General features: G+C 38.6%; 1 protein-coding gene across 3 annotated transcripts; it reads right to left on the reverse strand.

Annotated features, from left to right (window-relative positions):
• Positions 1-41,198: 41,198 nt before the first annotated feature.
• On the reverse strand, positions 41,199-482,519 carry SUPT3H (SPT3 homolog, SAGA and STAGA complex component). Of its 3 annotated transcripts, XM_081094253.1 has the most exons (13): positions 470,078-470,499; positions 466,035-466,135; positions 274,182-274,266; positions 195,289-195,375; positions 192,440-192,530; positions 182,481-182,620; positions 145,474-145,549; positions 137,930-138,042; positions 137,018-137,125; positions 133,117-133,284; positions 117,520-117,630; positions 43,548-43,632; positions 41,199-41,764 (listed from the first exon to the last, which is right to left on the reverse strand). In XM_081094253.1, exons 1-12 carry the CDS (start codon positions 470,117-470,119, stop codon positions 43,591-43,593), a joined length of 1,164 nt encoding a protein of 387 aa, XP_080950379.1. In that variant the 5' UTR covers positions 470,120-470,499; the 3' UTR covers positions 41,199-41,764; positions 43,548-43,590. The 3 variants fall into 3 exon arrangements, with proteins under 3 accessions (XP_080950379.1, XP_080950380.1, XP_080950378.1); XM_081094254.1 differs by lacking the exons at positions 41,199-41,764; positions 470,078-470,499 and adding an exon at positions 482,220-482,519 and having other exon boundaries at positions 42,310-43,632; XM_081094252.1 differs by lacking the exon at positions 41,199-41,764 and having other exon boundaries at positions 42,310-43,632; positions 470,078-470,929.
• Between the last annotated feature and the right edge of the window lie 31,446 nt (positions 482,520-513,965).

Genomic DNA, 513,965 nt, shown 5'->3' on the forward strand with positions numbered 1-513,965 from the left:
TGTGAACTTGCTGGTCATACCCTTTGGCCATTTTTTCCATTGAGTTGTCGATCTTTTTCAGCAACATCTTAGTGCCAATGAGCAGTTAGCCCAGTGATTGTCGACCAGCGTATGCTCATATGTAGAGAGGAAGAGGAGCCCAGAGGAAAGAAGTTTCTGGGGGAATTTGGGGCACAGCAAAACCCAGCCTGGCTGGCCATCAGGCCTCTGAGCGACCCTCACAGCACACTCTTTTTTTTTTTAAATATATTTTATTGATTTCTTACAGAGAGGAAGGGATAGGGACAGAAAGCCAGAAATATCGATGAGAGAGAAACATCAACCAGCCGCCTCCTGCACACCTCCCACCGGTATGTGCCCGCAACCAAGGCACATGCCCCTGACCGGAATCGAACCCGGGACCCCTGAGTCCGCAGGCTGACGCTCTATCCACTGAGCCAAACCGGTCAGGGCCACAGCACACTCTTTAGCACAAAGCAATATCCCTGTGTCTACTCGGACCCTGGGACGCTGGCCCCCTTGGACTGTGGCTTACACAGTTGTTTGTGCACCTGTGGTCTCCTTGATGGGCCCTTGGGCCTGCTGGGTCCTTCTTTGTGTCTGAAATACAGGTGGTCACTGCCAATGCCACTTCCTCAACGGACTCACCCCAGGTGGGAAATGCTGTCACCGAGCAGTTTCTTCAAAACCTGGAAAGTACTGGAGAGTTGCCTCGCCTTCGGGGTATGTGACATTGGACGTGAAACACCCTTCCCCAGGGGAACAGGAACCTGCATAAAATGGGTCGGTCATGAAACGGGTGGGAAGCCCCACAACTACGCGCAGCTGAGAACCAGGGAGGAAGCAGAAAGTCCTGGAACCTCCCAGAGGTCATGTGCTGGGCTCACACGGCTGAGCTCCTCGGGCCTCCTCACAGCCTGCTCACGCCCCACAGGCAGGGGGAGTGAACCGCCCAGGGAAAGAGAGATTTGGCTTTGACTCGTACTAGCTGCTGTTGAGCGAGTGAGTGCTACTGAGGGGCACCTGCTTTGTGAGTTCTATTTATTTCTAATGCCTACAACAGCTGGCCAGGCCGTGTGATTATCCCCATTTTACAGATGAAAAATGGAGGCCCACAGGGATCACGTAAATTGTGACAGGGTGCACATGCAGTAAGCCTGGAGCCAGGTTTATTTACTGAGATGCAGGCTGAGGAGTTGAGTCGTGTCCTAAGGCAGGGGTGGGGTGGAAGGGCTGGAAGGATGCAGCGGAGGGAGAGACTGGAGTCAAGGCAGCCTGAGGAGACTTCTCGAAGACAGTGAGGCTTGAGCTGGGCCTGGAAGGCTGCAGGGGGCGAGCAGTGGGGAGAGAAGGTGAAGGGCAGTGGCATTCCAGGGAGGGGAGCTCACTGGGGCAAAGGAATGTGGTGGCCCAGATACAGTGGGGACCTCTGGCTCTGTCGGCACTTCATTGTCACCTCTGCAGTGACAAGCACGTCGCCTGCCCACAGGTGCTCTGGCGGGAAGAGTTCCTGCACAGCCTGTACTAAGGGACTGGGCTCCAGTAGCTTATAGAACCAGAACAGGAACCCAGGGGACATGGTGTCCTGACCCAGTCCTGATCGAAGCTGCAGCCAGGGGTCCACCCAGGTCCTTCTGGGTCTCTATGTTTTCTATTTGAAATGAAAAGGTGGTGATGCCCAGACCCCTTCCAAGGTCAGCAGGAGAGTCTGGGGCCCCCACTCTGAATCCCCCAAGGAAACTCCTCCTAATCAGCCCCAAGTGAAACCACTGTTCTTTGCTCCCACTATAGAGGATTCCCCCCCTTTCATGCAAGTTGAAGCACATTCACTGTTTCGTTGAGGTTTATTTACAAATTCCACGCGGTACAGAAAGCACCCACTACATATTCTCCTATAAAACAGGAGAAAGGAAAGAAAGAGTAAAAGGAAAAGATTTTCACTCCCCAAAGCTGTAAAGGGCTTTTCAGTCAAGGACACAGTGAACGGGTCCAGGTGGAAGCAGGATCCCTTCCTCCCCAGGGCAGCCACTGGGGATTTCCCGGCGCCTCCTCGGGAACTGGAATGTGGCTAAGGAAGTGAGGGTGGAAATGGAGTCAGAGAGGAAAGGGAAAAGCCAAGCTGTCTGTAAAGGATCCAAGCTATAGAAAATGCTGCACGCCGCCTGCCCTGGCAGTCCAGATGTGGACAGCTGCAGAAATGACTGCGGCAGGGGCCCTGGCCGACTGCTGCAGCTCCTGCCTTGGCATCTTCTCGGGCAAAGCCAGTTTGCACGACAGAGCTGGCCCTGGTCGTGGATTCCTGACGTGGTGCTAACCCCCTCCAGCTGAAAAGCAGGCAGTCCAGTGGCACGCGGGGGACAGGCTGCCCCGGACCTTTGCCTTTGCTCTGGGATGCTCAGTGCATTTTGGAAGCTTCTACATCGGTATGACCCACCTCCAGCACCAGATCCTGGCCGGGGGGCCCAGGATAGCAGGGGCACAGGCAGTGAGCAAGTGGCCCATGCATATGGCTACAGGGGTGAATCCCCTCCAGACCCCTGCCTTACTGCTGACCCAGCCATCTGGGAGCAACAGAGGCGTCTGCCAGCTGCTTTTAGTGAAGAATGTTGACAAGTGGTTCCATCTAGTAATATTCCTGGCTCGGTGGACAAGAGTGTACGGTAGCTAAGAACCAGCCACATCACTCACCACCAGGGAGACCTTTGGCAAGTTACTTACATTCTCAAAATATCACTTCGTTCACTTATAAAGTATGGATGATAAAGCATCCTGAATTAGACAGAGGGTGGCCCTCTCATCTCATGACTTCATTCCTCCACTTTGCTTAGATCAAAACCTTATAGATCTTGACCCTTCTCTCAGACTCCTTATCCAATCGATCAGTCAATCTTATCAGCGTTGCCTGCAAAATATAAACATATATCCAGGATCTGAGCACCGGTTCTTTTCTGGTCCAAGCCATCGTCATCTTTCATCATTTTATTAGCTTCTTTATAAGTTCCCCACCTCTACCTGTGGCACCCTACAGCCTCTTCCCCTCACAGCCAACAGAATGATTCTTGTTAAAAAGTAAAAGTAGACTCTCCCTTGTATCGCTTGCTCGGGGGGAAGCCAGCTGCCATGTCATGATGACACTTAAGCAGCCAATGAGGAGGGCCATGTGGTGAGGAACGGGGCCTCCAGCCAATACCCCTGTGAGTGAGTCATCTTGGAACCTGGTCCTCCAGTCCAGGCGAGCCTTCCAATGGCTTCAACTTCTGCTAATATTCTGACAATCACTACACGAGAGGCCCTAAGCCAGAACCTCTCAGCTAAACTGGTCCTGAATTCTTGAGTCCTAGAAACTGTGTGATAATAAATGTTTGTGGGTAGTTTGTTCCATATCAATCAGTGACTAATTGATACAAGTTTTTGGTACCTGGAAGAGGAGAGCTGTCCTAACAAATACCTATAAATATGGCAGTGGCTTTGGGACCAGGAAGAGAGTAGAAGCTAGAAGGACACTGATGAGAGGGCCAGTAAAAGCCGCAAGTGCCTTGAACAGTCTGGATGCGGAGGAGGCTGCTGGTGTGGGCTTAAAAGCAAGTAAGAAATTTATTATTAGAAACTGGATATGTAATGGCTGAAAGCTTAGCAACAGTACTGCCTGTAGTTATGTGGCAGTAGAAAAGGCACCCGATAAATTAGGTCATCTGGCTAAGACATTCCCAGCCAACATGTTTACAGTCTCCCTGGTTCTTGCTACTTGTGCAACAGGAGGGAGATAAGCTAAAGGAAATGCTGTTAAGCAAAAAGAAACCAAGACTTGCTGATTTAGAAGCTTTCCAGAAACTCCAATGGCCAAATGGTGATAAAATTTGGCCAACTAAAGCTGGGGATATGGCTGTAGAATCCTTTGTTAAGATCCCAGAAAGTTTGGTCCATTAGAGGACCATTAGAGGACCACTTAGCTAGGTAAAAGGTGCTCTAAAGTGTCTGAGAATATCTCAGAGATTCTCTTAATCAAACAATAAGGTTTCTGAGGAGCTTACAGGCAAGCTTAGCCATTGCAGTAGGCACCCAATGTTGGAGAAGGGCTTATCTCAAAGAGATTTATGTGTGGCTGTTGTCTAATGGAGAAAACCCCAGGAACATTCATAGGAAAACCACCAATTTTAAAAGATAATTAAATTCACACACACAAAAATCTCCAGATTGGACTGAAAGAGACAGATACAGTACAAAAAAAATAGAGGTTTGGACCTCCAAGATTTTACTGGCAGGACCCAGACAAAGAGGGGCGGGGGAGGTAAAGGATGACTCAGGGAATGAAAGCAAGAGCCCCAGAGGCTAAAATGAAGAGCCCAGAGAGTAGAGTCAAAAGCCAAAGAGAATTATTTCCTGGCAGAAAGAGAACTAAGTCCTTATCCAGGAACTTACACAATTCCATTGGATTTCAGAACTGCTATGGGCCAGTGACTCCTTTGTACCTCCTGCTTTCTTATTCTTTAACAGGAATGCCTTGAGCAGTCAACCTAGCCATGCTCCAACAGCACAAGTTGGAGGGGATAGTTTGTCTGTCTTGTTTGGAGCTTATCTAAGGAACTGCACTTGAGGAGCCTCGTTTACACCTCGACCTGATTTAAATGAGGAGATTCTGGACTGTGAGCTGATGCTGTAATGGAATGAGACTTTGAGGGACCTTGGGAAGGGGGGGCAGAGGGAAGACTGTGTGGTAGCTAGCCTCAAAGATGTCCCCCTGGACCTGACTGGTTTGGCTCAGTGGATAGAGCATCGGCCTGCAGACTGAAAGGTCCCAGGTTCGATTCCCGTCAAGGGCATGTACCTTGGTTGCGGGCAGATTCCCAGTAGGAGGTGTGCAGGAGGCAGCTGATCGATGTTTCTCTCTCATCGATGTTTCTAAATCTCTATCCCTCTCCCTTCTTCTCTGTAAAAAATCAATAAAATATATTTTTAAAAAAATATGTCCCCCTGTTAGGAGTTACCTTGGGAAATACCTGGGAGTTTACACCTGCCCCTGGGTGTGACCTACAACACCCCCGACTGACACTGGGGTACATGAGGATAGTCTCTTTGCTTGTAAGAGGAATAACTTTTTGTTATCACTCATATTCCAGAACTCCCATGGGATCAGACTGAAGCTAGACGTCAGTCGAAGCCATTTCCTTGCCAAGCGTCTCGCACTGTCCTATCATACCTTCTTTACTCACCCCCTTAATAACACACTTACACATAGAATCCTTGTCTCATGTTCTGCTTCTAGGAAACTCATTCAAAAACACCTAATAATTATGAAGTGGTGTTCATTCAATATATGCTCACTTTATAACGGAAATCTGGGATGTTTTGTGAAATCATCATGGATACCAGGAAAAAGAAGAGTAAAATAGAATTGAATGTCAAATTCAGGGACTCCTAGTTGAGGTAACATTGACAGCTTTTATTTGTTTTGTTTTCCATAGTAGATTTTAGAAGCAGAACAGAGATATCATATGAACTAGTTCATCGTGCACTATCTTCACCAGCCTGAGCAAGATCCTTCTTTCATTTTATTTTATTCCATTTTCTCCTTCTGTCTGACTCACATTCTCATTTATTTCCAACTAGAGGCCTGATGCACAAATTCTTGCACAGGTGGGGTTCAGCTGGCCCACCCTCAGAGGGGTGATCAGGGCTGGGCCAGCTGGGGGAAAGGATCGAGGGAGGTTGGCTGCCAGCCCCACCCTTACGCTCGATCGGGCCGGTTGGCCGGCCGCAGTGCACATCATAGAAACTGGTCGTTCTGGTCGTTCCGGTTGCTTGGCTTTTATATGCATATATATAGATAGATAGTCCTACCTTGGTCAGGATGTACTACATTTTTAAATATATTTTGGGACTTGACTACTAACTAACCTTTTATTCAGGATCCATGTATCTGTGTTCAGGAGTAAGCATGCCTTGTAATTTTCCTTTCTTGTACTATCCTATCTCGCCTTGGTGAAGAATTAAAGAGGAAGAAATAAATTTTTCTCATTTGTTCCTCAGTTTATATTGGAATTATTAATTCTTTAAATGAGTCACAGAACTCACTGTAAAGCCTTCTGGAATGCTTTTTTTTTTTTTTAATGGTTTTAAACTTGTGATTTAATTTCATTAAATAGTTATAGGATTACCCAGATTCTTTATTTCCTCTTAGGTCACTTTTGTCAAGTTGTATTTTTCTAGAAATTTATCTATTCCTCTACATTTTTTAATTTGCTGACATAAAGTTGTTCATAACATCCTCTTACCTGCTCAGTGTCTCCAGCACAGTCTATGTTGGTATGCTCTGGTTTTCATTCCCAAACGAGACCAGCGGAGCCTGCAGGTGGCATTGAATGCCTTCACGCGTTTCTTTCTGCTACGCCAGCTGGTTGGCGTCCCAGAGGGGACTCACCACACACTGACTGCCAACCCTCGGCAAAGGCTGTGATGGGGAAAGGGGGAGCAGAGCCAGTTTTAAAATCTGGAATCTTTGTGGAGGGCCCGATGCCTTGCTCGAGGGTGGAGAGGGCTGTGTCGGGGACGGAGCGGGAGCTCAGCACTGGCCACTTTCCTCTGGTCTGGTACCACCAAGGGTTGGGTGACGGGCCGCATCTCCCCCTCATGGTCTCCTTGATACATCACTGACCCTAAACTATCTCCTACTCATCCCACCTCACCCCACTCAGGCTCCCCCCAACTTCCCACTGTCACTGATGAGCTTGCACAGGCCCTATGGCCACTGCAGGGCCACTGGAGGTCCAGCAGAGGGCCGTGGAGATGACACGGCTGCCCCGGGCAGCTTCCTGGAAGATGTTTTAAAGACAGAGCCCACTCCCAGGCCAGGCTCTTGTGATCCTAATTTGTGGCTTTGTCTGATGGGATTGGCTTCCCTCTGCCTGTTTATTTGGGTAAAGGATAGTCTTCTCCCTTTCATGTCTGGGCAGCTTCCTTCTGCGTTTGTTCTGTTCGCTGTGAGGTCTTGTGTGAGCCTGGCCAGCAGAGAGGGGAAAGGGTGCAACTCCTATGGAGAGAGCCCTGGGCCGGAGGTCGGACTGACCCTCCCTGGGGCTGCCCCCAGGGGCCACCTCTGCCCGGTAGGCATCCCTGCAGATCCTTGCAGCCCTCACAGATTTCCTTGGACTTGGGCTAATAAGATCTTTCTTTTAAAAGGAACTTTCCATTGTTTGTTTTAAAAGTGAAATGAGCATTTTTTCCAACCACTGAGGCGATGCTGAAGGAGCCTGTAATTTCTAGGATCCAAGACGGGAACTTAAAAACAAGAAGAAGAAAAGGAAAATTTTAAAAAGCTTTCCAATTAAAACGGGCTCTCTCTTCCTCCCCTCAGGCTTTCTCTCATCCTCGGTCTCCACTCTGGGCATCAGCAGGGCTCTTACTTTCCCCTCCTTCCCCAACTCTAATGAGCTGCTTCTTCCGTCCTCTTTGCCACAATAAAGAGCTACCTGGGTCGAATCTCAAACGGAGAATGGAATTTCAACGCCTCCCAGTCCGATGCACACCTACTGGGGAAATTCTGTAAAAATCATATTTGAAAAGAGTTCTTCTATTTTTACTTCGCAAAGAGTTGTTTTCCATTGTGAATTTTTAAATTTTACCTAATGCTCTATAAGGAATTCAGTCGCCGCCCGCCCCTTCTTCCCTGAATATTGCCCCACAGTGTGGCCCCTGCTCTCGGGGGATGCACAGGTGAATAGAAAAATCCACTATCTTGCTTTGTTTCCTACAAGAACGGTAGCAAATAACGGTAATACAGAGTGAGGAGAGCCACAGATCGTGACGGGAAGGAGCAGGGGGAGCGCGAAGAAGGCCTGATTATCTGTTGTTTGTCTTTCTTATTTTCTCCCGGGGCAAGCCAGTGGGTGAAGGAGCCAGGCTGAGGAAGATGGAATCCTGCTTTCAGGGGACCACAGCCTTTGGGGACAGCGCGGCCACTCACAAGTCCAGGTCGAGGCCGCCAGCTGGGCAGTAAGTACCTGCCCTGGTGAGGAGCCGGGGCCCAGGCCGAGGGCGGGGAGGGGTGAGTCTAGCCTGCGGAGGAGAAGGGCCCAGAGACTGGATGACCCAGGAACCCCAATACCTTTGGGGGCAGAGATTTCTCTCTGATAAACCCCAGGGGAAGAGGGATGCTGGCCTGGGTGAATAAGGAGGGTGCAGAGCGGCCGAGTGGCAGCAGCGCTGGGGGGAGGGATGCGAGGTCCCTCCCCAGCAGTGAGGGGGGCTGCCAATCAAAAGATCTGGGAGCTGACCTGGCCTGAGTGCTCAAGTTCATTACCAGCCTGGATTCCACCCGCCAACGTTTGCAGAGCTTGGCTGGAAAGTTTATGAGAACTGGCTTATTCTCTGGTGTCTTGGCACTTTCCCTTCATGTCCTGATTGGAACCAGGGAGGCTGTGAGTGCAACCGTTCCTGTACCTCAGAGTACATTAGATCTGCGTTCCCGGAGAAGCCGTGGTGAAAGTGCCTCTTGTTTCCAGTGCCCCCCCCCGCCCCCCCGCCTACCCGCCCCCACCCCCCTCAGGAGACCTGAATTCCAAGCCGGCGCTACTATAAAGCTGATGAATGCGTGCCAGGCCCTAATCCAATATGCAATTGCCCTTCTTTTTCTCCTCTCCTTTCTGCAACGAAAGGAAGCTGGATTTTTTAATAAGGTAATAGCACCTCTTTTATATTTTCCTTTCATAAATTATAAGGAATTGAAAGCAGAATAAGCAGCAGCTTGGCATAATGGAAAGATTACTGAACCGGGTGGGAGTGTAAATTGGTACAACCACCTTTGGAGAGCAAATTGGCACCATCCAGTAACGCTGAGGCGTGTGTGTCCACAGCTCAGCTCCTCCTCTCGGGCGACGGCCGGAGACACCCTGGCCGCGTGTCCAGGAGATCGTACAGCACCGGTGGGGTCAGCACGCTGGGAAGAGTGCTTCCCTGGGGAATGAAAAAACCATGTCCCGCAGTGCTTATGGCAACACGATTGGAAACAGTAAAAAAAAAAGTAAAAAGAGCTTATACATCCTTGGATGAAAAGATAAGTAAATGATGGTATCTGAGTAGCTAAAACGAATGAACCAGCCCTCCATGTATCATCATGGTTATATCTCAAGAACATAATAGCAAGTTGCAGGACTTGTCCAGCATAATGCTGTTTATATCAAGTTCAAAAACATACAAAATGCTTCTATGTACTATTTATAGATATAGAGGGTGGAGCAATGGTAGGTTTACAGTTGTGAGTACGTGAAACACAGAGTTTATTCTTGTGTTATTATTTATTCATTATTGTACTATTTTCCATATGAACAACTGAATACATAGGTTGGGAAAGTATCAAAATGTGTGGGAATGATATGCACCAGATTCAGGTGGTGGTAACCTCTGGGGAGGAGGAGAGAGGAATGGAATCGGGGTAGGGTATGGGGGGAACTTCAACTCTGTCATAATATTTTATTTAAAAACAAAAACTGTTTTGCAAAATAGGAGAATTTGGCAGAGCTGGGACGAGGTCCGTTATTCACGGCGCTCTTCTGTCTGCCGAGGGCCTGGCGGCGCCCCAGCTCTGCGCTAACTCCCCGTGGGACTCTGGGCAAGTCCCATCCCTCAATGAAAGGCTTGGGCCAGGGTGTCTAATGTCCCCTTTGTGGCTCAAAGGTCCGATAGGAAGTTTGGGGTAATTACGCAATGGGATCCTGAGCAGGCGTCGCATGAGGCTGAGGACAGTCGCCATGGAAGGCCTCCAGCGGGAAGGAGGCCTGGGGGCCCCCTCCTAAGCTCGCCTGTGTCCTCAGACTGGGGAGCCACCCAGAGCACGGGACACTCCGCTTCCTCAGAGGCCCAGAGTAGGACAGCGTAGGGGACATGGTCCTGAAGGAGCACTGAACTGATCCTACTAATTGGCTGTGTGACCTCGGGAAATCACGTCACCCCTCCTGATCCTCTGATTGGTGAAAGAAAAGAGAGAGAAAAGTGAGGGATTCCTCTTGTTCTCCCTTAGGATGGAGTCTGTGACAGCCAAATGAGCCAATATCTGGAAAAATGCTATAGAATGAAGGGCACTGTTATTTTTGTCATTTTTCCCAGATCCTCGGATTTGATTTTTCTTCTATAAACACCCAGCCCGGACGAAAGATTCCTTCTGTGCTCTGCTCACTCTTGTTTGCTCCTTGTAAACCATACTTTCTTTCAAAACAGAGAAATTGACTCCGGCTATATATAAGTTTGTGGGTTCATTATTTCAATAAATATTTATTAAGTGCCTGGTACTGTGCTAAGTGTTGGGGACACAAGGTCCCTGCTCTCATAGAATTTATATTCTGGTGAGAGGAGACAAAATAATTAAGTAAATTAACAAGCTAATGTTGAACGATATAAAGAAAGGAAATAGTGTGATTGTGCGATGGGGTAGAGAGTGAGTGTCAGTGAGGAGCAGCTACTAGAAGTCCAGTTAGGACTCTGAGGAGGTGACACTGTGCTGAGATAGAAATGACAGGAGGGAGCGGGCAACACTCTCTCTGTAGGTGCTGGAAGTTAGTGAGAGAATCCAGGAGCTCAGTTCAGAAGTAATGGGGTCTTGGATTAGGGCAGTTGCTGTGGAGATGGAGAGACGTGGATGAAGAGGGGGGCATATTTTGGCTTGTTGTGTTGGCTATGGGGTTTGGAGAAGAGAGGATGATTGAGGATGACCCGTTATTTTGAGTTCAAGTACCTGGAAGATGTTGGGGCCATTTTCTGAAATTGGGAAGAATGTGTTTCTGGCATAAATTTGATAAAGAGTTACCTTTTGACCATGTGGAGTTCGAATTCAATATCCAAATGAAGACGTCATGTAATCAGCGGGTATATGGATTTGGTGCTCCTTGGAGAAGTGAGGGTTAGGGCCATAAATGTGGGAGTCCCTGGCCAAGAGATGGTGTTCAAAGCCAGAGGACTAGATGTAATCTTCTAGGGAGAGCCTGTGGGGAGAAAGACCTAGGGCCACTCTCAGGGCATCTCAACATTAAATGTGTGATCAGAAGAGGAAAAGCCACCAAAGGAGACCAAGAAGGAACAGCAGCTGGTGTCGGGTGGGGTGGGGAACCAGACAACAGGGGGGTCACTGACATCAAGAGACAAGAGTATGAAGAAGGAGGGACTGGTCAGCTGTGCCACAAGCTACTGAGAGGCCAAGAAAAGAGAAAAAGCGACAGTGGATTTGGCAGGGTCACCGATGACCTCAACAACGGGGGCTGGGGGTTGGAGGAGGACAGATTTTGGAGCAGGAAGGAGTCAGAGCACGTCCCCCAAACGCTTTATGGAGGGGGCTGTGTGCCACGTGACTCCAGCCTCCTGGCCGCAGGTGAGAGGCACAGGAGTAGACTCTTCACCCACCTGAGCCAATTGGATTGGCCGAGACGTGGAGATGCAGTGACTGCAGTTGATAGATTGGTGCTCCCGGGTCTGGAGGGACTGTTTTTGTTGTAAGTACAAGAGAGCAAGTTTTACCCGGTCCTTGCTTAAGGAAAGATCCTGGGCCATTCAGTCCCCGCAAAGGAAGGTGCGGGGGGGCGGGGGGCTTCACTTCCACACTAGACCCCCTTCTGGGCATCACTTCACTTCCGTGTGAGGAACCATAGTCGATGCCATGAGAATGGGAGTGAGCAGGGTCTTGGGTGCCAGAACAGTCACCAGGCCTTGTGCCGGCTCCACCAAATGGGAGACACATGTTGACTCAGTGAGACTCCCCACTATGCTTCGAGGTGAGTGGAGAATGGGGCCCAGGAGGCTGTGGGTGCTGCTTGGCCGTCTCTAGGTAAGGAGCCTCCTTCCAGCCTCTCATCCGGACCCTGTCAGTCCCCCTTTGTCATGTCCCCTTTGTCTGACCCACCCATGCCCCGGTTTGTGGCACAGCTGATCTCTGGGATCTGGTGGCCTCTGCTTCTCCTGATCATCCAGGTCACCAATCTATGGTCTGTGGCATACAAGCTCCTCAGGATTTTGCCTCTGTGTGGCCGTAATCTGGTGCTTAGAACTCAACAGACTCTTTTGCTCCCACAATAGCTTGGCTTTTGCCAATCAAAAGCCCTGTCTTTCAAGACGACTGTTTTGGCTGTTCCTGGCAGAAGTCTCTTTTTCAAAAATGGGCATTGGTGGTTTCTGTCTATTTCCCTTCCTTTGGGTTAATAGCCCCAGAGCTCCCTGAGACAATGGATGCCACCGAATAAGTAGGATCAGGTCCAGAGACAGCACGCTGTTCACGATGCTATCCCACCACGTCAGGGAGAGAATGCTGGTGGCCAGAACTGGCCGGGAGAGCGGTTCCTGTGTTTCCTGTTGCTAGCCAGGTACCAGGTGCAGTCCTTGTTAGACCTGCCCTATTTCCTGCCCTGACTCCTCACACCAAACTCCTCTTCCTTTAGGCAGTCGGAGGTGTTTATTTTTTCCCACCTGAGGAAGCGCGCCGGGTCCAGGGAGCTCATTTGGCTGGAATGTGTGCCAAGGAGGCTGCTGGCCACACGAAGACTTTTCATGAGTGCGGGTGTGGCCTGTGGTGAATGGACACGAGTTATTCTCACTCTTAGACACAAGAGAGACTCACAATTACTTCCACCGCCAAAGGAGCGTGTGATTTCAACAAACAGGCCTTGAATTCTCCCATCTCCCTGGTTTTCCTGGTTATTTCTTTTGTAGAAGCCAAGCTCTTGGCGAGCTTAGTGATCAATGCCACAGTAGATGCTCAACAAACATCCGATAAAGAAATGACATATAATTTATTTTTTAGAGAGAGTCCTTTACGTCTGGCTCAGGCCATATGGAGAGCACACAGCATCAAGCTGGCGACTGGGAGCCAGCCCTCCAAGCCACGCCACGTGTCACTCTTGAGCCCTCCACCTCAGGCTGCACCACAAAACCGGCCTCCCGTCCTGTCCTATAACCCTCTCCTTCTCCCCTTGCCCACTCTCTCCTGCCACCTGTAGTTTTCCAAAACCCCTTTCTTAGGGAAATTTTCAAACATAAGGGTAGACAGACTAGTATAATGAATCTCATGGTACCCATCTCCCAGTGTCCACATCTTTCTTCTATCCTCCACCACTGTTTTCCTAAAGCGTTTTAAAACAGATCCCATATGCATTAGTTTTTTTATAACTACTGTAACAAATTACCCAAGCCTTAGTGACTTAAAAGAATATAAATGGACTATTTTATAGGTGTTGGCAGGGCTGGGTTCCTTTCTAAAGGCACTAGGGGAATATCTGTTTCCTTGCCTTTTCCAGCTTTTAGAAGCTGCCCACATTCTTTGGGTCCTGGCCTCCTTCCTGCATCACTTACGTGTGTGATTAGATTGGGCTCACCGGATGGTCCAGGCTACCCCTGAAGATGCTTAACTGAATCGCAGTGGCAAATATATATCACAGTTTCTCTATCCATTCATCCATTGGTGGACACTTAGGTTGTTTCTCCCCTCCCCTCCCCACCACCATTTTTTTTAAAAATATATTTTATTGATTTTTTTTATAGAGAGGAAGGGAGAGGGATAGAGAGTTAGAAACATCGATGAGAGAGAAACATTGATCAGCTGCCCCCTGCACACTCCCTACTGGGGATGTGCCCGCAGCCAAGGTACATGCCCTTGACCGGACTCGAACCTGGGACCCTTGAGTCCACAGGCTGACGCTCTATCCACTGAGCCAAACCGGTTAGGGCCCCCCCCCCACCACCACCACCACCACTATTTTAATGTCATTGATTTGGTGGAGAAATCAGATTATTTGACTTGCAGGATGTCCCACATTTTTAACTTGACTGATTGCTTTCTCGTGGATTTGTTTGGTTTCTTTCTCTACCCCTTGGATTTCCTGTATCTCGATAGTTAGAGCTACAGGATCAGTAGGATCAGATTCAAGTTTGTTGGGCTTTGCATTCAAGCTTTGTAGGAGCACATCACATGACACACACCACGTTTACATGTCCCACCTTTAGCGAGGGTAGGGTTAATTGGGGGGTTCTGGTGGTGCACCCTGACTCTGCCATCACAGAGCTCCCCATCAACCTTTAGCCCAGCGATTTTGGGAACTTTCAACGATTGTTGCTTAGATATATTATTTCATTAGGAGTTGTAACATGGTGACTTTTATACTGCCGTAAGTCTTTCTTGCATTTATTCCCTGGAATTCCTCCACAAAGAAAAATTTGCCCCTAACAACAATTTGGTTAAAAATACACTTCATGCCCTGGCCAGTGTGGCTCAGTTGGCACCACAGGGTTACTGGTTCAATTCCCCATAAGGGCGCTTGCCTGGGTCGATTCCCAGTAGGGACCTGTGGAAGGCAGCCAATCAATGTTTCACTCATATCAATGTTTCTCTCTCCCTTTTTCTTCCTTTCTCTCTAAAATTCAGTTTGAAAAAACTCTTAAAATATATACAGTTTACATAGCAAAGATGGAATAAATGTTTAATTCTTCCCAATTTTAAAAATAAAATTTCAGAATAATAAATTGGTGGCTCAGTAACTTGCGAAAAGGTAACATGTGAATTTTCATTTTAGGATTGTTTTGAGCTCATGGATATGCTTAGATCTTTTTGATGTTCAAATTGCCCTCAGGCCAAGAAGAGCCCCTTCAAGTAGTCTCTATGTCTTATGTTCTACTGCGTGGACTCATTAAAATCCATCTTTAATGTTTACTTCCTTGTACAAGATATCCAAGGCTCATCCTCTGTATCTCTTGTCCTAGGCCTGGAATCAACCATTTCTTCATAAAATTTTGGTTCCTTTTGATAGAAAATCACATTTAAAGTCCATAAAACTAGGAGTTTATTGCTAGTAGTTTGTCAGCTTCTAAGCCTTTTCAATGGATAGAGCTAGCAAATGTTACTTTTTAAAAGAAAAAGGAATTATAAACTTATAGTGGTGTTCCAACGTGAAGTAAAAATTATAATAAGGCCACTGAATAAAATTTAAGGTTTCTTTGTTTTGTTTTGTTTTTTTCTCCAGGGAATATATCTTACTAGCAATGTATAAATAAAAATACTGTAGTTAAAATGACCTGAAGTAATTATTTTTTCTGTGTATCTGTATCACCAACTTTATAGACAATTAAGATTATTTCTCTCAGTTGAAATAATTTTTTATACTCAAGTATATGTTCAATCATCTATCCCCGTAGCAGGCATTACTCTTCGGAACTTCTCTTGTTCATTATAAGAGAAGTTTATTACCTACCTCCCCCTTTAGCCGGTAAGCTCCCCTCATGTCTTATTCCCTGCTTAGCCCTAGCACCCAGACTAATTCCTGGCATGTAATACACAAGATGCCCACACTATGGAAATACAGATGTATGAGAATTCATCATCCCAACAGTGAGCAGTAGGCATTATTACCTCCAATTAACAGATGAGGAGACTGGGGCTCAAACAGGGTCATTCCTCACCCAAGCCTTCACATGTGGGAACAGTGGAGACCTGGGTGAGGGTGGCCGGTGGAGAAGACCCTGGACTTGCAAGGACTGCAGACTGGGACTAACCCCGCTGCTGAGTGTAGAAATAGAGGCCCCACCTCTGCGCCCCTGGAAGAGAAAGCCACAGCAAGAGCCTCCCAGCAAATGCAGGAAGCAAGGCAGGCCGGGCCACCCTGACCCCGCACCCACACCCGGGGCCACGGCGAAAAGCCTTCCCTGCCTTCGATAGTCACCAAGAGAAAAGGTTTCTCCCAGCGCAGACTCCCGGTGTTAGGAGCGCTGAGGTGGAGTCAGAGGCCTGCTGGCTTCACTTATCACTGGGTGCCCCCGGCAAGCCGCGCAATCTCAGGGAGCCTCAGTTTCCCCATTTGTGAGACGGGCTGGCGGTGGGTCTCGGCTCTGGCCACTCGGGTGGCAGTGGACGGGTCTCCGGCGGCAGAGAGGAGGCACTTTGTCTGTGAAGGGCTCTCCAGATAGAAGGTGTGTGGCTGCTCCTCCCTCCACCCTCCTTCCTGGTGGCGTTTTAGCAGAAGCGGCTGCTCTCTGCCCAGGCCCCCAGAGCTGGCCAGAACACACTCACCCGGGAGACAGGCAAATACTTTTCTGGGGGAAATCATCAGATGAAAAACAAAAAACAGGGAGCAGATGGAACATTTGGCTTTTGGTGACTACTCACTGTGGTAGGAAAAAAATCTTCAGCGTAAACAAGAGAGTCAGAGATACGGTGCCGAGGACTGGAGGAGTAACAGTGGGCGCATTCACAGCCCGGCCTCTGTGCCGCCGCCCCGGGCCTGCCAGGTAGAAGTGAGCACCTCCACTGTAGGGATGAGGAGACTGAGCTCCAAGAGGTCAGGTGACTGCCCAGGAGCAGCCGTCTGACCGGGCCCAGAACCAGAACTCTGAGCCGGGGAGGGGCTCGCTGGGTCCTCATGCCTCCTCGCCCAGGGAGGGTCAGCGAACTCGACCGGGCAGCCGGGGAGAGAGTCGCACAGTTAATACTAACTCCATGCCAGGTACAGCTTCACTTCACTCGCCTGCGAGGCCCTGAAGCAGCTGCCCCTCCCTGTGCTGCTGCGTGTGGCACAGAGCTGGGCACCGGGGGCTCAGGGAGGAGAGAAAACAGGCTGTTCAGAGGGTCTTAGCCGGTCTGCAGGGAGACGAGCAATCGCCACCTGTGGAGACGCTGGTAACAGCCACCGGAGCAGGGCTGGGCCAGTGGCCGGCCGTGTCTGGCTTCGTGGCTCCGGGGACAGAGGGGCCCCGGCAGCTCCACGAAAGGCTACATGGGAGGGGCAGTGCCAAAGGCCAGCAAGTACCTTCTCTGCCCCAGGACCGGGTAAAAATGCTGGTGCTCCTGGTTCTATCACGTCGGTTTTACCAGAGCTGGTTCAGCGGGAGTGGGAGGCCTGCTCCCTCCTAAGCCTTCAGGTTTCTCCACGCTAATGGACAGAGGGACGGTCACCTCTGAGCACTCCCTAAGCCCCCAGACACGGTCCAGAGTCTTGCCCGGTTCGGTTACTTTCTTGCCTTTTCGCCACCTGGTGAAAGTGCAGAGGTTCGCTGCTGCGATGTCACTGACCTCCGGCTTTGCCTCCCTAACGGCTCTGAGCCCCCTTTCCTGTCTAGGACCACGTGGGGACTCCCAATTCAGTCCATGGTCCCATCAGGCACCCTCAGCTCCTCGGCACCCAAGATTTTCAGCTGAAAAATGATCACAGTATCCATGCGGTAGGGTTGTGGTAACGATGACCTGAGATCTAGGTAAATACAGATGCATACGTATGTGTATTTCAGGTAGCACTGAGTGCGATATCCTAAGCACTGTTAGACAGCCTCTTCTCTTTTCAGTACAGAAAATTCTGTCCCGTTCTCTGGTTTCCTTCCCCGTCCCATCATCAGAACAAGATGACGGGAGTCCGCGGAAACCTGGAACTTCTAATTCCGAAATCTTAACCTGAAACCACAGCAGGGGGAAGTGTTTTCCTCGGGTTTGAAAGAAAGTGCAAGAAGAGTTACGACTGCAAGTTGCCGGAGTTTAATTCTTACATATAATTATATATTTATTACATATAAATGCTTTTGTTACTTTTATTTTGCCCGAGAGGGAAATAAAAGACTTAATTCTCTTTCCGTTCTTTTCCTGATTGGAGTTTTTGCTCGCGGACTTCCCTGCCTGTTGATCCCTCATAAAACATGTCTCAGGTGATGAAGCCCGGAGCAGGATGAACAGCCTGAGGGAGCTGGGCTTCTGCGGAAGGCAGCTCGCCGTTGCTAGGAGGGCCGCGGAGTGTTTGTTTAACATCCTTATTCCTGCCTTGTCGAGTCCAATGGCGTGTTATTTCCACTGGGTGGGAGCCAGCGCCGAGTTCCTCCCTGTTGTGTCCAACCTTGAACGTTTCTCTGCGATTAGGTTTCATCCGGGGATTAGCAAAATGCAGAGGGGAAAACCTGAGAAGGTGTCTGGCACGGGCGCGGTGCTGCGTTAGCAGATTTCGCACAATCCGCGGGCATTCTCGGCTAATTGGCGAGCAGCATCGCACAGAAGGGCTCAGAGCTCGGCTGCCTCTGAGGTTCCTGCACATGGTTTATTTATGGAGTGTCAAGCTTTTTGTGTGTTTTTGTTTGTTTGTTTTTTATCACCCCCAAGGACATTCCAAATAAACAAGCAGTTCTCACTCCCCGGCGGGGCCTGGCTGTGTCCGCACCGCCACTGAGCTACCAGAGGATCTGGGAGCAGCAAGCGAGAAGCTAAGCATTTTTCGCTTCAGACTTGCCAAGCGTTGTCATTCCCCAGCAAGTCTTGAAGATTCATTTTTGCTTTCATAAGGGGACACCCCTTACTTAGCTGTTAAAAGCAGAAGGCGTGGCCATTCCCAAAGATGCTCCTGAAAGAGAAAGTTCTGCTCCCCCAAAATCTGTTTTGCAAAAAAAAAAAAAAAGTGCACGGGGGGCTTTTTGAGTCAGCCTCAGTCTGCACACGGTCACCCCAGGTCTTCAGGGCAGAGCTGGGCAGGCTGGTGGTGCCTGTGTGAGGGGAAGGGCAGCGGCCAGGGCAGCCCCGAGAGCCCCACCATCCCTCTCTCCACTCCCGGCCTGGCCGCCCTCTGTGCCTGCCATAGAGCAGCCCTGTGTGTGTGTGTGTGTGTGTGTGTGTGTGTGTGTGTGTGTGCCGGGGGCAGGAGAGCGGCAGCCAGTCCTCTCTGGGCCCAGGAGCCCTGTGAACAGCCTCTGTCCAAACGCTCAGGGCCCTAACCTTTTACAATCCTTCTGCGCAGCCGGGGGAAGCAACACTTTAGCAGGTACAGAGCTGCCACCAAGTTGTTACAGAACCAGGAGCTCCAGGTCAAGTTTCTTAATAAAACTCCAGGGCCGGTGGTTGCGTTTAAAGAGTTTGCAGTGCAGTCGAGGAGCATGTGAGGTCACCAGCCGGTCCCATAAAACCTGGATGAGGGCTGTAAGTCCTGGGGAAAAAACAGCAGCCCTGAGATAGGAAGTCATCAGGAGAGGGAGGAACACGGATTCAGGGTGCAAGCGGCAGGTCCGAGGTGGGATAGGCGGCCAGAGGTTGAAGTGAGAGGGTGGAAACAGATACCAGTCCTAAGGTAGGGCCAGCTGGGAGACGGATTTAACAAGAACAAGGACATTAGAGTGAGCCGGGCCATGGAATCACTTATCCTGGAGGGAAGAGTCTGAGGATATGCAGAATACAGCCTCTCGCTGGGATTATTTGCTGAGGGGGTTCCAACACTGTCCCAAGGAGACACAGGGGCCAAAGCACAGGGTCAGGGGTCCATGTGCCCCAACCGTACCTCATCCCGTGGCCACAGATAGATTGCTCTCTTCTTCGGAGGAAACTATGCCATTAGGCCGAAGGGGACCATCTGAGGGGAGTGTCGGAAATGACTGAGCTCGCCGGCGGAGGCCCTGGCTGTAGTCCTGGGCAGCACTCACCCGATCTCAGCTGGCCACCCAGCCTCGCAGAGCCTCTGGTGTCCTCAGCCAGCAGGTTATGTAACGGGATGCAAGCTCAAGAGCTTTAAAATTATAAAGACATGTTGTCGCTTAGATTTAGAGTGAAGAAAACAAAAGCTCTTCATGGAACCTGGGTAGATTGATGCCAAATAGCCACACGTGGTCACTCTTCCCTGTCCAGCCTTCCAAGTGACACTTTGCAGTTCCTCTCAGAAAGAGCCGAGCCCTGGCTGGTGTGCTCAGTGGTTAGAGTGTCGGCCTGCACACTCAAGGGTCTCAATTTGATTCCTGATCAAGGGCACATACTTGGGTTGCAGGTCCGATCACCGGGCTCCAGTTGGGATTCGTAGGGGAGGCAACCAATTGACGTGTCTCTCTCACACTGATCTCTCTCTCGCTCCCTCTCAAAGTCAATAGAAAAAATATCCTCGAGTGAGGATTAACAACAACAAAAAAGGAGAGGTAGAGCCATGTTCTCACCCCTTCAGTCTTGTGATTTGTTTTGGCCAATAGAATGTGGCAGAAATGACACTGTAATCAGGTCTGAGTCCAGGGTTCAAGAGACCTGGTGTGCTCCTCTCGCTCATGGGACCCGGCCACGTCTCTAGGACCAACCTCGGACGGAGGGTGAGAGGACCCCAGTTGTTGCCGCCATGGCCGTTCTAAACCAGATACAGGCACCTGACTACCAAGTGAACAGCCAGAAACAGCGGAGCTGCCTACCAACCCCCAGCTGACCACAGATGCATCGGTAAGCTGGCTGGGACTAGAACACCTCTGAACTCAGTAGTGATAGCAAGTGCTTTTGGTTTAAGCTCCTGAATTTTGTAGTGTTTCTGGGCGAGAGCTAACTGATAACAGAGCTTGGGGAGAACTTTGCCACAAATAAATCAGGCAGAACTAATCGTCAGGTGAGGCCAACATCTCAGATAATGGCAGTGGCATTGGTGATTGGTCACAGAGAGGAGCAGTGTGGAGGCCAGCACCCCGTCCCCTGCCCCCTCCCACCCCCACCCTCCGTCACACTCTTGGGCAGGAGGATGGAATGGCACCTCGAATGATGCATTGTCAGGTCTCAGGGGGTTGGTGACATTGCAAGAATCATGGCATGTTAGTATGAGACACAGTCTCTGAAAGGGAAACCAGTGTTTATTGAGGGTGTATAAAAGCAGGATTGTAACAAGTGAATGCTTTCTGTAGGATCGGTTGCACTAATATGCAGCATTGTAGATATAATAGTTCAAAGTCAGAAGCCCCATTCTTGATTTATAGATTTACCAAATTCACATCCTTTTTGCAAAGACAAAGGAGCTTCCGGGAGTGGGTTCGATCGCCATCATCCTCTGCAGAGCAGCCCTGCTGTGAGCATCTGGGGGCCTCATGGGGGCTGCACGGGAAGAAGGAGCCCACAAGCACGTGCTGGAGTTCACAGAGAGTGCAGGACTGTCCCGTGGAAGATGGGCACAGGCCCTGTCACCCTCTGAGGGGTGTGGGAAACGGGGCTCCGGGCGGGGTGTCTGCGTGCCTCCGGGCTGCTGAGGGAGCAGCGGGGTCTTCGCAGAGGCAGCGGTCAGGAGCTGGCTCCAGGGGCCTCCTCCACCAGCGGGAGCTGGATCTCCTCGGGGAGAAGGGGTGGGACACAAGGGTGAGCTGGGGGAAGTGGGAGGCGGGCTTGAGAGGATGGGTCCCTATATCATCGCAGTGGCCTGGAAAGGCCCCCGGGAAGCCAGGCAGCCACACAGAGGCCTTTGGCGCTGCTGAGAATGGCTGCCACGCAGGCTCGGTTGGGGCGGGCAGGGCCTGAGCATGGCTGTAGGTTGATGACTCCGAGTTCCTTTGGAAGCCTGTGGCGATCACGGATGGCCAGGGAAGAGGGCTGGAGCCATCATGTCACTCTGGGTCATCAATGGCAGCGAGGCCTTTCCCAGAAGACTTGTAGAAGGAAGCGGGCACGAGGGGTCAATGGCCACGAATTGGAATCCTCTCCCCAAAGATCTAGAGCAGCGGTTCTCAACCTGTGGGTCGCGACCCCTTTGGCGGTCGAACGACCCTTTCACAGGGGTCCCCTAAGACCATCCTGCATATCAGATATTTACATTACGATTCATAACAGTAGCAACATTACAGTTAGGAAGTAGCAACGAAAATAATTTTATGGTTGGGTCACAACATGAGGAACTGTATTTAAAGGGCCAGAAGGTTGAGAACCACTGATCTAGAGCATCGGGCTGAGGGAAAAATGCATGTAGAGGGGGAAGCAGGCTCCTGGGCGGAGAAGATACCACCCGTGGGCGGACGAGGGCCCGTGCCTCCGCTCCTGGGCCATCCTGGAAAGTGCAGGCTGGATCTCACTAGGTCCCAGGCTTCCTCGGCTCCACAGGTCAGTGAGCCTGTGCCTTTATGACAGATTCAGAGAGAACCGTCAGGCCACTGCGCACGCTCATTCCCCCAGAACAGAACCAGACTGGCCCCTGGTTTAAACGGAGCACAGCTCTCTCTGTCGACACTGGTCCCGCAGGCTTTGGGCTGAACCCCGTCATTCCTCCCGTAGCGATGGCGGGTCCTGAAACGCTGAGGGCCTCCAGACTCGCTGTCCAGGGCGAAATAACTTATCGGGGAGCACTCTTCCCATAGTGGCGGCGACACCATTTACACTCAGGGCGGACTCAGCCAGCTCTGTCCCGTCGGTGTGCCGCGTCCTGACCCTCCCGGGCCGGGCCCAGGTTCCTGTGAGCCTTCACAGCGACTCTGTAAAACCCCCAAAATGTGTCCTCTCAGGGCAGAAGAATTACAAAACGGTGCCTCCTCTGGGTGGAGAAGTGAGAATCAGTGCTCCCTCTGAGCGACCTTGCTCTAGGCCAGTGATGGCGAACCTTTTGAGCTCGGCGTGCCAGCATTTTGAAAAACCCTAACTTCCCTCTGGTGCCGTGTCACATATAGAAATTTTTTGATCTCTGCAACCATAGTAAAACAAAGACTTATATTTTTGATATTTATTTTATATATTTAAATGCCATTTAACAAAGAAAAATCAACCAAAAAAATGAGTTTGCCTGTCACCTCTGACACGCGTGTCATAGGTTCGCCATCACTGCTCTAGGCTGACACGTGTCCCCGAGCAGGACGCCAGGCTCGGCCAGGCAGCGCCCACTGGTGAAGACCCCACGCGGGCCCCCAGGCCTGCTTGTGTGCAGGGCGCCGCCTGTGCAAGTCACCGGAGCTGAATGGCCTGACGCCTCGTTCCAATGGGGCCGGTGCCACTGAGGACAGGACACGGAGGATTCAGAGTGGGTGGCGAGGTGGCCGCAGGGACGGTGTGCGTGAGGACATGCGGACAGGCCTCCTTCAGGCTTCCCTTCCCCTGTCCTCAGCGTTTGAACTTCTGGTTCCTTGCCGTTCAGTGCTACCAAGGGGACTCAGGGAGCGGGAGGAAAGCCATGTCTCTCTCCAGCAGCTGGAACAGGTGGTCCTTCTCTGGAAGGCAAATGCGGGTGACAAACAGAAAAAGGCCAGCGGCAGGTCAGGCCCCGTAAAAGCACACACGGACAGCGTGCCCTTCGGTGACACAGGCTCGAGAGATGGCAGACCCAGCGCGTGAGACGTGCCCTGGGCGGGGACACACGTGGCCCTCAGAGCCGTAGGGAAGGCGCAGGCCCGCACAGCCTTCTGGGGTCTCTCTGGAGCCGGCTGGCAAATGAGCGATTCTACCGTTTCTTGCTTCTCAGCACCACTGACATCACCACTATAAGTCGGGGAATCACAACCACATTTCAAAGAATCATTCAGTTTGCTCATTAAGATGCTATAGGAATCCCCCCCCCCCCCCCCCCAGCAGCAGCCTTGCCAAAACAATGTTAAAAATAGGCCTGGTAATACTTTTCACATTTGTCGGCAGTCATGAGCGTTTAACAGGGTGTATGTCCAGCAGATGCACACAATTTCGGAATCAGGCACTGGATTTTACACAGTAACTCGGAGGATGTGTATTGGCCAAAAGAATTCTTTAAAAAATGGAGCAAAACACACACCTTGGGCATGGGTTCCCCAGGGGAAGCGAACCGTGTTCGCCACTTCATCTTCTTGCGGGAAAGTGTTCGATGCAGAGGATATCAGGAGTAAAATATGTGTGTGAAATTAAATTCAGAAGTGATTAAATCTGGACATTTTGCTTCAGTCAGCTCCTATGGTAAATTCCCCCAATTCAGGGGCCTGAATTCTAAGCATGGAATTATTTGTGACACGGCGGCGCCCTGTGCTTGTCTGGGCTGCAGCGGGTTGGAAAGGGTCCCGTCTGGGTGCAGCTGGGACGCGGTCAGGGTCAGAAGTCTCCTTGCTGAGCAAATGGACGGAGTCCGACAGCCTGGAAGTTTTCAGCCAGGTAAGATAAGGCCCACGGAGAACGAGACGCTACCTAAAAAGAGGTAATGAAGTAAAACTTAATTATAATGATTAAAAAACCTAAGTACCACACATTAGTAACTTTATTTGGGGAGTGTCCGTAGCGAGTTCCAAATAAACCGCTGGCTGCCAGCGTCCAGGCTGCATGCACTGGCCTAATTGGCCTCTAAAGAATCCTTCCAGGCCGGGCCCTTGACGTCCTGGAAGCAGAGAAAATGGGCCTCGGTGCCTCTGGAGGCTGGAGACATGCATGTTTCCCGAGCCCCCAGCTCCACTCTTTGTTAGTAGTTGGAACTGACCAATGGATGATAAAGAATTGATGGCTCTTAACTGTAACCATAACGTTCTAATTTAGCCTCGGCTGGAACTTTTTAATCACCAGAGGTACATCTACAAACGGAATTTTTCTTGCTTTTTTGGGCAATCACGTAGATGGAGATTAACCCTCTTCTTCCCCCAGGCCCTAAACATTATTTTGACCGAAATGTTTAAGTCAGGGGTTTCGTGTAGACACAGCTTAAATGAGTCATTAAGAATTTTATTGGTTAGAGTAGGCATATTTTTTCCTAGTAGACATAATGACATAACAGTAATAAAAATGTAATATTCAAGTAATTGCTGTAATGTAATTATAGCTTGGTCATAAAGTAAGATTAGAGGTCTGGGATGGGTGTTCTGTGGGTGTGTGTTTTAACGTCTGAATGCAGTCTCCGAGGTGCCTGTCCCGTCTCCCGGGGCTGCTGGTGCAGTCAGTTCAGCACATACCCAGGTGGCCAGGAGCCCAGCTGAGCCAGCACTATCTGGGCGTCCTGTTTACCCGGTCTGCCCTCGCTGGACACTGGCATCCTGCCTGCCTCGGATACCTCATCATCGCAGTAACTGAACACAGTGTTTCTGGTCTACAGACAGCAAAAGCGGGGGCTCGGAGGGGGGGACGACGACAAAGAAGGCCAGGTCCTCGCCGGGGGAGGGCCCAGATGGGGCCCAGGTGCCAGCGGGAGCAGCAGCATCTGCCTACAGGGAGCTGGGAGCTCTGCTCTCAGGACTGTGCCGGGCTGCCCGGCTCTGGCTCTCTGAGGGGAGGACAATTTCCAGATTGAGTCTGAACAAAAATAGCTGGATTAGGCATTTACCCCAAGTCTATTTTATCAAAGGGCTTGTCATCGTTGGAGATATTCTTTGAACTGTTATACATTTCTGTCGTTTTTTTAAAAATCTAAACACAACATTTAAGAAGTGCTTAAACATTTGCAAACCAAAACAATAACAATATGTTGATCAACAATATTTACAATGCATAATTAAAAGAGGAGTAGGTTTGTGTCTGTGGTTTGTGGGATGTGACGTGAGACTGTAAATGTCCACGCCTGTCCGTATTTCCCCCGTTGATGGTCTTGCAGAGCGGTGATTCCGTCTGTTTATTAGCTGTCGTTCTGTGTCAAAGAAGAGCTACCACTTTCTCCTCCATTTATCTACTTACTTACACTGTGGGGACTCAAGGGTATTTATTTTATTCTGTGGGTGATAACCCGTTATTGTCATTTACGCTCAAATTGTTGCAGATTTGGCCAGTTGGGAGTCTCTGCAACCTTCCATTTCTGACACGTACCCATGGCTCTTTGACCAACTTCTCACTTTCTGGCAAGTTAAGATGTTCCAGGCTCATTTTCCCAGGCTCTTTCCCTGCCCTGGTCCTAGTATCAGCCGTTTCTCCAGGGAGCCTGAGTACCGGTGCAGAATGCTTAGAAGCTAAGGTCTGGGTTCTATGTAAGAAGATCACTTTGTAAACATGTAAAATTTACTTCCAGAGTGATTGGTCAGCTTTGGAAGGATGTAGGGGGTCTTATAAAGAGCCAGGCATGCACCAGAGGCAAAGGATCCTGAAAAAGGTGGAAATTGAAGAGGAAACCAGCCCCCTTGCCTCCAATAATACACACCTGTCATGCGGTTTCTGCTAATTGCTAAGATCCTTAGGCTTTTTCTCCCTCTAAGTCGAATCACATACTGTTCTCCAAGCCTCTGATAGCTCTTGACGTCTGCCGACCCGTGACTCAGTCACACATCAACTAGGTAGAATATCCCACAGACTTCACCTCTTGCCAATATCTGTGACCTTAAGGGTCCATGGTCTCTGAGTGCAGGTGTGTAAGCCACACGCCTGCAAATGTCAGTCACAAACAGAAGTGGCCACCTGCGGCCTGTCTGGGCCACCTCAGCAGACTGTTTGTAGAGTCTCTTTCTGCACCTTGAGTCTGTGGCCTTGTTTTCCACGACGGGGACAGCTGGGCTCAGGCCTCAGGGAACCGGGAGAGCCACTGAGTCAGCGGTGGCAACAGTGGCCGGAGCAAGGCTGGTCGGACAGTTTCTTCTTTCCCTCAATGCCTTTGAGCGAGGTCAAGGGAAAGCAAAGCTTGGGATTTGCCGGGTTCAGGAAAGTTGTTGGCTTTCACTTGGCTTCTGCATTCCGACTGCTTGAGGAATGCTATTTCCCCCCTAAACTTCTATCTCATTAATCTTGTGTTAAGAGTGTTCTAACCCTATTAGTGGGGTAGGCTGCTTCTGTTCCAATTAGCGTATGTTTCCGTAAGTGTTGAGTTGGGGAAGGGGGCGGAAAAGGCAGAATTTCTAAACTCTGACCTGGAGGGACTTGTACGAAGGTGTGTCTGACATGAGTGTAATACAACTGAAAAGGCTCCGCTAAATGGCAAGCTGTGGTCGGCTCTGCTGATTTATGCTAAGCAGAATAAACTCTGATGGAAACATAAAATATTTCTAAGCTTACATTTTAGTCACTCAATACACAGAAAACGCATTTTTCTTCCTTAAAAATAGATACTTAGAGCGCTGAGAGTCTCAAGAAGAAATCAGGTTATTTACTATCTTTGTGGTCGCCCATGTTACACACTTCAAGTTTAAGAGTTGACAGTGTTTTGATATTCTCAAATGAAAGGCATTGTGTGATGCCCCGTTTCGGTCCTATTAGATTCAGGGCCTCTCCTTTCCACGGACAATTGAAGGGGGGAAGGTTAGGACAAGGCTTCCATAGCCAAATTGTTTCATTGTTTAAATATCGTCAGGCTGGCTGCTTAACCAGAAAATGCAGACTTAAACCAAGGAAGCTTATTTTGTGAGCAGGCCTGTCACCATGTACAATATGTATTACCAGGAGGTAAACAGGAAGTGCTGAGCTGGCTTGGTTTACTCCTACAGGCACAGAGAGAAATAAAATCAGTGTTTACCAAATGGAAAAGCACAAAGTTGGTACAGGGAGAAATGCTATTTTCATGCTTCTAAAAAGGTATTACAAATAACAAAGTTTCGAACCTGTAATTAAAAACTATTTTAAAAATGCTTTGATTAGGTTCCCTTCAAAAATAGACATTCTTGGTTGAAATAAATTTCTTAAAGGTCTGACTTCCACTTAGGCTTGTTTCCCTAATCCATACCCTATAAACATCCCTCTTAAATAAGACTTCAAGAGTAAAAAGTGTGCCTTTGAGTCATTTAGCAGAAGTTCAATGCTCCCATTAATGGGTGGAGAATCCAAGGCCCCAAAGTTAAAGCAACTTATCAAATGCCACCTGGCCAGTTGGGGCAGGGAGAATTTATGATCCAAGTTACTCAAGAAGCAAAAGTCATAGATGAACTGAGTTTCTTAGTGCCAGGCCCAAGGACACAAACCTTGTGGTGAAGGGGTTAAATGCCTTGTCGGCGTAGTGTTGACCAGAAGCCAAAATCTTGGTCCTATGGGTCCAAAGCTAGTGGACTCTTCCACCTTCAGAAAGGACAAGACCCTTTCCTCTTTTGATGTCAATGGCTTCAACTGAAAAGTGAGGCGATTTGCAGTTCTAATATTGTAAATCTGAGAAAAGAAAGGACTGAAAATGGTGATATGATCTAGGGAAGTAAAGAATAAACGAATAGAAATGAGGATAGATTATTTTGGGCAAGGGTAATTCATAATATTTAAACCTAGTAGGGTTGTCTGAGGTCAATTAAACTTTAATAACCCAGATTTCAGACCAACATCAACACTCAAACTAGGAATAGCCCAAGACAAGAATGGGCAAAGGACAAGATTAGGCGATTCAAAAAAGAACATGTACGCATGGCCAATAAACACATGGAAATTGTTCAACCTCAACGGCATCCAAAAATGCAAATAAATTTTGCTTTAAACTGGAAAAAATAAAAAAGGGTAATGTTATCCAGTGTTGGGGAAGGCACAGAGGAACTGACTTTCAAACACTGCTGATGAGAACGCAAACTAGTAAAACCCAAACACAGGGCCTTTTGGGTGTGGGTCAAATTTTTTAAATGAAGACTAACTTCAATTTAGCAATTCCGATTCAAGGAATTTACAGTAAAGGAAATAAACAGATTTCCACAACCAGTTCAGTGGATTACAAATGGGCACAAATTCTTTGCTGCCTCCCTCAGCTCCTCTTGGCTATGGTAGTTCTTCCGAGTCCCCCTTACCACCTGCACAGCTTGGAGGAGTACTGCTCAGGAATTTGGTAGAATGTCTCTCCATTGTGGCTTGTTTGATGCTTTTCTCATGATTAGACTGAGATAATGGTTTTTGTAAGGAAGACCACAAAGACATTCGTGCATCATGTTAGGTGGGAGCATTTTGCTCTTGTCTTTCTTTGGAGGCGCCCTAAATACAGGTACAAAGGGTAGACTGTGGTTGTTGGTACTGCGTCACCTTGGTGAGACTGAAACTGCTTTTCCACGATCCCCTGACCTCTATGGTTCGGCAAGAGAAAAATCTGTGCAAGATTTGGGGATGGGAGTGAAGCAGTTACTTATTCATTGGGGTTGTGCAGACACAGAAGCGCTGGCAGTTCCAGCTGTCCTCACCTTCCTCTACTCTATATCCTCTTCCTGGCTGAAGACCCTGCTTACCCACAGTGGCTCCCACTCTCAACCAGCCACGTGGTAGACCCTAGGGTGGCAGGTACATGGACGCATGGCTTCCTATGGGCCTTCCTATGCAGCCTCTTTTGCCAGGTGGTTGTGCTTTGCTTCTCAAATTGATGGGTTATTGATGTTTTTCTTCTTAGGCCCTCACTTTCCCAGCTCCTCCAATAACTAGGTAAGATCTATAATAAAATCCTTATCCCACAAAGGACAGTGATTCTGACTCTGTGACTGAACTCTTGACGGGTACAGTGAGCTACAAAAGGCTCATCTTTGACCTGAGAACAACTGTAAAAGCTGGACAACATACAGAACAATTGTGTAATAGTTTTCTATACTGCGGTGACAAATTAACACAAATTTAGCAGCTTACATAAAAGGGGCAGGTAGGTCAGAAGTCTGGTGTGGGTCTCTTGGACTAAAACCAAGTCTTCTTTTCAGGAGGTTTTAGGAGAGAACTGGTTTCCTGCTCATTCAGATCGTCAGGAGTGTTCAGTTCCTTGTGGCTGTAGGACTGAGGTCCCATTTTCTTGCTGGCTCTAAACTAATAGCCATTTCAGAGGCCACCACATTCCTCGGTTCGTGGGCCCCTTACTCCATCTTCAAAGCTGGCGATGTCAAGTCCTCATGCCACATCTCTCTTACCCACTGTTCTGCCTCCCTTTCTGTTTTGAAGAGCTCATGTGAAGGACCCAGCTGAATAATGTAGGGTCATCTCCCTATTTTAAAGTCACTTGATTAGCAACCTAATTCCATCTGCAACTTTAATTCCTGTTTGTCGTGTGATGTAAAACATCCGCAGATGCTCGGGATTTGAGTGTGGATGTCTTTGGCGGGGCACATGGAATATGAGGCATCAGAAAAAAGCCAAGGTAGTCAGGTCTTGGAGAAAAGGAATGCTCTTTTTTTCCTCCTTCAGGGAATTTGCCAATAAAATGTGAGAGGAAGAGAAGCCAAGCAGAAAGAGGGGTCTGGAGCTTGCGGCAGCCTCGCTGGGCTGGGGAGGCAGAGGTGGGAGCTTGGGGGCACCAGGGCAGCTGAGGGACTGAGATCTCGAAGAGGAGCAAACTGCAGGGACGTCAGCTTATAATTCTACATGCAATTTCCCCTTGAGTATATGTCAGCTCCAGGGCTGCACATGTGTGTGAGCAGCATCTGGGAGGTGAAAGAGGTGAGGAGACATCTCATCAATCTTGAGGGGGTAGGGGAGTCAGAGGCTATATTTTAAGGATCACCAAGATTAAAGGGGGTTGGTGAACCCCACAGGCTCTCAGCTCAAACCCTAGGGATACTTTCCAGGAATAAGGGCAAAACAGAAATATATCCACCTTTATCCGACTGTGGCCCCATCTGTCTGCCAGAGAATTAAATCCTCTTTGGAGGATACCATCATCCACTGCTTCTATATTTTTCCATGTACAATGTCTCCCTTCAATAAAAACTCCTACATACAGCAAGATACAGAACCTAGTGGCTGAAAACCAAGAATGTTTTCCCCATAAAACCAGGATGTCTGTTCTCACCACTCCTATTAAACAGTGTGGCAGTGAACTCTCACTTAACCTCATCTGTAAGTTCTGTGACTTTGAGCAAACCAAGGTATACCCAAACCAACTTTACCATTGGCTAACTGATACAAACAAGATTTAAGTTCCTACAGCATCTCATCAATGTTATCTTATATAATAAAGAGGGAATATGCAAATTGACTGTCATTCTGCCACAAAGATGGCAGTGCCCACAGCGGAGGTGGGGTTTTCATAACACAAGATGGCTGCACCCACAGCGGAGGCCGAGTTCCCGTAACGAGACTTAACGAGCAATCAGCAGGGACCTGAGGCTGTGCCCCCCCCAACCCCTGTGGGGCTTTACAGGGGACCTCAGGCCTCACCCCCCACCCTGGCGCCAGGCTGAGGGACCTCAGGCCATGCCCCCCCACCCAGCAGAGCTCGACAGGAGACCTCAGGCCATGCCCCCCACCCAGCAGGGCTTGATGGGGGACCTCAAAGTGTGCCCCCAACCCTGGTGCTGGGCCAGGAGACCTCAGGCTGCTCCCCACGCCACAGCGCCAGGCCAGGGGACCTCAGGCTGTGCACCCCGCCCAGCGGTGCTTTACAGGGGACCTCAGGCCACAACCTCGCCCCGGCATCAGGCCAGGGGACCTGAGGTTGCGCCCCCTGCCTGGCGGGGCTTGACACGGGACCTCAGTCCACGCCCCCCGCCCAGCGGGGCTTGACGGGGGACCTCAAGGTATGCCCCCTCATCCCAGTGCTGGGCCTGGGGACCTCAGGCTGCTCCCCTTTCCCTGGGCCAGGGGACCTCAGGTCGTGACCCCTGCCCAGCGGGGCTTGACGGGAGACCTCAGGCCACGCCCCCACCTGGCGGGGCTTGACAGGGGATCTCAGGCCATCTGAAGCTTTACCCCCTGCCCAGACAGGCTTGAAAAAGGTGGGAAAGGCCGGGTCTGAATCTAGCCCAATGGGGGGTGACTGGCTAGGTCTGGGTCTCGTGCGATTTTGAGGCGCACATGGGTGGGCAGGGACTTGACCCTGGGTCCCGTGGTGCACCCCAGACTCTGACAGGAGGAAGATTTTCATATATATTTTACTAATTTTCTTTAATCTCTGACACTTCTATTATAGAGAAAGGGCAAATAACAATATTAAAATATTTCCTCTAATTAATCCCCTTTTAATGTGCATGAATTTCGTGCACCGAGCCACTAGCAATGAAATAATGCTGAACAAAATTACATTATCCAAGGACATGCTGTACTGAAAATCCTAGTTAATATACTGGGGCAAGAAGAAATAAAAAGCATAGTCCTGGCCAGGAGGCTCAGTTGGTTGGAGTGTTGTCCTGTACAAAAAAAGTTTGCAGGTTTGATTTCTGAGCAGGGCACACACACAGGTTGTATATTTGATCCCTAGTCGGGGCACATACAGGAGGCAACTGATCGAGGTTTCTTTCTCTGTCTCTGAAATCAATAAAAACATATCCCCAGGCCGAAACCGGTTTGGCTCAGTGGATAGAGCGTCGGCCTGCGGACTGAAGGGTCCCGGGTTTGATTCCGGTCAAGGGCATGTACCTGGGTTGCGGGCACATCCCCAATAGAAGATGTGCAGGAGGCAGCGGATCGATGTTTCTCTCTCATCGATGTTTCTAACTCTCTATCTCTCTCCCTTCTTCTCTGTAAAAAATCAATAAAATATATTTAAAAAAAAACCCACAACATATCCCCAGGTGAGGATTAAAAGAATTAAAAGCATATCTACACTAATGAAAGAGAAATATGCAAATTGACCATACCTTCGCAACACCCACCAGCGAATCAGGAGTGAGTATGCAAATTAACCCAACAAGGATGGCAGGTTAATTTGTATACACAGGCGCCCAGTAGCTGGGGGCGGGGTGGGATGCTTGCGTCATTGCCATGGTGATGACACAGGCGTTCTGCACCTCCCCAGCCACTCCGGGCCTCTGGGCAGCGTGGGAAGTGGAAAGGAGGCTCTGGGCCTGAATGAAGGCAAAAAGGTGGCTCTGGGCTGGAGCGAAGGTGGTGCCAGCAGCCAGGGGAAGGAAGGCCCATTCTTGCACAAATCTTCGTACATCGGGCCTCTAGTAGATTAGAAAGAGAGAAAGGACACTGTCTTCATTTGAAAAACATGATCTGTGTAGAAAGTCTCAAAGAATATACAGAACAAAGCAATAACAAAAAAAAGTGTGAGATTGTCAAGATTGCAGGACAAAAGTTTCCTATACAAAAGTTTCCTATTTTTCCCTTTGTATTAGGAATGAACTGAAAATGGAAAATAATTTTAAATCTTTCTTATAGTATCAAACATAAAATATCTATGGATAAATATAACAAAATATGTACTAGATTTATATTCTGAAAATGATAAAACATTGATGAGGGAGATTAGAAAAGACCTGAGTAAAGAACTATGCCATGCTCTTTGATTAGAAGGCTTACTACTGCCAAGTTCTCCCCAAATTGAGCTATTGATTCAAAACAATTCCCAGAAATTGTTTTGCAGAAATATGGAGAAGCAAAGAATCTAGAATAAAAAATAATTTTGCAAAAGAAAAGCTGAAGTATTCATTAGACTGACTTCATGATTTAATAATCAAGACAGAGAGGTACTGGCATAAGAATAAACATATAGGCCAATGGAACAAAATAGAATCCAAAAGAGACCTGCACATATACGGTCAATTATTGGTTTCAGACAAAGGTGTCAATTTAATGAAGAGAGGAGATAATCTTCTCAACAAATGGTGTTGGGACAATCAGAAAACCATATACAGAAAAGGAATCTCAACCCTTACTTTGCACCATATGTAAAAAATAAACTCAGAATAAATCAAAGACTTAAAAGTAAAAGTTAAAATTTAAAATAATAAGAATAAAATATTGGAGAAAGCCCTTGTGGACTTGGGTTAGATCAATATTTTTTAGTTAAGACACAAAAGTATGAGCCATAAAAGAATAAAAATTGATAAATTGGACTTCTTCAAAATTAAAAACTTCAACTCTCCCAAAGACACTTTAAGAAAAGTCAAACCTCAGACTTAGAGAAAATATGTGAAAAACACATTTCTGTCTCTAGAATATATGAAGAACTCTTATGTTGTAATAAGAAGACAAACAACCAATTTTTAAATAAATGGACAAAAAATTTAAACAAACACTTCAACAGGAAACAATACAGATAGAAAATGAACACATGAAAAATGCTTACTATCATTAGTCACCAGAGGAAAGCAAAGTAAAACCACCATGAGATCCACTATCCACCTATGGGGATTGCTAAAATTAAAACTAAACCATCCAACCAACCAACCAAACAAAAAAATAGGTTATACCAAATGCTGGCAAAAATATGGAGCCACTAGAAATCTCACATTTCTGGTGGAATACCAAATGGTACAGCAATTTTGGCAATTAAATATTCACTTACCACATGACTCAGTCTACACAAAGCTCTGTCCATCCATGTTCATAGCAGCTTTCTTTCTTTCTTTTTTTATTGGACCTTTATTCTTAACTAGAGGCCTAATGCACAAAATTCATGTACAGGGTTGGTAGGGGGCCCTTAGCCTGGCCTGCATCCTCTTGCAATCTGGGACCCCTCAAGGGATGTCCCACTGCCGGTTTAGGCCTGATATCTCAGGGATCCCTGCGGGATCAGGCCTAAACTGGCATTTGGACATCCCTCTCGCAATCCAGGACTACTGGATCCTAACCACTTGCCTGCCTGCCTGCCTGATTGCCCCTAACCACTCTGTCTGCCTCATCATCCCTAACCACTAGCCTGCCAACCTGATCACCCCTAACCACTCGCCTGCCAACCTGATCACCCTTAACCACTCTGCCTGCCTGATGCCTCTAATGCTTGCCTGCCTGACTGATCACCCCTAACCACTCACCTGCCTGCCTGATTGCCCCTAACTGCTCGCCTGCCTGCCTGATTATCCCTAACCACCTCTGCCTGGGCACCCACCACGGTGGCTTCGTCCGGAAGGACATCTGGAATGATGTCCAGAAGGTCGTTCCACTGTCCGGTCTAATTAGCATATTATGCTTTTATTATTATAGATATAGATAGCCAGTCATCCAATGGAAAGGTCCATTCAATACTGAATGAGTAAACACACTATGGTACATCCATACAGGGAATACTCAGCAATGGAGGGGAATAAACTACTGATTCACACAACACCTGCCGAATCTCAGAAGTATTCTGCTAAGTGAGAGAAGTCAGACAACAAAAAATCCTTGAAATCCAAATTCATGTAGAATTATTCCTTTTTATATGCTATTTTGGAAAAGGTAAAATTATAGAGACAGAAATCAGATCAGTGGTTGCCAGGAGTTAGTGATGCCATGGTGGGGGTGAGGGGGTTCAATGACAAAGAAACAGGAAACAACTTTTTGGTGTTCATGTACCTTCACTGTGGTGGTGGTTACACAAATGTGTTTATTTGTCTAGAGCTTTGAATCGTACTGTATGTAAACTGATATCTAAAAAAATATATATTCTATGTGTCCTATCTAAGAAACACTATGCCCTGGCCAGGTAGCTCAGTTAGCTGGAGCAACATCTTGATACACCAAAGTTTCGGGTTTGATCCCCAATCAGAGCACATACCAGAATCAACCAATGAATGCATAAATAACTGGAACAAAAGGTAGATGTTTTTCTCTCTCTCTCAAATTAATAATTAAAAATAAAAATACTATTGTAATATATGAAGTCATAAATAAATGCACTAAAAATATTAACCTGGAGTTGTGGTAAAAAGAAAATTTGAATAAGTTGTAAAATAGATATATCAAAAATTCGCCATATCATTAAAGAAAACCTCACTGAATCATAACTCACTCTTGCTTGTGGTGGCCAAATTTCTTACTCTGTTGAAGATGTACTGTGATTTAGAAAGTACTGGATGGAAAGCCGTTTAAACAGAGTGGTGTTGAGGAACACAGTTGAAGTTCAGAGGAATTAGGAAGGTCCAGGGGAAGCTCACAGCTGAGGCTGGAGGAAAACAACAGCAGCCAGGACAGAAGTGAGAAGAAATGAAAGACCAGCAGCATGGGTCCGGTGTTGTGAAAAATTGCAGATTTAAGGACTGATCAATCCACGAGTCACCCAGTAAAATACTGACCGAGTGCTCTATGTGCAAGGGCCAGTTCCAAGTGCTGGGGATGGGGCATTGGGCACAATAGGCCGTAAACTTAATCTTAGACAAGCTACATTCTAGGAGGAGACAATAAACAAAATAAATAAGTATAGGAAATGGTATGTGTTCGAGTGAACAGCAACAGCAAAAAGCAGGGGAGGGAAATAAGTGTGCTAGGGCAGAGGCTGGGTTTCAATATTTAAAAGGGTGGCTAGCGAAGACTTCACTGAGAGAGTGACAGTTGTGAAAAGACGTGAAGAAGATGAGAGAACCATGAGGGTAGGCATTTAAAGGGGGGTGCTTCTGAACACGCAGTAATCATGGGGTGCTCGGCTAAAATCATCCACTTTGTTGAGACCCACTTAGTTCCCATAATAATCATATAAAAAGATACCACTTAATGTGATAACTGGTTATGAGAGCTTATAAACATGATTTATAGAATACATATAATCTTGATTTCAACTGAACAAGAAACATTTGAAATCCAGCTGAAAGAAAACCACACACCTCAATTTATTTTTAACTCCGACTAACGCTCCTCTCTCTAACCTGCCCCTCTTTCAATTTTCATTATGCCTGATTCTGGCAAAGCTGAACGGCACAGTTTCATGTTAATACATTGTTGAGGATTATTAGTTGGGAAAGGGGTTTAGAAAAAACAGAGAGGAAATAACCTATCCATATGAAAACAATAATCACATAATATTTATTGTCTGGGATTGAAATGTTTCAAATACGCAAAGCAATAAAATGCCAGGAAACACAAAACTTCCTAATGTTAAAAAGATCATAAATTTTTCCCAAAATAAGACGACTGAAATAAGTTCAGGTGACATTTTATGCCGAAGGAAAAACACCCTTAATGCTGAGTGAAACGGCCCCAAGCCTTCAGGAGGCACAGCCCCTCGCTGCTGAAGAGCCGAGGCGACTGGCTGTTACTGTCAAGCACAGAAAGCCATGGGGCCTGTGCTCTGAGCCCGACAGTCACTTTCTTTCTTTCTTTTTAAAAATATACTTTATTGATTTTTTACAGAGGAAGGGAGAGGGATAGAGAGTTAGAAACATCAATGAGAAACATCGATCAGCTGCCTCCTGCACACTCCCCACTGGGTATGGGCCTGCAACCAATGTATATGCCCTTGACCGGAATCGAACCTGAGACCCTTGAGTCCGCAGGCTGACGCTCTATCCACTGAGCCAAACTGGTTAAGGCCCGAGAGTCACGTTCAACAGAAATGCACTCACTAACCCATGCATTCAATAACTTGCATTTTTTCTACCTTGTGAATTAAAAAAATATGTAATGTTAAAAAGCTGCCAGGATTCTATGATCACTTTTAAATGAACTTATATTTTACAAATCACAATGGTGCATATGTATTTAATGTATATTATACATCATATATATTATATATACAATATCTAATATATATATATATATATATATATATATATATATATATATATATCTCAAAGGCTGTTAAATCGCGTTGTTTACCCATATCCTCAGGAAAAAAATCACTTCTACTGTTGTGGTAAACAACCTGCTTCCCTCCTTATAATGCTCTGGCCCTCTAGCAACTCAGTGTGAAATTATAGCTAATTTGCCTACAAACGTCAGGTGGTCATAATAATCTGGCCACTCAGTGTATATTTGAAACAGAGTGGCACCTATGTGGGCAAAACATGTGTAGTTAATCTATACATAATTTAATCTAAGTAGCCTCATGAGCCTCTTTGAAGATTTCCGAAATTCCCCACAGGCCCTTGGGAATTTATAGACTCCATAGTGATTGCTTGGATTTCATAGGTACTAAAGTATTTTTTTTTTAAATGAAAACAATGAATGAATGAATGAGTGAATGAATGAAGAGATACAGAAAACAGACATTTTTATTGCAAGCTATTCTTGGGTGATAAACTGTTGCTTCCAGTTCACAAAAATCTCATTATTTTCAGTCTGAACAGATCATCATATTTACTTTAAGGTTGGTGGAAATGTTATTTCCATTACCTTTAAGAAAATTTTATCCTAAAATGGTTCATTGTCTTTACAGGAAACAATGGGAGAGCTAGCAGATTTTTAACGATTGTGCTATATACAAAAGTAGCGAGTGAGTCTATAATTCTTTTTTACGTTTGTGGAGATTATGTTTGTATAGGACAGGATGGTTCCTTAAATCTTTAGCAGGATAAGTGAGATCGAGCCCTCTCCTCCTGAGACCATTAACTTAACAATGAAAAGGATTCTGTGCTTCTGTTTAAATGAATTTTTCTGTTAACCAACTAGCAAATGTTTATTGAATACCTAGTGTGTGCATGTGGTGATTACAAAGATGTGTAAATTCAGGGCTTGCCCTCAGGAAACTCTTAATCTGGGGCAGGCTGCAAAGCCCAGGGAGAGATGATCAGGACACTCAGAAAGGATGGAGACCAACAGGGACTAGAGTTGAGAGCAAGCAGCAGGTCTGTGCACTGAAGTGGGCAGGAGGTTCACTTATGGGAAGTAGGTCACCATGGAAACCTAGGAAAGAGGAAGCGGGTTGAGTTTTCATCCTGTTCACAGAAACTCGCACTACACATTACAGGGAAAAGGCGCCCAGTGATGCTGCACGTCCCCACACAGGCCGCCTGGGTAAGATCCCACGCTCTGTGATCACTCGGGGAAGTGGCAAGCCAGCCAGTCTTGGGAGGAGCTGCCTGAGGTAGTTTCTCACCTGCCTCCTGGTTTGCGGGGATGGAGGGAAGGCATGGCACAGTCCATCGCCATCTCCTTTTGGGTATGGATGCAAACTAAACACTGCTTGGCTGCCATTCAGGACGGGACCTCCCTGACTCACGACTCCGACTCTGTCATCGGCCCCTCCGGCTGGGCTGGCATCTTCCCGAGAACTAGGAACACGGGAGGTCTCGCTGCTGCTGCTGCGCCGTGTGGAAGTGTCACTGCCACTGCCACGCAGGCTCTGCTGACGGATGGACACATACAGGTCAGGGAGGAGGGACGAGGACTGGCCGCTGCACTGCTAGGTGGACTCACTTCTCCCAAGGAAAGTGACTGGAAGAAGTCAGTCAAGGCCACTCAGAAAAGGCAGCTGCAGGCCCGCAGGCCCAGGCGGTGCGCTGCTAGGGGATCTCAACAGGCAGAAATCAGAAAATGACTTGTGCTGAGGCAGCACAGACCTAGGGTTTGGAGGGCAAAGGCTGCCAACCCCGGATGAGAGGAACAGGGATCACTGCTAACTCAAGCTGTGCTCCTCGGCCTCTTCTTGACCTCTGCTCACCGCACCCCTCCAGCACCCGGGCCTCCTGGCCCTGGAGAAACGATGACGTAAGTAATGAGCAAACGCCCGCGAGAGGCTGTGGCTGGAGCTCCAAGGACGGCCATGGGGACTCCGTGTGCCGCGGCAGACACATGCAAACAAGGTGGGGACTTATATAACACGAGCTACATACCTGCATGAAATACAACAGCAGCCTAAGTAAGGAGAACTTTCTGGAGAGATCTCATCTTCGCAAGGGGAGGCTTGATACACGTGGACCTTTGAGGACATTTCGTTCATAATCTGTATAATGATGCTTAGTATGTGCATTCATCATGTTTATTTATGGCTTCAGACATGATAGAGGGCTTGGCATCAGTCTATATAATTATATTCTATTGTACATTATATGACATTCTATCATATACACAACACTTGGCCTTAAAGAAGGATAGTTAAGATGGAATTCTCTTGTAATCAGTTTTTTTGTGCTGAGAAGTGCTTCCAGGTTTGGGAGCAATCCTCTCTGACAAGCCCCTAGAACTCTTTACTCGCGCAAACTCCATGCTGTGTCTGTGGTTATGAGCGTGAGCGTTGGGGTCAGCGTGCTGGGCACGGACGCCAACTCCACCGTGGGTACCTCCACATAAGCAATGAGCCTTCTGTTCCTCAGTTTCCCCACTACTGCCCAAAGGCGACAGGGAGAGAACGTGCGTTTCTTGTGGTGGGGTTGTATTTAGCGAGACAACCCACACAAAGTGTTTGGCGCACAGGGTGGCATAGGGTGTGCCATAATTGTGTCAAACTTATTATTAAAATACTGATACAATATATCATCATTTTTAATAGCAAGTACAGTTGGTATAAGTGAAATTATGTAAGCAATCATCTTGATTATTAAGTTTTCCTGTATTTTTTCTATTTTCCTTTGGAAAATAATGACAATAGTGGATATTGTTGGGTGGTGATGAGCAGAAAAGAGAACATGAATATAACGCTCCATACAGAATCACTGTGGTTTCCAACAATGAAATACTGTATGTGGGCTTCTCGTGACTTTGTAAGAATTAATTGTTTTAAAATCAGCTTCAATTGTCAAAATTCCCATGACTTATGACAGCTTAAATATTTGCTATTTTGTTCCAAAACACAAATGCCAGTTTCTTTTTTTGTTTCTCTTTTTAAGTGCTATGATATCACTGTCCTAGTCACAACACGAGAAACTTGCTTGAAGAGATATGACTTTTTAATATCCGAGCTTTTAAAGGCATCTGGCCCTTATTTAGCTGTCACATTTCCCTCCGGCTCCTGCAGGCACGGTTCTGTTGCTGAAGCTCGGCTGGCTGCCTTCTGCAGAGCCCCTGCTTGATGAACACAGCTCCCCTCAAACCGCGGGACCCCGCCCCTGCCACTGCACAACCAGAGCACACAGTTTCACCGTGGCTTTCAAATAAGAAGATAAAAATAAGAAAATAAATTGCTGGATACTCAGCTTTAGTGGGGCCACTGCCGTGACATGTTCAGTTTGATGCCCGATATTATTTGCAGAAGTGTTTATGTACTATGAAATGTTCAGCCAGAGCATACAGGAAACTGTAAAATATTTTATGAGATGTGTACATGGTTGATGGTAAAATTTTAAACGCAACCTGGGACGGTTCTATCTAAATTCCAGGAGGGCAGATGAGGGAATAGTTTCTCTGTAGTGATTCAGTTTTACACAAGGGTTTACATGAACTGGGAAGAAATATCTGATATGGGAACTATATAAATTCTTTTTCATAAAATTAAACTTTACAATTTCTAGACAAGTAAACATATTTTCTTTCAGAACAAGAATCACCAGTTATGTTTATTTGTCTTCTACATGGTAAAAGCATTAAATGTGAATTGTTTATTATTTTATAGAAACAAAGGACAAACAGTAATAACTGAAGAATTCTCCCCACATACAGAAAGTACGTACATAATTTAAAAAATATTTATGCTTTTGTTTTTTTAAAAATTCTTAGTCCTAAAATTGGAACATTATTGTTTATTGATGTGAGAGAGAAAAAGAGAGTAAGATCAATTTGGTGTTGCACTTATTGATGCACTCATTGGTTGATTCTTGTGCCCTGACCGGGGATGGAACCCAGAACCTTGGCACATAGGAGGATGCTCTAACCAACTGAGCTACCCGACCAGAGCTGGGACATTATTGTTGGATCTCAACTATTGCAATGTGTGAAGACAGGAAGGTTAAAGACATAGCTTTAAAATGACATGTCCAGAAAGTCGAATTTTCAAATTGAGGTGAAGGGAGTAGTATTTCTATTTCCTTTACTCTCAAATCTATGAGGCAGTGTCAATCTCCCACTAGAGAGGCTATTCACTTATTTTCTGGTTTTATTTTCAAATTTGATCTCCAAAACACAAGCCTACAAAAATAGAAACTATTTTGTGTATTCACATTTGATTTAGAGGTGAGCATGATTTTTGTGTTTATTTTTTGTTTTGTTTTATAGCTTGTACCTCATTAGGTCATTGTGAAGACAGAAGAAATGCCAGAGGTCTACTTCCTGACACAAAGTAGGTCTCAAAGTAGGTTAATTCCTCTCTCCCTTGCTTGCAGACTTCTTTAAAAAAAGAAAATTGTATAATTGACAGATTATTTAATGAATACCAGTCCCTTTGAAGAAAATTTTAATATAACACATCTAAGGCACACATGCCATAGAAGCAACGTGTCTTGGTAATGTCGTAGCGAGCCCAGCATGGAGCACGCCGCCAGCCTGGGAACTGGGGACACCACCTGGCTCTGGTGTCCCTGCCTTTGCTGAGCTATCTGGGGACGTCGGTTTCCCTCCCTGCATGTGTTTTTATCTGTGAAACTAGTGGTTATTTCAATGATCTTTAAGACCATCTTCTGCTCTAACATTTTATGAATCTACATAACATTTTAATCTTTAAAGAGAAGTTTACTGAAGTCACATTTTCTGAAATGTTCTTTCTTTTTTTCTATATTCACTGCTTAAGGAAATTTTATTTCACTTCTAATTTAGTGTTGTGGAAAGAGTCAGAGAAAGAACCTATGGGTAGAAAAGAAAAAAAAAGAATTAAAAATATTAATATTGAGCAATTATGGGGACATGTAGGCTGGTTCAGGACAGACATAAATGACCTTGTTTTATTCTAAATTCAGCTCACTGGCTTATGATGGAAAGTGAAAGGTTATTATATGGACTTACTGGGCAAAACCAGATTTTATAAATAATTACCTGTCAGACTGTTCAAGATAGACAAACATACGCCAGACCAACAAAAACACAGACCTGTCATATTTCTGAGAGAAATGTACGTTGAGTCTTCCTTCTCTGGGAGTATAAGGAGATCAGGTAGAATAAAATGAAGGGAAAACCCTAAACCCTATATTTTCTGCCTTGTGCATACTTTAAAATGTATAATGTGGGAAGAGAAGGAATTTTGATGTGAAAAAATAGCCCCTGAAAATTTTATACATCAATAAGCCAGGCAGATCGAAACCAAATACAATAAATGCTGTCGTTTTAAAAGTTAGGATGTTTACTGCAAGCTTATAATTTTCTATGATTAGGGACGCCAAGAAAAATAAGAATGATGATAAAAAGAAAAGTTTAATCATACATTTTAACAACACAGATGGAACATCAAAACCCTTTGGAAATGTCTGATATTATATATCTGCACTTTCTGTCCTTGACATAAAGATTTTTTCCAGAAGGACTAACACAGAGCAGGTAAGTGATAGTTAACACACGGGAACAACGTGGCCCAATCATGTTCACTGGGCTGCACAATGATTTTGGTCACCAGACAAAACTTTCCATGTTTCCCATTTCTGTTCCTATTAATTCTTTACAAAGGCTGTCTCAGTGTGAGTAAAAGCCATGATAAAAGTAAAATTACACAAACTCCTACGAATTTAAAGGAATAACTTCCTGTGCTCTTTTGCAATTCAAGTCTAATCAGGAACCGGACAATTACGTCTGCTCTATTTTGATTTGTTCCCGAGGGTGCCAGTTCCTCGCTTACTGGAGAAAGTATAGATGCCAGAGGGTAGCTCAGCTGCTACCGGCAGTTCCTGTCCACATGCGCAGCCTCAGGGTGGCGGTGCTGGGAGAGCACCTCCTCGCTCCCCTGCTAAGACTCTGACCACCCTGCTCCTGAAGGGGAGGGTGTGTGTGAGAGTGGCGGCCTGGGATGACGGGGACAGGGAAGCAGAGAGCTGACGATGGGGAGAGGGTCTGGATGCGGAAAAACACACACCAGGCAGACATGCAGAGAGCTGGGAGGAAGGCACAAACACGACATACACTGTAAGTGGGAGCAGGGAGGCGAGGACGGGAACAGAGTTCATCAGGTCCCCTCGATCTTCAATTCCTGTGAGTTTATAAAATAGACATTTGTCTCTCAGTCCCCGTGGATGTAGTCAACAAAGTTGGAAAGTGAAGTGCAAGGGGAAAGCTGACTGTCCTTTTAATTTTGTTTCCTTTGTCCCAAACTTGGATTACTAAATGCATCAAGTAAAACATAGACTAAACACTGAAAAAAAAAAGACACTGCTTTTAAGATATGTGAGCTGAGGGCAGTAAATCCATTCCAAATTAAAATTTCAAAATTGTGTGATCCGCATTCTTGTCCACCTACACACTCTCCCAAACATCCTGCCATTAATTAGCCAACGGCCCATCCAGTAAACAAGACTAGGCGCTGAGGGGGCTGGGGAAGGGCAGGAGTCAGCCCCTCAACAGTCACAACAAACCGGCCCACTCCTGAGGGTGCAGAGAAGGTCAGCGTGTCTTTACTTTGTCCACACGGGGGAAGAGACATCACCTTCCCGGAGCATCGCCTTTCCCGCGGTCCAGCCCCAGCCACGTCAGCAGGCCAGAAAAGTCATCCCGTTCCTGCGGTAGGCACTCTGTGGAGAAGAAGAAATCTGCAATGAATTATCACAAGTCGACCAGGAAAGGAGGCACGACGCAAGGGAGCTTCGTCCTGGGCTGTGGCCGGCCGGCCGCACTCTAACAGGGGCTTAATCTGAGCAGTTCTGGTGGCAAAGCTCTGGCAGCTGCTTTGTCTATTAAAAAGTCAATGTGGTTTAACAAGTGGCTAGGGATCCTATTTTGGGGGAGTGGGAGATAGGCAAAATAAGACATCCCATGTTGTAATTGCCTGGACTTGGTTAGGTTAAAGACATGTTGTGTCGAATCTGTTTGTCCTTTGTAAACATGTGTTCCCTATTGGACATGCTCAAGAATCATTTCTAACTAAGTATCTTAATAGTCTATAAATTACTGGCTCATTATAGCCTTCCAAGGCCTAATTTATAGTCTCCATGCAAAGCTCTGGGAACAGGCACTAATAGAGGCCGTTCCTCCCCCTGAAAACGGTCTCTAAGGAGTTCTGTACATTACAGACGTTATAGAAAGCTCGCATCTCACATAACTTCATATACATGCATGCACATGCAGTGTAGCTGTGGATATTCATGATTGGATAAACAGTCCCATGAAATAAAATGGGAAAGTGGATACTAATCACAATATATTTCTTCAAACAAAGTGAAACGCATGACTTTTCATCCCAAGAGCTGTCTGCCTCCGGAGCTGGAAGAGCTGGGCTACCCAGGCCTCTGTGACTGGCCCTGAGCCTCGCAGCGAGACCGGCGTGGAGCAGAACTGAAACCCACGGCGCAGGAGTAAAATGACCGCCCTCACCACCACAGCGCTCAATATTTACACTGTGAAGTCACATTCAGACAACTCCTAACCCTCAATTAGATGCCACTTTCCTATAATGTTTTCAGAAAAGTGGAAACAATTACAAAATCTGTATCAGGGACTTTCCCCTCTAAGCTAATAGCTCTGGGGCTATTCGGAAATCTGGACACTTTCAGTCCAATAAATGTACCTTCTACAGCATCTTGTTGGAAATGCAGAATGAGCTTTTATGATGAAGCTAATGCCATGGACGTACTGTACAGTTTAATTCTAAAAAAATGACTGAAATCCATTTGTAATTACATTGCAAAAAAGGTAAGTGAGCCCCAAGCTTTTAAAGACTTCTACCAACATGAGGTGAAACAAAAATGCTTTTTTCAATAACTTCCTGTTAATCATAAAACCAGTTCACGGCACATGCATCCCTTCCAAACAGCCGGCATGTACGGGATTTCCTGTGGGTGTCCGGCTGGAGCGGGGCTGCAGCTCACCCCAGAGCCGCGCTCAAGGATGCGAAGAAGAAGACGGCACAACCCTCGCCCACTCCTCAGGGCTCCCCGGTGAGTTCGTTCCTGACCTCAGGCTTTTTGTGCCAGAGGACACCTCTGGGCTGGAGCAGACAGGCTAACAGGAACTAGAAAGTTCCACGTCCACCCCCTGAGAGCCTGCGCTGAGAGCAGTGCTAACTGCACTCCTCAGGGAGCCACAAATAACTCGCAGCGATGGATAGAGTGTCTTCCCGCAACCACAGGCGGGAGCCTCAGGCCTCCGCACAGCCCACCACCAAGGCTGCCTGAGAGGCTTCCGCCCGAGTAATACTGTGTTTCTGGACCTTGATATTTTAAATGTTACAACCACAGCGACAACCGTTCACATCACATAATATTGAAGCACAGGGACGGTTTACATGGAGATAAATGGACCTGGGGTGAAGCCGGATATTCTCTCCCCAGTAAGTGGCTGAGTGAGCCCTGCATGAGAACGAAGTTCGGCGCAGAAGAGTCTTGGCTGAATGTACCTACGAATTTACCGAGTTTAATCTTTCCAGGGTGGGCAGTATGAAGTGGTTCTCCCTAGGGCTGAAAAGGTCACTTTTAAGAAAATCAGTTCACCTTTGCAAACAGTGAAAAGATCGCAGGCTTATAGTAACAGATCCCCAGTAGCCAAGCTGACCCAGATTTCTGGACGAAGGTCTTCCTATTCTAATTCTAAAATAGAGGAGGAACAAACATGCCTGTGTAATTAGCGAAGGGCAATTTCAGCAAACCAATCCCCCAGGGTCCCTCACCCTGAGTCACTGCTGTTCCTTTTGATGTACAAAGGATGTGTGCTGTCTGTGTAGGGTGATTATGGGAACGTCGAAAATTTGGCATCTTTTCCAGAGTAAGCAACTTTAAAGGAAGATGGATGAAGACAACTCATCTTTGTGTCAACTGTGAATTTCTCTTTATTTGTGTTGCAAATGTTGAAACTAAATTTAAACATCGCTTGGTGTGAGGGCCTTCCAGAGGCCACATTCTCACGAAACACATTGTATCCCACTTACTCTCTACTGTCAGATCCTATGACTGATTCCCAGTCCTATGTCTTCACAGACACTCTGCAGACCCTGACCGGGAAAGGCCAGGACCACACCTCACTACTGAAAAGAATAAATCAATCAATAACCAAATCAGACTTCCCCAATAAACCAGCTTCTTCCGTATGCCACTTAAGATTTATTATTGATTTAATAAAGGTCTGTACTCGACTACTAGTTGCTTCTATGCGAATTTGTTGAATAGCTCAGACATTTTAGCATGTTACCAGTAAAGTAGCAAAGATAATATTTGGGTTTCTTTTTTTAAAGGACCAATTGAAGTTACTATGCCTTTTTTTAAAAAAAAAATGAGGATCAAGTGAGCTCCCAGCTTTTACATTCATTTATTCACTCAGCACCAAATTATGATCTGTTACCAGAACCTCAATATACCTGGATAAGCAGACACAGATGCTATCTACTGCATGGGCATGGGTGGGGAAATTAACTCATGACTGTGCACTTTTAAAGTATGACATTTTTTGCTTATTTGAATATGGATAAACTAGAGAAAACATTTAAATCTCAAATTGGTTTACTTCTGCTTTGTTGTGGGTCACCATAAATTGCACATTTTAAAGAATACACATTACTATGACAGTAAAAGATTAATATTTATCTTAAGCAAAAGAAGACATTCTATAAAACATATCCTGTTATTTCAACTTGAATATACTTGCGTGTGTTATTTATGCCACAGTCTAAACCTGTCCTCCACCCAGTTGAGATGTACATTTTATTCTCACTACCACCTTTCCTGACTCCTTCCTATTTTCTCAAACTTGAAATAAAACAAGAGTTTCATTGTCGGGACTGACCTCAGCAAGGCAGGCTAGAGAGTCCCAAAGCTCATCTCCCACAAAAACAATAAACAAACAACTACCAACATGCAGAAACAGCTCTGGGAAAGCTCAGAACTACAACAAAGAAGCAGAACCCTGTGGGGCTGAGGAACAAGCCTGGCCACTTAGAAGTGTGGGGAGCATTTTACCTGTGTCACCCCACCCCCAGTTCAAGCAGCTCAGCGCTGAGGGACTCCCTCAGGCGAATTTTACCCCAGGGGAAAGGAGAGCAGGGGCACCTCAGAAAGTCTCATCACTGCCATGGCCATTTGCAGCCTCAGCCACAACACTGGGCCCTGCTGCTGGAGCTGCAAGGATCCCCACTGCTGTCTCCTCATGGTGGCTGGGCTGCTGCTGCTGTGAGACCTGCCCCGGGGCCCACCTGATGCTGTGCCCACTCTCTGGGTTGGGACACCCCAGCACCTCACCATCTATGGACGGGGAGTTGCTGCTGCTCTCTGTGCCCGGTCTCTCAGATTCTAAGTACAGCTTTGATCCAGCACCACTGGGCAGTGCTCCTGCAGCTGCTGCCCTCTGGCCCACTCTGTGAGTCTGACATCATGGCACTCACTTGCCATCACTGGGCAGTACTGTTGCAGCTCTATGTCCCATCCTTGGGTCCTGAGTCATGGCTTTGACCTGGCATCCCTGAGGCTGAGCTGCTGCTGCTCTGCCCCCTGCCCCCGAGGGCCAGAGTCGGGACTTGGACCCACCATTCCAGGGCATCTGCTGCTGCACCCTAGCCACTGCTGGGGCCCCCACCCTCGGGCCCAAATACTGTGGCGCGTCTCAGAGACTCAGACCGGGGTTCCCCAGGAGACCTGCACATGTCTGCATCGAAGACACTAGCATTACCATTGCAGCAAGTGCACCTGTGCCCCAGGACCCAGGCACTGCGGTAGTTCCACATGTACCTGACCTCAGCACCCCAGCTGCTCTGAGTGCCTGAAACCAAGTGGGATAGACTTGTCTAGCACATCCTCCCACAGGCAGGAAAGGAGACCAGGAAGACCCCAGCAGCTCTGCCACTGAGGACCCCAAGAGTCCTAGGCACCACTGCCACTTGCAGGACCTCCACAGTCTTGGCCACCAAAGGCAATGCAGTCTTGACCAAAGTTGACCTTGTTGATGGATGTATGGAAACTATGCCACTGTGCTCTCCCCAGAATCAGAGATGCTGCATCCATCCAGCCAAAGCCCTCATGGCCACCTTCAGAGAAAAGTCTTTCCTAACCAATGTTAGTCTTTAAAAAATGCAGAAGAGCTGACTGCTCCCTCAAAGGCACAGGCATCAATGTAAAGCCACTAGAAACATGAAAAGGTAAGGAAACATGATACCATCAATAATTTTCCAGTACCCAACACCAAAGAAATAGAGATCTATGAGTCAACTGAAAAAGTATTAAAAATAATTATTTTAAGGTAGTGCAGTGAGATTCAAGAGACCACAGAGAACCCAATGAGCTTAGGAACTCAATGCATGAACAAGATGAGAAGTTCAACAAAGAGAGAGAAATCACAATGAACCAAACAGAAATTCTGGAGCTGAAGGATGCAATGAATAAAATGAAAAAAATGCAATAGAGAGCTTCAAAAAAAGGCTTAATCAAGCAGAAGAATTAATCTGCAAACTTGAAGACGATCTTCAATATTACACTCAGAGGAGAAAAATAAATAAGAATGAAAAGGAGTGAAAAAAGCCTATGTGACATCTGGGACAACATTAAGTGAAACAATATTTGCATTATGGGAGTCCTAGAAGAGAGAAAGGGTCTGAAAAGTTAACCAAAGAGAGATTTTGAAAGAATTGAGTTTTAAAAGAGTCATCACATAGAAGGAAACCCAGACAACATTCTCAGCAGGTTTCTCAGAAGAAACCTTGCAGGCCAGGAGGGAGTGGGATGACATATTCAAAGTGTTCAAAGAAAAAAATCTGCCAATCTAGAATACTTTACCCAGGAAAGTAGTTCTTAGGTAAAGATATAGACAAAAACTGAGGGAATTTATCACCACTAGGCCTACCTTAGAAGAAAGGCAAAAAGGAGTTCTTCAAGATGAAACAAAAAGGATGCTAATTAGTAAGATGAAAACATATAAGAAATATAAAATCCATTGATAAAGGTAAATACATAGATAAATTCAAAATAATACTGCAACGGTAGTATGTAAATCACTTTGGACTCTAGCATATAGGTTGAAAGACAAAGGTGCTAAAAATAACTACAGCTAAAATATTTTGTTAGAGCATAGGGGATATGCTCCTTGATATTGGCCTTGGCGGTGGTTTCTTAGATAAGGCACCAAGAGAAAAGGCAAAAAAAGCTAAAATACAATATAAAATACAATATAAAAAGATGAAAATGGTGAGATTAACAACATAAAGTGTGAGTAGGGAGAGCAAATAAATGTGTAGATCTTTTTAAGGCAATTGAAGTTAAGTTGTTATCCGCTTAAAATACACATATAAGATGTATTATAAAAGCCTCATTGTAAACACAAATTAAAAACCTATAAGTACACAAATAATAAGAGAATAGAATCAAAGCATACCATTGTCAAAAAAATATCACCAATTCTCAAAGAAAGACAGCAACAGTGGAAGAAAGGAATGAAAAAAGTATAAAACAAACAGAAAACATTTATAAAATGACAATAGTAAGTCCTTACATATCTAATATAAATGTTTTTAATTTCCAATTAAAAGACATTGAGTGCCTGGATGGATAAAAAAGAAAAAAAGAGACCCAAGTACATGTTGCCTACAGAGACTCACTTAAGCTTTAAAGACATTCACAGGCTGAAAGTGATGGGATGGGAAAATGCTAATGGAAACAAAAGAGAATAGAGGTAGCAATAAAATAATTAGAAAAAATTTAACCAAAGATGTGAAAAACCTACACACTAGAAACTATAAGACATTGGTGAAATAATTTATAGAATACATAAGTAAATAGAAAGATATCCCATAGTCTTGGATTAGAAGAATTAATATTGTTAAGAATATCAATACTACTCAAAGCAATCTACAGATTAAATCCAACCCTATAAAAATTCTAATGGTATTTTTCACAGAAATAGACAATATAATCCTAAAATTTGTTTGGAACCACAAAAGACCCTGATTAGCCAAAGCAATCTTGAGAAAGAACAAAGAAGAATGCAATACACGTTCTGCTTTCAAACTATATTATAAGGTTGTAGTAATTAAAAAGTATGGTATTGGCATAAAAACAGGCATAGATCCATGGAATAGAATAGAGAGCCCAGAAATTAACCCACATATATAGTCAATTTTTGACAAAGGAGCCAAGAATGTATCAGGATAATCTCTTCAATAAATGGTACTGGGAAAACTGGATAGCCACATGCAAAAGAATGAAACGGGACCCCTATTTTACACCATATAAAGAATCAACTCAAAATGGATGAGGGACTTCAATGTAAGACCTGCAGCTGTAAAACTCCTAGAAGTAAACATAGGGGATATGCTCCTTGATACTGGCCTTGGCAGTGGTTTCTTAGATAAGGCACCAAGAGCAAAGGCAAAAAAAGCTAAAATAAATTAGCACACTATATTAAACTAGAGAGCTTTTGCATAGTAAAGTCAATAATAAATTGAAAAGGCAACTACAGAATCAGAGAAAACCTTTGCAAACCATATATCTAATAAGGGGTTAATATCTAAAATACATAAAGAACAAATGACTCAATAGCAAAAATGCAAATAATAAAATTTTAAAATTGACAACAAAGACCGGATAGACATTTTCCTGAAGAAGACATGGCCAATTGGTACATAAAAAAGGTTTTCAACATCACTAATCATCAAGAAAATCCAAATCAAAACCACAATGAGGTATCACCTCACACCAGTTAGAATGGGTATTATAAAAAAGACAAGAGATAACAAATGTGGAGAAAAGGAATTCCTTATGTGCTGTTGGGGGGAATGTAAATTGGCATGGCCATTATGGAAAACAGTATGGTGGTTGCCCCAAAATTAAAAATAGAACTACAGTTGGGCCCAGCAGTCTGACTCCTGGGTATGTATCAGAAGGAAATGAAATACATATCTCAAAGAGATATCTGTACCATGTTCATTGCAACATTATTTACAATCACCAAGATACGGTAACAACTTAAATATCTTTGGGTGAACCTGGAGGGCATTAGGTTAAGTGAAATAAGCCAGACAGAGAAATACAAGTACTGTTTGGTATCACTTGTATGTGGATTATAAACAAAATAAAAACTAAAATCAAAGCAACACACACACACACACACATGCACACACACACACACACACACACACACACACCCAAAACAAAACAGAGTAGAACTGTGGTTGCCAGGGGCTATAGGGACAGAGAAATGGGGAGATGTAGGTCCAAGGGTACAAACTTTTGGTTACAAGTTCTGAGGATCTAATACACAGTCTGGAGAGTTAGAAATATAGTACTGTACTGTATACTTGAAAGTTGCTGAGAGTAGATCTTAAGCGTTCTAACACACACAAAACAAAACAAAACAAAACAAAACAAAAAGAGTTAACGGTAAGGTGATGGATGTGTTCGTTATCTTGATCATGGTAGACATTCTCCAATGTAAATGTGTATCAAATCATCACATTACATACATTAAATACATACAATTATATTTGTCAATTACTCCTCAAAGTTGGAAATAAAAAAATAATTTGATTGTAGCAGGTCCAAAATTCACTTACAAATATTTCCTTTCTCAAGGTCCTAAGACAGAAGATTTTGGTTCCATTGCCTGAAGTGCTATACATTTGTATGATTTGATTTAGAAAATCTGAGTTCTTACTCTATGTAAACCACTCTGCTTGGTGTCCAAGGACAAAAGCTAAGTAACACAGTCCCTGCAGTCAGTGGACTTCCAATTTACAGTAATGTCAACAGCTTACGACAAGTAAAATGCAAGGAGAGGGCATTCGCTAGGGTGGGAGGAGGGAGAAAACAAGGCAGCTCTTTTGTTTGCTTTTTAAAAAAATTATCTTTATTGTTGAAAGTGTTATTACAGATGTCCCCTTCTTCTCCCATTGACCCCCTTCACCTTACCCCTGCCCCCCCAGGCCTTCAATGCACTATTGTCTGTGCCCATGGGTTATGCATATATGCGTATAAATTTTTTGGTTAATCTCTTCCTGCCCCCCCCCCCCTTAATCACAATATTTAATTTCAAATAACATTGAAAAGGGCACAAGATTTGTAGATTTCTTAAGGCAACAAGAGAGGGGCAAAGATTAAAAAACACTACATGGTTTTATGGGTGATAAGTATTTTCATGCCCATATCTAATTTACCCTTACCACAACTAGTAAAAAGGGTCTTATTATTCTCTTTTTTAAAGTGACATACTCCAGTGAATGGTAGATTTAGTGTTAAAAACCCAGGGCCTATACTCTTCTCATTATACCACATTGTCTTACACTAAACAAAAGAAAAAAACCCTCTGAAATGTGGCATAATTCATTCCACCCGGATTACTGAAGACATACACAGTCTCCTAGTCCTGAAAAACTCAATTCTTGCTAACGCAACATCACTTAAAGGCGAAATGAAAATTTTACTTCAAATTTAAACTAAATCAGCCTGGTCCGATACTTCAAAGTGCGGAGGGGGACTTAAATGTAAGCCGTCTTCAGTTTGGAGGCATCTCCACTAGTGCCTGTTTCCCAGGCCAATTTTAAGAACAGTATTTGGTAAAAAGCACGGTGCGACCCAATCGCCGAGGGGGCTTTGAAAAATCACAGATCCTCGGGCCCCGCCGCCTCTGGACTGTTTCCAAAGCTCCAGGTGGCTGGCTGCGGCGCGGCCGAGAATGGCGGCGGAGAGGACGAGGACACCAACAGCGGGACCAGAGATGGTTTGTCAGGAAGGGGAACCACTTCAGAATCTGTCATGATTATACAGGAAACAACATCTCTTAGTGGAAATCCTAATACTGGCATTTGATTTAATACAGCAGAAAGAGAAATTAAGGTTTTCAGACCATGCCTTTCTACCCAGACAGCAAGTGGGCTACCTGTGTCTCTCACATTTCTCACCTGCAGTCCGTCTGTAGAGTCGTCATTGTTCCTTTTCCTTCCTAGATGCTGGGAAGCCACTCTTAGGGACATAGTCCTTCAGACTGTCTCACCATATTTAATTCCATAATGAAAAAGGAATTTGGAAACTGAGCCTATTAACCCAAGCTGAACAAACCCTTTGCATATACCAAGGAACAGAGTTTGAAATTGGAAAGTGTCTTTGTGAACTCCTCAAGCCCAATTCCAAATTTAACAGAGAAAAAGAACGCCCCGAGAGAGAGAGACCCATCCCTGGTCACGTGGGGGGAGAACCCGGGATTCCTGACTCAGTGTGGGGCTCTTTATGGACGGTTCTCATTCTGTCCAGAGCTATGTGTTTAGCGTCCCGGACCTTAATGGGGAAAACAGATGCAGGGGGAAAATTGTTTTCCGGATTAAGAGCCCTTGGGAGCAGAACAAAAGTGACGGGACCGGGGAAGGGAGAGACTTAATGATGTCCAAACAGCGCAGCTGAGCAGTCAGAACAAGGCGGACGGTTGTGAGCTGCTAGCTCTACTTCTGGCTCTTCTGCTGCATGATTAGCTCTTCCTTGGAGAATCACTAATTTCCCCAAGTGCCCCAAATAATAGCTTTGATAAATGGACGAAATATCAAAATAATTAAGATAAACCCGTCTGGAAAGTTCTGTGGCGAAAGCACACATCTTTAGGACCTTCAAGGGGCGACACACCATGTGTTCCCATTCAAGTCTTCCTGAGGCTGTGCTCAGTGTCCGACTGAGGGCTGAACAAATAATGTGGCCTGCTGGATATGTTTGGAGTTGGCTGTTGGGATGAAATCCAGTGAGAAAAGGACAATAAAAAGATTTGGAGCATATATTCTCTCTCCCAAACTACTCTTAACTCCCAATTAACTAAGTGTAGGGCAGACTTTCTGCAGAGGATGGCTTGTGGGCCACAGGACCCGCCCTGGTTACCGAGGGCCTGGTGGTTTCCCAAACGTTCTCCACTCCACAGAGGCTCGGAGGGCACGGAGGGCACAGGGGGCGCACTGGGGCTCTCCCGGGAGAAAAGGCAGGGAGGCAGCAGAGTAGACTGAACGCAACTGCCTTTCACTAGTCCTTGCCGATCTAGTTAACCTAAGTGGCTTCTTGGAAGGTAGATACGTCTCTGAATTTCATGTATAAATGCCGTTTCACAAGCTACATGAGCCCTCCTCTCTGCCCCGCCTCATACCCACGTTTTCCAGGAAAAGCCAGTTGTTCCTGTATCCGGCCTTTTCCTCCCTCCCTTCTGGCAGCCACACTGGAGACCGCATCAAGCTGTCCCACTCGCCCCAATTCAGCCTTGCCCTCTATGGAGCCACTGGATTCAGAGACCAAGCCTCCCCTAGACCTTCATTTGCCTCAGGAGGTATCCATGCCCCAGAGACAGACTGCTTTGCTTTCATACTGTACGTCTCTGAGGCTCTGGCTCTTCATATCAAAGCTGTGCAACAGCTTTCTAAAAGATAAAATATGACACCCCTGCTCCCCCAGGCCTTTGGCTGCCCTTGTGTCTGTGTGTGGGAAGAGATTTAATTATAATGAATAAATCTGAATGGTGGTCTAAGAATCTTAAAATCAAAGAGGGAACCATGGCTGAATTTCATTAGCAAACATAAATACAAATAGGCACATCTTGTTTGCACCAAAGCCATGTGACGTTTCCCCTTTTGATAATGTTATTCTAACTCTGATATTTCAGAGAATCTAAATTGAACCATATGATGAATAGCAATGCAACATGCAAAGCTCTTCATTAAACATCTTCCCTTTGTATACTCCCCAGTGTTAGAAACATCCTGTGAAAACCTGGAGGGCAGTTCGTTGGACGGCAGGGCACTGGTTTAAGAACAGGAACAGGGAGGGGGCCCTGCCCTTTCAGTAAGAGGTCTTCCAGGCGGCAGGGTGGGAAAAAGACACAGCAGTAACTGTCCTTCTAGTCCAAGTAACTGGGAGCCTATATAAATTTTAAGAAGTTGTCATTTTATGCATGTTTTCCTGTATGTCTCTGTTATATTCTTCTTTTTTTTTTTTGATTTTTATTTATTTTTTATTTATTTTTTATTTTTTTAATTTTTTTATTGCTTAAAGTATTACAAAGGGTATTACATATGTGTCCATTTTATCCCCCCACCCTAGACAGTCCCCCAGCCTCCCCTATCCCCCAGTGTCTTATGTCCATTGGTTATGCTTATACGCATGCATACAAGTCCTTTAGTTGATCTCTTACCCCCCTATAACCAAGTTATTTCAGCATTCTGAAAACAAGAATCTCATCTCTAAATTAAAATTTAGTTATTAAAAATTGCCATTTCCAATTGTCCAAGACATCTCAATCAAATTATATGAGAGATGTGTTAATTCTGTTGTTAAACAAAATCATTAAGTAGCTGATAAAAACAACATTGTTTTTTTAGAACAAAAGTTTTTTGTGAAAGTTATTTTTAGCAATTTTATATGAGACTAAAAGTATACCATTTCTATGTATAAATTATTTTTTCCATGATATCGTATGTACTTAAACACAACTATGGTTAATAATAATTTAATGCCAATAATGTTAAACTTTTCTTCAGCTACCTTATATTAAGAACAGTCAAAACACAGATGTCTGAAATTATTCCAAGCTGCAAACACATATAACTCTATATGAAAACAGTGCTAAATTGGCAGAATTATTAACTGAAATCTCCTTCTTGGGGGGTGGGGTGGGGAGGCGGGGCTAACAATAGTTAATTTTAATTTCTCCATAGCCTTCAGAAGGCAGGGACCTTACTATTTTATCTATGTGTGCCCACAGTATCGCCCAATGCAGAGAAAATAAGTAGGTGCTCAATAAATAATCATCTTGGGAATGAATGCATTTGATTAGCAAGTAGGTTAGTTTCCTCTGGGCAACAATGAGAAATGCTAACATGTGTTCTCCACCAGAGCAGGGGCTGGGATAGTCTCAGCTCTTAAAAATTAGGCTTAGACCGCACACTTATCATTTTACAAGATAACCATCAGTAGCAATTATTAAGAAAAATAAATTAGTGACCTTAATAATTCAACCATAAACATTGCTGCAAAAAAAAAGTTACTGTGACATGAGTTCTCAGTTCCCACTGGGAGCATTTCTGAGCTTCTCCTGGCTGTTATCTGCTAGGAATAAAAAAAAAAAAATTGGCTCCCAAATGCCTTGTTTGCCAGAAAAAGAGAGTCCAAGTTATCTAAAACAATACTCTTAATTATATTGTTGAGTCTAAACATTTGAAGTTCAAATATACTGCTATTAAAAATTATAATTAATAACGAGTTTACAGTAGATAGTATAAAATAAAAGAGTAGAAAAATGGCTTTACAATCTTGGTTATATGGAAGTGATACTTAATTGTGTTTTCAATCTTCAACAATGATACAAGATAAAAATAAAAATAAAATATTGCCTCAACAGCCTGTGCTACAACAAAAAACACAACACAAAAAAATAACAATGTGGGTAGCAATACCTGTTTACCAATGGTCAAGACACCAACTTAGGGTAGTAAATAAGTTATGATTAAGACAAAATATACTAAAAACTATGATACAAAACAGTCAGGACATAGTAGTTAATATCAATCAAGTATGGTAGCTACCTGAGAAGGTATATTTCTGTATGAACTGTCATTCATTCAACAATACAGACTACAAGGTTCAGTGGGTACAGCAGTGATCACAGATCCTCATTTTCTTCTCCTTTCTAAAAAAAAATCCTGAGGCTATGTTTTTACTGATTTTTAAAGAGAGAGGAAGGGAAAGACAAACATCAATGAGAGAAACATCTATCAGTTGCCTCTAGTATGCATCCCAACTAGGGATGGAACCCCAAACCTGCAACCAAGGTATATGCCCTGCCCTGGAATTGAACCCTCAATCTTTTAGTGCATGGGACGCCGCTCTAACCAAATGAGACACCGGGCCAGGGTCTGCCTTTCATATTCAACAGTCTAATAAAGAAGACATATTGAATGAGAAATGACAAAAGTGATACAAGTTTAAAAATGAGTATAGCATATAATGGGACCATATAAGAAGGCAGTAGAGGTGCGTATTGGTGATCAGGGTACCTTCTTAAAGAAAAAGACACTCAGCTGAGGCCTGAGTTGGGGATGAGAGAAAAATGGTGAGCAGGATAGAGAGTGTTCTAGGTAAGATCCAAAGGAAGGAGAGCTTTAGCTTGTTTCTAAGTGCCAGACTATAGGCTATGTCTGTCGCCATAGTATTAAATCTAAGACACCAATCCATACTACCTACTACTAAAGGGTTTATCAAAATTCAGGTAAGAGCCCAGCTAGTGTGGCTCAGTGATTGAGCATCGGCCCATGAACCAGGAAGTCATGATTACATTCCCGGCCAGGGCACATTCTTACCATATGATCCAGCATTTGCACTACTTGGTATTTACCTAAAGGAGTTGAAAACTTATGTCCGCACGAATACCTGCATAGGGGTATTTATAGTTTTATTCATACTTGTCAAAACTTGGAAGCAACCAAGATGTCCTTCAGTAAGTGAAAGGATAAATAAACTATGGTAACATTCAGACAGTGGATTATTCAGAAATGAGATATTAAGCCATGAAAAAACACGGGGGAAACTTAAATGCTTATTACTCAGTGAAATAAGGCAACCTGAAAAAGTTACACAATTTATGACTCCATGTTTATGACATTCTGGAAAAGGCAAAACTTGGAAGCCAGTAAACTATGGACTTAGGATGAAAATGATGTGTCCTTGTAAGTTCATAAACTGTAACAAAAGCATGATTCTGATGGATGATAGGGATAATGGGGGAGGCTGTGCATATGTGGGGCAGGGGATATATGGGAAATTTCTGTACCTTCCACCAACTTTTGCTGTGACTCTAAAACTAGTCTAAAAAAATAAAGTATATACAAATTTGAAATACCCTCTCTTGGCATTTATTTCAAAATTAAACTGCTCTGTACTGACAATGACAGGGATGCCTCCTTCATACCTTTGTGTCTCCTCCCTAATAAGGTGTATTTGAGCTCCTGCGAACATATTCTTTTACCTTGTACACATAGAAACACCTGCATTTCTATAACAGAGTTGTGTTAATGGAATTTGCCACAGACATTTACAATCTGCTTTAACCATTTTGAAAATTTACCTCCAAAATAAAATAAACAACCAGAGTATGTTCACCAGTGTGAAAGATTAATTTGAACAGAATTATCATATTAAATGGCTAAACCTCCTGAGGTTATGAAACTATCCTGTCAGATATGATGTATTATTTATATAGCAGTGACATGCTCATTTTATTGGGTATTATCCTGATTAACCCTAAAAGGTTGGCTATTTGGGTCATAGTAACTGGGACGCTGAAGAGGCAGATCACACATCACACTACTGTTCAAGTCTACTGTTTACTGTCACATTGTCTCTAAAGACAATGAGAAGGTTTAGGCTTAACACCTTAAAATGAAATGTTCTTTTCACTTTTACTTTCTTTTCAAAATATTTTGTTTTATTATTCACCAGTCAACTTTTTTTAAAAAAATAGATCTTTCAAAGGCCTATAAAAAAATTAGCACCAATTCTAGACTAAAGAATTATGAAAGAAGGTGGCTGTTGTGTTTCAGTAACTCTTACCATGACTTCTTGAGGAAGGACTGAATGGATTCTATCTTTATGTATTCTATTCATGTAGCACCCAAGGTAAGCAGGCCTTCTAGCCTCAGGATGTATAATCTTCTTGCTGAAAATAATTCCATGAATCATTCAACTAGCCTTCAAGAGAGCCTTCGCTAATGAATCTTTTTCTGCTTGTCCAGTCCATGTGGTGGGGTTAGTGATGGAGTAGGCTGGTCCCATCACTCTCAGGGCCCCTAGGCCCCCTGTACATGCAGCCAGTCCCTGCTTCAGCACAGGCCTGGGAGGTGAGAGGAGGTAAGCTAATGCATGAGTAGCTGCCAGGAGAAAAGATGGGAGGAAAAAAGCTAAAGAAATATACTATTTCAATCAAAGTCAGAAATTTGTAGAAGTGGTTTTGGTCTCCATATAGTAAAAATATTTATCCAAGAAACTCCTACTCGGGTGTGAACATCCTACTTCTAGTGGGATTTTGTTTGGCAAAGGGCTGTGAAAGAGTGGAAGCTAATACAGAACATGTCTATAAACAAATTTATTTAGTTAGTACAGACTGACACATTCACTAGAGGATTTCAGCAATTACATGTGTAAAACTATTTCCTACAGTGGTTTCCTTTTGTGATTTTGCTAATTTATTCAATCTAGGCCATTTTCATGCACTGACTGTTACAAGCCATTTAGCCACCCAGGCTGAAATGAACATATGGGGACTCCACACCTTCTTTCCAATGCTTCACGTAAACATAATTATATGGCGACATTAGAGAGTCAAACTTCTAATGAAAGAAAGTCAAGCAAGGTTATAATACCTAAAAACGTGATGCGATAATCTAACTTTGGAGAAAAGAGCTTTGGCTATGATGTATACGAAAGTTTTTGGTAAAATGCCAAGTGCTATATAAGTATAATGTGTTTATATTTGTATTCAAGATGTATTTGTAATCTAGTTATAACAACATATAATCAAATCATATTCTTGGGAGAATTTTAACTTTTAGCAAATGTACGTTTATTGAAACTCATATTCTCAACTCCGGAAATACTTTGATTATAATTCTCTACTGATGCATACTTCTATTTGTAAATGTTAGTATAATTCATTACATTAATTAATAACTTCTATCTCTTGAACTCCAAGCCATTATTATAGTTTGTATAAATGTCTTCCTTTAAATGCTCAATAAGTATTTGGTACATGAGTAAAGACTATTCAAGTCTGAATAGTTCTCATGTAAAGAAAACCAAGCCTAGCTAGTTTGGCTCAGTGGATAGAGCGTCGGCCTGTGGACTAAAGGGTCCTGGGTTCGATTCTGATCAAGGGCACATACTTGGGTTGCAGGCTCAATACCCAGTAGGGGGTGTGCAGGAGGCAGCCAATCAGTGATTCTCTATCATCATTGACATTTCTATCTCTCCCTCTCCCTTCCTCTCTGAAATCAATAAAAATATATATACATAAAAGAAAATCAATATACATGAACACTTTATTTGCAAAATAATTTATTTTATAAATTGAGAATTTTAATTTCTGAAGCATATATTATCTTCAAATATATTTGCAATTAATAAAACAAAATGCAGAGTAGCTTTACTTAGATAAAGGGTTGCACAACTGCTATCAGTAGGGAGAGGGTAGGCATCCCATAAAAATATTTATGTGAAATGGAGTCTTCATAATCAAAACAGTTGGGAATCATTGGCCTTGCCCCAGAGCTTAGGTGGGTGGACCATCCAGGCAGGTATGGCAGGAAATGGCAGGGTCCTGGCAGTCAAGGGCAGAAGGAACTTGAAACAGCTGGTCCCTTGAGTAGGCTGAGTGACAAGCTTCTAAAACACCCCCCCCCCCCCCCCCCGCAATTGGGATTCTCGAGTCCCTAGGCCACTGGAGAGCTCTCTGTGCTGGTTGCAGAAATGAGAAGATCTCAAAGACCAACCTCTACCCCACGTGAGAAAGTGGAGGGGAGGTATTTCATTACCTGTTGTTCTCGAGTTAACATTGAAATTATATTTTTCAAACGTTTTAAATATCCTTACCAGTAGTGGAGAGATAATAATGGGATATTTGTTGACCCCTCACTTTAATGTGTCCTGTTGAATTTCTTTTGTTTCTCTTTTTTTGGAGACTTGTTTCACCATAAAAATTAGTAAGTCCATTTTTATGGGGTTTATGCTGGGGCTAGTTTTATTTACAATTACTATCTTGATATAATAGTAATTAAATGATGTTATGGGTTGAATCATGTCCTCCATAAAGCTAAGTTGAAGTCCTGATTCCTGGAAGAAGTGACTGTGCCCTGATTTAGAAATGGGGTCTTTGCAGATAGGATCAGGTTAAGACAAGGGCATTGAGGTGCGCAGTGGTCAAACATGAGTGGTGTCCTTGCACAAGGAGATAAGAGACACACAGGCAAAGACCACCCCTAGCTGGTTTTGTTCAGTGGATACAGCACCAGCCTGTGGACTGAAGGGTCATGATTTCCGTCAAGGGCACATGCCTTGGTTGCGGGCTGGACCCCCAGTAGGGGACATGCAGGAGGCAGCTGATCAATGATTCTATCATCAATGTTTCTATCTCTCCCTCTCCTTTCCTCTCTGAAATCAATAAAAATATATATATATTTTAAAAAGAGCAGAGACTGGAGCGATGCATCTATAACCAAGGAGTGCCAGGCATGGCTGGTCATCATCAAAAGCTGGGAGAGACATGAATCAGACGCTCCCTCGGAGCCCTCCCAGGAACCAGCCCTGCACACACCTTGATTTCGAACTTCTAGCCTCTGGAACTGTGAGATAATAAATCTGTGTTGTTTTAGGCCACCCTGTTTGTGGCACTCTGTACAGCAGTCTTAGGAAAGTAGTACAGTGGTAACGCACCGACTTTCACTCTTTTCTTGTACGAATCTTTTTTCACCACATTCTCTGGAAACTAAGGCAGTGCTGAAGTCCTCTAAAACCGAAATCAGTCTATAAAGTAGAAATAGCTGCTTGGCAATGGCGCAATCACGTATTTTCTGGGCTGAGAGTGTCAAATGAGATTAGTTCTGCTTCCACCCGGGCAGGAAATTTCCCCTTTCTGGCTCTTTCAGCAGGTACAAGGGTGCACAGTACCTGAAACAAGGACTGGCCCCAAAGTGTACCATTAAGTAAGGCTTTTCTAAACCTGAAAAAAACCTAGAGGGGAAAAACTTAGGGTGCATTCTCAAGACTGTGGCACTTCCATCTCAAACACTGTGTGAAAGTATAAGAGAAAATCAAGTACATTCGGCCTCCCATGTCCACGTATTAAAAAATAAAAAAGTTATGTTGCTGCTGACGTGTAGTATGTAGTTAGGCCTAAGGTGGCTGTATCTCTACTGAACATGTACAAACTTTTCTTTGGTTATTATTCCCTAAACTGTTTACACAGCATTTTACCTAGTATTGGGTATTTTAAGTAAACTAGAGATGACTTAAACAGGAGGATGTTCATAGGTCATATGCAAATACTACATCATTTTATGTAAGAGAAGAGCATCTCTGAATTTTGATATCCCTGAGGGCTCTCTCCCCTCTCCTGCCCCTCTAGCCCCCATACCTAGGGATGACTGCATTGGCCTTCAAAGGAAGGAGTCTGAGATACTTCAAAAGCTAAGTTCTTGATAATGGCATTCACACCACAGTCTTTTTGCTTTAAGGCAAACCTAAGTTATTAAGTTCAAGTTACTTTATATTTGGCCTAGTAAACCCTAAAAGTAGTAATCCCCATCTTTATAATGTATAAGGGAATGTTAAAAACATACATTATGGTGAAAAAAATCTGAGGATGAGGAAATATAAAAAAATGTAAAAGCACTCACATGGGAGTTATACTTCTGGTAGCCACTGACTGAGGAAATATGTAATGATAAAAAATCCTTCAATGACGTATCTAAATGAATTTTATTAACACAACAGTATCTAGTTGAAAATATATCAAGACATATTAATTATCCTCTCTACAGACAATGCTTAATGCACCTTTCGGCCTGGCAATGACCTATTCTTACTGTAAGGCTCCTGGCTAACTCAGATTCACAGGTTTGAAAACCTTGTATTTGTTTCTTCACCGATTCACATGTAGTTATTGAGTGCCTATGATGTGCCATGCAGTGTTTGAAATGTGGGGGATGCATCGTGAGTACATTAAATTCAACTTTTTAGTGGGGCGACACAGCCAATAAATAAATACACGATCTGACAGCCGTGGAAGTGCTATGAAAACAACTAAGGCAGCGTAAGGGGACAGAGAGAGATGGGGTGGGAGTCCTGCCCTCCCATAAGGTGACATTCAAAGGCCTGTGTGAATGAGGCACACACACCTCCAGAGGAAAAGACAGCCTGAAAACAGCGGTGCTCCTCAGTCTGAGAAAAGACACCAATGAAAAACCCAGTTATTAATCTTAATTGTGAAAATCTGAATACTTTCCCCATAAAATCAGAAGTAAAGCAAGAATTCCACCCTCACCATTCCTAGTCACCGTCAATGATAAAGAAAACAGAAATACAAATTGGAAATGCTAAAATAAAGCTGCCTCTATTCACGGAAAACAACTAGCTACACAGAAACCAACAAAGAATCTAAAAACGTTATTAGAATTGAATTTAGCAAGGTGTCAGCGTATGAGGTCAACATAAAAATGAATTTTATTTACATATTCTAGCAATGAACAAGCAGAAACAGAAATTAAGAAATTACAAAGGCATGCAAAATATAATATACTTAAGGAAAATTTTAACAAAATATATGCAAGATCCGCACAATGAAAATGACCAGATGTTGATGACAAAAATTTTAAAAGATCTTAAAGAGAGATATACTGTGTTTATGGATTAGAAGACAATCTTGTTAAGATATCCTCCACAGACGTATCTATAGAGTCAGTGCAATTACTTTCTCATCCCACCAAGCTTTTCTGTAAAAGGTGGTAGACTGATTCTAAATGAAAATGCAGAGGACCTTGAACAGCCAAAAATTTTTTAAAAGGAATAGAGGACATACACCACCTGATTTCAAAGGTTAGTAGAAAGCTAAAGTCATCAAGTCAGTGTGGTAACAGCACGCAGATAGAGATGCAGATCGATGGAATAGAAGTGAGAGCCCCAAACACACCTACATGTATGTGATGTATTTATTCTGAGCAAAGGTGCCCAGATAGTTCAGTGGAGGAAAGGAGAGTCTTGGTAGTCTTTTCAACAGAAGAAGCTGGAACAACTGAACATCCATATAACAGAAAGGAAAGAAAAAGAATCCTTATCACACACCACATGCCAATATTAGTTAGTAATGAATGATGGACCTGAACATTAGAAACTATAAGACTTCTAGAAGAACAAATAGAAAATCTTTCTGAACTTATGATAAACAAAGATTTCTCAGCTCACACATTTATACAAACTAAAAAGAACTGAAAAATTGAACTTCTTCAGAATCACAAACTGAAGAGAAAAAAATATGCCTATACAAAGACTTACATGTCAATGTTAACATATTTTAAAAAGAACTGAAAAGTTGAACTTCTTCAAAATAACAAACCTAAGAGAAATAAAAACATGCTTATATAAAGATTTACATTTGAATGTTAACATACTTTGATGTAAACTTTATTCATAATTGCATAAAGTGGAAATAATGCAAAATGTATATTAGCATAGATAAAGAATGAGCTATTGATGCCTGCATGGATAAATTTCAAATGTATTATGCTAAATGAAAGAGATCAGACTCAAAGCAGTACATATGTATGATTTCCATTCACATGACATTCTAAAGGCAAAACTGTAAGGTCAGAAAATAGATCAGTGGTTGATAAGGCTGGTAATATAAGATTGATTATAAAAGGCCATGCTACTTTTTTGTTTTAGCAATGGAAATGCTAAATTTCAATTGTGATGGCAGTTATATGACTATATACAGTTATCAAAATACATCAAATTATATACTTTAAAAGAATAAATTTTATTGTATGTAAATTATAATTCAGTATATCAAAACAAAAAACAATTATGCTTTTCTGGGGATGGTCAGGATTTGTATATCACAGGCAGGAAGAATATTTAAATTGAACAATGCTAGGAAATGAAAAATAACACTTAGCAAGTTTCCAAGTTGTTGGTCTTGGAAAGGTCTAGTTGAATACAAAAATTATATGGCTAGAATTATTTTGTTAAAACCAAAGTTAAAAGTGTACATATCTATAAAATCAATTTAATTTGGCACACATTTACTGAATGCCCTCTTAGTACCAGGCACTGGACTAGGCACCATGTGAGAGGAAAACAGATATGTGAGACATCAAACAGTGTTTTCAGGGACTCACAATGTAGTAGATAGGATCTACCCATTCATTCGCTATAACTGGAAGTGATCAACAATCAGTAAAAAGCTTTAAAATGGCATTTCTTGCAAAAAATAAAATACAAACAAAAAATAACATGGCATTTCTCTGTGGAGGGCCTGGAACAGAATTCTGCAGCACTGCCCTTTGATAAGGTGCATGAAGTAGCAGGCTTTGAAAAACTGCTCTGAGACCATCTCTGACCCTTGATGCCTTTCATCACTTTGCTTTTCCACTTGCTCCTTTTCTGCACTATAACTGTAGACCTGACAATCATGATATAAGCAGTTGGCTTCACTGATCTCTTCAAGAACTAAACTTCTACCAATCTCAACAAGCTAACCACAGAGATAGCGACAAGTGGTTCAAGACTAGTCTAGACACCAGGAAGCCGTGGGGAGGAACTTCAGAGCCCTTCGATGAACCCTGTGGAGCAGACAACAAAACGAAGGGAACTTTGAGCAGGGAACAGTGGGAAATGGAGCAGGGCCGAGACGGACATGTATGTTGCTGGGAAATGGACACGGGTCTTTGGAGAGAACATGGGAGGCCTGACCTTTCTGAACATTTTTGTCTTTTCCAAATTGAACATATTTTTGAAGAGTAAAGAATAACTTTCGACACCGGAAATAAAGTTTTTAGGATTACAGTTTCTTCAACTTTCTTGGCTCTTTCTGGGTTTAAAAACAGAACTTGAAAACAAGTAAATGGCACTTTTTCTTGGTTTCTGACACTAGGATCTGATTGAACTTTTGTGCTTAAGCCAGAACAATGCTCTGGACCCTGTGCACGTGATAAAAGGCGAATACTTTGTTTCTTGCATTGGGACTGTGCTAACTACCATATACTTTTCCAATTGCTGATACAGTTATTTTGCTAAGCATAAAATGCCACTGTCTTTCTTACAGAAAGATTTTTTTTTTTTTGGCATTTCTGTAAATGACCTGAGACTACAAGTCTAGTCACAATCAAAGTGTGTGCACATTAAAGGGAACCAGCCATGATTAGTTATAACAACTCAGATTAGCCATTGTATAAATATTTACTACAGGGAACAAGAATTGTGAAAATAACACTTAATGCTCATGTTTACGTATACCTATTGCCACTCCACTCACTCTGTAGCTATCATATTACTGGTTGGAAACTCATTTTCAAATGGAAACTGTAACAGTTATGGAAAGCTTTCTATAACTGTCTTTTTCTCTGCTCTATTTTCTTTTACCTGGTGAGATGTAGCCTAAGCTACCATATATACGAGGCCTGCAGGTCCCACTAATTTTCTCTATCATTCATTAGACACGTATATTCCTCTACTGTTTACAGTTATCTCTTTGTGTCCATAAATTCTATCGTTATGACTAGACTTCTGGAGGTCTTTCTGTGATTTCTAGCACAGTGATTTTTCTTAACACCAGATGACTGTACATTAGAACCACCTGGGAATCTTAAAATACCTTGAGGCCAGACGGCACCCGCAGACCAATTAATTTCTGTGAGTGGGGCCGAGGCATCCATTCTAATGTTCAGTCAGAATGAAGAGCCACTCATATAGAAAAAAATCCAACCTTCATTTGTCTCTCAGGTTCATTCTGAGTTTTAATTCCCTGCAGCCTTTATCCCTTGTGATGAGAAAAATGTTACAGTTATATTCTGTGTACATATGCTGTGTGGATCTTTGCGACTGGCCTTTTCTAATCAGGATTTTTTTGTCGGCTTGCTTATACATTTGCCTTTTCTATTAGACACTGATCAATATTACAGAAGTCCAAACTGCTTGCTCTTGATACATTGTCCTTGATTTGCCTTCATCATTTCCTTTCAGCTGATATCAATAACAACATGTTGTATGTTTGCACGGTGGTTTATGGTTGACAATGTACTTCTGTAAGTATTATCTCATATGAACCTCATTACAATTCTGGAAAGCAGGCAGGATTACTATGCCCATTTTAGATGAAAAACCGGTGCAGGGAGGTTAAATGACTTATCTAAATCTCAGAGTTCAGTGACAGAGGCAGGACTAGGAGCCAGGTCATCTAACTATTTCAGCACACTTTCCACAACTGCATTCCGTCTGACTTTCCTTTATAGAAGAACAGAGAGGTGAGTGAAAGATGACTTCCTTGTTAACTTGTGAATAATTTCAGTTCAAATGTGATATTAGAGACTACCTTATAGCTGAAGCTCTGGGTACCATATCTGGAATCAGTTCAACACAATTTATTGAGGTGCCTGGAATATATAGTATATGATCATCAAATATCTGTTGAATGAATGAGTGTACAAAACTCGATTTATTTGTGGCAACATATGTAGCCCTTCTATAGAGGATGATATAGAGATAAGCATGCCAAATGAATCCCAATTTTCATCTTGATCTGACCTGCCCATAATCATAATGACCTGGAGTCCAGCAAAGTACTTCAGCATTCAGGCTGAACCAGTCTGGGAGGAAGAATGAAGCAGACTGATGGACAATAGGACTCACAAACACAGTCCTCTATTCTTCCTCTCTGGAAGAACAGTCTCAGAAAGTAACTAAATATGTGCAGGAGAAAATATTAACTGACAATAGCTTCTAGGACCTACACATTAAAAGAAAATCGCTGTGCAGGAAGAATAAAGGTTAGCTATTCCATTAGGTCAACCAGATGGATGACCAGAAGTACAGCTATCAAGGCTACATAGCTGTACATTTATAGAAGCTAATTCGCAGGTTTGGTGATGTATTTAGCTGGAGAGAAGACAGTTATTATGTTTTCGTAACAATGCTTCCCAACACCCCTGGCCCGAGGACCACCCCCGGTTGACATGGGAGTAATGTACAGACACCACTTCCTCCTTAGATGCTCAAGTCTGAGAAGTTGCAAGGTGGATGAAGCCAAGAATTGGTCAGAGATGATGACCAAACACTGAAAAACAAAATGCGGGCAACTTCTAAGAAACAGAACCAACACTTCTTAAAAATCACTAAAGTAAGAATGTATTAATAATGTTCAGATTAGATTTTAACAAAACAAAAGGTTTACAGAGGCCTAAGGGATAATCTCATTGCTGAAAAATAAAAAGTTAAATAAAATTAGCAGAAAATCGTTTGACTCATAGTCTCTCCACTTCTCCTTGCTCTTTTTTCCCCTTCTGTTCAGTCTCTTAGAAAGTCCCTAGTGGGGCTTTGAAGGGACACACACTTCTTGACATATATTAGGCAGGTCAAATCCAGCTGTATGTTTTTTGAATTAAGATGGCTTATTTAAAGCAATAAGAAGCTGCCACAGAATAGCCAAAATTATAGATATTAGGAATGGAAAAGACCTATTAGATCATCAAGTCTGTCCCTCAGGGCCAGTGCCGGAGAAGCAATTGAACAAAAATGATCCACTCGCTCCAACTGTTCTCTGTGGTTAGCAAGACAAAACACTCAAACAGAAACAAGTCTTGGAAATTTATGACCGAAATACTGAACTCTTTCTTTCTCTCTAATTATTCTGCTCTTTGTCAGAGTCTTGGGAAGCTGGGTTTATTTTGCTATTGTTTTTATCCATCCATCCATCCATCCATCCATCCATCCATCCACCCACCCACCCACCCACCCACTCACACATCCACCCACCCATCCAAATCTATCTGTATTTGTGTGTATGTTCAAAACACATATTGTGCAGTGAAGCCACCACTATGGCTTTCAGTTACTTCCTGCACAGCCACATTTATCTTCTTAATCAACTACTGATTCAGCTAGAGGTACAGATTCAGATTATGTTCCAGATTTGCTAGTGTAGGAATTGTGCCCACAGACGACAGCTCCTCTTTTTTGGGAGTTCAATCTAATGAGGAGTCTGTGACCACTGACAGGTGGTGAACATGGACAATGAATTTAGTTCAGGAGATGGAATTCTAGATGTAAGCTTCAAGGACTTGAGGATTTTTCCATGTGCAGAGACCATAAGAAGGGAATAGGAGCTTTTAACTTTCCTCATTGGAATGGTTTCAATAATTTTGAATAATACCTTCCATTAGACTGGTTACATATATTTTGAAGTGTTCATATATAAAATTTGCCTAAGTACAGGAGTAGAATGAAGACACATCAGTACATAAAGAATAAAAAGAGTTTTCCAAACTGGGATGGGTAGAATGTGGAGATACTAGTGCCTCTTTCCCAGGGCGACAGCAGTCTTGGAGGGACACAGGTGGGACTCAGTGACGAGCAAGCTTGTGCTTAGTGTCCATCTCAGTTAGGGCTGGCAGCACACCTTATAAGGCAATTATGAGGGAATGAACCCAAACTCAAATTGATCAACCAAAACACTCATTCTCTAAAACTTGTGCTGGCTCTTAGTAAAATTAGCAATGAGGAAAAAGTGTGATTTCTTTCTTTATCAAAGAGTCATCATTGAATGGCCATATGTTTCCTTGAAGAAACTTATTAAAATATTCCCCAAAGAGCCTTTTACATTTCCATACTAATATAGACAGGTTGTCGCCTTCTAGTTTCCTTAAAATAAAAATGTAATAGAAAATTTTTAAAAAAAGATTCCATATGGTTTCCTATGCCCTTACAGTAAAAATACATAAAAGTCTTAACTTGTGAAACACTAGAGTGCCTTCTTTAATTGATTTAGTTGATGAAATCTTGGTGTCTGGAGTTATTTCTATAAAAAGCTGGGCATCAAGCCCTTGGTCAAGAATATAAACTCCTACTGAGAACTGTTTCTATGGGAAAACTGAAAACTGATTCACACCATTTTGACTTGTCAGGCCTTTTCCAGGAATATAACCTGCCAAAGGGATGAAGATTGACTCCTTGTTTAAAAAAGAGGGACCCCTAAGGCATTTCCTATACATTTGGGTGCCAAAAGGAATGGAAAATCCATCATCCTTAGACATTTGAAGACCCGTTCATGGTAATGATACCAATATCTTCTATTTTCCAGCCTTGGGGAAACTCAAAGGACTTTGCTTCTAATTTTTACTGTATTCTAGTGAGGAAGGAAGAGCTTAGAATCAACTGTTTTTAAAGTATTTAAGCCAGAATTAGGCAAATGGGCACCCGAGGGAAAGTAATTATTGGTGACACCAGACAAACTCCCGACTGTAGTTACCTTTTCCATTTGGCTTTCTTTACCTCTCAACTAATCCCACTCTTCTCTTTTCCCCTAATTACGCACTCTGCTTGGCTGTGACATGCTTGGGCCTTGCTCGGCTTCATTAACTACGCCATCGAGCTGTGAACATATAATATGGCACCCACCTCAAAATGGCTTGAGAGGTCAAATTTCAGCAAGGCTTCAAGTTTACATTTTTACTTAACTTCTGATTGCAAGGCTGTTGAAGGACTTACTCCTCTGAAAACCTGAATGGAGCAGGAACGCTCTCATCTCCCATGCCTCTACCTTCTTTCCCTCTCCTCCCCTCAAACCCTCACATGAGAAACGGTGTTCATGAACATTAGAAGAAAATGAAAATATTAAAAATATTTCTGCTATATTTATCCACTTTCCTAATTTGGAGATTATTTTTTTTTTATAGAAAAACAGCTATGTTAAATTCTCTGTATGGTTTACCTTTTAGTGTTTTACAAATAAAATAGACTATCAACTCACACATACTCTTGTTCTCCCCAAAACTATAAGTTAATTTGCATAAAATGATGCTACTTCTTACATATTTGTCTTTGTGCGCTAACCTTGGGCAAGGCATAAGGAAGGTGTGTTCAGGCATAATCTCACAGGCAATAATTTGATTTCACATTTTGCCTTTAGGAGCTTCTTCAATGTAGTTCAAAAACAATTCTACTCTCCCTTCAAACCCCCTGAGAGTTTTAAATTGCTATCTAAGATTTCTAAATAATGTCCTAGTGGCTGTAGAAAGTATTTTACTTAATGCTGCCTTCCTTTTCTGGAGATGAAAGAGAAATGAGCTTTTGTTTCTTTATGACCATCACAGAGGCTCACACACCACGACTACCCTGAGCCAGGCACTGTGCTAAGCACTGTACTTGTAGTGACACATCTACTTCTTGTGACAATTCTGTGAGGCGGGCGCTGTTACAAAGGCTACGTAACTCCCAAGGTCACACTTCTAAGCGGTGGAGGCATGCTGTGAACCTAGCCGGTTGCTCCAGAGCCCACGTTCTCAAGCTCTGCATCAGACTGGCCTTGGACTCACTGATACCCTCAGGAAGTTCAAAGTCATCACAGAAAACACACACTCAACGAACGGGTGCATTAATGAATACGTGCTGCGTGTCTATGCTGTACTCAACCTTGGGCTGTGCACCGAGATGGAAGAATGAACAAGACACAGACATCACTGGCATGGCATGCCGTCATTTAAACAAATGAATGGTTATACTGTGCTCGGGGCTTAGAAATAAAGGCACAGAAAGCAAATTACAGAAGTGAAAACAGAGATGGCCCCCAACAGGGGAACAAAAAGGAATGCAGGAACGGCGACAACAGGCAAAAAAGAACTGGCTGAAATCAACTTTCCCAAAGCAAAATACATTGCACGATCATCCCTCTGTGACCTCTTATAATAACCGCCGTCTACTGGTCTCCCAGCTGCTCCCCCTGCCTATAGGACACTCTCGTCAATGCCGAGTGATCCTTTACCATCTTCTTGGGAAAGAAGCAGTCAATCAATTGGGAAAAACTAATACCGAACAGTAGCTACTGTAAGTCATTCTGTTCCTCTGCTGAGCTCGGTGCTGGAGTGGGATAGCTGAGTGGGGTCAACGTTACTGAACAGCCTCCCTGTCCTGCGGCTCCTCTCCGTCCCCATTTGCTGCTCCCCTATCCAGTCTTTTTACTTCTTCTTCTTCTTCTTCTTTTTTAAATTCTCACCAAGGGTATTTTTTCCATTGATTTTTAGGGAGCGTGGAAGAAAGAGGGAAGACAGAGAGAAACATCGATGTAAGAAAAACCCATCGACAGGTTGCCTCCTGCATGAGCCCCAACCAGGGCCCAGGCTGGGGAGGAACCTGCAACCAAGGTACATGGCCTTGACTGGAATCGAACCTGGGACCGCCAATGCTCTATCCACCGAGCCAAACCGGCTAGGGCCTCTTTTCCTTAAGTCTCTTGTACACTCAGCTCCAATCAACTTCCACTAGCCTCAGTCCCTGCTCATCACCAGAAACACACTACGGTGAAGTGCAAGCATTCTGATATATCTAAAGTGTGATTAAAAACATTATTCATATAAAAAATAAACAGAAACTTATTTACTATTTAGATAATTCTCTTTTCCTTTAAAGATTTTCTAACAGGATCTGGACACAGAATAGCTATATTCAAATACCTGAAGTCTCTCTTATGAAACAGGATTAGCTATACCCCTTAAGTTCCAAGAAAACCCCCAGAGATAAAACACAGTATTTCCTTATCTAAAAGATAAAAAGGAGGAAGCACAGAATGTGTTCTTGATGAGGTACATATTAAAATGAAAACAACCGCTGAGTTCATTTCTTTCCATTCAGTTCTGCAACTTGAACTTCTTGGGTTATCAAAGAACAGTCAGATCTGAATGAAGGACTTACATTTTCTGATTTGAAAGCTTAGGTGTTTCCCATCACCAGGAACTGCGTATAAACATGCTGCACTCTCTAAAGAGGGTCATGTAACTCAGTGTGCTTAACTCTGCCCCTCCGCCCGGGTCTCTCTGCCATGGAGGAGGGAGGTGCTCACGGGCTGGAGCCCTACTTCTGGGGCTGGCCAGTTTTGATTGGCAGATGCTTCTACTGAGGCAGCGGTTTTTCATCTCCCAGCCTTCATGGCCCACACTGTAACAGATAAGGGGTAGCAGACATCCTGTCTCTAGTGCGCTCAGAAGCGAATGCAAACTAATGCAAAACAGAATCAGAGGCGCAGTTTTCCTTACTTTTCTCTCCTAACGAAACTGTCATCTTTGTAGGATGGTTTCTCCATATCTCTCCCCTCCTCCTACTGTGCAACCACAGGTACTGACCTGAAATGTGTTGTATTTGACCCTTGATAATGCCAGTTTTTCAAATATTGCAGGAAATCAAAAGTTAATATACAGCAAAGACTACTCTGACAGAGATGACATGAGCATGTATGTACAATGTAGATAAGTATCAGACACATTCTTACATTAGACACACTCATTATATGTGTGTTCACATTCTTTTTTCTATTTTGGTTCAAGGACAGCCTTTAATTTTTCCCCACTTCCTCTGATCAGGAACATTTTTTGACTGTCTAGAAGGCAGCCAAGCATTTATACTCCCATTACTCTTATTTAATAACAAGAATGAAAAGCTTCGTAACTGCCTGCCACTATGCCTATGTAAGCTGATTGTCTTTTAATAGCTTCAGTGAAAGTTGGGCAGGAAAATAATATTCTCCAATCTCGGGTCTCGCGGGAAGAATATGGCCATTCCCAGAGGTGAGCGAGCCTTTGCTGAATCTGCTTCTTTGAGTGAAACAGGAAGGTCAGTCCTCTTTTATTGTACCCTTTTCATTTCTGAAAAGCTGCCCAAATAGTTCCAAGTAGAGTCGAAGCAAAGTTATTAATGTCAAGAAGCCAAGATCTTTCTCCTTGGTTTGCTGAATGAGGAAGGAAGAAAACTGTTTGTACTCTGCTGTCCTTTGCTTCTTCTACTTGAGCCAAAGAAGCAGGAGGAGAGGGGATGAATAAGTGAAAGAGATGGTGTTTTACCCTTTAACAAAATCACAACGTTCTGCATGCACTCAGCGCTGGCAGTCAAATGTGGTCATTGCACCTTTAAGACAGATAGTCTCTTCTCTGGGAGGCGACACACTAATTACAGTGCTCCTGCCAGAGGGAACTCACACATGCAAAGCATTATGTAAAATATAATTTCTTTTCCTCTAAGAATACTCAAGATCATTAGACATGGTTCCTTCAATGCTGGAAAGTCAGGACCCAAATGAAAACAGTTTCAAGTATTTGCAATGTTGCATTTACGGAAATAAAGTGCCCTAAAACGTAGTTTGACATTTCATGCGACACTGTGCTTCTATTTTTCCAATTCTAACATATGTCCTCTTATCCTGTATCACTTTAGTTTCCCTGTATTTCAAATATTCACACAGCAACAGCCACAGCTATTATCAAATAGCTGGGCTTTGAGGGAGCTAATGAATAACAGGACGAAGTCCAGAAGCTTGTTGTAAATTAAACAAACTCCTTATAAATTAAACATGGTAACATCTGAACACAAATGTAGGGCATGGCAACATGACATAACTTTTAAAAACAGCAATTAAATGTATAGCATTGCTTTCCATAATGATGTGCTATGCTAATTTAAAGCTAAGGTGATGATTCCGTTGATTTAACAGTTTAACATGGAACTCATAAATGAGAATAAAATCTGTAATAAAGAAATCATGGGGATTTTAGCATTTATAAGCATAGAATTATAGGTATGTTATTAGATGGGTGAAAGATATACATTTCAATTCAATCAATTTTCTGAATCATAAACTAACCCAAACTTAGGCTGAAGAGTTAGCAATCCTTTTAGTTTCAAAGAAATACACCCATTTATTAAATAGTCAGATTCTCAAAAGGAATATTGTCTTCATTTTTGTTGTCTAGGCTTTGCTTCTTTCTTTCACACTATTTACAGTTTTAATCTTTTTTTTTGGCAGATAATCTGAGAACAGAAATGTAAGGCATCACTTATAACACTTTTATCAAACATAAAGTAGCGTAATGGACATGTGAGTTCCATGTAAGAAGACAAGGGAGGAGAGGGAAACAGATCTTCTGAACACATATGGGCTTGATGGAGCACGGGACGCTCTGTTTGGGGGGCAGCTTCCCTGGAAGGGCCTGACACGCTCACTTGTGTACTCTGCTTTAGAGAAAAAAAGATCCAGATCAATTAGGCAGATAGTTAATGTCTATGTTTAGCTCAATGTTAACTGGCTTTGCTTTTTAAAAAATGGACTTTTTTTCAGAGAAACAGGTAATTTAGCTTCTACAATCATATTACTGTTGCTATTATGGGGTGCTGTGAACAGATTTGTTTAAAAATACTTTTTGTTCTGGAGGCCAGATTGTTTTAGTCCATTTTCCCCATCTAGGACCTTTGCTATACAGAGATACCTGTATAGAAGAGCCATTTCCATATAGACAAAAAGTATTATGGTTAGTAAGCAACTCTCAAGTATCCAAACTGGCAACTGGCAATAAGTTCATCACATCGGTAGAAATCACACACATTTCTGCTGCAGTGGCAGGCGAACTGCTGATTTATGGCACAACAAATGCAAAGCAGGAGGAAAGTAGTGACTCCACTTTTGGTTCCCTGCTCCTGCCACATTCAACTACTTGCAGATCTCAGAACAAACATATGCTCCCTCCTCCTCAGGCCTCTATACTCATGCTGATGAGACTGATCTTTCTGGTTCATTTGCTTAACTAACTTCCAGTCCTTTAGGTTTCAGTTTAGATGATACTTCCTGCAAGAAGCCTTCCCTGACTGTTACAACAAAGTTAGGCTTTACCTGTGTTTGTCCAGAGCACCTGTTGACCTAACAGTAGCATTTACTACACATTAGCTGCCATACACCTGCGTGTGCGCTCCGTAGGGCAGGGAATACAGCCTGCTCAGCAATTTGGTCCCAGTGCCTGACACTCAGCCTACCATGTAGTCAGATGCCAATAAATATTTGTTGAACAAACAAGTATGGTGCTGACAATGATTACAATGCCAACAATGGCCCAATTTATTGAGTGCTTATTATGTGCCAAGCAGTATGCTAAGACCTTCACATTTAATCTTCACAATAATCCTACAAGGCAGGTGCCATTATCATCCCCTTTTTATAGATGGAGAAACTGAGGCCCAGAGAACCTTCTGTATCTTTCTGAGTTGCTTTGTTTTGGAAAATGGCTTGCTAACTTAGGTGAATTTAATTTATGCAGGGAGCTTAGGTGAACTGAAGGGTCACTGCTAACTGATAACAGATAAAAATAATCACTAAATTGAATTATATGAAATAGTTGACATTCATTTGGTTTTGACTTACAATTATGGCAATTTCATATGGTTCAACCTCATAGAGTGAGTTCAGATATAGCTTAGTCTTCATCCATGTGCCCTACCCCACTCACCCCCAGCTGGAAAAACTCCACACTCCTACATATTGTTATGCCAGGCAGTGAGAGGTACATGCATAGGGACCAGAGAAAGCATTTATGTATTATGAATTCTTTTTAGCTGTGTCAACAGAGCCTTGTTTCTATGGTTACCTGAGCCTGAAGGATCTCTCTGCATGTGTGACCCTCTGTACGCAGTGACGTTGGCTGCAATATATTCTGCTTATTGAGAGCAAGTCAAGGGTTCCAATGAGGCAAAATCAGTGATTACATATTTTTCCATAGTTTTAATTCATATATTATGACATAAAGCCAAAGGTAAAAGAAAAAAAGAATTTGGAATTGAAAATCATTTAAATTTGCCAGTTCCCAGCACTTTTGGAATACTGCTAGGGTTAATTTGGGGGCCTTTCAGAGTCTTCATTGCTCTAACCTGATGTAGCCTAAAAAATAGACTTGATAGAAAGAGGTAAAAAAAGTGCACCTAACTCAACACAAGGTAGTCTGTCCTCAAGTTGCCCTGAGCCAGAATGTTTTGTTTGTTTCACTCCAGAAGAGGGGGATACTGTGTCTCTCCGTGAAAGGTATTTGTGATGAAAATAACTTATAGGCTAATCCAAAGCTATGTAAGGCAAATGCTCACAGGAGGGAATGGGGCCTGTTTTTAAGGTGGAAACATTTTTAGAGTTCGCTGCAGATTTTTATTTCGAAATCTCCAAATTCAACAATTCTTTAGCCTCTGTAAACTTTCAAATGGAAAGCTCCAGTATTTAGAGTAAATAATGTCCAAGCTTCCCCTTCATAGCAAGTTTTCTTTTTCTCCCCTGTCATAAGAGTGTTATATCCTGGCAAATGGAATACAGAACCCCTTTGTAGTACAGCTATCATACTATACTACTCAGAATGTGTTGCTAATGAGGTTATTGCTTAATAGAACCATAGAAGAACGTTGAAAAAAGAAAATACCCTGACAAATGTGTTGACCAAAGGATGCCAACAACTCTCCCAGGGTCCTGTCCGAAATTCAAGGATTTTCAAAAAAATAAAAATGAACTTTAGTGTATGTGAAAAATCATAACATTGAAACATAAGTCCATTTATCTTTTAACTATTTTTCTAGTTCTCTTCCAAAATTTTACTGGTTATTAAAACACTGCTGTGTAAATAAAAATGTTCTGCTTTATAACTTACCCCCTATTTCTTGTCCTTACAATATAATAATGTCGTTGTTTGTTATATCACACTTATTCTTAAAGTAATAGGCTAGATGCGAAGGACTTTCAACAGTACACTGAGGCAGGGCTTCTGCAGAAAAATATGGAATGGGGAGTTCAGAAAAGGACTCTGGACTTCTATGACTCTGAGGGCCCTTAAAGGGTTTATATAGCACGATGTTCACTGAGCTGAGCAGAGGTCTTCAGAAGCATCCTCCTACCTGCTAAGTGGGCTGTGCAAGGCTGGGCTGTACTGACGAGATCATGGGGAATGTATTGCCCGAACTGCATTACCCAAAGCTACTCAAATGCCCAGATTGGAAATATAGTTGCAAATAAAGTCACACACTGCATCAGCATATATCTTTTGCACTGATGAGTAAATGAATAAACAATGACTTCTCTTTGCAGATATTCACAATTTACTGCTTCATGTACCCAACTATCTTGAATCATTAGGACCACCAAAAATGAGAGCTTATGACAGTCCATAAAATGTCAACACTTTCAAAGATAAAACACAACACATACTGTAACTAGAGTCTCAGACTGGAGGAGCTGGAATGGACCTTTGAGGTAATTTAATTCAACCTTCTCACTGCACAGCTGAGCCTGAGTGACTTTTCCAAATGTTATTCAGCCAGTTAATGGCTGGCCTGGGAGTAGAACCAGGTCTCCTGACTCTTATTCTACTGCTTTAGCCATGAGAGCAGGTTTCAGCCAGGATACACTATTCAGACGAGGTCAGGCACTATCAAGACTTAATGGGAAGGTGTCCCATTGACAAGAGATCCTAACAGAAAACTCCCTATATCTAGTTCCTGTACATTTACATTGAGGAATAACTTGGCATTTGCTCAACATAAAAAAGCCAAGGGAACTGTATGAACTAGGACACAATTCTAAAAGAATCTAGTATATTTAAAAAACTGCATAATCTATAATAATAAAAGCATAACATGCTAATTAGACTGGATATCCTTCCTTCTGGACAAAGCCACAGCGTGGGGTGGGGTGGGGGGGGGGGAGACACGGCAGAGGCATTGGCAGCAGAGGCCCCCAGCCATATTGGTGGCAGGCTGGGGTCGGGGCCAAGGCCCTTGCACGAATTTTGTGCACCAGGCCTCCAGTGATTAATAAACATGTACTACAGGCAGAATATTTACTCTAACTTGAACAAATTTTATCTCGTATGTTGCACCTGTGCAACAGGAGCAAGGAATTTCTATTGTATGAAATAGTAAATTTTTCTCCAATGATAGCATTTTAGACTAAAAAAAGGGCACTAAATTAGGAATCAAGAGATCTGGTTCTATTCTGGGCTCTTTCATTAATCCACTGAGACACTCTAACTTTCTGAGTCATAGTTTTCTAGTATAAATGGAAAGGGCTGTTGTTTAAAGTGTGTGCCGACAAGCCCTGGAGGCTCTGGAAGGTGTCCTAAGAGTTGACGAAAGGGGCCAGGAGAAGAGTGACGGGGAGGCCAAGCTAGGGCGTTCTGAGTTTTCCAGCCCAACCTCAACTGGGCAGCTCTGCTTTGATCTAATTTTGATATTAAGCTAATATGTAAGATTTTGTTTGAAGAACAAGTTATGTGGTAAAGTTTCAAAACCACTGAGAAGTTGAAAGCACTACAATATTCCCTCTAATTTTGATGTTTGCTTCCCAGCTTTAAGGCCCTCGAAAGACACCCACCAAGGATTAAGGCCAAGCTCCCAACTATGGCATCTCCGTGCCTGAACCCCCACCCTTTTCTTCTCATCTCCAGCCATTCCCCACCATGTACTTTATGCTTTAATAATTTTAAATTGTTGGTAGTTTCCCAACCATGCAATGCTGTTTCACACCTCCTGGGAACTCTACTTTTACTTAGGTTCCCTCTACAGCTCCTCCCCCTCTGCTTGGCTAAACTCTTCTTCTTCAAAATGCAGCTCTGGCAACTCTTCCTCCACGAAGCCTTCTCTGAGCCCTAGAATGAAGTGAAGTACCCTCTACTTGCTTTCATTTCATCCTGTGAAGGATTATTACAGTAAATAAATATTATAATAAAACTAGAGGCCCGGTGCACAAAAAATTCATGCATGGTAGGGTCCCCAGGCCTGGCAGGTGATCAGGGCTGATCAGGGCCTACCGGCTGCCAGCAGGGGCCTTCCTTCATTCGCGCCACCCCATGGTGGTCAGTGCACGTCATAGCAAGCAATGGAATTCCCAGTCTCCCGGTCGAACTCCCGAGGGGACAATTTGCATATTAGGCTTTTATATATACAGATAACACTATACTGTCTCTTTCAAGTGGGCTGTAAAGACGTATTGGAAGATGAAATTAAAAAAAAAGAAAATTCAGACTTGACCAAAAATTTTAATTAAAAAAAATTCTGCCAACAAAACAAAAAGGCAACCAACTGAATGGTAGATGATATTTGCAAACACCAGGTCTGACAAGGGGATAATATCTAAAATATATAAAGAACTCAGACAACTTAACACCAACCAACCAACCAAACAATCCAATTAAAAATGGGGAGGACCTGAACAGACACTTACCCCAAGAAGACATACAAATGGCCAACAGATATATGAAAAGATGCTCAACTTCACTACCTATTAGGGAACTTCGAATCAAAACTATAATAAGATACCACTGCACACCTGTTCAAATGGCTATTATCAATAAGACAAGTAATAACAAGTGTTGGACAAGTTATGGCGAAAAGGGAAACCTCATTCACTGCTGGTGGTAACAGCCACAGTGGAAAACAGTCTACCCAAAAAAACTCAAAAACATTTATTTGAAAAGATATATGTACCCCTATGTTCGCTGAAGCATTATTCATGGTGGCTAAGAAGTGTTCTGTGATAGAGGACTGGGTAAAGAAGATACAATGGAATACTACTCAGCCATAAGAAAAGATGAAATATTGTCATTTATGACAACATGGATGGACCTTGAGAATATTATGCTAAGCAAAATAAGTCAGCCAGAAAAAGCTAAGAACCATATGATTTCACTCATATGTGGGATATAAAACTGAAATTCATAGACACAGACACAGTATAATGGTTACCAGAGTAAAGGGGTGAGGGAACTAGTAACAGGTAAAGGGGCCCAAATATATGGTGATGGAAGATTTGACTTTGGGTGGTGAACACACAATACAATATACAGATGATGTATCATAGGATTGTACACTTGAAACTTATATGACCTTATTAACCACTATCACACCAATAAATTTAATAAAAAAATTAAAAATTCTGAAAAAGCCCTTGACAATGCACAGCTTACCTCTTTGCAGGCTTATTTTCTTATTGTGAAAATCGTAATTCCAAGCTAAATGAAGAAATTAGTCTCAACAAGGATTTGACGGTATGAGGTGGAGATAAAAATAATTCAGAAAGCCTTCATTAGATTTGATATCTGTTTGCTATGAAGAAGTAAAAGGGTATAGCCAGAGAGAGCAGCACTCAGTTAAAAAAACTTTTAACAACTTCCTTCAAAGAGAAATCATTAAACAAACAAACAAACAAACATCCAAGTTAACCAGAGAAAGGGTCAGTACATATTTTTAGGGTATTTCTATTTATCTATACTATATCTTTCATGCAACCATTCATTAGTTATTTATCAAGTATCCAGTGTTTTTAATAGTCACTCTTCTAGATGCTGAGGGTGCATCTGTGAGCAAAACAGGCAAAGTCCATACCCTCATGCGACATATTATAGTGGGAGACATATACGACAAACATACAAAGAAATATATAGCATGGTCGGGGTACACGTGCTGTGGGAAAAAGTTAGGCTGGGAAAAGCAATGGAGACCCAGCAGAGGGGATGGAGAGACTGTTAGAGTAAAGGTTCAGGAAGGCCTGTCAGCTGAGGTAACATCTGATCAGAGGCCTACAGGAAATGAGGGGTAAGCCATCCAGACCGATGCCAAAAGAGCAAGTCAGGTACCAGAACTGCAAGTGGCAGGGCTTTGAGGTAAGAGCCTAAGGGAGTAGGTTAGGCTTAGGAGAGAGGCCAGAGTGACTGCAGCAGAATGAGCAAGAGGATGAGGAGTGGGAGATGAGTTAGGAGAGGTTGTCAAAGTCAAGATCATGCAGGGCATTAGAGGTAAAGACTTGGAGCACATCACTTGTACGAGGTAGAATGTTCTCCAACCTCCTGAGGACTCTGATGTAAAAGGGCAATTACAGTAATTGTGAACTGAACTGTCAATGACAGGGCTCAAGATGGCAAGACCTGAATCTGCTCATAGAAAGAGGAGGCAAGGAGCAGAGTGAGAGCTTGGGGTGAAAAAGAAAAGTTCAGGCACCTTGCTTGACAAAACAATGAGTACTTCCTCCTCAGAAACAGGTCCAAGAGAGGTCACTGTAATGACTGAATTTGGGCCACACATAATTCAATCTTCAAAGGAGTTTTTGGATAGTTGCTTCTAAAGGAAGATGCAGCTTTCATTAATGATGTTTTTGTCACAACAAAGGGCTACTGGTCAATCTTCAATTCAGAATAATTGAAATTAAATATCTTCTACTACAAGTAAGATTCACTAACATCTAAGGCAGGTTCAGCTAGTCAGAATTCCAACCTCCCTTGCTGACCTCTGCTAGCGGGTTCCTGATTGTTATTTTTTGTTTGTTTTTAGAAAGCAGTAATAAGCAATCCCATCCTCAATGCAGACTTACAGCCTGTATGTGCAAGCCCATAACAAATGTGTATGACACATGGTAGAATCTCATTGGTTCACACCCCTGCAAAAACCACAACCCCCCAACTTTCAATAAAAGCGAAGGCCTCCTTACCTAAGTGCACATTAGCTGCTGGCTTCAGCAGGCTGTGTGACATGGCTGCCTCCCCAGCGGGCAGGCGCACCACAGCAAGGCACTCATTAAGCTATTGGGTTTCATTCCAGTAACCGTTCAAATACATTCTTCATTGTACCAGAAAGTATGTTTGTTTGATGCTGGAACTTTGATTTCCCCCTCCCACTCTCCCTCCATTCCCCTCATCCCCTCACCCGTTTTGGTATTTGTTCTCATGCTAAACATCCTCACAAATATTCAGTAATTCTCAATGGGTCTCTTGGTCATTAGTGCAAATTAGTGAGGTTTTACTGAATATGGTCAGATTTGATTTGCCAAGTTCTTTTCCCTTAAGCCCATGTGTATTTCAAGGGAAATCTAATTTGTAGGTTTCAGATTCATTTACACTCAGCTCACAAGCCTGGTTCTGTGAGCGCCTCCATAGCTGGTGCACAAGAAGCCACAGGGGCTGGTTTCCCTTCCTTTTAACAAGTTCTTGGTGGAATGTTTGCTTTGAAGTAGGTATTTAGACCGTGCTGGAAGCAAATACAACTTAAACCCCAGGAAAACGTAAAGTAAAATTTAAAAACCAAGTTCAAAACAGTTTTTCTTGCCCCAATAATTATACTTTTTAAAGAAAAAACTCTAAGCATGGAACCATCCATTTCAGCCTTTTAAAGATGATGTCACCACCCGCCTGCTTAGTTGAGGCTGCATCTCACAATGCTTCTGCCTCGTAGAGTGTAAAACCACCTGTGAGTAGGTGGCTTTCTCTGCTGCGACCCTGCCCAGTCTACTTTGTCATTTCATTTCACTGACTCATTAACTGCCACCCCTCCCTCCTTCCCACTAGGACTCTGCTGCTGGGATTCCTTTCCCTTCAGGTGCCATTTCTGTCCATGGGCCCATCCCTACTGACTCTGGCCCGGCTCACCTTCTCTGAGCTCCTCAGTGCTTGTTGCCTGTTTCTTGCACTCCACCATAGCCATTGCTTCCTAAATTTCCTGATGTTTGCTCCAACCTCCTCCCAGGATGGACTGTCTCCTCATCACAAGTCGTAGGTTTCAATGCTACTCTGTGGCTGGGGTCCACAACTGCAGGTGGCTGCTGCAGTGCAATCGTAGCCCCTATGCTTTGCCTCCAGGCTGGGCTTCTGTGATCAAGACTTGCTTGGCATCTATGCTGCCTCAGATGGAAGACCTGTTGCTGATTCTGGCTCCTCCCTGTCACTGTATCACTCTGAATAAATGGGCCAGATCTCACTGATGAGTCCATCTCTTGCCCGTTTCCATGGGGGACATCAGCAGTGGGACAGGAGACCGCATGGCCTTGCAGGTGGCATGTGCAGTGCTTAACAAGGCAGACCATCCGCAGCAGTACCAACTCTTGTCCAAACATCAAAAGCAAGTCACTCTCCATCTTGAGAATATGTTGGTTGGCTTGCCTTTTTTTTCCCCCCTTCAAGAGTGCCTGCTTGGAAAGACAAATAGCATAGCACACCCAAAGGATGGGGGCAATACCAAAAAAAAATACCCTCTTGACCAACTGTCCCCTGCACAAACAATTCCTCCCAATGCTTGGGAGCGCCCTGTAAGTGACTTTGGAGGAAAACAGCCATGGACACTGCTAAATGCTGGGAGAACTCATTAAGACAGTGGTGAACTCTGAGTGGCGATGGAAGAAAAAGCTGAGACATAAACCACAAAGAGCAACTAAGACTTCAGTGGATTCAGACAGACTTTAACTTGTAGATTTTTGAGAAATCTACAACAAATTCAGGGACTAGCAAAAGAAGTTCATTGACAAATATTCCAAGTAAGCTCAGATAACGTTGGTGTGTCTGTATATGTAAATACAAATGTGTATATGGCTCTAGTTCTATGTATTATATACGTATACACATGCAAAGACATCTAAACAGACTTTACATTCCTATAAATGAGAAAGGCCCATCGTAAACTGCCTGGTATCCCTCCTTCTAACACTCTGGAGAGCACAGTGTTCCATCCATGGAGGATCTGTCAGAACTGTCTCCTAACCACCAACTACGGAGCCCCAGAGAGGACCCTCTGACTGTTGGGGTGGTCATTCATTTAAACTCATTCACTAACTCAACCATCCATCCTTAACAACCATGTATCAGGAACCACCAGAGATTCTCTCCCTTTAGTGAAGAAATAATTTCTAGGGATGAGAGCAGAGAGGAGAAACAGCATGTCTTTTTTTTCCCCATTTCCCTGACCTTGAATTTATAAAGCAAAACAAAAGTAGAAAGCAAATTATTTATATATGTATGTATGAAGTATCCGGAGGCCTCTAACCACCTGTCAATTTGCCCTTAAAGAAAAAAAAAAAAGAATTTTGAAAATTTTCTTCATGCTCCCACTTCTGAGCTCTGTCCTTTTAGCGATTTAAATAGTGGTGGTTTCAACAACTAGCATAAACTATAAATAGCTTCTACCCATGGACAGAATTCCTTTTTTCACAACATAACTCTTTCAATTAACATAGTGTTAGAACATAGCAAGATTTAAAATGGTGATCGGAAAGAATTTCATCAGAATGATACACTTAAGATTTGTGCATTTCATTGTATAAAACTTTTATCTTAAAAGAAAAATAAAACTTTAGTTAATATGCATGCTTAAGCATTGGTGTCTGCAACGTACTTTGAAATAGATTTTTAAAAAGATGGCTGATGGATGAATGGAGGATGGGTAGACAAAACAAGAATAAAATACTACTTGTGGTACAGGTGGTAGGTCTATGGGTGTTCACTATAAACTTCTATCGGCTTTTCTGTAAGCCTTTGTGTTTTAGGTGACAAAGTTTCAATAATAAAGTGCTGAAGAAAAGTTTCATCAAAATGCCATTTCTACTTCTACTTCTTTCACACGTTTGTTGGTAGTATATTTATTACTTCTCTAATTTTGGAAGCTCATGAAATTTTAGCTCTTTTCTTCTTATCTTAAAAAGGAGGATAATGAGTATGAGCCATCTGGAATAAAAAGAGTGAAATATAAAGGGAAACTGCTGAGGCTTATATTGTGTTTCCCCCACATTCATATGTCGAAGCCCCAACATCCAATGCGACTGTATTTGGAGGTAAAGCTTTAAGGAGGTCATTAAGGTTAAATGAGGTCATAAAAGTGGGGTCCTAATCTGATAGGATTGCTGGCTTTATAAAAGGGAGAGAGAGAACTTTCTCTCTCTGGGCTCTCACTGAGGAAAGACTATACTAGGAGACAGCAAGAAAGTGCCATTTGTGAGCCAGGAAGAGAGCTCTCACCAGAAACCAAATTGGCCAGCAGCCAGATCGTGGACTCCCAGCCTCCAGAACTGTGAGAAAATAAAGGCCTGGTGTTTTGTTATGGAGCCTGAGTTGACTAATACAAATTCTCACAATTAAATACCTGTGGATATTCAGGTAGTCTGCATGCAAGTAATACAGAGGAAAAAGAAGACCTGAACCAGTACATTCAGAATTGGAATGACAGAATGTGAATGCTGGAAGGCGTTTTAGCAACCAAGTCATCTGAAGTCCTCATTGTGATGAGGAAGCCCACAGAGGTCAAGGGATCTGTCTTGGCCCTTCACAGAGATTACTGGTAGTGGCAGAGCCGAGGACTTTTAAGTCTAAGCCTCTTGACTTCTGCTCTTTTCACTGCACATTGTGGCCTCACTGAATCAAACCCCCTGAGTCAAGTGTCAGCAGCCAAAAATCTAATTCCTTGTCTTCCACTGCAATCTCTTTCAAGAATTCAACTCCATTTTTCTGACTCTGTACCCTTCACTCTCCTTTTATTTATTTTTATCACAAATCAATGTACCCAAACAGGGTAAAAGCTAAAGGGAAGTCCTCTGAACAAATACAAATGTGTATAAGTATACAAAAGAATGAGTACAAACACAAAAACCAACATTTAAATTTGGACAAATGTAGAATAAATTATGCTTTTCAGCAGAGGCCTGTGTGCCCAAAGATAGCATATTTGCACATAGAAGGCATCTTACTTCCTAATAGTTGACTATTATAACACATAAACATATTCTAGAAAAAGAATAAATGTATTTGTTTTCAAATTAATAATTTATAGCCTAATTTAGCACAGTATTGCATCTTTATAACATTTAAAATATCCATTTTGATAAAACATTCCTATAAGTAGACCAAGAAAACCAGGTTAATAAGCTTGTGTGTTTTATAGGGCAATAAAACAATGTATTTGTAATATTTAAAAATAATATAAAATATAAAAATTGAACTATTTAACAATTAAACATTATTTTGTTTAAAAAGGTTCTTGTAGAACTTTTTATTTAATTTTCCACTAGGTAAACTTAGAGTATATGAAGATACTTTTTAAACATATGTTTTTATTGATTTAGAGGGAGAGAAACATCAATGAAAGAGAAACATTGATGAGCTGCCTCCTGTGCGCCCCCTACTGGGGAATCAAGCCTGAAACCTGGGCATATGCACTGACCAGGAATCAAACAGGTGACCTCTCAGTGCATGGGACTACACCCAACTAACTGAGCCACACCAACCAGGGCTGATGATAAATACTCTTAATGTTGGTAATACAATGTAAATGTGCCCAGTGACATCCAGAAATGATAATTATCCATTATTACCAATCAATACTTAATTTTTTTCCTTTAACATTTCTTTAATTTTCTGCATTAATTTAGTTTCACTATACATAGCCACTGAATTGAGCCACAACACACATTCTATAATTTTTCTTTTTATATTTATATCAGTAGTAGTTTGAATCTACAACTATCTGGTGTGTTAATAAAATAATGTGATTGATTTGTCACCCCTGAGTCTTCTAGAGAATGTGTTGTAAGTTCTGAAGATAATTTCTAGAGAGTAAGTTCAAAAATATTTCGAGAAAAGGCAGCAATGTTTGAAATTGTAGAGCTATTCAAGGACATTTTGTTTTGAAAAAAACTCTCTGAGAAATAATGGTCTGGTTATATTTGAAAATAAAACGAACAACAAGAACAAAAAAAACTAGTAAAATTACTTTCTGGTCCCATCTGTCTTTTGAAAATGGCTACAATGACGTTTGCATTGTCTGGGGCCATGGGCCACCCTGATGCAATAACTGCATTGGAGACCATGAGATTTTACTTTTTGTGCATTCACCCAAAGCATAATCACAATTAGTGGCAAAGATTGGAGAATTGGAGGGCAAAAATCTGTTTTAAAATCAAAGCATTAATTATTGCTATAGATTGTAAAATAAAATTCATTTCCTTTATCCAAGTAAATGAGAAATGAGGAGACATAACTAAGGTAGGGCAAATAAATAATTATAGGCAGTGTCAGCAGAACTGAGACAGAGTCTTTGGGAATGAGGTGGAGTTCTTTTCCACCTCCTTAGGTGGTGAGGACTTGGTGGGATTTCTTAGTTTTGAAGGAAGCATTCACCTGTGATCCACAGATATCCAGAATCCTGAGGACAAACAATGCCACATCTTCTCATTTTGTATGTTTTCCTGTAAAATGACCTTGGCAGAGGGTGATTGGGGGGGGGGGGTCTAGTTGTTTTGATGCTGTGATAATCAATCAGATATTTCAAAAATAGATAAATAATAAAGTTTGAAAATATATCTATATATATAAAAGCCAAGCAACCAGAATGACCAGAACAACTGGAATGACCAGTCATTATGACGTGCACTGTGGCTGTCCAACCAGCTGTCCAACCTCCCTCAGCCGCTCCCCCTGCCAGCCCAGCCCCTGATAGGCCCCTCCCCCTGATCGGGGGTGGGGGGGGGTGGGGGGGGGAAGGGGGACTGGCCAGCAAACCTCCTGCATCCCCTCCCCCCAGCTGGCTGGCCCTGATAGGCTCTGATCAGGGCGGGCCAGCCAGACCCCACCCGTGCATGAATTCATGCACTGAGCCTCTAGTGTGCAAATAATGTGGATATTAGACCTGCATTCAAGTTCCAGCTCTACTACTATGTGACCTCAGGAAAAAAATAATTAACTTTCATGAATTTCAGCTTCCTCATCTGAAAAATCATCATTATGGTCACCGAGAACACTTACAGCATGCTTACTACATTTTAGGCACTGTTCTAAGGGTTTCAGATATATTAATTAATTTAACCCTTAGAAAGCCCATGAAAAGGCATTATTACTAGTCTCATTTTCTACATGAAGAAACTGAGTTACAGAGAGGTTAAGTAACTTGCCCAAAGATAACATTCCATTGGGTTGTTGTGAGAAAAATACAAAATCAATGAGATGGTTAGTGATAGAAGGAATCTTTAAGATCATCTAGTCTTAAACTCTAGCTGTAAATGTGAGGCATCTAAGGTTCACAAAAGAGCTGGTTACTGAAGACACTGAATCTCTTTGAGATTTTACTCTAGTGGCCTTTTAAAAGAACCTCTTTCCTATTTTGCTTTTCTCTAAGTAATTTTCATATGTTCTTCCACTTATATGTATAAAATTCTTCTAGGCTGTCTTTCCCATTTTTTAAAAATCATACTTCAAGGTTAGTGTGTAGTACAGCTAGACAGAAGGTCAAGGTCAACTGCATGACTGATGATGAAGATGATGAGATTAAGATAGCTGTGATGCCATCTCATTTATTGCATCCTGATTCTCTTTACAGCACTGTGCCAAAGAATATTATATATATTACTAGAGGCCTGGTGCATGACATTTGTGCACTGGGGGTTCATCCCTCAGCCTGGCCTGTGCCGTCTCACAGCCCGGGACCCCTTGGGGTCCTTAGCACCATCGCTGAGGTGGGAGAAGTTCCTGCCACCACCACTGCGTTTGCCAGCTGTGAGCCTGGCTTCTGGCTGAGCGGCGCTCCCCCTGTGGGAGTGCACTGATTACCAGGGGGCAGCTCCTGCGTTGAGCATCTGCCTCCTGCTGGTCAGTGTACATCATAGCTACCTGTCGTTCCGTGTTTGGTCGATTTGCATATTGGGTTTTATTACATAGGATCTCATCTAATGCTAAATCTACTTCTGGGCATATAACTTAAAATGTTACTAGTTTTAAAATCAGAGAATGGCTAAACCTGAGGTTTAAAAATGCAGACTTTCTGGAGTCCAGATTCCAAATCCCAGTTGTGTTGACTTAGCCCGAGGTCCTACTAAAGAGGATAAACTGAAGGCCAGGCTGATTAGTTAGTGTGAGTTTGGGCTAGACATGGAGAATGGAAGCCTTCTCTTCACAGGGAGGACACACACAGGCCCCACAGTACCTTTTGAAAGAGTGGGCGTGAACCTTAACTCTTTCAGCAGAATCTCAGGTTTATTTGCCAAAATGGATTTTTAAAAACAATGGCTGAATTAGTCCACTAGTCATCCTACAGAAATCTAATGTTAGATACATGTTCACTTAGGAGTTAGTGGGGAAAAAATCTGAAGTATGTTCAGCAGTTCTTGACTGTGGTCCTTTATTCAATAGAAATTTCCTCCTTTAAAATCACCAGTTATTGGATGTAATATAACTTAATCTTCAGTATTTATGTTTATGGAGAAGAGATGAAGCTCTTGACTTTGGCCCCCCCCCCCCTTTTTTTTCCTGAGCCTAAATTGCTCTTTTTCTAAAAACTAGATCCTGCTTTAGCTGCTATGGTAGCCAGCTTCCAAGAGGGTTCTCAATAATCCTTGCCTCCTGGTATCCACACCCTTGTCTAGTCCCTCCCACACTGAATCAGGGTTGGTGACAACAGCATGTGACCTTTGGGACTAGGTCACAGAAGGCACTGAGGGTCCCACCTTGCTCTGGGATAAGCCAGCTGCCATGTAATAAGAACACCAAGGAGTCCCAGGGAGAACTGAAGTCCCTAGAGGCCAGAGCTAATCTCGTTAGTCATGTAGTGAGCCATTTAGAAGTGCATCATCTCACCAAAATGAAGCCCTGGTTGACTTTCGACTGCAACTTCACGGAGAACCATAGCCAGATCTGCTCCACAATTCCTAGCCTATAAAAATCATGATTACTGTTGTCTTAAGACACTAAGTCCTGGGGTTATTTGTTTCAGATATAATAGATATGAAACAATAGACAATGAATACTGCTACTAACACTGAGAGCATGCAACAGCTTTCTGGAATCTCTTATAATTCCTAAACCACCATCATTCCATCAGCTATTACAGACTATGTTGTTATTAATGGTCATAGTGGGCTAAAGGCCAACAGTTATATTATATTCTGATTTATCTCTGATTGGTATAGGCATCATTGCTTTGGGAGGCAATTTTTTAAGAATAATCATACAGTATTTACGACATGGCTGTTTCTACCGTGTGAGATGTTGACTTCATAGGCTTGCAAAATTCCTGATTTGATGAAATTATTGGTAATATATTTATCTTTTCTTCAATGTTACATTTTAAAAAGATAAAACTTGCTTAGTTTACTTTTTGAAGATAAGTTTTGATGTCATGTCTCTGACTGTGGTGGAGTGATAAACTGTGGAGGATCAAAACAACAGGGAGGATTTGAAAGAGCAGCAAGAAACAAATCTCTCTGCTGAAATCAATCAAAGTGACTTTCCAACTGCAGGAAATTTTAACAACTCCTAATGTGTCCAAAGGAATTCATTTCAACCAGTGCAAAAATGTAGCAAGATTTCAGAAAGATAATTTTAAAAAATCGAGGCACTGGGCATTGGACCACAATTCTAAATAGAAAAGAAATGCTACACATGAATTCTTAAAACTTGCCTGGCTGCCAAAAGTATGATATTTCACACTGGTACTATGGGGAAAGTATTTGGGAGGACTGCCAAATATGCAATCCTGCTTCCTAAATTAGACCCATTCCATAGTAAAGGAAAGTTACCTGCACGCTCCAGAAAGTCTTTACTATAAGCCTACTCTGTGTCCAGGACTATGTAAAGAAGTGCAGAAAGGCAGGTTTAGACAACTCCTGATATATTAGATACCAGGACACTAAAATAACAGAATGAAAAGTTAAAAAAAATAATTGACATACTTGGTTTGTAGAACTTCCTACTGGCCCTGCTTTACAATGAGCTAATATTTTCTTTAAACTATTTTAAAATAGGTAATATTTAAAATTGGTTTAAGAGCTCCAAAATATAGCAAAGGGTAATATTAAATAGTAAGCCTCTCTCTCATCTCTAAACTCACTGATTGATAATTACTTTTACCAGTTTCATGTGTCCTTGGAGGTAATTCTTTGCATATATAATACAAGCATATACATAAATGTGTGTTTAGACATGGACTATATGTATAGATAGGTATTTTCCCCAATTATCCTCTTAATATAAATAATAACATAATATGCCTTTCTGTTACTATATATCATAGTTGTTGTTGTTTTTGGTTACCAACATATTTTAGAGACTATTTTTATATCTTTGTTATATTTGAGTATATTTCTGGCCTTTCTTGGCTGCTCAATTATTCTATGTATCTAGAATTTTACTATTTATGAATGTTCACTTTTATCACCTCCTTTAATCTTCTTAACCACTCTGGGACTATGCTGGACATATATTGTGACTCTACCTTATAGACAGAGAGAAGCTCACGGACTTGACCTTAGGACTGGGAGGTAAGGGCTTCTCCCACCACACCAAAGACAGAGAGCACTGGCAGTCTCCAAGGAACATTTTAAAAACAGGGATGGTTTTAGTTTTATTGCAATGCTATATTTTATTTTTTTTAAATATATTTTATTGATTTTTTTACAGAGAGGAAGGGAGAGGGACAGAGAGTTAGAAACATCAATGAGAGAGAAACATCGATCAGCTGCCTCCTGCACAAGGGAATGTGCCTGCAACCAAGGTACATGCCCTTGACTGGAATCGAACCCGGGACCCTTCAGTCTGCAGGCCGACGCTCTATCCACTGAGCCAAACCGATCAGGGCAATGCTATATTTTAGAAATGCTGGCAGACTATCAAATTATTAAACTTTTAATGAAGTTTAAAACTTACAATACTATAGGCATGTACTCAGTGAAGTCTGAACTTCCATAGACTGTTGGTGGGAGAGTAAAGTGGCACAGCCCTGTGGAAAGTACTAGTATTTGGGCAACACACACCAAAGGGTTTTAGAGGAGGAAGAAAGCTGCTTCCGGGATTTCTTGGCTGCAGCCTCCAGTGCCCTCCACTCGGAACTCATAGCCTTTGCTCCAATGTTGTCCTGCAGTGCCTGTGATCATGCTCATCTTTCTGCCTGTCTGCAGATCACTGCTTCCCTTCCTTTCTCCTTCTTTCCCCTCCCTCTAAACCAGCGGTTCTCAACCTGTGGGTTGCGACCCCTTTGGCAGTCGAACGACCTTTTCACAGGGGTCACCTAAGACCATCCTGCATATCAGATATTTACATTACGATTCATAACAGTAGCAACATTACAGTTATGAAGTAGCAACGAAAATAATTTTATGGTTGGGTCACAACATGAGGAACTGTATTTAAAGGGCCAGAAGGTTGAGAACCACTGCTCTAAACCCTGAACCTTAGGGCTGACAAGGCCACACTGAAACCCCACCTCTCTTGATTCTCAACTTCTCCCATTAGCTTCTAATTCTTACTCCTCCCTTCCCAGTCTGAGATGTCCTCCTAAATTTCTCTCTTCCACATAATCTGATGGAGCCAATTACTTATTTCATACTAGAGGCCTGAAGCACGAAATTCATGCAAGGGGCTTGGCCCTCGCAGCCGCGGTGGCTTTCCTCGGCCCTCGCAGCCCCAGCTTTGTCTGGAAGATTGTATGGCTGTCCAGTCTAATAAGCATGTTACACTTTTATTATTATAGATCATTTATATTTCATAATTAATTTTGTTCTCATTTTCCAAATTAAAATTAAATGATAAAGTAGAAACTTCTTCAAACAATGCATATCCCCTCACTCATCCCACAGAATTTAAGTAACTTTTCCAGAAATAACAACATAACAAATAAATTAAGAGATTCATTGAAATGGTTTTCTTAGAATAATACACCTTAATCAGAACACATTCTCTATAGAAATTACCTTTAAGGTTATTTGTTTGTGAAATTTCCCCTTCACAATTAAAAAATAGGCAAATGTTTTCATTTTCTTGTTCAAATTTTCCTGATTTAGAAAAACTACTTTCCCTTAAATTAAAAAAATGATAATTCCTTTTATAAGTGAAATAACCAAACTTATATTTGTATGCTTTTGCTAACACTATTTGTAACAGGCAATAGTTTATATCAAATAACTGGATAGCCCAATTTAAAATTGATTTCATTTCCCTCCAAAGACCTTGGTTTATTCTTCATTTGAGAAATTTCTGTGGTTCTAATTTTTCTTTTGGTTCATCTTGTATCTTTTCAAAATTAAATATAATCACTTTAACTGTTTTCCGTCAGCAGCATTCCCAAGGTCAAATTTGATATCTATTCATCAAGACGATCTCCCTTAGGGCTGATCCAGAAAATAACATAAATAACCTTCAAATTGTTCCAAAGAATGTCATCCTTATTGGCAGAGCTGTGACCACAGCTTCTAGTAACAATTTCAAAAGAGTATGCTTTGCTCAAAGCACAAAAAATACTTCTGGAATTTTGGCCAAAATTCTGGCAGGTATACCTTTTCCTCTGCCAGCATTGTTAACACCATTATGATGGTCTTGCCCTTAAGATGCTTTACAATTACTAAAAAGCTAAAATTTTTATTTTTTGAAAATTTAATGAAATTCTTAAATATTTATTAAAGTGTAATTGCAATTCTAATATTTAATGCCCACCTGGTTGCCAACGTAAAGAATGACTATCCTACATCACATACTTTACATCCAGAACTACATATACACACATTTCAAAGGAATATGAGTCGTCACTGTTTGTCAGCCTCCGTGTGCAATTGTTGTAGGTACTGTGTTAATTCATAAGTAGATTAGAACATAAAGAGAGGATCTGATGAGGTAATTTGCCGTTTCTCTTATTTACAAGCTTTTGCAGCCCAATCCTTCCCTTACTCTCACTCCAGCAGTGTCCCTTCAGACTCTGGGGCAGCATAAGACACAGACCTTCATAGGATCTGGCAGTGGTTGCCTTTATGGGGGTGGGCTGGGGAGAGTGTAAAAATATATATAACATAAAATTGGCCATTTTAACCATTATGGCATTAATGACATTCACAATATTATGCAACTATCACCAGTATGTATTTCCAAAAATTTTTCATGACTCCAAACAAAAACTCTGTACCCATTCAGCAATAATTCCACCTTCCCCCCACCTGTGGATATTTCAAATATACTTTCTGTCTCTATGAATTTAACTATTTTAGATCTTTCACATCAAGAATTCCTAAAGCACCTGCAATCAATGAAGAAAAGTTTAACAATTACCTACAAAGTGAGCTGCTATCGCCGCCGCCACAATTAAACGTCCAGCTCCCTTTCTGTTCCCAGGTGTTGGTGCTGGTGGTTAATAGGGATGAACAGGAACACTGGCTGTGTGTGCCAATTGCTGTGATAGCGACGGAGCTCCACAGATGGTCACTACTACTTCTCTTCTCCAGTGTCTACCATATACTAATCACATTACCGATTAACTGATTGGAAAATGAATTCTTCCTAACACATACGTGACTTACTCATGACTTTTACTTTTCCTTGCCCATTAGGGGAACTAACTTCCCTGGTCAGTGAGAAGAAGCAAACCAATCATACACTCGGGGAAGGAGAACTGGGTTTCCTGATTGTACATGGGGAGGTGATCTCTTCTCCTCTCCTTCCCAAGTCTTATCTCTGCCTGTGGAGCAGAATCACCATTCTGCCATCAGGACATACCCCATTGCACTATTTTCTCTTTGTTTCAATCCTGAGAATTCTTCTATTTTTTCCCCAAGGAAAGTATAATCACAGCATCCCTGTAGATACCTGCTTTTCTTTGGCATAGAAAGAAAGATGAATTCTATAGCAAGGAAAGCCTCATCTTCAAACTAAAGCTGTCCAATGATTTTTATTTTAAAATATATTTTATTGATTTTTTACAGAGAGGAAGGGAGAGGGATAGAGAGTCAGAAACATCGATGAGAGAGAAACATCGATCAGCTGCCCCCTGCACGCCTCCCACTGGGGATGTGCCCACAACCAAGGTACATGCCCTTGACTGGAACCGAACCCAGGACCCTTCAGTCCGCAGGCCGATGCTATATTTACTGAGCAAAACTGGTCAGGGCCTGTCCAATGATTTTATTGGGCCATATAACACAGATATTATATGCTGGGAACTGATTTCTTAATGGAGCGAGAGAAAAGCTTCTCAGTCTGTGTGGGAGCCTGACATTTCACAGCAGCATGTGAGGTTGTTATAAAAAAAACAGTAGTTCTTCCAAATCTGAAAACAAGATGTCTAGACTCTTGTCCTAATTGATGGCCCTACATAAAAATGTATCATAAAAATGTGTCTGAAACTATAAGGAGTATAGCACTAGCAAAGGCACTTCTTTCAGAAAAACTGGAATACATAATCATCTAACAAAGAGATGTGCCATAATAGCCAAATAATTCTGTTATTTTGGGTTTTTCAAATCTTGTTTTCCCAATGGTTACTTCTGGCACATAATATTTTACAGACAAAAGCTTATTGAATGGATAGTGATGATTCGGTGCTATCTCTAGTCCCAGATTTATAATTGTTGTCATTTTAAAAACAGTTAGATTTAAAATAGTTAAATTGCTTATTAACTATCAACTTTAGTCCTCATTAAATGTTTTCAGTTCAATAGCTCATAAAATCATACTTCATCAAGTACCATTATAAATAATAATTTTCTATAACAAGGCTAGTTCCAGAGTCCAATAGTTGGACATTGCTCTCTGGGATATGTGTGTGTGTGTGTGTGTGTGTGTGTGTGTGTGTGAGAGAGAGAGAGAGAGAGAGAGAGAGAGAGAGAGAGTATGTATGTGTAACTTGCTATTAAGAGCAGTCTATATACATAAAAGGCTAAGTGACCAGCCATATGTCCGTCCGACCGTCTGACTGGCCGGTACATATGACATGCACTGGCAATTTAAAAATAAACATTGACACACACTTGCGCGATACATATAAAGCTCATGCTGGCGCCAAATGCATGTGATGCCAGAATTACCTGAAGACCAACTATTGGCACAACGTACCAGGGTTTTTAATATGAAGCTGTATGCTCTTTTAAATTATATATATATATATATATATATATATATATATATATATATATATATTTGATTTATTTGGCAAAGTAATAGCTAAAATTCATGTCATCGAATTTCAGAAACGCGGACTGTCTCATGCTCACATATTATTGATATTAGACAGTGAATTCAAATTATGAATGGAAGATGACATTGACCATATAGTTAAGGAAGAAATTCTGGATGAAGACCAGTGTCCTCAACTTTTTCAAATTGTAAAATCAAATATGGTACATGAACCATGTGGAATACAAAATCCAAATAGTTCATGTATGGAAAATGGAAAATGTTCAAAGGGATTTTCACACCTATTTGAGTGATGATCCCATCAATTCAACGGATGACGCCGAAAAGGAAAATTTTCCCATCGAACTTCTTAATAGTTTTACTCCTACGGGAATTCCGTGTCATAAATTAAAACTGAAAGTAGGTACAATCATCATGCTACTGAGAAATCTTAATAGTAAATGGGGTCTTTGTAATGGTACTAGATTTATTATGAAAAGACTGTGACCTAACATAATCGAAGCTGAAGTGTTAACAGGATCTGCGGAAGGAGAGGTTGTTCTGATTCCAAGAATTGATTTGTCCCTGTCTGACACTGGCCTCCCATTTAAATTAATTCGAAGACAGTTTCCCGTGATGCCAGCATTTGCAATGACTATTAATAAATCACAAGGACAAACTCTAGACAGAGTAGGAATATACCTACCTGAACCCATTTTTGGACATTGTCAGTTATAGGTTGCTTTCTCTTGAGTTTGAAAAGCGTGTGATGTTAAAGTTACAGTTGTAAATACTTCATCACAAGGGAAATTAATCAAGCACTCTGAAAGTGTTTTTACTCTTACTGTGTTGTACAGGGAGATTTTAAAATAAGTTTAATCTTATCAGTCATTGTTTTTATCAATGTTGTTTTTATATCACATTTTTGTTGTTTTTATATCATGTCTTTGTTGTTTTTATATCATGTTGTTATTGTTTATTTATTAATCAATTTATATGTTATTTTCATATACATTTTACTAATTTTCTTTCATCTCTGAAACTTCTATTATAGAGAAAGGGCGAATAGCGATATTAAGATATTTTGTATTTTAATTTTATAATACTATATTATGGGAGAAACTAAGATGGCGGCATAGATAAACACCGGGAAATAGTCGCCTCCCACAGCAATTGAAAATTATCCCAAAGGACGGAGCAAACATCGTCCAGAACAACAGGAAGGCTGGCTGAGTGTAATTTCTACAACTAGAAGAAAAGAAAAGCACGCTGAGAGCCAGAGGAGCTGCGGAGGCTGAGTGCAGAGGTACGGCGGCGGCTCGCGCGCGCGGAAAGGGGGTGGCACCTGAGGACGCGGCTGTCTTTTTGAATAACAAGCTCCCGACTGCTCTGATCTCCGGTTCTGGGAAGTCTCTGGGGATCCAGGACTCATACAGGGAGAGGCTGCTCTGTCAGGCGGCAGCGGGCGAACTTGAGGGCGGATTTCCCTCAGAGGTGCTTGCAGCCGTTACCGGGACACTGAGACGCGCGACTCCGGGCGCGGAGAATCAGCCATTGCTTCTTTCTCCGCCCTTTGACTCCCTGAGACCCCGCCCCACCCAGGCTGCGGGCACGGAGAATCACCATAGCTGCTCTCTCCGCCCTTTGACTCCCTGAGACCCCGCCCCACCCAGGCTGCAGCAGAGGCTTTTGCATGTGAATGTACCTAACTATAGCCCAGCCAAGCAGACCCGGAACTTCCAAGAGAAGGCCCAAGGCCCCGCAGCGGCTTGCATTGCTTCACAGCTGAGCCTCTTCGTGGCCCCGGCTGTGAGGCCTCAGGCAGGGGCTGAATTAGCACCTCCTGAGATCCAGGAGCCACTGTACCCAGTGGTCAGAGGGGGACAATTCTCCCACTTCAGACACAGCTGCTTCCCACAGCCAATTGGCCTGGAGGTCAATTCCTCCCAGTGATCCTACATCAACCAAGGCACCAAGAGTGCACCAAGAGTGTCCACCCCAGGTAACTGGGGAGGCTGAGCCACTGGGCCCTACAGGACACCTGGCGCGCAGGGCCACTCTATCAACACAGGGAAGCAGCCAAAATGCGGAGACAAAGAAACAGGTCACAATTGTCAGAAACGGAGGAGGACAGATGACTGGATATAGAGTTCAAGGCCACGTTTATAAGGTTTGTCAAGAATTTTATGGAAACCGCCGATAAACTTAATGAATCCCTCAAGGAGTATAGTGAGACCATGGAGGACATGAAAAAGGACCAACTAGAAATTAAGCATACACTGACTGCATTAAAGAATAATAGACAGAGATCCAACAGCAGACAAGAGGATCCCAAGAATCATGTCAAAGATTTGAAATACAAAGAAACAAAAAATACCCAACCGAAAAAGAAAAAAGAAAAGAGATTCAAAAAATATGAAGATAGTGTAAGGAACCTCTGGGACAACTTCAAGCGTACCAACATCAGAATTATAGGGGTACCAGAAGGAGAGAGAGGGCAAGATATTGAAAACCTTTTTGAAGAAATAATGACAGAAAACTTCCCCCACCTGGTGAAAGAAATGGACTTACAAGTCCAGGAAGCGCAGAGAACCCCAAACAAAAGGAATCCAAAGAGGACCACACCAAGACACATCATAATTAAAATGCCAAGAGCAAAAGATAAAGAGAGAATCTTAAAAGCAGCAAGAGAAAGAAACTCAGTTACCTACAAGGGAGTACCCATACGACTGTCAGCTGATTTCTCAACAGAAACCATGCAGGCCAGAAGAGAGTGGCAAGAAATATTCAAAGAGATGAATAGCAAGAACCTGCAACCAAGATTACTTTATCCAGCAAAGCTATCATTCAGAATGGAAGATCAGATAAAGAGCTTCACGGATAAGAAAAAGCTAAAGGAGTTCATCACCACCAAACCAGCATTATATGAACTGCTGAAAGGTATTCTTTAAGAAGAGGAAGAAGAAAAAGGAACTCTTACCATCTGCCACAGCATCGATGGAACTGGAGAGCGGATAAATACCACAAGATCTCACTTATTTGTGGAATATAATGAACAACATAAACTGATGAACAAGGACTGATCCAGAGATGGAGAGGCTTTGATTGGACTGTCGGGCCTTGGAGGGAAGGTAGGGGAGGGTGGGGGCAAGGGGGAAGGATCAACCAAAGGACTTATATGCAAGCATATAGGCCTAACCAATGGACACGGACAACGGGGGGGTGAGGGGATGAGCGGGGGGGGGGGGGGGGGAGAGGGTACACATATGTAATATCTTAATCAATAAAAAAATATTTAAAAAAATACTATATTATGTATACTATTTTGACATGTAATTTTTTGCAGTAACATAATTACCACATGAATCTTTCTTCTAATTAATTTTCTTTCAATGTGCACAAATCCGTGCTCTGGGCCACTAGCTATATAAATAAGATTGGTTTCTCTAATAAAAATAACAGCTGTGAGGACTGGCTGTTTTATACACATGATCAAATTTGCTAAATTGCAAAATAATTGAAGAGTGATGTAAAAAGATAATACTTGAAGACTTATAACTGATAGCAAAGTTCCTTCTTATTGGTTGAGAATGTGAACCTTTGTTCCTCAGTGCTGACTGGGGTGCTGAGTGCCAAGGTCAATCAATCAAACATATATATGTCAGCTCCAATTATGGTTCCAGCATGATGCTACAAGCTGAGCTTCATACTTTTCCCAATATGCTAAGGATTCAATATGGTAGATTTTCTAGAGGAATCAATGATTAATATTTGATAGTAAAAATGAAGCAACCGTATCATTCTTTTTGATGCCCTGCAGTGACCCATAAACTAATCATAGGTAGGGAAGAGTCCATTTATATAGGGAATACCAAGTGCAGGCCTAAAACTGATCAAGGAGATTGAACTTTGTCCACTGGTAGGTTGTTCTCTCCTCAGACCATCATTCCATCCATCTGTCCATCCATTCATCCATGGGCTTATTTGGAGCCCATCTTTTGTGTTGGGCTCCAAATAAACAAAGACCATTATATTTTGCTGAGGGGAACACCAAGAAGATTACAGATGGTCCCTTGGTCTACTTGAGGATACATCCTTATTAGGTTTGGATCAGACCAGGAAGCACAAAGCATCTTGGAGGAAGTGGGTCAAAGTTTAGGACTTGGTTCAAAAGGAGAGAAAAATCGAAAGTAAGTCATGGAAATAAGAGGTGGGATCTGGACCCCTCCATGCTCTCTATCACCAGGAACTTCCTGGGCCTAGATCTATCCAGTTTAATAAGGATTCTTTCTCTAGACCTTGACCTCTAAGAGAAGTGTAGTATTCAGAAGCTGTCTTGAGATTAAAATGGAGACACTGACAAAATTTTCCCAATCAAGTATCTGAGAAATACTGTTACCAAAATTAGGAAGAGCCTTGGAGAGTTTGTTCATATAACATTATAGTATTTTTCTTTCCATCGAGGAGAAATAAATAAAAAATTCAATTTAGGTTGGAAGAAAAGTGTGTAACTATTGGATACTGAAATAGCTTGGGAATAGAGATTTCACAGTTAAATTCTTAGGAGATTTTTTGACACACTATAAATTCTCATTTGTCTTGAATAACAAGTAAAATTCTGCTGAAATTGACCAAAGATCATACTAGTCACCAACTTAAATATCATCACCCAACAATCTTGTTGAATTATGGATCCTCTCATCTAGATATCTGAAACATTGAATTTTCATAAATATACTTAAGAGAGGACAGTAACTCTCCACTAGTAGAAGTTTAGGAATCAGTGAAAGCAGGAGTAAAAATCTTTTCTGAGTAAGGGTCCTTCCCTGATCCTCAAGTTGGAAACTTATAATTAAAGCCAGTTTGCAATGGAGTACATGTTTCATTCTTTCCTTTTAATCTAAGGCTTCCAACTTCTCTAAGCTCTCATTCCTGGAAAAGCTTTTGGCAGTCAGTTGTTGCAACCCACAATCTCTGTAGCTTTTCATCTTTTTACCATACTCCTTCTGCATCTAAGCCTCACTTCCCATATGTGGTCAGTAATGCCACCACCACCGGAAGTAAACTGGTCCTCAGCATGGGCCTGTTTGCCCACACATGGGCAGAATGGGGGGCAGGAAAGGAGTCCAGTGTTCATGGATCTCAAGGTATCTGAAGCTATAAAGAACACATTATCACATTATTACTCATTTTATACACATGAAAACTGACACAGAAACATGAGGGAATTCTCTGAAGGTACAAAGCCCATCAGTGGGTTTGGGTTTCCATCCCACATTCAGACGTCACGCTGGATTTCCCTGTGCAGTTCTCAGAAGGGCGCTGCTGGCCAACTAGCACTGTCATCTCTACTTTTGAACTCTATTAGGATGATGATGATTTTAAAATAAAACATTCTACTTGCATTTTTTGAGCATGCTCTGTATTTTAGGCACTCTGCTAGAAGCTTCCAAGTGATATTACTAAATATTTACTAAAAATTGCTAATTTTTATAAGTGATTAAACTGGGGCTTAGGCCAGTCAGCTGATTCAGAAGGGCATTGTTGGCCAACTAGCCTTTTCATCTCTGGTTGTGAATTCTATTAGGATGCTAATGATTACATGTAACAGTTTCAGTGAAATTTTGGTTTATAAGACAGTCTTCCTTCCTTCCTTTCCTCCTTCCCTCCCTCCCTCCGTTCCTTCCTTCCTTCCTTCCTTCCTTCCTCCCTTCCTTCCTTCCTGATACTCATAATCATACTACTTTTTAGGTTGTTGTAGTAATTACATGATATCCTACTTTTAAAACCCTTAGAAGATAATCCTTTAAAATGAGACTATATACATATATGTATGTGTATGTGTGTAGTCACACACACACAATTATACCTCTCTAAAAGGTTGTATGTACATGCACAGTTATTACTTTTAAATAAAAGTGACATCTCAATGGAAATACAGTGCTCACACCTCTGGTGCTGATTTTCTAACAACAGCAGTCCTCCACATGATGCTTTTCTGAAAAGCACATCAGCACCACAACTGACTAAACCATGCAAATATGACTGCCACACTCCTGAGACATCTTTCACCTTGATAGAACACAGGGAGTTGCACATAAAAATTTTAAGAGTATAAATGAAGCCTCCTGAGTCTTTTGGAATAAATACCTCCCGGCGTAATGGGACCACAGCCAAGCAGCCTAGAAGGTGTATCCTTTGCTTCCAATAGTCTGTGAACTATGATACCAAGATCTGTGTAATCCAAGTATTTTAAATGCTTCCACACCATTTCAAGTACAATCATGAAATTTAAAAATACTCCTCTACCATTATATAGAACAGAAAAAGAGCAGTGCTTTGCAAAGCTCAAGTGAGATAATTTAAAACCTACTTTAAAATTACATCATTAATGCCATGATCTATCAGCACACTATTGGCTTTCTCATTAGCCAATTCACATGAAATATGAAGGTTACCACCAGTGGTGAGAGCTGGTCACTGGCAACATCGAGTTAAATGGCATACTTGATGGCCAATGAACTCCTAGAGAACTAGTTCAAACTAATGCATCATTTTGTCAGAATTAGCTCTTTAAGATCTCTCTTTAGAAATTAGAAACCACTATCACCAATAGCCAACATCTATATATATAAAAGGCTAATATGCAAAGTGTCCCCTTGGGAGTTCGACTGGGAATTCGATCACTCGCTATGACATGTGCTGACCACCAAGGGGCGGCGCAGAATGAAGGAAGGCCCCGACTGGCAGCCAGCAGCCGGGGAAGGGAGGCCATGGCTGTCAGCCAGAAGGAAGGCCCTGGCTGGCAGACAGAAGACCCCGATCAGCCCTGATTGCTGGCAGGCCTAGGGACCCTACCTGTGCATGAATTTCATGCACCGGGCCTCTAGTTTTAAATAACTGCTAACCCACCTGCTTTTCTCTAGGAAACATCAGAAAACTCACAAGTTAGTAAAGTTCTGTAAAGCCTACAAAGTCTCCATCTTTCTGATGAAGTTTACTTATTTTGTTTGAGATACTTTATTCCCCCCTTTCTGAGAAATATAAAGTTCCCACATCAGATTCAGTTCAAGGAATAGACTTATTTAAAAGAAGATCTAACAGAAGTGGGTGCCAGAGAACACTTCTCTGTCACTTTAGTCTTGACTTGGCATAGAGTTTCAGATGGTATTCATTTGGAATAAGGAGATCGATGACATAACATGGCCAATCCTCCTCTCTAACTGGCTCCACTAGAAGCGGGTAAGGGCAGAAAAATATAAATTCATCTGTCTATAGGCAACCAAAAACATACCAACTCATCTTGGAGCAATTTAACCAATAAGATGATTTAGAGGACAGTTCAGTGGCACCATTTTTGGAAGGTAAAAGCTTAGCAGAAGGAATATAAATCAAAGGTGACTGGCAGGTAAAGGATATATGCAGCAATCAGCCAAACCATGTGCACACTGGCACAAATTCAATGAGATCATTTATAAAATTTTTAAGGCAGGAGTACACAAAAGGGGGTCTGGTGCTAACTAAATCCACAGATAGCTTACATGCCACTGAAATAAACACTTCCAGATGCGGGTGTACAAAAACCTTTCACTGAAAGAAATGCTTTCTTTCATAAATCTGAAGGAGGGACTCTTAGCAGGGAAGGGCAAAAAGTCTGAAACAGACGGAGTTTCGAGTAGGCTGGAAGTGCTTGCTGAGGTGGAATAACTGTGTGGGAGCTGACGGACGGCATACGGAGTGTCTCCACTAGAAGCATCTCTACAACCAGGAAGAGTTCATTCCCCTTAAGCCAGGGAACATACTAACAAGGTCTCAATACATCAGTCCTGGAAATGTGATGTCTGAGTCAGGGTTGCTCTCATTACTTTCCTTAGAGTTCCTGTTCCTGGAGGCTTATGTGGTGGTGGAGACAATGGATTCACACAGAGATGAAAGCCTCTACTCAAAGTTTAGGAAACTGATGCTTTGGAACTTACACTAGCACAAAGCTGTTACAGGCGTGGCTTTTATGATGCAAACATTTTTAAAATCTGGTTAGATTATAGTCATCTTTCAGGAATGCACGGCCAAGTTCATTAATGCTTTCGAAAGTCAATTTGTTCATCAACACAGCCTAATAATACCTGGGACTTTCTGGCCACAAATATAAACACTCCCAGAAGTTCAAACAGAAAGCTAGAATGTCTTTTTTTTTTTTTTTTTTTTTTTTTAAGTTCAGGTGATCTATCCATTGAGGTTCCTTCACCCCCACCCCATTCCCTGGGAGATCCTTGAAAGTAGTTTCCTTGTTGAATCTTTCAACTGCAAGCAAATTCTTTGTAAGCATCTGAGCACTAAATTTATTCTTGAGACTATTTTTAATTGTTTCTTTTATGTACTGACCCAAATTATAAACTTGTCATCTTTTTTTTTTAAAAAAAATATATTTTATTGATTTTTTTACAGAGAGGAAGGGAGAGGGATAGAGAGTTAGAAACATCAATGAGAGAGAAACATCGACCAGCTGCCTCCTGCACACCTCCTACCAGGGATGTGCCCGCAACCAAGGTACATGCCCTTGACCGGAATCAAACCAGGGACCTTTCAGTCCACAGGCCTACGCTCTATCCACTGAGCCAAACCGGTTTGGCAACTTGTCATCTGTTATTCTTCTTTCACTCAAGGTCTTATTTTATTTACTATTTATGCCAAATAGCTTTTGAATACATTCTATCTTCTCTATCCTCAACGCCATTGCTTTAGCAGAGGCTTTCCCGGCCTCTTGCCTGCAATATTGTGGCAGCCACCTAATTGGTCTCTCTGTCTATTATATGTCCTAACTCCAGTTCCTCCTCTACACCATCACTGAAATTATTTTTCTACAGTACAGATCTGTTCATGTCAACTCCTTGTTCAAACACTCTAAAATAGCTCCTTGGTAACCATACTAGTTGCTTAAAAAGAAAATTTCCAAACAAAATCTTACCCAAACCCCAATATATATCAGAGAAAAAAAAATTATTTGTATTATTTGCAGAACACCTGTAAAATACCTAGGGGGTTCTGAAGAGCAGTTAGATAACTGCAGGTCTACACCATAAAGTCTAGGTAAGCTGGCTTGGCATTCAAAGCCTTCTCCAAACACCATTACTCCACCTATGATGCTTTCCTTCATCTCCCCTCATTGTACTCTGGACTCAGTTGCTCACCGTGGCCTAAGAGCCACAGTACTTTCAAACATTTACCACCGCCCGCCCCCCCCCCCGCCCCCCCCCCCAATTTATTCCAGCTTTTCTTTCTGCCTAAAATTTTCTTTTAGAATTCCTACTCATTTCCCTCACCTCTGTCTCATAAACTCAGTTCCATGTTAATGACCTCCCAAAACTTCTCTGATCCCGCGCCATCTTCAGTGACAGCACCATCACAGGGCACTGCTTACAGGCGCATCTCTTTTGTTACATTGGAACATGTGGCTACTTATCTCCCCCACAGGCCATCCCCCCACTTCAACATATTTCTAACACACTGTTTGGAAAATGCTTATTGAATTAATAAATGGAGATATCAGAGCCATAAGGACCCTAGGACATGTTAGGGATGTTATTACTGGTCCTTCCACTTCTAAATCATGTGTAGTTCAATTGTACAAATATGGGTTCTGCCAAATAGACTGTTATTACCTAGTCCAAACTTGGAAAGCCAGAGCTGTCCTATGTCTGTGAAGTGTGCTTTCATCCTACCAGGAAGGCATGTGCTTTGAATTGTTTTTCCAGCAGTGGTGGGTGATAGATTGACTGTAGCAGTACAGTCTTGCCTGGCTTTCTTCTTCATTTTTTGTTTTAACCATTTGTGAGCTGATTGTGTGTGTTAAAGATATTGCTTGCCACCTAAAACTGAAGTGAAGTTAGTTTACCCACACGAGGACCAACTCTAATATTGTCTTCTTTAGATAGTAGAAGAAAAGCACAGTGCAGAGCCCAACCTGGTTTTCTTTCCCTTCTCCTCTCTCCTCTCCCTTCCCCTCCCCAACCCTGCCCTTTCTCCTCCACTCCCCTCCCTTGCTCTCCTTTCCTTTCCTCTCCCCTCTCTCTTTTTAAAAAATACCAACAGCTTGCTTGGATGAGAAATGCTTGTCAACTATAACTTATTTACTTATTAGGCGCTTACCTAATTAGTCTAGAATCCGGGAATGGGTGTTTTAGGTTAAATCAGGAATGTAGAATTAAATCAGAGCCAGAAATGTAGTCTCTAACTTCTCTACTGGAAACTATAAAATCTGCACAAGTGTTTAAATTGGAATTGACAGGGACTTGTAGGCCAGGCTGCAAACTTCTGGAACCAGAGAGTCAACTCAAATACCCCCTCCCTGGTATTTCCACCAGGGGTGCAGCTGCCCAACTGTCACCTTGGATGCACCTGGGCAAATTCAGAGCCTGACATTGGGCTCTGCCCTCATGACCTCTGCCAACTAATCAACCAAAATATATCCAGATCTGGAGCGCCTACTCCACAGTTTGGGTATATGCCCAGAACTGCAAGTGTACTCCAATCAGGAGGGAGAGCCTATCCAGGTGCCAGGGCAAGAATCACCATCTGACTGACATATGGGCTATGAATTCTCTTCTCACAGCGTGGGGTCACACATAGGCGCTGTGTAGGGGTGGAATATTTGATCTGTGCATACATAGGCAGGGGGTTTGGTTTAAATCAAATCATGACTAAAACACCAGGCAGGAAAACAATGCATATTTTTTTCCTGCATATTTTCCCCACCTTGAATATAGCCTTAAATATACAATAAGAGAGTAAGGTATCAGTTTCATTTTGGGAAGGTATACATTTTCCACTTAAAACAATCCACTTATTATGTGGGGGGATTAACTTTGCAACCATATCAGTAAATTAAATGACAGTTCAGTAATGATATTTGTGCAACTAAAGTACATAACACTATTTAAGAAATCATTAAAAAGTAAATCCTCACCAGTATAAAAGGTTCTCATCATGGTTGAGAAGGGATTTTTGTCCCACTATCAATTAAAAAGTACGCAAATGTTTAACTTAAACCATGATTACAAATGCTAGGTGTTTCTGGCAATGGTAAATAAAAACTCTATCTTAATAAAACTAATGAACTCTTTTCTAATATTTACGTAGTTTAGATATAAAATCTTAACAGAAAAATGTAAATAGTATGTTTGCTAGGTGAACATGAGCAATTTAATATACTGACTGAGTTATATGTCTAATTCAGTGATTGTCAACCTTTTCATCTCATGGCACACATAAACTAATTACTAAAATTCTGTGGCACACCAAAAAATATATATTTTGATGATCTGACAAAAAAAAATAGGTATAATTTTGATTCATCCACACCAGACGGCTATTGTGTTAGCTATTGTCATTTTTTTATTTGACAATCTAAGGGAAAAGAGGTAGTGCCCCTGACTAAACAGTCATGTACTGTATGTTTTAAAATTTCTTGTGGCACAACAGTTGAAAATTGTTGGTCTAATTCTGATACCATTGTAATTAGCTAGTTATTAATAACAGGAAAGGAGCAAATGGGAGGCTAAACATGATAAGCATGGCCATTTGAGCAGCTTCACCAGGGAGCTGCAACTTTGCACTCCCCAGGGAACCACTGGATCATTCCCTGTAGATCACTGTGGGCAAGGGTCCCACAAAGGGGAGATGGATGCACACACAGTGAAGTTGGGATGACAGAGGGAAGGTACTTGTCTGCCAATCTAACCTGGGGAACTATGAACTGGCTAGAATGGGCATGGCCAATGCAAGTTAGAAAATTTGGGAATACATAACTTCCTAAACAAAGGAATTCTTCCTTGGCTTTTGGGGCTCTCTTGGCCCCGTTTCCTTGCATTTGCCTGATGGCCGATGGCCATGCAGTCCCTACAGGAAACAGACTGATGGGCTACAGCAGGAAACATAAGCTAAGCTAGCCTGATGATGTACTGGACTGCTCTAATGTGGAACTGTAACTCTGGTCACTGGCTCTTATTCTAGCCCTATTAAGTCCCCTACACTTCTTCCATGGCAGGAAGAAGGGAAAGAGGATCTTGGGAACTCAGGGGTTTGATTCCTGGGGAATAAAGCTTTCTACAATATTTCCTCCCCCTATGCGAATCTCAGAAAATTCTTTTTCTTGGGATATTATAAGAAACCCACTACCATGAGCAACAGTTGCAGACATGGACCTCTCCCCATTGGTAACAATTCAATACTTAAAATCTTCTTGTTTATTCATAGACTTTAAAAAGTTCCTTCCCATTTTTAGAGAACAATACTTAAATTTTGAGACATCTCAGGTTAGTGTAGTTCTCGCAATTAATCCTTTTGCTGATTTCATGAATTTATGAGTTAAAAGAATCCTGTGATTTTTTTTAAAGAAAAAATAATTTCATTTTGGGAGTCACTTGAAATATTTTCTATTCTGTCCCTATTCCTTCAGAAGATTGCAAAAACCTAGAAACTATAGTAACACTTTCAAATCTCAAGATTTGGACCTTTTAGAATAGTCTGCTAAAAAAGTTTGTCTTTGTTGCTAATTACTCCTCTTTCCTTGCTCTCATGTTCAAATTCTTCCTCCACTCTCCAAGAAATCTAGCCTGCCTTTGACAATGAATGTTCACTAACTTATTGAACTACTTCAAATTTAAAAAGACTTTAAAGGATTCAAGCTTGGAGGGAATACACAGGGCTAATTAGGGTATCACCGTTCATTTCTATTCTCATCATCCTCCCATTAGAAAAGACTGCTTTTCTCCTTCTCAAAACATGTACCTGAAAATTCTAGGATTCTTTGCAGGATTTCTAGGGGCCTAAGAGATCTTTGCTTTGAAAGTCCATTTACAGTTTTTTTGCTACTCAACATAAAAGTTCTGTCATTTCATGTTTTACACTTAAACTTCTTGTAAATGTTTTGCTGATTAGGAAGTTATGTTTTGGAATTTTGGGTTATTAAATTTTTTTACATAATTTAAGCAGTCCAAATAAAAGCTCTACATAACACTGTGCAGTGAGCACATCATCTTTGTATTAGACCCCATGCTGAACTAAACGTGAGGCCTTTACTACTGATATAAAAGTGAAGGCAGAGAACAGCAAAATATATTTGACTACTTACTGTGTACTGTAGAAACAAACCGGTTGTTAACAGTACCAGAATTTTTCAAAATGGAGCTGGATAATTCCTTATAAATAGTTCAATGACTGTGCCAATTTAAGGTATTGCTGCAGAGGATTCAAATGAGAGATCTCTTTTCACTTCTCCCCAACTCTGCCTGATAACTAAAAACAGTTTAACAATGAACTTAGGGGTGCTTTCAGATTAGTGCTTTCATTTTCTTTGCACAAACACCCAGAATCGTTGCTGAGTTATAAGGCATATCTACCTTGAGTAATCTCCACACAGTTTTCTATAGGGGGTGCACCAGATTGCAATCCCACCAACAGTGCCCAATGGTTCCCTTTTCTTCACATCCTTGACAACACATGTCAGTGGTAGACTTTTTTGGTAACAGTCATTCTGACTGGTATGAGGTGGTATCTCCTTGTGGTGTTGATGTGCAGCACCCTAGGTGTCCAATGATAAATGAGTGAATAAATAAGATGTGGGGTGTGTGTGTGTGTGTGTGAGAGATAACATAAGTGAATCTAGAGCAGTGGTTCTCAACCTTCCTAATGCCGCAACCCTTTAATACAGTTCCTCATGTTGTGGTGACGCCCAGCCATAAAATTATTTTCATTGCTACTTCATAACTGTAATTTTGCTACTGTTATGAATCGTAATGTAAATATCTGATATGCAGGATGTATTTAGGTGACCCCTCTGAAAGGGTCATTCGACCCCCAAGGGGGTCGCGACCTACAGGCTGAGAACCGCTGATCTAGAGGGTATTCTGCTAAGTGAAATAAGTCAGAAGAAAGACAAATGTATGATTTCACTTACATGTGAAATCTAACACAACAAAAATAGACTCATTGAAACAGAGACCAATGGGACAGTTACCAGAAGGGAAGGGGTGGGTAGATGGACAGAAAGGGAAAGGGGAATATAGTCAATATTATTGTGATAAATTTACACAGTGACAGATGATTACTAGAATTAATGGGGTGATCACACTGTAAGGTATAAAAATGTTGAATCACTATATTGTATGCTTAAAACTAATATGACCAATATAAGATATATTTAAATAAAATAAATTTATAAACTTAAACCATTTTGTAATATAACACGATTGTGCCATACAGACTCATGATGCTATGCATACAATAGCAGTATCATAATGATTACTAACTTTGGATTCCACAGATAAAGGAAAATAAGTTTAACCCAGAAACTTTAAGCAAGTATTTGTCACAGAAAGGTCTGCCAGAAACTGAGATTTTCTTTCTGACATCTTTGAGTAGCTTATAATGCTTTAAGGTACCTTAAAAATATTTTCCAGAAAACCATGGAGAGTTATCCTAGGTAAGGAATCCTATATTGATTTCCTATAAACATTCCCAGTTTTAAAATGTGAACATTTGTTAGATATTGTTAGTGAAACAACTTTTAAGCAAAAAGTTTCTCTTTTGATCCATGGGCATTGCAGCTTGGTTAGAACATTATTAAATACTGCTATATTTGTGACTCAAAACTTCTCAGTGCTGTGTAGGTAAAATAAAACATGGAAATAAAGTGGACACTGTGATGGTTATATTACAACTGTTCCCATAACTTTGTGAAACACTTTCACTTTCCTGCTGAATGAGATTTTAAGAGTAGATCTTCTAGATATAACATCCAGATAGTCTGAAATATTTGATAAGGAAACCTTTCCTGGTAGAACATCTTTTAATACCTCTTGCGATACTTGTCTTCTATACAATGTAGTTTGGGAAATGCCACTTGACATTACAGGACAAGACCATGCAAAGAGTTAAAAACAGGTCAGTCTGTAAAGAGGAAGTTTAATGAGTAAGTTAGTGAGAAATCACTGAAGCCCTGGTCCTAGGGAACCAGAGCATTTAGCTCCTGTCCACAGAAATAGCTCTGGTTCTTACTAGGCAACCTTAAGCTAGTTACTAACTTCCCTGTAAATCTTAGTTTTCTTATCTATAAAAAGTGTAATATAACACAATTGTGCGATGCAGACTCATCTTGCTGTGTTGTGAGAATAAATAATATAATGCAGGGGGAAAATTTCTTTTAAAGTATTATATAAATTATTTTTGTCTCAGAGTCTAATGATTTTCTCTCCCAAGCTCTTCCAACTTCTTTATTTTCACATTTCAAACATTCTCTCCCTAACTAATCCTAAATTGAACACTGTGTTAAGAAGAACCATGTAAAATTTCTGATATTCAACTGTTTTTGACCCATAGAAACTGTAATTTCATATAATATGACATTATAAATTGGTTCTCTCTTTTTTAAATATATTTTTATTGATTTCAGAGAGGAAGGAAGAGGGAGAGAAAGATAGAAAATTAATGAGAGAGGATCATTGATTGGATGCCTCCTGTATGACCTCCATTGGGGATGAGCCTGCAGCCCTTGACCGGAACCTGGGACTCAGTCTGCAGGCTAATGTTCTATCTACTGAGCCAAATAGGCTAAGGCTGACATTGTAAATTTTGTAACTGCAACCCTCCAAACTATATTATTTATTTATTTTTAATCCTCACCAGAGGATATTTTTCCATTGATTTTTTTAGAGAGAGTGGAAGGGAAGGGAAGAGACAGAGAGAAACATCGATGTGAATGAGATATTGATTGGTTGCCTTCTGCAGACTCCCTGAACAGGGCCAGGGATCAAGCCTGCAGCTGAGGTATATGCCCTTGACCGGAATCAAACTCCGGACTCTTCAGTCAGAGGGCTGATGCTCTATCCACTGAGACAAACCAGTCAGGGCAAGGTTATTCTTATAAGTATGCTACATATTAATTTTTTTTCCTAAGAATCAGTAGCCCAAAACTATAAAAAGGTAATTGGCTCCAATCTATAATGACAGATTTATTACTTACAAAAAATTTGCTGAGAAAATTTTTATTCCCAGTAAAAACACAAATATTTAAGAATTCTTACCCTACTTCTAGTTGGTATTTACTTTTGAAAAGTATTCTAATATTTTGTGACATTATATTTTCCAGGTTGAACACATAAGACACAAATGGTAATGTGCTCATGACATAAGAATTATTCATGAATGTGAAATTCTAAATCAAAACAGTCAAAGCAATCTGCTATGCCATTTTTGTTTTAACAGTTTAATGTGAGAGATTCTTAAAGGAAACTTCCTATCTTTGATCTTATTTGTGTCTTGTGAGTACCTGAAGAACCGGTGATCTAAGACAGTGATGGCGAACCTTTTGAGCTCGGCGTGTCAGCATTTTGAAAAACCCTAACTTAACTCTGGTGCCGTGTCACATATAGAAATTTTTTGAAATGTGAAACCATAGTAAAACAAAGACTTATATTTTTGATATTTATTTTATATATTTAAATGCCATTTAACAAAGAAAAATCAACCAAAAAAATGAGTTCATGTGTCACCTCTGACACGTGTGTCATAGGTTCGCCATCACTGATCTAAGAGTATCCCTATGTAATAGATGTATACACATCAGTGAATGGCTGCAGTGGAAGAACAGTAACTGTGAGTCCAGAGCCTAGGGTGCCCTGTCATCCCCTACAAGGTGCCTCTTGGTACAGTGCAAAGCTTCTCAGAGACCAAGACTAATTAGCTTCTTCAGGTCTTAGCCAGCTCCAAATACTAAGTATTTTAGATAGCTTAGTGGATATTGATGCAACTCAGTTCTAGGGATGCACGTAAGGTATTTAGGTTACCGACCATGCTTAAATGAGCAATTTTATTCTCTCTCTATCCCAGTTCAGTAGAAAGCACCCGATAATATGCAAGTTCATGGGGTTAACATATTTTTCTACTCTATCACTCAAGAGAAACAAAAATAGATGTAGGCATTACACATGGGGTTATGTCACTCAGTGAACACAGTTTCCTTTCTCTGGCTTTCAAAATTATAGACCTGGTTTAAATCAGCCATTCACAGCACTTCCCACTGAGAGCTGGGATTGAGCTTCGGAGTAGGTAACCATGGGCACCACCCACTGCTTGTAAATAGCAAGGACCTAGATAAAACATGTCTCACCACCTTCCATCATGATAGACAACAAATATGGTGGGTTGCTCTGCGGGTATTTTCTCCGAGAGAAAAAACAAAATGCTCTAAACTATAAAAATCCACTTTATTCACAAAATTTTAAAATGCTTTTTACATCTATGAGAATACTATTTTTTAAAAGATTTCTTAAAAATTGATTTTTAGAAAGAGAAGAAAGGAGAGGGAGCGAGAGAGAGAAACATTGATGTGAAAGTGAAACACAGATTGGCTGCCTTCTGCACTCCCCCTACTGAGGACTGAGCTCTCAACCCAGGCATGTGCCCTGATTGGGAATTGAACCGGCAAACTTTCAGTGGAACTGGAGAGCATTATGCTAAGTGAAATAAGCCAGTCAATGAAAGAAAAAGCACATGATCTCACTCATTTATGGATAATAAAGACCATTATAAACTGATGAACAAAAATAGATACAGAGGCAGAGCAGCATTGAACAGACTGTCAAACTACAGCAGGAAGGCCGGGGAGGGTTTGCGGGGGCGGGCGGGTAAGAGATCAACCGAAGGACTTGTATGCATGCATATAAGCATAAACCAATGGATACAAGACACTGGAGGGTAGGGGAGGCCAGGGGAAGGTCAAGGGGGGAAAAAAGGAGGCATATGTAATACTCTTTGTAATACTTTAAGCAATAAAACAAAATTTAAAAAAAAATAAAATAAATGGGAATACAGGAAAGAAAGAACTAATCAATAAAAACCAATATGCCACAAACAGTACAGGAATTCCTTGGAGCTATATTTTGGGTTTGGTTCTAGGCCACCACAGGAGAGCAAGTATCAACAAAAGTCAGTTGTAATTTTGCTGGTGGAAGGTCTTGCCTTCAATATATACGAAACACATCTATGGAGTCTTTCAATATGTAAAAAACACATCTATGGAATCCTTCAATATATAAAAAACACATCTATAAAGTACAATAAAGTAAGGGCAAGAAAATTAGGTATGCCTGCACTGTTACAATTGGTTGGGTAGGGATGGCTTACAAGAGTCTCCACTGCACTCACATGAGGGGCAGGCAACTGATGTTCACATTCCACCCCTCCTTCTCTGCTCTAGCAGCTACAAAGTGCAAAGCATTATTGGTACTTTCTCCTTTCCTCCAATTAACATGACTTTAATCATTGTTTCTTCTATCATTGCAACTAATTCCCAAGGTAAAGAACTCACAATTCTTTATACAATGAGTGGTATTCCCAAAGCAAATCATGCTGTGATTTTGTAGAGAATTATTTCCGAAGTCATACAGAGTACAGAATGATGCCTCACTAAAAGCATTTCATCAGTTTACTGATTAATGCTGGAGTTAAGTTTCTGTGTAACCTACTGTTATTTTACTTCTTCAAATCAATTTCAAATTATTGGCTTCATACGAGTCAAGTTATAGATACTCGAAGTTAGATTATTATATTTATACTAGAGGCCCAGTGCACAAAAATTTGTGCACTTGGGGGGGGGGGGAGCAGTCTCTTAGCCCAGCCTGTGCCCTCTCGCAGTCTGGGACCCCTCAGGAGAGGCTCCCACCACCACCGCTGTACTGGTAGCCATCAGCCTGGCTTGTGGCTGAGCAGAGCTCCTCCCATGTGAGAGCGCCCTGACCACCAGAGGGCAGCTCCTGCATTGAGCGTCTGCCCCCTGGTGGTCAGTGTGTGTCATAGTGACCAGTCATTCCCAGTCGTTCTGCTGTTAGGGTCAGTTTGCATATTACCCTTTTACTATATAGGATAGAGGCCTGGTGCACGGGTGGGGGCCAGCTGGTTTGCCCTGAAGGGTGTCCCGGATCAGGGTGGGGGTCCCACTTGGGTGCCTGGCCAGCCTGGATGAGGGGATGATGGCTGTTTGCAGCTGGTCACAACCCCTTCAAGGTGAGGGTCCCCACTGGGGTGCCTGGCCAGTCTGGGTGAGGGGATGAGGGCCGTTTTCAGGCTGGCGGGTGACTGAAGCTCCCAACCTCTCCTTTTTTTCTTTTTTTCTTTTTTATTCTGGGATTTATTTACCTTCTACGGCTGTCACTGGAGCTGAGAGCCAGCTTTAGCTCTGAGGCTCAGCTCCAGCTCTGAGACCTTGGCTGCTGAAAGCAGGTATCTGGGTTTGTTTGGGTTCTATAATTGTAACACTGTTGCGGTCCTGCTCGCTACAGCTCTGACAGCTGAAAGCAGGTTTCTGGGCTTTGTTTAGCTTCGATAATTGCAACATTGTTTCTTAGAGTGCAAGCTCAGAGGCCGGCAGCGGCAGGCGGGGAATGTTGGCTTCCTCCATCACTGGAGCAAGCAAGCCTCCTGTTCGCTTCAGCTGCCTGGCTGCCGGCCGTCATCTTGGTTGGCAGTTAATTTGCATATCACCTTGATTAGCCAATGGGAAGGGTAGCGAAGTTACGGTTAATTACCATGTTTCTCTATTATTAGATAGGATGTACATCAGACAAGCATTCTGGATTCAGAATGACATGTTGCAAAGTCAAGATCTCTATGTTTTATAAATATAAACTAGTTGTTCATGGGCACTTTAGTTTACAAAGGGACTTTTACATTGAAGGTAAGTTAGCTTAGCTATTCTGTATGAAAATTTACGTCTCATTCAATGTCTACTGTAGAGGCAGCTCATATGCCTCCTTTCCTCTTAGGAGCTGCAGCTCGCATCCAGGTAGCAGAATGTTCCTAGTGCTGCATAAAGGATCACCTCAGGAAGTGGCCTCAAGGGACTGAGCATCAGCACCCGCAACAACAGGGACTGAGCATCAGCACCCCCAACATCAGGGACTGAGCACCAGCACCCCAACATCAGGAGCACCTCCATTTGGCAGTGAAGGTATATGAAAGCCAGGGCAGGGTGGCCACACTGTCAACATAAATGGTCTGCAAAGCTATCCCACTTTAAAGAGAATTTTTAACTTAAAAAGGCAGATATATAGAAACTGTGTCTAAAATGGAATAGGCATACTTATTCTCCTAGGCTGGGAAAATTCTTATAGTTCTAGGTAATGAAGCGAACCTTTCAGGGTATGTCCTTCCTGAGGAGTGATAACACTGGGTGCCCCTTCCTGGTGGAGTTCTTTACCCCTGGCTGTTGATTTAAGCTATCTGCTCTGGCAGTGGCCAAGTAAACCTTCTAGGTCATGGCTTATTTGTTCTGTTTTCCAGATCTACTTAAATTAAGCATTTAAAAATGGCATCATTAGTTTTAAAAGCATACTGGTTATATATTTATTAGATAAAAATTAGCTTAAACTCTATATATTATACTTATGTGTGTATGTATAATATTATACATAGATATCCTGCTTTAGTGTATTAAAGCAGAAGTACATAAAAAAAGGAAATGGTAAATTCTACTATTCCTCAGTCACAAATCAAACCTCACTTTCTGAAAATCAAATCGATTCCTTATAATAAGAGGATTTAGAGATAGTTCTATTAACATGAGTAGATTTTTTTTTTTTTTAAAAAGGGCCACAAGATGAGCATTTAATTAACACACACACATACATACACACACACACACACACACACACACACACACTTTAGGCTATTGAAATATAGTCTTTAATTCTCTATTTAAAAACAAACACAACAAACACTGATTACAAGCTTTAAAACCATTTGAAGATGTGAAAGACTGTCTGCATTTCAGCCTACTTCAAAGCCAGTAAAGAAATCATTTCTTCTTCTTCCAACTCAAAGTATGTTTAGGAGCAGGAGGACATCTGATAGAAGTGGTATTGCCAATCTAACCAATTTTAAAATATAAAGTGCTTCTAGCAATATTTGGATACATATAATTTGACAAAAATGTTTTATAAACCTAAGCTTTGAAAAATAGAAAATATAAGCTCCAACGAAAAAAGCATAATTTGTGATTGAAAGAAAATAATATTTTGTAGAAAAAATTGTCCTTCCAAAAAGAGACAAAAATGACTAACTTTTATTTCCCAAGAGAATTATGCCACTTTTATACAACAAAATTACAGTCACCACAAATTGCTTTCAACAATTCCATTGCTTCTTCATTTGACCACTTGAAAATCAAAATTCTTTCAGATTATAAATATAACTTTTTTATAACTCTGTTATTACGTACTGTGAATGGGGAAAGGGGGCCAATCTTGTGGCCGTAGCGCCGAATGGCCTCTCTGATGTGGCAGGGCTGGATGGCATCGCTGTGAGCCTCAACACCACAGGCCGCAGTGCTCTGCGACAGAAAAACACATAAATTGTTACTAAATCAAAAACACACAACAGAACTACAGTGTATAAAATATGAAAATAAACTTTTATAAAAATGGACATTTTTTTCCCTTAGGATGCACATCACTGCTGCCATACACTACATCTAAAAAAATTCCATGAACAAGTCAAAGATGACTTGCCCATGACCCCTTCTGAGCAGACCTACCAAATGCAATAGCTATGCTCACGATATTTCGCCTAGGCCCGCGTCAAGGTACAGGAGAATGCAACCACTCGCGCGCACGTGGAGTCTCAGCGGCTTGCCGAAAGAACCACAGAAAGCTATTTCTTTTTTTTTTTTTTAACATTCAAACATATAAATGTTTCTTTGGAACTTGTGCATATTTCTGAAATAACTTAAAGTTCATCAATTTTAAAATGAAAAAATTGCTACATATTTATTTTTAATATGAGGACTGTCATAAAAGATTATTTCAACTTGGTGCTAATTTCTAGGTGTTCCTCAGGGCAAAAGCAAAATAAAATAAAAATTTTCTATTTTAGTCTGTCTCAACTGTAAAAAATAGTACAAAAAGACACAAGAGAGAAAGACTATTTGCAATGAGAGTATGGGTACCAAGTCAAGAAATGTATATAATACGATTAAAAATTTTTAAATGCACAATAGGGACATGAGAGTCTCATGGTTCAGTCACAGGCTCCAGCTTCCCAACCAGTTGGGTCTGTATCCTGTCAGTTACCAACTCTGTCAAGTTATGTAATATCTCTGCACTTCAGTTTCCTTGTTGCAAAACTGGGATAATTACTATAATTGCTTTATAGTATATTGGATACCAGATGTCAGATCATGAACATTAAAGAATCAAGAGAAGGAAGCGGTAGCTTGTATATTACTATAAATACGTTCTAGGAATCATTTGTAGTCACATAATGAAGAGTATTTGTTTTTCTGATAATTACTACAATTACCACTCTCATAACTCCTCGTAAGGCTATAACTAATACCACCTCCATGTACAGTAATTTGGCAAAATCTTATCAGCTCGACCAGTGTGGCTCAATGGTTGAGCATCAAACCATGAACCAGGTCATAGTTTGATTCCTGGCCAGGGTACATGCCCAGGTTGCAGGTTCGATCCCCAGTAGTGGGGGTGCAGGAGGCAGCGGATTGATGATTTTCTCCCATCACTGATGTTTCTATCTCTCTCTCTCCCCCTCTAAAATCAATTAAAACATATTTTTTTAAAATCTTACCAAAATGAAAAAGCACAACTATTTTTGATCCAGTAATTTCACATATAAGAATTTATCTAACAGATATACCACACCAGTATAAAATAATATACATACGGTATAAGGATCTTCACTGGATTGATGAACTAAATCTTTATTAATGAGGAAACACTGAAATAAATTATATCTTTTCAATGAAACAGAAATCACCAAAAAGAATGAGGCAGTTGCAGACATATTCCTACTGAGCTCCGAACATATTCTATCTCTAAGATTTATTGTGTGAAACAATGCAACGTATACAACTAGGTGGTACCATGTTACCACTTGTTTAAAAAAAAAAGCAAAAAAGGGCTAAACATGATATAGTCATAAAAGCATAGAGCATTTCTGCAAGGGTACACCAAAACTCAGTAACAGCGCTTGAGTCTCGGAGGGTAAATGTGTGGCTGGAAGGACAGGGTTAGAGGAGAAACTTTTCACTGTATATCCTTCTGTACTTCAAAAACACACTTTCTGTACCTTGTGTATGCTTTTCCTATTACAAACTAGTAAAATAATTTAAAAATTCCTACAAAACGAGAGCATCTGCTAATTATCCAAGCTGAATCTGAAATAAGACTTAAAATTTCAAACAAAATACATCTTGATTATTTTTACTGTTTTCACAAGATTTGAAATAAGCCAAATAGAAATTTACTCTAGGGTACCTTTCTCAATTTCATTCCAACAATATCCTAAATAACATATCTGCTATGCCCACAATAACATGGATTAAGTTATATAACAACACAGGTTAAACCCTCACTTTGGCACTGATATAGAAGTGCACAGGGTTTTTATTGAGTGCTTTCTCAATTCTTATTCCAAATACTTTGTTTCAGTTGGACTATATTAGAATAATGCAATTATCAGGTGCCTGACTAAAATAAAGACACTTTTGAGAGTTCATTTGGCTCCAAAATGTGAATAAGACTAATATTTAGAGGTGGGAAAAAGTAGATTTACAGTTGTAATTTAAATAAATAACACAATAATCCTATATAATAAAAGCCTAATATGCAAATTGACTGAATGGTGGAATGACCAGTTGCTATGATGCACACTACCCCCAGGGGGCAGACGCTCAATGCAGGAGCTGCCCCCAGCCCGCAGGCCCCAGGCCACCCAAAGCGGGTGCCAGCGGGGGCTCCCCCCGATTGCCCCGCTGGTCGCCCTACAGTGGGAGGCAACTGGTGGCAGTGGCGGGGGGGTGGGGCCGGCAAGCGAGTGGTGACAGGCCAGCCAAGGTGGGTGCCAGCAGGGGCCCCCTGATCACCCCACCCGTCGCTCCACAGATTGGCCCTGATCGCCAGCTAGGCCAACGGGCCCTACCCATGCACAAATTTCGTCCATCGGGCCTTTAGTTAATAAATAATAATACAACAATAAACTCTTTTTTTGAGTACTCACAACTGTTTTGCCTACCCCTGTAGACTCATTAACCTGCTAGATCTAACAAATGCTTATGAAGTAAGTTAGGCATTCTATCCATTTGTAGAAATTAGTGCAAATATTTAGCTCCACTTGGAATCTAAAGTAAGTTTTCCAGTGGGAACTCAAGTGGGAATAAAAAGAGAGACATGAAGAGTGCCGACATCCTGCACATGAAGTGGGGTGGGAAGTCCCTCCTTTGCGTTCCTGTATGGCCTCTCCATTCTCCCTGCAAAGTGAATTTATTTTTCATTTATTTTTTCCCAGGTCCATGGAGAGTTTACTCTCTCTATACTTTCCAAAACAAGTTTGGTTTTGGTATAGAGCACTTAGTCAAAATCTCTCAGAACCTCCGCATGGCAGTCAGATAGAATTTGCGAAAAATGAAGTAGGAAGCATAATTAGAAACTACCTGTGACTCCTACATGTATGATATGAAGACAGTTATGTCAGCCTGGTTGAGTCATGTCATCTATGCCAAAAAGATGAAGTTGACTTATATAAAAATAAAAATATTGAATTTTGTGAAAAATGTCTTTAGATTTCCATTTTGCCAATTTCAGGTTTACCTACTATACATAAGCAACTGCAAACATTAGCATAAAGTTACCATGTACACTTCTACATTATACTGACTTGCCCACTGGACTCTTTGGAAGGAAATCTTTAAATCGCAAATGTTTATTCCCAGTATTGTTTCCACTTCAACACATATCTTTACATTTCTGTCAACATCCAGTCTCTCACCAAGGTACTTGTAACTGTTCAAATTCCAAATTCATACCAAATTTAGAATTTTTAATTTAGAAGTGATTCTAGCATTTTTGCAATGCTCTTCAAAACGTTTTCAGAAGAACTAGCATTACATCTATCTACACTAATAAAAGAGAAAAATGGTAATTGGCGTACGGCGATACCTTTTTCATTGGCTAATCAGGGCTATATGCAAATTAACTGCCAACTAAGATTGGCAGTTAACTGCCAACTAAGATTGGCAGTTAACTGCCAACAAGATGGCGGCTAATTTGCATATGTAGGCACAATGCAGGGAGGCGAAAGGGAAAGGAGGAAGAAGCCCCCTGCCACTGACAGTGATCGGAAACCCAGGGGGGAGCTAAGAGCTGGGGGGCAGGGCAAAGGCGGCCCTGAGGCCGCCTTTGCCCTGCCCCCCAGCCATGATCAGAGAATCAGGTGCCTTTGCCGCCCTGGCCAGTGATAGCAGGAAGTAGGAGTGGAGCCAGTGATGGGAGCTGGGCACGGTCGAAGCTGGCAGTCCCAGGAGCTAGGGGTCCCTTGCCTGGGCCTAAAGCGAAGCCCACAATCGCGGCGCCCCCCGCTGCCACTGCAGGTCCCCGCTGCCCGGGCCGGACGCCTAGGCCAGAGGTGTTAGGCCTGGGCAGGGGCGGAGCCTGCAACCGGGGGGAGCTGGGGGTCCCCTGCCCAGACCTGACACCTCTGCCGGAGGCCTCAGGCCTGGTCAAGGGGCCGATCCGGTGATTGGTGATCAGAGGGTGATGAGGGTCAACTCCTCTGGCCGAGGCATCAGGCCTGGGTGGGGGGCGGAGCCGGGGATTGGGGGGATATGATGGTCCCCTTGCCCAGGCCTGAAGCCTGGGTCAGAGGCGTCAGGCCTGGGTGGGGGGCGGAGCAAGCGATCAGAGGGAGATGGGGGTCCCCTGCCCAGGTATGATTCCTGGGCCAGAGGCCTCAGGCCTGGGCGGGGGCCAGAGCCAGTGATTGGGGGGAGATGGGGGTCCCCTGTCCAAGCCTGACACCTCTGGCGGAGGCGTCAGGCCTGGGCAAGGGGCCGATCAGGCGATCGGAGGGTGATGGGGGTCAACGCCTGAGGGCTCCCAGTATGTGAGAGGGGGCAGGCTGTGCTGAGGGACACTCTCCCCCCCCCCCTCCCCCAGTGCACGAATTTCGTGCACCGGGCCCCTAGTATATTTATAAATAAGTATTTTTAAAATCTTATATATGCTGAAAACACATATAAAGAGTATTAAATTTTTGCATCAATTCATGTTTTTTATTTAGATTGTGGCCATATTGTAGAATATTCTTTACATTTTCAAAACTGAACCCCTGTATTTGACAAAATACTGATTGCCAAAATCTCTGTGGGGACTAACTCTTTATTTCCTTGGGTAAAGTACAAGCTACTGGTAAAGTTCTTCATTAAGTCAGGTCCTCTTCCTCTTGGCTGCATTCCTAGTCTATGCTTGTATTCCTCCACTGCATTTCTACTTATGTCTCTTCATCCAGAAATTGATGCTGGTTAATGGAGGCTGAAGTCCTATATATTTCCTGGATTTGAGTATTGTCCTTTTACTGGTCCTTTCTGTCTTGCACCGAATAAAATCTCTTGCAGTTTGAACACTCATTTGTGGTACAAGAAGTTATATTGAAATTTCTGTTGCCCCTGAATCTCTTATAAATGTCTATATCTGTCCTGACTCTTCTTTCCAACTTAAAAGTTGGAAAGGAAAAATATCCTATATATCCTATTCTTGTTCAGTCTTCCCCTTGCCAGGGTAATCCAATGTTTAAGAAGGACCTGGAATCTCAGATAATTGCCTCTTAGACTTTCCCCACCCAAATGGTGGATAGATCTTTTGTTACACTTGAAATATTAAGTCTTACGAGGGAGTAACACATATCTCAGATGAGAGCAAATGAAAGGTTACTACTACTATTACTAATACTTATGTCACTCACTGACCACAAAAGTTGACATATAATCTGACTGGCCAGGCGAGTCTTTCTTCTCAGATCTCTGTGCTTAGAGAGGATTTCTTTTCAGAGGAAAGTGGGCCATTCTTTGCTCAAAGGTTACAGTATATAATATAGTTAATTTATTCAGTTCAATTGACTTTGAGTGGTGGGCACACGGTGAAACATAGAGATCTTATAACATAAAAACCCACACCTGAAACCTATATGATCATGTTGACCAATGTCACACCAATAAATTTATTAATAAAATAAAAGTTTAATTGAGATGTTAATTTTTTAAACTGCAGTTCTATATAACTAGGAAAAACTTTTCTTTAACAAAAGAAATTAAAAGTAGTAATGGGGAAGAGAAGAGAGCATCACTGAATTCAAAGATTTATACATTATTAAATCCGGAAGGAACACAAAATATCATCTATTCTAAACTTTCCCAACTTTTATCCCCTTTTATAGATGAGAGAGTGAAGATAAGGAATGTGCTCAAGATTATAATGATAGCCCTAGCTGGTTTGGCTCAGTGGATAGAGCGTCGGCCTGTGGACTGAAGGGTCCCAGGTTCGATTCCGGCCAAAGGCACATGCCTGCGTTGCAGGCTTGATCCCCAGTAGGGGGCATGCAGGAGGCGGCCAATCAATGATTCTCATCATGGATGTTTCTATCTCTCTATCCCTCTGCCTTCCTCTCTAAAATCAATAAAAAATATATAACAACAAAAAAGATTATAATGATAGAATCAGAATACAGCTATACATAAAATCTCTTGGCTTCTAGTACACAAAGTTGATATATAATAGAGGCTTTATTATTTTATGTACAATAAATTTTATCATGTTACCACCATAGCTGAAGTTTCCAGTGAGTTAAAATATAGCAAAACTGTATACATGTAGAAAGATGTGAATGAGTAAATAGAGAAATAAAGAATAGTTTTGAAGTGAGACATTATTCATTTTGAGGCCAGTAATTTTGAATTTAGGGAAATTTAGACATGCACTTGGCTAATACTTCATTCAGGAAACCTTTGCTGTAAAATAGCTCCAATTCAATAACATGCAATAAGATTCGGAGTGAAATGTTTAAATATTTAAGAGAAAAAATTTTTCAAAAATATTCATACTTATAAAGAATTATTTTTTTGTATACATAATTACCAGGTTAATTACAACTTCTTACATACTTTTTAAAGTAAGTCAATGAAAGAAGTTTTTTAGGGAACATTTTTTAGAACTACTTCATAATAGTTCAGATTTCCCCTTAATAAATAAGCAGTGAGCTGTGTCATTTTGCAAATGAAAGTGGAAATTGGATGAGGTGGAAATTTAAATTTACTTATTATCAATTATGAAATTACTAGAGGCCCGATGCACAAAATTCATGCACAGGTAGGGTCCCTAGGTTTGGCCAGCAATCAGGGCTGATCAGTGGGGTAACTGGGGGCAATTGGGGCTCCTCGCTGTCTCCTGCCTTGGACAGACTGGTGCTGCCACTCGCCAGCCCTGCCCCCCACCACTGCTGCTGGTTGGATCCCTCTGCGGGGTGACTGGCGGGGTAATCAGGGCCCCCCACCTCACACCCACCTTGGCTGGCCTGGGGCCTGCGGGCTGGGGGCAGCTCCTGCGTTGAGCGTCTGCCCCCGGTGGTCAATGTGCATCATAGCGACCAGTTTTTCTGCCTTTCGGTCAATTTGCATATTAGGCTTTTATTATATAGCACTAGAGGCCCGGTGCACAAAAATTTGTGCACTCGGGGCGGGGAGGGGGTGGTCCTTCAGCCCGGCCTGTGCCCTCTCACAGTCTGGGACCCCTCGGGGGATGACCATCTGCTGACTGAGGCCTGCTTCCCAGGGGATTGGGTCTAAGATGGCAAACAGACATTCCTCTGGCAGCCTGGCAGCCCTTGGGGGATGTCCACTTGCCAGGGGGGAGCAGGCCTAAGCTGCAGTCAGACATCCTTAGCGCTCCTGAGAAGGCAGGAGAGGCTCCCACCACCACCACTGTACTGGCAGCCATCAGCCTGGCTTGTGGCTGAGCAGAGCTCCTCCATGTGGGAGCTCACTGACTGCCGGGGTCCAACCCCAGCGGGTCCAGGGGTCCCCAAAGGTGTGGATGGAGTCGGCGAAGAAGGAATGACACGGAGACAGCGTTCAGTTGATCAGCAGCCGAGCCAGGATCTCTAGCCAGGATCTCCAGCCAAGTTCTGGTCTGGATCTCCAGTGAAGTTCTGCTTAGGATCTCCAGCCAGGTTCTGTGTCCATGTTCTCTTGCTAGGTTCTCCAGATTCTCCAGCCAGGTTCTGTAGCCATGTTCCCTCGCTAGGTTCTCCAGCCAGGTTCTGTCCAGGTTCTCCAGCCAGGTTCAGCCACCAGGTTCCAGTCAGGTTCTCTTGCCAATTTCTGTAGTCAGGTTCAGTCCAGGATCTTTTGCCATGTTCTCTCGCTAGGTTCTGTCTCTAGGTTCTGAGGCCAGTTTCTGTCCAGGATCTTTTGCCATGTTCTCTCCAGCGAAGTTCTTCTGTCTCTAGAGAACGTTCTGTGTAGGTTCTGTGCCAATTTCTGTCTCTCTCTTTCTGTCTTCTTACATCTGTATTTATACCAGTTGATTCCAATCCTATCAATCTCTATTTCAAAGGTTAGGGCGTTTCTTATCTCCATTCCAGGGAGTAAAGATTATGTAGCTTAAGCATGATTGTTTGTAGTTAAAGTGATTAATTACCCACCTGGCACTAAGTTAAGAGGTTTTATTCCCTCCCTAACTTCAGGGGAAAATCCCTACCTAGGGAAACAACCTTTCTCAGAGACCTTGGTTAAAACACATAGTGCCTAGAAGGTGAGCAAACATATTAAGAACAGTATGCCATATATGCCAGGTCCCTTGAAACAGCAAGCTTGGACCGGCTCCCGGCAACTGACCACCAGAGGGCAGCTCCTGCACTGAGCGTCTGCCCCCTGGTGGTCAGTGTGTGTCATAGTGACCAGTCATTCCCAGTTTTTCTGCTGTTAGGGTCAGTTTGCATATTACCCTTTTACTATATAGGATAGAGGCCTGGTGCACGGGTAGGGGCTGGCTGGTTTGCTCTGAAGGGTGTCCTGGATCAGGGTGGGGGTCCCCACTGGGGTGCCTGGCCAGCCTGGATGAGGGGCTGATGGCTGTTTTCAGGCTGCCCGCACCCCCTTCAGGGTGGGGGTCCCCACTGGAGTACCTGGCCAGCCTGGACGAGGGGCTGACGGCTGTTTTCAGGCTGGCCAAGCCTCCAACTGAAGCTCCCAGTCTCTCCTTTTTATCTTTATTTTTTAATTCTGGGATTTATTTACCTTCTGTAATTGAAACTTTGTTGTGGCTCCAGCTCCGAGGCTGGCTGGCTGAAAGCAGGTATCTGGGATTTGTTTAGCTTCTATAATTGAAACTCTGTTTCTTTCAGAGCTCAGAGCCTGGCCGTGGCAGGCAGGGAACCTTGGCTTCCTCCATCACTGGAGCAAGCAAGCCTCCTGTTCACTTCAGCTGCCTGGCTGCCGACCGCCATCTTCGTTGGCAGTTAATTTGCCTATCACCCTGATTAGCCAATGGGAAGCGTAGAGGAGGTATGGTTAATTACCATGTTTGTCTATTATTAGGTAGGATATTTTGGCCTGGTTCTACTACTTGCATTGGCAAATGGTTCTTATTGTACCGACCTAGTTGTAGATGAGAGTATAAAGTTTGGACAAATTATAAAAAAAACCCAAGTACCTGAAAGTAATAGAGATTGATCAAAATTAGGTGGAAAGTGGAAGGGGTGTGTAAGGAGAATGAAATTGCATGAGATGAGTTTTCTGTTTTTAATGTTTTAGCCTAAGGGCAGACTCCAGTCAGTATAATGGGGCACACAAACTTAGCAGCTCAATACCTATAAAGTGAAAAGGAAATCCCAAAAGGACAGAATCAAGAATCAGTGTATAAACTACCCAACTCTTTGACTAATCCCTAAACCATTCCTGTATGATACCGAATCCAAGAAACCCTGCTTAAGCTAAATAAAGAGAGATTCTAGCTCAGTGATGGCGATCCTTTTGAGCTCGGCGTGTCAGCATTTTGGAAAACCCTAACTTAACTCTGGTGCCGTGTCACATATAGAAATTTTTTTGATATTTGCAACCATAGTAAAACAAAGACTTATATTTTTGATATTTATTTTATATATTTAAATGCCATTTAACAAAGAAAAATCAACCAAAAAAATGAGTTCACGTATCAAAGGTTCGCCATCACTGTTCTAGCTGTTGCCACGGAAGAGGAATTTGAAGTTTAAGGAGCTGAATCTGGTAAATTGCCTGCTTAACACCCAGCAAGGAGAACTTTCTTCTTAGGAATATAACAGAATCTGAAATCTCTACAATGTATTACTCACAATGTCCAGGATATAATTCAAAATTATTAAAAATGCAACAATCTAAGAAAGTGTGACTTATTCACTGAAGACTAAAATAATTCATATATTTAATTTATCATATAAAAATTTTAAAGCAGTTAATATAACTTCATTCAAGAATATAAAATAAAATAAACCTGTAACAAATGACAAATAAAACATAAGGCTAGATAAACAGAAACTATAAAAAACTCAAATGGAAAATGTAAAACTATCAGAAATAAAACATTACTGGATGGATGTAACAGCAGATTGGAGCTGATAGGAGAGTCAGGACATAAAACAAGAACAATAGAATTTATCCAACTTAAAGAACAGAGAGAAAAGATTGAAAGAAAAATTAAACAGTCTCAGGTACCTGTGGAACAGTATCAAAGTAACAAATATGTACTTGGAGTCTCAAAAGTGAAGAATAGAAAGAATAAGGCAGAAAAAATATCTGAAGAAATAAATGCTGAAAATTCCCCCAAATTGGTTAAAGACATAAATTAATATGGAAGAAGCTCAGTGAACTCTAAGCAGGACAAATTCAAAGCAAACCATGTATATGTATATCATGGTCAAACTGCTAGAAAACAAATCCTATCTAATAATAGACAAACATGGTAAGTAACCATACCTCTGCTACGCTTCCAATTGGCTAATCAGGGCACTATGCAAATTAACTGCCAACAAAGATGGCGGCCGGAAGCCAGGCAGCTGAAGCGAGCAGGATGCTTGCTTGCTCCAGTGATGGAGGAAGCCAAGGTTCCCCACCCGCCGCAGCCGGGCTCTGAGCTCCAGTCTAAGCAACAGTGTGGCAATTATCGAAGCTAAACAAAACCCAGATACCTGCTTTCAGCCAGCCGGCCTCGGAGCTGGAGCCGCAACAAAGTTTCAATTACAGGAGGTAAATAAATCCCAGAATAAAAAAAAAAGAAGAGAAAAAAAGGAGAGACTGGGAGCTTCAGTTGGAGGCTTGGCCAGCCTGAAAACAGCCGTCAGCCCCTCATCCAGGCTGGCCAGGCACCCCAGTGGGAACCCCCACCCTGAAGGGGGTGCGGGAAGCCTGAAAACAGCCATCAGCCCCTCATCCAGGCTGGTCAGGCACCGCAGTGGAGACCCCCATCCTGAAGGGGGTGCGGGCAGACTGAAAACAGCCATCAGCCCCTCATCCAGGCTGGCCAGGCACCCCAGTGGGGACCCCCACCCTGATCCAGGACACCATTCAGGGCAAACCAGCCGGCCCCCACCCGTGCACCAGGCCTCTATCCTATATAGTAAAAGGGTAATATGCAAACTGACCCTAACAGCAGAAAGACTGGGAATGACTGGTCACTATGACACACACTGACCACCAGGGGGCAGACGCTCAATGCAGGAGCTGCCCTCTGGTGGTCAGTGTGCTCCCACATGGGGGCCTCTGCTCAGCCACAAGCCAGGCTGATGGCTGCCATACAGTGGTGGTGGTGGGAGCCTCTCCTGCCTCTAATGATTTCCAACTGCAGCTTAGGTCTGCTCTCCGCTGGCAAGTGGACATCCCCCAAGGACTGTCAGGTGCCAGAGGGATGTCTGATTGCCATCTTAGGCCCAATTCCCCGGGGAGCAGGCCTCAGCCAGTAAGTGGTCATCCCCCGAGGGGTCCCAGACTGAGAGAGGGCACAGTCTGGGCTCAGGGACACCCCCTCTCCCCCGCGAGCACAAATATTTGTGCACCGGGCCTCTAGTTTATAGATAAAATCCTGAAAGCATCCAAAGAAAAATAACACCTTACATACACAGAAGCACAGTACAAAATCTACAGGCATATAATTAAATATAATAAATGCCAGAAAATAGTGGAATTATAGCATTAAAGGCCTCAAAATAAAACTGCCAATCCAGAATTCTATATCCAGTGAAATCATCTTCCAGGAATAAAGGAGAAGTAAAGATATTTCCAGAAAGATGAAAACTAAGAGAAACCATTACCAGCCAACCTGCACTATTAGAAATGCTCAATAAAATCTAATAGAACAACAACAAAAAATGATATCAGAAGAAAATTCTGATAATAAAAAAGAAATGAAAAACAGTGGAAATGGTCGATGTTAAGGTCTCTTTTTTCTCTTAGTTTTACTGAAATACATTTGATTATTTAAGGCAAAAAATAGTATTTGGCTTATAACATATGTAGATGTAAGTTGTTTGACAATTATAGCTTAAAGAGCAAGAGTAAAGTAATGGACCTATACAAATAGTCTATATTATACATGAGTAAAGTAGCACAATAACAATTCCAAGTACCCGGAAAATTTAAGAATGTATACTAGAAAAAATGATGCAAAGAGACATCACTAAGGCACCAGTAGATAAGTTAAAAAAATTCTAAAAGAAGACACAATGAACACAAAAGAAGACAGGAAAGGAAAACAGAGAAACAGAAACAGGGAGAACAAGCAGAAAAAAAAGAGAAAAATAGTTGACCTCTATCCAACCATTTCAATAAATACATTAAATATCATGGAATTAAAGACTGTAATTAAAAGATACACAAAGGAAAAAAAAGAAAAAGCAAGACCCAATTATTTATTGTCTACAAGAGGTGTATTTTAAATATTAAAGATAAAGCTATAATGAAAGGAAATGGATAGAAAAACATACCTATGTATATAAAAGGCTAAGCAACCATCCGACCAGCCGGTAGGTATGATGCGCACTGACCACCTGGGGGCAGACGCTCAACACAGGAGCTGCTGAGCTGTGGTGATTTGGCAGCGGTAGTTCTCAGGTGACATACCCCAGAACCAGAGAGGAGGGAGCCCGATTCCTCACAGGGCTGTGCTATTCCACCTTCAGCCATGGGTTATGTTGTTGCTTGGGCACTATCAGTCCCAGATCTGGTTTAATGCCAAGCTGCGGTGACCATAGACACCCTTTGAGCTACAGCGACGCCCCAGGTGCGCTGGCCAGGTAGGGACCACAGGAGGATGGCTCCAGGGTGTGTCCAGCCCATCTCACCCAGTCCCACCCCGCCAGCCACCTTCTAATTAATTTCCTTTCAATGTGCACAAATCCATGCACCAGGCCACTAGTCTATATATATAAAAGGCTAATATGGAAAGTGTCCCTGTGGGAGTTCGATTAGGAGACCAGTTCTATTGCTCGCTATGATGTGCGCTGACCACCAGGGGGTGGAGCGGAATGGAGGCCCTGATTGGCCCTAATCACCAGCCAGGGCTAGGGACTCTACCCGTGCACGGATTTTGTGCACCGGGCCTCTAGTATCATATAAATAGCACAATAAGGCTGTAATGGCCAAAAACTGGAAACAGACTAAATGTTTACCAAAATAGAGTTCAGGATGAATAGTATTTATAAAAGAGAGATTTTATAAATATAAATAAGTGGGGAGATATGCCATGTTCATGGATTATAATACATACTTGGTATTGTTAAGACATTCAGATCCCCAAATTGAGTAAGCATTCAATCTAATCCCTTTCAATTCTTTCATATTATATTTTATTTTTTTCTATCACCATTTATCCCTTCTATGCTTTCTCCCCCCTACATCTATTTGCCTCCTCTTTGCAAACACCACATTGTTGTCCATGTCCAGAGTTCTCTCTCCTTTTCTGCTCAATCCCTCTACCCCGCAACACCAACTCACAGCCTGCCCCTGCCAACACCAAAGCTGTCTGCCTGCTTTCTATCCCTTTCAAAATCCCACTAGGCTTTTGTTTCTCTTTCCCCTTCCTGCCTTTGTCTCTCTCCCTCCCTTTCTCTCTCTCTCATTCTTTCTGATAGAAACTAACAAGTTGATTCTAAATTTACATTCATGCAAAGGACACAGAAAATCTGTATTAAACCTGAAAAATAAAGCTTGAGAACTTACACTACCAAACTTTAAGTCTTATTAAAAAGCTATAGGAATCAAGAAAGATGATACTGACAAAAGGATTGACAAATAAATCAATGAAACAAAACTGAAATTCTAGAAATAAATCCACATAGATAGGTAGTCATGGATTATCAACAAAGCTACCAAAGCAATCCAATGGGAGAGAAGTGTCTTCAACAAATGGTTCTGCAATAACTAGATAGCCATATGTGAAAAAGCTAACTTGGCCTCAATCCATACAATATGCAAAAGTTAATCTGACTTGATTAATAGAACCAAATATAAAAATTAAGCTATAAAATTTCCAGAAGAAAACATAAGAGAACATCATCATGGTTTGGGAGTAGCCAAAGATTTCTTAGGACAAAGAAAGCAATAAAAATAAAATAAAGAATTAGATAAATTAGACTTCATCAGAAGTTCAAAACTTCTGCTTATCAATATACACAAAGTCTTGTTACATAGGATAAAGAACTTCTACCAGTTGGTAATAAAAGATAACTCATCCTCAAAAATACTGTGTAAAGAATTTGAAGAGACTCTTCCCTAAGGAATGTGTATGAATGGCCAATCAGCACATGAAAAAAATGCTCAACATCATTACTCACTTGGGAAATGCAAATTCAAACTATAATGACATACTATTAAGTATCCATTAGAAGGGTTAAAAGTAAAAACAATGACAATGCCAAATGTTGATGAGCACATGGAGCAACTGGAACTCTCAGATATTGCTGGTAGAGGTAAAAATGATAGAACCATTTTGGAAAAAAAGTCTTTCTTAAAAACTGAACATATACCTACTCTGTGACCCAGTAATTTCATTCTTAGCTACTTACCTAAGAGGAAAAAAAGCATTTTTCCATGAGGACTTGCACAATGTTCATAACAGGTTTATTCATAATACCTTAAAAACTGGAAACAGACTAAATGTTTACCAAAATGAGAATGAGTAGACTGATATATTCATACAAGGGGACATTACTCAACAATAAAGAGAAATACATTATACTTCTACTGAAAAATATAAATTTCAAAGATATCCTGAGTGAAATAAATTTCACACAAAAGGTATACACACTATCTGAAGGTTAGAACAGAAAAAAATTCATCTGTGATGGAAACAATCAATCAGACCAGTCATTCCCTTTTCGAGAAAGATGGCAGAAGGCATGAAAACATTTTCTGAACTGGTGGTACTGTTTTATACCTTTGAAAGGGCCTAGAAAACAACAGTCTTATATATTTGTCAAAATTCACCAAGTTGCATATTTAAGAACTGAGTGGTTCACTGTGTATATGTTTTACCTTTAAAAAAGAACCATAAACAAATTATACATAATGAAGCATTTAGGCATGAAGCGCATTGATGTCTGCAGCTGTCTTTGCAATGCATCAAAAAAATCGAACTGACAGATAGATAAAGGAACAATCAGATGCATAGATACAGTAATTGTAAATATATAGTTAACACAGTAAATATAGTAAAATATTAATTGTAGAATCTAGATGGCAGATATATGGTATTCATTCTACAAGTCTTTCAACTTTTGTATGTTTGAAAATTTTAAAATAAAATGTTAAAATTTCTAATATCTTGCTTTATCCAGAAGAAAGCTGTTCAAGTTTGAGTAGAAGTCATTAAGTATGATTAAGTATAAATTGGCTGCTTCTGAAAATTTGAATTATGAGACAAACAGCACATTTTCCCTATCTCTGAAAAGACTCAACAAGGCTTTTCTCTCAAAAATAGATAGAGAGGAAAAAAAAATCACTGACCTTTTTTCTTTTCCTTTGCTTGGTTTTTGCTGAGTCTTGTCCAACATTCCCATTCCCGAGGGATCCTGCTGTGGCTTTCCCTGCATGCTGTGGTCCAGAGGATGGAGCTGTTGGTGTAGGAGGAGGTGTATTCTCAGGGGAGTCTGGGTAGGACTTCATGCAAGATCCCTGCCCAAAGAGATGTGGCTTTGAAATCAAGTGACCAGGACTTCTCCTAACATTTGATTTTGTTTAGTATCTCATGAACTTAACACTAGTTGAAGCTTACAAATATACAAACACAACTTATTATCACCAAGTTCACAGGAATGGTGCCTCCATCTTGCCCCTAAAGTATCTAAATATCTTCATGTATAATTTGTCTAATCACTTAAATATAATCAGGAGTCCTCAGATACAGCTTCTAAACTTCCTGTGGATTTTGTCAGATACAGACATTTCTACCTGGAAGTTCTGTTAGCGTTTAAAACTTACATGTTTCAAAAGGAACCTCTAAACTTTCCCCCCAGAACTGGATACCTTTCAGACACTTTTTTGTATCACTGTTGACCAGCCCTTTCCCAGTGTCTCAGGGTCACTGTAGAGACCTCTGGCTCCTCCCACATCTAATTCCTTCCTTCTTTCAGAAACCCCTCATATCCATCTGGTTTCATTGGCTATGACTGTAAGTCTATTCTCTCTGCCATGTAGAAGTACTTCAAATATTTAAAAATCATTATACTTCACAGCCTTTTCTACAGGTCAAACACCTCAGGTTCCTTCAACCACTGGTACATGTTTTCAGGTTCCTTCACTCCCTGTCCACTCTCCTTAGACATCCTCCACTGTGTGTCAACCTCCACCCTATAAGATGGCGCCTAAACACTAAATCCAAACAAAGCAAGCTTCCTTACTGTAACATCATAATATCGGCTCCTAAGAAATTTATAGGCAAATAAAAGTCTCTTTTTTACATATGTTATTAATAACCTGTCATCCTACCAACCATACATACTAACCATACTATCTACTCGCCTACGCTTCCCTATAATTTAAAAAAAAAATTACGCTAAACTTTGTAAAATGTTTTGCAAAAAATTCAGATATTGGTTTCTTTGATCTGCATGCCTAGAAACATTATCAAACAGGAAGGATAAAGCTAATCTGGCATAAGTGTTCTTAGGAAAAACAAGATAGCTCCTAAAAACCATTGCTTCCTGTGCATAAGCCATCCGCTAGAAAAAAATCTAGAAAATTAATTTGAATGAATTACTATTAAACTTGCTAATTTAATATGAGAAACCCAAACTGAAATAGCTCAGTTCTTTATAACACTTAATGCTTAAGAAATGATAATCATTAAGATAAAATGCATTTTGTATTAACTTCATGCCTTAAGTTTCCAATTCCAATCCACCGTAAGTGGCACCTCCACTTGGATTTTCTTCAGACTCCTTTTTGAGCCAAGAAATCTTCAACACTTCCTTCCTTAATAACTAAGTGTCTAAGGCCTTAATTTTCTAATCTGACTTTCTACTACCCCTCCCCCATGAGTCCTTCCCTTGAATATTTTAATCAGAGATTTTCTTTTCCTTGTACAATTATACTGATGCTGCCTCTGAGGCCGAGTATTCTCCCCACTTTTACTGTCTCATCAAAGTCCTATCTCTCCTTCAACACCCAGCTTCCTCTTTGAAGTCTTTGTGATTGTAATTAGGAAGTGATTTTTACCTTCACTCTGTCTATACCAGTGATGGCGAACCTTTTGAGCTCGGCGTGTCAGCATTTTGAAAAACCCTAACTTAACTCTGGTGCCATGTCACATATAGAAATTTTTGATATTTGCAACCATAGTAAAACAAAGACTTATATTTTTGATATTTAATTTATATATTTAAATGCCATTTAACAAAGAAAAATAAACCAAAAAAATGAGTTCGCGTGTCACCTCTGACACCCGTGTCATAGGTTCGCCATCACTGGTCTATACCATACATTTGGAAATTAGTATATGCCATCTTGAACTGTGTGTGTTTGCTCATTTCTTTCCTTGTTTGTTTACCTCCCTGAACAGAGATCATATCAGTCTCCAGAGTTCCCATTTGCACCCAAAGAGGTCAAGTCCTTAAAGCTGGCCCTGATGTTGGTTGCTGATTTATAATGGTGATGGGTAAGACTCTGACTTTGGAGTGGCCATTCTCTTTGTGTTTAGTGAGGTGACCAGCCCTCTGAATACTTCCAGTCCACCTGAATGTTCATTTTGACTACCAGTCACCTAGGAGGATGCGTGTCTGGCGGGCAAGAGGAAAGTTTGGGGCTTGTACTAACATATTTAGTCAGGATGCTTTCTGAAACTCCTGCTTGCACCTCCCAGAGAGCCCAGGAGCCCAGCACACATAGACCATTTTTCTAACTGCTGGTAGCTGGGAACAGCGGCTGTGGTTGCTGAGCAGCTGCCCAGGGCTGCTCGGCCACCCTGGAGAACCAAGAAAGGGGAGAAATAGAGAACTTTCCTAGCCATGCAAGCAATCCTTGAGTGTTAAGAGAAAACTAGGCTTGTTGTGTTCACTGTACATTTCTTCAATTAGAAATGTTACAACAAATTTGTGTGATGTTAATGAAAAGCATACTTATACGCATATTCATAAAGAGAACATGTACCAAAGACCTTTTAAAGGGTGTTCTTTGACATCATAATTTGGGCTTGTAACATAAACAAACAGTGTTTAATCAACCGGGTAATCTTTAGGGACTTTAAAAGTATGCTGACTGATAATGATGTATGACCTTTCCCAAGAAAAAAAGGATTTTTAATAGGTGTAAACATTTTAATTCCTACTTGGATTCCAAGCCAATATGATTCTTTAAGGAGCATAAAAATATGTCAAATTTTTGGCCTGTAATAATATGCTGAATAGACATATATAGTCATGGACTTACTAAGTAACCTAGAGCAGAGTTACTTAAAGTTGGAGTCCCTAGGGTTCACAGATCCCTTAGATCCATAGAATGGTTTCAGAGGGTCTTTGAATACCCTGAAATTGTATACAAAATCTGCAAATGTGTTTATGAGGAAAGGGTTTATAGTTTTCATCAAACTATCAAAGGGGCTTATCCATTTTTAGATTATATGTTTCACCCAACTTGATCTACAGCTTATTTCACAATTATACATGTAGATGTTAACCTAACTTCCGTGCTGCCTTCTCTATGGCTCTTAGACTGAAATATATGAAACTGCTAGTAAAAAAGGTCAAATATTAGTAAATTCATTCAATGGATGATACTACATTTCTGGTTTTTAGGCACAGGCTGCTTTACAGAGAATATTTTTTATACTGAAGTTATACAAAGCCTTAAAGTGGGCACGAAGACTGCAGTCCCCACAGGTGGGGATCTCAGCAAGAGAAACTGGATCAGAAGAGATGTGATCCTCACAGGATAGGGCCAATCTACACCAAAGGATAAATGGAGCTGTGCTTCTATAAACCATATTTAGAGATGGTTCAATAACTAGAATGTAAAATTATCAATAAATGTTAGGAATTAATATTATATGACTAATACTCCTCTCACCTGTGAAGCACAAAGAAATAAGTAACTTTTTTCAGTGGTACTCAATTACTAAAACCAGTGGTTCATCTCCCATGGAAATGAGAAATGCCCTGTAACAATCTCTCTTTAATTGAAGGGCTAGGAAAGTGAAATAAGACAAGGAAAAAGTTCATAGTATTAAGTGAATGTTAGGATTAGGCACATAGCAGGTTCTCAATAAATATTTGTTTGAATGTTGACTGAATTCAGATTCTTTGAGTAAAGGCCACAAATGCCAACATAACCTTTTCCAAAGAACTATTTGTATAAATATTGGACATGAGGAAAAAAATCCATAGAAGTGCCAGACAGATTTTTCGATACTTACCTCAGCAGAGCTGTGATACTGAATGAAGGCGGCCGAAATGGCGTGGCCGAACGGGTCTCCTGCCTTGGTTCCCATGTCCTGCCTCACAAGTAGAGCCAGATCCACCAACTAGGAGATCGGAGCAATGGAAACAAAGTCAGGTAACTGGGAACAATAACCTGTGTCACTGAAGTGGCAAACAAAAAGCAGTCCATTCCAAATGTCGCTGAGAACACTGTCTGCCTAAAAGTCTGTACTGTGGACATGAGCGCATGCTTTCATTGACTGGTATACGGACTTCCCATGGACAGAAATGATATATGCTGACCTTCCAGTGGAGTGGTTCACAAACTTTATTTCATAATCACTAGACAATCATTTTAAAATAAAGATTTCTGGGCTTTAGGCATATGCTGCGTTACAGAGAATATTTTTACTACTGAAATTATACAAAGCCCTCATACTCTAATTCAGTAGGTCTGCTCTGGGGTGTCATCTAGGAATTTACATTTTAAACAAGAACCAAGGAGATGCTAATGCTTGTGGTCTAAAGACCATGTTAGAGAATGGAGTCTAAACTCAGATTTTTGCACCCATTCAAGTAGATTGAACATATTTAGAAAAGTATTTGGAGATCAAAAATGATCTCTAAACATGGCAGATGTGTGCTTGAAATTCAATATTGAGAAATACTATGTAGGGTTTTATTTCTGGTTAGAATAAAGTTGCAAGAAATAGTTACTTTTACCCTAACCACCAACAGAGCTGAGGAAACAAAGAAACATAATTGAACTAAATCTCCGAAAATGGTAAGATTGTCATAGCAGAACTCCTGGGTGTTCTGATCCCTGGTGGAGCAGCAGGTGGAGTCATGGACAGGGCTAAGGAGAAAGCAGCCATGTAAGGGCTGATATGACAGATTAGAATTCTTACCTGTGCCACAGTTTCATACGCTAAATATGCCAAAATTTCCATAGCGATAACATTGGGTTTTATCTCCATACTGCTACAGTCCAACCAGTCTCGAAATTTGGAGGCTTTTTTGGCTAGTTAGTAAAAAAACAACAAAAATAAGTATAGAAAATTTAATTTTTAAAGTGCTTTTTTCTTTGTTTTTTTGTTAATCCTCACCCAAGAATATTTTTCTATTGACTTTTTAGAGAGAGTGAAAGAGAGAGGGAAAGACAGAAAGAAACATTGATGTGAGAGAAACACATTGATTGGCTGCCTCCCGCACGACCCGCTCTCCCCAGGGCTGGGGAGGAGCCTGCAACAAAGGTATGTGCCCTTGACCAGAATTGAACCCAGGACCCTTTGGTCCTCAGGCCGATGCAATGTCCATTGTGCCAAACCAGCTAGGGCTTTAACTGTTTTAATATTGCAAATTACTATCACAAAGTGAAAAATGTCTCTTCAAAATTGCATATGAAAGATAATGCATACAATATACAATGCTTTTGAAGTTTTATTAATCTAGATATTCTAGCCCCAAGACGTTTCTTATGCATTGGGTCCTTTATTTTATATTCATGATACATAACATAGTATACAAAACCACTTAATGTTTAGCACTTTTCCCAATATGTCAGAAAGTTTTCAGTTAACAGTGACTATAGCTTATGTTACAACAATAATCAGAAGAGTTACTTTCTTGCCAAAACTTTAATTTATTATTGTGGGGGGAAAAACCCTGCAAGAAAAAAAAAAAACCTGTGATGAAAAAAGGAATGTACAGAAATTGTACTTATAATACCTTTCAACATGTGTCTCTTATTAGAATAGGCTTAAGGTAGCGAATTTAGAATTAAATAGAATAAACTGATACCTGGCCCGATCTAATACTGTGGTTACATTTTCCTTGTTACAAAGATGTCCAAATTCTTAAACCCAAGTCTCAAAACCATCTGGACTAATCCAACCTGCCTTTATATTATTCCCTATGAAAATGTCTCCTGGCCTTGAGTATAATCTTCTCTCTGTGTTCAACCCTGTTCCTTTCCCTCCATGGATTACCCTCCTATCACTCTTTATTCATATGAATCCTGCCCATACTGACCAAAGATAAAGTTCCCCACTCTAGTCATTTACTGAACACTTATCAGCTATCCTTTCCTGTCTGCTAATAGTTTCTCAAACCGTATTATCAGTTTTCTTTGGGCAAACACCATGGGTCAGTATCTCAGTATATCTAACAATAAAGGGAACCTTCCATAAAATCTCTCTGAAGTGCCACAGTGCTAAGCAGAGTCTAGATACAGAGCCTTCATTAGATATTACTAATTTAACTATTAACCTAGAGGGAAAAGATTGATAATGAAGATTTTATCATGTCTTTAACATAATCGTCTTTAAAAAACCCCAACAATTACTCTTTTGATTAATCTGGTCCCACAGGTCTATAAAACACTTAACAGTAACTCAAAGCATGATGTTTTGATCCTCACAGATACAGTCTTCATGGATTCCACATACAGAAGAGTTTTTTCCTAAATAAATCACAGAAGACCTTAAGTCCTGCTATCGAAGCGCATATCCAAAGTTGTCAACTGTGGCAGAATTATGGTAATCCCCCTTAAAGCTATCTCCCTAAAGTAACCAATCTTCCAAATGCTCTCTGACATGCAACATTCCATCTAACTAGTAAGCTGCAATAGCTCACAAACACTTGTTTAACATATGTGGAATACTTCTGAAGTTAACGTTAACAGGCAGCAATTTGGCAAGATCAATAAAATGTACCTTATTCATTTCTCCCTCTGACAGACTGTTCAAAACACAGAGACAGATATCTTGTGACTATGCTCTAAAAAATTTATTTTAAAAGTGAGAGAAAGAATAGTTCTTAGTATTCCATCAGATCTGTTCACCTAAGCAACAGCATTAGAACTTTCTCTCTAGATTTTAAGCATTGAGAATACAGGGACAAGAATCATGTGTCCACCATTATATCCCAGCACCCAGAACAGTGCCTGGCATTAGTAGACTCACAGTAAATATTTCTAGGAGAAATTAATTAAAGAATAAACAAACAAACGAATGAAAGATATTTCTTCAATAGAAGGGTAGGCTGCAAACCTTTTTATACATCTAAAAATGCCACAGGGGTCCCATACACCCACTTGGGTAACTGCTATTCCAGCAGCAGGTGAAGATACCCTGAGCTAATTCCCTCCCTGTCACCCAGAGCAAAACTGCTCAGAGATGGACCCTCTCATGGCATTGTTGGTTCTAGAAAAGGAGGCACACATGCTCTGAGTCATGGTAGTTTGTTTCCATCAAGAAGTGAGGGGGCATCAGAATGGATGAGTTCCTTCTCCTTCACCCCTCTTCTCAATATCTGAGGAGAAAGGGCAACCTTGGACACTGATCAACAATTTAAATAGAATCCTGAAAGGTTGAAACTTCTTAGGATTCTTAGCTTTCTCATACTACCTGGGGTTTTCAGCCCATGCTGGACAACCATATATAATAATTTCACATAAAAATTTTAGTTCTTTGAGAACAGTCTTCCTTAGAGGGCATGGTTTTCCCTGGAATCTTTTATAGTAGAAGTTCTTTCTTTCTTTCCTTCTATAAATATTCATTGGTCAGCTGTGGATTGCCAGCCTTTACATTTCCCCATATACCAGAGGGCCTGGAGGTAATATATCTTCATTCTCTTAGTTTCTCCCACTGGGAAAATATAGAACAAGTAGATAAAATTCTTACCAATAATATAGGCTACAAGACAATGGAATCATGTTTTAACAAATAACTACTAGTCTACAATTTTCTACCCAACTAAACTATCATTTCAATATGAGGAAAAGCTCAGCTGGTGTGGCTCAGTGTCTGACTATCAACCTATGAACCAAGAGATCATCAATTCGATTCCCTGTCAGGGCACATGCCTGGGTTGCAGGCTCGATCCCCAGTAGGGGGCGTGCAGGAGTCAGCTGATAGATGTTTTTCTTGCATCGATATTTCTGTCTCTCTATCCCTCTTCTTTCCTCTCTCTCAAAAAAATTAAGAAAAATCAATAAATACGAAGGGAAAATAAAGCCATTTTAAGACAAAAATGAGTGCTTTAACAAGGCTGAGAAGGCAAGTTTACATACTTATCAACTTTAAAAAATTTAACTCAGGGATGTATATTAAAATATTAAAGGGGACAACTAAAATAATCGAATAGGATACATAATATCCAAATTGGTTAAGGAAAATGGAATGAAGAAAACTCAATTGGTCCAATAGAACAAAGAAAAGGAAGAAAAGTAAATTAAAAAGCACAGTAAATTTAAAAGACAAAACAAGACAGCATATATAAACCCAGATTATAATTACATCTAAATTAAATTCAACAATTAAAATACAAAGAGACCCTTAGATTGACTAAAAAGAAAGCCTAAATATTTGTTTTCAAAATCCACAAATTAAACAAAAGGTTGAAAGGAAGGGATTGGAAAAAGATTTATAAAATTATAACTGAATTAAAGCTTTTTAATTAAAATTAATATCAGACTTTAAAAGACTAAGGGAAACAACTATTGACATCCTATCTAATAAAACAGAAAAAGGGTAATTAACCATACCTCCGCTACGCTTCCCATTGGCTAATCAGGGTGATATGCAAATTAACCGCCAACAAAGATGGCGGTTAATTTGCATGCATAGGTGCCAAGGGAAGGAGCAAAGCTAGCTGGCCCCGGGCAGGAGCAGCGAGCTAAGGCCAGCTTGGCGAGAGAAGAGCAAAGAGGGGGGCCCGCCCACTGCGCGCGTGGCAGGCCAGGGGCTTAGCTAAGGCTTAGCACATACTCCCCGGTGGCCCCACAGCAGGGCATCCTGGCAGCCTCCTGACAGGAGGGCGGCCGGGAGAGCCGAGTGGGGCAGGGGCTGCAGGGAGCCATGGAGGGGCAGGGCAGCTGGAGCCAAGTTCCCGGGGGTCTGAGGAGAGTGCTTGACAGGAGCCTGGACTGCTAAAAAGGAAGAGGAAGGGGCCACAGGGAGGTCTTCCAATCCCACTGCACAGACACACTACTGCAGCCGCCGCACCCCCGGGGGGATGGGGAGGCTGACCCGACAAGGACAAGACCCAGCCTTGGGGGTAGCTGCAGCCCGTATCTCCGACTCCCAATCTCTTCCCCTGCCACCCCCGCCAGGGGCGCCCACAACAATAGCACGCCAGCGATAACCCGTCAGCACCCCCGAGGCACCCGAGGCCTGTGGCCTGCTGCTGCTGGGCCCCCTCCGCTGGGGCCAGGCACGCCTCTCCTCCCTACAACTCCAAACCCAGGTAGAGGCAGGCCTAAGCAGCCCCTCAGGGTCAGACTCATCCCCCCCAACACTCCCTCCCTGACAACAGTGGTGCTGTCTCCGCAGCAGAAGTGCACTGAACCTTGCCTGGGGTGCGGCTAAACCCACCCTCCTAGCCTGCCTGGCCCACCCTGGCATGGCCCCTGCCCTGCTCCAGGAGATTGGAGCCTCGCCCTGAGCACACACAGCTGTGAAAAGGCCATGTACAATTTAAAGAATGGTGTCAAGTGGGGAGGTTTGACAGTTACTCCCCTTTCAGCCTTGCCACCCCTCTAGCACTCTCCCCTCCCCCTAGCCAGCGCCTCCAGGGATGACCACCACTACAGGGCTGCTGGCCAGAGCCCACCCCTCTGAGGCCTGTGGAACCATCTGCAAAGCTTCCATAGCTACAGTCCCAGGAAACAATCATGCCCTCCTCCCCTAATCAGCACCTGCTACATGCGAGGGTACCCGTGGGCTTAAAAATAACAATCCCTTCCCATTTAGACATCACTTACTTGATGAAACATTTCTCGGTTTATTAGCTCAGAACCTCCTCATGACAACCCAGTGAGGTAGGCGGAGAAGAGATTACAATTCCCATGGTATATGCGTATGCAGAAATGAAGCTCAGAGAGGAAAAGTGTCAAGCACAGTGGTTCCCAAAGTGCAGCACATGCCCCACGGACCCCGGGGGGGTGGGGGGGTGGGGGGGGGAGGCTGGAGGGTGGCAATTTGATTTTAAGTGGGGACAATTCCAGAATGAGTTAACAATGAATTTTATGCATTTCTTATGGTTCGAAGGGGCCTCATCTACAGCGTATCCTATATAATGAAAGGCTAATATGTAAATGACTGAATGGTGGAATGACCAGTCACTATGCTGTGCGCTGACCACCAGGGGGCAGACACTCAACGCTGGAGCTGCCCTCTGCTGGTCAGTGTGCTCCCACAGTGGGAGAGCCGCTCAGCCAGAAGCCAGGCTCACAGCTGGCGAGCACAGCAGCAGTGGTGGGACCCTCTCCTGCCTCTGTGGCAATGCTAAGGATGTCCAACTGACGGCTTAGGCCCACTAAGCCGTCAGCTGGACATCCCCCCGGGGCTCCCAGACTGTGAGAGGGCACAGGCTACACTGAGGGGACCCCCCACCCCCACCCCCGTGCACGAATTTCGTGCACTGGGCCTCTAGTATAAATATAAAACAAAGACTAGTGAATTTGACCAGTATCCCAATTCTACAACTTAACCTCAGCCTATAAAGTTCTAGACTTGTTACCTTAAAATGCATCAGTAGCCCTGGCCTGTGTGGCTCAGTTGGCTGCAGCACTGTCCTGTACATCAAAATGTGGCAGGTTTGATTCCCGGTCAGGGCTCATGCCTGTGTTGCGGGCAGCAGGCAACAGATTTATGTTTCTCTCTCACATCAATCTCTCTCTCTCTCTCCCTCTCTCCCTCTCTTTCTCTCTGTCTCTCGCCCTTTCCCTCCTTGCCCTTCTTTCCCTTCCTCTCTCTAACATCAATTACAATTTTTTTTTACAGAGAGAAAAAAAGATAAAACACACCAGTAGTCCCAATTCATGAACGCTATGACCAACTGCTTAAGAGGACCTATCTATCACAGTTCCTATATCTCAGTAGTTTATCAGAAGGGAAGGAAGGAAGAGAGCCCAACAGTTTGACCAGTGTGGGTATCAGCTCTGAATTTGCTGGCCCCCTTGGATTCAGCATTCCCAACCACAGCACTTTGGCATATAAAACAGATTCTCCCACTAAGGTTTCATAATGAAGCACCCATGGGTAACATATAAAGAAACATTTTTAAAGGCCCTAGTCTCTCTTATTTAAATTAAAAAAAATTAAGCATAATATACTGTTTATACTATAATTATTTTGTAAAGAAAGGAAAAATATTAACTTTTAACCCGATACAGTTTATTATTGAGTTACAAACAAGAAAATGGAGTTATTAAAACTCTAATTATCAAATACAAGATGTATTAGAACACTTCAATGACTATATGTTTTAATGTGAAAATAGCACTTCTGTTTCTTTAAGTGAGTTAAATTTAAAATATGATTTTAAAAAATAGTTCAATAGCACTAAATGTTACTTTATAAACTGGAAATTTATACTTATAAAAGACTTGAATGCCATTTTTAAACCTAAAAATTACAATACAAAAACCTTTCATTTGCTGAAATTGCCATGATCTGAAGTGTCATTTACTTAATGCTTCACAGATGTATGATGCCAAATTGTTAGTCAGACTGCAAAGTATATTTAGTTAGGAGAAAAATCTTCCAAAACATGTTTTCCTATATTTTACTGACATTTACATGCGGCACTATTTGAAATGTGTCATTTATTTGCACTTTATGATCTATAAATGAAGCTCTCATTTTCTTTTTCCAAATCAAACACGTTGTTATTGTGACCACACAGTAGCTCTTTGTTTAAAGACACCATTGTGTGTATAATCCCTCAAACCAGGGTCATGTGCTACTTTGTCAGATTTTTAACTGGACTTTTCATCACACTTACTCTTTGACCTTTACCCCAAGAGTCTTAGTCATCACTGAACGGTTGCTGGGAGGATGTTTTGCTACACAATTGAGCCCCCTATTTATCACGAGCCTTAATGTGCTTGTAGTAAGCCTGGGTGCATTGTCAGGACAGCACTAATTTACCACCAGGTCAGTATTACAAGAGCACGAATAAAGAATTTGGCTAACAGTTCATTGGTCTGTCCTGTGGCAATATGAGTATGTGTAAATAAATGGAAAATTTGGTATCTATTAATATGTATAAAGGGCTTTTAAAGGTCATGACTGTACCAAGGGAGTCCATTATGGATCAAGTACAATCAGCAATACTAGAGTAAATATGACTAAGGAACTGAAATGAAAATGGGAATATTAAGACAAAGGAATTTTTCTGACTAAAACCTATGTGAATAATTAACATAGCTCTCTGTGTATTACTCAGACCCTTTAAAATCTCTTACTACTATTAATTGCAAAACAGTAGAGTGGGGTAAAACCTTTTATAGGCTCCCCAACAATGCAGAGGCTGTTTCTGTAGCAGTTATAACTATGCATATATTAAATTCACCAATTTCCAAGGAACAGATTGTGTCATACTTTGCTATATCTGTAACACACACTCTCTTAAAAATATAATGAAGTAAAGTTAAAGGCTTACTTACAGAAACTCAATTGTCGACTTTCACAGAATTCCGCATATTGGGCTGAATCCATAATTCGAGTTTGTCTTTCTGCTCTCTAATAGACAAAAATAAAAAAGCACAAAAACACTTTGAAAGCAACTAGACTATTGTATATGTTTTCACAGCTAAAACTTAGAACTGAAGTTCCATGTTCCTTGCCTTACTCTTGGCGAATAGATTAGCACTACCCAAAATACCATGACACATAAAATTAAAAGTAACCGTTTTGAAGCTTGTTTCTTTTGGAAATAAAGTTTAAAATACCATTTTCCACTCCTCTGTTATTGTCATTATAGTGGAAGAAGAAACCAAGGGACCTCACTTCTCAGATTGTGCGCTTCTAACTTTTCTAAACTGTCCCATCCTTTAATTAAAAAAAAAAAAAAGAAAAGAAAGAAAACTGTGAGAAGACAATAACCAGTCACATAGGAAAATTGTTATTAATGATTACGGTCCATCTGCCCTAAAGCTGGGATTTTTAAATATTAAATAGGAGTCAACAAATGGGATCCATAGATTTCCCTTCAGTTAGAACATGGAGCCAGAGCTAACAAATCTATATTTTAAATTGCAAAGAAAATGAAGAAAAAGGTAAACACAACACAAATCCTTTCATCTGAGTCCAGGTATGACTCACAGTTTGGTATAGCTTCACTCGTGGGTTTCTGATTCAGTAGAGCAGATGTTTGCTGCTTCATTGTCCCACACGAGGTAGGATAATTATAATTCACCCACAGTTTGGTGGGAAAGAATATGACCGCTTCCGCTTCCTTGGCAAGGGAAGCATTTTGAAATGAGACAGGCTGGTACTTCTTGGAATGAATTTCTGGCCAGTAAAGAAAAAAAATTCCCTGAGATTTTAATTTTTTTCTGCTTTGGAAGGACTTTCAGCAAGTTTTCTTTATCATAGTTGTTGGAGTACATAAGTACCACTTACAATGTCTGTGGATATTTTTATATTTTTTAAACTAAAATTATTCTGTTTTTCATTTCATTTGATTGGGGGGAGTGATCAACTTAACTCCAATGATATATCAGTTGATGGGATGAGCAATGGTACACTAGTTTCAGCTCAATACAGAAAAGATATAGACGGGGTGGTGGGAGGCAAGTTAACATTTACTAACTACTGTGGTTCCTTCTAAGACCACTGAGTACATTTTCCCTTCTTTCTCTTCCTTCCCTCCCTCCGTCTCTTTTTTTTCCTTTCTAATCTCCCACACACATACAAACACATATATGCACTGACACAAACCAAGACTTTTGTTTATTTACTCTATAGTTCAAGTATCCTTTCTGAGCACATGCAAGTAAATATTACACGTGTGTGTGTGTGTGTGTGTGTGTGTGTGTGTGTGTTGTATGCATCCTTGTGTGTGGATACGAAACATCATGGTCCTTAAGGGTACAATACTTTGTGAATTTTATGTACTTAGAAGTATTTTTTGATATGTGAATGCATGACTTAGTTTTGTTCTTTTTAAATGTAACTGACACAACATTTTTTGCTACTGGGGATCAGGAAGTAAGGATGGGATAATTTTTGTGTTTTGAACATAAATCAATTACTATTGTGCTTATTAAAACTTCTAAGACTGATAATACTCTATCATGCCTGTCTGTTTGTCTGAGTTTCACTATAGCAGGAACTTCTCAGGTTTGGATTTCTAGAAAATATCTGACATGGTAAATAAACAAACATTCACAAATGAACAAGTGCTACCATTTTAGTCTGAATCAGGGAAAATAGCTATCACCATAACGCGGCCAGTCTTTTAAATAGTGATTGTCTAGCATTACTATTTGTCTTCTTTGCTACTTTCCAGCGAGGCAGCCTCATCCACCCAACACATGCTGGACAGAAAGGGCTTAGATAAGCACGAAAAAGACAAAGTTCCGAACGGGATTCTTAAGATGAAATTTTCTTCTACCAAGTTGAATAATCAAGATTTGACTTTTACATCTATGCTTAGGTCACTGATGTCCCAGCAGTAAGCATTTTAGAAATGGGAGTTGGGAGTACTTATCCTAAGAGGTTAAGGCTGCCAGGCTGCCAGCTATAATTGAGGTGTGTAGCTAGCTGGAAGATTCTGAGCCGCGAAGCCTATCATCTGACTATATTTAAGAGACACTAAAAGCCTTTCAACGATTACAGCTAGCTTCATTCCTTCTCGGCACTGTCTTCAGTGTCTGCTCTCTTTTCTTCATTCAGCATCTTAGTCTGATTTCGATTGCTCTGTCACCTAAGCAGTAACCTTAGATCTTGGGAGTGCCATGAAGCATGCATGGAACCATTCACTAAATGCCTAGCACACAACAAACAGTGCAAAGCAGTTGACTCAACAGCAAAGATTTATAGGCATACAAAATGATGGCATGTTAGAGCTAGACACAGCCGTGGGCAAACTACGGCCCACGGGCCGGATCCGGCCAGTTTGAAATGAATAAAACTAAAAAAAAAAAAAAAAAAGGCCGTACCCTTTTATGTAATGATGTTTACTTTGAATTTATATTAGTTCACACAAACACTCCATCCATGCTTTTGTTCGGGCCCTCCGGTCCAGTTTAAGAACCCATTGTGGCCTTCGAGTCAAAAAGTTTGCCCACCCCTGAGCTAGAGGGTGGCTTAACCTTCACCTTGTTCCATCCTCTCATTTTAAGGATAAGGAAATTGAGGTCCAGGGAGAATTCAGAAGTCTAGGCCTACTGATTCCTGAGACACCTAGTTTCATTATAAAAAGCTGTCTCCAACCTGTAGTACTTTATACCTCCAATAATTTTCTTTTGAATTCTGTAAACTCTATATACATTGTGTTACTAAAACATGTCCTGTAGCCCTATAATTAATATGCCCAAACTATTCATGAGAAAATAAAATTAGTGGGGCCCTGGTTCAGCAAAGGAGGCACAGCCCGGGGAATGCCGAGTGCACAGTTTGTGATGACCCTGACAGTGTACTGGATGCTGCAAAGGTGCCACAGGTGTGTGGAGTCACTGTTTCTCTTCCACCTTCTGGAAGTCATAAAAGGCAGGGGTGCAGGACCTCAGAGGTGGTATCTGGCTAAAAGTTGCCTTGTCCATTGACCTTGGTGGGGCATGAAAACATTACCATTTTCTATGTGAGCCATGGCCTGGAAAAGCATGCACACTGCTCAGAGCGTGGTGCAGTGAGCTCAACGTGACATCAGACACAACCTGGGATGTGAGGATGATGAGGGCGACGCCTCTCTCTTCCCCATGAATTGTTTCAAATAACCAAAAAAGAGAGACCAATGTGCCTTATGAAAGAATTACCACCATTCAGCATCTGCTTATACTACCTCCCGTCCTTACACTATCACCTTAAGTCCTGGGGAAGAAAGGAAATACCTAACCTCCATGGACTCTGTGTTCTTTAAAAACAGTAACTATGTTTTGCTTCTATAATCAAGCATTGGCCAATGTTTAGCTTGGATTTACTGGGCCTCGGTCAATGTTTGCTGGCTCGCTGAATGACTGGGCAGATGGATTGACGGACTGAGGCAAAAGAAATGCATATAAATTCTTGTTGGCTGATCTAAAATCAGAAACTGTAATATCAGTAATCAAACTGTATGAATTCCAGAGAGGGTAGGTAGTCTTTTTAACCAAAGACCCATAAAAAATCAAGACACTGGCCAACGATTAAATAAGTTTGGCTTTTATTTTCTGTGTTGTCCTATTTCCACTTTCCCTCCGCTCTATGCAGATGACCTGTTCTAATCCCCACGGAAGCACACACTGGCCGTCCTGTTTTACTCCTGCCACAGTAAAAAAAATCTCTGGAAAAGATGCAAGAGGTAAAAATCACAAACCTAGTAAAGCAGCATGATCAGAATAACAATGCCTACTCTTTACATACAGCGACATCATAACCTTTAAGGTAAACAGTTAATTTAAAGCATACAGTTCATAAAGTAAAACTTGGGTCCTAAATAACCTAGTCTGTGGTATATCACTGAATCATCAGAGTAGGTTTATCACAGTGTTTATTCATACTGAACATTCTCAAATTACTCAATGTTCTTCTGATCTCAGACTGCCACATGAATGTAAGGTCACTGCTGGGTTAGTCAGCTCCCGTATCTGCGAGTCCAGTTGTCATCTGTCAGCTCCACCCACTCCGTGACTTCTTTAAGCATCAGCAGTGCTCTTTTTCTTTCTTTCTTTTTTTTAAAAATTAAATTTATTGGGGTGACATTGGTCAACATCAACATATAGATTTCAGGTGTGGGTTTCTATGTTATAAGATCTGTATATTGTGCCGTGTGCCCACCACCCAAAGTAGCAGTGCTCTTGAACACTCAAAAATGTGCTATATGCTCAGAGGTTTTTCTGAAATGGAACTTCACTAGTGTTACCATATGGCAAAGGATTACCAAATAGGGGCAGACATAGAAAAATTACTTTTGAAAGAATTACTCCTAAAATTTTCTAAACACTCAACAATATTTTTAACATGAATTGGAATGGCTCTTAAAAATGTAAACCAGAATAAGTTATGTTGTTAATTGTTCACTCATCTCACTACCAAGAAGTTACAGCCTTTTCTGGTTATTGTAAAACAAACTGAGAAGGCGAATGCCATGCCAGATGAACTCGTTTTGGGGTCCTACCTAAATGAAAACAGGGAAGCAAATAGCTCTACGATGCAGTACCTACTACATTTTGTGTGTTTGTTTAATCTTGAACACAGCAGACACGTAGTATATATCTATTAATTTAAATTTTTGGTTTAAAGTTTTTATTTCAATTAATGTGAAATTGGTTGTGTCTTTGAATAAGCCTTTCAGCGTGACAGGCAGCGTCTGCCCTGCCAGCACCAGTTTGTGTCCTTGCGTCCCAGGCTGGAGGACTTGCGCAGCACGCAGTTCATTTCCATCCTCCACAGACTTTCAGTGAAGCGTATGAAAGGTTATAGAAGCTCTGTGCTGGCATATCTCTTGGCAGCTTTTCAAGACACATGGCATTTATCTTTCCTCAGCAATACTGAATCAGAGAACATAACTTTAAACTGAGATGAAAGTTTCTCTGCTCTCACTTCCACCTCAGATTTTTAAAAAAATCTTATTTTGATTACTCTTAGAAGTCTTACATTGGAAATGCAAAGTCCTTTCTGCACAAAAAAGGCAAAATGCCAATGTAACCTAGCAGCTTCTTCATGTTAGACAGAAACTGGTTGCTGGACTTGAAAACTTCAGATGGAGCGGTGGGCAGCGGCAGCCAGCGACCTGGCAACATGTGAATTATGGCATGGCATGCGTGTTCATGTATGTTGTGGTCTATTGACAGCAGATCAGTGAACATCACAGAACGCTGAACAAACTGAAAAACCCTATCCCCAACTCACAGTAAAGAGGAGAACTGAGGTGCAGGAAGGTTAAAGGGTTTACCTAGATTGTTGCAGAGGCACCCAGTGCCCAGGAGGGTACTGGTCCTGCTGCTGGGTCAGTTCGTAACTGAAGATTCCCTTACTCAAGAGTCAAGTGAGTCTCCCTTGAAACATTCGGTGGACTTTCATTGCCGTTATGCCAATGCCCAGCTCATCATTTGGGACTGGAGTGCTGCAACAGGTTCCTAGCTGGTTCTTTCCACATTTTTAAGCTCCCAGCCCACCTGGGCACAACAATGTTAAATAGAAACAGAGAAAAGGCCTCGGCACACAGCAGGACCTTCCCCCCCTCCATCCCACACCATTCTCACTCTCTGCATCATAAACTGAAACAAATGGCTCTCACCATCAAATTCAAGTTCAAATGCTTGGTCTACAAATGCAGACATCATCTGACCCATTCTAGATAGGCAGACATTATTCTCACTAAAAGGTGACATTTTCTTTGCTTTCTCTCTGTCATCCTTTGCCATATCCCTCATTGCTGCCCCCTGCCCCTCCTTCATGACTGTGCTGGCCATTTCCTTTCCCACCCACATGGCAATTTAATGCCTTCCCTTCCAGGAGAGGTAGCACCTCCTCTAGACAGTTTTCCCTGAAGGTCCCCAGGTGACATGAGTTCTCTCTTCTGAAACATATTTGTTCTTCTAGATAGCATTATATGCACTTTTCTATGTGTGTTACTTTTGTCTCTCCTAAAAAATTATACCTATAAGAATGTATTAATGGAAAAAGCAAGTTGTTAATTAGAATGTAGCACCTAGATCCAGTTTATGTTTAAACATACACCGACACACCACACACGAGTGTGCCAATGTTTAGAAGCATCTACATTATACTTTCAATAGTATTTATCTCCGGGGATAGTTCCAGGAAATTTACTTTTGCAGTTACACATTTCAGTACTGTTTTAATTTTTTTCTTAAGTGAATTACAATCAGAAAATAACTTTAAATAAAGAATCTTTCCCCTTGAATTAATTTTGCTTGACTTACAGAGGTCATAGATAAATGTCCACACACAAAAATAATCAAGAGGCAGGAAATCACAGAGAAAAGCACATGCTTGGGTAGATGTTCAGAGAGACAATATGAATATGTTGCTGCGATATTGAGTGAGTCAGCTAAGAATCCTGACTGATGTCATCTTCAAATCAAATGTTTAAGTTTGTCCCAGAATTTTCTCTGAATTATATAATTGAATAAACATATTTTGTAGCCTAAACAGTAAAAGTTTCCATTGGTGCTAATTTGTTCTCCCCGTGATTGTTATAATTTACCAATTTTGTGTGTCTAAGGCCGTGGTCGGCAAACTGCGGCTCGCGAGCCACATGCAGCTCTTTGGCCCCTTGAGTGTGGCTCTTCCTAAGCCTTAGGAGTACCCTAATTAAGTAAATAACAATGTACCTACCTATATAGTTTAAGTTTAAAAAATTTGGCTCTCAAAAGAAATTTCAATCGTTGTACTGTTGATATTTGGCTCTGTTGACTAATGAGTTTGCCTACCACTGGTCTAAGGTATTAAGAATGTATTAGAGTACTCATATGAAGTTTCCTAAAGAAATAACTGTGGAGTCTAGGAGGACATTCAAAGAATTTAAAAGGAATTTCATGCTAAAAATAAGTGAGTAATTCTCAGCAAGTACAAAGCATCAGTGATTAAGAAGCACACAAAGGGATATTTGTGAAATTAGTTCATAACTGAGTTGTTTCAAAATATTGGATTTTTGGGTCTATATTAATCAATGTAACTATAGGAGTTTTTTCTTTTGTCTATATTTTAAACTATCAAGAGTGAGGATAAATTGGTTGCATAAGGAAAATACAGTTTTTATTAAAATAAAAATACATTTAAAATTGTATAATGTCTGTTTAAAAATTTTAAATATGGATTTATTAAACTAGTAGAGGGGGAAATTATACGCAATAAAATATTTCCTGTCCTGGGATAGAATGTGTACTAAGAAAAGTGTCGTGTTTTTTTTTCAATAACCTAGTACCATACAACCCAGTACCGAATTTAGCTGTCAATCTTCATGTGGTGTTAGTACTAATTTTTACTAATGTTCTCCTAAAACTGTAAACATGCTCTATAATAACTAAGCTGGCAAATAATATGAAAAGCTATATGCATTTCTGCCCAAACTAGTTCTCAATGTAATAGAAGACTGACATCTTTTTTTATTTTCCTAATTGAGGACACTGTAACCCGTTCTTGTGGTTTTTACTTGGCTGTATCTCTAAAAGTGAACATGCTAGGTTAATATGCGTAAGCTCTTGAGGTATTCTGAACGACGTTCCTAAAAATCCTCATTGTTTATGTCATATCCGGATGAGATGAGATGGCTTTAGAGTCTAGCAAATATACAAGGATACAGTTAAATATTTTGGTCATTAGGGTAAAGCTTCACAACACTGCCTGAAAAATATGTATGGGAAGCTACTATTACACAAAATTCAGTTCATACTTTTTCTTTATTCTTGGGTTAGACTGTAGACCGTTGCATTTTGATGTAGCCAAGATCACATTCTCAGGCAGTCTAAGACGCATACCGAGCGGAGGTTGGCTTCACTTAGGCACAGGAAAGGTCTGGCTCCTTTAAAATAAAATGCTGCTGAGGGGAAGCCTGTCAGTGCAGCCTGGAGGGCTCTCACCATCCTCCCCAGGGACGCATGGAGCTCTGCACACAGCAAGAGAGGGCCCTGCTGAGTTTTTCCATAAGGATTTTTTTTCCTTTGAAAATAAAGTTTCATCTTATATTACTTCATCAATTTAATTCCCTCTAAGCAAGTCCAACCAGCTGTACCTTTAAAATATATCTGGAATAAACCAAGTCATCTCCTTCCACCTTCACTGCCTCTGATCTGGTCCAGGCCATCACTGCCCTCTCTCCCCTGGATAACTGAATAATCTCCGAATGGACCCTCCTGCCTCCACTTATCCTCTTCTGCTACCCAACACTGCACAACAGTCAGAGTAATCTTTTAAGAAAAGAAAACTGGACCATACCATTTATGATATAACTTCGATAGTTTCTCCTCGAACGTAGAATAAAACCCATCATCCTCACTCAGAATGGCCTATGAAGCCTTATATAATTTGGTGCCCAGTTTTCAATCTGATGTCATCTTCTTTCACGCCCTCATTCCATTCCAGCCACACTGGCCTATCCTGCTGTTTCATGAAAATGCTAAACACTTTCCTATCCTAAGACCTTTGCGTTCCTCTCTCTGTTCAGAATCTTAATCCCACATCACTGTCTTGCTTCCTCTCTTCCTTCAGGGCTCTGTTCAAAGATCACTTTTTCAGAGAAGCTTTATGGTCACTTTATATAAAATAGCAGCTCCCCACCAAGTCACTCTCTATCCATTCTCTGGGTTGTGAAAATCAGAACTGTCTTCAACATTGCCAAATGTTCCCTGGGGGCAAAAATCACGCCCAATGAGAACCATGAGTCTAAGGGGCAAGGGACTAACACTGGGCAACTCTACCCTATGTGCCAGATGCCATTCATGGTCCGTTACATGACTCTTCTAATTCTTCCAGACAAGACTGAATTGCAGGGAAATACTGCAGATATGATTCCTATTTTTATTTATTTTTTTATTTTATTATTATTTTTTAAATTTCTTTATAGATTAAGGTATTACATATGTGTCCTTAACCCCCCACTGTCCCCCTCCCCCCCACTCATGCCCTCACCCCCTTGTTGTCTGTGTCCATTGGTTGGGCTTATATGCATGCATACAAGTCCTTTGGTTGATCTATCTCTCTTACCCCCACCCTCCACTACCTTCCCTCTGAGGTTTGACGGTCTGATCAATGCTTCTCTGTCTCTGAATCTGTTTCTGTTAATCAGTTTATGTTGTTCATTCTATTCCATAAATGAGTGAGATCATGTGATACTTATCTTTCTCTGACTGGCTTATTTCACTTAGCATAATGCTCTCCAGGTCCATCCATGTTGTTGCAAATGGTAATGATTCCTATTTTTAAAATGAAGAAACTCTGGCTCAGATATATTAGGTAACTTGGCTAAGGTTGCTAAGCAGGTGAGGTGTGCTGCAACTTGAAACCAGGTCTGTTTTACTCCAAAGTCTATGCTCTTTGTACTGTGTGGACCTCATAAGTGAAAGTGTCCAAAGCAGAGATACTCTGACAGAGGTGAGGGGAGGGGATTAGAGTCCTCCAATTTTCTTTCTCCTCTGACAGGTATTTCTCAATGAAACACCCAAAACTGTAGAACAGCATGAAAACCATCGGCGTCCTATGCTGCCTGCCCTTCAAGGAACCAGCACTGCCTGCCTCCCTGTATATCTGGTCTCAAAACAGAGGCCATTTCACAGGAGGGATGCACAGCATGAGATACTGAAGGGACAACTAATACCCACACCTTAGTCAGAGTGGTCTTTAAAATGTAATCATGCCCTATCATTTCATCAACTCCCTCCTTGCTTCTGATATCGTGGTCTGTTGCAACAATGACAGGCTTATCTGTGGAGCAGGTATGAAGGAGCATGTACATAGACCTGGACAAATGCTGCTACTTTCAACCCTCCTGAGCCAATATAGTAAGACCTGCTCTCACCTCTAATCATAATCCTGCCCCTGTGTGAAAGCTGCAATAGCGCTGCCAGTAATGTTTAGGGCTGTAGAGATAACTGGCTCAAGGAAGGATTACAATGGCCAGTTAGAGTCTTCATTACCTATAATGTATGTTGATAGTTTCACTCTCTCAGTTTATAAAATATTTTAAAAACTTGCTCTTCATATATTGAACCTTAAGTGTTCTAACTAAGAAGATATTCATTTAGAAACTTCCAATTGCAGGAAAATACAGCTGTAAACAAACTCTAAAAGATGCAGATGTCAAAAAATGTTTAACAGTAAATCTGAATCACACATGTTTTAAAAATTCAACAAGAAGAAAGATGACACTATGAAAAGATGAACAATGAAGTCCATTACATTACGCACCAGTGAAGAAATGAAGTCATCAGTCTAGAAAAATCCTCAAGGGAAGATATTATGAAGGAAAAATAGGCTTTTACAACTGGACACCATGTGAGTTAAGATTAGAAACCAAAGAAACCGAATGAAATTGTTTGTTCCCCCAAAGAGAATGTTCTTAATCATTTTAAAGCTGAAGTTTCTTTTCTCATGATTAGCTGAGTTGTTTTCATGAGTCAGAAATGAGCAAGTTCATCAATAGAAATGTGCTACAGAGACTGATATAGCTGAAAGCACGAGTTATCACAAAACAAAAGAACACGATTTCCTGAGTATGCCAAAGTTTAATCGCTGAACAACACACACAACAGAAACAGACTTGACCAAATATGACTATAGTGAGACTACAATAGAGAATAATGAGATACAACTGCTATCCTAATTGTGTTGCTTCAAATGTAATAAATGCAAATTCCTCAATACTTAACAGGAAGTAGCAGAAATGTCTACACATTCAGAAAATTAATGTCTACTTTTAATTCTTATCTTTAAAAGTCTACCTAATTAAAAATAAACAAAAACAGAAATCATCTTGAAAATAATTGTGGGTTCAAAATCCTTGAAAGATAAAGACCTGGGGAAACTTATCTCGCAGAGAAACCCTGGCTGCTCCTCAACTGGGTCTTTCAAAGTAGCCTAAATACTGGGGCAGCCTCTGGGGCTTCAAAGAATGCAGAATAGCAAAATCCCCTGGAATCACAAATGCAAAACCTGTAATTATGGTTATTTAACAAAATGGTTTCTGTTAAGATATTTGATGATGAAATTCCCCTCCTCAGATGTCAGTGCCCAAATGTTAATCAGCCTTTACTCATGAGTAAATGTATTCTAACTGTTATTTGATTAAATGTCAGTGGCCATTAGGCCCAGTTCTTAAGTAAGAAGGCTTAATGAAGGCATGACACAGAGGGTGTGGAGTGGATTACAAAGGAAGATGAAGGAAGGAGAACTGTTTCAGTAACTCGGTGCTGTGAGGCAGTGCTTCACCTTAAATAAAGTAACCGCACAAACTTTAAAGCAGAGGACAACTTTGGCAGCGAGAAGAAGGGAAGATCAGAGGTGGTGAAAAGGGCGAAGTCAAGTGAGGAAGAATCATAGCACAGAGTTTTTGAGTTTGATGTATGTTGCCTTGTTGATCTTCTCAACAACTGTGTGTGGTAGAAAGAGCAGCTGTTATTATCTCAATTCCTTAGATGAAGAAACTGAAGCTCACTGACTCTTTGTGGTTTTTAAAAACTTATTTTAACTTATAGAAAATTTGTAAAAGCAGTATAGAGAGTTCCTGTGTACTCTTCACCCAGCCTCAGTACCCCAAACACTCCTCATCCTTCTGATCTCAGAGGCCAAGCAGGGTCAGGTGTGTTTAGTACAGGTGTGGCTTTGCATCAGGGTAAGATGTATTACTAGAAAGATTTAAGATTACTACTCCCAAACCACTGTATCACGGACTCCTGTAACAAAACTCCTTACTCAAATATAAAAATTTCTATGTGGATCCAGACAGAATAACCCAAGTAAATTTTACCCAAGTAGAACTACCCCAAGAGCTCATTCAGGGGTGGGGAGTGTCTGGCTTGCGGGTCTTAGAAGGCCCAAGAAATCACTTGGTCTGGCTTGCCATGGCATCAGGGTGAGCTAATGAAATGCTTGACCAAATACAGCAGGCTCATTTCTAACCTGATCATTCTGTATGGATTGTGAATTATCTTATAAATATCCAACTGGCCCTGGGCAGAAGAAAGGTTCCTCAGCCTTGAATAATTTACTAGATTGATACTTCATGTTAAAGCTCTAGAGATCTATAAGACTGGCAATAATCTAAAAAATTCTACCTGTAGAAGATAAGAAACAGGCTTAGTTTTTACAGAACTCAAAATCGTAAAACTTTGAGCTTATATGCAGATTTAATAAGATTTAGAAATGTATTCTAACATGATTAAGTTATTTAATAAGATATAAGTGGACAAATGTTAGAGAATTATCTTACATAGTACCTTCTGAAGATAAATACTACATTTTCTGAGCCTTTTGTTTTTAAATTAGGGGATAGCAGTCAATGTTAGATATTCCAATAATTTGACCTCTCATATATGCTATAATTTCTTTGACTAGTTCTGAGTGTAGTCGTTATGAGTGTATCTAAACTAAATTCCATTTGTAGTATATCTATTGGAATTCAGCCATACTGTACATTTAATAAAGAGTAGTTTTTTAAAGATAGCTACTATTTCTTAAAGACAAGTGTTGGGCATTGAGCTAGGTACATTACATATATCATCACAAATCCTTCCCAACAGTTCTAAGATACTGATCCAATTAAGGAATCTGAGATTCAAAAACATGAAGTAACTTGTCTAAGGTAACAAGGATACTGTGAACAAGAAGAGGGATAGAACTGTGATTTTAGGTGTGTCAGTCTAATCCCAAATGATGCTCTGGTCATAATATCATGCAGTCTAAAGAGAATATCAGACAGAAGACAGGCATATCGAGCTTGGTAGAAGATAAAAAAAAAATCATGCTATAATGAAGACTTGATACTCTTTTGTGATGAGTGACATTGATGATTAAGAAAATGATGCGAAGGGAACATATACATTGGCTAAACACTTTGAGAATATGTACAATGTGTGTTTGTTGTTAGTCTGTAGCTTTCACATGAGAGCACATTAGTGTGACATGAACATGCTCTCATATGTCTGGGAAGGCCATCTTCTTCCAAAGATGGCCATTGGGAGGAGCAGGTGAGGGTGAATGTGGGAAGAGCAGAGTTTAGTTAGCCAGCCAGCCCAGTCCAATAACCCCGATGGTCACTGGGGCAACAGGTTTCACAACCAGATTGCTCCAATATTGCTGGTGAATTAAAAAAGAAAACATAAGCAACATTGAAATGAATGATAAAAGCCCACATGCCAGTAATGAAAATTTGACCTTGCCAAAATAATGAATCAAAATTCTTCATTGCACAAAAATAATCCTAGAATTCCTTTATATTGATGCTCTCCTGGTACATTCATGACATAATGAAATAAACTATGATTTTCTACAACTACTGTACCACACCAGGTATTCCCTAAGTATAGTGAAATTAAGCATGCCCTGATACTTTGCATACCCTCTTTGCATAGTGTTCTTTAGAGGAGGTGGAAAAACACACAACCCAGATGGTACTTATTTTCTATAGCACAGTATTTTAATTTCTTAAGTAGCAGGATGGATATTTTGATTAACAAAAAAAAAAAAAAATCAAATCCTTTCTTCTATTTTCCTCTGGATTTTAAGAGACAGGAAACATACTAATAAAAGCTGAATGCTTTCTTTAACCTCCTGATGTTTATACATTTTGATAAACAAAACTCTTTAAATTAATATGAGACTTAGGCTGAAATACATTAAGACATTAACACTTGTCCTTTGGTTATGACAGTCCTTTGAAAATCATAGGCTGCATGACAAAATTTTCCTTCATTATTTAAAAACCTTAATTTATCAATTATCTAGGAAAGAATTAACAAGGGGGGGGGGGGCGGGAATCAATGTCCTATGTTAAAGGGCTTATCTCTGTCCCAAGTGGAGCCTTGGAACGGACAGTGAGAGTCCACACAGAGCGTGTTAGAGGGCTAGGACAAGCCATCCCACAGCTTCCCTAACCTGTTAAACACGGTGAGTTCACATGACAGCTCAGAATGATCAACTACACGATGCAGCACAAACAAAGTCTGTTTCATAACTTATGAGTTCATTGTAGTGGCATAAACTAAAAACAGACTGTATGTGAGCACCTAGATTTCTACCAGCACCAGGCAAAACAGACTCCAATCCCTGCAAGTAGATTGGGACTATCAAATGTCTTCCACTTGTGACTGTTAACTAAAACAGTTTTTACATCAGACTAGGTCTGCTCTAAGATACTAATTACTCTCTAGAAGTACATAGTGCTCACCCCCACCCCCCAGTGCATATACACTTTAACAGCTGATAGCTCAATTTTGAAAATGAAATCTATTTTAATAAACACTGCCTTTATAATTATTCAAAGTGTGTGTGTATACTTTTTTGTGTTACCCTATATTTTATCAACCTAGGAGGCTCATTTACAGGTTTTACTAATTAAAATATTTTGGCTACATACAATATGACCCCAGATTACAGCTGCTTAAGCAAAACAGAAGTTTATTTTTCCTCATATAAATTAAGTCTGGAGACAAGTTATTTAGGCTTGGCATAACCACTTGCTGAAGTCACCAGGGCCTCAGTCTCCTCCAGCACCTGCTCTGATATTTATAGGCTGTTGCTTCCCTGCCGCCACTATTTTTAAAAGTTATTTATTTAATTATTTCGTGCGCCGCCCCCCCCCCCCCTTAATTGAGATATGACATATAATATTATGTGACCTTTGTCTTGTCTTCATGATTCAGAATGGCTTTTAAAGCTCCACATCTGCATAAAGCAAGGCCCCGGCCAGTATGGCTCATGGATAGACTGAAGGGTCCTGGATTAGATTTCAATCAAGGCACATACCTAGGTTGCAGGCTCGAACCCCAGCCCCTGGGTGTGTGCGGGAGACAACCAATCAATGTATCTCTCTCACATCAATGTTTCTGTCTCTCCCCGTCCCTTCCACTCTTTCTAAAAATCAGTGAAAAAATATCCTCGGGTGTGGATTAACAAACAAACAAACAAACAAACAAAAAGAAAGAAAATAGACGTACCCTTCTATTTTAAGAAAAATAATAGGAAGTTCAATTTAATAGTTATGCATTCATTTCACTGGCCACAACTCAGTCATATGATCAAACCTAGCTGCAAAATAAGAAGAGGAATTTGGCATTTTCTGTGGGTGGCAGTATTTCCAGTTCAATATCTGAGTTTTGTGACCAAGGAAGAAGGAGAGGGTGGATATTGTGTGGCAAGTAGCTGTTTCTATCAGTCGGTGTGTGGTTGAAGTAAAAAGTTGTTACATTTATGGGACCTATCACATTGATTTCCAGACCTGATTTTTATCTGTCATTACCTGGAATGTACTTAAGAGTGAGAATTCTCTGCCATCACACTCACCAGCATTTTAAAAAATGCAATTTATATCTTTTACCTTCATGGAGTTATTTCAGGGGATAAGAAGAGGACAACATTAAGTCAAATACTAGTAAATAACCAATAATATTATCCTAACTCCAACAAAACTGAGATAGTTGCATTTAATTTACTCATGTATTAGCTTAGCATAACCACAACTCAAGGGAGATGAGTGTTATGAAAAAGGCTTGACAAATGATTCACTCCAATGTGTGCTTAAATCTATGCTTTTGCATAAATGCTGGCTGGCAGGATGGGTACAGTGCCTTTGACATGTCTTAACCCTTTACCGGAATCCTAGATATATCCAATGAAAAGCCATCAATCCGAAACTTCATCAAAGACAGAAAAGATGATTGAAGCTGGCCGGGGGTGGTGAGGGCTGAAGTGATCCCGAGAACATTTAGGCACTACTTTATCTTGAAGAGAAAGATATAAACAAAAAGCATGTAAGGTGACATTCAAGATATATTTGAAGAGGAATGGGTAGGGTACATTATAGGGTTCATACAATTCCAACCAATCGTATATTCTAAATTAACAGTGCTGAACAGTAATAACCGTTTTCATCATAAGCTCTGAAATATTCTTATACCACTCTGAGAGACATTCTATGCCATCAGAAAAGACTGGAGTGACTGCTGAAGAGACTGCTGACTGGGAATCAGATGATCTGCACTTTAGGTCTTGTTTTGCCTTAAACACAGACGGGAACTCTAGATTAAGTTGCTTCAGCTCACTGTGACTGAGTTCTCTCTTCTTTAATACAGCATCATGTGCTGTGTTCTGCATATATACTGTATCTTAGGGAAGTCCTGAAATCTTTAGAAATGTTTCAGTCATGGGAACTAAGATTTAAGAGATTAGACAACCTACTCAAGTTCACACTGGAAAAATAGTCTTAGTCCATTTATGATTATTATATAGAAGAAATATCACTGGGAGATGCTATCAGTTCCTAACTTCTGGGAAACAGACATTTCAAAACTATAAAAGTGTGTGTGAGCCACCTCACCTGTAGCAGTGATACCGCTATGTAATCAACTGCATCTACTTTCTCTATGTCTCCCAAGCCTCACACCGAAGGGCACAGGAGCTAGGAAATCAGGAGGCCTTGTGATACTGGTAAAGAAAGAGAGACAGTGGCATTCATAAGAATCCGCAACTTTCATAATAGATGGAGAAAGAAAAAGAATTTCAGGTACTAATTTTCAGGGAAGTTAAAGGTCAGAAGATCACTGCCACTGTGGCCTCAACTACCTCCTCCTCATGCTGTTCTTTCCTGCAGTAAACCAGGGCCAGCACCAGACACCTAAGTGCTACTGAACTTTACAAAAAGTATGAACCGCTATGCAATTCCCATGAATGCTAAATATGAAATCCGTCTTTTAAAAATAAATGAGATATACTCTAAAAGCTATTAGCAGTTTTCTTTAGAGAAATATATATAAGGGACTGTAATAGTCAAAGGCATGTAAATGTTCTTTAAAAGCAAGAACCTGAAATGGGTATTAGAGTCACATAGACACAGACAAGCAGTAGAAAAGGAAAACCTCATGAACAGATAACGGCCGTTATTTGTAAATCGCCATGCCCTAGTACTTTTTCACTGTCCTGGTCTGTACAGCGTCACTGTTGGGTAGAACCAGATATTCTACAGTACACAAAAAGTCTCGGTATCCTGGTTTTAAGAAAATAATAGCGAGGCTTCAAAAATGTAGGTGCCATTTAGTGGACATGTTTTAAACCTTCTTCAAGAAAGTTAGTGTCTATTTTCCAATAGCTAACGAATGTAGTAGGCACCTTCGGTAGCTAGGGATGGTGAACATGCCTTTGCTTATTCCTTAAGAGAAGCACATCCTATACCATTAACTGGAAGAAAGAAAAAACCCGAGTATGTCCCTAATAAAAAGAAATTAGGTTTGGTATGCGTGTGACACTTCAAAGAGCACACTATGTGGAAAAACAAAATAAACATTCAACCTGGCAAATGAAAATGGACCTGGCGCTTCAACATATTTGGCAGACGGGGGGAATTAAATTCAAGTCAAGTATGCAGAGGGACTAATATAGTGTATAAATATTTGCTTAAGTGATATGGTATTTAAAATAACATATTTGGAGAAATGTTTTACAGTTTTAGTGAGGGCATTTTTTAAGAGAAAAGGCTTCACTAAAGAGTATTTTACTTTCTTGGTCGTTCTGTGAACTTTATTGGGATATTTTGTATTTACTCTTTCATTAGCCATTGTCCTTTAAGTCTAAGATAACTGTATAGTATCCCATGTATCTTTTAAAAGGAAGTTAGTTTTAGATTATGAGATCATTTTTGGAGTAGAATGTTTTGAAGAAGATAGTCTCACAGTCAACTCTAGTACTGGATGGGCGGTCCGCTAGGACAGGAGGCTAATGGCTGTATCCCTCCTAGGGCTGCTCCCATCCCTGCAGCCACCCTCAAGTCGCCTCGTTAGATTGGCACAGCGTGGCTCTGCCTTCCAGCCACACTGCCAGCTCCAGTCCTGGATGCCTGGTATGAGCTGGGCCAATCAGAGGCCACTTCCTGAGATTTGAGGTTATTATGCAGAGCATTGGGTCTGCCTTCCTCCAGGTGATGGAGCTATATCAGGAGCACCTGCTGGTGGCACGTTATCTATTCACCAAGTAAGAAATGTAGCTTAATAGTAAGCCTATGTAGAGAGAGACACATAGATCAGAAACAGTGAACCAAAAATTGATTTCATTGGTGCCTGAGCTATAGTTCCATTCTTGAGCTCCTTAAAAGATAAACATACTTACATGAGAAATTTTTCAATATGTAAAGTATTTTTAAATGACATATCTAACGGAGTATAGTGAATTTATAAATTTATCCTGTTTGTCATGCCTAGTCTCTAAATGCATCCATGGTCTTTATATGGTCTGTGCACCAATCACAGAAAGAACAGTGAGAACTTCCACTGAAATACAACTCCTCTGAGAACTCTGTGTCATCATCCTGAAAAAAACGTGACTTCTTTCCCATATGGAAGCAACACTTCTTTTATTTAATATACATCTTTAATTTACCATCAGGATACTGTCAGTAGCTGGACATAAATTATATAAAAGCCTAAACAAAATCATTAAGTTCTTTACTCAGTAGGAAATATGCTCATCCTAAATAACCCTACAAGAAACCAGGCGAAGGTATGGAATTTTTATTGAACACTGATCTCTAATACCAGTAGTTGTTTGTTTCCAGAGAAAACCAGCTTGATAAGAATTTCTAGAGATGACAAACAGTTCTGCCTCACTAAAAATTTGTATAACTTGTAAAAAATTCACATTTAAAACCAAAATACAGAATCCTCCAACTTACAAATATACTATTATCCTAAAAATTTGTTTTAAATCCAGAATGCACCTTTTCATAGAAATAGTCTTAAATGGTGGTTAGGTTCCCAAGTATTCTGCAAAACCCTCTTTAACCCACTTGCAGCTAGATTATGCTCAGTTTATTTAGAGATCAGAAGGGGCATAATTAATTAAGAGAATTCTGTCCTCTTTCCACATGGACAAAATTATGCAGAATCAAGAAAACACAGTTGGTGTTTGACATCTTCTCACTGAAATCTCAACTTCCTAGTACCTCTCTCTTGAGTTTTCTCTTTCTCACAAGCACTTAATAGAGCACATCACTTAATGTTCTCCACTCTTCAAATTTCTCTAAGGTTTAAAATTACTTCACCTCTATTCCTTGCTGATCAAAATTCTTTAAACAAAGTTCCTTTTGGCTAATACTTAAAAGGTAAGCAATCTGATTCACCTCAATACGTAAATAACTGAGTGTCCTTGGCCCTTCAAGTGTTTTGCAAAAATTTTGAAAGCTACAGAATCTCTTATCAAGGATGGTTTTGAAAACTGTGGATTTACGATAATGAAACTTCACATTTGTAAAACAAATACGATAAAGCTGTTATCATTTTAAATGTGTGATTCAATTCACAAAGGACCTGAAATGGCCAAAGAAAAGCAAAATATTTTTATCAGCTTTGAAGTAAGGGGCTCTGCTTTATTACTATCATGTCCATTTTTTTGGTATATTACACATTCTGTGGAGGAGAGAAGTACTGAGAACACTACTCCGTGTTCCTGGATCTAGTACAGTAGCTGGCATCCAGTGGATGGTCAAAGCATATTTATCAAATGGAAAAAAACAAACAAACACTAATTCATTTTTAAAGTTGACAAATTGAGACATAGAGATTTAAGTTTCCTCAGAATTTGAAAATAACCACTGAAAGATTTAAATGCAGGTAGACACTGAGAAGCATAAAAACACACACAGAAGAATAAATAAGATAAAATATATGTGCTAGGTCAATAAAAGTAAATAGGGTAACCTCAGAATTTGAAAAACATTAAAGAAAAAGTCTTAATATTTGGGGCAAAACACAAAACTCCACTGTATATGGTGTTAGCAATAGTTACATCTAAACCAACTGGCTCAGAAAGGGTAAAAGTAAATACAGGCAAAACTGTAAACAATAAATAAACATATAAAAGATTGATGTTAAATACTATGAACAAAAGATAGTAGAGTAAGTGAACAGAGGATTGGGTAGGAGAGGTACTCCTTTTGTCTTAGTCTATTCAGGCTGTCCTAACAAGATACCACAGACTGGGTGGTTTAACAACAGAAATTAATTTCTCATAGTTCCAGAGGCTATAACTAGCAAGGTCAGGTTCTGGTGAGGGCTCTCTTCCCTGCTCACAGCCAGCCAGCTGCCTTCTATTGTGTTCTCACATGGCAAAGAGCTCTGGTGTCTCTTCCTCTTCTCAGTCAAGACTACTCAGCTTGACTGTGCTTGTCTCTAGTCATGTTCTGTTACTGGGGGATAGACATTATGTAGCTATGAAATAAGCAACAAATTGGCTTTAATCAGGATAAAGATTTTGCTAGGGCAGGTGTAAGTAGGAGCTCCCAAATTTTACTAATAAGGATCTATAATAAAAAAAGTATAGATTCATGACAACAAGAAAGTGAATACTATTAATAATCATGAGCTAATCTATTTTATAAAGAGGTAATATGAGAATTGGTCCTAACAGTGTCACAGTCACACCCGCTAAGGAGGAGGCTGCCTGCGCATGTGTGGTGGGGCGTTGCTACCAGAGACGGAGTGGAAGCGGGGAGGCGCCCAGAGGAGGCCCATGCCTGGTGGGGTGGGGGTGAGAACCCGTAGCGTCCCCCTCACCAGTCCTTTGCCACCCACCACTCGCACTCAGAGCGCCCTGTCGCTCACTTGCCTGGGGACGGAGCACAGCGCAGCAGGCGGGAGGCTTCCCCGCTCTCCTCCGGCGCCATGATGGGGTGAAGCTGCCGCATTGCTCCGGAGATGGGGCAGAAGTGGGGAGGCACCCAGAGAAGGCGGGACCAGCCAGAGGTGACTCAAGAAACTGAGGGCGGGGCTTGAAGCGGCCAGAGAAGGCCAGAGGGGTCAGGGGGCTGGGCCAGGCACGCTGGAACTCTGCATGGAGAGGTTAGGGTGTCAAGGCAGGGTGGCGGGTGGGTGGGCAGGCCGGCCGCGTGATTTTGCACACTGGGCTCCTAGTATATACATAAAAATCTCCCAACCCTGTTCATGAATAATTTATGAAAAGTCATCACATATTAGAACACTAAGTAAATTTTAATAAATTCCTAGCACTAAAAATAATATCTAACAAGCTGACTACTATGCAATAAAGCAACTAAAACATCTAATAGAGGCAGAAACAAATGAAACATCCAGACACTGGGAAACATATATGTATTTACTAGAGGCCCAGTCCACAAAAATTTGTGCACACGGGGCGGGGGGGTGAAGGGGTGTCCCTCAGAACGGCCTGTGCCCTCTCGCAGTTTGGGACCCCTCAGGGGATGACCACCTGCTGGCTTAGGCCTGTTCCCCGGGGGATTGGGCCTAAGCTGGCAATCAGACATCCCTCTGGCAGCCCGGCAGCTCGGCAGCCCTTGGGGGATGTCCACTTGCCAGCGGGGAGCAGACCTAAGCTGCAGTCGGACATCCTTAGCGCTGCTGAAGAGGCAGGAGACTCCCACCAACACCACTGTACTGGCAGCCGTCAGCCTGGCTTGTGGCTGAGCAGAGCTCCCCCATGTGGGAGCGCACTGACCACCAGAGGGCAGCTCCTGCATTGAGCATCTGCCCCCCTGGTGGTCAGTGTGTGTCATAGTGACCAGTCATTCCCAGTCTTTCTGCTGTTAGGGTCAGTTTTCATATTACCCTTTTACTATATAGGATACAGGCCTGGTGCACGGGTGGGGGCCGGCTGGTTTGCCCTGAAGGGTGTCCCGGATCAGGGTGGGGGTCCCGCTTGGCTGCCTGGCCAGCCTGGATGAGGGGCTGATGGCTGTTTTCAGGATGGCCACACCCCCTTCAGGGTGGAGGTCCCCACTGGGGTGCCTAGCCAGTCTGGGTGAGGGCCTGAGGGCCGTTTTCAGGCTGGCTGGCGACTGAAGTTCCCAGCCTCTTCTTTTTTTCTTTTTCTTTTTATTCTGGGATTTATTTACCTTCTATAATTGAAACTTTGTTGCCATCCTGCTCACTCCAGCTCTGAGGCCACGACCTGCTGAAAGCAGGTATCTGTAGTTTGTTTAGCTTCTATAATTGAAACTTTGTTGCTTAGACTGGAGCTCAGAGCCCGGCCGCGGCAGGCGGAGAACCTTGGCTTCCTCCATCACTGGAGCAAGCAAGCCTCCTGCTCGCTTCAGCTGCGTTAACTGCCATCTTGGTTGGCAGTTAATTTGCATATCGCCCTGATTAGCCAATGGGAAGTGTAGCGAAGGTACGGTCAATTACCCTGTTTCTCTTTTATTAGATAGGATTTTAAATATTCTCTTACATAAATTAGGCCAAAGGGAAATTCAAACTTGCAATTAAAGAATATTTACAAAATATTTTAAAAACCTGTGGGCTATACCAAATCTAGGCTAAGAAGAAACTTTTCAATTTGAATATTTCCATTGTTTAAATAAAAATTTTCCTATTAAATATGAACACTTTTAATTTTTAAAAAAGTCACTGTTTAATTATTTCCTTAGGATAGTATCTAAAAATGCAATTTCTATCAAAGAACATAAAGGTTTTTTTTCTTTTAAAAGAGATTGTAGATCTTTCTAGACTTCTCTCCAGAAAGCTATAACAACTTAAATTTCCACTAATACATGGCATAGTCTACTTCTCCCACCCAAGTAAACACTGAATAATTCTTGGTTAAATTTAAACAAAATACATTTTCTAGCTTAAATAAAATTATATTTTATTCCCAAGCATGGTTTGGTTTGGTTTCTGGGGGTGAATGGGATGGGGTAGGGATTGAGATTCAATATTATTAAAATGTATTATAAATGGTTTATAAATGTTCTTATAGTTGTCTTTTGAATCAGAGAATCCACAAGTTGTTGAATGACTCCAGTTGGACTGCAATCATTAAACTGTATGAAAGTACCCAGATCCCACAAAATTGGAAGAAATGGTTTAAAATAATGCCATGAGACAATAATAGAAGAGTTTTTAGTAGAATTGATGAGTTTGAGATAGCAGATATCCCTAAGAAATAATATCCAGGCCACCAAGATAACTTAGTATGCTTTGGTTACAATAAATTAAAAACGAAACCTTCATAATGACTTGCTGTGACTCAGGAAAAGTTTAAACAATACTTGAAAAAGTCTGCAAGTGGCAATGTGCATTATTTATTTTAAAAATAATGTACTACATTTTCTACTTAAAAATATGGTTCGTTATCAGTAAGAACTGCTTGAGATGATGGAAAATATTCCCCAAATTCCACTTGAAGCGTTTCGTTTTTTTTCAAAAATGGAGAACGGTAACTGTCTTATTAGGCTATTATATTTTATTCTATTAATTGTACTGAACTCATTATCAGGCCACAAAAAAAACAAGTCTTCCAAGATTCAAATATCCCCCTTACCAAACCACTGGAAAACAGGAATTTTACACAGAGTTATTGTCTAGGGAAAAGGGTTTCAATCTTTCTCTGCCTTTCTCTTTTTTCCCCACTTTTCCCTCCCTCCTCTACTCTTCTCCTTCCAGTCCCCCCACCCCCTCACTTAGAAAATATCTTCAGATTTAGTAAAGAATACAGTAGTATTTTTGGAGATATTTGTGTATGAACTGAATTTTGTTACATAAAGCTTAATTTTAAATTATTTAAATGCTCTGGTACGACTTTTATATAATAAGACATTTAAAAAATAATTTTTCTATAATGTGTTGTCTACAAATTTGGGATATTACAAGTTAATTCTGAAGCACTGTGGTCAGAGGACTTCTATAGCTAGAACTGTGGAAAAGCCGTGACTATAATTTGAACAGGAAGTTATTCAAGCAACGAAAACCGTTAGCAAGTGGCAAGCACCTCTAAAAGATTTGTTGAAGAACTCCTAATACATACATTCATAAAGTACATAACCAAGTACAATGTCTCTTAGCATTTCTATGTGAGTCAGAAGAAATGACTGAAAATTCAAATCATCCAAAGGATAGATGAATAATATTCACATATAACAGCTATAAAATTATACCTATTTTATTCACCTTATTTGGACAAATATTTGATGAAAGTTTATACTGTTCGAGGAACTGTGCTAGGAACAGAAGATATAAAAGTAAATAAAATAATTCCATGCTCTCAGGAGCTTATTTAGTAAGTTAAACTAAGCAAACACAACTAGTTATAAATTATCACATGCTAAAATATTTCAACTGAAATGTTGCCAATTGGTTCAGGGGAAGGGAAGAAAAGTGAATGCCTATTTAGGAAACTACAAATATATGATGGTTACTTAAGTACTGTACGCGCGCGCGTGAGCGTGTGTGTGTGTGTGTGTGTGTGTGTGTGTGTGTGTGTGTCCCACGTGCTTGGTGTTTTTGAAGGAAATATGGGAGAAGGCGGAGAACAGGAATGGAGGAAGATGAGGATAAAAAGGCTGCTTGGGGCCAGATTACAAAAGATGTACTACTGCCATGCTAAGGAGTTGAGACTCTTCTGTAAAAAATGGAGTCATGAAAAGCAGAAGCTTAGACTAACGCTTATGAAAAGGATAGTTCCCAACAGATATACAAACAATGGATTACACTGATCTCTAAGTATTATAGCTTAATCTAGAATTCTTATTTCTACATGAGAAATACAATGACCTAGAAATGAGCCTCACTGAATTACATAGCTTGCTTGCATGACTTACCATTAAGTGGTAGCAACAATAAGAACTGAACTAAAGGTAGCTCTTTAGCATGGATGAAACAAAGGAATAAAGAGAAGTTATCTATACCAAACAAGCAATGATCTGTTAATAAACTAGAGCATTACAAAGACAAAAGTCTTGTCATAGAATACATTTACTTTCATATTTAGAAGTACTAACTTACTGCGATCAAACCAATTAAGATAAATAAAATTCAGACTATGTAACAACAATCTGCCCACCTACTGTGGGAAATGTGGGTGAAGGAGAAAGAATAGGGAAATATAATCCACAAAATATTCTGGACAAAAATATTTTGGTTATTACAACAACCACAATTTGAGAACTATAAACATTAAATGTAAATTAGTGGTAAATCTTGTGGTGTTCTTAAATTCAATGATATTTTAAAACACTTCCCTGCCAAGGTGTTTTATAAACAAGTTAGTATACTGATCTCTAAGAAAACCCCTGAAATGTATCTTTTAAAAGAGAAAGATTTCATTTTAAAAAGAACAAATTAAAATTATTTGAGCAAGAAAATATTGGTTCTATAAAAACCTTAATTGAACAGTATAATCAGATGTGTTAGTCAAACATCCATTTATGCAAGACTAAACACTGCAGCCTAGGAAGGCCTGCAAGCATGCATTCCCGCTGGTAGTCACAAATGTTTAGTTAACTTATGTCATTAATTGAGAAATGTCTTTTCCAGAAGACACCTTTCCTAAATTTAGACAAGTTTTTACAACAATGAAAATATACATGTTCACAATTATGTAATCGGAAGACAGCTACAGGTGTGGAGAAAAAGTAATTTGGTAGAGTGTATCCAGTCACAATGGAAATCAGGTTCAGAACTACACATTACTCCTACCTTAGGGTTCTCTGAAAGTCAGGTAATACTCCCTGTTCTGCAATTTCTAGGCCAAAAGAACATCTACTAAGTTACATTAATTCTGCTCTGTATAGCTAAAAATGCATGGGTTTTTCCCTGAAGAATGATTTTAGAGTACTTTTAAATTATCCAAACAAAATTTACCCCCAAAAGAATAAAACAACAACACAGTAATGTTTTCTCCTGATGAAGCTCTTTCAGAAACTAACCCGGACACATTACACTGTTTCATGTTTTAAAATATACATTAATTCTGTTCTATTTTACTTTGTATCCTCTTTAGAAAACCACACTGAAACTAATTATATGCCCCTATCTAAAGTTAATCCTAAAAAATTCTTTTAAAAGAACAAACTTTATTTCAAATAAGATAGCAAGTGAACTAGAAAATTTGTGGCTCCATCACACAACCAATAAACTACTAAGGAGATTCAAAATCAAGATAAAATATAATAATAAGAATAGCAACTATTTACTGAGCCTGCAGTTCCCTTATCAGAGTAATTAGTTATCTTTGGATTTGCCAGTTATGTCTATAGATTGTGCGGGCAGAAACCATATTTTTTGTGTCTTTTTACAGTCCTAACCTCAGGACCTAGTACACTGACTGCTTTACAAACACCTCTGATAAGTAAATGCTGAGTGAATTCAAGAGTAGAAAAGGCTGGTGGATGGATAGAGCTCTGAGCAGAGTCAGTTATAATGCACCACTTTATTAACTCTCACTGTCATAATGTGGAAGGCCTTGCACGTAAGGACCTTCGTGGCTGACTTTCCAGCATCCACTCCTTCTTCCTAAGGCTCCAGGGATCCATGGTTCTGGGAGAGCCTGCTGACTCCAGCCCTCAGCTTTAAGGATGGAGCATATGATTTAGGCTAAGACAATCCGAACACATCATTTTACTAGCTACTGTGAGTGGGGGTTTCAGGAGATCCTGTTACCTAAGCATTTTCAGAGTAAAATCTTGGGACAAAGGCATTCTCTCTGTTTGGACCTGGAACTTTTATAGCACGAGTTCTCCTAGGAGGTTATTCAGTCTAAAGATTAGGCCAACAAAACAGAAAAGGGCAGGAAAAAAGAGAATTATAGGGAAATGAAGCTACAAATCCAATGAACCTCAATATCAAACCCTGTTTAAAGCTAAATCCACTTTTGGTTGTGTACCTGAACTTATACATTTCTCTGTTTAATTTCAAGAGGGCTCTTAGGTCATCGCAATAAAAAACATCATATAAAATGCTCTTTTAAAGTTCTTACATCGTTGTAAGAGCTCTGAATAGAGTCTGTTGACACTGTGCAGAGTTACACTCCTCTATTCCTTAATTGCATAACCCGAGCCTCTTGAATTTGTTTCATAAAGCCTATCCTGCAGTGGTACATATAAACTAAATGCTTTGGGCAGGAAAAAAAAAATGCAAAGGAAAACTACTGACTTCCAAACTAATAATATATTGTGTGTCAACTGTAATTGTAAAATAAATTAACCTTTAAAAATTAAAATAAGTAGGACAAACTAAAAAATAAACTTGAATAATGGAAATCAATTGAGAATTAAGAGAAATATAACATAAACGATAAATAAATATGTAAAATCAAAACACCATTAATTTACATATTTAATTTACTTGTAATCTCATCATCTAATGACAACCACTGTTATTTAATAAGTTGGTATATTCTCCCTCAGTCTAAATTTCTATGTGTGAGGGAATATATACATTCCCTGACTATTGGGTAAACAGGGTTCTCTAGTCCCATTCCCACTATTATAAATAACACTGTGATGAACAGTCTTGTGCACATGAATGAGCGTGTGAACAAAATTTCTGACTATATTCTTAAAGAAAAAATTACCAAATGTGGGTTGATTTGGTTGAAGTATATAAATACTTGACCCACCTTACTCTTGACCATTTTATAAACAGAAATGGCAGTGGTTCATTACAGGTAAGCAGGTATTTTTAAATTTATTTCCATTTCTTCTGTGATTTGTCCATTCATATCCTTTGCCAATTTTTCTACTGAAATGTTATTTTCTTATTGACTAAAAGGTCTATATGAGAAAATATATTAATATTCTATCATATTTTTACATTAGTTTGGCTTTTGTCTTTTTTTACTAACATACAGAAATTATGTAATTTTTCTGTGATCAAATTTAGTCTTTGGTTTGTGATACTCTCTCCACCCAAACTGGTCTCTGAGTATCCTTTCAGACATTTTAATAGATTCAATTTCCTCTCTTGAAAAATTCACAATACACATTTACATACAAAAGCCTCTCAAAAGTCCTAAAAGAAACCTCTTAAATTTCTTAATTCAGGACTTCACAAGTCTATTTGAAAATAGATCACTGCTGCTCCCCCCTCCCTTCCCACCCCACAGTGCGCTATTAACATCTTGCTACTATTTCTTGAAAAGCTTGTCTAGAAAGGAAAGCCTAGAAAAACCTTCCACATCCCCACATTGATTATTTACCTGTGTTTGTTTCTGTTTTATTAACGGTATTACTTTTTATACCTAATTCTTTCATCTATCTAGAATTTATTTTTATGCAAGTATAAGGTTAGAAGCAATCTTTATTTTTTTCTTTCCAAATAGTTATCTCACTATTTGGCATCTTTCTCTCACCGATCTATAATTCTATCTTTATTGTGACTAAATTATTCTCCACACTTAATTATGCCATTTATTTTCTTCATTGGGATGCTTGTTGGGTTTTACAGCAGAACTACACTATTTTTATGTTAGTAGTTTTATGGAATGCTATAACTGGTAGGATAAATTGAACGTTGCCCTCCACTCTTTCTTAATAAAAATTTCTTGATTATCCTTATCTTTTTATAATTTCAAATAAATTCTAACATCATTTTATAGATTTTTAAATTCTGCTGACATTTTGTTTCAGTGTCCAGGAAAATAATGTTTCTTCACTTATACACTCTTCACATCTCAGTACATTATTAAATATTATTTCCATATTTCACTTACATTTCTTAATATATTTACCTCCAAATAATTTTTCTGGTATTAATTTACTGAATTCTTTCTCCTTTTTATTTACTATTACTGAAATATGAGGAATACTATTGTTTTTTTAAGTATTTTATATGATTTAAGACTTTAATTGGTTCTAATAGTTTTTAGATTGATTCTCAATAATTGCCTAATAAAAATGCATTATCTGTATATAATGATAATTTTTATCTCCTAACAATTGCTTCACCTTTTATTTTCCTGGCTAGTGCAACTTGAACTCTGACAAATAAAGGTGATAACAGTAGGAATTTTAGAATTTAATGAAACTTAATATTTTTAAAACTACAATGATGTCTGTTCATTTGCATGAGATATTCTTTATCGAAATATGAGATACTTTTCTATTTCTAGTTTATTGAAAATTCTAAAAACAATAGGAAGTGAATTTTGTCCTATGCATTTTAATCATCTACTAACACACTCATAGCTATTCTCCTCTGACCTATTTATTATCTGGTATATAACAGTAATCTATTTTCTAACATTGCAGCATACTTAAACTCATAAAAAAAGTCTTGTTTGGTCTTGGTACATCACTCATTATATATGCAACCAAATTAAAATTGCTAATATTTTAAAATGTTTGCATGCATATTCATAAGCAAGATTATATTACATTACTTTGTAAAAATTAATGGGTTTTCCTTTTCTTCTGTGCTCTAAGATGGTTTATATAGCACAATATTTAACTGTTTCATAAATATTTAGAAGAGCGCTCCCATACCGTGGCTTGGATTCAGAAATTTTTGAAGAAACAATACTTCAAAAACATTTACCATTTCTTCCAAGGTTATTGCTGTATCCAGGTTTTCTACTTCCCATTGAGTAAAACCAATCATTTATATTTTCTTTGAAAACAAACAAACAAACGCATTCCATCAAGATTTACAATATACTATTAGATAATTATATAAGAATTAATTTCTTAGTCTATGGCTATATTCTTACTCATTACTAATTTTTAGCAGCTACCTTTTTTGGCTTTTCTTACTTAGACTTGTCATAAATTCATTCCATGTTTGTTTTTATTTTTGCAAAGGATGTATTAAATTGGTAAGTTCAATAATTTGTTTTTTAACTCAACTTTCTTTTATTTTTACCTTTTTCCTTTTTATTAGGATGTAATATTTCTAATTTTAGTTGACTATTTTTTTTCATTTTCTCAATTTAATAATGAACAGCTTAAAAGCTAAGAAGTTGCCTGTTTTAAATAAAGCTTTGTTCATACTTCTTAAATTTTATATGTATATTTTCATTACTATTATCATCTAAATAGTCTGTGGTAGTACTTTTTAATTTATTTGTTATTGGTCCATTAGTTGCTTATATGATGTTTTTCTTTTTAAATTTTCAATTTATTAGAATCCTGTTTGTTTTACCTCTGTTATTACTTTCTGGGTTTTTTGCTCTGGTAATATACTCTATAAATTTGTACTTTTCTGGAATTTTTGTTTGTGTGAGAAATACTCCTCTTGGGCAGTTAAATAATGGTGTTTTTCAATGATTTTTAGTTAAAAAATAATGAAACCTTTATTGATGATATACAGATTCATTATATAAAATCAAAGTTCTTCTGGTTGAAGATGTAGGGGAAGGATAGAGGCTAGAGTCCTACCAAACCTCTCCTCACCTTCCCCGAAGAGCACCATGAAATCTTTGGAGTTACCTGGGTAAGATTTTAAAACTGCTGCTGCCCTGGCCAGAATGGTGCAGTGGTTGGAGCACTGGCCTGAGCACTGATGAGCCTCCGATTCAATTCCTGTTCAAGGGTATGTACCTGGGTTGCAGGTTCGATACACAGGGGTGTGTACGTGAGGCAACCGACCTTTCACATCTATGTTTCTCTGTCTCTCTCTCTCTCTAGCTATCTTTTTCTCTTTCAAAAAATTAATGAAAAAACTATCCTTGGGTGAGGATTAACAAAAAACAAAAGAAAAAAAACACTACTGCTCATTTCTAAAATGTTTTATATGCATCTATTAGAAAAATATAAATCTTTATTATATTTTTCCCCAAGTCAATCTGTTAAATACTGAGAATGTGGTGTTCCAGTCTGTATAAACAAATGCATTTCTCTGACCTCTCCTACACCAGTCAAAGCTTTCTTTTGATTGGAATGTTTCAATTCTTGGAATTTGATGATTAACATTTTGTATTTACTATCTTCATTATAGGCAGCATCTCTTAGTAACATAAATTATCAACTTTGTTCCATTTTAAAGCTTTTCCCTTTTAATTCTTTTTTCTGTAAACTAAATTACTACCACTAGTATTTGTGTTTGATATCCTTTGATTGCTCTTTTACTTTTACATTTAAAAAATCTAGTAAAATCATATTTCTGTTCTTATAGATATAGGTCACATGCATATATAGGCAAAGTATGTAAATGTATATGCATATTTGTGTATATAATGTATGTATCTTAAACTATAGTTTTCTAGTATATAAATTCTGTATATTTTAATCCTATATACATTAAATTTAAACTTTTTAAGAACCTTTAAGCTTTTTGTTTTTTTAATATATTTTTTATTGATTAAGATATTACATATGTGTCCTTGTCCCCACGTTACCCTCTACCCCCCCCCCCCCCGCTCATGCCCTCACCCCCCCGTTGTCCGTGTCCATTGGTTAGGCCTATATGCTTGCATATAAGTCCTTTGGTTGATCTTTCCCCCTTACTCCTACCCTCCCCTACATTCCCTCCAAGGCCCGACAGTCCAATCAATGCCTCTCTGTCTCTGGATCAGTCCTTGTTCATCAGTTTATGTTGTTCATTATACTCCACAAATGAGTGAGATCCTGTGGTATTTATCCGCTCTCCAGTTCCATCCATGCTGTGGCAAATGGTAAGAGTTCCTTTTTCTTCTTCCTCTTCTTAAAGAATACCTTTCAGCATTTCATATAATGCTGGTTTGGTGGTGATGAACACCTTTAGCTTTTTCTTATCTGTGAAGCTCTTTATCTGAGACTTCTATTCTGAATGATAGCTTTGCTGGATAAAGTAATCTTGGTTGCAGGTTCTTGCTATTCATCACTTTGAATATTTCTTGCCACTCTCTTCTGGCCTGCATGGTTTCTGTTGAGAAATCAGCTGACAGTCGTATGGGTACTCCCTTGTAGGTAACTGACTGTCTTTCTCTTGCTGCTTTTAAGATTCTCTCTTTATCTTTTGCTCTTGGCATTTTAATTATGATGTGTCTTGGTGTGGTCCTCTTTGGATTCCTTTTGTTTGGGGTTCTCTGCGCTTCCTGGACTTGGAAGTCCATTTCTTTCACCAGGTAGGGGAAGTTTTCTGTCATTATTTCTTCAAAAAGGTTTTCAATATCTTGCCCTCTCTCTCCTTCTGGTACCCCTATAATTCTGATGTTGGTACACTTGAAGTTGTCCCAGAGGTTCCTTACACTATCTTCATATTTTTGGAATCTCTTTTCTTTTTTCTTTTTCGGTTGGGTATTTTTTGTTTCTTTGTATTTCAAATCTTTGACTTGATTCTTGGGATCCTCTTGTCTGCTGTTGGATCTCTGTCTATTATTCTTTATTGCAGTCAGTGTATGCTTAATTTCTAGTTGGTCCTTTTTCATGTCCTCCATGGTCTCACTATACTTATTGAGGGATTCATTAAATTTATTGGCCGTTTCCATAAAATTCTTGAAAAACCTTATAAACGTGGCCTTGAACTCTATATCCAGTCGTTTGCTTTCCTCCATTTCTGCCATTTGTGACCTGTTTCTTTGTCTCCGCATTTTGGCTGCTTCCCTGTGTTGATAGAGTGGCCCTGCGCTCCAGGTGTCCTGTAGGGCCCAGTGGCTCAGCCTCCCCAGTTACCTGAGGTGGACACTCCTGGTGCCTTGGTTGTTGTAGGATCACTGGGAGGAATTGACCTCCAGGCCAATTGGCTGTGAGAATCAGCTGTGTCTGAAGTGGGAGAACTTCTGTGCTGAAGACACCCTTCTGGGGCAAGACTTGCTTCAGTGGGGCTTTGGTGCTCACTGAGTCTGCTCCCTGAGTGTGTCCCTTATGGATCTGAGGAGTTGCAATCTGGATGGTCCCCCTCTTACCACTGGGTACAGTGGCTCCTGGATCTAAGGAGGTGCTAATTCAGCCTCTGCCTGAGGCCACACAGCAGGAGCCACGAAGAGGCTCAGCTGTGAAGCAATGCAAGCCGCTGCGGGGCCTTGGGCCTTCTCTTGGAAGTTCCGGGTCTGCCTGGCTCGGCTGCAGTTAGGTACATTCACATGCAAAAGCCTCTGCTGCAGCCTGGGTGGGGCGGGGTCTCAGGGAGTCAAAGGGCGGAGAAAGCAGCTATGGCTGATTCGCCTAAGGAGTCGCGCGTCTCAGTGACCCAATAATGGCTGCAAGCACCTCTGAGGGAAAGCCGCACTCAAGTTCACCCGCTGCCCGACAGTCCAGCTTCTCCCCGTATGAGTCCTGGGTCCCCAGAGACTTCCCGGAACTGGAGTTCAGAGCAGTCGGGAGCTTGTGATTCAAAAAAAACAGCCGCGTCCTCAGGTGCCACCTTCTTTCCGCGCACGCAGGAGCCGCCGTACCTCTGCACTTCACCTCCGCAGCTACTCTGGCTCTCAGTGTGCTTTTCTTTCCTTCTAGTTGTAGAATTTACACTCAGCCAGGCTTCCTGTTGTTCTGGATGATGTCTGCTCTGTCCTTTGCGGTATTTTTCAATTGTTGTGGGAGGCGGCAATTTCCTGGTGTTTATCTATGCCGCCATCTTAGTTTCTCCAAGAACCTTTAAGTTTTTAACTCAAGCTTTTCAATTTCTTGGTAACTGTGAAGATTTATCTTAGTGGGATTAGGCCTTTTTATGATAAATTTTATCTAAATAATACTTTTGAATTCTTACTCTTAAGGGAATATTATTTTACTTTACTTTATAATTTTAAAAGGTATCATTCTAGGTAGAAAAAAGGAATAGTAGAAAGAACACACTTCAAAAACCGGGGATACAGAACCTCTACGCAAGCATGTCAAACTCATGGCTGGTAGCCATTCACCTCTCTGGCTTCTTCAACTAGTTTTCCAATCTCTTTAGGTCCAAAAATTGTTAACAATGGGACTCAGAAACACCGGGGATCATCAGAACCTCATTATATTGGGGCATAACTGAATGATATACCTTATTTCTCTTGTTATTCAACCTTTATGAGAAACTCTGTGTTTTTAAATCTATGGCCAGTTATTTCAGGTTAAATTCAGATGGCCACCTGGGATTTTATTCCATTTAAAAAAATTTTAAGCTGCCTTACATTTTACGTATTTTATTCTGCTTTTTCTCTAGACTCCATACTAGGCCTCTGACTTGGAAACACAAGATGAACAGTCACTGGGGATTTTGGCACCACAATCTGTGTAAAGGCTGCTCTCTCTGGTGAGCTCCAATCTTGATTCTCTTGTTTACTTGTATCAATGAAGGTTAGTCAGAAGGTAAGAGTTCACCCAAAATTTTAAGCATTTATTTTTATGTCCCCTTCACAAACCTAACGGTTTGTTAGACCAGATATTTAACTTGGTGAGTCATAAACTTGAGCTCCTGAGGTTCGTTAGCAGAAGAGCAGCTGGGTCTTAGGCAAAGCTCCTCTGTGAGTGACCACGGTTCCTCCGTTAAGAAAATCCAAATGCGGCTTTTAGCGATCCTTTCTTGGCCTCTGGTTGACACTGCTGATGTTCAGTGGATCAGATCTCAAAATTTAGAATGTGAGAAACAGTAAACACACTTATGTCATTCTGAGGTGGGGTTAAGTCAGGATGAGAGGCATTTGGAGGGGAGTGTCTTTATATGTATTATTATGCCCACCATTTCCCTGCTTCTCTTTCCCAGTCTCTCAAATACTCTAAAGCAATTATGAATGTTATTTAATCTTTATTTGATAATTTAGAAGGATCTTCAGAGATCACGGATCATAGCTCTCTAGTAGACTTACACCCAAGTATTAAAAATTTGGTGCTGGAGAGAAAGAAAAAGTGTAAGAGTTAACTACGATGATATTGGACTAGCAAGTAATGGATATAAAAATTTAGACATTTTTATATTTAAAATCACATAATACTTAATATTAATGACATAAATTCTGAGTGGAATACAGAGCCAGATAAACACAGAAATCAGCTGAAAAAAATAGAAAAGAACTTTGTTTTTTTGTATGCTTGCTCAATGTTTTAAGAAAAAGCTAGGGTCCCAAGTGAGTTTTGATGTATGTCTGTAAAATTTTTCTCTTCTAAATTACACTTGTGAAAATAAAAAGAAGAAAGAAAGAAAAACAATAATAAGCTTTGCTGGTAGGTCTCTACCATTTTCATACATCCTAGAAGAGAAGGTAGTAAACAAAGTTTCTGCAACTGTAAGTGATGCTTAGAGGAAAATTAAATCACTGAGTGATGCCAGGACTGATTATTCTACTGCACTTTAAAAGCAAGAGATTGCAGTCTGTGAGTCCAAAGTGGTTTCATATGGACTGCCACAGTTGTGGTTTACGCTTGAAACTATAACCTGTCAAATTAGAAGCAGGCAAGGCCTGTGCTCTTAACAGTTCCACTTTCTACTGTCTACAGTTATGTCTACGAGTTCAGCACTTTTATTCAGTACGACTGTGTTATTTGGAAGAGTAGAATCTCCAAACTGCTCTTTTTAAAAAACCTTGGTTAGAGAAGATTTCAGTTAGGATATAAAGCTTAGAGAAACTACCAATCTAATTTTTATTATATAGATAAAGCTGACTTTCATTGCAACTATTTTTTATCAACTAATGATATTTTATTATCCTGGTTAATTCTAAGTAATGTATAATGCAACTACAGGTATGTAAACTGCGTTAAGTTCCCAAGCTTATTCCACCCAGCATTGACAGAAACGTTACTGACTCTAACTTGTGCCTTAATGACTCATCATCTTTCCGGGCCTACAGTAGCCTGCTATGATGGCTCAGTGTTTCAACACGCTCCACTTCTCTTCTTCTTGATTGGGGAATGCCCTTCTGGGCAATGGGCTTAGTTCACAGAGATTTTCCCATCAAGAGTGAAAAGCTACTTGTTCAATTTTACTAATGTTTTTTGTAGCGTTCTTCCTTAATGAATCTTCCTTCATGCCCATTTGTATAATGTAAAAATGTTTTTAAAATAAAGCATAAACAATATTTGCTCTCTGTCATAAGTGAAACCATGCCACTAAACAATCATATCCTGTTTAGGCCATAATGGCATCAGAAATATATGTTTATCATCTGCATGGGACAACTGAGCATGTTTTTGGCCCAAGGCAGAGTTGAACTAAAACCATTTGCAGTTGCCCCAAACCAAGATAACCACACATTTCTAAGGTAATTGATACCTAAGAAGAACACTGCTTTTAGATCACAGTTCCTGATCTAAGCATACTAATTCTTTAAAGAAGGCTGTTAAAGTTTATAAACCATGTATGTCTATTGGACTTCCTCCAAAATTTAACATGAAATAATTATATTCTTAGCATGCACAGAGACTATGATAAAGTGGATACTTAGCGCGATCTTTTGGAGTTCTGAAATTACCTCTCTTGCCCAATTTAAAGGGAAAAGGGAAAATGGAGATTTTTTTTAACATATAAAAGTGTAATAATAATAAGTATCATAAGAATAATGCCTTGTATTTTGGATGGCATGCAAATGAAATCAATCATTACTTTTATTTTCCCAAAGTATTTAAGGAAACAATTTTATGAATAGATAAGCTGAGGTAAACAGAAGGCATACAATTTTCATATTCATTGTTAAAACATATCCAGAGAATCCAAACACATGTCACTAACTTTGTGTTAGAGTGACATAAAGCATGTAATTGCCCTGGATACTACCTTAGCTGGTGAGTCCAACCATAGCCTGGAACCACAGTCTGAAATGCTATAAGCCAACACAAATGCAGTTAAGGATTACCTTTGCTCACAAAGCTAACTGGATATTTGAAACAAAAATAAATAAATATTTAATCATGAATTAGCTTTTGAAGAATAAAATAATATCAGTAAAACTAAACCCCCCAAAAAAGAAGGAAGCTGAGGGAAATCTATCTATACTCAAAGAAGGAAACAGAGAAAGAGGAAACTGAAGGCCTCTCTCCACATCAACTCTGAAGGCAGAGTCTGACATCCTCTCCAGCCTACTCCACTGCACAATGCTGTCTTCAGACATGAAACCACTGATTGAGGCATTTCAGACGACATGTAAAGAACATAATAACAGAACCAAATAACATAGGCACTGCGAACTGCAATGTTATTCTTTAATGTAAAAAGGGAAGAATGAACTATACCTCCATTCTTTCTTGTTTAACTTCATCAATTTCATCATCTTCAAGCATCGCCAAGAGTTCTCCCGTTTGGTCAATAGAGTTGAGAAAGTCCTGTGCGGTTTTCTGTCTTTTGTTTGCATTATTACTGCCACTCAATTTGTCTTCATGGAGATAAAGGAAAGAAAAATAATGTTTAAAAGGTTACATCAGTATTGAATACTGAATATGAAATCACATGTATTGAATACTGAATATTAAATTCAGAATTAAAATTCTCTCAAAATAAATTTTAAGAGAATCTTTGCATCAAAAATAAAAGTGTAAGTCTTACAGAATTAAATAATTTATTCAACTCATGAGACTGAGAGAATAAAACCAAATTATCAATTACCACAATAAGTGTTAATGGATTGATTACAATTCCACACCCCTCCCTCCCCAAAAAGGGGGAAAGGCTCTCAGATTTGGAAAAAGAATCCTGTTACAGCAGGCCTAGTTACAAACAAAGACATTAAAAAACCCCATCTGAATTGAGACATTAAATTAAAAGAAGAGATTATTATACACATTGCTGTGGCAAATATTTGAAACCGAAAGGGATGAGATTTTATTATTTTTCTTTTCAGAGATAAGAACTATCATACTTATTTAAAAGCAAAACATAAGTCTGAGAAAGTTATTACAATATTGCAATAGGTAATTAATGAAGTTTAATGCATTAAAGTATCAGTCTGAATTAGTGAGTAAATTAGTGAGAATGAACTAGATTATTTTTTTAATGTGATAAAATATCTCTATACCAAATAAAGATAACCCAACATCTTAGAGTGAAAACATCCATTTTTTTCACTGTTAATGATGATGTGAGCTGTGAGTTTTTCATAGATGGCTATGTTGGTCACTCTGACTGCTATAGTAAATATAGTATAGACTAGATGGCTAAAAAACAAATATTTATTTCTCATAGTTCTGAGGGCTGGGAAGGCCAAGACCAGGTGCTGGCAGACCTGGTGATGAGGCAGGCCTGCTCCCTGGTTTGCGGGTGGCAGTCTTCTCATGTCCTCTCACAGCGGATTACCCAAACCTGAAAGTCTCTCATGAGAGGAACACCCAACAACCTAGGAAGAGAAGGGAACGTTCTCAACCTGACAGAGGTCACTGCTGTGAACTGAGTGTCCCCCCTAAAATGCATATGTTGAAACCTAATCCCCAGTGTGATGGCATTTTGAGGTAAACACTTTGGAAGGTGATTAAGTCATGAGGGAGGAGCCTTCGTGAATGGAATTAGTGCCTGTCTAAGAAGATACACAAGAGAGCTTTGAAAAAGGTGAAGGGACTGAGAAGTGCAGATCAGTAGTTACAAAATAGTCATGGGGATGTAAAGTACAGCATAGGAAACATAGTCAGTAATATTTTAATAACTATGTATAGAGCCAGTTGGGTACTGGAAATATCAGGGGGAACACTGGGTAAAGTATATGATTATCTAACCACTATGCGGTACACCTGACTCTAACACAAAATAATATTAAATGTAAACTGTAATTTAAAACATTTAAAAATTTGAAAAAAAGTAAAAAAATTAAAACTAAGAAACCAAGACTCTTGGATTTTTTTCAAGTGATTTTCCCGTATTTATTAAGATGATCATGTGATTTTTGACCTTTATGCTATTAATATGATGAATTAGACAAATTGTTTTTTTTAGGTTTAAATCAATCTTCCATTTCTGAGATAAATCCCACTTGGTAATGGTGTATAACACTTTTTAAATGTTGCTGGATATGGTTTACCAGTATTCTGTTGAGAATTCTTGCATCCATATTAAAAAAGACATTAGTCTGTAGTTTTTTTCCCCTTGTGATGTCTTTGCATGGATTTCATATAAGGTAATACTGACCTTGTAGAGTGAGAAAGTATTGATATTATTGTTCTTTAAACATTTGTTGAAATTCACCAGTGAAATCATCTGGGCATGGGTTTTTCTTTGGAGGAAGTTTTTAAATGACTAATTCAAACTATTTATCATAGGTCTACTCAGATTTTATATTTCTTCTAGATGCAGTTTCAGTCTTTATAGGAAAGAAAGTAAATATTTATATATTTATTAACCAAGTCTATTTCTTTTTAAAAAATATATATTTTATTGATTTTTTACAGAGAAGAAGGGAGAGGGATAGAGAGTCAGAAACATCGATGAGAGAGAAACATCGATCAGCTACCTCCTGCACGCCCCCCACTGGGGATACACCCGCAACCAAGGTACATGCCCTTGACTGGAATTGAAACCTGGACCCTTCAGTCCGCAGGCTGACGCTCTGTCCACTGATCCAAAACGGTTAGGGCCCAAGCCAACTTCTTTTCATTTCTTTTTGCAATTTGAACAACCACCTTGTGTCATTCCTGACTCCAATATAGCTCTGTTACCACCCACTTCATTTATGTTAATATTAAATATGCTAGAGGCCCAGTGCACGAATTCTTGCACAGGTGGAATCCGGCCTCCCGTCCCCAATCAGTGGATCAGGGCTGGACCTGTCAGGAGGAGGAGACAGCAGGAGGTTGGCCAGCTGGCCCACCCTGATCGGGCTGATCAGGGCCAGGCCAGTTAGGGATAGGGGCTGTGGGTGATTGGCTGGTGGGCCCTGCCCCCGATTGTGGTGGGGGGCTAATGGGGGCGGGGCTGGCTGTGGGGAGGGGCTTAGGGTGGTGGGCCAGCTGACCCCGCCCCAGACTGGGGTTAGGGGGCCGATTGGGGACCAGCGGACTAGGGGAGGGGCCATGGGTGGTTGGCCAGATCAGAGTGCAGGGGCTGAGCTGTCTGGGGGGAGGGGCTGCAGGCTGATCAGGGTGGGGTGGCCATCAGGAGAGGGGCTGCAGGAGGTTGGCTGCCAGCCCCGCCACCTTATCGAGGTGGGAGAGGCCAATCTGGGGTGGGGAAGCTGGTGGGAGGGGCCTTGGGAGGTTGGCCAGCCGGTTTGCTGACTGCAGTGGGCATCATAGCTACTGGTCATTCCAGTCATTACGGCATTCCAGTCGCTGGCTCTTTATATATATAGATTACATACCTACATGTTACAGACCCAACATTATAAATATTGATATTGCTTTATATAATTGTTTTTAAATCAGTTGAGAAGAAAAATAAATATGCAATTATATCTTCTCACATTTACCTACATAGTTATCTTTATTTTCTTGTGAATGGGTGTGTGGATTCAAATTGTCATCTGGTACAACTTGCTTTCAGCCTGAAGAACTTCCTTTAAGAGTCTTCATATGAGTCCACTATCAAGAAATTCCTCCCGTTTTTGTTTATCTGGACATATCTTTATTGTGCCTTCATTTTTTAAAGGTTTTGCTGAACATGTTTCTTGGTTGACATATTTCCTTTCAGTTCTTTGAATATGTAACCCTATTATCTGACCTATCTATATATATAAAAAGCCAGTGACCAGAATGCCGTAATGACCAGAACGACCATCGCTATGACACCCACTGTGGCCAGTGAACCGGCCCGATCAGGGGGTGGGACCAGCTGTCCAAAGCCCCCTCTGCAGCCCATCCCCCTGGCCTGCCCCACCCCGATCAGCCCGCAGCCCGTCCCCCCAGCTGGCCCCGCCCCCGATGAGCCCCCACCCCCCCCAATCAGCCAGCGGCCTCTCCCCCAAGCCAGCTCCACCGCTGATCGGACCCCCCCCCCCCCCGACTCTAATAAGGAGCAGGGCCTGCTGGCCAACCACCTATGGCCCCTCCCCCAGGCCACTGGCCCCTGATCGGCACCACCATTCGGGAGAAGTGTCAGTCGGCCCACCGCCCACAGACCCTCCCCATGGCCAGCGTCACCCCCAATCATCCACCACCTTGGCCCATGGCTCCTCCCTCCAGCCAGCTCCACCCCCAATCGCCCCCCTCCACACCAATCAGGGGTGGGGCTGGCCAGCCAACCTCCCATGGCCCCTCTCCTGGCACCATTTGGGGGCGGGGCTGGCCGGCCCACTGTCCACAGCCCCTCCCCATGGCCAACTCTGTTCCCAATCAGCCTCCCCACCCCAATTGAGGGTGGAGCCAGCCGCAATCGCCCGCGGCCCCTCCCCCCAGCTGACCCAGCCTTGATCAGGCCCTGATCAGGGTGGGCCTTCCAGTCAACCTTCTGCTGTCTTCTCCTCCTGACAGGCCTGACCCTGATCCACTGATTGGGGCTGAGCCGGCCAGACCCCCACTGTGCAGGAATTCTTGCACTGGGCCTCTAGTATCTAGACCAGCCGTGGGCAAACTACGGCCCGCGGGCTGGATCCAGCCCATTTGAAATGAATAAAACTATTGAAAAAAAAGACCGTACCCTTTTAGGTAATGATGTTTACTTTGAATTTATATTAGTTCACACAAACATTCCATCCATGCTTTGTTCCGGCCCTCCGGTCCAGTTTAAGAACCCATTGTGGCCCTCGAGTCAAAAAGTTTGCCCACCCCTGATCTATACTAATAAAAGAATAATATGCTAATTAGACTGGATGTCTTCTCGACTTCCTTCTGGAAAAAGCCACAGTGGCGGTGGCCAAAACAGAGGCAGTTAGGGGCCATCTGACCGACAAGTTAGAGCTGTTAGGGGTGATCAGGCTGGCAGGGGAGAGCAGTTAGGGGTGATCAGGCAGGTAGGTAGAGTGGTTAGGGGTGATCAGGCAGGCAGGTGAGAGGTTAGGAGCCAGCAGTCCAAGATTGTGAGAGGGATGTCCGACTGCCTGTTTAGGCCCGATCCCGCTGAGGGGTCCTGGATTGGAGAGGGTGCAGGCTGGACTGAGGGACTCCCCCCCCCCCCAACAATGCATGAATTTCGTGCACCGGGCCTCTTGTTGTCAATAAGAAGTCAGCTGTTAATAATATTGTTAGGGTTCTGTTGTATATGATGAGGTGCTTTTTTCTAGTGGCTTTCATGATTTTCTCTTTGCCTTTTCTTTCAACTCTTCTACTAAAACGTGTCTAAGTGTGGATTGCTATGTGTTTTTCCTACCTGGACATTGTTGAGCTGTTTGGATGTATACATTAACAGTTTTCATCAAAGTTGGAAGCTTTTCCATCATTATTTCTTTGATTATTTTTTCCTGCTCTTTTTCTTTTTCTTTACCTTCTGATAGTCTTATTATGCATATGTTGGCTCACTTAATGGAGTCTCATATTTCTCTGAAGCTCTTTTGATTTTCTTTCATTCTTTTTTCTCTTGGTACTTCAGACTGCATAATCTTTAACAATCTGTTGTAGTTCACTGATTATTTTTCTTCAAATATTTTTCATTCAACGTTACCGTGAGCCACTCTACTGAATTTTTCATTTTGGTTTTATACTTTTCAACTCCAGAATTGCCATTAGCTTCTTTTTAAAATTTCTAACTTTTAATTGATATTCTCTATTTTATAAAACACTGCAATCACACTTTCTTCTGTTCTTGAAACATGGTCTCCTTTAGTTCTTTGAACATATTTATAATAGGTATTTTGAAGTTTTTGTCTCCAATCCAACATCTGGGCCTTTTGTGTTGTCTGTTTCTACACCCCTTTCAGGGATCACACATACCTATTTCTTTGCATATCTAGTATTTTGTTATTACGGCTGTTGAAAATGGAGGAGTATACTACGTTAAAGTAGTATATTACAGCAACTTAGATAATAATTCCCTTCCCTGCCTGGGGCTTGTTGTCATCATTGGTTTGTTTATTTGCTCAGTGATGGCTGAACTAGTTCAATACAATCTCTTTCCCTCCTAGTGTGCAGCCTCAGAAGTTGCTCGTCAGAGGCACAGACTTGAGCATGCAAACAGTCTTCTCCTTTACCAGGGATGACTGCTTTTAGTCAGTTTCTCTTTGGCTTTCGCTTCTCCTGATCTCTCCACTAAGTTACTGACTAGTCCAGTGATGGCGAACCTATGACATGCGTGTCAGAGGTGACACGCGAACTCATTTTTTTGGTTGATTTTTCTTTGTTAAATGGCATTTAAATATATAAAATAAATATCAAAAATATAAATCTTTGTTTTACTATGGTTTCATATACAAAAAAAATTCTATATGTGACATGGCACCAGAGTTAAGTTAGGGATTTTCAAAATGCTGACACGCTGAGCTCAAAAGGTTCGACATCACTGGACTAGACTGACTCTATTTGTTGATACCACCTACAGCTGTTACTTCCACTAATTCCTGGCTGACTGCTCTATTGCTTTTGTTAATACTCTTGAGCATGGATTGCTCCACAGAATGATCTACATAATGCTGGGCCTCTTTGCAGAGTTAAGGTACCGTCAGCTTTTAAGTTTTGCTCTGACCCCAGGAGGACACTTTTTATCTGTCTCTTTCCTATGTTTCCTCTGTTAAACTTTTTGCTTATGCACTGTTTATGCTTGTTGCAACTAGTATCAAGAAATTACCAGCTTCCTCTTAATTGCTCACCACAAGGATCTTCACTGTTTTTTACCCGCTCTGTTCCAAACAGTCAGTCCCCTTAGGGAGGGCTGCAGAGCTATCCAGTTATTGTCCTGCCTTTCCCTCTGGGCAGAATCTTTAACCACTATACTGGAGCTGGGGGTGGAAACAGCAATCAGTGTCTCCTGGAAAAACTATCTTGGATTCAAGAATCGGGAGTTGGTCAAAGATGGGAATTTTGTCTTTTAGGCTTATCCCTTCAGACATGGATCTTTACTCCCTATGAGAAAGCTAAGGTAGGGGCGATCAGAGCCCAGTATTCTCAGCCTGCTCTGTCTGGGGTGGAACTTCCCTATGAATAGAGGATGAGAGGCAGCTCCAGTCCATGTTATGCCTGCCTAGAATAGAGCTCCTGCAACATGGAGCCAGAGGAGATGAGGGATGCTGACCTCCTGCCCCTCCTGGGGTGAAACTGTTACCCTAGACTGGGAGCTGGAAAAGCAGGTGTCCCGTGTTCTTGGCCACACTTGCCCAGAGTAAAGCTTCTATCATACTGAGATGGGGTGGCAGGGTAGGCTGGGAGGAGAGGAATGTTGGGAGTAGGTCATGGCTCAAAAGCAACAGACTCACTGGTCTTAATGAGATTTAGTAGATTTTCTTGAACATGTGTTTCTTCATTTGCTGTATGCTCTTAGGACAATTTCTAAAAAAAAAAACACCAACTTAAACTATAATTAAAAAATTTTTCACTAGGTAAATGTCTTTCACTGGGGAAGAGAACCACACTCTCCACATGGCCATTATACAAATCCCACCTCAATAGATGTATTTTACTTGAGTAAATAGTTTACTATATACATTATATCAACTTTTAAAAAATTTTATATAAGACACACAAAATTAGAAAATTTAAATGAGTATAAAGAGGAGATATTTGAAATTAATAAGAGAGGACAGAGAGCTGATATGATGATGCTAGTGCAACTGATACTAGTCTTACCATTCTGAGCATCGTGGTGTTCAAAGCACCGTATTGACAGCTACCATTTATTCAAAGCATGGTATTGACAGATACCATTTATTCAGTGGCAGAAATGTATCAGGAGCTTTTCATACATTTGGTTGAAATTTCATAATAATTACACATGGTAATTGGTATAATTTCTGACTTATAAATAAGAAAACTGACCCTTAGTGTCTTAAAGAGAGAAAGCAGAGAACTGGGATTAATTGAAATTCAAATCTACTTTACTTCAAGTCTGTACTCTATGCTCTTCATAAAAGGGAGCATTTAATTTAATCTGGAGAACTATTTTCCAGGAATTAAATTCTATGAGAATTTCAGGAATATTAAATAGACAACACTGACTAAACATTTGATGAGAATATTTTTTTGCATGGCTATTACAATTGTGGATTTGTTGAGGTAAATGAAAGTAGTTTCTTTCAAAATCTGTTAAATCTTCAGTTGATTTTGAGTAGTTTTCTGGAATTCTTAATCCAGTAGAGTTTGTTTAGATACTTTATCAATATGTACACTGAGTGGCCAGATTATTATGACCAACTGACATTTGTAGGCAAATTAGCCGTACACTGCATCGTATGGGATATGGAAGTCGAAGACCTGTTCGAACACCTATGCAGCCTGCAGTTACCAAGATAAAGCATCTCCAATTCGCACAGGAACACAAAGATTGGACAGTCGAGCATTGGAAAAAAGTCATGTGGTCCGATGAATCACGTTTCCAGTTGCATCATGTAGATGGCAGAGTGAGAATTTGGTGGAAACAGCATGAAAGCATGCACCCCACATGCATGAGTACAACCTTTCCAGCTGGTGGGGGCAGTGTTATGGTTTGGGGCATGCTTTCCTGGCATGATTTGGGCCCTTTAATTCATGTGGAATAACGTCTGAATAGCACAACATACCTAAGTATTGTTGCTGATCAAGTTCATCCTATCGTGTTGATGGCGTATCCCAATGGAGATGGCTTCTTCCAACAAGACAATGAGCCATGCCACGGTGCTCATATTGTGCAGGAGTGGTTTCAAGAACATGAGGGAGACTTTACCTTGCTTAGATGACCCCCACAATCACCAGGCCTCAATCCAATTGAGCATTTGTGGGACGAAGTTAAAAGAGCCATCAGGCAGCTGGTTCCACAACCATCAAATCTCACAGAACTGGACAGTGCTATTCATCAGGCATGGTGTCAGATTCCTGGCATCACCTTTCAACATCTCATGGAGTCAATGTCAAGAAGAATTGCTGCAGTATTGAAGGCAAAAGGTGGCCCAACGAAGTACTGATGGGGTGGTCATAATAATCTGGCCACTCAGTGTATAATGCAGTGTATATATGCAGTGTATACATGCAGTGTTAAATCGTGTTGTTTACCCATATCTTCAGAAAAAAATCACTTCTACTGTCATGGTATACAACCTGCTTCCCTATTTACAATTGTCTGGCCCTCTAGCAACTTCAGCGTGAAATTATAGCTAATTTGCCTACAAACCTCAGGTGATCATAATCATCTGGCCACTCAGTGTATATGTCAGCAATAAATACCACTATGCAGTCACTGTGTTAAATTCAAAATATGTTATTTCTAAAAACATAATATACGTTGAACCTTGAACAATGTGAGGTTTAGGTGTGCCAAACACAGTTCAGTCAAAAACTCACCTGTAACTTTTGACTCCCCCAGCACTTAACGATTAATAGCCTACTGTTTACTGGCAGCTATACTGATAACATACATTGTCATTAACACATATTTTTTATATTATATATATTATATACTGCATTCTTACAATAAAATAAACTAAAGAAAATGTTAAGAAAATCGTAAGAGGAAGTACATTTATATTATTTATTGAAAAAAATCTGCATATAAATGGACCCACAATTCAAATCCATGTTGTTCAAGGGTCAACTGTATTTATTTTAATTCAACAGCATTGTTTAGTAATTATCTATTTTGGCTTAGCATTATTAGATTCTGCAACATTAATACTTTTTCTAAATATTCCAGAATAGGGAATTGAATTGGAAAATCAGATAAGGAAATTTTTCTACTTTGCATTCGTCTTGTGGTTTTTTTTTACTGGATTTCAAACAGCATAGAAATACACACCAAAACAAGGTGATTTTATATCATAAGACATACTTTCTATAATAAATTAAGAAAAACCCATATGTATCAATTTCAAAGACATAATAGGTCTGTCTGGTTCTCTACATCTATAAGAGAAAAATTATGCTTGCTAAAACAATGTTTTAAATCAACACAATTTTCTTAGTTTCATGATATTCTGATGTAAAGCAGGTTATATTATTAAAAGAAAGAATTTAAATACCAGATTACTATTAAGTCATATAAGTGGAAAATGATAAGAACTAGCTGTCAACTAAATAAAATTTTTGTTAATTTCTAAACTACATTATTTAACAGAAGTTTACATATATTCTACTCTGACTGGAATATCTTCATTGACATTGCATAAATGTGAGGCCCAGCATACCTGTGTCATTGTTCTTAGTTTAGTATTTGTTTAGATTACCTTCAAGAAGATCATCCTCGTCTATGCCTTTGACAATCTTTGATTTGTAGTCTCGGAAAAACATGTATTTTAACAGTCTTCTAAGTTTTTTCTATTAAAAATATGAAATCAGTAAATAAGAAACCTTATACATACATTTACTTTACTGAGTAAAGACTATAATAACTAAATTTAATAAAGTAGTACCCTAGAATCACTGGGGGAAATACGCCAATTCTCAGCATAATATTATGTAATAAAAAGAAATGTAGTCACAAATTAAACATAAAAGTTGAAACACAAGTATTTTTAAAAGCACTTTTCATTTACAAGTATCCAGATGCTCCAGAATCACAATAATTACCTTTATATTTTGGTCTTATAAAGAGTCTTAAATTCTTTCTGAAGACTGTGAGAAATATCACACTCTCCATACTAAGCTATTTTATTTTTTTAAATGATTTATAAACAATCCAGACAAGGAGTTTGTAACAACTGCTTTAAAAAGGTATGCACTCTCCTTTTATTGTTTTTGATTCTCTGAGACTTTTATTTTATTTAGAAGAGCTGGTTTATATTTCTGGAAAACATTCAGTAATATGAGAACCATATTTTTATGAAACTCAAAGCTGATTAATGATAGTTGAGTCTTAATGATGGCTTTCCTTAGGTTTATTAGAAAACCATAATACTGCTTAGCTTTAAAAGTAACTTATAAATACTTTGTAATTTGTTGTGTGCTTACACTTGGAATGTATTATTACTGGTTCTTGACTTTTAAGTTTAAGATATCATATCAGCTGAAAACTATTGCATTTTACAAAGCTCTTTTACATGCATTTTATTTGATATTTTCAGTAGCCCTGAGATATAGACAACTATAATCATCTCCTCTTTATACATAGGGAAACTGAGGTTAAAATTAGTCTTGCAACTAGACCTTAGCAGGGTCACAGGTAAAAGATAACCTTTGAACCTTAGTTTCTTTATTTACAAAGTAAGAAAAGTACCTACATTACAGGATTATTGTGAGGAATAAATAAACTGCCTCGAGTAATACGTAAAACATAGACAGTCAATAAATACTGCTTTATATAATCTGAAATTATGAAAAGAAAAAAACAGGTCTTTTGCTATCCTCTTCTCTTTGCTGATTTCGTTCAGTACTTTAGATTGTATTTTTGTCTTATATTACTTCTATGTAAACTACTTTAAATCCTGTTTAGAAAATATCATCATATAAATAAAAGTATTATTTTGAGGAGAAAGATGATTACAATGGCAACTATAATATTACAGGTATGTTCTCAGGTGCTAAAATGATTCTGATTAAGAGTCCCACTGGACAGTAAAGGGCATTGTCAATTAGTGTATGCTCCTGAATTTTCAATAGGATTTTAAATTTTACTTTCCCCAAAGTCAGGAAAACGTACCAATATGGACTTTGTGTGTGTATGCTAGCCTCTTCACCTCTGTCAGTGAAAAGGAAAACTTGACTAAATACATTCCGCTAACTCCCTCTTCCCAGATGCCTTCATAGGGAATCTTGGCTCCAGGCCCTCATTTCTGCCAACAGCACCTTTCGGCTCCTTCCTCCCAGGGCCACTGCTATGTAAGCCTATTTTTTCCTTAGTCCTCCAAGTTTAATGGTCACCAAATCCTGCCTATTTTGACTCTTCACGATTTCTTTGAATTCTTCCTTCCTATCCAGTTCCAGAGCCATGACAATAATCAGATTTTGTCTAGATTACTCAACCAGAATCCTGGTGAGTTCTTCTGTGTTTGGTTCGTTCTAGCTATACTTGCATGAGTCTTACCCCAGGCAGAAACCTCCACTGCAAAAAAATCCTACAGCTTCTACATCTAATCATATAATCTTAAAATTCTGTGAATCTTAAAATGCTTCTTTTAGCTAAATCATACTGGTTTTCCAAACTAAAGTATATCTTCTTGAAAGTGAAGATATTTCTTTCTTTTCCTTTATATTCCTCAGACTACCGAAGAGGTAATGAGCCAAAAGTTTATCCAAAAGGTCAAATGGGAAGGCTTTTGATAAAAAATAGAGCCACAAGCATACAAAAATGGTGGCAGAGGAATGAATGGGTGAGTATAATAAAAGGCCAGGAAAAATCAGTGTAGAAATGAAAGATGGGACTGACACTGGGAACTAGGCATTGCTTGCTCATTTACAATAGCATCTGTCACAACACACTGTGATTTTTTTTTTACATGTAACTTTTACATGCAACTTATTAAAAATGTAAAATTTTATAAAATATTTTCAACTACCTACTCATGGAAGAGAATTATGACAAAATTAGACATGTAAATACCAGCTTTGATATTTTTATAACAGTGTTCAAAGAATAATAAAAGTAGATCTTTAAGTACAAAAAACCCTAGACATTATGGTATATATTTATCCTAATGGAATATACATCTTGATTGATTTTCTATTTTCTATAAACTAGTGTCACAGAATAAACTTTGTATTTCAAGGTAAAAAATTACTCTCTGAAAGCCTGTAATACTGTATAAAATTAGAAGAAAAGTAAATATGCTACTCACTTATCAGAACAGTAAATATTTAATGACTATTATGTAGCAATGAACATGTCAAAATAGGTGTGTACAGATATGTGAGAATTAGTTGTCAACATAGTTTTACATACATGCCTTTGCCCATGTTAAAAAAAATAAATTCTCTTATAGTAAGCCATTCTGTCATGCAAACTATGAAGACTAAAATGTCAATTCATTAGTTATGATACCAATTTGAAAGCTTTGTGAAAAGGGTATTTAGTTTCCTCATATAAGTATAGTTAAGCACCAAACATGGCATTTTAACTCAGTAGAACATTTTAGATTACCTTATCTTTGCGCATCAAAAACAGAAGATCTTCAGGAGATATTACCCTTGCTCCCCGGAGCTGAGAAACTTCAGCAGCTTGGTGTAACTGACAACAACAAAATTTAGGAATTTTTCTCAATATAAATTAAATACATGACAGTTGTGATGTCTCAAGAAAGAAAAATACATTAAATTAAACATTTTGGGGAACAATTCAGCCATCACATTACTATTTTTAAAAGTAAAATGTCTTATGTTTTAAGGCATAAAAAATGCAATTAAATTAACTTATAAGCCGATCTGTAACTGATACAATAAACAGAAATCCTTGATTTATTTCATGCAAAAGAAAAATCATGTGCAGCTTCCAGAAATGCATTAATGCACCTGAAAATAATTTTATGAAATTGTATCCTCATATCCATGTGAGCAATGGTTTCACTCAGTATCACTGGTTGAATAAGTATATTATTAATCTGAGCTCCCATGCTGGTATGATTTGAAATAGGCCCATTCAGACCTTTAAAAGATCAACAAAAACAGTAGCTGTTTCTAATATCCAAAGGGAAAAAAAAAAGTTTTAGTTTTGGCAAGTCTTCAGTGGGCAAAGGATTCAGTCCATAAATCATAATACGGGACTGCATTAATTTCTTTCCACACTAATCACATGCACACAAAAAGTTAACTGTATCTGGAATGCACAACACAAAACATACTGCATGAAAAGTTAGAGTCCCCCTGAAATGTTCATCTGGGCCCTTATATCTACAAAGTCGGGAGTTTTCTGGAATTCAGAAGTCCTAGAAACACAATCTTACTTGAAAATGACCTGGAAAAGAAAAGAATGTGAAAAATGATAGTCCTATTTTTTGGCACAGGCAATCACTTTCTTATTTTGATTAGTTAGAAGGAACATAAAATACATCCAGCTGAAAAAAATAAAGATGCTGCAGAAAACTCTACAAAAATGTGCCTGTAACTTCTTTCAAACTTGATTAAACCATAGTGATTGCACCAAACCAACTCTATCCAATATTACAAAAATATTTACATATAAAAGCTGTTTCTGAATGCACCATTCTTTGAAAGGAATAAATCTAACACATATTACTGAAAACTAATCTTTATAAAGTGACACACTGTTATCTTAACAATTATAAGAAATCAAATAGAGCATTTGTACTAAAGAAATTCTGCTTGAATGTTTAAGCGATTTTGCTAGGTAAGCTTCAAACCTTGTCTAAATACACAGACTACAAAACAGACTACAAACTCCCTATGTGTCAACCTTACCACTGAACTTCCTGGATACTGGTGGTTGGTATATAAACATAATTCTACCTAAATATAGAAATTTAAATTTAACTGTGAACCATTTAAAAAGAAATCTTGGGGGAAGTTTTTTAAAAAGATGATGTATTTATTCAGAAAGAATCTAAATGTTTTCAGCAGGAAAAATTTAAACATTTTTTCTAAAAACTGGAAGAGTACAGGGAAATAGGTATACACATGTGTGTGTTTTCCAAATAAAAACATTTATATCAGAGTCTAAAATGCATGCAATCGGTGTGAAGAAGAATATGGACTCAATATCCATTCATCTGTACACATACAGAGAACAGGAGGCAGTGCTGTCAAGTACTACACAAATATTAGTAACTTCACTATGTTAAGAAAGGGTCAGGATAAGTATATATCCCTAAACAGCTTCTCATTAGTCAGTTATTTATCTATCCACACTACATATATATAATTTGTATTTATAACACTCTCAAAAACATTCATTTACAAACAGATTAAGTGGGAAAATGAGAAAATAAAGACGAAGAGTTAGACATTTAATTTTTTTATTTTTTAAGTATATTTGTATTGATTTCAGAGGGGGAGAGGGAGAGAGAGAGATGAAAATATCATTGATGAGAGTGAATCATTGACCAGCTGCCTGCTGCACGCCCCACATTGGGGATGGAACCCACAACTCAGGAATATGCCCTGACTGGGAATTGAACTGTGACCTCCTGGTTCATGGGTCAATGTTCAACCACTGAGCCGCACTGCTGGGCGAGTTAGACATGTTAAAACATCTTTTCAAAACCAGTACATAACTAGTGTAGGGATCAGAGATTTATGTCTTGGTTAATTAGCAGGAAATCTTTACCTTAGTTTTCATCCACCCCATTTGCTAATTTCCCTCACCTAAGTAGAATCCCCATTAGCACTAGTACGCTATTTCTCACTAATATGCCTTGAACTCCTGTGAAGTGAATCCTCTGGACTGAAAGCTACCATTGTGTTACTCACTGAGCCTATCCGGCCCTCATGTGACCCTTGTCTCAAATTTACCTCTCCCAAACTCTTATTTTTTTAAAAAATATATTTTATTGATTTTTTACAGAGAGGAAGGGAGAGAGGTAGAGAGTTAGAAACATTGATCAGTGCCTCCTGCACGCCCCCCACTGGGGATGTGCCTGCAACCCAGGTACATGCCCTTGACCAGAATCGAACCTGGGACCTTTCAGTCCGCAGGCCAACGCTCTATCCACTGAGCCAAACCGGTTTCGGCTCAAACTCTTATTTTTTACTAAGTGAAGAGAGCAATTTAATTAGCTAATTACAGTGATCACACTAAAGTGTGCATTACCCATTAGCTTACTTCTAGAAATATTTCTCTACATCTACCAGAAAGAATAAAGAAACACCTCTTCAACAACACAAGCTTAAAACGTGGGTGAGCAGCTTTGGAAATACCAAAACCAGAAAACCCAAAATAAAAAAAAAAAACCCTCTTAATATCTTCAAGCGCTTAAAACATAAGGTTGATTCTATATTCTAAAAAAAATCCCTCAAATTCTTAATCCTTGAAAATAAATAGAAGTTATACTTTCTTATTCACTGTAACAAGTCAGTCATTAAAATATGAAAGAGTACATTCATACTTTTTATTATAATAAAAAATATACAATTAATTGTAAAATATGCAAGAAATGATAGCGTACAGAAATACTTTAAGACCAATCTAACTTCAGTGTGGTCTTTAAAGCCTGACTGACACAGATTTCCCTGTCTGCCTTCATTCTCATTATGTTTTTTGTTTATCTCTCTTATTTTTCTACATTTAAGCTCCAGTAGTTTCAGTTTTATCTTATGCCTTTGTGTGCTTGTGATGGTTACTTCTGTCAACCAGACATTTAGTCAAACGTTATTCTGGGTGTTATTTTTGAGGGTATTTCTGGATAAGGTTAATATTTGAATCAGTAGGATGGGTAAAGCATATTGCCCTCCCTAATGTAGCTGGGCCTCAACCAATCAGTTGAAGAACTGCATACAGTCATGCACTACTTAATGGCAGAGACATGTTCTAAAAAAGGTATTGCTAGTAAATTTTGTTTTTGTGCAGAGATAGAGTGCACTTACACAAACCTAGATGGTTTAGCCTAATACACACCCAGGCTATATGGGACAGCCCGTTGCTCTTTGGCTACAAGTCTGTATAGCATATTACTGTGCAGAACAACACAAGATTAAATCACCACCAAGAGATTCAGTTAACACAAGATGTATGAGGCTGCAAGCTGGTTAATATGACTTGCTGTTTTACAGCAAAACTTTAAAATATATATATATTTTTATTGATTTCAGAGAGGAAGGGAGAGGGAGAGACAGATGGAAACATCACTGATGAGAGAGAATCATTGCTCAGCTGTCTCCTCGATGCCCCCCTACTGGGCACCGAGCCTGCAACCCAGGCATGTGCCGACAGGGAATCAAACCGTGCCCTCCAGGTTCTTAGGTTGATGCTCAACCACTGAGCTACACCAGCTGGACAGCAAAGCTTCTTCTTCTTCTTCTTCTTTTTTTTTTTAATAAGTAGAAAGAGTACACTTTAAAATAATGACAAAAAGGATAGTATAGTAAACACATAAACCAGTAACACAGTCATTCATTATCACCATCAAGTGTTTTGCACTGTATAATTGTATGCACTATGCTTCTGCACATCTGGCACCACAGGTTTATTTCCCCCAGCATCACCACAAACACATAATGTGTTATACTATGACGTTAGAATGTCACTAGGTGATAGGAATTTTTCAGCTCCACTGTAATCTTATGGGACCACTATCATTGGTGGTCTGTCATTGACCAAAATATCATTAGAACAAAAAGGCTAAAGAAGAGAGAACTTCCTTCTGCCTGTCTTGAAGTAGAGCATGGGTATTTTCCAGCCTTCTGACTTAAAATGAAACATCTCATTGTTCTCAGACCTTTGGACTGTATCTGGCACTATGCCTCACCTCTCCTGGGTCTTCAGTTTGTCAACTACAGAACTTGGAACTTCTCAGCCTCCATAATTATATGAACTATTTCCATCTGTCTGTCTGTCTATCTATCTATCTATCTATCTATCTATCTATCTATCTATCCACACACATATAACCTATTCGTTTTGTTTTTCTGGAGCATCTTAACTAATAAAGTAATTACTAAATAAATTATGAGAAATTCTTGATTCTTTTTTAAAATACAGGCTTCAAAATAATTTTCTCAAAGAAAAAACATCTATAATTATCTTCATACAAAATAGTGTTTATTACCTAACTTAGGCATGGCAATCAGTTTACAATATCTTAATTGTAGTTGTCAATAAGTGTTTTATCTTCCTCAACCAGTTATCTAACATTCTCACTTCACTTCCAAACTTCCTTTTGAATAATATCTCTAGGTCCAAGACCACCATTCCCAAAAGGCAGTTTATAAATCTTAAATGTTGACATTCTATTTCCCCTTGATGATTTTCAGTTTTACCAGCTATAATAAAAATGAATTGGGCTACGTGAAGTCAATAACCCCTGCATTTGGCTGTGGCCCACATAAATTCAGCAGAAAGATTTCTCTAAAGTTTCAAAAGTTTTTAAAAGTACAACAAAATAAAAAGAGAAAGAACTCATGGACATGAATAATAGTGTGGCGGTTGTGAGGTGGGAAGAAGTGGAAGAGGGCATAGGGAGGATAAATGGTGATGGAAAGAAGTAAAATAAAGAGAAAATAAGTAAATAAAAGTACAACAAAATTAATTTGATGATTTAATAATCATTAACAGCCTGAAAGTATTCCTTTTTAAACACATAAGTTGCACTTTCCCCTGTGGTTTCTGGCTAGCTTCTTGGATCTTTCCTTTTTGAGGATAAATAATACATACATACATTCATACATACTAAGAGGCAGGAGTTGTTGAAAGCTGTGTCACAAAGAGGCAAAATCTTAGACTAGGTAGTCACTTGGCCTAAGATTTATTTGTTTGTCTTTCTACCCATTGGTCTATCACCCACTACTTACAAGACCAGATTCTAGGTTGGACTATGAAAGCACAGCTCTGCTTGGAACCCTATTTGACTATAGATAACCTCAAAGATCCTCTCTGAATCTTTCTTGTTGAGCCTGAAGCAACTTGTAGTTCAGAAATCTGGACTACAATTCTAGCTCTACCACTAAGCAAGTGTAAACTTTAGATATATTAAATAACTTGTCTAGATTTATATGTTTCTTTTCCATTTGAAATGGATAATCAATGTTTTTACTGACTAGCAGAAGAGTTAATAATCTTAGTAGTAATAATAGCTATCATTTATTGAATATCTAAATTGTACCAGGCACTTTGCTATGTATGTTATACTTAACTCTAATTTTTAAAAATTTTCTCTCAGAATGTATGCAGTGTTTACTTTCTTTAAATAACCAGCTCTGTAATAATTCTTTATGTTTCTAGGAGTCTGTGTAGGTTTCTCACGTTTCTGGGGTTTTCTTGCTTTTAGGGTGATAAGGTTTCTTCTTTTATTTTTTTCTTCCCTAAAATCAATGCAGGTGAAAGGGTGGGTGGGGTCAAGGCTGTTATTTTTAACTAGCATGTTAGATATACTCAGGTGGGTGGGAGGGTTGTTAGTTTTGGTTTGTTTGTTTGTTTGTTTTTAATGAATCTTGTTTAATACTGCCCATTAGCTGTCATGCCTGGTCAGCAAATGCTTTAAGTGTAGAATACATTACTCAGTTGAGTTTGAAGATTTTTTGTGTGTGTGAGAAAGGTAAATGCAGAATTGGAGAAATTAACATGGGCATGTTGGCTGATATTAGACTAAGTATAGTTTTCTTTTCCCCCAAGGCAGACATGTGTAAGTAAGGAATATGCAACCCCAGCATATCTGTCCTGGCCACAGAAACTATCTCCAAGCCCATCATGGGGTGCTGTCTGCCTCTGGACATTTTTAAATGGGCGTCCCAGCAGTGGTGCAGATCCCATCAATGACTAGTAAGTGGAGAAGGGGGAACAAAAGTTTTCCCTCAAACCTTTCAAGCGGGTGTTTGCTTAGGGTGGGTGTTTTTGTTGTTTTGTTTTGATTCCCTTCCCGCCCCCCCCCCCGCCGCCCCCCATGGATTTTTACTTTAAATCTTAAAAGTTATACTGCAGACCCCAGGCATGACAGGCAATGAGCAGGTGAAGAACCAATAGATAAGGGTTCAAAAACTCCTGTGTTGGCTAACGGGATTCTGAATGTACTGCTGTGGTCCACAGAGAAGGCTGGAGAAGGTAGCAAGGAGATGCTGTATCAGCCGCTACAGCCTTAAAACAAAGTTGGTGTCTCTTTGGACCTTAAAATTGTTCCTATGCAGTTTATTTTATTTTTGTTTAATCAAATAAACCAGAGGGTGTTTTTTTCTCCATAGGAAAAATAAAATGTATGTGACATTAAAAATCAAATAATACTTTTATAATGATAGACCTTAGCACATTTCTTTCTAATCTATAATTCTTCTTCCAGGGGCAACTCCTTTCAATTTTTTTCAGCTCGTTTTTCTGTTATTTTCATCCATATTTGAATATGCTTATGACACTTGTTTTCTTTATTTTTCAGCTTTAAATCTAGCAGTTGACTTCTTACTGAATGAAAATTTAGTCTCATATACCTCATATTTAACCATTTCCTTCCTCCCTTTTGATCTCATTTATAAATTTCATTTTTTTTTGTTGTTAAATTAGCACTCAGTTTACATTATTGTGACTGGTAAACACTCTTACAGCTTAGCCACTATGATCAAACTTCTTTTTACAAATAAAAATTTTTTTCCAGTAATAATTTCTTTGGTTTGATTTTTGCCTAATTTTATGTGAAAACTATTTGCATCCAAAACTCTATTTCATTGCTTTTGTTTTCCTTCAGAGACATCTCAATTGGAGCCCTCCAACTCTTCAACAATTACATTTTGGAGTCTTTATTACTTGATTTCATTTCTTATCCTTTTTTACTTTATTTACTAATGTTGGTAAATCACATTCTGGAGAAGTTTCCTTTTTCATTCTTAAGCATAGTTATAACAGCTGCTTTAAGAATCCCTGCTGCTAATTTCAACAGCCTTGTTATCTTGGAGTAACTTCCATTTTGCACTTTCTCTTGAGTATTGGCCAAGTTTGCCTGTTCATCTTTTTAGGAATCTGGGATTTTTATCTGAGATATTGTGGATGATACATTGTAAGGACTCTGGATTCTGTTATATTCCTCTAAAGAATACTGATTTTTTGTTTTTAATAGGCTGTTTACTAAACTCCATCTCCATCCCCCAGTGGTAGGTTACAGGTAAAAATACCTCTGATAGTTTTCTGAGAAATGGTGCATGGGAAATAAATTTTTAAAGATCCTGTATGACTGAATATTCATTTTTGCTACTCTCTTATTCAAAGATAATCTGGCTAGGGTTAGAATATGAGTTTAAAATCATTTTCCCTTAAAATTTTAAAGGTATTTCTCCTTGTCTTCTAGCTTCAAATATTGCTATTAAGATGTCAGTTTTTGGTTGTGGTTGCTGTTTTTATTCCTAATCCTCTGTCAATGCGCCCCCCCTGCCCCCATGAGGGACTGTTATTATTGCTCTCTTACTGGTATAAATGAAATTCTGAAATTTTATGGTAGTGTGCCTTGATGAGGGTTTTTCTTAATATATTTTCCTAATAGTTACAGAGATACTGTAACCTATATATTCTGTACTTTACATCTGGGAAATTTTCTTAGCTTACTACAAAAATTTCAATCATGAGGAATGAGGAAAACTGATTTCTAATTTTATGGGTTCTCTCTAGAAAGTCTTTTAATTGAATATTGGTGGTCATTTTACCTGGGATCTTTAATACCAGAGTCTCTTTTATTCAACCTTTCCAGAGTATAAACTTATATACTATTTTGCCAGAATAGCCAAGGGGTAAGCTGGCTGCTTATATGGTTTTGATAGAGTACTGGGATGAAATTGCTCCTTTGCTTCTTACCAATCCTCCTGTTTCTCATCCACCCAAGACTTCTTTCTTTAGAGAAACATTTAATTCTGATATTCAGGTTCCAATGCTTCATTTCTCTCAGGTCTGTGAAACCTTTACCATTTCTATCCACTTTTAAGCTTCCATAATTTTTTCAAATCTCTCATCTGATATGTTACCCTCTCTCATTTTGTCTTTGTAGGTTTTTACCTTGTAAAACTATGTTGTCATTTAGTAGGGGTTTAAGAGAGTCTCAAGATAAGGACATATCACTCATATTTAAATAGCAGCTGATACTCCTTTCATGCTAACATTTGTTGAATGTAGTGCCCTATGCTTCATGATTTCTACATATTATCTCATTTAACCCTCACGGCAAACTATGAGAGATGTTTAGGTAAATAAACTGGAACTGAATAATAAATGCCTAAAACCAAGCCATTCATCTTTCTCTCCAAGATTAATTTCTCATTCAGAATAGAGGAAAGTAAGATCACTAAATCAAGCATTACATCCCATAGAAAAGTCTAACCACAAAAACATTTATTTGCCTTTCAAAACATTTTCATTGCTGGCAAATAAATGGTTGCCAAAAAAGAAGGTTTGGATCAAAACAGTCAAGCCAATTGCTTCATGTAGATCCAGCTTAAGGATGAGAACTAAACAAATGTTTGATGACTGGTCTTCTACTGTCTTAGACATTTGAAACATAAACAAGTACATAAATTGATAAAAGATGTGCCTAACTTTTTAGAGTTTCATTTTAACTCTTCTTTTTCAGAATAGTAAGTCAAACACAGTTAGGTCAAGTTTTAAAAAATATGATAAGGCTATAATTATCAGTATCTCATGGCTCAAGAATCCATATGTATATATAAAAGAATTACCAAGCCACAATCAATATAAGCCTGCAAAGCTTAAAAACTTCCAATAAACAATGACTGCATTTATTGTATGAGAACAACAACCTTGACAAGGAACTAATTCTTTGGTTACTCTTATTTAAATGTGAAATTAGTTGAACAGCAACCATTTGAAAGTTTTCTTTTAAAGTATTCTGCATATAAGTTATTCATAAGCAACTTTCAAATCCAAACACATCAAGTTTTGAAAGCAAGCAAAAGGATATTTTGGAAAATTTTTAAAGTAATTTACTAGATTACAGTTTAAATGATATACCTTAAATTATTTACTATACTAAACTATATCATAGTTTAAATACTATTTAAATAAATTTAACTATTTACTATTCAACTATTAAAACTAAAATACTACTTAACTATTTAAGCTAAAATATAATTAAAATTATAGAAAGATGGCAGCATATCTTGAATTTGTTCAACATTATATATAGCTACCTTTCTGTTACTTGTAACTAAAAATGATAGTTTGGAAGCCCAAAGATATATACGTAAGGTGCATTTCTTAAAATTTTAGAAGCATAATTTTTTTTTTCTTTTGAAGCATAACATTTTTTAGTAGCCTACAAAATGTGTACTTTCCTTGTCCATATTTAATAATACCTCTTTTTCCTCCTCTTATTTTTTGGCATCTTTGTGCCTCCAACCATGTTCTCTTCTGTTCACATTCTGTGAGAGTTGCAGCCATTACTTATTTCTCCACAGGACTAAAATCTAACAGGTAAAAGACTGAGCTGATTACTGTTCTTTGGAAGGCTGCCTAATTTTTCATGTGATAATCTGACTTCATTTCATCCAAAATGTTTAGGAATAAACATAGGTCTTACACTGCATTTTCATGGTTACATGAGGATATCAAAAGCGCTGAATTACACCAGATCACACACAGACCAATGTAATGATTTAAAAATATATATATCAAATAGAAAGAATAGTAATTCTAAAGAATAATTATGAAGAATGAGGAAAACTGATTTCTAATTTTATCTCTATTACTATCACTCTTGTTTTGGCAAAAGCATTTTTATAAATTTTTTTGTTTAGAAAATACGTGAAGAAAGTACCAACTTTAGAATTTTAGAATGGCAGCTTCTGATGCTGGGTCTTAGATCCTAACCCACTCACAAGGAGGGCACGGGTCTGCTGTGACCTGCAGTTACGGTCATTTCTTCTATTAGTACTATGTATCCTGAGGCGTGTTCCAAAGCATTTAGATTACCTCCTCTTTATGGTCTAACTAACTCAGCAAATTATCTTCACATATAGCATGATACAAATTGATTTCATGAGTAGTTTAATAAAAAAGCTTTAAATGATCATTATTTTAAAAAGTTTCCAAAACCATCTTAACTTTTTCCCTCTCATAAAAATTTTAAAAATGCCTATATATAGGGTGTCTCAAAAAATATAGACACACACTTTGAATAAATATAAAGGCATTGCTTGTTAAAATGCATTTCATTTTCAAAATTGAGCTATCAGCTGTTAAAGTGAATAAACATTTTGGGGAAACACCCTGTATATCTGTATTTATATATACACTCATACATGTGTATATATCACTAGAATCACTTCCTTACAAGTTTTAAGGAAGTTAGTGCTCACCTAAAATTAAAGGGAAAAGTACAAGAGCTTCTTTTGATAAAGAACTAATAGCTTCTCTTATCATTTCTCATGTAGAATCACCTCAACATAAAGTATAACGCATGGCTTAGTGTGAATATATTTTTGAAGATATAGTTTTAAACAGAATAGTTTAGCTGGTATTTCTGATCCTCAGTTTCTTTAAGTGGGAACTAAAGAAAGGCAGACATCAAATGAGCTCCAAAGGTCCCTTCAGCACTTACATTCTGATTCCAGTATTTAACCCTAGGCATAGTTTACTTTTGGCTCCAAAATTAATCACATCTATGACAGAAGAAATAAAAAGAATCACAAGAAAAAATAGTACAACTTAGTGAGATGCAGATGGGAGTCAATTTTCAAAGGAAAATCTACTTAGCTATACCAGTGACAACAGCCATATGTTATTGTACCCCAATGTTTACCATGGTACACAAGTCAGCAGGTGATGTAGTTATTTATTCCAGTATCCTACTAAATAGTTCTAGTTACATTTGAAAGCCAAAGATAGTTGCAAAATGGGATTAAAGTAATGCAATTACTAATGCACAGAAGAGATTGGTGCTTATCCATTTCCAATTTTCCCTATGCTTTTATCATCTGATGAACAGAGATAATTTGTATATACTTCCCCCTCAGTTGTCAGAGAAAGTTGCCCTTATTCAAATTTTGTATCCAAATCAATGCTGTATATAGTATTTGTCAAATTAGATGTAGTATATGTAAAGCTAAATGAAAAATCAGGTTTCCAAGGCTCACATGTCAATCCTATATTCCATTTAAGAATTTAAAAGGTTACTAAAAGGGTTCAACAGGTGATAGAATACAAATCTGGTTACACTCACAGGTCTCTGTGAAGATCAAATGAAATAATGTGGTGCAGGCAGCTGGAAAATGAGAAAGCACTATAAAAGCACACAGTATTGCTAGGGATGACTGACTCATCCTTGGTTAGGAATAAAATGAAATAGCGATCTATCTAAGAAAAGGGGCCCTGCCAGTGTGGCTCAGTGGTTGAGCATCAACCTATGAGCCAGGAGGTCACGGTTCAATTCCAGGTTAGGGCACATGCCCCAGTTTCAGGCTTGATCCCCAGTGTGGGGTGTGCAGGAGGCAGCCGATAAATGATTCTCTCTCATCATTGATGTTTCTATTTCTCTCTCCCTGTCCTTTCTTCTCTCTGAAATAAATAAAAATATATTTTAAGAAATTTAAAAAAAAAGGGGGGAAAGAGTTTACTGATAATTTAGTAAACAGAGGAAATGTTTTAGATTTGTTACTAATGCCAAGACCAGGATATTCTTGAGATTCATTCACACCAGGATAAAATGGTACAACCATCCAACAACACTGACAGTCTCATTCTGAGAAAGAAGGCAGACCCAATAGCCTTCAAGAGTGCATCTGAGGTGCCATACTTCCCTGGGGTCTCCTCTAAATTAAGCTCAGACCAAATATCACCTCCTTTCCAAGTGTTTCCTGGAGACCTTGTATATAACTTCAGCCAGCTTACCACTTACCACCCTCTTTTGTTGTGCTTTTTGAAAGTATATTTTTATTGATTTTAGAGAGGAAGGGAGAGGGAGGGAGAGAGAGAAAATCATTGGTTGGTTGCCTCCTGCACGCCCCCTACTGGGGATTGAGCCTGTAACCCGAGCATGTGCCCTTGACTGGAATTGAACCTGGGACCATTCAGTCCACAGGCTGATGCTCTATTTACTGAGCCAAACCAGCTAGGGCTTACCACCCCATTTGGTAAAGATATCTTTACAATAAGGCTTCCATTCTAGAATGCAAACTCTCAATGTGTGCCAGAAAGAAGTGAAATGGTAGCTAAGCCATTTGGCAGGAGCCATGTAAGACAAGAAGCTGTATGACTGGTACATGGAAACAGGCCCAGAGACTAGAGGAGAAGGCCGAGGATATTGGAGCCTAGTACGGGCTCTGTGTGAATGTGGCCAGTAACTAAACATACAGAGAAAGAAAGAAATACAGGAATTATAGCAGCTGTCTTGCAGGGATATAAAAGAACTGAGGAAGAAAAAGTAAACGGAAAAGATGATGCCTAAAACATAATATCTGCCCAACAATATTGGTTTTTTTACTTCTTTGTGTGAATTTTCAGGGCAGTGATATTGCTAAAAGGGAAGGTACATACGGCAAATCTTCAAACGACAGTCTTATAGGTGAGGCTAGAATGAAGCAAGCAAGCATGGTGGCTAAAACATTACTATTTTTAATTGAACACTAGGCCCTGGTTTGTTCAATATATATTTATTGAGCACCTAGTAGAGGTGAATCACTGGGCTTAATCTAGAAATTATGCTAATCAGAGGCAAAGCAAAGCAAGCAAACAAGAGGAAGAAAATGAAAACAATTCCTAATCTCACATAGTTTAGAAATTGTGCTTATTTTTTAGTTAAGATGTGCAATACATCAGTAGGCGTTATGACTATTATAAAAATTTTATTTTAATAAGTTAAACACATTTATGCTGAAAATCAAAGAAGTAAAGGTTTATACTGAAATAGAAATAAATAGGAAATAAGAACTATAATTTATATTCTATGATGAAGAATATACTAAGCTAACACCTTTGCAAATGCTCCACAAGGAAGCCACAAACTACCTTAAGGTTACTAACTGAAAAGGACCTCAAAGACATAACTACAGATTATCTAAAATGTTTAATAAAAGTATGCTGACTCATCTCATGCTAGTTCAATTGTATTTTAGCCATGATGAATTTCCAGCCTAAAGGTAAATCAAATTGTGCCTTTGAGTCTCTAATCAGGATTTAGGAAAAAACCCTCAATTTTTAGAATTTATCTGGTTGAATCTCAGCTGATATATGTGTGTCTGGGGATGACCCAAATAGGATCACTGATATTTATTTAAATATGTATTTATCAGTCAGGGGCTTGGAAGGAAAAAAATAGCATAGTTAAACTAGGTAATTGGAGAAGAGTTTACACATAAACTATTTACAAAGATATAATGAGGGTTTAGGGATACTGTGGTACCCTCCTTGATCTAACAACAAGAAAAAAACTATTAAAAAAAAAAAAAAAAGAATGACAACAGCCAACACAACAAAAGCCATCTGGTGTTAAGGCCCTGTATTGAATCTTAAATATATAGGTCCTATCATAGAGTTGCCTCTTATTGGTAAAGTCATATAATAAGGTTGCATCTGATTGAATAATTCTTGGTACTAGAAATCCTCATATACTGCAGAATTTTAGTAACTATCATGTGTGCCATGAGATGAAAAAGGTTGAATATCACTGGCGTAGAGAGTTAAGGGGAAGGCAGCTGACCCCTAAACCTGAAAGCTGGAGAAGCCAACCTGGGCCTTACATTCATTCCCTGCTCAGCTCTCCTGCTGGTGCCTTGCACAAACTCAACACAAGTCAGAGGGCAAGGGAGGTGCTGGAGATGAGCCTCCCAGCATACAGAAAAAGAGGAAGGTGAAAAGTGGATCTGGAGGTGCAAACATTACATATCCATTAACATAAGAGTCTAGAGACTTATCAAGGATAACTTAACCAGGGCCACTTTTCCCCTAAACACATAAGTAGATGTTTTTTGTTCCCTTTTAAAACTATTTTTGTTCAGATAATTTAAAATAGAAATGGGTGAGAAGTGTCCTCCTCCAAGTAAATAATATGAGCCAGTGTGGAACTTGTCATTCTAGATGCCAAGACTGAATTTACTAGTAAGAAAGGGTAACACAAATAATAAGAGTAACAAGAACATAAACTAGGATTTACTGAATACAATACAAGATATCTGAAATATTTTACATATTTTAAAAACTGTTAGGTCTTCTAATCTTGATTAAACTTCTATGGGTTAAGATATATTACTATTTTATAGATGTTTTTATAGATAAGGAAACAGCAGCTCAGAACATTTAAATGACTGAGATGGGATTTGAACAAGTCGGTCAGACAATAACTCCCTGTTTCCACTGTATCCCACATCCAGTAGAAAGCTAACTTCTCTATTTTCCTCACGTAAACTAGTATTTAATAGTTTCCTCATATAAACTAATACTTAAATATGTAAAATTCAGTAACTTGACCAATAAACAGAAGTAGCAGTTTAATATAGTTTTATGGAGTTTTAACAGTCTGATAAATTTCTGTAAATATCCTTATGTAAGCGAGTTTTATTTTTTGAAGCAGGGGAAGAATTTTTCATATGGTCCATAACAGATCTACTCTTAGATACATAGCAATTATTTTAGAAGTCTTAACATGCTCTTAAGACTTTAATTAAATTCAAAGTTATCAGTTGATGTTTCAGATCTAACACTGGCTGTGTGAGCTTGTGCTAATTAATGCATCTTTGCTTCAACCCATTTTTAACATGGATATAATGACACTTGTATTTTAGAATTATGTAGCAACCATATTAAATTACATGTACAAAGTGTCTGGCACAGTTTTTGATATCAGATTATTAAGGAAAATTAATTCCTGTCGTATCCTTACCATTTTCTGTCCAAAAGGATGTATGTAGGAGTTAGTGAGAAAGGTATTAGCACAGAGCCGTACTAGAATTACTGCTCTCACCTCCTTATAGGTAAGAGTACAGGTAGGAAAAGAAATTTTCACCAACTACCTGGATTCAGGTGTCATATATTTACAGATTCTGGTGTTTCTTCTGCCCCCCCCCCATAAATATTTATGCCATGTATTTGTTCAAATAATTTGTTTAGTTATGTATTGTCACTGGCATAGCTATGAATTAAAAGTGAAGAACTATAAAAAACGAAGTACTTTTTTGGTACTGACTATCCTATATAATAAAGAGGTAATATGCAAATTGACCCTCACTCCACCATGCCGTCACAAAATGGCTGTGCCCACAGCGAAGGCAGGGTTCCCATAACACAGTGGTTCTCAACTTTCCTAATGCCGCGACCCTTTAATACAGTTCCTCATGTTGTGGTGACCCCCAATTTCATTGTTACAAATTGAACATAATTAAAGCATAGTGATTAATCACAAAAACAATATGTAATTATATCTGTGTTTTCCGATGGTCTTAGGCGACCCCTGTGAAAGGGTCATTCGACCCCAAAGGGGTTGTGACCCACAGGTTGAGAACCGCTGCCATAACACAAGATGGCTGTGCACACAGCGGAGGCGGCATTCCTATAACGAGCCCTAACAAGCGATTAGCATGGACGTGAAGCTGCATGGCGCAGGACCGAGGTGGGGGACCTGAGGCTGCGCCCCCCACCTGGCGGGGCTTGATGAGGGTGGGGCCGGCTGGGTCTGGATCTCACCCAATGGAGATAGGCCCAGCTGGTTCTGGGTCTCGCGCGATTTTAAGGTGCACACGGGTGTGTGGGGACTTGACTCTGGGTCCCGTGGCGTGCCCCAGACTCTGACAGGAGGAAGATTTTCATATACATTTTACTAATTTTCTTTCATCTCTGACACTTCTATTACAGAGAAAGGGCAAATAGCAATATTAAAATATTTCCTCTAATTAATTCCCTTTTAATGTGCATGAATTTTTATGCACCAGGCCACTAGTTTGCAAATAAATGTCAATAATTACTATAGATTCACAAGAAACTACAGGTTGAGAATTTCACATTTTTATTTCTCCAAAGCACTTAAACCTAGTGTATAGTATAAGTAATTAACTAAGACAAGAAATAAAAATAAGAAGGGATAAGTTGGAGAATTATTCAGGCTCAACATCCCAAAATACAACTTTCTGAAAGAGGAAAAGGAGGTAAAGAACTTATTAAAAAGTAATTTAGGAAAATTTCCCCAAACTGAAGACCACAAGATTCAAAAATGAATCTAATGCTGACATAATGGATGAACAAAAAGCATACCAATTCACATACACTTACTTATTCACAAACATTTATTGAGAACCAGGCACAATTCTCAACAACAGAGATACAACATTGAACAAAACAGACTAAGTCCATGCTGCCATGGAGCTTAACTTTTAATGGTCAGAAGACAAATGAATATGTCATAATTATTCCTATGCTAAAATAAAAAAAGTAAGCAGGATAAGGTGTGCTAGAGGGGTAGTGGTGGGTTATTATATATTTTTTATACAGGGTGTTCAGGGAAGTACTTAATTATTAAGTTATCATTGGAGCAGAAACCAGAAGGGGGTAAGCAATGGATATCTGGGAGAACATTGCATGCTGGGGAACAGGAAGCACAAAGGCTCTGTGCAAGGCTATGCTTGAATATGATCAAGGAAAAGAAAGGAGGCTAATCTAGCTACAGGGAAGAGAATGGTTAAGGATGAAATCAGAGAAGCAATCAAGGTGGGGTGCGTGTCACATAAAGCACCTTAGGTGTAACATTGTGAAATTTCAGAATTCTGAGAACAGACAGTAGATACCAAAAACTTATCGGAAAGAAAAAAAAGCCATCTCAGTTGTAGCAGGTTTGGCTTAGTGGATAGAGCATTGGCCCACAGACTGAAGGGTCCCAAGTTTGATTCCTGTTAGGGGCACATACCTCAGTTGCAGGCTCCATCCCTGACCTTGGTCAGGGTGCATGCTGGAGGCAACCAATCCATGTGTCTCTTTTACATTGATGTTGTTTTTTTCTCTCTCTCTCTTACCTCTCCCCCTCACACCCTTCTACTCTCTTTAAAAATCAATAAAAAAAATCCTTGGGTAAAGATTAAATTAAATGTGTGTATGTGTGTGTGTATCCTCATAAAAATTATTTTACAAAAACCACTCAAGTTTTACTTATAATATGAACAGTACAAATTTTTTCTTCCTGGGCTTGATAAAGAAAATGCTAGTTGGCTTATTCAGAAGGTACTTAAATTAATTGTTCAGTTATCTCCCTCATCAATCTATTTTTCATACAGGTTTTACTATTTCTAAAAACAAAAAAACCTATAAAACCAAAATGAAAGAGCTGTATGTATACTACCTACCAATAGCTCATACAAAGATGGATATGGGAACTGTTAGTGAAAAGAAAAGATCCAATGATTAGAATAGCCATACTATATAATAAAGGGGTAATATGCAAATTGACCATCACACCCTCGCACAAGATGGCCACCCCCATGTGGGCATAAGATGGCCGCCACAAGATGGCTGGCAGGGGAGGGCAGTTGTGGGGGACTAGGCCTGCAGGGGAGGGTAGTTGGGGGACACCAGGCCGTCAGGGGAGGGCAGTTGGGGGTGATCGGGCTGGCAGGGGAGCAGTTAGGCGTTGATCAGGCTGGCAGGGGAGTGGTTAGGGAGTGATCAGGCTGGTAGGCAGAAGTGGTTAGGGGCAATCAGGCAGGCAGGCGAGTGGTTGGAGCCAGCAGTCCTGGATTGTGAGAGGGATGTCCGACTGCCAATCCCCTGTGGGATCGGACCTAAACCAGCAGTCAGACATTCCCCGAGGGGTCCCAGATTGGAGAGGGTGCAGGCTGGGCTGAGGGACACCCCCCCCCCCCCCCGCACAAATTTCGTGCACCAGGCCTCTAGTCTATATATATAAAAGCCTAACATGCTAAGTGTCCAGCTGACCATTTGACCAGTTGCTATGACATGCACTGACCACCAGGGGGCAGATGCTCTGACTGGTAGATTAGCTTGCTGCTGGGGTCCAGCTGATCGGGACTGAGCGAGATGGGCCAGGCACATCCTGGAGCCCTCCCATGGTCCCTCCCCAGCTGGCCAACCTCCCATGGTCCCTCCCCGGCCAGCCAACCCCGATAGGCCCCGTTCGGGACTGGCCAAGACGGGATGAACACACCCTGGAGCCTTCCCACAGTCCCTCTCCAGCCCCAATTGTGCAACAGTGGTTTCCCTAAGCCTGGCGTGTGCCCTCTCACAATCTGGGACCACTCGAGGAATGTCAGAGAGCTGGTTTCGGATGGATCCCTGCAGGCCAGGCTGAGGGACCCCACCGGTGCACAAATCCGTGCACTGGGCCTGTAGTTTATATTATAAGGGTGCATTTTGCTTTTACATAATTTTTCATAATAATCAGAATTGAATATTTTATCAGAATAAAAAGTCAAATTTTAGAAATTTCCACCTCATTATACCTAAAATTGCTGAATTAAATTGGCTGGGAAAGTGCCTGATTTTACATTTGCCTTCAAAATATACAGAAAGAGCTATCACATTCTATGCAAATATGAAAGAATAGCTTGGCTGTTATTTTGTTGAGACAACAGGACTTCTTTATTCTAATCCATAATTATTTTTATGATGCTAAAAGGAAATTATTTCTCAAGATAAATAAGTTAATTGAATATAGAAGACATATAAATACAATCTGAAGAGAAGGTATGATTTTTAAAAGGTTTAAACATTTAGCATGATATAAAAATCAAAGCTTACTTGATAAGGACTAAGTTGGCAAGTAGGGAAATTATACTTCACCGTGTATATATTTTATAGCACTGATTTTTAGGTGATTGAATAGTTATGAAAAATTCTGGTATTATTTTCAGAGCAGCATCTAATTTAGATTTAACCATCAGATATTTCCAGAGAAAAATTATGTTTCTGTTCTTTAAAGTGTATTTTTTAATTAACATTTATTTCCCCAGAACATTGATTTGAAAGGGCTATTTCACTTCCCTTAGTGCAGAAAGGATCCCATTTAAACTTTAGAAGTGCATGGAAAAAAATAAACAAGTCTGCTGAACATAATTTCCTCTTTATTCCTTCTGAGAAGTTATGAAATAAAATCTATTATTTAATTACATTGGATCAAGAAACAGGAAGAAAAAGATGCAGTTAAGTCACAATACCACTAAAAGGACCAATTACTATACTTCCTCTGGGAAGAAAAGTGTTTTAATATGTGGATGAACATTATCTAAATATTTCAAATCTACTTTTCTAGATGTGTGAAAGGCTTTAAACAAAAATCAACATTAAAATACCAAATGTCAAAATTGAAGGCAGAAATAAAATTAAAAAAACTACTTGCTAAAATGTATATATGAGTATTTCTGTAATATTAAAAAAATTAGTTTCTGCTCTAAGATCTGTTTCCATCAGTTAACTTTAAAAAAAATTCTGACATGCATAACTAAAAAAATTTTATTGGACAAGTAGGATTTATCTTTCCTATGCTTGAATAAAATTTACAAGATGTTCCAAATTTTAGTACAATGGCTACGGAAATAAAAATAAAGGCTTTCAGCTTTTTAACCTCCAGTAAGATTTAGAAGTTGGTCAGACTCCATCAGGCTACTAAGAGGCTGAAAAGTGATAAACAGATCAGACACAGTCACTGACTTCATATGGTCTGCAGCAGAGGTCAGCAAACTTTCTGTGTGAAGGGCTAAATGGCACATATTTTCAACTTTGTAGGCTAGACACCCTCTGTAGCATCTTCTCAGCTATGTACTGTAGCGTGAAAACAGCTATATATAACATATACTGGAAATGAATGAGCATGGCTATGTTCCAATAAAAATGTTTACAATAATAGGCAAAGGGCCAAATTTGGCCCATGGGCCACAGCTTACTGGCTCCTGACCTACAGTATCATGGGGAAAATATGACAACTCTATTGTGTCAGGAAAAAAATACTATGCTATAAAGTAAAACAAGACAAGAAAAGAAGCCTCAAAACTCAACATAAATTTAAGAGTTTAAGTATGCAATCCATATACATGTACATATAGATAAAGAATAGTTGGAAAACACATTAGTTATATTCACTGTTCAAAAGTTTTGATATGACTTTATAAACTATTTTATTAAAACAGCATTCAGTACTTTGTTACTTGCAAAGTATATACTTGTAAAGGCCTACTGTCTCCTAATACTTTGATCCTTACAATCACAGACTAATAGCTCCTAAAAGAAAGAACAACAAACAAACAAACAAAAAAGCCACACACAAAACAACAACCACCTTCCTTGAATAGAAATTCATATCCTTGAGCAATACACTAAATATTGTATTTGCACTCTATTCTCAGGTGCTCTCAAATAATGAACTAGGTGCTACTGATTTCCAACAATCCTGCTGAATGACAGAGAAGCCCCACAACTTTAAGGTGTATAATTAATTAAAGATATTGATAGTGCTAAGGAAATCCAGAATACAAATACACAATAAGCCCCACACTTTGAGTTTGTGATATATAAGTTAAATAATTTTCCCTCTCCTCTCCTGAGATATTTTTCCCTTCTTCGTATGTGTGATAAAAATATTGGGTATAAATCTCTTGATATGCAATTTATTTTTTCCATTTCAAAAGAGAATTAGTACTGATTTTAGCACAGAAATCTCAAAAAGAATAGGTAGCTACTTTGGTTCTTGTCCTACAAAAGCAAGGATAAAGCAAGTTTTGGCTTTCAATTTGTCTTCATTCATTCATTTATTCAATAAATACTTCCTGGGTGCTTATTGTACAATATGCACTTTTCTAGGAGGAGGGCATCACATTGAAAACAAACAAACATTGTCTCTGCTTTCAAGGAGCTTCCCTTATAATAGAAATTAAATGAAGGGGTAGTGCTTGACAGCACTGGTAACAGGAAGTAGTAGCTGAATTTGAGATATACTTTGGAGGTAGACACAACAGAACTTCTTGATATCTCATTAATAAGTTTATTCATGGATAAAAGTGATAAAATGGGAGGTAAAGTACTATTAATGGGGATGAAGTGTATGGGGTATAGTGATTTACTGTACAACATTTTAGAACTTTTTTAGATATGACTCCACAAAATACTATAAAACATTATTAAACTATAAACAAATATATACCTACTATCTTTAAGTTTTCCTTTTAACTAACCCATTCTGTACTCATCAAAAGTAAGTAAACATTTATACAAAGTAATAGTAAATGTTGATTTTTAAAACTAATAATGTATTTTAAAGAAAAGTGGTATCTACTTCCCTAGTTTACAGAGGCTCATATAATCAACAGATAAGGTTTTAACAGAGTTGCAATATTTTGTTAATTTACAAGTCTATAAATTCAAAGTTTAACTGAGAGGCATTTCTTTATAAACATTCAAAATTTATGAATAAAAAAATTAATGAATAATAAATGTTAAACTTTCCAAATCAGGAAATGATTACTTATAAAATGGAATTTCCAAGAACACAAAATGCAAAGAGAAAACATGCCCTTCTTCTTATCCCATACCTTTTTAAAAACTCTAAACATTTCCTCCTCAGTACTCAAAAGTCCTGAAATCAGGTAAAAGTGTCTTGTGCCAACAGGACATTCTAAAGATATTTGTATATTCTCAGGACTCAGTCTTTTTGGGCTCCAGTTTCCTCATTTAAAATGAGATAATAATAACTATTTCTTCTTAGGGTTATTATAAGATGATTACGGGCTTCTCTTACAAGTATACACAGATACCACAGCATGCAGACCTATTCATTAAGGTAAGAAAAGCTAAAGAGTAAATGTACAGCACATCTTCCTGAAGTGCTGACTGTATTAGGTAGATACTTTATATCTGTATTAAAATATACAAGATACATTTTGGTATAGAATACTAAATTTGAATAAAATTTTCTTAAGTGACTTTTTAAAAGGTCAAACTTACCTTTAAAACCATTTAATCTAATCCCTCCTGTTTGAATGCATGCAAAGTGCAGGAACATGGAGAAGCTGCTTACTGTGTGTCTGGAACAGAGCAGGCACTACGTACATGGTATTATAGGGAAAACCAAGCCTATTCCTTTTTTTAAAAAGAATTATCCCTTTCTCAACATTTTGATCAAAATAGAACTTTACAAAATTGTCATTATCATCCTTTAAGTGTGGTATATATAGCCCATGTGAAAAGAATCTTTTCTGTCTTTTGGTTATTTGAATTGTCCCATAAAATGCACACTTTCTTAGGAGCCTTAAATCTAAAAACAAACAAACACAATGGAATACTACGCAACTGTAAAAAAGAAGGATCTCTTACCCTTTGAGACAGCATGGAGGGACCTGGACAATATTATGCTAAGTAAATTAAGCCAGTCAGAGAAAGACAAGTATCATATGATCTCACTCATATGTGGAATGGAATAAACAAAATGAACTGACAGACAAAATAGATCCAGAAACATGGAAGCATGACACAGACTGACAGATCTCAGAGGGAAGGGGGGAGATGGGGAAGGGAAGAGATTAAGTAAAGAACTTATATGCATATATGCATAACCCGCATAGACAATAGTGCCGTGAAGGCCTGGGGGTGTGCAGTGGTCAATGGGGGGAAAAGGAGGATATCGGTAATACTTTCAACAATAAAGATTAATTTTTTAAAATAACAAAGACACACACACAAAACCCAGGCTGATTACAAAGAGAATGTAAAAATCTTTAAATCAATCAATTCCTATTTAATTTCCTTTTATTCCCCATCCATGACAATGAGACACAACAACACATGCACACGAACAGAAATAAGTACTTGGTATGTTGGTTCTTTTAACACAGGCCTTCTCCTCCAGCAAAACTCCCACAGGGAGCAATGACCAGACTTACATGGAAGCTAAAAATCCTTTTCTGACAAACTTCTGAATATTTGTTTCATTCTGTGTAGAACATTATGTTAGATGCTATTTAGAGTTACAAGTACAATGATAAATGAGTGAAAAATGGAAAGCAAAAGTCGCAGCTTGCCTTTAAGGAGCCTATCCCAGTGCAGGAGACCATACCCGCATTTCAAAAGCTGAAAACAAACATGTGGAAATTCATAAATAAGTGTAACCTGATCATAGCTACATATAACTATCATTTGGTAAAATCAATTCATTCATCTTTCATTAATTTCAAATTTTTAATTACTGGGGCACACTGGGCATCACTGAAATCCAGTTTTTACTCATTGAAGAAAATGGATTTGCTGAATGTTGAAGCTACCTACAGACAACGCTTACAAAGTGAAAGTGCTCTCAATAAGTACTCATTGCCTTTGTAAAAAAATGAGAAACTCAGAAATATGAAACTTAGAAACAAAATTTATTAATTTCAGGAATATGAGTTAAGAAAGAGATATTTCTTCTACTTTTATTTGCCAAGAGGAGAGGTAAAAGATTTCATTCCTGTGCAGTTGCCATCTAAAATGACAATACTAACAGTAAAGAGTACTGATAATGAGAGAATCCATTTATTGATGTCTTAAGCCTCTGTCAAAAACAAACCTTTATCTACCTCTCCTACCCATCTCCCTGCTACCTGGCCAAAAGCTCTCCACACAAGTCCTGCTGGTCTGTCTTTGAATCTATTGTCCCATCAAGCTGAAATATTCTTTCCAATTTTGTCTAGCTAATTCCTACTCAATCTTCAAACACAGCTCAGATTTCATATCCTCTAAGAAACGTTTCCTATACCCTGTTCTCAGAATGCCCAGAGCACTACTGAATAAATAGCACTGAACCATAAAGTTAGATTTCTTTTTCTATCTCTACCACCATCTGCAAAGTCATTTGAGGTCCGGAATCACATCTTATCCTATTATGTATCTCAAGCAGCCAGCATGAGAGAAGAAACATAAAATATTTTCTGTTGAATGTTGAATGAATGAATGTGTCAGGCAGTGTTCTAGGAATTTAACTATGGTATATGAATATCTTAAGATTTTACCAATTAGTTTCAGAAATGGAAAATAACCTGATAAGGCCTCACAGTTACTAGCGAATCAGGCGATGAAGTCAGGAATAAATCCAGGCCTGTTGGGTTCCAGGCCAGGTGACCCTATGCTGTTAACTGAAAGTATTATCTTAGAGGTTCTTAGATCTTAGGTTCTTGAACATGATCTTTCCCAGTATGAAAACAGAACCAGCCACCACCCTTTGGTGAACTAAAGAGTCATTTTAGAGCATGAAAACTGGGGTTTCAAATTAAAAAAAAAAAAAAGAAAAAATTAGGGCTTCCAACTGCCAGTGAAGGAATTCTCAAAGCTTTAATAATCATATAAACAGTCAATATCTCTAAGGTAACAGTTCTCAATTTCACATTGTGGACTATTTTACCAGAGGAAAAAAAAAATGAGTGGACCACCAACTCCACCTATACCCACTTGCCACTAAAAAGAAACCTCATCATTACTCATAGGAAGAATGGCATGTGAGAAAATACTTTAGAAATGTCATTAAATTATTAATTCCTGCCACTGTCGTATTATAAACCTTGGAAGAAAAGAGCTAGCAGACCACCCAGAGATGCCTAGGAGCCCATCAGCAGTCTGTGGGGACCACACTTTGAGAGTTACTGTTAGAAGAAATCAAACTGCTTCCTCTTCAGTAATTCAGGACTCAAATTTTGTTGTTGAGGAATCACTGTCCTTGTAAGCCAAAAACATCAAAGTATTAAGACTTCTAAGTTCTTCTAAAAACACCATCATAACCCCAAAGTACCATGTTTATGGGATGTAGTCAAGTAGTTTTATTCTAATATGAGTATTTATATGTGTATAGAATATATATACACCCTAACACAATTCATATTTAGCTTTTTTTCATTTCTTTCTTTTTAAACAATGGAGCCACCAATCATTTAGGGGAAACAAAGAACTTACTACTTTTCTTCTTTAAGTTCTTACTTTAGATAAATTAATTTTATCAGATATACCTAATATCAGTATCTAAACCAAACCAAACCACTATGTCATTTAAAACAGTCTGCCTAGATGGTTATATCTTATATCTATCATCACTGAGAGCAATTGCAACTGCCTTCTCAATTAGTTCATGAGCCACAGAGGGAGCAGTCTTGATACTTTGCAGTAAGAATCCAAATACTTATTGGTAACTGGTTACATGCCAGGACATTTTAGAGAAACTGAGAATACAGGAGGGAAGGAAAACTATCTAAAATTGCCATTATCACCTTAGGACTTATATTATAGTAAGAAAGTCAGAAGAAGGAGATAAATCTTTAATAACAAAAGCATAATATGCTAATTAGACCAGATGTCCTTCCAGATGTCCTTCTGGATGCCCTTCCAGACAAAGCTGGGGCTGCGAAGGAAGCCTGGGTCCCGGGTGCCTGCCAGTGGCCAGAGGGAAGCCTGGGTCCTGGGTGCCAGAGGAAAATCAGTGCCAGCAGCTGGGGGAAGGCCTACTCTTGCACGAATTTTGTGCATCGGGCCTCTAGTAAATAAACAGAAGTGTGAAGGTGATCATAAGAAGTGCCCGTGGGACGGAGGGATACTGATACTTTTGATAAAGTAGTCAAGGAATAATTCATTGAGAAGGTGCTCTGTAGGAAGTGAGGGAGCAAGACACGTGGCTATCTAGGGGAAGAATGTTCTAGGCAAAGGGGGTAACAAGTACAAAAGCCTAGAAATGAAAGCAGCATCAGGGAGGCCCATAGGCAGCAAGAGACAGGGTGGAAGATGTGTGGGAGACCAGATCTTGTAGGGCCTGACTAGTGACTAGGAGGACTCGGGCTTTTACAGTGAGGTGAGATCACGCTGAGGGTTTTGAGCAGAAGAGTGGTGTTGTATGTCTTGTATCTAAAAGGATCATTCTCTCTGCTGGGTTGAGATTAAACTCAAGGGAGGACACATCAGAAGCAAAGAAACTAGGCATCAAAGGGCATTATAAATGGGATATACAAGTTTCAAGGCCAGTTATTATATCTAGGCTGGAGATATAAATTTGGGGCTTATCAGCATATATGTGGATATTAAAGCCAGATCCTACAAAAGAACACCCAGGAGGAAGTAGGGAAAAATCAAGAGCGCTAGGGACTGACTTCTGGGGAACTCCAGATTGAGCAGATCCGTATATTCACTGTGTGCCCACCACCCAAAGACAAATATTCTTCTGTCAACTTATATTAGGATCCCGTTCTCCCTCCACCCCCTTGCCTCTGGCAACAACCAAACTGCTGTTTGTGTTCATGAGTTTCAGTTTTATATCCACATATGAAGGAAATCATTATGGTTCTTAGCTTTTTCTGATTATTTCAGTTAGCATAATGTTCTCAAGGTCCATCCATGTTGTTGCAAATGGTTGTATTTCAAACTTTCTTATGGCCGAGTAGTATTCCATTGTGTATGTATCACATCTTCCTTATCCAGTCCTCTACCGTGGGGCACTGTGATTGTTTCCATGTCTTGGCCACCGTGACTAATGCTTCAATGAACATAGGGATGAATATACCTTTGTGAATACATGATTTTGAGGTTTTCCGGTATATACCCAGGAGAGGAATTGCTAGGTCATACGGTAGCTGTATTCTCAAATTTTTGAGGAATTTCCAGACTGCTTTCCATAGTGGTTGTACCAGTACACATTCCCACCAGCAGTGAATGAGGGTTCCCTTTTTTCACAACCTCTCCAACACTTGTTATTGCTTGGTGATAATGGCCTCTCTAACAGGTGTGAGGTGGTATCTCATTGTAGTTTTGATTTGCATTTCCCTAACAACCAGTGAGGTTGAACACCTTTCCATAATTCTATTGGCTATTCATATGTCTTCTTAGGAGAGTTGTATTTTCAGATCCTCTGCCCACTTTTTGATTGGGTAGTTTGTTTGGTATTGAGTTTTATTAGTTCTTTATATGTTTTGGAAATTAAACCTTTGTTGGAGCTATTGTTTGCAAATATCATCTCCCCTTCCATCTGGTTGGCTGCCTCTTTGTGTTGTTGTCATTTTCTTTTGCTGTGCAGAAGCTTTTTAGTTTGATATAGTCCCATTCATTTATATTTGCTTTTACTTCCCTTGCCTTTGGGATCAAGTTCATAAAATGTTCTCTACGACCAAGGTCCTTAAGTTTGGGACCTATATTTACTTTTATGTAACTTGCTAGAGGCCCATTGCATGAAGAGATTCGTGCAATAGGTCTTCCCTTTCCCTGGCTGCCGGCACCAGTTTTCCTCCAGCACCCGGGACCCAGGCCTTCGCTCAGGCCACAACGGAGAAGCCAAGCCTCTTCAGTCTTCAGCCGTCTTCAGCCTTCAGTCTTCACTCTGCATCTACATATGCAAAGTAACCACCATCTTTGTTGGGTTAATTTGCATACTCATCTGATTGGCTGGTGGGTGTAGTGGAGTGACACCAATTTGCATGTTTCTCTTTTATTAGTGTAGATTGTTTTGGGTCTTATATTTAGGTCTTTGATCCATTTTGAATTCATTTTTGTACATGGGGACAAACTGTAATCCAGTCTCATTCATTTGCATGTGACTTTCCAGTTTTCCCAGCACCATTTATTGAAGAGACATCTTTACTCCATTTCTGACTTGTTTGTCAAAATTATCTGTGCATATACATGTGGTTTTATTGCTGGGCACTCTATTCTGTTCTTCATTTTCTTAATGGTATATTTAAAAGAGTAGTGTTCAATGTTGAAGTTCAATTTATTATGTTTTTCTCTTATTGTTCTTGCTTTATGTGTTCTACTGAAGAAATTTCTGTCTAGCGTGAAGGTTATAAAGTTTTTCCTAGAACTTTTATAAAATTAGATTTTATGTTAATGTTTATACAAGGCAAAAAAAGGTAGGTTTACATTCATTATTTTTCTACATGGATAGTTTTTTCAGCACAATTTGTTAAAAACGCTATCCTTTCTTCATTAGATTACCTACCCAGTTAATTTGCTGAAATTCAATTGAACATACATCTCACTCTATATCTGCATTTCTTATTCTGTTCCACGGATCTCTGTCTAATCTTGTGCTACACCACATTGCTTTGATTATTGTAATCTTAAAACAAAGTAAATCATCTAACTTGTTCCTCCGTTTCAAAGGTGTTTTGGCTATTCTAAGTCCTCTACATTTCCATATGAATTGCAGAATCAGCTTGTCAATCTCTAAAATAGCCTGCTGGGCTTGAAATTGGGGTTGCAATAAATCTATGGCTCAATCTGAATTAATTTGATTCTTCCAATGCATGAACAAATTGTATCTCTCAATATATTGAGGTCTGCTTTAACTTGGCAATGTTTTCGATATACAGGTCTTGAACAAATTTTGTTAAACTTATCCCTAGGGACTTTATGTCTTTTATGCTATTTAAAAGGTGTGTGTGTGTTTTTCTTAAATTTGTAATACTCTCAACAATAAAGATAAAAAATAATAATTACAAACTTCTAATTACATTGCTAGTGTGAAAAATACAACCACTTTTTTTTTACAACCACTTTTTAAAAAAAACTGACATTGTGTCCTTGAGCTTGCTAAATTCACTTATTAATTCTAGAAACTTTTAAAAATAAATTCTATAGAAATTTTTATGTACATAATTATGTTGTCTTTAAATACAGTTTTCCGTTTTTCTTTTTATTTGCAATGTCTTTTATTTTTTTTATTTTACCTTATTGCAATGGCTAAAGCACCCTATACACCACAGTCAAGATATACAATAAGAGAAGTACACTTGCCTTCGTATCATTCTTAAGGAGAAAGCATTCAGTCTTGAATGTTACTAAGGGGGTTTGTTTTGGAAGAGGTACTGGCATAGCAAGCCTGCAGCCATTTTTTTATGTATTAGAGGACTAGACAAATAAGTAAACATATTGAGGTTGTTGGTAAGCTGGTTCTTACTACGAAATGAAGGAGAATAAAATAGAAATAAAAGAGCAAGAATTGCACTGTTAGATTATACTAAGTGAAATAAGCCAGTCAGAGAAAGATAAATATCACATGATCTCACTCATATGTGGGATATAATGATCAACATAATTTGATGAACAAAAATAGGTCCAGAGACAAATGGCAGGGAAGGTGGGGGGATTAGAGAGCAACCAAAGGACTTGTATGCATACATATTAGCATAACCAATGGACACAGACACTGGGGTGGTAGGGCTTGCCCAGGTGGGAATGGCTGGTGGGGAGGGGTCAATTGAGGTAAAAGGAGACATATGTAAAACTTAAGACAATAAAAAAATAAATAAATAAAGAACTGTGCTGTTACAAAGAGAAAACCGGGAAGAAGGAACTGCAGATGGCCTATATAAATAACTATTTTGAGGAGTTCTGCTGTTAAGGAAAGCAGCTTGAGAAAGAACATCAAAAAGAAAAGTGGGAGTTTTCAGATAGGAGAAACTGGAGCATGTTTTATGCTGATAAGAATAATTCATAAGATTATAATCTATACAACAGTGGAAACGTGGTGAAGTAGAAGAAAGAAGTGCTAGTGATCTTGTGTGGGTGGGTGGGGTGGGGGGCTGAAATTTAAAGCACCAGCGGTGAGGTTGGCTATGGCCTGGAGAATGGATAATTAAGCCACAGCAACAGGACAGAAAGCATATGAGAGTGTACAGCAGGGAAATGTACAAATGTGGCAGAAGAATGGGCCTGATTTACTTACATCAACTTTCTTAAAGAAGCAGGAAACATGCTGTAAAATGTGAATGGGGAAGGAAAAGAAATGGTTAGAGATTTTAAGAAAAAGGTATCATACGTCATCCAGGAGACTAGAAAAGTGAACGAATTAGGAAAAAAATATCTACATTAATGTAATTAACAGTCAGCATAGTTGTACATTTTTCTCCAGTGATATATACTTGCATGGGTGCAGACTGAGAGCTAGTGAAAAGCAAAATTTAAGTAGCGTTGCGTTTGTCAGGTGAACCGATAAAGGAGAAAAGGCTAATGGAATTAAGCACATATGCAGGGCAATAATTATGATTACTGACCATGAAATCCAAAATTTCGTGAAGGATAAGGGAAGGTGGTAGGTGACTGAAGAGAATACTTTAAAATGAAGTTGTGGAGGGGTTGCACTTATTAACAAGATCTTGTGTATTACTCTGGGAACTGATAGCTGAAACGAGCTGGGAGACAGTGTCATTGGAGGAGAGGAAGAAAAGACCATGAAAGACCAGGGTATTGGTGGGATCATTAAATAACAATTGAAATGACCGAGAAGTATAACATGAGTATGATTGAAAGAAGGAAAGTGAACCAGACAATAAGGTCTTTTGAGAAGCTAGAGGAAATGTCCTAGGCATTGTCTGGTGAAACGATATTTTAGTTAAAACAGGGAAGTGAACAAAAGCTCTTTTGAAGTGAGTCAGTGATAGAAGAAGATTTAAAATATATTTTCTGAAATGGTATCATTAATGGGGTGGGAGAATTATGCCATTAGGGAGTTAGGAGTTTGCAAAAGCATACTTAAAGTACAATTGTTATGATTTCATTTGTCATATTTAATTCACTCTGAAATTTAAATTAACATTTAAAAGGTCATGAGACTTCTTTATCAGAGGTGACAGGAGCTAAGAAAGATACACACTTAACTCTGAAGTTTCACTGAAAGGCTCTTTAGGAATGTGCTGAATATAATTTCCAAATTATGGGAGAAATAACTTTCAATGCTTTGCAAAAAATCCAAATGGTAGAATTTTGTTCAAACTGCATTACTCAGTAGATGACGATTGTCAATATAATTAAATACCTTTGACTCAGACACTCTTATCTAACCAAATTTATAGCAATAGAAAAAATAATAATCCTCCAAACCACCACATAAATATAGCTCTTAGAAAATGCCCCCTTATTACTAACAGACATTACCTTAGTTCTACTGCCAAGAGAGACAAATACGTAGACTTATAGCTCACCCCAAGCTCTTGAGAGGATGACCAGTGTACCAAACACTACACCAGAGTCTAGGAATACAAAAATGACTAAAGAGTGGTCCTCACCCTTAGGCAGGTCATATTTAATAGGCAACTTACACCAGGAAAGGAGGGGTGGGGGAGAAGAGTATGAAAGAGAAAAAGGACATTTCAGGCAGAAGAAAGCATAAGAAAGGCAGAAGGAGAGAAAAAGTGTGCATGAGTGAGTGTGAGAGGTAAGGGCAGAGGGAGTGGGGAGAAGGAGGAAGAGAGAGAGAAATTAGGAAGACAAGGATGGATTTATGGTTTTTAGTTGTTTTTTGACTGGGTAGAAGGCACTATCCACACATGAGAAATAAAACATTGGCAGTCAAAGAGAAATTTCAGGTTCAGATGCATATCTGAAACTAGAGGCCTGGTGCACAAAATTCATGTATGGGTGGGGTCCTTAGGCCTGGCCAGTGATCAGAGCCAATCAGGTTCCCTGCCTCCCTGCCTCCTCCTTCCCTTGCTGCCCATGCGCCACCACCGCATGGTTCCCGACCTTCCTGCCTCCCCCCATCCTCCTTCACTTGCTGCCTGTGTCTACTGACACCCACCCCTGGTTCCCCGTCCCAGCCCAGGGACTGGCCCCAATCAGGCAATCAGGACCTGCTGGCTGGAGGGGGGGTGGGTGGGGGGGGGAGGAACCAGGAGGTTGACCACTGGCCTGAAGGAGGGAACCAGCCCTCGGCCCACCTGGGAAAAGGGCCGTGTCCTCTATCACCCACCCCTAGTTCTGAATCCCAGCCCCGGGGCTGACCGGCCAGGGGGAGGGACCGGGAGGTTGGCCGGCAGGCCCCATCGGCAATCGGGGCCTGTGGCTGGGGGCAGCTCCTGCGTTGAGAGCATCTGTCCCCTGGTGGTCAGTGCATCTCATAGCAATCAGTCGTTCTAGTCATCCTGTTGTAAGGGTCACATAGGTTTTCATATATATAGACTAGTGGCCCGGTGCATAAAATTCATGCATGTGGGGGGGAGTTCCCTCAGTCCTGCCTGCACCCTCTCCAATCAGGGACGCCTTGGGGATGTCCGACTGCTGGTTTAGGACCGATCATAATCTAATCTGGGACCGCTGTCTCCTAACCGCTCACCTGCCTGCCTGCCTGATCGCCCCTACTGCCTCTGCCTGCTTGCCTGACTGCCCCTAACCCCTCTGCCTGCCTGCCTGTTCACCCCTAACCTCTCTGCCTGCCTGATTGCCCCTAACTGCCTCTGCCTGCCTGCCTGATGGCCCCTAACTGCCCTCCCCTGCTGCCCTGGTTGCCCCCAACTATCGTCCCCTGCCGGCGTGATCTCGTCCCCAACTGCCCTCCCCTGCAGGACTGATCTCGCCCCCAAATGCCCTCTCCTGCTGGCCTGATCTTATCCCCAACCGCCCTCCCCTGCTGGCCTGGTTGCCCCCAAATGAACTCCCCTGCCGGCCTAATCACCCCTAACTGCCTCTGCCTCTGCCTCTACCACCATGGCTTTGTCCAGAAGGAAGTCAATGTCCAGAAGATGACTGGTTGACCCGGTCTAATTAGCATATTACCTTTTATTAGTATAGATTATATAGAATAGGACTGCTTAAATGGGGTGGAGGGGGAGAGCCTTTTCCATGCAGGAGGAGATGCTCTTGGCAGACAAAAATACATAATCCCTGTATCTGGACTGACAGCCAAACTGGTCATTGAAAAATTGAACCGCTTTATTACATCTTATACCTGTTGCCTTTAAAACCCATCCTCAGCCCCCACCTTAGGTTCTGCCTTCACAGTTCACCCAGATTAGGTTCTGATTGGTCAGTTTCTATGCCAGTCAGCATCAAAAGCTCCGCCTCCTAGGCAGCCATTGGCTCCTGGCAGTTCACCCAGATTTGGTTCTGATTGGTTGGTTTCTATTCCAGTCAGTGTCTCTGAGGGGCCTGATCAGAGAGGCGGGGCTGATCAGCAGCCCCTACAGAGGCCTGGAGAGAGAAAGAGGCGTGGCTGCTGGCCAGGTACAGAGAGCAAGTGAGAGGCAAGAGCTGATCAACAGCTGCCACGGAGGCTATGGATCACACCCTGCTTCTCTCTCCAAGCCTCTCTCAGGGCCTGATCCACAGCCCCCTTGGCAGTCAGTGCTGGGTCGCCACGGCAACCCAGCACTGACTGCAGGACTGACTTCCCAGCAGGGCTTGATGGGGGACTTCAGGCCATGCCCCCTGCCACGGTGCCAGGCTGGGGGACCTCAGGCCACGCCCCTGGCCCTGGCACCAGGCTGGGGGACCTCAAGGTGCGCCCCCCACCCGGTGGGGCTTGACAGGGGACCTCAGGCTGCATACCCCACCCAGCGGGGCTTGACAGGGGACCTCAAGGTGCACCCCTTGCCCCGGCCCAAGCTGTGGGACCTCAAGCCACATCCCCCACCCTGGCGCTGGGCCAGGGGCCCTGAGGCTGCGCAGCCCACTCAGCAGGGCTTGACAGGGGTGGGACTGGCCAGGTCTGGATCTAGCTCAATGTGGAGGTGGGCTGGCCAGGTCTGGGTCTTGCATAATTTTGAGGCGCATGTGGGTGGGCAGGGACTTGCCTCTGGATCCCAGACTCTGACAGGAGGAAGATTCATATACATTTTATTAATTTTCTTTCATCCCTGACACTAGTTTTCTTATAATCAGCATGCAACAATCAATGTTATTAGTTATTACTCTTTAGATTAAAAGGTATTGTTGATGAAATCGCTCTTAAAAAAATCTCAATAAGAAGAGTTGGCCATTCTCCAACACCTGTCTCTGATAGCAATTTCTGTAAGAATTTCTACTACAAATTGATTTTCTTAATGTTTATTTCACTCAAGAAGTTTTTAAAATTAGCCTTTATAATATGAAGTGAAACTAGGGGGATAAAGTTTCACAACACTCTTATACAATGTCATTCTAAGGTACCCTAATATTTCCTAATATTAAACATAATGAACAAGACCTGAGGAATGATGGAGTGAAAACCTTGGCACCCCCCCCCCTCTCTCTCCCTCTCAAAACAAAGAAACAAAGAATAAACCACCCTCCAGCAAAATGTTTCAAAAACATTTCTGAACTCTGGAAGGATCCAAAGGTATACAACAAATTAAAAACATTTACCTAAGGAAAATGATTGAATTATTCCAAGAACAACGGGATAGGTGGTGTATTAATTTGAGGTGCAAACATCAACTGACGCTCCGCCCCTGCCCCCACCAGTCCAAGCATGGTTTAGCAGTATCCTTGCTGATGCTAGAGAAGGGCCATCTATCTGATGTGGAGCTCTGTGGAAAAGACTCTTTCCCAGGATAGTGCTGTCAAAAACAAGAACAATTGGTGGCAAGTACTCAGGAATACCAGCATCAGAGCTGTCGAAGGCAGCAAATGTGGCAAGCAAAAAACAACCCAGACTTTAAAATGGCAATCCACAGAACAAGACAGCCACAGGAACTGGAAAAGCATCAGCATATCCGAGGGGATCTGAAAGGCTGATATATGCACAGGACTGTTGCACGCTTTGAAAGCCAGAAAGGGCCCAGATATTTACTCATTCGTCGTACACCATGAGGTCCTGTGCTTCTGCAGGTGACTGAGGAAATAAAAACAAATACAGACTTGTAAAGCACCTGATCACTACTCACAGTGATCCCTCAATAAAGGTGGAAGCCTATTGGAAAACTGACCAATCACTGCCTGTCCATTCAGAGAAAAGCGCAGCCATCACACAGTAGATCAATAGAAAATGCCCCTGAGGGAACTCGGGTGTTGGACTTAGTAGACCACAATACAATAGTGTTGGATAAACTATTTAACATAGAACTAAATAATGTATTTGTAAGTATGTCACTATACATATACATTTATTTTCTATTCTTTTAAGAGTCTAAGCCTCTTCATTTAAGGTTTTACCCCTTCCCACTGTCATTGAGAAACACTGCTCTGTAGTATGACTCCAGCCCTCTATCTAGTTTCATTACCCTTTCGCCCCATCATTCTTAGAGTTCAGCAAAACTCATTATTCACTATTTACTACTTCGTGAAGTTGTCCAAGTGCATATGTTCACACTTATCTGCTCCTCTTGGCCTGGAATGACTGTCCTTTCCATTTATTCATCTTTCCACTTGAAATCCTATTTATCCTTCAAGACTCATCCAAAAATTCCAAGTGCTTTATGAAGCTGTGTTTGATCTATTAAGCAGATCTGATTATTTCCCTTGGTTGAATATCTAAGCACCTGGTATTTCTTTATGGCACTTATATTTATGAAGTGTCATAGATATGAGACAGGAAGCCTCAGAGGGGAGGGTCAGTGCTTTGCTCATCCTTGCTTTGCTATCTGTCAGCATTTAGCATAGTGCTTTTTACATGGTATGGAACCAATTTTTTATATAATGCATTGGAACATATCTTATGCAGAAATTAAAAATTGTGTATGCTTTTAAGACTAGAGTTTATTATAATGTAGATCCATAATTTTTATTATTTTAAGCTTTTGCCATGTTATATATGTATAGTAGTTTAAAAAACCCATTATATATGGGTATGTAAATCAACATTAGACTAATATTTTAAACTAGAGGCCCGATGCATGAAATTCAAGCAAGGGGCTTGGCCCTTGCAGCCCCGGCTTCATCCGGAAGGTTGTCTGGAAGGACGTCCAGAAGGTCATTTGGCTGTCTGGTTTAATTAGCATATTATGCTTTTATTATTATAGATGATATTCATCTCCAAAGAATTCTAGTCATGCTGTCTTTGAAAAGGCACCCACTGTTCTGAGTTATTAAATTCAGAGTTATGTTCCAAAATTGACTGTGGTAGTCAGCTTTTAATCCATGGGGTGTTTTTTGTTTTTTTGGCAAAGATACAAATTCAAACTGGAGGCGATTCAATACAAAGTAAGCCAATTTTTCTATGAATATTCATCTTATGTAATATTGACACTGGAGTCAGATATGGTAAAGAACACAGTTGCCTCTTTTAATCTAATCATGTAATCTAACCCATGATAAACTCAAAGCTGTTGAAGCACTTTTGTGAAAAGGTAAACCATATATCTTACAAAGTAACTTATAAAGTAGTCATTACAAAGAGCCCTGGCCAAGTAGCTCAGTTGGTTAGAGTATCGTCTCGATACCAGAAGGTTGTGGGTTGGATCCACAGTCAGGGTACATACAAAAATCAACCAATACATGCATAAATAAGTAGAACAACAAATTTACATTTCTCTCTCACTCTAAAAATCAATAATTAAAAAAAGTTATAAAGAAAAGTAACACACATTGCAAAAATAAATACAAATTATGAATTTATACTGTAATAAATTCTATTTTTAAAAGCACAAATCAGAGCCTGATGATGAATATTATAAAATTATAATTTCTGGACAAATTCCTCAGCAGTATGATATGAGCTACCAGCCAAGAGTATAGCCAACAAACATTATACTGAACAGCAGAGTAGTCCAAGCTTCTAAGGAGTATTTTTTTATAGCTTTATCTGTGATTTCTCAATTTTACAGAGTAGACTGTCAATAAATATAGAATTTTTAAATATAAAACACTAAACTAGAAGTTGGAGGAGAAAGAAAAACATGGTTTCTCTCACCAGTGTGTGTGTGTGTGTGTGTTAAAACAAAGTAGCTAATTGTGAATACCACAATGACAGTGCCAACGAAATGTATTAGAAGAACCAAAGTAGAAGATGTTAAATAATTTCCCAGGATTCTGAGTTGTGTTTAGGAATTAACAGTGTTGTTACAAGGGGAGGAGGCAGGAGAAACTGGTACTGAAACTCGGTATCATCACATGAACGAATTTTAGAGTTGTAGGAAGATAGTGAGAAAACAGGATGGATCTGTGGTCCTAATACTAGATTTGCAGACCCCTATAAATTAGCACAGAATATTCCGCTTGGTTTAGAAAGTTTTACAGGGAAAAATGTAAGTAAGATTCATGTATATACATGTAAACTAATGGAAGGAAACAGTATACTTGTAATTGTCTCCATATTTCCTTGAAAGTTCCTAAGAGTTTTAAAGATTAACTACTTCAGCATTATACCAAAAATCTGAGATATACGAGTGGGAGGAAGCCAGCAAAAAATTGACAGTTTAATAAAATTACATTTTGTAGAAAACCCTGACTATAAAAGTCACTGAATTTGTTTTATTTTTTGAAATATATTTGAATAGAAATATTAAGCTACTTTCTCCTTTCCAGGTCTTAATTTCTCTGATAAGAAGGAAAAACACCTTAACTCTATTCCATGGTCTAAATATGCCTAGAGAGGAGACTACCAGTAGTCTGTAGCAGCATTTATAACTGCTGGGAGGGGAAATGGCTCTACTAACCAGCAAAGGTATGCAACAAAGTGGCTATCAGTGGCAGAGCCATCAGATTAATGCAATATATAAATACATTATGGTCATTCCCCAGAAAGGCTTCTAACAGAGCCTGCTTTGAAGCCTCCAAAGAGATAGAAGAAAATCTGTTTATTTTCATTGGCTATGAATCTAATAATAGCCTATCAATCATTTTTCACTTCATAGAATCTGAAAATTTAAGGAGGAAAAGACCATTGCTATCCAATAAACCCATGTTATCCAAAGAACATTCACTATCCAGTTTGGAGTTAAAACATTGAAATGTATGAGAATTTATAAAGCATTTCAGGTCAAAACATAGAAATCTGATCTTTACAGACTACTACAAAGCCAGTCTGTAAACTATTCTTATTCAGTGTCCAGAGATACAAGTTTCTGCTGAAGGGGTTGCATGCATGGACAGCAGCTAGGAAAATGAAATCCTTTCATTTCAAAATGGAAGCAATTTCTTTTTACAAACTGGAGTGATGACACGAGGCAGCCGTAACTACCAATGTATAACAAGCTGCCCATATCACCAATGAAATCATGAAAAATAAGGCAACAAACACCTGAGCCACAAAACAAATTTCCTGTTCCTTGTAAGTCTTTTTCTGCCATTTATTCCTAACAGAGCCAGTATCTTAACTATCTACACTAATAAAAGAGAAAAATGGTAATTGGCGTACGGCGATACCTTTTTCATTGGCTAATCAGGGCTATATGCAAATTAACTGCCAACTAAGATTGGCAGTTAACTGCCAACAAGATGGCGGCTAATTTGCATATGTAGGCACAATGCAGGGAGGCGAAAGGGAAAGCAGGAAGAAGCCCCCTGCCACTGACAGTGATCGGAAACCCAGGGGGTAGCTAAGGGCTGGGGGGCAGGGCAAAGGCGGCCCTGGGGCCGCCTTTGCCCTGCCCCCCAGCCATGATCGGAGAATCAGGCGCCTTTGCCGCCCTGGCCAGTGATAGCAGGAAGTAGGGGTGGAGCCAGCGATGGGAGCTGGGCAAGGTCGAAGCTGGCAGTCCCAGGAGCTAGGGGTCCCTTGCCTGGGCCTAAAGCGAAGCCCACGATCGCGGTGCCCCCCACTGCCACTGCAGGTCCCCGCTGCCTGGGCCCGACGCCTAGGCCAGAGGCGTTAGGCCTGGGCAGGGGCGGAGCCTGCAACCGCGGGGAGCTGGGGGTCCCCTGCCCAGGCCTGACACCTCTGCCAGAGGCCTCAGGCCTGGTCAAGGGGCCGATCCGGTGATTGGTGATCGGAGGGTGATGAGGGTCAACTCCTCTGGCCGAGGCATCAGGCCTGGGTGGGGGGCGGAGCCGGGGATTGGGGGGATATGATGGTCCCCTTGCCCAGGCCTGAAGCCTGGGTCAGAGGCGTCAGGCCTGGGTGGGGGGCGGAGCCAGGGATTGGGGGGATATGATGGTCCCCTTGCCCAGGCCTGAAGCCTGGGTCAGAGGCGTCAGGCTTGGGCGGGGGGTGGAGCAAGCGATCAGAGGGAGATGGGGGTCCCCTGCCCAGGCATGATTCCTGGGCCAGAGGCCTCAGGCCTGGGCGGGGGCCAGAGCCAGTGATCGGGGGAGATGGGGGTCCCCTGTCCAAGCCTGACACCTCTGGCGGAGGCGTCAGGCCTGGGCAAGGGGCCGATCAGGCGATCGGAGGGTGATGGGGGTCAATGCCTGAGGGCTCCCAGTATGTGAGAGGGGGCAGGCTGGGCTGAGGGACACTCTCTCCCTCCCCCCCCCACCCAGTGCACGAATTTCGTGCACCGGGCCCCTAGTATTTAAATAAAGATAAATCTGTTTTTTCCATGTCTTGGCCACCATGAATAATGCTACAATTGACATAGGGGTGTATATATCTTTGCAAATAAATGTTTTCCATGTTTTTTGGTAGATACCTAGAAGAAGGGTTGCTGGGACATATGGTAACTCTATTCGTAATTTTTTGAGGAACCTCCATACCAGCGGTTCTCAACTGTGGGTCGCGACCCCTTTGGGAGTAGAAAGACCCTTTCACAGGGGTCATCTAAGACCATTGGAAAACACATATATAATTACATATTGTTTTTGTGATTAATCACTATGCTTTAATTATGTTCAATTTGTAACAATGAAAATACATCCTGCATATCAGATATTTACATTATGATTCATAACAGTAGCAAAATTACAGTATGAAGTAGCAACAAAAATAATTTTATGGTTGGGGGTCACCACAACATGAGGAACTGTATTAAAGGGTCGCAGCATTAGGAAGGTTGAGAACTACTGCTCCATACTGTTTTCCATATTGGCTATACCTGTTTACATTCCCACCAGCAGTTTACATTCTATAACCTCTCTAACACTTGTTTGTACTTGTTTTGTTAATAATAGCCATTTTAATAGGTGTGAGGTAGTATCACATTGCATTTTTTAAAAATATGTTGTTAAACCTTTTATTGTTGCCCTAGCCAGTTTGGCTCACTGGATAGAGCATCAGCCTTGGGGCTGAAGGGTCCCAGGTTCGATTCCGTTCAAGGGCATGTACCTTGGTTGCAGGCACATTCCCAGTGGGGGATGTGCAGGAGGCAGCTGATCGATGCTTCTCTCTCATCAATGTTTCTAACTCTCTATCCCTCTCCTTTCCTCTCTGTAAAAAAATCAATAAAATATATTTTAAAAAAACACCCTTTTATTGTTGAGAGTATTACAGATGTTCCTCTCTCCCCCACCCCCATTGACCCCTTCACCCCATTCCCACCTACCCCTAGGCCTTCACCATCCTACTGTCTGTGTCCATAGGAGATAATGCACATGTGCATTAAGTTCTTTGGTTTATGTCTTAAAAGCCCTCCCTCTCCCCTTCCCTCTGAGATTCGCCAGTCTGTGCCATGTTTCCATGCCTCTGGTTCTATTTTATTCATCAGTTTATTTTGTTCATTAGATTCCTTGTTCATTTATTGTGATTTTTAGATTCAATTGTTGATAGATATGCATTTATTGACATTTTACTGTTCATATTTTTATCTTTTATTTCTCCTTCTCCTTCTCCTTCTCCTTCTCCTTCTCCCTCCTCCTCCTCCTCCTCCTCCTCCTCCTCCTCCTCCTCCTCCTCCTCCTCCTCCTCTTCCTCCTCCTCAACATCATCATCTCTTCCACCTCCTCCTCCTCCTCCTTCTTCTCAAAGATCATTTAACATTTCATGTAATACTGGTTTGGTGGTGATGAACTCCTTTGGCTTTTTTTTTTTTTTTTTTTTGTCTGAGAAGCTCTTTATCTGATCTTCCATTCTAAATGATAGCTTTGCTGAGTAGAGTAATCTTGGTTGCAGGCTCTCACTTTTCAACACCTTGAATATTTCTTTCCACTTTCTTATGGCCTACAAAGTTTCTGTTGAGAAATCAGCTGACAGTCATATGGGTGCTCTCTTGTAGGTGACTAACTGCTTTTCTCTTGCTGCCTTTAAGATTCTTTCTTTGTCTTTAACCTTTGGCATTTTAATTATGATGAGTCTTGGTGTGGGCCTCTCTGGGTTCATCTTGTTTGGGACTTTCTGTGCTTCCTAAACTTGTACATCTATTTCTTTCACTGAGAAAGGGAAGCTTTCTGTCATTATTTTTTCAAATAGGTTTTCGATTTACTGCTCCCTTTCTTCTCCTTTTGGTACCCCCATAGTGCGAATATTGGAATGCCTGCAGTTGTCCCAGAGGCTCCTTACACTACCTTCATATTTTTGGATTCTCATTGTAATTTTGCCTTGCATTAATAGCTAGTGAAGTTGAGCACCTTTTCATATATTTGTATGATTTTTTGAGAGAAGTATGCATTCAGGTCCTCTGCTCATTTTTGGTATTGACTTGTATGAGTTCTTTATATATTTTGGAAATTAACTCCTTGTTGGAGCTGTTGTTTATACATATCTTCTCCCACTCAATTGCCATTTTGTTTTTTTGAGTGGTAAACATACAATGCAAAATACAGATGATATATCATAGAATTGTATACTTGAAATTTATATAATTTTATTAACCAAAGCCATTCCAATAAATTTAATTTAAAAATCTATTAGAAGAGGGCCCTAGTTGGTTTGGCTTAGTGGACAGAGCATTGGCCTGCAGACTGAAGGATCCTGGGTTTGATTCTGGTCAAGGGCACGTACCTCGGTTGCAGGTTCCACCCTGGCCCAGGCCCTGGTGAGGGCACATGCAGGAGGCAACCAATCAATGTGATCCTCTCACATCGGTATTTCTCTCTGTCCTTCCCTCTCTCATCTACTCTGTCTAAAAATCAATAAAAAATGTTCTTGGGTGAGAATTTAAAAAAAAAAAATCTATTAGAAGAGGAGTAACTACTTGACATGGTCTTCTTCCTTGAGAGCATCTTAATACCACTCTATAAATTAGATATCTATACTAATAAAATCCTAGGTGGTCATCATGCACTCATGTTGTCACACCATCACAATCCATCACCAGGGTGGGCGGGGCTTGAAGCTGCGTACATGCCACGGGAGTAGGTCCCGGTGGCTGCTCCGCATGGCTTCTGCCGGGGGTCCCGTGGCCCCACACCCACCACGGAGGAGGGACCTCTGACTCAGGCCTCCCTCTTTGGGGGCAATTGATCGCGGGGCTCCCGCACTTTGAGAGGGCACAGGCCAGGCTAGGGCACCCTCCCACTGCCCCGAGTGCACGAATTCCGTGCACCAGGCCACTAGTCTCTATTATAAAAACCCTGTGACCATGACACCATCACTTCATAATGACCAAACACCAAAAGGCACCTGCTGAATGTTATATGATTTCTTCATGGGAACAAGTAAGTGTTGCTCTGTTCAATACTCATCTTCCAACAAAGGTCAATTTAAGTGCTCCTGAGAAGGAAAGGTTAGGGCAGGAAACTATTCTTATCTCAGTCCACAACTGTCTTCAAGGTGGGCGGGGCTATGTGCGCACGCAGCCCCACCCACCTTGAAGACAGTTCAGGGACTTGACACTGGGTCCTACAGTGCACCAGGATGGGTCTCACGCGGTTTCACGCTGTGGGCCTCTAGTGATTATACAAATGAAGACATAATAGTTCTAAAAAAAAATCTGAAAAAGATTAATAAACCCTATACAGAAAAATAAATTTCTCAGTATTTGTTTCAGTAAGCATTTTGGAATATGTAATTGAAGAAAAATGAATATAGTAGCAGAAAGATATGTATCTTAATTTTAGGTGGATTTCTGTTTGGCAAGACTTTGAAGTTTCTTGAGAGAGGGAAACAATGAAACCATGGTTAAGAGGTCCAGAAAATCCAAATTTGTATTGATCCCATAGGACAGTTAACTGAGGATTCCCTAGACCAACATCAAAAAGATCTAATCAATACTTTAAAATTATTTGTTAGAAACATTTTTTAAAAGATGCAAAGTCACATGTGAGAAACCTACCTAATCAAATAACTAATTTCAGGTACGGATATTTCCTGTCTTTGTTTTGCTTTGCTATATCTGTCAAGAATTATTAACCTACAAACTCAGTCCTTCCTGGACATGGAGCCAATGAGCCAATGAAAATGAGTCCAAAGCCAAAAAGGACAAAAAAGGAATCTGTTGTATTAGTCTGATTACCCAATGTGCCTGGTATCCAATATAAGTTCTTATACATTTACATGTCAGGTAAAACATGTTTCCCAGAACTCTGTCATGTAACATGATACCTTCGGACTGGACACCTGCTTCTGGTTATTAGCTTATACTCCAGTTTTCTTTTCAGTCTCTCAAACTGAGTCCTGATGACCTCGCTTAGCTTTTATCTCCCTTTCCCTGAGAAGGCAGACTGTGATTTTTCTATCGATTGCTTACCAAAGACCTACTTCAACCCATACAGACTTCCCTCTTTCAATATGACAGAGATTCCTGCTGACTAGACCTATCAAAAAAATACATAGGCAGTTAGTATTCCCTGAATTAAACCTGAGTTATTTGGCCCTTGGTAGCCAGCTTATAAGGAGAAGTAATCTTCTGTGACTTTCCCCAACCAGACCTGGCATGCTAACCATCTCTCTACAGTGACCTATCATTGAGTTCCCAGAATAAAAATTCCCAGAATGACAACATGCATTAATATATATGACAGTCCTATTATGTCATGCCAAGCAATTTCCATTACTGTTTTTATTTAATTATTACAACAATGCGGTGTGGTAGGAACTAACGTTAACCCCATTTTATAATGAGGAAACTGAGGATTAGAAAGGATACAAGACTTGCCCCAAAGTTAACTAGGCAGTCTGACTCCAGAAATTCTGCTTGTAGAGAAATTAAGGAACATATTCCAAGTATTTCATCAAGCCTATCACACCTTAGCGTAAGAGCACTAAGAGAAAAACAATACACAGCCAATTAAACTGATATGAAACTTTCTTATCAGTGCCACTCAAAGACAGGGCCCTGACCAGTGCCAGATCATAAACTGTTATCGGTCTATAGCAAGATAAGAACGGAATATGGGACTGTTTAGAAACTTTTATAACATTTTGATGTTGCTATAGTGTTTTTTTAAAATTATATTTTATAAAAGTGGTGAAGGTAAAAAAGTAATAAAACTAGATCTTACTTCAAATAGCATGAGAAGCACAACTTCTGACTCTTTGACACAGTGTCCTTGGTACTCATGCTCCTCTGTGTACTAAGGCTGTGCCATCAGCTCTTGGGTGTTACTCCCAGAGATGGGCAAGCACTCTTCCAACTCAGATACTGACCCATCCTCTATTTTACCAGAAGGACTCAGGCAATAACAGCTGCATCACACTACACATTTAAACATTAGATAGTTAAAAAGTTGAAAGAAAAATCATTTTAGAGTTCATAAAACAATAGTATTGTTTCTCGATAATTTCTAAAATTTCTTGATGCTCTTTTCTATTTATTTGCCCAAGTATAAATTTGAAAGAAATTACTTTTTCTCTTATACTCTGATTTTTGTCCCTTATCTATCTATACCCCAAAAGACCATTTGGCTGATACTTAGGCACAAAGTCTCCATTATTTACACAGAAGATGTGAGGGTAGTCTACAAAGCAGTATTACTAAAAAATACAGATTTACATAGCCAAAACACATCAACTAAAAGCATTCTAGATGGTCCATTTTCTCTATATCTCTTTACATTAACTTAAAAATTCATTAAGCAAAAATACCCAATATCTAAATATGTCCTGTTAGTTGATTAGGCATTGCTAAAAGTTTAGAGAACATATTTGAACATTATCAATGGCTACTCTTTCTTTCCTGCTTATAAAAGTAATATATGTTTCCCATGGAAAACTTAACAATAGCAATAAAAATAACAGAAAAAACTAGGAGAGTATCTTCATGACTTTGGGACATGTAACAATTTATAGGACAAAACATGGAAAAGCAGGCAAAAAAAAACTGAAGACACATCACAAAGTAAGATATGTATATACATACACACACACACCCTATGTGAAGCTCATTGATCATTAAAGAAATAGAAATACAAATCACAGTGAGATTATACTATGAAACAAAAACAGTAACAAATCCAAGGAAGCTAAGCACTGAAGAGTACACTCTATATGATTCCATTACAAATGGAATGAATCCAGGAACAGACAAGGAATCTATGGTGATAAAAATCACCTGGGGCAGGTGGGACTGGAAGAAGAATTGTGAGAGAAGAATTTTGTAAAGTAATGGAAATGTTATTTCTTGTTTAGAGTGGTGGTAACATGGGATTGTAGAATTGTCAAAGCTCCCTGAAATAACTAATATCTGTGGGGTTGTTTTTTGTGTGCTGATTTTATATAAACAAATATGTCTATTTACATATATCACACATGTGTATTTATATATGTATTCTGTATATATATAGTCTAAGAAAAAGTGTGAAATTTAAAATAAGCCTTCTTTGTACAATGAGTAACTTAATATACATAATTTGAATTTGTAGCCTGTGCTATTTATTCTAAATTATTTGTTTTTGTGTTAAAAATGAACATATCTTAAATTAACTTAAATGTTTCAACACAAATACTACGATTAACACTATTATCCTAAGAAAGAGTAACTTGTCAATTCTTGCATGATAGCATGGTTTGGTGCCTTATCTTTTTAAAATAGAATATGCCATTATTTTCAGAAAAGAAATCTTTAATTACAATATTTTAAATTGCTATCAATTACTTTCTACTTGTGTGCTTGTACATTTTAGAATATATTCCTAAAGCTGGACAGTTAACCCAGCCCCGAGAAAAGTACCTGCACAACAGTGGCACTAATACCAGTATGGTCACACCTGATCTTATCCTATACTTAGTCTGAACTGTCCTTGGCTTCTCCGCCTGCATGGTATTTGTGAGCAAGCCTTATGTCTCTCCAGACTAGAACATTTCCAAGAAAACAGTGTTAATCACTTGCAAAACAACCACTGAATTTCAAAATATTTCTTTGGGACAGATGCTTACTGTCTTCTGCCTAGATTGTTATGCCTGAGTCATTACATTATCTGCTGCATTTCCTTATTACAAAACTCCAACTCATGATAACAAATCCTCAATACTGTTGATACAGATCTTTCAAAAGTATGGGTTGTTATAAATTCACATGCTTCTTTCTGTGATTTCAAAACTGCTATTTATATTGGAACTGCAAGTTCTAGGCAGAGGAAACTATTATTATTTAACATACAAAATGTACCAACAGTTCACAGAACACTGCCCAGAATGTTCGGATTCTTCCAAATTCCAGAGTACTTCTAAATTCAATTAAGGGAAGAAAAAAACGTCTTCTTGATTTGAAATTCTTTGAGTCATTTCTTATCATAAATAATAATGGTCTAAAATTACTATGTTTGCATGTACCTAGGATTATAATAAATACCATGTGTCAAAGGGGGTATTACTAGAGTAATTTTCAATATCTATATAATTAGTTCACATAATACATTTAATGGCCTGTTACATGTTTAGCTGGCAAGTTTCTACATTTACTAACCCCATAATTTTAAATTAGAAAATTATATTTCAACCTACTGTTTTTATTTTGACTGCATCCAAAATATATTAATTGTGGAACATGTAGTCAATAAATGAGCCATTATTTCTCCAAGGTGTGTAAAATATATACATAGTGATGCCAATTGCATTAAATTTTCCTGCCAAACAGGGAAACAATTAAAGTTGTGTTAACTATAAAATCAGGATTACATTAATTTTAATAAAAGGAAAAGGTTTGCCTTATTATGTTTTTTAAACTTCAGACATATAGTCATGTGAATGGTAACCTAATGCTGACTGTATAAAATATGAACTATGCAAAGGTTTCACAGCTGGTTTTGATCAGCTTCCTTTGTTTAACATTAAAAGTTAACTTCCAGAAGACACATACAAGCTACAGGTAATGATTACCAGATGGAGATGTTCTTCCTGTTACTCTGTCTGATATCACACAAAAATATACTATAAGAAGGGGGAAAAACAACTTGAGCAGAGATTCTGATGTTTTCTATGATAAAGAGAAGGCTTTTCCCAACTTACACTAGCCAGCAAAGTCAAAGACTCTTTGGCATCAAAATGCTTTTATACTTTTATAATAGAGGGAAATAAGGTTAGAGTCAATATATTTGGCCAAGTATATTTTAAATTTCATTCAACACTTATTAGCTCCTTTTTTCTGTCAAAATGATTAAGTTGCATCCTACTGAATAACATTAGTGACTTGCTACTCACAGTCAGCTCAAAATAAAGGTTTGCTCCCCACTATATATGCTACCCTTCCCTCTTTGTTCCATAACCATACAGCCTTTTTTCATGCCCTGGGAGTTTAGATGCCCAGTCTCCTAGCAGGACCCCTGGCAATAGTCTCTCTGCCCCAAACTATTCCATGTACTGACATTAGGTTATCACCTAAAAATAGCAAGTGAAAAATAAGCTCAATACCTTAAAAGGCTCTCAATTTCTATTAAGTGTGATCTGGTAGTTTAGAAAAATTTTGTTTCTCCTTGTTCTCTTCATGTATGCTGTATTCCCCTGAAAATGCACTGTTCATTCTTCTTGAACTGTTCTCTTACTACCTTCCACTACCTAATTCCATAATGACTTCCAATATTTACAAGACTAGACATCGCTACTTCCAGCCCAGCATAAAGATTATTTCCTCCAGGATTCTTCCACTGATTCTTAGAGGAAGGACTACTCTGTCCCTAACTGAACCACTGTCATATCTCATACAACATTACATCTTCATTAATAGTACAGCTGACCTTTGAACAATGTGGGGGTAAGGGTTGCTGACCCCCATGGTCAAAAATCCACGTATAACTTTTGTTCCCTATAAGCTTAACTACAGTACCTCAGCATCCATGGGGGATTGGTTCCAGGACCTCCCATAAATACCAAAAGCTGTTGATGCTCAAGTCCCTTATGTTAGAAGTAGAGGTCCGATGAATTAAATTTGTGCAGTGCGGGGGGGGGGGGGGGGGGGCCTCAGCCTGGCCTGTGCCCTCTCACAATCCGGGAACCCTCAAGGGTTGTCCAACTGCCAGTTTATGGCCGAACCAGCAGTTGGACATCCCTCTCGCAATCCGGGACCCCTCACTCTTAACCACCCCCTTGCTTGCTCCTGATAGCTTGGCTTGCCACTCCTTAGCGCTGCAGTGCAGGCGGAAGAGGCTCCTGCCACCACCGCTGCACTTGAGCCCGGCTTCTGGGAGCACACTGACCACCAGGGGGCAGCTCCTGCATTGAGCGTCTGCCCCCTGGTGGTCAGTGTGCGTCATAGCGACCGGTAGTTCTGGTCCTTCCACTGTAACAGTTGCTGGGCTTCTATTATACAGATACAGATGGCATAGAGCAATGTACCCATGGATACCCAACCACAGACCAAAAATAATTTTCAATCTGCAGTTTGTGAATGCAAAACCTGGGGATACAAAGTGCCAACTGTATATTTAGTTTAAAGCATTCACATATACGTGGACCCATGCAGTTCAAACCTTGTATTCATTTCAACATTTATCACATCCACTACTGGGCTGTTACCTCTTTGGCCTCCCTAGTACCTAATGTAGAATTTTGCTTATGGTAGGTACATAAGAAATGTTCACAGATTAAATGAATAAACGCCTAGATTTCTGCAGGGCCAAGTGCAATGGTGGTATGGAAGATGCTAAGAACAAAAGCCTCCCCCAAAAAACAAACAAACAAAAAAACCACACACACAAAAACAATACCCACAAACATTTTTCACTTAATCAAATGTCAAATTATCAGTAAAAAAAAAAAAAAATGCACTGAACATACACATAAAATAGGAAATTGAAATAAAAAATATCCATGCTGTAACTTTTCTTCTTGCCTAAAATTTCATGAAATTTTTCAAATGTATACTATATTTGGGGGAGGTGGGAGAAAACATCAAAACACGACAAAAATAAATAATAATATCAATGGGCTAACATTTTTATGAAACTCCTAAAAGATATAAATTCAACAGAATTAGATGGGTGAAAGATTGATCGAGAAACACCAAAATCCAAACATAAGAAAGAGAGGTAGAAGAAATTCCTGGGAGGCTCCAAACTAAGAGAGAAAAGAGCAAGAGAGAGAGCCCTAAAGCAATCATCTTGTGATTAATGGAGGAGCAGTGGAGACTTATCAAGAAAAAAATAATCAGGATTTTCATCAGCAGAGCTAAGACGAATTCCATGGAGGGTAGAGTCCATCGGACAAGGAGGTAGGTAGGTCTATTTACAGCCTGTGCCCCACACCCTAGAACCCTACAATTTCCCGGTCAGTTTCAAGCCTACAACTAAGATATGAGTGGACTCTCCACACACAAATATGACAGACCCTCCGACCCTCCATCATGGAGCTAGAGTTTAGGAAGAGAAGGGAGATGGGTTTGAGACTCTCATAGTTTTCAGGTATGAAACCCTGTAAAGTCAGATATTTCTAATTTGAACTGCCAGTTCAGGTTGTTAAAAAGATACCTGTCAAAATAGGGAATGGAAGATACTTCATATAATAATTAGTTAGATTGATTTTTAACTTAAGTATTTAGACATATAATATATGAAGATATATATTGATTCATTTTCAAAATCACAACTCTATTTTATTCTTCACAGAGTAAAGGAAAATATTCATAACATACAAAGTATGTAAATATAAAACTTGGAAACATAAAACTTTAGTCAAATAACAAATTATTTATAACAGAGATATCTGAGTTGAAGCAGAAAAAGAAAATAGGGCAACAAAAACTTTGCTAGAATTAATTAAATATGATTAAACAGAATTAGGTATTGATAAAGACTGTTAAAGATTCTTGAAGTAGAAGAAACATACTACGAAGAATACTATGGATTTAAAATATTTAACTAACTCAGTAAAATGTAGGAATTCAAGGAAACAAAGAGGGAAAAAATATCAATTAAACAAAAAGCTGGTTCTGTGAAAAGATCAATAAAACAATAGTATGCTAACTAGGATAACTAAGAAAAAAAGATAGAGAACACAAATGACGAAAATCAGAAAAAAAAATTGCTACAGAATTAGAAATAAAAAATGATCGTAACTGCATCTAATACTTGGTACACTCTCCATAAAGCAAAGAAGAAATCTAACCTCTTACTGAAAATTACATGGATTGCAAATGAAAACAGGAAGCTATAGGTAGAGTTAAACTGTAATTAGGAGAAAATTAATAGCCATGAACCTAGTTACCAGTAAAAGATTGAAAATTAGTAAAGTTAGTTCTAATCTTAAGAAATTAGGAGGAAAAGAACAATAAACCAGAAAGAGGGACAAAGAGAAGAAATTAATCAAAGAGAACCAGAAAAAACAATGTAGAACCAATAAAGTAATCCATGTGCTGATTCTTTTAGAAGACCCCTAAAATAGGTAAACTCCCTTGGCAATTAACCAAGGAATAAAAGAAAGAGAATAAATATAGACAATATAAGGAATTATTCTTTAAACTTTCATACTCCAAACATAAAAATAAAATCCATTAGGATAAACTTTCTGATAAATCTCTCACTATCAGAAACCCAGAAGCAAGCAGATTCTGATAGCGTGGTATACTTAGCTATCAGAACTTCCTGTGAGAACCTGAAGAATTGAACAGATTTGGGTAACAAAAAATATTCTTATTCTAAATGCAAACCTCTGACTATTGCATTCTTCAGGACTAGGTTCCCCTGTACATCAAAGGACACGCCAGAATAACAGCATTTTAAATAGAACGTAAGCTTATTTTCCTCTCATGCGAAGAAAAAAGCCCAAAGTAGGTAGTCTAGTGTTGTTATGATAGCTTTGCAATGTCATCTACAACCTACTCTCTGCTCCGCCATCCTAGTGTGTGGCGTTCATCTTCAAATCATTTTTAAAACAGGGGGCGCTGCTGGAGCTCCAGTAGCTCCTTTTAAGCAGGGTTCTCCCAAATCTCAAGGACCAGTCACAAGGAGCCTAGAAAATGAAGACTTCTGTTTAGGGCAGCACTGTGCAAAAATAAAACAGTTTTGTAGCTAGGAATGAAGATGAGAATGGATGTATGATTAAGCAACTATTAATTTCTGCCAATGCAACAAATCTGAAAACCTAAAGAAAAATAAAAGTTTCTCTAGCAAACCATAAATTATAAGATTTAACCTTAAAAGTAAACATCATGACCAGACCAATTGCCTTAGAAGAACCCAAGAAATTTAAAAAGGTCAATCATTTAAAAACAACCCAATGTCAAGAAAACTTTTACATATTATTTCAATCTAACCTTTAAAGAACAGATAATTCAAATTTTAATTAAACTATTCCAGAATATATGGTTCATTTTATGAAATCAGGATAATCTTAAAAATTAATCTATACAGATAGTAACTAGAAAAAAATACTAATAACATAGAATAACAAATAGAATCCAACAATATAATGAAAGTATTACAAACTATGATCAAGTAGTTCTAGGAATACAAGAAAATTTCAATTTTCAAAATTTTCATTTCAAAAGTTCAACTTCAAAAATTTGAAAATTTCAAATCAGTTGTGGCAGTGAAGCATCTCTGTAAATAATCAGATAGGCAAACAATACCGGTGCTAATAAACTGTTAAAGCATCTCTGAAAAAGTACCTAGTAATGTCTATGAATAGATATTTTGTTCAGCAACTCCAGTCTGGGGAATCTGGTTCAAAAGGATATGTTATAAGAAGAACTGCAGCAGTAATGTTTATTTAAAGCAGCAAAAAATTAGAAGTAAATGTCCTTCAATAATGCAATAGTTTAATAAAATATAATCATTCCATACCTTGGAATGTCATAAAACAATGAAAAAAATGAGGGGTTGACAGGAGATTAAGTATAAAAAGCAAGCAGCAGAAAACTATATAAGTAATATAATTTCAACTGTGCAAAACAATGACAATAGATCACTAGTATGGTTTTAACTTTTCTCTATATATTTATGAAGAAGAGGATGGAAAGTTATATAGCAGGTTGTTAACAGTAGGTACTTAATAGGAAGGAATGGGAGAGTCAGTTAAAAAAAAGTGAACACAAGCTGCACATACAATTTATTTCTTAAAATTATAAATTTGCATGCATGCACATGGGGATATGAAGTGCAAAAGGATGATTATCAAAATGTTGATAATGATTATCTCAAAATGGATATCAGTTCAAATTCAGATGATTTTTACTTTTCTCCTCACGTTTACATACTTTACAGTGAGCACATGTAAAAACAAAATGAAGACAGGCACCAATGTTTAACAATTTCAGTGAGAGAGAAAAAAATTCCTAAACAAACTTGATTAACATATATTAATAAAATTTAAATGTGTTGACTTCAAGTTTTCAATACAATGACTTTTCCCATAATATATATATATACTTTAAGTTCTAGCTCATGCATTTGTAAAAAATAAATAAATACATAAATAAATAAATAAATAAATAAATAAATAAATAAATAAATAGACCAAATTACTGAGTTTGGCTAGATGAAGTTATGGGCCAGAAAGAAATAGAAAACCAAATAGCTTTTAGCTTTTCCTGGGTCAGTCCTTACTATTTACTTCCATAACTTTGTTTTTAGAAGAAAAAAAAACAAAAGTATTACTATTGACACTGATGTCTATCTAAAGTTGCTTTCCAAAATGAAATACAAGTGATTTTTTAGTTCCCTGCCATTTTGTATTAGCTTTATTTCTGGAGAATGAGAACTGTTATTAAATTTCTGATATAAAATAAACTCAGCAGCTAATTTTAAAAGTATTCCTAGAAATAATACTGTACTGGTATTAAAGAAAAGTGAAAGAATAAATCAAGTATTTTATATATGACGGAGAGTCAGATAGTAAGTTCTGCCAATTTCTGGCATTTCCCCTTCTCTTTTATACTTCAATAAAGATTTTTTAAAAAGTTAATCTACTTTGACATAAACTTTAAGTGGAAATAGAGGTCATTGTTAAAAAAAAAAAAAAAAAAAAAAAAAGCTTATCCTTATCTCTACGGCAAGAAATAGATGTTTTCTCCTTCACCTGTCTATGCACTTGAGAAAAGAAACCCAGTCACAGACTATTTGAGGTCGAAGGGATCTGTGATCTTGTTAAATATAACATATGCTGTAAGGTAAATTGCCCCCTCACATTGTAACTTCAAGTCTAAGCCTTCCAAGGTTGGCAAAAGAAAGTCTCTAGTTCAGTGGTTCTCAGCCTTCCTAATGCCGCGACCCTTTAATACAGTTCCTCATGTTGTGGTGACGCCCAATTTCATTGTTACAAATTGAACATAATTAAAGCATAGTGATTAATCACAAAAACACTATGTAATTATGTATGTGTTTTCCGATGGTCTTAGGTGACCCCTGTGGAAGGGTCGTTCGACCCCCAAAGGGGTCGCAACCCACGGGTTGAGAACCGCTGCTCTAGTTAATGAGGCTAAAGAGCTATAATTCTGGATCTCAGAATGTGTCCTTCATTGTTAATACTGGAGGAGTTAGATGTGGCTTCATAAGGAAAATCATAAAATGTTCTACATATGAACTCATGTACACGTGTGAAAGACATGAACATTTTTGTTTCATTCATTCCCATAGTTGATAGAAAAAGGCGTCTTCTACCCTGGCTGGTGTGCTCAGTTAGAGTGTCGGCCTATGCACTAAAGGGTCTCAGGTTTGATTCCCAGTCAAGGGCAGGTACTTTAGTTACAGGTTTGCTCCCAAACCCCAGTTGAGGCCCAAAAGGGAGGCAACCAGTTGATGTGTCTCTCACATCCATGTTTTTCTCTCTTTCTCTCTCCCCCACCTTCTCTCCCTCCTACTCCCTTTGTAAAGCAAAGGGGAAAAAATATCCTCAGGTGAAAATTGTTAAAATAAGGTCCTTTTCCTATAAATAATTATTAATGATTTAAAAACTATAAATTCAATTTTTTAAAATATATTTTATTGATTTTTTACAGAGAGGAAGGGAGAGGGATAGAGAGTTAGAAGCATTGATGAGAGAGAAACATCGATCAGCTGCCTCCTGAACACCCCCTACTGGGGATGTGCCCACAACCAAGGTACATGCCCTTGCTGGAATCGAACCCAGGACCCTTCAGTCCACAGGCCAATGCTCTATCCACTGAGCCAAACCGGTCAGGGCTAAATTCAATTTTGATAGAGTTGTTATTTTGGCAAATCAGATATCAGGTTTGAATATAATGTAGATGGATAATACTTCCAACTGCCTCTGAACCCAATGTGCATATGATAAAAAGGTATAACTTTGACTTTATATTTAAACATTTGAATTATAGTGAAATTACCTGTTTAACAGCATAATTAGAGTCTTACAGTGACCAACATCTCAAGCTGTCCTAGATATTATATTTCTATATTTCAGGTTAAGTCCCATACTCTTGAAGGTTTATTTCATTTACGCAAATTTTAAGTCAAATTAATTTAAATAAAAACCTTGATAATATATTGAATAATATATTAATGGCTTTTACAATTAAGTGAAACAAACTACCTGGTCTCTCTATAGCTATCACATTTTTAATTAAACACTGAAAATCAAAGTTCAGAAAGAATAATTTGCCTAATAAATATACACAGTCTAATACACAAAAGTAAATAATTATAGGGCCTGCTTTTGAGCATAAATGTCTGTTATTACATATACTATATACACTATTACAATGATTATAATACAAATTAGACTATTTTGGGATGTGAAATCTAAGAAGGTTTTAGCTATTATTGTATCCCCAATGTCCAATACTAAGGCAGTCAGTAGACCTTAAAATACATGAATGAAATGAATGACTTAAAATCAGGTTTTGTTTTGTTTTATGATAACGTCTAAATTATAAAATAACTTAATCATTTTGTATTAAACTAGCCTACCTTATGTTAAAAAGTATTAGAAAAGCAAATCCTACTGTATTAAATAATGCTAATGGAAAGCTAAATAATATTAATACACTGAATTATACATTTAAAAAAGAACATAAATTTTATGTTATGTAAATTTTACCACAAAAAATATTGCAATAGACATACCCAACAGAACCACTGAAATAAAAAAAGTCGGCATACCAAATGACAGCAAGGCTGTGGAGTAAATGGAAGTCTCATACACAATTGACTGGAATAAAAACTGACATAGCCACTGTGGAAAACGATTTGTCAATACTTGTTAAAGTTGGAATTTTAGACACTATGTAACACTGCCCATAAAAATACCCCTAAATGTGTGCCTTATGTTCATCAAATACCTGTACAAGAATATTCATGGGAACATTATTAATAATAGGTCTAAATTGGAATAATCCAAATGTATATGGAAAGTGAAAAGGATAAACTGTGGCAAAAGTATAGAATGAAATCAATCACTATTATACATAACAACATGATGAATCTCACAAACATGATGTTGAGTAAATGGAGCTGGACTCAGAAAAATATACGCTGTAAGATTTCATTTATCTAAAGTTCAAACATGAGCAAGATTGTATTTATAGTGTTAGAAGTCAGAGTATTCTGTTCAGAGAACAAAGATAAAAGACAGGGGCTGGGATAAAACATTTGCAGATTACATATCCGAGAAAGACCTTGTATCCAGAACAAATAAAGAGCTCTCTAACCTCAGTAGTAAGAAAACAAACATTGCAATTAAAAATGGGCACAAGACTTAAAGCACTTCATCAAAGAGGACACACCTATGGCAAATAAGGAACAAAATTAGTTTAACATCAGCTATTTGGGAAGTGCAAATTAAAATCATAAAGGGGTACTGCTACACACTGATAAGAATGACTAAAATAAAAAATACTGGCAATATCCAAAATTGGTGAGGATATGGAAAGACTGGATCTTTCCTGCATTGCTAATGGGAATGCAAAGTATAGCCAATTTGGAAAGCAGTTTGGCAGTTTCTTTTTTCTTTCTTCTTTTTTTTGCCTTTGTCAATGAAGCTTTTTATTTTTTTCCCCTTTATTGATTAAGGTATTACAGATGTGTCCTTATTCCCACCCCCCCCTGCCATGGTCCTCCCTCCCCACAACTCATGCCCTCACTCCCCTGATGTCTGTGTCTATTGGTTAGGCTTATATGCATGCATACAAGTCCTAAAATTTTCAGGAGGGTTTTTGACTCTTGAATCTAAAATGCTCTTCCCATACAACCCAGGAACCACAATACCACGGCATTTATCCTAGAGAAGTGAAAACTATGTCCACACAAGACTTATACGTATACATAATAGCTTTATTTGTAATAGCTCAAAAGCACAAACAATTCAATGTCTTTCAACAGGTGAATGAATAAACAAACTGTGGTACATCCATGAAAAGGAATACTACTAAGATGTAAAAACAACATACTTTTGATACCCGAAACAACTTGGATGAATCTCAAGACCTTGATACTGAATTTAACAAGGCAACCTGAAAAGGTTATATACTACATGATTCCATTTTAAAAATGAAAGAAATGAAGAACATTAGTGGTTGCCAGGGTATGGAAAGAGGGGTGAATAGGGAGGAGTTGTGAAAATTTAAGGAGTAACATGAGGGGGTTCTGGATCCTGACTGAGGTGGTGGTCACACAGGTCTCCACGTGACAAAGGTTCAGAGAAATACATACGTGTGTGCAGAAGTGCATGTAAACACTGGAGAAATCCTAGTTAGTAATACTGTACTAATGTCAATTTCCTAGTTTTGATAATTTACTCTAGTTGTGTAAGATGTTACCATGGTGAGAAGCTGAATAAAGGGTTCATGGGAATTCTCCTTTTGCAACATTTTGTGAGTCTATAATTAATTCAAATTAAGGGTTCAAGTACTCTTTTTGCAATATTTTGTGAGTCCATAATTAATCCAAATTAAAAAGTAAACTACAACAACAAGTCATAAAAGTGGTTATGCACGGAAAGGTTGTTAGTATCGAGGAGGCATGAGAGGGGCTCCTGTGCGCTGGTCATTCTTTGTTTACTGGGTGTGTGCTGTTGACCTGGGGGAGCTCACTTTGTGAACATTCACCCAGCTGTAAATACTTATGATTTATGTGCTCCTCTGTGTCCATGTTTCACTGAAGAAATTTACTAAACATGAAAAAGTAAGTGTAATCTTCATTAGCCTATAGTTGTTAACTTCATTAACAACTTTCCTAGGAAAGTTCTAGTTAAAATACACATTTGAAACAGTACATGTGTAAATCATGTTCAGACATGGTAAATATACAACAAAAGTATCTTAATTGGGGTACAGTTGCTTTGTCCTTTTAAAACCCTTCATATTCCCATAATTTAAAGTCTATGGCATAACAATTGTGTTACCAGATTCATGAGAATACCACTCACTAGGTTCAGTGAAACCCTCTCATGGTACGCACCCTCCCTCTTTGACAGTAGAAGGAGAGCTGATGGTGATCATGCTGGGATGATGGGCACAAGCCAGGTTTTCCTGAGCAACCATGACATCTGTTGACACCACCCTCTGGAACAAAACTTCCTTAAAATATTGACTATCATTTCTGCCTTCGTTTTCTCATCTCCAATTCTGTTATTAATTCTAAAAGGCTTTTTGTCCCCACCACTGAAATAAAACTACTCTTGCCAAACCTCATTAATTGCAATTAATCAGCTCTCTATCCTCATTTTACTCAACCTCTCAACAGGATTTGAAACGCCCTCTTCATTTGGCTACCAGGATACCACTCCTCCTGTCACACTCCTCCTTGCCAGTGTCTTCTCTCCAACCTGTGGATGCTGGAATATCTCCAGTCTTCTGTCTTTTCCTTCTCTTCCCTGTGATCCCTAACATCTTATGACTTTAAATCCCATTTGCATACCAATGACTTCAACATTTTTATCCTTATAACAACCTCTCTCATGAATTTAAATCATAAATTAAACTGTATACTCGATTTCTCAGATGTCTTACAGGCTTCTCACCTTTAACACAATTAGTATCAAATGCTAAGTATTTGCTGCAAACCATTATTCATCCAGATAAAAAATATAGAGGTCATCCTTGATTTCTTCCATACCTTCACATTTAATATCCACTCTGTCAGAAAGTCCTGTTCCTGTAACCTCAAAAACAAACAAACAAAAAACAACAACAAACAACCCAGATTGGATCACTTCTCGCCATCACCACACCAGTGTGAGCTACCACAATGCACTACAGAATCCCGTTAACTAGTCTACCTGCTTCCACCCTGAAACTTCTACAGCCTAATCACCTCAGAGTAGCAGGAGTCATCTTTTAAAAACCTTAAATCATGCAGGAGGGTCTGACGATCTATTACACAACGATGTGCATTTGGTTGAAAATACTGTATCATATACTCAGAAATTGTTGGCATCGTGAAAAAGAGCCTTCACTTGGACAGAGATACCATTGAAACTGATGTGCTTTTACTTGAAAGTCAAATATATTTAAAAAAACACACACTTAAATCAGAGCACAAATCACTCTCCTATTAAAAAACTTGCCGAGACCGGTTTGGCTCAGCGGATAGAGCGTCGGCCTGCGGACTGAAGGGTCCCAGGTTCGATTCCGGTCAAGGGCATGTACCTGGGTTGCCGGCACATCCCCAGTGGGAGATGTGCAGGAGGCAGCTGGTCAATGTTTCTCTCTCATCGATGTTTCTAACTCTCTATCTCTCTCCCTTCCGCTCTGTGAAAAATCAATAAAATATATATAAAAAAAATAAAAAATAAAAAAACTTTAGTGGTTTTCTATGAGACTTAATGAAATTCAACTCTTTAACATGGTTTATCTATCAATATAAATCAAACCTTTTAAAAATGTCTGTCCTGTACAAAGTCAAACAGAGTGGGAGTGACACAGAGAGAAATACAATGCCTACATAATCTGACCCTTTTCCCCCTTTTACACTTCATCTCCTACCACTGGATACATCACTCACTCCACGCCAACACACTGGTATTTCTGTTTCTGAAGTACATTCCAGTCTTAGGGTCTTTACATTTCCTGTTCCCTTCTTCCCTTGGATCTTCTTAACACCATTTAATTTTATGTGCAAAGATACTTTCCTCAAAAGTAATCTAATTTTTTTTCTCCCTCTCCTCATCCTGCATTATTTTCTTCACATCAGGTAACATTATCTGATATTTAATGATAGTGCTTGCACACAAAAACATAACCTTCATGAGGGTAAGGACTATATGTTACCACTAGAGGCCCGGTGCACAAAAATTTGTGCACTCGGAGGCAGGGGGTCCCTCAGCCCGGCCTGTGCCCTTTCGCAGTCTGGGAACCCTTGGGGGGATGACCACTTGCTGGCTTAGGCCTGCTCCCGGGGGGGATTGGGCCTAAGATGGCAATCAGACATCCCTCTGGCAGCCCGGCAGCCCTCGGGGGATGTCCACTTGCCAGCGGGGAGCAGGCCTAAGCTGGAGTCAGACATCCTGAGCGCTGCTGAGGAGGCAGGAGAGGCTCCCACCACCACTGCTGTACTGGCAGCCGTCAGCCTGGCTTGTGGCTGAGCAGAGCTCCCCCATGTGAGAGCGCACTGACCACCAGAGGGCAGCTCCTGCATTGAGCATCTGCCCCCTGGTGGTCAGTGTGTGTCATAGTGACCAGTCATTCCCAGTCTTTCTGCTATTAGGGTCAGTTTGCATATTACCCTTTTACTATATAGGATAGAGGCCTGGTGCACGGGCGGGGGCCGGCTGGTTTGCTCTGAAGGGTGATCCGGATCAGGGTGGGGGTTCCGCTTGGGTGCCTGGCCAGCCTGGGTGATGGGCTGATGGCTGTTTGCAGCAGGTCACACCCCTTCAGGGTGGGGGTCCCCACTGGGGTGCCTGGTCAGCCTGGTTGATGGGCTGACGGCTGTTTCCAGCTGGTCATACCCCCTTCAGGGTGGGGGTCCCCACTGGGGTGCCTGACCAGCCTAGATATCGAGCTGATGGCTGTTTGCAGCTGGTCACACCCCCTTCAGGGTGGGGGTCCCCACTGGGGTGCCTGGCCAGTCTGGGTGAGGGGCTGAGGGCCGTTTTCAGGCTGGCGGGTGACTGAAGCTCCCAACCTCTTTCTTCTTCTTTTTTTTCTTATTCTGGGATTTATTTACCTTCTATAGCTGTCACTGGAGCTGAGAGCTGGCTCCAGCTCTGGGGCCGTGGCTGGCTGAAAGCAGGTATCTGGGGTTTGTTTAGCTTGCATAATTGAAACTCTGTTGCCATCACTGGCGCTCTAAGCTCTGAGCCCGCTGACAGCTGAAAGCAGGTATCTGGGGTTTGTTTAGATTCTCTAACTGCAACATTGTTGCATCTAGAGCTTGGAGCTGGGCCGCAGCAAGCGGGGAACCTTGGCTTCCTCCATCACTGGAGCAAGCAAGCCTCATGTTCGCTTCAGCTGCATGGCTGCCAGCCGCCATCTCTGTTGGCAGTTAATTTGCATATCCTGCTGATTAGCCAATGGGAAGCGTAGTGGAGGTATGGTTAATTACCATGTTTGTCTATTATTAGATAGGATTATATCTGCTATGCCTAAAACAATGATTGGAACATTTACCAACAAAACTTTGATAAATGATGAATGAGTGAATAATGGAGCCCCTGTGTGGCTAAATAATCTAACTCTATCTCCTAAACATCCAGTATAATTGAGGAGACAGGATTTTACTTATATCAGAATCCACATAATGGTATACTATTTTTAACAGGGGTCTACATTAAGAGTAGCAATATAAAATTTCAGTAGTTGCCTATTTTACTCTTGGGACTGATAAAACATTAAACCAGAAACTATTCTAAAATAACTGCCTGGCCCCGCAGTTTCAGCCAATTTTTACACCTGGAACAAAGGGGGAACAAAAGATGAACTTCCACTAAGTTATATGTAAGTGTTATGCCTTCTTTAATTTTATTTGGGCTTTTAAATGAAATAAGCAATTTTAATAAAAAGAGAACCAATGAACTTGTAAATTAAAAAAGTATAACATCTGCTCTAACCGGTTTGGCTCAGTGGATAGAGCGTCGGCTTGAGGACTGAAAGGTCCCAGATATGATTCCGGTCAAGGGCATGTACCTTGGTTGCGGGCACATCCCCAGTAGGAGGTGTGCAAGAGGCAGCTGATCGATATTTCTCTCTAATCGATGCTTCTAACTCTATCCCTCTCCCTTCTTCTCTGTAAAATATCTGTAAAATATATTTATTTAAAAAGTATAACATCCATGCATTTTCATTAAGTACCTGAGAAAATATATGATTTGAAATTTCACTCTGTTCTGTCTTATAAGGGGCAGAACTAAATATCTGACTAAATACCCATAAACATAGATTCATAGTACTTATGCACATTATTTACTACTGCTCCAATTTTAACTCAACATAACTATATGTTGATATTCTGAATTATAAGTTTCAAACCATTTAAGACAAGGAAAACCTATGTACTACACAACTCTTACCTACTTTATTCATTTTTGTTATATTTGACAAGTTCCTTTCAGACCTTTTATGTCACATGTGCTAGAGTAGAATTAAAGAGATTGAATGTGTGTGTATATGTATATATATGTGGATATATATATATATATATATATATATATATATATATATAGAGAGAGAGAGAGAGAGAGAGAGAGAGAGAGAGAGAGATTGGCACTTCTTTTCTAGGAACTTGGTTGATTTGTGGGTGAATCTGAAAATCCTGAAGACATTAACTCAGAAATATACTGAAATCCAAACCAAAATAGGATCACGTGAAAAATATACTAGAATTATTAAAAATGAAGAAATGGTAATAAAAATTCTTTCTAATTGTTTTCAACATTTCTTTATTATTATCTTTTCTGTTAATGAAAACAGTATGAAAGATGACCTCATGAGAAACTTACCTCCTGCATCTAAAACAGTGAATATCAAATAGCAGATGATAAATACTAAATAGATCAAAGGAAGGATGATAAAATGTTTGCTCATCTTGGGAAAAGTTATTACATGAATTATAAAACAACAGCTTATGAGACATTTCCCCCCTTCAGAGTTCTTAGATCATAATCAGTATTAAATCTAATTAAATTATAATGTATCTTCCTACATTTATAATGCTTGATTTTAGGTCTGTGAAAATCATACTCCATTGAAAGATACATTTGAATATTCAAATATTCTGAAGTTTGCAGCAATTCTATTGGAAATTTTTTGAAATTTAGTCTTTGTCACTGATTTTATAAATACTTAATGTTCAATCTAAAATAAATGGTGAATATACTGTACACCTGAAACTGATATAATATTGTATACCAACTATATTTAAATAAAAAATTATTCTCCACTTTAATGAAAGAAATAAAAATTGAAATAAATGAATTTTATATGTGTAATAGCCTCCTGGATTTGTGGTTCAACAATGGCTTACTGCATAAATAATTCTTTTCCAACTTATATATGCATTTTCATTTAATTGCAAATAATCTCACTCTAATATAGATCTTTAAACTTGAGTACTGGAAAAATTGGAGCACTTAAATCACCCTTAGGAATTCACAAGAAAATAGTAAACATATAACATCACAAGGTCACCCATTTCAAAAATTTGAAATGACTTAATCTTGTTTTATTCCCATACAAGCAGTAATATCAAACTCTCAATGCTAACAGGACCAAATGTGATTTGTTATCTCTACCACCCAGGAGTCAGGCTCACAGAAAACAAAATCATCCACTTGGACTTGTAATTTGAAGGAACTGTGGACATGACTAAACACTGAGGTTTTAAGAATTTTAGTTTTGAGAACTCCCCCAAGTTCCTTCTACTTCTCAAATTCTATGCTTCCTTGAGTCCTGCTGAATCAATAGTCTCAGCAATTGATTCATAATGGTGTCACCTCTGTAACTAGAAAAACTTGGTCGAACGGGTATTGAAAATAGGAGTTATTTATCTGTTAACAGGTGCAATGCTAGCAAATGTTTAATGTAAATCTAGTTCCATAGCTATTAATAATTAAATTCAATATTTAAGATATCAGGAATAGTGAACACTAGGTGTCAGTGTAAGAAGTGGAAAAATATTTTTCAAAACTTGTTTCCTATCAGGTATATAACAAAGAAATCAAAAGCAGCTGTGACCACATCTACTGATAATTACATAATTCAGTTAACAAGCCAATCTTTCTTTCAAACAAAAATTCCTGTTCCAAAACCATCAAGAGTTTTAAAATCAGATTAAGGTGATTATTAGAAGTTACACATCTTTTGTAAATTCAGCTGCATAATGCACAAAAAATAATTTTACTTTTAAGAATACATATTTTGAAAAATGCGGTTAAATGCAGGTATAAGCCTGAAAGTATTATGTTACATGATTTTAGCTGGTGGAAAATAATCATTTTTAAAATAGTAGTGCTGGATGATTAGTAAAGGATACTGAATTATAAGTCCCCCCGTTCGTCCCCCCCGCAACAGAAGTCTCCTACACAAATGTCAAGGTATGTTAAAGGGTTAGTTCACAAAACAACAACAACAACAACAACAAAAACACAACCAAACACATGAACTCAGGAAGGGTAATTGACTCTCCCAAAATTCTGGTAGCTAGAGTCTTAAAAATATAATCATCATTAGCAATAACAATTATAAGGAAAGGGTAACATTAAATATTGACTCACATTTTAAAAGTGCATTCATAGAAAATACCTAATTTAGGCCCAATAATGACTTAATAAGTTTATACTCATTTTAGAACAGTGTTCATTAAGGGGACTTGACTCTCTTCTATCTATTGAACCTTCTCTCACCTACTCATTTATCCATTTCTCTGTTCCATCTCTTAAACTCCAAACCATTATTTGCTTATTAAATCTTTCCATGTCTTTTGCAAGAATACTGGGAAACTTTTTCATACAATATTCTGAAAGTCATTCATTCATGGGAAAGTAACAAAACTAAATACAAAAATGATGGGAATAAAAAAAAAAATCATTTAGGAGAACATTCAGGATTTACTGGAGAAAAATAAATGATTTAGTGTTCTCATTTCACTGAGAGTTAAGTTATATTCAAATTATAGTAATAATATAAAAAAGTATAAAGTTTATGAAAAAACTAAAAATCCAGGATTGAAACAAATTAATGAAGGCAATTTAGACTGCTCTGTGTCTGCAGGTTTCATAGGGACATAAAGCCTAAGGGGACAGTCAGTAGGGAATGGGGAAATTCACAGATAATAAATTATTTAAGCTGATATCTAAGAATTTTAAGATCTTTAATCATACTAGTAATGAGAATAGAGATAGACTGTATATGTTGAGACATTCAAAGGCAGGAAAGAGGCCCCAGCAATACATATAGCATATGGCTTTATTTTTTTAGAGATTTCATTTTTTTTTTGCCTCTATATATTCTATTTTTTAATATTTAATTTTCAATTACAGTTGAAGTACAATATTATATTAGTTTTGGTGTACAGACATAGTGATTAGACATTTGTATACATCATAAAGTGATCACTCTGGTAAGTCTAGTAACCATCTAACATCATACAAAGTTACTACAATATGATTGGCTATATTCCCTGTGCTGTACTTTACATCCCCATGACTATTTTTATAGCTGATTATTTGTCCTTCTTAATCCCTTTCAACTTTTTCGCCCATCCCCCCCCCACTCCCCCATAAAGAAGTCAGACAGGGAAAGATAAATACCATATGTTTTCACTTATATTCTAAAACAAAACACAAACACACAAAATAAATAAACAAAATGGAAACACTTGTCAGAATGGCTATCAACAAATCAACAAATGACAAGTGCTAACAAGGATGTGGAGAAAAGGGAACTCTAGTATATCTCTGGTGGGAATGCAGACTGGTGCAGTCATTATGGAAAACAGTATGGAGTTTCCTCAAAAAATTAAATATGGAACTGCCGTTTGACCCAGTGATCCCACATCTAGAAATATATCTTAAGAAACCCAAAACACCAATCAGAAAGAATGCATGCACTCCTGTGTTCATAGCAGCACAATTACAATTGATCTGGAAAAAGCCCAAGTGCCGATCAGTAGATGAGTGGATAAAAAAGTTGTGGTATATTTATACAGTGGAATACTATGCAGTAAAAGAAGGATCTCTTACCTTTGAGACAACATGGATGGACCTGGAGAGTATTATGCTAAGCAACATAAGCCAGTCAGAGAAAGACAAGTATCACATGATCTCACTCACATGTGGAATCTAATGAACAAAATAAACAGACTAACAAAATAGATCCAGAGTCACAGAAGCATGCAACAGACTAAGGAATCTCAGAGGGTTGAGTGGGGGAAGTGGAGGGGGTGGGGGAAGAGATTCATCAAAGAGCTCATATGCATATATGCTTAGCCTATGGACAGACAATAGTGCTGTGAAGGCCTGGGAGAGGGTGGAATCAGGGTGGAGGGGATTAATGGGGGGGGGGGGGGGAGAGGCATTTGTAATACTTTCAACAATAAAAATAAAATAATAAACTTTAAAAATTGGAATTCTATTCCTGACAACATCATTTAAATCCATTCTGAAATCCAAACATAGTTTTAGTTATTAATGATTACTAAGTGTCTTATCCAAGCATAAAGACTGTTAAAACAAAGAAACAATTGGCTGGAAAATTTAAGTGTAAATTTTTAAAAAGTATTAATTATCATTCTCTCTTTTGGAGAGAAGCCATTTGGTCTTTCATACTGACAGATAAATAAGTTCTTTCTTGCTTCCAAGGAACTTTCATTTCCTGAAAAGCATTAAAAAAAAAACCCACAAATAAATTAGATATGTTAGAGGGAAAAGGCTAAATTCTAGTATTTTCTTTATTTCCACAAGAGAGACATTTAAAAATAGTAACTGTATCAATGCCTGATCTCTGATTTATATGAAAATTCAGTGGCTTTATTTTATATCCAACATGATAGAAAATACCAAAGTTATTTATAAAAAAATAAGAGTTAATAGTTTTGCTTTTAAATGAAAAACAAAAACAAAAAACCACAAACATTTAAAAATACTGAGTTCTACCGTGGCTCGTGTTTTCCAAATGTTAGAGTGTGGCCCCAGGTGCCAAGGTTAAGGGCAAATACCAGGGTTGAAGGTTTGATCCCAGGCCCTGTTTGGACCATGTGCAGGAGGCAACCAATCAATGTGTTTCTCTCATTTCGATGTCTGTCAGACTCTCAATCTCTCTTTCTCCTCCATCCCTTCCTCTCTCTCTCTAAAAATCAATGGGAAAATATCCTCAGGTGAGGGTTAACAACAACAAATTGAGATCCTAGTAAACACAAGGTAACCATAACACCCTATTCTTTTTTTCTTAATTTTTAAAAATTCTCACTCAAGGATGTTTATTGATTTTAGAAAGAGAATAAGGGAGGGAGGAGGTAGGGAGGGGAGGGGAGGAGAGAGATAGAGAAAGAAAGAGCAAGGGAGAGGGAGAGAGAGAGAGAGAGAGAGAGAGAGAGAGAGAGAGAGAGAGAGAGAGATCAGTTACCTCCCATACACACCCTGAACTGGAGATCCAATCAGCAACTTGGGCATGTGCCCTGACCAGGAATCGAACCCTCAACTCTTTTGGTGTACAGGAAAACGCTCCAACCAACTGAGCCACCGAGCCAGGCACAATGTTATTCTTAACAATAAAATCAAATGCTTGTATATTCAGAAAAAAAGAACAATTTTTTTTAAAGCCACCACAGATAATATTATTGAATGGAATAAAGCTGAGACTTCTATGATGAAAGTAAAAGAAAATAGGAGAAGAAACTGAAAAAATTTTTTACTTTTTCTTTATGTGGACCATAAGAAATTTGTTAGGAACACTATTTTACTTCTCATAAGATGAGCAGGTCTTACTGAAGTCTAGTGATTGGACACAACAGTCTTCAGGGGGAAATTTTCAAGAAAAAAAGCATTACCAGGACTTTCTTTTTGAAGCCTATTACCAGGGCAAGCAGAAATATGGTGAACTTCTAAACAAGTTCAATATTTTGAATATATTCTTCAACTAATAGCTCTGTGCACAAATCCATGCGCAAGTAGCTTGCTGCCTCTTGCCTTAGCTGGCAATCCACTGACTGCTGCTGGTAGCTCTCCACTGCTCAGAGCTTGCTGCCCCGCCCTCCTGGAGCTCTCTGCCTGCTGCCCCACCCTCCTGGAGCTTCTCCACCCACCTTCCCCCTCTCTCCCTCATAGCTTGCTGCCTGGCTCCCTCCTGTAGCTCTCCGCACCCGCCCTCTTGTACCTCACTGGCCCACCCTCCTGCTGATCTGTGATCTGGTTGTGATGCTCTTGGTCTTTATGGCTCAGGGCACACTGGCTAATTAGCATATTCCTCCCTTATTATATAGGACTAGAGGCCCAGTGCACAAAAATTTGTGCACTCAGGGGGGAGGGAGGGACCCCTCAGCCCGGCCTGTGCCCTCTCGCAGTCTGGGAACCCTCGGGAGATAACGACCTGCTGGCTGAGGCCTGCTCCCCAGTGGCAGAGGGCAGGCCCAATCCCTAGGTGCAGCCCCTGGTCGGGCTCAGAGCAGGGCCCATTGGGGAGTTGGGGCGCCGCCCCTGTCATGCACAGAGCAGGGCGGATTGGGAGGTTGCGATGCCACCCTCAGTCACGCTCAGGGTAGGGCCGATTGGGGGGTTGGGGCACCACCCGCCCCCTGTCACAGTCAAGGCAGGGTCGATGGGGAGGTTGCGGCGCCACCCCCTGTCACGCACAGAGCAGGGCCGATCAGGGGGTTGAGGAGCTGCCTCCATCACTCACAGATTAGGGGCAATAGGGGAGTTGGGGCACCGCCCCCTGTCACACACAGAGCAGGGCGGATCAGGGGGTTGGGTCACCCCACCCTGTCAAACTCAGGGTAGGGCCGATGGGAAGGTTATGGCTCTACCCCGTCACACACAGAGCAGGGCCCTTGTGGGGCGGTTGGGTCGCCGCACCCTGTCACACACAGAGCAGGGCCGATCAGGGGGTTGGGGCGCCGCACTCTGTCACACACAGAGCCGCAGGGCAATCAGGGGTTTGGGGAGTTCCCCCCTATCAGGCACAGAGCAGGGCTGATCAGGGGGTTGGGGCGCCTTCTGCTGTCACGAACAGAGTAGGGCGGATAGGGAGGTTGTGTCCCCGCCCCCTGTCACACACAGAGCCGCAGGGCGATCAGGGGGTTTGGGCGCTGCCCCTGTCACGCTGATCCCGGTGCCGGGAGGCCACGCGGCTCCGCTGATCCTGGTGCTGGGAGGCATATTACCCTTTTACTATATAGGATAGAGACCTGGTGCATGGGTGGGGGCCGGCTAGTTTGCCCTGAAGGGTGTCCTGGATCAGGGTGGGGGTCCCCACTGGGGTGCCTGGCCAGCCTGGATGAGGGGATGATGGCTGTTTGCAGCTGGTCACACACCCTTCAGGGTGGGGGTCCCCACTGGGGTGCCTGGCCAGTCTGGGTGAGGGGCTGAGGGCTGTTTTCAGGCTGGTGGGTGACTGATGCTCCCAACCGCTCCTTTTTTTTTTTTTTTTTTTATTCTGGGCCAGCTTTAGCTCTGAGGCATGGCTCCAGCTCTTAGGCCTCCACTGCTGAAAACAGGTATCTAGTTTGTTTGGGTTCTATAATCGAAACACTGTTTCAACTCCAGCTCTGAGATCCCGGCTGGCTGAAAGCAGGTTTCTGGGGTTTTGTTTAGTTTCTATATTTGTAACAATGTTTCAAACTGCAAGCTCAGAGGCCGACAGCGGCAGGCAGGGAACGTTGGAGTCCTCCGTCACTGAAGCAAGCAAGCCTCAAGTTCGCTTCAAGCTGCCTGGCTGTCGGCCGCCATCTTGGCTGGCAGTTAATTTGCATATCACACTGATTAGCCAATGGGAAGGGTAGCGGATGTACGGCTAATTACCATGTTTCTCTTTTATTAGATCGGATAACAAATAAGGCACTGTGAACTCGTTAAAATTTTGCCACTTAAATCACTAATACAGAAATAGTAGTTATTTTTTAAAACCAGGAAAAGACCTATATATGTAAAATAAAAATACACATATAAAATTTTATAATTAAATCTAAAACAAAATGATTATAGAAAAAGAATCATATGTATACAGAGGGGGAGAGAGGAAACAGGAGAGATGGAGAATGGAGAGAGGGAGAAAGGGGGACAGGAGGAGAGAGTGAGGGAGAGAAAGAAAGATAGGAAGATACTGTTTTATACCCATGCTAGGATGTGAGAAGAGAAACATTGATTGGTTGCATTCTTACCTGCCCCAAGAGGGGGTGGAACCCTCAGTTGAAATAGCAACCTTTCAGTACACAGGACTCACTCCTGCTGGGTGACTTACAATTTTTGACTTTACAGTGGTGCAAAAGTGAATGCATTTAGTGGAAACCATACTTCAGATTTAGAATCCTGATCTTTTTCTGGGCTAGCAATGTGTGATATGATACATATATGATGCTGGGCAGAGGCAGAGGGGTGCAGCTCCCAATAAGCCCCACAATTGCAGTCATGGGGTAAACAACAGACACTCTACAAGGTGTACTTTGCTGTTAGCAAATTTTGGTATTCTGTTCTGAGTTTTTGAATCCCATCATGTCTACAAAACACCCATCTGTGTCTTCTGCTTCTAGTGACAGGAAGAACAGGAAGGCAATTACTCTTGAGATGAAACTCAAGGTAATTGTCCACCATGAGGCAGCAAGTCATAATCACATAAATTACGTGAAATATTCAACACTTCATTATAAAATGGATTTTGTGTTAAATGATTTTGCCCAATACAGGCTAAATGTAATTGTTCTGAGCACATTTAAGGTGGGCTAGGCAAAGCTATGATGTTTGATAGGTTAGGTGTACTAAATGCATATTCGACTCAGGATATTTTCAGTTTACAATGGGTTTATCATGATGCAACCTCATCATAAGTTGAGGAGCATCTATAGTTCCTGCTAAACTCATACAGCAAAAATCCAATGATTTTAAATTAAATGGTAAATAATTATACTCTGTGTATAAAAAATAGATTTTTCTCATATTTAACTTTGAGTTAAATGGAGAAATAAAAATAACCATAAAGCCATCAAAAATCATTATAATTTTTGAACTTCACTGCAAATAGATTATTAGCAAAAAGGATATTATTCTCAGCATAATATCAATTCAGCCACATGATTTCCAACTGGTGCAAATCTCTACCTACTTTAAGTAACGCAACTCAATCTTGAGTGGGAATTTTATAAAAGGTCTGCATCTCTTTGGTAAATCCAAAATTCTTGGAAACTATACATTAGGTATTTATAAGATGTTTCAGCCAGAACTGAAACATTCAACACAGGTCAGAAGTCCAAGCATGATATAGGATCCCAGCAGCTAGTACAGTTTATTGAGGTGAAGAGAGCATAGCAGACCAGCAAAGGGGAAGAAAAATAAGGAAGCCTAAAGAAAAATCTTTGACACATGAAGAAAAATGGGAAGATGCTGTTTTGTTTTGTTTTTATACCCTTGCTACGAAAAACCAAGTAACCTGAGACACTACATATAACTTATCAGTACTGTGAACAACTAGTGCTCTGAGATTTTCTTACCTTGAAGAGTTGAATAATTGACTATTAGTGAGATATTCTGTAGTAGGATAAAAAAGACATGCTGGGGGGAGGTGAGGGGCACATGGTGGTGGAGCACGGGGGGAATTAGAAATCCCTTCCTAGTAGATCCTCTAGGTTATGCTGTAGCAAATTACCCAGGGGAATTCAGAGAAAATGTAGCTAAGGAGGTTTTCTACTTCAAATATGCCCATACTGTGTCACAGATTAAAAACTACTTATCTGTTAACAACATTATGAACTTATTTCTTTTTCTAAAAGAGGAGATGCAATAGTATTTCTTGAGGCATGAGGTGGTAACATATGAGAGAAAATAAGATTAATTAAATAGAAAAAAATTTAAGGCCAATCAGAAATACATACTGTTCCAAATCAGTTAAAAAATTATCACAATACATTCACAAGAAAAGAAAGTTATAAGTACAAACAAGTAAAAGTCACCAGTACTATATATAGTACTTCACTTACTACACAGTAGGACAGTGATGGCGAACCTTTTGAGCTCAGCGTGTCAGCATTTTGAAAAACCCTAACTCTGGTGCCGTGTCACATATAGAAATTTTTTGATATTTGCAACCATAGTAAAACAAAGATTTATATTTTTGATATTTATTTTATATATTTAAATGCCATTTAACCAAGAAAAATCAACCAAAAAAATGAGTTCGCATGTCACCTCTGACATGCATGTCATAGGTTCGCCATCACTGCAGTAGGACCAGACAAAACAGACCAAAAATTTTTTTTTCCCCCAGATGGTATTTGGGAACTGTATCCCATTCACATATACGCAGACTGTGTTCCGGTTTGCTGAGTTACATATACATGCTGTGACTCAGTACAAAGACTGAATGTTTAGTTAGCTAGAAGTCTGCTTCCATTCTGTGATTCATGAGGTCCCCCTGGTACGGCTACTTCCTTTATTTTATGCAATCACAAATTATATTAGTTTGTCCTATTTTGATAACCCTTATAATTGAAGTTCTGACAAGAAATTTTATGACTATTTTAAAACATACTCATAAACCATGACTGAGGTGGCATAAGTGACGCCTCACAGAACTGGTGATTAGGATTAAGCAGTGCCTTGCATGAGCTCCTTCTACCAAGTTAACTGCCAAGTTAAAAAGTATTAGAAGTAAAAGGGGGATGGGGAAGGGATAGACAACTCAGTGCATGCTGACCAAGATGGGAGATTTAAGCAATCAATTTTCACACATATAAATTTGTTACTAATTTTCACAATTAAAGATTATTACCATGACCCTGAAAAACTGGCTCTGATATGAAAACACTACAACAGATTGAAGAACTTATTCATTACCTGAGAAACTAATATAGTGAAAATCTGATATAATTTTGAAATGAAATGGTAATTATATTCTATGCATAAAATGAGACTCTCTGGAGGAGAAACTAAGATGGCGGCATAGGTAAACACCGGGAAATTGCTGCCTCCCACAACAACTTCAAAAATACAACGAAAAGACAAAACAGACATCATCCAGAACTACAGGAAGGCTGGCTGAGTGTAAATTCTACAACTAGAAGGAAAGGAAAAAGCACACTGAGAGTCAGGAGCTGCGGAAGTAAAGTGCAGAGGTACGGAGGCTCCAGCGCACACACGCGCGGAAAGGGGCTGGTACCTGAGGACGCGGCTGTCTTTTTGAATCAGGAGGGAGTCACAAGCTCCCGACTGCTATGAACTCCGGTTCCGGGAAGTCTCTGGGGACCCAGGACTGATACAGGGAGAAACTGGACTGTCTGGCAGCAGGCAGAACTCGGAACTTGAGGGCGGCTTTCCCTCAGAGGTGCTTGCAGCAATTATCGGGACTCTGAGACGTGCGGCAGGGCAGGGCAGGGCTGAGGATTCGCCATAGCTGCTTGCTCCGCCCTTTGATGCCATGAGACCCCGCCCCACCCAGGCTGCGGCAGAGGTTTTTGCATATGAATGCCCTGGCCCTTTGCAACCTGAAAATTACCTAACAAATTGCAGCTGGGCCAGAACTTCCAAGAGAAGGCCCAAGGCCCCACAGCAGCTTGCATTGCTTCACAGATGGGCCTTATCAGGGCACCTCCAAATTCCAAAAAAGGAAGGGGAATCTGCAGTTCTCTTTGTAGCTCCTGCTGGGTAACCTCAGGCAGAGGCTAAATTAGCACCTCCATAGATCCAAGAGCCAGTGTACCCAGTGGTCAGAGGGGGACCATCCAGATTACAACTCCTCAGATCCATAAGGGACACACTCAGGGTGCAGACTCAGTGAGCACCAAAGCCCCACTGAAGCAAGTCTTGCCCCAGAAGGGTGTCTTCAGCACAGAAGTTCTCCCACTGCAGACACAGCTGATTCTCACAGCCAATTGGCCTGGAGGTCAATTCCTCCCAATGATCCTACAACAATCAAGGCATAACTACAACAAGACTGTGCACAAAGCCCAGAAGGGGGTGCACCAAGAGTGTCCACCTCAGGTAACTGGGGAGGCTGAGACACTGGGCCCTACAGGACACCTAGCACACAAAACCACTCTACCAACACAGGGAAGCATAAAAAATGCGGAGACAAAGAAACAGGTCGCAAATGACAGAAATGGAGGAAAGCAAACGACTGGATATAGAGTTCAAAACCACGTTTATAAGGTTTTTCAAGAATTTTATGGAAACCGCCGATAAATTTAGTTAGACCCTGGAGGATATGAAAAAAGACCAACTAGAAATTAAGCATACACTGACTGAAATAAAGAATAATAGACAAGAGATCCAACAGCAGACAATAGGATCCCAGGAATCGAGTCAGAGATTTGAAATACGAAGAAACAAAAAATACCCAACCGAAAAAGAAAAAAGGAAAAAAGAAAAAAGAATCCAAAAATATGAAGATAGTGTAAGGAGCTTCTGGGACAGCTTCTAGCGTACCAGCATCAGAATTATAGGGGTACCAGAAGAAGAGAGAGGGCAAGATATTGAAAACCTATTTGAAGAAATAATGACAGAAAACTTCCCCTACCTGGTCAAAGAAATAGACTTCCAAGTCCAGGAAGCACAGAGAACCCCAAACAAAAGGAATCCAAAGAGGACCACACCAAGACACATCATAATTAAAATGCCAAGAGTAAAAGACAAAGAGAGACTCTTAAAAGCAGCAAGAGAAAGACAGTCAGTTACCTATAAGGGAGTACCCATACGACTGTCAACTGATTTCTCAACAGAAACCATGCAGGCCAGAAGAGAGTGGCAAAAAATATTCAAAGTGATGAATAGCAAGAACCTGTACAACCAAGATTACTTTACCCAGCAAAACTATCATTCAGAATAGAAGTCTCAGATAAAGAGCTTCACAGATAAGAAAAAGCTAAAGGAGTTCATCACCACCAAACCAGCATTATATGAACTGCTGAAAGGTATTCTTTAAGAAGAGGAAGAAGAAAAAGGAACTCTTACCATTTGCCACAGCATGGATGGAACTGGAGAGCGGATAAATACCACATGATCTCACTCATTTGTGGAATATAATGAACAACATAAACTGATGAACAAGGACTGATCCAGAGACGGAGAGGCATTGATTAGACTGTCGGTCCTTGGAGGGAAGGTAGGGGAGGGTGGGAGTAAGGGGGAAAGATCAACCAAAGGACCTATATGCAAGCATATAGGCCTAACCAATGGACACGGACAACGGGGGGGAGGGCATGAGCGGGGGGGGGGGGCAATGTGGGGATAAGGACACATATGTAATATCTTAATCAATAAAAAATATATTTTAAAAAAATGAGACTCTCTGACAAGAAACTTTGAATGAATAGCAAATAAAAGCAGCTATATAGTCATCAGAAATCATGACAGCTTGGAATGTGAAAGGATATTATTATTGAGAGCATTATAAGAGCAATTCACTTATTGTTGCTGCAAAACTGAGTATAGTTCCCGGGAAGGAGCCTGGTATAGACACTCTCATTGCTCTGGGTACTGCTGCCACTATAATGGCTCAATACAAAACAAAACCTTAACACTATTTTCCCTTTTTGTCTTTTTTTTAAAAAAGTCAAAATCCTCACTCTAACTGGTTTGGCTCAATGGATAGAGCGTCGGCCTGCAGACTCAAAGGTCCCAGGCTCAACTCCGGTCAGGGGCATGTATGTACCTTGGTTGCGGGCACATACCCAGTGGGGAGTGTGCAAGAGGCAGCTGATTGATGTTTCTCTCTCATGAATGTTTCTAACTCTCTATCCCTCTCCCTTCCTCTCTGCAAAAAATCAATAAAATATATTTTTAAAACAGTCAAAATTCTCTTCAGATTCATCAGGTTAGTGAAAACACATACTGAGGTAGGTCTTTAGTAAAAGTGAAGTGGTAGAATGCAAACTTTCAAAAAGCAGGGGGTGCCTATATGTACAAGGTATCCCAAAAAATATATACACACTTTGAATAATTAATTCGAATGGGTTAAATCTGAAAAGAAAGAAACATCAATTGAGCTATCAACTGTTAAAGTATATAGGCATTTTGGGGGGACACCCTATCTTACATCACACATAAAAATTAGCTCAAAATGTCTTAAAGACTTAAATGTAAGACCTGAAACAGTAAAATTCCCAGAAGAAAACAGGGGAAAAACTCTTTGACATTGGTCTTGCCCATGATTTTTTTTCTGGATATGACACTAAAAACACAAGTAACAAAAGCAAAAATAAACAACTAAAATTTTATCAAAACAAAAAGTTATTGCAAAAGTAAAATAAAATGAAAAGGCAACCTATGAAATGGGATAAAATATTAGTAAACCATACATCTGATAAGGGGTTGATATCTAAAATATACAGGGACCTCATACAACTCTATAGCAAAAGAAAATAAAAAAGAAATAACTTTAACAATTGCAAAGGATGGGTGTCAGGAAGCCCCAATTCTGGTTTCAACACCACCACTTAATAAGTCTGTAACTTTGGGCAAATTATCTTTCTTCACTTGGCAATTCAAATTAGGAATAATAATATCCTCACTGAGATTTAATAATAACCAAATAAAACATACATGAAAGCATTGTTAAAGTTTAAAAAAATGAGAAAAGGGTCTAATAGACATTTTTCCTAAGAATTTATGCAACTGGCCAACAGGTATATGAAAAGATGCTGAACATCCCTTATCATCAGAGAACTGCAAATCAAAACCACAATGAGATATCAACCTCCACCTGTCAGGTGGCTATTATAAAAAAAGATATAAGATAGCAAGTGTTGGTGGGATGTGGAGAAGAGAGAACCTTGTAGGCTGTTAGTAGAAGTGTAAGTTGGAAAACAGTATGGAGGTTTCTCAAAATATTATAGAACTACCATTTCCCTTTAGTCTCCATGTTTTCTAATGAGAATTCGGCTATGTTTCAAATCATTGTTGCCTTATAGTAAAAAATCTGGCTACTTTCAGTTTCATATTATGTCTTTAGTATTCAGTAGTTGGACATACATTTTTGGGGGGTTACTCTGTTTAGAGTGGGCTCAGCTTCTTGAATCTGTAGATTTATGTATTTCAGAAGTTTTCAGTCATGATATATTATTGAGAAAGCCCATTTACAATAGCACCAAAGAAGATTACACTTAAGAATAAATCTAACAAGAAATACATGAAGCCTATAGAAGAAAAATGTTAAAACACTCATGAAAGAAACAAAAGTAGTCTTAAAAAAAAATGTTAAGACAGTCCCTATTCTTAAATTGATTCAACACTTGAAAGATGTAGTTCTCTCTAAATTTATGAATTCATGCAATCTCAATAAAAATACCAACAAGCTATTTTATGGAGCTACAAAATTTAATACTAACATTCACTTGGAAAAATAAACATACAAGAAATGCCAGGAGCATATTGAGAAAGAAAAATTACAAGGTAAGACTAGCTGTAACAATCTTTAAAATATACTATAAAATCTGTATAATTAAAAATGTCATATTAGCACATGCATAGACAATTTAACCAATGTCATAGAATACAAAATTAGAAATGTACCCTAAAGTATATACTAATTTAGAGTATGATAAAGGAAATACCTCAAATGGATCAAAAAGATTAGATCCACAGTTTACTCAATAACAAAAATAATTTACAGATGAATTAGTGATCTAATTATTAAAAAGGAAAGAAGGCAAGATTGGATGATAACCTCTTTAAACTTGGTATAAGGAAAAGCCTTTCTATGATTCTAAATCCAAAGGCAATAAATAATTAATGAATTTGAATCTGTTAAAATAACAAACAAGTAGAAAGAAAACTGACCCACTGCAAGGATATATTATTAACATATACCACAAACAAAGAACTAATATATCTAATATATATTGACCATAGGCCAAAAAAAACGGATAGAAAAATGGGGAAAGAACATGACAGTGTTTTTCATTGGTACAACTTGAGCAGTAAAAATAATTAATATTACTGCATAATACCCTAAAAATAAAATTTAAATACACACACACACACATACACATACACACACATACACATTAAAATTAAATAAATATGTGGTGGTAAAGAATGGCTATTCCTTTAAGAATAATTGAAATTAAAAAATAGAAAAGGAAAGAAGGAATAGAAAACCATTATTAGGTAAATATCTATATACACTGAGTGGCCAGATTATTATGACTGGCCAGATTATTATGACCACCCCATCAGTACTTCATTGGGCCACCTTTTGCCTTCAATACTGTGGCGATTCTTCTTGGCATTGACTCCACAAGATGTTGAAAGGTGATGTGAGGAATCTGACACCATGCCTGGTGAATAGCACTGTCCAGTTCTGTGAGATTTGATGTTTGTGGAACCAGCTGCCTGATGGCTCTTTTAATTTCATCCCACAAAATGCAATTGGATTGAGATCTGGTGATTGTGGGGGCCATCTAAGAAAGGTAAAGTCTCTCTCATGTTCTTGAAACCACTCCTGCACAATATGAGCACCGTGGCATGGCACATTGTCTTGTTGAAAGAAGACATCTCCATTGGGATACGCCATCAACATGATAGGATGAACTTGATCAGCAACGATACTTAGGTATGTTGTGCTATTCAGACGTTTATAATGATCTGGCCCTCTAGCAACTTCAGCGGGAAATTATAGCTAATTTGCCTACAAATGTCAGGTGGTCATAATAATCTGGCCACTCAGTGTATATAAAAAGCTAATATGCAAAGTGTCCCCTCGGGAATTCGACAGGGCAACTGGGAGTTGGATCACTCTCTATGACGTGTGGTGACCACCACGTGGAAAGAAGGAAGGCTCAAGCCGGCAGCCAGCAGCTGGGGAAGGGAAGGCCCTGCCGGCAGCTGGAAGGCCCCGATAGGCCCTGATTGCCGGCCAGGCCTAGGGACCCTACCCGTGCATGAATTTTATGCACCAGGCCTCTAGTACAGTAATAATTGTCTTAAAATACATTGATGATTGCTAAAATTTATGGACAAACATAAACCTGTTGATATGATACCCTAACTTCTATTAATAAGTTACTTTTTTTTTTTCATTTTGTTGTTAATAAGTATCTTAGGGAAAATATTTTGTGACCATGCAAATATTCTTTTTATCCTGAATTGGCTCCTGGAAGAGAATAGGGATATTAATGGGAAAAAAGGTGAAATTCAAATAAGGTTGATAATTGTATTAACAGTATTATACCCATATTACTTCCTGGTTTTGATAATTGTACTATAGTCATGTCAGATGTTAACAGATGGAGTTGGAGACTATTTAGGAATTTACTGTACTATTTAGGAATTTTCTGTGCAATATTTTGATGTCTAATATTCAAAATAAAAAAGTTTTAAAAAGAGTTGTGGAAAAACTATGCATGTATATTGATAGAATACAGATAAAAGCTATTACCAGGGGTCAGAGGGTAAGTGAAAAAACTGATCTATGCAGGCGACCCATGGGATCTTTTATGGATGATGAAAATGTCTATATATCATGATTGTGTTGGTAGTCATATGACAATAAGTCATCAAAACTGGTGAAATTTTGCTATATGTAATCTGCAACTCAATAGACTGACAAAAAAATTCCCAATGCAATCCCCACATAAGCAGAATGCAGAGGAGTGATACCAAATGAGATTATATATGTTCTTACCAGATTAATTAACTGAGTGTGTACCACATCTTCTACCAACACTGCTGTTTCATAAAGAGGCTTCCTAGAATCACCTAAAGAAAACCTGCAAAAAAATAAAAAATTAATCACACCAATATCAAGAATTGCAAAGCTAAGAATGGAAAAGGTGAAAGATATTTACTACAATAATTTGTTTAATAAAGTACAAATTGTTCTCTCAAATAACAGCATACAGGTACAGTCTCCTATGGATAATGATTTGCATCTCTCTTACACAGGTGAAAAGCAAGTGTTATCTATGCTATTTCTTGATTTGTGTAGTAATTTTTAGGGACATTTACTTTTTCAAAATATAAAATAATAACAACCATTTAACACTGATATTCAGAAAACCATATTACCACATCCAAATTGCCAATACAGTTCTATAGTAGCCATACAGAAAATTATAATAGCATATAATATAATTAAAATAAAAGCTGCTAAGAAAAATTTATGTAAATGCTATAAATCAACATTTGAAAGTATATACAAGCAGATTATCAAGAATGGATTATAAAACTGTTCTTAAAAGTCTTATTCTCAACTTTCAAATGGTGGACCAGATGTACAGAGAGTCACTTCCTGGTAGAGAACATTTAAAAATGAACAATACTATATTAAAAACTTATATTTCAGCAGTAGGGAAAACAAAACAGAAGTCAGACATAATGATAAAATACAGTTCCACAGGTAAGAGACCCTGCAGCAAAAATTATTCCTAGCATCCTACAGCCTGGACTTCAACTAGCATGGTACTCAAGGTCTAGGAGAGAATGCCAGAACCAAAAGCAAGGTAGGTCAGTTTGCAGAACCTAATATGGAGAAAAGTGGAGAGAAAAATAACACCCAGATAGTGATAACTTCGTGTGTGAACTAGGAAAATACCTATTCCTGTAAAAAATCAATAAAATATATTTTTTAAAAAATACAACTAAAAGACAAAAGGGACATCATCCAGAACCACAGGAAGGCTGGCTGAATGGAAATTATACAAGTAGAAGGAAAGAGAAAAGCACACTGAGACTCAGAGGAGGTGCGGAAGTAAAGTGCAGAGGTATGGAAGCGCGCGTGGAAAGGGCTGGCAACTGAGGACGTGGTTGTGTTTTTCAATAGGGAGGAAGACAAACGCTCCCGCTCTGAACTTCAGTTCCAGGCTAGTCTCTGGGGACCCAGACTCATACGGGGAGAAACTGGACTGTCTGGCAGCAGGCAGAACTCAAGGGCAGCTTTCTCTCAGAGGTGCTTGCAGCGATTTCCGCGGAACACTGAGACCCGGGACCTCTTACGGCAGGACTGAAGATCAGCCATAGCTGTTTGCTCTGCCCTGTTGATTCCCTGAGACCCTGCCTCACCCAAGCTGTGTGCAGAGACTTTTGCATATGAATGACCTGGCCCTTTGCAATCTGAAAATTACCTAACAAACTGCAGCTGGGTCAAAGAGACCCAGAACATCCAAAAGAAGGCCCAAGGCTCCACAGCAGCTTGCATTCTTCACAGCTGGGCCTCATCTGGACATCTCCAAATCCCAAACAAAGAAGAGGAATCTGCAGATCTCTCAGTAGTTCCTGCTCAGTAGCCTCAGGCAGAGGCTAAATTAGAACCTCCTTAGAGATCCAAGTGCCAGTGTACCCAGTGGTCAGAGTGGGACCATCCAGATTACAACTCCTCAGGTCCATAAGAGACACACTCAGGGGGCAGACTCAGTGGGCACTAAAGCCCCACTGAAGCAAGTCTTGCCCCAGAAGGGTGTCTCCAGCACATAAGTTCTCCCACCATAGACACAGCTGATTCTCACAGCCAAATGGCCTGGAGGTAAATTCCTCCCAGTGATACCAACTACAATCAAGGTTTAACTACAACAAGACTGTGCACACAGCCCACAAGGGGGTGCACCAAGAGTGTCCACCTCAGGTAATTGGGGAGGCTGAGCTACTGGACCCTATAGGACACCTAGCACAGAAAGCCACCCTATCAACAGAGGGAAGCAGCCAAAATGCGGAGATAAAGAAACAGGTCACAAATTACAGAGATGGAGGAAAGTGAACTACTGGATATAAAGTTCAAAACCAAACTTATAAGGTTTTTCAAAAATTTTCTAGAAACCGCTGAAAAACTTAATGAGACCCTCAAGAAATCTAGTGAGACCCTCGAGGATATGAAAAAGGACCAAATAGAAATTAAGCATACACTGACTGAAATAAAGAATAGTATACAGAGATCCAACAGTAGACTAGAGGATGGCAAGAATCAAGTCAAAGATTTGAAATATGAAGAAGTAAAAAAACACCCAACCAGAAAAGAAAAAAGAAAAAAGAATCCAAAAATATGAAGATAGTGTAAGGAGCCTCTGGGACAACTTCAAGCAAACCAACATCCGAATTATGGGGGTGCCAGAAGAAGAGAGAGAGCAAGATATTGAAAACCTATTTGAAGAAATAATGACAGAAAACTCCCCCTACCTGGTCAAAGAAATAGACTTACAGGTTCAGGAAGCACAGAGAACCCCAAACAAAAGGAATCCAAAGAGGACCACACCAAGACACATCATAATTAAAATGCCAAGAGCAAAAGACAAAGAGAGAATCTTAAAAGCAGCAAGAGAAAAACAGTCAGTTACCTACAAGGGAGTACCCATACGACTGTCAGGTGATTTCTCAACAGAAACCATGCAGGCCAGAAGAGAGTGGCAAAAAATATTCAAAGTGATGAATAGCAAGACCCTACAACCAAGATTACTTTACCCAGCAAAACTATCATTCAGAATAGAAGGTCAGATAAAGAGCTTCACAGATAAGAAAAAGCTAAAGGAGTTCATCACCACCAAACCAGTATTATATGAAATGCTGAAAATTATCCTTTAAGAAGAGGAAGAAGAAGAAAAAGGTAAAGATACAAATTATGAACAACAAGTACACATCTATCAACAAGTGAATCTAAAAATCAAGTGAATAAAAAATCTGATGAACAGAATAAACTGGTGAATATAATAGAATCAGGGGCATAGAAAGGGAGTGGACTGACAATTCTCGGGGGAAAAGGGGTGTGGGGAGTGCAGGAAGAGAATGGACAAAAATCGTACACCTATGGATGAGGACAGTGGGGGGTGGGGGTAAGGGCAGAGGGTGGGGTGGGAACTGGGTGGAGGGGAGCTATGGGGGGGGGAAGAGGAACAAATGTAATAATCTGAACAATAAAAATTTAATTTAAAAAATAATAATAAATAAATGATGTTACTACATAATATTCTAAAAATAAAACTTAAATATAAATTAGTCCATACATACACACACACATAAAATACTATTCAGCCATAAAAAAGAATGAAATTTTTCCATTTGCAACAAAATGTTTAGACCTTGAAGGTATTACTCTAAGTGACACCAGAAAGAGAAAGACAAATACTATACTATCTCACTTATATTTGGAATCTGAAATACAAACAAAAAAACATAGTTGACAGATAGAGAACAGATTGGTTGTTGGGTGTGTGTGTACAAAATGTGTCTAGGGACTCCACAGGTACAAACTTCCAGCTATAAAATAAATAAGCCCTGGATGTAATGTACAACATGATGATTATTATTAACTAGAGGCCTGGTGCAAGAAATTTTTGCATGGGTAGGGTCCCTAGGCCTGGCTGGTGATCAGGGTCAATCTGCAGGGCAACTGGTGGGGGCGATCAGGGGGCCCCCTTCTGCGGGGCAACCAGCAGGGAGATTGGGAGGGCCCCGCTGGCACCTGCCTTGGCTGGCCTAGGGCCTGTGGGCTGGGGGCAGCTCCTGTGTTGAGGGTCTGCTCCCTGGTCAGTTCACGTCATAGTCACCGATTGTTCTGATGGTTGTTCCATCATTCGGTCAATTTGCATATTAGGTTTTTATTATGTAGAATAATACTGTATTGCTTATTTGAATTTTGCTAAGAGAGTAGATCTTAAAAGTCTTCATCACAAAAAAATATATATATTTTTTGTAACTATGTATGGTGACAGATAACTAGACTTGATGTGGTAATCATTTTTCAGTATACACAAATACTGAATCATTATTTTGTACACCTGAAACTAATAATACATCAATTTTACTTCAATTTAAACAAAAAACGTGCCTTTTCAGATAATCTCGAAATCCTAAATATTTCTGTCTTCAAGAATTATTTTAAAGTTGTATTTTACAAAAATCACTTTTATAAGAAATTTCTTGTGAGAAATTAAACTGTACTAAATTGAATAATTGGATACCAATTATGAAATTAAGAAGAAATGAATGTTTTTATATGTATAACATTGAAAAAAATGAATAAAAATAAATGCAGGAAGGGTAATAAGGACACAAACTTTTTGTTTCTATATGTGAAAATATTCCATTTCTCATGAAGAATTTTTTTTTAAATGTTTGCACTTCTGGATATTTTTCACAGGATTTTATATTATTCTTTTCCATTGTATTTAATAGGGTCCACTTTTGGGTTTAAAATAGTCATTTTTAAATTTTCAAGCCCTGTTTAAGATCAGAGTGAAAGACTGATTACGTTTAAATGAAAGGGACCCTATAATAAAGGAGATCCTTTCACAATGTATACATATACCAAGTTCTCACATTGTACAATTTAAATAGCTTACCATTTTATTAGTCAATTATACCTCAATAAAGCGGATTGAGTTATAGAGGAAAATAGATTCTGAAAAAGAAGCCGAGAGGGTAATTTTGATAAAAATCTGTGACAAAGAACCTGCTAGGGCCGTCAGAGAGAACACAAGGCCACAGGCAGACCTGCTCATAAAGCATCCATGAACCCACCAAAAAGAAAGGACAGAGAGACATTTCTTTACGACCATGTATGCGTCTTCTTGGATGCTGAGCTGCTTTCAGTACTTACTACTGGCTACAAACTCTAATGTGGTTAACTTATTCTGGATGCTGTGGTTAAGTAATTGCTGTGGTCTTGGGAGTTACTTTTTTTTAATTACTTCTGGTTTTTGGACATTTTTCTACCTCAGGTAACTGACATTACTTTGGAATGGACACCAAGTGACTACTGCTTGTTGTAAGAAGGTCCTGGGTGCCTTTCTGTCCCCAAAAGAAAGTTTCCTTTTTCCCTTCAAACTACTTATCTGATTATACTTTATAAACCAGGTATTACTATAATACCCAGGAATTTCTCCTAACTGGAATTAGAGTGAATAGCAGGCTACAGCCCTCACTACACTCTAGTCAGCTAACCTGGCACTAGACAGCACATGCAAACACAGACATCATACTGCTTATGTCATTCTTACCCAATATTTGTTGAGAATGATTTACCCACTGTTCAAAGGGGTGGTGGAGTGAATAAGTTTGCTATGAACATTCATTTAAGGCAATCAGACAGTTATAAACACCTGCAAATTATCCTTACTCTTCGATTTTTATTACCTCTAACTTTCATATACCTCTATGATTTTATCTGTTTTATCAAAGGAAGAAATTAATTCAATTAACATTGGTACTGAAAAGGCCAAAGTGATAAGTAAATTAAAATATCAAATGAATACCTAAGGATAACAGTTTTTCTAGCAAGTAAGTATAAATATCGAAAAATATAAGAAAAGCAAGAGTATAAAATTATCATTCATGGTCCATAAAATTTATAATATACCAGTGTGAAAAATACATATATATTTGTATAAAGTAAAATAAAAGTTAAGACAGGGTAAAACTTTGAAAAAAGTAAACACTTATATCAGCTATGGGTATTAATTAAACAATCAATAATTGCTTACGGAATCCTAGTATGTTTCAGCACTGTTGTAGTTATTTATGATCATCAATGAACAAAACACATTAAACAAAAGACAAAAATGAGTAGAATTTGCATTCCAATGAGGAAAATATACAAAAATCAATATAAATAATATAATAAATTACTAAAGAAGTGATTTGTATGTTACAAATATAACCTAAGATAAAGGAAAACATAGAACAGAATCAGGAGATGGGAAGTGTGGGGTAGGGAAAGGGAGGCAGTGTGAAATATTAAAATAATCATGTATTAATCTTGATGTATGAGAGAAATAGCTTTTAACAAATGAGAAGAAGAAAAAATAAATTAGACAATTTTGCAAAAACCAAAGACTTACCTAGGAAAGTTCACCTAGAATTATCACAGCACAAGGCATGAAAATGTGCATCTGAGGAAGTTTACACAAATGACATATGCATATGAATTTCATCTTAAAATTCAGAGCAATTTCCTCTTATATCTTATATCCCCAAGAAGCAAATATCCCCATATTCAAGCTGTAATAAGTAACAGCATAAAGCAAATGATTCCTTATTAGAGGAATAAGAAAGATAATGGATGAATGGTAGGCCAGGGATAGAGCGAAAAGATTTACTCCATTTATCTTATTTTAATAAGAAAAAAAATGAAGGTCAGGGAAGTTAAATAACCATCTCATAGTCACAAATCTAGTTAAAGGCGTTTATTTCAACTAGAAATAATTTTCTGCAATTCTATGTTAAGTGAGCAAAAACTGTAACAAATTAGACACATTATTCTTAAATGATTAACAAAGATTAACAAAATAATATAAAGAAAATCTGGTTCAACTACTTTGCAAAACTAATTTCTAAGCCTTACAGTGCAGAAGCTTTTTAATTTGATGTAGTTACATTTGTTTATTTTTGCTTTTGTTTACTTTACCCTAGAAGACATACTTAAAAAAAAATTTAATATCAATGTCTAAGAGTTTATTGTCTACGTTTTTTCTAGAAGTTTTAAGGTTTCAGATCTTACATTTAAGAGTCTAACCCATTGAGTTTATTTATGTATACGGTTTAAGAAAGTAGTCTAATTTTTTTTTGCATGCATCTGTCCAGCTTTTCTAACACCATTTATTAGAGAGACTGTGTTTTCCGCATTGTATATTCGTGCCTGTTTTGTTATATATTAATTGACCATACAGACATGGGTTTATATCTGGGCTCTCTATTCTGTTCTATTGACCTATGTGTCTTCTTTTATGCCAGAACCCTGCTGTTTGATTACTATAACCTTATTGATATCAGGTCGCATGTATATCCAACTTTGTCCTTATTTCCCAATATTGATTTGGCTACTCGGGGCCTTTTGTAGTTTCATATAAACTTTTGCATTATTTGTTCCAGTTTTGTGAAAAATACAAGGAAACCATCAACAAAACAAAAAGATAACAAAATGAATAGAAGATATTTGCAAATGATACATCTGATAAGGGATCCAAACTATATAAAGAAACACACAAAAAACACACACAATCCAATTAAACAGAAGACATGAATAGACATTTCTTCAAAGAGGATATACAAATGGCCAACAGACACATGAAAAAAATGCTCAACATCACTAATCATCAGGGAAATGCAAATATAAACCACAATGAGATATAACCTCACCCTTGACAGAATAGCTATTATTAACAAATCAATAAATAAATGTTGGAAAAGATGTGAAGAAAAGGGAATCTTCATGCACTGTTGGTGGGGTTGGAATTGGTGCAGCCACTATGAAAACAATATAGATGTTCCTCAAAAAAAAAAATTGAAAATAGAATTATAATATGAGGCTCAACAATTCCACTTAAGCATTTATCTGAAGAAATCCAAACACTAATTCAGAAAAATACATGAATCCCTAAATTCACTGCAGCATTACTTATATAACCAAGGCATGGAAACTAAGTTTCCATCGAGACAAATGGATAAAGATGTGGTACATATATACAAGGCAATATTATGCAGCTATTGAAAAAGAATAAAATCCTAGCACTTGTGAGAATGGACGGACCTAGAACGGATTAGGCTAAGTGAAATAACTCAGATCGAGAACGACCAAAAACGTATTATTTCACTTACATGTGGAATCTATAAAACAAAATAAATAATCAAAGAAAACAAATTCAAAGACAGAGAAGAAATTCAAGGTGTCTAGATTGGAGGAGTTTGGGGAAGAAATGAAAAAGGTAAAAGGAATTGAGGAGTACAAATTGCCAATTATAGAAACTGTCACAGGGATATACAATACAGAATACAGTCAATAATATTATAACTATATATGGTACTAGATTATCAATATGGTCACTTCATATAAGATATATAAACGTCTAATCACTATGCTATATACCTGAAATTAATACAGGGTGGGGCAAAAGAAAGTTTATAGTTGTGAGTAGGTGAAAGAGTTCTCCCTGTATTATTATTTATTGTTATATTATTTTCATACAAACAACTGCAAATCTACTTTTGCCCTACCCTGTATAATACTGTTTGTGAACAGTAACGAAAACATAAATTTAAAATTTTACAAATAAATAAATACAAAGCCCTGACTGGGTAGCTCAGTGGGTTAGAGCATTGTCCTGATACACCAAGGTTGTGGTTCTGATCCCCAGGGCAGGGCACATACAAGAATCAACCAATGAATGCATAAGTAAGTGAAACAAACAAATCAATGTTTCTCTCTCTCTCTCTCTCTCTCTCTCTCTCTCAAATCAATAAAATCAATCATAAATACAGTTAAAAAATCTTAAGCTTTTTAGAGAAATATGAAATAATTTTCAAAAAGTTGTTTTAGTCCCTGTAGGCCCTGCAAACATTTAATTACACAAGAATTTACCTTATTGTTGCTGAAAGTTAACAGTTAAAAATTAACTTCTATAACATTGGATATAGACACACTATAATCACAAATTTCACCCAAATTTTCAAGCACATTTCATGGACTGGGATTCAAAGACCCAAGAAAGTTAAGAAATTTGCCCATGGCATTAGTGAAAATAAGCTTATGAATTACATACAGTGAGAAAGTCACTTAAAAATAGAATTTTGCATTATACAGATTATTTAGAAAATTAAAATGAATAAATGTGGCAAACTTTACAGAAAAATTGATCTTATCCAGAAAAAAAGTATTCTGTAGTTAAATGAGGTTAGGAAATGCCTTATATTTTAGTATTTCCTAGATTTGCAATGCATATTACCATATTAGACACTGAGTAGTTCTGAAGGAAAGAAACTTCTGGTTTTCAATGTGTATGTAATTATTTTTCTAAGCCCACTTAATTATGTAGCATTGAAAATCAATTTAGGCAACACTGACATAAGGAAAAGGATGCCAATATGACTTCAGACCTTTAGTGAGAGGAGCCAAAATAAGCAGCAGCCTCAGGTATTAGAACTTCAAAGTTCTTCCGTTTTAAACAATGAGATGATAATGTGTAATAATAACAATTGTTTTTTTTAACTTAGTAATCATTGAACAAATATTTATTGTGGCCTATATATCAGGCACTAAATTTTACACTAGCTGAGCATTTTGAAAGTTGCACAAATGAGGGAGTTTTCAGTAGCTATGGTTAGCAGTCACCCTGGGCCTCCTCACAATGGCAGCTCCTCACTGCTGGAAGCCAGTCAGGAACAGAATCATGCCAATAAACCTGCCTCTGAGTCCTGGCTTCTAGATGACATCCTCCTCCAGAACAACGCCAACCCCTGAACGCCATGCTTCCCGCACTAGTAAGATGAGTAGTTTTCCTGCTAACAGACTGTGTGACCATCATACATTTTTCTTTAATAAGAAACAATAAATTCATTTTTTTCTATTTCAGATAGTGAATGATGCTTTCATTAAGTTGCATAGGGTTTAAGAAAATCTGCTCTCACAGCCCTATCAATCTAACCACGACTCCTACCTTTTAACTTTTTATTTTGAAAGATTTCAAATCAACAGGAAAAAACAAAATAACGGTACAATGAAAATACACATTTTTCATATAGATGCACCAAACTGTTATCATTTTGGAACATTTGCTCTCAAAATTATACATACACATTTATATACAGTATATATATAAACACATTACAAACATATATACTTGTACTTTATCTACATCTATTTTTCCTTGAAGAACATTTACTGAGTGCTTTACATGTGCCTGTCATACTTAGGTAAATTGTCATTTAAACCTCTTAAAGACCCGCCCAGTCTCTCCCACTTTTGGAGAGCTATTCCTTAATAGTAAGTGAAATTATGTTTCTCTGTTAACTTTCATACATGAGGCTTAGTTTTGTCACCTAGAACTAGATGAAATATCACATCTATCTTTTACATGTGACAGGTCTTAAAAAATATTAAAAAACTGCTTAAAACATTTTTAGGTAAAGTGTCATTTTAAAGTTTTATTGAGATAGCACTTATCCTATACAATAAAAGGCTAATATGCAAATTGTCCCCTCGACCAGGCATTCAACTGGGAATTCGACCAGGGGGTGGGGCCGGCCTACCAACCTCCCGTGACCCCTCTCCCTGGCCGGCCCTGCCCCCGATCGCCCCCCCCCCACCCTCACCCTGATGGGTGGTGGGGCCGGACAGCCAACCTCCGGTGTTCCCTTCCTGTGGCTGGCCTGACCCGATTGGCCCCAAGGGGGGCAGGCCGGCCAGACCCCACCCATGCATGTATTTGTGCACCGGGCCTCTAGTATACTATAAAATCACATGTATAAAGGGTTTAATTCAGTGACCTTTAGTAAATTTATACAGTTGTACCACCACCACTACAGTTCAGTTTTAGAATATTTCCATCATTCTAAAAGACCTCTCTTGCCCATTTACAGTTAATCCACATTCCCATCCCCAGCTCAAGGCAATCACTAATCTACTTGAAGAAACCATGCCTCCTCGCTAGGCTTCATGGTTAAAGACTCTTCATTTCTTATCCTTTAATAAAGGGTACTTAAATGGCATATCCTTAGATAGACCTTTTGCAACTATCACCATTTCTAATCCTCACTGAAACAGAATAGCTTAGCATTTATTTGGTTTATATATTGAGGTCCCACTGAAAATAATATCTAAAGAAAAAAGGTTCCAAAACTTTTAAATAAACAAAGAAAATGAAAACCTCTAATGTACTAGTAAGTGTTAAAGAAGTCACAAGCCCAATATGAAGCCCTGTAGCTAAGAGATAACCTTGAGACTATAGATCAGCACTTCATGGGCTAGGAATTGGTGAACCAACTATCAAGGTGCCTTTGTCTTTACTCCAGTTCTCAATCTCACTTGTAAGAACATCTCACTGAATTTTTGTACTATTCTGCTGTGGCATTACCCTATCATAAAGGGAAGTCATTTTATTCTGATAGGTACTGTGAACTCATGCAATTTCCTTTAATTAAAAATGCCAGATTTATTTGTTGAGATTGATGTCAAGTTCACTAGAGTGCAAATACTAGAATCCCCCTTCCCCCACCACTTTAAAATAAAGCATACTCATGCCAAAATTATAATTTAATTACACTTCCTTAAATAGCCTTCTAGAAAAACCACCTGGTAATAATTAATACCACTGTTGTTACTATATTCTCTCCTAATGTACTTATGTTTCCAGGATTTAATTTGTCACCTAAAATAACAGTTTTAGTATCATATACTATAATACTGACTAAATGAACCTATAAATTCAAAAATATGGAAAACAGTGCAAAGTTGTAATATTATCAATTAAGTAAATTAATTTTGCAAATATTCAGGACTGCCAACAGGGAAATGCATAAATATTCCAGTTGTAGTATATAATACATTGAATTTGCTCCTTCATAAAGAGCTTCTGTTTTAATCAGGAAATGTACAAGACAACTGTCTTTCTAGAATATGTAAACTAGACAATGGTCTGTCACTTTTGTTCTGAGAACATTAAGAAAAAGTTTATCTCTAGTTCCCATAATTTTCCTCAAATCAAAATAAAATTGAGTATGCCAGAAGAAATGCATTTCAAGTCTGTTCTCCAGAAAATGGATAAAATAGTGGTAATATGAAAAAGATGTTAAAAATTAATTATATATAACAATTCTACTAAAGAATAACATGTAGGATATATGAATGATCTTTTGGCTTTATTTTAGATTACCCTCTACAACTTTTAAAGTTTGGCATGTAATAAAACACTTTTATTGCTGTTTACACACAGTATCACTGAAACTCATATTAATCTTTAAATGAAAAGTTTAGTTGATATTTCTAGTAGCTTACAATGAATAACATGTGCAATCTTCTAAATGTACTAAAAATGTTCATAAAACATCTACGTACCTTCCAAACACCAGCCTATATATTATTAAATATATTCATAAGGACTGTGTTGAAGCAAATACAAATATTAATAATAATTAACATCAACCACCAACTTACACCATACACAAAAATACACTCAAAATGGGTAAAGGACTTAAACCTAAGATGGGAAACCATAAAAATATTAGAGGAATCCACAGGCAGCAAAATCTCAGACATATGCCGAAGTAATATCTTCACCGATACAGCTCCAAAGGCAATAGAAACTAAAGAGAAAATAAACAAATGGGACTATATCAAAATAAAGAGCTTCTGCACAGCAAAAGAAACCATCAACAAAACAAGAAAGCCCATTGCATGGGAGAACATATTTGCCAATGTTATCACCAATAAGAGTTTAATCTCTAACATTTACAGAGAACTCAGACAACTTAACAAAAGGAAGATAAACAACCCAATCAAAAAATAGGCAACGGATCTAAATGGATACTTTTCGAAAGAGGACATAAGGAAGCCCAAGAGACATACGAAAACATGCTCAAAGTCACTCATCAACCAAGAAATGCAAATCAAAACGACAATGTGGTACCATCTCACACCTGTCAGAATGGCTATCATCAACAAATCAACAAACAACAAGTGCTGGCGAGGATGTGGAGAAAAAGGAACCCTCGTGGTGGGAATGCAGACTGGTGCAGCCACTGTGGAGAACAGTATGGAGTTTCCTCAAAAAACTAAAAATGGAACTTCCATTTGACGCAGTGATCTCACATCTAGGAATACATCCCAAGAAACCAGAAACACCAATCAGAATGGATATATGCACCTCTATGTTCATAGCAGCACAATGTACCATAGCTAAGATCTGGAAACAGCCTAAGTGCCCATCAGCAGATGAGTGGATTAAAAAACTGTAGTATATCTACACAATGGAATACTACGCTGCTGTAAAAAAGGAATTCTTACCATTTGCAACAGGATGGATGGAACTGGAGAGCATTATGCTAAGCAGAATAAGCCAGTTAGAGAAAGATAAATATCACATGATCTCAATCATTTGTGGAATATAATGAACAACATAAACTGATGAATAAAAACAGATCCAGAGACAGAGAAGCATTGATCAGACCGTCAAACCTCAGAGGAAAGGTAGGGGAAGGTGGGGGTAAGGGGGAGAGATCAACCAAAGGACTTATATGCATGCATATAAGCATAACCAATGGACACAGACACCAGGGGGGTGAGGGCATGAGTGGGGGGGGTGGGGGAGGCAATGGCGGGATAAGGACACATATGTAATATCTTTATCAGTAAAGGGAAAAAAATTAAAATAGTAGTTAACACCTAGCCTTAGAACGGTCACAGAATCCTATAACTCTCTAACTCCTTTGCTTATTATATGAAAAGTCTTTGAAATCTGGCTTCTGCCTTTGGTTCTGGACTTATTTCCAGCCACACATGCTTTCTTCCTGCCTTACATATCAAACTACCTATAGATTGCTGACCACACAATGAGTTTCACATCTTGGGCCTTTGTATGAGATATTGTCTCTGACAAATATGTCTTTGTTTCTTCTTTCATTCAACTAATTCCTTCAAAATTTAGGTCAAGGGGTACCACTACTGGGAAATTTTCCCTAATCCCCAGTTTAATTTAGATGTTTCTCTGCAGTATATTGCATTGAGGGCCCTACTTCTTCACCACACACTATATCAATTCCCATTGTCAAGTATCTTTAAATGCATCCACACTGTAATTCCGAGCTTAATCATGTTATATACTTTGGCCAATAAGATATTAGCAGAGGTCAGCAAGCAGAGGCTAAGAAGCACTTATATTTCAACTTGTGCTCTTGCACTATGCCTCTGCGATGAAAACATGCCCAAACTAATCTGCTGGAAAACTACAGACACCTGGAGCAGAGCTGAGTCAGCTCAGTTCTCCAGCAGAGGCATCCCAGGATGGTTGAATAGGCTGATAGTCAGCTGACGCTCAGACAAATGACAGAACTCAGTCAAGACTGATGGGGCTGCCTAATCTATGATGCTAGACACATGAACATAATGCTGAGGTTTCACTACTAAAGATTTATGGCTTTTTTCATATACAGCATTATTGTAGCAACAAATAACCGATTTATCCTCCTAGATGCTTCCATAGCACTTATCATAGAGGAAGGGAAGGATCAAAAGTAGAGTCTTGTGGAAGAAGAAAACATTCTTATGGAAAAGGATACTGGTGATGAAGAAGAACAGCCATTTAGATGGATTCATCTCCCACTGATTTCACTGGGATCTCAGATTCTAAGGGATTTTCCCCAGAGGGTGCAATTGAAAGGGGAATACACACTAAATACTGGTAGAGCAGATTAAACCCTAAGGCACGGGTCCTCAAACTTTTTAAACAGGGGGCCAGTTCACTGTCCCTCAGACTGATGGAGGGCCGGACTATAGTTAAAAAAAAAAAACTATGAACAAATTCCTATGCACACTGCACATATCTTATTTTGAAGTAAAAAAACAAAACGGGAACAAATACAATATTTGTATTTGCATGTGGCCCGCGGGCCGTAGTTTGAGGACCCCTGCCCTAAGGCATATAGGTAGCTATGTATTAGATGAGAAAAAAAAAATACCTACAATTCACATGACTTGTGGATACAATGTTAGCAGAAAAGAGCCAATAATTGTAGTACTTTGGCTGACAACAATATGGGGTTATGCAGAAGATAGCAGGGCAGAGAATCAAAGAGTGTATTCTTAAAAATCTTAACATTCTCATAGTAAGAGGTAATTGGCAGAACTTCAAAGATGCAAAAGAAAAAGGGCCCCCATTTTTTCTTTTATCCTGTAATCCCACATACATTTCCCATACTTCACTGCTTATGCACCTTTGCCTCTCTACCTAGAAGACTTTGTTGTACCCCTTAATCTGCCAGCACCTTTCATATCCTATTTAATACCATCATATCTCTTAAGATCTTGATCAAATGTTTCCCCTTCCAGAAATCATCTCTAACATCTGTCACAAGAACTAATTATACACCCTTAGAATTTGTACATGCATATGTATAACATAAAAAAAACATTAGTGCTAATTAGGTGATGATAGAGACCTGACCTTTTTCATCTTTAAGAAATGAAATAGCATATAGTGCAAACCCAATAAATGCTTCCTGAATGAAATCACAGCATAAGGAAAAAATATTCAAAATCTTACTATATTTGGTATGCTTTTGTGAACAGTTAAAAATTATTCAAAAAGGTACCAAATTAATGCTATTTTTTTAACATCAGTAAATATAACAAAACAAAAGAAAAGAAATGAATCTGAAAGGTTGTAAGATTTAGAATCAATATAACCAATAACAGTAATGAGGAAAATGATTATCAGTAGATGATATTTACATACTGAGTATTTACTATTTGCTAGATACTACTGAACTGATTTAAATGTCAAAATGACCCTCTGAGGTAGGTACTATTATTACCATTTAGAGCAGTGGTTCTCAACCTTCTGGCCTTTTAAATACAGTTCCTCATGTTGTGACCCAACCATAAAATTATTTTTGTTCTACTTCATAACTGTAACGTTGCTACTGTTATGAACTGTAATGTAAACATGTGATATGCAGGATGGTCTTAGGCGACCCCTGTGAAAGGGTCGTTTGACCGCCAAAGGGGTCGCGACCCACAGGTTGAGAACTGCTGAAGAAGCATGGACAGGTCAACTAGATTACCCAAAGTCACATATTTAACTAGTGAAACAAACGGAATCCACCTCTCACCAGTCTAACTGTAAACTCTAAATATCAAACCCTGACTACTCTATATTGTCTTTCAAAGAAACTGAAAGGGCCTCAAATGCAATTTATTTAAACTTCCACAATTAAAAATTAAATTAAAAATTTAAGAGCACATAAGCACATATTCAACTAGCAGGTGGCTACAGTAGGTTATTGGATGACACTTAGATAAATTACAAATTACCTTTTTTAAATTAAGTGTGGAACATGCAGAAAAGTAAACCAATGTTTAAAGGCTACAGTTGAATTTACAAGATTAAGAGGAAAAATCTGGAGAATTGAAACATCAAATGCTATCAGAAGGATAAAAAAAATCTTCCAAGTCAAATGTAAATAACTAGCTTTCTTTCTAATCATTCAAATAGCTGAGTATACCACATGAAATTAATATTTTAAGTCTCAAGAATTAACTGTAAATATTAAAACTGCATAACTGGGAAAATCCATAGTACATTTATGTATAAATCAATGTAGTTCTGGAACAAAATTCAGAAATCATTCCAGTAATTAATGTAAAATTTCTAAGGCTAAAACTTGGTAAAATTTATGCTTTCCAATGTAGAAATACCAAAACAATAAGAATAGAATTAATCTCATCACATATGATTAAAACTGATACTTGAGCACAGGCCAGTTAACTAGATACATCATTATTATATTCAGAGTGAAATTTTATTCCCAGTTTAAAGGCACCAATACCATGCATATATCATGCACAAAAAGTTTGATAAACAGAGAAAAATCACAGACCTGGAGTTCCACAAATAACTTCAGGAATTTCCACAATCTTATGTTCCTATAGAAGTAAAAACTAGAACAAATTTCAAATCTCAAATCCCTTGGTGAATCTCCAGTATGAGGGAAAAAGGGGAAAGTGTGATGCCCTATGACATGGGGCCCAGAGGATACCAAGATTCAAACAAGTGTAATGTCTCCCTTAGTATTTTTTTTCTTTTTTTTAAAATTTATTTATTTTTAATTAAATCTTTATTGTTCAGATTATTACATTTGTTCCTCTTTTTCCCCCCCATAACTCCCCTTCTCCCAATTCCCATCCCACCCTCCGCCCTCAGTCCCCACCCACTGTCCTCATCCATAGGTGCACGATTTTTGTCCAGTCTCTTCCCGCATCTCCCCCACCCCTTTCCCCCCCAAGAATAGTCAGTCCATTCCCTTTCGATGTCCCTGATTCTATTATAATCACCAGTTCATTCTGTACATCAGATTATTTATTCACTTGATTTTTAGATTCACTTGTTGATAGATGTGTATTTGTTGTTCATAATTTGTATCTTTACCTTTTTCTTCTTCTTCCTCTTCTTAAAGGATAATTTTCAGCATTTCATATAATACTGGTTTGGTGGTGATGAACTCCTTTAGCTTTTTCTTATCTGTGAAGCTCTTTATCTGACCTTCTATTCTGAATGATAGTTTTGCTGGATAAAGTAATCTTGGTTGTAGGTTCTTGGTATTCATCACTTTGAATATTTCTTGCCACTCCCTTCTAGCCTGCAAAGTTTCTGTTGAGAAATCAGCTGACAGTCGTATGGGTATTCCCTTGTAGGTAACTGAGTTTCTTTCTCTTGCTGCTTTTAAGATTCTCTCTTTGTCTTTTGCTCTTGGCATTTTGCTGCCATCTTGGTTTTCAGGAGCTCCCTTAGTATTGATAAGAAGCTAGAATATTAGATACACAACCTGCATTCTCTTAGCTTCAGGGAGTTCCCTCTCCATTCTTCTCTCTCATTCCAAAGAATCAAAAAGCTATGAAATTATATTCAGGTGACTGTCTAAATATATATTTCACAGCTGGATGACTCAAGATAATATTTAATACCTAAAATTAATTTGTTCAGATTGCACTATTCTTCATTAATTCAGCTAGCTAGTTTTTACTTATAGATGTGGTCCTAAAACCCTACATGAGAAAAGTTAAGTGAAAGAAAAACTATTGTTTAAAAAACAAAAGAAGAGAATAGAGATTGCCAGATTGAGGAAATACTGTTGCTGTTTTGTTAATCCTCACCTGAGGATGTTTTTCCATTGATTTTTTAGAGAGAGTGGAAGGACTGGGGAGAGACAGAGAGAAACATTGATGTGAGAGAGACATATGGATTGGTTGCAAGGGATTGAGCCTGCAACCAAGGTACATTCCCTTTACTGGATTTGAACCCATAACCCTTCACTCAGAGGGCCAATGCTCTATCCACTGAGCCAAACCTGCTAGGGAGGAAATACTATTTTCTATACACTTACCCTTTAATTTTAACTAAAAAAGAAAGTGCCAAAGTAATCTCTTTACCCTCACTATTTTTAAAAAAATATATTTTATTGATTTTTTACAGAAGGAAGGGAGAAGGATAGAGAGTTAGAAACATAGATCAGTTGCCTCCTGAACACCCCCTACTGGGGATGTGCCTGCAGCCAAGGTACATGCCCTTAACTGGAATCGAACCTGGGACCATTCAGTCCGCAGGCCAACGCTCTATCCACTGAGCCAAACCAGGCAGGGCTACCCTCACTATAATTTTACACAGGTGTCATCTCAATTGTGCTGTTAACATGTAATAGCCTCCAACAATCTATTCCAGACCTGGAGCAGAGTGGGGGTGAGGAATCTGTGAGGGAGAAGAAGACTAACAAGGTTGTCTTAGCACTTTTAGTACATGTTATAAGAATAACAGAACAGAAAAACCTTGGTTCCATTCATTATAACTACCTCAATTTTTTAAAAATCACATATACTTGAGAGCTAAGACCCTTATATATTTTCTCTATAAAAAACTTAATTTTTGAACATTTGGCAGCACCTTTGGAATAAGAAAAATATTGATATTTATAAATATATACTTATATTTTTAAATCATGAAACATTGATATTTATATCATCTAAATATTCTAGATTGCTATTAGTTAAGAGGTTATTGATATCCACCACATGCACTTGTGTGTATATATGTATATATATATATATATATACACACACACACATACACCTTAATTTAGATATAAATTCAATTATGTTTAACAATATTCACTGAACATCAAGATGTAAGCCCTCTCCTAAAAGCTAAGGAACACAAATATGAACAACATCAGTTCCTTGTGAACTCTAACAATAATATAGAGCATATTGGCAAATGAACATACCCATAAACAAGTATAACTGTCTCTTTTAGTAAAACATAAAATTATATTGATTATCTACTTTAAAAAAATGTGTGAGGTAGTCTAACAGGTTGGGAATAAACTACTGGCATAGTCCAGGGTCAGCAAACATTTTCTTGAAAAGGTAAGATAGTAAATATTTTCACGTTTGTGCTCCATAAGGCCTCTGTTGTAATGTACAAATATACTTTAGCACCACAGCAACCATCAACAATCCATAAATGAACGAATGACCATGACTATGTTCCAGTGAAACTTTATTAATGATTATTAAAACGTGAATTTCACATAATGGTTCTGTCACAACGTATTATTACTCTTCTGATTTTCACAACCATTTAAAAATGTAAAAACTGGGGAGAACCAAGATGGCGGCGTAAGGTACAGACCTGTGCGTGCTGCCTCCCACAACAATATTGAAACTACCAATTATAAAACAAACAGCTATCATTCAGAACCATGGGAAGCTGGCCCAGTGGAAGCTCTACAACTGGAAGGAAAGAAAGAAGAGCATTGAGACTGAGTAGGATGTACAGAGGCGCCAAGAACAGAGGTATGGAGTCACATGCCAGGAGGGCTGCAACTGGATGCGCGGTTTTTTTCAATCGGAAGGGGTTACAAACTCTCGAATCCACTGAGCTTGTTTGGGGCGGGATTCTGGGGTTCCAGATCCCTACGGGGAGAGGCGGGATGGCCTTGCAGCGGGTCGGAGAGTGAGGGTGGCTTTCTCACGGAGCTGCTCACCGGCTCTTTGCTCCACCCTGGTGATTCCCAGAGACCCCGTCCTAGTCAATTTACATCCCCGCCCAAGCTGTGCCAGTGGCACATAAGGAACCACCTGCACTTTTGCAGCCTAACCCAACAAACTGTAGATTTCAACTCCTCGCCTACATAAAGAACACACTCAAGAAGCAGAATCAGGTTCGGAGGAAGCTGGAGCCGGACCGGCTGGGCCGGCATCATGGAACCGCTGTACCAGCAGAAGCACAAGCAGGTCTACCAGATCCAGTCTTGCATGGGACGCTGGGAGACGGCAGGCAAGCAGTCTGTGCACTTAATAGAAAATGAAATCCAAGCAAGCATACCAGATATTCAGCCACCAAGAATGCCTGGAGATTTTGTCCAGCAAGGAGCTGCCCAACAAAAGACAGAATGCCAAACTTCGTGTTGACCAGTTAAAGTATGATGTCTAGCACCTGCAGACTGCTCTCAGAAACTTCCAGCATCGGCGATACACAAGGGAGCAGCAGGAGAGACAGCAAGAGGAGCTTCTGACTTGCACCTTCACCCCCAACATGGGATGCAGCGCCCCCTGCGAGGCTGCGACAGCCCCAGTGAGGCTGAGACGGCCCCTGTGAGGTTGAGACGGCCTCTGTGAGGCTGAGACGGCCCCTGTGAGGCTGTGCTGGCCCCTGGGAAGCCGAGAAAAATACCATATGATCTCACTCATTTATGGATAATAAAGACCATTATAAACTGATGAACAAAAATAGATACAGAGGCAGAGCAGCATTGAACAGACTGTGAAACTACAGTGGGAAGCCTGGAGAGGGTTGGGGGGGTAAGAGATCAACCAAAGGACTTGTATGCATGCATATAAGAATAACCAATGGACACAAGACACTGGGGGGTAGGGGAGGCCGGGGCAATGTCAAGGGGGGGAGGGGAGAAGGAAACATATGTAATACTCTTTGTAATACTTTAAGAAATAAAATTTTTTAAAAAATGTAAAAACCATTCTTAGTTACCCATGTGCAAAGCACATGGCTGTCAGCATTTGGCCCTCAGGCCATAGTCTGCCAACCTCTAGTATAATCAAACACCAATGCCAAATAATGCATGAACTTAGAGTGACTCCAGTAGGTACTGCTACAAGTATTCAGAGAAGAGAGAGGAAAATATGTTAGAATAATCAAGAAAGACTCTTTGAATCAGAAGTACTTGAGCCAGGATCTAAGAATGATGAGAACTCCTACCGTAGTTACCATCTAATTAGTATATGCAAGAAAGCTGCTCTACTCTCTGAAAAAAACCCAAAACCTGCTATTTTGTCAAAATATGTAGAAAACAACATGCAATTAAGTGTATACTGTCGTTTAAGCTGCACAATACAGCTTACCAATTTTTGAAATATTGTATACTCTAATTTAAAATGGTAAAAAACAGTTACAGGTTATAAAAAATGAATGTGGAAGTCAACCCTCACTGTATTTACAGAGGCAATGGAGCTAAAACAAGTCATTAGGGTGAGCCCTAATTCAATATACAGACATCCTTATCAAAAGGAGAAATTTGGACACAGATAGACAACAGAGGGAAGACCATGTGAAGACACACAGGGAGAAGCAATGTGACTGAAGTGATGCATCTAAAAGCCAAGAAATTTCAAGGACTGCCTGCAAACACCAGAAGCTAGAGCAGACAAGAAAGGATTCTCCCTCGAGCTTTCATGGAGATTATGGCCCTGCTGACTCCTTCATTTTGGACTTCAGTCTCCAGAACTATAGGAAAATATGTTTCTGCTGATTTACGCCACCCAGTTTTGGGTACTTTGTTATAGAAGCCCCAAGAAACTGATACACACACATCAAGTACTAATAATGTTTTTTACTTTGTAAGACTATTACTATAGTACTCAAGTAACCATGTCACCATTTAATGAACAACAAAAATACGATGTCTGAAACAACATGAACAATGAGTTAAAATTGTCATGTTAAAATTAAATTGATTTCTTTGCATGATATGGCTAGCAAACAAGTCATTCCTTGTCTTTTCCCCCTCAATACCTCAAACCAGATGTTCTTGGGCTGGATAGAAAGCTAACACGCAGAAGGAAAGATAGACTCATACTTATTTATCTGCTGCCACTTGGTGTCAGGGTGAGTTTCCTAAATAAAGCAGAGGAGTAATTAAGTTGGTTGTTGCAATTAGGAACCCTAGTCTCCTCAATGTCCATATGGTATATCTCTTCTCATTACACCTAGTGTGCTCCTCAGTAATTCAAGAAATGACCACTAAGCCCACCTTCTTTCCAAATGGAGGTAACATAAGCAACCAGGAAATTGATTTGGATCCATGTCAATTTTTCTTCTTTTTCAAGATGGAGCTTTACATTAAAGAATAAAAGAAACCATATTTTTCTTAAAGCAAATGAAAGCATAACTACCTTACTCAAGAGCTCTTTCTTACAGTTGTTATGCTTTAACATTTTCATTAAATGGTATGCTAATGGTTTAAATGTGAGCACAGTCTCACTTCTTTAGAAAAAAAAAAAAGAAGAAGAATTGGGGCATTGTCTTGGTTCAAGGCCATTCAGTAAAAATAAAGTAGGTCAGCAACATCAAGACTACCACAGAATTGTTAGATTACCTTTTTATATATTGATCATTTATTAAACCATAATTCATACAACCTAGGATATTTTAAAAATATTAAAAAAGAGCTCGAATTATAGGATATCAATTATTATCTTCATTCTATGTTTTAATAGAACATCTCCGAAAATGTGAGTTTACTAGGAATGTGAAGGAAAACTTAACCTTAATTTGAGTTTCTTTACGTTTGCCTGGAGGAAGCTGATTGATCTAGGACATATTTAACTGTTACAACTCCTTATTTTGTTTTTCCTTCTAAGGCTTCCAATTTATACAAACACTTTATCTGGAATCCTTTCTAATCCTTTTCCCCAAAGTACTCTTTTGTATAATGTGTAGAATTAAAACAAGGTGGAGGTTCTAATTCAAGCCGTTAACCATAGTCCCAAGATTATAATGACCTATAATGTACTAATATACTAAAAACTTGTTTAGGCAAAAATTAGTTTGGAGTTAGGAAAACGTATTAAAAGATCCCTTTGGCCCTGGCCGGTGTAGCTCAGTTGGTTGGGCGATATCCCTTTCACAGAGAGGTTGCTGGTTTGATTCCTGATCAGGGCACATGCCAGGGTTGCAGGCTAGATCCCCAGTAGGAGGTGTGCAGGAGGGAGTCCATAAATGTTAAACACTCACACTGATGTTTCTCTCTTTTCCCTTTCTCTCTCTCTCTCTCTCAAAAATCAATTAACTATTCTTTTTTTTTAAAAAAAAAAAAAAAAGACCCCTTTGGTAGTAAATTAGGAGAGGCATACTGGGTACCAATTTTGAGACATGGGTTCATTTTATTTATATTTAAGCAGAACTTAAGATTTCTGCAATCAATCAATTAAAGTTATACTTGGTTTTAACACTACTACTTTAAGATGTGGCAAGAGAGAAATCTACCCTAAGCCTTGAATGTCACTAACACGACAACTTCAACACTCATCACTGGCACATAACTCATATCATCTGGGCCCTGGGGAAATATTTCTCCACATTTCTCAAAACAAAAGGCTACTGCATCAAAATGCCATGAAGGTTTGTAGGCTGTGTTACTACTGACCTGAGAAATGCACACTGCTCTAGGGAATTGGCAGGATTAGTGGTAGAAATGCAGAGGTTCTCAAATCCTCCTCTGAAATAGCATCTATGCAAAGGATTCTTGCATTACAAAGTACCATTTGCAAATACTGCCAAGGATCCATTTCCTTCCTTGTCTTCCAGTTATGACTGGTGATTTCAGGGATATTTATGATGACATCAATTGGTTGTCCACCTCTCTCCTGCAGGGAGCCCTTCCCTACATGGGCTTTCATTTAAATTCTTGTTCTCTGCCCTGCAAATTTTGGGGGGCAGGCTTGAGCAAAACTGGATCAGACACACTAGGGTTCAAATAAAATATTTCTAACTCGTTTCTAGCAGAGACTTATTTTTTTGTAATAGAAAAGAATAATGTATGTTTGGAAATTCTGGTTAAAATATTAAGAACTATTAACCCTAACCTATTCCAAAAAAAAGTGGACATCTTTTCTATTTTTAAAGATTTACAGTAAAAGAAAGTCCAAAGCTATATTATTGTTTATGTTAAAGTTTCCATTTTTCAGCTTTTTTGTATTTTTATCCATTACAAACATGTTTTGAAAAAGCAGATTCACATACAATGTCAGCCAACTTTTCAGAGACCCAAACATGATCTCTCAAAATATGAACTTACAAATGTCCTAATGTCTTTGAGCCCAGAGGTGTCAATGTCACCGAGGTGCCCAAAAGTTAAATTTCAAGGCTGCTTATCAAGCGCAGTAACTGAACACTTGAACTAAACTCATAAGTGTGCAAAGAAGTAAATATCCATCGGGAAAAAAATCCTGAATTACAGGGTGGCCCATTGAAAACAGTTCCCATTTAATAATGTGGCTGTGCAGGGCCTCTTTTAAATGGGCCACCCTGTATGAATCTTAAGTCCAAGATAAAAAATGTCCTCCCTTGAGAATTTTTAAAAACCAGAAACACTGTAGGTTTAGTGGTTATTTTTAAGGTTTTAGATGGTTTCTTTGGACTCCTTTAGAACTGAAAAAAGATGGATACACATTTTAAAAATGAAATGTTACAACCACACATCTGTAATGAGAACCAGTGCCAGTGGATATTTTTAAAGCAAATTAAAACGGTCAACTTTTTTTTTTTTTTTAACATAGGCAAACAGCTGCTATACACACAGTGCACAGTAACTACTTTTCAGCAAAAGTTCAGAAGGAATTTCCTAATGAAGATTTATGGGATGTTCTGGGATTGATAATTAAAGGTTCCCCTAAAAAGATATGAATGACAGCATCAAAGATGTGAGGGGTAAGGGCACTAAGCATGCCTGTGCTCTGAGGGAAGGGCCTGGAATTTAAAATAGAAAATAGACAAAGTAGTTACCACAAAGGGAAATGAGGATGAAACTGACACGGAGCAAACCTTTAATGTACATCTTTTCCCTACTGACTTTAAAGTGTTTTGTAAAATTCCAAAGTGATTTCTAATGTTTAAATGCCTCTATTATTTAGTTCGGTTTTTGAAATCCTCACCCGAGGATATGCTTTCATTGGTTTTTTTATTTTATTTTATTTTTTAGAGAGAGAGAGACTGACAGACTTCGATGTGAAACATTGGCAGATTGCCTCCCGTACATACCCCGACCAGGGATGGAAACCCGCAACCCAGGTGTGTAATCTGACCAGGAATAGAACCTGCAACCTTTTGATGTATGGCATGATGCTCCAACCAACTGAGCCACCCAGCCAGAGCTAGTCCTTCTTTTATAAAGGGGAGGGGAGAAAAAGGGAAAGGGCTTGCCTAAAAAAAAGTACACTGATAAAAGAGATTATAGGCTCTGAAGATTTTGACTTCCACTCTGTATCTGACTTGAATAATGCTATTTCTCCGCTAAAATCAATGATAATTATAACAACTATGAACCCTCCCATTATCCTATGTGCCAAGTACTCTTCCTAGGCACCTGACATGATAAATTATTTAATCCCCACAATAATACAATGAGGTTGATAACCGTTATATCCATTTACAGGAAAAGAAAGTGAAAGACTGACAAAACAAACTGCTCAAGGTCTCAAACATAGTAAAATTGCCTGTTGTGATTCAAGATATGACTCAGTTCCAGGGTCAGTGATCTAGAGCTTCAGAAAGAACAAGAAACTGCATAGCTCCCTAAAAGTATCATTTAGTAAGGTCACATTCTGAATATTACATACCATCCCCAGCACAAGTGTAACAGCCACATTCAACTTCATACTCAGCAGTAGCTCATTCATTCAACAAATATTTATTGACCACCTTATTGGACAAGTATTGGTCTAGACACTGGGAATAAAGCAATGAATGAAATAGACACTTTACCTTACTGATAATCTGGCTACTGGGTCATAACAAATTGGGATGAGCATTTACTCTAAAGGCATATATTTATTGACAAGCCAATAGCTAATAATGTAGACCAACTAATAGCTTTGTTCTACAATACAGTGTAACAGATTATATTTATTTTCTTGGAAAATTGGCATGAGTTAAAGAAAGTTTTTAAAAATTTATAAGTACCACGAAAGAGCAGTGGACAGAATCAAGAATCTGAGTTATGTTTTCAATAACTAGATTTTCAGCTCCATGATCCTGATTACATTACTGTCCCTGAAAGGATCTCAGTTTCATCATCTGTGATTGAGGGATGCTAGGCTAATTAATAATAAATATTATATTATGTTCTACACTATTATGATTTAAAGTTAATGGTCTCATTGTAGCAGATATAGTGAACTAAGGCAACATAAAGGAAAGCTTTATATGATTTTCCCCCTAATGTTATGCCTGATTAATGGGACAAAGTCTATAATAAAATAGAAACTTATTCTTTCTCTAATAACATATTTTATCCATAAAGCAAGAATAATTCCTCAGTATCATCAAATATCCCGTCCATATTTCACCACCCATACTACCCATGTCCTCTTTACTCCCGATCCCCTCCCTGGGCCCCTTCTACTGTCCTTTACTTGCTTTGTTTAACAGTTTGTTTGAATTGGGATTCAAACTACGGTATCACTCATATCTCTTAATCTACAGGGTCCTCCTTCATCCCTTCTTTTTCCTTCCTTGTAGTTTCTTGCTGATGATGAAGCCGTGACATTTGACCTTTAGCACTTCTCCCAGTCTAGATGTTCTTGGTGAACTTCATAGTGTGATTCCACCAGTCCCTCCATTGCCAGTAGGTCCTGCTTGTTAGATCCAGAGGCTTCTAAGGTTCAACTGTGGCAAGACTCCTTCCTAGGTGGATGGGACAGGAAATATGTCTTCCTAAAGGATTGATCAAGGCAGGGAGAATGTAATGCCACTGTCTCTCTTTGTGGTACGAGCAGCCTTTCGTGCTCAAGGCCTGGGTTCATTCTTTCATAAGGCATTCATTCTTTCAAAACAATGGCATTCCTTCTGCATTTATTCACAGAACAGTTCTATTAAAAAGAACGACTTCTCTCTATGATGTAGCTACCCTGAGTTACATTTTTTATGACAGGCAAATACATAATTAATTCTTTTCCTTCATTAACTAGTTTTTTGTTAAAAAATGATTTGTTCCTTTATTATTCTTCAAAGATGATTGAGGGTTTCTTTTTTATTTTCTAAGTGTCATTATGAATTTATTACACATATTTGATTGTTTTAAACCAATTGTAATTTTGCTAGATGCTTACATTGTCCATCATTGGCTGGTGAGAGTCTAATAGGTTGGTTCCTGTGTCTTTCTGACACAACCCCATGGTCCTTCCGGCATGACAAGGTGTCCCAGACTCATGTCCATTTCTAGCCCCAGATAAGGAATCAGACATTTCTCTAAAGAGCCTAGTTCCATTTAGTCAGTATTTCAACATGTTTTAATATCCTAATCTATATCCTATATAATAAAACCCTAATATGCAAATCGACCGAATGGTGGAATGACTGGTTGCTATGATGCGCACTGACCACCAGGGGACAGACGCTCAATGCAGGAGCTGCCTTCCACGTTGAGCATCTGCCCCCCACCCCAGGGAGGCAACCGGCAGAGGCAGTGGCAACTGGGGGGCAGGGCCGGCCAACGGGCGGTGCCAGTAGAGGCCCCTGATCACCCCGCCCACCAGTCGCCCCACACATCGGCCCTGATCACCAGCCATGCCTAGGGACCCTACCCTATATACTGGGAACAGTCTCTTAGATTTAAAAATTATAACCTGGCAAGGCTACTCTAACACTGAAAAAACAGGATGATGCAGCGATGACATGCATGGACCCTGGCTTGCACATGTTGTGGTCAGCCCTGGTTTTGACACTTATAACTTGTGACAAAGCCAATTATTGAATTTCTCTCTGTTTCAGTTTTTCTACACATAAGATGGGGAAAATGGCACTACTGCCTCAGAAGGATCATGTTATGTACTACTTTTTATAATCAGGGCAAAAAATGTAGGTGCCCATACAACAGCAAGATGCCTTTCACCTGTATGAAAAGTATGGTCCCTGGTGCATACAGTGTTCTGGATTGCGAGAGGGATGTCCGACTGTCGGTTTAGGCCCGATCACAAGGACATCCCCTGAGGGCACAGGCTGGTGCTAGACTGCACTTGAATTATTGCAGGGAATACTTTGTAACCTATATGAATGTCTATCCACTGTGCTACACATCTGAAACTAATACAAAACAGTATTAAATGCAAACTATAACTAAAAAATAAAATACAATAAAGTAACTGAATGGAAAAATAGTTCCATAACAATAGTAGAATTCAATATCCTTCCCACAATAATGTTTAGAACAACCACAAAGAAGATAAATAAGCAAATAGCAGACTTAAACAACATAAATTAGGAAACATCTAACAGACATTTACAGAACACTCTATCCAAGACTACACTATATACATTCCTGTCAGGTACACATGGGGCATTTTCCAGGACAGATCATATGTTAGGCAACAAATTAGTAGATTTTTTAAAAGACAGGTATCATACAAAGTATCTCCCCTAACAAAAAGAGGAATTAGATAGCGGTGACAAAACAAAAACAAAAATAAAAACAAACACACACTGAAAAATTTACAAAATTGTGCAAATTAAATAACCAATGGAAATAAAGAAATAATAAAGGACATTAGAAAATAATTAGGAAGTACTGAAAACAAAAACTCAGCATACCAAAACTTATGGGAAACAGCAAAGGCAATACTTAGAGGGACATTTATAGCTATGAAAGCTTGCTTACATTAAAAACAAGCAAGATCTGCCTGGCTGGTGCAGCTCAGTGGTTGAGCATTGACCCAGAAACCAAGAGTTCGCCAGTTTGATTCACAGACACGGTACATGCCTGGGTTGTGGGATCCATCCCTGGTGGGGAGCGTGCAGGATGAAACCAATCAATCTGTCTCTCTCACTCATGTTTCTATCTCTATATCCCTCTCCTTTCCTCTCTAAAATCAATAAAAATATTTTTAAAAAGAAAACAACCAAGATCTAAAATCAACAACTTCCCGTTATAAATTAAGGAACTAGAAAAATAAGAACAAACTAAACCCAAAACTAGAAAGAAGGATATGATAATAATTAAAGCAGATACAAATTAAACAGAAAACAAAAAGAATAGAGAAAAATTAATGAAACTAAAAGTTGGTTAATTGAAAAAAAGACACAAAAACGTTGAAATTTTTTTAGGTAGAAGGACTCATTAAAAAAATAAGACACCACTGAAATGACTAAAATCAGAACTGAAAATGTGGACATTGATGCAGATTCTACAAAAATAAAGATTTTAAGAGACTAGTGTGAATAAATAGTATGCCAACAAATTCAATAACCAAAATCAAATGGAAAGATTCCTAGAAATATAAAACCTACCAAAACTACATAATGTAGAAAAAAAAACTAAATAGACCTACAACTATTAAGAACATTGAATCAGTAATCCGAAACGTCCCAACAAATGAAAGCCCTAGACCTGATGGCTTCCCTAATGAAGTCTATGAAACATAAAGAACTAACAGAAATCCTTCTCAAACTTTACCAAAAAAATTGGAGAAGACACACTTCCTAAATTATTCTAGGAGGCCAGCATTACTTTGATACCAAAACCAAACACACTACAAAAGAAGAAAATAATAGACCAATATCCTTTATAAACACTGTTCCAAATATTCTCAACAAAATAGTAGCAAACAGAATTAATTAGCATATTAAAGGATTATACCTCATGACCAAGTGGGATTTTTAGTGGAATGCAAGTGTGGTTCAACGTATGAAAATCAACCCATGTTATATGCCACATATATATCTAAAGAAAGTGAAAATAAGACCTTGAAGAAATATTCACACTCCTCTGTTTACAGTAGTATTATTCACAATAACTAAGATATATAAACAAACTAAATGTCCCTCAAAGAATTAATGAAAAAGATGTGGTGTGTATATACAATGGAATATTATTCAGCCATAAGAAAGAAGGAAATGGTGCCATTTGCAATAATGTGGATGAAGCTTGAGGGCATAATCCTATATAATAATAGAGGAATATGCAAATTGTCCGTTACACCATAATGTCAAAACTGGATCATCAGGTTGCATCCCCGCCCTCTACTCAGGCAGCTGCAAGGCCCGGGCTAGGATAGGATATGATAGGAGGGGATAAGAAAGGAGAGGGAAAGGAAGGCAGGCCTGCACGCAGACAGGCCAAGAGGAGAAACAGCAATACAGAAAGGTACAAGAAAAGATGCAGGAATGGAAAAGGGAAGGAAACGCGGGGCTGCACGCGAGAGGGGGTGGCGACCGTGGGGGTCGGGGGCTGGAGCAGGTGCGTATGAAGAGGGGCGGGACACAGGCGGCGCAGAGCAGGGAGCCCCACCCAGACGTGGGAGGAGGGTGGTGGCCCCTGGTGCTGGCTGTTGGCAGGTCCCAGAACCACAGGGTGGAGGGTACGAGGCCTTCCGGGCGGAGGCACTCCTGCTTCATGGCAGCAGCACCCGGGCCGCACGGGCCTTGGCCACCCTCGCTGGGCCAGGCGTCCTGGGCAGGGAATGGGAGTAGGATGGCAGCAGAGAGGCTGGGGATGGGGGGGTGGTGAACACCTGGCTGGGGCTGAGCCCTGGATTGGGGGTTAATACCCCCCACACCTGAACGGAAGCTTTAAGAAGGGAAGGAGGGAGGTAAGAACTTTATAAAGGAGTCAGTAGAGAGCAGAGTTAAAGAAGAAAAGAGGGTGTATGAGTGAACTGTAGGAGCTATAACGAAAATCAAGTATAGTTGTGTACTGGGGACAGATTTTAAAAGTAGGAGTCAGAAAAGAAAAAAGATAAATAGTAGTGAATAATTAGGCAGGTAGATAGATATTAAAACAGTGGAAGTAGAGAAGAATGTATAGGAAAGGTAGGATGAGAGAGGAAGAGGCAGGGAAGAAAAGTTTTAAAGGGGAGCCGGTAGAGCTTAAAAGGAGAAGGGAAGAAGGAAGAAATGGGCGAGGGAGCAAAGCAGGTCCAAGGAAGGAAGTGAAAAAAAAATTAAGGTGGGAAGGAAGGAAAAGGGGAGGCAGGGGTAAAGATAAAGGAAAGAAGGGATGTCGGGAGGGAGGGAGGGAGAGTAGGAGAAAGATGGGAAGAAGGATGATGGAACAGAAGTAGGAAATAAGGAGGAAAGAAAAGTTTATAAATGATGAGTCAGTAGGAAAAAGTGTTACATAAAGGAGAGAGAAAAATTGTGTGAGAGGGAGAAGCCAATAAGGAAGTCAAATACAATTGTGTGTGAAGGGGATAAGATTAAAAAAAAAAAGTTAATAGGGGTGACCAGGCCAGTAGGGGAGGGCAGTTAGGGGTGACCAGGCCGGCAGGGCAGGACAGGGCAGTTAGGGGGATCAGGCAGGCAGAGTGCTTAGGGCAGGCAGGCAGGTGAGCGGTTAGGAGGCAGAGGTCCCAGATTGCAAGAGGGATGTCCAACTGCCAGTTTAGGCCCGATCCCTAAACTGGCAGTTGGACATCTCCCGAGGGCTCCCAGATTGGAGAGGGTGCAGGTTGGGCTGAGGGACACCCCCCCCCCACGCATGAATTACATGCAACGGGCTTCTAGTGTGAAATAAGCCAGATAGAGTAATAAAAATACTGTACGATATGAACATGTACAAACTTGTACAGAGAGTAGAATGGTAGTTACTGGGGCTTAAGAATGGGGAAATCAGGGAGATATTTAAAAATACAGACTTGCAACTAGTAGGTAAGTCCTAGAGAACAAATTCACATCATAGTTATTATAGGCAACAATGCTGTATTATAGACTTCAAAGCTTCTAACAGACTAGATCTTCATTGTTCTCACCATAAAAATGAAATAATAATTATGTGAGGTGATAGAGGTGTAGGTAACACTATAATGGTAATCATTCCAATATGTAAATGTGTCAAATTAACATGTTGTATACCTTAAACCTATATAGTGTTATATATCGATATATATTAATTAAAAGATCCAGATGTGTGTGTGTGTGTGTATATGTGTGTGTGTTTATATATATATGTATATACCAAAAAAGGGAAGTGACATTAGACAGTAAATCAAATATATCAAAAGAAGAGTGTCAAATATAGTAAATATGTGAATAAATATAAAAGATCCTTTAAATATACTTTGTCTTATTTCTTCTCTAAATTTGTTTAAAAGACATGATTATAAAAAGCAACAATTATAACACTGTGTGCTAAGTTTACAATGTGTATCAATGCAGCCTACAGGATAAGAGAACAAAGGAGAGGAGGAAAAATGATATATAGAACAAACTTTATATTGCTCCAGAATTAAGGTAGTATTATTCTGAAGTACACTGTAATTAGATGCATATTGTAATTCCAAGAATAATCACAAAATAACTTTTTTTCGAAAATATTTAAAAAATAGAGAAATTAAAGTGGTAAACTAAAAATATTTATTTAACAGAAAGGAAGACAGTAAAGGAGACACAGCAAAAAAGAGCAAGAGACAGAACAAATAACAAAATAGCAGGTATAAATCCACCCATAACTATAAAGCCAGCCGAGAGTCTGGCTTTTGACTGAGTGGCGCTCCCCCTGTGGGAGTGCACTGACCACCCCGGGGCAGCTACAGTGCTGAGCGTCTGCCCCCTGATGGTCAGTGCACGGCATAGTGACTGGTCGACGGGTCGACTGTCTGCCCCCTGGTGGTCAGTGCATGTCATAGCGAGGGATTGAGCGGCCTTAACATATCATTAGCATATTACGCTTTGATTGGTTGAACGGACGACCAGATCTTAGCATATTAGGCTTTTATTATATAGGATGTGGATATATTAAGCACCTAAGTCCCAAGGCATCAGCAATAAAAGATAAAATTGATAAAATGGACTTGATGAAACTTAAAATTGTTTCATTTCAAGAGAACATTAACAAAATTAAAAAAGCCACAGATAGGGAGAAATTATTTGCAAATCACCTATCTGATGAACTTGTATTCTGAATACATAAAGAACTCTTAAAACTCAGTAAGATAAATAACCCAATTGAAAAATGGGCACAGAATTTTAATAAATATCTCTTCAAAGAAGATATACAAATGGACAATAAGATAATAGCATGATGTTCAATATCATTCATCATTACCGAAATGCAAATCAAACCCACATTGAGATACCACTTTACACACCTACTAGGATGACTATAATCATAAGGACAGACAATAACAAGTGCAGGCAACGATGTGGAAAAATGGGAAACCTAATATTTTGCAAGTGCAAATGTAAAATGAAACAACCAATATGCAAAAATGTATGAAACTTCCTTAAGAAGTTAAACATAAACGTACCATATAATCAGCAATTTTTCTCCTCGGAATCTATCCAGAGAAAACATATGTCCACTCAAAGACTTGTATGCAAATGTTCATATTGGCATTGCTCATAGGAGCCCAAAATGAACATAATCCAAATGTGTATCCAAATGAGGATAAACGATACGTGGTTATGTTTACATAATAGAAGACTGTTTACCAATAAACATTCAGGAAATGCTAATCCATGCACAACCTGAATAGCCTCAAAAACATTATATTAAAGTGGCAAGATGGAAAATACTACAGGTATATGATTTCATATGAAATATCAAGAAAATGCAAATCTATAGAGATAAAAAAAACAGATTAATAAGGCTGGAAGTGCAAACAAGATCAAAATGTTAGAGGGGATTAGAAATGTTTAAAACTGGATTATAGTGGTAGTTATACAACCCTATATATTTAGTGAACTTAACACTTACAATACTGACTTTTATATTATGTAAAATATACTTCCGTAAAGTCTGAAAAAGCTAAATAAAGAATACTGTCAACACTAACTTTTAAGTTCAACTCATGTCAGAGAATAACCCAATCTCTTAGCGATCGACATATTAGGCAGCAATTAAGTACTTATATTATTTGAATAAAGAAATTTGTCATTAGAGAAAATTAAGCAATAATCACATACTAACTCTGTACCCTATAGTACCATAGTAAAGCAAGGAATTAGTGTTGGTAGCGACTGAATTACAGGCATAGTAAATCATGCCGGCAATAATTTAAATCACCCTAAATCATCTATAGAAAGCTAATTCATCTATAAAAAGCTCAAATCATCTATAAAATCTAAATCGATATATCTGTGCCTAATTTGAGAAATAGATGTCACAAAAGCATTTATTTTTACATTATTAATGTTGCTAAGGGCAATTTCTAAGTAGGGAAGTACTTAATTTAAAGCTAATATATACTGTCTGGCCAGTGTTGCTCAGTAGTTGAGCATCCACCCATGAACCCAGGAGGTCGAGGTTTGAATCCTGTTCCAGGCACACGCCCAAGTTGTGGGCGTGGTCCCTAGTCGGGGTGTGCAGGAGACAGCCGATTTATGGTTCTTTCTCATCATTATCGTTTCTATCTCTCTCTCCCTCTCCCTTCTTCTCTCCAAGTCAATAAAAACGTATTTTTAAAAGCACATAAATATATGCCATATTCTAGCCTAAACTTGCAGTATACGGTATATTCACCTAATCTTTCCCCAATCCCTATGAGGTTAATAATTATGCTTTTTTTACACGTGAGGACATCCAGGCTCTGAGAGGTTAAGTAATGTGTCAAAGATGACTAGATGGCACAGTTAGTTCTGCTTATTTTGAAAGGGTAAATTTATTCCAATGTAATTGATATATTAGGGAACAATGTGAGCATAATTTAAATTTTGTATTTGCTTATGAACAATTTCATTCACAACAAATATAAGGTGAATGCAGAAAACTTAACCCAGCTGAACTCTGCCATGTAAAAACACACGAAAAGCCCATATTTTGCCCTGGACAGGTAGCTCAATTGGTTATGTAGTCCTGATATGCCACAGTTGCGGGTTCAATCCCCAGTCAGAGCATATACAAAAATCAATTGGTGAATGCAAAAATAAGTGGAACAAAAATCGATGTTTCTCTCTCTCTCTCTCAAATCAATTTTCTTAAAAAGCCACACACCTCAAACATCTACCAGCTACCTCAATTCACCTCAGTTCACAATATGAGGTGTGCATCACATCCATTCACATCTGGTTTTTCCACAAGGGAATAATATATTTTGCAATATAAAGTGCCCAACAAATTCCAGTCTTTATTAGGTAAGCATTTAACATTTATGATATTTGTTAATGTCACTGACAAGTTTTTCAGTATTGTGCCATAATCTAATTTTCCCATAAATCCTGTGATTTTTTTTCACCGTATGATTTTGCATAGCACAGTGATATTTTAGCAATAAACAGGTTGCATTATATCAAATCTAACTCTAAGTAGTAGAGTGATATCCAGGTTTGCTCATTTCATATCAATGCTCTTAAGTTACAAGGTCTCCCATCTTTACTTATGTAGTTATCCCAAACTGTTAGTACACTATGTGTTTTTGGATACCTTACATTTCCAGTTCTCTTTTACATGAACTACTGTGACTACATGTATTTGCTCACTCAGTACTTTGGTCGAAAGGCTTTAGAATTCACTGACTTCTTTCTTTTTCTTATGTTCCACATCTGATTTATGAGCAAACCTTGCCAGCTACCTTCAAAATATTTTAGAATTTGACTTTTCACATCCCCAACTGCTACTGCCCTAATCCAAGCTACCATCATCTCTAGCCTGAACTGTTACAATAACCTCCTATCTGGTTTTTCTGCTTAGATCTTTGTCCCACCTAACACCTTTCTTCCACACAGTAGCTTGAGTAAGCCTTTTAAATCTAACTGTGTCCCTCCCCTAATGAAAGTCCTCCAATTAAATATATAAATATATTTAAATAAAAGCATAGCTCCTGACCACAGCCTACAAAGTCTGGCTTCTATGCCCTTATCTACCATGTTCCATCTAACCTTAGCAAACAGCCTTCATGCTATTCCTTGAACATACCAAATCTGCTCCCACCTAATGGCTTTTACATTCACTATTCCCTCAGCTGTGAAATGCTCTTTCCTCAGACACTAGCATAACTTCACACAGATCTCAGCTCAAATAGCACCTTTCAGATTGGCCTTTCTTGGCCACCATATTGAAAATATCAGCTTTACGCTGATTTATTTATCTCCCTAGGACTTATCACTATCAGACACATCATGTATTTATCTGTTATCTACTTCTGCCATGAGAATGTAAGCCTCATAAAGACAAAGTCCGTCTTATTCACAACAACATCAGTACTGGAACAATGCATCAGGCATGGCAGATATACAATACAATTAGTTGAAAGAATTAACTTTTAATAGGAACAATAAAAATTAGTTACTTAATAGAAACAAAAGAGATATTACGCTGTATTTCTCATGTTCATTAAACAACATCTAATAATAAAGTAAAATGAATAATAGAACAATTAAAAGAAGATGATGGCTAAATCTGCATAGGAACTATGATAAAAATTAAGTATCAAATGGAAAATGACTCTGCATATTTGTGTTACCAGAGACAGGTCAAAAGTTATTGCTAAACATTTACAAAGGACTACATTGCTTGTGGTGCCAAGTCCCTAGTTTCATAATTAAAATAGGTTTTAAAAGCTCACATACTCTATTAGGTTTAGTTTTTTTCTTACTAATATAAAACGGGAATTTTTCTATACCTGTAACTATGTATTTCCATGAATCACCCTATACCATACAAAACATATTCATACAATTACTTGTAAACACAAAAATCCTTTATATAATTCATCTATTTGGTTTTTGTTAACATAAGAGTGTATATCATATAATTTAAATTTCTATAATAATTCAATTTTGTTTCATATCTACAATATCTCAGAATGAAAGAATTTATTTTGAGGAAATAGTGAAGAAGGGAAGAAGAGACTTTAGAGATTATCAAGCCCACTGATTTAAAACTACATTTTTTCTTTTTTGTAAGCAGCTGGAATATTGTCCTTAAATGAAATTTACATGAAAGCCCAATACATACAACTTGGATGAATCTACTTTAGGCATGAGGGTGGAGGGAAAAGTGTGGGTCTGGAAAGAAAAGGGACACTTAAATCTTGACTGCTTATTTGCCTAGGATTTAATATCCATCCTATTTATTTGAATATCTCTAGGAAAGTCCAAGGGGGGAAATGCCACTTCTAATCAAAGAGCTAATTTACAGACAAGGAAGTGGGGTTCAAAGATGACTGGCTATAGGAGTTAACTTTTAGTCAGTTCATAGTGAAGATGAAAATTAGTATAGTAATCAATTGCATTAAAGGTATTGTGTGCATTTTATAAAACAAATGAAATTTCCTGAACAAAATCATTTTCTAGGCTGAGAAGTAATCTTTTGTTCCTTATCTACAGAAAATTAAGTAGGACCTTTTATTTCACTTTGCCAGAGCTGAATATACCATAATATATTCTGGTGACAATATAGCCCACTTTTTCTATGTACATTTGTACTTGTCAAATATGTCCTGTTTTAGGTTTGTAAAACTGACCTCTTTATCTATAGGGAAGCAGTTCCTTCCCTAGGTTAGAACTAATTTCAGATGAAGAAATCAGTAACACCTGTTGTCTTGCCTACTTGATTCTTGATATCTGTATTGTTCATTCACTCAGATTATTTAATTCACATCTACTATATACAGCAAAAATTCCAGAAGTATTAGAAACCCAGTGAGCAACAAGGTCTCAGCCTTAAAGAGAGCATAATGAGCTCACAGTAAAAGTGATATTTAATTTCTTTTTCTCTGCATTTGGGCACATTTCATCTAACCATTTGCAAGTAGACAACTGATGTCAAAAGTTATGAGTATTGTAAAGACAACCTTTTCACAATAGGCAAACTTCATCTTAAGTATGTGACTATTTAACAGATACATAGTGGAAACTCCTTTATTATTTTTTTAATAATATTATTTTTATAAAGATTAGAGGCCAATCTGTATAAATGAAGGAATAAATAAGCAATGAAAAAATAAAAGAAGGCTTACAAGAATGTCATCAGGATAAAGAAAGATAACATCGCAAAGTATGTGATATATGGACACTGAATATGACTTTTCTGGAGAAGGTAGTTTTGATCTATAATTTGGAGCTTGTAACTCTGATTATCTTATTAGAAGAAAGGTTTAAAAAGGATAACACACTAGAATTAGTGCAAAACAAGAGAAAACTAAAAGAAATAAACTCACTTGGCTGATTAGAAGCTTGATTAAGTTGGTTCCTTCTAACTTCCTATCTATATATATACACAAAAGGTTAATATGCAAAGTGTCCCCTCAGGAGTTCGACTGGGAGAACGGGACTTCGAATGCTTGCTATGATGTGCGCTGACCATCAGGGGGCAGCACGGAACATGGTAGGTGACCAGAGGTGGCAGCGGGAGCTGAGGGAGCAAGGGAAGGAGGAGGCAGGGATGCAAGGGGGAACTGTGCGGTGGCGGCGAGGGAAGGAGGCAGGGAGGCGGGAAACCTGATTGGCCCTGATCACTGGCCAGGCCTAGGGACCCTACCCATGCACAAATTTTGTGCACCAGGCCTCTACTATATATATATCTGCATACATTTTATCATAGATAGATTTTGCATTATAAACAAGTGACTGAGTATGTTGTTTTTAATGACTAGAACAAAGTAAGTAGGGAAAAAAAGAAAGACTAAGGGACTAAACTGAGATTCTAGGTCACTGTGTTGAGGAAAAAACCCATGGGTTAGGGCAATGGAATAACTAGAGGCTACTGTGAGGCATTCCACTGAAGAACATCAGTAAAAGTTCCCTTGTATACATCATAGGCCACTCTATCGACAAGTAGGCAATTTTCATTAGTGAAACATATATGAGAGCGAATAATTCATCTGATACTCAAATACAATAATAAAGCCCAAACCATTAATTCTATCTTATAGAAAACAATTATTTGTAATTCCTCAGCATGATCCATCCACAGTAGATAATAAAACAAAACAGAAAAACAGCTTGTCACAAAATGGCCAATGGAACAGATTCCGTGACCAATAATTATGTTACCAAGCTACAGGGACTTAAAAAGTAGCTCGTTTTGCATATGTAACTTGTTTCCTCAATGTCAGAGACAAACAGAATCAAAGAAACCCACATCCTAAGCCACAGAATAGAGCCACCTGGCCTTATTCTTATCACAGGATGACAAAATAATTTCTGCAGACATCCTCACATTTGTATAGTATTTTTTTTTTTTTTTAACTAACAAAACTGTTGCATCCTTCCTGAATTCTAGAATGGTCAAAAAGTTCAATGCAAACACTTTTTCAGATAACCTTTGCTACCTCATTTAAAGGCATAGGGCTCAGTGACTGGAATACATTTCAAAATACATCTCCCTTTTCTTTCCCATTTCTGTTCTAGAATCTTTGCTTCTAAAAATGTTTAAATCAATGCCAGCTATGCAGTATTCATCAATCCACCAAAAAAATTAACAATTTTATGATCTTGACAAGAGACAATTAGTCTGAGTAGGAGCCCAGGCATCAATATTTTCAAAACAACACTTTAGGTAATTCTAATAGTCAATCAAGGGTAAAAATCATGTTCATATCATGATCAGCATTCTAGAAATTATATATCTAAAACTGCAATGTTTGTAAACTAATGTAAGTATTTTAGAAATTCAACCCTTAACCAAACTTTTAACCCCAAACCCTGATCTACAATATTTGTTATTAACCTATATATTTTTCTTGCTTTATCAATGATTATCAAATAAGAAATCCTCCAAGTATCCTTTCTCAATTACTTTCTACAGTGTACACATTTAAGTATCTAAGATGGTTCCATAACTTTTATCTAAAATTCTTTTGAAATTCATTTGTCATAATACCATTAAAACTTGCCTCATTAAGAATTCTAATCATAACCTATATGGAACACTTCAAAAAGGACTTTGCATTGAAATCAGCTCCTCCATAACTACATACCAATAAAGTTAAAGCCTCAATAAAATGAAAAGTGCCTAATGTTTCATTAGGAAAAACAAACTAAAAAAAACACGTAGTAACTTTTTAAAAATTATTTTTTATTGATTCTTAGAGAGAGGGGAAAAAGGAGGGGGAGAGAGAAACGAACAGCACATCAATGGACTGCCTCCTGCAAGCCCCCTACCAGGGTTTGAGCCTGCAACCTAGGTGTGCCCTGACCAGGAATTGAACCGGCAACCTCTTGGTGCACAGGACAAGGCTCCAAGCAACTGAGCCACACTGGCCACAGCAAGTAACATTTAAAAAAAAAAATCTTTATTGTTTAAAGTATTACAGAGGTCCTCCTTTCCCCCGCCCTCATTAACCTCTTCCAGCCAACTCCCTTCCCCGCCCCACTCCCCCCAACGCCGTAGCAAGTAACATTTTAAGAAGTATCATCTCACTTGCTTCTCAAAGGCACACCACCAGTTAGCAAGTGGTTAAATGCCTCACTGAAAATAGTATGGCTGCTGTGGCTAATGCAGAATTGCTTTTCTTTAATCTATCTATTGGCAGAATTTCAAAGAGGAAAATGAGATTTATCAAACAACGATAATCTGCCAAAATATATGTTGAAGTCCTAAACCCTAGTACCTCACAATGTAATCTTATTTAGAAAAAGGGTTATTATAGATGTAATAAAGTAAGAGAATGTCATACTGCAGTAGGATGTGCCCCAACCAAATCCAATATGACTGGAATCATAATATGGCCATGTGAAGGCATAAGGAAGACACCACATGAAGATGAAACCGTTATTAACAGAAGATGACCATGTGAAGACAGAGATATAAGGAGAATACCATGTGAAGATGGAGGCAGAGATGGTGTGGTCTAAAATCAAACCTTTCCCAGCAATTGCCAGCAATCTCCAGAAGCTAGAAGAGAAGGAAGGGCCATTTTGCTCAGTGCCCTCAGAAGGAACCAAGCCTGCTCACACCCTGATTTAGGACTTTTAGTCTCTAGAACAGACAAAAAATATTCTCTTGCTTTAAGCCACTCAGTTTGTAGTGCTTTGTTGCCATGGCCATAGGAAACCACTTTACACTTTATGAAACACAGTATGATAAAAAGTGTTTCATTATTTACAAAACAGGAAGAAAACTTCAAAATTTTAAAGAAAAAAGATAGTCAAGTGACACAGATCTTGATCCTAGCACCAAGATTTATTTGCTAATTTTATTTCTGTAGCTATAAAATGACTTCTCTTGGGGGTAGTTCAGAGAGTTGTTGTGAGGATAGCATGATTCTCATATACAATACACATACACAGTTATTAGATATAACTATATTTCTATTTATCTTACACATGCATATCTTAAATCATTCCACGTATGTATATCTGATTATCCCAACAAGATGTATGAACACCCTGCAGATATGAATTATAGTTGTAATCCCGATAGGGCCCAACATATGCCTGAGTGAAGATTAAACATACTAGTTTCAAATTAAAAATCAGTTCAGCCTGGCCGGCACGGCCCAGTGGTTGAGTGTCAACCTGTGAACCAGGATGTCACGGTTCTATTCCCGGTCAGGGTGGTCAGGGCACATGCCCGGTTGAGGGCTCAATCCCAGTGTGGGGCATGCAGGAGGCAGCCAAGCAGTGATTCTCTCTTACCACTGATGTTTCTATCTCTCCCCACCCTCCCTTCCTCTCTTAAATCAATAAAAATATATATATTTTTTAAATCAATTCAGAGCCTTTACACATAGCTTATTCAGCAATTTATATATACATAAATAATAGAAAGCAGCTCAATATTCACAATACTATACTGATAAACTCATATTGTTTTATCTGTCTGTATTGTTTTCTTGATCCTGTAATAATTCTGATGTTTATTTTACACGTACTTTTAACAAACACATATAAGTGGATTTACCATGAAGTTAATGAGGTTAAGCTTCAGGTCTCCTCATTTGGCCCTTTCCATGGCCCTGGAGAGATATAGGATTCCTGGTCACATAGTTTTATAAAAAATCATCTAAAATAAAGTACTGTCATTACAGTCAGTGAAGAAAGCTGTCTTTTTCTATACGGAGTTCCCTCCATCACATTTCCCTCTTGTTGGGTGACTATTGTAACTGAAGGCAGTTTTGGAATACTGTTAAGAAAAGGATGAATTCAGGATACCTTTAGATTGAGGTTAATGTGATAAATTTAATGGTTAACTACCAAGTCCTTAAATGGTTCTTGCTAGTTGTCATGGTATAGAAATAGCCTTCAGAAATATTCCTATTTCCCATTGTACTGACTCACCTGTTTTATGTTATATAGGTGCAAAGCCAGAGGTCATATCCTGATACAAACACATTATACAGCTCTTGGCACTAAGAATCCTATCTAATAAAAGAGAAACATGGTAATTAGCCGTAAGTCCGCTACCCTTCCCATTGGCTAATCAGGGCAATATGCAAATTAACTGCCAGCCAAGATGGCGGCCGACAGCCAGGCAGCTGGAAGTGAACATGAGGCTTGCTTGCTTCAGTGATGGAGGACTCCAACATTCCCCGCCTGCCTTGCAGGCCTCTGAGCTTACAGTTTGAAACATTGTAACAAATATAGAAGCTAAACAAAACCCCAGAAACCTGCTTTAATCCGCCAGGCTTCACCCAGCAGGACCGCAACATTGTTTCAAATACAGAAGGTAAACAAAGGCCAGAAACCTGCTTTCAGTAGTGGAGGCCTCAGACTGAAACCGAGCCTCAGAGCTAAAGCTGGCCCAGAATAAAAAAAAAAAAAAGGGAGCAGTTGGGAGCTTCAGTCACTCGCCAGCCTGAAAACGGCCCTCAGCCCCTCACCCAGACTGGCCAGGCACCCCAGTGGGGACCCCCCACCCTGATCCAGGACACCCTTCAGGGCAAACCAGCTGGCCCCCAACTGTGCGGCTCTGTGTGTGACAGGGGGCGGGGCCCCAACCTCCCTATCCGCCCTGCTCTGTTCCTGACAGTGGAAGGTGCCCCAACCCCCTGATCAGCCCTGCTCTGTGCCTGATGGGGGGAGCTCCCCAAACCCCTGATCGCCCTGCGACTCCGTGTGTGACAGGGTGCGGCGCCCCAACCCCCTGATCGGCCCTGCTCTGTGTGTGACAGGTGAAGGTGCCCCAACCCCCTGATCAGCCCTGCTCTGTGCCTGATAGGGGGGAGCTCCCCAACCCCCTGATCGCCCTGCAGCTCTGTGTGTGACAGGGTGCAGCGCCCTAACCCCCTGATCGGCCCTGCTCTGTGGGTGACAGGGTGCAGTGCCCCAACCCCCTGATCAGCCCTGCTCTGTGTGTGACAGTGGCAGCGCCCCAACCCCCTGATCGGCCTTGCTCTGTGTGTGACAGGGTGCGGCGCCCCAACTCCACCCCGCCCCCACGGGCCCTGCTCTGTGTGTGACGGGGTAGAGCCATAACCTCCCCATCGGCCCTGCCCTGAGTGACAGTGGCGGCGCCCCAACCCCCTGATTGGCCCTGCTCTGTGGGTGATAGAGAGCAGCGCCCCAACCCCCTGATCCGCCCTGCTCTGTGTGTGACAGGGGGCGGTGCCCCAACTTCCCTATCGGCCCTACTCTGTGAGTGACAGGAGGGAGCTCTTCAACCCCCTGATTGGCCCTGCTCTGTGCATGACAGGGGGAGCTCCTCAACCCCCAGATCGATCGGCCCTGCCGTGTGTGTGACAGGGGGGAGCTCCTCAACTCCCTGATGGGCCCTGCTCTGTGCATGACAGGGGACAGTGCCCCAACCTCCTGATTGGCCCTGCTCTGTGCGTGACAGGGGGTGGCGCCGCAACTTCCCTATTGACCCTGCCTTGAGTGTGATGGGGTGGTGCCCCAACCCCCCAATCGGCTGTACCCTGAGCGTGACTAGGGGTGGCATCGCAACCTCCTGATCCGCCCTGCTCTGTGCATGACAGGGGGCAGCACCCCAACTCCCCAATTGGCCCTGCTCTGAGCCCGAACAGGGGCTGCACCTAGGGATTGGGCCTGCCCTCTGCCACCCGGGAGTAGGCCTAAGCCAGTAGGTCATTATCTCCCGAGGGGTCCCAGACTGCGAGAGGGCACAGGCCGGGCTGAGGGAGCCCGTCCCCCACCCCCACCCCCCCAGTGCACAAATTTTTGTGCACCGGGCCTCTAGTATGTAGATAATAGGAAAACAACAACAGATATCCCACCACTACTAGTCACTAGGAAAAGTGGTTAACTGATTAAAGAAACTAGAGAGAGCAAAAGGGCTCAAATCCTATGCCTCAATTCAACTGACTGCACATCTCTATTGCTGTGTTCCATAATCTATATGGGTATGTCAAAAAATTTATGCAATTGTGTTGGGGTCCTGCCTCCACAGTCATACTCTCGCACTCCCAATGAAGGGCATGAGCAAACTGTCCAGTTCTCCAATTATCTTTACAGGTGGTCAAGCTCTACCATTCAAGGACAGTATGACAATATGCAAGATTGCTCCACTTGTTCGCAATGCAACAGGCCCATTTTCCTATGATGCAGAACAATACTAGATGCAGTGACTTTGAATCTACCTTTGCAGAGATGAAAGACTACTGGGCATGTTTGAATGCACCTGCTCAGACTACTCATGAAGTCACAATTCCAAATTATTTATCAGCTGCCTAACGCGTCTAAGGCTCCGAAATAATGAAATCCATCAAATATCTGAAGTGCAGATCAAAGTTTCATCCCAAGGAAAGGATCATAGCTAGATCTGCTGCCATAATTAGCTTCACCCAATAGGTAAACATCACACTTTCTTCAGAGACAAGAGTCCTGGAGCCTAGCTAGACTGATGCAGACTCACCCATAAGCCACAACTCATCTACGAAGCTTCTGAACATTCAGTGTTTCCATGTTTCAAGCAGACAATAACTCTTTAGTTTCTACACAACTCTATCAAAAATTTGTAATTTTTTAGTTCAAGTATTTTAATTCTTTTTTTGTGTAGCACTGAGATCCATATTTACATAGATTTTTCTTAAGTTTTCTGTTGGTTGGTTTGTGTAGCTCTTATTTTATTTTCTGTTTGTTTCAGAAATATAAGAATAAAATATTAATACATATCACTTTTCTTAGAAATTTTCAAACAACATTTATTAAAGTTTTTTTTTTCTTTGAGTAGAAACCAGGAGCCACAGTTTAAACACACACACACACACACACAATGGTCCAACATCCCAAAAAGTAGTTCTAGTTTTTAAAAACAGAAATTTGGGTCCAAGTGATTAATTTATGTTTAGTCATCAGATAAATAAAATATCACTTGAAATGTAGGTTCCATAAGGGCAATTATAAAACATGGTAGTTAAAACCAAGATCACTGGTAAGTATGCCAATGTGTTTCTCTTAAACAGCCATTTGGCAGGCTGGGATATGACTCATTTTATGTTCTTGTCAATTCAAATACAAACTCACTATATTGCTTATTTTAAAAAATTGTTAGTATGAGGCAGGTCTCCTAAAAAGGCAGTTAAATTTTTCTGGTATATTAAAAGAGAGTTTACAAAAAGATAGATCTGTGGCAAATATCCAGAGGAATCGCCCAACAACAGTAGGGCTTCGAGGCAGAAGAGAAAACATTTTAAATGCATGACCAAATGTTTTCTTGAAAATTACTCTAAAATTAGGTGACCAAAAATATAAGTACTATGTCTACAGTCTATAGATGTAAAGATTTTCCATAAAAATGAATGAGCACAACACACATAGATCCTGCAAGCATAGCAAAATCTGAAACTAAAAATATTGTTTTAGCTGGTAAAAACATTTTTTTATATGTAAGTGAATTATGGTGAGTTTCCTAACTGCCTGAAATGAATACTGAATTGAAACAAAAATCTGTAAAATTTGTATGTTTAAATGAGAAAACTAGAATAAGAAATAAGTACAAAGGAAAAAATAAATGAAACTGTACACTATCAATAGGAACAAAGGAAGTATAACTGTAGTACGGAGATAGAATGCTTTCATTATAAAAGGAAAAATCTAGATACCAAAAGGTTCTACTCTAGGTCTTGATAAGAAGTTCTGCCTGTAACAGTCTTTAGCCAGTCCATAAATTTTCCTGCCTATAGAATAGGGTAATGGTGTAACTGACAAACTACAGTGTCCAGACGGAAGCATTACCTGGGCCCTGTTAGATTACTTGGGGTTGACTCCACCTCACTCCAAGAGACCCAAATTCTATTGCGGGGCAATACTCTTCCAGAACAGAAGTTTCTAAAAGTACAGGCAGAAGAGAAGTCTCTCTATTGTCTAAAATCCTATTGCATTTTCCCTTTTCTACAACAAAATGTGGGTGGGATCTTCAAAAACAACATTTTTAAAAGCACATTTGGAAGCATCATCCTGCCAAAGGCCAGGATACCTGATTGACAGAAGAATTCCATGACGGCAGGAATTGTGTCTGGCTTCACTTAACCCTTCCTCTCCATTCAAAGCCTGTCTCGATGCCTTGATCACAACTGGCAATCACTAAATATTACAGCAATGAGGACCTAGCATACCTCTCAGGGCTTTTTCAACATCACACAAGTAGACACTTTATTTTAAACTACTTAATTTAAGCTCGGTTTATTTACTATTTCACTAAAATGTCTTTATCACCCAACAAGATTGCAAAGCCAGCAAGGTTAAAAATGATGCCTTTTGTTTCTGGTTTGTTTGTTTTTTAATGTGAGAAAAACTTTAGCTTTTTATTTGAAGACTTGCTGTGGAAAAAAAAAGTCTTTGTTTATTTTGTATCTCAGAGATTACCTTGAAGGTTTAATAACAACCACAGTATCCCATGAAAATATACAGGAATGAGTGTAACTCTTCAGAATATGCTTTAAAAAAACAAAAAACAAAAAGGTAACACTATAGTTTACTTTTAAAGGGCATGGATATTTTTATTTTTCCCAACCCTACAGAAAACTAACAGGATCTTAATTCCACATATTTATAAACAATCATATAATTTTCCAAAATAACTTCATATTAAGTGACTTCACCATAAAATGAGACTTTGTAAAAATCAAAACAAAACATTAGATAATTCGATTCAACAAATGGCTATGAAACTATTTATAAGGCCCTGTGCTAGAGGTTGAGTAAGTTATGACCTTTTGGGTTCACAATCTATCTGAAGACTTGACAGGTAGTTCAAAGGACAAATCCAGCAACAGCCCCAAGTCCCTTGATGCTAATTGAGGAGGCTTTTTCATAGTGATAAGTACTACACAAATTATTTTTATAACAAGAATAATGAAATACCTGTACTGAATAATCAAATAAGGGGAAACTATGGGCAGAAGAGATTTCACTCAAACATAAGATTACTTAATCACCAGGGAGAAAAAGACTGGATGTATTCCAAAGACTGTCTTCATCATTGGAGATGTTTAGGTTATGAACTGGAAATTACTTTCTTATTTTGATACCTGCCTGAAAGTAGGGTACAGGAACAACTGATGTGTCAAGGTCTTTTGCTGACCTAAGAAATTACAGAATAATATTTATACTGGAAGAGAAGTGAGGAAGATTACATATCTAAACTGGTGATTAACAAAACTGTTGAGCACTACTCCCAATATTTCCAGTCTTTCTGGGTGAACTACAGACATAAGAAGAAACAGTAAGCTTTAAACTGCATTATTAATAACTCAAAGTAATAATGCCACCCAAACCAAAGTTCAGGTTGGTACAATTCATGTCACTACTAATTGCTTTGTAGTTTGTGATGATACAAAGACATGTGGTAAAATACTACACTAAACTTTAGGCAAGTATTACCTAAACCTGGTCGTGAATAGAGCCAGGTAAAATAAATTTTTATCTAATACTGTACATAAATATCAAATACCTAAAGTGGTGAGCATAATTAACCACCAATAAGTACATTAAAATCCCATGTTTCAAAAAAGAAAAAAAAAACTACATAAAACTTGAATTATTGCATGGCTCAGTGGTTGAGCATCGACCCAGGAACCAGGAGGTCATGGTTCAATTCCCGGTCAGGGCATATACCAGGGTTTGAGTTACCCAGGGTTGTGGGCTAAATCCCCAGTGTGGAGCATGTAGGAGGCAGCTGATCAATGATTGATTCTCTCTCATCATTGATGCGTCGTCTCTCTCCCTTCCTTTCTGAAATCAATAAAAATGTATATTTTTAAAAATGGAATTATTGTCTATATCAATTAAGAATGCATTCTGTTCCAAATAATAAAAAGTCTAATCAACAGTGGATTAAATGGGCAGGGAGTTATTCTCTCTCAATTAAAATGATTGAAGGTAGGGGACTGTTAGGATGGGGTTAGGTACTCATCAGGTACAATCAATGAGCATGATTTTTCCACCTTCCAGTTCTGCTTTCCATCCTCATGCTTGTCACCTAGTTGTCAGAGGACTACTGCCACGCTTCCCAACTCATATCAACATTCAAATGAGAAAGAAAAGGTGATGCAGCACTTGTCATTTCACCTTTTATGGAAAAGTTATAATCCATAACAGTTTTACCTACTTCTCGTTAACTAGAACTCAGTTACCTTCCGACCTCTATTAGGGAGATTGGAAAAGCAAATGCAGTTGAACCCCATTATTCACAAATTCTGTATTTATAAATTCATCTACTCACTAAAGTTTATTGGTAATCCCCAAAGCAATGTGTTTTCATGATCACTTGCCGGGGTCCAACCCCAGCAGGTCCAGGGGTTCCCAAAGGCGTAGATGGAGTCGGTGAAGAAGGAAGGACACGGAGGCAGTGTTCAGTTGATCAGCAGCCTAGCCAGGCTCTCCAGCCAGAATCTCCAGCCAAGTTCTGGTCTGGATCTCCAGAGAGGTTCTGCTTAGGATCTCCAGCCAGGTTCTGTGTCCATGTTCTCTTGCTAGGTTCTCCAGCCAGGTTCTCCAGGTTCTCCAGCCAGGTTCTGTAGCCAAGTTCCCTTGTTAGGTTCTCCAGCCAGGTTCTGTCCAGGTTCTCCAGCCAGGTTCAGTCACCAGGTTCTAGTCAGGTTCTCTTGCCAATTTCTGTAGTCAGGTTCAGTCCAGGATCTTTTGCCATGCTCTCGCTAGGTTCTGTCTCTAGGTTCTGAGGCCAGTTTCTGTCCAGGATCTTTTGCCATGTTCTCTCCAGCGAAGTTCTTCTGTCTCTAGAGAACGTTCTGTGTAGGTTCTGTGCCTAGGTTCTGACTCTCTCTGTCTTGTTACATCTGTATTTATACCAGTTGATTCAATCCTATCAATCTCTATTACAAAGGTTAGGGCGTTTCTTATCTCCATTCCAGGGAGTAAAGATTATGTGGCTTAAGCATGATTGTTCGTAGTTAAAATGATTAATTACCCACCTGGCACTTAGTTAAGAGGTTTTATTCCCTCCCTAACTTCAGGGGAAAATCCCTACCTGGGGAAACAACCTTTCTCGGAGAGGTGACCTTGGTTAAAACACAGAGCCAAGAAGGTGAGCAAACATATTAAGAACAGTATGCCATATATGCCAGGTCCCTTGAAACAGCAAGGATGGACCGGCTCCCGGCAATCACTCATGGACATGTGCAGAGTGGCAAAAAATTTGAGTTACCCAACGGACATTTTCCCAGCTGAAGTCTAACAAGGTGAGAATCTGCCTTCGAGTTTCAGCTCTCATACAGAGATGACCAGAGGATGGACACTCCAGAGGACAGAACACTACAGTGCAAAAAGATCCTGCTCGAGGGCCGGTTGGATGGTGTTTGAGTCTCAACTCTGGGACCTGTTAGTGGGTGGTTCCAGGGAAGTGAGTTCACATTTTAAACCTTGTTTTCTCTTCTGTAAAAAAACAAACAAACAAACAAAAAAAAACTACTAAGATGATTTTAGGATTTAAGATTATGTCCCTGTGAGGTATCAGTGTGTGTGTGTGTTTACATATTTGCCCTACAACAATGGTACAGTGTTTCTGGCAACTTTAGAGAACCCAACTACTGTCAATAACAAGAGTCAACTGGATTTGCCTTTTCCAGGATTCTCTTTATAAAGGTAGACAAGAAAGGGGTTTGGTAATGAGTAGCCAACCTACAGGTGTCTATTTCATTGAAGATACACCATTGTTTTAAGGTGTATGTTTTGGTCTTTGATTTTTGCTTGGCCTAAGATTTAGTATTTCTCAAACTTTCCACAAAAGATCCCCCAATGTCAGAGGAGCAGGGAGCAGGCCTAAGCCGCAGTCTGGCCTCCCTCTGCAGGAGGTGACCAACAGGTCATTTGGGGGGGATGGCCCCTGCCAGCAAGCAGCCGGCCCCACACCTCATTACCCCTCCGCCCCCACTGGTAGCTGCCTCCACCCCCTTTACCCCCTGATGCTGATCGCCATCCCCTCCCTCTGTCCACTGACACCCACCTTGGGGGCCTGGTGCTGCCTGCTCACTGGCCCAGCCCCCACCCACCGGTCTTTACGCCATTCAGTCAATTTGCATATTAGGCTTGTATTATATAGGATTACACAGTTACTAATGTCTAGCATTTAAAAGAAACAATACCAAGCACTGGGAAAGATGTGAAGTAACTAGAATTCTCATGCACTGCTGCTAGGTAAGTGAGTTGTATAACCACTTTAAAAAATACTTTGACAGTTTTTTTGGTGTGTGTGTTTTTTGAATGTTTTTTTTTAATTGAAAGACAGACAGAAAATTATCCATATGCCTCACTCCCTTGGTTTTTTTAATTTTTAGAGACAGAAAGGGAGAGGGAGGTAGAGAGCGAGAAACATCAATGTGGGAGAGAAACAGGTTGCCTCCTGTAACCCACAACCTGCATATGTGCCCTGACCAGGAAAATGATGACCTTATGGAGACAGGATGATGCTCAACCAACTGAGCCACACTGGCCAGGGTAACAGGTTTGGGGGTGTTTGTTTGTTTGCTTTTATACAATTAAACAGTTTTTTAAAATAATTAAACTGAGGAAATAGTTCCACTTCTAGGTTATTAACCCAGTAGGGGAAACAAATGGTTAAAAAGCAGCCTTAAATTGAAAAGGCCAGTTTATTAGGATATCTACATATCCTAATACAACCATATAGTTTAAGACAGCTCTTAAGCAGGATTCTCCAACTGGGTTAAATGTTTTGTATGGATAGGAGTTGCAGACACTATAAAGCCTAGCCAAAGTCATTACCTGCTTTCCAACTTAATGCTATGGCAAGAAGAAGAAGAAAAGAAGTGATGGCAACAAAGTGTATATTTCAAGTATCCCAACATCTGGATCCACTGCTCTCAATGAGCTTATTAAGTGATAACTAAGCATCTGTCTTTCTGAAAGAATCCTTAATGTTATTTGGAAGATAGCAACACAGTCATGTTAACAAATTTTTAAAGAGTAATTTTTGGTAATGCAGCCTATTAATAAAGGGAGATGGATATTTTTCCGATCTTTTCTGTCTTTGCTCATGTGCTAACTTAGCTGGGTTTCTGTTGTTGTTGTTGTTTCTTTATTATTTTTAAGTCTTGAGCAACTGTATCTTTTTGTTAGACTTTCATTTATCACTTTAGGGATTTGGGCAAGGAAGAGACTGGTGATTTTCCCTTGCCAGTTGGAATAAAGAAAATTTAGATGATGATGAAAAGATGGAAAGAAAATAGTTACTGAACTTTTGATGTAATATGGCAATAGCTTGCTCAGGTTTAGTTTCTGACATTGACAAATTTCAAGTTCACTTCTCACATCACATGAAACTGTATCCTGATCGTAGTAAATGATATATTTTGGTTTTAGTTTGTAATTAGAGCATTGTTTACCTGTGTTTCTCAAGGAACTATTGCTTTCAGGACTAACACAATTTATGTTAGGAAACCTTTCTTTACAGCTGGAATTGTTCATGAATTAACTATCATAATTATCATAATTAACTATCTATGAGAATTTTCTTAGCCCCATGCTTCCCAAATAGGAACAGAGGTACTTCTGTCACCAACGACAATAGAAAGTGACAAGACAGAATCAAAGGCCTATCTTCAATGGGTATCAGGTTTACTTCATATTACTTTAAATAAAGGATTTTTAAAAGCCTATTTAATATTTAATAAGGTATAATTTTTTTAATATATTTTATTGATTATTTTACAGAGAGGAAGGGAGAGGATAGAGTGTTAGAAACATCAATCAGCTGCCTCCTGCACACCCCCTACTGGGGATGTGCCCGCAACCAAGGTACATGTCCTTGACCGGAATCAAACCTGGGACCCTTGAGTCCGCAGGCCGACACTCTAACCACTGAGCCAAACCAGTTAGGGCGAGGTATAATTTCTATACAGTAAGTTTTGCCCCTTCTGAATGTATAGTTTAAATTTTGACAAATGAATAAGTAACAGATATGAAATGCCAAAGAGAAGTGAAAGTCACAAGATAGAAACTAAGGTATATCTTCAATGGATACCAAGTTTACTTCATATTACATTTTTACAAAGGGTTTTTAAAAGCCTATTAAATATTTTAAAAAGTATAATATACATACGGTAAATATGAATGTATAGTTTGAATTTTGACAAATGAGTAAGTAACAGATTGTGTAAATACCATCACAATTCAGATAGAGAACATGTCCATCACTCCCAAGTTTCTATGTGCCCTGTATAGAAAATACTCTCACCGCCCCGCCCCTCATCCCCTTCTGTTCTGTTCTTTTTCTAGAATGTCAAAATAATGGAATCATAAAGTGTATTCTTTGACAGCTGGATTTTTTTTTTCGTGTAGCATAAAGCTTTTCAGATATACCTATGCTGTTTTGTATATCAGTAATTTGTTGCTATTTATTGCTGGCAAGTATTCTATTAAATACATGTACCATAAGTTATTTATTCATTTACCAGATGATGGACATTTGGATTGCTTCCAATTTTGACTTATTATGAACTAAGCTGTTATAAACTTGCATTTCCCTCTGCCCCTAAGATATCCATATGACTCATTCCCTCAGTTTCTTCAGAACCCTGTCCCAATGTCATCTATTCAGAAAGGCCTTCCCAGACTACTCTCTGTCTGAAATGGCACTTCCTATCACTCTCTAGTCACCTAGCTCCTGATTATTTCTTCATACCTCTTAGCGTTACCAACATTTACATTACATATTTCATAAGAAATAAAGACAAAAAGATTGTATTACTCAATGACCTCCAGAGAAACACAGCCAATTGGATATATTCATAATTTTAGAGTTGAAATCTAGCCCAAATCGGTTATTTATAGATGGAGGAAAATAAGCCCAAGGTAGTGATGTAATTTGGTCTTACATTAAGTCCATTATTCTTTTCACTACTCAAACACAATCTTATTTTCAGAAGCTACTGTGCTTTGTAACACTAAAAAATTTATTCTGAAAAAATAAAAAGCATTCTAAATTATAAAAATTATACAGAAATTATGTGAAAATGGAAGTCCTACCTAAAATTATAAAGACTTCCTAAAGATTAACATTACTCAATAAATATTGAACATTGCTCATGAAGCAAGTGTGTGTGGCACTAGATCTACATTATTCCAAAATAAAATTACTCATTAAATAAATACTTATTGAGTGCTTATAATAAGAATAAACATTGCTTGGGGGTTAAAAAAAATTACTATATTCAGTTCCCATTTTAAAGTTACTTACAAAATATTGCAGCTAGAATCTGTAAGCATTTCACATAACCACAATCTCACAATTTTGAAACAGGTCAGAAAAGAGGGCTTTCCAGTATTAGTGTAAACATGCAAGTTAGGAGGAAACTTCGATAAAGTGGAAAAAGCCGTGGAGCTGCAGGCTGGAGACCGGAATCTGTTCTGGGATCTGCCTTCAGCAGTCTCTGGGCAAACCAGTTCACGTCTTTGGGCCTCACTAGACACAGTAAGATGATGGGCTTCCATAGTTCTTCACTCTGGATGTAGATCAGAATCACTGCCCAGGAACTTATGAAAACATGCCTAGATGCTGCCTCAAAACTATCCAATCAAATGGCCAGGAGAAATTTGTTGAAAAGTTCATCAGATTATAATGCTATTGCTCCTTGATCAGTTATCTCAGTGATCTAGGGTTCTTTCTAAGGACTCATTCTGTGAAATTTAGTTTTAATAATTTCTAGCCAGAACAAAAATTTAATTAGAATCTCTTTACTACTTTTACAGTAAATAAGACTCAGTCTAGTATTTCAAGAACTGCAAAGCATATGGAAAATAACAATTATCAGTTAAGAAGGATAAACTGCTTGCAATGTAATTTATTTTTAACTTCCAATTTTTCGCTTCAAGCCAGTATATAAAGAAGATGATAAATAAAATTATTTACTTTGGGTCTAGCAGCTCAAAATATACCCACGGGGCACAACCCCAGGAGGCAGGAGTGGTTAACAAGAACCAAACCCCTGCAGCTTGCTTTAATACGCCCTACACCTATCTTTCAGCACAGGAAGTTAACAGTTGTCTCACTTTGATTTGGAAAACACCTCTTGGTAGACCTCTATGTAGGAAATTTACTTTTTTGAAGGGTATACTGGCAATACTTCTATTAGCTATGGATATGTAATTTTTCCTGTGACTGTTGGAAGCCAAAAAAAAAAAAAAAGTCATTTTTGAACAATGCTGTAGAAGCAGCGCTACATGGGTACACATGTGAGCCTTGTTGAGTTAATGGCCAGGAGGACTACAGGGAGTACTTTGTGTTTCCTTAAACTTTTTCTGATTTAGACAAAATCATATCATATGAAATGTTCCTCATTCTCCATATGTAGAGAATTTCCCTTCTGTTTCCTACAGAAAAACCTTTCTGCCACCTCAGCCAAATGAAATGTTTATGTTCACTGACTGCTGGCTATGTCCAAAAATCTGTTAGTGAAATGAGTTCAGGGAATTTGGAAAAAGTCCAAGTGCCCATCAGTAGATGAATGGATAAAAAAGCTGTGCTACATTTACACAATGGAATACTACTCAGCCATAAAAAGAAGAAAATGTTACCTTTTGTGACAGCATGGAAGGACGTGTAGAGTATAATGATAAGTGAAATAAGCCAGGCAGAGAAAGACAAGTACTATATGATTTCACTGATGTGTGAAATATAATGAACAATATAAACAAACAAAATAGAAACAGACTAATACATAGAGAACTGACTGACACCTGTTGGTGGGGGAGGGAGGTGCCTGACTGGGTAAAAAAGGTGAAGGAATATTAAGAACACAAACAAACTCATAGACACAGACAACATTATGTTGATTACCGGAAGGAAAGGGGGTTGGAAGATGGTAGGAGAGGGGATAGAGGGGATAAATAGTAATGGAAGGAGACTTAACTTGGGGTGGTAAACACACAATCTATATATATAAAAGCCTAAGTGACTGAACGACTGGTCGACCAGTGGTTGTGATGCATACTGACCACCAGGGGGCAGACGCTCATTGCAGGAGCTTCCCCCTGGTGGTCAGTATGCTCCCACAGCCAACCTCCCATGGACCCTCCCCCCGGCCAGCTGGTCAACCTCCCACAGGCCCGCGCCCCTGCCGACCAACCTCCCATGGCCCTGGTCAACCTCCCGCGGCCCAATCAGACGCCATCTGTGCACAAATTCATGCACCAGGCCTCTAGTACAATATACAGTTGGTGGATTACAGAATTGAATACCTGAAACCTATATAATTTTATTAACCAATGTCACTCCAATTAATTTTTTAAGTAAATTAAAAAAAATTCTGTGTAAGGGAACTAAAATACTTCTGTGCAATTTATCATAAACTTTAAAAGGTATACCAATACATCATCAGTACCTTTGAAAGGTGTTATTAGTACAGCATCACCACAAGAAAAACTGGTGTTTGGGTTAGTTTTCCTTTTGTTTTTACTTTATTGTCCTTTATAATTTGAACCTGGAATTCTCAACTTGGTTCTGTGTTCAGAATGTGAATATAAATTTCATTTACTTAATTTAGATCATACAATTACTTTCATTTCCATAGGGCCTAACATTTCCCTAGTAACTCTATAGTTGGCATTTCTGAGTAGGAATATAAGAATGCTGGCTTAGGCAACTCACCCTCCCAGAAGCACCCCCGTGCCTTTCCCTCCTTTTCTCCCCCCTCTTCCCCAAAAAAGGTGCTTTACTTTAGCCATCTCTCTCCTAAGCTCCAAGGGTCCTTCTTTTGCTTCTGTAACTTGTTTCCTGAGCCCATTTATTCTACAGCTCACTTCTATCTCTGTGACTTTCTAAATAAAATTTATCTTATAATTTGAAAAAAATAGAATGCTGGCTTAAACTGTTAATTTTTCCCAAAAAAATTCAATGGAAGATAATATAAAATAATTCGAAGACATCATGAGTCCAATAATCATTAAGATTAATTTAGCATCAAGACATTTCCTTGGGGAATGTAGAAAAGGACATGAACTCTAGAGTCTAATATCTTGGTGTCACTATGTGTTATAATTATGGGAAAGTCAATTAAGTTCTCTGAGATAATAATGCCCCTTCAGCAAATGGACGGTAGGATCAAAGACACCCTGCACATACAAGGCTCAAGTATTACATACATGCTGGCTTCTGGGGGTGTTTTTTCCCTTTTAATTGAATTTATTGGGGTATCACTTGTTAAAATTATACAGGTTTCATATGCACAACTCCACAACACATCATCTGTGCACTGTATTGTGTTCCCCACCCCAAGTCAAGTCTCCTTCCATCACCATTTTCCCTTCTTCACTCTTCCCCTCCCCATAGCAATCCTCACACTGTTGTTCCTGTCCATTAGTTTTTTGTCTTTTTTTTTCTTTTATTGCTCAAACACTTCATCACCCCCATCTAGTCCTTTCAATCCCACCCCACGCCACAGCTGTCAGCCTATGACACTGTCTCTATTTTGCTTGTTAGTTCATAGTGTTCATTAGATTCCACATATGAATGAAATCATATAGTACTTTTCTTTCTCTGACTAGCTTATTTCACTTAGCTCCCAGTGTTTTTTAATTTATATTTCAAAGTAAATCTACAAAAGTCTTTGTATTTGGCCAATGAAGACTATCAACAATAGGCTCTTCCAGATTTGCTTCAAATCTCAACGTTAGCCTAATGAATCCACTCCTGTCACATCTGAATGGATCGATTGTGAATGTTAAATATTGAGATCTCCAACAGAACAGTTCATGTTTATAATAACTTTAAATTTCTAAAAAGTATTCATTTTTGTACCTATTTTAAGTATCAGCTTTAAGATGATGAAAACAGCATTAAGTTTTATTTAATCTTAGTGCTCTAATTTATCAAGAGAAAAGTTCAGAAAGAGGCAAAGAGAAAAAGGCAACTTCTCTGATGTTATTTTCTAAAATGAATACCGTATTTAACATGTTATAAAATGTTTATAAATTTACACCTTTAGTTTTGCTTTTTCTATTTTATAACACAAACAAGACAAAAATACACTTAAATATTTGCTAGAAATAAAAGCAATACCAACATTGAGTAAATGTAAACAAAAATGGTAAGCACACCTACACAAAAATCAGCACACTCTATTTTTAATCAAAACCCCAAACCAACACGGCATTTTTACAGCTTATAACTAAAGAGGGCCTTTCAAACCAGTACCCCCAACTCGAACAGTGAATCACTTCAAGATAGATAAAAATTAGATCATAATCTAATGTAAGACTAATACCTAGCTGTTATAAAAGGAAGACAACTCTGAAATAATCCTCTCCTAGAAAGGAATTTACAAAAATTCCACTTGCTTTTTTAAAAGTAGTGGAATGGGATTCCAATAGAATATGGTCATTTATTTTCTTATTTTTATTAAGTTACCCTGTATATATTTGTATTAACCTTCTTCATTTAAGATTTTAAATTCCTTGAAACTAGGCATCACAACTTTCTTATGATTAACAATTGAATGTAATATGTTCCAAAATAGAAGAAGAAGAAGAAAAAAATCTGAAGATATTTAAAAAAAAGAAAAAGAAAAAAATCAGTAGCTCAGCACATTGTACTGGCAATCCTTCAACAATGATAAAAGAAACAATCTAAAATTACTAATGAAAAAAGAAATTTCCTAATCAACAACTTCTTGGTCCAAAGATAGGATGAAATGAAGATGCACATAAAGCACATAGATTTCCAAGTACCACAGAAGGTTCAGATCAACAACCAACGCTGAACACCCTGACGCCACACACTGAGGAATTCAATGGGGCAATTCTTTGTGGTTTCCTTAGAAAAACACTGTTCATTATCTATTTACCAAAATAGGACTGCTCTTAATTCTCATTTCTTCACAGGTGTTTAAGTTTATGGTTATAACTAGAAATATTATTATAAGTTTTCATAAGCTTAAATAAAACATTTTCTTAACTATTTTAAGCACCAAAGCATGTACTGACATTATATTTTTGCAAACAGTTAAGGCTCCTTTTTAACAAAAGCAGCTAAGGCAGTACTCAGTACATGCCAGGCCCTGTGCTATGAGTTTTGTGAATATAATCTCATTTGATCAATGAAACTGTAGAGTCCCTGTTTTATAGATACTATCCCCTTTTATATGTGGACACAAAACTGTAGGAACCAGATTTCAATCAAATTAGGCCTGCTAATTCCACAGCTGAGCTCCTACCTCCACAAACTAAGGTTTTTGTTTGTGTGTTTTTTTTTATTAAATGTCTGTACCACAAACATCTCTTATTTACAGAAGTTTGGTTCTTTTTAATGGTTCAAAACCAACAGCTATAAATTGTATTTTCTAATTTGGGTTTATAATCTTATTAGAATGGGGAAGACGGTTGTCAGCATGCAACGGAGATATTTCAAAAACCTTTGACTTAGATACTTGAGACTTTACCACCACCTTAATGATGCCAATAGCAAAACTGAACTAAAATATCACTAGAAAATAGAATATTTGTACCATGTTATGATGCCAGTGGCTAGGCTGGGGATCTGACCACATAATTCTAGTATTCAGGAATAAATCTGGTCTACTGGGCTCTGATCCTTCATTCTAGATCACTTCAGTAACTGGACTTTAATATCAGGAAGGGAAGAAGTCCAGAAGAGCTCCCCATGTGCAGGCCTTCCTTCCTGAGTGGTGAAGAGTCCCCACTTTTAATCTGGGTTCTGACACGAACTTCCTGAGTGATCGTGGGCAAGATTAACCATTCCTTTAACCCTCTAGTACAGCGGTTCTCAACCTGTGGGTTGCGACCCCTTTGGCGGTTGAATGACCCTTTCACAGGGGTCGCTTAAGACCATCCTGCATATCAGATATTTACATTATGATTCATAACAGTAGCAACATTACAGTTACGAAGTAGCAACGAAAATAATTTTATGGCCCTGACCAGTTTGGCTCAGCAGAGAGAGCGTCGGCCTGCAGACTGAAGGGTCCCGGGTTCGATCCCTTTCAAGGGCACGTACCTTGGTTGCAGGCACATCCCCAGTGGGGGCGGTGCAGGAGGCAGCTGATAGATGTTTCTCTCTTATCGATGCTTCTAACTCTCTATCCTTTCTCTTTGTAAAAAATTCAATACATTAAAAAAAAAAAAAAGAAGAAAATAATTTTATGGTTGGGTCACAACATGAGGAACTGTATTTAAAGGGCCAGAAGGTTGAGAACCACTCTCAATAGGTAAATATATGAAGAGTGGTTATAGTAACAAAGTAAGAGCCTAATACTCAGTTTTGCTTTTCTCTAAGCAAATAAAATAAGAAATTAACCTTAGAAATTGACTACATGTCTAGAGTTTGGTTCCTCTTTTATAACATAAGGGTATTTAAATATGTTACCTTAAAGATTCTATCTAACCCATTCTTTGCTAATCTATACTATATGCTACAAACTTAAGATAAACATCATGAGGCATTTTAAGAATCACTGGCCATAAAAATTGTGAATAGGCGGAAAACTGAACAAAATGAACATCAACTGCCATAACAATGAATACTTATAACTGCTTAAATTGGCTTTAACTCTTATGAGTTATAAATCAAAATAGCACCTTTGCAAAATGCTCTAAAAGAACATATGAATGGTTTGTAGCAATAGGTTCTACTTAAAATGAACATTTATTAAAATGGTTTATACGTTATATTTCACCTTACTAATGTATTTAAACAATTATATTCTCCAAATATTCTGATTAACTAACTTTTTTAATGTATAGATATTTCATGATAGTGAATTTAGTAAAAAGATAAGTGGTAGCTAGGAGCTGTGGGAAAGCAGCAGGAAGGGATGAATGGGTGGAGCACAGGGGCTTTTTAGGACAATGAAACTATCTGTACGACACTGGAATGGTGGACACATGTTGCTATACATTTGTCAAAACCCACAAAATGTATGTGGGTCATCAATTGTAACAAATGTACCACATTAATGCAAAAAGCTAAGAATAGAGGAAAGAGGAATACAGGAAGAGAGTACATATAAACTTTCTACTATTCATTTTTCTATAAACCTAAAACTATGCAGAAAAATAGTCAATTAATAAAAACAAACTTTTGGAAATAGATAATGATGACCATTACACAATATTGTGAATGTAATTAAGGCCACTGAGCTATACACTTTAACAATGGTTAAAATGGTAAATTTTATGTTATATATAACTTACTACCAATAAAAGGTCATAACACTCCTTGTTTAATTAGAAAATAATTATGTGAGCCCTGGCTAGATGACTCAGTTAGTTAGAGTGTCATTCCCTACAACAAAAGGTTGCAGGTTCGGTTCCTGGTCAGGGCACACACCTAGGTTGAGGGTTTGATCCCTGGTCCAGGTGCTTATGGAAGGCAACTGATCAACGTTTCTCTTTCTTTCTCCCTTACTCTCTCTAAAAATATCCTAAGGTAAGGATTATAAAAAAGAAAGAAAAAGAAATCTAATATATCAGTTTTAAAACTGTAATAAGAACTTACCATATAATGTTTCCTTTTTTTTTTCTAGCTTCCTTAAGAGATATTCATGAAAAAAATTATTAGTGTTATTTTAGGTAGGGCATTATTTTTATTCTTTTTCTCACTAAGAACAAAAGAAAAACCTACATTTTAAAAGAAAAAAGTAAGTTACAAACAGCCCAAAATCATGCACTTGGTATATTGCTTTAAATTTTTCAAATGTATTAAGAACATAATCTTCAAAAAGCTTTATCACAACATTTAGGTCTTTGAATTAAAGAGCTGATAATTTCATTCTTGCCTAAAAAATTAAAAGAAAGTTAAGCTACTTGGCCCACATAATAAAAGAAGATGGTGGCAAAGACAAAATCAAATTCAAAGTTTACTAGCAACTCTATATCCAGTATTTTTCTACCACTTCACTTTCTTAGTCATAATTCAGAGGTAATATGGTTCCATAAAATATGTTTCAAGTTTATATTCTGTTAATAGTTTATTTTTTTTAAAAAAATGTTACCCGGCCAGCATGGCTCAGAGATTGAGCACTGACCTATGAACCAGGAGGTCATAGTTCAATTTCTGGTCAAGGCACATACTGGGGTTGCAGGCTCAGTCCCCAGTGTGGGGAGTGCAGTAGACAGCTGATCAATGATTCTTTCTCATCACTGATATTTCTAGCTCTCTCTCCCTTCTCCCTTCCTCTCTGAAATCAATACAAATATATATTTAAAATAATAGGAATTTAAAAAGAAGTGTCTGATTTATATTACCATTGTGTTCTCTATTATCATTGTGTCCTTTATTTTGCTGTGTTTAATTTATAAACATTACAAAAATTACTTAAGAGTACACAAAATGTAGAACTTTCTAACTAAACTTTAATATGGGATTTAAAAATTGTTTTTTAAATAAACTCCCGTCCAATAGGCAACTGCCATCACTCCTTAAATCTGAGATATTGATTATAAGAAACCACTGATTAATAAAAGTTTAGGAGGAAAATCTATTGCTGTAAACATATATATCAATTTAAAAACCATCCTACCTTTAAGAAGTTAAAATACAAATCTTAGAATCAAGATATCTCAGATAGCAAAATCCTATAATTCTAGAGTTCAAAAAAACTATGGTGATCTCTACTCTAGCCAAATGTGGACCTGAGACTTAGATTATATCACTACCCAGTCACAGTTACAAATCAATTAGAAATTAGAACCTGAATCTCTTGATTCCCTGAGTTCAATGGAAATTTTTTTATGAAACAAATAATTTTAAAGGTAGACTTCAAAATGGTACAACATAGCATTTTAAAGTACTTCCTAGAATATATTCTTAGTGACCAAGTTCTACTAAGTGTTCTAGGAGTTTCTAAATATATATATATATATATATATATATATATATATATATATGTATATATATATATATATATATATATATATATACACACACACACACACACACACACACACACACACACACACTCACTCTAAAGCCCGGTGCACGGATTCGTGCACCAGTGGGGTCCCTCAGTCTGGCCTGCAGGGATTGGGCTGAAACTGACTCTCCGACATCCCCTGAGGGGTTCCAGATTGCGAGAGGGCAGTTCTCGGGTGACGCACCCTGGAATCAGGCTCTGGGTGCATCACCTGAGAACCACAGCTGCCAAGTCACCATGGCTCGGCAGCTCCTGCGTTGAGCATCTCCCCCCTGGTGGTCAGTGCGCATCATAGCTACTGGCTAGTTGGCCGGTCAGCTGGTCACTTAGGCTTTTAGATAGATAGATGATTGATAGATAGATAGATAGATAGATAGATAGATAGATAGATAGATATAAATAGATATATAGATATATAGATATATAGATTTAGATATAACACATCTTTTTTTTTTAATCCTTACCCAAAGATATGCTTTTTCATTGATTTTGGAGAGAGGAAGGGAAAGAGAGAGAGAAACATCAATATGAGAAATATCCATGTTGCCTCCCTCCCGCAACACAACTGGGAATCAAACCCGCAACCCGGGTAATGCTGGTCTCCAAAAATGAGTTTGGAAGTGCTCCCTTCTCATGTATTTTTTTTTAATAGTTTGAGAAGGACTAATAATTCTTCTTTAAATATTTGGTAGAAATCTCCAGTGAAGCCATCTGACTATAATGTTCTTTGGTGGACAGTTTTTGAGTACCAATTCAATCTCTTATTATTGGTTTGTCTATGCATTCTATTTCTTCTTGATTCAGTTTTATGAAATTAAATGTTATCCATCATCCCTAGATTGTGCAATTTGTGAGGATATAACTGATCATAAAAGTCTCTTATAGTTCTTTGCATTTTTATGTTATTACTTATAATGACTTTACTATCATTTTTAACTTTATATTTCTGTCCTATTTTTCTTGGTCAGCCTACCTAAAGGTCGGTCTATTTTATTTTCAAAACACAAGGTTCTTAGTTTCATTGACTTTTTTTTATTGTCTGTTAGTCTCTCTTCCATTTATTCCTATTCTGATCTTTGTTATTTTCTTCCTTCCACTAACTTTGTGCTTAGTTTGTTCTTTTTCTACTTCCTTCAGATATAAAGTTAGGTTTATTTGAGATCATTCTTAATTCCTAATGTAGGCATTTATTGCTATAAACTTCTCTCTTTGAACTGCTTTTATTGTATCCCATAAGTTTTGTTGTTGTTTCCATTTTCATTTGTCTCAAGATATTTTCTTATTTGCATTTTTATTTCTTCTTTGACTCACTGGTTGTAGAGAATAATGTTACTTAATTTTCACATGTTTTCCAATTTTCTTCTTGTAACTGAATTCTACTTTCATACCATTGTGGTTAGAAAAGATATTTAATAAGATTTCAATCTTCCTAAAGTTATTAAGATGTGTTTTGTGGCATAATATATGATCTACCCTTAAGAATGCTTCATGTGCCCTAACCGGTTTGGCTCAGCTGATAGAGCATCAGCCTGTGGACTGAAAGGTCCCAGGTTCGATTTCGGCCAAGGGCATGTACCTTAGTTGCAGGGACATCCCCAGAAGAGGGTGTGCAGGAGGCAGCTGATCGATGTTTCTCTCTCATCGATGTTTCTAACTATCCCTCTCCCTTCCTCTCTGTAAAAAAATCAATAAATTATATTTAAAAAAAAAAAAAGAATGCTTCATGTGTACTTGAGAATATGTATTCTGCTACTGTTGGGTGGAATGTTCTGTAAATATATGTTAAGCCATATGTTAAATTTCCTAATAGATTTTCTGTCTGGACAATCTATTGCTCACAGTGAGGTACTGAAATCTCCTATTATAATTATATTATTGCCTATTTCTCCCTAAAGATCTGCTAGTATTTTCTTTGTATACTGTATTTAGGTGCTCCTACATTGGCTTCATCAATATTTACAAATATTATACCTTCAAGGAATTGATCTCTTTATCATTATATAATGACATCTAGCTCTTGTTGCAGTATTTGGTTTTTGTGGGGTTTTTTTGTTGGTTTTTTTTTTTATTGCTTAAAATATTACAAAGGGTATTACATATGTGTCCATGTATTTGGTTTTAAGTACAATTTTGTCTTATATAACTACCCACTTAATTTTAGTTTCGGTTTGCATGAAATATCTTTTTGCATCCCTTCACTTACAGTCTATGTGTGTCCTAAAAGGTAAAGTAATTCTCTTGTAGGCAGCACATAACAAGAAAAGAAAAGCTAGCATCGACAGACTGTTCAACCTATGAGGGAAGGCAGGAGTGAGGAAGTAAGAGATCAACTAAAGGGCTTGTATGATGCATATGAGCATAACCAACCAATGGACACAAACAATAGGGGGATGAGGGCATGTGCTGGGGGGTGGGGGTGGTTTGGGGGAGGTCACTGGGGGGGAACAGGAGCCTCGTGTAATACTTTAAACAATAAAGAATAAAAAAATAAAGAAGAAAAGCTGCTTGTCCCTTCACATTCCAAAGAACATATATGAATAACCCATAGACACAGGCAACAGTATGGTGATAGCCAGAGGGTCAGGACCTGGGTGGAGGCAGGCAAAGGAGGGAGTGGGGGGAAGGGAGATGGAGACATCTGTAATAGTATCAACAATAAAAATAAAAAAAAGCTACTTATCTACAATCATATAACTAACTAATCAGGAATAATATTTGAACCTATGTGTGTCTGACATCAAAGCCCTTGCTCTAAACATTATATAACCAACCAGAAAACATTTTTGAATTTCTATACTAAAAGATTTAGAAGGAAAGCAAACTTTCAAAATGCTTTCTTAAGAAAAACTTGCATGTGTGTTTATAGGTTAATATCAAATGTACTTTACTGTGCTGTAAATCTTTGAATATTAGATATTCAATGTATGTTAAATCTTTGTTAACCAGAATATTTAATCTGTTGCTCTTGCCAGATAATGGGATCCATATGAGACAAAATATCCACACAATATGCAAGATTGCACACTGGAGTAGCTTACAATATATTAGAGCAAAAAACATGCAAATTTAATCACAATGAAATAAATCACTTAGTGCCATAAAAATAAGTTACCAAATTTATGTACAGAAAAGAACAAAAGATTTCATACATGAAATGGAAGGGAACAGTGGAATTTGATCGCATATTTTAGCCATATAAAAACCATACCTAAGAAGCTACAGGATTTACCAAAACTCATTAATCCCATTACTCAAAAATGTTCATGTATTAGGTAGGCAGCCTTCTAGGTAAGCCCTTAAGGATAAAGCAAAGGCAAAGAATGGCAGTGTACTCGTAGCTTACATTCTAACAGAGAAAACAAAAGAAGGAAAAAACAAATAAATGTACACTATAATGACAGGTAGGAAGAAGTGCAATGAAATAAGGCTGAGTAAAGAAGAGACTAAAGGATGATGAGTGTTACTTTAGATCCCAGTGCACAAAATCTGTGCATAGGTAGGGTCCCTAGGCCTGGTCAGCGCTCAGGGCCAATCTGTGGCGGGGGCCCCCACTGGCACCACCTTGGCTGGCCTGGCACCTCCCGCTCACCAGCCCCGTCCCCACTGCTGCTGCCTGCCAGGGCCTGCAGGCTGGTGGCAGCTCCTGTGTTGAGCGTCTGCCCCCTGGTGATCAGTGTACATCATAGTGACAGGTTGTTCCACCATCCGGTCGATTTGCATATTAGGCCTGCAGGATCGGGCTAAAACCGGTTTTCCAACATCCCCGAGGGGTTCTAGATTGCAAGAGGGCGCAGGCCAGGCCGAGGGACCCCACCGGTGCATGATCGAGGCCGGGAAGGGTTGCGGGAGGGCTCCAGGGCTCATCCAGCCCATCTGGTTCAGTCCCAATCGGCTGGACCCCAGCAGTAAGCTAACCTACCAGTCGGAGCATCTGCCCCCTGGTGGTCAGTGCACTTCAGAGTGACTGGTGAAAAGGTCGACTGTCTGCCCTCTAGTGGTCAGTGCACGTCATAGCAAGTGGTTGAGCGTCCTTAGCATATCATTAGCATATTTACGTTCTGATTGGTTGAATGGCCAACCACACAACTGGACACTTAGCTTAATAGGCTTTTATTATATAGGATGGTGGTGGCCAAGGTAATAATTTCAGATGGGGTAATATTAGAAGTGATCTGAGTAAAATGATGTAAATATTAGGAGGGGTAGGCTAGGAAGAGAAGTTTAGGAGAAAAATGTAGCAAGGGCAAAGGGTTACCTGAGGAAGTAAAATAGATGTATTTGAGGATATAAAAACCAACTTACTTACATTTGGATTCATACTGCTTTCCACTGTAGCATATACTACATACCTCAATGCTTACCACTATTAAACCATGTTATTTATTCTTACAAGTAATTTGAATTCATCTCATAGCAATCTTTCTATTCCACTATATGAGTAAATTATTCACTGTACAATAACTTCTCTTTATAGTGACAAATATCATTGGTACTTTCTTAGGATGGAATTTTTTTAAAAAATGTCAGAGATCATATGTCTTGCTTTCCAAACAAATAAAATTAAATTGGGCAAAAGCAAATTTTGTATGTTAAAAACACTGAAGAAAAAAAAGAAAATTCTTCAGGTAATTACTGTATCCTCAAAACTCTTACATAATTATAATACCCATTCTCTGTTATAAAATAATTGGATTGAAATAGCTTTCTCCATTTCCTCCTTAATTTTAAGAAATAACAATTTTTAAAAGCCCATTACGAACCATCCTAAACTGTATCCTAGAACTTGAAAATAGCTAAGTACATAATGTATATACTAAAAAAATTTTATGTAGCAAATTCAAATATTCAAAGAAAGAAGCATATGATAAAATGCACAGAACACTAGGTAGAAATTTAATCTGTAAGTTACAAAAGCAAAAAACAGTTTAAGAAATAATTAAAAGCTAAAAGGAAGATACTTTTTTTCTCCTTGCCATGCTCATAAATCCTAAGTTGGCATTAAAACTCACTTTTTAAATCAGAAACAAAGGCTTTGAAATATCAGTCTCTAATATGAAAAACATATTTTTATATTTCAGTTCAACGAATAAAAATGTTAATGTTCTCATCAGTCTAAGATGTCAGAGAAACATGGTTCCCTTCTGAAAAATAAGCTTCAGAAAAGCTCATGTGACAGTCCTACTCTAGATCTATAGAGGAAACCATAAGAAGGAATTCGAATGAGAGCACTGCAGTGGTTATTTATCAGAAAAGTTAAATTAAGATTTTTTAAAATCAATTCCCAAACTAAAAGACCACCAAAGACACTTGAATTGGTCCAGTCATACAAAATCAAAGAGGAAGTCCTCACCACCAACGAAAATAATATTCCTTCCAGGAGAATTTATTTGTGAGACAAAACAAACCCCTAAGTTTGATACCCCTTTTTTCACACAGGAATAGCAAAGTAATTTTATTTTGATTGGAAAGCCATTAGTAGTAACCCTATGTTCCTTGATGTCACAACTATATGTAATACAATTGGCCAGTTTTAATAGGTAGAAGAATAGAAACAGTTTTTGAAAAGTCATCACAGAAAGATCCCTTTATAATCATAGTAAAAGTTATTATTTTAACTTTTTATCTTCCCGTTGGCACTAGGCCAAGGGAATTTCCCACTGTATGCAGCTTTAGGGCATCATTTTCCTAACTTTGGCTCTGCACAAAGGTATTCTGAAAGTTGTGAGTTCCACTATCAAAGACTTCTATAACCATTACATTGAACATATAAAATAGGTTTCTTTAGTATATAAATTTGAAAAGATGAAATCCTGCCATTTGAAACATGGATGGATTTTGAGAATATCATGTCAGGTGAATAAGTCAGAAAATGTTAACAACCATATGATTTCACTAATATGTGGGATATGACTGAAATCAAGATATGAACAAATAGGAAAAACAAACAGCCCTAGCTAGCGTGTCTCAGTGGTCAGGACATCAAACTGTGCACGAAAGTGTCTCGGGTTCGATTCCCAGTCAAGGGCATGTACCCTGGGTTAGGGTTTGCTCCCTGCCCCCAGTAGGGACATATGTGGGAGCCAACCATTCAATGTGTCTTTCTCACATTGATGTTTCTCTCTCTCCCCCTCCCTCGACTCTCTGAAAAGCAATAGAAAATAGACCCTCAGGTGAGGATTAACAAAACAAACAACTAAAAACTCATAGATACAGACATTCAGTATGGTAGTTACCAGAGGGAAGGGAGTGGGAATAGTAAAGCATAAAAGGGGTCAAATACATGGTGATAGAAGATTTGACTTTGGACAGTGAGCACACAATGCAATATACAGATGATGCATCATAGAATTATGCAATTGAAACCTATATAATCTCATTAACCATTGTCTCATCATAAATTTTTTTAAAATTTACTTTTAAAGCTTTAATATGCACTGCACAACTCCAATTGATGACATATAGTATGAAACAGTTCCCAAAATATCTAAGAAATAAAATTGGTGGGTGAAGAAATCTACATACATCTTCAAAATTTTTCAAGCATTTAAGAAATGGTATTGGAAGTTCAAATTAAGATGAATGAAAAATTCTAATAGGCCCACAGAAATCAGTGGGTTCAATATAAAGCGTCCCTAAGCAAGACAGAACGCATGTCCTGTGCTTTCAACCCTGACATTAAACTTCGATGAATGTTTTTACTTATTTAAATTCCTTAAACAGACCAATTCTTTGTGCTGAAACACTATGAAAAAATACTTCCCTATTTAATTAAGTAGACAAATACTTAATAGACAGAATATATCAATATTGGCTTGTCAATTGTAACAGAAACAGGAGGAAGAGCAGTGATGGTAGGAGCATGTGGGAACCTCTGTACTTTCAGCTCAGTTTTTCTGTAAACCTAAAACTGCTCTTTAAAAAAAAGACTATAAACTTTATAAACTTTAAAAGAAGACAATAAAATAAGGTAGGCATTTGAAGATAGAAAAAGTTATCAAAAATCAAATTTTATGAAATTTTTGTTTTTATTAAACCACAATTACCACAGTATGACCAATTTAAAAATAATTACGTCATCTACTCTAGCAAAAGAGGAGAAAGTAATATATCAGGACTTCCAGTGTCCGTGGCTTAAAACAATTCAGGTCATGACCGTAAAAAATATTAATATACCCAGTGTCTTAATTGACGGCATCAAATTTTACACCTGCTTCATGTCTAACATATTTTACTGCAGTCACCTCATATTCATTTATGTTACTAAGTAAACTGATGTCCAAGAGGCAACATTAGCTCATGGGAAAGCTATGAGACGGAAATAAATTTCCTTAGTCCAGTACTCCTTTTCTTCAAATCTCTTCAATTCCAATTTCTTAGAAATTGCTATCCATCCCCAGGATATGCCTGATTATGTTTCAGAGGCAGTTACTTGAACTCTTAGTCAATTTAAATTCTTAGTTCTGTGATGAAAGAAGTCAAGGTTCTCATTCAGGTATTATAATCCTGATTCTGATAGTAAGTTTGGAGAGACAGAGAGAGACAGAGAGAGAGAAATGGAGAGAGAGAGAGAGAGAGAGAGAGAGAGAGAGAGAGAGAGAGAGAGAGAATATGAGAACGAGAACTAAAAAATAATCAAAATGAAAGACATTAACATTTTAAACAAAAAATTGGCCGAAACCGGTTTGGCTCAGTGGACAGAGCGTTGGCCTGCGGACTGAAGGGTCCCAGGTTCGATTCCGGTCAAGGGCATGTACCTGGGTTGCGGACACATCCTCAATAGGAGATGTGCAGGAGGCAGCTGATCGATGTTTCTCTCTCATCGGTGTTTCTCTCTCTCTCCCTGCCTCTCTGTAAAAATCAATAAAGTATATTTTAAAAAACTTGATTAAAATGCAAAAATATTACTAAAATTAAGAATCATTTGCTTTGAAATGAGAATGGAGAACTGAAATCATATGAACTTTAGTTATTTCAAAAAATAAGTTTAAATTTGTTTTTTAGCTTTAATTTTATTTTTTTACAAGAGGGCACATTTAACTATATTCTAAATAAGAGTCTTACAAGAGCAAATAATTAGGCAATTTTTTGTATTTGTCATTTAGAAAGTTTATTAATAAACTGACACTATTTAAACAAGTGTTCTTGTCTCAGGAAAAGAATATTTTGAATATTTATAAGCTTTTAACACACAAGGATGCAAAACTTATTCAATATTTTTCTGCTTTAATATTCCTAATCAAAGCAAAAGAGTTATTGGCCCTGAGAATAAAAGGTACAATGAACTGAACATCTTGATTATGACATCCCATTAAGTTAGATGTCTAATGCAGAAATTTTACATACAACACATGTGGTAAGTCAGAAATATAAAATTACATAAGGCTTAAGGCAAAAATAAAACAAAAAAAATTAAAGCCCTCTTACTTCTAGTATCCTAGAATACAGGCAAATAAGAGCAATGTAAAACTTCAAGAAAATGTGTCCTATGTGTCCTATTCTTCCAAAGATTATTAGAATTTTTGGAGAAAGTGAGTCCTCATGCATATGTAAAGACTATGATAACCACTAAAGAAAATGAACTTTAGTTCTGTGAGCTAACATGGGCTTTCGAAATTTTAAATATTTTATCTATATGTATAAAATCTGTCTTGGTTTAAACAGACATTGAACAAATATCTGTTCCACATCAGAAATTTAAAATATCAACTATGTCACCTTCCTTTACTAGTTCATTCATACATTAGTTCTCCAAATCAGCATCAAATCTACTATGAACATATATTTGGTTCTAGAGAAAATATACTATGGTTGTATGCAATAAAAAGAATTAAGTTGCAATAGAAAGTTAAACTGAATCTGCTATACAATTTTTATTACAGTGAATTAAAAAATCAACCCTATTTTAACCCAATCTGATCCCGACTATTCATCTAATCTCATACTGCTTAAAAATTTTAACTCCAGTCGAAACCGGTTTGGCTCAGTGGATAGAGCATCGGCCTGCGGACTGAAAGGTCCTGGGTTCGATTTCGGTCAAGGGCATGTACCTGGGTTGCAGGCACATCCTCAGTGGGGGATGTGCAGGAGGCAGCTGATCGGTGTTTCTCTCTCATCGATGTTTCTAGCTCTCTATCTCTCTCCCTTCCTCTCTGTAAAAAATCAATAAAATATATTAAAAAAATATTTTTTAACTCCAAAAGAGGTTGGCTATTCATTTAGCAAATTTATACAAATTTTCAGTAATAATTTTACAAGATTAAATTTTGTTGTTAAAAAAAAAGAGAATGAAGTGGCAGCCAAAGTCTCTATAATTGTAACCAGATGATGGGGAGTCAGGGAAGAGAAAATCTACTTATATAATAACAGACAAACATGGTAATTGACCATACCTTCGCTACGCCTCCCATAGGCTAATCAGCGAGGTATGCAAATTAACCGCCAACAAAGATGGTGGCTAATTTGCATATGTAGGCACGAAGCGAAGACTGAAGGCGGCTCTGTCCAGAGCAGCGAAGGCTTAAAGGAGGCTCCGGCCAGAGCGAAGGCCTGGGTTCCGGCTACCGAAGGAAAACCGGTGCCGGCAGCCAGGGGAAGGGAAGACCTATTGCACGAATCTTTTCGTGCAACAGGCCTCTAGTCTACTTATATAAAACCATGGGTGGTGTTCATCACGACCAGGGTCTGGCTGGTGACCAACTGGTAGGAAGTCAGTCCTGCAGGGGTTGTCTTGGCAACGGCTACACCCTCCCCTGAAATGTTTCCCGGAGCTGTTTCCAGCAAGGGCGGGGTTTGAGGCAGGAACCCGCCCTCAGAGCATGGACCCACTGAATGCTGGGTCGTTTTGCCAAGGGCTGCACCCTCCCCAGCTGTTTTCCATGTGGCCTGAGGGAAGAACCCACCCTCAGAGCACCAGGAGCACCCAGCAGCAATCAGTCCTGGATTGCTGAGGTGGAGGCATGGCGTGGTAGAACTCTGGGTCTGGCCCAACAGGGGGCATGGCCGACCTTCAAACCGAACTCTGACAGTAGAAAGGAGGGAGCCCCATTCCTCACAGAATCCACTGTTGGATAGTTTGCTGTCAGTGGCCTGCCATCCAGGAACCCCATTCTCCTGCACCCCAGACCCTGACAGGAGAGAGGAGGGAGCCCCTTTCCTCATGGAATTGACAGGTGGCCAGTTTGCTGTCAGGGGCCTGCCAGCTAGCAATCCTATTCACCTGCACCCTGGCCCCTGACAGCAGAGGAGAGAATATGTTTAAAGACCAACTATTGCAAGAAAGTACCTCTGAAGCCAAAAGAAGCCATTGTTGGTGACAGAATATATCTGAAGGCCAATTGTTGGCACAAGGTATCTCTGCAGCCGAAAGAAAGCATCATGTGACGTTAAAGTTCTAAATACTTCAGCACAAGGGAAATTAGTCAAGCACTCTGAAAGTGTTTTCACTCTTAATGTGGTGTACAGGGAGATATTAGAATAAGTTTAATCCCTTTATCAGTCATTGTTTGCATCACTGTTGTTTTCATATTACGTTTTTGTTGTTTTCATATCATGTTTTTGTCCTTTTTATATCATGCCTCTGTTGTTATATCCTTTTGTTACTGTTTATTTATTAATAAATTTATATATTATTTTCATATACATTTTACTAATTTCCTTTCATCTCTCACACTTCTATTATAGCAAAAGGGAAAATAGCAATATTAAAATGTCTCTGCTAATTAATTCCCTTTTTAAAAAAAATATATATTTTATTGATTTTTTACGGAGAGGAAGGGAGAGCGATAGAGAGTTAGAAATATCGATGAGAGAGAAACATCGATCAGCTGCCTCCTGCACACTCCCCACTGGGGATGTGCCCGCAACCAAGATACATGCCCTTGACCAGAATCGAACCTGGGACCCTTGAGTCCACAGGCCGATGCTCTATCCACTGAGCCAAACCAGTTAGGGCAATTAATTCCCTTTTAATGTGCACGAATTTCGTGCACCAGGCTACTAGTATGGAATAATGCTAACTTACTATAAAAATAACGGCCAAATAATGCCAGTATACACTATACATAGCTTTCATAGCTAGAATAGAGAAAAGCCACAGGTAATTGAATTATCACAAGGAAAAAGAGAGCAATGATCAGAGCTTTCCAACCCATGTTTCTTGGAAAAATCAACAGCTGGGTACAGGTGCATAGATTTCAATCCCCTCAGCCTGTGGGCTGGCTGCTGGGGCTAAGGGTATTTTGGATGCTCCTAAACTATTGTCTCCTAAGAAGCAACCTAATGCTTTTAGAGCCTGTGGTCCTATGAATACTAATTGTTGCTTGTGCCCTGATGTGAAAAAAGATTGCAAACCACTAGAAAAACATTAACAAACTCTTATGTCACAGCAGTCACACTGAGGAAAAGGACTTATTTTCGGAGGCTAAAGTCTGTCAGATTAAATTAAGATCATTATTCTGTTATTGGTATTAAGGATTTGTTTTTAATTTCTAAATGTTTTGATTTTAGAATTTCATTAGATTTAAATGCAATAAAAAGTTGCCACCAAGGTTTTTATGTTTTTACATATTTCAGTGATGTTAGCATAACAGTGCTTTAAGTTAAAATGGATCTATAAGACTTTCTTTTCCCCTTTCAATGGGATCTGCACAAAACACAAGGTTGAAAAACCCTGGGATCAGTGGATCTGGAGCTCAAGTCTCGCTTGAATCAGGTCTACCACTGAGAAACTTTGTGATTCTGGGCAGTGACTGACCTTCTCTTGAAGCCTGTTTCCTCATTTGTAAGATAAGGATAGTTCCTGTCCATGGAGGGGTCTTTGTGAGGATTCAAGTCTATAAAGTGATTAAGCTCAGAACAGTAACAAACATTTGCAGGTTAGCAAAAAGAGTTGAATCTAAGGATGCTAAAACTATTTTTCATAGCTAACAAAAGCATACTTTTAATTTTGTTCATTTAATCATTCATAGATAAAAGAGAATGAAAACCTAACTTTATATATGTGACCATATTCCATCTTTAAGGGGGGTGGGAGACGGTTCTATTGCCTTAGAAGGAGGACTCCTACCCTTCTAAAAATACTGTCCCGCAGCTGTTTAAAATTTATTTTTTTAGACCATAGCACCACTGTTTGGTTGTTTCCAATTTCTAAAACCACAAATAGTAAAAGTGTACTCAGTCTACTGCAAACATAAATAGCAAATGCACGCTTCAGCACTTTTTAAAGGATATGGAAATTGGCAACAAAAATGCAGTTCATGTTGAAAATTTATGACAGCCCTGCCATATTTCTTCAGAAATACAATCAGGTAAAAATTAGGAAGATCTCTACCAGCTGGGTGGTATTTTTATGTGTTTTTACTTATATTTTCACTAACTGAAAGACTTTCATTATGCAACTTCTGGCACTTGATAAAATAGAGCAATAGTACCTTTGCTAAAACCACAGTTTCTTTGGTTATGTTTAGCATTACACAAACATCTTTCACCTTAGATATCCTTTTGCATTAGAGTGTTTAATTTTAAATTGACTAAAGGGAATTTCTTTTTTCAGAATATTATGCTTTCTGGATATCATTAAACACAAGAATTGTATTTTCATAACTTTTTAAAAGACTGTGTGGTGTGCTACAATTATTAGGCATTTGGTTCCATAAAAATATGTGTGAAGACTACTGCTTAAAAATGAGAATATGAAAGTTATTCAGGGAAACATAGAGAAGATTGATTTACTGTGATGCTATAAATCAAAATTTTAAAACGTCCTGTTTTATAAAAAAATGTAAAAAGGAACAACATGAATTTAGTGTCTCTTCCCTGATGCAGTTATCTAAAAGAACCCATCCTCAGAAAACATTCTGACAAAAAAGGTAGAAATAAATAATATTGACTGTTAAACTTAACAATGGATAAAAAAAAGTTTTGTTATTAGGAATAATTCTTCAACACTCTATTTATCATTACACTGTTAGAATTCCTATTGCTACATATTTAAACTGGATTTTAAGAACCATTGCTAGAAATATTGAAAGACTGTTAATCTTTGATGAAATCAATTAAAAAGTTGTTGAATTAACACCAGAGTGAACAACAGATTAAATAAATTGGGGAGAAAATGGCACATGGTCATTTCAGGCTATTTTTGCTTTTATTGAATGATTCAAAAGTTGATGAACAATTAGCCAGCACTATCTTCTAATTACTAAAATGATCTGAAAAGAAAATAAAACTACCAAGGAATTTTTAAATGGCTCCTGTTTTTCACAGTGGTTCCTCTTTATATACATTTTTACTAAGCATGCTTAACTAATAAACATTTTCAAAGATTCACTAAATAGATGCTTATTGAACTGGATGAAAATTTTATATATCCCTTATATGGTTTTATAAATTAATAAAAATAATATAAGGAATTCATATTAAAATATGCAATGTAACAAAATTAAGGTATATTGAATAACAAATAAAAGTTCTAGGGTACTTGCAGAAAAACAAACTGGATGTTATTTTTTTTAGTTTACTGAACAGAGAAAAAAAAGTCAAGACTATAAAATTATTATGCTTTATATTTTTAAGTCCCTATATACCTTAGGTAAGTAGTGGCTTTCTCATGTCTTTTAATAGACATTTGCTTTTTCCCAGATAACTGCTTTGCATTGAATTTACAAACTGAAAAGTGAACCTACTAAACAAAATCTATAAAATACCCAAATTACATGTTAAATTAAGAAATTTAAAGATGTATTTGTCTCACCTACATTTAACATCTATTCAGCCTGTGAACTTAGAAAAGCATTCAGACTTACATTCTCCCTACTATGAATGTTGTTTCAATAAAACCTGATAATTCTACACCATTGCATTTCTACAAATTATCTAAAAGTATCTCAAAGTTCTCAATTTATCTTTTATCTTGTCTACTGACCAAGACCTCATCTGAAAAATTAGATATTCTGAATTGCCCATTATTACTTTAAAATGATACTTAATCTCATTTTCCTAAAATAAGAGATGATATAATCAATATGAAAGCTAGAAACAAAATATCTTTAAAGTAGCTTTCCAAAATAGGAACATATATTCTATTGAGGCAGTTTTCTGATTTGAAATAGGATCACTTTTACAAAAATTGAGTGTTATTTTGTACTCAGCAAGAGTAGAAAAAAAATAAAAGTATAAATGTCTGCCTCATTGGCCATAATCACAAGTTCTGAGATGGGAAGAAGGTAAGAACTGAACGCTAGGCAGCTCTGGGAGCATACAAAACTTACGATTTTAAACTAGAACGTTTCCTCCTAATACTCTATGACAGTTCAAGTTAAAATTAATTTTTTTAAATTAACCATAAGAAAATGGAGAAAAAAAAGAATCAGTCTCTAGTATATTACAATAGTTTACTGAAAATTTCACTTGTGAAAAAAAAAATCAAGCTTCAGAATTTGGGAATAACCACAATATAATGAATCAATGTGCCATCTGTAATAACATTGACATACTTAAAAGAACATCGATTTTTAAGCTGCAAAAATAATTAATATTTTTTAAAAAATAGCTTGATCCTAAGTTAGTTATTAATAGCTGACAGGAATGATTTTTGACTAAGTGCTATAACTTTTTAATTCTATACACACAGTCTGTGAGTTCTGACTTAAGCCATGCTACCTGAAATTATAACACCAGGAACACTAATGTCTTAGTTGTTGAAACAGTTACCTATTGTGTTTGAGTAGACACATTAACTTCAAATTATATCTGTTATTTTAAGCTCTGAATAACATGAAACTAAATCATGTGATTGAGGGTATAGAAAATTGTAAGAGAATAGCTACAAACAGACCGATTATAACACTTTAATTCCCCGTACTGTTACTTCCTTTACAAATATTTGTGTTATTTCATAAAATTTTTAAATCTTAAGAAAGAAATCATTACACTTTCTATTAGTGCCTATAAAGGCTGTTGTCATCCTCAAGGATAGAGTCTCCTTAAATTAGTAATACAATTTTATGTTTCAAAATTTATTAACCCAAGATAATAAGATATATTGATTTAAAAAAATACTATTAAAATGTTATGCTGCATTAAATTTTGTATACAGTTAATGAATACCTCTAATATAGAGGTAAGTCTGTTTTCCCTTGCCAGAAAATAAATCTGCTTAATTTTAAATTACTTTATCACACCATCACAAACTTAAATTATGTACAATTAATAACCTGAGACCTACTCTGGTCACCTGAGGAATTACCAGTTAAAGCAGAATCTTCACAATTCAGCAGCACCTTAAATAATTTGATGAGAAAAATTATTTTTTGCATATTTATCCTTAACCAAATGAAAATCATTTCCTTGGCTTCTGAGAGTGAAAAAAAAAAATCACTTGTTTTGGAGCAAAGTATACACCAAAATAACTCAATAGACTATTTTTCCTACATTATGGTCAGGCAACAAACCCTACCAAATAATGAAGATTGACATTTGTAGGTAATTCAATAGTAGGATGATGAGTCTTCAGTACTTTCACAGTAGCATAATATTTCACATTACTTGAAATTACTGCTAAAACCTGTAACACATTTTCTGTTTGCTATGAGTATTTTTCTCTATCTTTAAGCCTAAAAGGAATATTTTTTATTTGCTTGCAGTACAAAAAGCATTAATATTTCATTAATGTTTTCCATTTTTGCAATGCATGACTTTGAACTCCAGATTTTTCAAAGATCAGTTAAACATTGTTTCCTTAAGACCAGAACCTTACTTGAGTCTGCAGCTTGACTGAAGAATTTTTCAGTTTGTATCTTAAATACCATAATCTAGCTTCAATCCCTGTAGACAACTACAAGGGGAGGCACTCAGTCATGTTACATCCCGCATCAACCAAACACCTATAAGAATCATTTCTCTATGCAACAGTCTAAGGAAAAATAAAAAGCAAAATAATAGGAGGAAATAAAACACTAATTAGCAACAAACATCTCTATATCAACTTTTTTAATTCAAATCAGCAAATCCTATCTAATAATAGACAAACATGGTAATTAACCATACCTTTGCTACTATCACCATTGGCTGATCAGCATGATATGCAAATTAACCACCAACAAAGATGGCGGCTAATTTGCATACTGCAGGCAGGGCGGGACACCAGGAGCCGCCATCCAGGCCCCCATGTGCGACCCCAGGAGCCGCCATAAAGCCGGGCTGCAGGCAAGGTGGCCCCCAGGTACCCAAGAGCCACCTTGCCTGCAGCCAGTGATCATGATTGTGATTGGAAAGCCAGGCCACAGGCAAGGCGGCGCCCCGGGACCCAGGAGCTGCCTTGCCTGCGGGCCGTGATCGTGATCAGAAAGCCGGGCTGCAGGCAAGGCGGCCCCCCAGGACCCAGGAGCCCGTGAGCAAGGTCTGCAGGCAAAGCAGCGATCAAGCTATGAGGGGGAGAGTGGGGGGTAGAAGGAGCTATAGGAGCAGCTCTGGCCAGAGACTGAAGACTCCAGCCGGAGCGAGGAGCAAAGACTGAAGTCTCCAGCCGCAGCAAAGACTGTGTCCAGAGTGAAGATGGAAGGCGGTGGCCAGAGTGAAGGTCTGGGTCCTGGGTGCCAGAGGAAAACTGGTGCTGGCAGCCAGGGGAAAGAAGGCCTATTGCATGAATCTTCGTGCAATGGGCCTCTAGTATTTTATAAAACGTCAATATGTGAATGTAGCGAGTGCCATGTTTGATCAGATGCCAGGAGCCTCCATACGATAAGCATTTATAAATTTGTTCTCCAACTGTATTACTGTATGAAGTATTGTCCATATAATTGCCATGTAATTTTATTGTCTATTTCTAAATGGTTACCAGTATTAAATGACAGTAAAATTTTCTAATGTTAAATGAAAATAAGTATACATGAATACATTAATGAGAAATGAATGTATAATCAAAATGGCCAATAAAATAGTTAAAGCACAAACCATTTTGACTCATTTTTTAATCAACAAACTTTCAAGATTTCAAAATCACGTATTTGTATAAGTCCAGCTAGTATAATAATCTCACATATATTATATGCTAATTATCACTTACTACATGGAATGTACTGTTGATAACCACTTTATATTTTTGAACTTAATTAATGCTCAAAACTCCCTTCACTTTATAGGTGATGAAAATAATGCTCAGAGGGGTTAAGGAAATTGCCAGAAGTCGCAGTTATTAAGTGGTAGATAGTTGGTTCCAAAGTCCATACTCTTGTAAACATCAGAGTAAAATACAACTTTATAAAATTTGAAAAAAAAAGTGTTACATTCACTGATATAATATCTGGATGAAATATGTACAAGATTATTATACTTTAAGCCTTATATAAAATTATTGAACTTGTAACAAATGGTCATTCTATAACTTATTTATCTTCTACTTTCAAAGGAACAAAATCAAATTCATATTTACCTATTTTAAAGTTTGAATACTCTTGATTTGATTTAAACAGTTATAAGCACATGCCTACGAGTCTCCTTATGGAAACAAGATGAGGAGTTCAAAGTAAGTGAACTCATTAAAAACACATATTAAAAACAAGTTTTAAAAAAAGCACAATAAACTGTATAATAAAATAATTAAATATATAAAGCTGTATTTTTTACTAAAATTTTAACATTTAAATTTAAATAAATAATAATATAACATTTATTTTACCTTAATGTGAACAAAAAGCTACCCGTTTAAACTGGCTCAATTATCTCTCATTTTAAAAACTGAATGTCATTCTAGAGTTTAATGTAAGAATTAATAAATGCAAATAATCTTGTTAGGCAGCTTCCCAACTTAAAATGCAAGAATTAATTTCTAATTGCATGACTTATTGTTCACTCAGGCTAGTTTCTTAGTTCTTTTTCAGTGAGTAATGTTTCGTGCTTGGTCAAATACAGGAAGTTACACCATGAATAGAATGTAATTATCTGTAATGAGAGTAAGTTATTCCATATTCCCATTTTGAAAAATAAATTAATATATCAACACACTCTATAACGTTTATATAAACATTAAAATACTAGCTAGCTGAGAGTGAAAAGAACATAATCAGGATAATTTCAGACCATGCATAATCATTCTTCACAGAATTTTTATTACACAGTATGGAATGGATTATAGTAAATGTATTTCACACATGCTATTTCTTATTCAAAGGGAAATAGAGAATAGGATATAGAAAAGTTTTAGCCAAATCTTTATTCATATCCACTTTATTCATGGACGCCACTGTAATTGAAAGACATTTCCAAACAGATAGCTGTGGACCTCATTTTCCTTTAAAATAATATGCCTTTCACATCTGTTCCAACTAAAACATTCATGTTCTTAAACTTTACCAAACTGCCTTATGCTTAGTTTTTAAAATATTGTAGTTTTATTTTGCTTTACTTAAACTTACAACTAGTTAAGCTCATAAAATATAGTTCAAATTTTCAAATTATGTTAACATATTAAAAATAGTACAGTATGTATACTAATCAACATTTACATCAGTTATTTTCAAAGTTCCTGAAACTTCACGTTTTTAACTGATCTTCTTGCAACTTCCTAAAATGGGATAAATTCTGTATTTTGTCATTTTAAGATTAATGTGAATTCATTTTTAATTTCATTTTGAATATATCTTACAAAACAGTCAAAGTTCTCAAACTCAGACATCAAAATGAATACTATTAAATGTTCAATATTTCACTTTTCTTTTGACCTACTTAATAATTAAAAATATACACACACTATTAAAATATGATGTAATAATTTTTGAATTAATGATGATACTCCTTGGAACGGCTACTAAGTTATAAGATTTCAGATAATTCTGAAATGAGTTAAAAGAAGTTTCAGATACAGGGCATATTAAAACAAAATAATTATAAAAGGATGAATAAATAGAGGAAAAAGAGAAGAAAGGAAAACAGTAAATTCCTTATGTGCTTCTCAATGAAATATATTTAAAAAGCAAAAATCTAAAGTAATAAAAATTTAGGATTACTATGCATCTAACAATAAATTCAAAGGTATTTACAAAGTTGATGCAAACAATCTAATGCTTTTAACCAATGATCTTTTGCATAAAAGATCATTTTCCAGTAGTCAGATGTCCAGTTTAGAAAGAACTCCTGAATAATTTTGTTCATGGGCTTTTCTTAACATCTAGTTTTAAAGATCTTGTAAACTATCACCACTCCTCTCATCAAACTCCCTATTTTGAAATATCTTTGCTATTCAATTTAGATTATTTATCTAGAACAGGCACTTAATATTTCTCAACAAAATAAATGTAACTTTTTTAATAATGTAAAATTCTACTGAATGTACTGAAGAATGAATTAATACAACTGAGGGGGTACTCATACTTTTTACTCTGATTTTCAGGTGCAAACATTCATAACACAGAAGGAAATGACAGCATAAATTAGGAACATCTATAAATGTATGCACATGCATAAAAAAATAGCCAGAGAATAACTGCAAAGCAACACCAAATATAAAACAGGAAGGTACAGCCCTGGCTGGTTTGGCTCAGTGGATAGAGCGTCAGCCTGCGGACTGAAGGGTCCCGGGTTCGATTCCGGTCAAGGGCATGTACCTTGGTTGCGGGCACATCCCCAGTGGGAGTTGTGCAGGAGGCAGCTGATTGATATTTCTAACTCTCTATCCCTCTCCCTTCCTCTCTGTAAAAAATCAATAAAATATATTTTTAAAAAATTTTTAAAAAAACAAAAAACAGGAAGGTACAAACTACACACAAATAGTGATAAACTATAAAATAAAGATAACGTAATCAAGGATGAGATTATTGATGGGAGTCTCCAAGGACAAAGTTTTGTACCATCATTAGGAGGAAGGTTTGAATTTGAATTAAAAAACAGAAAGAAGCAGTCATTTTAAATGTGTAGAGAGAACATGAAGGCATGGAGAAGATGGTGATGAACAAAGGCAATGAAGGGACAAAAGAAATAGAAAATGAGAAGTGAAGGCAACATGAAAAACTAAAATATAAAAGGTATAGTCCATAACTTTAATAAATGGCATTAACATTTATACAATTATTCAGATCAAAATCTCAGGTGTCATTAGTGACACTTTCTCTCCTTTATACTCTGGAGCTAAATAATCAACAATTCCTGTTACGCTACCGCCTAAATATATCTTGAATTAATTTCCTCTCTAGTTCTCCAGTAACATCATCCATTATTAACACTAACCATCTTTCACCTGAACTACATCGGTGGTCTCCTATGTGGTCTCCCTGTATCCCCTTGCCCCCATCTCCACCTCACCCTCACTTGAAACCTAGTCTCTACTAGGTTGATAGGTTTGAAATGTGAATGAGTTCCTTATTCCCTTACTAAAAAGCCTTCAGTGGTTTACCAATGATCTCAGAAAAAAGCCCAGAATCTTTCACAAGACATACACTGATTTGGTCCTTACCTGTGTTTCAGTTCACCTTGCCCTGGCCATAAAGGAACCTGTCTTCTCTCTCTCTCTCTTCAACACCAGGCAATCTCAATTGTAACTTTCCCAAGGAAGTCTTCCTTGAATTCTTCTCCTCAACCCCCTCAGGCTGTGTTCTAACAAACTCAGATCAATGGATATTTATCACAGCCCCTGATGAATTATACTTACAATTATTTGATGACTTTTAATTATCTTGGAAATGGTGGCTTTCTATAAGGAGCTGTAAATTCCATAGGTGAGGGACAATATCTTTTCTGTATCCATTCTCCATAGTCCAGACAAGAAAATAATGGCTAAGCCAAGAAGACACAAATGTTGCCACCCAGAAATTTCACAGGATATAACAAACTCTCAGGTCACCAAATAGTCAATCTAGGAAAACACTTACACATGATCTGCTTCATTGATTTCTGACTATCCTCATCAGAGCCCTCAGATTCAAAGAAGTGCTTCAAAGAATAGGTGAAGGAACCAGCCAGCAAGATGTTGGTACCACCTACCACACACCTCTGCCCTTGCGCCAAACAAATAAGCTTCATTTTTTACTGTTAATTTTTAATTAAATTTACTGGTGTGACATTGTTCAATAAGATTATATAGGCTTCAAGTATACATCTCTATAATATGTGATCTGTATACTGCATGGTGTGCCCACCACCCAAAGGCAGATCATCTTTCGTCACCATATATTTGACCCCCTTTACTCTTTATTACCCCCACCCCCTTCCGTCTGATAAGCACCATACTGTTGCCTGTGTATGAGTTTCAGTTTTATACCCCACATATGAATGAAATAATACAGTTCTTGGCTAATACAGTTCTTGACTGATTTATTTTGATTAGCATAATATTCTCAAGGTCCCGAAGGATCCTTCAATAGATGACTGGATAAGTAAGATGTGGTACATATATACAATGGAATACTACTCAGTCATACATCAAGATGAAATACTGCCATTTGCAACAACATGGATGGACCTTGAGAATAAGCTTCATTTTTTATGTATTTTTACATATTGGATCTTCACATAACATTTCATTTAGAGAGGAAAAAAAAACCACACGTTTTAAAACCTCTATGCTCAGTAATTTCCAAATCCTGACCTGCAGTCCAACTATTCATATAAAATACTGTCCTCCAGATATCACTCATAGCATACGGATAAAAATACACCCTACTAACCCTGGCTAAAACACAAAATCATCTTAATTCTTCAATTCCTTGATTCATCCCTTCTAACTTCTTTCTATCTCCCCTTCCCCCATTTCCACTGCTTTCAGGAAATAACAGATTCAGATCCTTTTTGTTCCTAGAATTATTATACCAGCTTTTCCCCACATTGATGAGAGAGAGAGAGAGAGAGAGAGAGAGAGACATTGATTTGAGTTCCACTTATTTATGCATTCATTGATTGATTCTTTTATGTGCCCTGATGGGAGATTGAACCCACAGCCTTGGCCTGTTGGGATGATGCTCTAACCAACTGAGGAATCTGACCATAGCAGCTTTTTCATTGGGCTTACTTAACTCCAATCTTTCCTTCCTTAAAAAACAACCATGTTGAACTCATCTTTTTCAGATGGTACTTTCATTTACAGTAGTGAACAAAACTGACTAAAATATCCATTTGTGTAAAGAGTATACTTGAATAGGTGAAAATGATAATATATGAATAAATAAATAAGTTAGGTATTTACAGTGTCAGTGAGGTGGTCTTTGGAGAAAAATAAGGTAGGGAAGGGATCTCTTATTCTTTAGAGATCCAGGAGATGAGAAGCAGCCAGCATCTAAGGAGTGAGTGGATGTAACTAATGAGGTAAGGAAAAACCAGAAGAGTGAGGTTCTAGTAGGCAAGTAAATAAAGTCTTTTATAAAAAGGAGGTGATCAACTGTGTCACATGCCAGTGATAGGTCAAGGAAGATGAGCATTGAAAAATGACCAGTAGATTTAGCAATACATAGACGTCACTAGTGACCTGGAGAAGATCAGAAGTCTGAATGAAGTGGATTCAAGACAGAAGGGTATGAGAGCTGGAGAGAGAGAACGGACAACTCTTTTTGAGGAATGCTGCTTAAAAGAGAGCAGTGTAATGGGATGGTAAATGGAGAGTGATGGAGAATCAAGATGTGGTTGTTCCTGCTGTCTGTTGTTTTTGATGGGAAATTTTATGCAACTCTATATGCTGGATCAAGTAGAAACAGAAAACACAAAGAAATTCTGGAGTAACGTTCTTGAGGAGGTGAGACAAATGGAATCAAATGCACATGTACATGGGCTGGCCTTCTATATAAGGACAGGTAAGTTCATCCATAGTAACAGTTGGGAAGTAGGCATAGATTGATGCAGATGGGTATGTATATTTAGTGATGGGAACTTCAGTAAAATTTCTGTGACTAGTTATATCCTCTCAATGAAAATTGGAGTAAAATCAGCAACTGAGTGAGGATATGGAAGAAGGTGCTGAAGGTTTAAGGAGAGAGGAGAACATATGAGATGGCTGTCTAAAATAATGAAAGAGTAAATAGACTAAAAGAATGAAAGTTTACAAAAAAAAGTATAACTAGCAGTCAGTGGCCATGATTTAAACTAGAAAAGCATTATGTTTTTTCTTCAGACACATTGACTTTTGCCTATGCAAGCACAGAGTAGGCAGAAAGCTGAATTTAATCAAGGGAAGAAGAGAGAGAGATGCAAAATAATTGAGGGAGAAAGGATAGAGAGAAAATGAAGCTAAAGAGTTGAGGATATTTTTATTGTGATGATTATAATAACAAACTTCAGACTATAGATGAGTAAAGGAGGGAGGTAACAATTCCAGAATGGCAAGAAAATAAAAAAAGGTCCAATCATTGGATTTGGAGTTGGAATAGCAAAGAGGTGTGCTATAAAAAGAAACAGTGGTGATCAAAAAGAGTGAAAGTCATAAAACTGAGATTATAAAGTAGTTGCTGGTATTGATAATAACAAAACTAAAAGTAGAATCAGGAGAATTCATACTTAAGGTGTGTGCAGAACAAGATGTTTAAATCCAACAAATATCCATTCTCCCTGAGAAAACCATCTATGAGCATAGCTTCAACTGCCACTCATTACGTTGCTAATTTTAAAACAACTATCTTCAGTCCCTAAATAATCTGGACCCATATTTGACTGACTACTGGATTATCAATTTATGAAATCCCAAAATGTATCAAATTTCACTTGCCTCAAACAAAAGACACCAAATCATGCCCCAAATCTGAAACTATTTTTACCATCTCCTAAGCCCAAAACTCATTCTAAACTTCTGAGTTCAGAACCTCTCATGTCCCATGAATTCTACTTTTTAAGTATGTTTCAAATTTTTGTACTTTTCTTCAATCCCAGTGATGTCAACTTAGCACAACCCCTTAGCATGTCTCACCTCGACTATTGAGTACAGTCTCATGATTGGTCTTCCTGCCTCAAAAGGCAAACACTACTGCCAAATCAATCATTCTGGAAACTCTGATTTTGAGCATTCCATTCCTCTAAGTAATAATTTTTCAATACTTCTTATCACCTATAGCAATGCTTCCTAAAATTTATGTTTATTTCATGAACAGCAGACGTGATCAGTATTTTGGCACTACTGTTACTCTTGCACATGCGCCAGGACGATGGGGAATATTTATTGGGAAGCTCTGTCCTACAAATGAAGTCCAAATTCTATGAAGGTATTCCACATTTTGTCTCTGTTTACTGTACCAGTCTTATTTCTCCCTGCACTGTATATTCCAGCCTCTATCAAAAAAATTAGTAATTCTCTCTCTTGCCTTCATATACACATACTCAAGACTTTACACATTTCCCTCTGTCTAAAATACCCCTCCTCACTATCTACAGAGCAAGCATGGTAGACTTCTTTTGTCATCTAACATCACCATTTTGAATACATCTTCCTTATTTAATGCAGAGCCTTTTAAGGGAAGGATTATATTTCATTTTCCAGAACATAAGAGGATGTTAATTAACAACAGAAAAATAAAAATCATAATGAAATTCTTGCTTCTTATATATTACTCCATGTAATCACAATACCGAAAAGCATTAATGAAAAATATTAAGAGTGAAAAGGGAAATGTAAGTATACATATGGAAAATGAAAACGTATCTATTTATATATTACTCAACTATACATAGAATTATTACCTCACATGACTTTAAAATCCAAAGGAGAACAACAATTATCTTATTTTATTAGTGGAAAAAGTAACATTGAGGGAAATTAGGTAATTTGATAAGGTTACACTTGTAAGTGGATAATATAAAAACCTCATTTCTCCAATTGAAATGCAATTAATTTTGAAACAAAAATGTAATACAAACTCTCAAATGTTGGGAAATTTAAAATATAATGCCATATAAACATCTCAAAGAAGAAATCAAAATATATTAGAAAATATTTAGAATTGGATGATAATGAAGGCTGATATACCAAATGTGATATTGTGATTTATAAGAAATATATATTTGATCTTAATCCCAGTTCATGGCTCATTGCTCCTAAAACTCATAAAATTTCTTAAGTGATCACAGCAATAGTAATGTCTTTTGTTATGCTAATGAGGTGACTTTTGGAAAGTCTCTAGGTAATTAAGGACTGAAGGTGGTTGCTAGGAAAACATCCTATCAGCTTATCCTCCTCCACCCCATCCCTCACCCCTGGTAGGGAAGAGGGCCTGAAGATTGAGTTCAATCCCCACTGACTAATGATTTCATTGCCTATGTAGTGAAGCCTCCAAAACATACACACGCACACACACACGCACACGCACACACACACGCACGCACACACACACACACACTCTAAAAGGATTAGGTTTAGAGAGTCTCCAAGCTGGTGAACACATGCAGATTCAGGGAGAGGTGCCTATTCAGTGAACATGAAAACCTACGCTTCCCACATACCTTGCCCTGTGCATTTGGCTATTCCTAAATTATATCCTTTTATAAAAAACAGGCAATCTTGTAAGTAAAATGTTTCCTTGAGTTCAGTGAGCCACACTAATAATGGAATACAAGGAGGGGGAATTACTAGAACCACCTAACTGGTCATCAGAAGCATGGGTAACAACCTAGACTAGCCACTGTCAAGTGAGGTGAGGGTGGGGCCAGTCTTGTAGGACTGAGCCCTTAACCCAGCCGTGGGCAAACTACGGCCCGCGGGCCGATCCGGCCCGTTTGAAATGAATAAAACTAAAAAAAAAAAGACCGTACCCTTTTATGTAATGATGTTTACTTTGAATTTATATTAGTTCACACAAATACTCCATCCATGCTTTTGTTCCGGCCTCCGGTCCAGTTTAAGAACCCATTGTGGCCCTCGAGTCAAAAAGTTTGCCCACCCCTGCTAACCTATGGGATCTGGCTTGGTGGCGTGGGGAAAACAAACAAGCAAAACACACACACACACACACACACACACACACACACACTGAAATTGGTGTTGATGCCCTTGTAATAACCTGGTTATCATTTAAAAGGAAAGGAATAAAGGGAAGACTAGATAATATAGGCACGCCATTTATAGGCTGGCTTATTTATCACACTCCAGGTCTGTGCCCCGCTGATCAATGGGGGGAAAGGACTGGGCAAAGGCAGTTTGGACCCATGCCCAATAAGGTCCCAGTGTGGAAAGGTGTTTGCCCATCAGTCACACCTGGAAGCAAGTCAGTGGCCAGAATAGGCCTGGACACTGCAAGGCACAAAACCTGAGTATTTGAACTTCTGAACAAAGGAGCACACTCCTTAGCTCTTGGCCTTTGGCCCTCTCACACACTCTCCTGCACCCACATGGCCCACACAATGGATTTTAATTACCCTGAGTGCTGAACTACGCCTGACTGCAACATGGAACAGAGGCTCTGGACACGGGCCTTGCTTTTGGCTCTGCTGAAACCCCACCTGCACCCCTTTCAGGACTGGTTTAAGGTGCATGGGACTTTGGAACCCAAGAAAGGTAACTCCACACAAAAAGCCTTTACTACATCTCATTCTTCATTGGGGACTTCTGAAAATTCTTATTTCAGCGGTACTTCAAGGACCCCACTCCCATTAGTGTCTGAGAAATCTGACCCATTAATTCTTCAGGCAACAGTGTCAGAATCATACCAAAACATGTGGGATACAGCTAAAGCTACAGGGAGGGAAGCTACACTGGAAGACAAAACATCAATGTGTTTATTGTTTAACTCAGATGTTGCAGAGGTAAAGAGTGAGTCCAAACAAAGGCAAAGAAATGAAATAGTAGTTATAAGAGCAGAAAACAATGTAAAAACAAAAAAGGAAAAGCTATTTCTTTTTAAATAGTTTACACAAGATTGATCAAGGAAAAGAAATACACAATATTAGAAATGAAAAGGTCATTATAACCACACACAGAGAAAATATTATAAATACATTTACTGAGATAAATTTGAAAATGAGATTAATTAGACAGCTTCATAATATAATAAAATGAATTTAAAAATATGGTAAACCTAAATACACTGATGACTGTTAAACAAATTCAAAGTGTAATTTTAAAAAAAAAACCCACTTCATTCCACACCATGCACATACACATGCACATACACATACATTCCCAGCCCGGCTGGGAATGATGATTTTACAGCTGAGTGAAATAAAACCATCTATAAACAGATAATCTTGTCCTAATATCAATGGTTCTACAAAAGAGATAAAGGTGGAAATTACTCTTATGTGCTAGGAATTATAAATACCTGCCTATAACAGATCCAACAAGGAAGACTTAAATACATAAGGATTTTGATTGGTTTGTTTTCATGTAATAAAAAGTCCAGACGTAGGTGATTGCTGATATTGGTTTAATGGTTTTATTAGTTTCCTATTGCTATTGAAATAAATTACCACAAACTGGGAGGCCTGAAGCAACACAACTGTGTTATCTTATAGTCCTAGAGGTTAGAAGTTGGAAATTGGTTTCCCTGGGCTACAATCAGGGTCTCCACAGGCCTGCATTTGAGGCTTGAGTTACCCTTTCCAGATTCTAAACTTGCCTATGTGTAATAAAATGCTATAGAAAACAGAATACGGTTCCTCAAAAAATTAAAAATAAATTTATCACATGACACAGCAATTCTACTAAAATAAATTTATCATATGACAGAACAATTCCACTAAAAGGATTGAAAGCAGGGTCTCAAACAGATATTTTACAGCCATGTTCATAGCTGCATTATTCCTCATATCTAAAATGAGAAAGCAACCCAAGTATCCATCTAAGGATAGATGGATAAGTAAAATGTGAAACATACACACAATGATATATTATTCAGCCTTAAAAAGATGAAATTTTGAGGCCATTATGCTACGTGAATTAAGCCAATCATAAAAAGACAAGTATGATTCTACTTACATAAAGTACTTAGGGGAGTTAAAACCATAAAGATAGAAAATAAAATGGTGACTGTCATGTGCGGGGAGAAAAGGTTAACTAAAAATTACCTTTTAATGGTTACACAGTTTCAGTTTTATAAGATAAAAAAGGTTATAAAGATGGATGGTGGTGACAATTATACAACACTAGAGGCCTGGTGCATGAAATTCGTGCATGGGAGGAGAGGGTGGGGAGAAGGGGCAGGGGGAGGGTTTCCTCAGTCCAGCCTGCACCTTTCCAATCCGGGACCCCTCGGGGGATGTGCGACTGCCCGTTTAGGCCCAATCCTCAGGGACTGGGCCTAAACTGGCAGTTGGACATCTCTCTCAAAATCCTGGACTGCTGGCTGCTAATTGCTCACCTGCCTGCCTGTCTGGTCGCCCTCAACTGCCTCCCCCTGCCAGCCTGGTCACCCCTCCTGGCCTCCCCACCAGCCTGGTCACCCCACGCAGCCTACTGTTCAGTCGTTTGGTCATCCCTCACTAAGCCCCCTGCCAGCCTGGTTGCCCCACGCAGCCTGCTTGTTCAGTCTTAGGGCCATTCCCTCACTAACCTCCCTGCTGGCCTGGTCGTAGACAGCCATCTTGTGAGGGTGTGAGGGTTAATTTGTATATTATCTCTTTATTATATAGGATTATGAATGTATTTAATACCACTGAACTGAACATTTAAAAATTAGTAAGACGGTAAATTTTATGCCATATATATTTTACCACCAAAAAACGGTGGGGTTTAACCAGTTAACTGCCACGATATTTTGAATTTAATTAAAAAAGGTCCACCACTTGCATCTATAAACACTTATGGCGTACAAATGGTTAAAATATAGTGTGTCCCAAAAAATGTATACATACATCTTGAATAATTGAAAAGGCAGTGTTTATTGAAATACATTTCATTTTTAAAATTGAACTATCAACTGTTAAAGTGTATATACATCTTTTTTGGATACCCTGTATATATATATATATATATATATATCTTAGATTATACAAGTGCTATTCTCCCTAATATTACAAACAAGAATCAGAAACAGAAAATAATTCTTCTGGCCACACAATTCATATAGTATACGCTCTGAAGAGAGAAATATATCTATTGCTTTAGTCTAAGTTTCATCATGTTTCCTTTAGCTTTTGTATCTCACCACACTTATCTTTCTAGAGCAGGGGTGGGCAAACTTTTTGACTCGAGGGCCACAATGGGTTCTTAAACTGGACTGGAGGGCCAGAACAAAAGCATGGACGGAGTGTTTGTGTGAACTAATACATGTTAACACTGCTGCTGGTGAAGGAGCGGAGGGGAGAGCAAGAGACCCCTCCGCTCTTTCGGCTCCCATGGCCGGATAGAACAGCCGAACAGGTCGGATCCGGCCCGCGGGCCGTAGTTTGCCCACGGCTGTTCTAGAGGGTTTGGGTATCATTGTTCAATCACAGGACCCCTAAATATAAGCATTCTAATGCTCAACTAAATCTAAAGCAAACTGCTGGATGAAGAATACAACAAACATTTGTTCTAAAATGGGTTAATATCTGTAACGTACAAAAAGCCACTTAAATGTAATATGAAAAGGTCAATGCCTCAAAAGAAGAATGACCTGTTTGTAACTCACAGAAGAACAAACACAAATGTCCAAAACCTTTGACAAAATGTTCAAGTTCACTAAGAGAAATGTAAATTAAATAAGCTATCATTCTACATTGGTAATGATAAAAGACATAAATACTAGTGCTGGTGAAGCTGTTGGAGAAATAAATATTCAAAGCCAATGTTGCAATGAGTATAAGTCAGTACACTCATAACAATTTGGTGATATTAATCATAACATTAAATAATCAGTCCTACTAAAACAGTGTTTTCACTTAGGTAGATATCCTATAATAAAAAACTGAACAAATTATTAAGAATAAAGATGTTCATTAAGTGTTGGCTAAATATTTAAAAGCTGGAAACAATATAAATGTTTACCAACAGAAACTACCAGAATAAATAATAGGACTATGCAGATATAAAAATAACAAAGGAAACTGTAAGTACTGACACAGAAAGATGTCCAGAACATATCACAAGGTTTACAAAAACTTTGTCTTTCGTTGCAAATTAAAATAGTTTGATTCATCTTTCTGATTATAAAGATAATTCTGAATCACATCAAGTATGTGTGTAATACAGAAAAGATTAAAAAAAATCCTTTTAGCAAAAAAAAAAAAAATCTTCCTATGTCACACTAGAAAGATTTTTAGGCTCAGTCATATAAACATTACTCCAAATTCACAATTAAAACAATAGTCTTTAGTACAAACTTTATATCATTTTAACCTAAAGATCTCTTAAATTCTTAAGCTATACCATGAAGAACACTGAAGTTGGCACTAAAGAGGATTTACTTAGAAGTTCCTAACTCATTTAAATTTACACAATATACCACCCAAAGGTGACAACCAAGTCAATAATGTAAACAATCTTGTCAAGATAATAACATTCAAAAGTGAGACTGTGAAAAAAAAAAAGTCTATAGACTGAAAGCAATTAACTCTAGGAAGTAATTTTAAACAATAAAATAATGTACAAATGAGCAAGCATAGCTCACAGCTTATAGTATCAAACGATTCAGTGACCACCCAAGTACATAACAGCTCAGGAGGAAGAAATGGGTTTTCTACAACACCTTATGAAAAAAAATTAAATATCTGACCACACACATTCCAAATCCATGCAGTTATAGAGGAGTGAAAAAACAGGAAAAACGATATAAAAATGAAGAAAAAGTAAAAATTATGCCAAAAAAAAAGTGTTTTGATTGCCACATTGAAAAAAAACTAACTACAGTAAAAGCTAATGAAAGGAAATCAGCATTATAAGAAAGAAATACAGAAACTTTTGTCTAGTGATTACTTTACTCTATTAATTTAAAACACTAAAACTACATAAGCATTTAAATTTGCATCATAAAGAATTGACTATTTTAAAATAAAGACTAAATGTTATTCCATTGCAGATGTTTGTGAATATGCAGAAAAAAGAATAAAATACATTTGTGAGAGCTAGGATAGTCAATAGTATCTGTTTACAAAACTGCTTGAGCCAGTATAGTAAGAAGCTAGGAAAATTCCTTGGCAAGTGCAATGGAGAAACTGAGATAGATGGCTGATTCAAACTGGCCCAATCCAGTATCCTGACTCACCTGCCTTCTCCCTTGAAGGACCATTCCCTCAATCATTAATCCCTCATGACAATGAGGTTTCCATCAGCATCAAATAATCTTAGAAACAAAGCCTCCAGTCTGTGCACCACAGAGTTTCGGTCAAAGTATAGATAACCTCTAGGCCTCAGTCGTATTTCAGCTCCAGGCCCAGAGAAACAGCAAAACCACATGAAGCCATGCATGGCTGGCATCAGGACCAGACAATGACTGGTGACCCCTTGCCCTATCAGTAATGACCACGACCCTGAAAGGACACACCTGGAAAGCTGATGAATATTCTATTGAGATCCTCCTCTGAGAGCTACCCTAAAATTCCTGCCTTAAAAAAACAGATAAAATCCCTTTAGGCAAAGGACCCACCATTCTGGTTCTTTCTTTTTCTTTTTTTCTCTACCTCTCTCCCGCTCTCACATCTATGCCTTCCTCCCACTTCTTTGGTAGGGCGTGTATCTTTGCTTTCTTTCCCCAAGGACCTTTCTTTTGCCTCAGTAACATGCTAATTTATTCTCACAATAATCCTACATATTATTTCTGTAATTTCATACCAGATATAGCAAATCCAAACTATAATAATATATTTGAGTTGAGTGTATTAAAACCATAAATTTGTTTTAGAAAAATAGTTATTTTAAGGCAGCTAAATTGTTTTAAATAGTTTTCTGCCACTATTGGGTATACACTATAAGTCTATAACACATCTCTCTATATAAAACTTGAGTAAACAAGTTTACTCAAGTTTTATATAGAGAGATGTGTTATAGACTTATAGAATATACCTTGTTTACTCAAACACAGGGAAAAAATAAGAAAATTTCAGTTTCCATAGTGACAATATGTGCTGATAAAATAAGCTTAACAAATTTTCATATTTTGAATGATTTTTAGTTTATAAGATGAAGAATACTGAAAATGCTCTCTATTTACACTACCATCAAGCCTATTTAATTAACTGAAAAGGAAATAGTGAAAAAAAATTTATATTAAAAGTAGAGCGACCCTGGCTGGGTGGCTCAGTTGATTTGGGCATCTTCCAGTACACCAAGAGGTGGCAGTTCAATTCCGAGTCAGGGCACATACCCAGGTTGAATGTTTCATCCCTGGTCAGGGCATATAGGAGGCAACTGATAGATGTTCCTCTCTCTATCTCATCTCTCTCCTTCTCTCTTAAAAAAAAATCAATAAAATATTTTAAAAACTAGAGCAATCTGAGGACTAAGGACAGTTCAACAGTCTCTGTCCATGTAGTTATTCCCAAAAGCCAAGTTCTAGCATCATAAAAATATGTTCATACTGTAATTACATTTAAAAGGCAATGCAATGATTGGAGATTACAAAGATGTCTTCATAACAAAATTTCTAAAATTAAAACAGTTACAAACATTATTTGTATTACATATCCTAAGAAAAAAATCTATCCTCAGAAATTCAGCATTTGTAATATTCATTAATTTAATGAATTTCTTAACCCTATCAAGTATGCATGTTTATCCCTTCACAACTGTGTTTAACAAACACAATTCTACATCTCAGCCTTAAAAATACACAAATGATTAATTATAAGATACTTCTCATAAAAACATAAAATTCATCCAATTTCAATGATTATCTTTTGCTGCTAGTTGTAGACTAGTAACAAGCTTCCCAAGTAAATGAGTATTTATACTTGGGTTTCATTTTCCATTTTATGTTTCAGATGCAAAACTTATCATTAGGTAAAAGAAAGATGGACCAAAACCTGTTGCATTTTCAGAGATATAGGATACCCAGAGCCAACTGGCAGCTTTATGCTATAAATATCGAGAAACAAAGGCAGGAAATAAAGAAAGGTAAAAACTTGAGTATGGCTACTTCACTGAGCAACTCAACAGTAATACCTTAATTTAACATTTTGTCTGCCAAGACAAATTAAAAAACAAACTGAAATTATAAAGCACTTTAAGGTAACGCAGCTAATGTTTTTAAATGGGATGGTGGTTAGTTGGTGAGAATGATAAATATATTCCAAATAATAAAAGTAACAAATTTTTATATCTCACTTTTCTCAAAATAAAGATAGGAAAGAAAAACTAAAGCACAACTTCATTTATACACTCAAAGTACATACTAAACTTTTGACAATTTGAAATAGAGAATTTGAAAACACACAGTAATAGAATAGCCATGCAATAGTACCTACGAAGGAGTAACCCCTACAACTAAGTCATCTTCCAGCTGGTCCTCAAGTGCCAGTTTATGCAAGGGGGTGCCCAGATATCCAGTTAATTATTCTGGGTGGGTTTGTTTTTTTTTGGTGTTTTTTTTTGAGGGTGTTGTTGGATGAAATTAACTTTCAAATCATTGGACTGAAAAAAGCTGTGTCCTCCACAATGTGGGTGAAGCCCTACATGGAACAAAAGACTGTCCCTCCAGCAAATAGAGAATTCTTCCACCCCATGGGCCTTCAACTGGAACACAGGCTCTTCCCGCCTGAGAGTCTTCAAATTGAAACATCACCTGATCCTGATTCTACAGCAGCTTCTAGCCTTACTTGCCATCCTCCATAATCACATGAGCCCATTTCTTTATAATATCTCTCTCTCTCTCTCTCTCTCTCTCTCTCTCTCTCTCCCTCCCTCCAAACACACACACACACACACACACACACACACACCTAATGGTTCAATTTGACTGGCAAACCCTTCCTAAACATCTTCCAACACTAAATTTATTATGATTAATTTACACCAGGTTTATTGTTTATGACATCATAGAGAAGAAATAATCCTGCACAAAAGCATTTTATTTGAACAAATTAACAAAACACTTTAAAATGTGCTAAAATGAATACTAACATTTTTTCAAATCACATGTAAAATCAAAATTATGGCCTCCTGTTTTATAAAAGTTATGAATTTTAAAAAGAGTAAGTTACTTTAAATGTTACTGGTTTCTGTTATTTATCATTTTGATTTTTTACTTATTTTTATTATTTTACTTACTATTATTGCAATAATCATATTCCTGAAGCTACTTTTCCTAATGAACTTCTTGGGACTGTGTGTGTCCCAGCAGGACAAAAGCCTTTAAACTTATTATTTCCCCTAGGAGAACTATAAATCAGCTTACGTTGAAAAAGCAGGTTTCTGAGTGAGCTGGATTTTTCATTCTGATAGGTGATACTGTCTACTTAGCATGTAATACATGGAATGAAATATAAATATGAGCCATGAATTCTGCTATACCAAACACCATAACAAAAATAACAATATTTGACATGTACTGAGTATCACTATGTTCCAAACATAGATGGCACTCTAAATACTTTATATGTGTTATGCCATTGCATCTTTCCAAACAGCCTCTTTTGTTGATATATTCTCAGCCACATTTTGGATATGAGAAAAATTGAAGCCCAAACACCTCAAGTATTCCAAGAACGCACAAACTAGTAAGTGGCTAACCCTCCAACCAAGTCCAGAGTGCATCTAAACCCAAATTCTTCGCCACCACACTATCCAACAGCTACTCTAAAGGGAAAGGGTTTACCTTCCAGTAGTAAATCTTTCGGAACAGTTTGACTGAATCTATAAGTTACATTCAAAATAGCTGCTTCGTTGTGATACTGAATAAAATTATATGCACACAATCTCAAATCCTTATTGTTCAACAAAAAATGGTTGAGCAGTCCTTGAAAGATATTCACAGCAAATGTACCAAATTCTATATCAACTATGATGTTCTAATAACTTCCCTATTTAAAGCCATAAAAAGCCTAAACGTTTTTTTAAATGTGATACTGATAGTGATATTTTGTTCAATTATTTAAAGTTCTCTAATCCTTTGCTAAGCCACATCAACATTACTGAATGGAAGCAGGAACAAGACTTCAAATTTCTAATTCCTATTTGGGATGAACAAATACTTACTTTTCAAATTTCTAATTCCTATTTGGGATGAACAAATACTTATTTTTAAATTAACCTATTGAAATTTTTTAAAACTTTGGTGAAAATACTATATATTTTCTTCATTTACCCATATTATCACTATTCCTGCAGCATAACAACTTATAATTATTACACTTGAAGACTTTGAAAGTATAAAAATATGTAACTGGATGTCAAGTTACTACCTTTATATCAATTTATAATTTTCTTTATTTAAGTAACAAATTTTCCAAGGAGCTCTCTGCTGATTGGAGGCTCCTCTGGGGTACAATGGATTTGTACAAAACTGAATAGTCTCATGTTCTTAAAACCCCTAGAAATAGTTCAATGTGATTCAATAGTTCAATAGTTCAATGTGTAATAAAACATAACCACCAGCCGAAACCGGTTTGGCTCAGTGGATAGAGCATCAGCCTGCGGAATGAGAGGTCCCGTGTTCGATTCCGATCAAGGGCATGTACCTGGGTTGCGGGCACATCCCCGGTGGGGAATGTGCAAGAGGCAGCTGATCGATGTTTCTCTCTCATCGATGTTTCTAACTCTCTCTATCTCTCTCCCTTCCTCTCTGTGAAAAATCAATAAAATATATTTTTTTTAAAAAAAAAAAACATAACCACCAAATAAACCTGACATTTTGCCAAATTCTGTCTAACCTCCCAAATGTGAGATTATCTCCCTGAGAAATTATTTTTACATTTAAGAATAAGGACACAGAAGTTATCTTAGAATAGAAAGCAAGAATGGAAAGAAATTAAAATTAATCCTCAGAGGAAAACCCATTCTAAAGATCAACAAAGGCTTTATATAAAATTATGAATGAAATGTTTTAATTGCTGTTAAAGGGAAAAATTAAGTTCAAACAGATTTTTCAGAGCCAATATAAAAATTGTAATGAGGCTACATTTTAAACTAGTTAAAAATTAAAGACCCCTGCATATAGATATAAATAGTTACATCTTAAAAGTTTACACTATTGGTAAACAACCAACTGCATCCTCTTTATAAATGTCTTTCTTTTCACCAAAAGTATCAAAATCCAAAATAAATTCTCTTCGGAAATCTGGAAGGCTCAAGTAGCATTACTGAGAAACAAGTTTGCAGATACTAATCCAAATATTATTAGGGGAAAGGAGTAACTTCTAACCAACAGTAGTTTATTGTTAATGTTTGAGGAACTACCACACAGTTTTCCACAGCAACTGCATTATTTTACATTCCTATCCGCAATGCACAAGCATTCCAATTTTTCCACATCTCACCAAGGCTTGCTATTTTGTGTGATTTTTATTTTTTATAGTAGACTTTTTAATGGGTGTGAAGTGGTAACTCATTGTGGTTTTGATTTGTATTTCTCTGAAAATTGGTGATGTTGAGCATCTTTTTGTATTCTTAATGGATACACACACACACACACACACACATACACACACACACACACTGAGTGTCCAGATTATTATGACCACCTGATGTTTGTAGGCAAATTAGCTATAATTTCGCACTGAAGTTGCTAGAGGGTCAGACCATTATAAATAGGGAAGCAGGTTGTTTACCACAACAGTAGAAGTGGTTTTTTTCTGAAGATATGGGTAAACAACGTGATTTAACAACCTCTGAACGTGGGATATATATTATTATGAGTGGGAAAATTATTATGACCACCCCATCAGTACTTCATTTGGCCACCTTTTGCCTTCACTACTGCAGCGATTCTTCTTGGCATTGACTCCATAAGATGTTGAAAGGTGATGCGAGGAATCTGACACCATGCCTGATGAATAGCACTGTCCAGTTCTGTGAGATTTGATGGTTGTGGAACCAGCTGCCTGATGGCTCTTTTAACTTCGTCCCACAAATGCTCAATTGGATTGAGATCTGGTGATTGTGGGGGCCATCTAAGAAAGGTAAAGTCCCCCTCATGTTCCTGAAACTACTCCTGCACAATACGAGCACCGTGGCATGGAGCATTGTCTTGTTGGAAGAAGCCATCTCCATTGGGATACGCCATCAACATGATAGATGAACTTGATCAGCAACGATACTTAGGTATGTTGTGCTATTCAGACATTGTTCCACACGAATTAAAGGGCCCAAATCATGCCAGGAAAGCATGCCCAAACCATAACACTGCCCCCACCAGTTTGAAGGGTTGTACTCATGCATGTGGGGTGCATGCTTTCATGCTGTTTCCACCAAATTCTCACTCTGCCATCTGCATGATGCAACTGAAAACGTGATTCATCGGACCACATGACTTTTTTCCAATGATCAACTGTCCAATCCTTGCGTTCCTGTGCGAATTGGAGACGTTTTATCTTGGTAACTGCAGATAGCAAATGTGTTCGAACAGGCCTTCGGCTTCCATATCCCATATGATGCAGTGTAAGGCTAATTTGCCTACAAACGTCAGGTGGTCACAATAATCTGGCCACTCATAAAATATGTATCCCACGTTCAAAGGCTGTTAAATCGCATTGTTTACTCGTATCTTCAGAAAAAAATCACTTATACTGTCGTGGTAAACAACCTGCTTCCCTATTTATAATGGTCTGGCCCTCTAGGAACTTCAGCGCGAAATTATAGCTAATTTGTCTACAAACATCAGGTGGTCATAATAATTTGGTGGTCATATATATGTTACATATATATATATTACATATATATATATATTCTTGGGAGAAATGTTATATCAAGCCCTTTGCCCATTTTTAATTGAGTTCTTTGTTGTAAAGGTGTAGAAACTCTTGATATAATCTGGACATTAGCTCCTTATCATACATATGACTTGCAAATATTTTCTTCTGTGTGTTGCCTTTTCACTCTCATGATAATGTTCCTTGGATGATCAAAAGTTTTTAATTTTTTTTTTGTTAATCGTCACCCAAGGATGTTTTTTTTTTTGCAATTGATTTTTAGAGAGTGGAAGGAAGGGAGAGAGGGAAAGAGAGGAAGAGAGAGGGAAGAAAAGAAGGGGAGGGAAAGGGGGGAAGGGAGGGAGGGAGAGAAACATCAATGTGAGAGAGACATATCTATTGGTTGCTTCCTGCATGCACCTGACCCTGGTCAGGGACTGAACCTGCATCAGGTACATGCCCTTGACCAAGAAATGAACCCTCGACTTTTTGGTGCACCAGCCGACAATCTAACCACTGAGCACACTACCCAGGGCAAAAGTTTTTAATTTTAATAAATTCCAATTTACCTACTTTTTTCTTGCTCCCTGTGCTTTTGGTGTCATATAGAAGAAATTATTGCCAAATTCAATGTCATGGAGGTTCTTCCCTATATTAAGAGTTTTATTGTTTTACCTCTTTCATTTAGGTAATTTGATCAATACAAATGAACTTTTGAAATATTACTGTCCACAAGTAGGAAACATCATTAACTTCCAGACTAATGATTAGTTTTTATATTAACCTAAACTATGAAGTAATTCACATTAAAAACCCATTTACTATAGAATACAGTATTTCATTGTGAGATCAAGGCTGAAAATAAAGTATTAATCATTTAGAACACATAAAGGATAAGATCCAGGCAAGAATACAGGTCATGAGAAAATCTACACTTCCCTTCAATTGTCAATATGTATGATAAAATGACTGCAAGGAGCATTTGAGAGCTTGCTTCCTAGTGTCTTGTCAGTGTGGCTCAAATAAACTAATAAAAATAAATAGGTAGGTAGGTAGGTGAACATACAAACGATGGCTCCAAATAACCTTCCTATATGGGAAATCCAGAAGCATGGTACTTGGAGTATGACAACTAAGATAAATAGGATAAGACAGACCTTCAAGATGCAACATTCAGCAAAAATACAAAATTTGTTTGAGAAACTTCAAAAAAACCTTCTCCAAAATTAAAAATATTTCAGTGCCAAGCAATGAGCAATGTTTTAAAGTTATAAGTTGACATGAAAATATTTTTCATATATATCCTATATAATGAAAGCCTAATATGCTAAGTGTCTGGTCATCCAGTCGTCCGTTCAACCCATCAAAGCATAATATGCTAATGATATGCTAAGGCCGCTCAACTGCTCACTATGACATGCACTGATCACCAGGGGGCAGACAGTCGACCAGTCGCTATGACATGCACTGACCACCAAGGAGCAGATGCTCCGACCAATAGGCTAACTTGCAGCTGGGGTCTGGCCAATAGGGACTGAGCAAGACAGACCAGACATGCAATGGAGCCTGGCCAACCTCCTGCATCCCTCCCCGGCCCTAATCATGCACCAGTAGGGTCCTTCGGCCTGGCCTGCACCCTCTTGCAATCCAGGACCCCTCAGAGGATGTCGGAGAGCCGGTTTTGGCCCAATCCCACAGGCCAGGCCGAGGGACCCCACTGGTGCACAAATTCGTACACCGGGCCTCTAAAATGAATGAATGAATGAATGAATGAATGAATGAATGAATGAATGTGTGTGCATATCCTATCTAATAAAAGACAAAAAGGGTAATTGACCGTACCTTTGCTACGCTTCCCATTGGCTAATCAGGGCAATATGCAAATTAACCGCCAACCAAGATGGCGGCCAGCAGCCACGCAGCTGAAGCGAGCAGGAGGCTTGCTTGCTACAGTGATGGAGGAAGCCAAGCTTCCCCGCCTGCCGCGGCCTGGTTCTGAGCTCCGAAAGCAACAGCTCTGAAAGCAACAAAGTTTCAATTATAGAAGCTAAACAAACCCCAGATACCTGCTTTCAGCAGGATGTGGCCTCAGAGCTGGAGCAAGCAGGACGGCAACAAAGTTTCAATTATAGAAGGTAAATAAATCCCAGAATAAAAAAAAGAAAAAAAGGAGAGGCTGGGAGCTTCAGTCACCGGCCAGTCTGAAAACGGCCCTCAGCCCCTCTCCCAGACTGGCCAGGCACCCCAGTGGGGACCCCCACCTTGAAGGGGGTGTGACCAGCTGCAAACAGCCATCAGCCCCTCATCCAGGCTGGCCAGGCACCCAAGCAGGACCCCCACCCTGATCCGGGACACCCTTCAAGGCAAACCAGCCAGCCCCCACCTGTGCACTAGGCCTCTATCCTATATAGTTAAAAGGGTAATATGCAAGCAAACTGACCCTAATAGCAGAAAGACTGGGAATGACTGGTCACTATGACACACACAGACCACCAGGGGGCAGATGCTCAATGCAGGAGCTGCCCTCTGGTGGTCAGTGCGCTCTCACATGGGGGAGCTCTGCTCAGCCACAAGCCAGGCTGACGGCTGCCAGTACAGCGGTGGGGGTGGGAGCCTCTCCTGCCTCCTCAGCAGTGCTAAGGATGTCTGACTGCAGCTTAGGTCGGCTCCCCGTTGGCAAGTGGACATCCCCCGAGGGCTGCCAGGCTGCCAAAGGGATGTCTGATTGCCAGCTTAGGCCCAATCCCCCGGGGAGCAGGCCTAAGCCAGCAGGTGGTCATCCCCCGAGGGGTCCCAGACTACAAGAGGGCACAGGCTGGGCTGAGGGACCCCCCCCCCCCAGAGTGCACCGGGCCTCTAGTATATATATAATAGGAGAAGAGAAAATAGAGTATAACTTTGCAACTAAGTAGAAATTATCAAGTTCATGGTTAATTTCTCCAAATTATGAAAAGCATTTACTATTATGAATAAAGAAATCATATTTACTTAAAGTCCTACCAGGATTTAAAAATAAAAAGCAATGCAGATTTAAAATAAGAAAATAAGGTGCTATTATTTCCTATGAAACCAAAACACTGCATTGGGATCTCAGACTCCACCACACCATCACCACATGGTTCAGGAAGAAGGTGTGTTATAGTGAAAACAACAAATGTTGTCTGTTCCTTTCCTAATTCTGTCTCTACTTATTCTTTTTAATTTAAAAGAAATAAAATGTGATGATCTCAAAAGTCTCTACAAATTCTAATTATCTATGATTATTTTAAACAGACAATGAGTAAAAGTTCTCGATTTCCAAGACTACACTGTCTACGGAATAAATGTAGAAGATTTGTTTTATTTTGTTTCATTCTCAGTTATTCAATCATTCACTAAGTATTTAATAAAATTCTATGTGCTAAGCACTATTCTAAACGCTACAGATTATATCCAGACATACAAAGTCTCCTCTCAGGGAGCTCATAGCCTAGTGGAGAATATATTAAATAAACAAGAGGACAAAATACATGTCACTAAATATCATTCCATATAATGACAACTTGTTAAGAAAAACAAAAAGAATGAGAATAACAAGTTGTAAGGGGAGGGCATGTTTTAGCTGGTATAAGGTAGATATGTAATCATTATAAGAAACAGTAAAAAAAAAATGTGACTAGAATGGTATGAACACAGGAGAGACAAACAAGAACTAGGTCTGAGAGATAGCTAGGACATGCACATGTAGAATATTAAAGGATATTTTAAGTAGTTTGAATTTTACTGAGTGAAATAGAAGCCACAAAATGTTTTCTGGGCATAGGGATGATAAAGAATGAAGTATTTTTTTAAGTAAAATATGACTACACCTTAGAAAATAAACTGAGGGAGATATGCATATTTTTAACTATGCAAATATGTAGCACTGTTCTAAGAATATTGTAAATATTATTAATTCTTTAATTCTCATGGCAACTTTATGAAATAAGTACAACATCCATATTTTGAAGTGAGGAAACTGAGACACACAGAGGTTAGAAAACATGCCAACGATCACACAACTAAAATACTATACAGCTAGAATTTTACCTTAAGTAGTTTGGTTTTCCTTGTCTAGGATCATAACCACTATCCTCTGCTGAATCTTTAAAAAGGTGGAAATATTTATAAGTAAAAGCTCCTTGAGTTAAAGAATAGTGGCCTGATTTAAGTGTATCTTGAAGACACAGGTTAGAGGATTTGCTGATAAAGTGGATGTGGAATATAAGAGAAAAAGCACAATTAAGAATTATGCTAAGAAGTTTGACACCACACTGAGATGAAAAAAAATGGGGGGGGGGGGGGCTTAAGAATGTTTGGTAGAGAGAACCAAAGATGTTGTTTTAAAATATTAAACATCCAAATGAAAATGTCAAGCAGGCAAGTGAATATAACAGTCTGGAAACCAGGAAAATAGTATGGACTAAAGATATAAATTTGTCATCAGCATATCAATGGTATTTACAGCCATTTGAAAAAATGAGGAAATCTAAAGAAAGATTATACATAATTTACTTAAAGCCTTGATTAAGATTATAGACAAAGTAAAAACAAGGGAAATTATTTCCCTGTATCATTAATGTACAAACATTGAGATTTGCGTTTGAAAATCTAAAGTTCCATTTTCAAAAAGAGAGGATTATTTTTATTACTATATATTATTGTGATTTGTGTGTGTATGCCCAAAAAATAATTCCTGGGATACTGAATGTTTGGGAGGGCAGATGGAAGAGAGGAGATATAAAGGCAGACACAGGCTCGGAGCTAGAATTAATGATTATTTTCATGATAATGTAAAAGAAAATACAAATGACAGAGCACCAAGAGAAGAAGAAAAAAATCATCAGTTTCATGCAACCTTTATTTACTACTAAAAACCATACCCCTCCCCGAAACATCTAGATATTATCCATCAAACTGTCAGTGATCCAAAGAGTCCTGAACCTGAGAACTGACAGTGCTTATTGGATTAGGGATCCAAGGAATGAAGAGTGCTAAAAGGGGTTTTACCCCAAGCCTGTAACCAAGGCTCAGAACAGACAAGCTGGTAACTGCTCCCAGAGGAGTTTTTTATTCTTTTTATTACTTTCCTGGGCACTGTGGTCCAGTGGTGCAATCCAATTACAACCACATATTAAAATAAAAATCTAGTAACAACCTCAATTCCTGGTTAATCCCAAAATATCTCTTTTTACTTCATTTATGGATACAGAAAGACAAGTTTCCTCCTAATCCATTAGGAAGATGAAGGCATCAAAAATAAACGCTTAAACCACCTTAACTGAAGTAAGTGACAGAGATAAATTAAAAGATGAAAGATATAACAGGAAAACATGAATAAAAAGAAGGGACTAAATTAATATCATAGAAAGTAGACTTCAAAAGAAAATTACAAGGAATAAAGAACATTACTTCATCACGAAAACATAATTTCAAATGTGTAGGCACCTACCAACAAAGCATCAAAACACATAAAGCAAATACTGATTGAACGGATAAGAGAAATAGAAAAATCTACACAGAGATGGACAATTCTACATACTTATCTCAAGTAATTAATACAAGAAATTGATAATCAGCCACATGTCTATGACCTGAACAATGCCACTTAACAACATGACCTAAAGGACATTTACAGAATACTGAACTCAACAGCAAAATAAAGATTTTTTTCAAGTGCACATGGAAGTTCACCAATACAGACCACATTCAAGGTCATAAAACAAAAGAGATATAAAACTGAAGTCTTACAAAGTATGTTCTCTAATAAATTAAAGCAGAAATTGATAAAAGAAAGGTATCTGAAAAATCTCAAATAATAAGACATTATAAAACAATTCTAAGCAATCCATAGGATGTCTTAAGGAAATTAAGAAATATTTTGACTATATAAAAATGTAAATACAACAAACCAAAGTTTGTTTGATACACCTAAAACAGCAATAAGAGGGGAATTTATGGCATTAAATGCAAATAAAGGCTTAAATCAATAATCTAAGCATCCCATCATAAGAAATGAGAAGTAAACCATAAGGCAGCAAATGAAATATATAATAAAGAACAAAAATCAATGAAATTGAAAACAGAAAAGCAATAGAGAGAAATCAATGAAACCAAAACTATTACTTTGAAAAGATCAATATAATTGATAATGCTCAGTTCTTCAAGCAAGCAGAAATGCAAGAACTATCACAACAGATCTCACAGATACTGGATGATAAGGGAATACTACAAATAAATCCATGAACACAACTTTGACAAATTAGAAGAAATGGACCATTTCCTTAAAACATACAAACTACCAAAACTAACTCAACAGAAACAGATAACTAAAATAGTCCTATATTGTGCAGGAAAGAATTAATGTAGTGAGCCTGAAGCTTCTAGGGTTAGGAGGGCCTGACTGTGGACCTGGTCTTTGGCTAACATTATCAGAACTTTCCTTTTAGGGTGATATCCATAGAGCAGGGTTGTTTTGCCTGCTTGGGGCACTGAGCCCTGCTACACCAGCCTGCATAGATTGTTTGTACAATACTGTAATTTATGGTAAATATCTGCTTTCCTTCGTGGGGTCTGAAAATTGGGTAGTTGTGGCTAATCAGGCAGACACAGGGTGTGCCTACATGACCAGCACTCAATAAAAACCCTGGACCTTGAATCTTAAACAGGCCTCTGTGGGTAGAAACACTGCACATTCATTACTGTAATTCACTGGTGGAAGAGTAGTTCTTTGTGCCCACTGCTCTCAATAGGGAAAACTTTGAAGCTTGAGTGTGGATGCTTCCAGATTCTCCTTGAATCATTTTCCCTTACTGACCTGTAATAAATCATAGCTGTGAGTACAATTACATGTTGAGTGCTATGAGTCTCAATGAATCACTGAATGTATAGGTGGTCCCTGAAACCCTGGAATATAGTGCTATTAAATATATTACATGTGTATTTTAAAATCCCATCCCTCACACACCGCCAAAAAATTCCAAGCTCATATGGTTTTACTGGTGAAGTCTATCCAACATTTAAGGAAAGCATAACACCAAGTCTACACAATTTCTCCCAAATAACAGAAGACAAATAGTTTCCAGTTCATTTATGGGGTCAGCATTACACCAGAAAAGAACAATAAAAAAAAGAAATTAATAAATCGATATCCCTCATGAACATAGGTGAAAAATCCTCAACAACATATCATCAAATTGAATCCAGCAATACACATAAAAAATAATACATCTCAATCAAGTGTGATTTACCCCCCGGAATATAATGCTGGGGGTAAATCACATTTAAATATCAGTGAATATAATCTACCATGTTAACAACTAAGGAAAAAAATATCACATGGTCTTCGTCAGCTGATACCAAAAAAGTTTTACAAAATTCAACACTGTTTCATAATAAAAATTCTCAACAACCTAGAAATCAAAAGGAAAGTCCTCCATGAAATAAAGCACATCTACAAAAAAACCTATAGCTAACATCACATTTCAGTGCTTTCCATATAAAACGGGAAACAGGCAAAATGTCTCTTCTCACCACTCATATTCAACACCGTACAAGAAATCCTAGACAATGCAATAAGACTAAAGAGGAGGCAAGAGTACAAAAAGATAGATCATACAATTGAAAAATAATAAAACTGTACCTATTTACAGACAATTGTCTACAAAGAAAATCACAAGATAGCAATTAAAAAGCTCCTAAAATTAATGTGAGTTTAACAAAGTCATAGGATACATCTCACCATACAAATAGCAATTGGATTTCTACCTATTAGCATTGAGCAATTGGACACAAAAAGTCTTTAAAACAGTACCATCTAAAATATCTCTACAAAAATAAATACATAGGAATCAATTGTACAAAATATGTGAAAAACTGGTACACTGAGAACTGTAAAATTCCAAGGAGCGAAAAAATGAACTTTAAAAAAAAGAAGAAACCATGTTCATGGGTTGGAAGATTCAGTATAGTTAAGATGGCAATTCTCCCAAATTGAATTACAGATTTAAGTCAAATCTATCAAAATCTCAGCAGGATTTTTCTATAGACATAGACAAACCAATTCTAAATTTCATACAGAAAGGTAAGGAAACTAGAACAGCCAAAACAATTTTGTAAAAGAACAAAGTTGTAAAAATCACCTTAAAAGATTTTCAGAATTATTTAAAGCTATCGTAAACAAGGCAGTAGCGTTATAGAAAAAAGACTGGACTCAAAGATCAATGGAAGAGAAAAAGGGGTCCAGAAATAATCCCAAACAAGAATGGTCAATTGTATTCACAAAGGTACAAAGTCAAGTCAATGGAAAAATGACAGACAGGTAAACAAATAGTGTTAAACAATTGAACATCCATACAGAAAAGAAGTGAATCTTAACCCACACTTCACAACTTATTCATTCAAAACAGACTTAAATGTAAAACAAGAAAACCAACCAACTCTCTGAACAAAACAAATGAAAAATCTGTGACTTTCAGATAGCCAGAGTTCTTAAATATAATACCAAACGCATGATATATAGAAGGGAAAAATTAATAGAGCTTCATCAAAATTAAAACCTTTTGCCCTGCAAAAGATATTGAAAGAATGAAAAGACAAGCTATAGATTCAAAGAAAATACTTTCAAATCACACACATCAGACACAAGATTGCCCAAGGACTAGTATCCAGAACATACATATAATTAACCACTAAAACTCAAAAATAAGAAAAAAATAATCCAGAAAAAAAGTGGGAAAACATCTGAACAAATATAACATTTATGATGACAAATGAGCATCTGAAAAGATGCTCAACATTATTAATCATTAGGGAAATGCAAAATAAAATCACAATGAGATACTACACACCCATTAGAATGGTAAAATTCAAAAAACACACCTAGCATGCCACATAGGATGCACAAGAACTACAATTCTAATACATTGCTAACAGGAATGTAAAGTACAGGACATCTACTCTGTAAAACAATTTGTCAGTTTCTAATAAAACTATTTGATCTGACAATTCCACTCTTAGGCATTTACCACTTAGAAACCGTACAATATCCTTACAGCAATAAGAAATGAGAATCAAACAATAGTATTCTTCCCCAGTTGTAGGAATATTTAAATAACTGGTTTGTTGGACTAACATTCAATATTATTTCCTCATTCTCCAATTTTGCTAACTCATTCTTTAGAGATATTTATCTTTGCTTATTATTGTTCTTTTAATTTGCTTTTAGTTTCTCCGTATTTCATTTTTCTCTATCATGTAGAGAAAACTATATGCAAACATTACATGTTCTACCCTAAAAAGTCAATGGAATGGCTACTTTAACATGACATTTATCTGTGGTCTATCTTGAAAACTAAAGTGGTAAAAATGTCAGTCTTTTACTTTGGTAAAAATGCTAAAGCAAAACGAAATGGACAAAAGAAAAAGGAAAGGAGATAACAGCTGACAAGAATGTTAGTACTACTTTGGAAGCTAGAAAGGAGACAAAGTCTAGTCTTAAGCTATCCTAAGGATGTCAATAAAAATCAAAGAGTTTAGTGCAACAGAACATACAAAGTTTGGAAGCTGAAGGCAGGAATGCACAGTGGCACTGAAAACCAGAATACGCTGTAGTTTCTACAGGGAGCAATTAGAACTCCAGATCCCTTTCCAACCTCATTCAAGTCATGCCACTATTCATACACCATTCTTGCCAAAGAATGATTTCATTTTTAGGGAAACTACTTCAGAGAAATTCTGTGCTTCTGAACACCAAGTGTGGCGGGGGACAGGTGGGAGATTGTGGGGAATGTCAGATGCATCCTTATGAAAAGAGAAAGATTAATGAAAAGTCTACAAACTAAATTACAAGACAGACACACTCATCCCAGACTCCTCCTTCTGCTCAGCTGACAAAATACTCACAGCCAGGTTTAAAAACCCTGGGCAGAAGACTAAAAGGTTCCTCTTTGGAGAAATTTTCAATCTAAAATTTTTGTGATGCTCCCATAAAAATGGCAATAACATCTGATCATCATAAAATAAAAACCTTCCTAATATACATTTTGGTGCCTCAATCTTAATTTTTTTAAATCATCAGATAATAAGAAAAGCCTATAATATAAAAGATGGAAAACAAAACAAAGAGAATAAAAAGGAAACCAAATGAAACAAAGAAAAGGGGAGTAAGAGAAAGCTTCATAGAATCATAAATATTCTGTGAGGATGAGAAATTATATCCACAAAAGACACAGGAGGATTCCTACAAAATAAATAAATAAATAAATAAATAAGTAAGTAAGTAAAAGAAACATCCAGAGAATAACAACAACAAAAACAGCTTTGGAAATTAAAATTATGACTAGAAAAATAAAAAAATTAAATGAAAAGTTTAAAAGATGAAATTAAGAATAATCTACTAGAAATGAAACTAAAACCATAAAGGATGAAAAACGGGATGGAAAGGTAACAAATTTGAAGAACCATTTCAATAGGTCCAACCAGCTAAAAGCTGAATAACAGCAATTTAAGCAAGAGAGAAGGAGGGAGGGAGGGAGGGAGGGAGGGAGGGAAAGACAAACACAGGAAGAGACACGGGGAAAGACATGGAGAGGAAGAGAGACAGAGAAAGAGGGAGAAAGTAAGAATTATCAAAGAAATAATTCAAAAATATTTCCAAGAACTGAAAACCAAAGTACACAGCATAAACCCAAATCATAAAATATCAGAACACACAGATAATAGATCCTAAAAGTGTCAAAAGTGTATGGGGGGTCAGGGGGGGGAGAGATGGTCATATATAAAGGGTCATAGATCAGAATGGAATGGGACTTGTCAACAGCAACAATGGTAGCTAGAAAATGGTAGTAAAAAGGCTTCAGAATTTTAAGAGAAAATGACTCGAAACCCAAAAATCTGTTGTCAAATGATATGCAATTCATACACAAACGGTCTGAAACGTATGTATATGTAATCCATTCATTGTGCTTGACTTTAGAATTCTTTCAAAAATAATTAACATCTAAGTTATGTTTTTCTATAACCAATGAGGAAATGCTTTTCTTTAAGAGCATTCTAAATGACTCTGAAGGAAAGTTACCAAGAAAAGTGCTCAATGCCAGCAGAAAGCAGAGTTAAAAATTCGCTGTGAGTAATCCCCGTGTACAGTTCACTAAAAGAAATTTATGCCTGTCAGTTTTAATAAGAACAAGCTAGCGACAGAATTTTCAAGTCCTAAAATTCCTCTTAATAAAGAGTAAACTAAAATAGAAAAATGAAAATGGAAAGATAGATGTGATAGAAAAGATTAACTTTTTAAACAGAAAAGGATATGCCTCATTAAAATATCACTACTGCCTTGGCCAGTATGGCTCAGTTTGTTGAGCATCACCCTATGCACCAAAAGGTGGCTGGTTCAACTCCTGGTCAGGGCATGTGCCAGGCTTCCAGACTTGACCCCCAGTAGGGGGCATGTAAGAGGCAGCTGATTGGTATTTCTCTCTCCGTCTCCCTTCCTCTCTCTCTAAAATCAATAAAAAAATATCATATATGTATATATATTTATATATATGTGTGTATATGTGTGTGTGTGTGTGTGTGTGTGTGTGTATATATATATATATATATATATATATATATATATATATATATATCTCACTACCTGATATTTTTCTTTAAGAAAATCAAAGTACTTTCACATAACTCACATACTGATATAATGAAGCCAATTCTCGCTTCATTTTACCATTGACAAAAGCCAAGTGAAGTGAATGAATTACCCTGATAAAAAATTTTGTTCCTTCCACTACATTATATGGTCTCCAAAGTTTTATATATTAACTGTTCTTAAGTATAAAAGAACAGGGCCCCAAGATAATAAAGATTATCTAGGAAAGATCCTAATTCATACTACTATCCCAAATACTCTACTTCATAAATTACATTTAAATTCAAAACAAGATTATATATAGGGAGGAAGAGAATGGAAATGAGTAAACAACCCAGTTGACTTGAAGATAGAAGAAGGGGCATGTACAAATTTAGCTCTTCATCTCAAATTTTAAAAAGACTGGGTGACAACATGTAAATATTTAATGATTCTCAACTATGTACCACATATCATATTACAGACATATCCTTTAATCCTCATCAACAATAGGCATTAATTCCATTTTATAGACAGAGAATTATGCTGAGAAAGGATAAATAATTTGCCCAAAATTACAGTTAATAGGGAGAGGAAGTGCATGATTTAATTCTCTAGTTGATGTTCTAGTCCAAAACTAAGTTATACACAATTTTAAAATCGAATTTTATACTCTTGCTTGAATATGTTTCTGATGCTATGAAGCCCATAATACTTCTACCAAAATAATGAAACAATACAGATTCAAGGAAAAAGGGTATTTGCCAGTTGTCTCTATGCTGTCCTGCTCAATTTGCTTATTAGTTCAGCTTAATAAAGGACACTGAAATTTAAAACATAGCCCGTGCCCTCAAAGAAGTTTTAATCCAGCAATGACATATAAGCTAAAAATAAACATACACTCTGGCCAGTGTGGCTCAGTTGGCTGGAGCATTGTCCCCTATACCAAAAGGTTATGGGTTCGATTCCCAATCATGACACATACCCAGGTTGTGGGTTCTGTCTGCAGTCGGGCCCATATGGAAGGCAACCAATCGATGTTCTCTCTCACATCAATGTTTCTCTCTCTCTTCCCCTCCCTCTCTTCCTCCTTCTTTTCCCCCTCTCTTCTTCCCTCCATTCCCCCCTTCCCCTCTCTCTAAAATTAATAAGCATATCCTCGGGTGAGGATTAAAAAAAAATAAAATAAAAATTAACATATAGATATCTATATATATAAAAGCCTAAGTGACTGTCCGACCATTCGACCATCTGACCGGTAGCTATGACATGCAATGACCACCAGGGGGCAGATGTGCAATGCAGGAGCTGCCGAGCTGCGGTGACTTGGCAGCTGTGATTCTCGGGTGATGCACCCAGAGCCTGATTCCGAGGTCTGTCACCCCAGAACCACCCTCTCGCAATCCAGAACCCCTTGGGGGATGTCAGAGAGCTGGTTTCAGCCCAATCCCCACAGGCCAGGTGAGGGACCCCACCTGCCAGAGGGACCCCACTCACTCCGCAGATGACCTTCAAGCCACAGTGCCACCCCAAGTGCAGCAGGCCAGGGAGGGACTGTGGGAGGTTGGCTCCAGGGCGTGTCTGGCCCATCTTGCCCAGTCCCGCCCCACCGGCCACCTTCTAATTAATTTCCTTTCAATGTGCATGAATCAGTGCACTGGGGCACTAATTATTATATAAAATGCCAAAAGTGAGATGCTTTCACAGCTACAAGAAACTAAGTCCTGAATCACACAGCTGATTTCATTCTATAGGTAGTCCCAAAGCAAGGTAGACTGAGTCCTTTCCAACTCTAGACCTTGCTTCTTCTACATATTGTCTATTTACCTGATCAGCTCTTCTTGGGGCTACAATTAATTTTTAGCATACTTACCATTATTTAAATGTTTGCTGAGCCAAGACTTTTCTAAGAACTTAACACTCATTAACTTATTTAACTCTTACAACCTATAAGGTAGATACTATTATTTTTAACAATTTTGTTAAATAACAGGGGCCCAGTGCATGAATTCGTGCACCTTGAAAGGAACTGTGGGCCATGAGGCTGTGGTGGGCACAGGGACGGGTCTCGGTCCATCCTCTGTGCCCCTCCCAACCGGCAGCCCTGCTCCTGCCGCTGATGCTCCCACGCAACTACTGGGACCAGGGTGGGCACCAGCAGCAGGTGCGAACGATAGCTCCGGCGCCAGCAGTATGTGCAAGCGGGGCCGGTGTCGGCAGCAGGTGCGAGCACCGTTGGGACTGTGGCATGTGAGAGCAAAGAATTTTCAGGACCACCAGAGGCTCACCCAGATGACAGCGACTGGCACCCCACCTCGTCTGGCGTCCCCACTCACCTGCTCCACCATCCAGATGTGGCTGATGCCCGCCATGTTCCGTACACGCCCTCTGGTGGTCAGCGCACACATAGCAACTGGTTGTTTGTTGTTCACTTATTGTGCCATTCGGTTTATTTGCATATTAGGGTTTTATATATATAGATAACTCACATACTGTATAATTCACTCATTTAAAGTATACAATTCAATGGTTTATAGTATAGTCACAGACATGTGCAACCATCATTAGTCAATTTAGAACATTTTATCACCTGAAAAAGAAACCTAGTAACCTTAAACTATGACTCCCCATTCCCCATAACTCTGAGCTACCACTAATTTATTTTCTGTCTCTATAAATGTCCCTTTTCCAGATGTTCATATGAGTGGAATAACATAGTGTGTGGTCATTTGTGACTGACTTCTTTCACTTACCATAATGTTTTCAAGGTTCATCCATGTGTGGCATATGCAAGTACTTCATCCCTTTTGGTGGCCAAATAATATCCTATTGTATTGATATATTATATTTAGTTTACCTATTCATCCATAAACGGACATTCAAGTTGTTTCTACCTTTTGGCTATTAAGAATAATGCTGCTATAAACATTTGTATACTAGTTTCTGTGCTGATTTATACTTTCAGTCCTTTGGGGTTCATACCTAGGTTTGGAACTGCTGGGCCACAATGTTAGGGCAAAAATAGAATATTGGGGACTAGCTATGGTTATGGGAAATATTAATCATGCTCTGTTAACCAAGATTGTCTTGTATTGGTTAGAGAAAGGACATTCTGACCTGGCTGGGAGTTGTGTGCCCCCAGGACCTGGGAGTCAACCTTGGAACCATTCTCATTCAAGAACTACTTCCCTGTGCCTGTAAAACCTACTTGCCCACGTAATCTTTGTCCTACCCTATATAAGCAGCTGGTTTATTGGGGGGGGGGGGGGGGGTGGTTGCAGAGAAGATTCTTATGGATGACCTGCTGCTCTCCCATACTGCTGGCAGTACTGGAATAAATGCTCATATACTAGTGCAGTGATGGCAAACCTTTTGAGCTCGGCATGTCAGCATTTTGAAAAACCCTAACTTAACTCTGGTGCCGTGTCACATATAGAAATTTTTTGATATTTGCAACCATAGTAAAACAAAGACTTATATTTTTCATATTTGTTTTATATATTTAAATGCCATTTAACAAAGAAAAATCAACCAAAAAAATGAGTGTGCGTGTCACCTCCGACATGCGTGTCATAGGTTCGCCATTACTGTAGTATGATTCAACCCTGTCTCTGCTTAATTGGCTCAAGTAGTGACTGGCAGCACGGACCCATTGACTGTCCAGTTACATGACTAACTCTGTTTAATCATTTTAAGAACTACCATAGTTTCCAAAGCAGCTGGACCATTTTACATTCCCACCAGTAGTGGGACTTGATTCTAACCATCCTAATGGGTATAAAGTGGTATCTCATTGTGGTTTTGATCTGCATTTCCCTAATTACTAATGATTTTTCTCTAGTAACTAATGTTCCCTGTGTATATTAACCCCATTTTTATGAGAAAAACTGAGGTACAGAGAAATTAAATAACCTGCCTACGGCCACAAAGCTAGTAAGGGAAAAGCTGGGAGTCTAACACAGGCAGCCTGACTTCATAGCTCAGAATCTCACATTGTAATGAATGCTGCAGGAATACTTGCATTTCACACAGTGGAAGAGGACAAGCCTTTTCCAGGTAATTTGTTTTATCAGTTAGAAAATCTTCCCAGAAGCCATTCAGACTTCTCTATCTCACAGACTAAGTTTGGGTCACATGACTCTTCCTAAACCAATTACTGATAAAAACAGAGTCATCATAATTTGCTTATATTATTCAGGATTTCTATACAAAATCAGGGCTCTTCCAGAAAGAAAGGAGATAAGAATCGGGCTCTTAATCAGTTGCATAATCAATGTCTGCCACAGGTGTATATGAGAACAAAACTTGATTTTCTTGGTTATACCATCCTAGAAATGAGAGAAATGATCAGATATAAAAAGTTATCATTTAGTGCTAGTGTTAGTTGTGCAAATATGAGTAAATGGATAATAATAATATCAGTCAGTCAATCAGTGACTTAGCAACAAAGAAAGCAACCATTTCAATAAAGCAAAGAAAATAAGACTTGATATAGGCTAAAGTCTACCTCTGAGAAATTAAGCCTTGACTATAGGTTCAAAACATTAAATAAGGAACATTTACTTGCCCATTTTCAAATAGCCAAAATATAAATTAACTGCAGTTTAAAACTGAAAAATGGCAAATACTCATTAATTGAAATATAGCATTTTTAATTATAAGATTTCAAAATACTTCTTCCAATAAAATATCATTATAACAAAATTTTTCATTCACTTTAAAGCTTTGTGAGGCTTAGCTAAGCTTTTCTAAAAAATGTAAAATTTAATTGAAAATAATTTTAAGTACACCCTAGCTGGTTTGGCTCAGTGGATAGAGAGTTGGCCTGTGGACTGAAGGGTCCTGGGGTTCGATTCTGGTCAAGGGCACATGCCGGGTTGCAGGCTCCATCTCCAGGAGGGAGCATGCAGGAGGCAGCCAATCAATGATTCTCTGTCATCATTGATGTTTCTACCTCTCTCTCCCTCTCCCTTACTCTCTGAAATCAATAAAAATATATTTTAAAATAATAATAATAATTTTAAGTGCTATTTTACATTATTTTTGCAATTGTACTTGCAAAATACAATTAGATTTCACAAACCATATTTTAAGCACTGTACTCATTCATAATGAATGGTTTTAATTTCCCACACTTTTAAAATATCTTACTTATAAATTAGCATGTATGCTCCAAAAGTGATATAATACATATTAGTATTTGGTTCTTGTGGAGAGATTAGAAGATAAGTTTACCAGATCATTTAAGTGTGCATTAGAAATACTTTCAAAGTATCTATGCTGAACCCTAATTTAAAAAAAAAAAAATTAATGGTGAGGCTTGACTTAGGGTGGTAAACACACAATACAATATATTATAGAATTGTATACCTGAAATCTGTATAATTTTATTAACCAATATCACCCCCAATAAATTCAATAACAAAAATTAAGGAATAAAATTTTTTTTAATGTGGGGGAGCAATTAGACAAATAATTATAAACCAAGCCTGCCTTTAGGTATAGGGTTTATCATGTAATTATAATACTGATCATTTAAAATTATCCAAAATGACTCCAGCATTTTAAAGGGCTAAGCAGAGTTATTTTTAAAATCAAACATATGTGCTTTTTCTGTTTATGTCTTTGGAAAGAACATTCTGTATAATGAAAAACACGACCAAATTTTTCACAGTACATCACTATAAAACCCTATAATTGACTTTTGGGGTTGGTTTACTCTATATCTATTTTTGACCATGTAGAAAACAGCAATGATGTGGTAAAAAGCCCAAAATGTAAGTCCCATTGCAGGATAAGACTCCATCCTGATTAGTATAGAAGTATCATGTTTATGCTGGGAAATGTGCCCATTTTCAAAGAGAAAATTTCAGTGCATAGGAGCCACCTCTTTTTTAATAAAGCCATGTGAAAACTAGTAACTCTGGTGCCTGGTCCAGACCTTGGATAGAACCTGAATGTTGTATGTGCTGATCCCCTCCAGTAAAGGCAGCTTATGTTGATGTTCTAACTAGTTGTTTGAAATAACAGTTAATCTAATGGAAGGTAACACTGGATATTACAATATAACACTATAAATTAACCTTTAAAAATAAAATTAACAGCCCGGTCAGTGTGGCTCAGTGATTGACCATCAACCCAGGAACCAAGAGATCACCTGTTCAATTTCTAGTCGGGGCACATGCTGGGGTTGTGGCTCAATCCCCAGTAGGGGGCATACAGGAGGCAGCCAATCAATACTGTTTCTCTTTCACCAATGTTTCTATCTTTCTATCCCTCACCCTTCCTCTCTACCCAAAAATCAATACAAACAAATTTGTAAAAAAAAAAAAAATACAAATTAACATTTTAAAGTTACTATTCTCATGTCTTAATAAAGATTAAATTTTAAAACTTAATCTCCCTGTAAAAGCTATGAACTCAGTTATTCTGTAACAAAACTAATTTGTCATCCCTAACAAAAGGAATTTTTCTTCATTAAAAAGTCAAAAATATCTCTGAATGAGCCCTCCTGACTTCATTAATAAAATTTACATATTAGCAAGTAAAATAAACTAAAAGAGGGAGATGGTGTGTGGTTTAAAAATCAGCCTGTAACACCTACCACAGATTTATCTCCTTTGAGTTGACTCAACCATTCCTTTTTCTCAGTAAATAAACTAAATTCTAAGAAGGGTACTGCGGTAGAGTTTTTCAAGGGCCAAGTGAAGGAATATGTTTTAGATGGAATCTTTCAAATTGACAGTCTGCCCACTTTGGGTAGGTATTAAAGGGTCCACAGCACTTTATGAATTAGTTGTGGTTTACCTAAAAAAAAAGTATGACCCAAGTTGTCACGGTCACTGCACATTCAATTTATCCCTATCAGAAATCAATGTGCCTTTAAAATTTTTTAACATGTTTAGAAAAGAGACAAATTGACAGCTTTCTAGGAGCACTGTTTATTGAATGGCAGTCACAATATATCATTTTAAAACCTAAAAGTATATTTAATATATCACTACTTTTATTACTATTTAGGTCTTTCATAATGCATTATCTTTTATCCCTATGTTTTAATTGAACCATTAAAACAATGAATTAGTATTAACTGCCTAAGACTGTTTAATAGTTTTGCCAACTTCCTGGGGAGCTGTGCTACAAAGATGTTCACAGAATCCTCACTACTTTATGTTAAACAAAAAACTCCTGAAAATCCTTACGTGGATTACCTATAAAAAAGATCAGCTGAGTAACAGAAGAATCCCATACCAAGCTGACTAGAGAAATAAAATATCACAAACAGATATCTGCTCTCACAGTAAGAAATATGTGAAAGCCTTCGCTGAGCAACACTGGAAGTCAGGAAAATCAGAATTAGTGGCAAAGGCTTGACCCAGATGTCTCACCAACCTGGTACAGTATCTGGCAATACATTCCTCATCCAAACAGATGAAACTGTCCACAGTATTTTACCTGCATCTCTACATGAGACAGCTTTTAGACACACTATTAAATTGTTATGGCAAAGGTAAACAAGAAAAAGTTTCCCAGCCAACTTTTCCTTTCATTGGCTAACTTTCTCAAGAAAATGAAGCCTATGTTAAGGAAAAAGGAATTACCTTCTCATTAAGTGACCTACGAAGAGTAATAAGTGGGCCTAAATAGTTTCTTCAAAATCACTGCACTGATCCTTTTACTGGAAATGTTTCCCAACCACATTAATCGTCTGTTTGATAACTAACTTTTGATTATTAAGCTCAAATTATTAAGGCAGTAGTAAGCCTCAAATTAGAGGCCTGGAAATGTCTAAATTTCAAGTGAAAAAACCCCACACACAAATCTAACTGCTGCCAACTTGCAATGATACCAAGATATTGTTACTTTCTCCAATACCTCTTATATGATTTCAAAAGTACTCACATGGTAGACTGAACCGGCATAACCTGGCTCGGAAGTCCTCCCTGTCATCTCCAGTTAACTGGGTATTATCTACAGTTTACTATCTCAGGTGGAACACAGGGGATACATTTGGCATCCAGCCTCTGATGTTTACCAAATGTGAGACTTTGAATAAGTAACTCCACACCAGACTTCTTTCCTTATCTCTAAAATAGGGACTATGATATTAACCCCAAAGGAATGTAGCAATGCTATAATTAAATAACTCAATTCATTGAATAAACTTTTATTAAGAGCCTACCACTTGCAAACCCTGAAGATGAGAGTCCCTATAGCCTCACGTTGTAGTATGCATGCCACAGACTAAAAGTCAAAAAGAATACCTTCTCAAGACTCAAAATCCTTACAATAGGGCAGAGACAATATCTATAATTAATTGATAGGCAATGTTATAAGTGGTACAACGGCTCCAGATGTAAGAAAGTGGGAAGATATTTAGGAGGGATGATGATTGACTAAAGTTCTGAAAGTAAAAATGTTAATTCTTTTTTTTCTTTTTAAATATTTTTATTGATTTCATGGAAGGGAAAGGAAGAGAGAGATAGAAACATCAATGATAGGAGAGAATTATTGATTGGCTGTCTCCTGCACACCCCACATTAGGGAACAAGCCCGCAACCCAGGCATGTGCCCTGACCAAGAATCAAAATCATGACCTCCTGGTTCAAAGGTCAATGCTCAACCACTGAGCCATGCTGGCCGGGCAAGATGTTAATTCTTAAAAGAAAAAAATAGAGAAACCAAGATGGCGGCATAGGTAAACACTGGAGTTTGCTGCCTCGAACAACCACTTCAAAAATACAACTAAAAGACGGAACGGACATCATCCAGAACCACAGGAAGGCTGGCTGAGTGGAAGTTCTACAACTAGGAGGAAAGAGTAAAACATACCGAGACTCAGAGGAGGCTCAGTGCTGAAGTAAAATACTAAGGTGCGGAGTACATGTGGAGCGGGCTGGTGGCTGAGGGTGTGGTGGTTGTTTTCAATTGGGAGGGAGTCTCAGACTCTGAGCTCCAGCTCCGGGTGAGTCTCTAGGGACCCAGACTCATACGGGAGAAGCAGGACTGTCTGGCATCGCTCAGAACTCTAGGGCAGCATTCTCTCCATGGGGCTTGCAGCAATTACTGGGACACTGAGAAGCAGAGCCTCTGAGGGCAAGACTGAGAGCAGCCATAATTGCTAATCCCGCAGTGTTGATCCCATGGGACCCGCCCCGCCCAAGCCCTGCAGGAAGACTTTTGCTGGATAGCCTCAGGCAAAGGCTAGATTGGCACCACCCTAGAGATCCAGGAGCCAGGAAGCCCAGAGGTCAGAGTGGGACCATCCAGATTACAACTCCTCAGATCCATAAGGAACACACTCAGGGGGAAGACTCAGTGAGCACCAAAGACCCATTGAAGCAAGTCTAGCCCCAGAGGGGTGTCTCCAGCACAGAAGTTCTCCCACTGCAGACACAGCTGATTCTCACAGCCAGTTGGCTTGGAGGTCAATTCCTCACAGTGATAACTACAACAATCAAGGCTTAATTACAACAAGACTGTGCACAAAGCCCACAAGGGGGTGCACCAAGAGTGTCTACCTCAGGTAATTGGGACACTTAGCACAGAAAGGAACTCTATCGACAAAGCGAAGCATAAAAAATGCCGAGACAAAGAAACAGGACACAAACGACAGAATGGGAGGAAAGCAAACTGCTGGATATAGAGTTCAAAACCACACTTTTTTTAAAAAAATATATTTTATTGATTTTTTACAGAGAGGAAGGGAGAGAGATAGAGAGTTAGAAACATCGATGGGAGAGAAACATCGATCAGCCGCCTCCTGCACATCTCCTACTGGGGATGTGCCCGCAACCCAGGTACATGCCCTTGACCGGAATTGAACCTGGGACCTTTCAGTCCGCAGGCCAACGGTCTATCCACTGAGCCAAACCGGTTTCGGCCAAAACCACACTTTTAAGGTCTTTAAAGAAATGTCTAGAAGCCGCCGATAAACTTAATAAGGCCCTCGAAAAGAATGGTGAGGCCGCCGATAAATGTAGTGAGATCTTCAAGAAGACTGGTGAAACCGCCGATAAATGTAGTGAGATCCTCAAGAAATCTAATGAGACCCTCGATGTTGTGATGAAGGACCAACTAGAAATTAAGCATACACTGACTGAAATAAAGAACATTATACAGACTCCCAACAACAGACCAGAGGATCGCAAGAATCAAGTCAAAGATTTGAAATACGAAGAAACAAAAAACACCCAACTGGAAAAGCAAAATGAAAAAAGAATCCAAAAATATGAAGATAGTGTAAGGAGCCTCTGGGACAGCTTCAAGCGTACCAATATCTGAATTATAGGGGTGCCAGAAGAAGAGAGAGAGCAAGATATTGAAAACCTATTTGAAGAAATAATGACAGAAAACTTCCCCTACCTGGTGAAAGAAATAGACTTACAAGTCCAGGAAGCGCAGAGAACCCCAAACAAAAGGAATCCAAAGAGGACCACACCAAGACACATCATAATTAAAATGCCAAGAGCAAAAGACAAAGAGAGAATCCTAAAAACAGCAAGAGAAAGAAAATCAGTTACCTACAAGGGAGTACCCATACGACTGTCAGCTGATTTCTCAACAGAAACTTTGCAGGCTAGAAGGGAGTGGCAAGAAATATTCAAAGTGATGAATACCAAGAACCTACAACCAAGACTACTTTATCCAGCAAAGCTATCATTCAGAAGTGAAGGCCAGATAAAGAGCTTCACAGATAAGAAAAAGCTAAAGGAGTTCATCACCACCAAACCAGTATTATATGAAATGCTGAAAGGTATCCTTTAAGAAGAGGAAGAAGAAGAAAAAGGTAAAGATACAAATTATGAACAACAAAAACACATCTATTAACAAGTGAATCTTAAAATCAAGGGAATAAATAATCTGATGAACAGTATGAACTGGCGATTGTAATAGAATCAGGGACATAGAAAGGGAATGGACTATTCTTGGGGGGGGGGGAAGGGGTGTGGGTGAGGGAAGAGATTGGACAATAATCGTGCACCTATGGATGAGGACAGTGGGTGGGGAGTGAGGGCGGAGGGTGGGGTGGGAACTGGGTGGAGGGGAGTTATGGTGGGAAAAAAGAGTAACTAATGTAATAATCTGAACAATAAAGATTTAATTAAAAAAAAATAAATAATGTTGATAGCTGGAGCAATGAGTACATGTTGGGGAGTAGATGATAAAATGAAAGGGGATATATAGGAACAAAAACATTAACATACTCTACAAGCTGTAATAAAAAATAACTTACACAAATATAAGGTACTATTTTATCTCAACTAAACTATTCCTTATGCCATATTACAAAGATATATTTCTATATCTGTTTCCTGAACAGTGAGCTCAGAGGTAGAGGTGGTAGTAAGGTGATCCATGCAGTATTTTTCTCTGTATCTCTGATCCTTTACTATCTTCAAATAAGTACATTTTTTAAATTTAATGACATTCTTAAAACAAAACCTTTCATAATACATTTCACTACAAAGTAACCACATGGAAACCTACTTTTCAGCACATTTCACTTATTCTTTCTTTCATTCTTACTTTTGAGATTGAGTCTAAGTCACTATCTGCTCTCTCCTAAACTTGAAAATCAGAAGACCTCAGTGTGGATTCAGGGTTTCTTACTTAACAGTAAAAACACACTAAACAAAGTACTAAATCTTTATTGAACATCAACTGTTATATTCCATTACATGTATTTATTACCATCTACTGTGTCTGTCTCATGGGGTTTTAATAAGATTCAAATTAAAAATTGAGTTAGACATGTACATAAATACTTAGTTCATAAACTATAAAGGACTTTGCCAATATAAGATGTATTCTCCAGAATGATGCCTCTGGAATTCCTCCTCTTCCACACTCTAGATTTTAAAAGATAACCAAATATTTCCCCTCTCCCAGCTAACCCTAATCTCCCTAACGCAGTGGTCGGCAAACCGCGGCTCGCGAGCCACATGTGGCTCTTTGGCCCCTTGAGTGTGGCTCTTCCACAAAATACCACGTGCAGGCGCACACGTACAATGCGAAGTTGACTTAAAACTTTAAGTAAAGTTTATTAAGTTAATTTTAGGGAACGTTGTGGAGTGAAAGAAGATGTAGTGTCGAGGATTGAGAAAGGTATGTTGAGATGGTTTGAACATATAGAGAGGATGAACGAAAGGAGATAGACAAAACAAGTATACAAGATGAGTGTGGATGAGAGAGTTGGAAGGGGTCGACCTCAGCGAATGTACCTCAATCAGATTGAGGACGTTTTTAGCAAAGGCCAGCTTAGGAGTACCCTAATTAAGTTAATAACAATGTACCTACCTATATAGTTTAAGTTTAAAAAATTTGGCTCTCAAAAGAAATTTCAATCGTTGTACTGTTCATATTTGGCTCTGTTGACGAATGAGTTTGCTGACCACTGCCCTAACGAAATGAATATAAATACCAATGTGGCAACCGAGGGGACAATCTGTGCTCCACTGGAAGCATAAAGTTCAAAGTCTTTCACAGCATCAAGGTAGACAAAATTATATCATCTCTCACTTGAACTACTCCAAAAGCTTTCTAAAATGCATTGTCCTGCAGTTTCCCTAATCTGGCTCAACCTCCATCTGCTCAAATAGTTTTCTTCCAAAAACATAAAACTCAATCAGTCACCTGTTTAAGACCCATGTTGGCTCAATAAAGTCTATGCTCCTCAATATGGTACCCGCAACCCTTAATTACATGACCCCTAACTACTACTAATACCTTCTTATATACTCCCACTTCCCACTCAACGTCGCCCACAATAAAATCAGCATTTCTTGGACATAGACACTTTCACAATTCTTTCCTTGTCTCCCTTTACCTCCCAGGTTTCTACTACTCTCTTGCCTACCTCAAAGGTCTCTTCCTGAATAAAATATTTCTAGACTTCTACAAGCAAAATTAAGCCAAACTCATCCTTGAAAACACAGCATTATGCATGCATCTCTAGTACTGCATTTTCCACATTATAATGATCTCTGATTCTGGGTTGCTACATGCAGAAGAGACTATAGGGAGAGCAAGAATAAAAACTGGGAGAGGGGTTAGGAAATGTATAAAAAGACCAGGCAAGAGATAGAGACCAGGAGTTCACATTAGACATGAGAGTGAGGTCAGTAAGTCCTCTTGCGAACTAGACAAAACTGTCAAAAAAACACCGTTTCAGCACTGTGGAAATCAAGCAAAAGAATACAACACACTGAGAAGCATTTATTTGTGAATAGTATAGAACTCTAATGGGCAATATCATGTGTCCATGGTATTTTACCAGGTATGCTTCCATTTACCAAAGCCTTATCCGCAGAGTAAAGCAGGGCCAAAGAGGCTGTAAAAACCACCAGCTTTTCTGCTATTGCTACAGTGAGTTTACAGTGACTCTGGTGGTAGGCACATAATGCAATCTACAGATCATGTACCACAGAAATGTGCACTTAAAATCTATATAATCTTTTTTGGGAATTTTTGTCACTTTATTTTGTACAGAGTTTAATTTATGCATTTATATCCTTTCATTATTTTTTATTGTTGACAGTATCACAGATGTCTCTCATTTTCTCCCTTTATGCCTCCTCCACCCAACCCCTGCCCCACCCACGCCTTCCCCATACTATTATCTGTGTCCATGGAGTATACACATATGCATATATGTTCTTTGGTTAATCTCTTCCTGTTCCCCCGCTCCAGTGAGATGTTATTCTGTTCCATACATCCATACTTGTGGATCTATTTTGTTAATCAGTTTTTTTGTTCATTAGATTCCACATGAGTGAGATCATGTGATCCTTGTCTTTCTCTGACTGGCTTATTTCACTTAGCATAACAGTCTCCAGGTTCCTCCCTGCTGTCTCGAAGGGTAAGGGCTCCTTCTTTCTTACAGCCACATAGTATTCCATTGCGTAAATATACCACAGCTTCTTTATCCACTCATCTACTGATGGGCACTTGTGCTGTTTCGAGATCTTAGCTATTGTAAATAATGCTGCTATGAACAAATAGGTGCATACATTCTTTCTTATTGGTGTTTCGGAATTCTTAGGATATATTCCCAGAAGTGGATCAAATGGCAGTTCCATTTTTAACTTTCTGAGCAACCTCCATACTGTTTTCAATAGTGGCTGCACCCATCCACATTCCCACCAGCAGTGAACTAGGGTTCCCATTTCTCCACATCCTTGCCAGCACTTGTTGATTTATTGATGGTAACCATTCTGACAGGTGTAAGGTGATACCTCACTATAGTTTTAATTTACATCTACCTGATGATTAGTGACAATGAACATTTTTTCACATGTCTATTGGCCATCTGTATGTCCTCTTTGGAGAAGTGTCTATTCAGGCCCTTTGCCCACTTTTTAATTGGATTGTTTATCCTCCTGGTATTGAGTTTATGAGTTGTTTATATACTTTGGAAATTAACCCCTTAGCAGATGTACTAGTATCATTGGCGAATATGTTTTCCCATAGAGTAGATTCCCTTTTCATTTTGTTGATGGTTTCTTTTGGTGTCTAGGAGTTTTTTTTAGTTTGATGTAGCCCCATTAGTTAACTTTTTCCCTTACCCTAAGTGATGTCTTTGTGACAATATTACTACATGAGATGTCTGAGATTTTACTGCCTATAATTTTCTTCTAGGATTTTTATGGTTTCACGACTTCCATTTAATTCTAAAATCTTATATAATTTTATTAAACAATGTCACCCAATAAATTTAATTAAAAAATAGAAATTAAAAAATAAAGTAGGTTCACTTAATTTGGAGCATTGTCAGGCAAAGTGGCAATCCCAGTGAGGCTAGAACAGGAATGATCAGAAGCTCACCACATCTCAGGCTATGATCATGTTTAAAACAAGCAATAGACAGAGGGACTAGTGAGGGGTTTAACAGAAAGTTCCAGAAGGTGAGACTGACAAATAGGGGCTGACAAGCTCTTCACATATCCTAGGTTGACCAGAGATTGTGTACATGCATAATAGAAACTGAAGTAGAAACAAGTTATCTGCACATCCATAACCTATGGTGCCTACATACATGCAAAGAAGAGACACAAGACAGAACAAAAGAAAAAACAAGGCAGACTTAAAGAGAGCCAGAATAGGGAATGCTCTCCAGCCCACAGATCCATCAGCAATGAGCAGAAGCTTTACTACCTCAAAATGTTTAAGTATGACCACGATCCAAATACTGACGGAACAATAAATGCGTAATGTAGATAAAGAGATGACATCTCATCTTTTACTTAAAAGCAAGAAAAAATGAGAAGACATATAAGTATTCCCATATTTTGAGGGAAACAGACTTCACAAACAAAGACATTTTTTATGGGGAAAACATCAGAATGCAGACTATTACCTTAAATGTCCAGTATTCAAAAAACAAGTACTAGACATGTAAAGAATGAGAACAAATGACCAGTACAAATAAAAAAGGGGGGGGGGGGCGCAGTCAATAGTAACTATCTCTCAGTGTGCCAGATATTAGATTTAGCAGGCAAAGACTTCAAATTAGCAATAAAAATACATCTAAGGAACTAAAAGAAACCATACTTTAAAAATTAAAGCTCTCAGAGTGGCTCAGTTGGTTAAGTGCCATCCCATGCGCTGAACCGAAAGGTCACCGATTTGATTCCGTCAGGGCACATACTTAGCTTGAGGGTTCAATCCCCAGTTGGGGTGCATACAGGAGGCAACTGATCATGTTTCTCTCACAGCAATGTTTCTCTCTCTTGCTCTCTCTCTAAAATCAATTAAAAAAACATTTAAAAATATGCTAATAATTCAATGAAGGTAGAACATCAATAAAGAGATAAAATTTTAAAAAATGGAAAATGTGCCCTAACTGGTTTGGCTCAGAGCATCGGCCTGCGGACTGAAGGGTCCCAGGTTCGATTCCGGTCAAGGTCATATACCTTGGTTGTGGGCACATCCCCAGTAGGGGGTGTGCAGGAGGCAGCTGATTGAGGTTTCTCTCTTTTTGATGTTTCTAATTCTCTATCCCTCTTCCTTCCACTCTGTAAAAAAAATCAATAAAAAAATATAAATAAATAAATAATGGAAAATGTAAATACTTGAGTTTCAATAATTGAAATGAAAATTTAGCTAGAGGCACTTAACAACAGATCTGAGATGGCAGGATAAAGATTTACTAAAATTGAAGACAGTGAAAATAAAAATTACTCAATCTGAAGAAAAGGTGGAAAAATGAACAAAGCCCCAGAGATATGTGGGACAAAAACAAATGTACAAAATGCATGTGATAGGCGTCTCAGAAATAAATAAGAGTAAAAAAGGGAAGGACAGATATTTGAAGAAATGGCTAAAACTTCTTAAGACAACATACAAACCAAAGGACATCAATGAATGCAGACAGACATTATTTAACATTGATTTTTGTTTTGTGAACCTTAAATTCTAAAATGCAATTTGGTCTAGTTTGTGGCTCTCCAATTTATCCCATTGATCTCAAATCAATTATCATTTTAAAGATAAATTCTAATGGCTCACAGAAAGTTCTCACTATTTTATTCTTAAAAAAATATATTTTATTGATTTTTTACAGAGAGGAAGGGGGAAGGATAGAGAGTTAGAAACATCAATGAGAGAGAAATATCGACCAGCTGCCTCCAGCACACCACCCACTGTGGATGTGCCCTCAACCAAGGTACATGCCCTTGACTGGAATCGAACCCGGGACCCTTCAGTCCACAAGCCGACGCTCTATCCACTGAGCCAAAGCCAGTCAGGGCCTCACTATTTTAGAGGTGTCTTTCTAAATGATATATAACTGTTTCTATAATATTGTATAACACAACACTAGTTATTTTCTTTTACAAAGAAAAGGACAATTGAATGAGATAATTAAGTATCTACTATTAGCTCTTGTGATATGTCTGGAATTCTGGAACTAAAATGTACAGGTTATATGGGCTATAACTCATAGGAAAAGATAATTCAGGTACTGGTAAAAAAACATAGATGGAAGTGATTAGGGTACGATCTCTACTACCCATAAAGTTTCAATCACAAGTGGATGTGGAGGGCAAAGGACCAAAAGAGAATACATAGTAATATATGGTAAAGCAACAGAAATTCAAGCAGATAGAGACTACATGGCTCTGATTACATCATCAGCCTACAGGGTCTCAGTAGAACACAATTCTTGGTAGAATTCATATTCTGTGTGTTGAAATTCACACATATATAGTGCACACTACTTGGCTTTCCCATTAGGAAATATTAATTAATATATCAAATCTACAGAGGTCTTTTTCTAACTGTGGTATAAAATACAAATTACATACTGACAATGTTAAGTAGAAACCGTTGCCTTTAAAAAATTCCATCACTATCTTACTTCATAATATTACAACTATGAAAATAAGTGTGTGTGTGGGGGGGGGGATAATTTGAAAATATTTGGTCAAAGAAAAAGCCCACTATGACTAAAACAAGACGGCTAATGATTTCATCTTCTTTTGGAAAATGACCTCATCATGACAATTAGCTTACCAACTAGCTTCCAAAGCCACTAACAGTAGCTTACAAAGTCACAGCTGTTACTTTTTCTAACAACTAGAAGTTGATTTCATTTTAAATGTCATTCCACAAGATCTGAATGATTTCTTCAAAGTATTACATCTTATGAGCAAGAACTACATTGAGGAGAGTACAATGATAAGTCTGTGACTTGCTTAATAAAGATAATTATAAAGAATGACAGAACAATCAGTTAAAAAACATTCTACTGTGGCACTCTCGGACAACAAGCAGACATATGTAAGAGAACTGGGCATCACTCAGGAGTAAAAGCTAACATGAAAAGTGCTTACTTTAACCTTTAGGCAATATAAAAATCATTTAATTGATAGAGAAAGTAGGATGTAAATTTTTGATAACTAGTTTATTTCAAAGGAAAAGCAGGTAAGTATTTGAATCATGTTTCTGGAAAAAATATTCAAATAATCCATGAAATTGAAAACTTTTAGATCCCAACTATAATGAAAAAACTGTCACTAATGAAAATTCTTGTGGAATTCCTGTTCTTCAAGTTTATTACCACATCTTATTAAAAGCTCTACATGAGGAAGCCCCTAATATGTCTTTGAATTCTGACTTCTATCTACTACACTCCCCAGCCCACCTCTACTCACTCAATTCAAGTAGATGTAAACGAAGGTAGATGTGGGTTCTCTAAGATACTCTTAAAACCTACCCCTTAATAAAGACTCATAAGAAAGAGCACAACTTTTTGCCCATCCTCTATTCATCAACCCATCTTGATACCTGTCATTCCTCTCCTCCACAGAACTGCACTTTGGTGTGACAATATCAAGCACTGTGACAATCCTATATAATAAAAGGCTAATATGCAAATAAACCGAACTTCGGAATGACCAGTCGCTATGACGTGCACTGACCACCAGGGGGCCGACACTCAATGCAGGAGCTGCCCCCTGGTGGTCAGTGTGCTCCCACAGGGAGAGCGCCACTCAGCCAGAAGCCGAGCTCACAGCTGGCAAGCGCAACGGCAGTGGCGGGAGCCGCTCCCACCTCTGGCAGCACTAATGATGTCCTACTGCCAGCTCCCCACGGGGAGCAGGCCTAAGACATCAGTTGGACATCCCCTGAGAACTCCTGACTGTGAGAGGGTGCAAGCCAGGCTGAGGGACACCCCCGCCCCAAGTGCAGGAATTTCGTGCACCAGGCCTCTAGTCCCTACATATGCATTCTGCACTTATGATATAGGTAATGCACATTAAAATTATGAACTTTCCTCCCTATAGGATCCATAGAAGAAAGTTCTAGTCTCAAAAGAGGAAAGAATGAATAACACACTTATTTAACCTTGTAGGAAACCTTGGTACTTTCTAATGTGTTTTTCATATTCCATCTTCAACATACTTTTGCACTTCCATTTACTTAACCTTTTCTTCAAATACCTTAAACCCTTTCTTACTTAAATTTAAAGGGGATCTTTTAATTCACTATCATAAGTAAAAATCCAGAATCATTTACTATAAAGAAAAGAGAACCAGGAAAGGTGGAAGATGAAAAAAAAGAAGGGCACTGACAAAAAGACAAAAGTTACAAAGTTATAAATATGAGAGATGTTTAAGTGGTAAAAATAAAATGGAATAAGCATTGCTAAGAGTGTCACTTAAAATGGAAATAGTAGAGAAAAGAATCAATGCTGGGAAGACCTTGAAGATTTGGGGCCTGTGCATATCTCATGTCACAGTCTCAGAACAGCTACTAAATTGCTGACCTGTTGCCTAACTCAGTTAAAGGACAAATCATAAACACCTTGCATCAAGGACTGCTACATGGACATATATGGTCATTACTTCCTCCTTACCATGGCAACCAGATCTATTATTCCTCACCTTGAAAGGACCCAATCCCTGTTAAGTGAGCCACATAATTTATTTGCATAAATAATTTAAATAAAAACTGTACCAGTGTTTTGCTTTTATAAATCTTGCTTTTCTTTGTTCTCTTTGGAGCACATTTTAGGTTGCTAGGTTATAAAACAAAACAATAACAAAAAAATATGAGAACACAAATTACTAATATGAGGAATGAAAGATGAGGACATCATTACTTATCTCATGGACTTTAAAAAGATAATAAAGGAATACTAGGAACAATTGTATGCCCCAAAATTTAATACCGTAGATAAAATGAACCAATTCCCTGAAATACACGTTACCAAAACTCAGACAAGAGAAATAAATTATCTGAATAGGCTGATATTTAATTTTTCAATTGAATCAATAATTAAAAACCTTCCAGAACAGGAAGCACTAGTCCTACTCACTGGTGAATTCTAGCAAATATTTAAGGAAGAAATTCTCTACAACCTAATCCACAGGAAACATGTCCTAACTCATTCTATGTGGCCAGCATTACTTAATACTAAAAGCAGACAAAAACATTGCAAGTAGGAAAAAATACAGAACAATATTTTCTATGAACATAGATGCAAAAAATCCTCCACAAAGTATGAGCAAATCATATCCAATAATATATAGAAAGAATTATACACCACAGACAAGTGGGATTTAGTCCAGGTATACAAGGCTCGTTCAACATTTCGAAATCAATTGCTAAAATCCATCATATCAACAGGCTAAAAAGAAAGACCAAATGTTCCTAAGCAATACATAAAGAAGAACTAGCTGAAAAATCCAACACCCATTCATGATAAAAATTCTCAGCAAACCAGAAATAGAAGGGAACATCCTCAAACTGAAAAAGAACATCTGCAAAAAATGTACAGCAAACATCATACTTATTGGAAAGAAACTAGATGTGTTCCTCCCTAAGATCAGTAATAGGACAGGGATATTCTCTTTCACCACTTCTATTCAACTTCATCCTGGAAGTTCTGGCTTATGCAATAACTCAACAAGAAAACAAACAACAACAAAAACTAAAAATAGGGTGAAAGTGCTGAACACCTCCCAAAGAAGATCTATAGATAGCAAATAGGCATAAGAAAAGATGCTCAACATCATTTATCATGAAGCAATTGCAAATTAAAATGACAAGGTGCCACTCCACAACTATTGGAATGGCTGAAATCCAAAACACTGAGAAAAGCAAATGCTGACAACTATGTGGAGCAACAAGGGCTCTCATTCATTACTGGTGTGAATGCAAAATCATACAACCACTATGGACATTTGAGCAGTTTCTTACAAAGTTAAACATAGCGTTACCTAACAATCTAACTAATACTCTTAAATATTTACCCAAATGAGTGAAAAACTTAGGTCCACATAAAAACCTGCATTCATATTTACAGTAGCTTTATTTATAATTGCCAGAAACTGGAAGTAACTGAGATGTCCTTCAATAGGTAAACATATAAACAAACTGTGGTACATCCACACAATGAAATATTATTTAGCAGTAAAAAAAGAAATTAGTAATTAAGCAACAAAAAAAGACATGGAGGAGCCATAAGTGAATATTGCTAAGCGAAAGAATCCAGTCTGAAAAGATTGTATTTTGTATGATTCCAACTATCTGACATCCTAAAAAAATTCAATACTATATACAGAGTAAAAAGACCAGTTGCTAAAATAGTTGAGGTCCTAAATTTTATGTTATGTTTAATTAAACAAAATTTTATGAGGATTTTTAGAAAAAACTATTCTGAATGATACTACAATAGAGGATGTATAAAATTATGCATTTGATACAACCTATAGAACTATACAACATAAAGAATGACTCCTAATGTAAACTAATGACATTAGTTAACAACCATGTATCAATATTGGGTCATCAATTAAGGGAGGACACGAGTGCAAGATGTTAACAATAAGGAAACTGAGGGCTGGGGAATAATGGAACTCTTTACATCCTGCTCAACTTTTCCATAAAATTAAATCTGCTAAAAATAAAACCCATAAATTTTTTAAAATGGATTCTTTTTTATATTCTCAGCATTATAAGCTTTATTATGATTTCATGCAGTAAAATACTAACAATTCTGTTGTATTTATCAACTATCTTGATAATGCATAACTTCTTCCAGAAATGTGCAATCTTTAGAATTCTTAATTTTTAAAAATGGATTGATAGGTACAAAGGACAATAGTCCTAGAAATTTGAACAATACAAAGAGGTAGCAAAATAATACTTAACCATTAGTTTGGGGGCCAGATACTATTGTCAGTGGTTAATTTTCCTACTATGTGAACGTTAAAATTTTAAATGCCAAAACTTTTTAATTTTGGATGAAAATATTTCCTACATTAATATTAAATATTTCCTTATCTTTTTAAGTAAAGTATGTTTAATATCATATTTCTCCTGTCAAGTAGTTTATTAAATTGCTACAGTACAGTGGTACTTTTTAAAATCTATTAAGGTAGGTAGGGCAGGCTTAACTTACATGAAATAACCCTAGATGATGCTTTTTGAGTTTCTATATGTTAGTTGTTTGTGTGTTGCCTTCCCAGGAAGGCTATGTTACTCACAGTGATTTATGTTTCTCTTCTATAACTAAATATTAAAAAAGAGAGGTGTAAAAACAATCATGTTAGAACTTTATCATTTATGAAGGTAGACAATAGCCAGTGCTTCTAGGGGAGAAACAGGAGGAGGATTGCTCTTTTGTGATGAAATTATGAGTTATATATTTTTTTTAATTTTTTATTGATTAAATTATTACATATGTGTCTTTATCCCCACATTACCCTCCACCCCCCCCAATCATGCCCTCATCCCCCTGTTGTCTGTTTCCATTGGTTAGGCCTATATGCTAGCATATAAGTTCTTCGGTTGATCTTTCCCCTGTCCGATCCTTAGCTGTGTATGGAATTGTCTAAAATGACTATAGATAATATATACAAATTATTTCAAAATAAGGTGCTCAACAATATAAACTATAAATTTCTGCTTGAAGTCATCTCATTTACCTGTAGCTCAACCTAAAACCTTAAGTATCCTATCTAATAAAAGACAAAATGGGTAACTGACCATACCTTCGCTATGCTTCCCATTGGCTAATCAGAGCAATAAGTAAATTAACCGCCAACCAAGATGGCAGCCGGCAGCCACGCAGCTGAAGCGAGCAGGAGGCTTGCTTGCTCCAGTGATGGAGGAAGCCAAGGTTCCCCGCCTGCCGCGGCCTGGCTCTAAGCTCCGAAAGCAACCAAGTTTCAATTATAGAAGCTAAACAAACCCCAGATACCTGCTTTCAGCCAGCGGTGGCCACGGAGCTGGAGCCAGCTCTCAGCTCCAGTGACAGCAACCAAGTTTAAATTATAGAAGGTATATAAATCCCAGAATAAAAAAAAGAACAAAAGGAGAGGCTGGGAGCTTCAGTCGCTGGCCAGCCTGAAAACAGCCATCAGCCCCTCATCCAGGCTGGCCAGGCACCCCAGTGGGGACCCCCACCCTGAAGGAAGTGTGACCAGCTGCAAACAGCCATCAGCCCCTCATCCAGGCTGGCCAGGCACCAAAGCGGGACCCCTACCCTGATCCGGGACACCCTTCAGGGCAAACCAGCCGGCCCCCACCCGTGCACCAGGCCTCTATCCTATATAGTAAAAGGGTAATATGCAAGCAAACTGACCCTAATAGCAGAAAGACTGGGAATGACTGGTCACTATGACACACACTGACCACCAGGGGGCAGGTGTTCAATGCAGGAGCTGCCCTCTGGTGGTCAGTGCGCTCCCACATGGGGGGGGCTCTGCTCAGCCATAAGCCAGGCTGATGGCTGCTAGTACAGTGGTGGGGGTGGGAGCCTCTCCTGCCTCCTCAGCAGTGCTAAGGATGTCTGACTGCAGCTTAGGTCTGCTCCCCGCTGGCAAGTGGACATCCCCCGAGGGCTGCCGGGCTGCCAGAGGTTGTCTGATTGCCAGCTTAGGCCCAATCCCCCGGGGAGCAGGCCTAAGCCAGCAAGTGGTCATCCCCCAAGGGGTCCCAGACTGCGAGAGGGCACAAGCCGGGCTGAGGGATACCCCCCGAGTGCCCAAATTTTTGTGCACCAGGCCTCTAGTCCTATATAATAAAAGCCTAATATGCTAAGTGTCCGGTTGTCTGTTCAACCAATCAAAGTGTAATATGCTAATGATATGCTAAGGCCACTCAACGACTCACTATGACGTGCACTAACCACCAGGGGACAGACAGTTGACCAGCCGACTAGTTGCTATGATGTGCACTGACCACCAGGGGGCAGAGAGTTAATTGGTCAACCAGTTGCTATGACATGCACTGACCACCAGGGGAAAGACACTACGACTGGTAGGTGAGCTTGCTGCTGGGGTTCAGCCCATCGGGTCTGAGCAAGATGGGCCAGATATAACCTGGAGCCCTCCCGCGGTCCCTCCGAGGCTAACCAACCTCCTGTGTCCCTCCCTAGCCTCAATCATGCACCAGTGGTGTCCCTCAGCCTGGTCTGCACCCTCTTGAAATCCTGGACTCCTTGGGGGATGTTGGAGAGCTGGTTTCAGCTCAATCCTGCAGGCCAGGCAGAGGGACCCCACTGGTGCACTTATTCATGAACCAGACCTGTAGTTAAAACATAAAGGTCTCAAATTCAGATCAGGATACGAGTTCATTTGCTCCTTGATAATATTAAAAAAAAGGTTATTTTCCTGCTAAGTTGATTTAACCATCACCATCATCCAATAAATAGTACTCAGTCTACCTAATATAGGTGAATCCTCAGAAAATTAATTTATTTTGGATATTATGTCCAATGGTGGGTGCAATGAATGTTCTGGAAATTAAGTAATACTAAAAATAATTCCTTTTCTACTCAAATTTAAATTCAAATATAAATGTAAAAGAGGGGAAATAGCTCATCACAATCACTATGAAGTATTTTATGCTTGAGCATTAAACAGAGTTAATTGAAAAAGAAAACATTTCTGTGGATGAAAGGAATTTTAGCATATTTGTTGATAATAATGAGCAACTAGATAAATTCTCAGACTTAAGGTAACCTGGAAATACACTATAATCAAGATTATTTGATCGAACTAAGATGGCGGCATAAACATCAGGAAATTGCTGCCTCCCACAACAATTGAAAAATACAACAAAAACACAAAACGGACATCATCCAGAACTACAGGAAGGCTGACTGAGTGTAAATTCTACAACTAGAAGGAAAGAAAAGCACACTGAGAGCCAGAGGAGGTGCGGAAGTAAAGTGCAGAGGTATGGGGGCTCGCGCGCGCGGAAAGGGGCTGGCACCCGAGGACGCGGCTGTCTTTTTGAATCCAGAGGGAGTCACAAGCTCCCGACGGCTCTGAACTCCAGTTCCGGGAAGTCTCTGGGGACCCAGGACTCATACGGGGAGAAACTGGACTGTCTGGCAGCTGGCGAACTTGAGGGCGGCTTTCCCTCAGAGGTGCTTGCAGCCGTTACCGGGACACTGAGACGCGCGACTCCTTAGGGCAGTGCTAAGGATCCGCCATAGCTGCTTGCTCCGCCCTTTGATTCCTTGTAACCCCGCCCCACCCAGGCTGCAGCAGAGGCTTTTGCATATGAATGCCCTGGCCCTTTGCAACCTGATAATTACCTAACTGCAGGCGGGCCAGACAGACCCAGAACTTCCAAGAGAAGGCCCAAGGCCCCACAGCGGCTTGCATTGCTTGACAGCTGAGCCTCATCAGGGCACCTCCAAAATCCAAAAAAGGAAGGGGAATCTGCAGTTCTCTTCATAGCTCCTGCTGTGTAACCTCAGGCAGAGGCTAAATTAGCACCTCCTTAGATCCAAGAGCCACTGCACCCAGTGGTCAGAGGGGGACCATCCAGATCACAACTCCTCAGATCCATAAGGAACACACTCAGGGTGCAGTCTCAGTGAGCACCAAAGCCCCATTGAAGCAAGTCTTGCCCCAGAAGGGTGTCTCCAGCACAGAAGTTCTCCCACTGCAGACACAGCTGATTCTCACTGCCAATTGGCCTGGAGGTCAATTCCTCCCAGTGATCCTACAACAACCAAGGCATAACTACAAGACTGTGCACAAAGCCCAGAAGGGGGTGCACCAAGAGTGTCCACCTCAGGTAACTGGGGAGGCTGAGACACTGGGCCCTACAGGACACCTAGCACACAAAGCCACTCTACCAACACAGGGAAGCAGCCAAAATGCGGAGACAAAGAAACAGGTCACAAATGGCAGAAATGGAGGAAAGCAAACGACTGGATATAGAGTTCAAGGCCACGTTTATAAGGTTTTTCAAGAATTTTATGGAAACCGCTGATAAATTTAGTGAGTCCCTCAATAAGTATAGTGAGACCCTGGAGGACATGAAAAAGGACCAACTAGAAATTAAGCATACACTGACTGAAATAAAGAATAATTTACAGAGATCCAACAGCAGACAAGAGGATCCCAAGAATCAAGTCAAAGATTTGAAATACAAAGAAACAAAAAATACCCACCCAAAAAAGAAAAGAGATTCCAAAAATATGAAGATAGTGTAAGGAGCCTCTGGGACAACTTCAAGCGTACCAACATCAGAATTATAGGGGTACCAGAAGAAGAGAGAGGGCAAGATATTGAAAACCTATTTGAAGAAATAATGACAGAAAACTTCCCCTACCTGGTGAAAGAAATAGACTTACAAGTCCAGGAAGCGCAGAGAACCCCAAACAAAAGGAATCCAAAGAGGACCACACCAAGACACATCATAATTAAAATGCCAAGAGCAAAAGACAAAGAATCCTAAAAGCAGCAAGAGAAAGACAGTCAGTTACCTACAAGGGAGTACCCATACGACTGTCAACTGATTTCTCAACAGAAACCATGAAGGCCAGAAGAGAGTGGCAAGAAATATTCAAAGTGATGAATAGCAAGAACCTGCAACCAAGATTACTTTATCCAGTAAAGCTATCATTCAGAATAGAAGGTCAGATAAAGAGCTTCACGGATAAGAAAAAGCTAAAGGAGTTCATCACCACCAAACCAGCATTATATGAACTGCTGAAAGGTATTCTTTAAGAAGAGGAAGAAGAAAAAGGAACTCTTACCATTTGCCACAGCATGGATGGAACTGGAGAGCGGATAAATACCACATGATCTCACTCATTTGTGGAATATAATGAACAACATAAACTGATGAACAAGGACTGATCCAGAGACAGAGAGGCATTGATTGGACTGTCGGGCCTTGGAGGGAAGGTAGGGGAGGTTAGGGGTAAGGGGGAAAGATCAACCAAAGGACTTACATGCAAGCATATAGTCCTAACCAATGGACATGGACAACGGGTGGGTGAGGGCATGGGGGGGGGTGTAGAGGGTAACGTGGGGACAAGGACACATATGTAATATCTTAATCAATAAAAAATATATTAAAAAAAAGATTATTTATTCCAACCTTATCTCTAAAGGAATTTTAGGGTTACATAAAGTTATTCACAATCCTATATAATAAAGAGGTAATATGCAAATTAACCCTCACACCCTCACAAGATGGCTGCCTACAACCAGACTGGCGGGGGGTTAATAAGGGACAACCAAACAACTTAACAAGCAGGCTGCATGGGGCGACCAGGCTGGCAGGGGATTAGTGAGGGACAACCAAATGACTGACAAGCAGGCTGCATGCGGCGACCAGGCTGGCAGGGGGGTTAGTGTGGGATGACCAAATGACCGAACAGCAGGCTGCGTGGAGTGACCAAGCCAGCGGGGGGGGTCATGAGGGACGACCAGGCCGGCGGGTTGGGGGGGCGCAATAGGGGATGACCAGGCCAGCATGCGGGGGGGGGGGGGGGGGAGTTGGGATGACCAGGCTGGCAGAGGGGGGCAGTTGGGAGCAACCAGGCCAGCGGGGGGGGGGGGGGGGGCGGGGGCGGGCAGTAAGAGGCGACCAGGCCGGCGGGTGGGGGCAGTTAGGGGTGACCAGGCTGGCGGGGGGATGCAGTTGGGGGCTACCAGGTCTGCAGGGGGAGAAGTTGGTGCGATTAGGCTGGCAGGGTGGACAGTGAGGGGCAACTAGGCTGGTGAGGGGAGCAGTTGGGGGTGACCAGGCCAGCGGGGGGGGGGGCAGTTAGGAGCAACCAGCCATCAGGGAGGGAGCAGTTGGGGGCAACCTGGCTGGCAACTGGGGGCAGTTAGGGGCAATCAGGCCAGCACGCAGAGGCAGTGAGGAGTGATCAGGCTGGGGGGGGGAGGGGGGGGGAGGATGTGGCACAGTTAGGGGTGACCAGGCAGGCAGGCAGACAGGTGAGCGATTAGGAGCCAGCAGTCCAGGATTGTGAGAGGGATGTCCGACTGCCGGTTTAGGCCCGATCCCCAGGCTTGGGCTTAAACCAGCAGTCGGAAATCCCCCGAGGGGTCCCAGATTGGATAGGGTGCAGGCTGGGCTGAGGGGACCCCCCCCACACACACACACACACACACACACACTGTGCACGAATTTCATGCACCAGGACTCTAGAATTTAATAATTACTTGATCAAGATGAAATTGCACTATTCAATTCAAAAAATAGTTATGAAGGACCATGGATGTCATCTTTCACATAAAAATAAACAAACAAAACAGATTTTATAAATACTTTAAGAAAAAATTCCATTATAATATGTAAAATTTTGATCATTTTTCAAACTATTCTTGCCTTTTCTATAAAAGAAGATGTCCACTGGGCCACACATTTCTATACATGAAGTACAGGTGGCAGGAGTGGGCAAAGTACAGCAGGCCAGCTGCCTGTTTATAAAGTTTTACTTATTGTCTAACTTACTGCTTTCAGACACAATGGCAGAGTACAGCAGTGAATAGAAACTCTATGTCTCATAAAACCAAAAATATTTACTATTTTACCCTCTAGAGAAAAAATGTACAGACCTCCTTAGGATATTAACTAGCATAATACAAATTCAGAATTAATAATTTGCATAGAGACTATAGGCTTCTGCCCATTAAAATACTTTTTCAAAGAGTACAACTGAAGTGAATAGTATATAAACAATTTAGTAGCAGTAATATTCAGTAGTATGAATTTAATGTGAATGAACTTTTTAAGGTACTTTTATATAGAGGGTAAGGCAAAAGTAGGTATACAGTTGTGAGTGCATGAAACACAGTGTATTATTATTAATTATTGTATTATTTTCCATACAAACAACTGTAAACCTATTTTTGCCCTGCCCTCTATTTTAAAAGCATCCAATTCAGAATAAATAAATTACAATATCATAATTGTTTTCATCCTCTAGAAATCTCTAACATACTGGTCTAGCTCTGAGTTACTGTTACACAAATGTAAAATTTTAAAAGCTGCTATTTTCAAAAATATTATACTATTATTTATTTATTTTTGCCATGTATAAATTTGTGAAAATTAGATTTTTTATGGTGAATAGAACAAAAATGTAAAAACTAAAACTATAAACTAAAATCTAAAATTGTTATGCACAACCCATCATATTCACTTAACTTTTAAAAACTATACAAATAAATGAATTTCCCCTATCTGATTTCACTTTGAAATAAAATAAATCTCTATACACCTCCACAAAATGCTTCACCTTTCAGAAGTCACTGTTTAAGGTGAAAAGTAATAAAATGAATGTCTGTATACCCTTTACCTGGACTCACCAATTGTTCATTTATGCCACATTTGTTTTATGTATATTTTTGTTTAATCATGGTATTAACTTCTTAAAAATATCTCATCATTCACCTTTTTTAATAAGGATATTTTCCTATTATATACATGCAATAGTATTATCACACTCAATAAATATGCCATAGTACCACTAATAGCCATTTTCCTCAAATATCCTAAAAATAACTTTAAAAAAATATAGCATCCAATCAAGGTTAACATACATGACCAATTTCTGAAAGTTAAGAGCCAAACTTTTCTTTAGACAACCTTTTTGTATATACTATGATCTCTCTTCTTTCCACAACTTGTGCTCTGAAAAAGCAGTAGGAACACAATTTCCCCAGTAGTTTACTGACAGACCACTCAGCAATGGAAGGGTACTGCAATAATAGTGGAGAGAAAACTGAATTTCCAATTATCTCCATAGATTCTATTTTCCCTATAAGAATATCTACAATGAAACTGTAATCTTATCTTAGCTGCTTACAATATTTTATAAATACATAACTAACCAACAAGCATTGATCATCAAGTGAAAAGTCTTGTAACTAATTACCTGCCAGGGCTCAAGAAGTTAAGCTTCTTAAGCTTAAGCTTCTTATCACTAATAACTTAAGAATCATAAATAATTATACAAATGCATTTTATAAAAGGAAACATTTTATAGAAGTCCAAAGAGAGATCTTGACTAAAAAAGCCAGTTTTAGAAGACTAAACATACTTTTTTTAAACATACAATTTTACAGTTCACTAAGTTGAATAAAGTTTTAATCATCCCATAAAAAGACTAGATGGCTTGCATTTTATGATTATGCATTAAGAAATTGACTTCTCTGGCCATTTGTTTCGATGTTTCAAGCTTTTACTAATGTGTAAAACTTACATTTTGAACAATACGTTATTGTATCAATATTATAAAAGCTGTACTTCTGAATAACAAGAACCATAAATTTTTTACTATTAATGTAATTGAAGTAATATGAATATTTTAACATTCTCTCCTAACTTATTTGATCTAAAAGTTCAATTTGGAGCAATTTTTGACTACTAAACTATCTTGAAAATTGATATTTCCAAAGGGAATACTGTCAAATTTATAAAAGCAAAAAGACCAGTATTCTAGTGACTCATTTTCAATATATTTTCTATATTGTTAATTATTTCTGAATTCAAGAGTATTTTCCAGTGTAAATTATACACAAGGCTTAACAAATAGAGACTAAATGTGCAATCGCCTTTACTAAGGCCAATGAAAAATCTATACACAGCAATGAAATTGGCATGCAAATAAAAGAACTGTCAAGACATGTAACCCTAAAAATAAGCCTACAATAACTATTTTAAAGGCTGTGTGTGGTCTCACCCATATATTTTGGCAAGATGCACTCTCTCCAACCACAGCTAGATTCATCCAAAAGCAGTGGCACTGGAGAGCCTCTGTCTCACCTGTCAAAGTTGAAGAACGTTGTTCCAAAGACCACCATGAGACCATGGAGAAAAGCCACAGTGCCACAGCTGGTATTGATAAGCAGTCTCTGAAGGAGAAACTACTTCAAACAATTAAGCAAATCATCCTTAATAGAGATATAGACAGAGAGATAATATATTAATCTTTAAATAATGAGATGACAATTACCATGCCAGATCTGACACAGTGGTAATTTATATGCCGGAATACTAAGAGGGGATCTTTCACAACTAACACTAATTTAATAGTCTTTTCTATTTTTCCTCTGATAAAATTTCTATACATTTATCAATCCAAAACTCTGCTATGTTCCCTTTTTAAATTTTAAAAACCTCCCTTGTAAAGCCGCATAATTCATCTAAATTACTAAGGTACTAAATTCATCAAAATTGCTATAGTCTGACAGCTAAGAGCACAGAAGATTAAGATTTATAAACAAAAACCCTAAGTATATTAAAATCTGACCTTTTCAGAAGATACCACAATATCTTTTTCAACCACATTATAAAAGCAGTTTACATTTTGCTTTAGACTAACCCTCTTTAGAGTAAAGCATATGGGTTGATCAGGTAAGCTATAGGTAGGTTAACATAAATAAAAAGACAAAGAAAAACAATTACTCTGAAAAGAAATATGCTTCAGTGGACAATTCAAGCCCCACCTCAAACCTGGCAGTAAAAGACAACATAAAACAAAACGGGAAGAAATATACCTGGGCTAGATAAAACATTTAAATAATCATGAATGTCTCATTAATTTAACTTATTTTACTTACCAAATGACAATGTCCTCTAACTATATTTAATACTGCAACAATTCAATTAAAAAAGAAAGGGGGTGCCGTTTTGTGCCTTTCCCAGGAAAGTTACTATCCAAAAGGTTGTCATTATAAGACAGTTTTCCTACAACCAAGTCCCACAGCACAAAGTTAGCACAGAGCTCCAATGTACTATGATGCCCCGGTTTCATTTACTATATTCTCTCAATACAAAGTTCCAAAAAGATTAGTTTCATTTTTCCCTAGATAGATTTAGTATGTTAACTAGCATAGTTGGGATATTATTTTTCTTTGGTTTTGTCAGTAGCATGTTTGATATAAATTTTATTAAGTGGTAGTATATGTAACATTGCATTGTGGGTAGTAGTTTCCTGCTTTAGCCTAGCCACATCCTCAGCTGTCATATGAGCATGTTTCCCATATTTTCTACAAGTTCTCGCCTTTTTTTTTCTTCTTAGAAAAATGACAGCATTAGAAGATGAATTGTTCTAATAATTATAAGAAACGTGAGTTATTTATACAGCTACATTACACAAGTATGGATCACTCTGCACTTTGAAGAACAGTCAAAGGTGGAAAAACAAATCCTCATAATTAAAGTGCCAATGTCATGTGAAACAATATGTTAAAGTAAATTAACATAGAGGAAGGAATTAAAAACTGTTAAAAAGGAAGAAAATCAGTGTAATCAGATGCCAATACCATCTAACAAATGAGGTGTACATATAACAGTGCAGACATAACTATAATTCGCCTTGAAATCTTAGGTGCCTCAAACCTGCCAGGTATTCATTAGGGAGAATTAATGTCAATATCTACTACTAGAACCTTAAGAATCTACTTTGAGACACTATAGAATTATCAAAACAGTGATAAAGAAACTGAAAAAACCTGGAGGAGAGAGGGAGGAAAAGAGGGAAGAAAAAAGGGGAAAAGAGAGGGGGAGTACGAGGAAGATAGAAAAGTTTAGTATTTTCTCTTTTGGCATCTCATTCCCACATAATCTCACATTTAGACAGATAGCTGCTAATACTAACCAAATGAACTTGTTCAAACAATCATGGACATGGTGGTGCTTTGGGTTTTTACATGCTTTAATTAAAACAAACTGAGGAGGAAAAAGAATACTCATTACAAAAAGTAACACAAAATAATACCCTGAACACACGATCACAGAAATATGCATGCAGTTGTGTACACAGACATACCCCATTAAAATAAGAAAGTAAAATTAATATCTCATAATCATCATAATTTAAAATACTAATAATGTCTTTAACTAATATAAAAACTTTTCAAATCATCAATATAAGGCCCAATAAATGCTATATCAGCTTAAATAGCTATACATCTAATCCAAAAAAAAGAGTCAAAAAATAAATTGTCATATACCAAGCTAAAACAATAAATTAAGAAAGTGTCTTCCTAAAAACCTCATTATCAGTGAGAAAAATTTAAGCCAAATTAGAATGTCTACAATTAATAAAAAACCTACATCAAATCATTTGGCCCTGTTGTTGTCAATTAAGAGAAAAATAGAACAGCACCAAATAGAAGTTAAAACAATAAAAAAAACACACACACATAGAAATAAGCACAATATTGACACTGATAAAACTATTGAATCTAAATAGGTTCATTAGTTCAGAAAATAAAAAAAAATAATTCAAAGGTAACAATGAATATATGTAACATTTAAAAAACTATTATACTGTTATATAGTCTAACAGCATACAATATAAAAAGTTTGACCAATGTTGACAAATTTAGTAAATACAAGGTAATGGGGGGAGCAAGATAACTAATGTCTTTACTTATTGAAATTGATTTCAAGCTCAAAGAGGTATTTAATATCTATGGCAATAAAGTACATAATTCATACAACAGACCTAAATTTGTTACTTACGTCAACATAGAAAATACTAACATAATCCCCAAAAATGAAGTTTGAGGGTCTTTGAAAAACAACAACCAAAAAACTCTGTGGTTTCCATTTTTCATTTTAAGCATCGTATAAATCGATAATCAAGAGCTTTATTTGCAGTGACTTTTCTGAATCAATCTCTCTTTATTACATGTGGTAAGTTACTTCTAATTAAATAAACTCTCAATTATCACATATGTACCTTGATCACTTGTTTTTTAATTTTTATCACAAAGTAATTATTTGATCCAAAGTGGATATATTTTTAATTTAGAAAAAGAATGTGTGGATAATGAATATACAATCTTTAATGACTTCACTGTCTTTCTTCTGCCATAATTTGACAGGCCTCACACAAAACATAAAAGTCATATTTAACGATATCTACTAAACTCTTACATAACATGAGTGATTATCCTGACCCAAAAATTATGTGCAGGAGGGCTACCCGCACAAAGAGAAAAAATGGGTAATAGATACATAGATGTTGAAAATTATTCAAATGCTTACAAAGTTAGGTTAGAGGGCCAACGTGCACATATTGTTTTGAAAACATTAAAGGGAGAAAATATTTAGCTAATAGTTGGGGTTGTAAGATGTCAGAGAATCCTCACACAGACACTAAAAAAGCATTTATTTACCATACTAAAGCGGCTACCCAAATTTTTTCAACTGCCCGATTCTGCTGCTATTGTAAGTGCATATGGAACTACATTTGGAAATTCCACAAATTATATAAACAAAGACCTCCTTTAGATATAGATCATACCGGTACACCATAGTTATTTAAAACTGTAACTAAATAACTTTTCTCTTTTGTATGAATGATTACATTAAATGAAAGCTTTTACTTTTCAATGTAAAATGTTTACATACACAATGAGGCATAAATATATATTTAAAATAAAACACTAAAGTGCATGTTTAGTGTTTTATCACTAAAAGTTTGTTATGGGAAAATTCTGGACATGTGAATAATAAAGGATTAAAATCATTCCCATGTCTTCCTGGTGCATTTTGGGCAAATCAAATATTTTGTGAAGAAACTTATGAACATGTCTGCACATTTATCTTTATCTAATATAAACCAAAAGCAGATAATGAACTGTGCTGGAAGTCCATAGGCAAGGATATTTTGGCTCTAACACCCTCCTTAGTGTTTCCCAGCCCTTATCCAATTATCTACCCTAAATAATGTTTTGTAATTCACTGTCTCCGCCCACCCTCCTAGTCATTTACTCTATGCCACTCCTAGTTACTATCACACTAGGAAGAAGTCTAACATGCAAATTCAGAGTGGCTGATAAATGGGAAAAAATGCCTAGAAGATTGGTCTGTTCAGCTTTATAATTTTTGTTGAAAAATACCCCATCGCTCCCAACTGATGAAAACAGGAAGCTCTATTCATAAATATGAAATTCTCTGCCTATGATATATAATCATCCTAATAAGAAAATGAGTTCTATACATACATGTCCAAAGGGGTAAAAAAGGAGATAGTTTCCCAAAGATGTTTCCAATTTTCTTCTGAATCAGAATTAGCAAATCGAGACGACTAACATACTCTGTCTGTGTGCATTATTTCTTGCTACACACAGCATTTTGCAATTTATTTCAAAGCTTTCATTATAAACAAAAAATACAGCTTCTGTTAACCCACTCTATTCTGAGTTTATAAAACCTAATATTGAACAATCTAAATTACAACATAAGAAGTTTACTTTATACATGTATAAGATTTGCTAGCAAAGCCTCTGTTGTTAAAGTTAAAATCCAAATAAACTAAAGAATTATGCAAAATGAATACAATTCCTTGAAAAATAAAAATCATTACAAGCATAAAGAAAACTAAAATTCAGCCAATAATCTGTTACAATTCTTATCATTGATTTTTATAAATCCTTAAACTAGTCATAAAAGGTATAAATAATATAAATGATACTAATTACATTTAATCCATACTGTAGGAGCCAGCATCTAATATTGATCATACATAAACTAGACAGACATGATTTAACATTTGTAAAAGGAATCCCCAGACTAACACTTTCATGACAGCCAATTACAGTCAAGCCCAGCAAGCAGTTTGCAACCAGACCTTAAGAAAGGTAAACTTTTTTACAATGAGTTACAGATTCACAAGTTTAAGAAGACAGGGAAAAGAAAAACAGAAGGACTCCAATCACCCAGCAAATATGAAGCAGACCCCAGAATGTGATACAATCCAAAGATGTAAATTATTGTAAATCATCACTGTTGTTCAGAATTTCACACAGCCTCTTGAGCCAATTTTGCTCACTTTTGCACAGACACAATAATGAACTAAATAAAAGGAGGAGGCAAAAAGAAAATAAAAAGTGGGGGTGGGGGGGAATAGAAAGGAAAGCCCCTAACTGCAGAGTTCTGCTCTACAAATGCTTAACCTTACAGGAGTTTGAGCTCCTTCAGCATTTGTATTCTATCCAAATCCTCATGAGTCACAAAAATTAAATAGCTATATCCTTCTGGATGCCAGGAAGGGCCTTACCACAAGCCTTTTGTCAGAGAGAGAGAGAGAAAGAGAGAGCAAGAGCAAGGGGGGAAAAAAGCCACAGTGGTAGGCAGTCCCACTTCACTTTGAGCACTGTGAGGTCACAAACCACATGATTCTGTCTCTCCAGTAATAGTGCTTGCAAAAAAAAGGAGTTTTAAAGCTTTTGCTTTTTTGGATTGTGTGAATGCTTCATTCGCCTCACAAACAACCACAGAACCACAAGTGCGGTGCAAACTTTCTCCAGGAGGACAGCAAGAAGTCTCTGGTTTTTAAATGGTTAATCTCCGCAGGTCACTACCAGCCACCGAGACCAACAGAGTCAGTGAGTGCTCTCTAACCACAGTCTATGCAGTAATAGTAGGTCCTTCAAATATTTGCTCATTCTCTTTTTGTTTTGTTTCCTTGCTTTTCACATGTTACCAGCTACATAATTTCTTGACAGAAAAAAAATATAAATATAAAGTCTATGTACTCCAGGCATACTGCAAAACTAAAACAAGGTTTGGGTATGGTTTGTATTTTCAGTTTAAGGCTGCAAGCAGAATTTACAACAGAGGGTACAAGTTCTACCTGAAAAAAAAAGGAGGGACTATGGCATCAAACAGCCTCTTCAGCACAGTGACACCATGTCAGCAAAACTTCTTTTGGGGTAAGTGTTACCATATTTTAAAATCATATAAGAGATGAACCTGTTAAACATAAAGGTATGTTTCTTGGATAAAGTAACTGCTAGCTTTTCCGGATGACATTATATTAATGAAAATAATAATATGCTATTTTGTTGCACTAAAACTTGAAAAATGAAATTGCTGTACATATTTGCATTTGGCATCTGTAACTTATCTACTTCTCAGAGTAATGACCTGAAATAGAAAAAAATTATCTCATATGAGTCAAAATGTTTTTCAGAAGTATAGAAATGAGGTAGTTAAAACAATAAAAAGGTTTAATATTCTCATTAACCCTTACTGAAATAAAATTAGATTCTAAATTAATCAAAGTATTATGAAGTATTCACTCCGGCAGCTCCCAATATTTGAGCAAACTTCAAAAAGGAAGTAATTTTACAAAATAACAGACCACAGAATTATCTCAACATTATGCTCTCCCATGTAAAACAGAGAAATAAACCTGCAGTGCAGCTAACATTTTAACTAGTCCGTCTACAAGAAATCTATTTATAATTTGAAACCGCATCATATCATAAGCTTTCTGTATAACTTTGTTTCTAAGCAACTTTTTATAATTGAAGCATATGTTCATCTGAAATAAAATTATGTTAAGTATGTAATAGCCATTTTTAATAGATCTTTATAGCTAAGCAGGATATCCAGGATATTTAAAAGTTTACAGAAATCTTTAAAAATTCCATGTAATTGTGCTTTTCTATATAATTTTAACTTCACATCTACACACTATCACCCATGTGTAGAACCTGTTATAAAAACAGAGCAAACATTGAGACGACTAGGATTCTTTTAATCATATTCTGGGACCTACCAAAATGAATACTGTTTAGTTTCATGAAAAATAAAACTCCGTAAGGATACCCTGCATGGTTTAAAAGAGCTATACCTACTAAATCATGCTGGACTTTTAAAGAAAAACAGCCATAATACAGTCCCTTAATATTTAATTTCAAATTAATGTTGATACACAAAAATAAACTACTTCAACATTCATCTGCTGACATGGTATTATAGCAAAATATCTAAACACTTACAAGATTTTCTTTATGATGTCCAACATGTTCCAACTACAAGGCAAGTTTATAAAGTTTTCTTTTATCCTTTAAAATAAATCTTTTGCTGTGTATACCTGTATTAACTTTGCTTTATAACTTAGAACTAACGATTGGAGTTTCCTTTACTCCTCCTACTTCACACATTTTAACTGGCTATCAGAGGATCAGTCTTAGTTTAGGTCAAAGAGAAATAAACCTGCAGGGGAGAAAAAGCTTTCTCTTAAAAGGGTGAGGAAATGTACTTTGTATTTTACCAACAAAATGTAAAACTGCTGTAGTGATTCCTTCAATAGTTGTAGTGGGTGCCCCCAGTTATAACACATACAATATAATAATCACTTTTTTTTTTAATTTAATGGTAGTCAACAAGAGTTACTCTAAATTTTTCTGCATTAAGGAAGCAGAACATAGAATTAGACTGCATTATAGATCATATCATAATTATAGCTTATAAGTGAGAACTTTTGCTGTTTCTATCCAAAAGATGAGAAAAAAATGGCTAAAACTATTGTTATATGGAGGGATAACTTAAAACAGGCATCGCAAGCAGTTAAGTTACTCTTTCACAATATTACTCTGTTTAAAAATAAAATATATTTTTTTAACCAGATTGGGAACAACACAAGTTTCAAGGATTATTTCATCATTACAACTCAAGTTATTGATATTATCACAAAGAATATGTTCAAATGCTCTTTATTCCTATCATATGAGTGGTCTTATATTTCTGTGACACCCTTAATAACTATTTCTATAGTAAAATTTCTAAAACTTCACCATCTTCTAACACAACAAGGCACTGTAGTGAACTAAATAAATATCTTCTTCTATCAAATATCATATATTTTTAGTCAACATAACAATTATTTTCTGAAAAGTGGAATTTATCCTCTCCCAACCCGAAATAGTATTTTAGAGCCTGTATAGAGATTTAAGATGAACCCACTACACTGAACTAATTACAGGTGAGTGGGTAGTGGACCTTATGTATAGGTTATCATCACACTGCAAACATTTCACCAATCTATAATCTATTTGAAGTCAAAAATCTCACTTAGGGCTTTAACTTCTTATATGATTATTATCAAAACAACCTCCTGAAATGGAAGTATGTGTTCTCATTTGATCAATTTGTTTTTAAAAGTTTAGGCTTTTCCTAGGTGAGGGACAAAGCACACACCGGCCCACTGCCTTAGCCACATATAATGAGTGAAAAGGGTGTGTGTGAGGACAGAGACAGAGAATGCATTTCAGTGTCCTTGCTCTCCTAGCATATCATTTATCTTGAATTAACAAAGAATTTTCAATCTGCACTACTCAAAATAAGCCCATTATTTATCATAAAGTCTGTTGAAAGTGATAGATGTGACTCAGAGTATATTACAATTAAGAACTTATGAAAATATATCAGTTGACTAAATAAAATTTCTACATAAAACCTTTTTACCTGACCATAGTGACTGACTGCAAATGATGTGTCGACACTGATTTCCAAAATAATAGTTGTGGTCCATACCAGTAATGATAATTTTAGTTTCAAGGTTTAATAGTGACAAAGTATCACAACTTACTTCCAAAATAATTCCAAAATCCAGAGAGAGAATTTTAAAAGTCAAGAACAAACACAGAAGACCACTCCAACACAAATTAAGCTAAAAATATCTATGCAATTCCCAAAGACTCGTATTATAAATTATTTTAAATTGTAAAAAATAATCCTAATTTTGCATGAAAAATTGTTAGATTTCACTTTTAAATTTTAGAACTCTATTAAAATGTTAAATATTTCAAAAAATTGCATAAAAATATTTTGGTAGCCTATATGACCTCCTAGTCTCTAAATTACAAGGAAAGCATGAAATATATGTGATTGCATTATTATTTTAGTTATTTTTTAAAAATAAAAAATTAATATATTCAATTACACCCTTCAAACTAATCACTGATAGTTTGACCTGTTTAAATCAGTCATGCTAAAGTTAAATTCAGTAAGATAGAAATGTTCCAGTTTGTTAAAACAACACTGAAATATTTGATGGTTAAATAAACTGCAGAGGGGGGAAAGCTAACTCATTGAAAGCACTAAGATTTTATCAAACACACAGAATTAATCCTTATTGAATAGAACCATTCACAAATCAAAACTCACTGTTCTTCAATACTTTCAACCAGCACTAATCAATTACAAACCTTTTCTAGTGCTTCAAAAATCATATGCTTTCAATTTTATCCACTGGTGGTCCTCAAGTACTGTATTGGGGCTGAGTTAAGACATTCTGTATCACAACTGTTTTTTTCAACAAGTATTCATCTAGAGAGCTTTTTCTTCCCTCTCAAGAGCTGCTCACATGAAAACTGTGGTAATATTTTTATACTGTACTTCTTTGTTGAAGCAAAAGGTTAGGGGTTACACAAATACCTCAACTGTATATACAAAAAAAAAGGGAAAAGGTAAGTATTCATATAAAAAATCCAATTGGACTGAATCATTATTTATTTTTGCATTTCCTATGATTAATGATGCACCCATGCATACTTGAAAATTGATGGCAAAACAGGGTAGCATCTCAATACCGCTCCAAAGCATACAAATACCAACCTCCCATGCTGTTGTAACCTTTGTCCAAGGATACTAATATGTGACAACTCTGAGTCAATAGAGAGGTCATACCGAAAGCTCCTCAAAAAGCATTAGGAGTGCAAATGCTCTTAGCTAAGAAAAGGTTCACTGGAACAGGCAGTCTACCTATATAGTGTCTCTTTAAAAATATTATATATATGGTCAAATACACACATACCTTAATTATGAAAAAATCCTTCCTTTGAATAATAAAACTGTAAATGTGACAAAGCAAAACTATTTTTTCTAGTCATATACCATGTAAGGCCTTATTAAATGGGTGCTAACTTCACAATATGTTACCTTAATGCACTATTTTTTTCTCCTAACAACTGAATTTCACTAAAGATAAAATTCTACAAAAAAAAACAAAACACCACATGCCATTAAACTCCCATAATAAGGATAACGATAAACACCAATACTTAATATTTTCCAAAGAGTAAAGTACTGTAAGATAACTGTCTAAAGTGTATGAAAAACCTACATGAAATCTGCAGTGTTTAATATTTTAAAACAAATCTTGAGAAAAATCTTACATAATGAAAATATACACCTGAATACAAGCTATTGCTATTATAAATATTATGAAATTCATTGGACGTGTATTTTGATTAATGTGCTATAATTCAAAAAAATAATAAGGAAATTCTACACCTTATTAAAAGGGAACTTCCTTACAATTTCAACAACAATTGACCACAAACTTTTGTCCATTCAAGAGCAAACACACATAAAACAGGCCTTATATCCCCACATAACTTTTTAAAGACCTGCATAGCAACTGAGATTAGGTGCTCTTTAATTACAGTGAATATAATCTACTCATCTAATGTTGAATTCTTAAAAACTCCCCCCCCCCCCCCGTATACTATTTATTAAGGACATAGGGTTCAAGGTTTGGAAAAGGGTTAGATGGATATAAGCAATACCATAAATACCATATTAACCATTTCACGTGTTTATAGTGTTACTGAATAGGATGTTAACTCTGAAACATATTTCTTCATAAATATGCTTTCTTCTACTAATAAATAAAAAGCTTATCATTTTCCTGATATATAAAACAATTCCCAAATAAGATGAGCTGCAGAATTAAGAGTTGTTTAAAAGCTAGTTGCTACATAAGCATTTAATACTTGCAGTGAAAAAAAAAATTCATTATTCATCCTATTCCCTATATTCCTATTAATACTCATAAACATAATATCTAATATATAGTCTAGTAGCAAAAATCAAACCAAGTGCGATTTTGGCTATAATAAAAAGAACATAAATGTTACATTTATCTTGATTAAATGATTTTCATTTCTTAAATAAATTGCCTACAAAACAAGGAATTCCTCACCATATAAACACAGTAAGCAAATGCAATTTTTTAAAAATGTTTAAGATATTTTAAAATGATTATATTGATGTCAGAAGATGTATAAAGTTAACAGTATTCTAAAACATGTATTTAAGATTATTGTAGCAACGGTTAAGACTCTAATATCTGCACTATTTCTATGCCATCCTTTAAGAAATTAGACAGAAGAGATACAATAGAGAAGTGACTTTCTTAACAAGATACATCTAAATATCCTTTGCAAGACAAATAATTTTTACAACATCAAATAAGTTATTTTAATTTTCAGTAAAACTGGCATTTTTAATTTTTTTTTTTACAGCAATGGTGGTCTACTGAAATCATTATACCACCAACTATAAAAATATATTTATATAAAAGACTTTTAAAATTCAAAAATTAACATACACATTTATAGGTTCCTCTAAAATTATATGAACCATGAGTCTGCCAAACCATTGTTTACATATTCCTTATAATCAAATATCTTACAACTAAGTCTATTTTGTGGTTCAGTAAAAAAAAAAAAAAAAAGAAAAAAAAAGCAAATAAAGGAAAAATATTAGCTAACTCACAATGACAGGCATCAGAAAGGTTTTAAAAACATATACAGTTATATGCAGTATTTCTTTGAAAAAATGAATAATGATGCTATAGAACTATATATGAACATGGACATATTTTTATATAGGAACAAAGTATTTGCCACATAAATATAATTTTAATTTCTTTCAAATATCAGTCCAGATCAAAATTTTAATTCATAGTCTATGCTTTGGCATGTGCATATGCATACGAATGCATACACATAAGTGACGACCGCACTTGGGATAATGATTGCAAATCAGGGAAAAACAGTTGTAAATTATTGAACCGAGGTATTGTTTGTAGCTCTTTTGTGAAAGATAATTATTTTTTTGCATGTATACTAACAGAGAAATGTCAATCTGTAAAACCAATAACAGAGATCCAGCCATCTATTGGGAAATTCAAGATTAAAAACAACCAAAAACTATGTCTGTAAAACTCAAGACTTTATTTTCCACTTGTAAACTAAAAAAATTAAAAAATTCCTATCAGTTATACAAATTATTACAGTTCACAAGAACAAATATGAATGTAATTACTCTGCTAACAAATAGCTATTTATGGACATGACTTCAAAGACCAACTCTAGTCTGGAGTTAAACAGTATATTTTCTATATGTTTACTCATTGCCCATGTAACCTGAGTAAATAATTTAAATTAGGCATTGTGATTTTAATTTTATTTTGTTTCATTAGCAATAATAATTAATTTTATATTTAAATTTCTCTACTGACTGTGCAATTTAAATTTCAAATTTCCAGGATAAGTGAAAATGTAGCATTATTTCTACCAAATGATTAAAAATTATTTAAATGAATCTCAACAAAATGAATTCATTATTAAGTTGAAAAGAAAAAAATAAAGTGCTACATTTTACAATTAATATTTTAACCCATTGGCTTAATTTGTATAACTTGATCCTAGAAAACAGACACATAAGTATCCAAAAGACAAAAGGTGCAGATTTCCTTTAATCAACAATAATTTTATTGTAAGACTTTTCTGTATATACAGCTCAAAGAAAAACTATTTTTTAGAAAAAAGTGAATCCTCCCTTTATTTCATACATTTACACCAGATTATAGAAATCTACAATAATATAATAGCATAGAAAAACTTCTCTACACTGATAATCTACCTTATATCAATTATTGAGTTTTCTATAAAATGGATATAAAAGTATATAGTTTCATCCAAAGGATCTTACCACCCAATTCAGAAACATTAAGACATTATAAGATGAGACTCACAAGAAAACTTCCATCAGGACAGTAGCATCTTAACATTAGGTAAAATAATTGGTTACAAAAGGTAATCTAGTGAGATTAATTTTTACCTGTCATGAAATTGGCAAAGCTTTTAAGTAATTCAACTTTTGACAAATGCAGAAAAAATTGCTCTGCTCTTACAAATATAGAGTTCAAAACTAAAAATGAACATATTATAAAAAATAGTCCACAATGCAGATACTACTTATAAAGTCAATGTACTACAGTACATTTGTAAAGCAATATAAACTTAAAGACAATGCAATCCAAACCTTTGATCATTAACTTCTCTGTATAGAAACTCCTCTTTTTCATATTATTAAAACTCCAGTGTTCACACAGAATTCTTAACATTCCCCCAGTTGTTAAAACTAAATACAATAATGTGTGCTCTCTCCCTGTCTTTCTCCCTTTCTTTCTCTCTCTCTCTCTCTCTCTCATGAATTTTAGGAGGAAAACTTAAATAACATTTTCAAAACTATTTGCCACTAGTAGCCACCTCATTTTAAAAAGGTTATTATCTAAGCTAGATAGCAGCAATCACTATTGTCAGAGGTATAGCATTCTTGATTTAGTAATAAAAGTTTAACAGTATATTTCCTTTACAATATGCATAAGCATACTGCAGAATACTTTCGTACACCAGTAAAACCAGAGAAAACATATGAAGAGATTTTTTTAAAATTATCATTTACAAGTATCCAGGAAGGAAATTGAGTCATATGTTAATTATTAGGCTTATTTTTACTTTTATAAATATTATTTTAAAAATATAATGATAAACCATAATATATCAGGACACACAACATTTTTTAAGAGAGCAAAATATTTGGTTTAAATTGCTAAATTGTTTAATTATTAAATGGTTAAACTACTCTATATATGTGTTTACAGATGGGAAAAATTTTTTTTGCTGAGACATGTTCAAACCATTTTCTTATCTATGAAATAAAATCATGCGTTCCAACAAATAACATAAAATATTTTCAATAAAGTATTTATTTACAATGTAGTTATATATTACACAGATAAAATGATAGGAAGAAATTTTCTATAATGAAGCTACATTACTATATGTAACTCAAATTTTCCACTTTGATTTAAACCTATTCAACCAAATGCATTGTCAATTCACTGCTTTTCCATGGCCCAAAAACATCTAATACTCTCAATGCTATTTTTAGGAAACATTTAAGAAAAATCATATTATTATAAGCTGACAAAAAATTTTTTGAAAAGTAGCTGTGAAAACTTACATATGCCCTTAACACTTGCCTACTCAAATATATGAAATAAGATGAAAACAGCAAACAAATGCATAAAATAAAACTCTACCTAGCAACAATACCATACTAAGAAGTTCAACCCTGAGCACAGGAGAATACATTATGCTTTTTAAAATAAATGCTAAAATTAAAGCTTGCCTTTTGAACCGCTCAAAGGAACATATAACATACCAGTGACTACAGAATTTTCTTCTAAACTGGCAAGGCTAAAAAGAACAACATCCAATTCCTGAATTTGCAATTGTAATTTGTGATACTTTCTTTATTCATAAGACTATCATTTATTCTAAACTGGCTGGAAAGGCTTGCCCATTGCATTTTTCCTGTACGTACCTCTTCCTTATCAATTATGGTTTATCTTCAGCATTCGGAGGGAAAAAAAGCTTCAAAACTTTAACTGAGTTTATAACACATCATTAAATCAATGCACATAGGGCTACTTTAAAAATATTCATTTCTAAAAGACCAGAAAATCTTACTTTTTAAAGCTGATGCGTCTACACATAGAAAGCAACTTTTAGTAAGTTCTTTGCTACGCCATAATGATCTGCTCCAGAAACTCAAGGGTACCTAAAACAACGGGCTACCTGTTCTAGCCATGCTTAGGAATGTGTCCAAATCATTTTTATTGATTTAACCTTTATAGGAATGCTACATATCCTCAGAGCAAAACATTTTGAATGTATTTATAATATGATACACTTCTGAGAAACCATGAAAAAGAATGCTAAAAACAAATCTAGAGACTTCTTCACCCTTGGTTGTTATGGGTTTATTTTTGTTTACTTTAAACACTATCAACAGAACTAAATATTAAATAATTCTATTTAGGCAAACTTACTTTGGCACCACTATAAGTAGAAATAAAAAATTTATTTGGGGAAAAAAAGGGAATTTAAATAAATTCTAACTTTAAGAAATAAAATGCCTGACTTGACAATGATATCACATCTACAAATTTTAATGGATTCTAAATACTCCTTTCATACTATGTTACACATTAATCATGGAATCTACAAACATATCAAACTTTAAAACTTTAGTCCTTATTGAATAAACTAAGTTGTACTCTAGTTCACATTCTGAGAATTTACAGAGAAAGTTCTGTGTTGCCTATCTCTAGCTTTCTGCAAGTGGCAGTTTATTAATGGCTTCAGCAGCTAATGCCTGCATTAGTTATGTTTGCCAAATAATAATTCACAATATTATGCTTCCTCACATTATGGTTCATCATTCGTTAACTTGAACCTCACCTCTAAAGAACTTATACTTTCACTGCAAACTGTTCCTTTAAAAAGGCAAACAACATTTGAGCATTTCCAGATGTAGCACTCAAAAAAAAGAAAAACCATAGGCAAATTCTCAAAGAATTCTAAAACTATTAATAAAAATGTAGTAAAACTGGAGTCACTACTTAGTATTTCAATAATCATCCATAATTGTAAGAATTGAATGTACTATATGTTAAATTAAGAAGCTTATGGTAGAGAGCACTAATGATTTCCGGTAACTGCCAATAGATAAAACAATCAAGCATATTTCAGTGAGACAAGATTATACTGAACTTAAATTTCTGAAGCTCTGAGAATTACTGAACATGCAAGAATAAAATCATAGCCCTAGCTGGTCTGGCTCAGTGTATAGAGTGTCATCCTGCGGACTGAAGGGTATCGGGTTCGATTTTGGTTAAGGGCACGTGCCTGGATTGCGGGCTTGATCCCCAGTGGGAGGCGCACAGGAGGCAGCAGATCAATGATTCTCTCTCTCATCATTGATGTTTCTATCTCCCTCTCGCTCTCCCTTCCTCTCTGAAATCAATAAAAATATACATTTTTTTAAAGCATAAAATCATAATGTTATCTTTTTAAGTTAACTGATTTTTTTCTGGGAAACATAAATTTGAGTTTGGCTACACTATTTTCATCTTGTCATTAATCCTATATAATAAAAGGCTAATATGCAAATCAACCAAACTGCAGAATGACCCATCCCTATGATGCGCACTGACCACCAGGGGACAGATGCTCAATGCAGGAGCTGCCCCCTGGTGGTCAGTGTGCTCCCACAGGGGGAGCGCCGCTCAGCCAGAAGCCAGGCTCACGACTGGCAAGCACAGCGGTGGTGGCAGGAGCCTCTCCCACCTCCACGGGAGCACTAAGGATGTCCGACTGCCAGCTTAGGGGAGCAGGTCTAAGCTGGCAGTCGGACATCCCCCGAGGGCTTCCGAACTGCGTGTATGAATTTCGTGCACCGGGCCTCTAGTTCTGTATAAAACAAAACATCTAAGCATGAATGAGATTTGCTAAACTAAAATTAAAATAGTTTATATGCAGCCTACTTCTCTGGGTCAGGGTTGGGGCTAGAATGAGGCAAGCAGGCAACTAGGGCACAAAATTTAAGGAGGTACTGACTCCTACACAACAGTGGAAGTAAGTGCCTACCTAAATGTTGTGCCCTAGGCACTTTGCTTGCCTCACCCTGGGCCCAGGTCCTGTTCTGGAAGCACATTAGTGTAAACCATTTCATGAGACATATTCTAAGCAGGATATCATAAACCATAGAAATATGGTAATATAAAAATAATACAATAAAAATAAGAATTTTGTACATTTAATGCCCTATCTTATTTTAAAAAGCACTCACTCTAACTTAAATGTAAATAAACATTTAAAATATTCTAATTGGTGAGAGTTCTGAGATGTTACAAACAGTTGACAAAGTTTCTTTAAAGGAGATTTACATTTGTTATAAATATAAGTAAACTAAGTAGCTTTGTTATTTGACCATAAGTCTTTAAAAAAAAGGACTGAGCAAGTATGTTCCATTAAAGGGTTCAGACGGCTACCTACCCATGACTTGTTATAGCCCAATGGTATACAAACCTGGTTGATCAACAGAATCACCCAGGAAGAAGTCTTGGGGAGGGAGGAAGGAAGAAGAGAAGGACTTGGAAAATTTTTTGAACAAAGCTCTCTAGGTAAATTAGCCAAGTTTAGCAGCCAGTAGATAGCCAACTTTAAAACACCTAGAAATCAAGCTAAAGTTAAGATGTACAAACAAAAATACATAAATTTCCAAATTATCTTTATCCTTAAACATGTATACAGCTAATTCACAAGAAATAAAATATTAACATTTCAGTTCCTTTTCTTCCCTTTCTTCTAGTAGAGATGTTAGCCAATGCTGATGTGTCCACAAGTAATGGTAATAGAGAAAATAAAGTCAGAAGCATAGACAATTCAGTACGATGATTATAGCCAAAAATATTAGTACTTTTCATTTTCGTTTTGGTTTAAATCGCTACTATAAATGTATACTCAGCCTATTCTAACACCTCAATATTTTAAGCTTTAAATTCATTTAATTAAGCTCATAATAACATTCCAAGAAAATAAAGTGGAGCAAAAGTAGGTTTACAATTGTTGGTATGGACAATAAATAATAAATAATAATACAAGCATCAACTGTGTTTTGCGTACTTACAACTATAAACCTACTTTTGCCCCACCCTGTATATGTGCCTAACAACATACCTCCATGATTTTCAGAATATACCTTAATTGAAACGGTACTTTGTTTTTGCTAGCTTTTCTTTGTAGACCGTTTATTGTGCCAGGTACTGTGCACAGTAAGTATATCTTTAAGTAATACTGATCCTTGAGAACCAATGAGATTAAGAAAAAAATAAAACCTAAGAGTATACCAAAAGATAAGATTTAGATCATGTTTGATCAGAAAATTAATTTCCAAGGAATTAAATACTTCTTAGCCAATCATACATCAATAATCCTATTCAATGTCCACATCACATAATATATACTTCATGTGATATGAAAATACCATTTTAGGAGTAAAAATTAAACTCTTAAATTAAAAACAAGGGTTTTATAATCCTCATTATTCATAAAATAAAAATATTAATAGTGTCAATGATTGGCTTTGGTGTCAGAGCTAAAGTCAAATCCTAGTTCTTATAATTATCTGTAACACTCCCTTTACCATGGTCTCACTGTCTTTACGTAAAAGGGCCTAAATGTCCACCCTTATGCTAAGTGACCAAGACAACCCTAATTTCTTAATCTTAATTTCTGTATTTCTTAAATCCTTATTCCCTTAAATATTTGATGTTTTCAAAGATCCACTGCTAAGGATACATTTTTCTTATGCTACCAAAAAGATTATGTACATGATTCTATAAAGTAAATCTCTGACATACACTACTGTTCCAATTTCATCCACAACCATTTCTACATTATTATTCAAAACAAAACTCTCAGAGAAGCCACAAGAGCTCTAGATCCTTTTTTTTTTTCTGGCAGAATGTAAGAATAGAGCTGAGATTATATTTCTCACTCTATACAGATCCACTGGGCTGACGAGAAGCCATAGAATAAAGAGCTGAGAAGAGAAAGTTGAGTATCTACAGATGTCAGCAGACCAAGCCTGTCATTCTGTGCAAATATTTAATTTTACAAGTAATGTTTTAATGCTCAAACCAACAACTTTAAAAAGCCTAAATAAAGTAGAATCATTCATTAAAGTTAAATATATATGCAAATATAAAATCTCAGATACGACATTTTAGAAAAGGAAACATGCAAACTGGCACCGTAGCTGGCAATGGAGTCAAGTGGTTAGAAAAAGAAGCTGATAGGGTAAGATACTTCCCTGACATAGGTTTAAACTCCGTAAGTGTTCACACTTTTTTCATCAGAAGTCAATGAAAAAGGTGAGGAAAGAAAGACAAAAGGTTTTGTGTGCAACCAGAACAGTCAACCAATGAAGCAGAGAACTTTAAGAATGACATGGTGATTCAGGAGTCATTAATCTCATAGGAAAAAACAAGCCTGAAGGTGAAAAATATGGGCAAGTTGAAGAGACAGTACAAAGAAACAAGCAGAAGAATTTGGCAGCAGTAATTGGAAAAGGCAAAGAATAGGGAAAATGAGATTGCAGCCTAGAAGAGTGGTGATATTGCCAATAAGGGTGAAGTACAAGAGTTCTATTTAGTCATTATTAAAGTTGTGTTTAGTGGGGAAAAAAGGATACTAATTATATACAACACAATCTCATTTTTTTTATTAGGCAGAAGTATAAATGTGTACCAGAGGAACTTGAAATAATGACCATTATGTTCAGATAATATAATTCTGAAAGACTGTTTTTTTAAGCTTGTCAATATTTTTCAACGAAAAAATAAATAAACATGACAATTTTTAAAATTTAGTTAATAGTCCTGGTTGGTTGAACCCCTATGTTCATAGCAGCACAATTTACAATAGCTAAGATTTGGAAACAGCCTAAATGCCCATCAGCAGATGAGTAGATTAGAAAACTATGGTACATCTACACAATGGAATACTAAGCTGCTATAAAAAAGAAGGAATTCTTACCATTTGCAACAGCATGGATGGAACTGGAGAGCATTATGCTAAGTGAAATAAGCCAGGCAGTGAAAGAAAAATATCACATGATCTCACTTACTTATGGATAACAAAGAACATTATAACCTAATGAACAAAAAGATAGATACAGAGGCAGAGAAGCATTGAACAGACTGTCAAATTACAGCAGGAAGGCTGGGGAGTGCTGGAGGGGTGGGGAGATAAGAGATCAATCGAAGGACTTATATGCATGCATATAAACATAACCAATGGACACAAGACACTGGGGTCGTGGGGTAAGGGCATGTGCCGGGGAGTAGGGGAGGCCGGGAGAAGGTCAATGGGGAAAAAAAGGAGACATGTGTACTACTATTTGTAATACTTTAAACAAGAAAATAAAATTTAAAAAATTTAAAAAAAAATTGAGTGCATGAGGAAGGCAACCAATTGATGTGTATCTCTCACATCAATGTTTCTCTCTCTCTCTCTCTTTCTCCCTCCTCCACCCCTGTCGCCCTCATCTTCACTCTCTCTAAAAAAAGAATCAATTGAAAAAACATCCTCTGATAGGGATTAAAAAAAATTAGTTAATAGTATGCTTTAATGTTTATAAAACTTATTTTTCCTGAACTCATACAACAAATTTGGTATTGGGAACTAACAATTTTGTGTGCCCCCCCCCCACCCCCACCCCGCATGCTCAAGTTGTAAAAAATAGAGCAAATTCCTGCAATTACAAACTATTTTTATGTGGGAAAATCAGTTTCACAAAAAAAAACAGAATCAACATAGCAAAGGTTTTTGTGTCCTTTAAGTTTAAATCCCAATTATATCAATTATTATAAAACCTTGAGCAAGCTCCTTGTGTCTCCACTTGTAAATATATTATCACCTATAAAAGAATGACTACATGCCTTACAAGTTTTCTGTGAAAATTAAATAACACATGTAAAGTGCCTACACCCAATCTGAAAAAAAAAAAAATCATTGCAGTTACTACATATAATAAACTTTCCAACCCTAAGTCCTCTTAAGAGTTTAAATCTGACTGCTCATAGTGTGGCTCAGACCAGTAACTGCAGCATTACCTGCAGGACCTCAGGCCCCACCCCAGACCTTCTGAATCTGAATCCACATTTTCACAAGACCCCCAGGGAAAACAATGTTTGAGAAGCCTGTTCAAAACAACATTCCATTAAGACAGTGTCCGACTTGCTTATGGATAGTATAACCAGCTCCCTGAAGTTGTCTACTTCATCTCTGCTCCAGAGTTCTTACTGATGCTGAGGGAGGAGCAGCTGGCAGTTTACTTCCAATTCTTAATTCTGAGAGATTTTTAAGAAACTGACAGAAAGTGTAATCCACTTACACTCCAAAAGACAACCTAAAACCTAAAGAGAACTCTCATGTTCACCCCTCAATTTATCAACACAACTGAACAAGAAAGAGGGTCCTTTGGTGCATAACTCTGTCTTGTAAAACAATGTCTTCAGCAACTTGAGACATTTTGTAAATCATTAAGCTGCACAACTGCATTAACTAGCTACCAGTTTACATTTACCCATGTTGTCACTGATGTCTCACCACAAACTTGTCAAATGCCTGATGAAGTCGAAATGTATCTGCCCCATGTTCCTCAGAGAGCGATCCAGTAGCCCTGACAGCACAGATATTGTGAGACATGGCTAAAGATGAGTAAAACCATTCGCTCCTAGTACTCACCACAAGTGATGGCTCATAAATCATGCCTTTAATAACCCACTTTAGAGTCTTAGCCAGCAGAGGCTTCCAGCTGACAGGTCTTCAGACTTTTCTTTTTGATATTTTATATTAATTGTTTACTGTTAAGTATTTTACAATTTCAGGTGCCTGTTTTTGTCTTTTTTCCATTTCACAACTACTGACTGAATAAAATGGGAAATATAGGAGACACTGTAGATAGGAAAACTCGTCAAGCCAAATAATTCAAATTTCCTAATTTAGAGAAATAAAAGGTGGTGTGAAGTAGATATGACAAAGAAAAGAACATCTGCTAGATTCCGAGGGATCTAAGAGTCAGACTATTTCAGAGCTCCTAGACATTTATCTCCTCTGAAGGGATTTCTCAGACTGCTTTAAGCAGATCCTTCAACTTTCATTTCTTACACTGTAGAGAACTCCCTCATTTACTTAGCCTAAATTTCCTCCTACCTATATTCTGACTCTCTGCCCTTAAAAAAGACATGCCTTTATTTGCCCATTCATGCACTGCTTAATTCTTTCATTCTGCTATTGAGCTTTCTTCTCATAGCCAGAGGAGCACTCCCTTAGATTCCAAACTTCCAGTGGAGAAGTAGCTTTCCCTTTGAACACCTTCAATAGTAACATAACCAATTAAGCACTTAATTGCTTTATGATAAGCAAACCAATAATGATTAAGAGTACACAGAAACTTGTTTGCCACAAATTTAAAATCCATTAAAAATTATGAACAGAGAAAAAGCATGTCAACTTTTTGGATAAAGAGGTTGTATATGAACCAGCACTTTACTCTTGGCTGGGAAGGATTAGAGATAAAAATCTGACTATAAAAAGTGAATTGGCCTCTAAGGAAAAAAAAAGGGGGGGTGGGGGGCAATACTTGGTGAATAAAGAAAGAAAGGCCATTTAAGAAATAAAGAATGAGCTAAGCCAAGACTAAGAGCTAGGACACGGGAGATAATAAAACAAGAGGAAGGAGAGTGGTTTTAAGCAGAGTGATTTAGTAGTTACCATATACCATTCTCTAAAACAGGCTTCATTCCTGTGACTTCAAAATGTCTCCACTGAACCTAATTGAATCAAAATCTATCAAACTGATTTATGTTAACAAAAGAACTGTATATTAAATTATTCTTCATGGCCAATATCTACTTGCTCAGAGTACCCAAATATCTAATGGGTAGCCCTAGAAAAGAAAAATCTTAAAAATAAAAAGCATGATAGCCAAGAAATCAAAAAGTCAAGTGACACATTAATTCTAATCAAAGGACATATTCTTAATAAATTATTCCTCTTGAATTTTACACATTTTATAGTTTCCTTGATTTTCACCAAGCTTTCCACCTCTCCCCAATTTTTCTAACATTTTATGACTTTTAAAAACTATGCTACAAGTCAGGAGAAATAAGACCTAGTTATATAGGTATCTATAATAAAAGGGTAATAAGCTAATTAGACCGGACATCATTCCAGACGTCCTTTCAGATGAAGCCGGGGCCGGAGCAAAGCCCGGGTCCCGGGTGCCAGAAGGAAGCCGGTGCCGGCAGCTGGGGGAAGGAAGGCCTACACTTGCGTGAATTTCATGCATCGGGCCTCTAGTCATGAGATAAAAAGACAAAACTCTTTGTTTTTCTGAGCTTCAGGTTCATCACTTACAAGTACTGAGCTATATGTACACTCTAAGCCTTTTTTAAATTCTGTGTTTCTGTCATATTGATTATGTTCTAGATAAAAAATAATTTCCAATAGTATCTCCGTAAGACCACCCATAGCAGACATCATGGTGCAAGGCATTTTTTCCCACTGAGACCCTGCATAGCCATAATTCTCAACTCAGGTCTTCAGGGAGCACTAACAATAGGAATATGCAGGCAGAAAGGTTTTTGTCATCCATGTCTGAGGGTGTATATTTTCAATCAAATTTCTTCTTCCTGGCTTTCATCTATAAGCTTATTTCTATAGAATCCTTGACATCTTTTACTTTGGGTCTTTGCCTCTGCAGCCCTTGATTCATGTTTTCAGAAGGCACTAACAGGGTGTGATAAAAGGTAGAAAAAGCAATTTTAAAAAGACCAAAAAATGGAAGACCTTTCTGCATAGCTTTATTTAAGAAATAATAACAATAAATATCTGTGTCTTAGTTTCCTCATCTGTGAAAAAAGAAGAAAAACTACGCACCTACCTGCCATGCTTCACATGGATATTTTGAGATTTAGATAATCTAAAATATGTTAAAGCACTAATAAAAATGTCGAGTGTATCAAGTAAGTTATTACATTTTAGTACTATTAAACAAAAAAACAAGTTGAAACTTCTATTCACTCGACCAAAGAACATGCTTGCATCTTTAAATGAAAATGCAGGATAACGGTTGGCCGATTTGTTTTTCCAGAGAATAAAACTTTAAAGTCTTTAGCAAATCAAATAGCTTTGAATGCTAAACTTTGTGAAGCAATATTGATTACGAATAATCTCAAAGTACTGTCTATGCATTCCTATAGTTCAATGGAGCTCACCTTTTGAACAATATAGCCCATTAGTAAACTACACACGTAATGACGAATGCTGTTTATTGTTTATAAATTATATACATCTGTTACCTTTCTAACACATAAATTACTCATGAAAATAGAAATTTTAAGGTATAAAAAAGACATATAAATAGAAGTCTTAGTATTTTTTTCACTAAACTCTACTAGAGAATACTGCTGTAAGTCAGTGGTTTCAAATCTTTTTAAGCTGTGGCACTCTATTCAAACAATAAATTTTAAAATGTAAGCCCAATCTATAAAACAAAGACAGACCTGCTCAGATTACAATGGGAATAAGAGATCATGAACCTGATGGTCCATGATGAAATTGCTATGGTTCCAATAAGCACAATTAGAAACCACTAATCTTGAGGTCAGATTTTCCATTTACTTAAAAGTGCTGTTTCCTTAGCTTGAAGTCAAAGGTGTTATAAGATTCAACTGAATACTTGATGTTATATTTACTTTAGAAATACAGTTAAGGATGCTGTTGATTACACAATAAAGTGTCCCCAGAGACTTACACAGCAGAAAATCCTCTCAGGCCTCAATACCATAAATTATTATACTCCTAACAATTGCTACATGATAGAGCACAGACTGCGAATGCAGCTTCTTTTGAAACAGTATAGTATCCAATGCTATGTTTTCCCATTTGCTACGAAGTTTTACAGTAAAACTTTTGCCCCATTTCAGCAACCAGAGTGGGACTTTATATGGGCATCTCTGTGCACTTTTATCTCCTGGGTTAATTTTGTATCTCTATTCCTTTTAGGCTTCACCTTCATTTTCTGTTTTTCCTATCCTATTTTATTATAAACACTTATGATAAACTCTTGAAATCTTTTTGAAATCAGCTAAGATACAAAAGATCAAATTCAAACTTGCCACTTGGCACCATTAATTACCCATTCCTACAAGATAGAAACCTTGGAATTATTTTTGGTAACTAATTTTCCAATTCCATCAGTCCTCAATACCTAATAAGCTAGCAGCCTTTGTATTATGCTTGTTTCCCATTCTTCATTCCACTGCCATTACCTCTCACCTAGACTACTACAATAGGTCTTACCACAGCCAATCCATTTTGTATGCCACTTATGATCAATTCTCCTTAATCATGTATCACACCTTTAAATTTTCAAACACCTCTTAAAGAATTCCCAAACCTATGGAAAGGACCTAACTCCTGTTAGTCTGGTATTCAACACTTGCCATTCTGATATCAACAGCTTTGCCTATACTTCCCACAATCGAGTTTCTCTGTAGACACACTCCCTACATGCCTCATCTTTGCCTCTAGGTCTCCAATCATGGTTTTCCCCTTTGTTTCCTTGTTTTCTTTTCCTTTGTTTCCCTTTCTTGCAGTGTTCCTTACCTATCCTCACTACCACTCTCCTCTCAAATTTCTTTTTCTTTTTTTTTTAATGTTTTTATTGATTTCAGAGAGGAAGGAAGAGGGAGAGAGAGATAGAAATATCAATGATGAGAGAGAATCATTGTTCAGCTGCCTCCTACATGCTCCCTTACTGGGGATCCAGCCCGCAACCCAGGCATGTGCCCTTGACTGGAATCGAACCCAGGACCCTTCCGACTCTCTATCCACTGAGCCAAACTAGCTAGGGCTCCTCCCCTCAAATATCTACAATGCCAAATATTACCTATTTTTGAAGGCAGCTCAAGTAGCATTATTTTCACAAGTTTGTATCAAACTGAAAATTCTCTTACCTTCCTCTGTATTCCCATAATAGTATATCTGTAACTCTTTTCACATATTTACCACCATCATTCTCTCATTCATCTTCTATCATTCTGTCTCAGTGTCTGGCTGTGTACAAGAACATCTATCTACTTATGCATATATATATAAACATATATTTTCGTCTAGCCAGTGACTCTGAAGAATTTTTATTTTTAACTACAAAATCTATTTTTTACATAAAATGCTATGAGAAACCCAACAAATAAAATGGATTTTTAAAAGGAGCCTCTCTGGTTCCAAGGGAGAAGGCTAGCTAGCACCTCATGCCCTCAGAGAGACGGTACACTACACCACACACTCTATCCACATAAGAAATGTATTTACTTTATTTACCTGTCTCCCATGTAGGAAGGCAATATTAAAATCAGATATTATTAGAATCAAATCATAGCTCTGTTGTTTATAAACTATGTTCTCTATGCAAATCCTTAATCTCTCCAACCCTAAATCCTCATCTGTACAATGGAAATGGTAAAATCTACATGTGATGACTATATAAGAGATCATCAGAAACATAAAAGTCATAGTTCATAGTATTGATAGTTTAAGTACAAATGAATTCCTATTTCCTCTCTCCTCCCTTACTTTCCACATGATGTAGCAAATGCCTAGAATATAATAGGAATTCAATAAACATTTATTTTTATTTATTTATTGGTTTCAGGTATACAGCTTAATGGTTCGACAATCATATACTTTACATAGTGTTCCCCTCAATATTTCCAGCACCCAACTAGTACTACACAGTTATCACCATATTTCAATAAACATTTATTGAATTAATCAATGAATAAGTAGATGGACAGATGAATGAATGAGCAACAATGTATAAACAAAAAATAAAAAGTCTCAGAGAAGGGATCTGATAACAGATCCCCCAAAAAAAAGACATGCTAAAGAAACACTATGAAAGAAAAAAGAAAAAAACACTTTAAAAATAACTTCTATGGCTGGGAAAGAATGAAGGTGGTACTTTATATATATAAAAACTGAAGTTCATTTCAATAAAAATTTACTACCAAAGAAAGAGCAAAGGTGAAAGGAGTAATTACACACATCATTTTAAGGCTTATGTGTGAATAATATGATATCTGGCTAATATATCAACTCAGTTTACTTCCACAGCTTAGAAGTAAGAGTTATAGTAAATTAAACTATAGTGAATGATTATCATGCTTTTTAAAATAAATTTTATTTCACTGATTTATGTATGACTTATGGAAAGGTGCTCTGATTTTCTTTTTTCAATGTGTTTCCTTGTTTCTCAAGTTACAAATGTAAAGTTCTGCAATTGTATTTAAAATCTTCTGGTGGTAGATGTGCACAAAAGAAATACCTCAACACAAATCACTATGACACATAATGAACCCAAAAGGAATAGGCATGTATCATTAAAGGCAAGATGTTAAGTTTGATAAAAAGAAAATCTGACCCTTAGTATTTTTAAAAATTGGTTAATAAACAAAAAATGGGACAAGGCTTACGCTCCACATGTTTTTAAACTCTTCTGGCATCCTTGGGGGTCTGTCTACAAATGCAAAGGGGTATGTAGAGATAAAGTATGTCAAGTAAAAGAAACATAATCCTATGGGACTGTCTTTTATATTGAGGCTGAAATCTACTAGTAAATGGTTTTTTTTCTATACTCACAAAACAAACTTTCTTCATGAAATGGATGAAAATCAGTGTGAAAAATCTACTTATATAAAAACCATGGGTGGTGTTCATCACCACCACAACCGCCGTGACCAAGTGGAAGAAAGTCAGTCCTGCAGGGGTTGTCTGGCAACGGCTGTGCCCGCCCCCCAAACTGTTTCCTGTAAGGGCGGGGTTTGAGGCAGGAACCCGCCCTGGGAGGTGGAGGCATATCTTTCTAAAGTGTGCCGCGCCAGCAAGGCCAGGGGTGAACCTGAGTGGGGGTAGCTGAAAGGCTTAGAAAAGACAGACAAGAGAATGAAAGCCGGGTCTCGGTGGGATGCTACTTCTCTGAGAGACAGCAACCACGCCCACAGCCATGCCTTTATCTTATAACAGATGCTACAAGGCAAAGTAAGGGCATGACCAAGATGTTTACAACATTCTCATGGATTTCAATCCTACTCAACTACATGCACCTGAACTCTATCAAGACTACATCACTCAGGCACATGTTTGGACCATAGGTTCAAGCTTACAACTACAGCTGTTGGCTATAATTGTGCTGGGAGGGCCCTGCCCTCCAAGCTGGGACTTGCACATGGCAATGAGAGGACTGTGCCCTCTCATCAGTCCAAGGCTTGGACCTGTCCAAAACACTGTAGCGGCTCCCCACAATAAAGTTTTAATTCTGTTTCTTTGTTACTAATGTTGTGGCCCCACCCCATAACAAAGAAATAATTTCTGGAGGATGATGCCCAGGAATCAGGATTTTAAAAAGATTCACAGGTGATTCTAATGTGCAGCCAAGGTTGAGAACCACTGCTATGGATAATATTAAAAATATATCTAAACGTGCAATTCTTTGTCCAAAAAATGAGCCTGTTCAAAAATTAAATGAAGAAAATTTGGATATACTCGATGGAGATTTTCACACATATTTGAGTGATAATTCCATTGATTCCACAGATGATGCTGAAAAGGAAAATTTTCCTATCGAATTTCTTAATTGTATTACTCCTTCGGGAATGCCATGTCATAAATTAAAATTGAGAGTGGGTGCAATCATCATGCTATTGAGAAATCTCAATAGTAAATGGGGTCTTTGTAATGGTACCAGATTTATTTTCAAAAGATTATGACCTAACATTAACAAAGTTGAAGTATTAACAGGATCTGCAGAGGGAGAGGCTGTTCTGATTCCAAGAATTAATTTGTCCCCATCTGACACTGGCCTCCCATTTAAATTGATTCAACGACGGTTTCCCATGATGCCAGCATTTGTGATGACTATTAATAAATCACAAGGACAAACTCTAGATAAAGTAGGCATATTCCTACCTGAACCCGTTTTTGCACATGGTCAGTTATATGTTGCTTTCTCTCGAATTTCAAGAGCATGTGATGTTACAGTTAAAGTACTTCATCACAAGGGAAATTAGTCAAGCACTCTGAAAGTGTTTTCACTCTTAATGTGGTGTACAGGGAGATATTAGAATAAGTTTAATCACTTTATCAGTCATTGTTTGCATCACTGCTGTTTTTATATCATGTTTTTGTTGTTTTCATATCCTGTTTTGGTCGTTTTTATATCATGCCTCTGTTGTTGTTATATCCTTTTGTTACTGTTTATTAATAAATTTATATATGATTTTCATATACATTTTACTAATTTCCTTTCATCTCTCACACATCTATTATAGAGAAAGGCAAATAGCAATATTAAAATATCTCTGCTAATTAATTCCCTTTTTAAAAAAATATATTTTATTGATTTCTTACAGAGAGGAAGGGAGAGGAATAGAGAGTTAGAAACAACGATGAGAGAGAAACATTGATCAGATGCCTCCTGCACACTCCCCACTGGGGATGTGCCCGCAACCAAGGTACATGCCCTTGACTGGAATCAAACCTGGGACCCTTGAGTCTGCAGGCCGATGCTCTATCCACTGAGCCAAATCGGTTAGGGCAATTAATTCCCTTTTAATGTGCACGAATTTCGTGCACTGGGCTACTAGTAATACTATAAAAAAATTAGTGACACTATTAGCACAATATGCTTTAAAGTAAATGGCAAACTACAGGTCAAAACTAGGTCGTATTCACTTATGGTCCCTCAAATTGAGAAAAACAGAACAGAAATTAGATTGTAAATACTTCTTATAAAAACTTCACTCAATCAGAGAAACAAGGTTAAAGAAAGATTTCCCACATTTGACTCCTAAAGATGAATATTACAGAATGCTTTTCATCTGACTTCATGAAATATGTGAAACCCCTTCCTTCTTACTACATACAGAAGACTCAAGTCAACATATTATGAAACTATTAAAAGTATTAGTATTCCAAAAAACAGTTGTATATTTCATTTGAACACTGTAAGTCTATTTATTTGTAAATGATTTTGTATATGTGGTCTGATTACAATTTTAAAAAAATAAATGACCGAATACTGAAATATAATGTCAATATGGTTATCTCAGGGTGATGACATTATTTCTCTTGTTGTTCTAGAGTTTCCAAAAATTTCTCAAACATGTTACTTTTACAATCAGAAAGAGTTAGTTATACAAATATAAATTTAAAAATATATATATATAAACATGCATGTATGTGCATATGTGTATTTAAATATTTATGTGTGTATGCTCCTAACCTGCCTACTTATGTCTAGTTTCCTAAAATTCTTGTGTAGCCAAAACTCCTGCTTCCTTAGAGAGGCTTTCCATAAATGAAGTTCCCACATTCCACTATCTCCGTGTTCCCTGTACATTATCTTTCACAGTCCGTATCACAACTCATAATCAATTACTTATGCAAATTTGTGTCCACAGTGCATAGCACATCATATTTACTTAGTTTTATGAATAAAGATGTTTGTATTTAGCCCTGGCCTGTGTGCTCAGTGGTTAGAGCATCAGTCCAAGCACCAAAGGGTCTTCTCGGGTTCAATTCCTAGTCAAGGGCAAGGTACTCAGGTTGCAGGTCTGCTCACTGACCCCAGTATATCTCTCACATGGATGTTTCCTCTCTCTCTTTCTCTCTCTCTCTCTTCCCCTTTCTCTTTCCCTTCCACTCTCCCGGAAAAGCAATGGAAAAAATATCCTCAGGTAAGAATTAACTACAACAAAAGTTGTTTGTATTTATAATCTCCCCACTGATATAAAATTTTGTCTCTACAAGTGGCATCATGATTATAAATGTTATTGACTGTAATATGAATGGAGTATCTAAATTTCCATTGAGTACTTCTGGGGACAACTGGGGAGAAAAGAACATCACTAGTATTTCGGTCTCCTCTGCAAATTTAAAGTCAATAATAGGTTCACAGTAATTCTCTACACTTTGTCCTTCAAACTTCTATTAATGAGTCTACTAAAAATAAGAATTAAGAAAAATATTAAGTTTCTTTCTTGGCTTTCAGATTACCTGCCAAGTTTTCTCTCAATCACCATCCAATGCAGATGTGATTAAATCGGGGGGGGGGGGGAGGGGGGCGATGGCACTGCTCGATACTATTAGTGCACTGGCTCTCAAAGTGTCAGTCCCTGGACAATCAGCATCACCTGGGAATTTACAAGAAATGCAAGTGATTGAGCTCATCCTAGATTTACTGCACCAGAAAGCCTGTTGGTGAGGCCCAGCATCTTAGAATTAGCAAGGCTCTCAGGGGATTCTATGCACCCTAAAGTGTAAGAGTTATCATTTGGATTTATTTCTTATAAGCCATAGGTTGTTTCATTGGTTTTCATCAATTTAATCTGCCAGTATATTTCATCATTAAAATTCTACTACTGCATGCCCTAGCTGGTTTGGCTCGGTGGATAGAGCGTCAGCCTTCGGACTAAAGGGTCCCAGGTTCGATTCCGGTCAAGGGCATGTACCTTGGTTGCAGGCACATCCCCAGTAGTGGGTGTGCAGGAGGCAGCTGATGGATGTTTCACTCTCATCAATGTTTCTAACCCTCTATCTCTCTCCCTTCCTCTCTGTAAAAAATCAATAAAAGATATATTAAAAAAAAAAAAATTCTACTACTGCAGTGTAAAACACTATCTCAATGAAGGAAGCAGGGGGATTGGTTTATAATTGGGCTCAAACTACTTATCTCATAAAAGACCCATGACAAGCAATTCACATACTGGCTATGATGGGTGGCACTGCTTTAGACTAAATGTTGGGAGTTGAAATGAGAGGGGAAAAATTAGGTACAAAGAATAATTTGTAAAAAATAATGTCTGGCTGCTGAAATATGGTCAAAATTAAATCAATGTGTCTTTTAAAGGAAGTGTTGGAAACAAAACATTTTTTGAAAGATAAGCTCTTTTGTTAGCTAAATGTCAGGTTCTAATCAGGAAAATTTAGACATTCTAGCAGTGTCTTAATAAATGAAATCTATATACTCAAAGGAGTCTATAATAGATGATCACAGATATTAAGGCACACAAATAAGGGATGCTCTAAATACATATTAACACTTCAAGTATATACATCAGTCATCACTTTAAAGTGGGTCCAATATTGTAGTAGCATCTCAAATATAAAAGTAAAACAAATAACTGAGTCAGGGGTGGTAGTTGAAAAATTTAGAAATAAGGAGAAATAGTCAATATAATACTTATAGCAGAGAGGCTCTAAAAAATGAACTGAGCTGATTTTTTTTTAAAGGTATATATATCTACACTAATAAAAAAGAAAGATGCAAATTGGCCATACCTCCGCAACACTCACCAGCCAACCGCGAGTATGTAAATTAACCCAACAAAGATGGTGGCAGCCCCACCCCCCAGCCAATCTGGACCTCTGGGCAGCACGCATGCAGGCACAGAGCGGCCAGGCAGGGCAGGATGCCAGCTATGAGGGGGAGGGCGAGGGGCAGAGGGAGCTACAGGAGCGGTGCTCGAGCCACAGCAAAGATGGAAGGCAGCGGCCAGAGCGAAGGCCTGGGTCCCGGGTGCCGGAGGAAAACCGTAGCCGGCAGCCAGGGGAAGGAAGGCCTATTACATGAAATTCATGCACTGGGGGGAGGAGGTGGTGTCCCTCAACCCAGCCTACACCCTCTCCAATCTGGGACCCCTCGGGATGTCGGACATCCCTCTCACAATCCGGGACTGCTGGCTCCTAACCGCTCGCCTGCCTGCCTGCCTGATTGGCCCTAACCACTCCCCTGCTGGCCTGATTGATGCCTAAATGATCCTCTGCCAGCCTGATCACCCACAACTCCCCTCCCCTACCACGACTCACCTCCTCCACCGGGCCCCACCTCTGCTGTGCATGTGGCCATCTCATGATGGCCATCTAGTGACAGCCATCTAGTGACAGCCATCTTGTGACGACGTTAGGGAGTGATGCATGAGGGCGTGATGCATGACAACCATCTAGGCTATTATTAGTATAGATATTCCTAAACCCAAAACTAACTTACTACACATCCTAGGGCAAATAACCTCTGCTCTTCAGATTTTTCATGAGTAAATAAAAGACTACCCTAAACAATTTCTAAAGACTCTCAGATTTTCCATTTAAAGTAATTAATACTACCAACAATCCTTTCTTTTGAATGAAGGCAGATAGTTGGTCCTCTAAAAATATGTTTTGGTTTAATTCTATCTATAATCCTAAGAAGTCAAACTAATTTAATAAAGGTATAGACATTTATATAGATTTGCACCAAACACCTACCTATCTGCTATGTAAATGATTTACATCACCTCATTCAATCCTCACAAGATACCTAGGAGATGAATACTGCTAACTTTATAAACAATAAAGCCCTCACAGCAATATAAAAAAAGAGAATTAATGAGATTCACTCTTGTTTGTATGCCTCCTTCCTTCCGCAAGGCAGACACTGCATATACTAGTATATTACATTTTCTAAAAGCAATAGTTTATAAGTAAATCAGAGACACCCTAATAGAATGTTACACCTTAAAAGTGTTTTTCATGCCCTGACCGGTTTGGCTCAGTGGATGGAGCATCGGCCTGTGGACTGAAAGGTCCCAGGTTCGATTCCAGTCAGGGGCGTGTACCTTGGTTGCGGGCACATCCCAGTATGAGGTGTGCAGGAGGCAGCTGATCGATGTTTCTCTCTCATTGATGTTTCTAACTCTCTATCCCCCTCCCTTCCTCTCTGTAAAAAATCAATAAAATATTTTTTTTTTTTAAAAAAAGTGTTTTTCATGCAGCAAAGATTAAGAAGAAACAATTGCAGAACTTTACATTTGTAACTTTACATTTGTAACATTCCTTAAGAAACAAGGAATCACATTTAATAATAGGAATAGAATGCCTTTAGTTCTCGCTCAAGTTATAAGTAAGCAAAATAAAAACCTGATGTGTGATATTAAAATGTTCAAAACCTTAACAAATCAGGAGATGGCCAAAATAAAGCAGTAATCAGGAGATGGCCAAAATAAAGCAGTATATATATCTGTATAGTATAAAGATAGATTACCCAGCTCCTATTTCCTGCCTTTTTCATTTTGAAGACTTCTGACCTCTTGTTTAATTTAGCAATTCCTAAACTATACTATCATATTATAAGCACAACTTCCTATTCATTCTATTAAATTCAATACCTACTAGGTACCTAATAGATACTAGGGACTGTAAGATAAGAAAATTAAAAATCTCTGTACTCAAGAAGCTTATATTAAGGAATAGAGAGATACACAAGTAAATAGAACTCTGTAATACAGTAAAATAGGAACTTTTATAAGTATACAGTACAAGGTGCCACAGGACAGAGAGGGAATAACCAAGACTGGATAGGTCAGGGAAGCCTTCCAGGTGGATAACATGTCCTAGAGCAGCCGTGGGCAAACTACGGCTCGCGGGCCGGATTCGGCCCGTTTGAAATGAATAAAACTAAAAAAAAAAAAAAAAAAAAAGACCGTACCCTTTTATGTAATGATGTTTACTTTGAATTTATATTAGTTCACACAAACACTCCGTCCATGCTTTTGTTCTGGCCCTCCGGTCCAGTTTAAGAACCCATTGTGGCCCTCGAGTCAAAAAGTTTGCCCACCCCTGTCCTGGAGTCTACTAGACGATGCTTCTATTTTCTGTTATGTTTTCTATTCTTCCAGCTCTCCTAATGATACCTTCTACTCTTCTTAATTTTTTCCTTCATTGAAATATCCAAACCTTCTCCTCCCATTTTTCTACAACGTGATCAACTCCTTCAGACTTCTTATTCCATTCCTCCCCACCAGCCTAGGCTCAAAGATCAGAAAATTTCAATATTCTTCTACTACATCTGTCCCTCAAATCCCTAAATCAGTCCAATCATCTTTCTTTTCCAGTCCTATACCCAGCAGAGCTGAGCACTGTTAAGAAAATCATACAACCTCTTGCTGTTAGAGTTCTTATAAATGCTGACTAAACTCAGCTGAGTCCTTGATAACTTAGGCAACACTAAGCATGTTCCTAATTAGCTTTGTCTCCCTAACTCCACTATTGCCATCACAAAAAACCTTGACCACTCTCTTCAAGCTTCCCAACCTCCCATCCTTGCCAACCCCAGCTGGTGGCCTTGCCTACTTCTTCAAAATGGTATAAATGATCACTAGGCATAGCTAAAAATATTACTTCAAACTTTTTTTATGAGAAAAAAACGTTATGTGTTTGTACTGAACCCAGCAACTGAACTAAAATTCCTAACACTGTTTTGTTGAGAAAACAGATGCGGTCCCAAACAAGAACTTACAAATGAACTTTGACCTGCTTGCTACCTGACAATTTCAGCTATTAAAAATACAGGCAAAAACCAGAACTAAGAAGTAAACTCAGCTCTCAAAACGGATACTAAGTTTATGCACCAAAGATCACGTTATTTTTCTAAGACTTGGGAAAGTGTGTCAGGCTTTTCTAGCTTTTGAACTCTTATTTTAGATACAAATCTAATAACATTGATTACTGGCCTATCATTGACTGGAAGCAGCATTCAAAAAAGGGGAATGTGAAACACCGCCAAAGTATGACACAATGACAACAAAACTATCAGTTGCAAAGGAGAGAGAAAACATAAAAATTCTACAAGATATATATAAATTATGACAGCAAAGAAAAGAACAATTTACCACAGTAGTTTAAAATATACTGCATGCCTCTATGATGCCCTACAGCAGTGGTTCTCAACCTTCCTAATGCCGCGACCCTTTAATACAGTTCCTCATATTGTGGTGACCCCCAATTTCATTGTTACAAATTGAACATAATTAAAGCATAGTGATTAATCACAAATATAATATGTAATTATATATGTGTTTTCCAATGGTCTTAGGCGACCCCTGTAAAAGGGTTGTTCGACCCCCAAAGGAGAACCGCTGCCCTAGGGCATCACTATAGTACAAGTGGATTGCAACACCTGATGTATACAACAAATTTTCAGTTAAAAAAAAAGATGAGCCCTAGCCAGTTTGGCTCAGTGGATAGAGCGTCGGCCTGTGGACAAAAGGGTCGGTCCACGGTTCGATTCCTGTCAAGGGCACGTACCTTGGTTGCAGGCTCCTCCCCAGCCCAGGCCCTGTTTGGGGATCATGCAGGAGGCAACCAATCAATGTATCTCTCTCACATCAATGTTTCTGTCTTTCCCTCTCTCTTCCACTCTCTCTAAAAATCAATGGAAAAATATCCTTGGATGAGGATTAACAAAAAAAAACAAAAAAGATGAAATTATACCTGGTAATCTGTTCATACGTAGTCATAATTGTGCATAATCTACTATAGAAATGTTTTCATTAAAATGGTCAAAATAAGATCCATTCGATCACTCAGATTAGCTCATATACTTATAAAATGAAAATATATATATTCCTAGCCCTAGCTGGTTTTGGTCAGTGGTTAAGCATCAGCCCTTGCACCAAAGGGTCTCAATTGCAATTCCTAGTCAAGGGCATGTACCTGTGTTGCGGGTTCACTCCCTGCCCCCAGTGGGGGTGCATAAGGAAGGCAACCAGTGGATCGATGTGTCTTTCTTATATCGATGATTCTTTCTCTTTCTCTTTCTCTCTCTCTCTCTCTCTCTTTCTCTCTCTCTCTCTCTCTCTCTCCCATTACCTCCACTCCCTCCCTTCCACTCTCTCTGAAAATCAATGGAAAAAATATCCTTGGGGGAGGATTAAAAATATTTTTAATATATATAAAAATATATTTATTCTCTATGATTTATATTGCATAAACACCCTTGTATATAATGCCATTAGTCAGGATACAGTTTAAGATACATATAAAAATTAAACTAGTTTTTTGTTTCCAATCATGCTCACCATTCAATCATAAGACAATAAATACATAATTTAAAGTTGAGAGGATAGTTTGGTTGATTTTTACATGCTGTGGACACAGCACAATTCTACATTTAAGCAAGAAAAACAAATATTAAAGAAAACTGAGAAGTTTTTCAGAGTCTCTAATCATATACTAGTTAACCAACTCACTCATTAATCAGTATCTATCCAGTGTTGTTTCAAATAAACTTTCTAAATGTAAAATTATTTCATTAATCAACTTTAAAAGTAAAATGAGTTGCACAAACCAATGTCTGAAATCTGAGAATAGAGCAAAAATCAGAAAAAGAAAAATAAAACTGCTTAAAATTTGCACTTAGAATTTGTTTTGGAGCTTGTTAAAATGATTCCTAAAAATTCATCTGGAAGAACAAAAATAGGAAAAAAGAGAAGAAATCTTTTAAAAAGAAAAGTTATGCAGATGACCTTGAACTATAATACCAAATACTAAAACATATTAAGAAGCTATAATAACTAAAGTAATGCAGCACTGGCAAAGGAATAGACAATTCAATGGGACAGAGAAGAAAGTCAAAAATAATAATTTATTATCTCATGAAGGCAGCATTTCAATTATGATAGGAAAGGAAGGCTTATATAACTGTCGTATTGATACCACTGGTAAACCAATTCAAAGTAAAACTGACACCATACAACAAAATAATGGATTAAATATTAAACTGTAGAAAATAAAAGCCTGAAATATAAGAAGTACACATTATGATGTATAAAATTGAAGGTAGGTCTTTCTGTGGAGGCAATAAAGAAGTATATGTCTAATTTAACTCTACATTACAAATGAAAACTCACATATTTAAAAAAAAAGAATTATAAACAAACCGTAAGAAAACCAAAAGATGGAGGGAAGAGGTTTAGAAAGACTGCCAAACATGATCAACAAAGGATCAATGTCTTAAATATATGAAAAACCCTTAATAAACAATAGGAAAAAACAAGAACTTGATAAAATTGTGTAAAGAATATGAACAAACACCCACAAATGGAGAAATATAAATACTTTCAAACTCAGTAGTCAAAGAAGAGCTATAACACAACATGATGTTTCTATATCAGAGAGAGATGGAGAGGGATGCTCTCATAACTGTTGACAGAAATGTAAATCAGTCCAACTTTCCTGGAGGAAAAATTAGAAAGAACTATCAAAAAAGCTCAGTGGATAGAGCGTCAGCCTGCGGACTCAAGGGTCCCAGGTTCGATTCCGGTCAAGGGCATGTACCTTGGTTGCAGGCACATCCCCAGTGGGGAGTGTGTGGGAGGCAGCTGATCGATGTTTCTCTCTCATCGATGTTTCTAGCTCTCTATCCCTCTCCCTTCCTCTCTGTAAAAAATCAATAAAATATATTTTTTAAAAAAAAAAGCTTTTAGATTCAAAAATTCTTCTTCTAAGACTTCAAAGGGTAACAGGTATCAAACTGGAAATAACAATATGCTTCAATAACAGGGGATTAATAACATATTAGATACCCATACAATAAAATAATTTTCTAGTAACATAGAAAATTGTTCACAGTATATTAAGTGGGGAAAGAAGGCAGAGCACAAAAAAAACGCACACCCAACAATGGTTAAACATTACTAAGAACTTAAAAAAGATTGTCAGACACAAGGACACCTACCCCAAAGTGTAGGAGTCACTGTTAGTAAGGGATTACAGATAGCTTTTAATTTCTTCTTTTTGCTTCTGTGTGTGAGGATCATATTACCTCTCCTGACTTAAGGAACTCATAAACAAGTTGCCTTAGTTTCTTTGAATAATAAAGGCCTTCCCTTGTGTTTACTTAGGTTCCAAAGTTTCTGTTTCCACACAGAAAACTCAACTACAAAATGCTATAAAGACTTTAAATTAAACACATACATATATTATTCTTTCTCTTTCTCCCTTCACAAGTCTAAGTTTTTTACATGTAAATAATATACACTGAGTGGCCAGATTATTATGACCACCTGACATTTGTAGGCAAATTAGCTATAATTTCCCGCTGAAGTTGCTAGAGGGCCAGATCATTACAAACGTCTGAACAGCACAACATACCTAAGTATCGTTGCTGATCAAGTTCATCCTATCATGTTAATGGCGTATCCCAATGGAGATGGCTTCTTCCAACAAGACAATGCGCCATGCCACGGTGCTCGTATTGTGCAGGAGTGGTTTCAAGAACATGAGGGAGACTTTACCTTGCTTAGGTGGCCCCACAATCACCAGATCTCAATCCAATTGAGCATTTGTGGGATGAAGTTAAAAGAGCCATCAGGCAGCTGGTCCCACAACCATCAAATCTCACAGAACTGGAGAGTGCTATTCATCAGGCATGGTGTCAGATTCCTCGCATCACCTTTCAACATCTCATGAAGTCAATGCCAAGAAGAATCGCCTCAGTACTGAATGCAAAAGGTGGCCCAACAAAGTACTGATGGGGTGGTCATAATAATCTGGCCGGTCATAATAATCTGGCCACTCAGTGTATATTATATATGTCACATTACTCAATATTGGCAAGGCATACATACAGTATACTGTTGGTGGAATTATAACACATTAAAACCTTCATGGAAGGTCATTAAAAACCTTTACGGAATTAGTTCTAATACTTAAAGACGGGAAGGAAAGAGGGACTGTAGCTAAGTATGAAGTCCATTGCAATCATATATGTAACACTGAAAAATGAGAAGAAACCTAATATATTTAACAAGACTGCTTAAAGACATCATAATGGAATACAAACTATTGGAGCTATAAAGATAATGCCACATATTTATCAACATGGAAAGGGCTTCTGATATAAGCAAAAACCCAAGTTATACAATAGCAGGCTTCTGATATTTATTTTTATATGCATTTGAAAGGAACTGGAAAGAGAAATCCAAAAGCATTAACAATCCTTTAACTCAGTCAGTTTAAAGTATTCCTGAAGGACGTCTGGAAGGTCGTTCAGCTCTCTGGCCTAATTAGCATATTACACTTTTATTATTATAGATATTGTTATCCATATTAAACACACATTACCAACCAATGTAATAAAGGGATAAAGAGAAAGCCACAAAAGGCTAGTAACACTCTACCAGCCATGGCAAAAACTGGTCATAACATGGTTCTTTCAAGATAGAAAAACCTATGAAAAGTAAAGGAGGAAGAAAGCAGTCAGTCAAAGATAACAGATTAAAGCTAGATCTCACTACTCCACTAAAAAAGTGGTTGTGAACCCTATGCATTCTGTCTTGGGAAAAAAATGTTATGCCAATCAGAAAACCTAACGCCTATAGTATTTTTAAAAAGGTTTATGGAGTTTTGCTTAAGATTAAATCTATGCAGAGATATAAGAAAATTATATTTGCCAAAGGTGACATAATCATACCAATATATAGTTTTTGTAATGTATTTTCATATGTTAAAAACATACACACATATTAATATATATTATTAATGCATATCATAGAATAAGGCAATTCCAATTGCTTTCAATGTAATGTAAAACTGCATGTGAATCTCACATGTAGAGAGAATTAAAACTGTGCCTTGGCAAATTTAAAAACGGTCATGGACCCTTAGACTCCACAAATAGTCAAAATCAAAGAGATGCAACCCTCTATATAAAGAACCTACTAAAGGTGTAAAATTACACCTTTTTAATTTTAGTTGCTTACATTCTATGTCAATAGAATTTATTGTAATCAACACGTAATCAGATATCAAATTTAATTTTTTACCCAAATTTACTAAATGCTTTTTAATATATTTTCTATATAGAATAATCTATTTTTACCTAATACTTTTTTAAAAGATTATGAACTTATACATTTAAAAATAATTAGTTTTCAAAATCTTAATATATTAAAAATAAAATTTTGAATTAAGAAAATACTGACTAACATGCTACTAACTTCATAGTTCCTGGAAACTTTGCAAATCTCACTGCATAAAACTGAGGGCACAAAACTTGCAATCCTATATAATAAAAACCTAATATGCTAAATGTCCGGTCGTCCGCTCGTCTGTTCAACCAATCAAAGCATAATATGCTAATGATATACTAAGGCCGCTCAAACGCTCACTATGACATGCACTGACCACCAGGAGGCAGACGCTCCAACTGGTAGGGTAGCTTGCTGCTGGGGTCCGTCCAATCAGGACTGAGCTAGACGGGCCAGACACACCCATGCCCCCCCCCCCCCCTGCCGACTGGCCTATCTCCCATGCCCCTCCCCGGCCCTGATAGTGCACCAGTGGGGTCCCTCAGCCTGGCCTGCGCCCTCTCACAATTCAGGACCCTTCAGGGGATGTCGGAGAGCCAGTTTTGGCCTGATCCCACAGGCCAGGCTGAGGAACCCCACTGGTGCATGAATTCATGCATCAGGCTTCTAGTATTACATATTCAATTACACATGCTGGCATGATAATCAAGTGCAATACAATATATTCAGGAGTATAGTCATAGAAATTTCAGAAAGACTAAATATCAATATACCATGTAAATGCACAAGTGTTTTTAAAAAAAGTAACACACTTCAATATTACCCAGATTTTCCAGAAAACAGAACATGAATGTAATATTAAACTTACCAATCATCTCTACACTGCCAAAGTAACCACAAATAAACACCCCCAAATCTTTAAAGAACTGTGGAACAGCCTGGCTGGTGTGACTCAATGATTGAATATTGACCTATGAACCAGGAGGTTGAGATTAGGTTCCCAGTCAGGGCATATGCCTACGTTGCAGGCTTGATCCCCAGTGTGGGGCATGCAGAAGGCAGTCGATCAATGATTCTCTTATCATTGATGTTTCTATCTCTCTCTCCCTCTCCTTTCATCTCTGAAATCAATAAAAATACGTTTTTAAAAATTTCAAAAAAACAAACAAACTGTGGGACAATGACAACCAAAAAAAGAGGCAGTAAAAAGTAAGTCTATGACAGTGTTAAAATTAAATCTATACATATAAAAGCCTAAGTGACCAAACGACCGAACAAAATAAATGTTTGTCTCATTAATTTTTCCCTATGTATTTCATTCTCTCTTCCACTCTCTCTCAAAATCAATGGAAAAATATCCTCAGGTGAGGATAAAAATAAAAATTAAAAATCACACAACATGTAAAATATATTCTCCCCAATTTCAATAAAAATATAACATAAGCCCAAACCGATTTGGCTCAGTGGATAGAGCATCAGCCTGCGGACTGAAGGGTCCCAGGTTTGATTCCGGTCAAGGGCATGTACCTTGGTTGCGGCCACATCCCCAGTGGGAGGTGTGCAGGAGGCAGCTGATCGATGTTTCTCTCTCATTGATGTTTCTAACTCTCTATCTCTCTCCCTTCCTCTCTGTAAATATATATGTGTGTGTGTGTGTGTGTGTGTGTGTGTGTGTGTGTGTATATATATATATATATATATATATATATATATATATATATATATCATAAATGGATGGAACTGGAGAGCATTATGCTAAGCAAAATAAGCCAGTCAGAGAAAGATAAATATCACATGATCTCACTCATTTGTGGAATATAATGAACAACATATACTGATGAACAAAAACAGATCCACAGATAGAGAAGCATCGATTAGACCGTCAAACCTCAGAGGGAAGGTAAGGGAGGGTGGGGTAAGGGGGAGAGATCAACCAAAGGACTTGTATGCATGCATATAAGCCTAACCAATGGACACAGACACTGGGGGGGGGGGGTGAGGGCATGAGTGTGGGGGTAGGGGGCAAGAGGGGATAAGGACACATATGTAATACCTTAATCAATAAAGAAAAAAAAATTATATATATATATATATATATATATATATATATCATAAGCAACCCGAAAAGAAGTATTCCTTGTATAAGTTATATTTTCAATATTTATTCTGTTGTCCAATATGGTAGCCACTTAGTATATATGCCTATTTAAATTTAAATTTAAATTAAAGTAAAATTTAAAGTCCAATTGTTTAGTTGCCCACCTCATTTAATGTGCTCAATAAGTACACAGGATTAGTGGCTATCATACTACAAAATACAGAAAATTCTATCACACAGAGAGTTCTACTAGAGAGAATGCTATGATGTAGACAAATACTTTTATAATTATAGGTAATTATAAAAGTTCTTCCCATAATACTGCAAACATTTCTCCCTGCACTTGACACATGCTTTCCAAACTTCCTATGTTAATGATGACAATTACTTTTTTTTAAAAGGTAACAACTAAAAGGACAGTGATTACTATATGTGGGGAACAATACGATATGCTTTGATTCAATATCTCATTTCATCCTCATAAACCCTATGATGTAGAAACAAGTTCACAATCCCTTATCTGAAAGATGTATTTCAGAATTCAGAGGTTTTCAGGTTTTATAAAGTTAATACTGTACATAAACCATAAGCTACATAACATCCTCAGTAGGGTCTAGGAAAGCACTTAGCAACGCAGTGGAATGAATGAGTATTAACACTAAAGTGAAGACAAACATAACTGCATATCACTTAGGTCCTGGTTCTGCCATCATATCAGTTCAGAACAGATAGTCCCATCCTCCAATGTGGTAATTTTCAACTACATTGCAATTTTAGAATGACAGATCTATACATTTTTACCTATTTTTCATCACAGAACTACTAAAATGACTCCATCTCCCTAAATTTCAAGAAATTACTTCTAAGATTGAACAACTGTTTTTCCCCCTGGTTATTAATTATGTACACTGTATCCTTAAATAAAAGTCCCATTTATTTTCTTTACATGAGAGAACTGATAGAGATATTTAGGTACAAATTCAAAACTGTATTTTGTCACAGTTACCAAATGACATTTTTTTTCAATGCAGGCCATTAATTCAGTTGACTCTAGCAACTTAAACATTTCCTTATTCCATTTCTGAAAGGAAAAAAAAAGTATAACCAACTTTCAGTTACATAGCACTTTTATGTTCTCAATCAACTTTTACATACATTTTCTCACTGTCAGGAAAGATTGTGACCAATTTAGTATTATAATTTGAAAATCTTCCTCAATCGTGTTATATTTATAAACCAGTGTATACCTTAAAATATTATAAATAGATGCCTCTCACAGAAAGTAAAAGGATAAATTTATCCACATATTTTAGTGTAATGTAAATACCAGGAATTAAAATAAAATATTTAATAGTGACATAATATAAATATAAGATAAACACTTAAATATTCAATAATAATGTGGCCATATTTATATCTAAAATTATGAAATATTGCAAATATAAGCAACCAATATGGAGTATACTGAGTACATCATTTCTAAGAAAAATTATGTTTTCTCTTGATTACTGATATGGCCTTGCTTAAAGATTTGGTGATTAGGAATAAGACAATGAAAAAAATGCTATGATAATATGAAAATAACAACTTAATCCAATACTTCTTATAAAATTAGACCTCATTTCTAATAACAGTAATTAAGTGAACAATTATTTCACTTTCACATTATTACTTCATTATTGCACACTAGTCAAACATAAACTAGTAAAAGTTCATTTGTTCACTAATTTTATACATCAAAATAAAAGTTTTATTGATTAAAATGTAGCTTAGCATAATTTGTCAAGAGCACTGACTCTGGAGTTAGACTTCATGGATTGAATCCAGGTCTTGCCAATTTGTATCTCAATTTTCTCATCCATTAAAGGGAAATAACAGAATTTACCTCATAGGGTTATATAAGGATTAAGTGAAATGGTATATGGAAATACTCAGGTATATGGTACACATTATGTTTTGTACAACCATTCACTATTATCAATAGAATTGTTAAAGCATCTTTGAAATTATAATGTATTAATGTTAGCACTTTTTACCTTTAATAATTTTTCTTTGCTCTAATTTTCTGAAAAACTTAAGTGCACTATGTAAACTCAATAACTGAAGGGACCTTGTGTCAGTTTAGTAACTTTCTACTACTAACTCATATATTTAAATTTTTCTATTGACTGATTTTAGAGAGAGTGGAAGGGAGAGAGAGAATCATTAATTTGTTGTTCCACATTATTATGCATTCATTGGTTGTTTCTTATATGTGCCCTGACCAGAGACTGAATTAGCAACTTGGGAGTATGGGGACAACTCCTCAACCAACTGAGTTACCCGGCCAGGGCTATTAACTCATATATTTAAATATTAAATCTCTTTAAAGTTAGACTGAGGTAAGGGTAGAACTGGGAATATATTCTTACACAACTCATAACTTCAAAATGCTAAAAGGCCAAATTATACCATTTCACATATACAATTATGCAGTAGTCTAGTGCACAATAAATAAATGGTTGTTGCTATTTATCCCAAAAATTCCCAAGAGAAGAAGCAAATCTTACTGAGAAAATTATTAGTTCAGTTTTGGACATACCAAAGTTGAGGTGCTCATGGGCATTCCAGGAAGCAATCAGAATTAGATCTAAAGTTAGCAAGCTTACCCTCAGAAGTTCATCACTTCCTCCTGTGTACTGCTATGGAATTTATCACATCCTACCACACGACAATTATGTCTCCACAACCATCCTCTACTGTCAGACTACCTTAAAGGCACGTAGGTCCTGCCATGTATGGGCTCAATAGTGTTGATTTTTTTAAAAATACAGAATTTGAAGATCCGTACAATTAAAAGACTAAATTTTATCGTATATAAATAAAGGTCTGATTTTTAAAAATTATTCTTCATCTGTGGATTTTAAATAAGGCTGAAATTTTCATTTGGCAGAATTCTTACAAAATACAGGTAATATGTAAACAAAATCTTTTTTTTTTTATTTCATCACATGAAAATTACTAAATGTTACCAAGCAGTGAAACTCTGGCATCATTACTAGGTCTATAAACCTGAAAAAGAGTAATACAAGTCAAGAAGCATATAAATAAGGAAGAGAGAATCCAATGAAGACTTCTTGAAGTGCATTTAAATTAAAATTCTTACGAAGTTTGTTAAAATAACTGCAATGTGAATTGAAAAGATTTCACTTTTTAATTTACAGGTTACTTGAGTTCAGTAACTTAAAATGAAAGGCCTCTGGACCCTGCCAGCACATGTATTAAAAAAGCAGTGATAAGTAGCATCTAGCAAATGTGCACAGTTGTAAGTTGCTGCCATCCCCAACCCACTAGCATTAGTTTGACTGCTAATCCTTTCACTTAAAATTTGTCGAAGCACTTCCTAAAGAATGCTTCACTGGCAGTATTTACCACCTACACTTTAAATATGGTCAATTCTATCAAGGCTCCAACAGCAGAACAGACTGGCTGCCAGTTCTATATTTAATAGCAAATCATGACAATTTAATTTGTGCTTGACAACTAGATACCTGAAACCATTCCCTGGAAATGTCACTACAATATTGTTACTTATTTGGAGGGGTAGGACCCAAGAGAAAAACAGGTCATTAGTGGTGAATGGGTGAAGAAGACAGTAACATTAGGGATGGAAAAATAGCAATACAACACAAACAGACTTAAGAGAACTGTGAAACTGAGCATTCACGGAATGAAATTCCTACAACACAAAATAAACACAGAGATGTAAGCCTACACTTTCTCATTTGAAATCGCATAAGCAAAGATCAAATGTATATTGATTCTAAGTTTATATAACAAAACCCTGAAAACTTTATACCAATAGAAAATATTGTTAAATTAAAAAATATTCCCCCAATTTTGGCCCTACTTTTTTTGCTCTATGAAGCAATTCATAAGGGGAAAAAAATAACTTCAGACTATAAATGATGAATGTAACTATTAGGAGTAGCCTCTCTATGAGGTCTGAAATAGAAGGAAAATGTATATTTCTTCCAAAGCTGTAGCCAACAATAACTTTTGCATTCTGAATCCAGCTTAAGCACATTAGTAGGGAAGATGTTTGCAAAAGTATTTAATAAGAAAGTGCTGAATTTAGCTTTTATTTTATTTTTTTCTCAGTTTTCTTAAGTGGCCTGCAGTCTATCAAATGCATTAAGCAGAACCTCTCCTAAGTATAAATGATAAAAAGGAAAAAAAGCTTTATTATTATAGAGACCTGTTTCTATAGATAAAGGATCACCAAACTTTTTCTGTAAAGGGCCAGATAGTAAATACTTTCAGCTTTACTGGCCATGTGGTCTCTATCACAAATACTCAACTCTGCCATGAAGCATGAAGGCAGAGATAGATAATAGATAAATGAGTAAAACCTTATTTTCAAAAACAGGCAGCCAGTCCATGAGCCCATGGCCATAGTCTGTTGATCACTGCTGTAGAGCATATTAATTATGTATCAACAAATATATTGCTTTAATAAATAACACCAAATTTAAAACATGATGTCTGAAATTTGCTTTAAACTGTTGCATTAAAAACAAGTGGAGAGTAGGGGAAAAGGTTAAATAAGACTGGCAAAACACAGTTATTGTTAAAGCCAGATGATGGATACATTGGGTTCATTATACTCTTCTGTATAATATATACTAGTGGCCTGGTGCACGAATTCATGCACAATGAAAGGAAATTAATTGGAAGGAATAGTTTAATATCGCTATTCGAACTTTCCCTATAATAGAAGTGTCATCCAAATTCACAATCGACAATGACAGATCGAAACACATGTGCGCAATTGGCGCCAGCAAGAGCTTTATATGTATCATGCATATGTGAGTCAACTTAGCCTTTTATATATGTAGAATAAACTTGCTTAATTAGACCTGCTTTCTGATGTAGCTAAACTTTTTCCAGCCCAGTAAAGCACCCCAACTTCCCTTTCAGGTAACTGTCAGCAACACAGCAGTAAATATCAACATGAAGCAGATTATTATTGTAGATCACGCAGGGAGAAAAAAGGGTAAAATATTTAACTGCCGCAGTGTTTTACTATATTCTGCACAGTGAGAAAACCTGAAGTCATTTTCAAGATCCACCATTTCTTACTTCTTCTCAGTCAGATCAAGTATCTAAGCTTTCTAAATCTCCATTTTCCGGCTAATGAAAAGAAAATAGGATTCCACTGAGTCTCTTATCTGCCTATTCCAGGACTTCTGTGAGGATCAAATGAGATGAGGCACAGGAAAACATTTCACAGATATGTGGTTACAGTGTGAAATGTTTGCACCTGGCTATAAAGCAAGTCATGTTCCTGGACTGAAGAAACTGCAAGGAGGCTAGTTGTTACTAGGGAGAGGAAGCCGGGCGTTGCTATGTGATGTCATTACCCGGATGGACACTTAGCATATTAGCTTTTAATATATGTAGATTATATATAATACGTTTTAAAACACAAAGTAAATCGGTGGACTGGCTCTCTACAGGAAAATGAATTTCCGCACTTTACTATAAACCTTCTAAAACACATTTGACGTTTTTAAACATAATTAACATAATACAACATAAAAGATTCTGTTTTGTTTTGTTTTGTTAATCCTCACCCAAGTATATTTTTACACTGATTTTTTTATGGAGAGTAGAAGAGAGAGGGAAAGACAGAGAGAAACATCGATGTGAGAGAAACACATCGATTGGTTGCCTCCTACACAAGCCCTGACCAGGATCTGGGCCAGGGAGGAGCCTGCAAGCAAAGTACATACCATTGGCCGGAATCAAACCTGGGACCCTTCAGTCCTCAGGCCGACGCTCTATCCACTGAGCAAAACCAGCTAGGGCAACATAAAAGATTCTTAACATAAAGCTACTAAACCATAATGAAAAAACTTAAACTAATAAACTAAATATACTAAAAGTGTATAAAGGATAAACCCTTAACATTTTCCATAATTTAAAACACAAGGCCCTGGCCAGGTAGCTCAGTTGGCTAGAGCATTGTCCCGATATTCCAAGGTTACGTGTTCAGGCTCTGGTCAGGGCACATATAAGAATCAAACAATGAATGCATAAATAAATGGAACAACAAATCAATGTTTCTCTCTTTCTCTCTCTCTCTCTTTCTTCTTCTCTCTAAAATCAGTAAATTAGAAAAAAAAACTGACTCACCTCATACAACTCCCAAATTAGTACATTTATTTTATCCTCATCTCATCCAATCTCTGGTTTTTGAATATAATTACTAGAGGCCCAATGCACAAAATTCGTGCAAGGGCTCGGCCCCCACAGCCCTGGCTTCGTCCAGAAGGTTGTCCGGAAGGACATCCAGAAGGTTGTCCGGCTGTCCGGTCTAATTAGCATATTACACTTTTATTATTATAGATTTTTAGGGCATACATATATTATTTATGTTAACATATAATAGGTTTAATTTTCAAATGAATTAAATAATTTTTTCTCAGTTTTAAACTCTAGGCAATAAATATTAATAGATAAAACCCCCCACATAAACAGACGCTGATCGAGGTCTCCAATAATTAAGAGTGTAAAGGAAGCCTGAGACCAAAAAGTTTAATAATCTGTAACCTAAATGTTTTCAATGTTGTTTAAGGTATGTTCACCAAAAAAGTATTAGATATATGCTCAAACGCATTTTTTCTTGGAACAATAAATGCCACACAGTGGAGTCCATCTATTATGAAGGCTATCAATACACACCCACAGGAGGAAGACACTTAAACCTTCAAAAGAAACATTCTTTTAAAATTGCTGGACATGTCAGGAATAACGCATCCATGTCAGGAAAAAAAGAGTTCTAATGTGTTGTCCCTCATGCAGATAATTGTCTCCTGAACCAATAATAAAGAAAAACTAGTATGTGCCAACTGACATTTCCAATAAATATGCTATTAAATCAAGATATGCAGTCTCACTCAATGCAGGAAGCCAGAAATCAAGCGGAAAAGAGCCTTAGGCAAGAAATCATAATGACTGTGCAACTTTTCAAAAACTCAGTGTGTTTTTTAAATATTCTAATTTTTTCCTCAATCTTCTGAAATACAGTGATTTCAAATATTATCAAAACTAAAAAGTAAATTACATTAGGCAAATAGAATTATTGTGACATTTGAGAATAATTGAGAACTCTGTGAAAACACTGCAACTATGCTAGGATATAATCTATATCAAAATTTTCTAAATCTAAAATGGGAATAAACAATTTGTAACAGATAATTAGAGCAAAGAGATTTACATAAATGTTCATTCTTTTATAAATTAAACCAATACTTATTTTCCTAATACAGTACAATTGTAGCATTCTTAACTAATGCTGCCCCTTTGGTCTTCATATTGTTATTGAAAATGTTGTCAGACAATATCATTTTTATTTAAGTACAAGTTTCCCAGTTAAGTTTTATAAATGTTGTTATTTCTATTGTCTTTTATCAACATGAATAACTTAACATAGTAAAAAGTAAGATGCAGAGACATACTTACATCATACTCTGCAATTCTGAGGCAAAGCTTGCAGACTTTCCTGTACTTCTTCCACTACTTGAAGTGGCAGTAGACATTGGGCTGGCTGCAGTATTATTCATCTAAATAGAAAAGAGAAATAACACAAAATGTATTTAATTATAAATAAATGCGAGGAAAACAAAAGCAATTATAAATTACATCAAAAAGTATAGAAAATTTTAAATTTCTGATTTTGTGTGTAAATCTGATTTTTTTATACTTAATGTTCTTTATTAAAATGAAATAGTAAGCCCAGCCGGTATTGCTCAGTGCTTGAGCATCAACCCATGAACCAGGAGGTCACAGTTTGATTCTCGGTAGGGTACATGCCTGGGTTGTGGGCTTGATCCCCAGTAGGGGGCATGCAGGAGACAGCCCATCGATGATTCTCTCTCATTGATGTTTCTATCTCTCTCTCTCTCTCCCTCTCCCTGGCTCTCTCTAAAGTCAATAAAAATGTATTTTTTTAAAAAGGAATAGTAAGGTGGGAAAAAACTGCTTAGTCATGTATGATACAAAGAATTACTCCCTTGAGTGATAAAACATTTCAATACATATTTTATAAGTAATGGGGGGAAAATAGTCATTAAAATATTTTAATAGAGCTCAGTGGTTTTCAAAATGTGTTCCAGGGAGCCCTAAGACTCACTGGCACTATTTCAGGGAGCTCCCAGTGGCCCCCAAGCATATACCTCATCAGTTCCATCCAGAACACCAGAACAACTCAATATATAAATAGAGTTCCAAGTGAGATTTCATTTAAAGAATAAAATTGTACAACTGTAAGATACAAAATTAGAAAATCCAAGCACAATCTAATCCCTATATGAACCAAAGCCTTAATACAAATAATATAAAGTCAATCAGTAGATCAGAAGAAAGCATTGTGATACTTTATAATCTTACTAGAGTCCCAGCGCATGAATTCATGCACGGTGGAGTCCCTCAGCTTGGCCAGCGATCGGGGCTGATCAGGGCCAATCGGGGCCAGTTGGCCAGGGGGAGGGACCGCAGGAGGTTGGCCAGCCAAGGGAGGTTGGCTGTGGGAGTGCACTGACCACCAGGGGGCAGCTCCTGCATTGAACATCTGCCCCCTGGTGGTCAGTGCACATCATAGCAGCTGGTCAATCGGTCGTTCGGTCACTTAGACTTTTATATGTATAGACTAGAGGCCCGATGCAAGAATTCATGCATGGGTAGGGTCCCTTGGACTGGCCAGAGATCGGGGCCAATCGGGGCCATCTCGCCCAGTCTTGATCGGGCTGATTGGGGCCAGCTGGCCAGGTGGAGGGACCACAGGAGGTTGGCCGGCCATGGGAGGTTGGCTGTGGGAGCGCACTGCCCACCAGGGGGCAGCTCCTACATTGAGCATCTGTCCCTTGGTGGTCAGTGTGTGTCACAGTGACCGGTCATTTGGTCGTTTGGTCACTTAGGCTGTTACTAGTATGTGTGTGTGTGTATATACACACACAGACAGACAGACACACACACACACTAGAGGCCCGATGCACAAAGATTCACGCAAGAATGGGCCTTTCGTCTCCTGGTTGCCGGTACAGCCTTCACTCTGGCTGGAGCCGCCTTTCTGCCTTCGCTCCAACCTGGAGACGCCTTTCTGCCTTCACTCCGACCCGGAGCCACCTTTCTGCCTTCTCACGCTGCCCAGAGGCCCGGAGCGGCTGGGGCGGTGTGGAACGCCTGCGTTGATGCAAGCATCCCACCCCTGGCCACTCAGTGCCTGCATATGTAAATTAACCTGCTATCTTTGTTGGGGTTGATTTGCATGCTCACTCCTGATTGGCTGGTGGGCATCATGAAGGTACGGTCAATTTGCATCTTTCTCTTTTATTAGTGTAGATAGATATATAGAGATGGTTAAGTAACTCATCAATTTTAAATTGTGTGACTTTTTTCCCAATAAAATTAAGCTGACACTAATGGGAAAACTAGATGATAATCCTAATATATCCCATTTTATTTAATAACTGTCCCATAAATAAGGATTAATAAAATAATATTAAAATAATGCAAGTAGATAAAAACCTTATTATACAGTAAGTGCTCAATAAATGTTAGCTATTAATTCATGGTCATATAAACCTTGCAATACTATAACTTTCTTTAAAATAAAAATACTTTGCAAATTCTTAAGAAGAATTACATTTAGAACAAATGATAAAATAAAGCAGTGCTAAGAACTTTAATTATAGTAAACTAATTAGGAAGAGTCCACAGTCAGACTGCCCAGGTTTGAATCCCATCTTTGCTACTTTGCTATACTTTAGGCAAGTTACTTAACTTTCCTGTGCTTCAGTTTCCTCGTCTGTTAAAAGGAATAATTTCACCCTCTTAGTGTTGTTGTGAGGCTTAAATGAACTAATATGTTTACAGCAGTTCTAAGCATACAATGTTTGCTTTGTTATAAACAGAAAGATCTTAAGAAGTCTCTTTCTTGATTTGCTAACAGCTTTTTTATGACAAATTTAGATTACTCTCATTTCATAATCACAAAAATTTACGAAACTTGAATATTTTCACTGAAAGACCTTAATGTAATTCAACAAATAATAAGTAATTTCCTTATAAGTTCTGTTTTCACTACAGATATCACTACTGTTACCGGTCACCCTATCTCAAAAAATCTGTCATTTATCTTTGACTCCTCCTCCAGCACCCTATAATCTATTGAAAGCTAAATAAAGTCTACTTTATGTTCTTAGAGGTCAAATAAATTCTACGTTATGTTCTTACATTCTCCCTCTCTTTTTCTACCCTATGGCCCTTTATAAGCTCTATTTATAGCTTCTCTCTTTCCATCTCAATTCATTCTCCACATTGCTGCCAAATTTATCTCCTGATACATTCTCTAATATGACCACTTCTATGGGCAATGTTGGCTAAAATTGATAAAGGAAACCTGAACCAGGGTCATTCACCAAGAGCTGGGATGGAAGGGCAGGGCCTTACGAAAGGCGGTTGGGGGAAAAAAACCTACTACCAACCACTGCCGACATAGGCCATATATAAAGCTTTTGAGAAGGCAACGGGACAGGGATCTACAACAAGAGCACACTAGCTGAGTGGCTAGATGGGAAATATCTGAAATAACCTTCTGTGGCAGAACCAGCTATCTGCCAACATAAGCCCTGGCCTAGTCCAAGGGCCGTAAGGGCCAGGCCAAAACCACCAGACAGAGAATGCAAGAGCAGAGAAAGAGAAGGAAAAAAGTTTCACTCAAATTGAGCCTGAAAACCAAAATTCTAAAATAAATAAAGAAGCTAATGCTATGAAACACCATCATTATTTTTTTTAAGTCTAAATTTGCTTTATTATTTTTCAAAAAGTCTTTTGGAATAAGTAATTTTCTACAAATAATATGGGAACTCAGCTTTAAATAAAAAACCATATCACCAATCCAAGATTGGGAAAATAGACACCAAACCAAGAACTTCCAGGAACAGTCCTGAAGAATCAAGACAAAGTGCTAACAAAAGAAACCTGGCTTCCTCAAAGACCTTAGAAAATGTTTCCCTATTGTCCCAACAGAAGACTGACAGAGAGGTATGATATCCTAGAGAAAAAGTTAAACTCAGAGACTGTGTATTAACGCCAGGCTCCAAAAACAGTTATGACTTAGTTCACTCATGTTGGATTTGAAGACATGCCATTCTGTGGGATTTTCCTGTGGCCAAATGTCCTGAGACATTGTTGAAGGAATCTGCCCTTTTTTCATTTTACAAATCCAGTCACCCTGCTTTAACACTTTCTAAAGGGGAGACATTTCAGAAAGTAAATTCATATTAAAACCACAGCTTTCTTCAGTTGTCCTCCTACTGCAAATGTTTCACATCAAGAGTATTTATTGGTAAGAGGTAAAAGGTCCCAATCCTAGTTTATTATAACCACGATCATCCTTTCACAGTCAAGTTATTTAACTTTTAAATCAAACAGGTGAATAAGATTTTTCTTGACATGATGAGTTGATAGCTCATTAGAATCTTTAAAATAATTATTTCCCATACCCATTTTGTTTGATGATTTAGATAATTAACTTCTTTCGACATTAACTTCTTTACACATCAAAGTCCTATCACTCCAGTGTTTTATTTCCTTTCTCCCAGACATTTAAAAAAAAAAATGTTGGTTAAAAGCAGAAGCACTCAAGTCAATTTTCTCTAATAAATACAGTTAACATGGAACTGAAAACCTACTGTAATCTTCTCAATGGGTTAATGTCCTACAGTTGTTTTAGCTTTCCATTGAAATGCAGCTGTTTGCCATATTTTACAAAACGAATTCAGATGTGCAGATGGAGACCTAGATTATTTCAACATGCCACAGTTTAAATGTGAACCCAAGGAATAAGTTCATCTCTGATTAATACTTATATTTAAACCTGATCACTAAGCCAATAGCCAATACTATGTTACACCTGTAAAATCCTGTTCCAAAATAGAAAATTTGACATCTTTTAATTTAACATAATGAGATTTAAAGATATACTCCTTTCCTCAGAAAATACAACAACAAAAAAAATTAACTATGGTAAATCACAAATGTAAATTTTAAAAAAAGGAATGGGCATGTTCTCATAATAGCTCGTATTTTTGATGACTAAATGACCGAAAAAGAAATACCATGAAACATCTTTAGCTTAAAAAATAACTCAAAGAATTGGAAGTATATTACTAGTTTCAGCACTCTCAAAACATCAAAATCTGAATTGTGAAATCCATAACTCTACCCATTCATTAAAAGACAGTAGAAATTTTTTATCATTTCTACTATCTCATGCTGAGGAAAATTAATTCAGCAGGCCTATATACCGATTCTGAGCACCCGAGTCTCAATTCCAATCATTCATAACTTGAACATTTCACATAATATAAATAGAAAACTGTTATACTCAGAACATTTTCATTTTCGTAAAACTCCAAAGGCAGGAAGCAATTATGGTTAGGCCAACATTATTATATACTGCATTTCAGTTTTGTAAAAAAAAAAACCTAAGTTACATTATGATCTTAATTTCTCCTGTTGTAAAAAAAAACAAATGACCACTCAATCACTGAGAATTCAAAGAAATTAAATTAAAATGTACAAATTTTAAAACTTCTATACCTAGTATTTGGGATAACAATATGGTAATCTAATATATTTATATATGACCCATTTCAAGTGAACTTGGAAGGTATAAAACTCAAATGTCCATTCAATTATCTGCTACAAGAGAAGTAACATGAATAATCCAAAGAACAGATGATTCACATATAATTTATAACTTTTTTGAAAATAATCGCAATTTTTATGAAACAGCTTCTAATTGCATTTTCATAACTAAAACATCATCTGTATTCACCTACCATACAAAAAAAAAATGAGCTCAGATCCTGAAATAAGATGTATCTATCATAGCACTTCTTATACTGCTTAAAAACAGAACACTGTCATTTCGATAACTAATAAACTGCCTGACATAGCTAATGTTCAATAAATGGTAGGTAAATTTAAAAATGACTGAAAGATATAACAAAGAATACAAAGATAAGAAAAACACACCCCACCATTTAGTAGCTTACAACCTACTGAAGTTAACAGATATACCCAATGCAATGAGCTTAGAGATACTGTAATGCACAAGATACTATGAGAGAACAGGAGGAACATCAGAACCAGTCAATTATTACGGGATAATTGTACTGAAATTTAACACTTCCTATAACCTGAAAATAAACCAAACTTAACTGTACTTAAAAAAACACAGAGATAAGTGAATAGCAAATCCAAACTACCCATATCTGAGAAGTGAAAGTACTTTCAAAATTGTGATGCACCATAAACAGCAATATATGACCTAAGGAAATATTCTGCCTTACCACTCAATTTTTTTTCTTAAAATCTAATGGAACAGGAATAAGTCTTCCCAATCCAAATCAGTCTGATTCTAATTAATATGTGTAAGAAGCTATAAATATTCATAAGAAACACCTAATGATCAAAACGACAAGTTATTAGGAATAATATAAGCAAAGAACCACAATTTGAAAACAATTATCAAAGACTTTATATTTAGAGACAGAAAAACTCTTCTCTGTAATATCTGATACTACTACCACACCTGTTTCCACGTCCAGCAGTTCTATAAGAACACGACTAGTCTTCAGTCACACAAGGTCAAAAACTCCAAGACATTTAAATTGTTCAGCTCCTTCCCTGCCTACAACCAGGAACTCTGGTCCTGACATTTTTTCTTATAAAAAAGCAACTCTAAATCAATCCCTTCCTTTTCAATTTTACCTTAATGCCTTTACTGCATTATCTTTTAAACCTCCCATCTTTCTAATTAATTCTGCAAAATATCTCCAGAGTACTCATTCTAAATATGTTACTCCTCTACTCAGAAGCCTACAGTGGCTCCCCTTTGCCTGGAAAACAAAACTTGTCACTGGACCTCTCCAGCTTCCTTTTCTATAGCAGTCAAACCAAACATTCGATATCTCCCAAACCATCCCAGGTTCTTTTGAAACTTTATTGTTTTTCCTGCTTGCAATACCTTGTTACCTCTCCACCTATCCAAGGCCTAGTGGTCTAGAAAAGCCTGACCTAAACTCATTATCACCAAGAAGCCTTCCCAGTGACACAACCATCAAGAATTATTTCTCTGACATCTAATTGTTTCAGCTTACTAATTCTTTTGGTTTAACATTAAATATTTTAGTACATACTAATTATTTTAATTTATTAATAAACCTCTGCCCGATAATCTCTCCAACTACTGGCAGGTGAGAAGTAAAAAGCCTTTATTTAGTAATTTCCTCCATTCTCCTCTAATAAAGCTATTATATCCTTTCTTGATTCCCTCCTCTTACAATAAAGGCACCCTCTCATTTAAAGCCAGTGTATCACCTGTGCTTTGGTTTAGTCATTTATAATTATTTACTGGGTACCTACTACAGGCCAAACACTGTTATAAGAGCTAGCAGGGGTGGGCAAACTTTTTGACTCGAGGGCCACAATGGGTTCTTAAACTGGACCGGACTCCGGAACAAAAGCATGGATGGAGTGTTTGTGTGAACTAATATAAATTCAAAGTAAACATCATTACATAAAAGGGTACGGTCTTTTTTTTTTTTTAGTTTTATTCATTTCAAACTGGCCGGATCCGGCCCTCGGGCCGTAGTTTGCCCACGGGTGACTAGGGCTAGAGTAGTGATTAAGCTACACAGAAGAGATACAACATAATGCAGGAGAAAAGCACATAAATATAATCTGAGGTAGTGACAAATGCTTTGAAAACTAATTAAACAAGTTGACTTCAACCAGAATATAAAATCTTAACAAAAACCAAGTGACTTGAAATGTTTTAGGTTTTAAAAAGTTAACTCCAGATGCTGTGAGGATATACGAAAAGGAGGCACTAGTATAGGCAAGGTGATCAGATAGAAAGTTATTGAAATTATACAGACAAACAATAACAGTGGCTTGAATTAGTGAAACAAGTAAAGATGATGATAAGTGGTCAGATTTCTGGAATATATTTTGAAAGCAGAGCTGACTTGTTGATGGGTTAGACATGGGTGTGAGAAAAGAGCAGTCAAGGAAGACTCTGAAGTTTGGGACCTGAGCAACTGGTTGATGGTGATACCATTTACTGAGATCAGGAAGATTGGAAAGGATAAAAAAAGAAATTGAGTTGGGGCCAAGTTAAGTTTGAGACAGCTATTAGATATTCAAGTGGAGATGAAATCCTACAAATGTTATAAGGCAGAAAACTGAAATAAAAGTCACGATCACAGCCCTGGCCGGCTTGGCTCAGTGGATAGAGCATTGGCCTGAGGACTGAAGGGTCCTAGGTTCGATTCCAGCCAAGGGCACATGCCTGGGTTGCGGGCTCGTTCCCCAGTAGGGGGTGTGCAGGAGGCAGCCAATCAATGATTCTCTCTCATCATTGATGTTTCTATCTCTCTCTCCTTTTCCCTTCCTCTCTGAAATCAATAAAGAGAAATATATTTAAAAAAATAAGTAAAAGTCATGATCATAGGGTTTTTGTTAAGGAGAATAATTAATTTAGTAGAACCTGGTAATAAGTATCAACTAATCTCTCAAGTTCAGTTTCTCCACCTGTCAATAATTTCTGCCTCTCTCAGAGGGGTGTTATAAAGACAATAGACCCAACCAGCATGGCTCAAGGGTTGAACATGGACCTATGAACCAGGAGATCATGGTTTGCTTCCTGGTCAAGAGAACATGCCCTAGTTGCAGGCTTGATCTCCAGTGTGAGGCGTGCAGGAGGCGGCCAATCAATGATTCTCTCTCATCATTGATGTTTCTATCTCTCTCTCTCCCTCTCCCTTCCTCTCTGAAATCAATAAAAAATACATATATATTTTTGTTAAAAAAAAAAAAACAATGGCCACCACATAATGAGCACTCAAAAAATATATCTGAAATGAAAAGAATACCACCTGTAAACTATAAAATTCCCAATAGACAAACAGACTTATAAACTGTGTTTCTATATACACTAGTTGGCTTTATAGGCAATTTTTTTTAACCTACAAATAACAGGATCTTAGTGACAGACTGCTCAGAGAAGTTGTATTATATTTTTCTTTAGTCTCACATTAATTTAAGTTTCTATTCCATGTGCTTTCATATCCAGTACTCCTATGAAACTACTAGAAGCCCAGTGCACGAAATTCATGCACTCTGGGGCAGGGAGGTCCTTCAGCCTGACCTGCGCCCTCTTGCAGTCCAGAAGCCCTAGGGCAGTGATGGCGAACCTTTTGAGCTCGGTGCGTCAGCATTTTGAAAAACCCTAACTTAACTCTGGTGCCGTGTCACATATAGAAATTTTTTGATATTTGCAACCATAGTAAAACAAAGACTTATATTTTTGATATTTATTTTATATATTTAAATGCCATTTAACAAAGAAAAATCAACCAAAAGAATGAGTTCACGTGTCACCTCTGACACACGTGTCATAGGTTCGCCATCACTGCCCTAGGGGGATGTCTGACTGCCGCAAAGGCCGGAGAGGCTCCCACCACCGCCGCTGTGCTCGCCAGCCACGAACCTGACTCAGCCGTGGGCAAACTACGGCCCGCGGGCCGGATCCGGCCAGTTTGAAATGAATAAAACTAAAAAAAAAAAAAAGATCGTACCCTTTTATGTAATGATGTTTACTTTGAATTTATATAAGTTCACACAAACACTCCATCCATGCTTTTGTTCCGGCCCTCCGGTCCAGTTTAAGAACCCATTGTGGCCCTCGAGTCAAAAAGTTTGCCCACCCCCGACCTGACTTCTGACTGAGCAGCGCTCCCCCTGTGGGGAGCATCTACCCCCTGGTGGTCAGTGTGCGTCATAGTGACTGGTCATTCCACCGTTTGGTTGATTTGTACATTAGCCTTTTATTATATAGGATTGAGTTTTTTAAAAATTTTCTTTTGAAAATAATTCTTAAATATATCTACCAGATCATCGTAAAATGCATAACAACCAAACCCTGACAAAATGGCAAGTTTATTTTCCCAATATTGTAACAGTTTTTACATAAAATCTATAATAATAAAAGCGTAATATGCTAATTAGGCTGGACGTCCATCTGGACCTTACGGCAAAGCCAGGGCTGCAAGGGAAGCCCAGGTCCCAGGTGCCAGAGGGAAGCCAGTGCTGGCAGCCAGGGGAAGGAAGGTCTACTCTTGCACGAATTTCATGCACCGGGCCTCTGGTATTACGTAATTGAATGACCTAATAGCTAACTTTTCAGATATGTGCAAAATTTTGGAATCAATTATACTTCTAGTAGTTAAAGGTAAGTATATTTGACAAGGATCTCAAAGAAGGAGATCTTTAACCATCAAAATTCTCTTCTAATCTAGATTCACATCTTAGAAATATTAAACCTTATGAGAAGTCTATATTAAACAGTAAAATCTGATGTGATTGAAAACATAGTTTATCAGAGGGGGTGGGAGACAGGTGGAGGAAGGCAAATGGAGAGAAGTGGGGGACATCTGTAATACTCTCAATCAAAATAAAACATAGTTCATAGAACTAAAAAAAAAGGGATATTTACTCCCATGTAGGCATGTAAAATATAGATGAATTTGTATAAGCGTTTCAGAGTTTATAAAGGGTCTTTAACTTGTATTAACTCACATTTTTTCATAATCACCCTATCAGGCAACAAATACTTCTCCCCTATTAATGAGGAAGCTAAAAGTAAAAATACTGGTTGCAGGTAACAAATCTAACAAAAAACAGGCTTTGATTCTGGTAGCTGATAACTTGAAATATCTAGTCCATGTGCATACATATTTTAATAAAAATTAGCCAACCTTTTCGCATTTTAGTATCTTTATTTACAAAAGATGCTTATCTCCTTTAGCAACTAAAATAATGTGAAATTACTGAAAAGTTGTACACATAGTGGTCACTGGACTTGTCATTAAGTTAGCTTAGAGGCTGATGACTTTAAAATAGGGGTGGGGAACCCTTTTTCTACCAAATAGATATTTATAATATCATTCTTGGGCCATACAAAATTATCAACTTAAAAGTTAGCCCGCTATATTTCATCAAACATTTAATTAACTCACCCCTAATGCCTTGGCCGAGCCAGATCAGATGAGGTTCTCCACCCCTGCTAAAAGCAAGTTCATAAATTCCTTGCTTAAAAGTAAAGCTCAGCCCTAGCTGGTTTGGCTCAGTGGATAGAGCATCAGCCTGAGGACTGAAGGGTCCCAGGTTTGATTCTGGTCAAGGTCACAGTGGGGGTGTGCAGGAGGCAGCCGATCCATGACTCTCTCTCATCATCGATATTTCTCTCTCTCCCTCTCTCTTACTCTCTGAAATCAATAAAAAAAAAATTTTTTTAAAGTAAAGCTTAGACAGATGGATAAACAGTTATAACAGACAAAAGCATAACTATGCAAATTGTCGGGAGGGGGACCTAAGACATCTGAAATTCAGAACTATAGTTTGAAAATCACTAATTTCATCCAAATCCCTCATTTTTCAGGTGAGGAAACTGAAGTCCAGAGGGGTTTCTTGAACTGCCCAAGGACACATCACTATTTAGTGATACAGCCGGGACTAAAACTGAGGTCCCCTGACACCTGGTCCAGAATTCTTTCTACTGTCCCACAAGGAACATACAAATAAAAGTTGATCATAATTAACTCACAAGACCTCCACAATGTGTTTGTCATAGTGAACTTTGTTGTGAAATGCCTGCCTATGCTGACTCAGTTTAGCAGTGAAGAGCTGGGCTCTGGAGTTCAAATACAGGCTCTAACATTTACCATGTGACCTTGGGCAAGTCGCATCACCTCCCTGTCTCAGTTCCCTCATCTTTAAAGTAGAAATTAAAAATACTCTTCTCATAGTTTACATGAAATAATGTCTACAAAGCACTTAGGACAGTGCCTGTATATGGAAAGCTCTCAATTCATGATGATGATGATGATGAATAAGCAGAAGAATCATCATCCAACCAAAAGTATAGCCTCTTGAAAACACATCACAAAGTATTATCATTAAACATGTATATTCTCCAAGAAAGAATGGTATGATTAGTAGTAGCTGTCTTTTAAAGATTCAGAAACAAATATGAAAAAAGTAAAATACTAGTAGACAGGATTCAGTCATAAAAAACCTCTACAGCATTTAAAATAGCAAAAGTGCACTTAGAGATTTTAAAATAAGTTATATTTGTATTGTACTTACAATTTGTAAAGTACATTCACATTTCAACTTATTGTCCCATGAATTCAACAAACACACCAATTTTTTCAACTACTACATATGCCAGATAGCATGCAATTTACATATTCATTATCCTCCTAACATTCGATAACCACTAGCTGTTATTAGAGGCAGCAGTATAATGCAAAAAAATAACCTGATATCAGTTCCAGAAAGAGCCTCATCAGTACCACCTATAAAGTGGGAATGACTTAATAGTTTGGGTAAATAAATAAGATGTAGCATTTAGCACAACGAAAGGAACACCTCAAGTGCCCGTGAAAATGTGAGTTCTCTCTTAGCAGTAATAAGGAATTGTTTTTGTGTAGAGAATATTTTGTAACCAGATCAAGAAAGCACCATTACTGTTATTTACAGTACGGTTGGGTAAAGAAAATAATTTTGGGTAATGGTGCCTATTATACTCTATGTGCTGTTTCACAAATTAAAATTTACAACAATTTTTGCAGATATAGGGTCAGTCTTTACTGGAGGTAGTAGGTAGACAAGTTGAAACAAAACCACTTAAATATAAAATATGTGTAACACACGACAATTTATATAATTCTCATCTGAGGCCTCCGACTACCCTGTGAGGAGGTAAGATGAGGTACTAATTCCATTTCACTGATGAGGTAATGAGGCTCAGAGAAGTAAACAGTGAAAATCACAAAGAGAAATTACAGCAGAAAAGGACTAAACCTTGGTTTTCAGAATTAGTTTAAGTGCTCTTTTGAACCCATCCACAATGCCTTTCAGAACATTAGTATCTTTTCCACATCCATTATTCAATACCCTTAAGAGTAGAGCAAGTGACCACTGGCCGGTGTGGCTCAGTTGGTTGGGTGTCGTCCCATGCATCAGGAGGTTGCCGGTTCAATTCTGGTCAAGGGCACATGCCCAGGTTGGGGGTTCTATCCGGGTGTGCAGGAGTGCAGGAGGCAGCCAACAGATGTTGCACTCTCACATTAATGTTTCTCTCTCTTCTCTCTCCCTCTCCCTTCCTCTCTCTCTAAAAATCAATAGGTACTCTAAAAAAAAAAAAAGGACTATAGAGATGGTGATATTTATGTCACTACACCCAACACACCACATGAGTTACTTCATTTATCCATCAGAGAAATGAGGGCTCAAGCAAAGTGTGTCTCTCAATAAAATATTGTATTCACTATAGTATAAATTCAAATCTTATATAATAAAAGGCTAATATGCAAATTGTCCCCTCGACCGGGGCTTGACTAGGAGTTTGACCAGGGGGCAGAGCCAGCCGGCCAACTGCCCATGGCCCCTTCCCCCAGCTGGCCCCACCCCTGATTGCCCCCCCCCCCCCATCAGGGACAGGGCTGGCCAGCCAACCTCCTGCATCCCCTCCCCCTGGCCGGCCCAGTCCGACTGGCCCAATGGGGGTGGGCAGGCCAGACCCCACCCGTGCACGAATTCGTGCACCAGGCCTCTATTAATATAATAATGCATTTGGCTTACTATTTAAGTGAACTTTAAGCAAAATTTTTCTTTAACATTCTAATACATAAGAAGCAGATTTCTGACTGATTTCACTATTCAACCTCTCTGTAAAATAAAAAGAGGCATTATTTTCAACAACAAAACTCAAGCTTCTGATTTAACTGACATGGCCTAACTCTTTGCAACCTCCCACACCAAAGATCACTTTTTTAGAGAGAACCAAAAATCAAGCTGCCCAAGATTTAAGGAGAAAAGCAAAATCTTTAAATTACCAGTGGCTTAAATGGACAGGTCACTTGCTAGTCTCATTCTAGATATCTCATCTATTATTTAAGCTCATAAGCAATAACTTTGTCACTACTTAAAAGCAAGTACATTTCTAAGACTGCAATATAGTTAATCCTCCTAAAATTACATATTACAATTTTCAACAAACCTAAAAGTATAGAAACCATATTATTATGTGGTTCCAATTGGGGCATTTTTTATAGTAAAAGGAACTCTATTAACAGCTATGCTGGGACAAATGGGCTCAAACATGACTGTCCCAGAAAGAGTGGGATATAAGTCACCCTACATAAGAGCAACTACTTGGAATTGTATGTAATGACTTATTCTCTGTAATATGCTTAATTCATGAGCTTTAAGTTTTGTTCTAGATCTAATGATTATCTTCAACCTTGAAACAAGGTCACCATTTTACAGACATCGGGTCACAGTTAAGTTTTATTTTCAAATAAACATTTGCTTGAAGAAAAAACAGATCTACATATTTCAAAGAAAATAATCTTGCAAAATATCACCAAATTTCAGACTTATCTTTTTAAAAGTTCTGAATACTTATAAACTGATAACCACAGAACTACTTCTAAGATGGCCCAATGCTCAAATGTTAAAAACAAAACAAAACACTGTCTTTCAAACGAAAAACACTTCAAGAATAAAAGTGTTGAAAAGTTTTTGCTAAAAACTAACCAAAATGATAAAAGATAAGAGGAAACCATGGTCACAGCATACAATAATGATTAAAGGAAACTCCAGTTAGTATTGTTATGGCTCTCCAAATGAATCTGGCACTAGCTGTACAACCTAGGAGACAAAAGAATGCTTTGTTTTAATTTGTCAAGCTGTAAATAACTACTAACAGATCTATGCTTTGAACTAGAGTACTTTAATGAAAGGCATTATTTGAATATAATTATGATTCCCTAAGGCAGCGATTTTCAACCTTTTTCATCTAGTGGCACACATAAACTAATTACTAAAATACTGTGGCACACCAAAAAAATACATTGCATTTTTGCTGGGCTGACAAAAAAAATAGGCATAATTTTGATTCATTCACACCAGATAGCTATTATTGTGTTGGCTGTTGTCATTTTTTTATTTGACAATCTAAGGGGAAAAGAGGTCAGTGCCCCTGACTAAAGAGTCAGGTATTGCATATTTTAAAAGTTCTTGTGGCACACCTGTGTGCCTGCGGCAAGCAACACACCCATTGAAAATCGCTGCCCTAAGGCAATAGGTGTTCCAAGAGTTGGCTTCTCTGATTTAAACTCAACCAAATCCCAAAGTGGAAGGGGTCTCAGAGTCTAGATTCTTGACCTTCTGCTGTCCAATAAGGCAGCCACTCACCACATGGGGCTATTTGTATTTTAATTCATGTAAAATTAACAAGTTAAGTTCCTCAGCACCTTAGTCACATCTCCAGTGTGTAAGAGCCACCTCTGTCTAGCGGGTACCACAGGCCATTACAGAGCATTTCCATCGTGGCAGAAAGTGATGCTAGAGTCTAGAGACCTAGGCTGCTCTGGATCTTTGCTTGACCATTCCCAGAGGGTAGGAACGTGCAATAGCACAATAACACGCATTCTGTTTTTGCAAGTGCGGTTAGAAACGTTTCCTCACCCTCAGTCAAATCCGGCTTCTATGGAACATCCACCACACCTCCCCCACATTCTGTCTCTCTGGTCTTCAAGTAAACCTTTGCAGAGCTAGCTTCATTCCACTTAAAAGGGTCTGCCGCTCACACAGACTAAGCCCCGAGGTCCTCCCCATTGACGATCCACTTTCCAAGGAAATAGCTCAAAGCTTCCACCAGCCGCATGCTGCTAAACGGATTTACCCACGTGTACACGAATAAGGGGTGCTGCATCCCACTGTCCCTGCAAACCCACCCCGTGGCTTGTCAGACCACGTGTCTTGATTTTCAATTTTAAAAAAACAAGCTCACAGTCACTCTGAATTATCTGAAAACGCGGAGACGGAAATTAACTACACTTGACGTGTAACTGACCAGTGCCTGGTGCTGTTCTAAGCAATTTAACGTGTATCGCCGCGTACAGTCCTCACGATGCCGAGCTACCCTGTTACTGTCCCCATTTCACGGGCCAGAAACACCCAAAGATTTCCCTGGGGAATCACAGCTTGGGGGTTCACCCCACAGAGAAGAGCCCATCTTTTCCTTTCCTTTTTTTTTTTTTTTTTTTGGATGTTACACTTCTAACGCCACCTAACTCTTCTTCCACCCCGCTCATAAAGCAAAAAACCCCTTCTTTACGGATTCCTCCTCCCAAAACACTGCCTAGGTGACCCCAGGAGGTGCTGCTTCCACCCCAGCACACCCCGCTCCGCTCGCCGCGCGCTCCCCTCGCCCCACGCCCACCCGCCCGCCCGCGGGGAGGAGCCAAGAGCCAGCTGCACACCCGCGGGAGCACCCGGGCCGCGCTGGGCGGCCTCTCCCTCTCCTTCTCCCACTCCTCTACCAACCGTCCTCCCTCACCCTCCAGGGCGGCCGCCCGCGGGCAGAGGCCAGGGCAGAGCTGGCGCCGCGGCCCCGACACTGGGCTCGCAGCGCGGTGTCCCCCGCCCCCCGCCCCCCGGGTTCCCAGTCTCGCCCCCGCCCGCCCCGCCCCGCCCCGCCCCGCCCCCCACGCCACCAACAACCTCTGCTTTAAGAACACTTGTCGGCACGGCTGCGCGTCCCGCGTGGAGAATGTGGGGATGCAGACGGTGCGGTTTCTGCTGCTGCGGCCCGCGACACGCTGGGATAGGGGCGGGGTGGGGGTGGGGGTGGGGCCGAGAGTGTAGAAGGGGGAAAAGTGGTTCAGCGGGAGCGGGGTCGCGGCGGGGGTGGGGGCAGTAGCGTGAGTCCGACTCTCTGTGGGGCGTGGGTGGCGGAGACCCAGGAAAGAGCCCTACAGACGCCCCCACACAGGCGGCCCGGGAGCTGGCGCTGGCGCATGCGCGCTCGGCCAGGTGGCGCGCGGTCTCCTTCCCTCCCCCCTGACTCCCCCAGAGCCACTTCCGCCACGCTCTCTGGGGGCGGGGCGTCGTGGAGGGGGCGGGGCGTCGTGGAGCCCGCGAGCTGCGCTCTCCCAGCGCAGTGGGAGTGGCCGCTGGGCTCCGGGCGGGCGACCTTGAACCTAGAGTCAGGTCTACAGCGGGGGCTTCTGGGAGAGGAGTGGGTCTGAGCTGAGCACCAAAGGGCGCTCCTGGGCCAAGCTTGGGTTCTGTAAGAGTGGAGCTGAGAGGGAATCAGTGGCCGACTCCTGGAAGTTTGTTTTCAAGTTCAGGTCAGAGATCGGCCCCTGTAACTTTGTCTTCAGGAAAGGAGCCGGAGAGGGCTTTTAGAATGGTGAACTGAGACCAAGGGATGAGACAAGACCTGCCGCCCCTCAGCACCGCAGTGCCTAGGGTGCACTGGAACCCTCTCTGAGAACTTGAAACACCAGCTTCTTCGCTGCACCACTGCCCACCCTGCCCCTGCACAGTCATTAGAGAGGCGGGATTCGAAAGGGGGGGGTGGGCGGGGGAGGGGGAGATGGTCCACAAAGAAGTCTTTCACTCTACTCATGTTACCAACTCGGGCATTTAAGGACCCACGTTTTTATTATTGAAACTTTTTTTCTGTATTTTTCCTTAATTTTGGCCTGTTCCTTCTTATTTTTAAGTACTGCACCCCTCCCCCGCCCCCCACTATTAAACTGTACACCCTGTTCTCTCGCATTTGATTGATACAGGTGTAGTTCTTTATTTATTTTTTTTTAAATATATTTTATTGATTCTTTACAGAGAGGAAGGGAGAGAGACAGAGAGTTAGAAACATCGATGAAAGAGAAACATCGATCAGCTGCCTCCTGCACATCTCCTACTGGGGATATGCCCGCAACCCAGGTACATGCCCTTGACCGGAATCGAACCTGGGACCTTTCAGTCCGCAGGCCGACGCTCTATCCACTGAGCCAAACCGGTTTCGGCCAGGTGTAGTTCTTTAAATAATAGGGTCGTAAGACAATGATTTTTGGATACTTTAGTCTTTATATTGTATGGTCTTGCTAGTTATATTAACATTCTTTTCAGCTGCTCAGGGAAGACGAATAAGCATGCTTCTGTCTACTCCTATGATGTCAAATAGTATAACATACTTCATAGAGATTCAACTAACCTTCAGGACTTTTTAAGCGTTACTGCTTCAGGTTTTTTTCTTGCCTATAAATATTTGTGTTCTGAAATAACCCCTTCCTTCCCTTATTTGCTTACAATGTTTGAAATAGCAGTTTATTTGGTTATTTCCTCTGTGGTTGTAGTTGTGTGACGTTGTGTTGTAGTAGCTGCCTAGTTTTTGTGTTTAGGTTACACTCATATACCTAACATTTCAATATTTGTTAAATACTTGAAGTTCCAAAAGAACCAATATATTTAGGATGTGAAAGCTCACTATACTGTATAAATCAGCTCAATTCAATGCTGTGCGAAGTGTAGAACATAGGGAAAAGTAACAGAATTGTTGTTAATTTCTTACAAAGGAAGACTGCTTTATACAATAGTTGAAAAGCCCTTTCAAATACATTACCAAGAAAATAGAAAATTGTTACATCTAAGGAAATATCCAAAGCAGATCATTTCTGTTAAAATTATGTTCAATTAATGTTGCCATAGTAGTTCTTGCACAGGAGTTCTACCTGCATCGCATGGAGGCCAGATTTGACCTAGTTTTTCAGAGTCCAACCCAGATCTTACTCTCAGGCTTCTGGTGTCTAACCAACATATAATCACACACAACAGGAGTTAATGAAAGTGAGCCATGGAGAACGGAAACTGAGTTAAATGAGACTGGTTGAAGGAGCTAAAAAAATCACTCTTAGGAAATTGTAAATTGTGCTGTTGGCAGAGATCTTAGCTTTGAAGTCGCACACGTTATTCTAATGTTCCTACCTCCTGGAATCTATTAAAATTCATTTTTAAGATTTTGATGTAGCCATCACTTTGTAGTTTGTGAGCACTGCTGTACACAAAAGGTCAAAAATAGTTTCCATTAAAAAATAGTTTCCATTAGATTAATATCAAATATCCTGAACTATCAATGCTATTAGTGTATCTTAATCATAACAAAGCTAAAACAAGCTGTGGCTGAAATTAAGACATTGAGGACTGCCACCTCTCAGACAAATATGTGATTTCCAAAGCAGGTGGAGAAAGCACATCAGGAGACCAAGTGAATAGATTATACCACAAGGATGCCTCCATCCCTTGAACAAAGCTGTTAAAGGAAAACGAAGCACTGTTACTGTAGACTTTTACATTCCCCTGACATAATAACCTTCCCATAGATTCACTAGTGCATAGAGAAAGTAAACATACCTAAGTAAAAATGCCCCTTGGCATCTTAAAAGAATGGCTAGATTAGGTAATAAAAGAAGCCTGAATTCTCCAAAGAACAGCAGAAGTCATGCCTAATATGGAACCATTCTTGTGATAAAGTGGTTTCTTCTCCTCATGTAAATGCCGTAGGGATAGTTCACCTGCAAATTTTAACTCTTGTGGTCCATGACTCTTATTAGGATACTTGTAGAGGCATTTTCTTTCCTACATATCAATTATTTTACCCTTTTTTATATTTGCCTTAGATTTATAATGCTTGTATAGTAACCATGGCTAGAGATGCATATTGTTTAGACTTGCATATTGCATTGTTGCTATATTCAGTTAATTTCCTGATTTAAGAACTATTTTTCTTGCCATCTCAAAGGTGCCTTATTTTAGTTTTAGAACAAGTTGTTTCAACAAAAAAAATTACTGAGTTCTGTGGTACCTGGATAAGTCACTTAACATCACTGGGCTTCAGTTTCCATATCTGTAAAATGAGGTGATCAAACCAAATAACTAAAACCTTGCATCTCTAACAGTCTATGCTCCTTTAAAACAGGAATGACCAAAGTTGTACAGAATAATTTTAGCATTCATATTTGTGCTACCATAAATTACAAGAATATACAGTATATGCAAGGCTCTTGCTTTAGGCCGATTATCAGTGTTCAACTAGTAATACGCATTTCAAAAGAAAGACTATGTGAAAAAATATGTACTGATCAAAAACAATGACACATGGGAGGGTACATTACATAATTATTCAGAGTGTAATCAAATATGTTATTCATGCCCTGGCCAGTAAGCTCAGTGGTCAGAGCATCTGCCCTTGCATGAAGGGTGGTGGGTTCCATTCTGGTCAAGGGCACATACCTGGGTTGCAGGTTCAATCCCTGGCCCTGGTCCAGACATGTATGGGAGGCAACCAATCAATGTGTCTCTCTCACATCAATGTTTTTCTCTCTCTCCCCCATTCCCCACCTCCCTTTCACTCTCTCTAAAAAAAATCAATGGAATAAATACCCTCATCCACTGGTGATGATTAAAAATAATAATTAGCTTCCCATACCTTCCAATTACATTTATATATTTCAAAGTAGGAATAGCAAAACATGATGAGAGAAGAAATGTTAAGAATTGCAGTACTGCTCTAGTCAGTTTGGCTCAATGGATAGAGTGTCAGCCTGGGGACTAAAGGGTCCCAGGTTCAAGTCCGGCCAAGGGCACATGCCTGGGTTGCGGGCTCAATCTCCCCAGCGGGGGTCGTGCAGGAGGCAGCCAATCAGTGGGTCTCTCTCATCATTGATGTTTCTATCTCTCTCCCTTCCTCTCTGAAATCATTTTTTAAAAAAAGAATTGCAGTACTGAGCAGCTTGTAGAACTATAATCTTGATCCATCCTCTTAGGAACCCCTCATTGTAGGTTTAATACTCTGGGGTCTTTTAAAATTAGTGCTTAGCTGCTGAGAAAATGATCATGTCTTTGAGATTCAGAGTAAGAAAGGAATCTTAGAATATCAAGGTTTCAAAGGGCCCTGAACTCTCTAGACACGTGGAAACTTTGTTGCTCCCATTTCCATGAAATCCAATATGTAATACACTTCTGTGCTAAACACAAACAACTTTTACTTCTCCCCCAACTCCCGAAGATAAGGTCTACTCACTGAGTATGAGTGATGGGTGCTCATTATTTCATTCATTCAACAATTATTTATTGTAGGTCCACCATATGTCTGAGATCATGCTAGGAGTTGCAGATATAGCAGTGAACCAAACAAAAACCCATGTCAGCATGAAACTCATATTCTAGCAGGAGGAGTTGGACAATAAACAAAATAAATACCTAAATTATATATGTATAGAAGCCCATGAGTGTTACAGGGGGCGGAAAATGATACAATAGGGAAGGGATATAGAATGAGATGAAGCGCAGGAGGGGTGGAGGATTGTGGATTTTAAATTGAGGAAGGGGTGTTAGAATAATGACTTAAAGAAGATGAAGGAGACAGCTGCAGATAGCTAAGGAAAGAGCATCCCAGGCAATGAAAATGACCCATGCCAAGGCCCAGAAGTGGAAACAGGCCTAACAAGTTGCAATAATGGCCAGGGGTCATGGTAGCTGGAGAAGAGTGACACAGGAAGAAAATAGTGTAATGTAAGGTTACAAAGATATTAGGGGGCAAATGGCAGAAGGCCTGTATGCCTGGGACTGGGAGGCTACTAGCAGAGGATTGACATGATTTTATTTTGGCTTTAAAATAACCTGTAGAGTTACGGGTCCTATTGCAGTTACTCCGGCAAGAGATGATGATAGCCTGTACGTGGGTTGTTAAAGTAGATGCCATAGACATGGTTGGATTCTGGAAGCATTTTGAAAATCAGTACTATTTACTGACAGATCAGAATCGAGGTTCCTGAGAAAGAGAGGAATCAAGGAAGACTAAGTCTGAGAAACTAGAAAGATGAATTTATGTGACCTGAGATGAGAAAGACTGAGGATGGAGTGTGTTGGGTGGGTGTAAGAGATCAAGAATTCAGTTGTAGGCACCAATAAATAAGTTCAGTGTTCATATTACCTGTAATGTTTTTATCACGATAAGTGGGTTCTTATAGAAATGAAGGAAAGCCTGGCTGGCATGGCTCAGTGGTTGAGCATCGACCTATGATCCAGGAGGTCATGATTCAATTCCCAGTCAGGGCACATGCCTGGGTTGCCGACTCAATCCCCAGTGTGGGGTGTGCAGGAGGCAGCCAATCAATGATTCTTCTTATCACTGATGTTTCTATCTCTCTCTCTCCTTCTTCCTTCCTCTCTGAAATCAATAAAAATATTTTTAAAAAAGAAATGAAGAAAAGTTTGTATTTTTAACTTTTTATAATAATAATTTAATTATATTCTAATCCTGCTCCCAGAGTAGAGGTCTGTCTAGACCTGTATAACATATGTCAAGGAATAATTTCCTTTTGTTGTAAGAAGACGTGAAGAAAGTTGAACACCCCTGTAAAAAAAAAAAATCACTTTTGGGGGTTAAGTCAGTCAGTCAATACCTGGAAGTAAAGGAGAGACAAATATGTAGAAACATCCAGTCCCCCAAAGTATTTTCATTGAAATATTTGCATGTAAAACTGAATATATTTAGCGAAGTTTTTAAATTACTGCCTCCATTTTATTGCATATGCATTTTTTTTATTGCGCATGGGAACAGGGCCAAAAATTAATCAGTGCCAGGAGTGAAATAAACCACAGTATGGTTAATGCGACCTGTTATTCCTAGTTCACACTCTGAAGCTGGATGCAATAAACCTATTTTGATTAAGGAGTGCTCAGATCAATTGTTAAATAGTGATCAGGGAACTATATCCCCATATTTGACCAAGTCATTTTTATTTTTAGCTTTTTATAGATGCAGCATAAGCTGTATTTTCCCTTTTCAGAATATATTTAAAATAGCCATATTAATTTAGTCAGATATAGTGAAGAAAATATGGGCTTTGGTGCCACTAACTAGCCATAATACCCTGGACAAATTATTCAACCTGTCCGAAAATATGTAACTATTACACTGTAAAATAGGAACAAGAACACCTATGTGGGATAGTTGTTATCAGGATTTAAATGAAAAGTTCCTGACACATTAGAAATGTTCAGTAATTTATAGTTATCATTTTCCAGTTAGTTATTGAATAATTTTATGATGTTTGTATTTTTGATGTATTAGACATCAAAATATATTAAATACAAGATCCCATATCAAGTTTCAGGGTTTTATATTTTCTGAATTCAATAAAGATATGTCAATATGACAATTATTTTTTTAACAAACATTTATTGAGGACCCTTTAAACACATCAGTCATTCTTAGGCCTTGGAGAAAATGATAAATAATAGAGTTTCTGCCCTCAAAAAGACTTCTTACTGATAAATTTAGGAGTGGAAAAGGTATATAAATGAGAGCACTGGTGCTATGATAATACAGAGTAGCCAAAAGTACATTTACAGTTGTCCATATGGAAAATAATATAACTCATAAATAATGCAAGAATAAACTCTGTTTCATGTACTCACAACTGTAAACCTACTTTTGCCCACCCCTGTATGTACCCAAGATGTCAGCTGAGATCTCTGTGACTTCTAAGTTCTAAGCTGAGATTGGCTTGCCGCCATTCCTCCTCATTTGCAGGCCCGATGCCCAAATCAAGATATCTGGGGAGCTAATGTTCACACGGTCCCCTCTGGCTCTGAACTTCCACTTGTGCTAAATTCATCAAGTTGTGGGTGACCTGCCAACTGTCCTTGTTCCACAAACATTCACTCCTATGTGGAACTTAGACCTGTTTCTAGATTTCACCCCAAAGCCTTTTCACAGAGCTCTGTATGGGGAGAGCTGATTTTACTAACATTTTGAAAAGATGAAAAGTGTTTTACATCGCAGAAGCACAATATAATGTAAATGCCTATTGTAAAAAGTCGCTTGCCACACACTATGTTTCTCTACAGCGCCCCCCTTTCTTTCCATTCTCTTTTCCTGCTCTTCTCCACCCGCAAATTCTTAGTCATTTCTAATGCTGAATAGTTCGGTTATCTTTTTTACTTTTCTTAGATTCCAGCAGCCCAGACCTTTGAAGGCTTACTAATATTTTTTTTATACAATTTGGAGATCATTTCCTTCAAAACTATCATCTGTAATATAAATGATCTCACTTACTTATGTGTAGATTATAACACAGACACAAAGTAGGGAGTAATTATTTGAAGGCATTATGTGTTGACTGAAAAGAAAAGGTGCCAAGACAGGCAACCTCACTGAGCCTCACTTGCTTCATTCATGAAATGAGGATGATACAAACTTCTAAGTCTTATTGTGAGGATTACGTGAAAATATGAAGTTCCTGGCACATAATATGCACTTAGTAAATGTTGGTTTTCATTGTTATTACTGTCAGGAAGATGGCTCAAAAGCTGAGTCTTGAAAGATGAGTAACAGTTGAGCACAATGAGGAAGGGTAATTTAGGCAGAGGGAGCAGCATGAGCAAAGCCACAGTGTGTTAGAGGGAATTCCATGTTACTCAGCATGATAGGATCATAGCGTCTAAGAAAGGAAGGCAGAAACTTGGTAGAAGCCAGATCAAAGAAAGTCTTATGCGTTCTGTTAAGGAATTATACTTTAATTTTTTAAAATGGGGGACCTTGGAAATAGTTGGTTTTTTTTAATGCAATGACATGATTAAATGTACTTGATAGTAAGTTGGCAGTAACGTGCAACAAAGGATGGAAGGGTAAAATTGGAAAGAGCTAACACTTCAGGAAAGAGATGATATGGGCTGGTGCTATGTCAATGCAGTAGGAAATGATAGAAGATGACAGGAAAAATACTAAGTGGGAAAAATACTATGGAAGTAGAATTTATAGGACTTAGCCATTGCTATGGAAGCAAGACAAAGAGAACAAATGCCAGGATGATTCTAAGATTTCTCAACTTACTGAGTGGCAGGTTAGACATTTTGAGTTTAAGGTGACCACACAAAATGTCAGGTGGCTATAACCAGTAGCAAAATGGACTAGCAGACAGAATGGTAGAGATGGAAGCTAGAATAATGTCTGGAGCCGAAGAGAGTAACTGGACATCTAGATTTGGGAAATAGCAGCATACAACATACAACATTCTACACGCATCACTTAGATATGCAATTTAGCCCTGTTCCTAGATTTGGAACTAAAAATATTCTCACAGCATCTGTGTGGTCACAACTGAAGCCAGTAGGAGGCAGAGAAATGCCTGAGAGAGCATGCTTTGAACTAAGAGAAGTGAATGAAAGGTTGGGTTCTAGACATCCATATTCTATGGGAGAGGGGAAGGCAGAGTCTCACAAAGAACATTGAGATAGTGTCACAGAAACCAGGGGAGCAGAGAGATTCAGAGGGTGAATGGTACTCAAATGAGAATTAGGGTTAATTGGACTTAGCCAGTTCCAAATAACCTTTGGCAAAGCAGCCTCAATAGAGAGATTAGAAACTTGGTTGTGGTGATTTGAAAAGAGAAAAGTGAATAAGGGAGTTGAGAAATCAAGTGAGTTACTCTTTCCAAGAAAGTGGCCTGTGAAAATAAAGAGAATAGCTAGAGAAATATTCAGGATCACAGGACAGATTTCCAAGATCAAGGACTTGACCTTACTTATAAGCTTTGGAGAAGAAACTGGTAAAGAGGGAAAGATTGAACACTTGAGATAGAAGAAGGCCAACGACAAAATCTTTTGGATGTAAAGGGAATTAGATACTGGAAGACATGGGAAGGTTTTTGATCAAGAGACTGGGAAGTAAGATGAGCCTTAAAATGGAAATGGGATAGACTGGCGAAAGGGATAAGAACTTGAGGCAGTTCATATCCAATGACTCCAATTTTTCCTGTAGGAAAGTGGGGATGCTGAAAAAGTAGGAATGATATAGTAAAATGAGTATGAGGTGATAAAGTTTTATTGAACCACTGGGGAATGGGAGAGAGAGAACCAAGGACTTTGAAGTTGAACATAGGGAATAGAGCAGTGGTCCTCAAAGTGTGGTTGCAATATCTACATCTTGTTAGTGAAAATTTCAGGCCCTGCCCCACAGCCATAGGATCAGAAACTCTGAAGACTGACCTAAAAAATCTGCTTTAACAAGCCCTCCAGTTGATTTTGAATTTCACTAATGTTTGAGAACACCTTCTATAGGGTGTGTGACTTCTCCAACTAGCAAGTAAATGATAAAGCATAAACTATGCCACTCAATCATATTCTCATCATCTTTAGTATCATTTTCCATATTAGAGTAAAATACATTTATTCAGAAAAATATCCTTAAGGATTTTAAAAACTTTGCTGGTTTCTCTCTGAAAATGGGTGCCATATAAGGTTTAAAAATCTAAGCAAAAAGAATCCTTTCTTCCAAATTTCACAAAGCAGATATGTACTATAAAATATTTTTGCTTCTCTACTCAATTTGTACATTTATAATAGAGAAAAATAAAATTATTGTTAACTGCATCAAAAGTATTCAGTAATCCACTGTATAGTAGCAGTTCTCAAATTATACTCCTGCATTAATATTATCCCATTGTAACTAAATAGGAGTGGTCATTTCTCAATTCATAGGGAGAGTGTTTAAGAATTTTCTCAATTTCAAGTATTCTCCCATAAATTTTTCTTAAACTTTTGGCCCTTGCAACTGCTTATCTTGCAACAAGTGCTAATAGATTACAGAATAAATGTACAAATAGTAAGTGAATATTAATGAAACGTGAAGTGAGCCAGCCAAGCTTAGTTTGACAGTTTTTCTATAATTATTCATGGCTGTGATTTTTATATTACCTACTAATAATACAGCCATTTTCGACTACCATTATCCCATTAATGTTGCTTTTGCACAAATATTTGGAGCTTAACTTGGAACTATTTTCAGGATCTGAGCAATGTTATTTTGATTACCCTAAACAATGGACAAGCTAACAGTCATAGTCTGGAAGTATCTTAAAGACTTATTTTACAGCCAAATATGTAGGTGGGTGATTAGGAGGAGAGGTTAATTAGTCACAAAGCCTAGAAAAAGCAGAATTAGAACAACTTGGCATGACAGGTTCCTATATGTGGAGACGAGTGGGAAAAGATAGATGGGTCAGGCTACCAGAGTCCTAATATTATTCAAAAATTCAAATTAGGTACCTAACTCCCTTTATCTTGATAGTCTGGCTTCTGTGAAACTTCCTCAATGATATGATGATCAGGCTGATAGGAAGATTCCTTTTGCCCAACAGTTATGTTTCCTCATGCCAATCAATAACTCAGCATTTGGGATTTTATGCTGGGTCTCTTATGAGTTAGAGTGAGTCAGCTCTGGAACAGTGATAATGTTGCCTGGTGATTGGGGAGCCAAACCCCAAACTCCAACTTTACCATTAGAGGCTCAGACAGCCCTCCTTGGCAGCACCCTACCTGGAAACCTGTCTGTCTTACAGGAAACAGATAAATTAGCATGTATTTATTTGCTTCATAAAAGATCATTTGCTTTATGAAAGTATTTTAAAACACAAGGAACTTAAAGTGGGTGAGAAACTGAGAAATGACTCAGAAATTCACTCCTGTGTAGTAACGTTGACATAAGTAGGTCTTGATGATGTGGTGGGGTTGTAATTGTGAATGTATTGAACAATCGTGCGCTTGAGTTTAGCAGTTAAGGAAGGAAGAGAACAAGATGGAAGATGGGAAGGATAATTGGATAAATAGAAAGAGGTTTGGTTGTTTTGTTTTGAGGTTCTCCCCTCCATCCCCGCCCGTGAAAAGGACACTAGATCAAAAGAAGCCAATGGAAACAGAGATATGAAAGTCATGTGGTAGAAGGGGGATGAGAGACATCCAGACTCCCCAAGAAGATTTGGATTGTAGGGCAAAGGAACAGGTTTTGTTTGTTTGTTTGTTTGTTTGTTTTTTCTGGGGAAGACTCCTTCTCTTTGTTTTTCAGTTTTGAAAGTTTCTACTGGCATATTTCCAAGCTCATTGATTATTTCTTTGTCCGTGTTATTTCTACTGCTGGACTCATCAAAGGCATTTTTCATTTCTGTTACAGTGTTTTTTTTATTTCCAGCATCTTTTTTATTTTATTTTTTAGCATTCCCATCTCTCTGCTTACAGTACCATCTGTTCTTGCATTGTAGTTCACTTTTTCTATTAGAGCCCTTAACAGACTAATCATCGTTATTTTAAATTCCCAGTCTGATAATTTCAAAAACCCATACCTTAGTCTGGCTCTAATGCTTGCTTGACTCTTCGCATCCTGTTTTTTGTTTTGTTTTTGCCTTTTAGCATGTCTTGTAATTTTTTGTTGCATGTCAGACGTGATGTACTGGGTAAAAGACACCGAGGCCTTCCGTGTGAGGCTTTGTTTGTCTGTCTGGAAGTTAGGCTGTGCTTACTGTTACCGTAGTCATAGTGTCAGAGGTACATTTCCTCGAGGGTCCTTTTTGTCTCCCCTAGAGATTCCTTCCTAAGTCTGGTCTGAGGCTTGCAGGGTTTGTTGGTTTTTTTTGAGCTGTAATCCTTATACAGGAATCTAATGTGGTGATAAAGTTAGGGGCAGAGAAGTGTTCTATAATCCGATGATTAAGTTTTAGTTTTTAGTAAGCCCGGGTCCCTGGGCTGTGACCTTCACAAGTACTTCCCATCTTTTCCTCCCCATCCCCCCTTTCCTCTGTCAAATTGGATGCAAAGGCTATTGGGGGCTAGGATTGGGTATTTCCCTTCCCCCAGGCCAGTTGGGCTCTGGTAAAATAGTTTCTCCTGAGGGCAGGTAAAGGCAGAGCAGAGTAAAGCTGAATAGAGTGCTCTGGGTGTATTTCAAAAACGTCTGCTTTTCCCATCTGTCGGTGGGAAGTTCCAGGGTAATTTTCCCTGATCTTCACCTGAGAACCTAATGGGTCTCCTGGAGGTAAAACTGGTGAATGTAGCGAGTCCTCCTTTGGGTGCATCCCAGGAGTTTTTATGTCTCAAGCTGGTCCACAAGCTTGGTCCCCAGCAATTACAGATCCCCTTGAAGTGCTGCTGCCGGGCTCCACTGGTAGTTTCTGTTCCTGGTGCGCTATGATTTTCTGTACTTTTCTGTCGCTCCAGTGCTTGGGGCAGTGGTTTGCCCTGTAACCTCCAATTCTGATGGATCTAAGAAGAGCTGTTGATTTTCAGTTCGTTCAGCTTTTTTCTTATTGTGAGGATGGAAGGGACAACGCCTAAGCTTTTGGACTGGAAACTGGAAGTCTACTTCACTTTCATATAGAAATAATCTGTGAATATTAGAACTCTAATACCTAGCAGTTGAAGCCACTCTAGTGTTCAATGGTAGAACAACACGCGGTTTAATGTCAGATATGCTTGTTAACCCCCCTGGGTGTTGGGTTATTTTAGCTGAATCACCCGCCCATCTGAGTTCATACTTACTCATCTGTAAAATAAGAGTAATACCCCATCCTTCTTAAGTCATAGGCTTAGTGGGAGGTAAACTACAAATATATGAAAAAACATTGGACAAGAAAGAAGTGTCACAAAAACTCAGTGAACAATGAAGCAATTTCTCTGCTTCTTTTCCTTATACTGTAGCCTATAAGTAAACATTTCAAATGAGTCATTCACTGTTCAATCTAAAACCTTTTTAAACCACTGTATTAATTACAAAAATATTCTTTGCTTTTATAATATATTTCTTAACTGAGTAATTGCTTTAAAACTAAGGTCGAGTTTAAATCTGAATAGGTATGATCTAATGACAGGCAATTGTAAAGCTTTAGTGTAAAAAACTAATATTATATTATATATTATTGAGTGCATTTGTTAAAATAAATATTATATAAAACAGAAAGAGATTCCATATGAATAATGAAAATACCAGATTTTTAGTCATATAATTGTCTATGATTTTTAAAAACTTTATTGAGGTATAATTTATACATTACAACATTCACTTCTTTTTTTTTTTTCATTCACTTCTTTTTATTATATGGTTTTAGTAAGTTCACTGAATTGTGTAACTATCACCATAATCTAGTTTTAGAATGTTTTCATCACCCCCCAAAAAATTCTTTTTTTAAAAAAAAATTCTTTATTGTTGAAAGTATTACAAATGTCCTATTTTCCCCCATTGACTCCCTCCAGCCTGTTTCCCCACCCCCCACTCCCCACCCCAAGTCTCCAGAGCCCTATTGTCTGTGTCCTTGGGTTATGCATATATACATACAAGGTCTTTGGTTGATTACCTCCCACCCACCCACCCTCCCCCACCTTCCCTCTGAGATTCCACACTCTGTTCCATGCTTCCATGTCTCTGGATCCACTCCGTTCATCAGTTTATTTTGTTACTTAGATTCCACATGTGAGTGCGATCATGTGATACTTGTCTTTCTCTGACTGACTTATTTCACTTAGCATGATACTTTCCAGGTCCCTCCAAATTTCAAGTTATACTACAAAGCCACTGTAATCAAAACAGCCTGGTACTGGCACAAGAACGGGCATATAGATCAATGGAACAGAACAGAGAACCCAGAAATCTACCCAAGCCATTATGCTCAATTAATATTTAACAAAGGAGGCAAAAGCATACAATGGAGTCAAGAGCGTCTCTTCAATAAATGGTGTTGGGAAAATTGGACAGATACATGCAAAAAAAATGAAACTAGACCACCAACTTACACCATACACAAGAATAAACTCAAAAATGGATAAAAGACTTAATTGTAAGTCAGGAAACCATAAAAATCCTAGAAGAAACCATAGGCAGCAAAATCTCAGAATAGGTTTACAGATACATCTCCTAGGGCAAAGGAAACTAAGGAGAAAATAAACAAATGGGACTACATCAAAATAAAAAGCTCTGCACAGCAAAGGAAACCATCAACAAAACGAAAAGACAGCCCACTGTATGGGAGAACATATTTGGCAATGATATGTCAGATATAAAGAAGACAAACAATCCAATTAAAAATTCTTTATATCCATTTACAGTTAATCCCCGCTCCATTTCTCAGCCCTAAATGAACACTAATTTACTTTCTCTTTATGCAGATTTGCTTATTCTGAACATTTTATATAAATAGAATCATATATTATGTGGTGGTTTGTGTCTGGATCCTTTCATTTAGCATAGTGCTTTCAAGGTTCACCTTCTAGCATATTTTAGCATTTCATTTCTTTTTATTGCAGAACAGTATTTATTAAATGGATATACCACGTTTTGTTTATCTATCTACCAGTAGATGGATAGTTGAGTTATTTGCCCTTTTTGACTATTACAAGTAATGCTTCTATGAATAACACATATACACATTTGAGTATAATTTTGTGTAGATATGTGTTTTTATTTATCTTGGGATAATCCTAAGAGTGGAATTGCTGAGTCATATGGTAATTTTAAGAAACAGTCAAACTTTTTTCCAAAGTGGCTGAACCATTTAATATTCCTACCAGGACCCTGGCAGGCGTTTCTCAATGGTTAGAGCACCAACCTGCCCACTGAAAGGTCATGGGTCTGATTCCAGGTCAAGGGCATATACCTTTGGGTTGCAGGTTTGATCCTGGCCCAGGTCAGGTTGCATGTAGAGGCAATCAAACGATGTGTGTCTCTCACATCAATGTTTCTCTTTCTCTCTCTCCCTCTGCCCCCAGTGAGGATTAACCAAAATTTTAAAAATAAAATAAAACATTCCTACCAGCAATGTTTGAGGGTTCTGGTTTCTCCACATTCTATTTTCTGTCTGATTATAGGCATTTTAGTAGGTGTGAAATGATTTCTCATAGTGCATTTAATTTGCATTTTCCTAATGACTAATTATGCCAGACTTGTGATACTTGTTAATATTTCAAGAAAGACACATAAAGCCACTTATACACCTTTTTTGGTGAAATGTGTATAACACCAAAATTAAAGAATTATAGGTACATTATTTAGATTCAATTTGTTTTTATTAAAGAATTGCACATATACATTAAACAATTGTAGTACAGTTGATTATCTTTAAACTTATTAAATAACAGAGGCCCCGTGCACAAATTCGTGCCTGGGGGTGGGGTGGGGGGGGGGGGAAGTCCCTCAGCCTGGATTGCGAGAGGGTGCAGGCCAGGCCGAGGGATCCCACTGGTGCATGATCAGGGCTGGGGAGGGACGTAGGAGATTGGCCAGCTGGGAAGTGACTGCGGGAGGGCTCTAGGGCATGTCCAGCCTGTCTCACTCAGTCCCAATTGGCCGGACCCCAGCAGCAAGCTAACCTACCGGTCAGAGCATCTGCCCCCCGGTGGTCAGTGAGCATCATAGTAAGTGGTTGAGCGGCCTTAGCATATCATTAGCATATTATGCTTTGATTAGTTGAACTAATGACTTAGCATATTAGGCTTTTATTATATAGGATACCAACACAACAAAATATCAACATTGATCTGCTAAAGTCCTCACAGCAAGGATCCTGCCTCATTTTGGTATTCCTGCATCTAACATTGAACCTAGCATTGTGCCTAAAACATTTCATGGGTTTAATGGATGTTTATTAAATGGTTTACATTCAAGTTTGAAAATTCAGACTGTGTGAAGTTGTTTGTTTGTTTGTTTAGCATTGCCAGGTGTTCCAGTGAGCTGCCTCCTTGGCTTTGAGACACATGGCAATATAATACAGTAGTTAAGGGTGCAAGCTACAGATTCCGGTTGCCTGGCTTCACTCCTCTCTGTGTGCACTTGAGATTACTTCGCCACTTTTATTAGGCCCAGGTTCCTCACAGAGTAACCATACTTGCTGCACAGAGTTGTAATGAGAAGTAGATGGGGATATCCACGCAAAGCTCTTAGCATAGCGCCTGGTCACCATTAGTGCTACTGAACATTAGTTACTATCACTGTGATTGTCAGAGTCTGAACAGCCAGACTTCAGCTATAGCTTTCATTAACAGAGAGATAAGTTAGCTGCGTTCCCTCCTCAATTTCCCCTTAAAATATGTTTATATGTGTATGCTTTCTTTTGAAGCCAATACACATAACATTACAAATATTCAAAAGATGATATGTAAAGAGAAATGTTTTAAGAGATTGGCAACTAAATACAATGTGGTATCTTTATCACAAATCCTTGCATAAACAAGTATTACTTTATTACGTTCTAGCATATAATTCCCAAGTATAACTTTTTTTCCCTAATGCATATTAAATCTTCATCTCAAAGTCAGGCAGTCCCTCAAAAGAGCTCCTCTAACTTTCACACCAATAGTCATCTAGAGTTCCACCTTAGTCTTTCCTCCTTGTATCATGAATAGCTATCTTTTATTGAGTGCTTATGAGGCATGTGCTCTAACACACTTGATCCCTAATCCTTACAACGACCTAGAAAAGTAGGCATTGTTTGCCCCATTTTACACACAAGGAATTTGGGACTCACAGTGGTTGTATAATTTTCTCAAGTCAAACAGCAGATAGAGCTTAGATTTAACCCAACGTTTGTGTGAATCAAGAGGTGTCTTCTCTTGCAGAAAAGGCGTTTCAAGTTTTTGTTTACCAAAACAAACTGTAAAGAAATTTCTAATTGGGCATAACAAGTCACTGAGATACCTGGACTGTGAGATGGAGTTTGGTGAACTGAATATGGGATTATGTGGACAGGAAAGATGCTTAGAAAAATTAGTGATATTCTTCACATGAGTTTTTCCTCCTCTTCCATTTTTCTGCTCCTCCTCACTCCACAGTTTCCTCCTCTGTTTATCTTTATCGATGCTAATAAGTGGTCCCAAGTAGGAGCAGAAATGAACAAGATCAGCATTGGAAGCAGAGAGAGGTGCCCAGATCCTAAAGTGACTTCTTTTTCCTCTTCTCCTTTTCCCTTTCTCTTTTCCCTATTTCTACGTTCTTTCTCCTTTCTATATCTCCTGCTTTCTTTTTTTCATCCTCTAAATAGAGGAGGTGAGAAAAGGAGATACACAGGAAGGGAGGGAGGGAGGAAGGAAGGAAAGAAAATATGGAGTTGGGAGGATGGAAAAAATGGGGAGAAATACTGCCAGTGGTTAGGTCTTAGGGTTCAAGTCAAGGTTTTCTTTCCTCTTTCTTTGCTGCTACCTTCCCATCACTGGTTATGTCTCTACTAATAGAACACGTCTAGTCTCAGTAAATGGTAACCAAGAGAGAGGGGGTAAAGCTACTTGTCAATTGATGTTCGGTCATTAAAGGACCTAGATAAGATGGGCTCAAATCCCTACTCCCAAGGCTTCTCCAGATCCCAAGGAGTTGATAGTCTTGTGGTTACCTCCAGTTCTAACTTCCTGATTCCACTAAATTTGGCTTCTCCCCTCTGTCTTATATGTTCTTCATCTCAGTTTCTGCATCTCTTTACACCTGGAACTCAGCCCCTTTCCTTGATGTTTATTATTTAAAAACACCATTCTCACAAGGCCTCTTTGTGAAGAGTGAGCTTTGCCGAAGGTAAGGAGAAATGAAGAATTACAGGGCAGCACAAACAACTTAAAATTGAATACAATACATCCCTGTTTTTAAAATGCTTGCAGCTGTACTAATTCTTGCAACCTTCTTTGAAATTCTTTTTTTTTTTTTTGAAAGATGAATTTCTGGAGAGATAGGACAATGATAGATGTACAGTTATATGATAAAGCAAGTGTAACAAAATATTAATGTAGAGTGTAGGTGGTAAGCAAATGGGTGTTCACTGTAAAAATTCTTTCAACACTGCTGTTTGTTTGAAAATTTTTATAATAAGGTATTGGGGGGCGCGGGGAGAATCTTTTCTGTCTCTCTGCCAAGGCATTCAGTCATCTATCCTACATACACTCCCTCTCTTCAAGTCTGGATTTCCTCCACAGTAGGGAAACCCTGCCAAAATGTCTGTTCATTTCTAATGGAAAACAGTTCAACTTTCTTTGTTACATTATCTCCTACTATTCAGACCTTTATTATCTTCTCACCCAAGCTGCTTAAAGTCTTCTCCTAAACAGAGATCTCCTTAAGAATTCTTTAAGAGCAGGAACTATCTCATATATATGTATACTCTTTAATGCATTTAGTAGTGCCTGCCCATAAGAGATACTGAATACAAGAGGGCATATGAAGCTGAGAAAAGTAGGTGTAAGTCCTGGATCTCTCACTAACTATGTGACCTTGGACTCACTGTAAAAACTTCTCTGAGTCCATTTGCAAGTTTCCTAATCTGAAAAATACATATGTTTTTTAAAATGCCTACCTTACAGGATTGCCATGAGAATTAAATTGGATAATGTGGGCTTTTTAATATTATAACCAGTAATTGATCAATTGGATAATGAAAAGAGGGCAAAAACTGTTTATGTGACTGACCGTTGGGCGGTCCCTGCCCTTCTGGCTAATGAGCAACAGACAGTGCAGCCCAGCCGGGGTGGTTCAGTGGTTGAGCATCAACCTATGAACCAGGAGGTCACATTCCACTCCTGGTCAGGACACATGCCCAGGTTGTGGGCTGGATCCCCAGTGTGTGGCGTGCAGGAGGCAGCCAATCAATTATTCTCTCTCACCACTGATGTTTCTATCTCTCGCTTCCTCTCTGAAATCAATAAAAATATATTTAAAAAACCACCACCACCACAACAAAAAAACAAAAGCTAGTGCAGTTTTCTAATGTGGAAGCTCAGCTTCTCCCAATGGCCTTCCTTCTCACATTCCCAGTTTCTTCTCTTTTTTTTTAAAGTATATTTTATTGATTTTTTTACAGAGAGGAAGAGAGAGGGATAGAGAGTTAGAAACATCGATGAGAAAGAAACATTGATCAGCTGCCTCCTGCACACTCCCCAGTGGGAATGTGCCCACAACCAAGGTACATGCCCTTGACCGGAATCGAACCTGGGACCCTTCAGTCCACAGGCTGACGCTCTATCCACTGAGCCAAACCGGTTAGGGCTTGAAAACAATTTAAGCATTCCTTGTCCTCTTTTTTTCTTAAATCCTCACCAGGGGACATTTTTCCATTGGTTTTTAGAGAGAATGGAAGGGAGGAGGAGAGACAGAGAGAGAAATATCAGTGTGAGAGAGATATGGATTAGTTGTCTCCCGCATGGGCTGATGCTCTATCCACTGAGTCAAAATGGCTCGGGCTCTTGTCCTCTTTTTACTTTTCTACTTCCTTAGCTGAAGGTGATATCAATGGGAATTTATTTATATATATGTATTTTTATTGATTTCAGAGAGGAAGGGAAAGAGAGAGATACAAACAGCAATGGTGAGAATTATTGATTGGCTGCCTCCTGCACGCCCCCTACCGGGATCCAGCCGCAACCCATGCATGTGCCCTTGACTAGAATTGAACCTGGACCCTTCAGTCCCCAGGCCAATGCTCTATTCACTCAGCCAAACCGGATAGGGCTATAAATAGGAATTTAAAAATAATCATTTCCTTAGCAACTGGCAAATTTTGCAAATTGCCTCTTACTGAGTTTGGAATTGCAAAAATCATATACCACAAGCTGAATTTTGAAAGATCAGTTAATATCAGGATGTCTTCCAGAGCAAGTCATTTGAAAGCAGTATTTAAACAGAAGAATACAAAGGATTTTAAAGACCCCTAAAATGGTTTGACCCATATTGATTAATTATTAACATTTTATTGGTTTTCAGTGAATATTTTAGGAATTTTTATAGAGATTCTTATAAAATGCCAAAAAATAATAATCAGTTATATAAGATATATATATATATATATATATATATATATATATATATATATATTATTGATTTTTTTTTACAGAGAGGGAGGGAGAGGGATAGAGAGTTAGAAACATTGATGAGAGAGAAACATTGATCAGCTGCCTCCTGCACACCCTCTACTGAGGATGTGCCCGCAACCAAGGTACATGCCCTTGGCCGGAATCGAACCTGGGACCCTTCAGTCCGCAGGCCGACGCTCTATCCACTGAGCCAAACCAGTTAGGGCTGTATAAGGTGTGTTTTAAAAATATTGGATATAGCTTGGCCAGCATGACTCAGTGGTTGAGCCTTGACCTATGAACTAGGAGGTCATGGTTCAATTCCCTGTCAGAGCAGATGCCCAGGTTGTGGGCTTGATCCTCAATACTGCCTGCAGTTGATCAGTGATTCTTTCTCATCATTGATGTTTCTCTCTCTCTCTCTCTCCCTCTCCCTACCTCTCTGAAATCAATAAAAAATATATTTTAAAAATATTGGGTATAATAATACTTAAATATTCATTTAATATTTAATGGTTCTTTTTAAAGAAAGACATAAACGTAAATTTTTAAAAAATACCTTGCCCTGACCGGTTTGGCTCAGTGGATAGAGTGTCGGGCAGTGGACTGAAAGGTCCTGGGTTCGATTCTGGTTGAGGGCATGGTACCTTGGTTGCAGGCTTGATCCCCAGTAGGGGGCGTCAGGAGGCAGCTGATAGATGTTTCTCTCTCATGAATGTTTTTAACTCTCTATGCCTCTCCCTTCCTCTCTGTAAAAAATCAATAAAAATATATTTAAGAAAACCTTTACTGCAATGTCTGCAAAACATCTGCAGTTTTAAAAAGTAATCCACACTCATAGGCTATTTTTCTTCTCTTGACTATAAAACACAAGTAGTTAAGCACAACAACCTTATAGTAAGGATCCAAGTTCATTGCATTAACCGTGTCATTAACACAAAATAGGATTTAAGGATTTCTTTTGTTTTCCTTCCATGGTTGGCAGTGGGCTTAAGCTGTCTTTTTCCATACTCAATCAATTTGATTTTCCTTATAATCAACAGAGGCGTGTTGAACTTAGCTTACCAGTGTTGGAAATGTAGCCTAATCAAGGAACTAGAACAGCTCTGCTACCTTTGATCACCATTCTTCATTTATTGGTATTCAAACTCCTGTTTATTGAGTGCCTGCTGTAAGGCGCTGATGCAGGTGCTGGGATTAGCAGTAAGCAGAACAGAGAAGCTCTCATGGCTGACAACCTGATACACTGTGCGTGTGAGTTGGGACGAGAAGGAAGACAGACTATGAGCAAATAAAAGGGTAAATATATACCAAGTAGTAGATTACTAGAGAAATGGAGAAAAATAAAGCAGAGGAGGAGGCATAGGAAATTAGGGCCATTTGGGGGAGAATTGCTATTTCACATGCAACATCTGGGAAGACCTCATTGAGAAGGCGATATTTGAAAGGATAAAGGAGTAGCTATTCTGGAAAAAAGTGTTCCAGGCATAAGGAGCTGCGAGTGTATCTCCCTGAAGCCCTCTCCTACTCTGAAACGTCTCCATCCACAACCCTGGCCCTCACTCCTCCGTCCTCGGTGACCTTCAGTGGTGTTTCTCCTCTTCCTCCCTGGTGTGGAAACTGCTGTCTGCTCCCCTCTCTCTATAATAGCTCATCCATTCTTTTTGGTAGTGTTGTTAATTGACATTTATTAATTCATTCTTTAAAATATCCATGCAATTGAACAGAATTTAAAATTCTCAGGAGGTCTGTGAGCAACATATTACACATTAACATAGATAGACTGACCTGATTGATTTCTCGCCGTTTAGGAAAAATAAAAAAGGCTGTGAAATTCATATTTTAGCCAGAGAAAGATGTGCACCAGCCCAGAACCAGAATATCTCATTTTGAAGGATTAGATTTCAGTGCTCTCCTTATTAATGCATTTCTGGAAAGGCGGCGATAGAGACTCAGATCAGGAAGGCTAGTGTGTTATAACTGTAAGAACTAGCAAATTTGGAAAAGATTTCAAGAGGTCATCTGGTTCATCTTCCTGCCTCTTGTCAGATCAGTGTTGAAACTGATCCAGGTCCCTGGAAAAATTTCCATGAGTGAGATTCTACAATTTTTCTTTGTAGTCTGATTTAGTGAACTGAGCTGACTTCAAAGAAAATTAATTCACTTAAATAGCACTTTCTGTTCATGTTCTTACTCCCTGTTTCAGAATGCTTTCCTCTTCACCCATGCAAACTCTGCAATGACTTCATACGTTGTTAATGCTCCCTAAAACCTTACTTGTCCATAGACGCCACTGCTATTTTCCACCTCTAAATTAATATCTATAACATTTGGCATTAATTGTGAATTATCATTCCTCCTATAAAGTTGCATTATATGTTTTATTCAATATTTCATGACTGTAAATATTGTCTTTCCATTCATACCTTCACTTCCATAAGGGCAAGTACTAGAGCTTAAACATATTTTTTTCTGCTTTAGCAAAGTACTTCTTATATATAATAAGCACCGGTAGATCTTTGTTCAATTTTGCACAAAAGCTGGCTATTTATCAGTTTGCTAGAACCCATTGTGCATATCTCTTCTCAACCCAGTGTTTGGTAGCATCATGATGATAGCTTAAAATCAACTGTAACAAGAATATTTACACCATAGAAATTGGCAGATGCTACAAGTCAGTAGCCTGGGTTCACATCTGGTATAACCATTTGGTGAAATACTATTCTGTCTCTCAGTTTCATCTGAAAATAAGGATATTAAATTAGCTACTTCATAAAGTTGTCATGAGGAGTATATAAGTTTATGCATGTAAACTACTTAGAAAAATGCTTAGTACATAGTAAATATTCAGTAACTGATAGATTATTTTTTATTAAATCATCGCTCTACCTAAATCATAAATTCCAAACTGCTCTGTGAAACTTTCAAGGAAGTCTACAGTGTGACTATGGTCAATATGTACATTATCTCCCACAACTGCTCTGCTGTACAGAGGAGCAGACATCCTTATTGCCTCAGTGGATTCTTCTTCACCCACCCCTACAATAAAGAACCTGACTGTAGGATGGAACTCTCTTCCTCTATATTCTATAGTAGAAGGACCACTGACTCTCTGAGAGGCTAGCGCTAAAGTCGTAGCTAGCATGTTCTGGTATCCTGACTTCTCAGGTAGAAGTTGTGCCTCATTTTCCATAAAATCATGGAAGAATATAAGACTCTTACTATAACAGTTAGTTATATTACATGTTAAATAGGCTTTCCTGGACCAGATGGGAGTTTGACCAATATTTATAATATTGTTTTGTGGGGAAAAAAGTGTTCCAAACTCCCTCTATCCCCAACTAAATCCTTTTGCAAATAAAATTTAGGAATACAATTCTTCTGAATTGGTAACTGTACTTGGAAATTGACCAGTAGATTTTTTAAAATAATTGATTCACATAGAATTTAACTAGAAACTTATGCTTATCTAATATCTTGATCCCAATAAGAGAATAAGTAATAGTATTTAAAAATAAGCCAAGCTCAGCCAACCTATGAACCAGAAAATCATGGTTGGATTCCAGGGTCAGGACACATGCCCAGGTTGCGGGCTCGATCCCAGTGTGGGGTGTGTAGGAGGCAGCCAATTAATGATTCTCTCTCATCACTGGTGTTTCTATCTCTCTCTCCCTCTCCCCTCCTCTCTGAAATCAGTAAAAATATATTTTTAAAAATACTAAAATGACATAGATTTTCTAAACCAATCTCCAGCCTAACCCAACGCCAGGAAATATGTGTTTTAAGTTATAGATTTTGGTATTCAGAACCATAGAGTTTTTAAAAATAGTTTTTATTAAATATTGAGTAGTATCAAAAGAATATTTGTAAAATATTGTTGAATGTAAAGAATAGCAATACAATGAATATTTATATACCTACCAAAACCACATATGAAATAAAACATTATTAATACCTGTGAAATCCTGACCTGGTCTCTGATCCACTTCAGAGGTAACCACAAGCTTGATTTTGGGGTTTATCATTCCCTTGATTTTCTTTATAATTTTACCAAATATCAGTTTCTCTAATATATTATTTAATTTTGCATGTGATTAAATTTCATATAAATGGTTTCATACTTTACTAATTCCTTAGCAACTGGTTGCTTTCTTTTTGAACTTTTATGTGATATATGAACTATATACAGAAAAGTATACACACTATAAGTGTGCTACTTGGTAAATTTCCACAAGTGAAATGTGTGGTATGTGCTAGCATCCTGACTTCTCAGGTAGAAGTTTAACCTGCACTGAGGTAAACAGCATTATCAACATCCTAGAAGCCCCTGTTGGCCACCTTTAGCCACTACCCTTCTTTCTGCCTGGGGTAACCACTCTCCTTACTTCTAACCTTACAGATTAGTTTTGTGTGGTTTTGAATTTTATGTGAAGAGGATCATACAACACACACCCTCTCACTTCTATCTTTTTCACTTAATATTGTTTTTATGAGACTCATTCTTATTGTTACATGTAGCTGAATTCTACTCATTCCCATTGCTCATAGTGTTCCAATGTGTCAATATAGCACTGTTTACCCATGCATTGTCTTGTTGTTGGTTTGGTAGTTTCCTTTCTGGTTATTATGAGGAACATTGCTATGATCATTCTCCTACATGTTTTTATGTTCAACAGATTTGTTGCTTTAGCTCAATATTAGGTTCTTGAGATTCACCCATGATATCGTATGTACTATTGTCCACTCATTTTCACTGCTAATAGTATTCCTTGGCATATAATATTCCATAACATATTTATCTTTTTACTATTGGTATTTTCCTAGAGTACACATGTACAGGTTTCTCTAGGAAATAATTTACAACTGAAGTGCTCCTTTTACCCAATAGAGCTCTGAAAAACAGTGGACCCATGCATTCATTTAAAAAATTTTTAATTTAATTTTTAAAAATTGAGATATAATTTCCACACCTTTTAAAGTGTATAGTTTGCTGGTTTGTTTTTTTGTAGTATATTCACAAGGTTGTGCAGTGATCACCACTATCTAATTCTGGAACATTTTCATCACCCTATAAAGTAAGCCCATGCTCACCAGCAGTCTCTCCTTTTTACTTTCTCCCACCAGCCCCTAGAAACACTAATCTACTTTCTTTGCGTCTGTATTCTGGACATTTCATATAAATGAAGGCATACAATATGTGTGTAGTCTTTTGTGTCTGGCTTCCTTCACTTAGCATGATGTTTGCAATGTTCATCCATGTTGTAGCATGTGTCAGTACTTCTTTGCTTTTTAATCTATAATAATGAAAGCATAATATGCTAATTAGACCAGACATCCTTCCTTCCAGGCGAAGCCACAGTGGACGGGGGCTGAGGCAGAGGCAGCAGAAGCCCCTGGCCGTGGCGGGTGGGGGCCGGGGCCGGGGCCAAGGCCCTTGCATGAATTTCGTGCATCGGGCCTCTAGTGATTTAATAATATTCCACTGAATGGATATACCACATTTATTTCTCCATTCACCAGTTAATAGAAATTTGAGTGGTTTCCACATTTTGGATGTTATGAACAATGCTGCTATGAATATCTATGTATTAGTTTTTTGTGTGAACATCTGTTTTCTTTACTCTTGGGTTTAATTGCTGTGTTTTATGGTAATACCGTATTCCGTTTAACTTTAAAGAAACTGCCAAGCTGGTTTCCACAGTGGCTACACCATTTTGCATTCATACCAGCAGTCTCTCCATGTCTTTTCCAACACTTGTTATTGTTTATCTTTTTTATTATTGCCATTCTACTGGGTATAGAGTATTATCTCATTGTGGTTTTGATTTGCATTTTTCTAATGACTAATAATATTGAGCATCTTTTCATGTGCTTATTGGCCATTTACATTTCTTCTTTGGAGAAATGTCTACTAGTATTAGGATCCTTTGCCTATTTTAAATTAGATTGTTTGCCTTTATTTATATTTTTGGTGTTGTTGAGTTACATGAGTTCTTTGTAAATTTTAGATCCTTATCTAAAAACATACAACTTACAAATGTTTGCTTCCATTTTTTAAGTTGTATTTTTTTCTTAATAATGTTCTTTGAACACAGACATTTTAATTTTGATTAAGTCCAGTTTATCTAGTTTTTCTTGGTTGCTTGTCTCTTAGGTACCATATCTAAGAAACTACTGCCTAATAAACTACTATAATCCATAGTCACAAAGACCTATGCTTTCTTATAAAAGATTTATAGTTTTAGCTTTTACATTTAAAACTTTGATCATTTTGAGTTACTTTTTGTATACGGTGTGAGGTAGAGATCTCACTTTATTCTTTTGTATATCGAATACCCAGTTTTAGGCTGGTCACTTGTCTGTTCTCCCTTACCATGTTCTGCTTGTGCATTTTAGGGAATTACTTTTCTCGGGCTTCCTTACCAACTGGCTCTCAGGTTGTGTCAGCCAAAGGAGGCACTAGTGGAAGATTAGAGGACAAATGTAGAGGGGAAGCCAGGAAATTTCTTTCCTTCTTATTCAGTCTCAGGTGGTGTCTTCAGCAGTTGCTGCATTGCCTCTGTGGCTCCATATTATACTAAATAACTAACTCTCCTCTCTGTGGTTCCCAGATCCTCAGTGTGGTCCCACCATGCTTCTGGCTCCTAGGTGGTCCTCCCTGCTTTCTGAGTTATGATTTAAAAAAAAACAAAAACCCTACTGGTGGTGTTCCTATGGTTCTGGGTGAAAGTAACTCCAGCTGTTGCTAACCTGTGAACTGCTTCATATCCCCTGTTGACTTCCTAGCTCTTCTACAGCCTGTAAATATGCTCTGTTAAATTCCCTCTGTTAAAAGAATAATACCTGGAAATGTTTCTGTTTTCTTCATTGGATTTGACTGATAAAACATCTAGCATTTTTCATTCTATGTTAAAATACTTGCCAAAGATGTAATTTCGACTGTTTTAATTATTAACTTTTACAAATAAAACATATATCTCAGATGTATTCAGTTCAAGCTACTATAGTGATATGAGACCACCTTCATCCATTTAAAATATACATGACCAAGATCCTCATCAGTTAAAAGTTTTACATTGTTCTTTAAAAATATATATTATTGTTGTGTTTGTGTGTGTTTGTTTTTTTTGGGGGGGCGGTTTACAGAGAGGAAGGGAGAGGGATAGAGAGTTAAAAACATTGAACCTGGGACCCTTCAGTCCCCAGACTGACGCTCTATCCACTGAGCCACACCGGCCAGGGCAACATTGTTTTTTAAATCCCACTTCTATTCCACTCCCCGCCCCCCGCCACAAAAAAGTATCTTAACATAATGTAATTGTATGCTTTAAAATCTAGACTATTTCGCAGCAGCAAAAATAGGTATATGTGATTAGAAATGTTACATTTTCTAGGTCCATAAGTTTCTGTTAAAATGCCTCTTCTGGTTAGAGGTACTATAATTGCCATAGTATATAATTTATGAAAACAATATAAATACATTATAATCTTTATTACCAATTATTGAATATAAAAGTTAAACTTTTTTGGAAAATGTATCCAAGGATTTGAGTAAAGTGGTGCTTTTGGTGTCTTGATTAATGGAGGTTCTGTGTGGCAGCCAGGAGATTTTTTAATGACCTGGGTAGTGCACAATAGGGAAAAAAGTTGGCCAGGAGGTATTATTTCTTTTGGTAAGTGGGAAAAGGGAAATATAAAGAGAGAAAATGACAAGCACAGGCAAGTTCCCAGGCAGATCACTTTTAGAAGGGAGTATATATGATTTTGAGGATTTGGAAATTAGTTCTTAAAACTATCTGTGCTCCTGAAAGTTTTCATGTCCTGTTACAGATACTTGCAACCCAGACTTCTGTGGGAAATTACCTTGATGCAATGGTAGCCTCTAAGAACACCAAGGCAAGCTATTTGGCACTGAACAAAAAGGCTTACAGACCAAATTAGGATTCTCCAATAGAGCAATTTATTGAATTAATTGAAAACAGAAGGAGAAGCAAGGGGATATACACTTAAGTGTATATTAATACCCTTAGGAGAGGGTGCAAACAAGGTGGAAGGATTACACTACCTAAATTGTGAATTACGCCAAGTTCATAGGTCTCATCTCTTTCTATGATGCATCAACCTTCCCCCAATGGTATAGCTGTAGTTGAGGTTTCTGCAAGAGAGCTCTGTTGAAGACAGATGTCTAGAGCCAATACACACTTATGGCACACTAGAACACAGTTGTAGCTTACAAATTAGATTAATGAACAGCTATGGATCTTATTGAGCAGAACACACATGGGCCAGAATGTCATCAATGGAATGTTAATTTAAAGATCTTAGTAATATTGAGTCCCACAGATGTGCTTAGTGTATTATGAATATTTGATGCTCTTTGTCCTCCTATGCCTTCCAATTGATGTTAGGCATACATATGCTCTGCTTCCTCTATGTCATGCATGTCTCACAAGCTACTTGCTTCTATATTTACCTTTATTTATCTCCCTTATTTGTTTTTCTCATTTTCTAAAGTGGAATGAATATTCTTCAAAAAAATTTTTAATATGTTTTTATTGATTTCAGAAAGAGGAAGGGAGAGGGAGAGAGAGATAGAAACATCAATGATGAGAGAGAATCATCAATCAGCTGCCTCCTGGGCGCCCCCTACTGGGAGCCCTGACAGGGGAATCAAACATAACCTGGTTCATGGGTCAGTGCTGAACCACTGAGCACACCAGCCAGGCTGGACTGAATATTCTCAAATAATACAGTAAACCACATTACACTGGGTTTGAAGACCACCACTATCCCACAAGTGCTGAGATATTGATCCCTGAGTGCTGCGGGCACAGTGTGGGCTGAGGTGGCTGGAGCAGGGCCCCCTTGCTTCCAAGACTTGTACTTCATAATACTTGTCTTTCATAATTAGATAGTTACTTAGGTGTGGACTCGCAGCCACAGAGCATACGCAACTTCAACTTTACTAGATAATGTCAAACTATTATCCCAAGTCTTTCCCCCCCCAATTCACATTTTCAATAAAATGCAAGAAAGTTCCCATGGCTCCACATCCTCATCAATATTTGATCATTTCAGAGAGAGCCATAAAATGTAATAACATGAAAAGTTTTACTTTAAAGGACAGAAAATTCAGGTCAAAATAGAATTTTAAGTAAGTTTATTTATTCATTGACTCATATAAACAAATATTTGTAAGCACTTTTGTATTCCATTATGTTAAGTGCTGAGGGTAAAAATAGAAATAAAACCAATTACTGACCTCAAGGAACTTACACTCTATTTGGGCAAAGACATGAATTAATAGAAAAAGAACTGTATTGGCAGAGGAAAGAACACTGGCCAAGTAAAAGCTCTTTTTCTTTTTCTCTCTTTTACAATATCTTGTTTTTCCCCACTATGGTGTTAGTTCACCTTTACAGTGGCGCCAGTAGGGATTGTCTCTAATAAACCTCTTGTAAAGATTTGGTAACAAAGTCCATTAATTTTATTTAAAGAATCCAATTAATTTAACACCAAAGATATACTTGTGGAAATAAAAAATAACAAGCTTTAAATGTATTGTGCTTGCAACATATTTTATTTAAATAAAATTAAAGATCTAAAATGGAATCAAACAACAATGAAGGCACATCTTTGCCTTTTAAAAATGGACATAATAAGAACCAGATGATCTGTATTTTTGTTGCCAAAGAGTGATAACCAGGTACACCACACACACACACACACACACACACACACACACACACACACACACAATTACCCATACACATTACTGAAGGCCAAACTCTTCTGTTTTACCTGCTATTGAAACCTCAGTTAGGTACCGAAAGTTACGTGTTCTTTTGTGGAATAATATAGACTTATTTCAACTTGTGTTTACATTTAGTAATAGATTTTTAAAAAGTAAAAATGATAACGAAGCAGGGAGGTTAGGAATCACTCCTGTAAATCCTTTCTAACCCCAGCACTAGGGCTGAGCCAGGAGTAGGATGAAATGAATTGAGGTACGGGCCTTGGGTGTGAAATTTAAAAGGGGTTTCACGAAGCCCATTACTTAAGATAACATTTCAATGCAATATTCTTAAAAATCTAATTTTATATCAAAAGATCCCTGGTGAACAAAGTATCAACACTTTAAATACAGACAGGATGTGACCCTGTACTTATACAATTCTTTTGCCTCACCTTTCTACTGGCTCTCCCCAGAGAAACTTCCATTCGACTCTCCTGTTCAGACCAAGGAGGGCAATGAGCTGGAACAGTGGGACAAGGCCCAAGAGCATGGCTTCCAGAAGCAGCCTGAACATTCTCCCTCTTGTGAATGTGTACAAAGTAGTAATCATCGTACCAGGGCCCTCTGTGACCCAGCTATAAGTAGTCTAGCCAACTTTATTTCCTGACTACATTAAAATATTCCCTTCCAGAAAGGACGGTCCCTTTAATGTTCCAACAATTTTTTTTCCACGTCGATAGCTCAGTATTTTCTAAAAATACTTCAAAGACTTTAAATCTGGTCATAAGCAATACTTAAATAAATTTAGGAGACAATGTATTCTAGGTTCTTTTTATGGAGACTCAAGATGCATCTAGCATATTAAAGGCTTGGAGAAAATTAGCAATGCTAAGTCTATTTATTTTGTTTAATTCAATATTTTACTGATTTATTTTACTGTAGAGCCATAGCATTGCCGGGTCTCTGACTTCAAGTTCAATAAGGCAGCAGCATCTAATCCTGCTCTCCTCTCCTTTCCTGAGTGGTTGTAGCATTTTGCTTCTCTGATCCTGCAAGATAGCCATCCATTTCCCCGGCCCTGGCTTTTTATCAGATCTAGGCATGGATCAGCTCTGGAATTCTTGCATATGATTTTATTTATATTTGTTTTAATAGAAGTTTTGACTATGAGTGTTCATGGAAGATGTCAAAAGGACTCAGGGGTTGGAGGTGATATTGACCAGTTTTATCTCTAATCTCTGCTTACAACTTTTTCTCTTAAGAATATATGTCTTCTCAGTATATAGTTATTATATCTATCACATAGAGATAAATCATGTAATAGGTGTGATGTAGTGTTGGAAATGCTTACCTTATAGTGATCCAAATAAGGCGGCCTAACATGGAAAGCAATGTGAATAAGAACATCTTAGCGCCAGATCTCTGAAACCATAGCATTACCAGTTTGGGAACAATGAGGAAAAGGACCACACAGTAATTTGAACAAGGAAAGTTAATTATTGACCATATCAAGGAATTGGAGTAGAGAAGAGTTGGTCAGGAAGAAGTAAAGAGGACTCTAAAAACTCCAGGAATAAGAGCATCCACTTCTGACAGGGCTGAAATAGAGCCACCCAGGGATGAGAAACAGACCTTGTTGGGAGAGCACAGCCTTTGCTCTCCAGGCAGAAGTTGCATTGGTGGAACTTGCTAGATATCTGCCCTGTAGGGTGCTGGGGAAAGCTGGTCCCAAGTAGGTTTCTCACCAGAAACACACTGCTACCAAATAGCCAAAGGCGGGGTGGGGGTGCTGGGGGAAGCTGTGCACTGCAGGGCCTGGCACTAGTGAGGCTCCTGCTGCAGAGCTGGCTCTGGAGAAGCTACACGTGCTGGGCTGTAGAAACCTGTTGCTTCTGAATAGAAGGGAACCAGGAAGCAAACCGCTTTCTTTTAGCAATGTTTCTCCTATGCCCCCTACTGACTAAATGTCAATGCCAGCTGGTAAAGAGAAATACTTAAAGGGCCCAGATGCATTTTCTCAGAGCAGGTAAATAAGGTGAATTTGGATCCCAGAGACAATTAGTTGGTAAATTGGAACA

The sequence above is a fragment of the Myotis nattereri genome, assembly GCF_964212035.1.
Source record: "Myotis nattereri genome assembly, chromosome: 6".
NCBI classification, from domain to species: Eukaryota; Metazoa; Chordata; class Mammalia; order Chiroptera; family Vespertilionidae; genus Myotis; species Myotis nattereri.

Bases quoted from the DNA above. Each gene is read 5' to 3' on its own strand.
- SUPT3H (XM_081094253.1), bottom strand. From the start codon at position 470,119: ATGTCGAAAGAAGTTAATTATCTAAATCATCAAACAAAATGG. The intron at 466,136-470,077 runs GTATGGGAAATA...TTTTCTATTTAG, and splicing joins TAAATCATCAAACAAAATGG to ATGAATAATACTGCAGCCAG. The intron at 117,631-133,116 runs GTCAGTGATTTT...TTTCTGTCGCAG, and splicing joins AGCAAAGGAAAAGAAAAAAG to AGCACTGCGGCCTGTGGTGT.